The sequence below is a fragment of the Myotis daubentonii genome, chromosome 11 (genome assembly GCF_963259705.1).
Source record: "Myotis daubentonii chromosome 11, mMyoDau2.1, whole genome shotgun sequence".
In the NCBI taxonomy this organism is placed as follows: domain Eukaryota; kingdom Metazoa; phylum Chordata; class Mammalia; order Chiroptera; family Vespertilionidae; genus Myotis; species Myotis daubentonii.
In genome coordinates, this window is record NC_081850.1 from 75,748,588 (window position 1) to 76,293,600 (window position 545,013).

General features: G+C 50.5%; 9 protein-coding genes, 2 long non-coding RNA genes, 1 other non-coding gene and 1 pseudogene across 61 annotated transcripts; 7 read left to right on the forward strand and 6 right to left on the reverse strand.

Annotated features, from left to right (window-relative positions):
• Nucleotides 1-20,633: 20,633 nt before the first annotated feature.
• On the forward strand, nt 20,634-42,567 carry ZBTB43 (zinc finger and BTB domain containing 43). 5 transcript variants are annotated; one of them, XM_059658057.1, is made up of 4 exons: nt 20,691-20,784; nt 21,710-21,896; nt 37,209-38,447; nt 41,541-42,567. In XM_059658057.1, exons 3-4 carry the CDS (start codon nt 37,232-37,234, stop codon nt 41,939-41,941), a joined length of 1,617 nt encoding a protein of 538 aa, XP_059514040.1. In that variant the 5' UTR covers nt 20,691-20,784; nt 21,710-21,896; nt 37,209-37,231; the 3' UTR covers nt 41,942-42,567. The 5 variants fall into 5 exon arrangements, with proteins under 5 accessions (XP_059514042.1, XP_059514039.1, XP_059514043.1 ...); XM_059658059.1 differs by lacking the exon at nt 21,710-21,896 and having other exon boundaries at nt 20,634-20,784; nt 37,209-38,680; nt 42,226-42,567; XM_059658056.1 differs by lacking the exon at nt 21,710-21,896 and having other exon boundaries at nt 20,634-20,784.
• A 17,494-nt stretch (nt 42,568-60,061) lies between these two features.
• LOC132212826 (small ribosomal subunit protein eS24-like) lies at nt 60,062-60,682 on the forward strand (annotated as a pseudogene).
• Nucleotides 60,683-63,160: 2,478 nt separating this feature from the next.
• Nucleotides 63,161-84,077, forward strand: ZBTB34 (zinc finger and BTB domain containing 34). 6 transcript variants are annotated; one of them, XM_059658081.1, is made up of 4 exons: nt 66,695-66,749; nt 68,372-68,520; nt 77,630-79,158; nt 80,228-84,077. In XM_059658081.1, the coding sequence occupies exons 2-3, from the start codon at nt 68,516-68,518 to the stop codon at nt 79,152-79,154; spliced, it is 1,530 nt and encodes a 509-aa protein (XP_059514064.1). In that variant the 5' UTR covers nt 66,695-66,749; nt 68,372-68,515; the 3' UTR covers nt 79,155-79,158; nt 80,228-84,077. The 6 variants fall into 6 exon arrangements, with proteins under 6 accessions (XP_059514069.1, XP_059514063.1, XP_059514064.1 ...); XM_059658082.1 differs by having other exon boundaries at nt 83,943-84,077; XM_059658080.1 differs by lacking the exon at nt 66,695-66,749 and adding an exon at nt 63,168-63,273 and having other exon boundaries at nt 77,630-84,077.
• Nucleotides 63,179-320,205, forward strand: RALGPS1 (Ral GEF with PH domain and SH3 binding motif 1). 16 transcript variants are annotated; one of them, XM_059658065.1, is made up of 21 exons: nt 91,241-91,476; nt 100,422-100,548; nt 125,102-125,223; nt 128,351-128,458; nt 141,970-142,020; nt 176,531-176,614; nt 186,623-186,712; nt 189,966-190,058; nt 203,711-203,837; nt 285,662-285,799; nt 287,975-288,068; nt 292,199-292,266; nt 301,773-301,899; nt 303,165-303,322; nt 305,470-305,521; nt 311,318-311,401; nt 313,007-313,112; nt 314,331-314,423; nt 314,580-314,685; nt 315,117-315,208; nt 318,859-320,205. In XM_059658065.1, exons 3-21 carry the CDS (start codon nt 125,167-125,169, stop codon nt 318,886-318,888), a joined length of 1,758 nt encoding a protein of 585 aa, XP_059514048.1. In that variant the 5' UTR covers nt 91,241-91,476; nt 100,422-100,548; nt 125,102-125,166; the 3' UTR covers nt 318,889-320,205. The 16 variants fall into 16 exon arrangements, with proteins under 16 accessions (XP_059514060.1, XP_059514061.1, XP_059514048.1 ...); XM_059658066.1 differs by lacking the exon at nt 91,241-91,476 and adding an exon at nt 98,516-98,682; XM_059658077.1 differs by lacking the exons at nt 91,241-91,476; nt 100,422-100,548 and adding an exon at nt 63,179-63,273.
• Nucleotides 219,543-255,237, reverse strand: ANGPTL2 (angiopoietin like 2). Its single transcript, XM_059658061.1, has 5 exons — nt 254,764-255,237; nt 240,330-241,196; nt 225,110-225,303; nt 223,208-223,478; nt 219,543-221,324 (listed from the first exon to the last, which is right to left on the reverse strand). The coding sequence occupies exons 2-5, from the start codon at nt 241,144-241,146 to the stop codon at nt 221,125-221,127; spliced, it is 1,482 nt and encodes a 493-aa protein (XP_059514044.1). The 5' UTR covers nt 241,147-241,196; nt 254,764-255,237; the 3' UTR covers nt 219,543-221,124.
• A 4,998-nt stretch (nt 320,206-325,203) lies between the features above and the next one.
• GARNL3 (GTPase activating Rap/RanGAP domain like 3) lies at nt 325,204-423,459 on the forward strand. Of its 3 annotated transcripts, XM_059658087.1 has the most exons (30): nt 325,205-325,392; nt 338,165-338,335; nt 352,632-352,701; nt 370,956-371,030; nt 385,448-385,547; nt 387,140-387,258; nt 388,076-388,140; nt 389,116-389,179; nt 390,858-390,884; nt 394,998-395,073; nt 395,674-395,772; nt 396,270-396,373; nt 397,365-397,473; nt 398,700-398,745; nt 399,520-399,626; nt 401,749-401,864; nt 402,399-402,503; nt 403,478-403,552; nt 405,741-405,852; nt 410,496-410,594; nt 411,080-411,196; nt 411,733-411,908; nt 413,766-413,924; nt 414,858-414,924; nt 417,681-417,788; nt 419,172-419,290; nt 419,617-419,752; nt 420,921-421,136; nt 421,778-421,904; nt 422,999-423,459. In XM_059658087.1, exons 1-30 carry the CDS (start codon nt 325,301-325,303, stop codon nt 423,174-423,176), a joined length of 3,234 nt encoding a protein of 1,077 aa, XP_059514070.1. In that variant the 5' UTR covers nt 325,205-325,300; the 3' UTR covers nt 423,177-423,459. The 3 variants fall into 3 exon arrangements, with proteins under 3 accessions (XP_059514072.1, XP_059514070.1, XP_059514071.1); XM_059658089.1 differs by lacking the exon at nt 417,681-417,788 and having other exon boundaries at nt 325,204-325,392; XM_059658088.1 differs by lacking the exons at nt 325,205-325,392; nt 338,165-338,335 and adding an exon at nt 351,392-351,648.
• Nucleotides 423,460-427,763: 4,304 nt separating this feature from the next.
• Nucleotides 427,764-452,497, forward strand: SLC2A8 (solute carrier family 2 member 8). Of its 20 annotated transcripts, none has more exons than XR_009447719.1 (16): nt 427,764-427,932; nt 428,030-428,192; nt 428,445-428,651; nt 429,820-429,919; nt 431,255-431,454; nt 432,130-432,276; nt 432,364-432,472; nt 432,993-433,166; nt 433,567-433,712; nt 436,718-438,783; nt 444,030-444,124; nt 444,208-444,317; nt 444,967-445,088; nt 445,632-445,727; nt 446,149-446,712; nt 451,348-452,497. XR_009447719.1 is itself a non-coding variant. In XM_059658099.1 (11 exons), exons 1-10 carry the CDS (start codon nt 427,877-427,879, stop codon nt 444,096-444,098), a joined length of 1,371 nt encoding a protein of 456 aa, XP_059514082.1. In that variant the 5' UTR covers nt 427,764-427,876; the 3' UTR covers nt 444,099-444,124; nt 451,348-452,497. The 20 variants fall into 20 exon arrangements, 5 of the variants coding, with proteins under 5 accessions (XP_059514082.1, XP_059514079.1, XP_059514080.1 ...); XR_009447721.1 differs by having other exon boundaries at nt 446,149-446,500; XR_009447722.1 differs by lacking the exon at nt 446,149-446,712.
• A 1,667-nt stretch (nt 452,498-454,164) lies between these two features.
• On the reverse strand, nt 454,165-458,123 carry RPL12 (ribosomal protein L12). Of its 2 annotated transcripts, XM_059658102.1 has the most exons (7): nt 457,968-458,123; nt 457,350-457,423; nt 455,871-455,969; nt 455,450-455,531; nt 454,837-454,923; nt 454,350-454,462; nt 454,165-454,220 (listed from the first exon to the last, which is right to left on the reverse strand). In XM_059658102.1, the coding sequence occupies exons 1-7, from the start codon at nt 458,002-458,004 to the stop codon at nt 454,215-454,217; spliced, it is 498 nt and encodes a 165-aa protein (XP_059514085.1). In that variant the 5' UTR covers nt 458,005-458,123; the 3' UTR covers nt 454,165-454,214. The 2 variants fall into 2 exon arrangements, with proteins under 2 accessions (XP_059514085.1, XP_059514086.1); XM_059658103.1 differs by lacking the exon at nt 454,837-454,923.
• Nucleotides 455,008-455,137, reverse strand: LOC132212896 (small nucleolar RNA SNORA65). The gene has a single exon (XR_009447835.1). It is a non-coding gene; the product is annotated as a small nucleolar RNA SNORA65 (small nucleolar RNA).
• A 1-nt stretch (nt 458,124) lies between the features above and the next one.
• Nucleotides 458,125-491,440, forward strand: LRSAM1 (leucine rich repeat and sterile alpha motif containing 1). 3 transcript variants are annotated; one of them, XM_059658092.1, is made up of 26 exons: nt 458,125-458,262; nt 458,645-458,799; nt 460,325-460,427; nt 460,840-460,896; nt 461,604-461,648; nt 462,471-462,548; nt 463,618-463,686; nt 465,516-465,600; nt 466,519-466,640; nt 468,850-468,940; nt 470,221-470,351; nt 471,444-471,473; nt 471,808-471,930; nt 472,365-472,504; nt 473,357-473,401; nt 476,309-476,379; nt 477,326-477,425; nt 479,100-479,187; nt 479,565-479,639; nt 480,951-481,031; nt 482,027-482,122; nt 483,976-484,074; nt 484,971-485,102; nt 485,337-485,418; nt 487,671-487,816; nt 490,646-491,440. In XM_059658092.1, exons 3-26 carry the CDS (start codon nt 460,356-460,358, stop codon nt 490,769-490,771), a joined length of 2,184 nt encoding a protein of 727 aa, XP_059514075.1. In that variant the 5' UTR covers nt 458,125-458,262; nt 458,645-458,799; nt 460,325-460,355; the 3' UTR covers nt 490,772-491,440. The 3 variants fall into 3 exon arrangements, with proteins under 3 accessions (XP_059514075.1, XP_059514078.1, XP_059514076.1); XM_059658095.1 differs by lacking the exon at nt 480,951-481,031; XM_059658093.1 differs by lacking the exon at nt 458,125-458,262 and having other exon boundaries at nt 458,290-458,799.
• A 1,545-nt stretch (nt 491,441-492,985) lies between these two features.
• Nucleotides 492,986-541,775, reverse strand: NIBAN2 (niban apoptosis regulator 2). Of its 2 annotated transcripts, XM_059658091.1 has the most exons (14): nt 541,218-541,410; nt 512,415-512,545; nt 508,196-508,324; nt 505,949-506,054; nt 504,548-504,715; nt 499,742-499,857; nt 499,064-499,168; nt 498,801-498,963; nt 497,620-497,807; nt 496,688-496,843; nt 496,068-496,184; nt 495,839-495,946; nt 495,568-495,679; nt 492,986-495,089 (listed from the first exon to the last, which is right to left on the reverse strand). In XM_059658091.1, exons 1-14 carry the CDS (start codon nt 541,270-541,272, stop codon nt 494,461-494,463), a joined length of 2,283 nt encoding a protein of 760 aa, XP_059514074.1. In that variant the 5' UTR covers nt 541,273-541,410; the 3' UTR covers nt 492,986-494,460. The 2 variants fall into 2 exon arrangements, with proteins under 2 accessions (XP_059514074.1, XP_059514073.1); XM_059658090.1 differs by lacking the exon at nt 512,415-512,545 and having other exon boundaries at nt 541,218-541,775.
• On the reverse strand, nt 512,632-514,427 carry LOC132212406 (uncharacterized). The gene is made up of 2 exons (XR_009447731.1): nt 513,503-514,427; nt 512,632-512,918 (listed from the first exon to the last, which is right to left on the reverse strand). It is a non-coding gene; the product is annotated as an uncharacterized LOC132212406 (long non-coding RNA).
• LOC132212407 (uncharacterized) lies at nt 515,641-526,349 on the reverse strand. The gene is made up of 2 exons (XR_009447732.1): nt 523,000-526,349; nt 515,641-522,962 (listed from the first exon to the last, which is right to left on the reverse strand). It is a non-coding gene; the product is annotated as an uncharacterized LOC132212407 (long non-coding RNA).
• Nucleotides 541,776-545,013: the final 3,238 nt, after the last annotated feature.

The window sequence follows — 545,013 nt, forward strand, 5'->3', positions numbered from 1 at the left end:
CCTGTTTGGAGAGTATAGGTACTTTAAAATTTTGACATTGTTATTAGCAATATGATTTTAACTGCTGACTAATTTTTATATTAAAAATACTAGTAGAAAAGCATCTAGAATTGCCCAAAACAGAAGGCAAAAGAAGAAAGATCAAGCCAGTAAAAGTCAATTAAAGAAAAAGCAAAAAGTACAAAAGTGAAAGAAACGGAAAGTGTAACACAAAATGTCAAAAATAAGACCAGTTATTAACAGCTGTAAATTTTTTTATTGTTTATTTTAAATATATTTTATTGATTTCAGAGAGGAACAAAGAGGGAGAGAGAGATAGAAACATCAATGATGAGAGAGAATCATTATCAGCTGCCTTCTGCACGCCCCCTACTGGGGATCGAGGCTGCAACCCTGGCATGTGCCCTGACCAGGAATGGAGCCGTGACCTCCTGGTTCATAGGTCGACACTCTCAATCACTGAGCCACATGGGCTGGGCGACAGCTATAAAATTTTAATGATTAAATTCTAGTAAAAGTCAAAAGAGTCTCAGGTTAAGTGAAAAAGGAAACTCTAGCTTTGTTTTTAGTTCAGTTATCTCCCGCTGAGAGACAAACCACCCCAAAACCGAGGAGGGGCGTGGCGGGGTCACTCACTCGGCCGCATTCTGCAGGGGGCTGGGCCGGGCACACGGTCCAAGGCGATGTCACTCACGTGGGTGAACCTCATGGCTTCCCCACCATGGCCTCTCTGTCGCCAAGACTGTTGTCTCATTTAATAGGACAGCCTGAACATCTGCATGTGAGGCGGCTGGCTTCCTCGAACCAAAGTGGAAGTCACCTGGCCCTTTATGGAAAGGCTAAAGCTGTCAGTTCCTCTGCTTCCTATTGGTCAAAGCAAGATCCACAGTCATCTATAATAATAAAAAAAGGGTAGTATGCTAATTAGACCGAATGTCCTTCCGGGTGTCATTCTGGACGTCCTTCCAAACAAAGCTGGGTTGGAGCGAAGCCCAGGTCCCAGGTGCCTGGTGGTGGAGGCCAGAGGGAAGCAGCCTGGGTCCCGGGTGCCTGGTGGCGGCAGCCAGAACAAAGCCTGGGTCCTGGCTTCCGGAAGGAAGCTGGTGCCGGCAGCCAGGGGAAGGCAGGCCCACTCTTGCATGAATTTTCGTGCATCGGGCCTCTAGTCCATTCAATAAGAGAGGAAATAGACCCCACCTCCCAGTGGGCGGGGCCACCTGTGCTTAGAAGGAAGGAAGGAATTTATGGCCATCGCTTTGGAGACTGTCTCCCTCCATGTGCTTTGCAAGAGATCCACCTAACGTTACATAATTATGAAATATTTAAAGCAGGTAAATGTATTTCAGAGGAAATTCAAATAGCATTAAGAGAGTGAGGTAATCATATTTTTAAGGGCATAATTCAAGGGGGAAAGCATTAAATGGAACTGCGGGATATTTTTTAACTGATGAAATGTCTATTCATCGAGAAAATGTTCTGGTAGTCACTTATTGAACACTCACACGGATAATTCTATTTAATCTCACAACAGTTAACTATGAGGTAAGTGCTATTCTTTGCCCCATTTCGCAGACGAAGAACCTGAGGCTTAGAGAGATTGAGTAAACCCCACTTCTACACATTCTGTAAGGGAAAGAGCCAAGATTTGAACTCAGGTAACTGAATACCAGCGTTCCTGCTCTTGATCACTGAGGAATTGATTAATTATGAATCTGAATCAGACATGTGGATAAGTACACCATAAATAATAGAGCAAATACTGAATTATGAGACTTTCACAAAACCACACGCAGATTAGGAGATTTTGAAACATCTCCCTCAGAATTTAACAGATCAACTATTTTAAAACTCATATAGACAACCTAATAAAATTAACAAGATTGTGTTAATATATCCAAATAGCATTTCTACAGGGAATACCCTTTTTTCAAATGCTCACAGAACATAAAGACAAATTGATTAAGTAATGAGTCTCAAAGTAAACCTCAATAAATCCCAAACAGTAGAACCTACAATTTCTACAAATCAATAATTAAAAGACAAATGACCACGTAGAAAACTGGGAAAGGATATAGGAAGGGGTCATGTACAAATGAGGACATATAAATGGCCCACAATATATAAAAAGATGTCCAAGCCTTACTAGGAAGCATGGACCTGGAAATCAGATCAACAAGGTACTATTTTATTTTATTTTTGCACAACAGATTGGGACCATTGAAAATTTGTATCGGTTGTTGATAAGAGGATAGGGAAGGATTTTGTATAGTGCTGGTGGAATATAAACTGACATGGCCATTTTAAAGGACCTTTTGGAAGTGTCGATTAATAATTTAAACATATCTGACTATGTTACACAGCGACTCAATTTGCAAAATCTACGCTGGATTCTGGTGTTGGTCACGGCAGCCCATCCCTCGCTGATTGCAACAAAACACAAAAGGCAACTGTCTACAGACTGAAAAGAGCAAGTGGATTGCTAAAAGGGCCAAAACTTGAAGACTCTTATGGGGTAAGTTTTCAGGGTTTTGTTTCTCTTTTATCATCCAGCTTTCAGGCGAGGGTGGCCCCAGTACAAAACCGAACAGCAATGCAGGTAGCAAACCCTCCAATGGAAACCCATTTTCCTGGACAGAGAACTGGAAAAAGAGGCGTCCGTGAGTCAGAGTGCGGCGTATCTCCTTCTCTCTTTTCTCTCTTTCGATCTTTTCTGAGAACAGAAAAATAATAACTAATGAAATCAAAAGCTGGTTCTTTGGAAAGATAAATACTGTTAGAGCCCACGAGTGACCTCAAATGCTTTTATTAATCAAGAAAGAATACAAGTCAATGAGTCAAAGCATCAAACTCAAAGGCTTAGAAGAAGAAAAATAAAAGTAGGAGGAGGAAAGAATTAGTAGACACAAAAATAGCCAATTGCCTACATTTAAATCTCAGTTTCACCGCTTGTTAGCTGTGTGTCCTTAGGCAAGTCACTTGCTAATTTTGTGATTCGGTTTCTCCATCTGTAAAATGAGAATATAGTCCATGACTCACAAGGTTGTTATGAAGATTAAATGAGCCAATATAACTTGGACTAGTACTCAGCACAGAGTAAACACTATATAAATGTGTGCTGTTGTATTTCTTCTGCTACTGTTACTATTAAATGTCTGACAAGTCTTATGAAGAAAACAAAAAAATAAAGCACAGAAATGCATCAAGACTAAGATGGAATTTTTTAAACAGAAATACAGAGAAGAATTTTTAACTTATAAGTGAATTCTATGTATCACTTTATGCTAAAAAAAAAAATCCACTTGTCTAGGTAAATATGATACTCATTTCAGGAAAATATGTCTGGCTCAAATGGAAGAAACCAGAAAAGCTAATACGGTAGCAAATAAGTTTAAGGCAACTGTCAAAGGCCTTAGGTCCAGATGGTTTTACAGATGAATTAGTAAACATTTTTAGGAATAGCTACTCCTTATATTCTTTCCAAAAATTTCAAAGCACTGAAATGCACTAAAATACATGGGAAAGTTCCAGTTTGTTTTATGAGTTTGTATAGTGCTGATACCAAATCACATAAAGCACAAAAATAAAAACGTTGTTGAAAAATCTCACCTAAGGATATCAGCCAATAAAAATATAGCAGCAAATAAAAAATCTAAATAATATATTGGTAAATTTAAAAATCAAGTAAATTTAAAAATCATTGCCAGGTTTGTTCCTGGAAGGCAAGGTTCATTTAACTCAGGAGTGTGGGTTTTGGAGGCAAATTTCCAGGTTTTGAAGCTGGCTTCACCACTTACTAGAAAGTGGCTGAGTGACTCCGGTAAGTGGTGGAATGTCTCTGTGGTTGTCTTCCAGTTTGTAAATGTAAATAATATAATAATAATGCCTACTTCATAGGGATGCAAGGATTAAATTAAAACAATCCGTTTGAAGAACTTAGCCAAGTATTGGGCACATAGTAGGCACTCAACCATGGCCAGATAGAGTATTAACTTTAATATGCTTTTTCAAAACCCCTTGATAATGCAACTGGCATGCGCTCTCCACTCAGCTCAAGTTTTTGAACAAGGTCAACTGAATGTTTCCGTTTCTGAGTGGGAAGAGCGGAGAGGAAAGCAGGGCAGGACCCTCAAGGAGCATGGGGCAGAGGTGTGTCCCTGTGTTCCCGGGATTCTTCCAGCCCAATCTCCCTGGATTGGTTTGAGATAATTATTTTTTTCATTTTTAAATATATTTTTTACCTTTGATAGCATTACAGGTATCTCCCATTTTCCCATCTTTCCTCCCCTCCTCCCAGCCCCTACTCACCCCCCACCTCAGGACATAACTAGTAATTAGTATCAAATAACCTAGGGCAGTGGTCGGCAAACCGTGGCTCGCGAGCCACATGCGGCTCTTTGGCCCCTTGAGTGTGGCTCTTCCACAAAATACCACGTGCGGGCACGCACGTACAGTGCGATTGAAACTTCGTGGCCCATGCGCAGAAGTCGGTTTTCGGAAAGGAGATAGACGAAACAAGTATACAAGACGAGTGTGGATGGGAGAGTTGGAAGGGGTCGACCTTGGCGAATGTACCTCAATCAGATTGAGGACGTTTTTAGCAAAGGCCAGCTTAGGAGCACCCTAATTAAGTTAATAACAATGTACCTACCTATATAGTTTAAGTTTAAAAAATGTGGCTCTCAAAAGAAATTTCAATCGTTGTACTGTTGATATTTGGCTCTGTTGACTAATGAGTTTGCCGACCACTGACCTAGGGATTCCCAGAATGTCTGCTTCTATCCTAAAAGTCTTAGCCAGCCGCAGAGCTCAGAATGGTCTCCATGGATAGAAGTCATAGCAGCAAATAACCACCAGGAGGCAGCAAACTGCAGCCAAAACAGGGGCACCTTGGACGATCAAGTCACTCCCCCTCCAAAACCTCCCACAAGACCACAAAGCTCTGCACTGTCTGACCACAGCCCACCTCACCAGCCCATCCCCAGCTGCTTCTTTCCTTGTCCTCTGGACTCCCGACCCCTGGGCCTCCCTCCACCTGCTGTCCTGCCTCCGCATCTGGGCACATCATGTTCCCTCTTCCCCAGCTGCTCTGCCAGGGCCGTGGCATTGCACTAACAGGAATGCAATGATTTCTATGGTAGTGTCGCCCCCTAGAGTTGTGCAGCAGGAGCAGCTCTTTCCACCCTTCCTTCTTCCAGTTAATGTTTACTCACCTTTTAGAGCTCAGCTCAACATTAATTCACCAGGGAAGCCCCCTTGCTCGGACCAGGCCAGCTGCCTGCTGGGTGCTTTCATTGTTGCCAAGTCTACATGGCACTCACCACAATGCTGAACACGTCGCTTATTGTACAACAATTTTAAGGCAGCCTTATTAGAGTGTAATATGTAAATAGTAAAGTCATGCCCCCTAGAGTCAACCCCCTCCCCGGCCCAAGCCCAGGGCCCGCTGGTGTGTCTGCAACTGCAGGTTTGCCTTTCACAGAATGTCATGTCAATGGGATCTGCAGGGTTCGGCCTCCCAGCCTGGTTTCTTCCACTTTGTTGTTGAAAGATCATCTGACCCGTGTCTTCGCTGCCAGAATGTGAAGCAGTGCACAGCGAGGAACCACGTCTGACTCGGTAACTACCGTATCGCCGTAGCCTGCCGTGGTGTTTCCCAACCTTCCTTTTCATTACTGCTCCTCCAAGGAGAACATTCTAATTTAATTTCAGTTCTTCCCGTTGAGAGAAATGAAATACTAAGGACTAAGGTGTTGTTGTGTAGGGTTGAGCTTTGGAGGGCCACAATACACTGATAGCTAAACAGTTTTTGCACCCTCCAAGAGTGAATTTTCACCCCTGGAGGGTGATATCACCCCCACTAGCAGGCATGGACTAGCACATAGTAGGGGCTCAACAAATGTCTGCGAATTAATGAAAGAATACTCACAGCCATTGCCACATGGCAGCGCTCCCCAAGGGAGCCAGCTCTCCTCATTGGAAGGCTCTGCTGGGTTTCAGGCGGGCTGGGAGGGACTATCCACTCAGATGTGGACACTCCCTTCTTCTCCTGAAAAACACACCAGTAACTGCAAAGCGCCGTGCTGGTGGCTTCCGGAGCGAGGCCCAGCATCCATGTCCTCGGGACAGAATCGGATTTGTGTTTTGAAAGTCACCCTGGCTCCAGAGAGGGAAAGAGTTGGGTGCTGGGATTAGGAGGAGAAACTACCTTGGCATAAAGGTGCTGAGCTCAGTTTGGCTTCTTTGAGTTTGAGGGATCCAGAAGGTCAGATATCAAAGGTTAATGGTGTTTGCAGGTCTGAAGCTCAGAAGGGAGACTTGGGTTCCAGAAGGAATGGGCTGCAATAGCAGTTAAGGAAGTGGCGGGGGGGGACATTCGCTGCAGAGGGCATGTTGTAAGGAACCCCAGGACCCTGCATCCCACTCTCCCGCTCACCTCTGATGTCAGCTGCGTCTGACGGACAGTTCCCTCCAAGCTCAGCCTCCCCTCCTGCCCACAGCGCCCCACCTCAGGAGCGTCATGTCTTTTCCTTCCTCCAGCGCCATGGCCGTGCCAGCCTGTGCTCAGCCTGGAAGCGCAGGGAGCTAGTGCGCCCGTGGACGTCCTCCCCCAGTGGAGACAGGAGCCGAGGGATCGGTGCTCTGCCCCCATCCTCGGGGAGATGAGGGGTGCTCTGTACCCTGCCCCGCGGCCCCGAGGAGTCGGCCCTGCTGCGGACAGCTGCAGTCTCAGCAAAGCCTCCCGACATGGCCTTTCCCTCACCTCCCAGCCCCATCGCGCCTGCTTCCTGGGGTCACGTCCCAAGGGAGCCACTTGTCTCAGACTGTGCTGCTGGCGGCCGAGGGACCCCCTGGCCTCCAGGCCCTTTGCATACCTGCAGGGCCGATGTGCCGCTGGGCTGGGCAGCCGGTCCTCTGGTGGGGCCAGCTCTTTGTGGGGAATGTGAGCAGCCGGAAAGACACTCACTCTAAGCTGACTGAGGTGTCTCTGCTCCCCCCTGGAATCCTGATCCTGAGCCCTCTGCACAGAGCCGGGTCTTTCCAGTCTCCTGAAGGTGTGCAGTCTTGCTCCCCCGACAGGAGAGGGTGGAGCGTGGAAGGCAGCCTTCCATCCAGGTGATGCTCTCCTGGGAGGTGATCCGTGCTCCCGCCTTCTTCCCTCCTCTGCACTGGCCCCCACGCCAGTGAGCAGGCCTCACTCCAAGCCACAAGGGCCCTCCATCCACCAAAGGCTGAATGTCCTCTCCCTCTACCCCCGCAGGCTCAAGCCACTCACCTGTCCAGGACCAACTGCAACAGCGCCACCTTCAGGCCATCGCGGAAAGATGCATCATCTGAACCCTGCAAGGTGCCCGGATTAGTCTTTTCGGCTGGGAGGCAGGATGGCAGCGGCGGGCTGGGGGTGGGAAGGTTTACAATTGCAGGCTGATGCTATTGGGCAGCCCACATCACCTCTCTGAGCCCTGAGGTCAAGTGCGCTTGGCAATTGCTCCCCGGTGGCTGTGAGGACAGGGTGAGATGATCCTAGAGCAGACCCAGATGGCCCGTGGCCGTTCCCAGGCTGGGTCACACGCTTGTGTGCCTGGTGTGAAAAGTCCCCAAACAACCAACAATTCGTGGAGCTTATGAACTCACAGAGGTCCTTGGCCCCCTTTCCTTTCGCCCTTTGCATTTTTGGAGGGGGGGGGGGCTTTGGACTCAGAGACACAGAATTCAATTGCTCACCATCATCAGCTCAACTCACAACAGTAGGGCCACACCTGACGCCTCTTGCGTAGTTGTTTGCTTTGTTATCGTCGCTCTCGTCCCCCTTCTGGACCCCCCGCCCTCCTCCCTTCTCCCCACAGGCAAACATCCTTAATGTTGTCAATGTGCGAATGCGTGTGTGTAGCCATGAAAATATATATTGCAGCATATTAAGTAGTATTTGCCAGACATCTTGTTTGGCGTTCCATTTTTACGACCTGCCTGTGTTAGCACACATCATTCTAATTCATCCCATCGCATCGCTGCTGCGTGGTGCTCATCATTTGCATATGCCCCTGCGGTCTCTCACTCCTCTGTGAGTAGGCATTTTGCTTGTTTCCACCCCTTGGGTATTGCCAGTAACGGCTTCGGGGAATATCCTTGGGCACGTTTCCGTCTCCCTCGGGGAGAGATGCTCTGGACTGTGTGCCCAGAAGTGGGATTGCTGGAGTGTGGGGTCCATGCTCCCCACCATGGCCCACCCCCACTTCACACTCCCACTAGGACAAGGGTTCCCGGGTCCCCACCTGATGGTTCAAAGTGGAGCTCATTGTCGCCTCCCTCTCCCTTTCTCCCCGAGCTGTCCTGCCTGGGCGTGCTGCAGGCCTCCTATGTACCAGGGACTTCATTACTTCAAGACAAGTGGCTCCAATGGCTAGGTGACCCCGCACCTCGTCACTGGCTATCACCGTGCACAAAGCGCCACCTTAGACACAGCCAGCTGGACAAGGAATGGTGCGTGAGCCTATACCAGTGGTTCTCAACCTTCTGGCTCTTTAAATACAGTTCCTCATGTTGTGACCCAACCATAAAATTATTTTCATTGCTTCTTCATAACTGTAATGTTGCTACTGTGATGAATCGTCATGTAAATATCTGATATGCAGGATGGTCTTAGGTGACCCCCGTGAAAGGGTCGTTCGACCACCAAAGGGGTTGCGACCCACAAGTTGGGAACCACTGCTATAGACATACCAAGGTGCGTGGACCATCCCCAGATGGCCCTAGGAAGCCCCTCCATCCTGAGATGCCAAATCAACCCATCGAATGCAGCTCACATGCCCACCGCCTCTCTAGGGCAGCGGTTCTCAACCTGTGGGTCACGACCCCTTTGGGGGTCGAACGACCCTTTCACAGGGGTCGCCTAAGACCATCGGAAAACACATATATGATTACATATTGTTTTTGTGATTAATCACTATGCTTTAATTATGTTCAATTTGTAACAATGAAATTGGGGGTCACCACAACATGAAGAACTGTATTAAAGGGTCGCGGCATTAGGAAGGTTGAGAACCACTGCTCTAGGGAGTAGAAATGTGTGGCCAGCACAGTGGTGGGGGTGATTCTGTCGGGGCTGCTGTCCTGATCCCCGTTAGCACTTTTGTTGGTTGTCTCTGAGGCATGAGGGGCCACTGTGGTGTAGGACAAATTAGGGTATGGGACTGGGTGGCAGTGTCTCCTTCAAGCTCACATCCCCTCAAATCTCTGAAGTGCTTGTGCATAGAGGTTTTCAGACTCACAGGTTTTGAAGTCAGAATGTCCTGGGCTCATGTTCCCTCTTAGTGCCTGACAGGACTGCTGTCAATGACAAAGACAAACTACATGGGAGTGCTTGGCAGGGTTCTAGGCACAGGCTAACCCCCCAAAATGGCCGTCTATTAACAACAATTGTCCATAACGTAGGAAATACATTCTTTAGTTTACAAAGTAAAAAACGTGACTCTCCAAGAGGCTGAGCCACTGGCAGGAAAGCAGGATCCAAACTCAGGTCTGTCTGTTTCCATCTTCCCGGGCTGCCTGACCTCAAGGACCCCGGCCTCTGCCAGAACCGAGATCCTCCCCACGGGGGGCAACAGGCCCCTGGCCGCCTTGGCAGGAGTCCCTCAGGGAGTGGGAGGCACAGGGCTGGCCGAGCCCAGGAGGGGCTGTCGGAGGCGCCCAGGTGCTGGGGAAGGGGGCAGCCTGGCCCTTCTCCAAGCACATTCAGAGCCAACCCAAGGGAACCCCCGGTGGTGTCAGTGCCAGCAGGCCTGGGGCACAAGCATCGGAGACATTAAATATTCAACGTGTCGGCTGGCTGCCAAGCTTGGTAATTAAAACTCTTATTTCATATTTTACACAGGATGGACAGGGAGGGCATGGGCTGCTCTCAGAGGTTCCCTGGCTTCCTTGTTCACAGAGGAAGTGGCTCTCCTGAGGACAATTTCCCTCCCACGTGGGACCCACGCTGCCCTATTTATGAAGTGATTTCCTGGGAGGGCAGGGAGTGGAGGTCGGGAGGTGTCCAGGGTGTAGGGTCATTCAGAGCTCCCAGCGCGGTCTCAGACTTTCTTTCTTCTTCTCCAGAACGGGTCTGTGTTCCCAGGAGCCCGCAGAGGGCTGGGCCTGGGGCCACTCACCCCTGATGCACAGGCAGCCTGGGAACAGCTGGCCCTGGAAATGGGAAGAGGGGGGACCCCCACAAGGGGTGGGGGTAGGGGGGGCCTTCCCTTAGCTTCTATCGCCATCTGCTGGCCATATGTTGAACTGCAGAGCCCAGCAGAGGCCAACTTTGAGCTCTGGGCTTGGAGAGAGAGGAGATCAAGGAAAATCAGGCCCAGTGCTTTAGGAAACATTTTAAAAACACAGTTTAAGTTGTGAATGGTTCTCTCTGTTATTCCCCAGGGTCAAGAAATAAATAAGAGTCGGACGTGAGTCTCTGGGGACCCAACCCAGCATGATAACCAGGGTGTGCTCAGTCACCGTGGTGGCCTGCCCCTTGAGTATTAAGTATGTGCTGAGCACTGGACGACATGATTTAATGAGCTACCTCATTGTGGGGGCTGTTATCATGCTGCATGTCCATTTTACAGATGAAAACACTCAGGCTCAGAAAGACCCCCAAAGTCCCAAGACACGCTTAAGAACGACAGGTATCAGGTGTCAGGACTTACTGCAAAGATGCAGTGTTAAGACGGTGTGGTCTCAGCCCAGGGAGAGACACAGAGACCAGTGGAGAAGGAGAGCAGGAGGGTCGCCCCTCTGCTGCTGCCGCAATCCTCCCCACTCAGGCCCCTGGGAGCAGGTGAGTCCTACATCTCTGGCTGCAGCTCCATCTGCTACTCGACCCCAAAATCTCATACCTACTTGCCTCCCAGACAAGGCCATCTGAATATCCCACAAGCACCTCAAAGTCGGCACATCTCGAACTGAACCCAGTGTCCTTACCCCATGTTCCCCTCCAGCGGGTGGCACCCTTGCCCGTCCATCCAGTTTAACCAGTCACCAATGCCACAACCCCAGGAGTCACCCAGATTCCTCCCGCTCCCTCACTCCCACATTCGGGACTCACCACGTCCTGTTCATGCTTCCTCCTAACTAGCCCTCCCATGCGCCCCCCCCCCCCCAATCTCCATGGCCACCCCTGGAAGCATCTCTCGCGTGGACAGGGGCAGTGGCCTCCTCAGAGGTTTCTCCTCTTTCAGTCTTAAAACACAAAGTAGGTGTGTCACTCCTCTGTCTAAAGCCCTCCAGTTATTGGCAGATGGACAGACACATAGTTCAATGGAACAGAATTGAGAGCCCAGAAAAGAACTTAGATATTTATGGTCGATTAATTTTCAGCGAAGGTGCTAAGACAATTCACGGGGAGTGAGGGGTAGTTTCGTCTTTTCAACGAATGGTGCTGGGACAACCGGATATCCACACCCTTACCTCACGCCGTATACAAAAACTAACTCAAAATTGATCTAAAAACAAAAAGGATGAGAATAACACCTTTTTAAAGGGTTGGCAGGAGAATTCATTGGGCGAATGCTTGCAAAGTGCTTAGCAGTATACAAGTGTTTGTAGACAGATGGGAAGGTAGATGGAGGGAATAAGAGAACGACGAATTGTTTTGCTTCTCTCTCGAAGCCAGAGCGAAAGCAGCCCCTGTAGAGAAGCAGCCGCTGGGGTTCCCCATCGGAGAGGCTGGAAGGCAGAGCCGCACTTTTACTCTGAAAATGGATCGGTTTAGGAGCAGCAAGACAGATGCCCCCGCTGGTAAGAATATCTAGACCAGAGGGTATTGCACTAGCGTTCTGTCAGTTAAGGAATGATAGCTCTTAGGATACCAGCTTCTGCACAATAAAATGATTTTTAAAACAACACTTTAAAAGGCCGATTAAAGCATAATGCTTTGTTTAGTTACTGCCACAGAATGTTTTGTTTGCGAATTACAGCCCCGCGGATTTAATTTACTTTCTGCTGACACCCGTATTAGATGTGATGGGCCAGGCAGGCACCGCAAGGCTGCAGGCTCCCGCGTGGGGACATGAGCTGGGGGCACCGCCGCTGAGCCTCTTTATGGAAGAGGGGGCCTGGCCAGGCTTCCTCCCCGCCCCCAGGCTCCCAGGGTCTCCCCTGAGGGATGCGGGGCTTGGCAGGACACTGTGTGCTGAGAGCAGGCACTGAAAACTGGTCTCCAAGGACCACGTGCAGCCAACTGATGGCGAACCTTGCTCATGCCTCGATTTCTAACACTAAGGCCAACATTTAAAAATCGGGGGGTCTCACTTCAAACATCTGGATGTTTTGCTACTTTTGAAAACTGGGAAGGGCTAGCAGCACTGGACTGGTGTTGTCCTGGCTAAAAGGAAGGCTGGAGCGAGAGGTCGCGTGCTTTCCGGTTTGTCACAGTCCTTACCACTCCCTCCTGGTCAGTCAGGAGTGGGAAACTCACTCAGGTCCTGCCTGTGGGTGCATGCGAGCTGTGGTGTCTCCCCATCCCGTGTCTGTCATTCAGCGGACCAGCAGGAAACACACAGCACACGCAGAGCCGGCGGCGGGAGGAGGGTTTAGTGACCGGGTTATTTATGGAGGTTTGGGCAGCTTTGGGAAAAGCAGCAGGGAGTTCCCCGGGCCTCCAGTGTACAACACCAGGAGCTGTTAGCATCTTGGGTCTGACGTGATGCAAGGGGTGGCCCTGAAGGGGCAGCGCTACTGACGGAGCTGAGGTTGGGGCCAGGGCTGCAGAACCTTCCAAGGGCCCTCCCCCCCCCCTCCAGGCTCCTCAGATGCACCCCATGGGCCACACCAACTGGAAGCCCAGGACGAAGGAGTCCATGTGGGTGAGCCTCCAGAACACAGGGTTGGGGGCGGGGGAGGCAGAGAGAGAATCGGGGGAAGGGCCGCATGGGAGAGAGCCAGCATGCCCAGGGGCCATCCAAGTGGCACAGCAAAAAAATACACGCAGAGCACCAAATGTTCAAGAAAAGAAATATAAGAGTGTGTATGTATTCGTGTGGAAGTTAAGAATACGTATTCTTACGCATTTAATGTGCCAATGCCTGGCCCGCTTCCCTCACCGGCATCACTTTCTTGGTCCCTGTAGTCACCTGACTTTGCATCAGCGACACTGGGAAAGTTGGCCCCTTCCCCGCTCACCCCTCCCACCCAGCCCACTCTCTTCTTTATTTCCATTTGGGCAAGGTGATTCCCATCCATTCCGCAAAGAGGAAACAGCATCAGAAATCAGACCCTTCCGTCCTTCTCGCCACTCCCCTCATCTGTGTGGGAAGGTGGGGGACAGGTCACAGCTTGGACACTGCCCTCAAGAACAGCGCATTCCTTGTGTCTGCTCTGCTGCCGTAGGGTAGCTCAGCAAGGCAGAGCACCCCTGCCCTGAGGGAGGAGGGAGGGCTGCCTGGTTGAATGGCTCCCCCATGGTGGGGGGAGAAACTCAGGGAGGGAGAAGTCAGAAGCCTCACTTCAGCCCCAGGTTCAAGCTGCGTCCTCCAATTCAGATTTGCCATTAGTATTACTGAAGCGATTGTCCCCATTTGCTCTCGATTCCTTATGCCCTATGTTGTGTGACTTATTTTTGGGCTGCCCGGCATACACTCTCATCCTGTGGGTCTCTGAAGGAATTCCCCACTTTATGAGCCTCAGAGGGAGACAGACCCCTGTAGAAGCCCAAAAGGCCAGCTAGCCACTTTCCCAGCCTCCCTTGCAGCTAGGGAGCAGGCACAGGACCGGGCGAAGGCAGCCAGAGGACTTTGAATCAGTCACTAGAGGCTCAGGGAGGCAGTTGCAGAAAGATTGGCTTCCGAACCAGCAGGGGCAGCAACAGTGCAGACTGGGTGACAATGGTGGTGACATCAGCAGTGACAATGGTGGTGGCCGTGGTGGCGGCAGCAGCATCCTGGCCACTCCAGTTCTGTGACCCAATTGAGGGTATGGTTGCATAGTCACCAAGCCTGATTTTCCAGCCCTCCCTCCCAGGCACAATATGAGCCACCAAGATCCTTTATTTAAATTTATTTTCTATCTTATTTTCTTTTTTCATCACCATTTATCCCCTCTATGCCCTCTTCCACCTCCACCCACCCCTGCCACAATAACCACTCTGTTGTCCATGTCCATGAGTTCTCTCTCTCCTTCTCCTTCTCCTTCTCCTTCTCCTTCTCCTTCTCCTTCTCCCGGACCACACACACCCCAAGAGCCGGAACCCTGGAGGAAAAAGATGGTTAATGGTCATCCAATGAGCTCCCCTAGCAACTGCTGCACAGACTGTGTCGATTTAGACTGTCTTGATTGTAAAAAAAAAAAAAAAAAAAAAAAAAAAAAGCAAAACAAAACAAAAGCAAAGCCTGGAACTGACAAACAATTAAGGGAACCTGCTGGTCTACAGGCAGACTCTCGCCGAGAAACATTTTTCTCTGGCTCTTTTTCATATCTTTCTCTCTGTCAAGCTCACTTTCCGCCCCTCATATGGGCCTCTGCAACCACAGGCCCTCCTCTCATAGCAATAAAATGACTACAAAAGTTCTCGCCTCCCGTCCTCCCACGCCGTCCGACAAAAGAGGGTCTCTTCTGTTAGCTCCCTCACAAGTCCTGGGGTGTCCAGATGGGGTCACATGCCTGTCCCCACACACACCATGGTGGCAGGGAAATGGGACAAGCTGAACGCCTTAAGCAAACCAAAGCCCATCCCTGGAGCTGAATCTTCTCAAATCACAGGGTGAGAATGGGCCCCCCCCCCAAAAGTCAACTTACTGTTGGTGGGGAGAAGGCCATGGATGCTGGGAGCCTTTGGGGGACTCAGATATCTGGGGCTGCGCTCAGCTCCACCCTAACCCACAGTCCCTTTCCCCTTTCATGTCTTAGTGGCCAGCTCTGTGCCCTGTGGAGTGTGGGGTGCATTTCGGAGCCCTCTCACTCCAGTGATTCTCCAGGTCTGTGGGTCTCAGTAGCACTACCTCAAGTCAGTGGACAGAACTGTGTCTGCCTACACTTCACGTGTTGAACCCTAACATCCAGCACCTCCGAATGTGACCGCCTCTGGAGATAGAAACTTAACGAGGTGGTAAGTTAACATCAGGCCACTAGAGTGAGACCTAATCCAATCTGACTGGTGTCCTCATAAGAAAAGGACATTAGGACATACAGAGAGACACAAGGGGCACACGTGTGCACAGAGAAAAGGCCACATGAGGACACAGTCAGAAGGCGGCCGTGGGTAAAGCCAAGGAGAGAGGCCTCGGGGAAAACCAAACCTTGAACTTGGGCTTCCAGCATCCAGAACTGTGAGAAAATAACTTCTGTTGCTGAAGCCAACCAGTCTGTGGTACTTCGTTACGGCCGCCGGAGCTGACTAATCCAGCGGCCATGAAGTTGGAGCTTCTGTGAACAAGGAGGGTCAGTCCGGCCAGGCTCCTGTCCCCGTCCCCACTGCCACTTGCCGGGGACATGACCCCAGGCCCAGCAGCATAGCTGGGGGAACACATTCTCCAAGAGTGGTTGCTCTATCCAGTTTCTGGCGGCCACTTGCAGACATGGTGATTGCCGAGAGCACACCAAAACATCCAACAGAGCGAGGGGAGAGCTAGGGCCAGTCTGTCCAGTACACTCGTCAAAGAAAGCCACATGACCGCACCTAACTTAAAAATCTCACCCTGGCTGGTTGCTCAGTGCTTAGAGTGTTGGCTTTCCAGACGCAGGTTCAATTCCCCGTTAAGGGCACGTACCTCAGTTGCAGGTTGCCCAACCCCGGTAGGGGCGCGTGGGGGAAGCAACTAATCGAAGTGGCTCTCTCTTATGTCGATGATTCTCTCTCTCTCTCCCCCTCCTCCCTCCCTTCCACTCGCTCTAGAAATCAATGGAAAAAATATCCTTGGGCAAGGATTTAAAATAAATAAATAAATCTCAGTGGTTTACAACAATAAGGGCTCATTTTTCACTCATCCTTTGTGGATCATCTGTAGCACTACCCATTCTTCATTCTATGGTATCTTCACTCAAGGATCCAGGCAGAAAGCGTATCTCCATCGGGAACATGGTCTTGTGGCCGAGAAAGAGCAATGGTTCTTGACGCTAACTCTCCGCTCAGAACTGCACACGTAACTGCCATTCACATTTCAGTGAGGAAGCATGAGTCCACCGGCTGGGAAGTGGAGGCCTCCTCCAGGGACTGGCAGCAAATTATTGAGAACAATGGCACAATTCACCACATTGTTTCTAGCAATGCCTTTTGCCTTCAAGTCTATTTCTCCGATGTTAATGTAGCTAACAGACCCAGCAGAATCTCTTTTACCATTCTTTCAGTTCAATTTTTCTGTCTTTGTATTTTAAGCAGTGTATAGTTTGATTTTTAAAAAATCTGATGTTACAATTTGTCTTTTAACTAGAAAGTTTTGGGTTTTTAAAATATATATATTTCTAGAGGCCCGGTACATGAATTCATGCACCAGTGCGGTCACTGGGCCCGGCCTGTGGAATCAGGCCAAAACCAGCTTTCTGACATCCCCCAAGGGGTCCCGGATTGTGAGAGGGTGCAGGCCAGGCTGAGGGACCCCACTGGTGCACAATGGGGCTGGGGAGGAATGTGGGAGGTTGGCCAGCCAGGGAGGGACTGCAGGAGGGCTCCAGGGCATGTCCAGCCCTTCTTGCTCAGTCCTGATCAGCCAGACCCCAGCAGCAAGCTAACCTACCAGTCAGAGCATCTGCCCCCTGGTGGTCACTGTACATCATAGTGAGCAGTTGAGTGGCCTTAGCATATCATTAGCATATTACGCTTTGATTGGTTGAATGGACGACTGGACACTTAACATATTAGGCTTTTATTATATAGGATTGTGATTACTGATACATTTGAATTTATTTTTCCACTTCTTCCTGTGCTTTGTATTTCTTTTAGTTTTTTTAAAATTGATTTTAGAGAAGGGAGAGGGACAGAGAAATAAAAACATCAATGATGAAAGAGAATCATTGACTGGTTGCCTCTTGCACGCCCCGCACTGGGGACCGAGCAAGTGCCCTGACTGGGAGTCCAACCATGACTTCCTGGTTCATAGGATGACACTCAACCACTAAGCTACACTGGCTGAGCTGTATCTTTTTTTTCTTTCAGTTTTTATGTTCTTTTGTTTCTGCTTTTATTTCCTTCCTTTTTTCCCCCTTTCCTTCTTTTTAAAAATATTATTTTTTTCTTCTTCGGGTTTGGACAATAATTATTCTTTCACTGGTAAACTTCAAATATCTTAACATTCATTTTTCATTAGAAGTCTAGCGCTAATCAATATTTTTATGGGCAGTACAAAGACGCTAGATTGATTGAACTAATGGCTCCAATTCTTCACTTTCCCTGAATGCAAACTCTTTGCCATAATCCTTCACAGCTCCCTCCTACTACAACTCTAGACTCAGCTACGTGACCTGCTTTGGCATGACATGTAAGAAGACTCTTGGGAATGTGCTTGTGCGTTTCCATTGGCTCTGTTGTGTCCCTGCCATTGCCGTGAGAACTTGTCCAGACTACCTGGCTGGTGAGTAAGAGACCCATCGAGCAAAGTCAAGGCCCACAGCCAAGGCCATTATAGATCAGCTGATCCCTGACTTGTTGGCAAACCCAGCCAACCTCAGCAGAGCTTCCTAACCCACCCAAGCAGATGCCACATACGTGAGCAATAAACAAGTATAATTGCATGCCTCTGAGGTTTTGTGGCCACTTGTTATGCAATATATAACCGATGCATACATTATAATGTTTTAACTTCAACCATCCTCTTATACTTTATATACTATCATTCCATTATTTGGGTTTTACCTTTTAGAATCCCACCATTTATAAACCGTTCTTGGTTTTCGCCCTTGATGTTTGTTTATATTTACCCACATTTGCTATTTTATTTGCCCACCAATCCTTATTGTTCCTTGGATTTTCCTCTTGGAATCATTTTATTTCTTTCTGAAATATATCTTCTAGAAGATCCTTCAGTTAAATTCTGTTGGTGGTAACTCTTTAGTTTTGTTCATCGGACAAGTATTGTGTTTTCATTCTTGAAACCTTGTTTGCTAAGTATACAATTCTAGGTAGAGTTATTTTCTCTCATCGCATTAAGGCTGTTATTTCATTCTGTTGTTGTTACTGTTGCTCCCATTCTTGTCGTTGAACAGTCAGGGGTTGGTGTCACTGTCATTTCACTGTCTGCCTTTAAAATCAGCTCTTGTGCCTTGGTGTTCTGCACTGGACCTGGGCTTTCTTTTTCCTTATCCTACTTGGAATTCACTGTGTCTCCTGAGGTTCTTTCATAGATTTTGGGAAATTCTCAGCCATCGTTATTTGACAACTAGAGGCCCGATGCATGAAATTCGTGCAAGGGACTTGGCCCTCACAGCCCCAGCTTCGTCTGGAAGGTCGCCCAGACGGCCATTCTGCTGTTCAGTCTAATTAGCATTTTAGCTCTTTATTATATAGGATTGCCTTGCTCACAACTTTATTATCTCTTTCTAACATAACTGATAAGCATATGATGGACTGTCTTATCCATTTTCTTGTTTCTCTGGGGTGCCTTTTGTGTCATTTTTTTTCAAATCTACCTTTTAATTTACTGATTTCTCTTCAGTTGTATCTAATTTGGTATTTAATCCTTCCAATGAGCTATACATTTACAATCGATCTGACTCTGCTGCGTGTCTTCTCTGCTCATTTCCCCGTGGGTTTTGTGGTTTTTAATTTCCTTTGGAAGCCTATCTGTGGGAATTACATGAAACCTATGCTGACAGTGAGTTCTTCCAGAGAGGACTTGTGTTTGCTTTTGCCAAGTCCCATAGATACTATCTACCCAAGTCCGTTTTAGATTGAAATCTTCAGCTTGTGGGTCTTGGCCCATGCAAACGGTGTGGCCAGAATTTGGCTATGTATCTACTAGGGAAATGTTTTACTCTTTCATCCAGAGCCAAGGCAGAGAGAAAGACAACTTTCCTTGCTGCTTACCTCTCGAGGAAAATTTTGGTGTTGTTGGTTTTTTTGTTTTGTTTTGTTTCAATATATTTTTATTGATTTCAGAGAGGAAGAGAGAGGGAGAGAGAGATAAAAACATCAATGATGAGAGAGAATCAGCGGTCGGCTGCTTTCTGCACGCCCCTGCTGGGGATCAAGCCCACAACCTGGGCACGTGCCCTGACCGGAATCGAATCGTGACTTTCTGGTTCATAGGTCAATGCTCATGCACTGAGCCACCATGGTTGAACGGTGTTGTTGGTTTTTGTATAGCTTATCCTTCCCTTGAAGATATATTCCTTCTTGGCTCTCATCCTGCCTGGACCCAAGCAGATACCCCTACAGGTGGCAGCAGCATCATAGTTTACCTACCTCCAGAAATGATTTTCAAAATACTTCTCAGCCACGGACCAGCCAATCGGGACAAGTTGGCCAGATGGTACCTGTGCATAACTTCTGAATATCAACTTTGTGTAACCTCCTAGGCCTGTGTTTCTGCTTTCTTCCTGGCCTCAGATGATTTTTCTGACTTTCTCACAAGTTTGTCCATGCATTTAAAAGGGTGTTTTCAATATTTCTCCTAGTAATTTTATAGTTTGTTGTTGTTATATTTGCAGATATATTATTGCTAGAAATGTAGTCCAAGAAGTTTATGAGGATCAAAGAACAAAACATCCAGGGCTAAGCAGCTCAAACCTGGGACTGTAGCTTAATGTCATATGAGACCTAGGTGCTCTCACACTTTCTGCTTTGCTGGCCTTAGCATTTGCTTGTCATGTCATAAGCACATGATAGTGACTGAACTTCCAACCTTCAGGCCTGCTTAGAGCAGCGGTTCTCAACCTGTGGGTCGTGACCCCTTTGGTGGTCGAGCGACCCTTTCACAGGGGTCGCCTAAGACCATCCTGCATATCAGATATTTACATTACGATTCATAACAGTAGCAGCATTACAGTTATGAAGTAGCAACAAAAATAATTTTATGGTTGGGTCACAACATGAGGAACTGTGTTTAAAGGGCCAGAAGGTTGAGAACCACTGGCTTAGAGGCAGGAAGAAAATAAAAGCGACAAAGCACTTCAGGGGTGTACTCAACTAGAAGTCCTAGTGGATTTGAGAAAAAAAAAATCTTTTTCTCACTCAACGACTTCTACAATTAGTATGATGGGCCAGAAGTTGGCCACATGACTATGCCTCATCCAACTACCCAACTACTGGGCTAATGATAACGAGATTACCATGAACACTCTGGACTAACTATGTATGAGTCATTCGCTCCAGCTGGGGTGAAGGTCCACCTGCTCTGAGATCAAAGGATCTCCTCTAGTACCTAAACAAAATGAGTTTTTTTTTTCCTAGGGGGCCCAGCATGACACCTGCCACACCAAGCGTATTGGTCCTTTCAGAGAACATTTACTCAGCATCCATTGCGTGCCAAAGGTGCTGCGGAGGCAGAAACGGTTTGACACGATCTCTGCTGGGCAGGCTGAGATGGGTCAACGTTTATAAAGTCCCTAAATCTGATCGACCTGCACCAGGCTGGACTGCGCAGGCGCGGGATACCTAGGGGCACTGGCCCGAGGTCTTTCCTGGAGCAGGAGCCACGCATGCGCACACCGCTCTCTCGCCGGCGCACCCTCGGAAGCACTGTCAGTTTCAGGGGGCGGCACCGGGAAGCGTTTCCGGGGGCGGGAGGTGCAGGCTGAGGCGCTCGCGGCGGCGACAGCTTGAACCGGCCTGGTTCCGGCGGCGGAAAGTGTCCCGGGCCGGCTATGTGAGCGCCGAGCCCTTGGCAGGTACGGCGGGGTCGGGACCACGGGCGGGGAGGGGCAGGCAGGGAAGCCGGCGAGGCTTAGGGCTCACCTGCGGGCCGGTGCGCGCCGCCCGCCCCGCCAGGCCCGGCCGCCGACCCGGATGCTTCAGCCGCGCGCGGGTGGTGGGAGTCCCCGTGCGCCGGGTCCTGCGTCTGCGGTCTCCCGCCATCCCCGCACTGCGACGCCAGGGCCCCCGAGGGAGCGTCGCGCCCAAGGTCACCCTGCGGCGGAGGCGGCGGACGGACCTCGGCGGACCCGAGCGCTTAGAGGTCCAGCCGCCCTGTGTCCCGGCCTTCGGCGACCTCGGGTTCAAACCCAGGCCGGGAGGGAAAGGCTGCGCCCGGACGTCGCGGATACCTGCTTGTTTACCGCCGTGTCACCTCTGGGCCGTCGGTGTCACCTGCTGTCACCTGCCCATTCTGCCTCTGAACTTGGCCGCTGTCAGCTTTGTCTTTCTCTCCACTCTGTGTCTCTCGAGCCCACCCCGGAGTGGTTGAACCTTGTTTTTATCTCTGCCTCCGCCTCGCTTCTGTGTCTCTCGTGTTTCCCTCTAGGCCCTTATTCCCATTCACGGCCTGCCTGTAGGTGCAGCCCTTCGGCCCCCGGTGTTCCTCCTAGCCCGCCGGTTCTGGCTTCCTCTCCTGTTTGTGCCTCCCCTGACCGGGTTTGTCTGGGCAGGGCGGGCCGGCCTGCCCCGACCGCTGAGCCATGGAAGGTGACTCATGACCCCTCGAAGCTTCCTGTCCTGGTGACATTCTCAGTGACTAGCCTGCAGTCTGGCTCGACTCTGACAGGTGTCTGCCCATCTCGGTGTCAGGGTGCAGGAGCCCCTAGCGGGCAGACGGCGGCCATCTCAGAGCTCCGGTGACTGATGAACCCTCGCCTTTTCTCACCCACGGTTCTTCAGGCCCGCTGCGCGGCCCCCTCCTTCCCTTTGCTCCATCCCTCACCCCAGGATGGCCTCCAGGGCTCTCAGCAGCTGCTTCACCGGACCTGTCTGCAGCTAAGGAAGGGCCGGCGGAGACTCTCTGCCCTTGGGGCTCCAGGAACAGCAGCAGGGTTCCTGGGAGAGCTGTGTGCTGTGTTCCCAGGTGGTCAGTACCTACAGGGACTAGTCAGTGATGAGAAACCTAAGCATTTGGGGTTCATTCTCTGCTTTACAGGAGCACTCACGGGAGAAATAAGCCAGACACAAGAGAATGACTATTGTATTGGCCCACTTACAGGAGATACCTAAAATAGGCAAATTCCTCGCCGAAACCGGTTTGGCTCAGTGGATAGAGCGTCGGCCTGTGGAGTGAAGGACCCCAGGTTCGATTCCGGTCAAGGGCATGTACCTGGGTTGCGGGCACATCCCCAGTGGGAGATGTGCAGGAGGCAGCTGATCGATGTTTCTCTCTCATCGATGTTTCTAACTCTCTATCTCTCTCCCTTCCTCTCTGTAAAAAAATCAATAAAATATATTTAAAAAAAAAAAATTCCTAGAGAAAGAAAGTAGGATATAGTTTACCAGGGGCTGGGAGAGGAGGGAATGGGGGAGAGTTCGTGCCTAATTGGATACAGAGTTTTAGTTTGGGACCATACATTCTGGAAATGGATGGAGGTGATGGTTGCACAACATTGCCATTGTACGAAATGCCACAACGTGTGCACTTTAAAATGGTAAATTTTATGGTAAGCGTGTTTTACCACAATGCGGAAAAATTGCTCATTGGAGACACCTGGAACTAACAAGCTCTTTGAAAATGTGATTTAAGAAATTCACTCTGTAGCTTTTAGGAATAGCATTTAGTTGAACCAGATTTATTGATAACCTGCTCTCTTCGCAGCCAAGGTCCTTAGGAGTTTGGTTAAAAGAATTCTGTTAGAATCTTCCTCAAGTTTTCTACTTATAGCAGGTCCCACCCTAGCTCTCCTCCTTCCTCCATATTCCGTGGATTCAATGCAGGAGTCTGCTGCATAAGTAGAAAATTCGAGGAAGATTTTGCTTTTCACGTGAAGAAAACTCATAGGGTTGGAAAAATAGTTTTTTTTTTAATTATAATAATGCAAAATTATGTGTTATTTCTTTAAGGGATGCCTTTATTTTATGCTCATATTTAAACTGTCAACTTGCCTGTAAGATAGTTTATCAAACTTTCTATAACGTGTGGCAGCTGAATTACTACCATGTTGAATTCTAGATAACATCGATTATTTTATGTACCACCAAATTGAGAGAAAACACTGCTAATTAAGCTATGACATATACTTTCTTATCATTTAGGCTTTTAAAATTTCTTATTGGAAACATTTTTAGGCTTATTTAGGTATTTTCAGTGATATTCGAATGCATATATAACAAGAAAGAATAAGTGAAATAGGTTAAATTGATCATTAAACTTCTTAACATTCCTTCTCTTTTGAATACTTTTCAGTTCAGAATTGTGTTCATGCTTTTACACTGTGTTGCACTTTGTGCCAACATCCTGATTTAAGAAGTTTAAAAGTGTGAAAAAAATTTTGCCTCTTAAAATTAGTGGAATATGCTCTATATCATTTTCATGAGCTATTTTTTTACCTTATCTTTATCCTATATAATAAAAGAAAGACATGTAAATTGACCATCCCTCCGCTACACTCACCAGCCAATCAGGAGTGAGTATGCAATTTAACCCGACAAAGATGGCAGGTTAATTTGCATACACAGGCGCTGGGCAGAGAGCAGAGTGGGAGAGCCGGCAGAGAGTGGAGCCAAGTTCCCCAAGCCACCAGACAGAGAGCAGAAAGCTGGTGGCTTGGAGGACTTGGCAGAGTGGGAGGCTGTGGGACAGAGACAGAGCAGGAAGGGAATACCAAGAGTACAGGGAGCACCAGGAATTCTGGGAATAGTAGTTCTGGTGGCAGATGGATCTCCTAGACCAGTGGTTCTCAACCTTCTGGCCCTTTAAATACAGTTCCTCATGTTGTGACCCAACCATAAAATTATTTTCGTTGCTACTTCATAACTGTCATGTTGCTACTGTTATGAATCATAATGTAAATATCTGATATGCAGGATGGTCTTAGGCGACCCCTGTGAAAGGGTCGTTCGACCGCCAAAGGGGTCACGACCCAAGGGTGAGAATCGCTGTCCTAGACACTAGAGCAAAGTGAGCCTGGAGCAAATTATTGTTGCAGTGGGGGATGGAGGGAAAGCAAAGGTGAGAAACATAAGTAAAATCAGAGTGTGTAGGAAAAATTAAAGGGAAGATATCCTAAAACTTCCAGGAAATCTCCACCAATGATGCAAAGAAAAAAAAAAGCCTCTATTATTCTGTGACCAACAAACCAAACTGGGTTGGGGGTCTCAGACAATTCGCTCATATGATTGCAAAGACAGAAACTCTGGGATTGGAGAGGGGTCCCCTGAGGGCTTCCTGATTGGAGAGGGTGCAGGTTGGGCTGAGGGACCCACCCCCAGAGCATGAATCTTCGTGCACCGGGCCCCTAGTCTAAAATAAGTTTGGAAAGTTTTCCGTCTTGTTTGTAACATATTGAGGGAAAAATACTTTCCTTTTATTTTGTTGGTATGTAGTTAATTTTCACGAAACAAGTGCCTTTCTGCATTCTGCTTTCTTGATTTGAGCTTCTTCTCCTGAATGCTAATGAATATGAGAGGCTAAGTTAAAAATATTTCCTTGGCTTTATTGTAATATATTGGCAGGATGACTGGTAAGTGGGGAGTTAATATAGCTAGAACAATACCTTCTTTTTTATTTTTATTTATTATTTTTTAAAAATATATTCTTAGTGATTTTAAAGAGGGGAAGGGAGAGGGAAAGAGAGATAGAAACATCAATGATGAGAGAAAATCATTGATCAGCTGCCTCCTACATGCCCCCTACTGGGAATCAAGCCCGCAACCAGGGTATGTGCCCTTGACCGGTATTGAACCCAGGACCCTTCAGTCCGCATGCCGACACTCTATCCACTCAGCCAAACTGGGTAGGCCCTTCTTTTTTATTTATATTTGTATTGTTTATTTATATTTTTGTAGGGGGAGAGAGGAAGTAAGAGGGAGAGAGAGAGAGAGAGAGAAAACATCCCTCAAACTGCAACCTGGTATGAGCCCATGACCCTTTGGTGCACAGGACAATGCTCCAACCAACTGAGCCACATGGGCCAGGGAATACCTTCTTTAAAAAATAAAATTATTGAAGTATAGTTGGTATACAATATTATATTAGTTTCAGGTGTGCAACCTAGTGATTTGACATTTATAGACCTTACTAGTGACCCAGTGCACAGATTCGTACACATTGAAAGGAAATTAATTAGAAGGTGACCAATGGGGCAGGACTGGGTGAGAAGGCTGGAGGCAACCTCCTGCAGTCCCTCCACACCTGGGGTGGCGCTGTGGCTCAAAGGGCGTCTGCAGAGTGAGCGGGGTCCCTCCAGCAGGTGGGGTCTCTTGGCCTGGCCTGCAAAGATTAGGCAGAAACCAGCAGTCTGATATCCCCCAAGGAGTCCTGGATTGCAAGAGGGCCGCTCTCAGTTGACACACCCCGGAATCGGGCTACCTCCTCTCTGGTTCGAGAACTGCAACTGCCAAGCCACTGCAGCTCAGCAGCTCCTGCATTGCGTGTTTGCCCCCTGGTGGTCATTTTGCATCATAGCTACTGGTCGGACGGTCGCTTAGCCCTTTATATATATAGATGATGTGATCACCAAGTCTAATAACCATCTGTCACTGTATTCCCTGTACTGTACATTATGTCTTCGTGGCTGATTTATTTTAACTGGAAGTTTGTATGTCTTATTCCTCTTACCTCTTTCACTTGCCCCACACCCTTCTTCCCTCTGCCAGCTATCAGTTTGTTCCCTGTTTCTATGATCTGTTTTTGTTTTATTTGTTAATTTGTTTTGGTTTGTTTTAGCGTCCACATATAAGTGAAGTCATGTAGTATTTTTCTTTTTCAGACTTCACTTAGCATAATATCCTCCAGGTGCATCCATGTTGTCACAATGGCAAGATTTCACTCTTTTATTTTTTTCTGAGTAATAGTCCATTGTGTGCATATACCTTATTTTTATTCATTCATCTATTAGTGGACACCTAGGTTGCTTCCATTTCTTGGCTATTGTAGATAATGCACTAAACATAAGAGTGCTTAATACCTTTTTTTTTGTTTTAATCTCAAATTGTTTACCACAATGGAATGTTTGCCGTGAAATTTTAAAACATTCAGTGGTGGCTTAAAGGGTGCTATGAGTCAAACTTCATAAAGTAAGTAGCATGTTTTTTAGAAATCCTAAAAGAGGTTTTACTGAGTCCTTTGGCTAGAATGTTCCAGTTAGGAGAAAATATAGTGGTGCTGATTGACCACGGTCTGGAGATTTTAATTCTGCAAAATCACATAGGCATTTACCAGGTTGATTTTTTATTTGACAAATGTGCCATGGTAATGTAAGATGTTAACACATTGTTTGCGGGTAGTTTTTATCGCACACTAACAGGTGGCGCGGGCCATTTTTGCTAATTTTTTGCGCAAATGGCAACGTTCAGTAAAATTACGATAACTTTAGTTTACGTATTTATACATTACCTGCATTCTACCGCTAGTCTATAAAAAACGTGTTAATACGCGTCCTGCGCTCTACTACCAGTCAACGTAAAACGTATAAGTAAAACGTATAAATACGTTTCCCGCATACAATGTGTTAACATTAAAGAAAATTGGGTGAGGGGTGTATGGGAACACTCAGCATTCTTTACAGCTTTTCTATAAAGCTGAAATTATTTCAAAATTAAAAGTTTATTTTAAGATAACAAAGGAAGAATCTAAGAATGCATAGAATGGACATCCTATATAATAAAAGCCTAATATGCTAAGTGTCCAGCCGTCCGGTCAGCTGTTCAACCAATCAAAGCATAATATGCTAATGATATGCTAAGGCCGCTCACCTGCTCGCTATGATGTGCACTGACCACCAGGGGGCAGACGTTATGACCAGTAGGTTAGCTTGCTGCTGGGGGTCCGGCCGATTGGGAGTGAGTGAGACGGGTCAGACACGCCCTGGCGCCCTCTCACGGTCCCTCCCCAGCCCCGATCATGCACCGGTGGGGTCCCTCGGCCTGGCCTGTGCCCTCTCGCAATCCGGGACCCCTTGGGAGATGTTGGAGAGCCAGTTTCAGCCCAACAGTGTAACAACCGGTCACTATGATGCTCAGTGACCACTAGGGCAGACATTCAACGCAGGAGTTGCCCCCTGGTAGTCAGTGTGCTCCCACAGGGGGAGTGCTGCTCAGCCAGAAGCCAGGCTCATGGCTGGTGAGCACAGCAGCGGTGGCGGGAGCCTCTTCCACCTCCACGGCAGTGCTAAGGATGTCCTACTGACGGCTTAGGCCCACTTCCCTATGGGGAGCGGGCCTAAGCCATCAGTCGGACATCCTCCAAGGGCTCCCAAACTGTGAGAGGCACAGGCTGGGCTAAGGGACTCCCCCGCCCCGCCTCTAGTGCATGATTTTCGTGCACCAGGCCTCTAGTCAATATAATAAAAAATACCGATCTTGATTAGTTTTCTTGCTACTACTCACATACATGTGTAGTTTTTATTAGCAAGGTAAATGTACGCAGTGAATAGCACCAGCATCTCTTTGAATTTTCAACATGATTTTTCCTTTCAGAAGTCAATGTTGATTTTAATCTATAAAAGTTCAACTTGGCCCTAGCCAGTTTGGCTCAGTGGGTAGAGCGTCAGTCTGCGGACTGAAAGGTCCCAGGTTCGATTCCGGTCAAGGGCACATGCCCAGGTTGCAGGTTTCATCCCCAGTGGGGGGCGTGCAGGAGAGATTCTCTCTCATCACTGATGTTTCGATCTCTTTCTCCCTCTCTCTTCCTCTCTGAAATCAATAAAAGTCAATAATTAAAAAAAATAAAAGTTCAACTTGGTTCTTTTTTTCCTTCTCTACCGAATATGCTCAATTGTCCTCTATTTTCTTGAACATATGGAATATAAAATTTTCTACTAATTGTATAATTCTGTCATTCTAGGTCTGTTGCTATTGATCTTTTTTTTTTCTCCTCTCCTTATTATGACTACATTTTTCTGCTTTTTTGCATGCATGGTGATTTTTTAATGGGTGCCAGACATGAATTTTACCTTGTTGGGTTCTGGATGTTTTTCTGTAATGTAAATATTCTCAAGCATTGTTCTGGAACACAATTAAGTTCCTTGGAAATAGTTTGATCCTTTTGAGGCTTATTTTTAAGCTTTGCCTAGCAAGACCAGCATTGCCTTTTATCTGGGGTCAATTTGTCCCCACCGAAAGCCTCTTCTGAATACTGAAGGTTTTCTACTCAGGGATGTTTTCGTCTATTAAATATTTTACCTGATTATTCTTTATACTCCATTCATTTTGTTCTTTCTCTCAAAGACAGTAATTAACCATATGTTGTGGTGCATTTTATCTCTAGTCTCTGTCCTTCTGTTCTATTATCTTCTCTCTTGCTGTTTTCATATTATCATCCTCCTCCTGCATTCTGATAGAAGTTCCCCAACGTGCCTTCCACATACATCATTGATTCCATTTTCTATAGTCGAAATTCTGCTGCTTATTGCCTGTTTACATTTCTGCTCTATTAGTTTTCTTACATCTTCCCTTTAATTCAGTGAGCTCTTTTTTATATATCATTCTGCTGTTTTATCTCTTCTTCCTTATACTTCATTCATACAGACCATGTTGTCATAAATTGTTTTCATAAGACAGTTATTTAAAAATGCTATCTAAACTGTACTCTTTATCTCTTGCTATTTTCTTTTTTTTGTTACTGTAGAATCTATTTACAGACCCCATTTACTTAACGGAATAAAACCATGTTGCTTTTATTGTTTATTAACTTTTTAGAGGGAAACATTCTGTTCAGGTCTAAAATGTTCTCCCTTTTGGGTGGATTGGTTTTGTTCTTTCACGGTATATCTGGGTACTGTTAGAACAAACTCTTAGCTCTTTTGCTGGTGAATAGCCTGAACCATACCGACACCAGAGCTTAGCTTAAGGGAATGGCTGGGGCCAGAGGCTATTTGGTACTCTCAGGAGAGCTTGAGCTCTGCATTTTCTTCCTTGTTGGTGAAAGTGATACCAGGGACCTTGTAGTCTCTTGCTCAGCTGGCAAATGATGAACGATGTCTTTGCTTCCTTCCTGGGCTACTGCTGAGCCCCGTCCTCATATCAGGTTTTTTAAAAAAGAAATCTCTACCAAAGGCAACCTTTGGTATCCCAGTGCAGCCACTTTTGAATATTGCCAATCTGCAGGATCTATCCCACGGTCCACCCTCACTTTTTAGTTACAGACCTTCCAAATGAACAGTTACTAGTGTTCCTCTGACTCAGTTGCTGCACTATATGAGGATTGCCTGGTATAGCAGGTGGAGTTGCTGGGGCAACAGCTCCTTTCAGTCTGACCACATCTCTACTATACCCTTAATTAAAGTTTGTGGCATATAGATAACTCTGGTCTCTAGTTTCTAGGACTCAAGCCAACTTTTCCAAACTTCTTAGATTATTTTGGTTAGGATGTGGAAAATGGGAAGAATTATACACTGCCCTCAAGTCTTCCTCTTACCCTGGTGACACCAAAATTTATAGTGACAAGATATATAACTGTAGGGTATACCAGGCTCCCTCCCCTGAATTCCTGGTGCTTTTCTGTCAGGCTTTGGGTTGAATAACAGGGTTGTATTCAAGTTTGTTTGTTTGTTTGTTTAATCTCCCCTACCAGATTATAAACTCTGGACGGTGAGATGCCTTGATCATCTTAAAGATCCCTCATAGGCCCTTACATACAGTATTTTATATTGTTTTTAGCGAGCTAATTCATTACTTCTGTTAAAGTCTTTTAAACAATGGGTGCCCGGCTAGCTCAGTCGGTAGAGCATGAGTCTTTTAAACAATTGAAACAGGAGCTATACTATTTTTATAGATCACAACTGCCTGTAACTTTGAATGTATCGCTTATATAACAGAAAAACCTTTAAAGTGCAGGCTTTGCATGTTACTAAGATCAGGAAATATGTAGAAAGCCACACTCACCCAAAATTATGGCAGAGATCAGATACTTATTAAATTGCAATTGGCACAGTTAAAAATAAAGTTATATGATTTTTCCCCAGTTGTTTTAATGTGTGGTAAAATATATATATATCGTTAGTTTGCCATTTTAACCATTTTCAAGTGTACAATTCAGTGGCATTTATTGTACTTGTTGTGCAACCAGCACCAATTTTTTCTTACCCCAAACAGAAACTCTACCCATTAAGCAATAACTCTCCTGAGTCCATGGTACCTCTGATCTACTTACTTTCTGTCTCTATGAGTTTGCCTGTTCTAAATATTTCACATACGTGGACATATACAACATTTGTACTTTTGTATCTGGCTTATTTAAGTTAATGTTTAGTATGAGGTTTCATTTTTATTTTTTATTTATTTATATATATATATATATATATATATATATTTTATTGATTTTTTACAGAGAGGAAGGGAGAGAGATAGAGAGTTAGAAACATCGATGAGAGAGAAACATCGATCAGCTGCCTCCTGCACATCTCCTACTGGGGATGTGCCCACAACCCAGGTACATGCCCTTGACCGGAATCGAACCTGGGACCTTTCAGTCCGCAGGCCGACGCTCTATCCACTGAGCCAAACCGGTTTCGGCTCATTTTTATTTTTATTTATTTATTTTTAAATAATTTATTTTTATTTTTTATATATATTTTATTGAATTTTTTTTTTTTTTTTTTTTTAACACAGAGAGGAAGGGAGAGGGATAGAGAGTTAGAAACATCGATGAGAGAGAAACATCGATCAGCTGCCTCCTGCACACTCCCTATTGGGGATGTGCTCGCAACCAAGGTACATGCCCTTGACCGGAATAGAATCTGGGACCCTTGAGCCCGCAGGCTGACGCTCTATCCACTGAGCCAAACCGGTTAGGGCTAATGTTTCATTTTTAGCATTATGTTCATCCAGGTTGTAGCATGTATCAGAACTGCATTCCCTTTTTTGTGTGTGTTCTGTATATGTCTTGTAGCTATAATTGATTTATAATATTGTTCAGTACCTCTATTTACTTATGGGTCTGTCTGTTTTTTTCTATCAATTATTGGAAATGAGGCGTTAAAGTCCATCTGTTATAGATCTGTCTGCTTCTCTCTTCAGTTCTGTCCATTTTTGCTTCATCATATTTTGCTTCATTATGTTTCTCTTGTTAGGTGTGTATACATATATGTGTGTTTATAATTGTTATATCTTCTTGATAGATTGAATCTTTTATCAATATATAGTATTATTTGTTCTTGTAACCTTTGTGACTTAAAAATCTGTTTTGTCTGATGGTAATATAGGGATGGGCAAAAGTAGGTCTATAGTTTGTATGGAAAGTAATACAATAATTAATAAATAATACAACAATAAACTCTGTTTTATGTACTCAGAATTGTAAACCTATTTTGCAGACCCCAATATAGCCAACCCCGCTCTCTTTGGTTACTCTTTGCATGCAATATCTTTTTCATCGTTTTACTTTCAACCTCTTTGTGCCTTTATGTTGGAAGTAAGTCTCTTATAGACAACATATAAATAAGTTATGTTTTTTAATCCATTCTGCTGATCTCTGTCTTTTAATTGGAGGAAGGATTTACTTCTATCATTTAGCTATTTGTCCTTTTAATATCATGTATGCTTTTTGTTCCTCAGTTCCTCTATCACTGTCTTTTTTAAATGTTTGTTTTTTTAACTTACTTTTTTGTATTCCATTTTGATTCCCTTCTTTTCATATATATTTTTTGTTATTTTCCTGCTAGTTACAGTGAAGTTTACAGTTGGTATCTTAAATGTATAACAACCTAGTTTGACTAATTCTAACTTAGTTTCAATAGTATGTAAACACCCTGCTCCTATGCATCTTCATCCCTCCCCTTAATGTGGTTATTGTCATAGATTACGTCTTCTTATTTTGTGTGCCTATTAACATAGATTCATAATTATTGTTTTATTCATTTGTCTTTTAAATCATATAGGAAAAAGGAGGAGTTATAAACCAAGCATAATAATATCAGTTTCTATACTTACCTATGTTGTTACCTTTTTCAGTAGTCTTTATTTCTGTATATAGCTTTGAATTACTATCTAATGTTCTTTTATCTCATCCTAAAGGACCTCCCTTTATCATTTCTTGTAGGGGAGGCTTACTGGTAACAATACCCTTAGATTTTGTTTATCTGGAAATGTCTTAATTTCCCCTTCATTCTTTTAAAATAATTTTTATTGATTGATTGATTTTAGAGAGAGAGGAAGGGAGACACACACAGAGAGAAACATCAATTTGTTATTCCACTTACGTATGCATTCATTGGTTGATTCTTGTACGTACCCTGACTGGGGATTGAATCTGCAACCTTAGCATATTGGGATGATGCTTTAATCAACTGAGCTACCCGTCCAGGGCTTGCCTCTTCTTCATTATTGAAAGAATAGTTTTGCCATATATAGAATTCATGGTTGACAGATTTTTCTTCTAGCTCTTTAAATGTCATACCACTGCCTTCTTCTATCACTTTAAATGTGGTCCACTGCCTCCATGGTTTCTGATGAGAAATTAGTTGTTAATCTTACTGAAAATCCCTTTTACATGATGAGTTGCTTCTTTCTTGTGCTTTGAAGATTATCCTTTTTCTTTGGCTTTCTACTATTTGACTTACGATGTATCTCATGTGATATCTTTAATTTTATCCTGCTTGGAGTTTGTTGAGCTTCTAGATGTGTAGGTGTGTCTTTTATCAAATTTGGGAAGTTTTTGACTGTTGTTTCTTTAAATATCTTTTCTACCCTTTCTTCTTCTGAGAGTCCCATTTTGTGCATGTTAGTGTTGGTACATTTAATAGTGTCCCACAGGTGCCTCAGATTGTGTTCATTTTTCTTCATTCTTTCTACTACTCAGGCTGGATAATATCATTTGCTTTATCTTTGAATTTGCTGATTTTTTTCCTTCTGCCTGCTTAAATCAGCCATTAAATTCCTTTTACGAATTTTTAATTTCAGCTCATATTTGTTTCTTAGGTCTGCCATAACAAAACATCACAGACTAGGTGACTTAAATAACAGAATTCACACACACACACACACACACACACACACACACACAACACAATTCTAGAGGCCAGAAGTCTGAGATTGTGGTGTTAGAAGATTTGGTTTCTCCTGAGCACTTCTTAGCTTGCAGATGGCCACTTTGCCACTGTGTCCAAATTTCATTTCTTACCAACAGGCCAGTCAGATTCTATTAACGCCCACCCTGACGGCCCATTTTAACGTAATTGGCTCTTAAAGACCTTACGTCCAGATACAGCTCCATCTGGGGCACAGAGGTTACAGGGCTTCAGCATGGGAGTGGGGAAGGGATATAAATAGCCTGTAACACAGCTATTATTCTTTTTAGCTCCAGAATTTCTATTTGGTTCCTTTCTATAATTTCTGACTCTTCATTGACATTGTTCCCTGATTTCCTTTAGTTCTTTGTCATATAGGGTTTTCGTTTTGTTTTTAGCAATTTGATACACAAGATGATTGATTTAACATCTTTAACGAGTGCTTGCAATGTCTGGAATTTCTGATTCTTTTTTCCCTGTGCATACTCCATATTTTCCTTTTTCTTCGTGTAGTTTTTAGTTTTGGTTAAGAACTGGAACATTTTGAGTATTCTAATGTGGTGGCTCTTGAAATAGATTCTTCCCCTCCGAGGCAGTTTCCTTTATTACTCGTTGAGGGCTGCAGTGACCTGTTTGAACAGTGTTTTTCCACATTATTTTTCAAAGTCTATAGTATTCCTTGTTGCATATAGTCACTGAAGTTTCTGTTGCTTTATCTATGTGGTCAGCCTATGACTTGACAAAGATTTCCTTAAATGCTTTGACCCAGAGGAATGCAGGGGAACATATATTGTTTTTTTTAAGAACTTATGATAGATGCTGCTGGGGAAGCCACTGCAACCTGAGGAATCCAAACAAAGCTGTGTGGGTCTACCAGACTGGCCAGGGGCAAAAACCCCCCAATTTTTGGAGGACATGGCCCTGTTGTCCACCCCTGGCATCAGCCAGCACTGTAGGAATGTGGGCCAATGTCCCCCAGGCTATGGCAAGGCTGAGGAAGGGATTGTAGCTGGTTTGGGCACACTGCTTTCTTAGCAAGGTTCAGCTGCCTCTCCCTTCTTCAAGGGAAAGGCTGTAAGTTACTGTAAGTATCTGATTGGATTCCAGGGTTCCAAAATAGTTGATTCTGATAATTTTAACAGCTTACTGATTGTTTTTATAGAGGAACTGACCTCTAGAGCTTTCTACTCCACCATCTATATATATAAAAGGCTAAGCGACTGGGTGAGATGGTAGGTATGACATGCCGGTAGGTATGATGCACAGTGATCACCAGGGGGCAGACGCTCAATGCAGGAGCTGTCCAGCAGGGGATGTCGGACTGCTGGTTTCAGCCCGATCCCTGCAGGCCAGGCCAAGGGACCCCGCTCACTCTGCAGATGCCCTTTGAGCCCCGGTGCCACCCCAGGTATGGCTGGCCGAGGAGGGACCACGGGAGGTTGGCTCCAGGGTGTGTTCAGCCCATCTCGCCCAGTCCCACTCCACTGGCCGCCACGTAATTAATTTCCTTTCAGTGTGCATGAATCCGTGCACTGGGCCTCTAGTTTTCTATAACAGTGCTATGGCATTTATGTTTGTAGAACTGTTTTTAAAAGTCTATTGTCAGCCCTAACTGGTTTGGCTCAGTGAATAGAGCATCGCCCTCAGACTGAAGAGGGGTTCCAGGTTCGGTTCCAGTCAAGGGCATGTACCTTGGTTGCGGGCTTGATCCCCAATAAGGGATGCGCAGGAGGCAGCTGATCGATGTTTTTTTCTCTCTCATCAATGTTTCTAACTCTATCCCTCTCCCTTCCCCTCTGTAAAAATCAATAAAATATACTTAAAAAAAATAAAAGTCTATTGTCAGTCATTTAAAATTCTATAACACATACTTAAATCTTGAAGAAAAGGTGGATATTCAATGATAGTGTTGGAAAAGTAGGCTAGCCATTTTGGAGGGGAAAGGGCTGGATCCCAGTATTTCTCTTTATGCCAAAATAAACTTTAATATTAAAGGTTTAACATGCTTTTTAAAAAATGTACCAAGAAAAAGCCTAAATAATTTTTGTTTACTTTTTAAAAATAACCTTGGAGTTAGGAATGCTTTTCCATGTCTAACACACAGCCCTGGAGCCGTAAAAGTAAAGATTGAGTAATTTACATACATTTCAAAGTTCATTTCATGAATTTACAAAAAAAACCCCTACAAATCAGTAAGATGAATTGCCCAATTTATTTGAGCAAAGGATATGACTGATAATTTATAGGAGAAACAAATGACCAGTAAACATGAGTAAAGAGTATCTTATATAATAATTAAAGAAATGTTGATCAAAACAGTGAATCATAGATTAGTCACTTTCGTGATTTGCCAAATTTTTAAGATCTTATTTGATAACATCCAGTGTTGGTAGAGTGTGGGGGAGTAGGTACTGGCAATACTGTGGGTAGGAGTGTGGCGTGGTGCAACCTTTCTGGAAAGTAGTTTGGTAATACATATCAGAATGTCAAATGCACAGCCCTTTCTTTGACCCTGCAATTCCACTGGTAGAGATTAATCTATGGATATTTCAAAGATATGCCAAGATAGTTATGCACAGATGTCCATTATAGCATTGCTCATCATTTCAAACTGGACGATTAAAATTCTGTAAGAAGAGAACTGCTTAAGTTATGATAAATCCATATAGTAGGAAACTAATATCCATTTGAACAAAATGAGTTAGCTCTTTTTGTGCTGATGTGGTGCCTTAGTCCACTTGGGCTACTGTAACAAAATAAATAGAAATTTATTCCTCAGAGTTCTGGAGGCTGGGAAGTCCAAGGTCAAGGGGGCAGAAAATTCAGTGTCACTCCCTGGTTCAACGGTAGAATTCCCTGTCCTGTCCTTACAGGGAATTCCGGGTGTCTCTTTTATAAGGGAACTAATCCCACTCGTGTGTATTAGTCCCTCTCCCCATGTTTTTTTCCAGTTAGTTAAAAACAAAATTCTACAGTGATGAGGTCAAGCAGAGAATCTGTTTACATACATCTATACTTTTACATAGTTTTCTTTCCTTTTTGAAACTGCAAGTATCTAAATAGTTTGTTTCTTGGTCTATTTTTGTTTTAAGTTATGATGAAACATGTTAAGAGGTATAAATCATCAACTAATACTTCATTCTTAAAACACTGTCTTACCTTTAAAATTATTAATGACTACTTGGTATTTTGGCATCTTCTAAGAAGCAAGAGAATGATGTGATAGGGAAAATAGCATAGGCTTTGGAGTCATAGAAACCTAGATTCAAGTCCCATCTTAATAAAAACTTCTATTTTGAGCTTGGCATAGTTGTTTGAAATCACTGAACTTGAATATCAATCCCTATATTTGCAGAGTCATTATAAAGATTAATTGAAAAATGGGTGTATTCATATATAGTAATTACATACCAGGGACATTATATACTCAAGAAACATTCATTTCTTCTCTTGGCATCTCTCCCTATCTCTCATTGTTGACTTGCAATCTTTGCTTTGGTTGTCTGGTTCTTTTATCTTACACTTTTATCTCATACCTGGTATTTAGCAATACTTAGATATAGATTAGAGTGATATGATAAATACCACTGATAAATCTGTTGGGTTTTCAGACACAGGCAAAATGAAGAGTTAATACCATGATGAGTGGTGGGTGGTTCCTACTCTTGGCACACTCATACCTGCTAGCCTTGCTCTGCGGAATTGTGCCAGGCCAGCACAGCCAAGGGTTCGGTGAGCCTGAGGGGGTGCGGCGAAGGATGTAGAAAAGACAGAGAGAATAAGCTGGGTCTCTAGGTGGATCTTTCTGTGCCTGGCTGAGGCCACAGAGAGATCTAGATAGCAAGTTGAGCCTTTATTTTATAGCCAGAGGTAAACAAGGTAGTGGTCACCATAGTTACAATGTTCTTGTGAGTTTCACTTGTTTTGGCAGCACTTGGTGCATCTCCCTCAGCCCATTAGCTACCCAGATAAGATCTCTGGAGCGTCATAAGGTCAAGCCTAATTATGTTAAGTGGGCTGTGCCCCCTAAGCCGGACTTGTTTGTGGCTTTGCCAACAGGTCAGTCGGAGGCTTAACCCTATAGCTGCTCCCTACAGGGAATGAATGCTCCACCCACCAGTGCCCACAGGCGAGACTCTGGTGGCACTGTGGGTCCGGCTCAGTTTTCTTAGTGATCGATAAGTTTCTCTCTGGGATGGCACTAGCACTCATTTTTCTTTCTTTTGTAGCACTGAACAAGATTTGTGATGAAATGGAGCCTGGAACAAACTCTTTTCGAGTAGAATTTCCTGATTTTTCCAGCACCATTCTGCAGAAACTGAACCAGCAGCGCCAGCAAGGACAGTTATGTGATGTCTCCATTGTGGTGCAGGGCCACATTTTCCGGGCACACAAAGCTGTTCTTGCTGCCAGTTCGCCCTACTTTTGTGACCAGGTGCTTCTGAAAAACAGCAGGAGGATTGTTTTGCCTGATGTGATGAACCCAAGAGTGTTTGAGAACATTCTCCTGTCCAGTTACACGGGGCGTCTAGTAATGCCCGCTCCAGAAATTGTTAGTTACTTAACAGCAGCAAGCTTCCTCCAGATGTGGCATGTGGTGGACAAGTGCACTGAGGTTTTAGAGGGAAACCCTACCGTCCTTTGTCAAAAGCTAAATCACAGCAGCGATCACCAGTCTCCAAGCAGCAGTAGTTACAATGGCCTGGTAGAGAGCTTCGAGCTGGGCTCTGGGAGCCATACTGACTTCCCCAAATCCCAGGAACTGAGGGATGGAGAGAATGAAGAGGAGAGCACCAAAGACGAGCTGTCATCTCAGCTCACTGAGCACGAATACCTTCCCAGCAACTCGTCCACAGAGCACGACCGGCTGAGCACGGAAATGGCAAGCCAGGACGGGGAGGAGGCGGCCAGCGACAGCGCCGAGTTCCACTACACCCGGCCTCTGTACAGCAAGCCCAGCATAATGGCTCACAAGCGCTGGATCCACGTGAAGCCCGAGCGCTTTGAGCAGGCGTGCGAGGGCATGGACGTGCACGCGCCCTACGATGAGCACCAGGTCACGGAGTCCATCAACAACATGCAGGCGGAGCACTCGGTCCAGCCTTCGGGAGTAGAGGAAGACTTTCACATCGTGGAGAAAAAAGTGGAAGCAGAATTTGACGAACAGGCTGATGAAAGCAATTACGATGAGCAGGTGGATTTCTATGGCTCTTCCATGGAAGAGTTCTCTGGAGAGAGGTCAGAGGGCAATCTAATTGGGCACAGACAGGACGCTGCCCTACCAGCAGGCTACAGTGAGAATATTGAAATGGTAGCAGGGATTAAAGAAGAAGCTTCCCACTTGGGGTTCTCGGCCACTGACAAGCTGTATCCTTGTCAGTGTGGGAAGAGTTTCACTCACAAGAGCCAGAGAGACCGCCACATGAGCATGCATCTCGGCCTTCGGCCTTATGGCTGTGGTGTCTGTGGTAAGAAATTCAAAATGAAGCATCACCTCGTGGGCCACATGAAAATTCACACAGGCATAAAGCCGTATGAGTGTAATATCTGTGCAAAGAGATTTATGTGGAGGGACAGTTTCCACAGGCACGTGACTTCTTGTACCAAGTCTTACGAAGCTGCAAAGGCTGAGCAGAATACGACTGAGGCTAACTAAAAATAGTATCTGGCCCTTGAGTGGCAGGCACCAAAATAAAAGATGGTAATTATGCAAATCTGGGCACAGATGATGTGTGCTACTTGCTATTATGAGAGAAGCTTAAAAAAATGGAAGATATTTCTGAAAGACCAGTTCTAAGTAGGCCAATTAAAAAAATCCAGTTCCTCAGATTTGTATGTTCTAGTCCAGGTCTGGAGTAGGTAATGGGGGTAAATGAGCCCCCCTTCCAGCTGGCCGGGTACACCTTTAGGCTTGTTGTGATTGGGGCAGGTGGACTTAGTGATGGAGATACCTGCACTTGGAACTGGATGCTAGCCCACCAGTTCCCTTTCAGGTGGTAGCCGTTTTTGATCACTTGTTACAAGGTCATGGAAGCTTATTTTGCTCTTGGCTATAGATACTTAGGTAATGTGGATTTGTTTTGGTAGCTGCTTTCCTGAATGAAATGCTACTTATGTAAAAGCTACAAACAATGTGATTCTTAGGATGCGAAATTGATTACAGAGCTTTCATCTGGTTTTCTTTCTAAAAGGGTATTTTAACTAAAACTAAGGAGATAGTAAGAGGGTGACAGTTGAAGTGTAAAACAGCTTATGGTACAAGCTTCGATTTCTGTAAGAAGCCACTGTCACAGTGTGTTTCAGACTCTTGATAAGGCAGAATTTTGTATTTAGTACTAGCATTTAGTTTGAACAATTGTATCTAATTATAATTCTCTAGTGTGCCAGAGATAGATATTTCTAATTGGCTTGCTGTCCCAAATCCGTTATGTTTTAACTGTAGCATCCACACAGTGGGATCTGCTCTACGACTAGCAGACGTCTAGCCTGCTGTGACTGACCATGGCACCACTGGCTGCTGTAGCCTTCTGCCCTATCTTAGATGGTTCTTCCCAAAGAGGTCAGTCCGTGACCAGTTAGTGGGAAGGAGCCACAAGTCACAGCTGAGAATGACCTGTGAGCTTCATGAGTAAATGGAGTGCTGCAATGACACTGCCCCCAGCTGTCAGAGTGAGAGTTGCCGAATAGCAGAATTGTGAGTGGCAGGTCACAGTGCAGGGAGAGAAACTACACAAGAAGAGAGGAGTCTTGGAACTACATCGATAGGGGAGATTTATTCCCTGAGAGGGTCATACTGAGCTAAGGCTGCCAGGTCTTTCGGGAGTGCTGGGATGTGTTTTAAAAGGGGGGAAAGAAGGATCCTAATTTTAGAAAGTAGTCTACAGATTCATGCTCCCAAATTGTAGACAAAGCCGCATAAATTTACAAGTCCACATAGCTAGCTATACCTATCAAAAGCAACAAGATGAGCAGCTATTCTGAGACCTTTTCTCCAATCAGTCAGATGTTTCAGGGTGAAAAGCAGGCCTATGTTCAGGATGCTTTTAAGCTCTGTAACAGACCTGAAATTACCACCAGGGTAGGACAGGGTGCTACTCTATGTCAACTTTTCCATAAACTTACTGGTCTATTCCTTCCAAGTGCAAACCTTTTTTTCCTGAAAATAAAAATAACTTTTCTTGGATTTGGGATGAAATTTTGTTTTAAAAGTTTGGTTTTGCTCTGATGTGACAGACATCGCTGGCAATGGCCTCTGATCCTTAAGCTTCTACCACCAGGTGTTTACTTGTTGAACGTTGTCTAGAAAGAGGAAAGAAAGTTCTCACCAGTTAACTCTTGTAATCAAGATTACAAAACAGGGATCTACTCATTAACACTGTATCATTCTCGATATATAAAAAGCACTTTGTATTTAAAACTTTATTATAATACATATATATATAAATATATATATATATATTGATTTTTTAACCTAGAAACTAGCTATTACCTCTTGGTTGTTTGCCACATTAATATTCTCTTCATGTTGAAACATCACCATTACCAGTCCTTTCTCTGTGGACCTGACAGAGCGCCTGGACAACCAAGCTCAGTGGCTCCAGTCCTTTCTCTCGTTAGAGGCCAGTGGGGTTAGGCCTGATCCTAGCCATTATGTGTGAGGAGAAACTGCTCCCCCCCTTCATCTGTCAGCACTAAGGCAGAGAAGCCTTTTTGGTCTGCTGACAGCTGATGACGCTCTTCCATGGTATCAGCAAACCACTGTCTGCCTGTTTGGAAGGTGTGACATCCCGTTTCCCATTAAAGATTATATTCACACGAGCATTGGGACACTGGGGAGGAGAGTCCCAGAGGTAAAGTTAAATACTGGGGGGAAACCACGTTCCTTCAGCCATGCCGAGGCCAGCCAGCACCCACGTCGTGAGTAATGAAGCGCCAGCACTGGGCCGGAGCAGGAGGGCAGCCCTCTGGTGTCATTTGGAAGCAGTCAGTTGTGCTGGGACTTATGTCATGAGTTGTGAAGCTGTATTTTTTGTTGAAATCCTTATATGCACATCAGCTACTAAATGTAGAATTTAAAGTCCAAGTTCCTCACCTCTATTGTTTTAAGTTTTTTATGATCGTTGAAGTTTCCATAAAAATTAGGGTTGTTCATCAGGCCAGCCAGACCCTGGGAGACAGTTGGGCATCTGAAATGTTGGCATGTTCAGAGAGGTGGGGAAGGGGATTGCCTTAGTTGGGACAATTCTATAAACTCGGCTTTTGGGGGGTAGGAGTTCATGCTGTATTACTACCTGTTTTTCCTGCCTACCCTGGTTGGATAGTCTGTCTCCTTAGCCTCTGTACAGCTTTAGAAAATCCTTATCCTTCCAAAGTTTGGGTGGCTGTGGGTAACATTTTCCAAACAGTCTTTCAGGGATCATATCAGTGGCCTACAACCAAGGTATTTGTCCTCTATTTTATAGAGTCTTAACTGTGGTTTGATCTACTCCCAGTGGGAAAGGGCTTCAAGGCGCCACCAGTGGTATTTAATGTGAGTACTGATACTATGCCTTTAATTTTAGATGTACACATTACAGTAATCCACTTGGTAAGTAGGCGTCACTGTCTACGGAAGGACTGCGGCAGCCTTTCGTCCTGGGCCCAGCCTGTTGATTCTGATGCAGGTCTCACCTTCCTCCGGCCTCCTCTCCTGGCCACAGCTTTCAGGGAGTCTTCCCAGAGGGTTTCCTCCTTTCTCGGGGGCTTTTCCGAACTAAACTGGCCCTGCGCTGGCTTCCAGCTGTTTGGGAAAGCTGCTGAGCCTCAGCGGCTCCTTCCTGGGAAGAGGCCCAGCTGCCTGCCCCCAGGGAAGTTAGAGCCCGCGGGCAGAACTGCACTTCCCTGGGGAGGGGGGTTTGCTGCTGTCCCTGGTCACCAAGGGTGGCGAGGACTCCGTCACTCCCAACCCAGGTGTTTGCTTTGAAAAGGCCTCTGATCGCTTAGGAGTGCTGGACACCAGACAACATAGGACCCTCCCTCAGCCCCCGCCCCTTCAATGCCACAGTTAATTTTGTGTTTAGGTTGCTTTCATGGGTGACTAACTTTATTCAGTGAAATCAGGGTTTGTTTGATTGAGTTTTTTCTTTGCTACTTATATATTTAAAGGTACATGTTTCTTATTTTAGATCTCTACTGATAGTATTCTATGGGACGATGCTGGAACACATTTTGCAAATGTGACATTTTTTTTTTTTTTTTTTTTTTTAGTTTTGCTTGAAGCCTGTGTCACAATGTCAGTTGCTGCTGCCTTCTTTCCCTTTATGAGGTTCCAGAAAATTACTTTATTTATGCAAGTCAGGTGACTCTTAGGCCATGAAACCATTTGATGATAAACAGATTATCACTAGGTGCATATCTTATTGATATTTTGTGAACTGTTATGCCTGTGTTGCAAAAGTTGAATAGTTTTGTCTACATATATTGCTGTCTGCAGTGTACAGCATGGTTTTACTTAACTGAATGTTACTGTTTAATATTTTCTTCTTATAGAAGAGACCATGCCCTTTTGTATGACATGTTTTAATAAATGTTATCTGTCAATTTTGTAAACGTTTTTTCACTCTGGGTGAAACATGTCTTTGTTTTCATTCTGGCTTTTGCCACCTGAGAATAAAAGTTATATTGTGGCCTTTCGAGAATAAATGCCAAGTAGGCAGTCGGATCGAATAGGTAGTGAGTGACCGTTTGCGATGCCAGGCACTTACGAAGATGCTCTCCTTAAACCCCGCCAGCCCCATCAGGTATTAGGTGTGCTGGGTGTTCTCTGCTCCTTTAGGTCCCCTCCCCACCCTGTGCTTCGTTCTGGAGTCCAGCCTCTCTGGCCAGGATCTACCAGATGTGCTGGAAGGAGCTTGGCATTTAGGCGGAGAGGTTGGGGAAGTCACTCCCCTGGCTTCTTCCTGCCAGGTGTGGGTTGACGGTGGCCGGGCTCCTCTGCCAAAGGCCACAGCTCCTCTTGGGCAACTTCAAGGTTTGGTAACCACACCCTGCCTCTACCATTTCAAGCCAAGGATTGGTCCCGACTCCCTGTTTGCCAGGCCTCAGGGGCTTCTCTGCCCTCGCAGGAGTCCCTTAGCCCCGCCCACACCCTTTGTAAGCAGTCCCCTTATGACTGCTAGCTCATCCCAGCTGAGTATGCCAAATGCTTCATGCCAGGACCCTGGCTGATGCCCCAGGTCTATTCATTTCACATGTGCAGCTGCGGGGATTCAGAGAAGGCAGGCTGTTCCCAAAGGCAGGACAGTGGCCAGAGCAGAGCTGGGGTGCGAATGCCGGGCTTCGTGGCTGCAACACGTGGAGGTGGCTTTTCCTCTGCTCCGAAATCCTCCTGCTCTTTAAGGGGCTCTGCCTCACCTCACTCTGCCCTTCCCCAGCCACCCCCCTAAAAAAGGAAACCCTGAAGGACCAGCAGCAGCGCCCTTTAAAAGTGCTACAGGCGCTGCGAGCCCCACATGTTTCCACACAACAGCTCATTACCCGAGACACTGCTTGTTTTAGACCAAACTTACCATCTTCCCACACACCTTCTGTCCCACTGTTTGTGGTGAGGCTCCCTCCCCATTGCTGGTTTTGAAGCTGCAGTGGCTTGGCCATCCTCTGCTGGCGAAGAAGCCCAGAAGAACTGTTTCTAGCCCTTTTCCCCCGAGGTAGGGCCTGTCCATCCTGACCAAGGGCAGACAGCTCAGTCTCCGGCATGTGACCCCTCTGACCCCTACTTTCACCCCTCCTGGGGACCCTGCTGAGGCCTGTGCCTACCAGCAGTCCAGCCCCCCTAGAAAGCAGGTTTCACACGGCTCCTGCAGGCGAGGGGCCTCTGGGGTGGAGATGAGAAGCCCTGTCTCCTTATCAGGGGGAAGGAAAAGATGACGTGGTTCATTTGTCTTTGGGAACAGAAGGGCAGGAAGTGAGCATGTAACACCTGCGCAGTTTACTTAGATTTCCTCGCAGTCGCCTCGGACAGCTCCCCTCGCACACCAGAGCAACCCTGAGCCCGTCTCCAGGCCTGGGCATCGTGGAGGGCGCACAGCTCTCGGATTGTCCCACAGTCAGTGGAGCAGTGAGCAAGTCGGCAGCAGGAGATGAGGTAAGCTGGAACTTGATGTAAGTCATTCATTATTTGGTAAATGATCTTAAGTATGTTCTTTCTCTACAGAAAGCGAAAGAGAACTCTGTGCCCTTTGAACTTCATCTTGTTCTTTTTAAGAAAACTTGGACAGCGGTCTGTGTTTAGAGTTCAATAAATGACGATGGGCAAGAGTGGCATTTTTTTCCCCTTAATGAGAAAGAAACCAGAAGTGGAGTGAAGGTGGGGAGAGAAATTTCATCATCTTTTTCTGAACTGGTTTGACTAGTTGGATCAAAACCAAACAATTTGACCCTGGCTGGTGTTGCTCAGTGGTGAGAGCATCATCCTGTGCACCAAAGGGTTGAGGGTTCAATTCCTGGTCAAGGACACGTATCTGGGTCACAGGCTTGATCCTCAGCCCCGGCCAGGGCCCATGCAGGAGACAACCAATCGATGCATCTCTCTCACATCGATGTTTCTCTTTGTCTCCTCTCGGTCTCCCTCTCTTCCTCCCTCCCTTCCACTCTCTCTAAAAAGGAAAAAAAATCATTGGAAAAAATACCCTTGGGTGAGGATTAACAAAAGAAAAACATGTTTTTATTTTATAATCTTCTGCCACTTTCTTGTACCACTGCAAGTAGCTTGATGCAATTACAGGAAAACCACAGCTGTCCTTTGAGGGAGTGTGTGGGTTCTATAGAAACAGTAATTTATAAGCAGTATTATAGGTAAGTATATTTTATAAAAAACAGTGGCGTTTTAGACTCTAGTGATTGTGAGTTCTGATTTTTCTCATATTCCAAAATAAGAAACCAGTACTAAAGCCATTAAATGTATTTATAACTTAATAAGATACTAGTTAGTCCCCAGAGTATACTGGTCTGCCTAATGTAACAGCTAACCTTTATTAATGGAAGCTAAAGCCTGCTTCTTGAACTGCCCGTCTTGTTACTTTGGAGTCAGGATTGCTGTGATAAAATCCCACCTTTAGGGTTTGCTGAAAAGATCCTCAACTGCACGGCAGTTCACTCATGATGGAGAATGCCATATCAGTAAAAGCTGCTAAAACTCCTGCAGGATCTGACTTCATAGAAATCATAGGCTTTTAAGTGACAGCAATGACCTTGAACTAAACTAGACAGGGTTCATTTTCACCTCATTTATATAGTGTGGAATATCTTTTGTCTACTCACAATAGGAAGATAATTTTTCTTGGAGAATTTTTTTAATTGTTGTTCTATATACTTACTGGGCTCTGAACCCCCACTTAACCCACTGAACACTGTACCCACTTAAATATGTGTAAGAATTGTGATTATGGATGGAAAATAACAGCTCTAAGCAAAGGTTTCATTGCACGTTTAATGTGTGCTAAATTCTTAACTTGCATTAAGGCATTTATTCCTGATAACAGTCCTATGAGGGAGAATTTTATTTCAGGCCCCCTCCCAAAGCAGGAAAGGATGACAGCTTCCATGCTGTTGGAGAGATGTGGTTTCCCCCACCCCTACCCCTGCCTGGGCCAGCAGGGATGTCTGTGTCTGAGGGGAGGTTCGCCCAGTTGTTCCTCTCCACCTTCAGAGCATGAGCACAGCCTCCGGTGCTGGGAGCACAGGCCTGGGTGGGATTAGCCTCTGGTGCCTTTAGGTGATGGGTGACTCACCGGCAGCCCTCCGGTGGTCGCACTTTGCTCTCTTATGAGAAATACTGTTCCGTCCAGGTTCTGTTCCAGGCCTGGATCAGCTGGCCCTACTTGAATTCTTTGGGTTCAGGAAATACATGTAGAAGTTAAACCCAGGAATGGAGAGTCCAGTGGTTTGCAAACCAGTAGAGACGTTCCATCAAGACCTAACACAAGGATGGGCAGGCAAAAGGAGCACAACCCCACCCCCGTTCCCTTCAGACCAGAGAAGCTTTATTTGTTTATTTGTTTTAATATTTTTATTGATTTCAGAGAGGAAGGGAGAGGGAGAGAGAGAGAGAAACATCAAAAATGAAAGAGAATCATTGATCAGCTGCCTCCTGCACGCCCCACAGTGGGGATTAAGGCCACAACCCAGGCATGTGCCCTGACTAGAAATCAAACCATGACCTCCTGTTTCATAAGACCAGAGCAGCCTTAATTTTACATGGTACAGCCAACCACCTGCTCACTTTTTCATGGTGCTATATTTACCCGGGCCTACTGTGTTCTGCACTGTCCTAAGCCCTTTTTGTGGGTCAACCCTGCACCCTCACACCAGCCCTGCAAGGTAGGTTAGTGCTGTTCCTGTCCAGCAGGAGGGCTGACGGCAGAGCCAGGACTCAAACCCAGGCAGCCCGAGTCCTGGGCTCCACTGAGCTATATGTGCTCTCTTGCTTCCTGGTGACTTCCCTGTTCAAGGATTCAGAATGTCCAGAGGAAACCCCACACTGCCTGCTGGTGCCCTGGGTGTTAAATTTTGAACATAAATAATCTAGAGAGGGATTCTAAAGGCCAGGGGCTTATCTAGGCCCCCTGACCACTGCTCTGGTATTTATCTCCAGGGTCTTGGCACCAGCAGCACCTACTTATCTCTGGGTTGGTGGGCCCCAACCTGGCCCACCCTGTTCCTATCAGCGCCTGGGGCAGCCACTGCCTCACAATAGCCCCCAGTCCTAGTGTAATCTCCCACCGCTCGACTGCTCCAAGACCTCCTCCTTCCTAAGCAGATCTAATCCTATTACCTCCTGTGATCCACCTGACAGTCTTAACTCCTTAGCCTGGCATTGGACCCCAACCTGACATTCGCCTACTGGTTCGTTTTGGTTTGCCAATCCCCGTGTGGGCCCTGGCTGCTCTCCTTGGGCCTCACACAGATGATTCCCCTGCCTTGAATACTCATCTCTCTCATCCACTGCTCCCAGACCTTTGTCCTCCTGGAAAACTCCTGCAAAAATAATCTCTTAATGCCTTCCCTGAGCACACCTGATAGTTATTCACACCTCTCTCAGTGGCACCATTTCATTTTGAACTTAGTTTTGCTGTAGCATTTGTCACTGTATTGTAACTTCATATATATCATGCATTCTTCACACACACACACACACACACACACACACACACACACACACACACACACCCTGTGAGACAGCAATCTCCTTGGAAATAGGAATCGTGTCTCTAAGTGGCTGTTCCAGGCACAGTCCTGAACATAGTCAGTAAACACTGCTGAATTTTAAAAGAATGAATGCAAATTTTACTGTTCGGTCCTTACCCACCAATTACAGTCATGGACTGTTTGCTTCATCAAAGACCTTTAGGAAGTGCGGGCACCTAGCAATCTTAGGAAGTGCCCTCTTCCGGCTGAGTGTCACCTACGTATTGCTGAACTTGCCCGTTAGCTGAGAATTCTAAGATAAGCATACGTCCTCTTTCCTAACCTGAATGACAGATTCTATATCTGAGTAGGTGCTTAGCTGTAATACTGGATTTAGGTAAAGTCAGGCAGAAGAGGGCAGTGGGATTTATCAAATAATGATATCTACTAGAGAAAAGCCATGTCTGTCTGGCTCAGCCAACATGTCAGTAGAATAACTTAGAGTTGGCAACTTGCGTTAGTAGCAGATAAACTGAATTGCTATACTCCTTATGAAATATACTAGAGGCCCAGTGCACGAAATTCGTGCACTGGCGGAGGGAGGGTGTCCCTCAGCCCAGCCTGCGCCCTCTCACAGTCTGGGAGCCCTCAGGGGATGTCCAACTGATGAATTAGGCCCACTCCCCTAAGCCGGCAGTCGGACATCCTTAGCACTGCTGCGGAGACGGGAGAGGCTCCCGCCACCGCCACTGCGCTCACAGCCATGAGCCCGGCTTCTGGCTGAGTGGCGCTCCCCCTGTGGGAGCACACTGACCACCAGGGGGCAGCTCCTGCATTGAACATCTGTCCCCTGGTGGTCAGTGCCCATCATAGCGGCCAGTCGTTCGACCAGTAGTTCCCCCGTTCGGTTTATTTGCATGTTAGCCTTTTATCATATAGGATTAGACCAGGGGTGGGCAAACTTTTTGACTTGAGGGCCACAATGGGTTCTTAAACTGGACCGGAGGGCCGGAACAAAAGCATGGATGGAGTGTTTGTGTGAACTAATATAAATTCAAAGTAAACATCATTACATAAAAGGGTACGGTCTCTTTTTTTTTGTTTGTTTTATTCATTTCAAACGGGCCGAAGCCGGCCCGCGGGCCGTAAGCTTGCCCGCGGCTGGATTAGACCTATAGTGAAGAAAAGTGACTCTTTTTGTTGTTGTTAATTTCTTCTAGAAGCTGGTTGGGGTCCACCAACCCAGAGATAAGCAGGTGCTGCTGGTGCCAAGACCCTGAGATAAATTCCAGAGCAGTGGTCAAGGGGCTCAGATAAGCCCTTGGCCTTTGGAACCCCTCTCTAGCTTGTTCTAGAAGACGTCATATTTTCAGTGACATTTTGGCACAATCTAAAACAGATGGCTACATGTTATTTGGTGTTTCATCTGATACTAAAATTTGTGGCAATTGATTAAGGACCAAAAGTTGCTTTGGACGGCATTCAAACAGTGATTGATCTGAGCCTTAGGAAACAGTAGAATGTTGTAGTGGGCAAACAGAACCTGGGCGAGACAACTGGGGGGACTGCATGCAACAGCAACAGTTTGTTTCTCGTGCCCGCTCTGAGGGAGCACGGTGTGTGGCTTTTTTGACCATCTGAAATAGAAAGGGCAGCGTGAGCTTGTGGCTCACACAGGCGACTCTGCCAAGAAGGTGTTAGCGGTTCTGCTGGAAGTGGTTTCAGAAGCATCTTAGGGCAAATGTTTCTACTTTTCAAGTAGAAGGATCATTTTCAAATATTAGAAAATTTTGCAGAACCTCCTCCCCCCGCCCCCCAAAAAAGAAAAAACAACATGACAATAGTTGACCAAGAAAAATTCAAAATCACAAAATACTATTATGGATTCAGTAATGCTTAAATGCATTATATTTATTCTTCAAAAAGTATATAGTTGAAAAGTATTAGTGCACACATGTGTGGAAATCTTAAAAAGTAGCTTTATATCCCCTGGCCCATTCATTCTCTCATTTATTTACCGACTATTTATTGACCACCAGCTCTGGCCCTGGGCTGGTGATTGGCTGTCTTCAGAGGTAGTGAAAAACACTTCTGTTCGGGATAGGTCCTTTGCTGTCTGTGTCATATAAGTAGCTAAACCTTATGAATCTAGACCTGTAAATAAGATTTAACCGCCGAAACCGGTTTGGCTCAGTGGATAGAGCGTTGGCCTGCGGACTGGGGGGTCCCAGGTTCGATTCCGGTCAAGGGCATGTGCCTGGGTTGCGGGCACATCCCCAGTGGGAGATGTGCAGGAGGCAGCTGATCGATGTTTCTCTCTCGTCGATGTTTCTAACTTTCTATCTCTCTCCCTTCCTCTCTGTGAAAAATCAATAAAATATATTTAAAAATATATATATATATATACATTTAAAAAAAAAAAAAGATTTAACCATCAGCTTTAAGAGAACACTTCTCAAACAGACCTAACTGTGGTTGGTAATCAGGACATTCTTAGCTGTGAATGTGATCTAAGCCACTGAGCTTAATTCACCTGTAGGCCATGACCCAAGTTACAGCCATTTCCTGTAATAGCTATAGAGCTACCCTTACCTGCTCTCCTGGGTTTTCTGTTAATCATCACTGCCATTCTGAGGGTAAAAGGGGGTGAAACTTCCCCATCAATGGTTCCTATTTCTGCCTCCGAGGATTTTCCCACTCCCCTTTTTTGAGTAGAACCCTTTTCTTGTCATTCGTCCATAGTTCAGGACGTTGAATTCACAAGGACACAATAGAAACTATAGAACAAATCAGTAACAGGCCCTCAAAGAGCGTATTATCTAGTAGACAGAGTCATGCTTTTTTAAAAAAAAGTAAGTCCTGGTCAATGTGGCTCAGTTGGTTGGGTGTCGTCCTGTGCAGCAAAAAGTTGCTGGTTCGATTCCCAGTCAGGACACATGTAGGAACCAACCAATGAATGCATACATAAATGGAACAACAAATTGATGTTTCTCTCTCTCAAATCAATAAGTAAAAATTTTAAAAAATACTAAATGTAAACCCTGGCTGGGTGGCTCAATTGGTTGGAGAATTATCCCATGCACCGAAAAGATTGCGGGTTTGATTCCCAATCCGGGCACATACCTAGGTTGCAGGTTTGATCTCCAGTCAGGGTGTGTACGGAAGCAACTGATTGATACTTCTCTCTCACATCGATGTTTCTCTCTCGCTTTCTCCCTCCTCTCTAAAATCAATAAAAACATACCATATCCTTGGGCGAGGACTCTAAAAAAGAAGTAAGAGCCTAACAGTACGTGCTGTTCTACATGCTGAGGAGAGGCAATAAATAACACAAAAATCCCTGCTCTCCTGGAGATCACATGCTAGAAGCAGATAAGACTGGGCCTGCTCTGATGCTAACAAGAAGCACCACAGACTCGCACAGGGTGGCGAGGGGCATGTGGAAGCCTTCTAGTGTGTGAGCATCTGAGCAGGGCCCAGGTTAGCATCTGACCTTTGAAACTTTGGGTTAAGAAGAGGCAAACCTTACCCAGAAGAAAAGTATTAAGAAAAGCCTGGAGGTGGGGAAATATGTAAGGAGCTGTGGGAATACAGTAGGAAAGTGTATACAGCTTGGGGGCCAAGTTGTTACTATGGTAACGGATGTCAACTACTGAGCGTTTACTGCACGCTGGACTCTGCTACATTCTTTACATATGATATCTCTAGATCTTTACTACATCCTGGCTGGGAAGGTAAGGAAAAACTAAGGCTCAGAGAGGTTAAGTGGCAGAGCCGGAATTCCAAACTAGGTCATCTGACGCTGAACCCCAGGCGCGTGACAATTACGCTGTGGTGCTGCCCCAGGTCACGTAGGGCCACACATCCCAGACTGAAGAGTGTGGACGTGATTTCACAGGCGATAATCAGAGCGGTCGGGAAGATTAACCCGATAGAATGAAATGACCCAAGACATGTTGTTTGTGCTGCATTCCCTACATGGGCTGAGTGACAAATACTAGGCTTGCCAGTGTGGTTCCCTGGGTGTGGACCATGCCTGGAGGGAGGAGCTGCCATGAGCCCAGGTAGGCCAAGTTCAAAGTCGGTGATGTACTAGACCAGGGGTGGGCAAACTTTTTGACTCGAGGGCCACAATGGGTTCTTAAACTGGACCGGAGGGCCGGAACAAAAGCATGGATGGAGTGTTTGTGTGAACTAATATAAATTCAAAGTAAACATCATTACATAAAAGGGTACGGTCTTTTTTTTTTTTTAGTTTTATTCATTTCAGATGGGCCGGATCCGGCCCGCGGGCCGTAGTTTGCCCACGGCTGGACTCGGGCAATACTAAAAACTCCTGGTAGCCTAATAGAGGGGTTGTTAGCCCAGGTACAGTAGTCTGAGAACAAGAACTGCAGGCGCTCCTTCTAAACTTGATTTTCTTCAATGGGATTTTTGCCTCTGGCACGCGTGCATGCCAGCCAAATTCCAACTAGCAGTTCCTTTCATGTAAGTCAAAACTTGTTCCACTAATGTCCTCAAAAAGGGTACTGCTCACCCTCTTCTCTCCATGAAGGTCATGACAGAGGGCAGCGGGCAGGGAATCTCAAGAACCCCACCCCCACACACTCAGTTGAGTGCAGTTCTTTAAAGGCTTGGAGGTGGCTGTCACCGCCCCATCCTCATTATCTCTTACCTACATTGCTGAGCCAGCCTGGTGACCCTCATCCTGCACACCTCCGTCAACCTCACTCCTCAGCATGTCACCAAGCTGCTCTGAAACCTCCAGGGGGTCCCCAAATCCTACCAAATAGGCCCAGACCCTTTAGGCTTAGGCGTCCTTTCCTTTTATTCTCACTGTTTCTCTCTTCCATCACTTCTCTCCAGCCCAATCCCATATTCCTTGAACCTGCCCTCAACTTCCCTATACCCATGAGCATTACTGATGTTCCCTCTGCGGAAGGTGCCCACTTTGTCCTCCTCCTGCCAGAATCCTGTCCCTTAGTCCTGCCCAAAATAAAGTCCATTTCTAAAGCCAACTCCTCTCAGAAGCTTTCGCTGCTCTTCCCATCTCAGTGTCACGTGTCCTTCGGGAGCCCCGTGGAGCTGAGGCAGTGTCACTCATGCAGGCATCATCTGTGTGTACATCGCTAAGCTCTGTGAGGACCAGAGGGTGGAAAGGCCTGTTGTGTCTGTGTTCATTACACATCTGTGTTCCTTATAGCACGCAGCCTGACATCCCACAGGTTGTTCAGCTGAAGTCAGAACGGTCTCCCACAGTCCTTAGGAAGGCTTGGGCTTGGCAGGGGAAAGGTGAGAGCTGAAAATGTATGTTCCATTATTGGTTGTAGTCCCTCTTGTGAATTCAGTCACCCAGCAAATGTAGATTTATGGTGTAAACAGCCACCCAGGAACTGCTGTAGGAATTACTGGGTATTGAAAGTCCGCTCTGTCGCACTCAAGTTGCTCTCCCCTTCGGGACTGAAATGTGCCGACTCACTGGGAGGGCCCTGCTGCACCCCCACCGTCCTGTGCGCAGCTGTCACAGCCTGGTGCGTGCCATCAGCAACTGAGAGCTGGTCTCAAACCACATCATATACAAGTCACACCCTGGCCGACTTTAAAAAGTGTCTTCTAATTCTCTGAGTAGTCTTATCAGTCAGAAGTGGCCCCTTTCAGAAATCCAGACCCCAAAGAGCCCCTGCCTTGGGCAGGATGAATGTCACCGTGGCTTTCTGCAGAATACCTGGGCGGCAGCTTGTCCTGTGATCAGAGTAGCGCTCGGGGTGAAACTAGGCAAGATGGAAGGGCAGCGAGGAATCTGCTGTTGGGAGCCCCTCCCCAGATATGACTCTTACCTGCTCCAGGGGAAATTGTGAGATGTTCTTAAAAGGTTTTCTCCCGTCAGCAGCTGTGCTTGCTAGCAGCCACCGTCGGAGGTCATGAGACAGAGCTTGTGCCCTGGGTGAGAGTCCCTCCCCTGCTCACGAGGAAAGGAAAGCTTTCTCTGGATAGAATCGAATGACCCCTGTGGACACAAGAAAGCTGGGCAGGGTACGCTATTCCTTTGTCTCTCTTAGAGTTAGTTTAAACTTAAAGAAATTTACACAGAGCCTTGCATGGTCACTGTGTGATTCAGCCCTGGGCCCCAGGAGCTCCTGCTGGCCACGTGCACTTGCTTTTTTGTAACTGGAGTATGACCAGGCATAAAAGAGCACAGATTACAAATGTGCAGTTCAATGAATTTTCACAAAATGAACATACCAGTGTCACCAGTACCCAGATAATAAAGATGGGGCTCAAAATTGCCCCCATTCCTCTTTCCAAGAGGAACCTGTCCTGACTAGTAGCACCATAGATCAGTTTTGCCCGTCTTTGAACTTGACATAAACGGGGTCATACAGTGCATGCCCTTGTGTCTGTCTGCTTTCGCTCAATGTTATGGTTTCTAGGCTTCCTCCATGTTGTTGTGTGTGATTGTAGCTCCCCGTGCTCGATTTTAATTCACTTGCTCTTTAAATGGGACGGTCCCCCAAATTGCAGCTAAACTCCAGCAGAGTACCAGCCTCCACAGCAGACCGCCGCGGAGCCGAGTGAGCTGCCCGTGTATCCCCTCATCCTGCTAGAAGCAGCATTCCCACCTGCAGGAGTGAGACACAGCAAGGGAAACGGTGGGTGCTAGGGGAGATTCCTCAGCCAACAATACAGCTGGAATTCTATTGCGTAAGGAAAGGGCCTTGCTTGTCGGTTTGCCTCCAATTCTTTCTGCTGAGTTTCTAGGTTTCCTGAAACTGTCTTTGTGGCTTTAGAATTCAAGGTGGCCTTTCTGCTGAGGATGTTTAACTGGAGAGAGACCTAGAGGCTGAAGTCTCAGCAAAACTTAAGGAAGTGCTCCACACATTTTATTGAAAGGAATGTTCGAGGTGACCATGGACTCACCCGTGGGGAGAGGATAATGGCAGTTACACACTGCCCTTAGCACCTGGGACGTTGCTGTTGTTCATTCTTAGAGGCAAACCGCCTGTGTCTCAGCTCTGTGGAGAGGCAGTTGGCAGCAGTTTCGAGAGGAGGTTGGAGTGAGGACCGGGGAGGGCTGGCCTGGCAGGGGTGGGTCTTCCTGCAGGCAGGGCGGCTGGAGCGCTGCCCCCTCAGGAGGCTCCGTGAGTCTCTAGTCCCTGGTTCTGAGCCATCTCATGGTAGTGGAGCCAACTGGAGCCTGACTGCTTCTAGTCCTTTCTTTGTTCCTTGTTTTATTTTATTTTTTTATTTTTATTTTTTTTATGTCTCTCTCCTCCCTTCTTCTCTGAAATCAATAAAAATATATATATTTTTTAAAAAAACACACGAAACCTTTTGCTACTCATGGTTGTCTCTTAGATGTTCTTTGGTTTAATGTCAGGGTGGGGGAACCTCTGTTCTGCCAGGGGTCATTTGGATATGTGTAACACCATTCGTGGGCCATACAAAATTCTCAACTTAAAAATTAGCCTGCTGTATTTGGTCAAACCCCTAATGAACCCCCCCACCCCACCCCCAATGCCTTAGCAGCGCCAGACCAAGTGATTTCTGGGCCTTCTATAGCCAGCGGGCCGGATAGGATGTTCCCCGCGTTTCCTGCCTGACAGAGCTCCTGGGGGTGGAGAGTACAGCACAGTGTTTCCAAGTCTAACATCTCTAAAGCCAGTCTACTTTCCTCAGTGTCTCGGGAAAGCTCTTTATCTTTGCCTCTGTCTTTTGGTTTGTTTTTTTAATCTCTAACGGGCAGGTGATGCCCACTTCAGCAGCCACCCCACACACACACCCTTTATCTGCAGTGCCACTTCCTGCCGTTTTTCTGTTCCTTGTTTTAAAACATTTATTGAGCACTTGCCTTGTGCCCAGCTTCGTGCTGTGCACAGGGACCACAGTAAGGAACAAGAGTCAAGTCACAGGAAGCCCTGACAACAGGAAGTGCTGGTGACTTCTAAGAATTGTGAGAGAGCTAGATAAGGTCCCTGTGTCAGGCTGCTTAACCCTGACCGACGAGTCCGCGAATGCCCAGGGCTCAGTGCGACGGCTCCCGGGTAGCTGGCCGGCCGGGAGAGAGAAACCTCCTGGTTTTGTGAAATTATCATACCTGAGGCCCTTGGAAAAGTGCCTCACAGTCATGATCTCATCGCACTCCTCCCAACAGCCCTTCGGGATGGGAGCGCTTCTTATCATCTCCACTTTACCGACGAGGAAGCCAAAGTGCAGAAGGTTAAGCATCTGAACTTTGTTCAGTGAGCTCTGACCATGGACGCTGCTCTCCGTTTGTCGCCTGACCGGAAGTTCAGCCTCCCCTGGACAGACTTCAGGGCTGGAAGGTCTGCCCAAGAAGCCAGAGCTGATGAGCATGTCTAACTCTGTCAAAACCCTGGGAGCTCAAGGACAAAGACGCAAGCAGAAGCTCAAGGGAAGAGGGGAGTGGTAGAGGTTCCCCCCTTGTCTGAATGTCTCGGGAGAACACGGGGAAGGGGGGGCCAAGTTAAAAAATAAGTGTTACAGTGTCGATTGTCCGCCGAGGCAGGCTTCCCAGTTGGGAAGTAAGGAAGGTGCTCTGGTTCCAGCCAGGAGAAGGGTCCATGCCGAGACACTGAGGCTCTCTTAGCACAGAGGGGCACCCTAGACTAGCGTAGCCTGGGCGCCCGGGTGTTCTGAAAGGCTGCTTGTTTTCAGAGAGGAGAAAAACAGTGCCTTCCAAACCAGGGCACTAGGAATACAGAAAGGGCCCAGATACCCGCGTCTTCTGGAGTCCTGACTGACAAGAAAGGCATCATCCCCTTTGAACGGAGGCTGTTCTCCAGGCAATGAGGGTGGGGGCAAGGAGGGAGGCGGCAGATCAGTTGAAGAGTTTTTCTCAGTAAATGGCCAGAGGCAAAGATTCCATGGAGTTAAGCCCCCTGATGAAAGGGAAGCCAGAATGACAGTGTGGGGTGGGGGGAGGGAAGGGAGAGAGAAAGCCAGGTGCACACTGCGCTGTCCTCACATCCTTCCATCAGCTCAGTGCCTCACGTGTTAACAGCTCAGCTCCTATGGCTTCAGCACCCTCCAAGTGCCAGGCTCTGAAAACCACTTCACCTGTTATCCCATAGGATTCTCATAACAACCATCCGGGGCAGGCACTATGACCAAGCCCGTTTTATGAGAAAACCGAGGTTCATGGCTTTTACCATGTGGCCCAATCTTGGAAATGCAGTGAAAGAATGTCTAGTAATGGTGGGAGCAATGCCAGCCCAACTCTGGGCCAGAGATGGTGGACAGGACGACAGCGCTGAGACCAGGGACAAAGGGGACACAGGAGCTAGGGAGGAGCAGATCCTGGAGGAACCCAGCAGAAGAGCACTGATCAGAGCGGGCAGGTACACAGGGCTCAGGCAAACCCCGGCTCGGTGTCAGCAGGGAGGAAGATTAAAGTCAGGAAGGCCGGTGCCATGAGCCCCTCCTCACCCTGCAGCTGTGAGCATCCTCGTGTTTGATAGAGCAGGACGGTATGTTCAGAACTCTCCCCTTCCCCAGTCCCTGTTTATTTTGCCATAGCCCTTCTCCCCGTCTTACATGGTGTATGTTTTGTAGTTTATGCCTCTCTTTCCCTAATAGCACGTACAGTTCAGAAGGCACAGACTTCTTTTTTTCCTGTCCATGTCTATATCCCCAGCACCTAGAGCAATGTTCGGCACTTAATTAGCACTCAATAAATATGTGTTAAGTGAATAAAAATGCAGCCATACTATCATGACAGCGGTCTCTCAAGCACTGTGTGCTTGCTGCCCAGCAGGTCTTACCTCCCCTGTCGGGACCCCCTCAGTCACTGTTGTCTACTGTGTGAACAAGCAACGTGAGATGCACAAGGTTTCTAGGAAGCAGGATCGAAAAATCAGCTTCTGAGCACTTCCCCATGCCCAGCAGTAGTCCAAACAGCAAAGGTCATGCTGGCAGTTCCCAAATGTTTACACTGGTCAAAACGCATTATGGCCCGGCCAGTGTGGCTCAGTTGTTGAGCATCGACCCATGAATCAGGAAGTCATGGTTCGATTCCCAGTCAGGGCACATGCCCAGGTTGTAGGCTCGATCCCCAATAGGGGGTGTGCAGCCCGATCGATGATTCTCTCTTATTATTGATGTTTCTATCTCTCTGTCCCATTCCCTTTCTCTCTCTGAAATCAATAAAAACATATTTTTTTTAAAAAACTCATTATGCCTTATTACATAAAGTTGATTAAAAGAAAAAGAAACAGCCCAGCTGGCATGGCTCAGTGGCTGAGCATCGACCTATGAATGGTTCAGTTCCTGGTCAGGGCACATGCCAGGGTTGCAGGTTCAATCCCCAGTAGGGGGCATGCAGAAGGCAGCCGATCAATGATTTTCTCTCATCATTGATGTTTCTCTTTCTCTCTCCCTCTCCCTTCCTCTCTAAAATAAATTTAAAAAATATTTTTAAAAAAGAAAAGAAAAATAAATAAAGATAGATTCTGCTCCTTCCTCCACAACGCCTGGGACCATCCCACAGGGCTCTGTTCCCAAAGGGCTCCCCTCTGTTCCGATTCTCTTGTGAGGAGGGAAGGACTAAAGGACAAGCAGAAGGACAAAAAGGGATTAAAGAGACACCTCCTCTTCAGATCCTCATATTTGAAATCTTAGTGAGGCTTTCAAACAATCAGATGCCATGACTTAATTTTAAACATCTCTCAGCTCAAGAAAGAGCTGAAGTCATCTCTAAAGTCAAACGAACTATTTGCTCTAGAAAAATTTACTTAGAGGGAAAGGTTCCATCTCCCCAGGCACCTTTTTTAAAGAGTCTTGGTCATAAAGTCATCCTGCAAAGCCCTCTGACTTCTGCAGGAAGGCGAGCAATGTTTCTGGTCCGTCCGATGTTTGACGGACAGGATGGCTTTACATTAAACACATGTGGCGGCGTGAATGCCCTTCCCGTGCAGTGTGCGCCCTCCATTGAAATCCACGCCGTGCCCGGCAGGTTTATGCCTGGTTTGTAACACGGAGAGCACAGTCACCTTTTTAAACCAGGCGAGGTCTTTGCAGATGTCTTCACTTTACTGACTGGAGTCAGACATTTGCCTGTGAGAAAATATCCAACTTAAGACATAGCCTTCAAGAGTGACATTGATTCTGAGATATACTCTGGATTTACCGACTGTGTTTGGGGGCAAAAAAACACAACCAGCCCTGACCGGTTTGGCTCAGTGGATAGAGCGTCGGCCTGCGGACTGAAGGGCCCCAGTTTCGATTCCAGTCAAGGGCATGTACCTTGGTTGCAGGCACATCCCCAGTAGCAGGTGTGCAGGAGGCAGCTGATCGATGTTTCTAACTCTATTCCCCTCACTTCCTCTCTGTAAAAAATCAATAAAATATATTTTAAAAAAACACAAACAGATTAAATATAGTCATTGATTGTAAGATGTTTTCTGATCCCAGGAATGTTTAAATGGGAACAGGAATACATCCTTTATTTCAAAAGGAAATTCAGTAATATCAGGTCCCATTTTCAGATGAGTAAGAAAAAGTAAAAATATTAAGTGGTCACCCAAAGCAACTCTAAGGACTTCTCCATCCTCTTAACCAGAATACAACACCGCCTACCACAGTATGTGGAAGGGCGAGTATGAAACTTGGCAATCAATGGCTTTGATGAATATAGGATCACAAAAAAAGTGGTCCTGTCTGTATTCATATGCCCTCTCCTGGAGTGTGGCCACCCTTTCTGACCAGTAGGTGTGTCCTTTGCAAGAGCTGGCATAGAGAGGCCCCATACAAAGTCCTGAAAACCTTATTTTTCCAATGAGAACTCCTTACACATCTGGAAGGCCTTTCTCCTCTCACCTGTCGTCCTTATGGATCAAGGGAAGCTAAAGATAGGGGCTGGTCAAGACCAGGTGGCCATTTATCAGAAGGGGATCGGGTGGTGAGGCATGATGAAGGTAAAAGGGGAAGACAAATGGGGGTTCATTCTCTCAGTTCATTTATTCATTCTTTGTTTCACTCAGCAAATACTTATTGCTGCCCATTCAGTACCAGGTTCTCCGCAGGGTGCCGAGGTAATTAAACAGGCCCTGCCCTCAAGGAACTCAGAAGCAAAAACAGGCAACCACTCATTATCTATTAATTCAACTAATTTTTATTGAGTACCAAGCATTGGAGAAACAGCCAGACAGAAGTCAGACAAGGTCTCATCCTCACAGACTTTACAAGCTAGTGGTGGGGGACACAGATATTAAACTCATAACTGTACAAGTAAGTAATTCCCACTGTGGTTAATACAAAGGAGAAGTAGAGAGTGCCAGCCGTCAGTTACAGGGGTAGTGTAGTAGGATCAGCAGGGAACCAGGAGAGGGCAGATCAGGAAGAAAATGAAGGCAGGGAGGACGCCAGAGGCAGCATCTGGGCCCGGTGGGGGTCAGCAGGGCGCAGGCCCATCCAGAAGCTGCACAGGTGAGACAGGGGAGAGGAGAGAGCAAGCCATTTCTCCAGGAAGTGAGAAAAGGCCTCATGGAAAACGGTGGGGGCTCTCAAAGCCATTCTTTCTCTTTTGCTTTCTTGCTGACCAAGAATAATAATAATAATTACTAGTTTATAATCCTCACCTGAGGATATCTTTTCCTTTTTTTTTTTTAGAGAGAGAATGAGGTGGGGCAAGGGAGAGGGAGAGAAACATTGATGTGAGACACACCAAATTGGCTGCCTTCTGCTTGTGCTGGGATTGTTAACATAAAAACATTAAAACCTGTAAAGAATTTTTGTGAGTTTATTTGAGCCAAACTGTTGACAATTTCCAGGAAGTAGAATCTCAAGGGATTGGGATAATGCTCTGGAGAATGGCAGGCTTGTTTGGTTTTTTTTTTTTTTTTTTAACTTTTTTTATACATTTCAATCAAAGGAGGAGACGTAGGTGGGTTACAGATATCCATTGGTGATAGGTTAGGGAGGTGGGAGAAAGCAAAGCAGAGAAACCTCTGGGATTGGATAAAAAGTAAAATGATAGCTCTTTTCCTCCCTGGCTGCTTGAAGATCATTCTTCATCATGAATGACACGGTAACCATCCGGACCAGGAAGTTCATGACCAACAGGCGACTTCAGCGGAAGCAAATGGTCATTGATGCCCTTCACCCTGGGAAAGCAACAGGACCCAAGACAGAAATTCGGGAAAAACTAGCCAAAATGTATAAGACCACACCTGATGTCATCTTTGTGTTTGGATTCAGAACCCACTTGGGTGGTGGCAAGACCACTGGCTTTGGCATGATTTATGATTCCTTGGATGACGCAAAGAAAAATGAACCCAACCAGACTGGCAAGACATGGCCTATATGAGGAGAAGAAGACCTCAAGAAAACAGAGAAAGGAACGCAAGAACAGAATGAAGAAAGTCAGGGGCACTGCAAAGGCCAGTGTTGGTGCTGGCAAAAGGAAGGAGTAAAGATTCTTCGGTGACTTTATCTGTGATGGTTGTGCAGATTTTTCATGAGAGGATTAATAAACTATAAACTTTTTTTAAAAAAAGTAAAATGATAGATAGACACATTACTTAAGTAGGTACAGGATAGTTAACAGTCAACAACTAACATGATAACAATAATAATGAAGGGGTTTGTGGTCTCATCCTGGCACATTTGGGTGTGTGTGTGTGTGTGTGTGTGGAGGGGGAGGGAAGTTACAAGTTACTCTGACATTTCATAGGTATGTTATCTTAGATGCAAAAAGACAATAGGCTCAGTTAAGGTAAAAATTGACCTTGTCAGGGAATATACCGGCCTAGGACATGACTACCCACCATAATTGCTTTTAGTTAAAGTTTTAATTTCAGACCATCCTTTGTGGTTACTTTAGGTCTTTAAGTTTCCAATTGTGAAGAAGTGACAATTTTCTAACTAAAATAAATTGATAAGAGATTATAATCAGCTCAACAACAGCAAGGACAGAGGCCTGGAAAAGATATGAGTTTAATGGCCCAATTAGGTAGGGGAATAAATGTAAATCTAGAAGGGAAATAACAAGTGTCCAATGGACAGATGGCCAATAACTTTGAGACACTTGGCACAAAGGTTAAATACGTAGGAACATACTAGTCTGCATAGTCCTTAACGACACGCAAGTACTGTATTACAGCCAGGAAGACCCCAACTCATAGTAACAAATTTAGCAAAAATCAGTTAAAATGATGAGGCCTCCCTCTGGTCTGCAGGGGACACAGGACCTCACTCGGGGACACGTGAATCAGCCCAGTGGTCCTGAGGAAACCTGGCTTGACAAGATGATGCATTCCTGTGCCCTTGGGTTCACTGATCTTACTCTTGGGGACAGATCTCAAGGAAACAGCTCAAGAGGAATAGTAGAGTAAGACTCTCTGCGCAGGTGCCTGCAGTTAGAAACCGGTTACTTAAAATTCTGTGTTCAGAATATTCTGTTGCCATAAGAAATTCCTCTCTGGAGTCAGAGAGACAAGGGAGCTCATCTGAAGTCTGACATGTAGCTGTGTGACTTCAGATATGTCACTTACCCTCTCTGAACCCGTTCCCTTTTGGATAAAATGGGGGGTAAATAATAGATGACTACCTCCTGGGTTGTGTATTAAAGGAGGTCATGTTTATGAAGTGCAGTGTTTAACAAAGGGTAACGTATTAGAAGATGGCTACCGAATGGATCCTGGAGAGAGGGTTCCTGCTTGCAAAGGATGAAGTAGCATCAGGAAGTCAGCTTTGTATCTTGAAGAAGAGCTAGTGTCTGACTCCTAGTTTACTTTTAAAAAATATATATATATTTTATTGATTTTTTACAGAGAGGAAGGGAGAGGGATAGAGAGTTAGAAACATCAATGAGAGAGAAACATGGATCAGCTGCCTCCTGCACACCCCCTACTGGGGATGCGCCCACAACCAAGATACATGCCCTTGACCGGAATCGAACCTGGGACCTTTCAGTCCGCAGGCCGACGCTCTATCCACTGAGCCAAACCGGTTAGGCCTCCTAGATTACTTTTTAATAAAAATCTTTATTGTTGAATGTATTACATAGGTCCTCCTTCCCCCCACCCACTAAACCTCTTCCAGCCCACTCCCGTCCTCCCCTTCCCCCCAAGCCCTCACACCCATTATCTGTGTCCACAGGTCCACGTGTTATGCATATATGCATACAAGTCCATTGGTTGATCTCTTTCCACCTACCCCCCTCCTGCCTTCCCTCTGAGGTTCAACAGTGTTCATGCTCCTAGTTTACTTTTATTACAAAGTCAGAAAAGGGACAACCGATCTCTGCCAACTACCGAGGAGTCCACCAAAATGGAAAGGGAGGCCCTTTAAAGGATGTTGTAAGTTCACCCGAAGCGGAGAGTACAATGTTGGGCAAGGCTCCCACGCCCACTCCAGGGTCAAGGTTGGAGTGCCTCCAGGAATCTGGCAATGCACATTTTTTGAGACCTGCTCTGTGACAGGGGCTTTATAACCTCAACTTCGTAATATTTATCTCCATTTTGAAGGAGAGGAAATCTGCCCAAGGTCTCACATTAAGTAACCGGATATGGCAGGTCCCCAGGCCCGCGCTCCAAACCACTGCACCCCACAGCCTCCAGCTGCCCCGCCAGGCGCAGCTCGGGTGAGCGGCAGGCACCCCCAAGGCCGTGCAGCCACGATCTCGGGAGAGGAGGGCTGAACCGGGGGTGGGCACGGGCCCCTGGAGATGGGGCGTCTAGGGTCCTGACCTCCCACCCATTGCACCCCGGGAGCACCGAGAGCGTTCCGCCGCCGAGCCCGCCTCCCGCCAGCAGGGGGCGCCGAGGAGCGGCGGGCGGCGGTGAGGCGCGCTGGGCGCCGCCGCTCCCTCGCGGAGCCGGGGCCGAGGCTGCCGCGCTCCCAGGCCTCCGCGGCGAGGCTCCGGGACGGGCGCGGGGCGCAATTGGGGGCGCGGACTCCCTGCGAGAGGGCCTCACCGCCGCCCCTCCTTCTCGGTCCGCGCCTGCCCGGAAGCGCCCGCGCCGAGGGGGCGGGCCCGGGAAGCGCTTCCGGGGGCGGGGGGCGCGGGCTGGGCGGCTGCCGGAGCGGCGGGGACGGGCCTGGCGCCGGCGGCGGCGGCGGCGGCGGAGGGAGCGCCGCGGGCGGGCGATGTGAGCGCGGCGCTCGCGGCAGGTGAGGCGTGCCGGCCGGGGACGGCGGGCGGCGGGCGCAGCTCGTCAGAGCGGGCGGGGCTGGGGACGGTGCCCGGCCGCTGACCGGCTCCCGTGGGCGCGGCGGGGCGGGAGCCTCCGCGCCTGGTCCGCCCGGCGGGTGGGCGGGAGGGCGGCGCGGGCTCGAGCCGAGGCCGGGCGGGGTCGGGAGGCCCGGGCACCTGCTGGGCCAGGCGCGCGCCCCCGAGGGGCCCACGGTGCGCGCCCGGAGTCCAGGGGCCGAGGGATCGCGCGCTGCCAGCTGCCCTGGGCTCTCCAGCCGCCGCCCGGGCGTCCGGGGATCCCCCGCTTCCGGGCCCTTCGCCCTCGAGGGCGCTACCCCTTTGTACGAGGCGGCCGGGTAGATGGAAACCTTGGGTAACCGGGCCGGGCCGCGGGGTTGGCGCTGCTCTTGCCCCCAGCCTCCGCCTTTCCCCGGGCGGCGCGTCGCGCTTGGCCCGAGACGTCTCCATGGTCACTTTCGCCCTCAGCCGGTCCTGCCATTACCGAGGGCTGGGCTGGGGCTGCAGACAGGCTTCTTCTGGGCTTGGCGGCTGTGCTTTAGGGCGATCAGTCTGGGGGTCGCCGTCTTGAGGCTTTCCGCAAGCCTCTTCCGTGCCGGGCCTCAGTTTCCCCCTCTGGGCAGTGAGGGTTTTAGATGAGCCCCGGCAGACCCTTCCGACTCTGCCACCCCGTGCATGTCTGGAATTGGAAGGGCTGTCCCTGGTTCAGCATATTGGGCAGTTTCACTGAAGACTTTTTGCAAATGGGGACTTTTTGGCCACTTCATACGGTAGGTTTCAGACAGGCTTTAAAATGATTCCAGGAAGCGTTTCTAAACCTTACCTGACGCGCAGTCCACCCCTTGCTTTTGTTCCTAGGAGTGGTCAAGCACATCCCTCTGAGTTTTTGCAGGCAACATTTTTGTTGTGGCTCATATTTGCCCGTTTTCTCTTTGTTCCCCGGTTCGGGCCCTCTTTGCTTCACATCTGGATTATTGCAACAGCTTCTTAGCTGGTCTCCGACTTGAGAAGTACCCGCCTCCCCCATCCTTCCTTTATGCTAATGCCAAACTTAATATAGGAAGTAAAAAAAAAAAAAGAGTTGAGTGTTTGCTTGCTTATTAAATGTCAAGATGCTGTTCCATGTGGTGGGGGAAAGTGTGGTAGAAGACACATTTAGCCCCCGAGCAGTCAGCTTTATGCCGGGTGCTGAGACTTTACCTGCAAAGAGGTAATTTATTCGACAAGGCTGCGTGCTGTAGAATCAAGAGGAAGGAGAGATGGGGGTCATTATAGGCCAAGTGGTCAGGAAGGCCTAAAAGAGGTAGTAGGGCTTGTTAAAGGGTGAGTAAGACTGAGATAGGAAAAGAGGAATCAGGTCCAGTGATCTTAGGGAGTTAGTGAATAGACCGGCCTCCTTGCAGCGAAGGATTCATATGGGAAGAGGATAAGAGGAAGGATCGATTGGGCTAGTTCGTGGAAGAACTTGAACACTAGGCCAGAGTGAGGGCCGGAGACTAGGGTGGTTCCGGATAACTTGTAGGAGAGGACGGGAGCCCTTAGGGGCCAGGTGATCAGGCCAGGGCATTGATACCACGTTGTGTCCAGCCATTGCCCAGCCTGTCTTTTCACGGCTCTCCTTGGCTGGCCCCTCCTCACCTGCCCGAAACTATTCCCTGCTTCTCTCTCTCCCAGCTGGTCTCCTTTGGGAGCGAGTTTCTGACTGTCTCTAGGGCAGCGATTTTCAGCCAGTGTGCCCCAAGGATTTTTAAAACATTTAACATCTGACTATTTAGTCAGGGGCACTGACCTCTTTTCCCTTCGATTGTCAATTTAAAAAAGAATGACAACAGCCAACACAACAATAGCTGTCCGCTGTGAGTGAGTGAATCAAAATGATACTTTCTTGGTGGGGGGGTGGGGAAGGTCAGATCGGCAAAAAAGTTTCTATTTTTGTGTGCCACAGGACGTTAGGAATTAGTGTATGGGTACCATGAGCTGAAAACGCTTGGAAATCGCTTCTCTAGGGCTTTGCTCCTGCTGTTTCCCCTTCTGAAGTGCTGGCCTCCTTTTTCTTCTCCTCTGTGTAAATTCTCCATTTCACTTCCTTCAAGCCCCTGCTGAAGATAGACTTCCTCCAGGGTGTTCCCCGGCTGCCCTACCCCCATGCCTTTGTGGCACTCGGAATCTAAAGCGCAGGGTTCAGCACTTGTTCTTGTTCTTGGCCTGACTGGGAGGGTTTTGGGGGCATTGGGCCCTAATGCATCTACCTCTCTGAGCCCTTGTAGTATCCAATACTGTAGCTGGACTGCTTTCATAGGCACTCAAATACTGGATTTCTGTTGATAAGCAATTTTTTTTTAAAGGACATTCTGTGATCAGGTTTTTCTGTCCTGTGTTGCATGTCTACTGCTGCCGGTTCAAGGTGGATGTGTTCAGTTTTCATTCTTAGGGCGCCAGTAACATAAAACAAAGTTTTGAAACATTAAAATGTTTACTCTTACTTGTGGGAAAAGAAAAAATATCATGTAATTCTTTGTTCAGAGGCTGTGGGGAAAGAAAGACCATCAATCAGCTTTGGAATCAGACAGGCCTGGGTTTGCATTCCAGCAAGGCCACTTACTACAGCTATGTGAACATGGGCAATTTACATAATGTCTCTGAGCCTCCTTACTCACCTGCAGGGTGGGGATAAAATCCACTCACAGAGTTGCTATGACTTTTAAAATGAAAAAAAAAAAAGTTTACGAAGAGCTGGCAAAACTTGGAGCACCCACTAACTGCTTATTACATTTTTAATCATCACTCTTATTAATATTAGGTGTGAGTGTACCACAGTGGGGAAATGATAGGCCGCCGAACCTCAGTGTATCCAGTGAGTTGTGTGTTTCTGCATGTCCTGGGTTCTGCTTCTACCTTCCAGCTCAAGCACTTGTTAAAAATGCCAGTCATGAATCTAGAATGCCATCACTATGTCTTATTCTCATTAATTTTTATGTTACTTTTGTTTAAATTCTGCTTAGTGTTTGTCAGACTTCTTCATTGTGTTCATTTAATGTTTTGTGGCTGACAAACTGTTGAATTTAGCTTAGTGAAGGTCATCAACTGAATGTAGTTTAACTTCCAATGGTTATTTTCTGGTTGATTTTGATGGCATGGAAAACCTCATGGGAGAAAGCAGTTCAAGGTGAGCTTTTCTAACCCTTTTGTCGTAAGAGACGGGACTTGCCGTATTTTCCAGGTCCACTGCCCCCTGAAGTGCCAGCAGTAAGCACATGTAGGATGCTGCTCCTGGACATTTTTTAGTTCTTTGCCTTAAGAAAGCTTGTTCATTTTTTTACCCGAAACAAGTCTTTCTAATTTATGATTGGAATTTGAAACATCTATTTGCTCACTTCATAGACAGAAGTAAAAAGAATGGACATTATGCAGAGAAATGGATACAAACTACTCCAAGGTACAGTACATGGTAACCCCTTAATTATCACTGTGTCAGTGAGAATGCTTTCCACTCAAAGTTGATCAGTGAGTCCCACATCAATAAAAACCCTGCATTTCTCCAGGGTGCCTGGATTTAAATCTTACTCTTACAGGATTTAAGAATCCTGACTCTGGAGACTGATAGATCTGGGTTCCAATCCTGACTCAGCCAGCCTTAATGACGTTGGGAAAGGCTCTTAGTCTCTCGGAGTTTGTTTCCTTATCTGTAGAATAAGGATAGCTGCAATATCTATCTCACAGTGTTGTGAAGATCCGTGAGCAGGTAAAGGGCTTCCTTAGCATACAGCACACAGTAGGAGCTCAGTCACTGAGGTTTTCCGCATTGCCAGCTCAGTCACTGAGGTTTTCCACCTTGCCAGTAAGGTTAAAGGGGCCGTTCCTACCCTGCTAGGAAAACTCAGAAGAAGCTTCTGATGTTATGCAAGACAAACCCCACTGTGAAACCAAACCGCTCTCAGAATTAGTGTATCTGAGCAGCCTTGGAGAATGTTAGCGCCTTGGTGGGAAATCTAACAGTTTGGATAAAAATGTTCTTTCAGACTCACATGAATTAATGCAGTAAGAACTCTAGACTTGTTTTCTTTTAAATTAGGACGAGTGCTTCATGAATATCCATTGCAGGATGTCATTTTATTTATTTTTTTCCTTGCCTGGGGTTTCAGCAGCACCAGAATGTTTGTTATTCGGCTGCTCCTTTCTAAAGGATTAGATTGTAATTCCTGACAGCTCAGTTTTAGTTTTGGTCTAGACTCGGGCAGAAATACCTAGAAAAATTATTTTTATATAGTTTTTACGGTTGCTCTCATGCCTGTCCTGTCGTCCTTAGTGCCTCCTTCTGTGGTCTTTTTAATGACTTTTTGTATGAGAAGGAAAGTTAGGTATGTTTGGATCTTCAGTGCCCGATAGGGAAAGCCTTGTTTGAGTTGTGTCTCTCGGATCAGCATCCAGCAGGTTTTGGAATCATGAGCATGTTGATTGAGAATAATGGTACCTCCGGGTGCTTTAAACAACTTTCGAGTTTTCAACCTTGCTTTTCCTTTCTTGGAAGTGTCTCTGGGTGTTTTCAAATGAAGTGGAGCACATTAGAATGTTGATTGGCTAGAGCAGCGGTCGCCAACCTTTCGGACCTCATGGACCACCAGTGGTCTGCGGACCACCGGTTGGTGACCGCTGGGCTAGAGGGAAGGAGCCATCTTGCTAGATGCCTGCTGGCAGAGACGGTCCTGCATCTCTTGGGTCTTCAGCAGAGAAAGTTGAAAGCTGAGGGTGAAGCTCTGGTGACAGTTGTGGATTTTGAGCCACCAACTTGGTTTAGGTTGCATCACCTGACATATGCTGAGAGCCCCTCTCTGCTGGACACACTGCTGGGCTTTGGGCACACAGTCCCTGCCCTCAGAGCTCAGCAGCCCCGGAGGCTCAAAAAATCAGTCCCTGGCTAATTGCTTGTACACTTTTGTTCTGATTGTCACTGTGGGGAAACAGTCAGAGAGCTGCACCTAAGGATGCTGTAGAGGGGATTTCAAGGCCCATGTGGGTGTTTTGCCCAGATGATATTTACATGTCCTTTCTCATTTTTAGGTTCTCTTCAGAATGGGTCAGCAGTGTGAGAAGATGTCACTGGTTTTGGTTTCCATTATACCATTTCATTACAGCTTAATTAACAACGTGTGATGCAGAAACGATGTGCCAAGGAGAGGGCTAGTTGTGAATGTTACCTCCATCATGAGGTATCATGCTTGCTACAGTACTTCCTTTATAGGCGCAAACAACTTCTCTGGTCTCGGCTGTCTCTTTCTGTCCTCGCTCCAGTGTGTGCAGTTTTGGTTACTCCTGGATTGGTCTCTGCAGGTCTTGTTTCTCTGCAGTTCCAGCCCCACATTTCCCACTGCTTATTGGACAGCTCTTCTCAGATGCCCAGTGGGTACCTAACAGCCTGACTGAGGCTGAACTAACTTGCCTCCTAGAATCGGTAGCTTCCCTCGGTCTCCAAAACTTGTTGGGTCTTTCTCTAAACCCATGTTCAGGTTGGCGACGGCCAGATTGGGTTCGAGTTTTCTAATCCAGCGTTCTAGGCCCTCCACACTCCAGCTGTGGTGCTCCTCTTTGCCATGCCACCCCTGTGCCTGGGCCCTGGCCACTACCCCAGACATTTTCACTCTTCTCTGCTCTTGCCACTCCTTCTGTCTTGAACGTTCTTCTATTTAAATACAAAATCCTGTTCAAATATTACTTCCACCATTAAGTTTTATTTTTGTTCATTTTGATTTTTAAAAATCTTTTTGATCAAACATAATCAGTGTTAATTATTGTTCCTAATAGTTCTTTATTTCTGTCTCTATAATTGCTTGATAAAATAATTATTAATTTGCAGCCTATCTTTCTCTAGATTCTTCGGTTTCAAAAATTATATATTCTTAGGTAACATGTCTTAGACAAAAAATTTAGAAAGAATATAGCTATATGATTTTTTAAAAGTATAAAATAAAGTGTTCCCTTCCCTCTCTCCAGTCCTTAATTCTCATCCCCCAGAGTCACCAGCATTAATAGTTTCATGCATTTACTTCCAGAATGGCTATAGTAGCATATATTTCATGCAGTTGCTCCCAGAATGGCTACAGTAGCATATATTTTTTCTTTTAAAAAAAGTCCATAAAGGGGATCACATCTATACATACATCTTGTTCTATATCTTGCTTGTTTTGGCTAAATATTAGAGCTTTTGTCAAAGCATACAGATCTACCTATTATTTTAATGGCTGCAGGAGTTTCATTGTTGGTTGGTTTTTTGAATCAGCCTCTTGAGGTTGATCCCCTCTCTTTATTATTATTATTATTATTATTATTATTATTATTATTATTATTTACTATAACAAATACAAGTGCTCAGTACAATATCCTAACAAACTTTTGTAAGTACTGTATATTTCAGGCTCAGTTCCCAGCAGTTAATTGTGAACCAAATGTCTTCTCTGTTTTGATCCCTTTGACCAGATTATCCCTCAGGATTGCGCTTGTCAGCCCTTTTAAAATGTGCCCAAACCTGATGCATTACAAATGGCCTCTCATTTTTTCTTTTTGTAATTCACATGCATTTAGTCATGAATAAAGCTAAACATCTTTTCATATGTGCTTTGGTCATATGTGTGTTTTTTTAACTGTTAATACCCTTTGCCTCTTCTATAGGATTTTTCTGTGTCACCTCCATCTGTTTGATTTATAATATAAATTAAGGAATTTGCAAAGTAGCCCTTTGTCAATTGTGCATGTATTTTTCCTCGCTGTGTCATTTATTCTTTAAGGAGATTTTTTTTTCTTGTCATCAACTTCCATGTTGTCAAATGTATTTGTCTTTGCCTTTGTGGCTGCTGGGATTTATGTCGTTTGGAAAGGCCTTTATATCATTATTATAAAAAATTCATTCATGCTTGCTTTTAGCTATTTTTTGGTGATAATCAAGTCTTTTTAAAATACTGTCATAAGAATAAAATGGCATTATCGGGGTGTGGTGCTACGTCCTGCAACTTTTGGGTGGGATCTTGCAAAGATTTCAAGTCCCTTTGCTTCACTAAGCCTTGTTGTCATATGGTCTTGCATCAGATCTAGTTTTACTTTCAGAGCCTGTGTGCATGGTTATTTCTAGGACCCCTCTCCTTCACTTTTTGCTTCAGGACTGTGGGAGGGCTGACCCAGGCTGGCTGGCATGGTGCTGTCTAGGACAGTACCACTCTCCGGTGGCTGTTGGCCATCGTCCTCACTGTAAATGGCCTCCCTCCTCTGGTACCCAGTCTGCTTTTGCTCCCCCACGTGTGTCCATTTTCTTCCCCGAACCAGCTGGCTCTGCACTCCTTGTGGTTCTGTCTTGCCCCTGGCCTGCACTGGCCTTGCTGCTGTTCTCGGTGCTTGGTCAGCCCTGGAGAGCCCCTCACGTTTGCTCTTGCTCTTTGAACACCAGTCTCAGTGCTGCTTTGAATTCTGTTGAACTTGGGCTGAACCTGTATCTTGGCAGCATCTGCTGTCTATGACTTTCACCTTCAAACAGTAAAACGACCAGCTACTTGAGCCCTAGATCAGTGGGTTCTAATTAGTTGAGGCTCTAGCATATAAAAATGGCTGTTTATTTAAAGCAGCTAATATTAGCCAGAGTTAGGGGCTCTGAGGGGGAAGGGGAATAAAAGCTGTGAATATGGAAGATATAATATACTTCAGCTGTCTGATCACAGCCCTTACCTCTACTAGAAAGAGGGTGCTGTAGTAAATTTCTAGAACTGCAGTTGCTCGGTCACGGGAGATGTGCATTATAATTTTGGTGGATCTTACAAAAATTTACTCATAGAGGAAGGAGTAGGAGCCCTGGGTGGCAGTAGGACTTTTGCCACCTGTCCCTTTTCCTGGCCCCCACCCTTGGGCAGGAATGTAACCTAGCAAGCTTTCTTTTCATCCTGCCTTTTCCTCAGCTCTTGCTGCCTCCTCCTGCTGCTCCTCCCATTCCCATTGGGCAAATTAAACAAGACTATTGCACAGGGGGTCTAGATGGGCAGACTGTGGAACAGACCTGAGAGTTAGCCTCTTGCAGCCTCAGTTTCCTCATCTCTTAAGAGGGCAATAGTACCTGCCTTCTGGAGAAAGTCAAGAGGAGTCAGTGAAATAGTGCGTGGAGCCTCTATGACATGCCTAGCAGGTATCAAGTATTCAGTAAATGTTGGTTATTGATGGTGATGATGGGCTTTAGTAAGGAGGAGCGAGCAAAGGAGTGGCAGGGATCCCCTTTTACAGTTGCTGAGGCCGGTGTGGCAATGGCCGGGTGCGTGCAAGTCCGCAAATGTTCAGACTGCCCTCCTCAGAGGTGGTCCTTCCCAGGATCCACTGTTGAGACCCGTGTGGCAGTCAAAGACCGCGGCAAAGGCTGTGTGCGAGTTGAAAGCTGCTTCCAGGTGTGAAAGTGTCTCCAATTAAAGAAATCGGAACAGCGGGAGGCTTATGTCCAATGGTCCAATGAGCAAAGGAAGAGGAGGAGCTGACAGTTTTGAACTTCCCAACAGACCATTTCAACTAAGTCCTCTGCATGCATGCTTTTAAAAAGAAGTATTTCACATTCTTATCCAAAGTATAGTTTTTACAAACAAAACAAATTAAGTATTGTTAAAATAAGGATTAATGGTATTGAAGAAAAATAGCTTATATGTGCTTATTTTTGTTTCTGTTTTAAAATTAAAATACAGCAATGTGAATGTCTAGTTTGAGGTGTGTTTTTTTTGCTTAATATAATGTGACAAAAAGACTAGTGATTAATCTACTGAATTAAAAACTACTGATGTATTTAGTGAGTGGAATAATCAAGTTCATTAATGTTTTCTGAAGCAGCTGCAAACTTAGTCTAAATGAAAAACTAATATAAATAACTTCTCTGCATTATCAAAAGTGATTTCCATTCCCGAATGCCTGAGTTGGGAGGCATCTGCATGAAGCTTGTATCAAACTGCAAGACAGGGACTCATTCATCTTTGAATTCCTTTGGTTTTGTGCATGCAGAAAATTGAAATGGAATGAATGTTTCCTATAAATGTAGAAAAATAAATTCCCAGTCATTATGCCATTTAGTGATTACAGTTAAATCTAATACGTACTTGCAGCACATATAATTAAAGGCTAATTTCCTTGATTTGCAAAGAGTTTTGACAATTCAGTAAAAAAGGTAAGTATGGGCAAAGGAGATGAATAGGCAATTCAAAGATAGACTTAGACAAATTGCCATTAAACATGAGAAAAGATGATCAACCTCACTTATAATTAATAAATGCACATGAAAGCCGTGAGATACTGTTTTTACCTATTAGTTCCACAAAAGTCAGAAAGTTTAATACCCATTATTGGCAGTTATGGGGGGAATAGGCACACTTCCATGTGCTGTTGGTGAAAGAGGAATTACTGCCCCCCTTTTGGGAGGTAATTTGGCATTACTGATCAAAATGAAAAACTAGGAGGGCATCCTATTCTGGTCAAGGGCACATGCCTGGGTTGTGGGCTTGATCCCCAGTAGGTGGTGTGCCGGAGGCAGCCGATCAATGATTCTCTCTCATTGATGTTTTTATCTCTCCCTCTTGGAAATCAAGAAAAATATATGAGAGAGAGAGAGAGAGAGAGAGAGAGAGAGAGAGAGAGAGAGAGAGAGAGAGAGAGAGAGAGAGAGAGAGAAGATAAACTCGTGCTGGGAAATTGCTGATACAGAGGAGTGGAAGATCATATTTGAACTTGATGTCTCTGTAAGAGGGGATGACTTCCTTTCCCTTAGTACCACTGGAGATAAATCAAGTCATTGGGTGTAGAACTTGTAATTTTTAATTGTCTTTTTCTCCCTTTAGCCTGGAAATGTGCCTGAGACTTAAATTCCCTCAGGAGTGTTGCTTGTTAACAGCTCTAGGCAAGAGCCTGCATCTCATTGTCACTGCCAAGGAAGTGCTAATGTAAAGGACAGGAGAGTGAAGCACTTCCTTTCTCATGTTGCAGTAAAGTGGAATCCCTCTCTTAGGTGTTAATCATAGTCTTTTCGTTTTTTTCTCTTCAGTGATTTCTTTTTTCAAGTGCAGTTCTTTACTTTTCTTCAGAGAAGATAAAAAGCCATACAGAGGAGAAAGAAGCCTCATTGTAAAACTATTTTCAGTTTTGCAGACTCTTACAGAAATACTGTATTTTTTTTCCTTTTTCTGCTGTCCCCCCCCCCCCCAAGACTCTGTACCTTTAAAAAGCCTAAACCCACCTTCTTTTTGACCTTTAATTCCAAAAGTCACTGTTTACTCACCCTTGTGTCATGAAAACACTGTAATGAATGGGTCACATTTGGACACTTGCTAGGGGCAGGCAGTGTCTGTGTTTCTAGAAGGCAGTCTGGGGTAGATATGAGCACGACCTCTGGAGCCAGACTAAGTTCATCCATTAGCGGTGGACCCGTGGCAAGTGTCAACTTCTTGTCCTGTTTCTTCATCTATGAAATAGGAACAATCGTAGTATTTTCCTCACACAGTTCATAGAGGATCAGATGAGTTAATATATATAGAAGGTGTTTAGCACAAGTTAAGTACTCGTTGTATGTGAACTATTAAGCACTTTTATTGCATTAATTTCCCTCATTTAATTATTAAGAAGTTGTGTTGGGAAGTAGTTCTTTCAAAACCTTTTGTAGATGAGGAAATCAGTTAACTGACTTGTTAAGTGATTTAAATGTTCATTGTTATTATTTTTATTAGAAAGTGGCAGAGCCAGGATTCTTCTTGAAGTCTAACTTCAAAGCAGTTCTCTTTGTTACACCATCCTGTCTCCCTAAAAAGAGTCTATAATAGCCAACCTTGACCATGTGCCAAACAGCCATTGTGCTAAGTGCTTCCTACTTCCTACATGTGTTCCTCATAACCGGTAAGGCAAGGACTAGTATTCCTATTTTAAAGATAATAAAACTGAGACTCAGGTTATAAAGTACCTTGCCCAAAGTTTTACAAGTGGAAAGAAGGATCATTTGAGCACAGATCTGACTCTAAATTCATGCTCCTAATGGTTTTATTATATTTTTTTATCCTTTAAAAACTGGATGAGGTATCTTAACAATTTTTTAATGTTTCTTATTTTTAATAAGTAATACATTCACATAGTTGAGAAATTTTAAGAGTCTAAAAAGATTCACTGTAAGCTAATAGATTTTCTAGCTATCTCCTTGCAAGAGGCAGTTAAGATTTATTATATCATTCCAGAAATATTCTGCGCATATCGATCTGTTGTGTATACTAGGTGTACCAGTTAATAATGCGGATTTTGTCATCAATGAAAACACGATAATTTCAAGAGAAACATCAAAAGTGCTTTGTTCAAAGTAATGTCCATCGCTAGCTACACATTTCCCCCATCTTTCAGGTAATTTGTGGATACTGTCCCAATGGCACTTTTCTTGTTTTGACGCAAACCATTTAGAGACCCAATTTTCCACTTCTTCGTACATTTTGAAGTGCTGCTCAGGAAGTGCGTGTGCCATCGATCAGAACAAGTGGTAATCTGAAGGAGCAAGGTCTGGTGAATACGGTGGGTGGGTTAATACTTCCCAGACAAGATCCTTTAACGTGTCTTTAACTGGTTTTGAAGTGTGTGATGGTGCATCATCATGAAGCAAAATTACTTTGCTGTGTCTTCTGGCCCATTCTGGTCATTTTACGATCAAAGCGTGGTTCAAATTGACCTGGACGTTCTTTGTCTTTCACATTGAAATCATCACTTTAAAAGCGTTTAAACCAGCATTCACAAGTATCTTGAGATGGAGCATGTTCACCATAAGCTTCCCAAAGTATATGATAACTTTCAGCAGCACTTTCCTTCAAAATAATGAATTAAAACTTCATTTTCAAACGTAAAAATATCTATGATGTTGCCTTGACTGGTTTGGCTCAGTGGATAGAGCATCGGCCTACAGACTGAAGGGTCCCAGGTTTGGTTCTGGTCAAGGGCATGTACCTTGGTTGCGGGCACATCCCCAGTGGCGGGGAGTCGGGGGGAGTGCAGGAGGCAGCTGATGGATGTTTCTCTCTCATGGATGTTTCTAACTCTCTATCCCTCTCCCTTCCTCTCTGTAAAAAATCAAAATATATTTTTAAAAAAATATCTATGATAACACCTTTAGAAACTTTGACATACAAAGTTTTGAAGCTTGTTGTCAATACAACAAAATAGCATACATATCAAATCGCATATATATCAACACTAGAGGCCCGGTGCACAAAAATTTGTGCACTGGGGGGGGGGGTGGAGACGGGGGTCCCTCAGCCCCACTTGTGCCCTCTCGCAGTCTGGGACCCCTCGGGAGATAACGACCTGCTGGCTTAGGCCTGCTCCCGGCTGGCAGAGGGCAGGCCCAATCCCTAGGTGCAGCCCCTGGTCGGGCTCAGAGCAGGGCCGATTGGGGAATTGGGGCGCCGCCCCCTGTCATGCACAGAGCAGGGCGGATCGGGAGGTTGTGATGCCACCCTCAGTCACGCTCAGGGTAGGGCTGATTGGGGGGTTGGGGCACCGCCCCCTGTCACACTCAAGGCAGGGTCGATGGGGAGGTTGCGGCGCCACCCCTTGTCATGCACAGAGCAGGGCCAATCAGGGGGTTGGGGCTCTGTGCCCTGTCATGCACAGAGCAGGGTCGATCAGGGGGTTGGGGAGCTCCCCCCTGTCATGCACAGAGCAGGGCCGATCAGGGGGTTGAGGAGCTCCCCCCTGTCACTCACAGAGTAGGGCCGATAGGGGAGTTGGGGCACCGCCCCCTGTCACACACAGAGCAGGGCGGATCAGGGGGTTGGGGCGCCGCATCCTGTCACACTCAGGGCAGGGCCGATGGGGAGGTTATGGCTCTACCCCGTCACACACAGAGCAGGGCCCGTGGGGGTGGGGTTGGGGCGCCGCACCCTGTCACACACAGAACAGGGCTAATCGGGGTTGGGGAGCTCCCCCCTATCAGGCACAGAGCAGGGCTGATCAGGGGGTTGGGGCACTTTCCCCTGTTACGAACAGAGCAGGGCGGATAGGGAGGTTTTGGCCCCGCCCCCTGTCACACACAGAGCCGCAGGGCAATCATGGGGTTTGGGCGCTGCCCCCTGTCACGCTGATCCCGGTGCTGGGAGGCATATTACCCTTTTACTATATAGGATAGAGGCCTGGTGCACGGGTGGGGGCCGAATGGTTTGCCCTGAAGGGTGTCCTGAATCAGGGTGGGGGTCCCGCTTGGGTGCCTGGCCAGCCTGGATGAGGGGATGATAGCTGTTTGCAGCTGGTTACACCCCCTTCAGGGTGGGGGGTCCCCACTGGGGTGCCTGGCCAGCCTGGATGAGGGGATGATGGCTGTTTGCAGCTGGTCACACACCCTTCAGGGTGGGGGTCCCCACTGGGGTGCCTGGCCAGTCTGGGTGAGGGGCTGAGGGCCATTTTCAGGCTGGCGGGTGACTGAAGCTCCCAACCACTCCTTTTTTTCTTTTTTCTTTTTTATTCTGGGCCAGCTTTAGCTCTGAGGCTTGGTTCCAGCTCTTAGGCCTCGGCTGCTGAAAGCAGGTATCTGGTTTGTTTGTGTTCTATAATCGAAACACTGTTTCAACTCCAGCTCTGAGATCCTGGCTGGCTGAAAGTAGGTTTCTGGGGTTTTGTTTAGCTTCTATATTTGTAACAATGTTTCAAACTGCAAGCTCAGAGGCTGGCAGCGGCAGGCGGGGAACGTTGGAGTCCTCTGTCACTGAAGCGAGCAAGCCTCATGTTCGCTTCAAGCTGCCTGGCTGCCGGCCGCCATTTTGGCTGGCACTTAATTTGCATATCGTCCTGGTTAGCCAATGGAAAGGGTAGCGGAATGACACCAATTTGCATGTTTCTCTTTTATTAGTGTAGATATGTGTAACTCCATCTATTGAAAAAATCTGCATTATTAACCAGTACACCTAGTATACAAATAAGGCAGAACATTATTTAGATAAATTTTATTTTTTACATAATCCTCAAAAGTAGGTGAAACAGGGAAATATTTTTTCTAAAATGAGACTAAATGCTCAGTCAGAGCTGAAATAGCCCTACTATGTGTAGCATATTTTAATTTTGATCAAGATGAAAGTTTGGCAGTTAGGATACTGAGCTAATCGATCATTTGGTTATTTGACTTTAGGTGAATTAACCAAGACATGAAAGACTAAAAATAAGTAAGAGGAAGAATGCTCAGGCAGAGCCTAGGAGGTACAGTAGCTACAGTGGTGGTGGTGCTATTTTGCCAATTTGTGCTTCTGCTGCTTGTACTGGTGAGAAGTCATTGGTGAATTATGAAACTCTCTCTTTCCACAGATTACACTTCATGTCAGTAGCAATGGACAGCAGCAGTTTTATTCAGTTTGATGTGCCCGAGTACAGCAGCACCGTTCTGAGCCAGCTAAATGAACTCCGCCTACAAGGGAAACTATGTGACATCATTGTCCACATTCAGGGTCAGCCATTCCGAGCCCACAAAGCAGTCCTTGCTGCCAGCTCCCCATATTTCCGGGACCATTCAGCATTAAGTACCATGAGTGGCTTGTCAATATCGGTGATTAAAAATCCCAATGTGTTTGAACAGTTGCTTTCATTTTGTTACACTGGAAGAATGTCCTTGCAGCTGAAGGATGTTGTCAGTTTTCTGACGGCAGCGAGCTTTCTTCAGATGCAGTGTGTCATCGACAAGTGCACCCAGATCCTAGAGAGCATCCATTCAAAGATCAGTGTTGGCGACGTTGACTCTGTTACCGTTGGTGCTGAAGAGACTCCAGAGAGTCAGAATGGAGTTAAAGACGGCGGCTTCTTTGCCAACCCAGTTGAGATCTCTCCCCCATATTGCTCTCAGGGACGGCAGCCCACCACAAGCAGTGATCTTCGGATGGAGACGACGCCCAGCAAAGCTTTGCGCAGCCGCCTACAGGAGGAAGGGCACTCAGACCGAGGGAGCAGCGGGAGTGTTTCCGAGTACGAGATTCAGATAGAGGGGGACCATGATCAAGGGGACCTGCTGGTGAGGGAGAGCCAGATCGCTGAGGTGAAGGTGAAGATGGAGAAGTCAGACCGGCCCAGCTGTTCCGACAGTTCCTCTCTGGGAGACGACGGCTACCACACTGAGATGGTTGATGGGGAACAAGTTGTGGCAGTGAATGTGGGTTCCTATGGTTCTGTGCTCCAACACGCATATTCCTTTTCCCAGGCGGCCTCACAGCCAGCCAGCGTATCAGAAGCTTTTGGAAGTTTGAGTAATTCCAGCCCATCCAGGTCCATGCTGAGCTGTTTCCGAGGAGGACGGGCCCGCCAAAAACGGGCTTTGTCTGTGCACCTGCACAGTGATCTCCAGGGCTTGGTGCAGGGTTCAGACGGTGAAGCTGTGATGAACAACCCTGCGTACGAGAGCAGTCCCCGGGAGAGGAGTGCAAGAGGTCACTGGTACCCCTACAACGAGAGGCTCATCTGCATTTACTGTGGAAAGTCCTTCAACCAGAAAGGAAGCCTTGACAGGCATATGCGACTCCATATGGGAATCACCCCCTTTGTGTGCAAGTTCTGCGGGAAGAAGTACACGCGAAAGGACCAGCTGGAGTACCACATCCGGGGCCACACTGATGATAAACCATTCCGCTGTGAGATCTGCGGGAAGTGCTTTCCATTCCAAGGTACCCTCAACCAGCACCTGCGGAAAAACCACCCAGGAGTAGCTGAAGTCAGGAGTCGCATCGAGTCCCCTGAGAGAACAGATGTGTACGGGGAACAGAAACTAGAAAATGACCCATCAGCCTCCGAGATGGCCCTAGATTCCCGGATGGAAATCCATACAGTGTCCGATGCTCCTGATTAAGATGGTAAAGAAGTGCACCCAAACAAAGCACATTAATCCATGCATATTTGTGATTTGCTTTGTTGTAATCTTTAGTTTTCCCAACCATCTGGAAATCTCTTGGTCTCTTGGCAGTTTTTCTAAGGGTTCTGGAAGGAACACTTCATTGTGTTTATTCTTCTTCCGTCCTCCCTTCCCCAAGGAGCTCAAAGCATGAAGGGCATCATATCCAGGGAAAACACAGGCTGACAGTATTCCTCTTTGGCTGAACTCTTAATCCAAAATCTGCCAGTGATTTAGCTATGCCAACTGGTTGACCCTGTATTCTCTGCCAAGAGGCATACTCTCGCTGGGCCATCATGCACTGGCACCAGTGCATCTCCATGGAGAGAGACTAGGATGCCATCAGCCGATATAAATGGGTAACCTTTTCTAATTTAAAATTACTTTTACGGAATAGTTAGACAATTTATATATATATATAATAAAGTGATTATTATATATATAGTATATATATACATTCTCAAATTTGGTTTTATTCTGGTTGAGGTGAATGTAAGAGGAATATATAATTTAATACAATGTGAACAGGGCTTTTGACTCTGTCATCCCTACCTAATATGTTAGGGTTTTGCCCCTTTATTTCCCTTAGAAAAGAATGTTAATAGGTTTTCATATACATTAATTATTGTGTCCAAAAGCAAGCAAAGCAAATCACAGTGTTCGTAGCTCTGCTTCATAACAAATACATAAACCAAATGCCATAAAACCTATTCAACTCTGGTTGGAAACCATTTGGAATTTTTGTTAGTTGTCCAGTGGGTAAGCTGGATGACCCGTGGTGCTGACCCTTTTTACATATTGTAGTGTTTTATTAGCCAACCCCAAAGGAGCCGTGGTTTTCAGTGTTTTTACTGGCCTCCGAATCTACCTTCATTCCGTACTGTAGAAACGTACACACCAGGTAACTAAATCGAATCACTCTACCGTGAGTTACTACTCGCACTAAAGGAAAGGGATTTGTAGTTCTGTCTACAATATTTTCCAAGCAGTGTTCTAGGGTTTTATTTTTTCTTCTTTCTCTTTTCAAACAGCCAGTTCAGGTGCACAGCAACTTTTTCTACATGCAGTTCCCAGGGAAACTGCACAACTTGGAATTTGTACTTTTGTAAAGATATACTCTATGGGAATTGCAAGCAATATATCTGTCTTAGGATTGTGTGTGCTAACGAGAGCCTCCGTGGCTCCCCCACTCTCAGTGTTTCCTGCTTAAAGAAACCAACAGTTAACAAGCCCTCTGAGAGCCTCTGTGTGTCACCAAATCTGTGTGTGTCACCATTTATTTTTTTGGTCACGTGGTGCTATCTTTATGTTATGTATCTTTTAGGTCAGTATAGTTGTAGAAAATGTGAAATCTAAGGGGAATAGTGAATTTCAGTTTTTTCCCTCTCTTGAGTTTCTAGCTTGAAAAGAGACCTCAAAAACATGTGCTGGCAAACACATTACTGTATGAAAACTTACCTGAGTCCTGTTGAATAGTATTTTATTAGTGCTTTAGGAACTGTCTTCAGTTCTATATTTTGTCCACCCATGGGCTTTACAAGATTGCTTTGGTACTGTAACCTCTGACAGTCATTTGGTGAACAGTTTGGTGGTGGGTTTGTGCTGAAGGTTGCGGGTGGGAGGTCAGCACTCCATACACTCGGCCTGAGAGCCTTGGCTCTGAAACTCACGAGGTCGTCTCCTTGGGAGAACAGCACAAACCACCTGAGAGAAAACAAACGAAGTGGCAACCTCAGAGGCTAAGAGTTAAAGGAAAACAAAAATAGATGTTTGCTGGTTTTCCATGCTTTTTTGACTCTTAAAATACCAAGAATGGTGGGGGCTTGGGGATTATTTTTTTGTTTTGTGGGGGTTATTTTGAGAAAAAATGAGTCATTCAAGCCCCTGTGTGCGACAGGCCCAGGGGCGGTGGCTGTGCAGCGGCATCTCCTTAGCACACAGGATCTGTTCACATGGGTGCTGCTGCGCTCCACGTCAGTGTTACTACGTACAGTTCCACTCGAGTCCTGCTGCTCCGGGAGCAGCTCTTGCTAAATCGGGTATTGTATGCCTTTTTCCTGTCGAACTGCCTAAGTAAGGGGCCCGTCTCTCCCTGCAGCACTTGCTCAACCCCGTCAAGGCGGCGAGCCGCAGGGGGAGGCTGGACCCCAGTGTTTACCCACTTAAATATGTCCTGGGGTTTCAGGTAAATGTTTGTGATTTATGTTTCCTTACATGAATCAGTTTGGCTTTGATTTTTTTTAAGAATGAAATGCAAAAAAATTGTTTTGTGATACAAAATTAGGTTGGTGGCAAGAAATTCCCAAATCGAGGACATGAGAGGTGAGGCTCAGGGAAGGCACCTCCTTTCACTCAGGCTTGGGGCCTTCTGAGCGGTCCCCAGAGCATTTTGTGATTGATCAGAAAGACAAGGTAGGAGGGGAAGACACTTTGGGCGGGCACCTCCAATGTCCTAGTTCTTGTCTCCGTGTCTGTCTTAATGTTATTTACATGGAGTTCTTTGTATATGTCAATTTGTTTATCTGGTTTGAGTTTACCAAAGAGTGACTTATCCAAAATTGTCTTTGACAAAAATATACATTGCTTTGATTGTACAGTTCAGGTTCAAACATTGTAATGGGACTGTTAAGGGGCAGAAAATTGATTGAGTTTCCCTCGAGTAATCATAATTCCACATTTTGCAAGTTCCACTTGCTCCCATTCATGTTGCTAACACTTTACCCTTTCCACTGCTAGCAGTGTTAAGAAAGAATTCTCAAGCCATAACACAGTACTGTAAGGTTCCACAGGGCTTCGAGGGAGGCAGCGCGGAGGCCAGCACGCAGCCGTCGCCTCTGAGCGTGTGCACTGCCGTGCTTCTCAGTGTGCGTGGCGGGTGAAAGATGACTCCATTCAGATCGGGCAGCAGCAATACTTGTGCCTTGTCACATGAGGATGTGCCAGGAAGATTAACGGGACCACAGAACAGAAACATTTTCTCCCCGAAGTTCACCTCACGTCTCCACAGACGAAGTACGCTGTGTAACTCCTTTTGGAAAGCAAAGTCCCTATTTCTGTACAGTTTTAGATTACATGTTTCATTTATAACAAATGCAGAAATCAATTAAGATAAAAGTGATATGTGAAGAAATCTTTTACAGTAAAATATATCCTGAGTTCACGTAGGTCTGTTCATAATTGAGTCTCTTCTTGAGCTACCTTTTCCATACACAGGCAATGTGAAGACAGCGACAGTGTCCTTTCCTATAGGGTTTTACCTGTTATTACAAACTGTGAAAACAAAGACTTTTATACTTGTACTGTTTGTGGTTCTAAACAGTTATTTTCATTCTAATCAGTTCTCTACCCTCTAATTTCTACTAAAGCTGTAAATACATTTAGAAATTATATTTGTAAATATAGTATATGAAGACGTTAATTTTTGGTCAGTGGGAAAAACCTCCCAGTTGACCCTGCCTTGGCAGGTTTTTTTTTTGTGTGTGTGTGTGGGTTTTTTTTGTGTGTGTGTGTTGTTTTTTTTTAAACAGCAGAGAAAGGATACTGTCGGTTCACTGTTAAAGCAGAATATACTGTAGAACTAAATTGATCATTTTCAATCTTCCAGAGCATGAGTAGGTGTCTTTTCTAACGATAGCAGTTATAACCAAGTCTTTGATTCCCCTTAGCCCAGACCATAGGCCTGCATATTTTTTTGCCTGTGGTTTTGTTTTTGCTTTTGTTTTTACAGCCTAGGCTCTAGGAAGAATTTATAGGAACACAAAACAAGGGCTGAGGGGGGAAGTCATCTATGTGAATGAGCTTTACTTTAAAGAAATCAGTGTATTTTATTTTAACAACCTTTTCTATTAGTTACTGTGATTTTGTTGTTGTCGTCGTCGTTATTGTTAAATTCTGTAATGGTTTCCTGTGAAGCCTCCACTGAAAGGGACTCAAATATGCAACACCTAAACTATTTTCCAAGGGCACACGCCCCTTGAATGGTGCTTCTAGACTGGTCAGGGTTATTTATTAAATTTTATATATGAAAGTATTGGGGAACTATGTAAATTCTTTATATGAAACTATCTAGTTCATAAATCATAGATTTCATATTACTCAGTGCAACTGAACTAAGAGTTCAGAGGAGTCATTCACATTGTTCCAAATTTGTAATGGTTGTCACACGCCACATACGTCTTTTTCAGTAAATGCCAGGGTGTTTCCACTGTTTCTGCCCAGTGCTTGACCTCTTGGCCCGGAAGAGAACCTGTGTTCTCTGGGTCTGCACAGACAGGGCTGTTGCAGTTCTTGATCAAGTCCTGGAGTGAGCCTTGCAGCAGATTCAGTACATGGACCTTTTGCTGCCCCTCAGTGACAAGTATGCTGTGAATTCAACCATTGGACTTGCTGCCCAAGCCTTTGGTTGCTGCCCTGACTATAGTAAAAGGTAAACTTACCTAGTTTCTTTGAGAATGACCATTTTCCTAATGTGAAAACCATCTATCTCTCTCACCACTTTTATTAGTAGGGCTAACTTTTTTTCCGTTATAAATGGTTGAGCAATTTGAATGACTTAACAGTGTCATTATCTTGCAATATAAACTGGTAACCTCACAACTCCACACTTCATCACCACATGAAGTAAATGAAGCTAGCTAAGCGGATGCTGTATCAACTAGTAACTTGCCATTAAGGATTATTTTATAGCATGAATTTAAGACTTATTTATTCAAATGATATTTTACTCTTGTATTCATTTTGGTTCAGATTTGTGACATGAATATTTCAGTGCTGCTTAATTTTGTTCTGAATTCTTGTTTCTTGCTTGTAAATGGCTTTTTTATGGTATAAATAAAGTCCATGGAAATTGCTGTTTGTAAATAAAAATGCTGCTAGAGCAAACGTGCTGTGGTCTCCCTCTGTGTCTGCCCCTCTTCACTAACAAACATCCACAATGTCATAGTTTCTGTAACCACCGTTTTCGAAAGGTTAGGATTTCATAAACGCTCTTGTGCCACTGCGGTGCTGGGAAGAGGAGAAGGAAGCTGGTCTGTTTCTGACCTTCCTTTTGTGTGGCCAAGACTGGGTTTTCAGGGGCCCGGTGTGTCCTCAGGCGTCCCCAGGCGAATCCCTGTGAATCATCTCCCCACTGGCCTGCGTAAGTACCCTTTGGCTCCTTTGAATGTGTCTTGTTCTCCTGCCAGAGGGCTTGGAACTGCACATGCCGTCTCCAACTTCTCCCTTAGCCTGTAACTCCTCTTCAGTTGTTAGCTCAGCGAGGGTTCCCTTCCCACAGCAGCCCTTCCAGGTCAGGCCCCTTTAACAGAGACTTTTATTGAGCTGGGTACCTGTCCTTCAGAACACTTACTTCAATTGGTAATTGTATATTGACTAGTGAGATTATTCAATTAACTAGAGGCCCGGTGCACAAAAACCGTACACGGGGTGGGGGGTGGGGGGGCGGTCCCTCAGCAGGCCTTCTCACAGTTGGACATCCTTAGCGCTGCTGTGGAGGCAGGAGAGGCTCCCACCACCACCGCTATGCTTGCCCTGTGGGAGCGCACTGACCACCAGGGGGCAGCTTTTGTATTGAGCGTCTGCTCCCTGGTGGTCAGTGCATGTCATAATGACAGTCATTCTACCATTGGGTCAATTGCATATTAGCCTTTTATTATATCGGACTAGAGGCCCGGTGCATGAAAATTTGTGCACTGGGGGGTCCCTCAGCCCAACCTGCCCCCTTTCACAGTCCGGGAGCTCTCAGGGGATGTCTTACTGACAGCTTAGGCCCCCTCTCCCCCGGGGAGTGGGCCTAAGCCGCAGTCTGGTCTCCCTCTGCAGAAGGCGACCAGGCCGATCAGGGGAAGGTGCCACCCCCATCACCCCATTGCTGCCTGAGCCCTAGGCCTTGCAGCCACCGGGGCTCACAGCTGCCTGAGCCCACGGCTGCCTGAGCCCCAGGCCTCGCAGCCGCTGTGGCTTTGTCCGGATGGACGTCAGAAGATGTCCACTCTAATTAGCATATTACCCTTTTATTAGTATAGATGTTTCTCCTAGCCCGTAAGTTCCATGACAGAAAGGACCCTGGACTGTTTCCCCCACCTGTATATCCTTAGCACAGGATCTGTCACCACAGCAGGTACACATTAAGGACTGAATGAATGAGCCAATGCATGTGTTCTGGGAGGGTTGAGCAGGACTGTTGCCTGGGAAGTGGGTGGAGATCAAACCTGGCTTCTACGCTGCTAGAGCCGGCTTGCTCCTTGGTGTAAAACCAGGTCTCTTCTCACTAGGGTTTCTTCTATATAGGTGAGTGGGCAGCGAGCTGGTGCACAGTGCAAGAGGTCCTGTAGGAACCAGCTTCACTTGCCAGCTGGGGGCCTGGGGACTCTGAGGTACTCAAGGGTATGATGGAGAAAGTGCACTGACTTGCCAGTCTGGAGACCTGGTGTCCAGCCACCAGAAGCAGACACACGGAGTCAAACCTGATGTGCAGATGAGCAGATGTAATCCTGGCGAAGGCCCTTGGCAGTAGCTGGCTCTTTCCATTGGTCCTGAAGTCATGGTCTGTCTTCATTTTTGTTTCTTCCAATTACAATACATACAGCTGGCCAAGCCCACCTGGCTTTAGGGATGTTTATGGTATCCTTTATAATGTTAAAGGACCACCACCAATCCCTTATTGCTTGCTGATCTTCACCTCTGTTTCCTGGACCATTTCCTCAAGCCTCAATGACTTAAACATCTCACATGATGTTTTTTTGTTTTTCACAACAGGACTAACTTGCATACCTTTTGTCAGCAAATAGGGCTCAATTTTCTCTGAACATAGGTGTTAAAAAGAGGCCACCTCCAAGGAAACAAATGTTGGGGGACATTACAATCTGGGGGAGTGCCTTGGAGCCCTCTCTGGGTGATTCCTGTGCGAAGCTGGGCTAGAGGTATAATGCAGTCACCCCCGGGTAACCTGCCTGGGACAGCAGGGCCAGAACTGCCTCCCTTTCCTCTCCAACTCAGACAGCAATTAGGTCCCTGCCCTCACCTTCGAAAGAGGTTGCTTACTAGGACTTCTTTTGCTCCTGCCTCTGCCCTAATGGAGCTTGGCTCTGATCAGTCTGGCTGGTCCTCTAAGGGAGAGCGACATTCCCTTTAGAGGCGGCCAGCTCGGTGTTGCTGGTGGTTGTGCTGTCTCCTCCAACGATGTAGACAAGCCCACCCCAAGCGTTGCTGGGGAGACAGTGAGGTCCTGGCACTCAACACATTTCTTCATCCCTTTTGGCCTCAGCCTTGGCACTCTGATCAGCCCTTGGGCATTCTTCTTTGTGTCCCAGTGCAAGATCTGCCCCTGTCGTACTCACTGGGCCCCGCTGGGCCCCGCTAGTGGCCGTGAGTGGCCCACGCCTCTGAGCTAGAATGGATTGCAAGTTTGTACCACCTTCAGGTGCCATGTGAGTGTGTGTGTGTGTTCTCTAAAATGTGCAAATTGGAGGATAAATCATTCTGAATTGTTCCCCCTTTCCCAGAGTGCTTAACATGGGAGGGAAAGACCCTTCCACTCTCGTAGGAGTGGGAAGGGACCACCCAGGCTCTCTTCTCCCTGCTTCCCAATGCTGGGACTGCTGCAGTAGTCCATGGAAGTAATCTCCAGTTTCTACCTGCTTGTGGAAACTGGCTGCCTCCCAAGGGGCTGCATAGTTGACAGCTGTCCATGCTAGGAAGTCCCTCCTCCTCCGAGCACAAAAGCCACCTGCCTGGAGTTAGGCTCTTGGTCAGGGGTGGGCAAACTTTTTGACTCGAGGGCCACAATGGGTTCTTAAACTGGACCGGAGGCCGGAACAAAAGCATGGATGGAGTGTTTGTGTGAACTAATATAAATTCAAAGTAAACATCATTACATAAAAGGGTACGGTCTTTTTTTTTTTTTTTTTTTTTTTTTAGTTTTATTCATTTCAAATGGGCCGGATCCGGCCCGCGGGCCGTAGTTTGCCCACGGCTGCTCTTGGTTCTTGGTTCTTCTCCACAGGACCCCAGCACACTGCAAATAGGCAATGACAGCAGTCCCGGCTCCAAGGCCTCTCTTGGGCTTTTCTAGACTTAATGTGACTCTGGGCTTTTTTTCCCATCCGCTGGGCCATGAGGACATCTGTCTGCCCACCTCCGTCTACTCCAGGGTTTTCACAAACATTATTATGAGACATGTTTCCGACAGAATTTTGTTGGAATTGAGGTGGTGGAACCCATAACTTGGAAGAACACTTCTTTGGCAAACAAATTACTTTTGTGGGACTGTTATTTTAAGCAGCCTGTCTCTGCCAGACATTCTAGTCATCGCACATCCAGCTCCCTGGAGCTGTTTTCAGGTTTTCTGTTATTTTTTTAACCCCTCAGCTCCTTCCCTTTCTCCCCTTACATCTCCAAATATTAGTGAGACTCGAAAGGGACCTTGAATGTGGGAGCTCTGGGCCCTGAGAATGGACCCTGGCGTCTGAATTTCCTGAGGCCTCACACCGTTCCCTCCATGAGCATCCTCTCCCTGGATGGTCCATTCTTCTCTCCAGGGCACTTGGGCTTTCCTAGCCTCCCGGCACTGGTGCTAACTCAGCTGGGCAAAGAGGTTCTTGTCTTGTATGTGTCATCTTTGCAGAGGGGCCATCTGCTGGCTTCCTATCACTTCCTCTCAATCCTTTCAACACAACTGCCTCCCCACACTCTGGCCTCACTCACCCCTTCTTGCCTGCTGGACCCGGGCTAGGCTTCTGGTGAAATGGGAATGCTGTTAGGTGTTCCATAACGAAACTACTCATTGCCTTCTTTCCCTCCACTGCCTGGTCCTCCTATTCCCAGAATGGGCCTCCAGGGACCTCCTGCCCCCACGCTGTGTTGTATGGCCCCACTTCCAACTGCGTTCAGATACGGCTGCAGGCACTGTGAGTGTTAGAGTTTTTCACCCTGAAGGTAGACCCAGCCCTTCTCTGTCCACAATTTTACGTGTGGAAATATTTTCCTCATGAAGTATCAGGTGCTGATGTACCACATTCCCAGCAGAGGTCAAACAAACTCTCATACTGTAAACAAGTGTCCTTTTAGCAACCTATTGAATGCCACATTTTTTGCATTTTTGAGGTTTTTTTTGTTGGTGATTTCTCTGACCCGCAGGCTCAGTGCTGAAGTGCTGTCTAGTGATCCCAAGCAAAGGAAGGCTGTGAGGTGCCTTACAGAGGAAACGCATGTGTTAGATAAACTTGGTTTTGGCATGAGTTAGAGAGCTGTTGGTCGTGAGTTCAATGTTAAGGAATCAACAATATATAGTAAGGTGTCTTTAAACAGAAGCACACATAAAACAAAGTTATGTTTTGATTGATTCCCAACAATGTTGTGCAGAGCCTCACAGGAACCTAACCCTGTATGTTCCCTAGGAACAATGGTTTAATTAGTGTTCACAATGACTTGATAGGGCATAACGACTGCAAGTAACAAGAGTCGACTGTACTTCTCAGTGGTGGACTTTAACTAGTAACCTTTGTAGCAAGGAATGCTGGGAAATGGAGTTCTCCTAAGCATCCAGACTCTGTGATGATACATGGGAGAACATAGGAGGGGGAAGCAGATGCCACACAGAATTCAACATAGGGAAATAAATGGTCAGGGAGCTGAAGACTGTGATGCAAACCTGACTAAGTGAAGAAGGGAGGGGAAGGTAGTGTGTGGAAATCGTCAGAGGAGTCCCCTTATCACCCAGGGACCTGTCCACCTTAGAGTTCCCGCCATGTCTGGCATTGGGTGCAGCCCATGTGTAGTGTTGCCTCAGTGCAAATGCGTTCCGGGTTTCAGAGATCAGTAGCTGGGCCCTTGGTCAAGTGAGCTCCCAATAGTTGGAGGTCTGCAAGGTGCATTCTCATGGCCACTAGAGGGCTAACTCACTTTCTCAGGAGAACCTTACATGGTAGGCACTCGGGTGATCACATCCGTATGACTGAGAAAACTGAGGTTTAGAGAGGTTTGGACCCTTGTGTAAGGCCACCTGGCTGGGAAGTGGCGAAGCCAACATTATTTCCAGGAACTGAGCACATTGAAAATTTCACTCTCCACTCCTGTTCTTCCAGTCTCCCCCAGCTGCCCATGTTGATGGGTTGCCTTGGGGGCACCTCACTATTGCCACTGTTATCTGTATCCCAGTGATGGTGTTCTTTTGTATATCCTCGCCTCTGTCTCCTGATGCCTCGGGATCTGGAGGAGCACTACATTCTAGAATCCTTGTTGCACCTGGGGCTTGGTGGCCTCTGCACAGAAGCTGTCTCTTGGGCACCAGAACAGGGTGGGTCGTGCCTCTGTATTAGTCATCTGTTGCTATGTAACAGTTTTATCACAAACTTAGCGCTTAAAACAACATGCATTTATCTCCATTTCTGTGTGTCAGGAGTCTGGCACAGCGTAGCTGGGCCCTCTGCCTCAGGATCTCACAAGGATCTCCGGGTGCTGGCCAGGGATGCAGACTCATCTGAGGCTGGATGGCAAGGATCCGTGTCTGAGCTCAGATGATTGTTGGCATCATTCGGTTCCTGCAGGCAGCTGCATGGAGGGCCCCAGTTTCTTGCTGGCTATTGGCCAGAGACTCCTTACTGAGTGATCATCTCCATTGAGCAGCTCACTACATGGCAACTTGCGTCTTCAAAGCCAGCAAAAGAGAGTCTAATAGCATGACGGGTTATAATTTTATGTAACATAATCACATTCATGATTGTGAAACCTCCCACACTCAGTGAAGGGGATCACACAAGGCCGTGGACGTTACAAGGTAGGGGTTATGGGGGCCTTGTTGATCAGCACCGCGAATGAAAATAGCTCCTTGAACTGTCCAAAGCTTGGCTCTCCACGAAGTACAAATCTGTGCGGAGGCAGCTGGCCTGGAGGATCCCCGGTGGTGACTTCTCCTACTCTTCTCTCCACCTGTGGCTCAGAAGGTCCTTCCCTCGTTGGGAGTGACTCGGGAGATGCCGAGAGCTGCCCACACCACCAGCACCACACGCTTTAACAGTGGGCGATACTTAATTATCTTCTTTGATGATTATTTATTTTTTAATGTGACATGGCAGAAAATTTCCGCAGAGATCTCTGAAGACTTAGACACGGCTTAATTTCAACTGATTTTATGTCTCTTCTTTCTCATTTGTTCCTCTCTATTTTTCTTCCACCAGCTTTCAGAAGCACAGTAACCAAATCTATCCATACTCTGATGTTATTGTAAAATGAATTTAAAAATTGTTTAAATGACGCTCTATTTGTCGATGTGTCCAAGAATCATTCAGAGGAAGGCCGGACCTAGAGCCCCCCTTCACTGGGAGGCAGAACAGGGGTTTGGGTGTGTGTGTGTGCGTGTGTGTGCGTGTGTGTGTGTGTGTGTGTATTTTTCCAGATTTCCAAGACTTCATTGACCTGTTTGCAACTTATCATCTCTGCGACTTAAAACAAATGACGTAACCTCTCTGTTCACCTCCTGGCACCTGGCACTGAGTGAAGGATTTGGGAGCAGGGAGACAGGAGACAGGCTCATTCCCCCGTTTTGCACCCGTGTGGTCTGGGGCAAGTCCCTTGGCCTCATGGGGCTTATTTGCCCAGCTGTAAAATAAGTGGTTGGACTGGAGGCTCTTTGAGGTTTCCTATGGCTCTGACGTTCTGTGTTCTGTGCCTGCCTCCGAGTTGTAAAGAATGGGCATTAAGGTGTCTCTCACAAAACCATTTTTTTTGTTGCAAACGGTAAATCCTAGGTAGGGATTTTAGGGGAATTTGCTTGAGGCCTGGAACGATCTATGGAGAGCGACATGCGAGGTCTCTTTCTAGGAAGGGGATGGGCGTGGCGGGGCTGTGAGGCGGAGTGCGGGCAGCGGAGGGGCCGACGAGCGAGCGTCCACCGACTGGAGCAGAGGCCGAGTCCAGAGAGGACCACGACTGCAGCGGCTGCGCACTGGCGCGCCCAGCCGGCCGCTTTGCGTGTCTCCGCCTTTGCGACCAGCTGATTGGGGGAGCTGGTCGAGAGCTATCCACCGATTGGCTGGGCGGCCCGCCGCTCAGGTCTAGGAGCGGACGGTTTCTACTGCGGCTGGGCACCCGCTCCGCTCCCGCGACGGCCTGCGCTCCAGCTGCGCCCGGCCCGGCCCCGGCCCGGCCCGGCCCCGGCCTCCGAGCGAAGGCGCCGCTGCCGCCTGGGCCGCTCCCAGGGCCATGAGGAGGCGGCGGCAGCCACTGCGGCCCGCGTCAAGGTGACCGGCCGTGACTGCGGCGGCAGCGGCGGCGAGAGCGGGCGGTGAGAAGAGCGGCCCGCGGGCGGGGCGGGGCCCTGAGGGCCGGGCTGGAGGGAGCTGCAGGTGCGGGAGGCGGGACCTGGAGGGGCCGCTGGACTGGGAGGGGCCTCGGCGCGGGAGGGTCCTCGGCGCGGGAGGCGGGCCCGGGGGTGGGGGTTCTGTCGGGCGGGTTTACGGGCGCAGGGCCGGGGCCCTTCGGTGCGCTGGTCCGGTTGGGGCTTGGTTTGAAGGGCAGCGGGCGCAGGGACGGAGATGGGGGAAGGCCCACCTTTAGGTGCGGAGGCAGTTCGGTGGGGCTGAGGGGCTGCAAGAGGGGCGGGGGGTGGAGGGGCAGATGGGCCCCCTGGTTTGCCCGTGGGAGGTGGCTGCGAAGTGAGGCCGGAGGGCTGGTGCCGGGGGAAACCACAGGTGCAGGGGGCGGGGCTCGGGGACCTGCGGGCGCGGGGCGGGGCCTGAGTGCTCGCTGGTCCGGAAGCGGGGCTCCAGGTGAGGAGCGGGCCGAGGTGAGTGGTCCCTGGAGAAGGGAGTGCCGCCTTCCCCGCTGTCCCGCAGGGTTCGGGTGGCAGCAGGAGTTTTGGGCTTTCCGAGGATTCTGGGGGCTTCGAGGGGTGCCTCTGGGCCAGAAGGGCCTGCCAGGCCTCCCTGTGCCTTTCCTGAGTCGAACTTGGGTCTCAGCTGCCCTGGTTACTTAGGCTGGCGGCCGCCCCCTGTGCATCGCCGTGCCGTAAGTGGGACTTGCCATTTTTCACATCTCGGGACTTTTCCTGTTGCTGTTGCAGGGGCCATGCCTAGATTCGGTGTGTGTGTGTGTGTGTGTGTGTGTGTGTGTGTGTGTGTGTGTGTGTCTTTCATTCGATGAGCAGCTGTTGAGAAGTGTGTGTGCTTGCAGACTAGTTGGTGTGAAGCTTGCAGGGTCCTGGCTTGCTGGCTCCTGATCCCAGAAGCTGCTGGAAATCTTAACAGGGGTGGTCTCCACACGCCCGCTACGGCAGCCTGGTCAGGGGGCAGAACAGGAATGAGGGTTCAGAGGCCTTTTCCTCGGTGTTACCTTGGAGAGTCTTTTTCTCTTTCGCAAAAAGAGCATCATGGTACATGCCTTGCGTGCCTCCCAGGGGCCTTGTGAGGATAGGATGGAGCTGTGCTTACTGAGCGAGCACATCCCAGTAAAGTTATGAGTCTTTCTTGTCTGTGTTGATGGGCAGGTCAGATTCGGGAACTGGGGGTCTGAAGAGGAGGAGATTTCTAGGTCATTTTCTTGTTTGAGTTTGGGATGAGGCTTGTGGTAGGAAACCCCCAAAAGATGACTGCTCCTCCCTGTCAGGCTCCGAGGGAGCCAGCCGTGGCAGGGTACAGTGGCTGGAGGAAAGGGGTGGGGTGGGGGGGCATTTCATTGTTTGCTGACCTTTAGACCCCAACTCCAGTGAGGACTCTGAACTGGAGCATGAAGCTTAGGCTTGAGCCTTATGGAATTCCCCCTCCTGATTCCAGTACAAACTCTGATTTTACCACACTGAAAGGGGAATTAGGTTCCTACAGCGACAGAGAGAAGAAAGCAAGATGATGGGGCTAAAAGAATTAGATGATGGGCCGCCCTCCTGTGTGACCTTTCGTTGTGCAGTGCCTTTACTCCCTGGCAGTTAGACCAATCCGAACTGTAATTCTTCCCACCTGTGTTGCATGGCCAGCAGAGAAGGCAGGAGGAGGCTTCTCCTCTATTGGTCTGCATTTGTCTTCACTTTAGATCACAGTGGTTCTCAACCTGTGGGTCGCGACCCCTTTGGCGGTCAAACAACCCTTTCACGGGTCGCCTAAGACCATCCTGCATATCAGATATTTACATTACGATTCATAACAGTAGCAACATTACAGTTATGAAGTAGCAACGAAAATAATTTTATGGTTGGGTCACAACCTGAGGAACTGTATTTAAAGGGCCAGAAGGTTGAGAACCACTGCTTTAGAAGCTAGGGGACTTTTGGGGACCAACCACCCTGGTGCTGGCTTCTCTCACTACCACCAGTTTTGTGTTGGTGACCTCGTGGCATCATGGGAAGAGCATCTCATGGTTGGTAGGGTCCTTACTCTGGCCTGTGCTCAGGTGGCAGGTACCCATACGGTCTAGCAGCAGCGTGTGTGAGTGGTTCTGTTCTGTCCCGGCAGAAACTGTAAATGGCTGTCAGAGATTGGTGCCCTCTGGATAACCATCACGCTCTGTGGGTTAAAAGGAAAATCCAAACTTGGTGGCACACAAGAGCTGGGACCTGTGTTGGATAACGGGGGATGGCTTTTTGATTGTTATTATTGCAGTGATAATATCCAGGGTTGAGAGACAAATTTCATTAATGGGAAATATTGCCTCTGAGGTTCTCTGCGACATAGCCCAGTCTACCTTTTAAAATTGATTTTCTTTTGCAGTACGGAGGGTAAGACCTCTGGTTTGGAAGTCAGACAGGTCTGCATTTGAAGCCTCATGCACCAGTTTCTTAGCTTCTCAGAGCTTTGGTTTCCTTATTTGTAAAATGAGGATAATTGTGCCTACCTTGAGAGCTCATTATGAAGAACAAATGAGTTAAAATATGTGAAAGCACCTGATATAGTAGGCACTCAGTATATGCTAGGGTCCATTTCTGCCCTCCCTGTCTGCCCATCTTTCAACACAACAGAACAGCGTGTAGCATAGAAGGACTGGTAGTGATTCTGAGGCTTTCAGTTCTTATGTAACTCTGGTCCAATCCCTTCCCCTCTCCAGGCCTCCGTTTTCTTAGCTGAGTGAGAATGTTAGGCTATGTGAACATTAAGAGTGGTCCTAGTGCCCCGCCTGTGTTGCTCAGTGGTTGAGCTCTGATCTATGAACCAGGTCATAGTTCAGTTTCCTGTCAGGGGACATGCCCAGGTTTTGGGCTCAATCCCCAGTAGGGGGCGTGCAGGAGGCAGCTGATCATTCTCTGTCATCATTGGTATTTCTGTCTCTCCCTCTCCCTTCCTCTCTGAAATCAATAAAAATATGTTTTAAAAGAGTAGTCCTAGCTCTAGTATTCTGATTAGTATGTCCTCGTATTTTCTTGAAAGACAGGAGGGAGGATAATGACCTGTTCTTTAGTTCTTTAAAAAATATCTGTCTAGCACTTTGCCTGGCACAGAAAAAATGTTGCAACATTCGTGAAATTAGTGAACCTCAACATGAAAGACAAAAGTTGTTTAACAGTCCTATTTCATCCCAAATTAAGTTCATCCAATTTATGTACATAAGCATGAATAATTTTTAATGGTTACAATAATATATATGTGAGTATTTGGGAAAGGCCTGGCAATAAGTGGTTTCTTTTTTTTTTTTTTTTTTTAAAGATAACATCTTTTTTTTAAAAAATATATTTTATTGATTTTTTACAGAGAGGAAGGGAGAGAGATAGAGAGTTAGAAACATCGATGAGAGAGAAACATCGATTAGCTGCCTCCTGCACATCTCCTACTGGGGATGTGCCTGCAACCCAGGTACATGCCCTTGACCGGAATCGAACCTGGGACCTTTCAGTCCGCAGGCTGACGCTCTATCCACTGAGCCAAACCGGTTTCGGCAAGTGGTTTCTTTAAATGATGTTTTTATCTTATTTTTTAAGAAATTAAAAACAGAATCACACATGGATATTTTTAAAGGCAAGTAGTTCAAAGAGGGAACAAATGTAAAATTTCTTGCCTTGAGGTTCTAGTTCCTAGTTCTTCTCCCTAAGGCAAACACTATTACCATTTTTTTGTTTATTGTATACTTTTTCTCTCACACAAATTATGACATTCTGTACACACTCTTGCTGTTTCATCTATTAACTTGATCTATTTGGGAAATTGTTCCAACATTGGAAAATGTTCCAATTGGTAGGTAGAGTTCCTCCTTAATAAATGTTTTTGACTGATATTGAAAGCACAATTTTGATCTCCATTCCACCCCCCACCCCCAATGATGTTCACTAAGTAATGGTTAGCAGTCATTGTTTAGAAGAATAACAAGAGATAGCCCTTGTTCTCCTCTAGGAAAGAAATGGCTTTGGTCCCAGTGAACAATAGACTAAAGGGTAATCCACCCATTTGGATTCAAGGCAGAGGACAGAGAAAGGAAAGGGAATTTGTTCACTAGTAATTGAAAATTGATTCTTCATTCACATATTATTCATAGTTCAGCTCTGTCACTTACTGTATTACTTGAGACAATTTACCTAATTTTTCTGTGTTTTAGTTTCCTTATTTATAAAACGGATAATGATAATAGGATCTGCCTTTTGGTTTTTTGTGTAGAGGAAATGAGACCATAAAGGCAAGTACTTGCAGCAATAGCAGGTGCTAGTAGATGCTCAAGAAGGGTAGCTGGTATGTTATTAATAATCTAAAGTTGACTCTTATTCTTCATCAGCAGATATTTACTTAGCTGTTGAGGGTGAGCTATGGAGAATGAATGCCCAAAGTCCTAGCCCTTGAGATGCTCATATACTATACAGGGAGATAGGCACACAAATCACTGGTTACAAAACAGCATGGTGGATGTGATGATGGGGAGGTGGCCAGTGTGGGGGCCATGGAGGCAGGAAACCATGACTTCTCCCTTGGTGATTTGAGAATGGCTTCCCAACTCAAATTTTCCCTTTGTGAAACCTACTCAGTTATAGGCACAAGTGACTTTCATTGTTATGCACCATGATGGGAGCATTGTCGCATGCGTATTACTGCACAGGGAGTCTCCTGCTTTCATTGTTGCTGAGTCTCCAGGATAGGCTTTTGTGGACATTGTGATGGATCTCTGCTCAGACACGTCATGCACCAGTTGTTGGCAGACTCTTATCGATAAGCCATCAGGTCTCTGGTGAAACCCAGACTCTGGACTCTGTTACTTCATTCCCCAAGTATTTGAGTGCTGATTCCAAGACAGGCATGTACTGTGCCATATACCAGCTGTAGACTTTGGGTATGGCTGGTGCTACTTGTCCTACTAAGTCTTAGGGATGGGAGAGGAAAGAAATGTTTGCTTCAGATGCTCCAGGATAAGATGGGGAGGCAGAAAAAAGAACAAGTGTAAAAGTGAACTGCTTAGCTTGCTGACTCCCACCGCTCCTTTCCTCAGAAGTATGGCTGCTCACCCTTCACTCGGGGTGGGGTTGTAGAGGAGCAGACCTGAGGGAGATGAGTAGGTGGTCTGTAAATTTTGACCAGGGGCAGGAGATAGTTGGTCAGGTTGGCTTCTGTGAGGGGCATCCCGGAGCATTTCTGGAGCCACTTTCTTAGAAAGAGAGAAAGTATCACTCCCTTCATGTGGCATTCATTCACCATCCTTGCTGGGCTCCTGCTTTGTTCCAAACCCTTTGCTGGATGGATGCTGGGCCTATGCAGATGAAGGAGCTCCATTCTGTCCCTTGTGGAGCTGCTGGTTGGTAGATGGAGAAGTCATATGTGATGGAGGACCTCAAGTGAAGTGGCCAAGAAGATTCAGACTCTGGAGCCAGGCAGACCTGGGTTCAAATCCTAGCTCTTCTCCCCATGGCCTCTGGGACCTTGGGCAAGTATGCTCCCCCTTCTGAGTCTCAGTTTACTGATATGTACAATGGGGATAGCAGTGCTACCTTCTTTGGGGCTGTTGTTAAAGAGTCAGTGAAATAATGCAAATGTTTATCAGGGTGCCTGACAGGAAGCTGATGCTCACAGAGTGTTCACTGTCATTTTAATTATCCTCAGTGTTGTGGGAACAGCAAGAAGCACCTCTTTGGCTATTTTCTCTGGGTTCTAGTATAGGGGAGTGGTGCTATTTGGGTGGTGAAGGTGAAGGTGATGGCTAAGGTATTAAAGAAAGCAGCTATGAAGTCACAAAGTGCTCAAGGAGTCCATGAAACATTCCTCAGGGGCCCTGTTGATCCAGGGCCATGGGTTTGTCTACAAGTGTTTCTTCTTTTGCACAAGTTCTTCTCAAAGGTGATTTCCCAGCACCACCAGGAGCTATCATCTGAAACAATCAATTCCAGGACTTTTCCCTGTGGAGAGGCATGAGTCAGGCTTGTCTCACCTGCACTTACTGAGGTGAGCAGAGACCATGAAGACCCAGAGCAGCAAATCCTTCCACGGTTTTTCTGCAGAGCTTTCAAATCCCTTGTGTTCTTTGCAGAAGATTTACCTCCTGAGCATCAGAGAGGCGGATAGGGCAGCACTGAAAGCACTGACTCGAGTCAGGACATTTGGGTTCGTGTTGTGATCCACCACTCACAAGCCCTGTGGTTTCAGGCAGGTGGCCACTCCTGTTTCCTCACCAGTGCAGGAAGTGGATGGTACTTACCTGCTCATGGCTCTGAGAAGGCTTCAGGGAGGTGCTGTGGAACAGGACTTAGCATAGTGCTCACACACCATGAGCACCTGGTAAATGTGAGCTAGAATAACCAATGTTGGAGGGCTTTTTGGATGCCCTGTGGAGGGTGGCAGGTACAACTCAGCATGTGTAGGGAGTGCAGATGCAAGCTTAGGGCAGCCATAGGGCTCCAGTGAGGGAGAGGACAGAGTCACTTTGAGGGTGGGCCCTCTCTCAGCCAGTTTAGGAACTGAAGGCTGGTGTCCCCAGTTCTTTCTTTTCTTCTGTGATTCCACATAAATGATGGGTCTTCAATAGGAACTAATGCAATATGATACTGTCCCTCTTTAGGATTTAAATAATTTTATTATAAGGTTTTATTTTAAGTTTAAGACAATTACTTGAGTAATCAGAAGAAAATTAAATGCTTGGTTCAACAGTCAAAGGTTTCTCTACGATCATCTTATTGGAGAGGAAAGAAAGAATAATGAACGTAATTAAATTTGTGTTTATTGGATACAATAATTCTCACTCTTGTATAAGCTTAATAACTAGGTCAAGGGAATCTGTACTTTTGGTACATTTCTGAGTAATTAAATATTTATGGAAAACAAGTTAATAAATTTAGGAGAATTTGTTGTGTCTCTTTGTGGCAATAAATTCTATTATATGGAATTAGTGAATTTCACTATTTTAAAATATTTCTTATTTTATGTCCTTTCTGTGGCTGTTTCTTTTTCCCCCTCTAGGCATCATTTCTCTAACACTTTGTCCACTAGCATTTGAAGATTGTTTCTCCATTAGGCTGTCGCAGCAAGCACCCTGCTGTAGGATGTAATAACACTGTGTGACCAACAGCCACTTCCTTGTGACTCCCCTACTGCTTCTCAGAGTAAGAGTCTGCATTTGTTCCTCCTGCCCTGATGATCTGAGTATGTCATTCCCTCTGCTCAAACCCCTTCGTTGGTTTCTAAATTCTCTTAGTAAAAAGACCAAATTGTTAGCAAGGCCTGCAGGGTGTACCAATGTGCTCTTCAGTGTAATTGTTGGTGACATCTGTCTCCTCTGGTGTGGTATAATACAGTCCCATCAGATCATGCACTGTGGCTGCTTTGGTCACCATCGGGTCCTCAATGCCTGGCATATAGCATCTGGCTCATAGTAGGTGCTCCATATGTGTTTGTTGAATGAGTGCCCAGGAACTGATCTGAGTCTATAAAATGAGAAGGTTGTTGGTTGGATCTGAGGTCCCTTTATTATAAAATATCCCAACACATTACAAAGTCTCTTGACACCAAAATTTTCAGCTTCATATTTATTCTGCATGGTAGGTGGGGGTAGGCTTTGAAGTGCAGAGGATAAAATGGAAGCTCAGGGAGTTTAGACTGTTGAAGGTGTAGCTATGGGAGAAGTTTGGGGCTCCTCATGTGTCTTTTCTCACACCTTAGGCTGCCTCAAGGGGTGGTTTCTGACATACAATGGAGGAGTCACAGGTGAGGTAAGGAAACAGAGAGATTCATTGAAAAGACGTATTTGTAATATTTTCCCTTGGTTTTAGTTATTTTAATTTCCTGATTATGAAATTTGAAAAGTTGAGTTCAATTTGGAGTGATGGGTTTTAAGGTCCGGTTTCATTCTGGGGACCAGGAAACCCAGGTCTTTCTTGTAAATGGCTCCAGTATAGTAATCATTGATGCTGATAGCTAAGATTAGAATTCGTTCCTGTTGCGAAGCTTTTTAATAAAATCAGAAGTTACTTGCTGATTGATGTGTAGCATTCTTTTGATATTTTCAAAAGATGCTGGTTGCTTCCATTAGCTGTTTCTGTACTTTATCTCTGGGTAAACCTGCTACAGGGCCGTTTTGCAGTGAGCACTCCTGTGGCCTTTGTGCTCATCAGATACAGTGCTAGTCCATCCCAAGGGTTAGAGATCATTGAGTCCATTCTCCCCACTTTCCGGATGAGCATGGGAACTTTGCCAGGGTTTTATACTCAGGTGTCCTGATTCCCTACCCAGCAACACTCATAGACTTCAGCATATCCATTTGCATATTGCAATTTCTCAACAGCTACTGCAGCTCGTGGAACATTGTGTATAGACTATGTCCACAAAGAAGCATTTCTCTCTGACGGAACCTCTGCGGCAAGGTTTTTGGTTGAATCTGCAGTGTGACTGCATGGGAAGAGGATCTAAGACCTGACTTAGTGCAGATCGATGGCTGAGAAAAGGCAAGGCCTCTGGTGGGCTGTTAGCAACACACGCACTGGTCACAGGGGCTTCATCGTGATATTAGAGGGCTCCTTAAGGGCTGAGAGATTCTTGGAACTTCGTGTCATCAGCATAGCCAGTATACTTGTGGAACAGAGAGAGCAGCCTGGTATTACAGAATGATCACTGAATATGAAGCCAGAATGCCAGGTGTGTCAGTTTGCTGTGACACCTGCTTCCCAAGCAAACAGGAATAGCTCCTGTGTGTGCACATCCTTTCTTCAGTGGAAAGCCCCAGTTTTAAGATCTGAGGTTGTTTTGTGAGGGTTGAGTCAGAATAAAGAGAGCTGGGTAATATTAAAGTATTGTACAAACAATCAAAGGTAGCCTTATTCCTTCTTTGTTCCTCCCTGTCTTCCAGATCTACCTGTGTGCCAGCCCATCTGTCCATCCATCCATTCATCCACCCATTTATCCAGTCGTTGTTCAGGGCCTGCGGAGCGCCAGCACTATGCTAACTGTGGGGCTACAATAGAGGAGAAAGACAGGTCTGGTCCTTGCTACCTTTTAGCTTACAGTCTAATAGAGTTCAATACATATAAAAATAATAACAAGTATATGAAAAATTAATTATGATAATGGCTCCAAAAGAGGAGTACAAGGGCTTAGAGGCCATAAACGGATGGTTTTATCTGGCTAGGAGGGTCAGAAATAGCCTGTCAGAGGAAAGGTGAATTGGAGTTAGCCAGGTGAAGAGGTGGCAGCTGTATCTGTCATGGTCCCAGCTGAGCGAGGGTCTGGTAAATTCAAGAAGTAACAGCAAGCCAGTGTGGCTGGGACACCGATACTTGGGAGACACTATGGTGTTCCTGCCCCGGTGTTCACAGCACTGTTTTCCTGACCTGCAGTGGGAATTCTGACAAATTCTACAGTTGCTGAGGCTTCTTCTTCAGAGCTCCCATCTGTCACCGAAGCATCCTTACTGAAACTTTCCTGCGTGGTTTCTAAGATAGCAGCTGGGCTTATTTTTATTGCTTTAAAGATCGGTTGCCTCCTATGCTTCTTCAGGGGATGGAAGAATACCTTGGTCTCATTAGTGGTTTTCACTCATGAAGTAAACATTTAGTGAGCATGTAACTGGCTCGACTCCTTGTCCTTAGGAGCCCACAGACCTGATAGATAGGAATGAATAAATGATGATGCTGTGTCAGGGGTGTAAGTGGTGGAAATGGAAGCTTATGGGACCAAATCAGGATCACAGGATGTTAAAGGTAGATTTTCAGTTTCCCAGGTGAAGGGTGACATGCTGCAGGAGAGAGCCTGCGCTGTCTCAGGTGCGCTGTATGTGCTGCTGGAATGTGAGGCTTGTGGGGAAGGGAGGAGGACGAGCTAAGGGAGGTGAGGTTGGAGAAGTGGTTTGAGGTCGGTACTCAGAGGGACTTGCAGGCAGTGCTCAGGAGTTCAGATGTTATCCTGTGGTGCGTGGAGAATCATTCTGGAGTTATAGAAGGAGAGAAGCGCCATCAGTTATGATCCTGGTGGAGGATGGGTGGTGTGGGAGGTGAGTAAGAGGGCTATTGCATCTGAACCCGGGAGCCCTGTGATTTGGGAGCACATTGTTGGTCCCTTCTGTATTTGAGCTTGGGGAGCAGGGAAGAGCCTGCTATAGAATTTCCAGAACTTTTAGGTTCAGAGTTAGAATACATGAGGGGGTCTCAGAGTTAGAGTACAGAAATCTATCCAGACTGCTGGTGGAGGGAAGATCCTAAACTGGCAGAAGTGGAAATCCCCCTGTTAGGTCTAAATGCCTGACTGAGATCGCTTACAGAATCCGTGAAAGAGGCTTTAATCTGAGAAAGCCAATGGGAAACTGATCTGTGATCCAACATGTGTTTTGTATTATCCTGAACTCAGAGACCTAGGAGTGTAAGATGGAGGCAGAGGCCGGGCTGTCACTGACCCTGGTGCTGAAAGCCTCAGATGGGGAGTACTAAGAAAGGGTCAGGGATAACTCAGAAGTAGCTGTCCCTAATACCAGAGCCAACCACCCTGGTATGAAGCCATTTGCTCCCTAGGAAAGGAAAAAGAAGAGGGGTTAATGTTTGAGGAGTTCAGACGCCCCAGTGCTTAGGCAAAGAGAAGGGAGCAGATGGATAGATGGGAGTGCATGTTCCAGTACAGAGTGTAACATGCTGTTCAGCTCCTGTGGGATAGCATATAAAGAAGTGGTTCAGAATAGGGCGCAGACTTAGCTGGTTTCAAATTCTGCCTTTACCTAAGGACTCACTACCCAAATGGCCTGGGTTAGGGTGGCCAGGACCCTGCATTCTTGGCATACCCAATAAGGCATGTTGGAGACTGCAGAGCCAGAGACTATGGAGGACAGTCTCCGAGCAGGTGGTTAGCAGAATTCAGTGGGATGATGCATGTGGAGCATGTGCCAATAGGAAGCTCTCAATCAGTGTTATCTCTTAAAATGTTTGTGGGCTGTGGAAAGACTGGCCCAGCGATGACATGGTCAGGTATCGTAGTTTTTGACTGGTGTTCAGTGTTTAGACAAGACTGAATGTTGTGGTGTTGACAGGACCCTGCGGAAACTGTAAAGGAGGAAAGCTAACTGTCAGTTGCTTGTGTATAGCTTTTGCCTTCTTGCACACATTGCATACATACCCAGTATATCCCTGGGGCATGTATTCTGCTAGCTCTTGGTAAATTGTTTCTAACTCTCTTTCTTCTTATATATAATCAAATGAAGTTATTTCTTGAGTTTAATGTTTGTGGTTTACCTAATTTGAAATAAAGTACAGTAAGCCTTAAGAAGTAGGGTATTTGTTTATACATATATTTAGCAAAATTCTTGATAACTAATTCCAGTCTAATGAAACTTTAAATCTATATGATATATAAGAGTATAAAAAAAGTAGAACTAAAGGATGTTTAAAGATTAGCTCAACTTTCCTGTTTTATATACAAGGACACTGAGACAAGAGAAATGAAGATGTTGACTAAAGAGTGGTCACAGTTGATGAGTGACAGATGTGGTTCTGGACTTTTGCTTCTGGCCTGTCCAGGAAAACTTAAATCCATCAGGGCATATAGAGGAAACTGAAGGGAATCCTCTACACTGTTTTTGGGTAAATATCTGTGTTCACTCAAGAATGAACAAATAGAAACACTAACATTCACAAGGACCTACTGAGGAAATCAGCAGCAAAAGGGAAATAAACAAGGCATGTAAGAACTAGAGGAAGAGCAGGCTTTGGGGAAAAGTGTCCAAGCCTTTACTCATGAGACTGAAATACATTTCAAACATCATCATCTTTGTTCTCTCAGAGAAGTTATAGATGCTCTGAAAGATGAGATGATGAGTCAGCAGACTGAGATGAAAAAGGAGCTTGAGACTTAAAGACCATAAGGAAATAAATCACACAATGCAGTGTCTGAAATTAGCCGGCACTACAGAGAGTCAGGAGTCAAGAGGAGGATCCACTGCCCATCTCAGAACGGTCAAGAAAGCAACAGGAAACCCCAGATGTGGATGATGGACCAGATCGGAGATCAGAACAAATGGAATAGAAGTAATCCTCAATTTTCCTGAACTGAAGAAGACCTGAAGGGTTCATCATGAATCAGCCAAAACTAGCAAACTAGGTAACACTTAAAATAATATCCAGGTGAAGAAATTTTTAAATTTTGAGACTGAAGAGAGGATACGTAAGCATCTAGGCAGAAGGAAACTTAAAGTCAAAGGGGAAAAAAAAGACTAGGCTGGTCTTAGACTTATCTACAGTAGGTTCCAGAAAGCTGTGGAGCAGTACCCATTGAATTTTGAGGGAAGAGGGTTATGACCCAATAATTTTATACTCAGCCAAGTTTCAGTTCACATTTGACAGTAAAGAAATTCATTTCAGTCATGCAAGGGCATACCTTGTGTGTGGCTTTAGCTACAGCCATGCACCATTCCCAAGAGAAAAAACAGTAAGAGGCATGTCTGGCCACTGAAAGATAAAGTAAAAGACCATGAATGGGCAAGTCAGTGTAGGAAAGGATTGGCAGTGGGAGTGGAACCATTCAAGCATAAAGTCATTTCTAAGTAACTGTTGTGATTGTACTTATAAAATAGAATACAAATGAAACAATTACTGAAAGAAGATAAAACATTAAACCATTATTAATAGAAGCAGGAATAGAATTCCTGCTCAAACCAGAGATCATATGTATGAACACACTGCACTCCACAGAGCTACCCAGATATGAGTGATGAAAGATTTGAGTAGTATGCAGAACACCTGGGACCACTTGTATGGTTGTTCCTCTGGGCCAGGGGTCCTCAAACTTTTTAAACAGGGGGCCAGTTCACTGTCCCTCTGACGGTTGGAGGGCTGGACTATGGTTTTAAAAAAAACTATGAACAAATTCCTATGCACACTGCACATACCTTATTTTGAAGTAAAAAAAACAAAACGGGAACAAATACAATTATTTGTATTTGCATGTGGCCCGCGGGCCGTAGTTTGACAGTGCCTCTGGGCACTGTCTTTTCCAATGTCCTGGAAAAGAGGGTGTTTGCTTGGCACCTTCATTCTGTAGGTTAGCACACTGCTGGTGGGAATGTAAAATGGTGCACATTATTTAGAAAACAATTTGGTGGTTCCTCAAAAAATTAAACATCAAGTTACGTGACCTAACAATCCTACTCTTAGGTATATACCCAAGAGAACTGAAACATATGTCTATACAAAAGCTTATACATTCATTTCATAGCAGTATTATTCATAATAGCAAAATGGAAACAGCCCAAATATCTGTTAATTGATGAATGGATAAGCAAAAGGTGGTATATCCATACAGTGAAGTATTATTCAGCCGTAAAAAAACAATGAAGTACTGATTCATGCTATAACATAGATGAGCCTTGAGAACATTCTAAGTAAAAGACACCAGACACGAATATGAATGTCTAGAAGAAACAAATCCATAAAGACAGAAAGCAGTTGAGTGGCTGCTGAGAGACGGGAGGGGAGGAATGGGAGTGAGTGCCAGTGGATCCAGGGTTTCTTCTGGGGGTGATGAAAAGGTTCTGGAATTAGAGAGAGGTGATGATTGCACAACTTGGTGAATACACCAGAAACTGCTGAATCTCCAGAAAAGGGTACATTTTATGGTATATAAATTAGGTCTCAATTTTTAAAAATAGTTCTTTTCTCGTTATTAAATATTAATCGTAGCAAACTAAGAAAACAAAGCTACAAAAAAGCAACCATCCTCTTATGGTTAATATTTGGGGTACATATATCCAGACATTTTTTTGTGTAAGTCTCCACAAGCATGTTTTGCTTTAGCCTCTTGTGAGGGTGTTTATGAAGGAAGGAATATTTTGATCCCTACATAAGTGGAAACAATGGAAATAGTGCACTATTTGGAGTTAAAAGACCTGGGTTCCTGCTCTGACCACCTCAGGTTTGTGAGCTGGAGAGAGGCACTTTATTTCCTTCCTCATCTTTAAAAGGGATTGTAATACTTTGTGATATCTTACCCACCAGAATGGCTAAAATGAGAAAAAGAAAAAGACCATACCAAGTGCTGGCAAGGTTGTGGAGCAGCCAGGCTGTCAGACCCTGCTGGTGGGCGTGTTAGTTGGTTTAGCCTGAGTTGGAAAACTGGCCTCATCTACCAAAGCTGAACATACACTTGCCTTGTGAGTCTGCAGTTCCACTCCTAGGTGTCAACACAGCAGGAAGGCATACGAGTGTGTGCCAGAGGTGTGCTCAAGAAGGTTTACAGCAGCACATCTGTAATAGCCAGATGGGAGAAAGTTGGGCGTCCGTCAGTGGTAGGATGGACGGAAGATGCATGTGGTAAACTCCCACAGGGCAACATTATCATCAGGAAGCACTAATGAACACTAATTCAGTGGAAAAGGATCGATTTTAGACATAATGTTCATCAGACACAGGTTACATACTGTATGATTGCATTCATACAAAGTCTAGGAGTCAGAGTAGTGGCTGCCCTTGGGAGGCAGGTAGAGAGAGAAGGGGGTGCGGTGGGTTCTGCGCTCCGTCTCTTCATCGGGGTGCTGGTCACGGGGGTATTCACTCTGTGACAGTTCTTTGTCCTGTGTGCTTTTCTGAACACATGTTGCACTTCCATAAAAAGTTTATTTATTTATTTATTTTTTAAATATATTTTATTGATTTTTTTACAGAGAGGAAGGGAGAGAGAGAGAGAGAGCTAGAAACATCGATGAGAGAGAAACATCGATCAGCCGCCTCCCGCACATCTCCCACCAGGGATGTGCCCGCAACCAAGGCACATGCCCCTGACCGGAACCGAACCCGGGACCCCTCAGTCCGCAGGCCGACGCTCCATCCACTGAGCCAAACCGGTTTTGGCAAAAAGTTTATTTATTTAAAACACTGAAAAAGGAAGCTTCTTAATCACATTGCTCTCACTAAAATTATTGTTAACAAGAATGAAAGTTTTTGTATTGTTGATAAATAAAATAATTATTTTAACATACTTATTTCATCTTTATCTCTTCTTTGATCATTTGTAACTTTATAGTGGATATAACATGCTGATACATTAGAACATATATTTAATTTACAAATACATATATGTGTGTGAGAGGTGCTTACTTAATTTTTTTAACTGTTGGTAGGGAAGAAACCAGAGGTTTGGCAAGCTGTGGCTCTAAGTCATAACAGAAGGGGCAGCCTGAGCAGAGGCCTGGCTGTGGGAAGCAGGTGGCCAGTGGTGAGCCTCAAGTTCCTCAGTCAGCATCCTGTACTTGGGTTGGTTTCTTGTTGCTGGTGCATGGGACCAGGAGGTGGTGGTGAAGCTGAAGAGAAAGGCAGGGGCACAGGGGAAGGGGTTTTGGGGCCCTCACGTACCCTTGGCGAGCCACACATGTACACAGGGGGTGTGTCAATGGATCCTTTTCCCCAGATTAAACTCCGGGGTTTTCTCTGTGGTTCTTATGTCAAGGTTTTTTTCTCTTCTTTCTCTCTCTACGTCCATGTGCAAAACCTCTTGTTGTTACTGTGTTGTGCTGTCATCCTTTTGCTCCCATTGGTCAGAAGACAAATGTTCTGTATCTGACTCTCCAGCAGCTGGGGTTACCTGGACATCCTCCTTTCCCTCAAGCTCAGGTCCATGTACCTCCCTGCAAGCCCCCTCCTCGCTTTCAGCTGTTCTAGCTCCAGACCCTTCATCAGAAAGGGCCAGCTCGTTGTGTGGGTTATGCTTGGTCATGGGAGGATGGGGTGAGGGAATATGAAGAGATGACAATTACTGGGCAACCAGCTGCCACCCTCCAACCTTTCTCCCTACAATTACTGCTCCCTGAGATCCTGCCCTCCCCATTTGGTACCTCTTCTCAGAATGCTTTGCAGCATTCCCCCGCTCACTGGAGCTCGCCTTCCTTTAAACCTTTGTGGCATGTGTTTTGACCCCCTGGCCACATTCTGCATTGCACTCTGCTCTTTTGATTTACCCTATACTTCCTGCCTTGACTCCTTGACTAGTCTTTAAGCTCTTTTAAGGTGGGAAATGTGTCTTGCTTATTATTGTATCCCATGCAGTGCCTTGCTTAATATCTTACATTAGGTGCTCGGAAAGCAACATGGAATCTTCTAGGGCTCCCAGCATCCATCCCCTTTGCAGCCATGGCCTCAGGTCTTGATATAACATAAAAGAATATGGGAAGAGGCAGAGAGTGCTGGCGGTTCTATTCAGGTAGGAGCAGTTACAAAAATGTTAAAAGCTGAAGTATTACAATATTTGTGAGATTTTTCTCGTAGCCTTACCCTTCTGTCAACCCATTATCACAAAAGAGGCAGAAGGTGAAGTTTCTGATACTTTTCTGGCAGGGCCCCAGTCTTCCTTGATATTTCATGATTAACTACAGGACAAGTAATTCATATATTGCTTAGAAGAAGCAAGTTCCCCATAGCTTACTTATCAGTGGGATCGGTTTCCCGAAGGAGAGCACTGGAAACAACTGTTGGCCTGCAGGTAAGCACGTGAGGAAAATGAGGCTCAGATAAGTCATTTCCCTGAGGTCACACCGTACTCAGGTAGCAGAGTTGAGATTTGACTTGGGGGTCAGTCTAGTTCCTCTCTGCTGTCTGTGTGTTAGGTCTGATTAGAACTGAATTCCACGAGAGGGGCTGCATCTGCAGCTACCTGCTGCCTGTGCCCTTGATGGGGCTGCCGATCACCCTGATCCCAGGGGATCTGGGCAGAATTGCTCCCAGTACAAGCAGCTGGCAGAGGACTGCCTCTCCCCTGTCGTCACCGGAGGTGGGGGGCACAGGGCAGAGGATCTGCTCCCCCATTTGCAGCAGGAAGGCCATGGTTTGCCGGCTCCTTTTGTATGGGCCCCTTGAGCAAAGGCTGTCAGGTTGTCCAGGGCCACAGGCTTGCTACTGCTACAGAAGCTCTAGTAGCCTGGCACGAACGGGGTATGAGAGCCCGCACCCTTCAGCAGGCAAAAATCAAAGGACAGCTCATTTGCAGGGACAGCCTCTCACTTGGAGCAGTGGATCCTGTGAGGCAGGATGGATGCAGAGGATGCACAAGGGCTTTAATTTATAAGGAGAGAACTTCCCAAGGGACGAGAGTACAGTGTACCAGAGGCTTTCTGGAACTGGAAACAGGGCGTCTGAATTTAAAAATCAGTAAAGAACTGAAATTAGTGGTTTGGAAGGTCAAATAGAAGAAATGCCTCAGAACCCAGTATAGTAACAAAAAGAAGTGGGAATAATGAATTAAAATGTGAGGCACTTGGAAACCTTGTCCAGGGGACCTGGCATGGGGATAATGGGAGTTTCAGAGGAGAGAAAGGAATAGATGGAGGAGTCACTGAAGAAAATTTCACTGAATTGAAGAAAGATTTGATTCTTCAGATTAAATGGATTCATTAAGCTCACATTGAGACCAACACTTAGACCTGTTTTCTAGTAAAGTTCCTAAACTCCAAGAAGAAAGAGAAAAAAATCTTAAAATTTTGTTGGAAGGAAGAACAGGTTTTCAAAGGAAAGAGAATCAGACTCTTGCTGGTCTTCCCGTGTGCAGCCCTGGAGGCTGGAAGACAGTGGATTGGCATCTCTAGACTGTCACAGGGAGGGGCTATAGCCCTCCCGTGTACCCAGCCAAGATGTCACTCACGGCTCATTGCAAACGAATGACATTTAAAACATGGGAGGGCACAGAACATGGCGTTATCTATTAAATGCACCTGAGGAAAATACCTGTGACCTTTTCTAGCTGAAGGACAAAGCAGAGCAGAGATATTGAGACGGGAAGGAGCAGGGAGGAGGGAGAGGAGATGACCCATCCCTGTTTACACTGGGGTGGGAGACAGCAGAATGGGCTTGGCACTGGCTGCTCCAGTGACATTTTGTCATCTCTTCTGGTCTGCACAGCTCTCCTTCCTGGGCTGGAAGCCATGTCCAAGGGGCTGGATGGGGAAGGGCCTGGAAGAGGGACTGCACACTCTCATCACAGAACATGCTCCCCCACAGGCAGCACCTGGATTCTCTATGGGTTGGGTGCCTTTAAGTGCCCCCTCGTTCCCTCACACCCAGCTTTCTGCACAAACTTGTCTCCTGATCCTACCCTGTGAGGGCCATGGCCCTGACCGATTAGGAATGGATTGGTATGCAAGGGAGTGGGGGGTGGGTGGAAGGGGAGGAAGCAAATGGGAAGCAAGGACCAGGCATGATCTTCACATGGGTGATTACTGGTTGGTATGTTGAAGGTCAGTCTTTAGAGAGCCTGGGAAGGGAAGTGGCATGTCTCACTCATATTTATTTATTTTTATATATTTTTATTGATTTCAGAGGTGAAGGGAGAGGGAGATAGAGATAGAAATATTGATGATGAGAGAGAATCATTGATTGGCTGCCTCCTGCATGCACCACACTGGGGATTGAGCCTGCAACCTGGGCTTGTGCCTTGACCGGGAATTGAACCATGACCTCCTGGTTCATAGGTCGATGCTCAACCACTGAGCCATGCCGGCCAGCCAAGTCTCACCCACTTTTAGCTGAAGCCCCTCTGGGGTGGATCCACCTGGGTCTTGCCTGAGCTGAACCTGAACCTGAGCCCAGTGCATTAGCCCCAGGTATTTGTGCCAATTTTCCCTCACCCTCCTTCTCCCCCATATTGCAGGGGTGTTTGCACCTGCCAGAGCACCTTCTCTCCTTGAAGTCCTTTTGTGCAGTTCTTGAGCCTTTTTTGCATGTGTCTGGGGGTGCTGATGGGGTGGCTTAAGCATTGCAATCTCGCCCCTTTCTGCAGCAGGCTGGGGGAGTAGTTCCTTCATTTTTATTGCGAACACAACAGACTGTGCTGGGAGCTGTGCTGGGAACTGTGGATAAAATAACATTTGAGCCCTTACACTGTGATCAATACTGCACAGAGGTGGCCTCAGTTCAGGAATGTAAGACATGTAAAGCTCTTAGACAGGTGCCTGGCCCCCGCCAGTTCTCCTGAGTGCCAGCTGGGATTGTTAGTTTATGCTCCCAGGAGGTGAGTACAGTCCCAGATCCCCACTCTACAGAGGGGGAAATGGAAGCTTATAGGTGCTTGCAAGTGTCATGTAGGTGGTAGGTGGCTGTGTCAGGATTCGAATCCAGAACTGTTGGACTTACAAGTCCTGTCTCTGAGGTTAAATGAGATAGGTATGATTTCTGGTTTAGCAGGGAGATGCTCAGAGAAAACAATCCTGCCATAGTGACAAGTGCTACAGTAGGCTAAACGGAGGGTGCACAGCGAGGCCCTCAACCCACACCCGAAGGATGGAGAAGAGACAAGTATTCCAAGCAGAGTCCTCGGTGTGATCAACGTTGCTGTCCTGTCACCCAGGGGATATGCCTCAGTCTTCTTTGGGCTTCACTGAGGAGGCACTAGTGGTCTGAGCACATGCTCAGTCCGTGATTAATCATTGAGGGCAGGGTTGTGTCTGCTCCTTCCGGCCAGACTCCTGGGACCTTTCATTGGGAAAGACCCCTCCTCTTCCAAGTACCATGTGACCTGAGTCCAGCAGTTCTCAACCTGTGGGTCGCAACCCCTTTGGCAGTCGAACGACCCTTTCACAGGGGTCGCCTAAGACCATCCTGCATATCAGATATTTACATTACGATTCATAACAGTAGCAACATTACAATTATGAAGTAGCAAAGAAAATAATTTTATGGTTGGGTCACAACATGAGGAACTGTATTTAAAGGGCCAGAAGGTTGAGAACTACTGCCTGAGTCCCTGTCACTGCTTAGGAATGTCCCAGCCTTCTTGGGGACACATGCACATGGCCTGGGCTAGCTCTGTGCTGCCCAACTATCTCACTCCACTCCTGTCTCTCCAGTGAGCACATTCGGCTGTCCCATTGGACTGCTTCATTGCAGTTATGCATAAAGGAATGAAGCACCATTATAAGATTATGATTGAAAACTAAGCTAAATAAACCCCACCATTGCTTTGCACCCCCACAAATCAAACTGTGTTTGTTTGCCCGTTTCCCTTCCAGTCCTTGTCCACAGGGCAAGAGGGTTTTTATGTACAGTTGTGCTTCTGTCTCTTGCTTCCTTTTCACAGTTGGAAATGAGTTATCAGTTAGGAAATGGCCACCAGGTGGCGCCACAGCACCAGACATCTGACTCCAACCGCCTAAGTCTGTAATACCTGGTGGTGAGCCATCCTTGAAGTGCTTATCTATGGAAGTTTATTTTCAATTTTCTCTTTAAATGCTATGCTTCTCATAAATGTTTATTATAATAACTGAAAAAATAGAACAGGTATACAAAAAGTAGAAAGTAAAAGTGTCATACAAGTGACACCTTTCAGAAGCAATGATAAAAACAATTAAATAGATATCCTTCTGTATGTGTATGTGTGTTTACAGTAGGCATAAATATTTAAAAACATGTCCAAATGTCACTTCCTCAGTGAGGGCTTCTCGGACGCCCCCCTACCCCCTTCAAAATTGTCACCCTGTCCCCATCCCACTTTCCCTGTCCCCTTTTCCTGCTTTGGTTTTTTCTCTTATCTATCACCAGCCGACATACCATATATTATACTGAATGCTTTATTTGTATTTGTTGTCTGTTTACTCCAGAATGTACAGGGGAACTTTGGCTTTTTCTTCACTGCTCTATGCCCAGCTCCGGAACAGTGCCTGACACATACTAGTGTAGACTTTCAGTAAATACACGTTGAATGAATGAATGTAAATGTCCTGAATTTGTGGACATCTTTCTCTGTCTATAAATATTGATCTATCTCATCCTTTTAACCCACTGCTTAGTGTCCCCTTGAATGGACACATTCCACTGCCTGTCCTGAAACAGCCATGTGGTTTCTCAGTGTTTTCTTGCCTTTTGTAGGTGGTGTTGCAGTCAGTGGCCTTCCTGGAACATACTCCCTGCTTGCCAGTCTGATGACTTCCTTGTTTTGCTCAGATTCTGGGTTTAGTGCTTTATATACAACATATAATATAATCCTCATACCATAAACCTCACACCTGTGAAAGGTGCCACTCTTAGCTTCTCTCTTTGCAGGTGACAAGCCCCTGTCCAAGACCACACGTATGCCGAGAGTTGAGCCACAGCTCTTGGAAGGGGATTCATCCTTTATTTTTTCAACCCACACCTGAGGATATGGTTTTATTGATTTTACAGAGAGAGGAAGGGAGAGAGAAAGATAGAGAGAGAAACATTGATAGATTGCCTCCCGTGCGTCCTGACCGGGGATGGAACCTGCAGCCTAGGTATGTGGCCTGACCATGAATCAAACCCAGAACCTTTTGGTGTACAGGATGATTCTCCAACCAGCCAGGGCAGGGGGGCATGTTTCTGTATTAAGGATATTACTTCCTCATCTCTCATGTAACATCACAAACACCCTTCCCTCACTTTGTAGATTGTCTTTCATCGTTTTTTTTCTTTTTTTTTTTTGGTCTTTTCTTTCATCTTTTTAATAATGTCTCTTCCTAGTCAGAAGTTTTAATTTTTATTGTAGTTAAACCTGCCAATAGTTCCCTTTGTTTTCTGGCTTTTGTTTCACCCTAGAGAGGACTTCTTCACTCCGAGATTATTAAAAAGTGATTTGTGTACCCACTAGTATTTTTGTGAGGATTTTTAATTTAAATCTTTAATCCATCAAAAATTTATTATATATAATACTAGAGGCCAGTGCATGACATTTGTGCACTAAGGCGGGGACGGGGCGCGGAGGGTTGTTCCTCAGCCTGGCCTGCGCCCTCTCGCAGTCTGGGAGCCATCAGTCAGACATCCTTAGCGCTGCTTCTGAGGCAGGAGAGGCTCCTGCCACCACCGCTGCACTCGCCAGCCCGCCAGCCCGCCAGCCCGCCAGCCCGCCAGCCCGCCAGCCCGCCAGCCACCAGCTGGGCTTCTGGCTGAGCGGTGTTCCTCCCGTGGGAGCGCACTGACCACCAGGGGGCAGCTCCTGCATTGAGCATCTGCCCCCTGGTGGTCAGTGCGTGTCATAGCAACTGGTCATTCCACAGTTGGGTTGATTTGCATAGTACCCTTTTAGGATAATATAGGATGGGGTAAAATTTTAAACTAATGCCCCCCTCAAGTGAATAGTAGATTGTTTCACCAACATTTATTGACTAGTGCATTCTTCCTCACTGTTTGAAATGCTGTCTTGGTTGGATACTAATTCTCATGTATCCTGGGTCCTGTGTTGTGGACTGCTCTGTCCTGCCAATCCATTCATCTCTCCTGGTGGGACAAGCCCCTTCTCATCATGCTGCTTTTCTGAAAACTCTGAGTTCTTTTAACTGTTCTTCCAGATGGAAGTTTAAATGAATGTGTTGAATGCCAAAATGAATTCCCTTAGGATTTAGAATGAGCTTACATTTATACATACATCAGCTGGGGAGAGTTGATGTCTTTACAATATTGTTCCTTATTAAGAGAAGTGAAATAGCTCTTCTTTGATTTTAAACTCCATTTTTTTGTCTTCTAGTAAAATTTCATAATTTGCCTCAAATGAAATTTGTACATTTCTTAAAAAATATATATGTAGGCTCTTGTGCTAGTACATTTTTGTCATTTATTGTTTGGATAGAGGAAACAGTTGATTTTATGGCCAGATATCTAACACCCATGGCTTTTTCCTTAATCTAGTTCCATTTTCTGGTTTGTTGATGTCATCCTTCCTTGTATTTTAACACTGCATCAGATTTCTTGTTTTTATTTTTTATTTCTTTGGTCATTTTAACAAGATTTGAAAAGGGGAAGGCAAATGTGTTGACCAGTTTATGGTTTTGAAACCAAAATCTATTTTTATAGTTTGATGTGAAAATATCATTTTCTCTGTATACCCCTGGCCAGCAGCAGTGTCCAGGGACGTGCAGGCCAGGCAGGCACAGGCCAGGCAGGCACACTTAGGGGTACATGTGGGAGTCAGAGAAGGCTGAGCCCTGTTCCCCTCGGGATCTCACAGCAGCAAATGGGGAGAAAAGAGGGCCTTTAACAGGTGTGTGACCTTTTGGCACTTAGTGATGCTCCTAAAGGTGTGCCGTCCGCTACCAGTCAGACCAGTTACTAGTAAGTCTTCTGCCTGTGGCAGGGACTTGGGGGGAGAGAGGGAGTAAGTCATTTCCTGTCCCATCCTCTGTCCACCAAGACAGTGCATGTTGGGCCCATGTTCACCCGTGTGAAATACCTGAACCTCCACACCCCAGAGCTGTAACTCCCCAACAATGGTTTGTACAGGAAAGGGCGAGCCCTCGTTATAGGCCTGGTTGTAGAGATTCTGTTGGGGGTGGGGAGTGGAGTGGGATGTAAGGGTGTAGAATCCCTTTTTAAATTGTTTATTTTGAAATAATTTTACACTTAGAGATAGATAAATAGAAATTCACATATACCCTTCACCCAGCTTACATGTTAACAGCTTACATAACCACAGTACAGCTATCAAATTAACATCGTTGCAGTACTGTGAACTAAACTGTCGACCTTTTTCATATGTCACCAGTGTCCCCCTAACGTTCTTTTCCTGTTCCAGGATTCAGTCCAGGATTCCTCCTGCATTTAATTGTTGAGTCTCATGAGTCTCCCAGTCTGTCACAGTTTCCACGTCTGCCCAGAAGGTCACATCAGATCCTCATTGGATGAAATTTATGGTCTTATTTTTGTGCTTCTGTTTCTCATACGTTAAAAGCGTCTCCTCCTGGAGACTTCATCGAGCCCTGGGGATCATTACAGGTGCCCAGCTGGCTGGTACTCTTGTGAAAATCAGCTTCTCCTGCCTCCCCAGGCTGCCCTCCTCCAGGGCAGGTCTGAGTAGTGACAGTGTTCTTTCTCCAGGGGCAGGGGAAGCAGCTAACCAGCCCACCCTTGCCATCTTCTCTGAGGCTTGCTTTGTCAGATGTCCTCCTCTCTTTCTCTTGCACTGTTAATACTTGGTGTTGTTAATGTAACTCATTGTGCTTGAGAACATGCCCAGGAGTGCGAGAGTCCACGGCCAGCGTGGCTTTCGCGGGTTCAAAGACTTGGAGGGAGGGCTGACGCACAAATGATACACAAGATGGAATATTAATTTTTTAATTACCGGGGGAACCAGAGGACAGGCTAACCATAGCGGTCAAGCTCTCTCCGTTGCTCCATTCCCAGCTGCTTTTATTAGCTAGAATACACAATTGCCTTTAGGAATGCAAACAGATATATCAATGGTAATGTTTAGCAAACAGTAAGATTGTCAGGTCTTGGGGGAGTTTGCTTTAGGCCATTGAGTCAGCAGCAGGTAATAAAATGTAGATATTCACCCTGTGAATATCAAAAGGAGTCCCGGTCAGCCTTCTGCCAGACTCCTCACATTTATATCAATTACTGTTGATCTTGGTCGCCAGCACAGGAGTGCCCAGAAAACCCCAGTCCCCATCTCCTGCCTGCGTCTCTTGCCTTCCCTTTTCTGCCCAGCTGGCCGGGGGGAGTCAGGAACTTCTCCCCTTTGCAAGTCGGCCTTTCCCTAACAAGAGGGTGTTCTTCCATCCGATGCCAAAGCTGTCCCGGGTGTCTGGGGTGGACAGTCCTCATCTCTTCATTCTCTGTCTTACCCCCATTTCCTGAGGTTCTCTTCAAGCCCTCCCACAGTATCCCTCGGCCTCCCATTTTCCTACGGAAAAATCTGCCTCTGCTTCCGATGGAAAAATCAGGTCTTCCTTACCAGCCAGTGGCTGCAGGTGGGCCTCTCTCTCCACCTGTTCTCCACAGCTTTGTTTGGAGCCAAGGAACCTGTGGTTTCAAGAGTAGCCACGTGTGTTCGCGTGGGGCATGGGGAAGCACTAGCCGGCCTCTTCGTGAAGCGTTTACATTAAAACGATCCTGCCAACCAGAGCATTTGTTTTCTTTTGAGAACCCTTTCTCATCTTTCTCCTGTTGCCTTAACTTCAAATTGGTTTCTCGTAGTCTTGTACTGAGAGCATGCCCATGCCTGCCCTGCCCCATGGCGGGGGGGTGGGGGGTGGGGAGGTGAGGGGGTTAGCACTTGCCTCAGCTGTCATTCATTGAGACACTGCCCCAGCACTCTCACGTGCATCATCCTATGAACCCTTCAACATCTGTGAGGGAGGAGGGACTGCGATTCTCCCCATTTTTACCGATGAGGAAGGTGAGGCGTAGCCAGGTCTAGAAACTTGCCAAAGGGCACAGAGTAAGCGATAGGTGAGAATTCAGATCCTGATGCATCTGTTCTGTAAGCCACAGAGGCACTGGCTCCTTTTCCTCACTCAGAGGCGGTACCATGGCTGTCCTGTTCTTAGTTCACCAAACCTGCGATGGATGGCAGGTCATGCACCTCGGGCTGGAGCGAGCTGAGCTGCAGGCTATGGTAAGGCCTCCGAGTCCAGCTGCCCACAGACAGAAGAATAGGTGCTGTAGGTACGTCTCGCTCTTTTCCAAGTGAATGTAAACAGTGCTATGACCATTAAACCACAAACTCATTTAAAGATGTTGGTCATTTATTATAGCTTTTTGTTATCAAGGGTTTTTTATTTTTATTAAAATATTTTCATTGATTTCAGAGAGGAAGGGAGAGGGAGAGAGGAGATAAACATGATGAGAGAGAATCATTGACCGGCTGCCTCCTGCATGCCCCATGCTGGGGATCGAGCCTGCAACCCCGGCATGTGCCCTGACCCAGAATTGAACCATGATCTCCTGGTTCATAGGTCGATACTCAACCACTGAGCCACACTGGCCAGGCTCAAGGGTTTTTCTTAATCAACAGATGTAAAAAAGAGAACTAAATTACTTTCAGTGTTGAAAGGGAAGGTCTCTAAAATGCATTTTCATATATACTGATATGTCTGTATATCTCCTTGTATTTCTACATACAGGGATGTGTGCTTAACTGATGCCCTACATATTGTGAACTATGTAACCTGGGCACAGGCCCAGGGGCTGTGGCGGGGGGACTTTTCTATTTTGTACCTTTCCCCCAGTTTATATACTTTTAACATGTACATGTTTTACTTTTATGTAAAAATTCAGGAAGTCCTCCTACCTGCAAAGGTTAGGCATCCCCAGGGGACTTGATGTTTCTGAGGACGAGATGGGCCTTACTCGTCCCTGCTTCTCGGGCTTCAGCACAGTGTGTGGGCGCGGGGGGGGGGGTGTTGGTAAGTGCCTGTCACCTGTAGACCCTACCTCAGCTCCATAAATGTAGGTGCTTCCCTTTTACCCATCTGTATTCCCTTTTCATGGTATCTGCCCACTTTCAATCTCTAAACCCTGCCCTCACTCCTAAACGCTGCTGCTTTGTCTCCACGGAGGTGCAGTGGCCTTTGGACACAGTGGTGCCTCCCAGCCCATTCCCTGCCCCTCAGTGAGGAGGTGAGAGGTGGGATGTTGAACGTCTGGTGGGATGGTATGAAAGGAGCAGGGGAGGGCGTGTGGGCGGACACTGCAGTGAGTGATGGCATGGCAGGTCTGACATGCTTACATGGCCAGGCCGCTCTGTGAAAGCCGCCAGACGCTGCTGCTTGCCAGGAAAAGAGGCTTGGCCAGCTTAGAGAGGGTCAGGAGGAGGTAGAGATAACAGCAGTGCCAGCCACACAAGGCCGGCCTTCCTGAGTGCTGGCAGGTGGTCCAGCCCCAGAGGGATGGGCCCCCAAGGAAACCTTTTGGCAACACAAAATCTGGTCCTGTGTCTGTGGTTCAGAGTGTGTGTGTGCGTGTGTGTGTGTGTACACACGTATGTACACTTATTGCTCCTGCAGTGGGCCAAATATTGGTGGAGGGGTTGTGGACAGAATCCCGCTTTGTTTCCTTCCTATTCGTCTTCGTTGCAGCCTCTGTTCAAGACGCAGGAAGGTGGAGCAAGCTTTGACCACGTCGGCGGAGAGCAGCCCCACGCCGAGGAATGGGCCTGGCGTCCATTTTCATACTTGTCCGAACATTTGGAAGAGATCACTCTCCTGTAATTGAACATTCCTGGATGTGTGTATTTTCTTTGAAACAGCCTCCATAAGCTTAGAAAAAAGTGGTTATTCTGCCTTCTCAACAGTGGTCTGCACCAGACTGTCTCATGTTATTTTCTTGGTTTCCTGAGCCTGAAATGCTGAAGCAGAATTCTGAGTTTGGAAGGAAACCAACGTTGCATATGGGATTTTCCTTCCCCTCCTCAGGAGCCCACACACACCAGACCAGACGCTGTCATAGGGAAACAAGAGACGTGGGATTGTTCTGTGGTTCTGCTACAACTGCCACGTGCTTGCGGAGTTACATCATGAGAATCGCTTTTTCTCCTGCTGTGTTTTGGTTTCCAAGGAGGCATTAGCAGCCGGAGTGTGTGTGTGTGTGTGTGTGTGTGTGTGAGGGCGGGGGAGGGAGGAGAGGTGAGAGAGGCAGAGGGAGAGTGGAAAATAGGATTTTGGTGTGTACAGATTAAAATGGCCCAACTAAAAAAGCTGGTGCTCTTACTTTTAGGCCAGTGTGGCATGGAACACAGTCAATGTGGGCATGTCAAACCGTAACCCTAAGTGACAGTGTAATTTCCTCTGAGTGCCAGTTTCCTCATCTGTAAAAGAAAAAATTTTTTTAAATGCATATACATCCTTAGCCAGGAAGGATGCCAGCAATGATCAGACTGCACAGCTCAGGGCTTAGGAAAAACTTTGCCATGTTTGCTGCACAGATGTGTCGGGGCCGCCTGTCAAACAAACTGTGCCTGGCTTGTTTGTCGCTGTGCCGCCAGTGCCTGTGTTAGTCTAGGGTGGGCACGGGGCTGAGATAAAGGGAGAAGGGGGAGGATTCCCGGTGCTCCTGGCACACTGGCATCACACACCTGCGTGCTTCCACACCTGCTCACACTGCCCTCCTGTTCTCCGCTCTTTCCTTGAAACACTCCCACTGGTCCTTTAAGACCCAACTCAATGGCTCTTCTCAGAGTGATGTCTTCCTTGACACCCCCCTCCCCACAAGGTGAACCTGTAATGTGACCTTGCAGGACTTTCTCCCCAGCCTGCACCACAGAACCCTGGAGCACAGGGCTGTGTCATCTTCGACTCGGGGCCCTCAGAACTGGTCCACCAGCTGTCTCAGTAGCGGATGACTTGGGGCTGTTCAGTGAATGATGAGCACAATGCTGATGAGACTTTTAGGTCAACATCTACCCAGTCATAACGGCCCCTAGCCATCCTCTCTTCCTTTTCCCTCACATGCAGTCCATTAACAAGTCTTGTCTGTTTCACCTCCAGACCTCCTCTCAGATCCATCCCTGGTCCCTGTGGCCAGCAGTCTTGTCATCACCGTCCCTTACCCACCACTGGCTTCACTGGTCCTGTTTTTTGTGGCTCTCCAACCCAGTTCTCCACACAGTAGCTACAGTGACCTTCAAAACAGATCAGGTCATGTCACCCCCCTGCTCAGAACCCTCTAGTGTACTCCAAATAAATCCCAACTCCCCACCGTGGCCTGCAAGGCCCTCCAGGCCCTGGCCCCGGCCTGTCTGTCCACCGCCTCCCACTCTCTAAGCTCCAGTCATGGCCATCTGCCTCCATCACAAAGCTTCTACGCTCATGTGCATCCCAGGGCCTTTGCATTTGCTGTGCCCTCTGTGAAGAACAGTCCTTTTCCTGTGGCTGACTCCTTCCTAAGTTTCAGTTCAAAGACCACATCTGCAGAGAGTCCTTCCTGGACCACCCTGGCAATACTGTATTCCCTCCATTGTGTTTCTTCAAGACATTTCTCATGATCAGAAATTATCTTCTTGTTCACGGTATTTTCTCACTCCCATCCTGTAATGTGAAGTCTATGGGGGCACGGTTTGCTCACTTCATGGTCTCAGTGCCTGGAACAGGGTTTCTCGACCAGGCATCTCTGAATTTGAATGGGGGAAAATGGCATCTTTATTTTTACAAACTTCTAACTGAGGTATAATATTTCTTTCAGTTACAGTGAACACAGCAATATTGACAGTATCTGGGACTTTGTCACCAATAAAAATCACAAATATCCAACACCCATTTTTGATAAAAACTCTCAGCAAGGTGGGAATAGAAGGATCATACTTCAACATAATAAAAGCCATATATGACAAACCCACAGCCAACATCATACTCAATGGGCAAAAACTAAAACCGTTTCCCTTAAGAACAGGAACAAGACAGGGATGCCCACTCATACCTCTCCTGTTCAACATAGTACTGGAAGTATTATCCATTGCAATTAGACAAGAAGAAGAAATAGAAGGCATCCAAATTGGAAAAGAAGAAGTAAAACTGTCCTTATTTGCAGATGACATGATATTGTACATAAAAAACCCTAAAGACTCTGTCAAAAAACTATTAGACTTGATAAATGAATTCGGCAATGTAGCAGGATACAAAATTAATGCCAAGAAATCTATGGCATTTCTATACACCAATAGTGAACTTACAGAAAGAAAGACTAAAAAAGCAATCCCATTTACCATCGCACCAAAAATAATTAAGATGCCTAGGAATAAACTTAACTAAAGAGGTAAAAGACCTCTACTCAGAAAACTACAGGACGTTGAAAAAAGAGGTAGAGGAAGACATAAACAGATGGAAGAACATACCATGTTCATGGATTGGTAGAATCAACATCATTAAAATGTCCGTACTACCCAAAGCAATCTATAAATTCAATGCACTTCCCATTAAAATACCAATAGCATATTTCACAGACCTGGAACGAACTCTCCAAAAATTCATCTGGAATAAAAAAAGACCCCGAATAGCTGCAGCAATCCTGAGAAAGAAGAACAAAGTAGGTGGGATCTCACTACCTGATATCAAGCTGTATTACAAAGCCATGGTTCTCAAAACTGCCTGGTACTGGCACAAAAACAGACATATAGATCAATGGAATAGAATAGAGAATCCAGAAATCGACCTGAACCAATATGCTCAATTAATATTTGACAAAGGAGGCAAGAACATGCAATAGAGTCAAGTCAGTCTCTTCAATAAATGGTGTTGGGAAAATTGGACAGGTACATGCAAAAAAATGAAACTAGACCACCAACTTACACCATACACAAAAATAAACTCATAATGGATAAAGGACTTAAATGTAAGACGGGAAACCATAAAAATACTAGAGGAATCCAAAGACAACAAAATCTCAGACATATGCCGAAGCAATTTCTTCACCGATACAGCTCCTAGGGCATTGGAAACTAAAGAGAAAATAAACAAATGAGACTACATCAAAATAAAAAGCTTCTGTACAGCAAAAGAAACCATCAACAAAACAACAAGAAAGCCCACTGCATGGGAGAACGTATTCGCCAATGTTATCACCGATAAGGGTTTAATCTCCAACATTTATAGGGAACTCATACAACTTAACAAAAGGAAGATAAACAATCCAATCAAAAAATGGGCAAAGGACCTAAATAGACACTTTTCAAAAGAGGACATTTAGAAAGCCAAGAGACATATGAAAACATGCTCAAAGTCACTAATCATCCGAGAGATGCAAATCAAAACAACAATGAGGTATCATCTCACACCTGTCAGAATGGCTATCATCAACAAATCAACAAACAACAAGTGCTGGAGAGGATGTGGAGAAAAGGGAACACTCGTGCACTGCTGGTGGGAATGCTGACTGGTGCAGCCACTATGGAAGACAGTATGAAGTTTCCTCAAAAAGTTAAAAATGGAACTCCCATTTGACCCAGTGATCCCACTTCTAGGAATATATCCCAAGAAACCAGAAACACCAATCAGAAAGGATATATGCATCCCTATGTTCATAGCAGCATAATTTACCATAGCGAAGATCTGGAAACAGCCTAAGTGCCCATCAGCAGATGAATGGATTAGAAAACTGTGGTACATCTACACGATGGAATACTATGCTGCTCTAAAAAGGAAGGAACTCTTACCATTTGCAACAGTATGGGTGGAACTGGAGAGCATTATGCTAAGTGAAATAAGCCAGTCAATGAAAGAAAAATACCACAATTTCACTCATTTATGGATAATAAAGACCATTATAAACTGATGAACAAAAATAGACACAGAGGCAGAGCAATATGGAACAGACTGTCAAACTACAGTGGGAAGGCTGGGGAGGGTTGGGGGACGGGAGTGGGGGGTAAGAGATCAACCGAAGGATTTGTATGCATGCATATAAGCACAACCAATGGACATAAGACACTGGGGGGTAGGGGAGGCCGGAGGAATGTCGGGGGTGGGGTGGGGAGGAGACATATGTAATACACTTTGTAATACTTTAAGCAATAAAACAAAAAAATAAAATGAATATAAAAAAAATCACAAATATTTTCCTATCAAATATTAGCTGTGGGTATCTAGAATGCCTGTGCTCATACTGCTTTGAAATTATGGTAGTTTCCAGATCCACCAATAGATCTTGTTCTTTAATGCAATAATAAATAAATAAATAAAATTTATTTTCTTACTACATCGCAATTGTTTTAAAAATAATTTAATGACTGTACTTTTATATAATTGGTTTCCTGAGAAATCCTGTGTAATCAGTTTCCTGTATAATTTTATGCATTTAAAAACATTTATGTGAGAAAGGGCCTCGAGGCTTCACCAGTCAAAAGGGTCCAAGGCACACAACGGTTAGGAACTCCTAGCGTGAGTGCCTGCGTGACGCCTGAGCTCAGTGAGTGGATGGATGGATGGTGGCATGTATCTTCCCCATTGACGTGGGCCCCTGTGTGACCTTGGGGTTTAGGAAATAGCCTTGGTCAAGGTCTTTGGAAATCTGTCTGACACTGAAAAAGAGGCATTTGTTACAAAGCAGTGGGAACCAGGCCCCGTGCTCTCCTCCCCTTTCAGACACGGCTGTCTCTTGAGCTTCTCTCTGTGCATCTCCTTCTGACCGACTGTCCCTGCACCCAGCAGGATTTGGCAAACATCTGCTCCCAACGGTACAGCACCTCTGTTTGGTTAACCAGCAGAGATTAGCATCTCCGGGTTCCGAGTTCCCAGGAGAATGAGGTGGCCACTGTGGTTCAGTTAGTCCGGCCTGGGAGGCTCAGCTCCCATTGTCAGGGACCCACCTGTGGGGTTGGGAAGGGGTTCTTAGGGAGGGGCTGAGCCCGGCTGACCTCCTTGTTGGGAGTCTGGTTCTTGGCCAGGAGTTGGGGCTTGGCCAGGCCTCAGGGACTGAAGGTGGATGGGTGGAGGTTTCTCTGGGCCCTGGAAAGGATCTTCCATTCTGTTTGGTTCTGTTTTTTTCTTAGCATGTGAAATATCACTTGTCTGAGAATTGTTGCCCATAAATTAGTCTGTTTTCGTCAGTGGCGAGACATACAGGAGTGAGATCGGAAACAAGCTCTGTCTATCTTTCTAGCTCAGGCTGCCGGAAGCATAATGGGTACACAGACAGTCAAGATCAGACTTGTACCTCCTTGTTTTCCATCTTTTCCAGTGACCTTTGGGCTTGACCTTGCTTACCAGGACTGATTATGTCCTTGGCACCACAGACCCAACAATTAAATTAATCATCTTTTCCCGCACCTCTGTCCCTTCACCATCATCCTTCTGGTACCTCCAGCCAGAAACCATTCATCCTCGGCTTGTGCTCCCTCCTGCCCTCATCAATTTCTATTGAATTTCTGCCCTTACTGCCTTTTGGTTTGTCTCCTTCCCTCTGACTTCACTGCTACAAACTTAGCTCAGAGGACCCTCCTCATCTGTTGCCTGGGAAATTGCAGTTGGCTTCCAGCTGGAACCTTTGCCTCCCCTCCTTCCCTCCCACTCCCCCCCATTACATTCTCCCTACTCTCCTTGCCACTTTCCTGCAAAAAACCTGGTGCGGCTACAGTTCTGTGATGTTTGGTGATGTGATGAATGCTGTGCTAGAATTGTGTACACACACATTGGTATAAAGCAACTGATGTTGCTTTGGGTGGGCCAGGCATGATAACCAGACGAAATGACAGCTGAGTAGGATCTTGAATGCTGATGGGATGGGGGACAGCATGAGCTGAGGCACCAAAGTGTGAGTCACATTAGCTCCCTGTGCTTCCGATTCCTCTGTGCACTGTGGGTGTAATCGTAGGGCCTGCCCGAGGACTGCAGTGAGGGCTAGATGAGCTGAGGTGTGTAAAACGCATGGCACCAGGCAAGTGCTGTGCAATATTAGCTGCTCTCCACATTATTGCTGCTGACATGGTCTGGCGCACAGGCAGACACAGCAGAATTCGTTTGTCTTCTTCACCTGCCTCCACTTTAAAACAAAGATCACAAACTCTAGTGCCTGCCAGGGCCAGGTGGGCCACCACTGCTCAGCGCAGCTGATGGTTGTCAGGCAGGGATGTGGGCCCGGTACTGCCAGGTATTCCTAGTTCCAAGAAATGTCAGAAATCCAGGATTCTGCATGAAACCGTTCAAGTTTTAAACATTGGTGGTTAATTTAAAAAATATTAAAACCTGTGGAAGCCCAACAAAGTACATCTGTGGGCCACATTTAGCCGAAAGGCCACCAGCTTACAATCTTTCTTTAAAGGTCTCTGGGGTCATCTGCTGAAATCTGTCACACCTTTTCCCCAGGGGTGGGGTCTAGTTGTCTTTGAGGGCTGGTTTTTATGAGCTCCTTTGCCTTGCAGGACTTCTCCTGACGGGTTATGTCACCGACAGAGGCTGCCCTGAAGCTCCCTGTGGCCTGGAGACTATGTACAGGAGGAATGGTCTGATGGCTAGTGTGTTGGTCACCTCCGCCACTCCACAGGTACGGAGACTGCGAGAATCTGACAGTGGGGGCAGCAAAGCTGCCAGGCTCCAGCTGAGTCATGAGCAGCAAAGCTGTAGGGCTCCATGAATACCACCATTCTTAGCACTCCCGAGGCCCTGGCCATGCCGGGCGTGAGATTTGGGAGGCAGGCAGTCCTGAGGACCAATATGTTTCTGAAGTCTTTCTCTTCAAAGAAAAACAAATAGCTGCTCGGTCCAGTGTTAGCAAGTGCCACATTCCATGTTGGTGCACGAAGAGATCAGACCTTTCCCCAGAAAAGCCGCCACTGATTATAAATAAGTCACACATTCCGGAATGAAGTCAGACAGAACTGACTCCAACTGGCCTGTGCTATTATTTACCTTCCTCAGGAGGAAATGGCTGTGAGGACTGGTGGTCTGAGAGTGTCCTGGGCTGGGCCTTTCCCCGGGGGTTTGGGAGTTTTCTTTCCAAGTTCAGTAACGTAACAGAGGCACGCAGGGAAGTGGGTGTCATCTGCGGCCTGGGGATGCCACCACATCCAGTGTGTAACGCCTGGCCCTGTGACTAACTGGCCATGCTCAGTGTCCTGAGCTCACAGGGCCCTTAGAGTGGAGCTGGGCTTTTGAAATGATCCTATGTAATCAGCTAGAAATTCACAGGAACTAGCTCATTTCTTATAAACCTTTAGAAAGTTTTCCTATTTTGATCTCTGGTTCTGAAAAGCAGACTTGTGGGTGCCTTTTAAATTTTTCTGATGGCGCCAATATAAGTTTAAATAAAGTTACTGCATCATCACTGCCAGCACCACCAATGAATGTATTTGGGGCAGTTTTGGATTAAACAAGGACCCTTTTTGAGCACGTGTTTGGAGCGATGCAGTGGGCATGACAGGGAAATGATGAAACTTGAAGCCCAGGATTGGGCTGTTTGGCAACTAGAGGAATCAGAATTCGGTTTCTGTTTACAATTCACACTCCACCTCCAGGAAAACTTCTTTCTCCTCTGCTCTCCCTGCATATACACATTCGTGCGCACACACGCATACACGTATACTGTGTCTATGCACACATGTGTGTGTGTAAAGATACATGGTGAGCACTCGATAAACATTTGTTGAATGAATGAATGAATGAATACATGTATAATTGAAGTGCTCAATAAATTTTGGTGACTGAATGGCACGTTTACACATATCCACACCCATGATTAGTGCTTACTATATACCAGGCTCATTTTTTGCATCTTCACAGACATTATCTGACTTAGTCCTCACAAAGCCCCATGAGGTGTGGACTGTTGTTTTACCCCTAGTTTATAGATGAGGAAACTAAGGCAGGGAGAGGTGGATAAACTGGCTTTGATTCACATAGCTGGTCAGCGGTGGGTGGGATTCAAAGCCAGGCCTGTGGGACCCAACCCGGTGTGCTCCTGACTGTGATGACACTACCGTCCTGAAGAAAACCTGCCCTGTCACCTGCTGTGCCACTTCCTGGAAGGTGGGTGCGGGCATGCGTGATGCACGGTCCTCTGCTTAGGGAGTGTACAGGGCTGAGGAGAATAGACGGCCAGGTCCAGGGGCATTGATGGTTAGTCTTCATTATTTTTCAAAAGGGTAACACAGGTTTTCCTCACGGGAGACTGTCCCATTAACCATACAACTTTTAAATTAGCTACCCCCAAGCCCACTCAGACCCCTAGAGCCCTAGAACCAGCATCTCCGGGGGCGGTAGGGGGAGAGGGGCTGGGAGCTGGTGGGGGAAAGGAGGGGTGAGGATTCTGTCAGTTGCTCTGTGAGCTTCATTTTCTATAATCTACTGCAGCCCTGGGCAGTAGGTTCCAACAGTGCCATTTACAGATGCCTGGGACTCAGTAAGATGAAGGCACTCACCTGAGGTTGGCAGCAGCTGGTGTGGAGCTGGCCTTAACTACCACGGGACCCTGCTTCTTAAGATCATCTTAGGGTTTTGGGTATAGTAGACTCATTTGTGAAGCTTTTAAATGACACAGATTCAATATTTTTCCTATTGAAATCTACAGGTTTAGTTTCTGCTCCTCCTTTTAACCTCACATTTTCAGATATTGACTATTGGTTTCCCTCACTGGCCTAAAAACAATCTAGTTTCCAGTAAGATTGCAAAGTTTTTCCAGATATAGCCGTTTTGGAAAGAGTGAAATAAAGAGGAATTAATAAAAGCATATTCTCTAAATCCCAGTCCAAGATGTTGAGGTTAGTGGAAACCACAAAATCCCTCTTCGTGGATTGAGACGAATAGAACCATTTATGAACAGGGCACAATTTTTGGGTGGTAAGTGTGATTGGTTCCCCAAAATAGGATTTGATGAAATGAAATAAAATTGAGGAGAAGGTATGCTCAGCATTCTGGGATCCCTGTAGTGTTGGGTTTTTCATGCAACCAGCCACAATTGGGGAATTTTAACTTGCTTTTTTATGGGAGACACTTTACTTGCAGGACTCACAGTGTTCTTCCCTACAAGGGACGCTACTAAATATAACTTTCACGCCTGTCTCCAATGCCAGTCGGTTACCTCTCACCTCATCAGCTCACAGGCTTGAATTCCAAGTGGCCAATGCATGAAATAAGCCTTAAGAGCTCAGTTAGCATTTTGTGTAACAATTTCCTGCAATGAACTCAAGTAGAAAAAAATAAAAAGGTAAAACCAGGTAATGTCTGAAAGATACAACGAAACAGGTGATCTCCTCAGGCCTCCTAAGATGGGAAGGCTGGTTCCCTCTGAAGGAAGAGTGGGCTGTATTTTTGACCCCCCTGCCACACAGCCAGCTGGAAGCAGGTGGGGTGCAGTGATCTGGGATCAGGTAGATACAAAACCAGGTTCTCTTTCTGGCTCTTCACTTTCCTAGCTGAGCTACCTTGGGGAAGTAACATTGCCTCTACTTGCTTTGCTGTAAAATGGGAATAGTAATAGTGTGTATTCAGAGATGTTAACATGATGCATATGAAGTGCTTAGCACCGTGCCTGCAACAGAGTGAAGCACTAAACACTACAAGCTTTTATCATAATGCAGTCTGTCACTCTTTGCCTCCTCAGTTCTGAGGTGTGGGAGGCAGTGACTCAAGTCAGCCAGGCTGCTCAGGTGGCACGTCTCTCCCGGTCCCCACAGGGCAGCAGCAGCTCAGACTCTCTGGAGGGCCAGAGCTGCGACTATGCCAGCAAGAGCTACGATGCCGTTGTCTTCGACGTCTTGAAAGTGACTCCCGAGGAGTTTGCTGTAAGTAACAAAACTGACATGGTTGCCGGGTCCACAAGTGGGTGCTAGAAGGGGTCACTGCTCAGGGCTTTTTGCTCTGGTTGGAGAAAACCCATATGCCCAACAATAGGGGATTGTTGAATAAATTATTCTTTATGAAATACCACACAGCATTAGACAGGGTGCCTTCAATCTAAAAATGAACTACCTTGGGAGGCATTCACAATATATGAAAAGGGGGGAACTTTCAAGAAAGGGAGGGCCCTGGCCGGTTTGGCTTAGTGGATAGAGCGTCAGCCTGCAGACTGAAGGGTCCCATGTTCGATTCCGGCCAAGGGCACATGCCCAGGTTGCAGGCTTGATCCCCAGTGGGGGGGTGTGCAGGAGGCAGCCAATCAATGATTCGCTCTCATCATTGATGTTTCTGTCTCTCCCTTTCCCTTTTTCTCTGAAATCAATAAAAATATATATTTTTTAAAAAAGGGAGAGAGTGAAAATGCAATTCATGTGGAATTTTTGAGCCCACATAGCACAATTCAGACGCTCATTACTGAGGAAGGAGGTGTGGACAGGGCACACTTTGCTTCTAGTAACAGGTCAGCACTGGTTTTTGCCTGGGTATCACCTATCCCCGGTGCTGGCCACTGCCCAAGGGGCCTGTGGGAAGTCTAAGAGGCTAGAGAGAAAACAGGAATAACCAGGGAAAGGCCAGCACACACATGTGTAGACTAGCTGTGGTGTTTCCGGGCACGGGTGCTGGCCTTGTGTCTCAGGCACACAGATGGACACTAGGAATGGCCAATACTTGGATTGTGCATTGTACTCACCTATGTGCTTTTTGTTACTTCACAATTTATTTATTTATTTTTAAAATCTTTATTGTTGAGAATATTACAGATGTCCCCGTTCCCCCCCCCCCCCATTATCCCCCTCCACCCGGTTCTTGCCCCACCCCAAGCCTTCTCCACCCTACTGTCTGTGTCCATAGATAAGATCTTTGGATAATCTCTTCCCACACTCCCTCCTCCCTTCCCTTTCAGATTCGTCAGTCTGTTTCATGATTTCATGCCTCTGTTTCTGTTTAATTCACCAGTTTATTTTGTTCATTAGATTTCTTGCTCGTTTATTTTGATTTTTAAATTTGATTGCTGTTAGATATGTATTTGTTGCCATTTTATTGTTCATATTTTTATCTCTTCTTTTTATTCAATAATACCCTTCAACATTTCATATAATACTGGTTTGGTGGTGATGTACTCCTTTAGCTTTTTTTGTGTGTGTGAAACTCTTTATCTTCTAAATGAGAGCTTTGCTAGGTAATCTTGGTTGTAGTGATGAATCTTATTATTCATCACTTTGAATATTTCTTGTCACTTCCTTCTGGCCTGAATAGTTTCTGTTGAGAAATCAGCTGACAGTCTTATGGGCGCTCCCTTATAGGTAACTAACTGCCTTTCTCTTGCTACTTTTAAGATTCTCTCCTTGTCTTTAGCCCTTGGCATTTTAATTATGATGTGGTCCTCTTCGGGTTCCTTTTGTTTGGGACTCTCTGTGCTTCCTGGACTTGTAAGTCAATTTCTTTCACCAGGGAGGGGAAGTATTCTGTCATTATTTCTTCAAATAGGTTTTCAATTATCTTGCTCTCTCTCTTCTTTTGGCACACCCATAATGCGAATGTTGGTATGCTTGAAGTTGTCCCAGAGGTTCCTTACAGTATCTTCATATTTTTGGATTCTTTTTTCTTTTTGTTCTTCTGCTTGGGTGTTTTTTCTTACTCTTATTTCAAATTATTGATTTGATTCTCAGAATCCTCTACTGTTGAATCCCTGTATATTATTCTTTATTTCAGTCAGTGTTTGCTTAATTTCTGACTGGCCCTTTTCCATTTTTGGAGAGGCTTCTAGAAGATTCTTGAGTAACCTTATAACTGTGATTTTGAACTCTATATCCAGTAGTTTGCTTTCACTCATTTCTTTCATTTGTGACATGTCTCTTTGTCTCTGCATTTTGACTGCTTCCCTGTGTTTGTTTCTATGTATTGAGTAGAGCTGTTATGTCTCCTTGAGTTGGTAGAGTGGCCTTGTGTAGTAGGTGTCCTATAGGGCCCAGTGGCTCAGCCTCCCCAGTCACCTGAGCTGGGAGCTGTAGGTGCACCCCTTTGTGGGCTGTGAGCACAGTCTTGTTGTAGTTGAGACTTGATTGCTGTTGGTGTCACTGGGAAGAATTGACCTCCAGGCCACTTGGCTGTGAGGACCAGCTGCGACTACAGTGGGAGAGTTGCTATGCAGGAGACACCCCTATGGAGCAAGACTTGCTTCAGTGGGGCTTTGGTGCTCACTGAGTCTGCCCCTTGAGTGTGTCGCTTATGAATGTGTAGAGTTATAATCTGGTATGGTCTGACACTGACCACTGGGTACACAGGCTCTTGGATCTCCGGGGAGGTGCAAAGTCAGTCACTGCCTGGCGCCACCCAGCAGGAGCTACAGAGAGATCTGCAGAATCCTCCTCTTTGTATCAGGTTTGGCAATCCCAGATGAGGCCCAGCTATGAAGCAAGGCAGGCTGGTGCTGGTGCCAGGTCTTGGGCCTTTTATTGATAAGTATGGGGCTCTCTGACCCAGCTGCAGCTTGTTTGAGAGATTTTAGCCTGAACAAGGACAAGCCATTCATATGCAAAAGCTGCTGCACACAGCTTGGGTGGGGTTATAAATTGGATGAGGAATCACCAGGGCAGAGCAAATGGAAATGGCTGCCAGTTAGCCCTGTGACGCGGGAGGTCCCAGCATATGAACAATGATCCCTGCAGGCACCTCCGTCTGGAAGAAAGCCACCCCTGAGTTCCTGCCCCGATGCCAGACAGTCCAGTTCTTCCTCGTATGTGTCTGTGTCCCCCAGAGCCTCACCCTGGTGCTGGAGCTTAGAGGAAGCAGGACCTTGTAAGTTCAGTTTGTGGTGCTGGCCTTTTAAGAGGAACAGCTGGGTCTCCAGCAGCCTCTGCATCACTGAGCCCCAATCCGCACTGTTTTTTACAGTCTGTAGTTCTTACTGCCCATAGGGATTTCTTTTTCCAGCTCTGGGACCCTGGGAAAAGGGTGTGGGGCTGGGATCCCTTGCTCATCCCAGCGGCCTCCGCAGAGATGATCTCCCTCCTGATTAAAAAAGTGGCACACGTGGGTGCTGGACCAATCCATTCTGCGCCTCCATGCCTCTTATTAGTCTCAGTGTGCTTTCTTCTTTACTTTTCTAGTTGTAGGACCTCCATTCAGCCAGCTTTCCAGCAGTTCTGGATGATGGTTGTTCTGTATTTTAGTTGTAATTTTGATGTGGTTATGGGAGGCAGTGAGTATAGTTGTTTACCTATGCCGCCATCTTCAAATCTCTCCCTTGTTGAATTTTTTAGTTGTATTTTGTTAGCTACATGAAAGGAATGAAGTAATAATGAGGTTTAAAATCCATTTACTGTTGTTCACTGTGAGGAATGGCAGAGAATTAGGCTACACCTAGAATAGCATTGCCCAGAAGAACTCTGTGGTGAGATTCAGGCCTGATTTTCTAGTCTCAGCCCGAGATTGTTGCTGGGCTTGCCCCTGGTCGATTTCCTGAGGCTGGGGGGCTGAGGGAGGGTGGTGGATGCTCTGATGGTGCAGTGCTAAAGTTTTGCTGCCCCTGCCAGATCCAGTGGGTCCTTAGCTTAGATGTGAAGCCAGGTCCCCTGGAGTTTTTGGTCTCTGGGGAAGCATTGGAGTTGCCAGGTGTTGGAATGGAACCAGACCACCCGGTATTTTAGTTTTCTGTCAAGTATGAAAGAAAGAAAAGAGCGAGATACAAAAGTCCATTAAAAAATCATTTAAGTGATTTTGGAAGATGGTGATGACAATAACATAGTTTTTAATTCTTTCTGAATCCCCACATAGCAAACTCGGAAACCCATTAACAATATTTACAATAAACCTAGGTGACAGATTATCCCTATCAAACCCAAAACACAAGTGGCTGGGGATATACCATCACCAAGACCTGCAGAGTATCAACATTTGTGCCGGAGAAAGGAGAAGCAAGCATTGGAGCATTTGATAGGCTTGAGAAGAAGAGAACCCCAAAATTTTCAATAGGATTCCACTGGAAGGTTTGGCAGGTTAATGTGAGGACAGTAACTGAAATTGAGAGGGATTTTGAGCACCAAAATAATGAATGGGTGGAAGAGATCTGTGGACTGGCCCCTATAATCTCTTGAAACCAACCCAGCAGGGCTCACTTCCAGGGCTCACTTCTCAGTGCCAAAGAGAAATTCAGTATGGGAGCAGAGTCAAAATAATCAGGATAGGGGAAGTTATGGTTAAGGGAAAAGCAATAAAATAAATAAATAAAGTTGTGTGTGTGTGTGTGTGTGTGTGTGTGTGTGTGTGTGTGTGTGTGTGTGAAATCGCAAAAAGCAACTGCATTTGTTTTGTTTGAACACTACATGAAAGCAACCAAAAGGAAAGCTATGTGAAATTAGAAGGCTACCCTGAACTATGTCTCCCTCTTAAAAGTTCTGGGAAACTAATTGTACATAAAAATAGGCAACAGGAGTCCTGACTGGTTTGGCTCAGTGGATAGAGCATCAGCCTGTGGACTGAAAGGTCCCGGGTTCGATTCCGGTCAAGGGCATGTACCTTGGTTGAGGGCACATCCCCAGTAGGGGGTGTGCAGGAGGCAGCTGATCGATGTTTCTCTCTCATCAATGTTTCTGACTCTTTGTCTCTCTCCCTTCCTCTCTGTAAGAAATCAATAAAATATATTTTAAAAAAAGCAACAGGAAATGATTTCTGTCAAATCTTTCAATTATTATAAGAAAAAAAAAACCAGTGAGGACAGAGTTCTTATAGATAATGAAAGAATGCCAGAAAGACATGCCACAGAGCAAATGAAAACTGTAATTCTCTGTTTTCAAAGGAGCTAAGCGACCTTAGGATCATGTGGTAAGCCTTAAACAGCATAAATCTGAAATAGAAAAAATTCAGGAATGAGGTGACAGAACTTAGGAAAGAAGTGAAAATTAAAAAATGATTTTGGAAATGAAAGTTGAACTAGAAGAAACACAAGAATAAATAAACCCAACAGAATGCCTTAAGGCGGGAGAAATTTTAAGATAAAAATAAATGAAGAAAGAGATAATAAGACTGAGAAAAAGTGACAAAGATTGATAATAGGCAAAGAAGATCCAACATATAGATAATAGAAATCTCTGAAAGGGGAGAATAAAAAGGCAACAGAACTGAACAGACACTTAAACTATAATGTCAGAAAACTTTCACAAAATAAAAAGATAAGATTCAAAATTACATATTGAAGGAGCACACAATGAAGCTGACAATGTTAACCCAGAATGGTCAATACCATAGACATATCCTTGGTAAACTGCTGGATATTAAAGGAAAAGAAAATCCTTTGGGCATCTAGACAAAACAGCAAATGGCTTAGAAGAAAAATAAGATTAGATTACCATCAGTCTTTTTGACAGAAACACTTTTTGCCAAAAGAAAGTAGAATAACAAATAAATCAAGGAAAGAAAAGAATGTGAGCCAAAGATTTTATATCCAGCAAAACCTTCAAGTATAAAGGACACTGATAGCCCTGGCCAGTGTGGCTGAGTTGGTTGGGCATCTTCCCATCCACCAGGAGGTTGCTGGTTCAATTCCTGGTCAGGGCATATGCCCCGGTTGCTGGCTCAATCCCCGGTAAGGGGTGTGCAAGAAGCAGCCAATCAATGTTGCACTCTCACATTGATGTTTCTCTCTCTCCCTCTCCCTTCTTCTCTCTCTAAAAATATCAATACACTATTCTTAAAACAATAAAGGACACTGATAAACTATTATGAACATGAAAGGCCTCAGAGAATGTTATTCCTGTGAGCTCTTCTTGAGGAATCTACTAGAGAACAAGCCTCAAACAATGAAAACAATTAAAGAAACATCACTCTAAAGACTGGTGGAGAGCAGTAAATACTTACAGTAGTGTTAAGACTAAATAAGGATTAAAAGGGAGAGGGTATAGTATATAATGACTGTATGCCCACATAATAGACATAATGTGACCATTATGATATAAACTATAATAATGGAGGAGAATGGAGAGAAACATGCAAAATTTCATAACTCTTTTCAGTAATTATACTGATAGTGGTACCATAAGTGTTGTTTTTCATTGTGTGTATAATATAGGATAAAGTAAATGAATAATTTTGGGATACTATAATCCTCTATATCCTATGTCCTTGGAACCAGGATTTTTGATAGGAAGAAAAGAGATACAGAAGTAGTACAGAAGAAGTAAGTTAGGGGAAAAAGTGTTCTGAATTTGAATTTGAAATATCAGTATGAATTCCAGATTGTGGTATTGAAATATTATCACTGAAAGACTCCAGGGCTTCCTGGATAACTGGTTGATTCCAAGTCTAGGACAGGAAATGTTCAAGATAAGCCTGGTATATCTTTCCAATACCAGTGAGGAAGCTATCAAGCACTACTAGGGTCATGTCAAAAGGACTTAGGAGCCAGCTAGGGGAAGCTCCCACTGCCCAATGATGGGACAGTTTGAGCTTTAAAAGGATAATAATTGCAATTGATTGAAACCCATCAAGCAATAGATCATCATTGGATGATGATAGGCAACCAATTTATTATCTTAGAAACTGAGAAATATAAGGATAGAACTCAGTCTTTAAAAAAAAATATTTTTATTGATTTTAGAGAGGAAGGGAGAGGGAGAGAGAGACACATCAATGATGAGAGAGAATCATTGATTGGCTGCCTCCTGCACACCCCAAACTGGGGATCGGCTTGCAACCCAGGCATATGCCCTGACTGGGAATCCAACCGTGACTTCCTGGTTCATAGGTCGATGCTCAACCACTGAACCACTCAGGCTGGGCCCAATCTTTGTCCTGCCTTTTACCTTTGAATTGTCCTGGGTAACCAAATAGTAGATGAGAGAATATTTCTTTGTATTAAATTATTTCAGTTAACAAAAGGGGGGAAATGATAGAATTAGAATATCATCATTGTATGACCCCAGTGAATTAATAGATCTAAGCATTGAACATCAGCCACTAACATCACAAAAAGAGAGTAATTATGTGCCTCCTGATGAAACCACACAGCACCACTTCCAGTCCTGCCATGGAATCCAACCTGGGTCTGATCAAGTCTCTAGTTCCAGCTGCCACTTGCAGGAAATTCCAAAGACAGAGGAATATGTTGGCCTGCACCATGAGAGTGGGGAACTGTGTCGGTCAAATGGCCTGGATTCTTCAGCAGATACATTATATGGAACAAAGAGGTAGAGAGAATAGATGTAGATTAAAAGGAACTTAAAAATATGCATCAGCCTGGCCAGTGTTGCTCAGTGGTTGAACCTTGATCCAGAAACCAAGGTCACAGGTTTGATTCCAGGTCAGGGCACATGCCGGGGATGTGGGCTCGATCTCCAGTAGGGACTGTGCAGGAAGCAGCTGATCAGTGATGCGCCTCTCTTTCTATCTCTCTGTCCCTCTTCCTTCTTCTTCTCTCTAAAAATTACTAAAAATATATAAAAAGTGCATCAAAGTTTTAAAAAGACACCAAGATGCCTTGGTATACACATACTTGGGTGATAAAATTATAAAGAAACATCCTGCCAGTTCTCCCTGATAGAGTTAACTTGATCTGTGGGAGAGATTCCCAAGGACCTCTGAGCTCTCAGCTCAAATCTGTTTTCACAAGGCCTTTCTGTTCCCTGGGATGGCAGGATTTTTTTTTTTTTATTCTTTTTTTTTTTTTTTATTGCTTAAAGTATTACAAAGGGTATTACATATGTATCCATTTTATCCCCCCGCCCTAGACAGTCCCCTAGCCTCCCCTATCACCCAGTGTCTTATGTCCATTGGTTATGCTTATATGCATGCATACAAGTCCTTTAGTTGATCTCTTACCCCCCTACCTTCTGCCCCCCAACCCTCCCCGGCCTTCCCGCTGCAGCTCGACAATCTGTTTGAGGCAGCTCTGCCTCTGTATCTATTATTGTTCAAAAGTTTATAATGGTCTGGGATGGCAGGATTGATCCAATGTCAGGAGCGCTTGGCCAACAATCTCTGTGGGTCTGGCAGGAGAGATGCCAGATAGCGATTACTTTTGACAGTAGGGAGGGACTTGTGATTGAGACAAGGCACATGGAGGAACTCTGAGGTGACTTTTTAAAAAATTGTGTTGAACTATATGTAACATAAAATTGACCATCGTACTATTTTAAGTGTATAGGTCAGTATTGTTAAGTACATTCACATTATTGTGCAGCCAATCTCTAGAACTGTACTCATCTTGCAGAACTCTGTACCCATTAAATAACTCTTCATGCCCTGCTACCCCCAACACAATTTTACTTTCTGTCTCTATGTATTTGATGACTCTGGGGACTTCATATAAGTGGAATCACACACTGTCTTTTTGTGACTGGCTTATTTCACTTAGCATAATGTCCTTGAGGTTCAACCATCTTGTGGCAGGTGCCAGAATTTCATTTCTAAGGCTGAATAAGATTCCATCGTGTGTATATACCACATTTTTTTGTCCATTCATCTATTGATTGGGGTGGCTATTTCTTGACCTGAGTGGTGATTACAGGGTGTTCATCTATAATAAGTCATAAAACCATGCATTTGTTTAATGTGGTTTTCTGTAAATGTGTGTTACTTTATTATAAAAAGGGTTAAAATTATTTAAAAGGTCCTCATTTTTTACTGGGGACACGCTACAGGTAGATCTCAGTCCTTTTACTCCCCAGTGGATGAAAGCATAGCAAAAAGCATTGCTGGGACTTGTCTTTATCGTCATTTGGTCATGGGCATTCTTCTAGGTCAACATGTATGGATCCAATTCTCTATTTTTAATAGCTGCATGATACTCCCGAGTCTGGATATACCATGTTTTTTTTTTTCAACAAGTCCCTTTTGGTGGCCTTTAGACTGTTTCCAGATTTTTGCTACTAAAAATAATGGTGCAATACACATCTATATTTATATCTGTATCTAAACATAGATCTCTATGTAAAATTTCCTTATATACTGGTACTTTTTTTTCTGTAGGCATAGAGATTCTTGTGTCAACAGTATGCTTATATTTCTCCTTTTAGGAGACAATATCTAAATGCAGTGAATGATCCTGGATCAAGACAAAACTGCTATAACAAACAGTATTGAGATAATTAGCGAATTTTGAATGTGGACTGTATATTAGATAATGTTGTACTAATGATAAATTTCCTGAATGTGATAAGTTTAACATGTAAGAGGGTCATCTTGTTCTTGGGAAACAACACACTGAAGGGTTTAGGGGTGAAAAGTCATAGTATTTGCATGTTACTCCCAAATGGTTCAGAAAAATGTTCGTGTGTAATTACTAGGTACATACATAGAGATGAAGTACATGAGGCAAAATGTTAATAATTAGTTAAGCTAGGTGAAAGGTTATAGAGTTCATATTATTCTGGAAACTTTTTTGTAAGTTTAACATTAAAAATAAAGGTTAAACTCTTTATGAATTACTGCCAGATTACTTTCCAAAAAGAACAAACAGAGCAGCTCATAGTCCATCAGTCGCGATGGCACTGGTGGGTGCCAAATGGCATCTTCCTGTTTGATTTGCATTTCCTTGACTCCAGTTCTAACCCTGCTAGATGTGTGCTTCCTGTGGCTCTGGGAGTAGAAGCCGAATGTGTCTTTGGAGCGGATTACTTTTTGTTCTGTGAGCCCTCCTACTTAGGTACTGGGAGAGTGATCTAAATGCACATTTAAAGAGATCTTCTATAAGACAGACCACTGGTTGCCAATGGTTTTTCTTGGGTTCATTTATTTGGGGGTAGAGCGCCTTAAACTAGGGGTCTAGTTGGGAAGAGAGGATTCAGTCAGCCACTGTTGGAGGGAGAAACACTACAATTAACATATGCAAAACCTTTTTCTTTTTCTTTTTGGCTAGGTAGCTTTCATTTATCCATATAATAACATCTTTTTCTTTAGGGCCATGCCGGGAGCCGGTCCATCCTTGCTGTTTCAAGGGACCTGGCATATATGGCATACGGTTCTTAATATGTTTGCTCACCTTCTTGGCGCTGTGTTTTAACCAAGGTCACCTCTCCGAGAAAGGTTGAATCCCCAGGTAGGGATTTTCCCCTGAAGTTAGGGAGGGAATAAAACCCCTCAACTAAGTGCCAGGCGGGTAATTAATCCCTTTAACTATGAACAATCATGCTTAAACTACATAATCTTTTCTCCCTGGAATGGAGATAAGAAACGCCCTAACTTTTGTAATAGAGATTGATAGGATTGAATCAACTGGTATAAATACAGTTGTAACAAGACAGAAACACTCAGACTCAGAACTCAGGAGACAGAATTCAGAAGACAGAACCTACACGGAGCCTAGAGACAGAAGAACTTCACTGGCGAGAGCATGCCAGAGGATCCTGGACCGGGACTGGCCTCGGAGCCTAGAGACAGAGCCTAGCGGGAGAACATGGCAAGGGATCCTGGACTGAACCTGACTACAGAGATTGGCAGGAGAACCTGACTGGAACCTGGACACTGAACCTGACTGGAGAGCCTGGACAGAACCTGGCTGGAGAACCTAGCGAGGGAACATGGCTACAGAACCTCGCTGGAAATCCGAAGCAGAACCTCTCTGGAGATCCGGGCTAGAGATCCTGGCTAGGCTGCTGATCAACTGAACACTATCTCCGTGTCATTCCTTCTTCGCCGACTCCGTCCACACCTTTAGGGACCCCTGGACCTGCTGGGGTTGGACCCCGGCAGGGCCACATTGTAAAGTGGCCATATAGGCCTCTCCATTCTGAAGGATTCATATCTGCCGAAATGTTTTGAGATATGTGGAGATTGGCCACTTCCCTAAAAGGCTAGAGTTTTAGGAGGAAGGAAGAGATGGGAGAAAGAGTTAGGATTAAAGAATGCCAAGTGACTAGCTTAATTGGACCATCCTGTGTTGAGGTTTTATTCCCCAATAGGATGCTTGTTCAGGAGTGTTCTCATCGGTCCAGGCATGTGCTCCTCACTACCTCGGGTTTGCTGCTTGGAACTGAGTCTCATTGTCTTGTGTTTCTGTGGGGGCTGTGCCACACCCCCAGGAGATACCCTTTCTCTCCAGGAAGCCAGGGCCCTTCCCTAGGGAGGGCTGAGAGCTCCCACCCTTACGAACACCCTCCCTTTTTGTTAAAACTGCCTTCCTTGAGGTGCTCAAACTTCCCGGGAAGGGCTGCTCAACCAGCAACCTTTTTCACAGGTGGTTGGCCTTGGGGTAAAATGACACGAAATAGATAATTGGGTAGTTTTACCTATGTATTGAGATATTCTTGCTCTGGACACTGCATCTTTTTTGGTTGGAGTTGAGAGAATAGAAACGGGAGAGATTCTCCTGAAAACCCTCAGATTGTGTCTTTGGGACCAGCCAGTCTATTCGAAGTCTGGTGACCTCTGTTGACCTAGTTTGTTTAGAATAAAACACTTGAACACATATTCTGATTTACAGCTTGAGCAAGAATCAGAATATTCGAAACTTGGACCATCCAAAAAAATATATGAAACGTAAAGTCACTCTTCTAATAAATCATATGAAAATTCAGTAGCAAACCCTAGAACTGATGGCAGGATGCAGAGGAAGTTTTCTCATTTTCACATTAGCAGACTTTTGGTTCTTTTCCTAAATGACATTGCAAACATCCTGCCGGTTCTCCCGGATAGGGAGTTAACTTGATCTGCGGGAGAGATTTCCAAGGCCTTCTGAGCTCTCAGCTCAAATCTGGTTTCACAAAGCCTTTCTGTTCCCTGGGATGGCAGAATTAATCCAAGGTCAGGAGCATTTGGCCAACAATCTCCGTGGGTCTGGCAGGAGAGATGCCAGTCTGTTTGCACTGCCTAGGCCAGACACACAGGCCTATAGGCCACAGGGCTTAGTAGTCACTGGACACCCAGATTATGAGGGCCAGATCCACGCGTGCTGGGGTCCCATGCCTCCTTGCCCCTGGTGGTGGACCGAGAGGTGGAGGAGGATGGATTCCGAGTGCTTCATTCCCATCCACTGTCTCTGCCGCGCTTCCATCAGTGACAGCGTTTCTGTGCACATGGAGGGCACTAGCCTTTTGGGGGACAAAGAGGCTCTCCACCGAAACTACCTGCTTATTTCCTTCTCCTGCTCAGAGATGTTCTCTCTGTGTATATAATATACGTATAGAGTCTCTCTATATATACACACAACCACACCCACATCCATCTCCTCTCCCTACCCCCCCCCCCCCCACATACGTATATAGAGAGTACCTGTCAGGTGCCAGGCATTCTGCATCTTTTGTCTTAGATTTTCACAGAGATCCTATAAGATAGGGATTATTGTTCCTGTTTTCTAGGTGTGGCATCTGAGACTGGGAGAATTGTCAGGTGTCAAACAGAATATTGCTGTTAAGCAGTGGTAACCAGACATGTACCCAAGCCCCAAGCCCCGCTGAGCCCTGAGCCCTCAGCCCATGTTTATTCCACAGCATCACGTCCTCCCAGATGACCAGATGATCTGTGTTTGGCGGACAGGGTGTCCTCTTGCACTAGGAGGCATCCAAAGGCCGTCAGCTCTCCTCCCTGGGCTGTCATAGAGGCATCTGTTAGCTGACACCTGGCAGCCCATGTGACACAGGAGATAGGTAGGTCATGTGTAGTCAGCTCAGCCGTGCCTTGGCCTGCAGCATTGTCAGCAGCAATGCCTCTCTTCCTGTTGCTCAGTGAGAACAGCCTTTTAACCAGACCTGTGTTTTCTGTGCTGACAACATAGTGCTTCTCAAGCTAGTTGTGGTGAAGGACCAATTTTTTTCATTTCCAAGCTACAGAAGACTAATACTTAAAAAATATAATAAGAGTATCATGGCAAATTACTATAAAAGTTTCCCAGTGCTTGCTCTTAAATTCTGTAGTTATCTCATATACTGTGGGCCGTGGAATAAACAGCCTGTGGTCCACACTGGCCTGTGGAGGCATCTCGAGTGTCACTCTACCATATGATTTTGAGGAGGCTTAGACTTCAGAAGAAATTTCTGTAAGCCACAGTTTTCTTTTAAATTTAGAGTAATAATGTCTCTGTTTAGCACTCTAAATTTTAATATTGTCAACTTTTTACAATTACAAAAGTAATTCATGCTTGAAAAAAAATCAACTTAAATTATACAAAAATATCCAAACCAAAAAATGTTTCCTTTTCTCTCAGTCCCAACCTCCAAACTACTTACTATTACCATTGCTGACGTTGGACGTTTGTCTCACATTCAAGAAAGAAGGGTGTGGATCAAGATTTATGACGAGGGAAAGGACAGGAAAGGCATTTTAAAAATTTGTCTGTTTTCTACTCTGTCTTGATTTTTATTCAAGGGGGAGACTATAACCTTTAAGAGTGTTATTACTCTGTATAGATTCACAGGAACACGACAGTTCCTTTATGTTTTCTAACACCCATTCTCTTTTGTTGCAGAGCCAGATCACATTAATGGACATCCCTGTGTTCAAAGCCATCCAGCCAGAGGTCTGTACCTTGTCCTTCCTACTGTTCCAGCAACCACATTAGAGTGACTCAGTTTCTCCCTTTCTCTCTTGAAGTATCTAAATGCATGTGAACGTTCTAAGCCTCATTGAAGGGAGCATCCAGAAACTGCATTCTCGATGGTGCTCATTCTTTGAGACAGGTGTTTGGGTTCTCCAGAGAATGGCACCATGTCTGGTCCACTCTGGCGGGGCTGCGGCATTGGTGCCCACGGCCTCCATGCCCGAGTCAGGTCTTGGCCCGCTAATGACTTTTCCCAGGCTCCTCCTGCGGGTAAGGGTCACCGTCCAGATAGGGTGTGGGGGAACGTTTTTCTAGAGAGGTTTCTTTTTGTTGATCCCAAATTCTGGTGGTTGCCTTGTATCTGGTTTTGAAACCAGTTGCTACGTCAAAACACTGTTTACATTAAATTGTAATGCACATTTGTAGCAACAGCATAGTCAATAAAGAGAAAAAAGTTGACTTTAAAACGTTGATTTAAAAATTACTGGAAATGCTTAGTAGTCCACAATGAGGCTTTATAGTTATTTTAGTCAGGGTTCTTCTTTTGTTAACAACTAATAGAAATGCATGTCAAAGTAGCTGCGATAGGCAGAAGAGGACTTTATTACAGGGATGAAGGGGCATTTTACAGAATGGGCATGGAGTTCAGGCAGCCTGGAGAGCCAACCAGGACACAGACCACGCTGCTTCTTGCCTCAGCTTTTCCCTCTGCTTCTCTCTTCTGCCTTCACTCCTGTCGGCTGATGTGGTCCAACCCGGCCTCCCCACAGGGCCCATGTTTACATGATCTCCCCTGCAGCCATCTCCACACTGAGACCGGCAACTCTCAGTCCAGCCCAGCTGAGTCACATGTCTAGTGCGGGTGCTGTGACCAAAGTCAGGAGTACAGGGCCAAGGCCTGCAAGCACAACTGAGCTGAAGGAACCCTGAGTGGGGTGCAGTTTCAGAGGAGTATTGGTGGAGAGATATGTCAAAAGGTGTCTGCTGCAACCAAAAGGTGTCTACTGTGAATTCCAGAACACTCTTACTATGCCCTTCTTACAGTATGGTAGCTATAAAGATGGAGAAAAATAGCATTTTAATGCTAAGTAAGACCACAGATCCAGGCCTCCTGGGAGCTGGTATCTAACCTATTATAGATTAGGAGGAAACTTGCATGTTAGCTGCGATCAGCATTTATGTGAAGACCTGGCAATGATCTGTATTATTTATGTGTGTGCGTGTGCGCACCCATTGTGTTCATTAGGTTTGGGGAGCTGAGCTATGTTTCCTTTTTTTGAATTGGCTGACATCCAGTCTTCTTCTGTTGTTTTTTTTCTAATGTGGAGTTATCTATTCTTTCTAACTAAAAAAATATATAACTGAAACAACTCGCTACCTCTTGGAGCCTTTGGGGGAATAGTTGTTTAATGGTCACCTTAGTTCTCAGCTGGAGCTACTTCTGATCCTGTTCTCTGCTTAGCTTTGGTCTGAGTGGCTTAGACATTTGTATCTTTATTCTCTGTCTTGAGCACTGAGCAGGGCAGCCCCGCCTGCTGTGAGCCCTGAACCCTGAGACCGCGTGTGCCGGAGGCGGGGGCGCTGTTCTGGCTGATGGCAGGAGGGACGGGCCGGGCGTTCTTCAGAGGCACAGCCAGCAGCAGACTTTTCCCCAGGGCACTGCAGTTTGGTTTTTTCCTTTTTAAATAGATTTTAATTGATTTCAGAGAGGAAGGGAGAGGGAGAGAGAGATAGAAACATCAATGATGAGAGAGAATCATTGATTGGCTGCCTCCTGCATGCTCTTCACTGGGGATGGAGCCTGCAACCCAGGCATGTGCCCTTAACTGGAATTGAACCCAGGACCCTTCAGTCCACAGGCTGACGCTCTACCCACTAAGTCAAACCAGCTAGGCCTACAGTTTGGAAGGTACCTCATCCAGGGCATATCTGATTTCAAGTTGAGACAAGACATTAAGGTGGGGATGTTTTGCTTTCAAGATTTAGCTTGGAGCAGTGGTTCTCAATTGTGGCTGCACATCAGAGTCACCTGGGCAGCCTCTGAAACATGGGTGCCCAGACTCGCCTAGACCACTAAATCTGAATCGCTGGGTCAGGCTCCAGAACCCAGTCGGCTCTGTTTTGCACAAGGTTCTGGTGCAGAGTGGGGATTAAGAACGAATTGCTTTGAGGTATCTGGAGAAGCCCCAAACTTGAATGTTTTGGATCTATGAGATGTTAGCTAAAAATGGAAGTGTTTGCTTCTCATTGTCATTGTCAACATTGCAATTAAAAGGAGGGCTCTGGGAGCTGCCCAGCTTTTTTACTGTTTTCATTTTTGTTAGCAGACTGAAAACTGGGATTTTCCCCCTTGAAGATGGCTGCCACATTGTGGCTGGACCATCTTAGAGTTGGAAGGACATGAATAGTGAACAATGTTAAGTTTGTTATAGGCAAGACTTTCTAGGAAGCAGAAGCCAGCATCTGAGAGCAAGATGGGCACTGTGAGTGACCCAGACTCCCAGAGGATCAGGAACCTTGGACTGGTGCCTCCACCCTGGCCACACATGAGAATCCGTTGGGGAGCTCTGTAAAAATACAGATGCCAGGCCCCGTCCTTGGAGATTCTGATTCTATGGGGTTGGAGTGGGTGGGGAATCTGTGTTTCAATCAGTGACAGTCAGTATGCTTTTTGATGCATAAATTGATCTGTCTTTAACCAGTGGGAGCCCTTTCATGTCACCTCCTATGTCAACATGATCCCTTCATTTTTGATAACTTCCTTGCTCTGTGGCACAATGAGATATTCCAGTGTGATGTTGTACACTTCCCACTGAAGACCTAGATTCAGGCATTCCTCAGGGTGCTGGTTTCTTTAGTGGAGAGCAATATTCATTGGTGAGAAGATAGTCATTGCTACTGGGTTGCTGTTGCTTTTAGGTCTTTTCGGTGGACAGGGTTAGGAAATACTTATTTTTTGAAAGAAAAATCATGAGATTGTAATTAGGGCAGGTGGTGTTATTTTTCCACAATTCTTCCTTCCCTCCTCATCCTTGTCATAACTTCTCTGTGAGTGTGTATATGTCCCAATTGTATAGATTTTGGGCTTGGTCCTGTGACTTAGGCACGAGTAATGCAAGGGGTAAGCTGAAGTGGTTGGAGGCATGGCACGTTTCCACCAGCCCTCTTGGAATTTCTACTCTCCGTGGTGTACTGTCAGCTATTGCTCGCTTAGCTGGAATCCCAAACCCAAATCCTGCATTCCAGCCCAACCTGGCACAGTCCAGGGGAACCCAGCAGAAATCAGTTGAGTTGAAGTCATTCTACAGACCTTTGAGCATGAAATAAGTAGTGTTGCCGTAAGCCTCTGAGAGTTGAGGGCTTTGTGTTTATACCACATTATCTTGTAGAAACATGACCAGTACAATGTTGATCTTTCCACTTCCAATCTAACATTACAGAGTTGTAAATTTCCTTCCCTTGATTTTTAAAATATATTTTTATTGATTTCAGAGAGAGGAAAGGAAAGGGAGAGAGAAATTGATACATTAGTGTTGAGAGAGAATCATTGATTGGTTGCCTCTTGCACACCCCACACCAGGAATTGAGTCCACAACCCAGGCATGTGCCCTGACTGGGAATCGAACCGTGACCTTCTGGTTCATAGGTTGATGCTCAACCACTGAGCCACGCTGGCCGGGCACTTGCCTTGATTTTTATATGTTATCTTTTACACTGATAATTTTGGTTCCTAATAACATTAAACAATTACATTTTTGTATCATACATAAAACTTGAAGCCCGGTGCACAAAAATTTGTGCACTGGCAAGGGCAGGGAGGTCCTTCAGCCCAACCTGTGCCCTCTCACAGTCTGGGACCCCTCGGGAGATAATCACCTGCTGGCTTAGGCCCGCTCCCCTGGTGGCAGATGGCACACCCAATCCCACGGTGTCTGCCCCGTCTCCCCCGGTCGCAGATGGCAGGCCCGGATCCCACGCTGGGTCAGGCGGCCGCTCAGATTATGCTACCGCCCCCCCGCCCCCGCCCTGGGCTGCACGAGGCTGGGGGTCTTGCTGCCGCCTGCCCCGCCCACCCCGCCCCACACAACACAAGCCCGGATCCCGCGCTGGGGCAGGCGGCGGCTGGGGATCGTGCTGCTGCCATTCCCAGGCGGGGCGGCGCAGCGGGATCTGCCTGCAGTATGCAAATTAGCCACCATCTTTGTTGGTGGTTAATTTGCATATCGTGCTGATTAGCCAGTGGGAGGCATAGCAAAGGTACGGTCAATTACCATGTTTGTCTATTATTAGATAGGATAGTTTTCAAATAACTATCATTGTTACTATTAACCAGTAGACTACTGTTAAAGCTTAACACTTCTTTGCAATTCCATTTATCTTTAGTTCCTCTTCTTATCTTCTCTCCCTCCAAGCCTACCACTGACACACCCAGGTGGGCCTCCCTCTTTACTCCCCCCAGAGTCTTTGGAAGCACCAGGGCAGAAAAGGAGGGCTAAGCCCCTTTGGTTCTGGAGATCTGCCTCCTGAGACCCTGTTGTAATCCTGGCGCCTAGAACAGGGCTGATAGTAAATATTTGTTGAATGAGTGGAGAGTGGCTGAAGGACTGGATGAGAGAAGTGCTGTAGCAGAATACTCTCTGGGGCCTGTTGCCAGGGGGCGCGTCCCAATTAAGGGAGCATTCTTACCAGGGTGCCTGTTTTGTGGTGTCACCACTTTCCCTAAAGCCAGGGTTTCGCCTGGTGAGCTCAGCCTTTGAAGATTCAAATTTCCAAATGCTGATGAGAACTGAGTAGAACTGTGGCTTCTGCTCCTTTCTGCAGGGGGGACCGCAGAGCATCATCCCAGGCTTAGAGGAAGCCAGGCAGACGGTGAGTTCAGGATTGGCAGGGAGCAGGGAAAATGGAAGTTAGCAAATGTGGAGCCACGACTGCCCTGCTCCCTGGTGACTCCAACAAGTGAAAATTTTATCGAAGATTGGCGTGCTAACGTAGATACAACTTGCAGTATAATAGCTCACAGCTGTGTTTAACTTATAAGGTGCGGCCTAGAACCCTAACCCTGTGGTGGCGGATTGGGTTGCAGGGGCTGGGCGGGTTCCTGGCCATTGGGGGGGACGGGGGGGGGGGGGGAGGAGGGAGGGCTCATTGTAAAAGACGGCTTTCCAAGGGGTCTGGGTGGCAGCAGCCTTGCGAGAAGGCACATTTTCAGGGCGGCATTTTGTTCCCACCAGCATTCTCTACCAAATAAATCTGTCTGTCATTATGCCCAACTCCCAGATTACGGAATTGAAGGTCCAACAGTTTCTCAGAAGCCAGTTTAAATGTCAGAACTGGTTTTGTCATTAGTTTCCACGTGGAGCAGCATCAAGGGGGAACGGCTGTTCTTAGAATGTGCTGAAAAGGAGCATGGTGTGTGCGCTGCTCAGTCCAGGGTCCTGGCCAAGCCGCGCTGCGGGCCCACTCACACTGCGCAGTGTGCCTAAGGGAAGGACACGATCTGACAGAGCTGGGTTTGCTCCCGGCCTCGCCCTTTCCAGCTCAGTTACTGCTCATTCTCTTTGTGCTTCGATTTCCTCATGTATAAGATGGGGAAAATCAGAGTTTTCACCTCACAGTGGGCATGTGAGAGCTGAGGTCAGTGCCTGCATGCAGTGTCCCCAGGAGCCTGTGCCTGTTAGTCCTCGCAGCACAAGTTCCCATGGGCTCTGTGTATTAGGACAAGGTCGTGCTCAGCAGAACCTTCAGGGTGCCTGTGTGGGAGCTGTGGCCCAGAAGAGGTGACACTTTCAGCAGCACAGAGATTAAGAGCATTGAACTTGGAACCCTTCAGACCCGAGTTCACATGCTGACTGGGCCCCTGGAGGGCAGGGAGGCTGGGGTCCAATGAAGGTGTGCATCATGGTGCGCGGAGGGCCTGTGGACATTGAAGGGAGACCTGCTCTGCCTCGGAGTCGGGACATCGGCATGGAGCCTTGAAGGCTGCAGGCGATCTTATCTTGTGGGTGATTTGGAGAGTGGGATGGGAGCTGGGAAGGGCATTTCAAGCAGAATGAATCACTCATTGAAAAAGCAGATAATCTATTGAGCAAAACTAAACATGACTTTTGGTGCTGGTGTCTGGGAAGAAGAAAAGCTGAGCCTGCCATTCTCTTGGTTCTCTGTCCTCAAGGGCATCGCTGCCCGGGATGTTGGCATACCCAGGGCTTGCCCAAAGTCAGTGTGTCATTTCTTCCAGCTGGCACTGGCACTGGCACTGGGGCCGTGTAGGGTCACAGAGGCCCACGGATGGGTATCTAGTGGGTCCGAGTGTGATGCAAACGAACTGCAGTGGGTACCAAAGTCAGTGAGGTGGGAAGCTGCTCTGTGGGCCTATGCTTCTTCCATTCTTCTCACTGCCCCCGCCAGCACTGCTCCATCCCCACCGCCAGGCTTCCCGTGGCCAGACCAGACCAACCTTCACGCTCCCCCTCACACATCTCATTCTCTGCTGTGCTACCTGCTGGAGAGACACAGACACAGAAAGGGACACTCCAACCAGAGTGAGGGCAGAATGGTTACAGACAGGAGACAAGAAGTACTGGGGGCCTGCACGGAGAGTGCGGGGAGTAGGTATGGGCAGGAAGCAGAGCTTTACTTCTATGTTAGCCTTGGGGATTTGCTGAGGCATTTCAAAAGGGGAGTGACATGACAGATTGGTATTTTAGGAAATTTATTCTAACCACCGGAGTGAGGCAGAACCAACTGGAGACAGGGAGACTGGTCAGCAGGCTTTGCAATAGTCTGTGTGAGGCAAGGGTTGTAGTAACAGAGAGAGGGGAGGGCCTGGTGCTAAACTGGTTATGGGGCTGCTGTGGAGCCAAGACGAGGGGAGACAGGAGAGAAAGCAGTGGACTGTGCATCCGGGGAGCAGAAAGAAGAGCAGAGGTCAAGAAGGAGGCAGAGAAAGTGGCCCAGGGATAGGAGAGGCCTAGGGAAGTAGCCTGGAAGTCAAGCAGGTGGTCAGCAGTGTTTTACCTGGGGGAGGGAGAGGGCTGATGGCCTGAAAGACGCAAAAAGGGCTGAGGAACCAGAAGTTAAGCAGTGGGCAAAGCAAAGATTTGATTAGGAGTAGGGAACAGAGAGGGAGGCCGGGAGGTCATGGGGGGAGCAGTAGTTCCAAGTTCAGTGTCTTGGGGGCAGAGTACTGGTGACTGTGCTTGAAGGGGTGATGGCTGTGCCATGTTGGTGGATGATGGCCTTTCTGGGAGGAGGTTGAGGTGCTGGGGGCTGTCCCTGGAGATGACAGCAGATTGGAAAAGACAAGACGATGACCCAGAGCTAAAGGCATAAGGACATCTTAGGGTTGAGAGCTGACAGCAATGTGGAGGGAGATGGAGGTGCCAGGAAATGGTTTGTGCTTCCCCAGAGGAAAGCTATGGACCTGGACTGGGAGCCTCATGAGATGCGGGACCAGAGTGTCACCACTACCTGCCACCTGAGTTAAGGCACAGGCTGGGTGCTCAGTGTTAGTGGAAGGCAGTCAAGGGGTGGTCTGGGGCGTGCTATCCTCTCTCTCCTCCTTACTGTGGCCCTAAGAACCTGGTATTAAAGGAAAAGGCCGAACCTAAATGTTTTGGGACATTATCCAGATAGCACTCATGTCCCTGTGGGGCACTCAGAGCTTGAGACCCCGAGGGCTGGCCTGCAGGGTGAAAAGTCCTGGGGAAGTACGCCGTTCCCCCGGGCTGCACGACACATGAGTTTAGGAAAACACTGCCTCTGGGTTCAGAAACCTGACCCTCTGGCCTTTGGTCTGGATGCTGTTTGCCTCTCTGAAGAAGCGGGCATTCCACAAGGCCGAGGTCAGTGTTGGACTCTGGACAAACCCTGTGTGTCTTTGCTGCTCCCTGGAATCTCAGTGCTGGGCCTGGGAGAAGGGAAGAGCTTTGCCAGCAGGGAGATCGATTTCGCTGACATCATTAAAACCCACTCTCAGGTCACATGCTGGGCAGTTTTCTCAGACCATTTCCCTGCACTGCCCCAGCCTGGCCTAAGCTATTGCCACCTCTTCAATTACATCTCCCGAGGGTCAGTCCCGCCCCCAACCCCCTCTTCCATCCAGAGACATCTTTCTACAGCCAGAGTCTGACTGCTTCCGGGTCCCACCAGGCACCCTCTGAGGCTCCCCACTGTTCCGAGGATGCAAACCTATTGGCCAGGCCCTGCAGGGTGGCCAGCAACAGCCCTCCTGGCCTCTGGAGGCCCCAGCACATATCACACTGCCGCTCTCTGTAGCCTTCCTGCTTCCCTCCCATCTGCACCTTCCCACCTGCTGTGCCTTTGCCTGGAATGCTCTTCTCTCATCTCTCACAGAGACTCCTTGACTCCTTGCCCCTCAAGAGAAGAAATCAGCAGCTTAGCTCCAGGGTAGCACATGTTCCCTGCTTGTTCGCTCCTACCTCACCATCCATGACTTCTTATGCGTAGCGCTTTTCACCATTGTGCTGAGATGTCATGAGTTTGGAAAGTTTGCATAATTCTTGTGTCAAGTTTGTCTCGCCACTAGATTATAAACTTCATTTACATGAGGATCATGGCAGTACTGTTCACCCCATAGCCTGTGACCCAGCGCAGTGCCTGATGTTTGTTCAGTACATTTAGAATGTAGTAGTAGGAGGAATAGTAACAATAATAATATTGAATTCTCTTGACTTCTATCTTATATGCCTCCCTCTGTTAAAGTCCCCCCACCTGAATGAGGTGGTAGGGGCATGGCCCAGATGTCCTCCAGTTGGGCCCGGCATGGGTGGGTGATGGCTCCTGGCCTAATGCTGGTCAGTAGGTGCTGATGTTGGCACCGGAAGCCTGAGCAGCTGTCTCTTTCATCTGTTATTGCTCTGAGTTTGCATTTGTCATTTGCTTCTCATTTCCTAGTAATTGCTGTGTTCATTGTGACACCTTTTTGTGACAATGGAAGCAAAGTGGGAAAGGGCTTCCCACTGCTCCACTCATGATGGAGACGGAGGTTGGACTCCCTCTCTGCGAGGAGGGTGGGGAGAGCGGGCTGGGGCAGGAGTTGGTCTGGCTGCACACATAGGCCAGCAGCAGGTTTGATCCAACGAAACTAACTTTGCAACTTCCAGACTCATTTTTTTCTCCCTTCTTGAGTGTGGATATGACATTAGTTCTGGTTAGAAACCAAATTTCCTTTTAAATGAATTAATAACACAAGACAGAACCTTTGGTGAACAGCTGTTTTTATCCATGGGGACTTGGCGCCTGGTTGTGATTTCGTCTGCAAGGAAAACAGGGTTCCTTGGGCTCTGAGGGCGGGAGCAACAGCAGGATTCCAGGCAGTTTGGAGTGAGTGATGGGAGGATCACAGGCTTCAGAGGCAGGAAGGTCTGCATTTGCAACCTGGCTCTGTTGCTCTCTAGCTGTGGGATCCTGGCAGGTTCGTTCACCTCCCAGTGCCTGCATTTACTTACCTGTGAAATGGAAATGATACCATCTCCTAGTGCTGTGATGGTTAAAGGAGATTGCACAGGCAGGTGAGGTGGCCTGCCCATGGCAGAAACTCACAAGTTATTTCTTCTCTTTTGAGAGAAGTCAGGGATGTACTAGGGGGAAAGCAAGGGCAGCGCTCTTAAGTCAAGTGTAGAAGGGCCCTGGGGAAGACCTTGCCTGTCACTGCTGTGTCCCTTACTCCAACCACAGAGTCTGGCACACTGTAGGATCAATGCTTGCCAGTACTTGCCAATACTTGTTGAATGAATGAGAGGCAGATAGAAAAGTATTTCTTTCTGTATGGCCTCAAGCTTAAGGGCTTGGGCTCTGGAGAAGGCTTATACCTGTGTGATCTAGGTCTGGCTGCATACAGGTCTCAGTTTCCATGTATGTAAAATGGAGGTGATAATATGACTGCCTCCAAGAATTGGGCATGAGGACTGAATGAGATATTTTAAATTTTTTCTTTGAGGTATAACTGACATGTAACAAACCACACATAAATAAAGACAACAATTTGATGAGTTTGGCTGTATGTATATACCTGTGAAGCTGTCATCAAATCAAGATAGGAAACATGCCCATCACTCAAAAAATATTCTCATGCTCCTTGTGCTCCCTCCTCTCCAACTCCTTCCACTGTCTTGAAATCAGGTGGTCCTTAAATCATGTTCTATTCAAAATTGTTTTGGCTCTTCCTTCACATTTCCATATGAATTTTATAATCAGCTTGTTAGTTGTACGACCAGCCAGATAGGCTGCTGATTGTGGTTACATTGGATCTGCAGATCAATTTGGGGGAAATTGGCCTCTTGACAATACTGAGTCACTTCAACCATGAACACAGTGTATATCTTTATATATTTGTGTTTTCTTTAATTTATTTCAGTAATGTTATATAGTTTTCAGTATATAGTGTATATAATTGGTCAAATTTATTCCTACGTATTTTACTTTCTGTGCTGTTATAAATGTTATTTAAGTTAAATTCCACTTTCTCATCACTAGTTTATAGAAATATGACCTATTTTTAATTGACCTTGTATCCTACAACTTTGCTTAAATTCACTTATTCCACATTTTTTTTTTTTTTTAGATTTTATAGGATTTTCTACATAGATGGTGATGTCTCTGTGAATAGTAACTATCTTCTTTCTTTTTACCTGATCAGTCTGGCTAAGTATATTGATGTTATTGATCTCAAAAAAACGTTTTGGGTTTCATTATTATTTTATTGCTTTTCTGTTATCTAATCCATTGATTTCTGTATGTGTGTGTGTGTGTGTGTGTGTGTGTGTGTGTGTGTGTGTGTGAATGTGTATGTATATATAATTGATTTCAGAGAGGAAAGGAAAGGGAGAGAGAGATAGAAACATCAATGATGAGAGGGAATTATTGATTGCCTGTCTCCTGCACACCCACACTGGGGATCGAGCCCACAACGCAGGCATGTGCTCTTGACTGGAATTGAACCTGGGACCCTTCAGTCCACAGGCCGACGCTCTGTCTACTGAGCCAAACCAGCTAGGGCTCTGTTCATATTTTTAATTATTTCCTTTCTTCTGCTCACTTTGAGTTTAATTTGCTCTTCTAGTTTCTTGAAATGGAAGCTGAGGTCAATCATTTGAGACCTTTCTTCATTTCTAGTGCAGGCATCTAGTGCTAGATATTTCCTTCTAAGCATTGCTCCCCCCGCCCCATTTTTAGATTTTGGGACTTCATTTCTATCAGTTCAAAATGCTTTCTAGTTTTTCTTTGGATTTCTTTTTGACCCATGAATTATTTAGAAATGTGTTATTTAGTTTCCAAATATTTGGGGATTTTCTAGGTATTTTATGCTATTGATTTCTAATTCCATTGTGGTTAGAGAACATATTTTGTACAGTTTGAATTATTTTAAATTTGTTGAGATTTGCGTTATGGCACAGAACATGGTCAATCTTGGATAAGTTCTGCGTGAGCTTGAAAAAAATGTGTATTCTGCTGTTTAGCATACTGTTCTATAAATATAATTTAGGTCAAGTTGGTTAATAGTATTATCAAAGTCATCTATATCCAAACTGATTTTTTTCTACCTATTTTTTCTTTTAACTATTGAGAGAAGAGGATTGAGAGAAGAAATCTCCCACTATAATTGTAGATTTTTCCTTTAAGTTCTATCAGGTTTTGCTTCATGCATTTTGAAATTCTATTATTAGCTGTATAAACATTTATAATTGTTATGTCCTATTGAATTTACCATCTACACTAATAAAACAGAAACATGGTAATTGGCGTACAACCGCTACCCTTTTCATTGGCTAATCAGCGAGATATGCAAATTAACTGTCAGCCAAGATGGCGGCTAATTTGCATACGTAGGCTCCAAGTGGCAGAGCGAAGCCTGGTGAGGACTCAGGCATTCTGCCTCAACCGGCTGGTGGAGGGCCTCTGGGCCTGCTTGGTCAGCGCTGCTGGGGGGATGAAGGAGCAGAGACACAGCCTGCAGGGGGGCCGCACCCAGCCGCCCCAAGCCCCGCCTCAGCGCTGGGGTTGGGGGAGCAGAGACACAGCCCTCAGGGGTCCCTGAAGCCAGCCGCCCCAAGCCCCGCCTCGGCGCTGGGGTCAGAGGAGCACAGGCACAGCCTGCAGGGGGGCCTGCACCCAGCCGCCCCAAGCCCCGCCTCAGCGCTGGGGTTGGGGGAGCAGAGGCACAAGCCGCAGGGGGGCCTGCACCCAGAAACCCAAGCCCCGCCTCAGCGCTGGGGTCAGAGGAGCAGAGGCACAAGCCGCAGGGGGGCCTGCACCCAGAAACCCAAGCCCCGCCTCAGCGCTGGGGTTGGGGGAGCAGAGGCACAGGCCGCAGGGGGGCCTGCACCCAGAAACCCAAGCCCCGCCTCAGCGCTGGGGTTGGGGGAGCAGAGGCACAGGCCGCAGGGGGGCCTGCACCCAGCCGCCCCAAGCCCCGCCTCAGCGCTGGGGTTGGGGGAGCAGAGGCACAAGCCGCAGGGGGGCCTGCACCCAGAAACCCAAGCCCCGCCTCAGCGCTGGGGTTGGGGGAGCAGAGGCACAGGCCGCAGGGGGGCCTGCACCCAGCCGCCCCAAGCCCCGCCTCAGCGCTGGGGTTGGGGGAGCATAGACACAGGCCGCAGGGGGGCCTGCACCCAGAAACCCAAGCCCCGCCTCAGCGCTGGGGTTGGGGGAGTAGAGACACAGGCCGCAGGGGGGCCTGCACCCAGAAACCCAAGCCCCGCCTCAGCGCTGGGGTTGGGGGAGCAGAGACACAGGCCACAGGGGGGCCTGCACCCAGAAACCCAAGCCCCGCCTCAGCGCTGGGGTCAGAGGAGCAGAGACACATCCTACAGTGGGGGCTGCACCCAGCAGCCCCAAGCCCCGCCTTGGTGCTGGGGTTGGAGGAGCAGAGACACAGCCCTCAGGGTGACCTGCACCCAGCAGCCTCAAGCCCCACCTCAGTGCTGGGGTCAGAGGAGCACAGACACAGCCTGCAGGGGGGCCGGCACCCAGCAGCCCCTAACCCCAAGGCCGCAGAGGCGCTGGGGCCACTGGGGCTGCAGCAGAGACACAAACCGGCAGGAAACCTGTGGAAAGGGAGATAAACTATCATAACTTTATCTCCCTTTCCACAAGATGAGAAAACTGACCCTGATTCTTTAGTGATATGGCCCACACCTTTCTACAAGCACAGGGTATGTTATGATCACTCCCAGGAAGTGATCAGAATACTGGTCAGAATACTGTTTCCAGGGAATAACGCTACTGTGGCAAATTATCTAAGAGAAGAAACAAGCTTTTGTTGGGTTTATTCTAAAGGTCAGAGAACAGGCCACCTCAACATATGCCATGTTGTTATATTGACGATCTTGACCTGCAGATGCTTGAAAAACAGCAAATGCACTGAAGTCTCCTTCTCTGCCTAAAATCGGACCCCCCAAAAGGTTCCCTTGATGGGAAAAGTGCCATCAGCCAGTGAAGACTGACTCCTGTCACAGGACAGGAGACTAGAAGTTGACATCACATCCAAACTTTGTTACAAACTATCTCCCCCACCCCCATTCATCTTTCCTAAAAATCATGTACTCTCCTCTAAGAGGCCTACATATCCCGTCCCCTTCCCCTAGAAAGAAGGTATTTAAATCTGGATTCTAAGTCACTTTGGGAAGTTATTCATTTTTCCCTGGGATCTCCCACATATACACGAGGTACACAAGTTAATGAACTTTAGTTTTTCTCTTGGTAATCGGTCTTTCATTACAAGGGCCTCTGCTAAGAACTCAGAAGGGTAGAGGAAAACTATTTTTCCTCCTCCATAATTCTATCTCGGGAAATCAAGTCCTGGGCTGAACAGTGAGTTTGGCTCAAGTGCCAAGCAGTCCCGGCTGAGGGGAGGGAAGCTTCTAGGGGGAAATCAATGATACTGGCATCAAAGTAGGACAGAGGGCACATGCATGATTGCTGGTGGGAGTTTAAAGTGATTCAACATTTTTGGAGGATGATTTGGCAAAATCGATAGAAATGTTCAAGGTACATCCAAGAGTCTTCTTCTAGGAATCTCATCTGCTGAGATAAAGCACGAGTGCATAAGCCCTGGTCAGAACCCAGGATGCTACTGCGGGCTCTCCTTCCATGATGGGAAAACCTGCTAACAACCTGCATTTTTAGGCAAGGTGGCATCTATACTAATAAAAAGGTAATATGCTAATTAGACTGAACATCTTCCAGACGAGGTTCCGAGGTTCCGGACGTCCTTCTGGACAAAGCCATGGTGACAGGGCTGAGGCAGAGGCGGTTAGAGGTGATCAGGCAGGCAGGGGAGAGCAGTTAGGAGGATCAGGACGGCAGGGGAGAGCAGTTAAGGGTATCAGACCATCAGGGGAGAGCAGTTAGAGGGATCAGGCCAGCAGGCAGGTGAGCAGTTAGGTGCCAGCAGCCCTGAGGGGTCCCGGATTGGAGAGGGTGCAGGCCAGGCTGAGGAACTCCCCGCTCCCGTGCACGAATTAGGGGCAATCAGGCAGGCACACAGGTGAGTGGTTAGGAGGCAGTGGTCCAGGATTGTGAAAGGGATGTCCAACTGCCAGTTTAGACCCGATCCCGGCAGTTGGACATCCTGAGATTAGGCCTAAACCAGTAGTCGGCATCCCCCAAAGGGTCTGAGATTGGAGAGGGTGCAGGCTGGGCTGAGGGACACTCTCCTCCCGTGCACGAATTTCGTGCACCGGGCCACTAGTTTATTATTATGAAATGAACTGCCTTGTCCTTGGCAATATTCTTTGTGTGAAATCGACTTTGATAATAGAGCCATCTTTCTTTTGATCAGTGCTAGCATGCTCTATGGTCTGAATGATTGTGTGCCTCCTAAATTCATATGTGGAAATCCTAACTCCTACGGTGATGGTATTAGGACATGGACCTTTGGGTGGTTAGGATATATGGTCTTTGGGTAGACCCCTCATAATTGAGATTAGTGACCTTATAAAAGAGAACAGCTCATTTCTTTTACCAAATGAGGACACAGTGAAAAGACGCTGTCTGCAAACCAGGAATTGGGCCCTTGGTAGACACTGATTCTACCAGCATCTTGATCTTGGACTTCCGAGCCTCCAGAACTGTGAGAAATAAATTTCTGTTGTTTACAAACCACTCCATTTATGGAATTTTTGTTACAGCAATTTGAATGGACTAAGATAGCATGATAGATCTTTTTCATCCTGTTACTTTCAACCTATTTGTATCTTTGTATTTAAAGTGGGTTTGTGGCAGGCAGCATATAGTTGACGCCTGCATTTTCATCCACTCTAACAATTTCTGCCTTTTAATTGGGATGTATATTTAATGTGATTATTGACCTGGTTGGGTCTAACTCTATTCTTTGTTCCTCTTTTCCTCTTCTCCTGACTTCTTTTACCCTCATGTGTATCTGTTTGTGTCTACACTGATCCCAGCTAAAGTCAGAAAATGTCAAATGAAAAGAGTGCGAGACTACTTTTGTTTTTGTTCTTTTTTGAATTATCACATTCATATCTATCTGTCTTCTTTTTTTATATATTTTTATTGATTTTAGAGAGTAAAGGAGAGGGGGAGAGAGAAACATCAATGATGTGAGAGAATCATTGATCGGCTGCCTCCTGCATGCCCCCCACTGGGGATTGAGCCCACAACCCGTGCGGATGAAGCTTCTGCTTTGTCTGGTAACACATCTGGGTTGGACGCTTTGATGAAGCAGGAGGGCCTGCCTGCCACCGTGGCTGGGGCTTTCTGTGGCCGCGTGCATTGCTGTCAGAGGCGGCTGTGGTCCCAGAGCCTGCAGTCTCGGCAGAGCTGGGCCCGAGCGGCCACCTTCTCCGGAGGCTTTGCAGTGAACTGGAGCGGCACAGCACGCTGCTTCCACGCCCAGTTCCCGGCTCTCCAAGGACAAGTCTTGAGGTACTTGCCTGAACTTCAGACTGAAGTCCTACTTTTTTTTTCTTTGAAAGTAAAGCAAAACACACAAAACAGAGAAAGAGGAATTCATTCATGGCTTGGCTTACTTACCAGCTATTTTTGGCCATGTGAATGAGGTAAATCTTTCAACTCACCATTATAGATGGTTCTGAAAAATGGGCGGTTTTGGCCTTGTTGCCCCCTGAGGAGCCTGGGCTGGACAAGGTGGTAAACTTTGTGCCGCTGGAGGAAATATTTGTGTAGCCGGGAGTGGCAGAGTTGTGCCGAGTCTCAGCAGCAGGAATCTGGAGATACGTAGAAGCCCTGCCCTTCTCTCTGGAAGGCTGCTTCCACTCAAGAAAACACGCACAGGGAGTGTGGGTGACAGTCCTCCCAGAGAAGAAGGGAGAGGGAGAGAGAGATAGAAACATCACTGAGAGACAATCATTGATTCACATGCTCCACACTGGGGATTGAGCCCACAATCTGGGCACGTGCCCTGACTGGGAATCAAACCGTGACCTCCTGGTTCATAGGTCGACGCTCAACCAGTGAGTCATACACTGCTGACTTTGACATCTGACACTCACTGACACTCTCCTAAGTGGGCTTAGCAGTGATAATGTGGTGGGGTTTGCAGGCAGGGTTTTCAGCATCTGTTGGAAAACAAGAAAGCAAGTAGACTGAATATCAAGGTATTATGTGTCAAGGAGCATCATGTGTTGGATGTCAGGGAGTGTTTCACAAGTTTAACTTTATATTCAATAATAATAATATTACAACTATTTTGTGTCAGTCACTATTCTAATAATTTTGCATCAGCTGAACCATTGAATATTCATAATAGTCATATAAGGAAGGCACTTTTAAAAATCGGTTTGAGAGAGGGAGAAAAGGAGAGAGAGAGAGAGAGAGGGAGAGAGAGAGAGAGAGAGAAACATCAATTTGTTGTTCCACTTATTTACGCATTGGTTGCTTCTTTTTTTAAATATATTTTATTGATTTTTTTACAGAGAGGAAGGGAGAGAGATAGAGAGTTAGCAACATCGATGAGAGAGAAACATCGATCAGCTGCCTCCTGCACATCCCCCACTGGGGATGTGCCCCCAACCCAGGTACATGCCCTTGACCGGAATCGAACCTGGGACCTTTCAGTCCACAGGCCGATGCTCTATCCACTGAGCCAAACCGGTTTCGGCTGGTTGCTTCTTATATTGCCCTGACCGGAGATTGAATCCACAACCTTGGAGTATCAGGAAGATGCTCTAACCATCTGAGCCACCTGGCCAGGGTCAGGAAGGCACTTTTATTATCCTTCTTGTCAAATGAGTAGACTGAGGCCAGGGAGGTTAATTGATCTGCCCAGGGCTGGTCAGTGACAGAGTTAGATTCGAACTCAGGTGGTCTGGCTTGAGGGTCCACATGTCAGCCCTTGGTAACTGCCTCTCGTGCCAGACTGCAGCACTATAGTTCATGTTTGCTCTCACTGGCCCAAGTTTGGATTTGTTTTGGTTCTTTTCAGGAAGTTAGTATTAATTCTTTTTTGCTTGGAAAAAAAAAGGAAAGAGAGAAATAATCTCTGAAAAGATTTTTTCATTCAGATTTAATGTGAAGATAAATTACGTATAGAATTTCACATAATTTTTAACACATGTTTTACTGTGGAGGGAGCCCACAGCTTTCATTAGATTCCAAAGGACCTGAAACTCAAGGGCAGGGACCACATCTAGTGTGTTGTCTCTCAAATGCTTGGTGTGGTCCTGGGCACATGGCATTTGTTCAGTAAATTTTCATGGACTCACTGAATAAAAAGTTACTGTGCTTAAAGAATTGAACTTCTATCTGGAAAACTCACTTTTTCAAATCACATTACCTCCTGCTAATTGATACAGGATATCACACATTCAGTCAGCAATTAGTTACTCAGCATCAGCTATAGCCGCGTACTTAGTGTACAAAGGCAAACAACTTAGATTCTTAGGTGCTATCCTGAGCAGAGACAGACAGTTCAACAAGAATGGCGGTAAAGAATAGTAAGGGGCCAGCTGATGTGGCTCCCTATGTGGTTGAGCGTTGACCTATGAACCAGTGGTTGGGGGCTCTATCTCCAGTAGTGGGTGTGCAGGAGGCAGCTACTCAAATGATTCTCATCATTGATGTTTCAATCTCTCTCTTCTGATCCCTATCTGAAATCAATAAAAATATATTTAAAAAAAAAGAATAGTAAAAAGATTGCACACGCACACAGGAGCATCCATGTGGTCTGGGGAGTGGTGGAGGGTTAGGAAAGCTTGTCTGGTTTTTAGCCAAGCCCCGAGGAATGAGGTGGATTTGGTCAGGTGAAGGGGAGGACAAGGAATATTTCTAGGAAAGGAAGTACCATCAAGGCCTTAAGTGAGAGCTCAAGACAGGTGGGACAGAGGCGTGAACAAAATATTCCACCTGGCTGGGTCACGCACAAAGAGACTGGGCAACTGGGTGGCTGGTGGAGGAAAGCAGATGATGGAGGGTGGGATGGGGCCCGTGGAGAATCTGGTTTTGTACGTGTTGAATGTGAGGTGCCTGTGAGATTCCTACCTTGAGATGCCGAGTGCCATGGCTGCAAATAGAACACGTCTGTCTTGGATTCTGTGGGCATTACTGCACGCCCTTGGGCAGAAGTCTGGGTTCTTAGGAGTGCTGATCTGTCTATGGGAGGACCCCTGGCCTCAGGGCGGGATCTCGGGGCTGATTTGACACTGGAGACTCATTAGTAGCCAAAGTATTTGGACACTAGTGGGACCCGGAGGAAAATACACCTGAAGGGGCAGCCGTGACAGAAGTGGCCATTGTGATAACCAGAGCAGCCGGATGGGTGATGCTGAGAGGAGAGGAGTGTCCTGAAAGCGGAGAGCCCGCCCCTCCCTGGTCCCTTCCTCCACTGAGGCCACCCAGGCTGATGTGCTGTGAGAATGGAATTGTGGGAAACCAGGTGAGTCAGGATATTTTTACTTTCAAGTAACAGAAAACAGCTTCCAGCCAGCTTGACAAAAGGGGACTTTGCCAACAAAAAGGGGAATTTACTATAAGCCTCAGGGGGTGTCTCATGGAAGCTAGAAGTGGATGGAGGCTGGGATCCAGGCCTGGAAGCCTGGCCAGACACTCTTCTTTCATCTCTCCCCTCTGACCTGCCCCACGTCTCCTTCCTGGCTTCCACGCTGGCTCCCTGACTTCCTGGTAGGCAAGGAGGCACCTGGATGGCTGCATGGCTCCTGAGCCCTGGAGGCTGCTGCTTTTCTCCCCCCTCCATCTACATTCAAATTTGCACACAAGAATCAGTAATGGCCCCATGGGGCTCAAGTTTATGTCATTCTAGGTGACTTGCCGCCCTGTGATGGGGTTTAGAGCAAGGTGCAGTTCGCAGAGAAGCAGGAGCTGGGCATGTGCTGGGGAGCCAGTGTCCTTGAGTGTCCCTTTGTCCTCATATGTCATTTGCCTCTTGGGGACCTTGGCTCTGAGACCCCCGTCTGCTCCAGTCAGTGCCTTTCATGATAATATTGTGCAGGCTTCTGAACAAGCCTGCGAAGGTGGCTGGGGGCGCAGGGAGGACTTGGTTGAATGAGTGATGCCTCCTGAAAATTAATGCCTCTAAACGGCCCATGTTTAGATAGCTTTTATTTGCATATGGCTTAGGTCAGAGGTGGGAACACTTGGCCATTAGAAAGTAAGTTTTACATATTTAGTTAGGATTAAGAAAGATCCCCTTATGCAGGCACTAACTAGGTCTGCATTTTAGTAACTCTTCCTGTGGTCTCTGGTGTGTGACTCCTTGAGGGATGAAAGTTGGCCTCTGGGGGGCCCCAGACTGCCAGTGACCGGCTTAATCTTGCAGCCCTTTGGGGTGGAAGGGTCCCAGCACCTCGGTTCCTTCCCCTGGCAGCGTGGCAGGAAGGGGCTCTGCCTTGGCTGGGCAATGAGGAGGCTGCCTTGGTGGCTGGTGATGTGTGTGGAAGTTCCCTTCCTCTAGACATTAGTATTCAGTTGGATGTATTAGATAGATTATATCTCCAATTGGGGAAAAAATCTAACTGCATTTAAAATCCTTTATTTATATCTGGCTGATACTCAAAAAGCCATTTGACTAGGTTTGTACCTGAATGCAATTGAGACAGTTATGTTGACTCTCCCTCCCACCCCAAGATATTTAAAAAAGTAAATACTGTTTAATAGGATTTTGTATGCCAAGATTTAGTCTGAATGTCAGAGCATAAAAATGGGTTTGTATGTAATGGGAAGATCAACAGGCAGTCCCCCCACCCCTGGCCTCCCTCACAGAGTGGTCCTGGCAGCCCCTTCCTGCCTGTAAATACTTGGGGTTGCCTCATTGGCATGTCAGCACGGGCAGAAGCAGCCAGATGATTTTATGATCCATAAATGCAAGCACCAGACGTGCTCCGAAATTCATTAGTGTTTGCTTGTCATTACAAATAGCCTGTGTTGTTTGCCTTCCGACTAGACTGGCAGACAGGCAGGGCCCAACCAGGGTGTGGAGCGCTCCAAAGCCCTGGTTCTTGGGAAGTGAGAGTTTAGAGCAAACTTTTAATTTATGGCTGAAGATTGTTTCGTTTTCTTGAGTGTAGGTCTTGAAAGTTTGAATCTTTATATGTAGATCAGCTTTTCCTTCAGTGGAAAATATGAGGTTCTTGGGTAAAACCTACTCATAAACACAGTTGTGATCCTCGCCCTCCCACCCCCGCCCCCGCCCTGCATTGTGCATAAACTTTTTGGAGAGGGCAAGCCTCTCCGAACAGCCCAGACACTTCCCTTGCAGCCTTGCCCCTCTTTGCAGAGCACAGCCCTCTCCTCAACCGCCCTGCCCTCCCCCTGGTCCTGGAGCACTCAGGGTTCAGCTTGTGCATCCCCCGTGGTCCATCTCAGACCCCAGGTGACACTGCAAGGTGATTGTGAGACTGAGGTGGTTCTAAGCCACTGCCCTCTGATGTGGGGGTGGGCGAGCAGGCCAAGCAGTCTTGGCTGCGTATGTGCTGAAGTCAAGGTTCAGGCAGCCCTTGAAGTCTGAGTGGCATCTGGAGGAGGATGATGTGCAAGGGACCAGATGTCTGAGGTCTCCACGTGGAGTTATAGATGTGAATGTAATTAGAGGAGATATTCTTCCAAATGATCTTCATATGGCTTGCTTAGGCATTCCCGGGCCTGCTGAGATGGTGGCTTTTTATGCTCATTATTCACTATGTGTGAGGCTCCCTGCCTGGTGTTTCAGGGACTCAAGAGTGGGTGAAAAATCCCTGATTGAATGAGAAAGGTAAGAAGTTTATGTATATAATTATAAGGGCCACACTGAAGGGGGCAGGCTAAGTGCTGTTCGGGAGGGAAACATCCCGGGGCTCCTGCTTGCTTCTGGCCTGGAAAGGTTGGTATGATTTGGACACAGAAAGGGCATTCCAGGTGGAGGGAGGGAGCAGCTTGAACACAGGTAAGGCAGTTGGGAAGAAAGCGGCCTTGTACCGGGACCAGTGAGCAGATTAGTTTGGCTAGAGCAAAAGGGAGGTGAAGGGTATTGTGGAAAATTAGACCAGAGATTAGAGTGGTCCCATCGCGGAGGTCCAGATGCTGTGCCCAGGCCTCGTGGGACCTGGTTCTATGAGCACTGGCAGATCTGTGCTTCCTTCAAGAAGCTGGTCAAGCAGCAGCCGAAGTCCTACAGGCCCCCTGCCAAAGCATGCTCCAAACCAAACCTGAGATGCTTTTCCCAGAATCCTGCTGTGGTCTCCCACCCCTGTAACGACACACCTGCCCACCCAGTCAGGCCAAAAACTTGTCATCAGCGACTCCTCCCTCTCCTGCATTCTCTACTCTTTGCATCCTGTCTCCCCATCTTCCACTCCTCTGTGTTCCCCGTGCCTCCTCCCAGCTCAGGCCACTCTCTTACTTCCTCCAGTGTATATGCTTACCTCCCAACAGGCATCTCTACACCCACTTCTGCCTCATCCTACTCTGCTCCCAGCCCGCCCGCAATTTTCAAATCTCTATCCACGTCACTGAGCTGCTTCAGAATTTCCACTGGTTTCCCCAGTGCCCGTAGGATCAGTTCCATGTCTTTAGGATGGGTATGCAGGCCTTGGTGAGACCTGGCGTATCAGCCCTTCTTCTGGCCCTCCCCACTTCTGTCTCTGCTTCTCCTACTCCAGCTTCCCTGCAGGTCCTTGGGTCTGCTTCCAGGCCTGTGCACTTGCTGTTCTCTGCCTGGTGTGTTTGCCCTCCGTGCCACTCCCTCTGTGTTATCTGGCTCACCACTAGCCCCCTGCTCCTTAGCTAAGCCAGCCCCGTGGTGCACTCTGTCTTCACACTCTGAACTTGTCCTTAGGCACTTAATAACACGTTCATAATTAACAAGGTCTTCTCCACTGGAAGGCAAATGCCCTGTTCACTCATTCCCCCAAGGCTTGCACAGTGCCTGGCACAGAGGAGGCACTTTGCAAAGACAGGCTGGCGATTGCTGATTCGATGGGGCCGAGACAGTTGAGGATCTGGCTGGGCCTGAGGTTGGGCTTTAAGCCATGGTCTCACTCCCTGTCTTATAAAAGGTGGTTTCACACCATCAAAGGCTAGTGGCTCCATGTCTGAAAGGTTTCCTCACACTTCTAATTTAAATAAGTATCCCTATATAGATCAAACATTGGAAAGGTTGGTTTTTTCCTTTTAGTCGTTCAGGAGAGGAAACAGCTTTTCAGAAAGAGCCATTCCTCCCGATCGGCTTGTGCACCGGCTGTCTGTGGTCACCATCAGGCAGTTTGAATGTCAAAACAGCCAGCACTCCTGTACTGTGTCCTGCTGTGCAGCCATTACTGGAATTTATCAAAAGTCTGGCTTTTATCCGGAAATCTTGCTCCGTCCAGGGACTTCAAGCTGCTTGTGATAAAAAACCGAGTACCTGGGAGTGGGGGAACACTCTTTCAGGGTGATGTTGAATGAAACTATTAACTTGATGAATAAAGACTTCCCCTGTGATTCCCTCCTGCAGCCCTGCCTCGCTCCATACTGTAATCAGGCCTGACTGCAGGGAGGGGCCGGGCATGTCCTTAGTCTGACTATTAGAAAATGTAAAATCTGTGTCTTGCATGATATTTCTGGGTTGTAGCTTCTAGGCTTTCTCAGCCAGGAATCCATGAGAGAATTAAGCCTAATGCCCGAAGGTCCGTTGTAACAAAGGCCCCATTCTCCGGAGAACACAGTCGCATCATTTTCTGTGTTCTGTGGTCCAGACAAGGAACCTAGTGGAGAAAGGCTGCTCCACCTGTTGTTTCTAATTTTAATTCACATTCCTGTAGTGTCTCTCTTTGTTGGTTTGAGATAGATGTTACTAAACTTCTAAGTCCTTTTTAAAATCTAAACAAATGTTTCATTTTGCTAATTATCTTGAAGTATCTGAGAGGAACATATCACTTCATCATCTTTGATTTATCAATGCGCTGTTGTTATGCTAAAATTTTCATAACATTAGCTTATTCTTATATTTCTTTGACAAACCTGCTAGGTAATGTGGGATGATTCTGTGTGCAGTGTGTGTGTGTGTGTGTGTGCACGCAGGAAGTTTATCTGTTAGAGCAGTGGTTCTCAACCTTCCTAATGCCGTGACCCTTTAATACAGTTCCTCATGTTGTGGTGACCCCCAACCATAAAATTATTTTCATTGCTACTTCATAACTGTAATTTTGCTACTGTTATGAATCGTAATGTAAACATCTGATATGCAGGATGTATTTTCCTTGTTACAAATTGAACATAATTAAAGCATAGTGATTAGTCACAAAAACAATATGTAATTATATATTCAATATGTGTTTTCCAATGGTCTTAGGTGACCCCTGTGAAAAGGTCGTTCGGCCCCCAAAGGGATCGCGACCCACAGGTTGAGAACTGCTGTGTTAGAGAGTGATCGATAGCTGTGCCTGAGCAAAGGAAGTAGGGTAGCACTGGAAGAGGAGTTGAATCCCGGTGCACTTGTACGAAAGGACTCATCCATGGGGGATGATTCTTTCCCCTCTTGTTCTGAATTTGTTAGGTGTTAGGGTTTGGGACTTTTTCCTGTCACTTTTTGTATTCTGGAATAAATTATTTAGTATAAGAATTAGGTATTCTTTAGAAGTTTGAGAGGACTTGCTGGTAAAATCATATGGTTCCGGAACCTTTGAGTTAACTTTTCCAGTTTCCGATGTGGTGTTTAGCATACTCACCAGACATAGGAAAGTTTGTTTGGCCAAAAACTGGAAAGCAGTACAAAAGATTAGGTCGTTGCCTGCCTCTTCCTATGAAGCAGGTACTTTCAGAAATTTCATGTTGTGTTCCCTGCCATGTTCAGGGTGACCCTGCAGTATGTGAAGACCAAGATTAAGAAGGACTGAATTGTGCTGAAAAACGTGATTGCCAAATTTCAGTTGCAGTGGAAACAGTGAGCTGCAAATTAGAGATTGCACAAAACCAGAGTTAAAAGATGAGCTATAGGGTTCTCTTAGAACTCCAAGGAGAAACAAAAGGAGACAAACATGGTGAATTGTTTCTAGGAGATGTCATGTGTGCATCATAGGAATTCTACCAAAAAGAGGGATGGGGCAGATGTGAGAAGATGTTGGTAACATAGTAAGGACAGCAGCAGGTTATAAAACCACACATACAGTATGAGCTCAATTTTTGAGAGTGAGTGTGCACATGTGTGTGTGCCTTGCACTGGGAGTGGGGAGTGGCCACTGTCCAGGGGACAGAGGTGCTCGGTGGCTAAGGGCCCAGGCTCCTGACACCAACAGGCCTGCCTGAGTGTGAATCTTGGTTCTCATATTGACTGCATCTGAGGATTTGAGCATATTTTGTAACTTTTCCAAGTAAGCTTTGTCTCTTCATCTGTAATATGGGGCAGTAATTGTAGTGAGAATTCACTGAGCAACAGGTAAATGCATGTAAAACTGTGGACCTTGTACCTGGCATTTAGTGAGCACTCAGTAAACATTGCTATTGTTGTTGCTGTCATTGCTATTGATGCAAATGTAAACTCTGATTTTCTCTGGGTATTGGGCTAATGGTGATTTAAATTTTCTTCTATGGGCTCTCTGCATTATCCAAATTTTCTGTAATGAACATATACTAGATCCCTAATAAGAAACCACCCACTAGTGGTTTTTTTCTAAAAAGAGAACATCTGAATGATGTTATTTGGAAAAAACTTTCTCCAGGAATTTGGGGGAAGGGAATTGAGCCTCATCCCCAGTGTGAGAGTGGGAAAGAAGGGGTGGCCCTGTGGGGCTCCTATCGGGCCTACGAGTGGGAGAGCTGATCTGCCGATGGCTGCTCTCTGTCCTGTTCCTGGGGCCCTTTCTCTACCCCCATAATGGACGGGAGCTTGTGCTCAGGGGCGCCCTTGGCTGCTGCCCTGCACTGACAGCTGGTTCTGATTACGCAGAGCTGCACAGCACTAGGACTGGAAAGGGAATGTTTTGGGAAATTTGCATCATCTTCATGATCCCAAGTCTACATGTTTTCTGAGCAGACAGTAGTTTGGGGATTTGATGAAGTAGTGGTGGCTATAATCGAGTTGCTTTTCTATAGAAACTATGACTCAACTATGAGAAAGATGAATTACTTCTATTCATTCAGTGATCTCCCCCTCGTCACGCACCCTCACTCTACAGAAGGCACCATTTGTCCCCAGCAACTCTCCCCTCTTGTGGTTTGTTTAGTCAGGGGGTGCTGAGGCCCGATGAAGGCCCCCGTGTTCATGCCTCCCTGGGCCCTGCCTCCTTCCCTTCTCCACACACACAGCCCCTAGCAGGTGTTTATTTCCAGTTACTAAAGCGAATGGATCTCACATGATACTCTATGTGTGAGATTCTAGTACAGATGGGTCATAGCACAGCACAAGAGCACTTCATGGGTTTGGATCTGTCTGTACTCATGTTATCAGAGCAGTAAAACTTACACAGCATGAGGCTTTGGGAACTACCTCTTCTCCATCTCTTCCCATCTTTCTCAGAATAAAATCCAGCCCTTCGCTGTCCTCAAGCCAGGCTTCCCCACCCCTTCCTTTCCCATCACCTCGCTGCCCACTGTCCCCCACGCTCGTTCTGCTGTAACCACACGAGCCACCCTGTTCTGAGATCCCATGGCCGCCACCCAGGCTCTGTGCACCTGTCCTTCCTTCTGCCTGGAAGCCTCTGCCTGTACTTGTAGAGCTGCTTCACCTCCTTCGTCTCCATGCTAGTGCCCGCCTGCCAGCCAGGCCTGGGGCATCCCCTCCAAACATTCCATTCCTTCGTCCTGTTGATACTTTATTAGGATTTGTCATCTGACTTATTACAAGTTTCTCATCTCTCTCCCTTCCTGTAGGACACAGGCTCCATGAAAGCCCCAGCATGTTTTGTTCCTGGCTGTATTTCCTAAAACAGCAGTCGCCAACTGGTGGTCTGCGGACCACTGGTGGTCAGTGAGGTCCGAAAGGTTGGCGACCGCTGTCCTAAAACATACGTTAACTTTGATAAAAAAATGAATGCAGACGTGCTTACTGTTGTCCCTTTTTTCTTTCTTATCCTTTCTTCTCACCCTTTCCCCTTCTCTTCCTCTTCCTCCTACTCCTCCTCCTCATCATCTAAGAAAGAGGTAAGGACACCGCTGCCCAGGGACAGCTACTCAGAAGGCTTGGACCTAGAAGTGTCGTTTAGCACCTCAGCCTTGGGGAACAAAGCAGGGCCGTGTAGGAGTCTTTGCTGCCTTGAGTTATGCCTCTCTACCCCATAGGACGGACACTGAGCCCCTCGAGGCCCTGGCACATTGCTGTCACTTACCCCTGCCTTCTCTTCCTCCTTCCTCCCTCTCTTCCTCAATCTCTCCCTCCCTTCATTCTTTCCTTCCTTCTTACATCCTTCCTCTCTTCCCTTGCCTCCTTTTGCCTTTCTCCTTCCCTTTTCTTCTCCTTCCATTTTTCATTACAGCTGGTTTTGTTTCAGGGAGGGTTTATGCAGCTCCTGCCAGGAGCCCTCCAGGACGCTGTCCGGCTCCCCAGTGAGCTGCTGCCTCCTTTGCTTAAAGCCCTAACATCTCTCTGTAGGACAGGCCTGTTTCCCGAAGGTCCAGCTGGTCGTGATTTCGCAGGAGTACTCCATCAAAAGGTACAGAAGCTTCTAGTGGGCATGTGAAAACTGTATGTTATTTATAAATGTTGGCACTGACAGGTCATAAGCTGGTAATGACTTTATAAAAAAATTGTATATTTCTGAGTAATTACTCGACTGTGAAGATTTAATTTTAGAAGGATTACAGTGTGTAATATTGAATTATGTCATCTATTAAAATTTGTTCAAAGTTATCCTGTACATGATAATCAGATAGTACAGAAGATCTTGTGAAAAAAGGCTTGAACCCTTACCCCCACCCCTCTCCAGAGGTGAACTCTTTAAACCGGTTTTTCTTCTACTGGTGACTTTTGGAACTTTATTTGGTGCATGGAAGCCTTAATTTGTAGTTTCATCAGCTTTAAACAGTGTTTCCCGACTGTTCACTTCCTACGCTTTCCTTTCCCCCTCCACCTGCCATCTCCATCAGCTGTACTTTCTCATTGTCAGATTAGTTAAATTAACATTTGGACATTCTGCAACTGCAACCAAGTCCATCACACTTTCCCTCAGGTTGACCCTAAAAGTTGAAAACCAACAAGCAGCATTTATTATTGTTACGGCTGTGTAAACATTACCCAGTGCCACAGCTGTGCACATGCTGCTCAGTGCCACTCTGTGGTGTGCCAGGGTTGCACTTCATTCTTTGATGACCCTCATCATTCAAGGGATAATGTGCCTCCCATCAGGGACCTACAGATTCTCTTTCCTTTCAATCCAACTGCCTGATATTAGAATGTATATAGGTATATAATATTTAAATAGATACAACTATTAAAAAACATTTAAACGTATTAAATATGTACTATTTAAGTGCACATAAATTTAAAAACATATCACATTTAAATTTATACAACTAGGAATTCTTGTTTTTTGTTATTCTTAGAGATTATAATTGCTTTCTTTCTAGTATCATTTGCCTTTGTCATGTCCTCAAATCTTTTCAAACTTTCTATTATATTTTTATCTCTATCAATTTTTTAATCTCATTAATTTTCCCCCTTCAGGGCCCTTTGGTCCTTAGTCTTTTTGCTCAGCTATTATTATGGGATTTCCCTTCACAGTTCTATATGCTTGGACTATTTCCTTTCCTTTTCTTTTTTAAAGTCATATTTATGAAGGTTTACTTTTATCCAGTATAATTCACCCTTTTTAGTGAACAGTTTGTTGAGTTTTGATAGATGCATACTCTCACGTAACCACCACAATCCAGAAAGAGAACGTCTATTGATTTAAAATAACCCTGTGCCCACTGTAGTCAGTTTGCCTCCTGTCCCAAGTCCCTGGAATCAGGGACCCAATGTTTGCCCCTGTAGTTTTTACTTTTCTCAGAATGTCATATCAATGGAATCATATAATGTTTTTGTGTCTGGTGTCTTTCACTTAGCATAAAGCTTGACATTCATCTGTGCTGATGCACTTTGTCCCTTCTTTACTGCTGAGTAGCATCTGTATATATAAAAGGCTAATATGCAAATTATCCCCTCGGGAGTTCAACTGGGAGGCCAGGAGTTCGATTGCTTGCTATGACGTGTGCTGACCACCAGGGAGCGGCGCGAAACAAAGGAAGGCCCCGGCCAGCAGCTGGTAGCCAGGGAAGGAAGGCCTCCAGCCGGCAGCCGGAAGCCCCCAATGGGCCCTGATCTCCGGCCAGGCCTAGGGACTCTACCCATGCAGGAATGTCATGCATTGGGCCTCTAGTTTGATTATATGGCTGTCTCACAGTTTGTTTATCCCTTCACTGACTGATGGGAATCCGGGTTGCTTTTAGTTTGGGGAAATTGAGAGTGAAACTGCCATAAACATGCGTATATGTTTTTGTGTGTGGACAAATGTTTGCATTAGCGAGATTGCTGGTCATTTGGTATGTGTATGTTTAATGTTATGAGAAACTGCCAAACTGCTTTCCCATATTGCTGTACCATCTTGCATACCCAACAGTGACGTTTGAGAGTCCTAAAGCGTTTGCTCCTTAGTCAGTCCCCACACCAACCCCAAAACTGGCACAGTCTTTCCCATTTCCTCAGTGGGCCACCCTTCCCTGGGGTGTTTTTAGAACTCCTTTGGCTAAGTGTGGGATTATTCCACCAATTCTGAAGATTGTCCCAGAGGATAGATGGGAGGAATGGGGAGGAACACAGAGTGGGGAGGCAGAGAGAGGTTGTCACTGAGCAAAATGGTATGTGGTGCCGGCTGCTAGCCTGGTGGTGGTCCCTTTCCTCGAGGTGATGCCTGTTCGGTGTAGGCATGTTGTAGGGATGTGATTTGGAGAAGATCGCAGTCAGAAGTAAGCGCATGCATGGAAGCACCATGTGTAGGCACCAGCTTCCTATGGCCTGGCAGCCTAGATCCTTTGGGGGATCTTCAGGGAGGACTTGTCCCACTCCCCAGATCTCCTCTTCCAGGGCTGTTCCTCCTGACCCCAGACATGGTCAGGGTCAGGCCTTTCTCAGGCCACCTCAGGGCATCTGACTCCCAGACACCTCAGAACAAAGCTGGCAGCCCGAGAGGGCGCTCCTGGCAGTATGGCCAGGGAAGTTTTGCGGGGTGAGCTGAAAGCAGTGTTGACTCTTACTGTCACCAAGGAATGCTTGCCGATGAGGGCGCTGAGACAAAGTTGTTTTTACATCACCAAGGGGTTTTTCCATAGTTTCCTTGTAACAAACATTCTCCTTTGATGTCAGAATGGATGTCTAAATGAATCTCACATTGTTGTGTGCTTTTTATGGAGGGCAGCTGGTCAGACACCCTTTTGGTCTGGGCTTGCTGATTTTAGGTGTTTGTGTGATGCCACGGAAGGTGTGGCCAGCAGGTTGCTGAATATCCTGGGCTGGAGCTCAGGAGAGAAACTTGGGCTGAACAGACGTGCGGTTGAGGCCATGGCGGTAAATGAGATCTTCCAGAGGGAACCCAGACATAGGAGAATGTAGACGATGAGCATGGACAGATGTTGGTGGGGGTGGGGTACATGTGTCAGAAAAGAAAAAAGTAACTAGAAAATAAGCCTGAGAGTGGGGGGCCTGAGAGGTGAGAAGGCAACCAGAAGAACGCATGGCTGAAGGCGAGGACAGAGTGACAAATACGGCAGAGGGGTTGCCTAGCCAGGACGTTGTCGCTGGGAGAGAAAAGGCAGTTTCAGCCCAGCCGATGTGGCTCAGTGGTTGAGCATTGACCTATGAAACAGGAGGTCACAGTTGGATTCCAGGTCAGGCCACATGCCTGGGTTGTGTGCTCGATCTCCAGTGTGGGGTGTGCAGGAGGCAGCTGATCAGTGATTCTCTCTCGTCATTGATGTTTTTATCTCTCTCTTCCTTTCTGAAATAAAAAATTTGTATTTTTTTTAAAAGAAAAAGAAAACAAAAGGGCCATTTCAGTGGAGAAAGGTGGAGAGGGAAGCCAGTTGAAACAGTGAGAACCGATGGCCCTTTCAAGACGTTCCCTGCAAGGAGAAGAAAGAGCTAGCAGGAGCAGGAGGAGACTAGAGGTCTAGAACATAAACATCATCATCATTATTATTAATGGGAGAGGCTTAATGCACATTAGAGTGCTAGTGGGAAGAGGAAGTTGGGGAGGAAGAGGAAATTGGGGAGGAAGAGGGTGGAGATACTGGAACAAAAGAGGGTATCAGGGCCTCTGAGCGAGGGGCAGGGATGGGACCTAGAGCCCAGGAGGAGGGTGGATCCTGCGGGCAAGGGCCCTCCCTTTCCCAGAAGCCAGAGGAGGGTACATTTGTAGGTTTAGTGGTAGAAAGTTTTCTTCTAACATGTTTTCCCTCCCTGACGAACCCGGGGAACATCCACCTCACAGAGAGACCCCGGAGAAGCTGGCAAAGGATTGTGCAGGCTCTTCCTCTCCTTCCACATCCAGCTGACCTCAGCAGGGGACAGAGTCAGAGTCAGGACAGGGCGGCTGAGTGGCTCCTCAGGACCCTACCAGCATCAGCCCACACCCTGTCTCCCTTCTAGAACCAGCCCTGTCTCCTCTGGTCAACTCGAACTTAATTACACTCGAATCCGTTCCATAGCATGGACCTTTTTAGGCATTAGTGACTGGAAGAGCATTGTTCTATTACCTCACATTTTCCAAACGCACTTCACACAGATGGAATCTCTTGTAATCCTATAAGGCCAAACACAGAAGAGGAGCAGGGCCAAGGAGGTGGGGCTCAGGGCCTGTTTTAGTAGATAGAATAGCCTTATTTCTTTTGACATCGTGATAAATCTTTCTGCGCTGCGTTTGGGAGATTTCAGCACTGAGGAACGCGTTCATTCAACAAATGCTGCTCGGCATCTGCTGTGAGCCAGGCCTTGCTCTCCATGTCGCCTCTCTGTCAGCCTCTCTCTTGGTCTGTGGAGGTGGTGTCACCATCCCTGCTTCATCAGCCAGGAAACTGATGCGAGAGAGCTGAACTCACCTTCGGTCGCCCAGGAATAAGTGGCAGGGCTGGGATTTGGGGTGAGGTCCTTGGTTGGCTCTAAGTCCTTTGATCCTTCTATTTTATCAAGGAAGCTCTTCAACAGTGTTTTACTCTGTTGGGGTTTTAATTCTAAATATTACGGGCCTTCCAGTGCCAAAGGTTGCTTAGGGAATTGTCAAAACCCAAGAACTACACATACGGTTTTTGAGTCACGGTCTTAGAAATGTTCAAATAAATTCAGGGCAGATGTATGAACTGCGTGCTTTGGTTCCTGCCTGCATGACATCAGCAAAATGAAAGAGAAATAATAGATTTTTAAATAGTTCAAGACAGCAATAAGAGTGTGGTGTGGGGGAAGCAGAGGGTGTTTGGGGTTAGAGCTGATTCTGACGGCGCATGACCGGGGAAGAGGTGAGGAGATAACCTTTATCACACATCATGTGCTGGGTGCTCTGGGTGTATTAATCTCATCTAATTGTCAAGATGAACTTCACAGATAAATAGAGTACTACACCCATTTTAAGATGAGAAAATTGAGGTTCTGAGAAGATAAGCATCATGTAGGATCCGGGTCTTTCTTTTTTCTTTTTAATAATTTTATTTTTATTTACTTATTTTCCTCGCCCCCTCACCCCATTGATTTTTAGAGAGAGTGGAAGGGAGGGGGAGAGGCATAGAGAGAGAAACATCAATGTGAGAGGGACACATCGATTGGTTGCCTCCCGCACACGCCCTGACCAGGGCCAGGGATTGAGCCTGCAACCAAGGTATGTGCCCTTGACTGCATCTGAATCAAACCTGGGACCCCAGTCCACAGGCTGATGCTCTATCCGCTGAGCCGAACCAGCTAGGGCTGAGCCTGGTCTTTCTAAGGGGAAGATCCACATTGCTCCTTTTCAGGATGCCTTCCTAAGTTACTTATGGCGTGGTGTAAGATTGGGGACTCAAATCTACACACACACACACACACACACACACACACACACACACACACGTGTATAATTTTGGCTATTTATCAAAGAAGTCAGAAAAAAATAAAATAAAAGGAGCGACTATTGGCCAGAAATTAGGCAACAACCATGCCTCAGTCCTTGAACACCAGTTTTATGAATTCATTTCTCTATCTGATTATAACCCATACCTTTCTGGGACTGGCTTTGGGATTCACAGGGGAGAAAGGCTCTTGTCCTCACAATTAAACATTGAAAGGGAAATAATATACATTTGCAAAACGATTAAAATAGGTGAAAAGAAGTAAATATAAAATAGGGTGGGAGAAGTAAATATAACTCAGGTAGGCCAAATATACATTTCAGATAAAGGAGGATCATGGTACACAGGTGATTTATTATTATTTTTAATCCTCATCCAAGGTATATGTTTATTGATTTGAGAGATAGATAGACAGACAGACAGACATTGATGTGACTGGAACATCGATTGGTTGCTTCCCATAGGTGCCCCAGCCAGGGATCGAACCCACAACCTTTTTGGTGTAAGAGATAATGCTCCAACTAACAGCCACCCAGCCAGGCTACACAGGTAAATTTTACATCTCAAAGGCATTCATATGCGCTTTTGAAAGACAGTAGAGTCAAATTATCTTTTCAAGAGGATGAATGATACTGAGGCCCTTAACCTTTTTGTTAAAATGGTTGTGCTGAGAATTAGGTAACATGGGAAGTGCCTCTCCAGTGCTGGCCTGTGTGTGGGGTGGTTCTTGATAAATGGTAGCATTGGTTAATATCGTTGTCATTACTCTTATTTAGGGTGTGAAGGACTTGGCAGTCAGGGATGGTTGTGTTTCCTCATGTGGGTGACCGGGAGGGCGATGATGCCATTTACAGAAACGAGGTGACCAGGAAGAGGAGCTGTTTTTAGCTTCTGGCGGGTTCTCAGTCGTTCTCAAGGCCAGGTCATTCATCTGGTGTCCAGGGCTGTCCGTTGCCTTCAGCTAGGCTGAGGTTTAAAGTTGGGTCCTGAGCTGCAGTGGACGGGCGCGGCGCTGCAGGCCTAACTGCTCAGCCGGCAAGTTTTCTCTTGTCTGTTCCTGCTGCCCTCTCTGGCTTTCTAGCAGACGCTGGTCACACTGTGTCTGTTCCAGTTGGTGGACAGCTGGCTCTCACTAAAGATCTTACAAAAGTTCCAGGCGTGTGGTAAAATAATGTTATTAATAATACTGAGGCCTGATATGAACTAAAAGGAGGTCTTGTCACTTAGGGGTGGAGAACTTTAGAATCTACCCTTTCCCCCATTCTCTACCAGAGCTCCACAGGCACCAGTTGAGAATGCTAGGTATTTGAATAGGGGCTTTTCCTTGGTCCTTTTATACAATCCCCTTAGACTGCTCCTGTTATCTCCCTTGGATCAGAACCAGCCTCATGGAAAGGTAAATTTTAGGTAGTTTGATCGAACTATAATGCTAAGCCTGCTGAAAAAGAAGAGACAAGGCCCCTGAAAGAGATATTAAAGGGAACCTCTCCTCTGTCCCCTTTTGGTTATATGATGGATGGGAGGCTCCAGCTTCAGGTAGGAATCAAGGTAATCCCAGAAGCTTCCCTGGTTGCAGTGGGCTTGGGTCAGGCTTTCCTTGACCCCAGGAATAGAGGATGTCATGTAGCTGATGAAACCTGAGATTCTCCAGCCAGATTTAAATTTCGAGTTTGCCTTTGGGGGGATGAGTCCCACTAGTTAAAACATTATGTCCTCTCTCAGACAATTTGAGTCAAGAAGGGATTTCTGGTCCCAGAGAAGCTGGTGGAGTGGCAGTGGTGAGGTTGAGTATTTTGGACAGAAGTCCTGGGGAATAGGGCTGTAGAGAAAGCATCCCCCTTCTCATCTCTAGGGTCCCAGGAAGCGCCTCCTCCCAGCTTTCCTCTCCAGAGGCAGAGGATCTTCCCACTCCGGTGTGGATAGCTCTTCCCCACCTCCATATCCGCGTTCCAGTCAGGTGCCCCTGCTGTGTTTGCATCCCAATTAGAACCACTGTTGAAATGGACTCTTTGCTTCCTAGGAACTAGCCAGCTGTGGATGGAGTAAGAAGGAGAAACATAGTCTCGCCCCAAACGTTGTGGCCTTTACCCGGAGGTTTAACCAGGTAAGCAACCCCTTGCATGTGCCTGTCCAATAGCAGCAGTGTTGCCACCTGTAGACTGGGGAACCCTGCTGGGGTTCAATTCCAAACACTTGGTCCCAGGTCCAGGCCCCTCTTCCTGAACCCCCACTTTCATCCATTCTTGGGCCATCACAGTCCTCTTTTCTCACAGCAGGTGGAACTGAACACATCTTTCCTGTGTTTAAATCACTTCAGTGGCTTCCAGTTCCACATAAGCTAAGGTTCAAGCACCTTAATTGCCCTGCAAGGTCCTGCATGCTGGATCTGGCTATGTCCGCCCGCCAGCCTCATCTCTTGCCCCTCCCCCTACTCTGTGGGCTTCGGCCACCCTGGCCTTCCTTTCCTTTCCCAATGCATCATACCTCTCTCCCGTCAGGCTTCCATGCATGCTGTCTTCTCAGCTCAGAATTCTTCCTCAGCCTGAACGGCATTTCCTGGGGAGTCTTCCATGAACCCCAGCCTGTATAAGGTCTCCCGTCATGCATTCCCTCACTACACCTGTGCTTCTCCATGTGGCCCTCACTCACCTGTCCTCATTTTGTGCGACTCTCCAGTCTCCAGCTTCCTTCCCCGTCTGTGGGCTCCATGAGGGCAGGAACTCTGTCTGCCTTGTTCATCACTGCGTCCCCCACCTTTTGCCCAAGGTCAGCATAGAATAGACCCTCAGTAAATACATGTGGAATGAGTGAATGAGGTGCTCAGGAAGCATTCCTTGAAGTGAATTTCTTTGAATTCCTGATGGCCTGCTCACTGGCCTCATACATCCTACTACAAATTGACTAGGTCCAGCCAGAACTTTTGTTCCATGTTTGAAGATCTGCATCCCTACTTACTAAGTGATAGTGGGGACTTGGGCCTGCTGAAGGGGTGGGCTTCTGATTGCTGTCAGATCTCCCAGGACATGGTCATCAGTAGGAAGCACCCTGCAAGACCCCTTTGGATGGATCAAGCCCTTAAATGGTGCTGTTGACAGTTGTTCTTATTTTCTGCTTGTTTTACTGGTTTCCAATGAGGACAGTGGCTTAGAGGTTGCATGGTGTGCATGACTGGATCTCTGGGTGATGGGCCTGGGTTCCCTCTGGCGCCTTCCTCCAGCTGGGCGTTCCCTCTTGGAAATGCCGGGTCCTGTGCATCACATTACCCAGCCCCCTCCAGACCTCCCTACTCTGGGCTGCCACCCTGAGTACAGCAGGAGCCTCAGAGAGGCACCAGCTCGAGTCCTCAGAGCAAGGCTGCGTTAGCATGACTTGTTTTATGAGACAATGGGAACTAAGGAGGGCCTGACGGCGGTAGGGAGTGCACACCGTTTGTTTTGAAAAGGAAGTTCTAAAGTCTTTTGTTTCTTTTTTCTTTGTTTTCAAACTCTTTTCCTTTTCAACTGAGCTTAGTCTTTTAAGAAAACACACCAAAAACCAGATGTGCACACACTATCAGGGGATTCATAGTTTCTTAGCAAAACTGTCTGACTCAGAGCCAGCGCTGTCCCACCTCCGACCAGCCGCCGAGCTCCCGGAGGCCACTGGGGGCTCTGATGTAATCTGCTTGGCACAGGAGGCCAGGTCAGCGTGGCCAAGGGCGGCGTGGCTCATCCTGTGAACAATGGCATCATGTCCAGATCAGACCAATACAACAAACCAGAGCAAAGCCACACTCTCCCGAACGGTACCTGAGAGAGGGTCTTCCTGCGGCCTGTCAGCTCCTCAGAGCAGCAGCTCCTGGACATACTCCGGGTTGAAAACTGGCCGGTGGCCAGGTCTGGTCAGCCACTGGGCTGCTTTCCCTGAGATACACTGATTGGCATTCCTTCCCAGCAGACTTCCATATGCGAGAACAAGCTTCCCCATCGCACTCCAGACAAAGGAAAGCAGTCACTTACCTTTCTGAGCCCCAGTTCCCTTATCTGTGAGAACAGTAACGGTACTCACCTTGCACGATTGTTATGAAAGCGAAACGAAAAAGCCACTCCGGGGGAAGGAGAGAGCCGACTGTGGAAATATAGAAAGACTCTTGGGCAGAGACGATGGCCCAGATGAAACCGAGATTGTGACTTTTAAAGTGGTTCCAGTGCACAAGGGTAGATGGTTTTCTGAAGTTGCACTTTGCAGCCTGGGAGTAGGGACATAGGAGGGCAAATGCTTGGATCCAGCCACAGGTCGGGGTTAGCAAAGCAGAGTTTTTGAAGGAGCAAGGGCAAGGGAACTTAAAGTGCTGACTAAGGGCTGAAGTGACAAATGATAGGGGAGCAGTCTGCTCAGAGGACTGCAGGTGTGGTGAAAAGGAAGGACAGGCACAGTGGGGGCTCTGGGATAAGGGAAGGTTGAAAGGTTGTGGCCCAAGACTGGAATTTAAAGTTTCTGGTGCAGAGCAGTTCTGGGTGATTATGAGGAGGAGGTGACTGAAGTGGTAGGTGGGGTAAGAGTTGCTGAAGTGGCCAAGCAGCCTTGAGGCCACAGTCATGCACAGTGATACCGAAGTTGCCCAAGGAAGAAGGCAGAGTTTGGTGTGGAGAGGAAGACAGTGATCCAGAACCTGATCTGTTTACCATTTCTATAGCTTCACCCTTTTCAGATGTCAAAGTGGGTGGGATCATATATAAAGAGCCCTTTCAGACTGGCTCTTTCATTGAGCAATATGTATTTAAGATTCATCCATGTCTTTATATGGCTTGATGTCTTAATTTTTTTATGAATACGATTCCATTGTTTGGACATACCAGCTTGTCTACCCATTCACCTACTGAATGATATCTTATTTACTTCCAGTTTTCTATAATTATGAGCAAAACTGCTGTAAACAAATGCATGTCTGTCTGTCTGTCTGTCTGTCTCTCTCTCTCTCTCTCTCTCTCTCTCTCTCTCTGTGTGTGTGTGTGTGTGTGGTCACAAAATTTCAAATACGCTTGGTAAATACCTAGGAGTACAATCACTGGATTGTGTCTGTACCATTTTTCATTCCCACCAGCAATGAATGTAAGTTTGTGTTGCTTCAGATCCTTGCCAGCAATTAGTATTGTCAGGGTTTTAAATTTTTATTTATTTATTTTAGCCATTCTAATGGTGTGTGGTGATCTCACTTTCCTTTGCTTTATCCAGCCACTCCTGGGTGCCTCGCATGAAGAGCAGGGCGACTGTCACACAGGAGTGGCAAGTCAACATTACAGTGGCCAGAGGGTGAGGGGAAAGAGAGCATGTTACATAAGGACCAAGTGAAGGATCTAGGATTGAGAAGACTCAGGGAGGAGATAATCAGGGTTTTTTCAAGTAATTGAGGGGTTCCTCTGGGGAAGCTGATTTAGCATAACCTATAGGGCCCAATCAGTAAGTGTAGGAACCAGAGGATGGGAGTGGGGAGGCAGTGCCTTACCCTCATACAAGGTAGTTAGTTCCCTGCCTATGAGAGCCCAGGCAGAGACCAGACAGGCCTTTATCATAGTGACTGTAGAACATCATGGGGCGGAGGGTGGAGGGTGAGGAGGTTGAGGGAAAGAGGGGGCCTTGAAGTCCCTTCTAACTCCAGGTTTCTAAGAAAACTGTGAATGGGCTTATGAGAAATTTATGGCAAAGTAGATTTCTCATAAGAAAAGACAGTATTTGTAAACCTGAATTTTTCTTTACTTTATGCTTTGATTGTTTTATTTGTGGTTGATTAAATAAACTTCTTTGTGTTCATAACTATTTTGCTTTATTCATCTATAATACTCTTGAGATATTTCCCAGGGGATATCTTAGTCTTCAGTGGCTAAACTCTAGTGCTAATTATACCACTGGAACAATAATGGTGATAATAATAGTGTCTGTATTTTAAAAGCTTATTAGCACCATGACCAAGTGGCATTTATTCTACAACTGGTATACATGGCTGGTTCAACAGTTGAAAATCAACTCATGTAATACAGTGTATTCATAGGCTAAAGAAGAAAAATCATACTATCATACTAATTGATTCAAAAAAGCATTTGACAAAATTCAACATCCATTCATGACTTTTTCGGAAATCTCAGCAAATTAGGAAGCTTTTTCAACTTGATAAAGGATATCTACAACAGTCCTGCAGCCAACATCACACTTAATGGTGAGACACTGGTGCTCTCCCCACAGGATTCGGAACAAGGCAAGGGTGCACTCTCTTAACACTGCCATTCATACTGGAAGTCCTGACTAGTGCAATAAAACAAGAAAAGAAAAGATATACGGATCGAAAAGGGAGAAATAAAACTGTCTTTATTCACAGATGACATGATTGTCTATTTAGAAAATCTCAAAGAAATCTATTTTTTAAAAATACATCCTGGAACTAATAAGTGAGTATAGCAAGGTTGCAGTTTGTAAGGTCAATATACAGAAGATTTTCTATACCAGCAACGAAGAATTGGAATTTGAAATTCAAAAAAAGCTACAATAGTACACAAACACATGAAGAAATATACTTAGGTATAACAGTAACAACTAGGTACAAGTTCTGTTTGTAGAAACTATAAAACACTGATGCAAAAAAGCAAAGTAGATAGAAATAGAGAAATATTCTATTTTCATGGATTAGAAGATTCATTATTAAGTTCTTCCCAGTTGATCTGTAGATTCAGCTCAAGCCCAATCAAAATCTCAGCAAGCTATTTTATAACTATCAATAAACTGATTCTAAAGCTTATATGGAAAGACTAAAGACATAATACTGAAAAAGAACAAAGGTGGCAGACTCACTCTACCTGATTTCAAGACAGACAGAAAAGCTACAGTAATAAAGACAGCATGTTATTGACCAAAGACTAGACATCTAAGACAGTGGGACAGAATAGAGCAGCGGTCGCCAACTGGTGGTCCACAGACCACTGGTGGTCTCTGAGGTCCAAAAGGTTGGCGACCGCTGCAATAGAGAGCCTAGAAGTAGACCCATACAAACGTAGTCAACTGGTCTTTGACAAATGCATAGGGACATTCAATGGAGTAAGGGTAATTTTATCAACAAATGATGCTGGAATAATTGGAATTTTTTCAGCATATATAAAAAAATGAACCTAGAGTTTACATCTTTCATAAAAATTAACTTAAAATGGACATAGACCTAAATGTAAAAGCCAAAACTATAGGTCAGACTTGATAAACTTTCCTAAATAGTGGCAATTTAAGTGGAAGCCAGAAGTCAAAACTATAAAACTTTTAGGAAAAAACATAGAAGAAAATCTACATGACCTTTGGTGATTATTTATTAGATATGATACCAAAAGTACAATCCATGAAAGAAAAACTTGAAAAGCTGGACTTCATGAAAATTAAAAATTTCTACTCTGCAAAAGACATTGCTAAGAGAATTTTTTTTAAAAAAAGCACAAACTGGAAAACATATTTACAAAACACATATCTGATAAAAGACTTGTATCCAAAATATACTCTGAAAATTCAACAATAAGAAAACAACCCAATTAAAAAAATGGGCAAAAGATCTGAGTAGACACCTCACCCAAGAAGATGTGCAGATGGCAAATAAACATGAAAAGATGCTCAACATCATTTGTCACTGGAAAATGGAAAAGACTACATACCAATTAAAATAACTAATAACAAAACTTGACAAATACCAATGGCTAGCAAATACCTAGAGCAACACAAACTCTTGCTCATTGCTGTTGGGAATGCAAAATAGTGCAGACACAATCCAGCAGTGCACTGCTAGGTATTTGGTTTCTAATCTCATTGTCTACTAAAAGGAACCCAGGCTTTTTGGAGAAAAGTGGCTGGTGTAGGACTGGGGCAAGAAATGGCCAAGATGAGCCTGTAGCACCTTATAGTGCTGGAAAATAAGGAAATGCTTAAACAAGCCCACAAACCAAAGCAATGCTGGGGGTCAAAGGGAAGGGATGCAGGAACCAACTGAAAGAGTCCTCAGTGGCTGAAGCGGGAATGATCTGAGCAACAAAATAAATGACATAGTATTGGATCAGAACCCAAAGTATAAAATAAATATAGGCGAGTCCATTCTGATATAAATAAGTGATTGGATAAATAAAGGGGGCAGACAAGACAAACCTTCTATGCAGAAGAATTCCAAATAATTAATGTAGATCGTTAGCCCTCAAGAAGGTGGAGCAAGCACAGCTGCCCTCTTCCCTCTATAGCATCTTCCTTGGAGAGTTTGAGGTGAAAGTATTATTTATGTGACCAATTCCCTATTGATGGGCATTTTCTATTCTTTTGCTTTATAAACAGTGCGTCAGTGAACCTTTGTACATATGTCCCTCTAAATTTCTATATTCATAAGGTAAATATTCTAGGGAGAATATAACTTTAAAGACACATTCAAGTTGTTCTTCAAAATGGTCCTATGAATTTATATTCACCAAAACAGTGTCGAAAAGTACCAGTTTCTCCACACTTTTGGTACAATGTATGATTCACAAAGGGTTAATGTGTTTTCTTTAATATACAAAGACCATTTACTAATCAATAGTAAGAGGACAGATGTCCCAATAGAAAGATGGGTGAAGGACCTGAGCAGGTAATTCACAAGGCAAATAGTACAAGTGACCTATAAATATTTGTAATAAAAAACTGAAAAGAAGGCAAAAAATATTCATTGAGCAGTCATTAAAGAGATGCAAAATAGAAACAGTGAGATATTATTTTGCCCATTAGTTTAGTAACGAAAAAAAGAGTTGTAATAACTGGTGCATGTGCCTGTGTATGGGAACATTGATCTGCTCAAACTTGTTGATAGATAAACAAATAGACCTTTTAGAGGCCAAGTTTTTTATATCTACTTTTAGAAAATAGGTACACATACTTTTATTCATGCCACCTTACAGGAATTTTATCCTAAGACATTAACTAAAAATATGTAAAAAAAAAAAATATATATATATATATATATATATATATATACACATACATACACACACACACACCACAGAAAAATTTTTTTTATTTTATTGATTTTTTACAGAGAGAAAGGGAGAGAGATAGAGAGTTAGAAACATCGATGAGAGAGAAACATTGATCAGCTGCCTCCTGCACATCTCCCACTGGGGATATGCCCGCAACCCAGGCACATGCCCTTGACCGGAATCGAACCTGGGACCTTTCAGTCTGCAGGCCGACGCTCTATCCACTGAGCCAAACCGGCTTCGGCCACAGAAAAATTTTTTATGTGTTAATCCTCACCCGAGGATATTTTTTCCATTGATTTTTTTTAGAGAAGTAGGAAGGGAGGGAGGGAGAGAGCAAGAGAAAAAGAAACATTGATATGAGATTCATTGTTCAGCTGCCTCCCGAATGAATCCCAACTGGGGCCGGGGATCAAACCTACAACCCAGGTATGTGTCCTTGACCGGGAATCAAACCTGAGACCCTTCTGTGTGTGGGCCCGCACTCTAACCATTTAGCAATCTGGCCAGGGCACCACAACATTCTTTTCTACAACAAAAAATTAGAAATAACCTACCCAACAATAGGGGACCACTTAATGATGCTACATTCCTAAGATGAAATACCTAGCAGCCGCTAAAAAGTATGTTGTGGAAGAATATTTATTCACTTATAGAAATTCTTGTGATATGATTAACATACAATGTATATTCTTTGGAAAGAAAGGCTACGGACACACACCACAGTGGTTATCTTGGTGGTCTGTATGTTGCAAGTGATTCATCTTTTGTGCTTATCTCTGTTTCCCTTGTTTTCTACATTAAGCTTCTTTTAAATTTTGTAGTTAGAAAAGAGAATTAAAAATGTTTAGGCCCTAGTTGGTTTGGCTCAGTGGATGGAGTGTTGGCCTGCAGACTGTAGGGTCCCAGGTTTGATTCCAGTCAAGGGCACATGCCTGGGTTGTGGGCTTGATCCTCAGTAGGGGGTATGCAGGAGGCAGCCAATTAGTGATTCTCTCATCATTGATGTTTCTATCTCTCTTTCCCTCTCCCTTCCTCTCTGAAATCAATAAAAATATATTTTAAAAAATGTTTAGAACTGCTGATCCTACCTTTGTAATATCTTCCTTACCTGCCCCTTCCTCCATCTGCCTCAGCGTGGCCCTAGCTCAGGCCTCCCACCTCTCACTTAGACCATTGCACCAACTTCCTGTTCGGTGTTCCTATAAAGGGATCTAGCCTGTCATTCTTCTGCTCAGAAGCCTCTGGGACTCTCCTGTGTGTAATTACTTGTCTTAGGTCCTTCTTATCACTTTATTTCTCCAGACCTCTACAATCTGGCTTTCACTTCCCTTGTTAGCATCAAATCTCCCTCATCATCTCTACCCCACAGCTGTTGCATTAGTCTACTTGGCTCTCCCTGGTCCTGGTGTATACACCACACCTCAGTCCTACGTTTACCTGTCGAAAGTCTACCCACCTTTCAAGACCTGCCTCCTCCAAGAAGCCCTCCTCTATCGTCACCTCCCCCATACTCCAGGTCAAGCCACCACCACCAGCTGCCTCCTCCTCTGGTCACCTCCATACCAGGCAAGCACTGATAGGGTCTGGATTGCAGTGCCTGGAGCCTGTACACAGTAAGGGCTTCATGAAAGTCTGTTGGATTGAATTGACCTAGAGTTGCCTCCACATGTCATATGCTACAGATCAGAGTCAACTCTCCTGCTCTGTAAATATGTGTGATTTTTTGGCATGCAGGAATTCGTTAGATTATACAGGACACGTAAATGATCACACTGGAGATTATGTGGCATAAAAATGTGCATGTATTAAAATATAAGGTTTATGGGTATATCACGTGGTATCCAGAATATCTTCCTTCCATAACTGGCTAGTAAACATTTGAGTCTGAACTTAATTTTAGGCAATTCCTTGGGAAAAAATGATTCTATGGAAACCAGGGCATGCCCTGGAACCAACCACAGATAATTATGCAGAGAAAACTTTTCTATAATATTCCTGCTTAATGTGAAAAGCAGAGTTTTGATTCTTGGTTATTCTTTCCTTGTTTTCTCCTTGGAAAGGGCCAGTACTTCAGTAAAGAGGATACATTTGGTTGCAGCAGTAAATGTGCTTTGTTAACTCTAGAATATTCTTAACTAATTTTTGCTTAGTAGAATTTAGAGGTTTTCAGTGCCCCGCCTTCCTTTGAACCCCACACCCTGTCCCTACTCCCCACCTTTCTCTTTAGAGCTTCACTGCCCTCGTAGCCTCTGTGCTCTGCAAAGAGCCGTGGCAGCAGTGAAACCTCAGCCAGAAAGCTGGCCACTCCCCAGAGCTCTCGGCATAAAGCTCCTCTGTGTTCTCAGAGGTGTCATGCGAGTCAGCTACACATGGGGAGATGACTTTCTTGGTCCCACCAAAGGTCTCAGGGGCTTGAAGATGTTGATTTATGTGAGAGGTCAAGCATGAGTGATGTTCTGAACCAGAAGTACCAGGATGCTCTTTGGCATCTGCTGTCTCCACAAAAACATGTCCTTAATCTGCATTGTTTTATGGAACTTTATAAGATATTTCTGTGTCATTTTCATTAGTATTTGGGTAACCCTACCCTAGAAAATTAAACTTGTTACAATTGTGTGAATATTGGTAAATTCTTCTTGTCTTAGGTCTGGCTGAGGATATGGATCTCGTGGGTGGTACTGACAGTATGCATATCCCTTTGGCCACTTGTCCATTCATCCATCCATCCATCCATCCATGGCCTCCCCACATCTGGGATCCTTCTGAGTAAGGAATCCTGTCTGACCCATCTCAGAATTCCCTGCAGCGCTTGTCGAGAGACTCCTGTCATGGAGGCGCAATAACTAACCCCTGGGGGACGACAAAAGTATTGACCTCTCAGCACCACTGTGTGTTGGAGAGGTGGTGCTGAGAGTAGGGGACCCATTTGCCAGGTAGGGTGTCATTAAGGAACACGAGACCTCACACAACCCTGGGTGATGCTTTCCCAGCCTCTTGGAAATCCCATTAAAAGTGGTGGGCAGGGTGACATGGTGGCCCAGCATTTAACAACTTTTCTGGTGTGTGTGTGTGTGTGTGTCTGTCTGTCTGTTTGTGTATTGACTCTACAGGTCAGCTTTTGGGTTGTACGAGAAATTCTAACAGCACAGACTTTAAAAATAAGGGCAGAAATCCTGAGCCATTTTGTGAAAATAGCCAAGGTAAGCTGTTTTTTATTTTTTCAATCCCCTTTCCTTTCCTTTCTCTCTTTGTCTCAAAAATGTGTCCCTGTCCAGATGGCGTGGCTCAGTGGTTGAGCATCGACCTATGAACCAGAAGCTTAGGATTTGATTTCCGGTCAGGACACATGCCCGGTCAGGACACATGCCCGGTCAGGACACATGCCCGGTCAGGACACATGACTGGGTTTCAGGCAGCCAATCAATGATTCTGTCTCATTGATGTTTCTATCTGTCTTTTCTTCTCTCTTCCTATCTGAAATCCATAAAGAAATATTTAAAAAATGTTTCCTCAATAATTTGGGAGCAGCTGTGCTCTGGGTCTGCCTGGGCAGGGTTCAGATCGGGGGCTGTGACCTGACTTCCCCAGACAGAGGCAGCTGGGAGACTGACCTGGATGCCCACTCGGCTCCCAACTTCCTCCCCAGCCCCCCAACACACACACACACACACACACACACACACACACACGTTGGCAGCATGGTCCTCCACCCTGTGATTTTGGCAGCCAGCTAGTCTCTTTGGCCTTTCACACTTTTCATAAGTCCCCAGGGGCTACCCCTGGGATCCATCCTCTTCCTCCTTCAAATTTAGCTGGTTCAGGGTTGGTGAGTTTACTTAGCATTGATTTTTGTGATGCCATCACATCCTGCAGTTTTGTCCCCAGCCAGCAAACCTCACCCACCCATCCTGAGCTAAGACCTGGGCCAGATGACCCTGTTGCTCCCACTCCCAACTCCTGCCTGACGGGTTCTGTCCTTGTCAGTAGTTGGGTACTGGCTCATGTCTGCATCCCACCTTTCCCCTCTTCCCTCATCTCTGTCAGCCCCGCTGTGGTCCCAGGGGCCTTTCTGAATCACTCTCATCACTTAGACAGCCCAGCCACCTCCTCCCCACACACTTCTCCCGGCCTCCAGCTTGCCTGACCCAGCGGAACACTGTTCTGCCTGGTCCACTCCTTGCTTCATGTGCACCTGTTGTTTCCCCACCCCGATCCTAGGCCAGCTAACCTTTACTGAGGCCCCTCAGCAGCCAGGCACCACAGCAGGAGCTTTAGGGAAATGATCATAGTCAATGTCACATGATTACTATCCCATTCCCAGAGGACGAAAGGGAGGCTAGCGAGGTGAGTGTCCATGCCCAGGGCCCACAGAGTCCGTGGAGCATGCCTTCTGGGGAGCTGCTCTCCTGCCCTCCCTCGAGGAAGGTTAAGGGCATCCATCTATGAAGTATGTGTGTTAGGGGCACTGTTATGTCCTGTGTGTCTGAAGTACTTGGACCAGGCTGGGCTTCATGATACTTGCTGTTAGCGAGTTTGTGCTGGGCCTCGTGAGAAAGTGCGATTACGTTCCAGCCTACCTCGTGCTTTCTGTTTGGAAATGAGTTTATGGTCCCCACCCAAGGGACCTAAAGGGATCCCTTTTAACCTCTGCCATCTTCCGATGGTGGACTGCCATGCTGCGGGTGGCTTGGGAATGTGCTTGTGCAGGCTCCTCCTCCTCTGGGCCTCAGTTTCCCATCCATACAAGGGAAGGGGTGGACTGGATCCTCTCCCAGAGCAGCGGTCGCCAACCAGTGGTCTGCAGACCACTGGTGGTCCGTGAGGTCCGAAAGATTGGTGATTGCTGTCCCAGAGGACCTTCAGCTCTAAAGAAATTCTGTAACAGGTATAGTAATCCAGTTACATACGACGAAATTCTGTTCGCACAGAGAATCTGTTATTCCACAGCAGGAAACAATTAGAGAACGTTACAAGATGTGTGAAGTCTGAATGCTGTGGTAAGGGAGAAATCTCCAAGTAGGAGCAAAGCCATGAAGACTAGGCATGAGGGCTTTTCATTTATTTGTCCATTTCACTAGGCCCTCCTGGGTGCTGAGCTAGGTACTGGGGATGTGATGGCAGGCACGGCTTTGCCCCAGCCCTCAGGGAGCACAGTCCAGTGTGCTAAGGAGAGGCACAGACTGTTGTGGGGTCAGACAGTGGAGTCCCCGGACTTGGGAACATGGTCAGGAAAGACATAGTAGAGGCAGTAGCACCTGAGCTTGGAAGTACCCAAGATGAGTAACGGGAGATATGGGGGGACACGTCTTCCTGACAAAGAATGAGCAACTCACATCACCATGAGTGTTGACCCTGGTGTCAGGCCCTGGTCTAGGCAGTTTACATGCGCCGTCCCAGGTAGCAGAGGGGCCGTGACTTCCTTCCTTGTTTATTTTTTAAAAATATATTTTTATTGATTGCTGAGAGGAAGAGAGAGAGAGAAACATCAATGATGACAGAGAATCATTGATCAGCTGCCTCCTGCACACCCCCCACTGGGGATTGAACCTGCAACCTAGCATGTGCCCTTGACTGGAATCGAACCCGGGACCCTTCAGTCCACGGGCTGACGCTCTATCCACTGAGCCAAACCAGCTAGGGCCCTTCCTTGTTTTAACTATGAGGATGCCAAGGCTCAGGAGTAGTGTTTGAAGTGGTGACCTGTGCCAAGGACACACAAGGAGTGGGTGCCCGGGGGTGGGGGGACTGGAGAGCCTGCTGCTAACCCAGACTTCATGGACTCCCGAGAATGAGCCTGGGACCCCAGCCTTGTTAGCAGGCTTCCCTCACATAAAACCAGGACCAGAGCCATTACATTTTTCTGCACTTACTCTTGACTGTGTCTCCTTCTGTTGCCCTCCATGGCAAGGAACTTGTCTGAGTCTGAATTGAATCCAAATGTTCTCACTAATTCCGGGTCTGGTTCAGAGGAGCATGGTCAAGTGGCTGGAAAGCCAGATCTGTCCTGCCGGCCGAGGCGGGTTATGCAGACTGATGGCGCCTTTCCTTAGCCCCCCATTCAGTGTCCAGGTGATCACCAAAGACCCACGCTGATGTTGGCCAGCTGAGGTTTCAGTGCACAAAAGCCTGCTGGGACTGTTCAGGTTTGTCTAAAAAAAAAAAAAGAACATAAAGGGCATTATCAAGCCTTCTTCTGAGCCATGTTTCTGTCCAGCAGCCAGACTAGTCAGCTTATGAAATTTTGCAAATGTTGTAGCTGCAAACTCACCTTGTGGCAATTTGAAAGGAAAAGAGCATATGGTTTCTATGAACTTCCTAGAACTACATTTTCTACATGAGATATTTTTAAGTGCAATTGAATTTCATAAATATGTCATTTGGTAACACTTGAGCGTGTTTTTGTTCTGTTGTTTATAGCAGCAAAATAATCTATTCCATATCTTTTCCCCCCAGAAACTCCTCGAACTCAACAACCTTCACTCTCTCATGTCTGTGGTGTCGGCATTACAAAGTGCACCCATCTTCAGGCTGACAAAGACCTGGGCTGTAAGTGAATCTTCCTGAGTCTGTTCCTTTGATCTTGGCTGTCACTTCAGTGCTGAAGCTCTTCATTCCTTCAGCCCCAGAGGCTTTCTCTGCCTGTCCGCCCTGTGCCAACAACGGAGGACGACTGGGGCTCAGGCACTGCTCCCTGGGCACCTTCTCTTCTTCAGTGGCCTCAGGAAGTTGGGAGGACACCGATGTGGATGAGTTTGGGACCTTCCTCTACCCTACCACGTCCAGTGTGACGGCCGGGTCAGCGCACGACTCCTGCCCTCCGCTTGGCTGGTATTCGTCTCTGGCAGGCGCCAAACAGTGCTTGGCTAGGTCTCTGGGCTGATGGTTTGCAGCTGCTGTGGGTTGCTGGCCATATAGCTAGGAGTTTCTCTGGAGAAACCTGTGACCCTCCTGTAGGGAAAACTGCTTTCTTCCTGAAGGCCATGGGTAGTTTCAGCCCAGAGGTGGAGTCTGATAGTTATATAATTGAGTCTGTAGGAAAGTTTTTCTGCTATAAAAATATCTCAGACCTCTTTATCCTCCTTAGTTTGGCACAGTGCCTGACACGGGGAAAGTAATCGCTATTTCCATAGCTCGTTAGCATTCACCTCCTGGCTGCCTGGTCCAGGGTCTCACAGCCACGCAGCCCAAGCCTTTCAAGACCTGTTTATGTCCCACGGAACTGAAGGAAACGCTATGGAATTGTCAGCTGTGCTTCTGCAACTCATTTCCGACCTTCTCCCTGCCAGCCTGTGGGCTGGGCTCTGTTTCACACTTGGCTAGTTCCAGGGCTTTTAGGGATTATGTGTAGGTGATCAGATTTGAGCCTTGTTGCTTTAAAGTGCAATTTTCCATCGATCTAGCTCTAGCGAAGTCGGGTGAGGAGTGTTAGCTTAGACTCAGAGACCTGGATTTGTGTTCAGGCGCAGTGCAGAGCGTGACTCCTGTGGGACTCGTTTCCCATATCTACTCAGAGAGTTTGGCCTAGGTTAGCGGTTTTCCATCACTGCTTTTGGAGCCCCAGGGGTTCCTTGGAGCTGCCGGGGTGAGGGTGCCAGGGGCTGGGGGAAAGGGGGAGGGTGCCAAGTAGACAGTGGGGCACTATTTCTAGCAGAGCAGCTCTGTTTGTATCAGTTTTGTATACCGGCTTCTGGGTGAATTTCCGTAGAGCAATGGCTTTAGAGGTGGAAAGCAAGTTTGGAAGCTGCTGGTTTATGCAGTAGCTGCCAGCCCTGTGATTCCTTGACTCCATCTGAGCTTGAGGCTTTTTTTCAAAAGTTGCTTGGAGAGTCTTTTTGAAATGAATTTTCCATCATGTAGATGCTATTATTGTTTCTTGGACTGCTGGGAGCTATGCATGGACCCAGAGGAGTGAACGATGAATCTCACGGTGCATAGACCTTCCTGTCAGCGGTATTGTGGCTCTCAGGGGCCCTCTAAGTTATGGTTATGAGGGCTGTCAGGAGCCTCACAAGCCACCGCTCACCCACCTGTCCTGCTAGTCCAAGGACACTGGTGTACACAGAGCATTTGGGAAATGGAGAAGGCCAAACACATCATCTTTCCCCTTCATCCTGATCACCCAGCTCAGAGGAATCGAGACTGTATTGTATCCGCGACACTCTCCACGCCTGTCCTTACACAGCACGTGGCACATCTGCTCTGTAGTTTTGTTCACAGGTCCACCTCCCCTCTGACTGCCTGCCTTCATGATGAGGCCTGATCCCCCCCCCCTCCCCCCCATATCCCAGGTGCCTGGCTGAGTATGCACTTGTTTGAATTGTATATGTTTATTGTGCTGAATTGAATTCTTCTCTTGCTCCTAATTTCTGATAATAAGATTAGCCATAGAAATGTAGCCCTCCCCCACTTGCCCCTTGATCTGGTCCTGGTGAGACCTCGGGCCCAAGAGCAGGGAGGAGCAGGGGCACCAGGGCACTGCTGAAGTATTTATAGTCTTCATTTATCAGAAAAGGAATCTGAGGTCCAAGAGGCACAGTGACCTGTCCAAGATCACAGAGCCAGCGGGTGCAAGCCGATGTGCTGCAGCCTTGCCTTGCCGGGCCTCCTCGCCCATGTTCTTGGCCAGCGTGCCAGATGAGCTGGCAGTGACGGAACCTGGCGTTGGAACCAGGGTGAGCGCAGGGCTTGGAGAAACAGGCACTCTCGCTGTTGGGAAATGGGTCTGGAGAAGGGAGGCTGGCTCCCTGCCCTGGGGACAGGGCAGCCTGGCTCCCTGGCATTGCTCTGAAACCCTGGGTATCTGGGAAACAGGAAGAAGTGAGCTACAGGTGTCGGAGGAGACCTGCCACCTGGTTGCACCAGTGGTGACCACCAGTGAGGACCAGTTGGTCATTAGCTATAGGACAGGGTAACCTTTTGGCTGGCCCCTGCTGGCTGTTGAGTGCCAACAGCTGAGTGAGCTGGGACAGGATCGAGATTGGTACCAGGCACAGGCCTACACATAGTAGGTGCTTAATTAATGCTGACTAGATGCACAAACAGGGAGGGAATCAACTTTGCTGGCCTGGAAAAATACAGACAGGGTCTGATTTATCCCAGTACTAGGGCCACTTTGGAATATTGGCTGCCTCAAAGCCATGAGACCTTAGAAGTTATATCAGCCAATTCTGATTTCCTGAGTACATATTACCGTGTGTACTTATTCATTCTGCAAATCAAATATTTATTGAATGCCTCCTCCATGCCAGGCCCTAAGGCTCTGCTCAAGGCCCCTGTCTTCATGAGCCTTTTTTTTCTAATGTTATTCAGCGGAGACAGACATGTTATTGAGGGAGAATAAACACATGCCTAGTCTGCCTGGCACAAGAAGTGATCGATGTTTGTTGAATGCATGAAGTAATGAGAAAAGAACTGTCAGATGGGAACAAAATGGTCAGAAGACTGAAACAGGAGGATGTGATAGAAACGACCGGATGTTTAGGGAAGGCCTGCCCGACCCCTGAGTAACAAGAGGAGCCAGCGGTGCCAAGATGAGGGCACGCGCATTTTAGGCAGAGGGCTCAGCCAGTGCAAAGGCCCACAGCGGGAAGAAATGCAAAGGCCATTGGGCAGGAGCACAGTGACCCAGGAGGAGTGGGTCAGGATGCCGTCCATGGGAAGTCGGACCAATCAAGAAGGGCCAGGGCCCAGCAGAAGAACTAGGTTGTATTCTAAGTGTAGAAAAGGGTTTTAAACAGAGACCGACGTGATCTGGCTCACAGTTGCTTTTGTTTTTTGATTAAAGTTGCTACTGGCTAGAAAACAAATGGAGTGGGGGACTCTGGAAGGAGCCCACAGTGGGATGGAGCCTCCTTAGGAGGTTAGGGCAGAATCCAGGAGAGAGGCAATGCTGGCCGGGAGGAGGAAGTGGCAGTGGACATGGAGAACAGGAGACGGATAGGAGAGGCATTCTGAAGACGGGGTTGGCAGGACTTGTGATGGATGGGATGTTGGAGATGAGGAAAAGAAAGGAATGAAAGATGCTTCATAGGTTTTGCACTTGAGCAACTGGGAAAATGGTGAAACTCAGTCCCAAGAGGAGACTGACTTATTCATGAGTGACCTGGGGGTATGGGATTCCTGGAGAATGGGTGAGTCACTCCTTACAGTAATTAGGATCATGTGCTATGCATCACACACATACACACACACGCACACATGCACGCACATGCACACACACACATGCACACACGCACACACACGCACAGCTTGCTCTGTGCACGTTCTTATTATGATTCACTCTTTCCTACTGAATTGATCCAGAGATTTTGACTCATCTGCAGCAGCAAGTGAAAACTGAGGTTTCTGGCTGGTAGGACATCTCAGTTGATGGGCCAGGAGGCCTGGTCTGCAGGGTGGTGACTTGGAAAGGGAACTTCTGGGAACGGGGCTCTCACTCCCAGACATCTGGGGGCACAGGGTCATGGAGCTGCAGTTCTGGGAATGGCTACTTTGCAAATATCCTAAGAAGGCAGATGTGTTTGTATTTCAGATTTTAGGGTCTTTCATCCAGGAAGTATCCTAGTAGCCCCCACTCTGATGTTGAGAAGGTGGTGACAGGCATGGGCTGCCTGTTTCAGGCTTTCCCAAGCCTTGAGAGGTGAGATGGTGAGGGGTGAGGAGATGGAAGGCAGAGGAGACCAACACTTGCACTCTCCAGTTGCTCTTTTCCCAGACATTCTTCAGTGGCCCTGCCTGCGCTGCCTCTCAGAAGCTCCCAACCATGGATTCTGCTGACTTCGCCACCCTTATCTCTCTTGACATCGTCGCAACAGTGGACACTGTTCATCGCCCTCTTCTTGAAAAATCTCTTCGCTTGGCTTGGTTCCCTTCCTGCCCTTCTGGCAGCGGGCTCCTCCCCGCCTGCTTTTGTTCCTCCCTCCCCCTGGATGCAAGTGTTCTGGAGGCTCTGACCCCAGTTCCCACCCTCCCCAATCCATTTCCCATCCCTTGGGGATGTCACCGGCTTGGAGAGCTTCAGCCATCACCTCTGTGCCCCAGCGGTGGCTGCCTCCTCCCTCTCCCTAGCCTCTCTTCGGAGCCCTGGGCCCGCGTTCCCACGCCTGCCCCACAGAGCCCTCTGCTCACATGTTCCTTTCACAGCTCACAACTTGGCATGTCTGAAATCCAACTTTGGTTTCCAGGAAGTGACAGTGGGTGCCAGAAGCCTCTCTTAGCAGACTGTTTTGGACTTCGAGGCAATATGGCAGACTGAGGTGATAAGGAATAAGTTTCAGCCTCCCAATTGCCTGCTCCACAAACACACAAACACACACTGGAAAAAATACAACCAAAATAAAAACCAGGAAGCAATGCTGAGCCAGAGCTAAGAAAGGGAAGTCATTATGTGCTAGAAATAAAGATGCTCTCAGAGTCGGCACAGTTAGCAGTTATGTGAAACGGCCAAGGCCCTTACAGGGGGCTCGGCGCCTAATGCCTGCACAGGGAGGAGAGGCCAGACTGCAGCCTCCATGTAATTCAGTTCCCATGGGAACCAGAGAGCCATCCGTGTCACCTGTCAGAAAATATCTGTTCACCTGGGAAGTCCCCAAGGGAGCATGAAAGGAAAAAGTCACCTTGGAGAAGCTGTCATGCTGGCCTGTATGTCAGGTGGCTGTGGGCTCTGAGGCTTCAAATTCCTGAATTGCCTGGGGACCCCAGGTCAAGAAATGAGGGGCAGTGTGGACTCTTGATGCATACATGTTGGCTCAGCCTTGGCCCTACCTCTTATGGTAAAGATTAAATGAGTAAACATATGAAAAAACAACATACAACATGTTTAGAATGACACTTGGCACATAGTAAGGGCCCTTGGCAAACTTTTTCAGGGACCTATCTCAACCTCCTGGCTTACTCTTGGGGCTTTGTGGGAATGTCTCCTGGGGTTGCCGTGAGTGGAATTTTTAAAAATGAGCTATTTTTATTGGAAACACCTAATTGTCATACAAGATTATACATTCTGTGCGTATGTATGCATGTGAATGTATGTATGTATATATGGGTGTACATGTAAACTGTTACAGGATATTTTTTAAAAGGTAAAATCAGGACTTATACAAATACAAAACGAATACTTGTCCAAGATTTTATTTAACTCGTTAATTAGTGAGAGAACAGTAAGATATCACAACTGTATCAAGGAGAACCCACAGTGCTTATAGTCAGGTAAGGAATGTTGAAATACTTTTTTAAATGGAAATAAAACTGTCAGTATTCCCCGGGTGATAACCAGGCATTCCATGACACACAGTTTGCCTTTCTGTGGACAGGAGTTGCTTGCAGTGTAACATTTTCTGCACGTTAACTTTTATCTGTACAGAGTTTAAATAGCCTTAGTAAAAGACACAGACAGACAGATGACAGGGATGCCTACTAAATTCAAAGCCACAATTTTTTCTTATTTATGGCAATCTCCATTGCATGTAATATTTTACATTAGATATATGACTTTGTGGCTTATTTTTCAGAACTGATAATTTGTATCTAAAGAGGTGAAAATTACCTTTTTAAAATGCCCTAGTTTCATCCCTTACTTATTCCACACTCAGTCTGTTGAATCCATTGGTCCATAGATTAGCCACAGCACTAAAAATTCTTTCCATACCAACAGTAGACACTGGAATTAAAGTAGGACTTTGAGCCAGTTTTACATATTTGGAGCAGCAGGCTCTTTGTTGAAAAACATTTCCACGTATCAAGAAATATTCTTTCAAGGCAATGGGACAAGATACCAAAGTCCTCATAAAGAGGATTTGGAGGGACTTTTATTTTTTCCTCCATGGAGACAGTTTCCAGATTTGAACTATTTACCAGAAGAAGGGGGGGTTTTCATTATTAGTCAAATACAAGTGCCACATACAGGCTCTCGGAGTCTGGTAGAGGAAATTTCCAAAAGCAACACTTCTTCAGGTATTTGATCAAGGTTTGTGGTCTTCCTGGCGTTTGACCCCTGTGGTTTATGAGTCCCTGTAGTCCCTTGCAGTTGACACTTAGCACCATGAAATTTATTTAAAATTAATATGCAAGAGTTGATTTTTACCTTGTGATTTTAGTTCACTTTGCATTTGTGGTTATAGCCCCTTTCTCAATTCTAATGTTTTCTATTTCTGCTTTTTGCCTTATTTGTAGAGATTTTACCTGTTCTATTGATATTTTATATAAATTAGTTCTTGGGTTTAGCTATCATTTCTATAGGTTTGGTATTTAGTTTTTTGTTTTTTAACATACCAATTTCTGATTTTACCTATTAATCAATTTCTTACCCCCCCCCCCTTCTAGTTTCTTGAGTTGAATGTTGAGTTGATTTATATTCTTAGTTTTTTAATTGTAAAAGTTTAAAACAATATGTTTTCTCTTAGTATACTAGTTTTGGCCTCTTCCCATAGTTTAGCATATAGTGTTTTCATTATTTGTGGTTTTTAAATAGTCCATAATCGTGGCTTTCCCCCCTTTTACCCAAGAATTATTGGAGTGTTTTTCAAGGAATTGGATTTTTAAGTGTATCATTTTTAGTTTTCTCCTTTTATTCAACAAATACTCAGGCAGTTCCCTCTGTGTCGGGAACCATAGCAGCTACCAGAATAGTAGAGGGAATACAGCCCGCACAGCCACTGCCTCATGGGCTGGGTCGTCAGTCCAGTGAGACACAGATGGAGCCACACAATCATAATCAAGTGAGGTGGCCTGTTGTACTTAGTGAACTTCCCCTCACGCTTATTTCCTTACCTCATTTCCTGAACATGAATGCTTTTAGTATCTCTGACTCAGATAGGCGGACAATTTATTTTCTTTTATGTATACCTAATGGTTTCTTCCTGGGGCTTCCTATAAACTCTAAAATCTCAAGGACCCTCAATTCATATGAGGTGTTTAGTTTATGGCTGTACTTGTCATAAAACTTTAAAACATATATAAGTAAATGCTGTTATTTTTCGAACGAACAAACTATACTTTAAAAATTAAATCTTAAAATAATTTTTTGGCATAATACATGCATGTTGATTTTAAAAACCACTAAGTACTGAAAGGCTTAGTGAAACAAGAGCACCCATCTCTCCGTACTCTATTCATTCCCCAGAGGCAACCTAGCTGTTAGCTGGTTCTGCTGGTAGTTTCTGCCACATTCCCACCAATGTGCGTTTGCTGTAGTTTCTTGATCCATTTACTTTTGACAGTATTGGGTGACTTCTTCGTATGATAGATGCTGGTTTAGTGTTCCTCATCTTCCCTCATTCTTCACACTCATGTTACCACAGTTAAGTCACTTGTTAAATGAATACTTAGTGTTTTAATTATTAGGGATGTGTAAATACGGTTCTCTGTAGTCAAGTAGTAAACTATTAAGGACATGTCCTTTCTGGAATACTTTTTGTTTCCCTAGAATTCTAACTCCCTTTAAAAAAAACCTTACCCTAGCTTCCTGCTATCTACTAGATATTATACACACACACACATGACCCTTGAACAATGCAGGTTTGAATTGGACAGGCCACATATATGCAAATTCTAAAAAATTGACCCACCCCGTTCAATTGACCTGCGAAGTTCAAGCCTGCATTGTCCAAGGCTCAATTGTGTATGCATATATAACAGTTTATATATAATACATTATATTATATTATAGATTTTAATATCACATTTTAAATATCCTATCTAATAAAAGAGAAAAATGGTAATTGGCGTACGACGATACCCTTTTCATTGGCTAATCAGGGCTATATGCAAATTAACTGCCAACAAGATGGCGGTTAATTTGCATATGTAGGCACAATGCAGGGAGGCGAAAGGGAAAGCAGGAAGAAGCCCCCTGCCACTGACCATGATCGGAAACCCAGGGGGGAGCTAAGAGCTGGGGGCAGGGCAAAGGCAGCACTGGGGCCGCCTTTGCCCTGCCCCCCAGCCATGATTGGACAATCAGGCGCCTTTGCCGCCCTGGCCAGTGATAGCAGGAAGTAGGGGTGGAGCCAGCGATGGGAGCTGGGCACAGTCGAAGCTGGCAGTCCTGGGAGCTAGGGGTCCCTTGCCTGGTCCTAAAGTGGAGCCCACGGTCACGGGGTCGCTGCAGCTGCAGGTCCCCGCTGCCCGGGCCGGACGCCTAGGCCAGAGGCGTTAGGCCTGGGCAGGGGTGGAGCCTGCAACACGGGGAGCTGGGGGTCCCCTACCCAGGCCTGACACCTCTGCCAGAGGCCTCAGGCCTGGTCAAGGGGCCGATCCGGTGATTGGTGATCGGAGGGTGATGAGGGTCAACTCCTCTGGCCGAGGCATCAGACCTGGGTGGGGGGCGGAGCCAGGGATTGGGGGGATATGATGGTCCCCTTGCCCAGGCCTGAAGCCTGGGTCAGAGGCGTCAGGCTTGGGCGGGGGGTGGAGCAAGCGATCAGAGGGAGATGGGGGTCCCCTGCCCAGGCATGATTCCTGGGCCAGAGGCCTCAGGCCTGGGCGGGGGTCAGAGCCAGTGATCGGGGGGAGATGGGGGTCTCCTGTCCAAGCCTGACACCTCTGGCGGAGGCGTCAGGCCTGGGCAAGGGGCCAATCAGGCGATCGGAGGGTGATGGGGGTCTACGCCTCTGTCAGAGGCGTCAGGCCTGGGCAAGGGGCCGATCCTGCGATCGGAGGGTGATGGGGGTCTACGCCTCTGTCAGAGGCGTCAGGCCTGGGCAAGGGGCCGATCCTGCGATTGGAGGGTGATGGGAATCAACGCCTGAGGGCTCCCAGTATGTGAGAGGGGGCAGGCTGGGCTGAGGGACACCCCCCCCCACACACACACACCCAGTGCACGAATTTCGTGCACCGGGCCCCTAGTTATATAATATTTTACTAGATTTTAATATATGTTAAAAATTTTTAAATTTATTTTTATTATAGATGATAAATATATCTTTTTCCAACAAATGTGTGGTCCTATCAGGTTTTTATGGCACCTTCTCTTTCTCTGGACACATCTCCCATATGTGGACCAGTCGTTCTTAAGACCTGCTGTTCATCTGTCATCCCAGCAACTCCCTTTACTGCTCCTGGATTGGACCCACTGTTTTCCTATATCTTATGTCTTCCTGTAGTAGGTTTATTCCTTTATTTTGCTAGAGGAATTTCTTTTTTTTTTTTTTTAAATTTTTTTTTTTTTCCTTATGGGAGGCCTCTGCATTTTACTTTATTGCCTTTGAATTTTACATCATGTTAAATTCCCACTCCAAGATTGCCGGGGTCCAACCCCAGCAGGTCCAGGGGTTCCCAAAGGTGTAGACGGAGTCGGCGAAGAAGGAAGGACACGGAGACAGCGTTCAGTTGATCAGCAGCCTAGCCAGGATCTCCAGCCAAGTTCTGGTCTGGATCTCCAGAGAAGTTCTGGTTAGTATCTCCAGCCAGGTTCTGTCCAGGTTTTCCAGCCAGGTTCAGTCACCAGGTTCTAGTCAGGTTCTCTTGCCAATTTCTGTAGTCAGGTTCAGTCCAGGATCTTTTGCCATGTTCTCTCCAGCGAAGTTCTTCTGTCTCTAGAGAACGTTCTGTGTAGGTTCTGTCTTCTTTTTTTTTTTTTTCTCCTGCCCCCCAACCCTCCCCGGCCTTCCCGCTGCAGTTTGACAATCTGTTTGAGGCAGCTCTGCCTCTGTATCTATTATTGTTCAAAAGTTTATAATGGTCTCTATTGTCCATGAATGAGTGAGATCATGTGGTATTTTTCCTTTATTGACTGGCTTATTTCACTTAGCATAATGCTCTCCAGTTCCATCCATGCCGTTGCAAATGGTAGGAGTTCCTTCCTTTTTACAGCAGCATAGTATTCCATCGTGTAGATGTACCACAGTTTTCTAATCCATTCATCTACTGATGGGCACTTAGGCTGTTTCCAGATCTTAGCTATGGTGAATTGTGCTGCTATGAACATAGGGGTGCATATATCCTTTCTGATTGGTGTTTCTGGTTTCTTGGGATATATTCCTAGAAGTGGGATCACAGGGTCAAATGGGAGTTCCATTTTCAGTTTTTTAAGGAAACTCCATACTGTCTTCCATAGTGGCTGCACCAGTCTGCATTCCCACCAGTAGTGCACAAGTGTTCCTTTTTCTCCACATCCGCTAGAGGAATTTCTTAAGTAGTTTTCAGATACATGATTGGGAAATAGATGTTCTGAGCTTTTCCATGACTTCTATCATCCTATGCATTATTATTCAGAAGTCTGATGCGACCCTGACTTCCATTTGTGGGCACAGGATGGAGCAGATGAGTGAAGTTAACCAGATCCAGCCCTTCTGAACATGTGTGAGTGTGAGCTTGGGGAGTGGGAGGTGGTGGAGAGTATGTATAGAGAGTATGCACAAGGGGAGGTGTGCACTGGAGGAACTCGGCTTTCAATTTAGGAAGCATGCAGATGTGACTGCCTTGGTTGTCCCATTCTGCCAGGGAACTCCAGTTATTGACTTGAGAAATCTGCAAAGCAATTTTCAGGGACATCCTCCAGGGATCTACGCTCATATTGGCCTGGTCATATCCATGTCAGGACACAGATGCCATGCTTTTCACCTCTGTGGTGCTATGCATAGAGGTACTCGACAGGCTGGGCAGATAGGATGAATGTGGAAGGGGACATGGGCAATTTCCCAGATGGGTCCAGAGAGTCAGTGGTATGGGCATTGGGCATCAGCATGCATCAGTTGCAGCAAAGTGAGGGTAACACACAGGTTTGTTTGACTGCTGGATGAACATGGGTGATCGCCAGAGATTTCAGTGGGGTTCTAAGTTGCATTAATAAAGAAATGACCTCCTTATCAAGAGTATGAGGGGCCTGCCAAACTTTACAATGGGGGCAGTTCATAACTAGAGTCTCGTTCTGACCTGGGTGTATGTTGTTCATTTAGTGAATTTCTCATCCTTAAATGTTTATTCCAAGTGCTTCTCTCCTTGGCACTTCTCTCACCCATAATTTACTTATTATTTGTCTAGGTTCTTGGTCTCTGTTTACTCACCGTGTTGCTATAATAGACATCTCTCTCCTCTGTGAATTGAGTTCCCCAAGGATACTCAGACTGTGATTATGAACCTGAAATAGAGGCAGTAGTCTTGGCCCCATCTTTGTCACTTGGCTTTGTGAAGACCAGATGAGTTGTATGTTACGGTGCTTTACAAATAGCAAATGGGGGATGGTATTATTTCCTGTCCATTTGTTAATGTGATGAATTACAGGCTCAAATTAGCAAGCCAGCTAAGCAGCCGCTGTCCCTAGCATCTGTGTAGCATCCCCACCCTGACATGTCCTGGATTTCTCAATAGGAAAAAAACAACTTGCTATTTACTCTCTAACTTCTTTGGCACCGGGACCTTTCTTTAACTTATTCTTTTACTGCTCCTCCTCAAAGTCCTTGCACTGTCACTGCTCAGCTGGGTCGTTGCACAGCTATGTCCTCTGTGGTTCCAGAGGCTGAGGAGCAGGGAATTGGGTAGGTCCTGCCCATGGCAACCCAAGCTCCCTGATGTGCCAGACGTGGCCTGAGTCTCAGATTTGCAGAACCAGATCTTGGGAACTGCCCTGCACGTGTACTAAAGAAACCTAAAGGGATTACTTCAGTTCCAAAGGCCTGCTTTTCCTGGTGCTTGATGTCCCCTGGTCCTGTTCCACTGCGCTCTGCTGTTTGATGGCCATTGAACACTGGCCTACCTCAGTCTGACGAATGTGGCAGGTCTGCTGGTCCAGGTCCTTGCACAGATCATTGGCGTCTCAACACCAAACTTGACCAAGAACACTCTAGGACTAAGTTCCCTCTCCATTTATACTCCTGGGCTCAGTCATTGATCGCAAATCCCAGAGGCACTGGGTCCTGGAAGCTAAACTTGAGGGAGCCATGTGCTGTGCCAAAGCCAGCCCTCTCCAGTGACCTCCCTAAGACCCTCTTTTTAAGCCTGTTCTCTCAGTGTAGACTCCTCTCCTCAAAGCCATTTTATTCAAGGAGACGTATTGCCATTTGCTGGCACTACTCCTTGACCTGGGACATGCAAGATGAATAGGTTTCCATGCTTTCGTTCCAAAAGCCTCCTATGCACATTGAACCACCCTTTCCCTGGTGACTAGCTTTATACACCAGAGATCTGTCATAAAGGATCTCGCTTCTCTAATCCCTAGGCTGTGGATACCTGTTCCTCCTGTATTTTCTCAACTAAGTCATCGCTTAGATGACTGCATATGGATAAAAAGCTTGGCTTCTTTTAATTAAAATACCATAACCAGTGTAAATATGACACAGACATAGACTATAGCAGCGGTTCTCAACCTGTGGGTCGCGACCCCTTTGGGGGTCCAACGACCCTTTCACAGGGGTCGCCTAAGACCATCGGAAAACACATATACAACAGTAGTTCTCAACCTTCCTAATGCTGCGACCCTTTAATACAGTTCCTCATGTTGTGGTGACCCCCAACCATAAAATTATTTTCGTTGCTACTTCATAACTGTAATTTTGCTACTGTTATGAATTGTAATGTAAATATCTGATATGCAGGATATATTTTCCTTGTTACAAATTGAACATAATTAAAGCATAGTGATTAATCACAAAAACAATATGTAATTATATATGTGTGTTTTCCGATTGTCTTAGACGACCCCTGTGAAAGGGTCGTTCGACAGGTTGGCGACCCACAGGTTGAGAACCGCTGGACTATAGGGACTCTGGAGAGACGGCCTGGCTATGGCACAGCACACACAGGTGAATCGTGTGAAATTTCCTGGGGCCTTCAGCAATGGCAGAGATGTTGAGGAGAGAGCCAGTAGCTGTGGACTCAGGGAAAGAGGCTGATGTAGCTGTGCATACTCTGGGACATGGAACAATTTGCTTTACTCTCTGGGCTCCTTGCTGTTGTAGGGTCTATACGTCTGGAGGCAGTTGCTGTGCAGGGGGCTCTGGCATCATGTAGAACAGTATTCCAGGTAGCTTCAGCGGCTATCTTCCAAGTGTGAGAGCCTACAAAAAGTGACTGACAGAGGCCATGGAACGTTCCATCTCGGAACAAAGCTGCCTCTTAAACCCTTTAGCTGTGCTCCGGATTCAGCACAGCACAGACACGCCATTCGGATGTTTCCTTTTAGTCTTTGCCCACAGTTGTCCTTTCTCTTTAGCTTCTTCCAGTTTATTTCTCTTCTTTCTCATACCTATGTGTTCTTCTCACTCCAGCTTTTGAATCGAAAAGACAAGACCACCTTTGAGAAATTGGACTACCTGATGTCTAAAGAAGATAATTACAAACGGACTCGGGAATACATCCGAAGCCTGAAGATGGTTCCCAGTATTCCCTATCTAGGTAGGAGTCCGAATCGGTTATTATTTATTAAGAAACCTACTCGGTGCTGAATAAGATATTTTGTAGTTTCTAGTTGAGAATTTTCCAGGAAGCAGCATGGGCCATGGATAAAGAGGTAATTAATTGGTTGACTCCTTGGATTGAAATAGGTTGTTGATACTTCCCAAGGATGGGAACCTTGATGAGAGCCTTGACATAAGGGATATTCTGCTTCTCACACAAGTGACCTGTGAATCCCAAGCCTCCCCAACCTGCAGCCCAGAAAGGTCACAAGACTCTTACTGGTTCATCCACATCCTCCCAAACTGAGGGAACTCAGGACCAAACGCCTCTGTTTTGGTTCTCTGGACATTATTAATGTGTGTGTGTGTGTGTGTGTGTGTGTGTGTGTGTGTGTGTGTGTGTGTAAGTCCTAACCCAAGGATATGTTATTGATTTTATTTATTTTTTAAATTGATTTTAGAGAGAGGAAGGGAGAAAGAGAGAGAAAAAAACAGTGATGTGAGAGAGAAACATCGCTAGGTTGCCTTCCCTATGCATCCCGACAGGAGATTGAACTAGCAACCTAGGTATGTGGTCTGATCCGGAATTGAACTGGCAACCTTTGGGTGCATGGGATGACGCTCTAACCCACTGAGCCACACCGGCCAGGGCTTCGTACCAACAAAATTAAAATAATGATTATCGATTCTTCTGATTAGAAAATAATACACATTTATTGTAAAAAATTAGGAAGAAATTTACTATAATTTGTTATCCCACCTAGAGATAATCTTATTTTGCTTCATCTTTTCATTTATTTGGGTGCATTTAAAAAATTTATGTTTATACTGTTGTGAGCATTTAATATTATTACCTATATTTTTATACTGTGATTCAACCCCATTAAACTCTAATTTTATGAAAAAATATTTGTCTTTTTATGATCTAAAAACAAGGGAACATAAGGTTTTATAGAAGTGACCTCTAATATTTTCAGGGATCTAATGCAGTTTGTTGGACAGATATTTTTGACAACTTCAAATTTTCTTCCATGAGCATTGTTAATTTAGATTTTCCAATTTTCTTAAAGCCAATTTGGAAAATTTAATTTTAGTAGAAAGTTGTCCATTTGATCCAAGTTCTAAAAATGATTAGCATAGAATTTTTTCCTCATTTAATTTTTTTGACCATAGAGTTTTATATGGTATTCTCTTAAAAAATTTAACCTCTGCGTGGTTATATTTGCTTTGTATTCCTAATAGTGTGCATTTTTCTTTCCTCCTTCTTTAACTTGTTTGCCAGGGGTTGTCTGTTATCTTTCCCAAGACTTAGACTTTGTATTTGTTTGTCAGGCACATTATCCTGCTTTCTGATTCACTGTGTTCCATCAGCTTAGAGGTGCTTTCTCTCCACATTCTAATCCTCTGAAATTGGGATGCATCTTTCCATTGATGGTAACAGAGCATGTGGCATTGCTTAATTGGCAGCAGTTTTTCTTATACATAAAATAATGGTGCACCTTATAATAGATGACATCCTAAATTTGATGAAATATGGAATTTCTGCTTTTGTCTTTTATAACTCATTCCTCCTGTTTTCCTTAAATTGTTTTTTTTTTTCTATTACTTGCCTCAGTTGAATTATTGGTTCATTTGTATATATACCATTCTTTCCACTTTAATTTGGAAAACAGTAAAGAGTATACATTTTCTTCTAATCACTGCTTTTGTTATATCCTACATGTTTTAGTGTATCATGTTCTCACTGATATTGTTTAAATGTTCTGTAATTATGGTTTCAATTTTTCTTTTATCCAAGAATTACTTAAGGCAGTGTTTTTTAAATTTTCAAGGGTGTAGTTTTTTCAAGTGGCCTTACTGAGATGTAATTCATGTATTGTCTATGTAGTGTGTACAGTTCAATGGTTTTTAGTATTTTCACAGAGTTGTGCAACCATTAGTACAATTTAGGACATTTTTATCACCACAAAGAGAAACCCCATATCCATTATAGTCACTCCCTTTTTTTCTAGCCACCCTACTCTTCACTTATCCGTCCTCAGCCCTAGGCAACCACTCATCTACTTTCTGTCTCCATAGATTTGCTTATTCTGGACAGTTCATATCATTTGAATCTACAGTTTGTGGTCTTTTATGACTGCCTTTATTCCCTTAGCATATGTTTTAAAGGTTCAGCCACGTGGGAGCATGGTCATACTGCATTCCTTCTTATTCCCAAACAATATTCCATTGTATGGATACACTTCATTTTATTTATCCATTTGATGGACATAGGGGTGGTTTCACTTCTTGGCTATTATGCATAATACTGCTATGAACAGGCTTGGTTTTTAAAAACACAGTCTTTCCTCTAAATTTTTTACATTAGTTTAGAATATGTAACATATATGCTTTCTAGGTTTTTAAAAATGTTTGAGATTTGTCTTGTGGATTAATATAAGATCAGTTTTTGTAAATGTTTCCTGGGTGCTGGAAAAGAGGGTGTAATTTCTCAAATTGCTCTTGTAGTTACTCAATTATAATATTCAAATGAATAATTTTGACCACTTAGTCTCAGGACAGGAATATATGTTGGAATTCCCTTGCCCTGCATTATTGAATAAATAGAAGTTTGTTAAGTTGTAGATTTATTTCAAAGTGTCCCCTACAAAGTGATCTTGATTACATTTATTATTTGCTTTTACTTCTTTGAAATATGTAAGTCTGAAATGTTTTATTTCTCCTTTGCATTCATTTTATATTATCTTTGACTATATTTTGGATTTTAATGTTTTAAATTGCTTTGTCTTAGGAATGATCCTTGAAAATTGCATTTAGTTGGACCCCATATGCGAGACCTGGCTTTTTATTACGGGAGAAAAAGTCCCGCATTTGTTGAGTCTTAGTTCGTATTATTGGATTGAATATCATCCTATGCTTTCTCTTTCATGTTTTCTCATCCTTTCCTCATCTCCTCTCATGGCTGCTGTAAACTGTGATGTTTTTCTACGTGGTGACTGGCAGATCCCCTCTCACATCCAGAGATAGAGAGCATGCTGATTGCATAGCTCCAAGCCCACTCCCACTTTGTTGGAGGCTAATCAATTGAGGGATGAGATTGATGGTATTGGGATGAGGGAAGCCTAGCACAGTCCGCTGGTCCCATTAGCCAGTGCTCCAGGGTCATTAGGGATGGCCTCTTCTCTCTCATGAGAAAACACGAGAGCTACCGTGGACTGTCTGCTTTCTCTGTGTCGGGCACTTCCCTAAGCTTTTAAATGCATAATTGCAGTGAATGCTCACAGTAGCCTAGTGAATAGGCAGGTGCTGAGAGGTTGCCTGGGGTCAAATACTGGAAAGTGGCAGAGCCAGGACTCTGCCCAGATGGTCTGGCTTGAAGCCCTGAGCTTTTAGCACTGCCCTCTCCTGACTCCCCACCTCTCCTGCCCAGGTCATTATTTTCCTCTCCTCCCTGGGGTTGCCACCTGTACGTCCTCTGCCATTTATGACTGTGGATGGCCTCCGTCGGGCGCTGTATGAAGTGAGATGAACTGTGGTACTCTCTGTTCTTGGGCCACAAAGCAGTGCTGCCTTGGGTTCCCAAGAGCATTAGTCCATGGTCTCAGCCACGGGCAAACTGGACCAATACCATCTCCCCTTTCTGACCCATGTCCCTAGTCACCTGACCAAGCATATGTACCCCAGGTTCCCCCACTACAGACGAGTCCTGTCCTCAGGCCACTGGCCGGAGGCGTCCTGTGCGTCACCATGAAAGCACTCGTTAGACTTGTAGTGCACAGGTGGCCTGTGCAGCCCTGAGGCCTCTCCTTCACCTCATCTCAGCTGCTGCTTCATGGCAGGTGCTTCCCAAGAGATTCCGAGTGTAGGCCCCATCCTCCTGCAAGGCCTCCTCCTTCCGCCTCTAAGCCAGCCAGCTTCCCTGCCTCCTGCGGTACCTTCAGCCTTACAATAATCTCCCTCTCCCCTTAGGCCAGTGGTCGGCAAACTGCGGCTCATGAGCCACATGTGGCTCTTTGGCCCCTTGAGTGTGGCTCTTCCACAAAATACTGACTTCTGCGCATGGGCCACGAAGTTTCAATCGCACTGTACGTGCACGCCCGCAGGTGGTATTTTGTAGAAGAGCCACACTCAAGGGGCCAAAGAGCCACATGTGGCTCGCGAGCCGCAGTTTGCCAACCACTGCCTTAGGCCAATTGCACTGCATTTTACATACTTCAGAAGACTCCTGACATATACAGGAGTCGTAGCTGCTGCAGCTTCATTGAAAAGAGTGAAGCAGGATCCCATTCTGAGTCTCAGTGGGGCCCTATATCCAGAGGGCAGCTCAGAGCCCTGCCTGCACATCTGATGGCCATGAACAGACGCTACCCAAGTGCAGGTCGTGGTTTCAGTACTGGATTCCTCTTGAAAACCCAGACTGTTCTGGGGATGAGTTTGTTTATCAAAAGAGGAGGCATTACATAATTCCTGGAAAGTGCAACATAGGAAAAAATTGTCTGAAATGGTTTTTCCCCCTGGCAGAGTCCTCCCTGTAGGACTTTCCCAGGAGGAGAGGGAGTTATGCTTGGGGATGACTTTGGGTCAGTCCCTGCTATTTCCAGCTGCTTAGCTCCATGGCTTGAGGCTTTGAATGCCACCTAAGCAGCTATTTGCCTCTCGCAGCTGGTATGGGTTTTACTGGGATGATTCTCCCAACTTCTGTGGATGTTCTGTGCTAACTGGTGTCCTGGGACTCTTCACCGTGTGTCTCTTTCTCTGTGGAAAGATGCCCTCACACTGGACTAGTAGCCCTCACCGTGTGGGTGTGTGTTCCAAGTCCTTTCAGTGCAAATCTCCTGCACTGGAAGCTTTGGTACATTGAGTTCCTCATGAAATATAATTTAAAAAACACTGAGAGGAAAACTGCATTTAAAAATAAGACTCTCTTTGTATCAAAAACTTTCTTTTTAATTACTTCAAAGTATAAAAATACTGGTGGCAAATAGTCATACGGGTTATTTGCAGCTTAATTTTATCTGATGGCAACTTGTAAATGCCTAGTTCAGGTTGAAATAATGACTAAAGCAGGCAGAGCTTTGAAGGATGGTTACACCATTTATTTCTAAATAGCTTTATTGACTTAGAGAGTGGTTTTCACTACCTATAATTCCTTCCAGGAAATAGCTAAATAAAATGAGGAATGTAATGCATTTTAAAAGATTTAGAGCTGATTCTAAAAGTATACGCAGTGTGGAAAATTATGATCTCTCAAAGAACAAAAATCAGGCATTCTGACAATTCTGAATAGTAAGAGAACATTTAAACATTCTTGGTAAATTTACTCAGACTTCTAATATGTGAAGTAAATATCTAGAACCTAAGCTATTCCTTTTTTGAAAGTTAAGCCTTTATTTTCAAAGATGAACTTTGAAGTTGAAAATGAAGGCAAGTCATTTCTGAGTATAAAATAAACAGACCCAAACTATTAGATTTCTAAAAGGACTTGAGAAGAGAAGTGGTCATTGGTCACAAAGAAGTGTTTACACTGAGGCCCTGAAGCCTTCGGAACAGTGGGTGAGTGAAGGCTCCTGCAGGCCCTCTGCAAGGAGGGGGTGTCTCCACACTGGCCCCAGCTGATCAGCAGGCCTCTGTCAGGTGATGCACTCCCCGGACTCCGCTTCTGCTCTGGTGCAGCTCACATCCCAGGTCTGATCACAGGCAGTGAGCTCAAAACCAAAAAGTGAGTTGAGCACTATGAAGGGAAAGGCAAAGGGGTAAATAAAGGGGGGCCGACCCAGTCTCGGGGACCAGGGAGGGCTTTCTGGAGGGAAACTCTAAAGGATGAATAAATGGGGTGAAGGGTGAGAGGTGAGCATGCCAGACAGAGACAGCGGCTTGTGCAAGAACCCTCAAGTGGGGAAAACATGTTTGTTGGAAAAACTGGCTGGAGGGGAGAGAATGAGGGGGAGAGTGTCATGAGAAGCAGCTGGAGTGGAAGGAGGGTGAGATAGCCTGGGCCTATACACTGGGAGTGGGGAGCTCAGGCTTTGACCCGCCCCCCGCCTCGCCCCCGACCCCCAGGAGCAGTTGGGAACCGCAAAGCAGGGCATGGCCAGATTGGATTTGCATTTAACACCAGTCACTTTGCCTACAGCATGTAAATGGCTTTGAGGAGGTCAGGCTGGAGGAGGGAGGACTGTGTACCACTGCATTTCAGAAATGGCTAGGGGGGAGGGAAAGCCCTTTAGAAACAGGCCATTTTAGAGCAAAGCCTTGGAAAGACATAAAACAGCTGTCAGGGAGCAGGTCCCTTATGGCTGACGGAGACACATGGCACTTGCCTGTACTTTGGCTTTGAGAATCGGCGTGTGCATTTGAGCGGTGAGCCCCTGAAAGCAGAGATGAAAGGCAAGAACAGGTGCTCTTGATCTGGCAGATGCTGCCAGCATGTCAGCTTCCCAGATGCCCCTTTGGTGGGGGCCACCAGTGCCCCAGGACCAAGCTCAATAGCTCCCAAGTCAGGGTTACCACAGTATTATCCAGCTGTCCCCAAGTTTGCCAGCTTTAAGGATAATCCTTTCCTTTAATGCCCAACTGAAAAAATTCCATTCTTCATGCAGTAAATCCAGCCTCCCCGCCCCGCCCCAGCTCCCCACTCCACGTGTTTCCAAGGATCCGCAGGGAATGCTCATTTGTTCCACGCATCCATTCTGGCTGCTGCCGGGCCCCAACCCTGACCAGTCCCTCCTGCCGAACCATGTGGAGCCAGGCTCCTCCTTCCTTTGCTGGGGGAGCACAGCTCAGGGGTGGAGAAAGGGTTGTCGGTGCCACAAAGACAAGCTGAAGCCCGCATTCCGGAATGCCTGCTCTGGAGTCCATGGGCCATGCCTTTTCTCCTCCTGCCCGATGGCCATATGCTGCAGGGGCCGGCTTGTTGCCCTCGTCCCCCACCCCAGGAGAACCTGTGATCAAGTCTCCCCTTCTCCGAAACGAGGCGTCCTCCCTCTCTGGGGCCCAGCAAGCAGGGAAGCACGGCCTCTGACTCATCTCAAACGTGCCTCTCAATCAGCAGAACCATCACAGACACCCGTGCCCCACGTGAAGGAAACCTTTCCATGGTTCTGTAGAGTGGTCAGCTGCAGCTTACTACATGTCTCCCTCCAGGAGAGAACTTTGCCTTTACTTTTGCAATCTCAGGATGTGTTCCCTTAAAATTTACATTTCTCAGTCTTGCTTCTGAGCCTGGGACTTCATAGCCTTGCTCAATTTTTACAAAAAGTCAGTGAATGTTATTAACATCCCCATTTTATGAATGAAAAAAACACACCATGATTTGACTTATGACTTACCCAATGTCATATGCCAGGCGGATACCAAGTTTAACTCAAGACTTCATGCTGTGGCTGGGGTCCCACCCAGCCTTACCGTATTCATCCTTTGTTTACCATCTCCATCCCTCCGTCTCCATGGAGAGAACAGTGTGGGAGGGAAACACAGTGGGGAGGGATGTTTCCTGCATGCTTTGCTGCCCGGAGCTGAGCACCGTGTCACATTTGTCCCTCCTGGGGCACAGAGCGGGCTTGCAGTCCGCTTCTCTCTGGGTCAGGGAGTTTGGTCTGATCCCCCTAAAGGAGGTGAGAGCATAAGCCCATTTCGTGCAAGAGGAAGTGTGTTTTCCTAGAAGGAATCTGTATACTCATCAGAGTGACTGCTCTCTTTGACCTTCAGTCTCTGGGTTTCTAATTAGAAGTTCATAGTAATAATAATAATGCAATAACTCATGTTTATTTTTTCATCATGTGAAAGCTGAGCATTTTAGTCTCATTATCTCATTTAATCCTCCCAACCCTCCTTCCTCTGAGGGAGGCACTAGTATTTTTTAACTTATTTCACAGCTGTAGAAGCTAAACCAGACCCATGTTCAAACCCAGGTCTGACCCCAGTGCCCAACCACTAACCTTAGGCCTGGCCGGATGTTCCCTCTGGGAAACCAGGAGAAGGGGAATATCTCCAGGGACTCTCCTGAGTAGAACAGGGGTTGAGGTGGGAGTCCAAGGGCCCTCCCAGGGTCATCAGCCAGCCCTAATGAAGAAAAAGGTTAGGTAGAGGAAGGACTAGTGAGTTTCTCCATCCTCAGGACTAACCTGGGGCCATTGGGACGTCTCCTTGCACTGTTTTCAGATAGGGAGAGTTAAGACAGCCCTGGAAATCTGAAAGGTTTTGTGTGGTAGGTGGCTTGTAAGATGGACCCTATGGTCCCTGCCCCTGGTCCTTGTGTACGCCCTTTCCCTTGTGCATGGGCAGAACATATTGACATGCTTCCAACAAACAGAATGGCAGAAGTATTGGGACGTCACTTCTGAGACTGGGTTATAAAAAGACTGTGCCTCTGTGTTAGATGCCTGCTCTCTCTTACTCTTTCTTGAATCACACAACCGGGGGTAGTCCAGCTGCCAAACCCTTGGCAGTCCTGTGAAGAGGCCCATGTGGCCAGGTATTGAGACCTACCAACCACCTGGTGAGCGAGCCTAGAAGCAGACTCTACCTAAGTGGAGACTGGATGAGCCGGCATTCCCGGCCAATAGATTCACCTCATCACTTGAGACACCTTGGGCCAAGGACATCTAGCTAAGATACATGCAAATTCCTGACCCATAGAAACTACAAGATAATCAATGTTTATTACTGTAAGCTGCTCAGTTTGGGGGTAATCTGTCACATAGCATTGGATAACTAGTACATTGCACAACCTTTATCACCACCCACATTTACTACTCTGTTGCCCCATCTGCATTGGCACAACATCAGCTGTAAACCAACACGTAAAAGACCGAAAGATTGACCTGCAGGGCAGCAGGAAGTGCTCGGTCCCTCTGAGGCGCTCATTGTGGGGGCGGAAATCCTGTAGGACAGAGGGTGTGGTTGCACTTAGAGAGGTGATGGGTTCTTGCACCTCTCTAAGGAGAAAGGTGCCGGCGAGGGGCCTGAAAGGCTGCAGTTCCCTAGTCATGTGTGTGTTGGCCTTTGGAGTGCAGTGTCCAGACCTGCAGAGGCCCAGGAGGGCCTGCCTCTGGGGAATGAGGCCGCAGGAAAGGCTGTGCTCGGGAGCGGATTAGGCACCCACTCATTCTCTTAGAACTTATTAAAATAGAGAAGTGACACGGTTGTTATAAAACTCATTCACACTAAAAAGAAGTCTATAAAGTAAAAAGCGAAAACCCCTTCTTGTTCTCCTGCTTCTCAGAGGCAACCGTTGTTAATGGTGGGCGTGAATTTTTCCAGACCTCTTAATCTACTTGTATACATATATGTGCACAGGGATGTGAGAATAATACTGTGCTTTTTAACCAAAATGGGGACGGGCTTTTTATACGTATTGTTTGGTTGCATCTTTTTGTTCCACTTACAGTGTCTTCCATGCTCAGTGGCAGCAAATACAGAACCTCATTCTTGCCAATGGCTCCGGGCTCCCACCGACGCGTGGGTGACTGGGTAGTGCCTGGGTGCGAGCCCATTTGTTTAGCTGTGCCCCAGCTGACACGGCTAGGTGGTTTCTACCTTCTCCCTTTGACTGATAGTGTAGTGGGGACGATCCTCACACATGTGTCTTCACTTGCCTGTCAGAGTATTTCTGAAGCATTGGATGCTAGGAGTGGAATGGCTGGGAAAAAGGCAACTCGGGCTGTTGTTCTGATGGCTGCTGCTGGGATGCCCTCGGCAAGGGCTGCAGTGACATGTCCAGTGGCACAGTGTGGGCAAGCCTGTGTTCTCCACTCTCCAATTCTAGATGTTACCAACCATTTTCTAAAAAAATATATTTTTTATTCATTTCAAAAAGGAAGGGGGAGGCAGAGAGAGATAGAAACATCAATGATGAGAGAGAAACATCGATTGGCTGCCTCCTGCGTGCCGCCCCCTCCCCTCCAACCCCCACTGGGGATGGAGCCCACAACTCGGGCACGTGCCCTGACCTGGAATCAAACCCTGACCTCCTGGTTTATAGGTTGATACTCAACCCCTGACCCACACCAGCTGGGTAGCTCAGTTGGTTAGAGCATCCTCCCCATACATCAACGTTGCAGGTTCAATCCCCGGTCAGGGCACATACAAAAAGCAATCAAGGAATAATAAATAACAAGTGGAACAATAAATTGGCGCCCCCTTAAAAACAAACAACAATAAATAAATAATAAATACAATGATAGGTGAAGATAGCATCTTGTTTTCATACACATTTCTCTCCCCACCAATTCATTGTGCTCTTGGAAGAAAAGCTGCTTTTCTACTCCAAACACATGTTCCCTGGGCTCTCCGGGCCCAGGGTTAGGCAGCCAGGCCTGCAGGCCTCCTGCCCAGCTGCTCAGCCGCCCCCTGCTCTTGCTTCTGTGTCCTGAATATCTGTCCTTAATCCCTCTCCGTGTCCCGACACAGCCCTGCGCTGCCCTGACAGTGAGGAAAGGCTGCTGGCTGTTGGTTCCGCCGAGAGGAGGCTGATAGAAGTCCCTCCCCGGGCACACTTGCCTGGGGCTTGGTCAGCATTCTGGGCTCCAAGGAGGCTGCCTGCTTCTTCTGTATTTCCCCCCAATTCTGGATCACTAGGGCATCGGCCCATCATCACAGAGCCCCAGAAGGGAATTCTAATTCCATCCCCTCTACATTAGCTACTCTTCCAGGCTCTGGGCCACTCCCAGCTCCCCTAAGGGTCAGGGCAAACGTGGCCTGTCTGCCTTGCCCAAAGAGCTCTCTTCTATTGTGAGCTGTCCCTCAGCTTCAGGAGGGCTCCTGTGCTGAAGCAGGGGCGAAGGGAGCACCCCTCAACCAGCCCTTGCAGCCAGATGTAGCAGGACCAACGAGCCGGGGGTGGGACCGCCAGATGGGCCGCCACCTGGAGGTGCTGCGTGTGGAAGTGCTTGGGGAAGGCTGCACAGACGGAAGGGGTTATCTCTGTCAGGGTCACAGGTGTAGGCTGAGCTGGCCCAGGATGCCCCAGGTCAGGAGAGACAGGACATTTGGATGTCTTCGCGATGGTTGGTACTAAGGCATTGTGTCCACAAGTGGCAACTACTAGGCTGGGGCTGGCTCAGGCCTGACTCTGGATTCGGAGAAGTGAGCAAGCCCCAGGTTTGAAGGCATGGAGATGGAAGATGAGCCACCACATCAGGGACCCAGTTACTAGAGCATGTGGACCAGGACTTCTACCAGGTAGAACTGGTGCATGAGGTGACAGCCAGACCAGCCACAGTGGGACCCTATGAGTGCCAGAGGGTGGGGTTGTGGCTGTAGGTTGTAGGACAAGCAGCTCTCTTGTCCCACAAGAGGGAGGGAGAGAGGCAGGGCCCAATAGCTTTAGTCCTGGCAAAGGGGTGGGAGCCCCAAGAAGCTGTGAGATATTCTCCATCACTGCCCTCTGTTATTCTGTGCGCTGCCCACTGCTCTGAAATAAATTGGGAAAATAGCCCTGGGCTGGCTTTCTGACATCTGGGGACCTCCTGTCCATCCAGCTGCTTTTGCACAGACAGGCTGGCTGGAGATCTCACACACCCTCTCCTGGGGCAGGAGGCTCCATGCTGCCGAGATCCTTAGCCATACAAGGGGGTGATAATAGGTGACAGAGGGTCTCAAATCCTGAATGTCCCAGGCAGCATATTCCTGGGCAAGTCACTTACCTCTCTGAGCCTCAATGTTGTGTCAAAAGGAGGGTAATTATAGAACCCACCTCAGTGGGTTGTGGTGAGAGTTTAGAGACATACACGGTGCTCCATAGATGATAGCTGGCATGAGTGTTATCCAGAGCAGAATGCTGCCAGGAAGACCCCCACCGTGGGGACCTGAGACTAATCCATAGAGACTATTGAGAAGCTCAGCGTATCCAGTAGGGGCAGGATGTTTAGTGACCTAGGCGGGCCTGAAAGGTTGGATGTGCTTTCTGGGGTAGGGCTGGGGTCAGTGTGGAGGGCTGGGGAGTAGGACACACTCTAACCAGCAGTAGGACGGAATTCATCTAGCAAAATACAGTCCCTGGAGGGGATGGGGACCAACAAGAGCTGGGATATAATCTTAGGTATAGACCCAGCCCATGACCCCTCCTTTTCTGGGAACCTGGGAACTGCCCCACCCTTCCCCCAGCATTGAACTCCAGAGCCCTGTTCACTTCGCCCACTCTGTGCCGAGGCGGACACCCCCCAGGGGCCAGGCGGACCCTCAGGCGTTGGGATGGAGGGGTGCTTGTAAGTCTGCTGGCACTCAAGGACATGTGAGCTCAGGAATTCCGGGCTGGGAAGAGCAGATGGACGCACACTGAGAAACAGAAAGAGACCCGCAGGCCAGGAAGAGGAAAGGGAAAGGGAGAGGAGAAAGCTGCTGCTTTGCCCCTTGAAGGCCTTCCAGGCCGTTCCTGGTTCCTGGCCCTGGTGAGACCCAGCTGTGTCCCTGCTCATGGACTCGGGGGATACCTCGTGGCCTTACGTAACCAACTTATTAAATGAGCTGGACTCAGTCAGGTGTAAGAAGAAACCTACTTTACTATTTCCCCAATGTCCTTCCCAGCCTACTCTGCGGACTAGTTTTACTCCCAGCGACACTGAAAACTCATCTGTCTGCTGTTAGGCATGAAAAGGCCCCGTTGTTGCCTCCTGTGTGTGCAGAGGATGCGAATTAACAGTCACATCATTCCAGACAGTCCAGTCATAATCAGAAGGTTGGATCCTAGAGCCAGACCAGGCTGGGAGGCCTGGGGGGGACGGCTCAGGAGAGCCTTCACTGGCCCCCAGGCCTGCTCCCCCCACTTGCCTGCCTCGCCGAGGTGTGCCCTTGGGGCTGAGGGGGAAGTGAGGGGTAAGGGGCCATCTTTTGTGGTGTCCAGGACTTGTGCCCACTCTGTCTTTTTCCCTCTTTGCTACCTTTTCTCCCTTTTGGCTGCTGCTGCTTCCGATTTGCCCTTCCGGGCACCACTGACGCAGCTGCCCAGAGGGGTGATGCTTTTCCTCCAGCTGATCACTTAGGACTCCTCGATTGGCTCCTGGGCCTCCGGCACGGTCCCCACCCCCACGCCCCAGCCAGGCTGCCCTCTGGTTCCTAGGGGATCTGGGACCTTGCTGTCCTTGCCCCAACGTGGGCTTGCTGTTTGCTCCCAGTGCGGCCAGCTTCTCACTGCTCTCTGCCTCAGGCCTGTGGATGCGAGGCATGAGTCAGGTGGTCATGCCCATGCTTGCCCATGCCAAACTCTTGCAGTGGTCCCTTGAAGTCCTTCTCACTTGATTTAGGGTGAGGGGAGCACCCCCCATCCCTGCAGTCGGGGACAACTCCCCCCCCCCAAAGTTTTCCACTCCTCTCTCAGGCTGCAGGTGGGCAGTGTGCTTATGCTGTAGAACCAGTCTGGGGCCATGCCCTGCAGAGAGGGTTTTGCATGTGGGCTATACCTAGCCTTAGGAGTCTGGATAAAACCAAGGCAGAAAGAGTGCCCATTTATCATTTTGTTACACTTAAAATGTCCCCGTTTTTGTTTAATCCAATTGTCTGGCTTTCTCTTAGGGTAACCAAGAGAGTTTACAAGACTGTAAAACTGATGAGGTGGCCTTGGGGAGTCATGGGAGGCCCTGAGCTTCCAAAGAGCCTCTGTGGGTCATGAGCATCGTAAACATTGTTTACATAGTTCGAAGGTTTCTCTTTCAATCTTGTTCAAATTGGCACGGTTTGGGAGAGGGGTCCTGTTGGGGGTTGCTGGCTTGGAGAACACCCCTGTCTTCCTCCCATGTTCCCCACACATGCCCAGCAAGTGGGTGCCCTCCAGTGACCAAGGTATTGGCCCAAACTGGGACATGGGGGTTTGGCCGGGTTTCTCTGACTTCCTTCTGGGTCTGGAGGTGCTCTCACCATGGAGACCTGAGTACCAGGAGCACTCCTATTTCTGGAGGCCCTAAAGGTCACTGGAAGGATGGGTGAGGAGGAGGAGTGTTGATGCAGGGGTGCTGACTGGCTGGCATGTTTGCTGGTGGGGAGCAGCTCGCTGGGCCAGTGCACTTGAGCACAGCTCCCTCCCATCTCCTTGCTCTCTCCTTTGATGTCCTTGGTTTGGTAAGCTGTCTCCCCCATCCCCATTTTGCTCTAAGGAGAGTGGGTTCCACATCTCTGATGGGCTTATTCCTTCCTCCTTCCATAAAGCCATGCTATTATTTGACCAAGACTCAGATTTGGGTGCTGGGTTGGGGCTGGGAGAAACAGCTGGTGTCACAGCCTGCTCTAGTTTAGGGGCCAACTCACTAGTTTAGCAAAGGGTGGCTCCGCCTTGTCTGGCACAGCTGTCAGAGCTCAGACCAGTGACTGAAGGTTGGACCCTGTTTTCCTTTACCATTGACCTTTCCATCCCACACACTCCACTCCAGGTATGTGGGGAGGGGTGGCCGTGGTCTGGGCCAAGGTCAAAATAGCTTCCAAATTCCACTGTGACCCCCAAAACTGACTAGGGGTTTGGGAGAAAGGAGCTGAGAACCTTCTGGATTAACTGCTGCTGGGTGTTTTTACCAGCAGTTTGACGGTGAGCCTCACTTTCTCTTCTGTGAAGTGTGAACACCTCCTTCACAGGCTGCTGTGAGGTCACATAAGAAAACAGAAGTGCAATTCCAGGCGCACAGGAGGTGTCAGTAAACACCAGTCCCCAGCTACAACTTGGCCAGAAAAAGCTCCCATATGTTCATTAAGAAGAGGATTGTTAGGTTCAAAGGTATAAGGGCATTTAAAATTTTGATACATACATTGCCAAATTGTCTTTAAAAATATTGAGTCACTTTATACTTCCATCCAGAGTATATAGAGCACATATGTCTCCATTTCCTTGTCTACATGGAGGTTGACTTTTTTTCACCTTTGCCAATCCAGTAGGCACCATGAGATGGTTTTGGCTTGATTCAGTGCACCACTCTAGTTATTACTGAGGCTGGAGTCTTTTCTTGTGTACTGGCCATTTGTGAGTCTTCTAATGTGTTCGTGTATTTCACCAAGTTTTCTGTCACAGTGTTTGTATCTTCTTAATTTGGAAGAGTTGTTGGTGTAGCATGAGTATTAATTCTGTATTTTTCTCTGGTTTCATATTTGCCTTTCAATCTTAGTCATGCTTGGTTATTTGGAGGGCAGAAAATGTGTGGCTTTCTTTGGTTATGTCCCTTAACCTTTTCCTTTTGGGTTTTCCCATCATGCTCTAGAGTCGCTTCCCGGCGCATGGACTTGATTTATAGGAAGGTGGTTCTGGCAGTTAGTGTAGAAGTCAGTTTGGAATGAAGGGAGGAGTTGAGGGTTGCAGTGGAGGGGAGAGGAGAAGGGCACCTACACCAGGGCAGAGGAGAGGGCTGGAGTGGAGGGATGGGTTGACCTTGATGAGGGGGAGAGAGGCGTCCTTATTTTTGACCCGAGCAATTGAGTAGATGGTGCCATTTGGCAAAATGGAACTAGACCTGGAGGAAGGTGTTTAGGTGTGACGACACGCCTGTGAGGGTCTCCAGGATGTCTGGGACAGGACAGGTGTAAGGGGGTGGAGCACCAGAGGACCATCTTGGCCCAAGGTGCTGTCATGGGACTCCTGGGGCATGAGTGGAAACCAGAGGCAGGGAGAGTGGGATTTAAATGACTGGTGTGTGTCCCTCCTGCTGCATCTCTTCCTGGTTTTACTTAAAGAGGCTCTTATATCGGAGGTCCCAGGAAGGCATTCACAAACAGTGACACACAGTGCAGATACATCCAAATAGCACTGATGGCTTTATTGCAGATTTGTGCCATTACAAGGATAATCTGGGAATATATTTTTAAAAAACCCTCCCTTTTATATACACAAACATGCTACATGGTACACTTTGCGAGAATGCTGAGGTAATAGGCACACACCCAGACGTGGACAGTACCAATGTTCCAACAGCTTGCACACCCCGACCCACTCACCCACTGGGAGGGTCTCACCTTGACTCCTCTCCTGCTCCCGCTTGGCAATAGTTCCGTAGTACTGAGTGTGACCCTCTATGGCCAACAGGACTGGGAGAGCCACCTCGCTGTAATGCAATGAACAAGGGGGCCGGTGGCCCCTGGTTATTCAGTAACTCACAAGAAATGGCCAGTTCTCATCTTTGTGGCACCTGCATTCTCCAGGAAGTGTAGTTTGGGGATGAGACGCGGACTCTAGTTGGCCTGAGAGCATGGGCCTTTTGGTCTGTAGCCATTTGGGGTCCCAGTGGTCAGATGATGACTTTTCTTTCCTTGAGTATCTCCTGGGCATGGTAGGCTATTATTTCTGTGAAGGTTAAGATGACATGTAGGCTAAAGTGTGAATGGGAAATACAAAACTGTGAGTACATTATCTGTGTGGCTGGTAGTTAGCTTTGGGCCTGGCCTTCCCTTTCTTGGCCAGAAACCTGGAGCCCCGACTGTCTCCTCCTCAGAGGCTGAGGAATCTTTCCTAGAAGGAGAGGAGGGTGCGACAGAAAGGCAAGGAGAAGAGCAGAGCAGAAAGGTGCCTGGAAGTAGAGGGAGTGGCCAAGGAGTGACCCACATAAGAGGCTTACTGAATGCTGTTGAACAAATGAGTAAGTGGAGGGGTGGATGGACAGATGGCGAAAGTCCTGAGAATGGGGGGCGTATAGAAACAGAGATGGAGGGAGATTTCGAAATTGATTAGGTTCCCAAAGAGGTTCTTAAGTTGGAAACCCCTCTGAGAGAGAATCGCGCTGTAGACATTCCTGGAAGGATTCAGCACGTGGACACCAAGGACTGATCTTTGAATGGGAGCTGCACAGTCTGGTCTGCTCTTAGACACAAGCACCACGACTCAAGGAAAGGCTTTCTCCAGGAGTAATGATGCTGGTAAGAGTGTCAGCACGCGAGGGTTGACTGTGTATTTAGGTATGTAAGGCAAACCTCTGTATGTATCTAGATATATTACATGTGCCATATATCTAAATGCATATGTATGTGGCATACACTTAGGTGGGCAAGATCGGCTCATACACGTGTATATCATGAAGGTATTTTGCAGTTGTGCTTTTATTGTAGACCTTAGTTTATTTAAAGAAAGACTGGTCTGCAGTCCTGTCCTGTCGGGAAACGCGAGGGCTGTCTGGTGTGAAGGAGTGTAGGGACAGAGAATACTGTACTGTTCAGGTCCGTGATCCACTGCAGTGACTGGGACAGAATCCAGGTCCCAGTCCTCCAGGTCCCAGTCCTCCCGGCTCCGGTGAACTGGCGAGGAGTTGCTTTGTGTCCTGGGCCTGCATGGGGGCAGGTAGGCTCCCGGCAAAGGCCAGGCCACGAGGTTGGAGGGAGCTGGCTTAGTGGAAGGTGTTGGGATTGGGCCGGATCATCATCACCACTTTCTTGAGTGAGTAGGAGCCTCCTCGGAACTCAGCCCAGTAGACCCCATCCTGGTAGCGGCTCCGGTAATGGCCCCCGCGGTACCAAACCCCGTTGAGATTGGAGTGGGCGCAGGCGTTATACCACCAGCCTCCCTTCTGGTAGTGGGCACAGTTTCCTGTAGAGAGAAGGGAGTGAGAAGGTCTCAGGGGAAGGGGCTTGGTTTTACCCGTGTCCACTGTTTGCTTGGGGACTTTAGCAGGACCCTCTCTGGGGAGTCTTTGGAGCAAGAATGCCTGAGAGGTGGACCAGGCTTCAGGCCTGCTCAGACCTGTCTTTGAAGCTCGGCCTTCTGACTGACAAGCTGTGTGATCCTGGTCAAGTGACTTAAACTCACTGAGCCACCGAATTCTCATTGTAAAAGGAGGATAAGCAACGTCTCCCCACAGGGCTGCCTCCCCACAGGGATGACTGAGGGCACATATTTAAGCACTTAGCTCAGAGCTTGGTGCAGAGGAAGCACAGGGGAGGACCCCACACCACGGGTTTGAACAGAAAACGGAAATGACCTGGGTGGGTGGGGGAGAGGCAAAGGAGTTTTCTTAGGAATTTTTTGAAGAGTTGAAACTGTTGGGTCAAGAGTCTTTATCGAATGACAAAGGAAGTGCTTGAGAGAAAATTCCTCTCTATTCCTCCCCAGCATGTATTCCAGCCAAATATATACTTTTAGTTCATAAAAGAATGATATCTATGAGACTTCTGGCACTGTCATAACATTCTGGATTTTTCTGCCAAGGACAAGCAGTTTGGAAAGTGTGGGCAAGGGCCAAGCAGCATGCAGGGCCACCGGCTTCACAGGGAGGAGGAGCCCCATGTGCTTGGGCTGCTCTTAGTTAAAAGAGGGGGTCCCCCGTTTCCTAATCAGGCCTAGGAAGCAGGCCCCCACTTGGGGGAAGGGCTGCCCCAGTCAAGTCTGTGGGTTGGGGGCCAATGTGGCTGGCGGCCCTGCTCCAGCTGAAGCTTTGGGCTGAGGCAGAAAGTGAGGGAGACTCAGCCCCAGGCCCCTTGGGGCCCAGCCCAGCTTTCCCAGCCCTCAGGGAAGAGGTAGGCCTGCTGACTTGCCAACCAGCTAGAGCAGTGGTTCTCAACCTTCCTAATGCCGCGACCCTTTAATACAGTTCCTCATGTTGTGGTGACCCCCAATTTCATTGTTACAAATTGAACATAATTAAAGCATAGTGATTAATCACAAAAACAATATGTAATTATATGTGTTTTCCGATGGTCTTAGGTGACCCCTGTGAAAGGGGTCGCGACCCACAGGTTGAGAACTGCTGAGCTAGGGCCTCATCTCAAGAAATTGGGTATGGGGCCCTGGGGGGTATGAATCTGTGCTTATAATTTTCTGTTTTCTCCCTTGTGTTTGTTTTAATATAAAGACTTCTTACTGAAGGCCTGAGTGTGAGGCATGTGACCTTGGACAAATGACTTCCTCTTTCCTAGCTGGTTCCTCTCACCGGCTCCTGCAGCGCCAGATGAACGGTGCGTGCTAGAGCAGCGGTCATAAGGCACCACTGCATCGAGCCTGACTATTGCCAAGCCCAGCCAAAGCAGCCCAGTGCATCCTCTCTGACATCTCATCTCCCTGCGAGGTGGGTCTGGTCCTTGTGTCCATGTGGAGACTGAGGCCCAGAGAGATTAGCAAGAGGCCCAGGGGCACATGGCTGGCAGGAGGTGGGACCAGCATGGCATGTGGCCAAAGTCCATGGGGATGTGAGGCCCTGACACTCAGCACTCAGGTAAGAGGTTATGCGAGCGCACCTGGATTGGCCATCACATGTGTCATTTGTACACACTTTACCTTTCTGTAAATGCCACTCTGACCCAGCTTTGCAAAGGGGACCTATGGCCAGTGGGCAGAGGAGTGGGCCTTCAGGGGCAGGGACAGGGTTAGGCAGCTGGACCCGGGGATCTCCCTGTTCTCAGGCCCTGGTGTCTGGGACTGGCTGTGGTTGACCTCTGTTCTTGGTCCTCCACCTGGGTCTGACTGAACGGTCCTACCTGTGTAGACATCGTGATCTCTGTCCAGGGTAGTGAACTGCTTGCCGTTGTGCCAGGTGAAGGAGTCGCCAGCGTTGCCATGGTAGCGCCCCAGCCGCAGCTTATAATACTCGCTCTCAGGCTCCAGGCGGAAACTGGCATACTCTGCAAAGACCTTGCGGCCAGACCAGTCCTCCATGGTCACCAGCAGTTTGTAGTTGCCTTGGTTCGTCAGCCAGTAAATGTTCTCCAGGCCCAGCCAGTACTCACCGTCGATGTTCCCAAACCCTTGCTGGAGAAAACACAGGAGAGCGTTAGTGAGGATTATGCAGGGCCCTCGGCCAGCAGGGCCTGGCCGTCAGGTGCACAGCCCTGGACAGAGGGCCTGGACACAGGCAGCGCCTAAGGCAGGCCTGGGTTCAAATCCCCACTCCTCTGCTTGGCTGTGACTTGATGAGTCACTTCATCTCTCTGAGCCTCAATCATGCATCATCAAGGCAACTTAGAGAGTGCCTGCTCTGTGCTAGGCTTTGCGTGGACACGCGGGATGCTATATTCCCTTCATTCCCTTCCCCGCACGGTCTGCAGGGAAACATGAGGCAAGGTAAATAAATGGAGAGCCCAGCACACAGCAGGCAGGCAACAGAGCTCCTCGGACAAGTGCTTACTTCCTCTGAGCTTCGCTTTTCTTCTCTGGGGTGGGCTGTGTGAGAGTCATGCAAACATTAAAGCACAGACAGGTGTGATCTGTGACAAACATGTGCCACATCCACCTGGGCTCCCTCTGAGGTCTAAAATCTGGTGCTTTTGTTACTGTGTTACATGTAGTTTGGGGAGTCATCAGCTGAGTCATGGCCACTGAAGTCTTGAAAATAGATGGATTCATTAATAATAATAATAATAGTAATAATAGTATTTGGTGAGCTCAAGACTATACTGGCACTGTTATCAGAACTTCACCAACTCCTGCCAGCTCTTAAGAGCTGGGTGCTGTCATTGTCCCCCCTGGAAAGTGTGTTGGAGCCCAGAAAGCCCTGCATCACAAGGTGCTGGGGGGTGAGCTGGGATCTGAACCAAGAGCCCAGTCTTACCACCGTGCTCCACTGTCTCTGAGATAGAGAATACAGAAAGGAGGAGGAAAGAGGAGGGAGAGGAGAAGCCAAGACATAAGCCGGGCAGGAGGTGGGTCGGAGGGCAGCCAGGGTAGGAGGGGGCCCAGCAGAGCCGCGACAGGCATCCTGGCCGGGGGGGTTTGTAGGCTTTGCTGTCAGAGGCCTAGGCTCTGGACACTGCTCTACCACTTGCAAGCTGAGCGAGTTATTTCACTTTTTCATCTATAAACCGGGCCGTTACCAGTATGTGCCTCCTAGGGCTGACGTGAGACTAAATGCAGTACTGAATGGCAGCACTCGGGTGTTGCCTGGTGCGTGGCGGGCACCCAGTAAGCCGAGCTGCTCTGGTTGTCCCTGTCACCACCTCCTTGTTTAGAGGAAGGAGGCAGAGGCACGACCGAGTCCTAGTAGCCTTTCCTACTGTGAGAATGAGTATCCACCCTGGGAATGGGGACTTGTCCCTTCTGGGCTGTGCGAACGTCTTCCCCAGGGAAGCCCAACTGGGAGTGAGCTGCTCCCACACCCAGGCTGGGGTGGGGGCCACCGTACCCATCTTGGAGCTTGTGGTCGGAACTTGGGACTCTTGTCTCCCAGCAGTGGCGAGCGGCAGGCAGGAGGGAGCTACTGGCCCTCGCCAGCCCTGGTGGGTCTGCAGAGATGGCCCTGTCAGTATCCTTCTTGCCTCAGGTGTTTACTGTTTGGGGTTGCACAGGCCCTGACAGGTCAGCGGGCACCTTCCCTCCCAGTGGCTCCTTCCCTGGTCAGCCAGGCCTCTCAAAGTGGGCAGCACAGACAGGCCCTGTGGTCTCACCTTGTACGTCTCCCAGTTCCTGAAGAAGTTGACAGAGCCGTCCAGGCGCCTCTGGATGACGGTCCAGCCCCCAGGGTCATGCCGCTGGTCACACCACACCTGCATGAGGCGGTTGGTATTCTCTGGCTTCACCAGGTAGATGGAGCTGGTGTCGTGGCCATCCTCCAGGGCCTGCAGGCAGTCTCTCCACGGACCTGGGGACACAGACACGCACAGGTCACAGGCCGTGGCCAGGCCATTGAGTCGCATTCATACACCCTGGCTGCACCTTACGCGGGCACTACCTCTGTGGCAGTACCCCCCCTCATCACAGTTTCATTTTTTGCAGTTTCAGTTATCCACAGTCAACCATGGTATGAAATATTAAATGCAAAATTCCAGAAATAAATAATTCATAAGTTTTAGATTGTGCCCTGTTCTAAGTAGCGTGATGAAATCTCACACCCTCCACTCCATCCCGCCTGGTACGTGAATCATCCCTTCATCCCTTTGTCCAGCGTATCCACGCTGTGCACACTCCCTGCCCTTAGTCACTCAGCAGCCATCTATCTCCGTTATCATTTCGACTGCTGCTGCATCGCAGGCCGTTGTTCCAGTCACCTTATCTCATTTAACCACGGCCCCAAAGTGCAAGAGCAGCAATGCTGGCCATTCTGATATGCCAAAGAGAAGCTGTATAGTGCTTCCTTGAAGCAAAACGGTGAAAGTTCTCGATTTAATAAGGAAAGAAAAAAAAATTGTATGCTGAAGTTGCTAAGATCTGAGATAAGAATGAATGTTCTGTCTGTGAAATTGTGCAAAAGGAAAAAGAAATGTGTGCTGGTGTGCAGAGAGAGAGCACATTCATATAACTTTTATTATAGTATGTTGTTATGACTGCTTTATTTTTATTGTTAAGCTCTTACTGTGTCTAATTCACCAATTAAACTTTATCATAGGTATATATAGGAAAAATCATACATACCTATGTATTGGTATTATCTGTGGTTTCAGGCATCCATTGGGGACCCTGGAACGTATCCCCCAAGGAGAAGGGGGGACCACTGTAATGTGATATACAGTTAGGAGCTCAGGGCTGGGGCAGGATGCCTGGACCCCAGGAACACTTTCCCCCTCGTCCCCCCCATGTGATTTGGGCCAGCTTCCTTACCTCTCCCTGCCCTCAGTTTCCCCAGCTTGTAGAAGGGAGATCATCTTTGCCTCATTTAAGGTGGTAAGGGTTACTGAGATCATTTGTGTGGAGTTCCTGGAGTGATTTCTCTTTTAAAGTTGGTTGTAGTGGCAAAGAGAGACGAGTGCCCACCAAATGCAGCAGATTCATCAGTGCTGTGCGGCTCCGGCCGCCTCGTCCCGTCGGGGAGATGCCTGCTGCTCTTCTCGAGTCCTGTGGGCCCAGCCGGCTGGCGCCTCAGCTCTGACTCCTACCCGCCTTGTCAGGGCCGTGCTTACTGGCAGCTGCCACAGTTTTTCATGAATGAATTTCCGTGTAGTCACAGGGACGCAAGCAGGGCCCCAAATCTGGCCACACAGCCAGCGATTTCAGGATGCTTCTGAGATTCAGACACTGGCCTCCAAACATCCTTTTGGGGGACCAAGTGCTCTTTTAGCTCAGCCTGTGTATTTTCCAAGGAAAGCTCACGGAGGGCCAGATGCTGGAGTTCACACGCCTGAGGTTGCAGTTCTACGGGCAGGCCATGGACTTAAAGGATAGTGTCTAGGATGCACCCTGTCCACGGCTCTTCTGAAGCGGAGACTGGATCTGCTCTGTGATTTTCTGTGATGTCACAGAGTTTGATTCAGAAGGAATGGGTCTCTCTTGGGGTCCAAATGGCTACTGTAGGTCTCCCCTCTCCCGCTCCCATCCCCCTGGTGGTTTCCTGTGTTTGGATGTTGGTCCCATCAACAAACTTGAGTCACCAAGTTCCAAATAGGCTGATGTCTTCTTCCTCATTCATCTGAGGAACCTTGAGAAGGTTTTCAGGACCTAGCCATTGAGCTACATATCTTATTAGCGACACATTTTAAAATAAATAAAATCACATACTTTGCTTCAGCTTCTCTTCAAAATATTCCCCAATCCGAGATGCGCAAGATCGAACATGCTAGGAAAGTCCCATCTTGTTCTTTCTGTTAATTTGTATGTTTACTCAACAACTGTTTACTGAGACCCAGGCCCGGGGGGACCTGCCGGCAGCAGGAGCCCAGGGTGGGGCTGCTCTGATGCCCTCACCAGCCTTCTCTGGACCTGTGCTCCTGGGAATCCTGTGCTTCCCTCTGTGTGTAGCGGGGAGGGGTGACTCTGGGGGCTGGATGCTCAGCTCGCCTGTGTACATCAAACTTCTCAGATTCCTTCCTGGATGGTGGTTGGGCGTGATGAGTCTACATGTGATGGCAGAACAGGAAAAGTTGGGGTTTTTCGGTCTTCGTGGCACATCTCAGGGGGCTTTTCCTGAGCCCCTGCTGTTGGGTTAGGGCAACCTCCCTGGAAACCTGATGGGAAGGCGGGGCTGGCCTGGCTCGCCCCCCCCCTGTCCCCAGTGCCCAGACAGCCCCCAGAAGGAAGGTCGGTGTGGGTGCTTAAGGCCGACAGTTACCCAGGAGGCTCCTCCCGTCATGCTTCAGGGACAGGCTTCCCACTCATTTACCTGTTCACCACCCCCTCTCCCCTCCGAGGGGTGGGCAGTACCCTCCACACCGCCTGGTAGCAGATGTGGCACAAGCGGCTGCTCCCTTCGCCTTGTGCCTCTTCCGTCCTGGGAAGGGGAGGCCAGACCCAGAAAGAGCATTCATGAAGGAGAAAAAGGTTTTGGTTGTGTTCAGCCCACAGCCCCAGGGACCAGGGCAGAGAATGGGAGTCTGTCCCCGACAGCTGGAGCAGAGCTGCTGTGGGCGTGGAGGCTCTAGCTCTTTCCCGAGTCCGAGGCACAGGGGAGGCCGTTGGTGGGGATGCTGGTGCCGGAGACCAGCAGAGCCTCAGCATACGCCCCTGAGACCAGCACTGGCTCTCCCTGCAGGGCTCCTGCGCAGCGCTCGGGGGAAGGGCCGGCCAGCCTTGTGGTTCCCAGCCTGAGCTACTTTTGTGGGTGCTGTCATGGTTTTAGCTTTACCTTTGGCATTTCTACAAAGAGCTCTCTTTAAATGTTTTGGGGCCACTGGTCTCTTTAAAAATGTTGGGAAAGCTCTAGATCTGTATTTAGAAAAATCCACAGACTCACACAACTTTGCTTATAATTTCAGAAGGTAAATAAATAGACCTCTGAACCCAGATGATGAATCCCTAGCTCTAAGAGAACCCTGACTGGAGTGGTAGCAACAATAAAACACCCCTCCCAGCCAGCATGGAGTGAGTGTTCACCATACCCCCATCCGTGTATTTACACACCCGTCCTCCGGGTGACACCCCTGAAGTCACATGGCTGGTGAGGGGCATATCCAGCATCTGAATCCAGGTTTGGGTGGTTCAGCGACCACACACTGTAGCTCTCTTCTTTTTCTCCAGCCAGAGTGAACTCCAGGGTAGGGAGGCCCAGGCTGACTTGTCTCTGTGTCCCTCAGACTGTTTTTAATCTTTGCTAGTCAGCCAGGTTAATAATATAAAAATTTATACTTCTTCTTTGTCAAGGTGTTATACCCTTCAAAAAACATCTTTACTGATAATTTGGTTTTCTTCTATGTTACCTTTTGGTGTTCTTTGCCCATATTTCAACTATATTAGTAATTTTTATGATGTAGAAGAAATTTCCCCTTTTAATATTTTTTCTAAAGGTTGTTAAAAATTGATTTTAGAGAGAGGGGAAGGGAGAGGGAAAGAGAGAAAGAGAAACATTGATATGAATGAGAACTATTAATCAGTTGCCCCCCGCACGTGCCCTGACTGAACCGAGACCCTTCAGTGCATGGGATGCTGCTCAGCCAACTGAGCCACACTGGCCAGAGCTCCTTTACAATTTATAAGGCAAATCTGGGAAATCTTTCCTTGAAGGCTTTTAGGTATGGCATGCTTTCTAAAATCATGGAATAGGTATGAAATGGCATACAAGTGTTTAGTATCTCCTACTGTTACAAAAAACATACACACAACAAAACTCCACATGTCTCCTGCACCCTGCTTTTCCCACGATACCCAGGATACATTAGCTCCCGTCAGTAACCACATTTCCAAACAGTTTTCTCTCAAACCCCTGCTGAGCTCCAGCAGATCTCCTGCATTCAAACCTCCCTTTGCCTTTGGCAAAGGTCAGAAAATTAAATGATGGGTGAAAATTAGTCAGAAAAATACTTAGCACTGAAAAGTTGGCAAATGGATGGAAGAGCAGAAGATGGCAGCACTAAGACTGTCATGCGGTGCCATTGAAATGGCCAGTTCAGAACATCCTCCTTTGATGAGAAATCTGTGCCTGTTATATATACAGGCATCGCTGGGGAGGGCCAGGTGAGGCGTCCGACTACTGAGGACTCCGCGGAGAAAGTGTGGGGCTGGGATAGGACCCCAGACTGGGAGTCAAGAGCCCTCGGCTCAAGTTTCTGTGGCCTCGTCTCCTCACAGTGGGACTTTGGACAGGTCCTTGAGCCTCAGTTTCTTCTTCTGTAAACAGGGAAAGAACCCTGCCTCTTCCCATGGTCTCGTGAATACAGGAGCACCCAGCACAAGGCAGCCGGGGCAGGTGTCACCGAGGGTCCTCTCTTCCTTTCCTCTGATAGATGAGAGCTGACAGTTTTGAAGTTGTTCACTGCCCACCTTCCCCATCCCACACAAACAAGTCACCGTCTCTGCTTTTGAATTTCCAGGACTAAGTGTAAGGTTATTTACTGACAGATGTTTCCATGAAGGCATATGTTAACAGCCGGGACTGCAGAGGAGAGGGCCCCAGAGATACACTGAGGTGGAGAATGGGGATCTTTTTGTCAATGAAGCTGAGTTCTCGGTGTGCGTGGCAGAGCTCTCCCTTTGGAACAGTGCAAAGTGCCCGGCGGTATTTCCCTTGGCTCCCCTTCTGAAGGGCAGCCGTGCCTGGAGCGCCAGGCCAACACTGACTCGGCCGCACAGGGCTCTGAGTGGAGTGAGCGCCCCGACCTCGTCTATAAAGACCGTATTTGCACTCTAGGGCTGCGGGCGCGGGATGTTCCACGTGCAGAGAAGCGCAGCCCCCGTGGCCGCGCTGAGTCTGCGAGATTCCTTAGGAAAGCGGCATAGGGAGGCCTCCGGAGAAGGAAGGTGGCAACGGGAACACAGGCATACAGGTCTTGGGCTCCCAAACCTCAGTGCCAAACTTGGTAGGTGTGGAGGTGATCAGGTTTGGGTGCCACAGTCCCCTCCCTGCGCCCCTCCTCCTGGCTGGGGTTCTTGACAGAAAATGGGGCAGGCACCCAAGGAACATAGCCACTCAGGCACCACATACTGATGACGGGTCCCGGGCAGGCTGTCCCCAGTGCAGGGCCTCTCTGCTAAAAGAGTGGAGCCTATAGCCAGGCCAGACCTGCGTGTAACTTCCTAGTCCTGGTTCCCTCCCTGGGTCCCGGGCAGCCCAACTTGCCCACCCAGGCCCCAGCAGAGAAACAGGCTCGCGAACTGCACCACCTCTCCATGCAGCCACCCTCCTGCTGGGAAAATGGCCTCATGAATGTCTTCCCAGGGTGGCTGGAAGCTCCCGAGGCCAGCAGCTGAGATGTGGGTAGACCATGGGGCCTGTGTGGGCAGGAGTGATGCCTCTCTTCCCTGGCTTGTCTGGGGTGAGGGGGCAGGGCAGAGTCCTGCCTGGCCATGAGCTGGACGAGGCCGAGTGGCTGGCCAGCAGCCTGACAGGCCTCTTCACCCACGATGCACAAGGCTCTGGGCATGACCACCTGAGGCTGTGCAGAGGTCCCGTGGCCTGTGGAGAATGTTCTAGGGATGTGTTAGTTCATACGTGGGTATGGAGGAGGCTTTTGTGATGTCACTGAGACACACTGCTCTTGCGTGAGAACTGTATGCTGGTTTCAATTATTCCCACTGATGGTCTTTCTCCAAAAAGTCTTTCCGCCACTCCCTGAAACGCTTCTCTAACAGAAGAAATGACTAGCTGTTGAAATTTGACCTGGACTTTTCTAGCCACATTAACCTATCTGAGAGCCGGGGCATGTGGAGCATGCTTAGGTGGAGTCCTGCCCAGCCAGGGACAGCCTGGACACCCCTGCAGGTAGGTGAGCAGACACCTGTGGAGGGTCAATTATAGGTGCTGCCCACTCACGCCTTGTCTATCCAGCAGGCTTGGGGAAGTAATATTTTAGTTATGAACATATATATTCTATGTCAGTCACCACTTTTGAGTGAACCAGAGTACAAAACAATAACCTAAATACCAGGAAGCTAGTGCGTTCCCACAGGCATCTCAAGTTCAAGTTCCTGCAGGGCTCAAGAGTTGAAATCATGAACGTTGTTTCTGGTCCTTCCGGGGAGAGGGTCCAGATGCTCATGCCTGCTGTTGAGGCCACTTAACCTGCCCTCAGACGATGGGCACAGGGCCAGTGAGCTGCTCAGGAGCTTATGAAAGTTTTCGAGGCCTAAGAAAATCAGTTCGCTCTAAAATATGAAAAGAGAACTACAAAATCAAAATTTATAAGCAGGTAATTAAATTTCTGCAAAGTTTAACAAGTTGTCAAATTCATTAATTGTTAAATTTAGTCTTCATTAAAATGTTATTACTTTTGAAAACAATTTGTAGGTAGATTTTTCTCACTCCCCAAGAATTTCTGAACATGCCTAATGTTTGCCGAGAAATCAGAGCCAACCATAAATTGTGTTACTCTTGGCCAAATGATTTCAAAAGCAAAATTATTAAAATCCTTTTAGAATTCTTACAGCAGAAAGTACAGAGGTGTGTGAGGTGGGCGTGTTTCCATGCATTCGGTACACTCTGAGGCCTCCCAAACCAGAACTCCTAGGCCCATGAAGAGCTCATGGGGATCCTGCTCCTGCCAGTTTGACCTCAGGATACGCAGTGCTCACTCCTTGGTTTCCATCAATACCTTGGGCAGAGGAGAAACAAGGACTTGCAAGCAATTTTAGAAAGAAGAGGTTAGAACAGGAGGGGCGGTGGTGGACTCCTGGTGTGAGAGGTGAGCAGCTCCCTGTGGCTCCCCAGGACCCGCGCGAGTGGAGTCCTGGGGCTCCGGTGCGGTGCGTGGGTCCGCGGTGCCCGAGGCTGCATGGGTGAGGGAGGTTGCAGAGGTGGGCAGCGCACGGAGGCTGCCTGGGTGCAGTGATGAGGATGCCCAGAGACTGTTGGTGCTGGTCTACCCATAGATCAACCCATAATCACGGCCCCTGAGAAGGTTCCTGCCCCGAAGGAGCCCACAGTCTGGTGGGGAGTGAGACCCCAACAATCCTAATACAGTGTGACAGCCACGGCACAGTGAGGCAGAGGGACCAGGACTAAGAAGGCAGAGCTGAGTTCTAATCCCAGATCTTGGAAGAGCCTATCAGACCCACGATACGGACAGGTGGCGATCCTGCAGGCTCCCAGCCCCTCCACCATTTCCAGGAAAGGGAATCAGCTTAGGGGCTTGTTCTTAGAGAATCCATGTTGGCTTTCATTGATCACCTTTTAGTTTTCCAAATGCTCACAAACTCCTCTTTATAATCTTTTCCATAATTTTTCTGGGGCTTGACCATAAGCCAATTAGTATATAGTTCTAGTATTTCATCCTTTTTCTCTTTCTGAAAACAGGACACTTGTCCAGCACTAGGCCCAGTCCTCGAGATTTCTTGGTGATGTTGGCAGTGGTTCTGAGAACTCACTGCAAGGCCCTCAGCCCTCCTCACCCCCTCCTCCAGGAAGGCTTCCCAACCTCAGAGGAGCTGCTTATCCTCCTCGGGCTTCCCCCGTCTTGCTTATTTCTCTCTTCTGGAATGCAGTAAGAGTGATGATGACCGTGTACCTAGAGCCTTTACTCACTCTTTCATCTCATCCTCAGGAGTCCCTGCAGCATTGAGGAAACTAAGGCTCGGCAGAAAGTAGGCGATCTGGGATTAGAACTCAGCTCTGCCTTCTTAGTCCTGGTCCCTCTGCCTCACTGTGCCGTGGCTGTCACACTGTATTAGGATTGTTGGGGTCTCACTCCCCACCAGACTGTGGGCTCCTTCGGGGCAGGAACCTTCTCAGGGGCCGTGATTATGGGTTGATCTTCCCAGCCTAGCACCCCACATGCCTTCCTCCATCTCCCGTTTCCTCACCACCATCAGCTGCAATCCTTTTGTCATCCTCATTCTGTTCTTTTCAGTCTGAGGACCAATAATAATAATAAATCCATCTGGAAAGGGACCCCACGACAGGGGGCAATCAGGATGCAGACCAAACCGTGGGAGAGGAAACCTGTGCTGGGGGAGCCTGGGCAGCGGGTCGTAGAAAGTCAACACAGGATGGATGGTCTGTTCTTTTGGATGTGACTCTAGCATTCCACTTAATGTTAACATTTAGAAATTTAATAAAGAAAACTATTTGTCACTTAAACTAAACATTTTAAGCGAAATTATTCTCTATATGTGCACTAATTTTAACTTAAATTATTCTATCAAAAAAAAATCTATTAAGGGATAATCATTTATCCATTTTAAAAAATGACATAAAGCCACTCTGGGGCCTGTAGCCCCATTGGCTCATCTTGGGGTGCTGGGCCAGAATCATCAGGCTTATGTCACATGCTCTACTTCCAGAGTCATGGCAGGGGCCCCTCTGCCCTGGGGAGCATAGGAGGCACATCCTGCTGCCTGCGTCCTTCCTGCCCCGACAGAGGCCACTGGGAAGTGCACGGTGTTCCTGTTACAGCAGCAGGCTGCCCACTGCACTCAGCAAACCTAACCAGTTCCGCTTAGACACGGCAGGAGGATGCTAACTCAGTTCTCCTTTCCTTGTCACTTTCTCAGGGAGCATCTCAGGGTTTTGATACAGTCCCCAGCGTAGCTTCGCCACAGCAATCCTTTTGTTGACTAGTGAGCTGGCTGCAGATGCCTGAGCTCCAGGATTTTCTAGATAACTTCCAGTTTCCTTAGTGCCAAACTTGCGATTTCCCCGTCAGGATGCCAGATCACTGTAACAAGTTGATAGTTTATCTCTGGGGCGTAAATAGCCGGAGCACTTAGCCAAATGTTTTCCTTGGAAAAGGCCTGCGTCATAGAGGAAGAGCTCGCCATCGCACTCAAAGGCTCTCTGTGACCTGGTCCCCGAGGTACCCAGGAGGGGAAAAGAGAAAGCAAAGCTACAAGGCAGATGACCCAGCTCGAACTGGAGTGGCTTTTGTTTATCAGGAAGCTAGCAAAGAATGCTCTTTGAAATATCACTGGATTACGTAGTTCATAATGAATTTGGAAATCTTATTTTGTTCAACAATAACACTAGAAACTGCACAGCGCAGTGCAGTGCACAGCACGAGCTCTGGAGGCCTGAGGGCTGGGCTGGGCTCCCCTCAGCCTCTGTGATGGAAAGGCCCAGTCAGCCGTGGCTGGAGTCCCCCTCGCCATCCTCAGTTCCCAGGTGCTTCTCCTGCCCCCCAACAGCACTTCAGGCTTGGAAGCTGGTTGGTTAGAGCTGGCAGAACACCTGACCAATAGCGTTTCACCTGGATTGAAGATTGCTTGACTTCCAGAAGGAATGGAAGCCACAGTATGATACATCTCATTCTCTATTTTAAAACATGCCACTGTGCTACGGAACCACAGCCTAATGTACACACTTCCCACCTCATAGCAGGAAATAAAATAAAAGGGGAAAAAATCTACCTAGGAAAATACTCGTTCGAGTTGCCTGTCCTTTCTGGCCTGCACGGTTGCCACCAAAGTGGCCCTAGGACAGTGATGGCGAACCTATGACACGCGTGTCAGAGGTGACACTCGAACTCATTTTTTGGGTTGATTTTTCTTTGTTAAATGACATTTAAATATATAAAATAAATATCAAAAATATAAGTCTTTGTTTTACTACGGTTGCAAATATCAAAAAATTTCTATATGTGACACAGCACCAGAGTTAAGTTAGGGTTTTTCAAAATGCTGGCACGCCGAGCTCAAAAGGTTCCCCATCACTGCCCTAGGAGCAGTTCAGAGCTACTGAGTTTTATATATTTAGAGTTAACCTATTTAAAGAAATGAGGACTTTAGACTTAGCTATATTCAGAGTTATTGAGTTTTATGTATTTAGAGTTAACCTATTTAAAGAAATGAGGACTTTACATTTACCTATATGTTGAAGTAGTCCTAGAGAATTTGTCCAGATATATCTACGGCTTCGGTTGGTCTATTTACTACAAGTCAGGTGCACCGTATATTTTCTGTGGGAGAGCTTGACTGTTTTAGACATGCTGTATTGTGATGCTAACTTAATTCTGTTCTCTCCCCCCCCCCTTTTTTTTTTTTGCGGCATAAATTCACTGCAATCTTTTTGTGAATAGTGAACTGGCCACAGACAGTTGGTTCAATTGGTTCCTCCTAGGCCTGAGCAAGGAGGCAGCAACATTGTGTCTCTGGGTTCTCAGCAAAAATGTCTCCTGTTATTAGAAAGGTGAAAGTTCTAGTAGTAAGTTCGCCAATGCTGTTCCCAGAGCTCTTTTACAAGGAGCTGCTTGGAACCTGGTACATGAAATAGTGATAGAGGGTCAGGTCCCAGCAGCTGGCACCTGGGCCGGGGCAGGCATTTATAGAGTGATTTTCACACCGGTTCCCCTCCAGCCTTTCCATGGAAATGTACAGTATCCCAGAGTGGTTAAGACAGACTTGGGTTTGAGCCTTGGCTGAGCTATTTAATAGCTGTGTAATCTTGGCTAAGTTACTTAACCTCTGAACCTCCGTATCCTAGATCAGCCGTTAAAACATTTTTCATCTCATGGCACACTTAAACTAATTATTAAAATTCTGTGGCACACCAACAAATATATTTTTTGCCAATTTGACAAAAAGATAGATATAATTTTGATTCACTCCCACCAGACGGCTATTGTGTTGGGCCATTGCCATATTTTTATTTGACAGTCTAAGGGGAAAAAAGCCAGTGCCCCTGACTAGTCAGGTATTGCATGTTTTAAAAATTCTTGAGGCCACCAGTTGAAAATCGCTGTCCTGGATGTTGGAAGTCCAAGGACCAATCTTGGCTCTGCACTGACAGGCCCTGGGCAGGAAGGCAAAGAGGCTCTAACACACTCTAATGTTTTATGATTCTGTGGCCCCTTCGGACTCTATTGAGAAACAAACTGAGCTGATTATGTTATCTGCCTCAAGAGAGAAAACAGCTAGAAATGCCTACTCCTTTTGGTTTTCAAAGATTCGTTTCAGACCAGGCCTCACTGCAACAGCTGGTGGTAGCAGTGCCTTTCCTTTCTTTCCTCTCTAGGAGGGTGCTGGGCGGAGGGCTGACTTGTGCCTGGCTGTGCCTGGGCTGGGCTGAGCTGAGGAAGGGTGTCCCAGGCCTCCCAGAACCCGTTTGAGAGCAGAGCTGAGGCTCCATCCTGTCTTCTCCTTTGCCTCACGCATCCTTTCTCTCCAACAGGCCCGATAGATGTGTGTGCATGTGTGTATGTCGAAGGCACACAGCTGGAGAAGGAGGTCAGGGGACGTGTGAGCCTGAGAAAGAGTGGAGAGGAAGCGAGGCAGGAAGGGCAGCAGGACCCCGAGGAGAGGGCACTGGCAGGGCCAGTTGGCCCAGGCCTTATCACTGGCATCATCCTAACCGAAATGCCCAGGCCTCCTCAGACCTGAGAGAGACAGGACAAAACCCAAGTGAGATGCCAGGGAAGCGGAGGCTGCCGGTCTCCCTCCTCAGGCTCTGAGCACCTAGACCTGGCCCTGGGCCAGCCTGTTCTGTCTGGAGCAGGCTGGAGAGTGCAGCTCAGATAAGCAGCCGTGGCTCCCTAGTCCCCTGGGGAAGGGCGCTGTGGGCTGGGCTGCCTAGACAATGAGGAAAGAGTGGATGGCTCTGAGATTGCGGAAGGAAAGATTTAGAAGCTGCCAAGTGCAAAGGTGTTTAATTGCAAGGTGTTTCTGGCTGAGTGATGTCCCCGGGCTCAAAGAATCTGTTGGGCAGGAGCATAGAAGAGGTTTTGTTTTCCAGGCCCAGAACCTGCCCCAGCTCTCAGAACAGGGCTGATAAGCGCTCTCTGCTGATTGGCTGAGAGAGGCCATCTGTCTTTTCCTCTCCGCTTAGTCCAGCCCCAGGAAAGGGAAGGGCCCCAGCCCCGCTCTTCATGGCTCTGTCTGCCCTTTCAGCATCCACAGCCAGGTGCTCAGTCTCAGCTGTGTGGGAGCTCAGTGGTCAGAAGGGTCATAAGGAATCTGTTACTAACATTCGGTACCAACACTTGGGAGGGCTTTGCTTAAAAAAAAAAAAAAAGGTGCGTTTCAGTTTTCACCATAAAATCACTGCCATACCCTCCCATGCAGGTGTGCTTTCCTCAGTGGGAGAGGAAGGGGTTGGGTGGGGGCAGAGCCTTGGCTGCACAAGCCCACGCTGCACTGTGAATGTGAAGCCGCAGGGGATCCGGACCATTTGAGGTGCCAGAAGTAGGGCCAGGGGCCTGGGTCTTTGCAGGGACTCACCTGCATCTGAGACCCACTGGTAACTCGGTTTCCTAACTCCCAAGTCCACCTGGTAAACGCCCACACAAATCCCTAAAGGTCAGCCCTGAGGTCACCACCTCTGTGCAGCTTCCCCTTCTACTCCGGGCAGCCTCATGTCCTGCTGCCCTCACGTGCCCCTCTAGGGGACACGGAGCACACCATGGTGTTGCCACCGTGACTGCGCAGCCCACGATTTTCACTGTGTCCCTGATTTCAGGTACTTTGTTATGTTGGTCCCAGAAGTTCTCAGAACGTTCTGGAAATTTTGACCTTGATGGATGCTTTCTCTCAGAGAGATCCTTTGTCAGACCTGATGTGCCAACTTTATAGGGTAGACTGGTGGGTAATGGATGGGTCCCAGTGCATTCATGCCTCTGCCACCTCCCCCAGATTGAGTCCCTGCTCCCCTAGTCCAGCTCTGTGATGAGCACAGAGAAGGGGCTCTGCCATTGCTGGCTGTCCTGTGGAACGTAATATCACGCATGCCTGGCTGCACTGAGTTTCCACAACAAACTGTGATATTATAACTCTTGTTCCCACTTTACAGAGGAGAAAATTGAGGCTCAGGGTTAAGTAACTTTCTCAGGAGCAAACAGCTAACAAGGGGTGGATGCAGAGCTAGGTCTTTATTCCTACACTGTATTCATCAGCTCATGTGAAGCCACAATGTCCTGGCACTGTCGAGTCAGAAACCAGAGATGCTTAGGTGAGAGGACATCTATTCCTCACCCACTGAGGTCGGCCTGACTCCCGTCAGGATGATAGTAACATTCAGCTGAGCCTTTATTTGGTGCCAAAGGGCACGTTTTACCCTCTGAGTGTTCTATCAAGATGTATCAACACGCCCTGCCCTCTCTTTGGAGCTTCTGATTTAAAACAGACACATGTGCAGTTGATCATGTGACTCTAGTCCAGCCGTGGGCAAACTACGGCCCGCGGGCCGGATCCGGCCGGTTTGAAATGAATAAAACTAAAAAAAAAAAAAAAGACCGTACCCTTTTATGTAATGATGTTTACTTTGAATTTATATTAGTTCACACAAACACTCCATCCATGCTTTTGTTCCGGCCCTCCGGTCCAGTTTAAGAACCCATTGTGGCCCTCGAGTCAAAAAGTTTGCCCACCCCTGCTCTAGACTGTAGATCAGTGGTAGAAACCCAGAGATAAAGAGGGACTGTTTATTTCAATCTCATTTTAAGATGAAGAGACCAAGACCAAAGGAGACTCATAGCTACCATGTATTGAAACTACATGAGACCAGTACTGTGCTAAACACACTTTTTGCACTATTTCATTTAATCCTCAGGTAGGCACGATTTCAACCTATCCCCATTGACATATGGAGAAACTGAGGCTCTGCGGGGTGGAGGGACTTGCTTACTATCCTGAGCTAATCCGTGGGGGAGCTAGAGTTTGAGCCAGGCCAGTCTGCTCCAGAGCGTGTGTTCCTACCCGCACACCCAGTGGGGGGCTTTCCTCGAGGGGCTGCAGGCGGGCGCTCTGCCCCGCCCCACAGGTCTGCAGACAGTGTAGCCCTTCTTTGCAGAGGCCACCCTCCTGGATGCAGGTTCAGCCCTCCCTGGAATTAGCAAGAAGCTGCTCTTCCCAGTAGCAGTGGTTATTTTCAGAAGTGTGAAATATGTGCAAAATAGGATAGTTTCAGTAAAAATATCTCCCTGTTTATACAGTGAAGTGGTACCCACATCATGGACTTGGAGCAGATTTGTGGTTAGTTTTTGCAAAGATGAATCTAATTCTCATGTGACAGCCATTCGGGAGGTTTGCAGGGTCCTGGGTGAATGAGAGGCTGAGCTTCGAGAGCTGGGCCTCCCCCCGGAGTGAGGATTCCCAGAGCACGGAGTCAGCCCTGGATTCAAAGTGAAAGGTCTGAAGCCACATCCAGCCCGAGGGTCCTAACCCATGAGCAGGTTACTTATCCTATTAGCCTATCTTCTGTAAGGAGCTGTAGCAGTTCATGATGTCATATACACGAGATTGCCTAGTGCCAGTATCTTGGTCAAGCTTCAAAACTTAAAAACAGCTCCATTCTCCCCCATAATGATATTCTGAGAATCACTATACTTTACATTTATGGTGAAACCTGCATTTGAGAGTCTATGGAATCATCACTAGAAATTCTAGACAGCACCAGACTCCAGCAAATGTGTGGGCTTTAACAGTAGTCCCTCCCGTGCCCCAGCCCTGCAATGTGTTTCTCATACTTTCAATGTGAACACACTCTTCCTCCGGCCTGCCGCTTCTCCACTGGGCACTTACCAACGCAGTTCTGTGCCAGGCGCAGCACAAGAGCTTGCAGGTGAGACACCCTACCCGCCAGCACAGAGCGTCTCATGCCGAGCCCAGAAAACCGCAGGTTTGGTTCTCTCCTGTCAGAGGCCAGAGAGCACTTATTGTGTTCTGAGACTCCCCCAGTTTCTTGGTTCTACCTCAGAGCATCCATCTAAAGAATGTGGTCCCCCTTGCACCCCACCAGCTCCAGCGGCTGGATCCAAGGGCTTATATGCCCACTGGCCCAGCTTCAACCTGCTGTGGCTCTTCCCCAACTCTCGGCCTCAGCCAAGGGAAGTCTGGTGCCCGGCTCTGAGGTCCCGATGGAGCAGGCTCCCGGAAGGAACTTACCCGATGGCTTGTCTGTGGAGGACGGGAGGTTGGTGAGGGTGGGCATGGTGGGCAATGGCGGCGGCAGCACCTTCAGGTTCTGATCGCTCTGGATCTCATTGGTGGAGAACTGGTTGATGATGCGGTTATAGGGGGACGGCTGGTAGACCTGGGGCGGGGTGGCAGGGGGCGGCTGGGGCACGGGTCTAGCTGCGGGCACCCGCTGGCAGTGCTCCTCGAGCTGCGCGATGATCTCGGACTGGTTGTGGGCCAGCGTGGCCAGGTGCTGGTACTTGTGCTCCAGGTCCTTGTACTTGCTGGCCAGCTGCAGCATGTCGGCCGTCTGGTTCAGGATCCGGTTCTCCAGCTGCGAGAGCTCCAGCGCGTTGTCCCGCTTGCGGATGATCTCGTGCAGGAGCTGCATGTAGAGCTGCGTGACGCGCGAGTTCATGTTGCGGCTCTCCTTGCGCAGCAGCTTCACCTCGCTCACGATGCCGCCGTCCACCTCCACCAGCTGCTGCAGCGCCTCGATCTGACGCTTCTGCTTGAGCAGCTCGCTGTTGAGCAGCTCCAGCTCCTGCTTGTGCACGCGGTTCTCCAGGAGCACCTCGGGCTCCTTGGAGTTGACGCAGATGGCGCCCGTGACCCGCTGCTGGGGCACAATGAAGGTGTAGGTGCACTTGTCCGGCGACTCGCCGGCCCGCTTGTACCTGTTCAGGTAAATGAACTCGCCTGGGGAGCCCTCCTCTGTGCCCTCCAAACCCTCCTTCTGGCCGGCAGCCGCTCCCAGGGCGGCCAGCAGTCCCAGCCACCAGCACGTCGCGCACAGCGCCCTCATGGTCCTTTGCAGAATGGTGGCTTTTCTTTGCGAACGGAGCCTATGAAAACCTGAAAGTAAACAGAGGGGAGACTCAGTAACAGCCCTGTCACTGCCAGTGGCCTGTGCCATAAATGAGCTCAGCCTTCTCCAGGCAGATCTTTCCAAAAACGCACTCCAGGAGGCAGCCCTCTGGAAGCAGCAGAAGGAGACAGGCAGGCCCAGCAGAGATAGAAAGGGAGAGGGAGGAGACGGGGCATTGGAAGGCGAGAGCCAGCTCCAGTGCCTACAGCTCCAGTGCCCATAGCCCGAGAGCCTCCTGCAGGCAGCTGGGAGCTGGGAGGGGAGGGGAGGGGAGACAGAGGCAGGGCTGTCCTGTCTGCTTCTCCTCTTCCCCACACCCCTCAGACCATTAGTCTCCCCATTCTACGTGTTCATAATCCCCTGGACTTGCCCTTTGTAACATGGATCACAGTTTTGAGGAATTAGAATCCTTTTTGATTCCATCTACTGGGCCCTGCGTTCCATGAGGGCAGGCACTGTGTCTGAGTCAATCCTGCATCCCAGGGGTGCTGCACTAAGCGAAGTTCAGCGAATGTTTGATGAATGAATGAATTTCTAGATATGGTATGAAAGGTGTTCAGTTTCTAGTAGACAATGCGAATGGGAGGGTGTATCCGGCCCCGTGGCTTTGTTCGTGTGTTAGCCAAGCTGTAAAGCCCAAACAGGAACAAACAACCAAGCTCCTTAAATCCAAATATTTGCCACAGCCAGTCCCTGCACAGTCCTGATCCTTGCAATGTGATTAAACCAGGCGGGAGCAGAAAACAGACATGTGTCTCTGGAGTTGTTTCAGTTCTATTCTTGGGTCATTCATACCTTCCCCAGATACCCATAGAACATCTGTGGGGTGCCAGGCAGCGTGTGGCTGCCCAGACACTGCTGGACAGAGCCTGCCCGTGCCCTCATGGGGCTTACCCGTCACCACACATTCTCCAAGTGCTGGAAGGGGAAGAAGCATATGCTATGAAAGAGTGTATCGGCGAACTGACCTTATCGGAGGGTCAGGAAAGCTTCCCTGAGAAAGTGACCTATCCGCTGACCCTTGAAGGATGAGTTAGGAGTGAGGCCAAGAGGGAGGGGACAGCCGTGCACAGATCCTTCCTTGCACTACTCAAGGACACGGCTCCGGCAATTCTCCCCCTCCTCGCCCGTATGATCACATTTTCCCAACAATCATGCTGTTATTTCTCTCAACTTAAAGACTATCCTCTCTTGACCTCACATCCCCTCTCCAGCCACTGTTCCATTTCTCTGCTCTCCTTTTTAGCAAAACCCTCACAGAGGTTCCTGTACTCAGTCTTTCCAGAAAGCTCTCTTTTGCGGTTCTCGAACTCACTCCTATCAGGCCTGCCCTCTCTCCTCCACTCCAGTGGCCTTGCTTGCCAGACCAATGCCCAGTTCTTGGTCCTCGTTAAGACTTTGCCTGTCAGCACTGTGGGACATGCCTGACCTTTCTCTTCTTGGACTTCCTTCCCCAACACCACTCTCTCCTCCCACCTCACGGCTGCTCCTTCTCGGTCCTCTGTGCTGGCTTCTCCTCCTGTTTCTGTCCTGGGGGCCCAGAGCCCAGCGCACCTCTCTCCGTTGGTGATCTTGCCCAGTCCTGCGGCTCTGATTACCTTCAAGCATGACGACTCTCACATTTATTTCTCCAGCCTAGACCTCACCCTCTGACTCTAGACTCATATTTCCGAATAAGCCATGTCCTCTCCACTATCTGCTAGGCACCTCACCCTTATCTTTCCCAGAAATGAACTCCTGGTATTCCCCATCGCTCCATCCCCACCTGTTCACCCCAGTTTTTCCTTTGTTAGTAAATGGCAACTTCATTCTTCTGGTTGCTCAGGCCAACAGCCTTGAAGTCATCCCACGTCTAATTCACCACCAGATTATAATAGCAGTATCCTGGAATTGTTCTCAGAATCCTGCTGTTCCACCTCTCCCACTCCTGGTCAGCCCACCTCCACCTCTCACCTGGACCTCTCTGGTCTCCCTGCTCCTGCGCTTGCCCACTGCAGCCCCTCCTCTTCCCAGCAGCCAGTGTGGTCCTTCTAAAAAAGTCAGATCAGGTCACTCTTCTCCTCAAAAGGCTGCTCATCTTAGAGAAAAAGCCAACCAGTCTCTAAGGCCCTGTTAATCTGGCCCGCTTCCTCCCTGAGCTCATCTCTGACTCCTCTCACCCTGGCTCGCGCCGCTGCAGCTGCCCTGTCCTTCTGAATGTTCCTCAGGCTCGGCAAGCACACTAGTGACCCGAGGCCTTTGCACCTGCTGTCTCCTGTCTTCAGCACTTTCCTCATTGCTCGCTGCTCTGCTTCTTCCAGGTCTTTGCTGAAATATCACCTTCCCAGTGAGGCCCTTCCTGATTATTTAACCAGTTAATTGCCACGCATCCAAAATGGAAACCATCCCCAACTGTGTCTATAGACGCGTATGGTGTACATTAAAATTGTGATCTCACCACCTTTCCCCTCAGGTGTCCTCAGCACCATCAGACATATAGTGTCTCCTACTCTCCTCATATGAATGAAAGCTCCATGAGGATGGGGAGTGTCTGTTTTGGTCGCTGTTCTATTCCCAGTGCCTAGCTGGTGGCCTGGAATACTGGGAGCTCAAAGAAAAGACACGCCCACCAACAGCTGCAGGCAGTGGGAGTGCAGTGGCAGGGACATAGTCGGGCAGGGAAGTGACTGCCTGCGGGGGCGGGAGCTGCACAGGAGGCCATTTGTCATATCTATTCATAACTTTCATAACATCCATTTGCCGAGTGCCCACTAGGTACCTGATCCTGCCAGCACATTTTGCACGTGTTTTCTACTTTATTGAATTCCAGAATGTCTTTTTAAGGTGGATACTGTTGTTATATTCATTTTACAGATGAGAAACCTGAGACTCAGAAAGGCTAAGCGACTTGCCTAAGATCACACAGTCCTGGTAGAACTCAGCCTTGGTTTGATGTATTCGAACCTGTTGACATAGATAATTTTTATAAGTTGCCAAACTGATGACAATTGCTGGGAAGCAAAATCTCAACAGATTGAGAAAATGCTCTCTCTGGAGAATGGCAGTTTTACAGTTTATTTTATACATTAGAATAAAAGGAGGAAATGTAAAGAGAATTACATGAAATCCATGGGTGGTAGATTAGGGGGATGGAGAAAGCAAAGAGGGAGACCTCTTGGAGTGGATAAAAAGGCAGAATAGAGGGAGACCTACTTCCTTTGCATTGGTGGGTCTAGGATAGTGAATAAACATTCAGGGCACATAGAGATGGTATGTGGGGAACGAGATAACCAGGGGTTCTGTGGTCTGTGCCCAGGGTTGTGCCCTGAGGGGTCTGGGAAAGAAGATCACTCTACATTTCAAAGTTGTTATCTTAGATGCAAAAAGATAATGGACAGGCTCACTTAAGGTAAAGGTTGACCTTTGTCAAGGAAGCTACAGGCCTAGGACATACACCCCCCCTTCCCCCGGGGCTTTTAGTTAGGAATGTTGGTGTTCAGACCGGTTGATGTGAATACTTTTGGTCTCTAAGTTTGTAAGGTCCCCATGCAGGCCTCCTCTGAGTGTGTCAGGTTTAGCATGTGGCCCCTTTTTCATCAACCTTCAAACTCTTAGTTATTACACAGAAATGTACTCAATCTGGTTTTTAGTAGCAAAAAATACCAGCATCACCACTTTCTGATGTCACATTAATTTACGCTAAAATAGCCATAACGCAGAACTTGGAGGTTTTGTCTTCCCCAGGGCCCCTTTGGGGGCTTCTCCAATGAGCCGCGGGGGTCCAGGCTCTACCTGTGGCAGACCGTGGGCACTGCACACAGACCCTGTGCTCCCAGGGCCACACTGAGCTGTTCTCCATTTGAATGACCAAGCCCCAGCATAGTTCCAATGGCCAGCGCAGGCCTCGCAGGCCAGGCAGAGAAAGGTGTTTGGGAGCCTCTGGTTTGGGTCGGGCTATGAGGTAGGGCTGCAGTGACGTCAGTGGAAACCGGGCTGAGTTTGTGAGTGTTTGCCTGGTTTCCAACACGCTTTGGCAGCTCCTGTGCTGGCAGCCACGCCAGGCCCAGAACAATGGGGAGGAGCTGCCCTCCCGGCTAGGGTGGGCCTGCCGCTGCCTTCCAGGGCCGCTCACCTGCCTGCGCAGCTGGTGACAAACACCTCTCTGTGCCCGAGTGATGCCAGCATGCGCCTCCGCCATGGCCAAGAAACTGCCAGAGGCCCAGGAGGCAACTTGACTGCAGGAAAGGGTTGACTTCCAAACCTCCCCAGGCAGGCCCCATGACCAGGCAGGGATGCACTGTTTATCACTGAGCTCCATTCCCTGCCACGCCTGGGCTCTCAGGCTTCCTGAGCAAAGCTCTGTGCCCCTGGACTTGAGATCCTGAAGGCTGGGCTGAGCCTCTTCTGTGAAATGGGGTGATCCGACTCACCTTGTGCACTAGGACATGAAGTGCTTCTGAAACTGGAGGTGGGATAATGTGATCACAGCATTACAGCAGGGATAGCAAAGCCGGCTCACGGTGGGGCAGGCTGGCCACGTGCAGGCAGTGTGTCCAGCACTCTTACCATCTCCCTGAACCCCCACCTCCACCCTGAGGAGATACCAGAATTAATTATCTCACTTCACAAGCCAGGAGGCCTGTGTGGCCTCACCTCCCAGCCCTGAAGCAGTCCACTGGTTGGACTGAGTGCTGGCTGAGTTGGGGTCCTTAGCCTGTCACACAGCACTGGGCACTGAGTGGGGAAGGAAGAGGCATGCAAACATCAGAGGCTGTGCTTTCTGCAAAGAGTGTTTCTTGAGATTGTTCGACTAAAAAGTGAGCCAAACTGGACAGTTAGCACAAGGCCCTTTGCATATTCATGATCCCATTTCATCATTCCACCACTCAGAGCCAGTTGGTAGTAGGATGCCGCTCAGAGTGGTCTTGTTCAAGGTCACATTGTGAGTGGTGGGACCAGTCATGACACTGCTGGCTCTGGTACCGTTATGTTTTCATGGAGTCTGGGTGTGACAGAAGTGACCTGGAGCCTCTTCAGTTACCAGAAGGAAGGGAAGGAACGGGGCTGTGTTGGGTCCAGGGAGGTGGTTATAAACGGGGACACAGACACCCAGACAGGCCGAGTGACTTTCCCAGGAGCACGTGGCAGCCAGAGCCCAGGTCAGCCCAACACCGAGGGCTGTGCTCAGCCTTGGAGTCATCTATTTTCCTTGAAGATTCCAACCCCACTCCTCAGTTTTTTGCTAGTTTGGCAGTTGTTAATGGGCAGTAATGAGTTTGTTTACTTTTGCTCTCTTGATATTTATTCAACTAATTGCATCCCCAGAGACATCGCCCTCCCCCCCCCCTCCCAGCATTCCAGCCATCTGAGACCTGGGGAAGAACTCAATTCCAATCAAAGCCGTGCTCCTCCGTTTCTTCCTATGACCAACAAAGAAAAGCAAATCCAGCTATTTTCCTTGGCTTCAGTATGAAAATAAAAGCGATTCTTGAAATGGCTTTTCCACATTGTATTGTGAGGAGTCCATTATGCACAGGCTTCCCTCCCCGCAAGTGACTGGGCCACGTGACGGCCTCTGCGCACTGGGAGCCGGCCTCCCCACTTGGTCCTACCCAGCCTCCGGTGACGTCCCTGCATGCCTGCTGCGGAGGGGCCACACGTCGCGTGCCCACGTGCCTCGAGCACCGCAGCCCGGTGAGGGGCCGCTTTGTGGGAAGAGTTGTTTTCATAGGCAGAGCTGTGGCACTCTGGTGAGTTCTCACCCCAAAGGTCAGGAATGAGAAAAGTTCAAATACTAACAGTAGTCGTATACAGCCCATCATCTCCCAGCGCCTTATGTACAGGGGTGGGCAAAAGCAGGTTCACAGTTATTCGTAGGGAAAAAGACACTCAGGTTATGATTATTACAGTAGCTTTATTAACTCTGTTTCGTGTCCTAACAACTGTAAACCTACCTTTGCCACCCGGACACTATCCCAGTCTTCCCCACAGCCCGGGAGGGGGGCCTGCTAGTTCAGGGTGCGTGTATGTGGCCCGCCTTGCATTAGGCAGCTCCAAGGAGCGCAACTCACACTCGTCATCTTTGTAGCTTTGTATATTTATATTACAGCAATCTTCTAATTCCCACAAAAATGCTTTTAAGACTAACAGCAGGTGAGTAAACTATTGAGATTCAAAGACCATGAGTCATTTTGCCCAGTCACCCAGCAAAGTGTTACTTAAAGTGGCAGAGTGGGTAACAGAACTCCAAAGTATAGCATGCTGAACATATAGCAGCAGAAGTGCTGAAGTCACAGGCCACTCAAAGGGATTGTTCTCTGACTCCTCCCCAGGCAGGGGGAGAACAGGACTTCTGCTGACCCCCAGAAACCTCTGAATTAACTCCCACTCTCAGGATGGAGTCAGCACTAGTCTGAGGGACTCACAGAACCTGCCCCTCCCTCCACAGCCTGCTCTGCCCCATCGTCCTGTGATCACAGATGAAGGGCAGGTAGTATGTGTCCAGGCCATCCAGGCTGAGGCAGTGCAGGAGGCCTGGGAGGAGGCCTCTGCCAGGGCCCTGAGGGAATCTGGAACTGCCACCTGGCCCCGAGCGTGCCCTGCTCGCCCCTGACGTCTGGGTTTTGGGTAGCCAGGAACCTCAGCTGTGTTTGAGTGAGCCTGACAGACCTGAGCACCAGTTAGCTAAGCCAACATCAGGACAGATAAGAGGAAAATCAAAGCTTCCAAGTTGACAGTTTTTCCTACTAAAGCTGGTTGAGACGTATGCTAAGCCAGCAGGTCCCCAAACCAATGGGTAATCCAGGATGTGAGAGGGATCCAGACAAAGGAAAATTCCAAAAGATAAGGCTGGAGAGGGCCCTGCTGACCAAGAGCGTAGATAACAGCAGTCACTTGTTTGTTGTAAACGTCCTGTGTGCCTAGCTGCATCTATCTCGTTGGAGCTTACAACCCCAGGAATGGGCCCATGAGTCCTGGCTGGCCCGGCTGAGGTGTGCTGTGTGATGTAATTATCTGATAGCACCGCAGTACTCTCAAAAGTGCCCTGATCGGGTAACAGATTGTGTGGTCTCACCAGGAGAAAGGCATTGTTATCTGCCTTTTGCAGCAGAGGAAACTCAGGTCCAGAAAGGCCAGGTCACTTGCCTGAGGTCACTTGGAGTAAATGTCAGACTTGGGGTTCAGCTGTCGACAGTGAGGCCCGTGCCCTCACTTTGATCAAGATGGTCCCCCCAGTCAGTGTGTCTGCTTGTTTAATGGCCGGGGTGCAGGTCACGTCTTTGTCACTGTTGACTGAGTAAGTGGCGATGGCTTTACGTCACAAGGTGAGTTTTGTTAGATATTAGAAAGAGCTTCCTGATCATTCGAGTGGTGAGACCCCAGCATGGGCATCTAGGATGAGCAGTGGCACCCTCACCTTAGGAGACCTGGAGGAGGGGCTGGGCTTCACTGTCCTGATTCACTGCCAGCCTGGAGGCCAGGGAGAGAGCAATCAGCTCTCAGCTGCCATCCCCTCACAGCCTGGCTCCCCTGAATCATTCCCATTAGCAGCCCATGTGGGCACCCAGAGAGTCTGGAGCCAGTCCCCAGATCTGGCCAGCTCAACTCTCATCAGACCTTCGACAAACCGTGTGTCCATCACCCCGCCTTCCATTGCCCAGCCCTGTGGCTTTCCCAGCCATTGTGTGTGGCTCCAGCCTGGGCCCAGCCCTGTCACGGGTGATGGAAACACAGGCATGAGCCAGGGAAGCCAGTAGTGCGGGGTCAGGCAGGTCTGCCTGGAAGAGTGGCTCTGGGAGTGGAATCGGCCTGATGCCCCAGGCTCTGGGCTCCTGCCCCTGGGGAGTCGCTGGCTCCAGGGAGGGGCTGAGTTCATGGCGGAGGCGGTTGTGGTCACACTGTGAGATCATGGGGTAAGAGGGGATGTGGTTAGGCAGTGGGGAGCTGGTTGCCTTTGCCAGGGGGACAAGGATGCTGCTGCGACTTTTCATGGTACGTTACTTGGGAACCATTTTGAGATTCCCCCGAAGCCGACACACGGAGCCCTCTGCCAGGAGCCTCGGCCAGCAGAGCAGAGGCGGAGAATCTGCAGAAGCCATTTCGGAGCCCGGCTTCTGAGTTGGCCACTACATTTCCGGCGGGGCCTGATGTGCTCTGGAGCCCTGGAGCTGGGGGAGCCTCCGCGGAGAGGGGGAGGTCTGGGACTGGCTGGGCAGTGCTGCCCCCCACGGCTTCCTGGGAAACCGGACCCCGCCTGGAGCTGCTCTTCTGGGCCGGCTGAGTGGTTGGCACCAGGGCCTCCTCAGCCCGTTGGCCTGGGCTCACCCTTTGAGCACTGGGACAAGCACTTTGGGTGCCTACCTCACTGATCCCAGCAGCTCTGGAGGCAGGGGCTAGGCTGGTCCCCATTTCACAGTTGAAGAAACAGAGGTCGTGGTTGAAGCCACTTGCCTGGGGCCAAAGAGCTACCAAGTGGTGGAGCTGGGCTCGGGACCGTTTGCTTCCTCCAGAGCCGGGTTTCTTATCCACAGCCCCACTGGCCGCCCGCCTTTGGGAGGACACATTCTGAAACTTAACTCTGGACTTGTCAGTGTCCTACTTAGGAAGACAACGCCTGTGTGGTCACGCCTCCCTGCTCCGCACACGCCGTTCTTTTTGCCCCAGCACTTCCCGGTGTTCCGCCTGCCGCCCTCCTTTCTAAGTGGACTCACGAGTCCACTGCTCTGTGAGCTGTCCACTCGCAGTGAGGGCCCTCCCTCCTCCAGCCCCAGGAGCAGCTGTGGCTCCTCCATCACAGCACCCAGGACACAGCTGGACTCATCTGGGTGGCTACCCAGCAAGGTCAGGATGATCCCCCCTCTGACGACCCAATAGAGCAGATAGGAATTCAAGGATTTTCTTCATGGAGTATATTTCCTATACTCCGCTGCGGGCTGGAGAAAGAGCCAGAACAAGGAAGGCCCCTGCTTCCATGGGCCCAGATAGCAGGTGAGACAGAGCGCAGGCATCTGTAATGCAGTGATCAGGCCCTGGGAGGGCAGCTCAGGGGCTGTGGTGGCAGTTCATGCAGCTGGGTGGCGGTTGGGGGAGCACAGGGCGGGAGAGGAGGCACCCCAAAAGAGACCTGACCTGGACACCCAGAGGGGAATGGTGTGGCACCTGGGCTGGCGAGGCTTGTTTGCCTGGGTCTGAGACTTGCTTCATTCACTCATTCATTCATTCATTCATTCACTTCACAGATACCTTTCTCTCTGGGCCCCGGGTCGGTATTAAGTCATTGAGTGGGGATTGGAGGCTCAGTAGTGACTAAGAGATACAGTGTTTCCTTCAAGGAGGTTGGAGTGGGACCACCTCGAGCAGGAGTTGGGGCATTCCTGGAGGTGGGTGGGTCCTCAGGCATCTCTTGGAGATAAGAAGAGAGTTTATTCTGGTCTTTTCCGAGGTGATCTTGGGCCTGCCTTTCTGGAGGGACTAGGCAGCAGGGGAAGGCTGAGACTCTGGGGCTGCTGGCTCCATACAGGCTGGTTTCACCAGAGAATGGACCTAACACAATAGCACGATTGTAAAAGGCCTGCCTGTCCCCTTCCTCCTCCCCCCCTCCCCCAACACACACGTGAACATTTCTGTGATCAGAATGATCTATACATGTAATGGGACATTGTATTGTTTTACAATGTTTACAATTTTATAATGTTTTACAACATTACAATGTGATGTTTACGACGCCCCACCCCCACCCCCACCACCAAGCTGTTATTAAATCAGTCATATAGCTTACAGTCAGAGAGAGGGAATTACGGTTCTGTCATAGAAACTACCGTCAGAATGAGGTTCTGATGTGACTATCACCACCAACTCCAAGCTGCCAGTGGCTGAATAACCCTTCTATTTGGGGTGTTTTATATAAATTCACAGAAAAGAAATGCTATTCAATGAATTGATTCATTCTTGAGATTTTTGCAGTGTGCTTGTCTAGAATAGCAGTGGCTGGGGTAGAATGAGCCTGGATCTGAGTTTGAATCCGTGCTTTTGGGCCCACTAGTGGAGAGACCTGAGCAGAGGTGCTGCACCCTCTGAGCCTCAGTTTCCTCTTCTGTAAAGTGGGGACAGCACCACCCAACTTGCAGGCCCCTCTCAGCGCCACATGCTTTCTCTTTACAAGTCTCCTGCTGTTGTGTTGGGGACTGTTAGCTTCACCTTCCACCTGCTCCCACTGGGCTGTGGATGCAAGAAAGAGTCCCTCCGGCATCTAAGTGCTGTTAATTGAGACCATTTCAGAGGAAATGAGTATGATTACGAGGGTGCCTGAACTGCCCTAGCCTGTTTGGCTCAGTGAATAGAGCGTTGACCTGTGGACTGAAGGGTTCTGGGTTCGATTCCAGTCAAGGTGTGTACCTCGGTTACAGGCTCAATCCCAGGCCCTGGTCAGGGTGCATGTGGGAGGCAACCAATTGATGTGTCTCACATTGATGTTTCTCTCTCTGTGTCTCTCCCTTGCACTCTCTCTAAAAAATTCAATGGAAAAATGTCCTTGGGAGAGGATTTAAAAAAAAAAGAAGAGAGAGAGAGAGAGAGGGAGAGAGAGAGAGAGAGAGACCGACCAGAGCTGAGTAAACCTGCTTTGGGCAGGGCTGCTGTCTGTCATGTTTGTTCTAATGCAGCTACCAGTGCCTCTCCCTGATGGCTGCTGAGGAATTGCTCAGGTGTGGCCCAGGGTGGACCTGAGGACTGCGCTCCGCTTCAGCAGCCCTGGAGTCTCCAGGCAGGAGCGCAGGAAACACAGGCCCTGCCCCGAGCTGGTGCCGAGCCGAGGTGCTGACGCGGGGACAGCAGCGTCGAGCACCAGGTGCGGGGTCTCTGCAGTCAGACAGCCTGTCTCGGCATCCAGGCCCGGCTCACTGACTCGCTACCACAGGCACGCTGTGTGGCTGTGCTGAGGCTCATCTTTGATAGGGTGGCAGTAATGCCTGTTCTGTCTCAGAGGTAGGCTTCTATGACAAGCAAGTGATGCATCCGAATCCGGGAAGCACATGGTTTTCAGATGGGATGATGCAGCATTTTATAGGACTACAATCAAAACAGATGTGGGCTGGGGCCATGGGCAGGGAGGGACCCAGTGACAGGGTCAGGAAAAGAGAAGTCAACACGCCTTTAACAGGGCTGTGGAGTGGGGAGAAGTATGAACGTTGGAGCCAGACTGAGCAGGGATCAGCTGTGTGATCTTGGGCAAGTTACTTACCCCCTCAGAGCCTTAGTTTTCTCATCTGAACAATGGGATGCTAAAACTGGAACCTACCTCTTAGGCTTCTGGTGAGGATGAAACAAGATAATGCCTGTGCCTTTCTTAGCCCAGTGGGTCCCTAATGGAGGAGCGGCTTAGTTCTGCCCATGAGCTTGTAGTGACACTGTGCAGCCGCCCTGTGCTCCCTGGCGATGTGCTTCCCACATGGTTATCTGTTCCACCACGACTGCCTTCACTGAGTAGTAACTAATCCTATTTTTGTTAGCCAGCCCCGTGGAGTCGGTCAGAGCCTCTGCTTGGCCTGGGCTGCCCAGAGAGCCCAGGGAGCCACCTTGGCTCCAGGCTGGAGCTTTGCAGCCCAGAGGCCTAGTGCTAGGAAAACAGATATTTAATGTCAGCTTCTCAAAATGCTTCCGGGACTTCAGGAGCCCACCAAGATCCCTGGGGCCAAAGGAGAGAAGCCACTGTCGCCGGCTAAGATACATCAGCGTTGGCTGGTGTCAGCTCCACCGACTTGGCCACCATGTGGCAGACCTGGTGATAGGGGTGGGGTTGGAGGTTAGGGGTCTGTGCCACTCCTCCTGCAGCATGGAGCTCTCTCACGTTCCTCGCCCACTATGGCTGTGGCGGGGAGACCAGCAGGCAGACAAGCAATGCCTATGTGGGCGGAGGATGCTCGTACTGCAGGGCTGGTCAGATACGCTGAGTTTGTTTTGTCATAGCGTCTGCACCCTTCCTTAGTGTGGACTTCTAGGACCCAGAGAGCTGCAGGTCGCCTCAGACATAAAGCTCCCCTCGGGCTCCTGGGAAGACCCCCACGGTGGGGAGACTTGTGGGTTTTCTGACACCCTAGCAGGATATGACGGGACAAAGAGAGAATATGGGTCTCTGCTCTTTCCTCCCTGCGATTCTGATTGTTATGGTTCATTATAATCAGCGACTAACATTTTCTGAGGGTTTGCCGCACATCAAGCATTGTGCTAAGGCCTTCCCGGGCATGCTAGACAGCAGGGAATGTGGTTTGGAGTGCTGGGTTCGAGTTCTGGGGCTGGCACTTACTAGTATGTGGCCTTGGCACATCACTTACACTCTGCACTTAGGTTATAGGGTGGCTGTGAGGATTCCACAAGTTGGCAAGTGCCTGGATCAGGGTAAGTGCAATATAAGTATCAGCTGTTACTAAGAGGTGGGCACCATTGTCCTCACATTTTACAGAAAAGGGAACTGAGGCTTGGAGAGGCTCCGTGTTCTGCCAGTCAATTGGCTCATATGTGGAAGGGCTAGGATTTGAACCTCGCTCGTCGGCGCTGCCTCACTCTGCCTCAATTTGGAGGAGTCCGTGTGGGGGCGTGGGGCCAGCTTCGGAAGTGGCATTCTCAGCTTCCCCCGAGCCCCGCTTAAAGGAGATCCTTTTCTAAGTAACCGAACTGGCCCCGGGAGCTCTCATAATCCCACAGCAGAGGCACTAGCTGACCCGTGACACACATATCACAGGAGCACAAGGGAGGGATCAGGGAAGAATTTGTTTCGAAATGTTAGCTAACGCTGAGCGCTTTCAAGGGACTCGGAATGTTGAGCCTGCTGTCCCCCTGCTGGGACCGGTCATCCCCTTTCCCAGCCACATCCAGCCAGTGGGAGACCGGGTACCTGGGCACCATCCAGTGTGAGGAGGGACCAGGCATCCTCGGACGTGCAGAGGAAGCCAGGGCAGCGCTTCACCCTGTCACAGTGGCACAGACTCTGGCTGGCACATCCCTCCTGGTGCTGGAGCTCTTTGCCCCTCTGCTCCCGGCCGGGGGTGTGGGCACCGCTGCTCAGCTCCAAGGAACTTTCTGAATGAGGCTCCCAGCTCTCACGGGACAGCATTAGCGTTTGCTTTTGCTTTTGCCTGGGGGTCATCCCTAGCCAGGCAGAGGAACCCAAACTTCAAAACGGCTTCCGGAATGCTCAGCTGCCCCTGCTGTCTCCTGGCCCCTCGGGCACACACCTACGCATGGCACATACTCGGGCACATACTCCAGTTCCGAGCGGCCCAGGAGCCACTGCCATCACCCAGAGGGCCTTTGTATGAGGAGGAGAGAGGGTTCTTGGTAAAGCCTCGGAACCCCAGCCCATGACCTCACCCCGGAACACCACCCTCTGCCCAAGCATCCACAGGTCCTGCCCTGACACATGTCTCGTTTGTCTCCAAGTGAAAGCAGGAGTGACCCCTCTGGGACCCAGCTGCACACCCCCCCCAGCTGGGGGTCAGGGGTCTTGAGCCCCGAGACACGGGACCAGCTGCTGCCTCTCCCCGTGCCCCCTGTTCCCCGTGCCACCAAGAGGCCCCTTACCTCTTCCCTCCTGTGTGGTTCTGGGGCAGCTCCTCACATGCTTCCCCTCGGCCGGCCGTCAGCGAGGCAGCCTGGCCATGGCTTCCAGGAGGGTCCTCACGCCGCAGACTGGCCTGGCCACCGAGCAGCCCTGCCTCACTGCCTCTGTTGGCTCTGCTCCGCCCGCACAGCCCTGCACAGCGGCTCAGCCGACCGGGCGGGGCGGCCAGGGGTCCTGCGGGGCTGCTCACAAACTGCCTTAGCTTGTGGCGGGAGCCGGCGGCCGCCTCGGGGCCATGCTCTGCAGGTCCAGCCCCGGAGGCACAGCGCAGGGCTCGGTCGTCCTCAGGCTCAGGCTGTCTGCTGCAGCCTCATTTGAACTCCCAACTCCTTTGTGGAGCCTTTACATGCCGCTGGAGGAAACTGTGAGCACAGCCTGACCCTGGTTGGCTACAGGCACTTCTCTCCACCCACCAATGCAAGAGGATCCCCCAGGCCCCAGAAAGGCTCAGGGCCTCCCCTCAGCCCCAGACAGAGGCGGCCGCCCAGTGATGTCACACTAGCTCCGGCCCCAGCTGGCCCGGCCCCTCCCCCAGCCCGCTTTGGCGGCTTCGGCAGCCCCCCCTCCCTTCCTTGGCACAGGCAGCCTGGCCCGGCTCTGCTCCCTGGCCTGCCTGCTCCCCAAACCCCAGGCAGCTCCCGGTTTGCTCTGCAGAGCAGACAGCTTCCCCTCCAACTCAGGTAATGGGCTGAGAGCTGCTCCAGCTGTGCAGGCAACAGTGTGTGCGCTGCAGGGAGCTGGGGCTCCCCGGAATCCCTGTCCCCAGGGGGGCAGCAGGGCAGCCCTGCTGATGATGGCCTTCCTGGACTTCAGTCCCCTCTCGGAACCCTGGGGAAGGGAGCCAAGGCTGTCTGCACAGCAGCCAGTAGCATCTGAGCTGGGAAAGTTAGCGGGAGGGAGGCGGGAGCCTAGGACCAGGGGACACCGCAGCTGGGGTGAGGAGCGCTAGAGAAGCACTGTCACTTCCCACCTGAGTGGCCTTGATTTAGTCACCTCTCTGGGTGTCCCATTCATGCATCAGCAAATGAGCAAAAACTAGTAATCCACCTCCAAGGGCTGCGGCAAGCGTTCTGTGAGGCCACTCGGGAAAGGGCTTGGCACAGGGCAAGGATGCCCCAGTGGACTGAACTCAGACTCTGGGATCAGGTGGGTTACTGTGACCCCGCCCCCCCGAATCAGGCTTTCCAAGGAAGAAATAATGCGGGACCATCGAGTCCTCAGCACAGTCGTCATCAAGGTGCAGCTTGTAAGTCAGAGCAAGAAAGGAGACAGCACTGGGCCCACAAGTGAGCGGTTCTCCAGGAGGGGGGGGCAGGCAGGTTGGGAAGGGGCCCCTGGGCACAGTGCACCCCTCTGCCTGGACAACAGCCATACAAGATACCCATGGTGACTCTTCTTTACTTTGAAAAAAAATTAGTGATGAAGATGGTGGTAGTGCTGATGTTTGGGTACAAATTGGGAGAGAAATTTTAATGGAGTTCTCCCCACTCCTAAGCACAATGAATCATGTTTTTGGTCCCTGGGCAAACAGGTCCATCATGACCCTCCCCTCCTCAGGATCCGACCTCTGTCCCTGCAGGGAGCAAATGTTTCTTCCTGCCTCAGCCTCCTTCACATGCTCGGACAGTCTCCTTTTACCCTTTGTTGGTCCATCCCTTTTTAGAAGGTGGGTCTTTGCAAAAAACCCCAGTGTGTTACAGGCCACAGCATCAGCCAGACAGCTGGATTCGGGGTGAAGATGCCCATCCATTCTGTGGATCCCCAGAAAGCCTGGAGGGGCCTGGTGGGGCGGTGGTCATGCCACTGGTGGTGGGGCTGTGGCAGGCCGGGGGCTCGAGGTCAGCAGGAGCACAGGGCACCCAGTGGATTTCTTTTTGAGCTACAGCCTTGACAGCTGGAGGCTGGCATATAACCTTCTTTCCCCCTTCCTCCTCCTCTCTCTTCTCTAGGATGTCTGTCTCTCTTCTCCAGGGTGTGGAACCTGCTCTGAGCCAACACCAGGAATTGAAAGTCCCTGTCCTCATAGAGCTCACAGTCAGGAGGGGAGACAGACAGACTGACTGGGGTACATGAGAAGTGCTGGGCGCCAAGGGCATATGTAAGGCAGAGGCCTGATTAAGCCTGGGTGGGGCAGTGAAGGCAGGCTCCTTAGAAAGAGGTGCTTCAGCTGAAACCTGGACGCTGGTGAGAATTAGCAGGTGGGGAGGTTGGAGAGAGGATGGTGGTCTGGGCAAGGCAATAGTGTGTAAAGGCCGTGTGGTAGATTGCTTTTTCAGAGAGATAGCCCCAGTGGTATCTCCTGGTCCACATGAGACCTTGGAGGGGCCGGGCTCTGCCCTCTCCCCTTGAATCGGGTGGTTCCGGACTTGCTTGTAGCCAATAGAATGCAATGGAAGTGACACTCCTGGACTTAAGGCTGGGGGAGAACAGGCAGTGCAGCTTCTGCCTTGTTCACTGGGACACTGTTTTGGAGCCTCGAGCCAGGCTGGAGCCTGAGAAGCCCCGCTGCCCGGAAGCAGGCATGCAGAGGCCCTCCGTGGCATAGGTCCAGCCAGCACCCACCCCGGACGTGTGAGGAAAGATGCCTCTCAGCGATTCAGCTCCTGCCCATCGAGTCACCCTCGCTAGAGAGCCTTCCTGCTGAGGCCCCAGACATCAGCAAAGATAAGGCACTCCACTGCTCCATATCTGAAGTCCTGACTGAAGAATCCATGGCGATAAGAAAACGGTAGCTGTAGGCTGCTAAGTTGTGGTGGGAGGTTGTTACAGCAGCGGTAACTGGAGCAGACCCTGAGGCAGGAGCAGCGCAGGGAGTTCTTTCGAGGAGCTGAAAAGTGCGCTTGGCTGAGGAGAGAAGGGGAGCAGGGCAGAGCACGAGGCCTGGGGAGAGAGGTGGGGCCTTATCCCAGGGATGCTCGGAAGCCACTGAGAGGCTTTAGGCATGGCAGTGTTCCAACTTGTGCTCCTTTAAAAGCCCCAGTGATGGTTGCGTGCAGCCTGGATTGATGGGAGTGGCAGACACGTCATCCAGAGCTGGGGAGATGGCTGCAGCCACGCTGGTAAGAGAAGCAGTTGGACTCACCGGGTCGGTGAGGAGGGGGCATTCCCTGGACATTCCCTCTCTCTAGAACAGATGCAGCCGAAGTCCCTTGAAAACAAACTTGCTTTCTCAAGTCCACGTTCCTAGGATCTCACCAAGCGGGGAGGAGCACCAGGTGGCCTTGCTCTGTCCGTCTTGGCATGGCCCCTGCCCCTCTGGTGCCTTGGGCAGTTGAGTATGCTGCTGAGGAGCCCGAGCCGTGGAGTCAAATCCTAGTCCAACCGGAGCCTCCCTTTGCTCACCTGTAAAATGGAGACAATACAAGGATTTACCACATAGGACTGCTGTGAAAATTAAATACGATGTGACACATTAAGTGTCACACACAATGGCTAGTCCATAGTAAGTGCTCAGTAAGTGCTGGCTATGGTAACTTTTATTGCCTCCTTGGCTGTGGGTTCCCTGAGCACTGGGGGCATAGCCATGTAGAGCTCTCCTTTTGTCCAGCCCAGTCCAGTGGGATGAACACATGAACGGCTGACTGCGGGAGGGTGAATAGCTGTGGCTTAGAGTCTAACAGACCTGGGCTCAAATCCCAACTCTGTGACTAACCTGGCAACTTTCTGATTCCCTTTCAAACTTTGTTTCTCCATTTTAAAAAAGGGAATGATAATACTCCTCAGGGCTGGTGTGAGGATTAAGGTAATGCACCTGAAGCACTTAGCACAATGCCTGGCATTCAGCATTTAGCAGTTGCTCAGGAAACGCGTGCTGCTGCTGCTCCAAGCTCCTCCCACACTTACGCAGCACATTTGCCACGTTTCTTCTACCTTGATGGCTCCTGGATCTTGGATTCCCCTGACCTCCTCTAGGAGCACTATTCCCACAATTCCGCCAGCCTATTGGACCAAAACGTATGTGACTAAAGCATTTAAGGAGGAGAAGATCTTCATTTTTCTTATTAGAGTTTTTATCAGGATGAAAACATGTATTGTTTACATGGTGGCACAATACAAAGAACCTTAATTATGTCTCTCAGTTTGTATAAATGATTTCATGTATTTTCACCTTCCTGACAGCTATAATTTTTTTTTCTATTGGGAATGTTGAGATGTTGAACTGAGGCACTGTGTGTGTGGTAGGAGTGTGTCGGGGGAAATGCATGGCTAATGTGTGTTATCAGGGAGTACTTGGGAGGAGACCTTTGTTGTACTCTGCAACCTCGGAGTCTCACCAGCATTTCAAGCTTCACCTATCCCAAATTGACCTCCTCCCTGCTTAGAACTTTTTAAATGCCTTCTGGCCTACGTTGTTTCTGATCAGAAGTCAGTTTTCTTCTTTATTGTTGTTCCTGTGTACATAGTCTTTTTCTCTCTGACTTCTTTTAAGATTTCTCTTTATCTTTGACTGTGAGCAGTTTGACGGTGGTGTGACTAGATGTGGTTTTCTTGGTATTTATTCTATGTAGCCTTCACTGAGCTTCTTAGATCGATGGGCTGATGTTTCTTACTGAATTTGGGAATGTGGGAGTAATTTTTGGTCATTATTCCTTCAGATATTTCTTCTGCCCAATTCTCCTCTCTCCTTCTGGAATTCCGTTTATACACTAGGTATTGTCCCACTGGTCACTGAAGCTCCATGTATTTATTTATTTTTCCCTTTTTTCACTCTGTTCTTCAGTTTGGATCATTTCTATTACTTGTCTTCAAGTTTGCTGATCTTTCCTTCTGCAGTAGTAGTCTACTATTGATTTCATCCAAAATATGTTTTATGTCAGGTACTTTATTTCTAGAATTTACTGCTGTTTCTAGAACTTACCTAGGTTTATTTTTATAGGTCCCATTTCTCTTCTGAGATTCTCTAACCATTTATTTATTCTGTCTTTCATTTACTGAAAATCCTGTGCATATAATAACCATTTTAAAGTTCTTATTTACTAAATCCATCATCTGGTTCATCAGTGGGTCTGATTTTATTGACTATTATTTCTCTTGATTGCGTGTCTATATATTTTTTAATTGTGTAGTGGACATTTTGGATGATACATTGAAAAGACTGTTTTATTATTTTCCTCTGAAGAATGTTATGTTTTGTTCTAGCAGGCAAATTACTGGTATATCCACTTGAGCTTGTAGAGGTTGGTTTTAGATTTTGTTCAGATAGATTTGTTTTGGTTTTGCCCATAGCCCTAGGGTATAACCCTTAGTCCTGTACTTATTTGTAAGACATGGTTTTCTGGAATTAAATCAAAAGCTGTAAGTGTTTGCTAAACCCCTTTAACTTGGCAAGACTTGAACTCCCGATTCTATCTTCCAGGCAGGGTTGAATTCTCTGCCTCCCGGCTATTGCTTCCTTTGGGGAGTTTTTGGGCTCCTTGGAGTCCTGTCTACACATAAAAAATTTAGGGATTAACTAAGGATTTGGAGGGGGGTTGTATAGCAATTTTGGAGCTTTTTCTCTGTGGTTTTCTCCTTTCTGGCATTTTCCTCTTCAGTTTTCATCCTCAATGTCCAATTGCTTTCCGTCTTCCCAGCCAATAATACTGCTACCTTCCATTTTAGTTCTGTTCTCCCATGATTCACCATAAACTGGGCAGTGCTCTAGTGTGCTTCCCATCTCCCCAGGACCATGTCTCCTCCAATTTCCATTGCTTTAGGTTGTTTTCAAGTGCTTTCTATTAGTTTGTGTTTGTATATTGTCCAGATCTTATCATTGCTATTGACCAGAGAGTTACTTCAATCACTCCTCCATTTTAGGAACAGGAACTCCCTACATCGCCACTGAATGTCTTCTTGCCCAAACCGCCTTCCTCACTGCTGCTGTTGACCTACCATAAACCCAGCCAGCTTAATTCATGTCTTAATTCATACCTCTTCCCCCCTGCCCCCCTCCCCCACCCCCGCTCTTGGTCATAGTCTGTTGGGAAACTTCAGTCTCAATAATTCATAGATTGGTTCAGCTCAGAACCACCTGGGCACCAGCAGATAACAAAATGTGTTGTCCCCACAAGCCTTGTTAGAGCACCTTACGTAGCTTCCTGTGATGTACTAGATATCAAGCTCAACATTTTATTTTTTTCTCCTCTAAAAATTTATGAGGGAAGCATTACTCTTCTGTTCTACTAACAGGTATACAGAGCCTTAGCAAAATGAAGTCCTTTGCACCAGGCCACAAAGGATTAAGACCTACCTCAAAGCCAGCAAGAACACAGTTGTCCTGAAAACACATTGCATTTTTTCAATTCTAACACATTTTTTCTTGTTTTGAGATCTCTGAAATCAGGATGCATCTTAAAGTTAATAGCATGTTAAGGTTTAATTGGCAGCACCTTTTGTTTTTTACTGAACCATGAGGCATTTACCAGTTGATGGTTTCTCAGATTTGAGGAAGTTTGGCGATTTTAGTGATCAAGGTTCCAGTGAAGTTGATCCGTAGTTAAGGGCCAAGAAGGCAAGGCCCCTCCTCTCCTGGTCAGCTGGTATTGCAAAGGTCTGGAGGAGGGTCTGAGCATCAGGAAACCTGCAGAACTGCCAGAATCCTCTGTCCATCCAGATTTGCTAATAATAAAACAGCTGCCTGTGAGCTGGAGCGAGCCAGCTGGGCCTCTCCTCTCCTGGAGGTATTGTGGTCAGATCCTGTGACTGGTGGGAACCACGTGCTTCCTGGCCCTGGTGAGAAGTTAGGAGACTTGCACTTACGGGAGGATCCGGAGGCAGTGCTACCGGTTGTCTTGGACTGCCCAGTGTCACAGAGGTGTCCAGGCCGCGTGGAAAGCCCTTTGAAGGCACTGTCTGTTCCACACTTGCCAAACACATGTCAGCACAGGGCGCATGCTCCGTTCTAAAGCAGCTTTGAGGGCCTGCTTTTAGCTCATGGATGATCTGCTTCATTCCTGACTCTTCAACCCGCTGCCAGGGGACAGAGTCCGGGCAGTGCTGCTCCTTGGGTCTGGATATCACCTAACAGTCAAACACATTTGCTGTTCAGTCAACAAATATTTATTAAGCCCCATCTGAGCACCAGAGTTTGGGCTCCAGGTCAATTTGCTCAAAGCCAATTTGCTGAGACTTATTTGCCTGGTTTTCATTTTGTCATCATAACGGTATTTGGAGGAACGTTCGTTTGGTCTTGTCCCTGCTCTCCCATGTGCAGCTGTGGCCGGGGCCCATCCCCAGGAGGGCAGACTCGGGATAGAGACAGGGGAGAGTTCATTTTAGTTTGCTGGTTTTCTTTGTATCTTCATAATAAAAAATTCACAGGAAATTTCCAAAGCTGCTTTAAATCATCTCCATTCTATATAAAAATTTTAAAAAATTGTTGCTTCTGGAACATTGTCTGTGTCAGACAAGACCTTTGTACCAAAGGGGAGATGAGGGACAGAGGCAGCCTTATGGTCAGTGCGGGAGGATCCCAGCCCCTCACAGACGCCTGCGGAGATGCCCGTCCAGGGGCAGTGAGCGGCCCTCACAGACGCCTGTGGAGATGCCCGTCCAGGGGCAGTGAGCGGCCCTCACAGACGCCTGCGGAGATGCTCGTCCAGGGGCAGTGAGCGGCCCTCACAGACGCCTGCGGAGATGCCCGTCCAGGGGCAGTGAGCGGCCCTCACAGACGCCTGCGGAGATGCCCGTCCAGGGGCAGTGAGCGGCCCTCACAGACGCCTGCGGAGATGCCCGTCCAGGGGCAGTGAGCGGCCCTCACAGACGCCTGCGGAGATGCCCGTCCAGGGGCAGTGAGCAGCTGATGACCTTGCTTGTCTTTCCTGGGGCCCAAGGAATCGGCTGGGCAGATAAATGAGGGCTCCTGGCAAGAGACTGCTGGAGTGCGTTTCCCAGGCACGAGGCCGGGGTGAAATCACCAGGCAGAGAAGCTTCCAACACCTCGAAATCCACCCTGGAGAGACCCTCCCCGTCCCCTTTCACGTGGAGCCAGACCGTCCTGGTTTCTATGTGTGCAGAGTATTTGGTAAACAGCATGCTTGAGCCCTGACTTGCTGGAAGGGGCAAATCCCAGCTGACGCCCCAGACGCTCAGCCTATTTCTAGCCTGTCTCTTCACCCCCCCACCCCCTGCCGAGGTCTGTGGTCTGAGTGTTCATCTGGCCCCCAGCACCCACCACGGGGGGGGGTGGAGACGCCGTTGCAGGAGCCGGTGTCACGTTCCTTTCCTGCTCGAGCCTTGGCCCAGCCAGGTCTCCCACCCCTGCCCCAGCTGATGCCTGGTATCCACTTAGTAATGCTCTTGTCCCCACTCCCCCCGTGAATGCTGTGATTCAGCACGCACAGAGAAGAGCTTCACTAAGAAAGAAAGTATTCACGGCCGCCATCCAGCTCGGCAGGCGCCGGAGACAGCTGCCGGCTCCTGCCCGGCCGGGATGGGAGGGCCGCCCACCCTCCACACACAGAGGGGTCTCTCCTCCATGCATTTTTTTAAAGACCCACAGTCTCTTTTGGTTGCTGGACCAAATGCAGCTTAAATCTGTGTTCAGAACACCTCATTAATAAGTAGCAGATTAATAGTCTCCTGGAATTAAGAGAACACCACTCATTCAAAAAGTGTACGTTGTAAGCACGCATGTACCTGGCACCGTGCTAGGCTCCCTGCCAAGACCCCTTTCATGCCTCTTCTTAACTCTGGGTTTTAAAGACACCCATCCTATATAATAAAAAGCTAATATGCAAATCGACCAAACAGCGGAATGACCAGTTGCTATGACACACACTGACCACCAGGGAGCAGACGCTCATTGCAGGAGCTGCCCCCTGGTGGTCAGTGCATTCCCACGGCGGGGTGGGGGGGTCACTGCTCAGCCAGAAGCCAGGCTTACGGCTGGCGAGCACAGCGGCAGTGGCAGGAGCCTCTCCCGTCTCCGCATCATTCGGACATTCCCTGAGGTCTCCCGGACTGCAAGAGGGCGCAGGCTGGGCTGAGAGACTGCTCCGAGTGCACAAATTTTGTGCACCAGGCCTCTAGTAAATAATAATGGCCACCGAGTGTGCTGTGAGGTTTATGGGGACTGTGCCAGGTACAGTGTGGAAGCCCACAGCTTCTTGTGGATACGATGACTAATTTCCACGGTGCAGATGAGGAAGCTGAGCATAGAAGAGTCAGAAGTCTTGTCCAGGGTCACTCAGAGCGAGGTCTGGCCCCAGAACTGACCAGCTCTTTGTTTCTCTGTCGTTGAACTGCTGCATGTATTAAGTAAAAGTAAGTGCCTTACCCCCTTATTGTTAACACACAGAGCTTCGGAACAGCTGAGAGTCGCTGTATAATATACAGTGCGTGATTCCCCTGCCCTCCCCTTCCCACACCCCCTCCTGTAAATCCAGGATGGGTGCTGTGAGGAAGAGGAGGGTCCTGGACTCAAACAAGTGTAGTTTTGAGCTGAGACAGCTGCTTCTCCCCACGCTAAGCAAGGAGGCTCTGGGGGCTCCCTTTTCAAAGACTGGGCACGTAATGAGCTGCAGACCCTCGGGAGAGCCCCCCGACCCGGGAGCTGAGAATAAGGGGGCCACATGCTTTTCAGACCCCCTTCTCCCTCTCTGGGGAAGAGGAGGAAGAGGGTGATTGATTTAGCCCCTGAAGTTTGGATCATATTGAACATAGAAACTGGTGCCTGTTTCTGGGACTCTGTGGGATCACCAGGACTTAAAGGATCTGGGTGTCGGGAAGAGGGGTCCCCCCCTCCCGTTCTAGTTCCCTGTGGCCCTCACGGGATGACAAAACCTACCCCAGATGCTGCTGTGTCTCCATGTGAAGAGGACAGAGGCTGCAGCGGGGCAGGAGCTGTGGCTGCCCAGGTGGCACACCAGCCTAGAGAGGCCGTTGGGACATGTGCCCCTTGTGGCAGAGAAGGGGTGCTCAGCTGCTCTTCAGCAATGGAGGGGCCAGGACACAGCTGCACACGCCCTAGGAAACCCAGGTCACCTCCTGCACTGAGGGGACCAGACCAGACCAGGTCCCTCCCACACTGACGGGTGCCTCCTGCGTGAGCAGATCTCACGTCTCCCCAGAGCAGGCCCAGTGAGGGCCGCTACAGTCTGCCAGCGGTTAGGGCAGGCAGTTCAGACAGACGCGGGACAGGGACTTGGAAAAGCGCAGAACACTCTCCATCCACCTCCTCCAAGCCCCAGGGAGAGGGGAGCAAAGGAGGGAGAATGGAGATGAGCTTTGAACTCAGTTTGGATTGAGTCTTCAAATAAACAGAACCAAGTCTTAAATCTTGACATGAGACCATGGTAATAATGGTAAGTGCCTGCAAAGTTACAGAATCTGGCCCAGAGTTTATCAAGGGTCCAGCTGCCCAAAATTGGAAAGGGGAGTCTACACAGCAGGGTGGGGAGTGGGTGTTGGAGAGAATATAGCATTTCATAGTTGTGCTCCCAGAGGACGCAGATTCCTCAGTAAAGTCGCAATGACCTCAATCATCCAGCAAGCCCAGGTTGGGAGTCACTGGTCTGGCCACCAGATGCCCCAAGGTCCAGGGCTACCCACAGAGCCTCTCCTCAGTGAGAGAGGTGTGACAGAACGCCCCCCCCCCCAGCTGTGGCTGGCTGTGACCCGCCAATGGTGCCTGCCAGGGATGCCGTGGCAGTGAGGGTGAAGGGGTGAAACGGGAGGAGGAGGAGGAGGAGGAAGAGCAGGAGCATGACTGAGCAGCCGCCCTCTTCTGGGTGCTCTGCCAGGGGCTTGCGTGGGCCTCCTCCTCACCGCTGGTGCAGCAAAGTGCAGGGGGCTTAGGAGTCCTAACCCAAGGGTCCAGAAGAACTTGGAGTCCAAGTCCCAGCTCACTGCATGCGAAGAACACGCCTGTGGAACAGCGACCAAGCTGCACTCACAGTGGGCTTGTCCTCAGGATGCGATGGAAGAAGCAGGTGAACTGCTGCGCTAGTCCCCGCCCCCTGAGGCCTGCACTCCGTGAGCTCTCACCACCGCCACCTTCATCGTCTCTGAAGGAAGGTGTGCTTGTCCCATTCTTATGGGTGAGATGCCTTTATCTTTGTGGCCAAGGGTCAGGAGTTAGGGGTGGGCAGCGGGGAGTCAGGTTTCTTTACTCCACATCCAAGCTCTTTGCCAAATGAAGCCAGTGGATGTCAACACTGCCCCTGGCCTCTCACCTAGCAGTCCTCCCTGGACCCACTCTCTCTGGGGTGTACTCACGCAGGAGTCACCTGTAGTGGTGGGAGGGGCCTGGTGTGGCCTGGTCCCCTCTGGTCCCGATGGCCTGTGGAGCAGGTGGTCTCCACACGCTTGCCATCCTCCTGGAGGAAGGAAAGGAGGCAGGGACTTCAGAATTGAAGCCTGTAGACTCCACGGTATAGAGATAACAGGTGGTCACAGGAATGACCCATGATTTTATCTCAGCCTTGGAAGTGGTTTGTCTTAGTTTGGGCCGCTTTGACAAAATACAGCTGGTCCCGACTCACAATGATTCGACGTAAGACTTTCCGACTCAACGATGGTACTACAGTTATGTACATTCAGTACAAACTATATTCTGAATTTGAATGTCGATCATTTCCTGGCTAGCAATATGCTGTACGACACTCTCTGGTGGTGCTGGGCCGCAGCAGCAAGTCGCAGCTCTCAGTTGGGCACCCAGTCACGAGGGTGAACAACCGATACTCTACAGCAGTGGTTCTCAACCTTCTGGCCCTTTAAATACAGTTCCTCATGTTGTGACCCAACCATAAAATTATTTTCGTTGCTACTTCAAAACTGTCATGTTGCTACTGTTATGAATCGTAATGTAAATATCTGATATGCAGGATGGTCTTAGGTGACCCCTGTGAAAGGGTCATTCGACCACCAAAGGGGTCGCGACCCACAGGTTGAGAACCGCTGCTCTACAGCGTAGTATTTAATGCATTTTCAACTTATATTTTCAATGTACGATGGGTTTATTGGGACATAACTGCATAAGAAGTTGAGGAGCATCTGTACTGTAAACTGGGTGCCTTATAAACAGCAAACATTTATTTCTCATGGTAGATTCAGTGTCTGGTGAGGGCCCTGTTCCTGGTTCACAGACAGCTGTCTTCCTGGGGGGTCTGAACACCCTGGGAGGAGGGAGGAGCTCTCTGGAGTCTTTTTTATAAGAGCACGAATTCCACCCATGAGGGCTCCACCCTCATGATCGAATGACCCCTAGAGGCCCCACCTTCTAGTACCATCACCTTGGGGTTAGGATTTCAACATATGAATTTCAGGGGGACACAGACATTCAGTTCACAGCAAGGTTGTGTCTTTAACTGTCCTGTACTGAGCAGTAATTGAGTTGGACAAAAAGCTGAAATCACACTTGGCTAACTGAGACCACTTCCTGTTTGATAAGGTCACCTAGCAAGATGGCTGTTCTCTTTGTTGCCCAGCATTCCCCTCCCACCTAACCCTCACCCCCACCCCACCATCCCTGGGCCGTCCTGAGGCTGCCTGGTTTTGTGGTGCAGCCCCTGGTCTTGTGAGCCATTCTAGGATCCTTCCCCCCACTTTGAAGCTAGTTTCAGGTGAGTTTCTGTCACTTGCAACCACAAAAGTTCTGACTTATACATCTTTCCCCCTCTTTCTTTCATTTGAGAAATATTTACTGAGCGCCTGTGGTATAGCAGTACTGGCTCCGGAAGATGGCTGTGAGCGGAGCAAGTGTGGTCCCTGACCCTGGGGACTCCTGGCCTGGGAGGGGCAGGTGTTGAATAATCAACTAGAGGTTAAGGAGTCTGACAGACGTGGCTTTAGACCCCACTCTGTCACTTGCTGGCCAGCTGACCTTGGACAGTTTAGTTTGTCTGAGCCCAGGTACCTTATCTGTAAGTGGGGTCCCCTAAGGGAGGGGTGATGTGGGGCTAGCAGGCAGCCCCTGGAGAATGGAGGCTACTAGTATCATTAGGATTAGACTCCTTTAATTATAGACTGATTATTACAGAGGAGAAGCCCAAGGTGGGCCCAGAGGGTTCTGCAAGGATGCTGTGAGCCAGACCTGCAGGGAGGGCAGGTGTCGGTGAAGTGGGCATAGTACCCGTAACTCTGTCAGACACTGTGTGAGGACCACGGAGCTCACCGATGATCAAGCCCAGTGCCTGGCAGCTACTGGTGCCCAGTAATGGAACTTACTAGATGATCATTAACACACTAGGGTCACGGTGACTGGTGGACAGGCAGCAATTTCACTGACAGAAGTTTCAGCTCAAACCTGACCTGAATTCTTCATGTTCTTGTTCTGGTCCTGGCAGAGCTGATGATTCCGAGTTGGATCCCACAAGATCCCCCAGGGTCGCTCTGTCTCTCCCTGCCACCTGCTCCCATGGCCTGGCGCCTGCTTCTTGTTCTCTGTCCTTACAAGGGATGGAAGATGATCCTTCCCGGAGAGACACGTCCAGGCCTCAGGGCAACGGCGCCTTGTCTGGGCTCGCCCTGCCTCTGAGGAGGGTTTGGCCAGAGGTGGGTCATGCTGTCCTGTGCTGACATGCAACAGGTCTGGCAAAGCATGATGAACCACCCTTGCTCCTGTCCCCAAGAGGCTGCCGGTGTGGCCTGTCCAGACCTGCCATTCCTGGGTCGGCCTGACTATCGGGAGGCCCCAGAAAGCCATGATGGCCACGGCAGGCTTGCCCGTCCACATTACCAAGTCACATCACCCAGGCGTCTCCTCCCCAGGAAAGGGCACCCTACTTAGTGGCTGCATAAATGCTCCTGAACTCAACCACCCTGTGCCGGCTGTGCTGGCCACCGATTCCTCAGAGGACAGGACCAGTAGCACTGTGGGGCTCTTCCTGTCTGTTCCAGGGCGGCACGTGGTCCCTGCAGAGCAGCACGTGGTCCAGGCAGGGCGGCACGTGGTCCAGGGAGGACGGCACGTAGTCCAGGGAGGGCGGCACGTGGTCCAGGCATGGCAGCATGTGGTCCCTGCAGAGCAGCATGTGGTCCCTGCAGGGTGGCACGTGGTCCCTACAGAGCAGCACGTGGTCCCTGCAGGGTGGCACGTGGTCCCTACAGAGCAGCACGTGGTCCAGGCAGGGTGGCACGTGGTCCCTACAGAGCGGCACGTGGTCCAGGCAGGGCGGCACGTGGTCCAGGCAGGGCAGCACGTGGTCCAGGCAGGGCAGCACGTGGTCCAGGCAGGGCAGCATGTGGTCCCTACAGAGCAGCACGTGGTCCAGGCAGGGTGGCACGTGGTCCAGGCAGGGCAGCATGTGGTGCCTACAGAGCAGCACGTGGTCCAGGCAGGGTGGCACATGGTCCAGGCAGGGCAGCATGTGGTCCCTACAGAGCAGCACGTGGTCCAGGCAGGGCGGCACGTGGTCCCTACAGAGCAGCACGTGGTCCAGGCAGGGTGGCACGTGGTCCAGGCAGGGCAGCACGTGGTCCAGGCAGGGCAGCATGTGGTCCAGGCAGGGCAGCATGTGGTCCAGGCAGGGTGGCACGTGGTCCAGGCAGGGTGGCAGAGATACCCCCGTCCCCCCAGCTGCACTCTCAGGATGACCCAGTGGGAGGCGGCTGCACCTGCAGGAGCAGAGACCCTGAAGTCAAGCTCTTCAGAAAGTAGAGCAATGGTGATGGACAGATCAGTGGCATTTCTGTGCAGGATCACCTTGCGGTGAAGAAGTGTGCAAAGTACCTGCCCCATAGTGCAGGGCACCATGCGGGCAAACACTCCTGCCAGGCGCAGTGCCCACTGTGGAGCACCTCACCAGCTCACTGTGATGCACGGCCGCAGCAATGCATGGAGCTCGTGACTGTGCGCATCGTTGGGCATGCCTTCCAGGCCGTCCATCTGCTCACTGGCGAGAATCCGCCCCCCACCCCCACCCCCGCCCCGCAGGTCGTGGTGAATGCCATCACTGACAGTGGCCCCGAGAGTGCGCGACTCGCGATGGGTGAGCCGGCCTGTGAGCCGACAGCTGTGCTGTGTGAATCAGGCCGTCTGGCTGCGACGCTCAGGTGCCCGAGAGGCTGCCCTCAGAGCATCAGGACCATCACCAAGTGGGATGAGCTCATCGCCGTGGCCAAGGGCTCCTCCACCTCCTCTGCTATCACGGCGGAAGGTGAAAGTCACAGGGCAGAAAGCCCTGGGTGCCTAGCAAAGGACACTCATCCCAGGGTGACCTTTCCTCCCTGGAGATGGCATCTCGGCCTCAGTAGTATTTTAGCTGCAGGCCCAGAAAAGCAGCAAAATGTGACAAGCAACACCATGACCTCAGGACCAAGCTGCATTGAATAATGACCCCCTGCCCTGGTGCCAACCAATCAGTGGAGACCCTGACCCTGAAAGGACACACTTGGAAAGCTGATGAACATTCTATTAAGATCTTCCCCTGGGACACCCCCTTAAATCTCAACCCTTACAACCCTTAGGATGGAGGAGGACCCATCCCTCTCCCCGCAGGAGTACGCCCTGCGCCTTTTCCCCTTCCTCCCTCATATCCCCCCCCCCCCCACACACACACACATGTCACCTGACTTTCCTTACTTCTAAGTTCCAAGGGTCTTTACTTTACCTCTATAGCTTGTTTCTGAAGCCTGTCTCTTCTATGAATTACTTCTTCTGCCTCTGTGGTTTTTCAAATAAATGTTAAGTCCCACTGTTGATTACCTGGCTGCGGTCCCAATAAACCTGTTTGCCCTTTGGGGCAGCACCACCAAAAAATAGAGACCTGTGGGGAGATGGGTGCCAAATACCAGTGGGTGGGCCATCGAGGGGCCAGTGTGTGAGTCAGCAGAGCGAGGACCGAGGGACAAGGCAGAGCCTGCCTCAGGAGGGCCCAGGGTGAGGAGGGCCCAGGCTCTGGGGTCAGGCAGGCACGAGTCCTAAGCCCAGGCACCACTCCCCAGGTGCCACCCATCCTCCACAGAACAGCTGCTGAGAGGACCCAGTGAGACAAGACAGTGTTTCCCCAAACTGCAGCCCTCGTGACCATCTTCACTACTCCTACCATCTTTCATACTTCCTCTTTAAACCTATTTTATTCATGTCTGTGATATTAAGGGTTCGATATGCTGTAGCTTTTCTAATGCATGCCAGAATAGATACAGATGTCCATTCCCGGCCGCCACCAGCTCTCAGTGAAGAGCGCCATACTTTGCGGAACTGAGGTAAACAGCCGCAGCCCATGGACGTGACACAACTGAGCTCCCAGCATGGGCCAGCTTTTGTGTTATGAGGATTATTGTTATAATTATTGCCATTTTCATGTGTTGAGTCGATAGGAGGAAAGCTCAGGCTTATCACTGCCAGCCCCTCTCCACCCTCCATCCTTTTTTTTCCTGCTTCTCTTCCCATCTTTAGAGGTGACGTTGGGGTGCCCCAGAAGTTGTGCGCCTGACTGACGGGGTCAGATGTGTGGGCTTCGGTGGTTCACTCTCAGAACCTGGAGCTGTCTGGGCTCCTGTGTAAAGCGATAGCTTTGATTGCGTGCAGCCATGAAGGGCCTGCGGTAATCCCTGCCCACTTCTGGGTTTTTCACAGGAAGTGCCTGGGTGTCCAGGCTCAGTACCTAACTTGGGTGGGGCCCTTTCCACTTGCACTGAAGAATGAGACCCCTGGGGCCTTCCACCAATGGGACAGTCCACCAGAGCCATGGGCACACGCGGGCACTTGTAGAGTGTTTATGTGGAGGACACGCCTCAGTCCTGAGAGTGCTTTTCACAGCTGTGGGATTGCAGGCAGTTGTTTTTCTCATTATGCTTTTATCTATTTGCCAGGATGATGTTCTTTTAAATATTTTTTTAAAAAATAAGGTAGTATAGACAGGGAGACAGTAAAGATCCCCAGGTAAACATGGGGTTGGCCAGGGAGTGCGTGCTGGAGGGGTTGGGGTGAGGGTGGCAGCCAGGAGGGAAAGGCGGGTGGAGATGGGTGAGGGGGCAGGGCAGGTAGCCGAGGTCATTCATTTAGGATAGGGTACCCACTGGGAGGAGCAGCTGTGGGTGGGCAGGCTGTTGGGGAAAATCAGCCACCAAAGGGAATAGGAGAGACACCACGGAGTGGCTGGGGCCTTGCCAAGACTGGACCCTGCGGACTTGCAGCGTGGGTGAGTGGCCCAGCAGCTCTCCGCAGCCTGTGCAGAGCTGGGAGGTGCCTCCCGAGGAGGATGCAGAGATGGGGCTTTGATGACTGCACCCGGCCAACAAGAGGTGCCAGGGGGAGAGGGTATGAGTGGGATAGGGGCCTAGGTGATCAACCCCACAGTAATACGGAAACTGACAGAAAGAAAAGGAAGAGATGCACTCAAGGAAGAGATTTTTATGCCAAACTGAAATTCCTACTTACTCAGCCTTCAGATATTTTGTAAGTTTGAGAGATCCTCCAGCCTGTAGCAGCAACACAGCTGCTCCTGCCTGGCCGGCTCCCTCTCTGCGCTCAGAAGCCACCCTTGGGGGTTTCCAGCCCTGGCACGGCCCACGCCAACCAACCGCCCGACCGCTGCCAGAGAACCTCATGTGGGCTCAGGCTAGTGGGTCCCAGACTGCAATTTCATGGGCAAGGGAACTTTAAAAATAAAGTTTGGAGGCTCTCACAGGCTGCCAACTTTTTAAAAATGGTGAATGAAGAAATAGAAACCATCATTGTTATTTCCTAGAAGAAGGGACATTTTAACACCAGCAGTGTAGCCGAACATAATCTCAGAAGCAAGGATATTTTTTCCCAAGTAAGGGCAATTGGCAGCCTTTTGCTGACGCAGTTTTTAAAAGTTTTTAAAAATGTAATCTTTATTTACAATGTTTTGAATATAGAAAATGACAACATGAAATTTTATCGCATGTTTTTACCTTGTTTGTAAACGAATCTTTGGTACGAATTTGTCCTTCTGGAGTATGTGTTCAACAGCCCGGTCCAGGACCTGTGTTCCGCACAGGTGCTTGTGAGATCCCGCCTCGCATAGGCCTGCTGATGACGCTCCAAATGTCAGCTGCCTCATGAGGAATATTCTGGGAGGACAGGCCTCTTGCCTCTTCTGCCTTCTCCCCATGTCCTGGCAAGTAAGTTGAGGTGGCAGGCCAGGCTTTGGGCTAGCAAAGGCTGCAGGCTCTCCTGCCCAGCGGTGACAAATGCCCAGGGCTCTGAGTCAGAGGTCTGGTTACCTCACAGGGCAAAGAGGACCCATCCAAGAAGGGCTTAGGGGCCAGGGAGTCCGTCTTACAGACCCGCCCACGCGCAGGTTAAGAGAAGCCCTGGGCTCAGGCTCTGAGAGTAGGAATAGCGTCTGATGGGCGAGTGTGCAGCACCTGCACTGCGGATGGTGTATAAGACAGGCCACACCACGAGGGCCCGGATGCCAGGCTGAGAGGTTCGACCTCATTTTGTGTGTTAAGGCCGATGGGGCAGGGACTCTGGAGGCCATGGGAGAGGGGGCATGTCTGGAGGGAAGCGGGAGGAGAGCTGACAGAGGCGCACCATCTATCCTATCCTGGCAGGTCAGTTGAGGTCAGCAAAGCCGACTCCCTCCAGGGAGGGATGCAAGCTCCATTCCCCTGGCTGTCAGTCAGATCCTGGGTCACCGCAGGCTCATCTGTATGTCACGTGCCCTTCAACGTGGGTACCAAATAAATAGCTGGGAAGAGGAGAGACATGAGGTTTCCTGGTATTTGGGGAGGAAACCACTCTTCTTTGGGGGCTTGTCGACTATTTATATTTACATATATGTGTGTGTAAATATATATTTATATACACACATATATTTACATAGTATGCATACATTTGAATAATATATGATAGTATGTAAATATATATTTGTTGCTATTTTGGTGAGAAACTTAAATTTGATAGTTAATATCAATTATTAGAATAAAATTTTATCTTAAAAGTTTAATACATTCTTTTTTTAAATGCACAAACAACTGGATAACACTGCTATAAATTTTTAAAGCACTTAAAATCCCACCACTCTAGCACTTAATGTTTCCATAATTTTATTTCCACATTTTTGCCGTACAGTTTAATTTCCTTAGCTGTTTCCCTGTTGTTTGACATTAGAATATTTCCAGTTTTTGTTGTTAACTACTGTAGATTTCCCCACAATGAAGATCTTTGTGCGTACAATGTTTTTCCTTCTTTTAAAATTATTTCCTCAGAATATGCTCCTAGGAGAGGGATTACCGAGTCAAAGGACCAGTAGTTTTCTGGCTTTGGAGTCTCTGACGCTTTCCAAGAAGGCTGTGCCCACTTATCCCGCTGCCAGGGCTGTATGGGCTTCCCCTTCACCACAGCCTTGCTAGCGCTCAGCATGGGCCTTATTTTAAACTTAGTGATGTAATGGATTTTAAATGGCAGCCTGTATTTATTAATGTACATTTCTCCATCCACCCCATTTCTCTGCTCAGGGCCCCCATATTCATTCTCCATTCGCTCCCATGCCTGACTTCACTGCTCTCTGCCCCCCCGAAGTGATGCCCAAATGAATGAGTGGTTGTTGGGGCTGGACATTCTTCCTTGTTGGTGTGGGAACCACCTCAATAGATCTTAAGGGAAAGACAGTGGAAAGATGTTTAAAGTATAAATAGATTTGGTGACACCTCTTATTTGTCCAAGGTGGTCCCAGTACTGAATGCAGGCTCTGTGCGTCTGGGCGTATGTTTATGTCTCATTTGAATTCTAGAAGACATCAGAGTTAGAACGTTAGTGCACGATGTATAATTTAAGTCAGAGATGAAAGCGCCCCCAGCAAAAGCAGCCCCTTCTTTCCAGGCGTCCCGTAATTACCGAGGCAGAGGTCTCCGGGTAGGGACAGCGCTCCCAGTTGGGGAACGTCTGAAGGAAACTGGAAGGCCAGCCCCTCTGCTCTGCCTCACCCTGTCCTCCTGGCACATGGAGAGTGGGCCTCGGGAGCAATGAAAGCTGGGGTGGCGCCTGCAGGCCGGGTTCTGGCTTCACAGACTGCTGACGGGAGAGCAGCTGGAGCACGTGTCCTACTAGTGTGTCCAGGAGTTGGCATCTTCTGTGGGCCTTGGTCTGCGATGGTGAAACAACCCCATAAATTTATATGGAAAAAACGTGCGTTGACCAAACTTCATGGCATCCAAAGTCATATATCAAGTCTCTTGGGGTCTTTATACTTAAGAACCATAATTACTAGGGGACAATATTTTTCTTCTTACAAAAATCAAAGCGCTTGACAAATGACCAGATGTCCACCAGCATTTCATGAGTAGACAGTTCTTCCTGCCCTCGAGAGGCCCCTCCTCCCCTGGGAGCTGCTGGCAGTGCAGCCGCCATCACCACGCCGTCCGTCTGGTGGAGGGTCCGGTTCCGTTAGAGCAGGTTCGGGGGCTCCTGCAGCTCACTTGGAGAGGTGGGCACTGCTGAGTTTTGTGGGAGGTTTTGCTTTTTGCCGGGATCTTTGCAAGATTTTTTTAAAAATTCATACATTTATGCAGGATGTGACTAAGGATGGATCTTTCCTGGGACCTGGTATGCAGTCTTGGGAGGTCCCCCTCCCTGGGTCAGCTCACCTCTCAGGCCCCGTCCCCTTCTCTGTGCTCTTCCCTTGCCCTTTTCCTTGGTGTCGGGGGAGACCCTGCCATCAATGATGTGAGTCTCCAAGGTACCCATTTCCCTCTCCGCTGCCTCTGATGTTAATGTTTTTACTCTTCTGCCGCGTTGTTACTTTCCTTTTATTCTTTCCTTACTTCGTGCATCTCGTTCTGACTCCCCTCTTGCAGTTTCTCCTCTGACAGCTCTCTCCTATCACAGCCTCATCTTGTGCTGATCGAAGTGTCTGAGACTTTCTTCCGGGCCCTGGAATAGACTGGGGCCCTGTGTTCTCATGGCTCAGCCCCTTCTACATGCGGTCCAGGCCCCACTCTCCGGCAGTACTTCTCCATGTGCCCTGTTGGATGTCCTTTCCTCTGATTGTTCCCTAGAACAAGGTCAGATCCCTCCTTGTTGGGGTTTATCCACAGGCTGAGCATTTGGGTTTCCCTGTGGATGCACTCCAGTTCTTTCCTGGGCATAGCAGTCTGCATGTGGTGTGAGGAGGCAGAAGGCACCCTCCTCCGTCCCACCCATAGGCACAAGTCCCAGACCAGCAAGTGCCCCCTGCTGGTGGGGCTGAGTGCGCTCCCATCCTGGTGAGAGTGGTCCCCAGGTTTGGTGGGAGGACCCCCCAGCCCACCCAGACCTCGGAGTAGGGCTGGAGAAGGGCGGCTGGCCCAGACCCGCTGGGTCTGGCTGGGCTGAATCCAGCTTTGCCCCGTGCCCTGGAGAAAAGCAGAGCCCACAGACATGGCCCCACTGGGGAGCAGGAGGAGCCTTGGTCCCTGAAGGAGGGGTTCCTAGGACAGTCCTGCAGGTCCTGCATGCTGTCACCTCTCCTGAGCGAGGCAGGAGAGGTCAAACACTGATCTGAAGACCACAGGTAAATTACCAGTGAGATGGCATCCTCCTCCAGAGGGGCCAGGAGCCTTTCCCTATTCCATTTCAGCAAAATTCAAAAAAAGAATTTGCTTTAAGAAAGAGAACATTCGTTTGGATCTAGCTAACTCTCCGAAAATCTGTTGCTTGTTTTCCAGAGAATGCAGGGTTTGGTGATTGAGGTTTAGAGTGTCGTGTTTTGTTACACAGTTTCCATTGAGTAATGACCAAATCTGACAGTTCTGCCTTTGCCTCCACTACTTTTTGTTACACTAAAAGACTAGGTGAAGTGTGGTCACAGATACATGAGCGCATTAATGGAAGTGGAAAAGACTTTGGTGAGTGAAGCAGCCGGCCGTGAGCTCACTCTCTGGCCGGGATCCTGGTGGCCTCGGACGTCCAGGGAGCCTTTCTGTGCACAGTAGCGAATCTGTGAGCCAGGCTTGGAAAGACGAGCTCGGAGTGTTTTCCTTGGCACGTGGGCAGCCTCGATTCTACCCAATGTGAGGCAGGTTTCCGAAGCTTTCACTGGGGGAATCATCTTGCATTTCCTTTTGGTGACGTCAGCTACTCCAGGAGCCCTTTATGGCACTCGCAGAAATGTGGGTGTTTAGCTTGGAGATAGCAGGGCCCAGGGCTGACCCCATCGGGCGGAGGAGTGAGGTGCCTGGCAGCAACAGGCACTCTCTTCCCCCAAACAGTGGAATTTCAGAGCCCAGATAGAAGAGTCACGTGTGTGCAAGTAAAGACTCCACCCCCAGTTCAGCCGTCCCCCAAACATTCATTTCTGAGCCCCTCCTGTGTGCTGGGCTCGGTGCTGCGCCCTTGACAATGCAGAGATGGATTAGACACACCCTTGTCCTCGAGGAGTGTGTGACAGGTGCTGCCATCGAGGAAAGGGCCTCCTGCTCTAAGTGCCCAGGAGGAGCCAGCTAACACGGGAGGCTAGTGAGGTCCAGGGGCAGGGGGAGGAAATGCCTCTGCCGGCTCAGCTCCACCCGCAGAGGGCTCGTCCAGGGAACTACAAGGGGCCCACACGCTGGAGTATCTTGTAAGAAAGTGGGAAGAGGCTGGAGGTGCCGGCATGGGCAGAGCCCAGAAGGCCGGGAACCCTGCCCACTGGGATGGAAGGTCATCGGGTAGTTTTAAGTTGGGGAAGGACACCGTCTGATTGGGTTTTAGAAAGAACACAGGGTGCAGGATGGATTGGAAGTAGTGACCAAAGACAAGGAGAGGAGTCAGGAGGCGCTGAGACGTGAACCATGGCCTGTGGACCCTGAGGCAGTGGGTAAAAGTTTGTGGCCTTTAAATCAAAACCTAAAGACCAGATCTTCAACAAAAACTAAGAATGTTCAGAAAATCATTTGCATAAAATACTACCTCCCTTTTTCCTGCCCAAAAAGTGTTTGATTCTTCACTAGTAAGAAGGAAGGAAGGAAAGGGAGGGAGGGAGGCGGGGAAGGAATATCTTACTCATTTATATTTCTAAAAGTAGTACATTTTAATAGCTAAAGGCTGAAAAATATAAAATTTTATAAAGCAGAAAATAACCCTAAAATTCTGTCTTTATTTTTATTTTTTAAAATTTTATTTTATTGTTTAAAGTATTACAAATAGTAGTACATATATCTCCTTTTTCCCCTTTGACCTTCCCCCAGCCTCCTAAAATTCTGTCTTTAAAGATGGTTACCATTAACAGATTAGGCAATATCTTTTTCCTCTCTCTCTTTCTCTCGCATATAAAATCATACCTTTTTTTTTCTTCTTAAAAACGCATCATGGATATCTTTTCATGTTGGTTCTTAGAAATGTATTTTAGTCTTTTAATAGCTGCATCATTTCCATTTTCTAGCTGATAATTGCTGTTATATAAGAATGCTACTGATTGTATACAGGGCTTCCCAAAAGAAATGTTTACATGCTTTAATTTTGGAAATGAAATATATTTTAATAAATAGTTATAATTATTCAAAGTGTATGTATACATTTTTGGGGACACCCTATGTATTTACTTTGAACTTAACTCTGTTATTTATTACTGATAGTTTTCCAGTTGACTACCCTAAGTTATTTAATTTTGTAACTAATATGATAACTAATTCTATCACTTAAAAATAATAGTAATATTATGTATATCTTTAACATTATGTGTATCAAAGACATTTGTTTGTCTTGTCTTATCTCATTAGCTTATGTTTCCAGAATAGTGTTAAATGATAGTGATAGGCAGGTATTCTTGCCTTCTTCCTAGTAGTAGGATTTCGTATTAAGAACATTGTTTTAACTTTTCTGACATGCATCCTTTATCACATTAAGAAAATCTCTTCCTAAGCTCAGTGTTTTATAAGGAATGGATATTAAAGTTACCAATGACTTTTCAGCATCTCTCAAGATCATTTGTTGAAGTATCATTGCACTTCTATAATAAACCTCTTTGCTTTATTAATCTTTAACACACTACTAATTCAATTTGCTAATATTATTTTAAAACACTGGGTTCCATAAAACCATTGGATATTGTACTTTTTAATTAGAGTATCTTTTTTAGTATTGTTAATATTTTTCTCTTTATTAGTAACTTGAAGGTTTTTGCCTCTTCTTGAGACAATTTTGAGAAAATATCCTTAGTTAGCACCCATATCAACTAGATTTTCAAATACATTGGCATGAAAATTACACATACCATCATGTCCACACGTCCTCTGTATTTGGGATCATATTCTCTCTCTCTTTTGTCCCTAACATTGTACATCTGAGTTTTCTTTCTTTTTTTCTCCATCACAAATACCAAAGGAATTGTCTACTTTATTGTCTTTTCAAAGAACCAATTTCCAGTTTTATTTATCACTCTCTGAGACATACTTTTTTCATTATTTCTGCTTGTATATTTCAGTTGTTTTCTTTTACTTTTTTTCTTTGTTTTTTTCTAGTTCTCTATAATGAACACCAAGTTCATTTATTTTTCTTAATTATTAATGTAAGCATTTGAGTAGTCATGTGGGTTTGAGTGCGTCTTCTATGTAGTTTGTTATTTTAACTTTAATTTCTTCTTTCATCTCTGAATTATTTGGAGTCTTTTTTCCTTCCCAGATGGTTCATTATTTTAATTTGTTTTTTACCTCTGGGGCAGCAGAGGAAGTGGAATTACTCTAGATCTACCAAAACCACATGGATTATGAGTGTGGGAGGTACGATATTCCCCAAAGGAAAAGCGAGAGCTGTTTCCAGAAGAAGTGGGAGTGGATGTTAAGCAGACAAAAGTACCGGTTTCTTCTCAACGGTCAACAGAGTTTTGAAGGATTAAATGAGATAGTACTTAGCACAGTGTTCAGCACAAAGCAAGCCGAATAATAATGTCCAGGTTAATGCCGCCTTCTCATGCCCCTTCTTCCTGTTGGTCAGAATGCCAGCACATGCTGTATGACCCCAGAGCTCTCTAGGAGAACAGTACCCCATTGCACCTATAGATGACCAGGTAATCCCCATGGCATAAGGGGATCTGTGGCTGTGTCCTCATTGCATCTTGGGAGCCAGGAGGAGATTTGACTCCCCCAGACCCTAGATTCTGGGCAGGCTGCCTGCTGCGGGACTTTGCCCATGTGCCTTTGTGATTCACGAGCCTCCACACGATGAAGGAAGTGAGTCCACGTGCTTGTCCAAGAAACATGGTCTGTGACCACCCGACATGTGACTGCCTGTCCCGCCCCTGTTCTGCAGACCTGGGAAACATGTGTCGTGGTGTCGGTAAGCTTCAGCACTTTTCATATATGGAATATTCTTTAAACAAGGGTTTTTTCTGCAGTCCGTGTTTTGCATGGTGGATGTTAATTAGCAGGCACTAATTAATACAGTCTTCTGCATCGTGACAGGGAGCTTGCACCGCCTGCGGAGACCTCCTCCTGCAGTGGGTGGAATTGCTTTGTGCTCTCTTTTAAAAAAAGAAAAAGAAAAAGAAACCCGAATGAGCTGCTTCTCCGTTACTTCATTTGGAATTTGTCAGGACAATTTATGTGCTCAAACCACACAAGCATAGTTCTGGGGGCCAGCACTCCTCACTTTTGAAGTTTGAAAGTGATCTTTTCAAGGCAGAACAGGAAAACATGGAAAAAAGTCTTTTATCTCAAACTTTGAGAGAGAGAGAGAATGGAAAGCATACGATGGAAATGTGGCATGTTTTATGCCGTGAAGGGATTTTTCCCTCGGCACAGCAGAATTCTCCTTATTAAATAGATAGCTGTGTGCGAAAAACCAAAACCAGAGTCGGGATGGCAGTGAGACGGGTGGCGGTGGGCGAAACAAGAGAGCAGTGAGTTCTGGGCTTGTGGCGACGCCCGGTGCCAGCCCCGGGCGCTGGCCCTGGCAGGCGGGGCGCCCAGCCTCTAGTGGGCTCTGCTCCATGGAGCAGGGCGTCCGCGGCTTCAGAGAAGGTGTCTGTTCAGGAGAGACCTCCTTTGTCAGCCGGGCTCTCCCGCGTGGGGTCGGAGCGCCTTGTGGACAAACCCTGGTGGGAGGCCTGGACTGCCTGTCAGGAAGAGGGTTTGGCACATGCCCAGCGCTGCCCACCATGGCAGTCTGACGGCACTTCTGTTGCAGCCACAGCAGTGACACCAGCCTGGTGGGACGTGGAAGGAGGGAGCAGAGCAAAAGCATGTGTGGGTAGATGTCCATCTCAGAGGAGGTCCGGTCTGCAGGCGGGCAGCACGGGCAGAAGCTGGCTGCCAGTAGCATCCCTGGGGAAAGCAGGCCACGGCAGGGGTCCTCAAACCCCACCTCTGTGGCTGGGACCTTGTTTCTGTACTAGCCGGTGACTCCCAGCCCCCGCGCTCAGCATTGCTCTTCCCAGATCTTTGGAGTCAGACAGGCCTGAGTTCAAATTCTGACCCCCCTTACAAGCTGTGCGATCCTGGACAAGTCACCTTTCCCTCGAGGCTCTTATTTCCTGGTCTGAGAAGTGGGGACACGAGAGACTCCAGATGCTGTGCTACAAGCAAGGCCCGCCTTCCACTCAGAGTGGCTGTTACTACTATGGTTGTTTCCTCCAACGCATCTGTACCTCCCAGTCCAGCCCCAGTCCCTGGCACCGCTCAGCCCCATGGCAGCCAGGGCCAGTGGCTGGTCCAATTACTGTCCATCTTAACAAGGCCAGTAACACAGTGTCATCTGCTGTAGTAACTGTATAAATAGGAAAGGAGCTGAAATGGCCCAGCTGAGCCATCCCAACCCAGATGGAAGCTCCCAGCACTGGCCTGTCTGAGGTGGGTGGCCACCATGTGCTCAGCATCTGGGCGCCATCCTTGGTTATGGCAAATGCAGCTGGTGCATCCCTCCCATGGGGCCTCGCCACGGAGCCAGGCTCAAGGTTAGCTCAGCTTCTTGAGCATCTCAGTGGTTCAGGCCCCAGGCCAGCAGACTCCTCACGACCACCGTCATCATTATTCCCAGGCACAATCAAGGAAACTGAGGCCCTGGGAGGGGAAAAGGCTTGCCCGAGGCCACCCAGCATGGCAGAACCAGCTTCCAAATCTCCTTGCTCCAAGCCCCACCTACTCCCACTCATACCACAGCTGCCCATCACGTGGCAGAGTTGGCAGGGCCCCCAGGCCTGGGTGGGCCCACTGACGATGGGACCTGGACAGATACACCATGATGGGTGCCAGGGAGACAGTAGGAGGAAGTGGACGATGTAGGAGGGGAGGTGGCCACAGTAAAGCCATGAGCCTTCTTGGAGAGTGTTGACTCCGAAGGAGAAAGCAGGCAGGGAGGGCCTTAGCCTGGAAACCTCTGGGTCCAGCTTGCCTCACCAGCTGCCAGACCCCGGAGGACTGGCTGCGCTGAAGAAAGGACTAACAGTATGGCAGCCTGGAAAGACCTGTGTAGGAACCCTGCCTCTGTCACTTCCCAGCTGTGTGGCCTCAGATAAGCAAAGCCGCTCTCAGCTTCAGTTTCTCTCTGTGTAAAGTAGACCTAAAACCTCCCAGACAGCAGTGGTGTTGTTAGGAGTCAGTTATCTGCTCAGTTTTATTATTATCTTCACCTCACTCTAAGTGAAGAACAGCTACAAAATGAGGGTAGTAATGAGGGTACTTCACAAGGTTATTGTATGGATTCAATAAAAGGTGGCTTCATTCATGCTTTCCTTTTTTTCAACTAATGTTTACTAAGCAGCTCCTGTGTGCTCTGTTCCAGCTGCAGGGATTGAGTTTGTGGAGCAAGACACCCTTCCTAATTGGGGGAGGGGGGCCTTTAAGGCTGATGGGGAACCAGATATTAAATACATGAATGGTACAAATAAGTATAGAATTACAGTTGTGGTGAGTGCGAGCTGTGCACCGGGCTTAGCACAGCACTGGCACAGGACAAGTGGGAGGTGACTATTTTTATGACTTCGTTATGATTTAGGCTTTTAAATATTTCCAGTTATGGGCTAATAATACTGAAAAGACTTCCCTGGATTTGTGCAGTATTAACTGTGGGAGATTTGCTGCTTGTGGAGTTCTTGTTATGGGAGTAAAAGACTTTATATGGAGGTTCTTTCCAGGCATTGCCGTGGATCGCGGTCTCTCCAGGTCACCGGGGCCAGGAGGCCTCCTTTGGGAGGCCCCCTCAGTCCTCACCAAGCCCTGGCCGTGGCCTGTACTCTCTGCACCTGGGGAGTGGACAGGTGCTGGAGGCTGCACATCTTGTAGAGGTGGGTGATGAACACTCCAACAGTAGAATTTGCTCTTATTAAGTAGTGAGCTCCCCGTGCCAACAGGGTGCAAGCAGGGGCTGGGCAGTGGGAAAGGTGTGCTGGCCTCTATCTGCAGAGCCAGGGACGTGAGAGGAAGCAGGCGGCCAGCACCCATCCTCACAGGGTGGAGTCGGGCAAGGCCTCCACGCTGGTGTTTTTGGAGGAAAGGCAATTCCCCGTCCGTTTCTGATGGCCAGTAAGTGGGTGGGAACGCAGGTGCTGGAGCCAAACAGACCTGGGCTCAAGTTCTGCAGGCTCGCTGGGAGGCTCAGGAGCTTTCTTACTTCTCTCAGCTCTCGTTTTCTCCTTAACCCTCATGGGGTTGATGGGAGGATCACAGGAGGTTGAAGGAAGATAAGTTTCCATCTGATGGTAAATCCCCGGGAAGCATCAGTCTCTCCCTTCCCCCTGTCCTGCTCCTCGGTGTCTGCTCCTGGGCGAGCGAGCGTTCACGCTGCCGCTCAGAGGCAGCTGGGTTCACGTCCGCACCCAGTTCTCATCTGGAACGAAGCCGCCTCATGCCCCTTATCCGTTACCTCCTGCTCAGCCCAGAGGAGGCTTTCTGTGGTGCTTGAAGCAGCGAGGGGATTTTCAGGACTGCCACTGCTGAAGCCTCGGGAAGGCAATGAGTTACACTGTGAAGAGGAGAGAGGGAAAACAGGGCAAGGGGAAGAATACATCTGTGGATTCCAACCTCCCAAACTTGGAGCTTCTATACAGGGGAAATTATTTCTAATTATTAAAATTTTGGAAACATGATGCCATTAAAAAGGAAGTGGAAATGGTTCCTAGGAGAAGTACCAGCATCTGTTTCTGTGATTTAACGGTTTCCCGTCACAATGTGTAGCTATTTTAAAAGCAGATGAATGACTGACTGACTCATGGAATCCAGCAGCTGCAGTCTACTGCGATGGCAGGAGTGTACTCTGGAGGGGCGGCTTGCCTTCAACTCCCGTCGCCATCATTTACCAGCGGTGTGACTGGAGCTAGTTACATAGCCCTCTGCTTTTCCTTTCCTCCTCTATAAAATGGGTTGCTGTAGAAATCAACACAATGAATGTGTGTCAGTACAGTGCTCGTTTATCCATACAAAACTTTTACGTACCTGATTAATTACATTTGTAATAATTCTTAGTCGTTTAACAGTAAACTTTTAAGGCTATAAATTTTCCTCTGATTATCACTTTGGTCTGATCCTATAAATTTTGACATGTAGTGTTCTTATTGTCATTTTCTTTAAATAGACTTTTTATTTTAGATTATTTGTTTTTCTTTGGCCTGAAAGTTGATTGTGAGTGTGTATATGTGTGCAAGTGTGTGTTTCCCAAATGGTTAGCCTTTTTTCTATATTTATTGTTAAATCTTCCATGTAATATAAGGTCAAAGAATGTGAATAATATGACGTTTACTTTTTTAAGCCTATTAAACTTTCCTTTACAGTCTAGTATATAATCCATTTTTGTAAATATTCCATCAGTATTTGAAAAGAATTCTATTTTCATTTATATTCACCAAACTTGTTAATTTTGTTACTCAAATACTATATTTATATGTATTATATGTCTGTATATGTATGTCTGTATGTGTAATATGTATGTCTTGTATGTGTAATATATATGTATATGTATGTCTTGTATGTGTATATTTTTGTGCACACACACACATTCTGGAAGAGACATGCCAAAGGCTCCCTGCATGGTTATGTCTTTGTTGAATTCACTGTTTATTTCTGGCAGCTTTTTGCTTTGTATATTTTGATGCAATGTCACTTTGTGCATAGAAATTTGTAATCACTTGATCTTCTCAAGCAGCGGTGCTTTTCATTAATATCAGTGATGCCTCTTTGCCTTGTTCAGTGTTTCCTGCCTTGAGTTCTGCTTTCCATCGCTACTCCTGCTCAACCCCACAAATATCATGGGTAGAGTGGCAGGACTCGTAAAGGGCTGCTGGCCACCCACTGTCCGTGCACGTCCCCAGAGAGCCTGAAGCGCGGCCCTGTGGCCAGCCAGTCAGCTGAGAGCTGTGCAGTGCATCACGCTGCATTGCCAGTCCTCCTCGCCCGGCCCTGCCCAGGTGGCCTGTTCCAGATTCCCCCTGGGTGATGCCGAGGCCATGCCGAGGCCCAACACTGGCCTGTTTTATATCACATGTTATTTTTTATTAAGCACCCTCAGGAGAATTCTCTATCTAGCCTTAGTTGTTTGTGTGTGTGTGTGTGTGTTTGTGTGTTTTTACCAATGAGGGTTGCTTTCTTTTATTTCTTCTTTTATCCCTTAGTTAACTTATGATTTTGGGGGGAGGTGTGTACAGATAGACACCTAGACTTGCAGCTAAGTGAATAAATAAAAACTGAATTCAATCCAAATGGTGTTCTCCTGGATAGAATACCTTAGACCTATTAAACTTCATCGGTTGGTGAAAAACACAAGTATTCATTCATCTCTTTTATGTCCTGTTATTTTCCACTTGGGTTACAAGAAAAAAAAAATCCTTGTTGCTGGAGAGTGTATGAACCAGAAATGCTGAAATCTCGCCAGCGTTCACTTTGGTTGTCACTCGATGCTTGATTTACAGTTGAACGGCTATGTGAAAAATTAGTAGTCGGGATCGGAATTAAGTCCAAAGAGGATCTCAGTTTTCCCTAAGTCGCCCTTTATATCCTCTAGCAGAGCAGTGCTGTTTTGTGCTATTTTTGTCTGATTAATGGTGAACACTTACCATTATTAAATATCTTCTTTACTTTTAGGGATCTATCTTCTGGATTTAATCTACATTGATTCTGCATATCCTGCCTCAGGCAGCATCATGGAAAACGAACAAAGATCCAATCAGATGAACAATATTCTCCGAATAATCGCAGATTTACAAGTCTCCTGCAGCTACGGTTAGTACCGCTGGTTGTTGGAGTTGTGAAATGTCACATCACTGAAATTTGAGTCCGGCACCTATCAGTGAGAAAGCTCTTCCTTGAGCACCAAACATGTGCTAGATTTTTAAACAAATATATTTTATTGATTTCAGAAAGGAAGGGAGAGCGAGAGAGAGAAACATCAATGATGTGATGAGAGAGATTCATTGATTGGCTGCCTCCTGCGTGCCCTCTACTGGGGATTGAGCCCACAATCTGAGCATGTGCCCTGACTGGGAATCTAACGGTGACCTCCTGGTTCACAGGTTGACACTCAATCACTGAGTAATACCAGCCGGACTTACACACTTATTTGATCTTCAAAGACTGTGCAAACAAGATGTTATCTCCAGAACACAGGGCGTGAGCAAATCTCCAGCAGTCTCCGCTTGGGAAGGCCCCCTGGGAAGCCAGGGTGGGCTTCCTGCTAGTGGGCTCACTGAAGCAAACAGCCTGCTCATAAGCCCCCCAACAAGGGGTGGGGTGTGGTGTCAGCACTTCCAGACCAGCTGTCCTCTGACCAGAGGAACAGTGAGGAGACTGAGTTCCCAGTGCAGTCCTCACCGCTGAGGCCCTTTCCACTGACAGGTACCTGGTACATGGACACTCACTGTCCCGCTGGCCAGCAGAGCAATTACAGAGATGGCTTTGGGGTCAGACAGACTAGGGTTCAGATCTCGGCTCTGCCTCTTGAAAAGTCACTTTCTCGTCTCTGAGTCTAAGGTTTTCTCATCAGTAAACATGGGGACATGATGTGTGCGGAGCCCTGAGCACACCCCGACATTTCATTGGCGCTCAGCAAACGTTCACTTAGTGCTGCTACCTGCACCTGCATCTTCGCCGCCATCAGCTTTGGGAAGCAAGTGCCATCCCATTGCAGAAATGAGGACACTGAGGCTCTAGAGCAGTGGTTCTCAACCTGTGGGTCACGACCCCTTTGGGGGTCGAACGACCCTTTAACAGGGGTCGCCTAAGACCATCGGAAAACATATATAATTACATATTGTTTTTGTGATTAATCACTATGCTTTAATTATGTTCAATTTGTAACAATGAAAATACATCCTGCATATCAGATATTTACATTACGATTCATACCAGTTGCAAAATTACAGTTATGAAGTAGCAAGGCAAATAATTTTATGGTTGGGGGTCACCACAACATGAGGAACTGTATTAAAGGGTTGCGGCATTGGGAAGGTTGAGAACCACTGCACTAGAGAAACAAAATGACCTGTTCAGAATCTCACAGTGAGAGGCAAGTGCTCCTTACATGGCCTGACGCACCTCCCTGGAAAGCCCGGGCCCTTCCCCGCCTCTTTCTGCTGTTCTTCACCACCTCCACCTGTCCCCTAGCTTGTTCTGTCCCACCCTGTGGAGTGAGGTGAGTTGGCGTAGAGGATCTTGGAGGGCTTGGGGCCCCTCAGTGACTGTGAATGTCTGCCAAGAGCAGCCGATGTCAGTCACTCCAGGAAATAGTGAAGTGTAGCAGGTTACCTGGGATCAAAACCCAGCTCTGCCACTTCTTAGGGACCTGAGCTTTGCAAGTCGCCATGGCCTCTTCCTCTGTGGACATATTATGTCTCCCAAATGAGGCAGGTGTGAAGGTTAAAGCAGATGACTCCTGGGAATCTCCTGGTACAGAGCCTGGCACAGAGCAGGCACTCAAGGCCCGTCCGTCTCCCCAGCGGCTGCAGCCCAAGGGGCAAACTCCCACTGTGCCAGGATCTAAAAAACCCTCACACCAGCTGGATAAGGGCTTTTCAGTCATTCTTGCTTCTTGTCAAACAGGGGCGGAAGGCATGGGAGGCTTGCATATTGCCCAGTGGAACCTGTTTTAGGGCACGGACACCTGGCCTGATCAGTTCTGGAGACCAACTTCCCCCAAAGACCCATCTTTCCCGGCCAAAGACCTGTGGTGCCTCGGGGTGAGGTGTCTATGGCCTAGCCATCTGGGGGCACTCCTCGAGGGCAGAAACCAGGCCTGATGACCCCCCTGTGCCCAGTGCCCATCAGCAACTCTAGAAAGACTGAAGATATGTCCCAATACCCAAGGAGCATCTAGTGCCAAGATCAGCGGTGCCCACATTCTCATGCGGGACCTGGAGATGGGGAAAGACTGAGGCCTCTGGTTTTGTCCACCTTTTGCAGATCACCTCACAACCCTGCCCCATGTGCAAAAGTACCTGAAGTCCGTGCGCTACATCGAAGAACTCCAGAAGTTTGTGGAAGACGACAACTACAAGTGAGTGCCCACTCTCTTTCCTGGCCTCTGCACAATGCAGGTACACAGAATGTGACCTCTGACCCCACCGAGCCCGTGGTAGCGCTGTCTGCCCCATAGGTCATAGGTCTGAGGAAGGTGTTTTGTGAACTTCTCAGCTTGGCTCTCTCAAATCACCTGGGTGCCGTGAACGTGGATTCCACGGTCTGTGAGGTGTGGTGCTCCAGGTCTCACGGGTGACTCAGGGCTGGGGGAGGGCAGCCTTCTAGCCATCTCTCCTGGCTGGCAAACGGAGTTCCCCAAGGGTCTGTTTCCTGGACGGGACAGCTCCCCGGGCCCAGCCTTCTGTCGGATACTCGCTGACTGGCACCGGCAGAGGCCGATCTCCATCCCATGTATCCCTACGGAGTAGACTTAGTTCCCACAAAGATCCCTGTGGGCCCTTTGGCCTCATCTTCCACTCACACTGCTCTGGCTTTCAGCTCTTTCTTACGGCACCTGAGAATTTATCCAGCACTTCTATGTATTTAGAGGGAGATGGAGGATTTTTTGTATCATCTTTGCCATTCTGATTGGACATCCTCTTGGCTCATTTTAAGCTGGAGGCCAACCAGGAGCCTCAGTACATTTCCATGGGATCTGATATATCAAGGCAAATCTCACCATCTTGTAATCCATCATTTACCCTCTGTCAACTTTACCTCTGTTCTTTTAATCTCATCTTACTCTGGTATACCATGATTCCTTTGAGTCCTGTTAGCCAATATATATTTTTTTAATCTCTTCCACTTTGGGATCAGCTCGATTACTGTTCATCTAAGTCCCTGTAAACTGTAGAGAACACTGGTCACTAGAGACACCCCCGCGTCTCCCATGATTCACTCACAGGACCTCAGGAATGACTGTTCATACAGCTGCCCGTCTACCAGCTCTGCAGCTGCGGACCAGCCCGGCTGTGAGTCAGCCACCTGGGGAGGCTTCTCCCCATCTAGATGCTGGGGCGGGGCCTGAACATTTGTGTTTTTTCAAAACCCCGTAGGTGGTTCTGATGATTGGTTTAACCTTGGGAACAAGACATAATATCTTTAATTGTTATTGTATAACACCTTGTTAAAATAGAATATAATATGAAATTTTGATCTATTACATAATAGTAACAAAAATAGATAAAAGCCAGAGATGATCATTAAAGTTATATTTGCCACAAATTGAGCTCATTTTACTTAAAAGCATTTGCTGTGCTTAAAAATGTAGTCCAGAGTGTGAAATTATTCCCACGTAGGTTCTGGGGTAATATTTTCCATTCCTGTGCCAGTAGCACAATGAAAGAGACAGTAGCTTTTCATTCACGCTTAGATCCCTTAAGGAGAAAAAGGACCTATAAATGCTCCTGGCTGTGAGCCAGAGGTTGTGAGTAATCGCTCCGTTCCTTCGGAAGGACTCTGAGCACCCCAGCACTGAATGCTGAACCCCTCTCCCCCCTCCCCCCACTCAGCCCAGACTTCATAGGGGCTCTCTGTTGTTGTCGCAGGGGCAACCAGGGCGGAAGCTGCTTTCTGGCCCCCGGGCCCGACACTGAGGGAGTCCCTTCCCAGGCTGGGGGTCCTGTCCCCGGCTCTGAGTGGCAGAGACATCAGGGCTTGTGATTCTCCTTGAGGAGCCCACACCCCACAGCCCAGCTGGGGACTTGCCTCCCACCCCAAAGGGTGCAGCCGCTGAGCTAAGACCTCAATGACTGCCTTTCTCATACCCTGCCCCCCTCTGCTTTGGGGATATTGTGCCAACGGGCCCACCCAGTGCTTTGTTTTTCTCAGCCTTTAGTTCCTTTTATTTCACTTAAGAAAAATAACCCACATTCCCATTAGCCATTAAGTGAGCATAATTCTGGACATTTTTCTCTGCATAGAAAGTGCTTAGATAACACATAGAGAAGGGTGGATAGATGGATGGATGCAAGGCAAGAATCTCTTCAAATGGAATCATGCTACACTTGCTATTTTTAATTAAAAGTATTGACTTTAATTTTATTTTAATTTAACCAGAGAAAAGGAACTGAAATAAAACACAAGGAATTATTGCTCTTCAAATAAATATTTCCCCACCACAAGAGATACTATTTCCTAACAGAGCTTCTAAGATTAACAGAAGAGGTCAGGAAAACAGTAAGGGGATTGAGCCCATCAGTTCTGTCTTAACTAGATTTCCCACTGTGAGCAGGGTCAGTTCGCTGGGCTATGAAAGATGAGAACATTGGCACCCCCCCCCGCCCCTCCCCTGCGCTTCACATCTTCCAGTTTGTTGGTTATATTATCATCACTGCCTAGTCCAAGTTTACAACGTACACATCATGTGCAGGAATCACAGTTCCTACTGTTCAGTGTTTTTAAACAGATTCCGTTCTTACCACCTGCTGTGTCTCCACAGCGTCTCCATTCCTGGGAGGTTTTATTTTAGGTTCGTCCGCACGTAGGTGATGTCAGTAGGTTCTCACGAGTTGGGCGCGCTCCGATTTCTTTCCTGAACGTGTCTGCTTCTGACCTGCTGGGCTGCGCTCCCTCCATCTCCCCCAGGACGCGTGGACCCCACTCCCTTGCCGTCCTGCCTTGTAGTTGCTGTAGAGAAGCCTCAAGCCCATCTGATTTTTTCCTCTTGTTGAATGTCTTGCCTGGTCCGCCTGGGGGGGTGAAGAATTCCCTGAATTTCAAAAGCTCCACCAGGGGGCTGCCTCCGAGTGGAGGGTGTTTGGTATCAAATGTGCCTGGAACAAGGTGTGCTCTTTCTTCCTTTCAGAGGAATTCTTTGGTTTCGATCTCTGACCCCTGCTGTATCCCCTTGGCTTTTCTCTCGGGGATTCTAGGCATCCACGCGTTGGTGCTGCCTGCCTTCTGTACCCGTTAGCTTCTTCCTAGTGGCTGTCTCGGGTTCTGCATGACTTACTCTGCTGATGGAAGCACTTGGGTTTCCTCGTGCTCCTGGGGCTGCCCAGGGCTGCGCAACTTGCTCGCTTCCTTTCTCCTTTTTCTGTGAGAGGATGTTTGCTCGGTGGCCAGGCCATTCCTTTTCATCTTGCTCCCATTGAGGCTCCGTCTCACTCTTCCATGGCTGCGATCGGGGAGGGACAGCTGACCCTGCACTTGTGTGTGAGTTAGCTGGTTCCCCTGCGGCCAGGGCTTCTCAGTCGGTCCCTCCTGGTGCCTGGGGAACGCAGGCTCAGGCTCCGTGAGGAAGGGAACAGGCCGTCTGTTTTGGGGATGGGGGCTCTCCCTCAGGGCTTCCTCCACCCTGTGGAAGGCTGTCTCCCGTTCCAGAAAGGGATCCCCTCACCCCCCCATGGAGGCTCCCTTTCTGTCAGGTCAGCATATCCACCAGCCCCCCACCCCCCACCCCACCGTTTCTCCCAGCACCTGGGGCCGTTCAGAGAAGAGAGGCAAGGACCGACTCCTGGCCAGACTTCACCTCCTCCTCCTTCCTTGGCTGCAGGTTTTTGAAGGTCATGGCTTCCGTTCACGCCCTAACCTTGTGGAGCAGCATCTGACAAGTTAGGTTACTCCTAGCGTTCCTAAGTGTGTGTTGGTTTTGTCGGAAGACAGGGAGTCTGGCATCTGGCTTCACTCTGTCATTTTCACCCAGCAGTTCTTAGTTGGTGCTTTTGAGAAATAATAATACTGAGTTGCCAATCCTCCTAAGGTGGCCACTGCCTCCTGGCTCTCTGGGGGCAACTGAGAGGAAGTGCCATGTGAGGGTTAAACCCAGGCTTAGGACCAGATCCCCTGCTTCACCACTCATTGCTCTGTGAATTTGGGGAGCTACTCAGCTCACTGCTCTTCAGCTCCTCATCTATAGGATGGGATGACATGCCTACCTAGCTCATAGGGTTGTCTAGAGAATGAGCACATGCGTGCCAGCAGAGGATGGGCCATGATCACTCTTTAATGTGTCGTCCTTAACCGTTATTGCTGGGTCGTGGGAACTTGCTAGGGGCTCGGAAGGCAGTTGCTGTGATCTGGAGCAGACCTTGAAGTATTCCTGGGTTTCATGACCATGAGCCTCCTTAACCGCAGTCCAGTCTCCCGATTGCAAACATACACATGCTCAGCTCCCCTCCGATGCACCAGAGCCTGACTGATCCTATGAAAAACCTTTGTTTTCAGATTGTCACTCAGAATTGAACCAGGAAGCAGCTCTCCAAGACTCGTCTCTTCTAAGGAAGATCTTGCAGGTATTGTAGCCACATCCTATCAAGTGGGGGGGCGAACCCACTGAAAGCCCAAATATGCTGCCAGGTGGGTCCTGACTGTGGAGTCAAAGGGCGCAGTTGTTTGCAGGTTGGCAGACACAGCTGTCCCGGCTCACAGCCCTCCCGCACTAACTTGCTGAGCTCGCAATCACACGGAACCCCTGGGGACACCTCTGGGCTGGGGCTCCCTGCAAGAGCCTGGGACCTGAAAGCCCCACGAGAGGCAAGATCAGAACCCCAGCTGAGAGCACGCACAGGGCAGACAGAGAACGGGGTCCTCTCCAGGTCACCAGGGCCCTTCTCGTCAGGCCCCGGCCCTGGAGTTGTCGGGCCTGGGAGGGTGCACAGGAGGCCGGGGTGTCTGGTGCCCCCAGGCACAGATGGCTCGCCTCCCTGGAGCCTCAGTCTGTCCATATATTTGGGACACACAGAGTGTCCCCTAGTGATGAAGGGTGCAGGCCGTGAAGTCAGCCCCAGCTTTGCCATCTCCCCTCTCTGATCATTGGTGGCAGTCACCCTGCAGGTTGCTGTGACGCCTGGGCAAGCTCACACCTGTGCAGCGCTCTGCCCACACGGGCTCGTTTGTGGTGAAAGTGCTCCGTCGGTATCACCATGGCGGTTTCTGTTCCTCAGTGTCCAGCTGGCTCTCCGTGCCTGGGGCCGATCTCACTGCTGCCCAGGGTGGGACCAGGTTGGGGTCTGGGCCGCCTGTGCTTCCTCCTCCTGGGTTGAGCTCAAGTGTCACCAGCCTGGGTTCTAGGCCACTGCAGGGTTGGATCAGCAAGTCCACCCTCTGGGCCTCGGTTTCCTCACCCGTAAAATGAGGGTAATAAAGTCTCCACTCCAGCGTCGTGGGGAGGTCAGGATGGAAATGATACGCGGAAGGCCCTCAGTGTGGCCTGACCTAAACAACCACTAGTGGGCCTCTCACAGAGTCCGCCAGCCCTGTAACCCCCCCCACCCCCACCCCAGCTCCTTCCAGCTCCTTCCAGCTCTGTGCCTCTCCCGGCTCCCCCGTCTGTGCTCCTTTATCCCAGGCAGCCTCCCCTCGGACTGCCCCGAGGTAAGGGAACCAGAGCCGGCACACAGGTCGCCTGCCCTCGCCCCTTCAGCCCTGGCCTCTGAGCTCCTGGCCGGGCCCTGTGGGCACCTGGCTCTCGAAGCAGCTCCAGAGCCGCCGACTGCTGACTCCGCACTCCCTGGAGGAGCGCTGATGCCAGCAGTTTTCACGCAGCGAGCGAGCCCGGCTCACAGGGGCGTTTCCCACCAATTTTCCAAATCCCTGGCTGCAGCCTGGAAGCAGGATGTGAAGGTTTTCATTGATCACCAGAAGATGGGGGGCGTCTGGAAAGCTTCAGGCTCACTCCTCCATCCTGGCTCCCCACCCCACCCCCAGCCTCAGGTGACAGCGGTGGTGCCTGCAGCCCTGGGACAGCAGGGGTCCTGTGAGGGCAGGGCCAGAGGGACAGCTCCCAAGAGGCCTTCCCTGATCTGGCAGTTAGACTGGGCTTCGTGGCAGGAGCCCGACCAGACCGGGGACAGGAATGTGCCTCTCGCAGTCCCAGGAATGGCAGGAACGCAGCCTCCTCGGCTCCCAGGAGGGGGTTAAGCTCCTGCTCCGGGCTCTCTTTCCAGCAGGCAGGCACCCCACACCTGCCAAGGAGAGGCCCCGCGATGCGTTCATTCGTTCCTTCACTCAAGACTTCCAGGCCGGGCCTGCCGTGGGCCAGGCACTCGCTGTGGGCCACGCACCAGGAACTAGGCACAGGCTGCCCTCCTGGAGTTGACCTGTCAGGGGAAGACATGCAGCAGCAGCCTCCAGGGAGCAGGTGTGGCATCGAGGACCCAGAAGGAGGCCAGTGTGAGCTCCCGGACCCCTCCCTGTGGCTGTGCCCACTCCTCTAACCAGCTCGCCTGCCAGGAGCCCGGGGGACGCAGACTCTGGCGTTGGGAGCAGCCCTAGTCTCAGGTCCCTCAGGCCTTGGTTAATGTCGGAGGGGTCCCCACTGAGGCTGTCCCTCTGTCTCTGTAGTGGCCCATCCTCCTGTCCTCCCCCCGCCCAGAGCTGCCCCCACTCTGCCCCCAGGGAGTGGCCATGCTGGCAGATCCACACGACAAGTAGACAGACACTGTGAGAGAGGAAATGGAGAAACCTCCTCAGTTCTGGTCCGTGGAGAAAAAAGGGCCACGTTTTCAATTTCTCCCGTATGTACTGTTTCGTTTATATAAATGAACTAATATTTTCCTGGAGAGCAAAATGCATAAAGAATGTTGACCCTCAGAGAGGGCAAGCCATGTTTGTGTGTGCGTTGGAGCCTGTGAAGACATTTCCAGATCCTGTGAGCTCCGCCTCCACGTGGCCGAACCAACTGACAGGTTTTCTCTGAAGAGCCCTTGGCAGCGGAGCCAGGCCATGGGAAACTGCGCCTGCGCCTCGCGCTTCTGCACTCGGACCTCAGGACTGCTCTCGCACACCTGGTGGTCTTCCTTGTTTCACCGTCCGCTGTGTAAAGACCCGCCTGGCTCTGGAACTCTTCTGTGGGGCCCTGGGCAGTTAGCTCAATCCCTGTGAGCCCCAGTTTCCTTACTGGTGAAATGGGAATAGAAATGAATACTTCACGTTGCCTCACTTCACAGGGCCAAGGCCGTGTGGGAAGAGCCCCCAGCACAGAGCCCGGTGCACGCCTACCGCTCAGGGCATCAGCGCTGATGTGTCCTGATGGAGGGACAGTGAGGCAGCCAACAGGGAGTCCATGCCCACCTCCAGCTCCTCGCTGCTTGGATCCCCTCACCTCCATGCCAGTTCCTCACAGGGGCCACCTTGGTCCCTGGGAGGCCACACCTTCCTTGTGCCAGCGGATCTGCGAGCGCACCTAAGTCTGGTGCGGCCACACTGTCCTCTGGCTGCGGCCCCATTGGGCCCACAGGCCTGAGTGAGGCACTGGCTGTTCCCTGGGCCTCCCATTTGCTGGGCACAGATTTCAAGTTCTCTGCGTGGTCTGTGGAGACACCTCACTGTGGTTGAGTAGACGCAGAGATCACTCCGTGGGCGAGGGGTGGGGCTCCCTTTCCACGTGCTCCTCTCTCCTTCCGTTTATAGTCTCAGAGTGGGTGAGGAGCCCTAGGCGAGGGCACATCTGCTCTCTTCTGGACATCTCCCAGCTACTAGGCTGGCGTGTCAAGGTCAGGCAGAGGAGCCAGGCTCAGGCCCGGCTCTGTCCGACCCTGCTGCCCTGCCGTAGCCCAGCTCCACGCAGCACCACTGCAGCCGGCATTCCTTGCTCCCTGTGCCTGGGAGTCGGGGCCTTCTGACTCCGAGGAGAAGGCATCTGGGGCTCCCCACAGCTGAAGGGCGACCTTGGCTCACAATAGGGACCCGTGAGAGCTGCACTTATAAGAAACAAAGAATGTGTGTGAATGTAAAAGGGACCGGCTCCCAGGCTCGATCATGAAACCTGGCCAGAGAAAGGTTTCAACACAAACAGACTCTGTGCCGAGGGGCCCATGTCCGCGTGCGCAGGGCTCCGGCAGACTGGAAGGCTCTGAGCAGGCGCAGGAGCGGAGCTGAGAGAAGCCCCGAGACTGGATGGAAGTGCGCCCTGTGCATCTCACGGTCAGGGTGGCGCTGAGAGACCTAGGTCACAGCGGTTGTCATTCGCCTTCTCCAGTGAGGAGACTGGACCCTGAGCTCCCAGCTCAGCCCTGGGAAGAGGCTGGACTGGAACGCAAATCCTGGGACTCCAAGCTCAGTAGTTCCTCTGCCACAGCTGCCTCCCATTAATGTCCGATGTGCAAGACTTGGAAAGCACCCCCGAAGGCCCCGCTGGGCTGCCAGGCTGCTGGAATCGGCAGTGCTGGCCTGGGCAGGGCCGCTCGATGCTGCTGGAAATCCGTGGGAGCAGGACTCCCCATCCAGCCCCGCATCCTCTGCAGAGCTGCTACCTCTGCAGCGTGGGCACCGCGCCAGCATTCAGCACCACGGCCTGGCTCCAGCCCTGAGGTTGGGGTCTGGTGGGAGAGATGGGCAACCAACAGGCTGCCAACACAATTCCTTAGTGACCTGGACGCTGTGAATGTGGGGCGTGGGCACCGGAGAGCAAGGGGCAGGAGGCTCTGTGAGAGCTCAGGGACAGACGCTGTAAAGCGCTGGGCCAGGATCTCAGCGACAGCCCGCACTGTTGTCTGATTCAACCCCTGAAGCGGGAGAAGGTTGGCAGCTCTTTCCCTCCATCCCTCTCTCTTCTCCTGAGAGAAGCTTCCAGGATGAACAGGAGGTCATTTCTGAGGCATCCGGGCCTGTCTGCAGGTGGCGCTGGCAGCTGACCAAAGCTGGCAGACTAGGCCCCTCCAGTTTGCTCTCTAAAGACCCTGATCAGAGGAAAGGGGACATTGCCGTGTATCCTGGCCCCAAAGGTGGGTGCTGCCTGCACAAGGCTGCCTCAGGGCTCCTGCGCCTTCCAGTAGAATTACAAGTGAAGAGCTCACTTACTCATGCACCTAAAGTGATACTGTTCTCAAGTAGTTGTTCTCGTGACCCTGGCTTTACACAAGTCCTTTCAGCCTTTGTCTTCTCATCCTACAAACACTGTTTCCCTGCATTCTGTCCCAGGCCTCCCCTCTTCTTACTGAGCTTACAACCTGGGCTCCCCATCCTGTGCCGGATGGCCTGCACCTCTGGCCCCAGCTGCCTTCTGAGCTTCACACATCTCCCCAACATCGGTCCCAAACTGCACTTCTCGTCCACTCCCTCAGTGAATGGCACCAGCCTCCACCGAGGGTTACCCCGAGTGCCCCTCCCCCCACCCCTCGCCCATCTCCTAGAGCTCTCTCTGGCACATCCACCTCCCAGCCTGTGTTCTTGGCCACATCCACATACTTCCAGCCAGAGCGAGCTTTCTAGGGTACAAATCTGAGCACATTACTGACCCTCCTGAAATCTCCACATCTTCTTCTCCTCATTAAACTCTTGGTCCCTCGTGTGGCCCTGCAGCTCCACTCCCTACCCTCCTTCCCCCACACTCCCTCCTTCAGCTCCTCAGCCAGGCTGGCTCTCTGAACTTTCTCTGGTGGGATCTGCATCTCTCGTGTTGCGGTCTTTGCATGTGCTGCTCCTTCTGCCCAAGCTGCTGCCTCTGCCGGGACCTGCACCAGCCTGGATGTCGGAGCCCCCAGGTCTGCCCTGACTTTTCGGGCTCTCAGATGCACTGCTCCAGGCTCCACTGCTCCCCCAGGAAGCTCCTTAGCCCTTCTGACCTCAGTCCCACATCCCAGTGAGGAGCTAACAACAGCCCCTGTGAGGCGGGGTTATGCCGAGGCCTAAATGAGGTCCTGCGGACAAGCGTTCGGCATGTCTCTGGCACTAGGCGGATGCTCGATCAATGTCGGACAGTACCATTAGCACCGCCGTTAGGCCGTGATAGTCACACTGTGGGTGTAGTTGGTGCCAGGTTTATTACATCCAAGCCTGTGCCCGCCCTGGGCGTGATCTGGTTACTGTCCCTCCCGGATCTGGAAACATTTGTTGCAGGAAGGGGAGAGGGATGTGAGTCCTCTCCTCACAGGGATCTGCCAGGTCAGATCCCTGCTCCTGTTCTGTAGCCGTAGAATTCAAGCTCAGAAGTGCCAGGTGACTTGCCCAAGTTCACTCAGCCTGCATGGCAGACGCCAGTGGGAGCCCAGGCCCGGCTGCCTCCGGGTCCTGGCTCTGCTGTTGCCATCTCCCTTAGTCCTGTCCGCCCAAATCCGTGCTCAGGAGGCCTGTGCTGGTTTCTCTGCCAACCAGTGAGTGGCCTGGGGCAGCATGGTGGCTTCTTAAGAAAAATGTAATGAAAACCAGATTTTTTTCCCAACATGATATCTCATTCCCCACAGACTGTCAGTTCTCATATATTCCAATAAAACTGTTAAAGAAACAGCCACTTAAAGAGCTTTAAAGATTATTCATGGAAAAATTATGCTGAGGAAAAATAGAGCAATCCTCTGAGATAGTCAAGCCCCACGGTCAGTTTTTCCAGCTGCTCGTGCCATATCGGCCGGCAGCGGGGACCACACTGCTGAGCGAGGCCAGAGCTCCGGCTCATTATTACCGCCCCCACCCCACCCCTGCCTACAGGACACGGAGAAAACAACATCAGAAACTGCCGGAAGACACGTGACCTGTGCTGTCACGTGGTGGCCGGCCCAGGCGTAGTGGGGCGGGGCGGGAGGCCTTTCAGTAGCAGAATGTCACTTACTGGCAGAGGCCACCCCATCCCTAGGTTCCAGCTCAGTGGGAATTCCTCTGCCTCAGTGTCAGATCCAGGCTGTTGTTGGCCCACAATGCAGGGGATGGGCGTGGCCGAGACCAGGGCATCCAGAGCAGCGTTCGTGTGACCCTAGGACCACGGAGGTTGCAGCTGCTTCTGCCTGGTCCTCCCCCCTCCTCCCACTGTGTCCAGGGGCATCTGAGGCCAGCATGCCTCCAGGGCCATCCAAAGCAGCATGAGAGGGGGCGGACCCAGGCTGGTCCTGGAGGGAGAGTCAGTAGCTGAATAGAGGAAACTGAGGGCTAATTGGAGGCTTGGGTGAGCCCCACGGTGAGGATCAGAGCAGGAGCCGGGACACAGGTGGGAAGGGCGCCCATTAGGAGTGAGCAGGAGGCCCAGGAAGTGACCAGAAGAGCCTCGAGTGTCCAGCTCTCGCTGCACCCACAGCTGGGTAGGAGAACAAACCCAGCACCCCTCCCCTGAGTGACCAGTTGTGCTCCGAGCGTCCCTTGTAAAATGGCGATAGTCAAAGCAGCCACTGCAGGGAGCTCGGTGACATAGGATGTGGGAGTGTTTAGACAAGCCTGGCACAGGGTTGGTGCATAACACATGTTAGTCCGCTTCACCTTCCCTTTCGCAAAAATAGCAGCTGGAAATAGTCATTGGTTTCCTGGAGGAAGTTACCAGATCACCTCCAACACGCACTGTTCCCTCCTCCTCCAGTTTTCACTAATGCCTGACCTTCGAACTGCAGAGCTCCTCTGCCCATGCTGTACCCCTGGGTTCAAGTCCTGCATGTCGTGGATATATAAGCCCTGGCTTTCCTACCTGTCAGACGGGCCTACTAAGTACCCAGCTCCTGGATTGCAGCCCGTGCACACAGTATGGTGCCAGGCACGGGATGTCCAACCGTAATTATCACCGTTTTTATTGCTGTGACACACCAGGGAGTCCAGTTCCAGTTCAAACCATGGAGGAGGAGCCATGCGACCTGACCTTTACAAAATATTTTCTGAACCCAGGGTGGGAGCCAGAGTGACTCAGGCAGAGACCGTAATCCCGCTGATAAACAAGGCGAATTTCACCCTCCGCACAGATTCATTTATTGAGCAACATGTGCAAAACAAAAACAAAGCAGGGTGGCTTCCCTCCTTCCTTTCCTCTCTGGGGCAGCTGCACGAGACATTTCCTCCAGGGCAGAGCTCGCTGTCACTCCAGCTCTTTGAGCAGAAGTTCTTCACCTGGGTGTACACTGGATTCGTGGGGGTATAACTGGAGTCACCGAGAGAGCGGTGCCCAGCCCCACCTGAGCAATGAAATGAGAACCTGGGGGGACGGGCCTGAGACACTGCATTCCCACACTCACCCCGAGAGCCCTGGCACAAGCCCTGACTAAGGATTCCAGCCTCAGAGAAGCTGAGTGACAGCGAAACCCTCGCCAGGAAAGTGCACACACGCACCTCTCTTTCCTTAGGTACCGCTTCAGTGCTCCCCACTCCTCAAGCCTCATGGACCCTGTCTGTGCTGGTGCGGTCCAAGCCGTGCCGCTCTGAGCTCATTACAGTGTGTGCCATGTAACGACGTTTCTGTCAACGATGGCCCGAACATACGTGGCCCCGTAGAGTGTAGTGGAGTACAGACCTCTGTTTGAGGACACGTGACTGACAGGGAGGCAGCCCTGGTGCCAAGGGGCCTTACTTTACAGAAAATGAGAGACTGGAGTGTTTATGGGCTGGAGGAAGGGGCCAGAGGGAAGGGAAATGATGGAGTGAGTTCTCAGAGGCAACAGGACTGGAGAGGAGAGATTGGCTTTGGATGGAGGAGGCCCCTTCTCCAGGCCGACAGGAAGGCTGGTGTGGGTGGAGGAGCACGTGGCCACTGCCGGGCTGGCGTGAGAGCCGGAGCCTGACCACCATGCGTTCTCCCGGAAGCAGAGTGCCATCGTTTGAAGTGAGGGGTCTGAGTTGTGCAGGGGCTTAGGAGAAAGGGGACATTTGGGGATAGTTGTTGAGGGGAACAGTGGAGAAAGTTGGCCAAGGCCTAGTAAAGGGATTATGGGCGGCCCTGGGGAAATGAAGATTGGGGTGTGCAGAGTGGGGTGTGGAGGGGCGAGCAGGGTGAGGCAGCAGGAACTCCGAGCTCGAGGAGATGCGAGCCGCCTCATGAACCTTCCCAAGTGCCAGAGGCAGCTAGACCGTCCGCAGTGGTGTCTGGGACATTCACAAGCGATGAGCCAGGCACACTGGAGGTCCCTGTGGGTGACAGCAGCTTGTGGGAGGCTGTGGGGCCCTGGATGGACAGGCCTCCCAGGCCCTCTGGGGAGGCTCCGCACAGCCCGGCACCGTCCCTGGGTGTGCCGCAGGAAGTGCAGAAGCCCTGGCCCACTTCCTGTCTGTCCCAGGTAGCTAAGGCCTAGCCCCTGGGGTCACCTCCCTCCCAGAGCCACGAGCACAGCACTAAAGAGAACAGCAGCGGCAGGACCAGGCCCCTCCATATACTAGTAGCTGTGGACTGGCCAGCATGCACGTCCCTCCTCCGTCCTGCGCGTGCTGCTCAGTGGGTGTGTGGCCCAGCCTCCTGGCTTGAGGACCCCTGCTGTCCCCAGGACTGGGCCTGAGGAGAACATGGTACTAATTATATAAAACAAGTGTGAGTGCTGACTGTGAAACTGCTTTCACCACCTCAGGACTCCTCCCAGCCACCTGCGAGGTGAGTTGAATTATTCCCACTTTTCAGATGAGGAAACAGAGGCTCAAGGGAGTAAGTTAAGTAACCCGTCCAAGGCCACCCAGGCAGTACCTGGCAGGCCTGGGGCAGAGCCCCTGCCTCTCTAGCTGTGCTCTCGCTCAGTGAGTCCCCTCTCTGCCCTCACACACTCTCCGTCCCTTCTGTGGAATGCGTGGTGGAGAAGAGAAAGTGGCTGGGGAAGGGCACAGGGTGGGCACCAGCCTTGGATTCACCAGGCAGGCTGTGAAGTCTCTGCCACCTGCTGGATGGCTTGGGTAAATCTCGCCCAGGCAGGGGCACTGTGCACAGCAGGCCACCGGCCGTCCTGGCTGCTGTCACCGTGGAAGTTAGCTATGCTGGGCGTGAGGGGTCGGTGTCTCATGAATAGGGAGCCACGGGGCCCGCTGAACCTGTTCCGCCTGTGACAGCTGGGCCAGTGCCTTACCCACAACCCAGGCCCCACCCCCCCCCAGCCTCCTCAGCCCCGTCACAGGATGCTCTCTGCTCTGTTCACAGGCCCCTCTGCCAGCTCCAGCTTCGCAAGGTTCAGCCGGCGGCCTACCTGTCCTGATGCGTCTGTGGCTGGTAGCCTCCCCACACCCCCGGTCCCAAGACACAGGAAGAGCCACAGTCTGGGCAACAAGTGGGTAACTGAGCGAGCCCCACTCGGGCTCTAGACGGGCTAAGTGTGGGGGTGGGCTAAGGGGGTGCTTGCCCGCTGGAGCTCTCCCTACCCCATCTGGGAGGGCAGACGATGCTGTTGGTATCCCTGGCTGGTGCCCTCTCCTCACACTGGCACGGGGTCAGGAAGAGCTGGGGTGGTCCTGGCGACAGGTCTCACCACTCAGTAACCGGTGGAGGAAGCATGCAGGCAAGGGCAGGGAAGCAGTGGTGGGACTCCCTCTGTAAGTTTGCCCAAGCTCAGCAAGTGCCTCCCTTTGTAAACCCAGAGTCCAGTGGGCACTGTGCCTGCCAGTCTCAGGGCTCAGAGTCTCTGCTTGCCCATTGCTGGAGTGAGCCTGCAGATCAGGCCATCTCCCCGGTTCCCCAGCCTGTGGGGCTGACAGCTGGGCGACATGGGTGGTCCTCAGCATGGCCAGGGCAGCCATGCCTGTGTCCCCAGGGTACTGGGCACAAGCTCCTTACAGCTGGGTCCCTCCCTCCCTCTGTTCCTGCCTGCCTGCCTCTTCCATCTCCCTTCCTTCCTTCCTTCCTTCCTTCCTCCCTCCCTCCCTCCCTCCCTCCCTCCCTTCCTTCCTTCCTTCCTTCCTTCCTTCCTTCCTTCCTTCCTTCCTTCCTTCCTTCCTTCCTCCCTTCCTTCCTTCCTTCCTTACACCAAGACACAAGCTTTAGCCAGCCAGGCAGGCCCTGGAGTCGCTCCTGGGCTGGAGGAGAAAGGGGTTGCTCTTTCTCTGTTCTATCCCGCCATGTATTATCTCACTGAGCCCTGCAGGCCTGAGAGGTAGGTGCTGTGATATGCATGAGCCCAGTGAGGTTCAATGGGGCAAAGTACCTGCCAATTGTAAGGTGGGAGCAAGGACTTGGACCAAGTGTGTGCGACTCCAGGACCAGAACCAGACGTGATGCCGCAGGGTCACACTCCCCCTTCACTGCGCGCCCCATTGCTCACAAGTACCACCCACTCGCTCACGCCTCATAATCATCCTGGGCGTTAGGAAGGACAAGTACAGTTAGTCCCCACTGGACAGATGGGGAAACTGAGGCCCAGACAAAGGCTGGGACTTGCCCAAGGTCACGCCGTGAGATAGGGCAGTGCCTGGCCGTGCTCCCTGGTTCTGGGTGGAGGTCTTTGCCTGCAGGTGCGCCCTCTGCCAGGAGCCCAGGCAGGTGGAACCCTGTGACTCCGTAGGTAAGGAGCTCTGCTTCTCTCTTCCTTTCCGTTTCCAGTATGATGTGTCAGTTGAGTGTAGTTGAGAGTAAAAGTGCGACATTCCCATCGGAGAAAGCGAGGCACCTGCTGGACGACAGTGTCCTAGAGTCCCGCAGCCCTCGCAGGGGCCCCGCCCTCACCTCCTCCTCCGCCGTCACCAATGGACTCTCGCTAGGTAAGCGTCTGGCTGCGCGCGGCAGCATGGCACAGCCGGCGGGTGCTCGTGTCTGTCTGTCACTGTGCCGCGCCCGGTGGCCTGACTCCGCAGAGAGGGCTCCTCAGGAGTCGCCCTGCCAGGGGCTCTCCTTTCTGGCCTCTGGGTGTCACGAAATGCCTGGGCTTGTCCTCATCCAACCGGTGGCCCTGAGCACAGCAAACCGGTGGAAGAAGCAGCCAGACACACACCTGAGACCCGCTGTCCCTGGCTGGCAGCTGGCAGAGCCTGGCCGCTGCCCTGAGGGGCTCTGTCCCGGGAGAGCCACAGGCCCCAGCCTTAGGGCAAAGTGGGGAGGCTGCCTTAGGACAGCGATGAGGGCCACCGGGTTCTCACGCAGGTCCTTGCTTCACTCCGAAAAGTTAGAGTTAGGGAGGCTGAGAAGGTGATCTTAAGGGTGCGATTGCACGCCTGAGCTTCAGCCGGACACGTGCTCATGTCAGTGGAAGGCACTGCCCTGCTGAGGCCGGGATGGGCGAGGGCAGAGTCCTCTTGCAGTGCCCAGGTCACCCGTCCTTTCTGCCACTAGACATGTGTCCTGTCTGCTGGCCGTGCCCTTTCAGCATACTTGTGCTTCTGTGGTCCTGTGTCTGTGTGTCCGTCTGCTTTCCTTAACAGGGAGCCCTCCTGGTGCTGGTGGTGGTTTAGATAGTTACCAGGGAGGGGTTTGATCCAGTGAGGCTACAGAGTGGAGGGCCCACGGGCGTGGGAAGGGTGTGTGGGGACAGGAAAAATGTCCCACACTCCTGTGAAATGCGGCCCCTGTCTGAGGCAGCGTCACTCCAGGGGACAGCCGTCTCCCAGCACAGAAAACCCGAGCCAGGCCAGGTCCGCATCCACCTCCGCCTTGGAGGAGCCATCCTGTTGGGACCTAGTCAGGAGAGTGCAGTGTGTTCAGCGGGTACACCTGGGAGGGGAGCCGGGCAGCGCGTGGGGCAAGGCTGGCTCAGAGGTGAGCAGGTCTCCTCTCAGACTCTGAAATGCTGGGGCATTGTGGTCACCAGGGCCCAGAGTCGCAGTTCCCTCAGGATGTGGCCATGGGACCCTTTCCTTGGCGTGTCCTTGGGATGGTTCTGAACCAGCTGGGAAACGCCGCCCAGGAGCACTCAGCCAGACACGTGCCCCTGTCAGTGGAAGGCACTGCACCACGGAGGCCGGGCTGGGCGAGGGCAGGAGCCGAGGGTGGTGTGAGCTGTGCCTGGACCCAGGCCCTGCTCTTCCTGGACAGAAAGCTGAGTCACAGTGCTGCCCAGTGTACGGTGGGAGCTCACCGGTGCTGTGGCCCTTGGCTCCTGTGTTCGGAAACTCAGGGGTTTTTCTGCCTGGAGCAGGTAGCCGTGTGCATGTGCCATTCGGAGCTGAACAGGTCCTCTCTGTCCTGTAATCCCCAGCGACCTGTACCCCTCCTTCCCCTTTCCCACTGCCCAGCCTCGGTGCCAGCAGGTAGCCCAGGCCAAGACCCCTGACCCAGGGTACCTCGAGGACTGAGGGTCCGTACAAAGGCACGTGGTGTCAGTGAAGTGGCAGAAGAAAGTGTGTCTTGTGCTGGAGGTGGCCTTGGAGTGCCCCTGAGAAGCAGGTCGGGGGGGGGGGGGCTTGAGCCCTGTGTGCGTGTCTGTGTGTGCTGGCCAGAGGTCTAAGGGACCCCTCGAGGCTTCCAGTGCTGGGCAGCGGCTCTGACCAGTGTCTAGTCAAGCCCTGACCCTCGGAGAGGAAGTGCTATTTGCTGTCCTCACCGGGTGAGACCTGTTCCAGCACCAGTTTTCCTTAGGCCAGAGGGAGGCGGTGGGGCCAGGCCCGGCCCGGCAGAGGCCCAAGGACCCAGACTCCCGTGTCCTGGGGTAGGCAGTGCAGCCTTCCAGGGGCCGTGGGAAGGGAGCAGAGCCCCCCGCCCCCCCCGGAGAACAGTGCGACAGCTGGTGCTTTGCACCCTCCCGGGGCGGAGAGGCAGAAGTAGAAGCAGCAGGAGCCCAGGGTCAGGAGGCCATCGCTCTGGCGCTGCTGTGGCGCTCGGGGGCCTGGGCGCAGGGAGCCAGGAGAAGAGGCCTTCCAGATTGGCTCCTCCCAGGTGAGGCCGCCTTGCTCACTGATCTGTGTTCCTTTTCCAGGCAGTAGTGAGAGCTCAGAGTTTAGTGAAGAAATGTCTTCAGGGCTGGAAAGGTGAGTGTGGCCTCAGCGTGGCCTCCCTCCCAGGAGACCGCTCCAGGCAGGGACCCACCCCAACCTCATCCCACGGGTCCACCCGGGAGGCTGCTCTGTGGCTCCTCAGGACAGCTCAGCCCAGGGGCAGGACCCACCGAGGGAGGAGCGGTGGGGGACCAGCCCCATGTTCTGAGCAGCCCCTCATCACCTGGTCCCGAGCTAGCCCACGGCCAAGGCCAGCGCCTCTCCCTCAGGCCGAGCTGCTGGGGAGACTGGTCTGAAATGTGGGTTCTTGGAGCCAGATGCCTGAGGATGGGCCTAGCCTGCAGGCGGCATGTTGCTCCGCCTGGTGGGGTCTGAGAGTATTGCAACACATGGCCTCGGGCCCTGGGCTGACAACCACCTTCTGGGCACTGGTGACCGCAATGTGGGTCCCTCAGCCCAGGGTTCGGCTCCAGCTCAGGAATTGACCTCAGCACCTGCTCCACACAGTGTGCTTCTCTGTGCCAGGCACACCTGGGCCCTGGGAAGACAGGGCTCTGAATGGGGAGCTCCCACAGCAGTGGGGCCACAAAGTGAAAGGCGTCGTAGTGACTGTAAGGGAGGCAGGGAGCAACCAGTGACAGGAAGCTTACAAGAAGCAGGTTCCCACCATCCTTCAGTGGCCCGCACACACAGCACACTCACACAGTTATGCACACACTCACACACACTCACATCCTCTTACACATGTGGGTGCACATACCCACACACGTACATTCACATGCATGCATGCGCATGCATACCTCACACAGATACACACCTCACACATGCATACACATACAGGCACACACACACTCACATACACACATCCTCTGGTGCTGAGTCTCCTGGCTCCTCAGTCCCCATAATCAGAAAATGGCCAGAGAGGAGGTGGGTGCTGGCCAGCAGGTCCTCACAGGGCAGACAGAGGTGTGACAGGTGATGAGTGATCTTGTGGAGCAGTCTCTGTGTGCCAGGCACCGTCCTGGTCTCACTGAGTCTTCACGCGCTGCTACACAGCGGTTATCCAGGGGCCCCCGTTTATGCACGTGGACGGCTGGGCTCAGAGAGGTGAAATGACCCCGCTTGCTCACACTCTGCCGGGACAGAGCTGCCCAAATCCACGTCTTCCTGACCACTGAGCCTACCTCTCCACCACCTTTCAGGCCTTGTCCAGGGCCATGTGACAGCTGCAGGCACTGGCCCCATGTCGGTCAGTCAGTCTGTCTGTCCTTGTGAACCCCTGATGGAGGGCAGGAAGTGGGGGCAGCAAGGCCCTTCCCTCTGGGGCTCCTGGAGGGGCATTGCTTTGCTCTCATTCCCTCAGGCAGGCAGGCCACTGCCCTGGCTCTGGGCCCCTCAGCAGTGGGAAGGGAACCAGGCAGGCACCAGGGCGGACTGCAGGTCTGCTGGGCACGCCCGAATCTCCCCGGGCCACAGCCCAACAAGGGGACATCGAGTGGGAAACAGCATGGTGCCAAGATCCTGAACATCATCCACACCTGGACCTAATCATTGGCTCCTTCCTTCCTCCCTCCCTCCCTCCCTTCCTCCCTTACCTCCTTCCTTCCTTCTCTCCCTCCCTCATTCATTCGCTCATCCATTTATTCAATGCCCATTTATTAAGCAACTGCTCCCTGTCAGACACCCCTGAGGGCCACACGCTCAGGAGGGAGGCAGGCTACCTTTCCATTGTCCCATGGACTCCATGGAAGCAGGGCTGTGGGCGTGGCACAGGCTGACCTCAGCAAACCTCGGGCTCCTCAGAAATTAGAGGAGGAGGGAATCCTCCAGTCAGGCCGTCAGTAGAGGCAGCAGGAGCTTCTTTGTGCCCCTGCAGAGGTGAGGGTTAAGCAGCAGCCCAGGGACACTTGGTGGGAGGACCACAGTGGCCCCGAGGAGGCCGCTGGGCCTGAGCAGTATGCCAGGATGGGAGAGGTGGCCCGGGAGTGCGTGGTGTCTCCGAGAGTCACCGCCGGAGCGCGGGTGCTAGTGCAGCTCAGTGAGACCTCGCGGTCTGGCTCTGGACATTGCCTGCAGATCAGAGGGGCCTGCGGTCAGGCCTGCCTGCTGCCTCAGCGACCTTGGGCCCGTCCCTCAATCTCTGAGCCTCAGGTCCCTCAGCTCTGCAGGGAGGGTGCCCACAGGAAGTACTTAGCACCTAAGTGGAAGTGCTCCGTTGGGGAAACTTACTTTGGGATGTTTATGAATTTCACTCAGTAGGTACCTCTTGCCAGCAAGCAAGTGATCAGGAGTCTAAAGCTGGGTGGGGGGAAGAGAAAATTCCCAGATGGCCGCTCAGTCATCACAGAGTGGATGAACTATGGGGAAGGCAAGTGTCCTCAGCCCTGGCTGGCCCCCAGGAAGCACTGACCGGGGGAAGAGCCCTGTAAGAGAGGCCTGCGGCAGTCAGACGCACGGGTGCTCTAGGGTGTTGAGGAGGTTGGTGTTTTAATTTCTTTGCTGTGTGAGGTTTGCTTGTTCTTAGCAGATGCGATCTCCCAGCCCCCTTAGGGAGACCCCAGGAAAGCGGAGTGGTGGCAACAGAGCCCCAAGCCCGATCCCCTCAAATCTGTTTTTAAAGACACTCTTTTCCTTCCTTGAGAAGATCAGAGGACTCTGGCAGATGCCCTGGTGTGCCAGGGTGCAAGGTGCCTCTTGAATCCCAAACTCTGCCGCGATTGGGAGAGGGAGTTGAAGCTCTGGAGGCCATCCTGGAGGTGAGGGTCCATTTCAACTGAGGTGCAGCCACGAGAGCGACTGTTTTCAGGGTGATTCTCACCGAGGCTGAGGGCCAGGAATCCCCGGCTTGTGTCCCTCACCTGCCACCTTCAGTCCAGTTTCTGCAGGCCCTCCTGCCCCGGTCCTCCGTCCGGCTGCTCTGCCTCGGGTGGCAGCCCAGTTGGATGATGAGCCGAGCTTCTGACACTGGTTTCCCTCAAAGATGCCGTCTCTTCCTTGTTCTCAGCAGCAGACACTGAAGTCTGACAACTGAGGCTCCACCCAGGGGCTTAGGCCCCTGAGAGAGGGAATAGTGAGCAGTGCTACCTGGGCCTTTCTCTTGACCCTGCCCTTGGGCCCCAGCTGACAAGGGCTGGGCCCTGCCCATAAGCTGCTGAAGCTGCATAAGTACCGAGAAATCTGCCACCTCTCTGTCCAATGCCTACCGCCCAGAGTCAGGTCCTAGGACAGTGATGGCGAACCTAAGACACATGTATCAGAGGTGACACGCGAACTCATTTTTTTGGTTGATTTTTCTTTGTTAAATGGCATTTAAATATATAAAATAAATATCAAAAATATAAGTCTTTGTGTTACTATGGTTGCAAAGATCAAAACATTTCTATATGTGACACGGCCCCAGAGTTAAGTTAGGGTTTTCAAAACGCTGACACGCCGAGCTCAGAAGGTTCGCCATCACTGGCCTAGGACGTGGGCCTTGTGTGGACCCTTCTCTGTGGATGTCCGCTCTGCGCCCTTCTCTCTCTCTCTGCAGCCCGGACTTCTAGACCTGTCAGCTCACAGAGGGGAAGGTGCATGTGTTACGGCCTCACCCGCCACAGAGCCCGACTCTCAGTCTCTCACATCCGGTTCCTAATTGCCAGGAAAGAATATCGGATTGACTTGGCTCGGCTCAGGTGTCCTATCCGCTCAGCTAAACTTAAGTGCAAATGCGGCTTCTAGGGACCCACTCAGCGGATCAGGGACATTGCCCGGAAGAGAGAGAGCTGCTCACAGGCGGTAAAAGTGCTGTAACAAGTGCTGCTGGGGAGACATCCAGGGCCCACAGAACTCGGGCGGCGGCTTCCTGCCTGCAGATGAGGGCGAATCATCAGCAAGCGGCCAGGGTCAAGTGCCCATCCAGGGTTTGCTGGTGCAGGTGGGCCCTCCACAGGTGCACTCCCACCAGGGGCTCCGTGCACTGAGATAGAAGCATGGGGGGGCCTGTTCCCGCTAAGGCAAGATGACTGAGACCTCAAGGTGATTATTATCCAGGCCTTCTCCCTGCCCCCCAACCTCCTAGATCAGTAACAGGGACTCGGGGTTAAATTATGAAATTCAGCCCCCAAGGTACCTGCCAGCTACTGTGGCACCTAGAAAACTGTCCGGGAAGTGTCCTGCGGGCCTGTCCGGCCAGCCTGAATCCTCGCGGTGCTGTTGGCCCAAGCAGGACCCGGCTGTGTCCTCAACAGCACCCCCCACTCTTCCTTTTCCTAGTGCCGTGACCTTGGGCAAGTTGCGCCTCTCCAAGCCTCAGATTGCTTATCTAAAAGGTGGGCATACGAGCAGTGCCTGCCTCCCAGAGTTGTGTGATTAAACAAAGTAGTGAATGAATACCGCTGAGCACATTACCTGGCACCATCATCCCTTCCTCACCTTCGCTCATCACCCCCACCGTCCACCGTCGTGCCCACCATCGCCCCCATCCCCCATCCCATCGTCCTATTGCCATCCTTATCACCAGCTTGCACACCCTTTGGGACTGAGATGTTCTACTGGGTTGCCAGCCCACAATTCCCCAGACCAGACTTCCCATGAGCAGGGTTGTCTCCTGCACGATCCAACCCTGGCGGGGGAGAGCGGGGGTGGGAAGACTGGAAAGTGGCCCTCCTAGGGTGCATTCTGTTCAGTCACGTGTTCCCAGCCAGGAAGGTTGGTTCTGGAGTGGGGCCCCATGTCAGTCAGAGACATTCCGACAAAGCCCATTCAGCGTGCGCTGCACAGAAACTCAAGAACTGGGGCCTCCCAGAGGAGCCTGCAGGGAGCCGCTGCACAGTGCTGCCTCCAGACCTGGGCCCAGTCCCATGGCAGGCTCCACCATGCGACACGCCAGCCTCTGCCCAGCCTGAAAGGTGTGGGAGGAGCTTAGACTACAGAGTCAGACAGACTGAGTCCAGATCCTGGCGAGCTAGGCTCACTGTCCTGTCAAGTGTCCTCACATCACGGAGCCTCAGTTTCCCCATTCTGGGGAGGCTAATGGTGCTCTCACAAAGCTCCGGAGAGGAGGAGTGCATGCCTGGCGTCCGCGCTCCCCCACCAGCCCTGGGCATTTGGGAGCACCGCGCTCCCTTAGGAAGCGCCCGGAGAGCCTGCTCGGAAGGTGCTGCCTTAAAGCTCCATCAGCACGTCAGTCCGGCCACGCGTGTGCTAAGCGTGCAGCCAGGGACTGTCTCAGAAAAGGGGACGGCATGGTGGCGAGGGGGCTGAGGACCTCCTAATGTCAGCAGACAGTCCGCTCTGGTTGCACATTTTGCTGGGGCGCTGGGGAAAGGAGACCCCTGAGAAGAGAGGGTGAGAGAAGGGGCCAATTTCCAGCTCCACACCAGCCTCGGCTCAGCGGGAACTCAGACCAAATGAGGAGACTCCCCCCCACACAGGGATGGCACCACGAAGTTCACTCCCAGACCTGCCCGCTCACGGAGCCCCGTGTGGCTGGGCGGGGAGCAGCTCACTCACAGGGTGACATGTGGTGTGACCCCCGTTCCCCGGTGCCCAGCGGTGTGGCCAATCATGAAGTACCCAAGCTTTTCAGAAACTACAGCAGATCCATCGTTTTCTGTATTGCGTCCGGCCGCTCACTGCACTCACCCTCCCACGGAGAACTTACCTGGAGACCCGGGGGCGTCTGTTCTGCGACTGGCAGCTCAGCTGCCCCAGATGTGCTTGGAGCGTGACGAGGGGGAGATGTGGGGTGGGGCTTCCTGAGCTGACGCCCACAGTCTGAGAGGCTCTCGCCTCATCAGCTACCTGTCTCCCCAGCCTGTGGCTAACACTCAGCCTTTTCCTCCGAAGCAGGGGACGTCTCTACGCCACGCTGGGGCCCAACTGGAGAGTTCCAGTTCGGAATTCTCCCAGGACCCGGAGCTGCGTCTACAGGTATCCATTTATTCGTGTGTCCGTCCACGCAACAGAGAGCAATAGGGTGTCTGTTGGGTGCCGTGTGCGGGGTGCCACGCTCTGTGCTAGAGGCTGTGGACGGGATGGACACGGCCGCCGCCTCAGCCCACGAGGCTGCTACAGAAGAGACCTAAACGAACAGAAAATCCCAGGTGTCCAGGTCCCAGAGAAGGGGGTGCCCTGGGAGGGGAGAGCAGGGAGGGGCTCCCTGGAGAAAAGACGGGAAGAGCGGTAGGAATTAACCTGGTGAAATAAGGGAGGGAGGCAGAGGGGTTATAAGGGTGCCCCAGGCAAAGGGACAGTCCGTGGGCCTGAGGCAGGAAGAGCGGGAGATTCCACGCAAAGGAAAGGCAGGATCCAAGGAAATGAGAGAGGAGAGCATATAAGATGAGGCTGGGAAAGTGGGCGGAGCCACAACCGATGGGGGTGGGGGATTGGGGGGTAAGTGAGGGGAAAGGGGAAGGATTGGGGGGGAAGGATGGTGGTCCAAAGGCAATGGAGACAGTGAGAGTGGGCGTGGAAGGGAGGGGAGGTGGCGTGACCAGGCCATCCTGGCCGTGCGTGGAGTACACGGGAGGACGGCAGGAGTCGATGCTGTGAGACCAGGGTGGAGCGTGGACTAATCCGTCACAGGCAGATCAAGTTCTGCCGAGCTGGGGGGAGTGGGATGGCTGAGGTGGACAGGCAGGCGTTGCAGGGGTGGAGGGTGAGAGAAGAAAACCCCTAGGTTTGGGCTCAGCTGGGTGGGTGGTGTTCCCTGGGGGAAGGTGCAGGCTGAGGGAGGGGGCTGGGGAGGCTGGCGGGGGACAGTAAGCAGAGCTCTGGGTCTGAAATTGGGCTGACAGAGATCTGGGCTGGTGCTGCACTTGGATGCCTTCACCCATAGGTGGCGCCTGAATCCCCATGGCAGAGGGTGAAAGAGGAATCCTGAGAAAAGTGCAGAGCTTGGCAGTGTGGGGGTCCCCTGTGCCCCTTCTCACTTCACCCCACCTCTCGCACTTCCTCCATGCTCCTCCAGGCTTCTGCCAACGCAAAAAGGAGGGGCTGTGTGATCCCCAAGTTCCCCAAGTGGAGAGGAAGCGGTGGTCGGATGAGGTGCAGGGGCTGTGAGGGGCCTGGGTCAGGATGGGGTGCAGGGGCTGTGAGGGGCCTGGGTCAGGATGGGGTGCAGGGCTGCGGGGTGCCCGGGTCAGGATGGGGTGCAGGGCTGCAGGGTGCCCGGGTCAGGATGGGGTGCAGGGGCTGTGAGGGGCCTGGGTCAGGATGGGGTGCAGGGGCTGTGAGGGGCCTGGGTCAGGATGGGGTGCAGGGCTGCGAGGGGCCTGGGTCAGGATGGGGTTCAGGGCTGCGAGGGGCCTGGGTTACCAGGAGCTTAGTCACCACACGTGGAGCTCGGCAGCACTCAGGTAGATGAGGGAGGCGAGTTCTCAGATGGGGGGAGCCCAGAGCCTCCTTTCCTCCTGCTCCCTGTGGCCTTGCCCAGCACTGTAAGGCATCTGTCTGGGCAGCATCCTGGGTCCCGGTGGTGAGAGGGTGTCTGACCTCAGCTCCCGTAGACCTCTCTGACCCGTGGCCTCCCCTCAGCCCCACCGGCCCCTGCATCTGTGCGCTGGGGAGCTCGGCGGCCGTGCCCACCATGGAGGGGCCCTTGAGAAGGAAGACTCTGCTCAAGGAAGGACGGAAGCCCACAGTAAGTCAGACACCTTCGTCCGGAGGCGAGGCGGCGTGTGGCTCAGTGAGGGGCCAGCTCCGGCTCCGGAGACCCGCCCACCGGCCCAGCCCTGGGTGTGCCCCGGAGGGGAGGGAGCTGTTTCTGCATCTGCGAATTGCGGTGAAATAGCGCCTGCCTGCCTGCCTGCTGAAGGACTGGGCCAGAATGCCACATGCGTTCTGAGTGAGATGGAGTCTTCACCCCGGCTGGGCCCCACACTCTGCTTGGACCCGAGTGGCACAAAGCATCCCGTGACATGGGCCCTGCATCCGGCCTGTGGTACGGACCTGCCTGCCTCTTTTCCATGCAGAGTGCTGGCCGCAGCCACTCTGAGGCTTGCAAGGCAGCACCCTAAAAGCCGTGTTAAAACCACAGACATGGTCAACCATAGCCTAGAAGGACCATATGTCTGCGGGGGGTGGGGTGGTGACAGGAAGTGATGAAATCAGTTCAGGAGGTCATGACCCATTGTTTTTAGTAGAATAGAATGGGAAATAATGGAGTTTCTTACACCGAGTAAAGGTAAGTGTTCGACATACACACGCACGTGTGTTCTTAAACCTGTGGCGTCCTCAGCGAGGTCTGGCAGGCGGAGGTGCAGAGCCATCGCTCCCCACAGGAGGCGTTCGCTTCGCCTCTGCAGAACCAGCGGCCCCCACACTGATTTCCCCCAACCTAAGAGCGGACCCTGGGCGCCAGTGCTGGCCTCCACCCTCCGCGCGGGGCCCTGAGCGCGGCCGTCCCTAGAGAAGCAGAGCCGTGCCTGCAGTGCCGCCTGTGGGTTTCCCACTTCCAGCCTCAAATTTTTCAAAAGCGCTTCCATTCAGTTACCGCCGAGTCCCCCCACCCCTACCCATCGCAGACATTATGGCCCTAGGCTGTGGTTTACCATGTCTGTGGTTTTAAAATGTTTTTCCCGGGACATTCGTGGGCCCAGGTCACCTGCACACACAGAAATTGTGCCTTGGCACTGCCCTAGACAAGGCGGGAAGGAGGCGCCAAGGGAAGCAGGAGAGGGAGGTGGGCGTAGGTTGAGGACAGTCTGCTCCTCCAGGTCCTGGGGGAGGTGGCAGTAGGGGGTCGGGGCCAGTGATTGGTTGGGAGGGGGCCCCTTCCACCCCGTGGCTGGGTGTGTGATCAGGCCCCCGCGCCTGCCCCACCACTCTCGGGTTGTCACTCGGCCTCCTTCCTGTGCAGCTGTCCTCCTGGACCAGGTACTGGGTCATCCTCTCAGGATCCACCCTCCTGTACTATGGAGCCAAGTCCTTGCGGGGCACAGACAGAAAACACGTAAGTCCCGGGAAAGGCCTCTCTGGGCTGGGCCTTTATCTCGTGAGAACTGCAGGGTGGGTGGGTGGGTGGGTGTGGCAAGGAACCGTGGCGTGGCCTCCTCAGCCCTCCGAGGGGAGGCAGGGTGTGAGCTCCTGGCTGTGCGTTGCTCTCCAGTACAAATCCACGCCTGGCAAAAAGGTCTCCATCGTGGGCTGGATGGTGCAGCTGCCGGATGACCCCGAGCACCCGGACATCTTCCAGCTGAACAACCCTGACAAAGGTAGGCGCCAAGCCGGTGCCCGCAGCCCTCCCGCCCAGCCTCTTCTGCTGCGTGTAGGCACTTCTGGGGTCGCAGCTTTCCCTTTGCTTTAGGTGCTGGTGTTCGCAGGGTCCCCTCACTAGTCCCCTGTGCCCACTGAGCAGTGTGCATGGCATGTGGCAGCAGGAATCCTCCTGTGGCCTCATCTGTGGCAGCTGGGCCCATCTCCCCTGGAGCTGCAGCCTCAGGCTCTTGGAGTAAATAATACGATGCTGGTGAGGCAGCAGCCATGTGGCAGGAGGGTCTTTGGAGAGCTCAGGGGCACCCCTGTGTCATGAGAATGGCAGTGTCCTGACCCAAGCCCCGGGCTTGCCCTGGGCTGCTCCTGAGCCTCCTCGGTTTAGTTACCCATGTCCACCCTCTTCTTAACCGGCGGTTTCTCTACCCGTCAGGCAATGTTTACAAGTTCCAAACTGGCTCCCGGTTTCATGCAATACTGTGGCACAAGCATTTGGACGATGCATGTAAAAGCAACAGGCCTCAGGTAAAGTCACCAAAATCCTGCCTGTCACCCGCAATCCCCTCTCCCGCCCTTGGGGCTCCTGGTCCATAGAAAACAGGGCCCCCCTTCCCTGGGAGCTGGTCAGCCTTCTCCCATGAGCCAGGGCACCCCTGCTCAGCTTACAACACAGCTTCAGACCAGAACTTCGAGTCTGGCCCCTGTGTCTTGCCCACTGAAGGAAACACACAGACTACCCATCAGGGACAGCCTGGTAGGAGGCAGATGCTGTATCTCCCCAAGTTTACGCGGAAGCAGCTATTTAGGTTGATTCATGGGAAACTCCAGACTGACTAACAGGCTTCCTGGCCCCCACAGTCCTTAGGAATAATAACAACAACAACAGCTAATGTACTGAGAGCCACCGTGGCTGCTGCTGACGGGGCTCTGGCCTGCTGGGCCTGGCTCAAGGCTGAGTCCCGCGCCCCCCCCCCCCCCCCCCCAGGACCGGGCATTACTCCAGATGCTTCATCTGCAGCAATAGGCCCAGGCCTCCCACACCCTGTGAGGTCGGTCCTCTCAGGGTCTCCCTTCCACACTGAGGCTCTGAGGCTCAGAAAGCGGCAGACACTAACTGTGGGGCCTACCCGGCTCTGTGCTTGCCACCCCGAGCTCTCCTGCCTCACCTCCCGGGCCCTGGCCTGTGAGAGGAGTGGCCGCCCCAGCCCTCAGCACCAGATGGGAAGGCGGAGTTTCCTGACCCTGGGAGTCGGTGGGCAGGCAGTGTGGCTGCTGGTGCCAGGGTTGGAATCCCCCCTGAATTCCCCAGGGATCAGCCAGAGGAGGGGGCTGGGGAGCGGGTTCCTCTCAGTCTTGGGAAGAGCACCAGGGCTTGGGGGAGATGCTGGCAGCTTTGAGGACAAATAAGAGTAGCTGGGAGGCAGCAGCCCCAGGTCTGAGGGGACCTCAGCAAAGGGGAGTTCACCCCGCAGCAGCCTATGTGTCTGGGAGTGGGGCACTCAGCTGTGGTCACAGCAGCCATAGACCTCCAGGTCCCTCAAAGCGGTTCTCCTAAGGGGCGGGGCGGGGCGGCCTCCACGGCATGTCGCTCACTCTGTGCTCAGTCTGGTCCTATTCCGGACCTTCCTCTGAAACAGAGGCGAGGCCATAGATGACACTCTGATCTAGTCATAGATGATAAGGCTCGTACAGGGATCAACTTGAGATGCCACAGAGAAGCAGTAAATAAATTGCATTCGAGTCTGTCGACTCATCTGCCTGCCTGCCAGGTACCTGTCCGAGGGGTGTCACATGCACACAGAGTGTGCGGTTCAGAGCGCACTGCAGCGCTGTCCTGGACAGGAGAGGAAACCCCGACGCCTCGGGCACCTCAGGATTCCAGTGAGGGCCATCTGGCTTGTATTAAGATACACAGGCATATATATTACCAGTGTGTTTGTACGTAAAAAATATTTAAATGATACACAAGAAACTATAACTCTGGTTTCTAGAGTGCTTACATACCTTTTTCACATTAAACCAGCAATTTTCAACCAGTGTGCCACAAGAACTTTTAAAATATGCACTACCTGACTATTCAGTTAGGAGCACTGACCTCTTCCCTTAGATTGCTTAGGGAGGGAGGGAGGGAGGGAGGGAGGGAGGGAGGGAGGGAGGGAGGGAGGGCAACAGCCAACAGTAGCTATCCAGTGTGAATGAATCAAAATGATACCTATTCTTTGGTCAGATCAGCAAAAAACAGCATATATTTTTGATGTGCTGCAGAATTTGAGTAATTCATTAATGTGTGCCATGAGATAGAAAATCGCTGAGTTCAACAAATGCGATTGCCTGTCTACACGATGGAGAGACCAGGGGTTTTGGGTTTTGGTGGCCAGTCACCTCAAGATGATGCCAAGTGATCAAGGCATCAGGGCTTGAACAAGGTTGGTGCCACCTCAGGTCACATTCAGAGAGGAAGAACGTCTGCCCTCTGTGCTGGTCACACTGCTGGCTGGGACCCTCATTAGCTCAGAGTGACCTTGAGCGGGAGGCTGGGTGGCACTGGGCCCGACGGGGACGGGCTGCCTGAGGTGGGCCAGCAGGACAGGGTGCAGCGGAGAGAACAGGGCCTTGCTGTCTGCCCGTGGAGGCGCATGGGTACCGGCCAGTAGCACCAGTGTCGCTCTCTGGGAGGGCAGCCAAGTGTGGCAGCAGGGACACAGCAGGTAGCAGGGAACTGGGTCGAACCCCGGTGGCAGAGCAGGTGTTTGGTCAGAAGGATGAGTGGGTTGAATTCCATGTGTGGCAAGTGTGGGGTGCATGGCAAGATTTTGCTACTTTTCAGTATTAGTGTCCAATTTTTAGACCTAAGGAAGGAGGACCTTTTATTTTTCTACTCTTTTCCTTTTTATTTCTAATTTACTTTCAACCAGATATTCCCGCTCTCTGCTGTATACAGTAATAAAACGTGGCAACAACGGAACCTTCCAGAGCAGAGGGTCATTTCAAGCCACGTCCTTCGTGTGGGGCAACAAGGAGGCGCAAGGACGGGGCAGAAATGCATCTACTCCCGGGGGAGTCCCAGGGGCCAAGATCGGTCCTCTTTAGGGGGAATCGCATTTCTTACAATTGTTTGTACTAACATTTAAACTCACGACCCCGTAACTCCCGATCTGTTTGTTTGCCGTTCCCATAAAATGTTATCACATGTATTGATTCCATGATGTATTGGTTGGGGTACGTTTTTTAAAATTTTTTTTTATAAAGAGAACCATAACTGTATATTCTCTTCTGTGACCTGCTTTTCTCCTGCAGCATGTTCCTCAGAGTCATCGGTGTCAATGTGTAGCTTTCATTCATTCACTCGTACTGTTTTTTAAATCAGTTCTGTTGGTGAGCCCAGAAATGGCTTCCTGATCTTGCTCTTTCGGGCAATGCTGCCGTCACCGTCCTTGTACCTGCCTCCTGGTGCAAGGAGGTGCGCTTTCTCCAACTCATCACTCTGACACCTTGACACCAAGAGGGATTTGTCTTTGATGAAATTGCTTCTCATCAGATCTGGAACCCACCCCGTCCCGCCCCCAGCACTGTGGGCCAACGAGGCCTGGAGCTGGGGGCGTGTGAGCAGCTTCCAGGGGAGGGGCAACACCCTGACCTTGGGGCCAGTGGTCCCCAAGTAAAGGGAGCTGGGACCATGTCATGGAGACATAGCTATTGGAAGGTCTTGGGGTTCCTGATCTCCCCAAACTTACTCCTTGTGCTTCCACCTGCTAATCCTGCCGCCGCGTCCCCATTCCTGTGGGATCTGTGTCCTCTCGGTTTTGTTTGGACCTGGGGGAGTGATTGAGAGCATGGCTCTGGTGTCTTAGCCCTGCCACTTATGGCTGTGTACTTCCCCTCTCTAAGCCTCAGTTTCCTCATCTTTATAATGGGATCCTTCCAGTGCCTGCCTCATGGGGTTGTTTGAGGACTCGAGGACACGATGCAGATGAAGTGCTCAGAGCAGCGCCTGGCACACAGCAGTCACTTAACGAGTGGCAGTGGTCATAGTGTCACTATTGTGTGCCCTCTCCCCACCTGACCTGCTCCTCCACAGACTCCCTGGGCAAGGCCTGGTCCCATCTTAGGTTCTGAAGCATCTTGTCCCCATCTGAGAGGTGGGAACCTGACAAAGGCTGAGCTTTCTCTTCTAGGTACCTGCAAACCTCATGTCGTTTGAATAAGTCTCTGCACATGGCGTGACTTCAGAGGCTGCTGAGAGCCCCGACTCGACTGCGGTGAGTGCAGGTCCTGGGCACAGGCCACTGGCCTGGTGCTGGGAGACGCACAGCTGGACTCCAGGGGACGCCGCCTGTGGCCTCCCAGCCCAGAGGCGCTCTCGGCGCCAACCCCAGTGACTCTCATGACACTCATTCAGCAGCTCCGTCGTCCTCCCTCTCTGGGCTCGTGTCCCTCAGCTGCTGCTGCGACCAGAGCATTCAGCCGAGGGGGCCCAGGGCTTCTCCTGCACGAAGGAGTGGACAGTGTTAACTGTGTGAGGGGCCAGAGAGCAGGCACCGGCTGCGGGACGGGCTTTTACGCCCCAAGTGCACGGGGCTGCTCGCCCACAGGGCCCCCTCAGATTTTGTACAACCCTAAGCGTCCTCTGCACGTGCGTGCCGTGTACGTGTGCACACGAGCGAGCGTGAACTCTTCGAGAAACATGCATTTTGGCACAAGGTGCGTGACATCACACACTTCACTGGCTTCGAGGCCCTGCTTTAACCTTACGTGGCAGCCCTGCCCACCAAGGAAGGTCGGAGTGGGAGCCCAGATCCCGCCTGTGTTAAGGGCCCCTTGCATTCTTCTACTGTAAACAACAATGCCTTAAACCGTGTCCTGTTTTCTGTTCCTATGGGTGCTATTCATCTGGAAGCTGCTTCCTGGGCCCGGGGCCCGTCCAGGCCTCGGTGGTGTCAGCTCTTCTGAGACAGGCCCCGGCTGCCGGACTGTGGACTGGCCTGCTTGCTTCCTCCCACTCCTCCAGCAGGGTCTGAAGGCCCTTCTCCTCTCCCCCACCCCCCAGCCCCCCCACGTGCCAGAAGGGGAATTGTGCCACTTCTCCCAGCTTCTCCGAGCAGCTCGGGCACCACCCTCACATGAATGGCTTCACGACCTCTCCCCTCGAGCCTCTGCTCCCACCACCACACCCTCTGCCTCCACTGCCAGGCGGGCCACGGGATCCCTGATCACCCCGGGAGCTGAGTGACACGGAGGCCTTAAGCTCCCCCAATATTGCCGCCCAACCCAGTCACCAGCAAGTTTTCCATCACCAAGTCCAAGGGCACCGTTGTTGACGACCATGTGACAAGAGAGCAAAGCCCTGGGAGTGAGAGGCCCACGCTCCACGTTCAGTTAAGAGCTCTTCACATGAACAACATCCCTATCTGTCACTCTCATAGTTTTAAGTGACTTTTATTTTGCACAAATACATTTTTATTCAAAATAATTAATAAAAATTAACTTTATAATAGCTTTATCACTGTAGCTCCCCCTCCCTCCGTCCCCCTCCCCCCTCTAACCTGGGTGTCCTAATTCTGAGAAGGAAACCCTTAAATGATTTTCTGAAAGAAACTGAATTTCTGAGGCCTTGTTGCTGTCCTGGTTTCATAGCTCATACTGATCAGATATCAAACCACACCTAACAGTTTGTGGGCAAGATGCTTCTAGAACGTCTTAACCAGTAAACTGTTCTGGGTCAATTTCAAAACAACTACAGGACCCACCCCTGTATTGTGATCAAATGGTGACAACTTTTCTGAAAATTTGAATGAATTGGTGAAGAAAGGTGTTGGCATCAGGATCTTATTTTCGAGTCCAGCCTTCCTGTGCTCAGTCACTGACCCTCCTTTGGAGCGAAGTCTAGAGCACTTTCCTGGCTGGAGAACCTCCAGGCAATGCTGCCACACCTGGCCGTCGGCGCTTTGACCGCCCACCTGCAGCTTGGCCCGATGGCACGCACCCGATTCCTAGCGACCACTATTCCAATCAGTATCTAGAGACTGCGGGAAAACACCACACACGCCACACACCCTCACCAGGACCATTCAGTGTTCGCTCTCACCCGCATTCAGTCTCTTTCTGCCTGTTAGAGTCTTACGTTTGGATGAACGTGTAAGACTGGAACATCAGCTGCTTATTTTCCTTGTATTTCTCCATTCTCCAGTTGTCCTGGGTCTTCTCACATGGAATATTACACACGTCAGTCCAAAGCCCTCAGAATTTCAGGCTCCACTAAATCATTTCCTGCCCTTTACACACGTGTTTTTGTCCGAGCCTGTTTTGAAATAGCACAATTGCAGTTCTTTCCAAAGTGTTTAGTCTTTCCACTAAGTGAGACTGATCCCACCTCCCCTCCTAGAAATGTTCTTAGGGTGGACACTTGAAGAAGCTGTTTAGACCTCATTGGCAAAGTCCCCGTAGACCTGGTACTAACCTTGAACTACCAGAGAGTTGAGGAGAAATGCTGAGAGGCACTGGGCTCTCCCAGAGAGGCCTCGGCCACCCTGGGAGTGAAGTGCAGATTCTTCCCAGCCTCACTTTGCCCCTCAAGCCGCAGGTGAGGAGGCCCCTGAGGCGGGGACAAGGGGGCCAGCCACAAAGCCCAAAGCGGGGAAGGCCGTGGTAGGTTCTCACCCTGCTGTTTGCTCTTTGTCCACAGTGCACAAATGTTTGGGAAACCATTGCGGATGGTATGTCTTGCATGCATACGCTGTATCTGTGTTTTAAGCAAACAGATCATAACACCCCAAAAGGAAAGTGTGGAATGCTGTCTGCACACTGGAGGAGGAGGGTGGTGTCACTGCCGTGCCCAGCAGCTTGCCGCCTCTTCCGGGGAGTACTCAGTTGAACACGGTTGCAACCCAAGGTCAGCCGAGTGTGTGCTGACAACTGAAATGCTTCCGGGAGGACTGATTAGATGGACAGCAGCAGGAGGATTGTTCTGAGCGTGCCCAGCGAGAGAGCGTGGCCTCTCCTTCCCGACGAAGCCCGTTCACCACCCTGCCAACTGAATTTATGAAGCGTCTCTTTTCTTGCCAAGAAGGCCAGTATTTCTCTCATCATCTTCCTCCCGCCTCCGAAGACGTGGATCTTTAGGGTGCTGTTGTACAGGTGGAAAATGGGCCACGAAAATGGAAGGCCATCTGCGAGCAGGGTCTGGTCCAGGTCACAGGTGGAGTCTACCACTCCTACCACGTCACTAATGCTCATAACCAAGTGAACGCTGCCAAAAACACAGCCTAACTCATTTTTAGTGACTTCCTAAATGACTTTAATCAGCCCCACATCATATTGACATGTTGGGTGAGTTCCTATTTAAAAAAGAAAACACACACACACACACTCAAAACAGGAGTCCCTTTGAGAGAACAGATTCTCTGTGCAGAACCACCCATTCATTTGTTCGTTCACATCTCCAGTGAGTGCTTCCCGCGTGCCAGGCCCTCCCGGATATAAATGGCTGAGAACACCACGGACTGACCCCTGCCCTCGAGGAGCTGATCATTCAAGGAACAAACAGTCCTCACGCTGCATCTCCTCTGGCAAGACCCTGCCTGTCCCCCAGCACTGAGTTCAAGCCCCTGCAGATTCCTCCTCAGACGCTCCAGGAGGCCCGACAGGCGGCACAGCCCTTGGCCTGAGAGCTCAGTTGTGATGAGGACTGGATGGAGTCGCGGGCCTAGAGGCAGGTGGGTGCACAGCAGGCCAGACAGAGCTGTGCTTGGGCACGTGGAGGACTCCGAGGTGGAATGAGCAGGGTCAGCACGTCCACAGTATTTACTTCAGAGGTTCTTTGGTTTTGATTTCCTGTTAAATGCGAGTACAGCATGAGGGAGAGCTGCATCTCTTGAGTGTTGAGAACTTGCACGAGTGGGAGTCCGCTGAAGGCAGCCCGAAGTCCCATTGCAGCAGCGACGCCATGGAGCATCTGTCCGTTCCGTAACCACTAGTCCCTTTCCCCATTTCTGAACGGCTGTGGCCGTTCGGTAATGAAACGATGGACATTAATTTATTAGTAGGGTATAATCTTTAAGTAAATTTCGTGCCAAAATGCATGGTTTTTCACTTAGCATTCAAAACGTTGCGTAGAGAGTATTTTAAGTATCAATTTCTTATGTATTCTTCAAAGTACGTTGAAAATCCGTTTCTACATTTTAATTCGTTTCTTGTTGAATCTGTTGCCCTCTCCGGGCTGTCTCTTCCCAGCACCCCTGCATGCCATTGTGTACGGACTTTCTCTGGTTCCTGTGAAGTGTCGCACCCGCAATAACACTGAACATCAGCCCTCCAGGATTCTTTAGATTTTTGGTGAAGTATTTTGTTACCTCAGTCTTGTATCACGTTGCTGTATTTTTCAGCTTGTTACACTGATAATAACTGTTTCACTAAATACTTTAATGTACAAACATCTTTGTTTACTTTGGAATTAAATGTGTTTTCCAATGAATATTGCTCAATTTATTAAAGTCATGTGCATTTCACTTAGTAAACAGTTGCTGTGCCAGATACAGACATGAGGGAGGCGTGGGTGCCCGGGACCATACAGCAGTTCTCCACCTGTGGGTCGCGACCATCAGAAAACACATATAGCATATCAGATACTTACATTATGATTCATAACAGTAGCAAAATTACAGTTATGAAGTAGCAACGCAAATAATTTTATGGTTGGGGGTCACCACAACATGAACTGTATTAAAGGGTCGCGGCATTAGGAAGGTTGAGAACCCCTGTTAGAACATGAAGGACATGGAGTCGTGGCCTCACGAAGGACAGAGTCAATGCTGCGGACACTCAGGGAGGGAGGTGGGTCAGGACGCTTTAGAGGACAGTGGACACTAGGAGATTCAGCTCAGAAATGTCTGAACACGTGGACAGCAGGGAGGGCAGAGACAGAAAGGAGGAGGAGCAGGAGCAGCCAACCCCATCTCCCCGAGTAAAGGATTTGGGGGAGTGATGGGATCTGATTCTGAAAAGATACGTTGGGGTGAATTCATGATGTTAAGCAAAAGCCAGAAACCCACTCTAGCTTGCTTAAGAGAAAACGGGCTTTCGTACAAGGTGGGGTGGGGGGCCATCTTACAGGGGTTGTCTCGTGGAAACCTGAGGGGAGGACCAAAGTGGAGTCCGAGGGGCCCGGAGGAGAAGCGGAAGGCCCCTACGTCTTTCTCTCCCAGAGCTTCTCAAAGGGGTCCCAGGACGCAAGCTATGGAGGCAGTGTGCGCCAGGGAGGGGCGTGACCCAAGTTGGCCAGGGGAGCCCCTGGTCCTGCCTGCCTCAGTTTCCCAGCTAGTGCCTTCCACAGCTGTAGTAGCTGATTCTCCAAACACAAGCTCCCCCCACCCACCCCACCCCCAGCCCACACACACTCCTCAGGTGCTACTCCAGTTCCATGCTGGCCACACCTGCCTAGCCAAGACAGGCCCTTCTAACTGAGGTACCCTAGTTCACCCCCTCTTCACAATTTAGGTGGCACAGCCACTCACAGCTTTACCAGATGGGGCCCCAGCGTGGTGCCCCAGGGCTCTGAGACCAGACTTGGGGAGGAGGTGAAGACAGTGGGGCGTGGTGGTTGTCACACAGCTGGAAAGTGATGCAGTCAAGACTTGAATCCACGATTGGTAGCCTGCAAAGCTCCAGCCCTGCGGACTCGCAGGGAGACAGCCGCGCCTCCTTTTGGTGGATGGAGAGACCCGCGGGCTAACGCGGACAGTGTGGTAGGATGCCTGTTTAGCATGACGGTGGGCTTGGTACCCCTGCGCACAGGGAGCCGGGCACCTGGAGCCTGCGGAGATGAAACTGATGGGCCGGGGCACGGGTGTGGGCGGGGCCAGATCGCCGGCCGGCCTGGAGGGGCGGGGCTGAGGACCGAGCTCTGCACCCCGCAGGGTTGAGGAGGGCTGCATGAGGGAGCCCCACAATCTCGGGGCTCTGGGGAGAAAAGGCGGGGGCTGCCTCCGAGGAGAAGGTGCTATATTAGAAAGGGCGGGGTCGTGAGATGTGGAGGAGCAATGCTGCAGAAAGCCGACCCTGGGGTGAGGGCGGGGATGAGGGCCTGCGCCGGAGTCAGTAGTGCAGGGGTAGGTGGGTGGGGCCTGGGTCAACGCTGAGAAGCAAGGAGCGGAGGGGGCGCAGGCCGTGGACATTATGGACATTTAAGGACGCGGTGGGCATTTAATGCGTGCAGGCCGAGCAGAGGTGCAGAGAGCCAGCCCTGAAACCGAACCGGACCGGAGCGGGATGGGCGTGGCTAGAGTGCGGGCGGGGGTGGGGTCGGGCCTTTGCCGGGAGGAGGAGCGCGGAGTAGGCGGGGCTGAAGTTCGGAGGTAGAGGGAAAGGGCGGGGCCTAGAGCTCTCTGAGGGCCATGGAGTGGGAGGGGCCAAGGTTAGGGGCGGGGTCTGGACCCGGCTGAGGGACCAAGAGTGGGCGGGGCTGACGTTCGGGGCGGGGCGGGGCGGGGGCGGGGCATGGACCGGGCGGAGGCGCGCGGGGCGGGGCGTGGGCTGCGGCGCGTGAGCCGAGCGGCCGGCCGAGCGGCGCCGAAGCCCGAGCCCACCCGAGTGCGCTCGAGCCCGCGGTCCCCGCCCGGGGCTATGGAGCCGGCGCCGGGTGGGGAGGCCGCGGCGCTCCTGCGGCAGAAGAGGGCGGCGCTGCAGCGCAGGGGGTGCAGCTTCGAGAGCCCCAGGTACCGCGGCCAGGCGGGGTGCGCCGGGAGAGGCGGGAGAGGGGCCGGCCCGTCGGGGGATGTGGCGGTCGGAGGGGAGCGCGGACGGCGCGGGGAGGGGCACCGGGGGTCTGAGGGTGGCGCGAGAGGAGCCTAGGCGGGGCGGCCGGGGGTCGAGGGGAACCGGGCCGCCTGGCGGCAGGTGCGGGAGGGGGTCGCCCCAGAGGAGAGCCTGGCGGGCGTCGGGAATCCGGACCGGACGAGACCCCGGCCAAGCGTCGGCTCTGGCAGGCCCCGAGCCTCGCCGTGGCTCCGGGCGGATCTAGGGCTGTGCCCGGCCGGCCTCTGGTAAATCGCTCAAGGACAAGGTCGGGCAACTGCCCTGCTAACGTCCAGGAAGGTCTCCCTTCCCCCGGGAGCGCTCGGCGCCGCCCCAGGACCGGGCCAGCGGCGGCCTCGGGTTCTCGCCCCGCGGGGAACGCACACCTGCTGCCTCGCGGCCCCGCCCATCCTGGCGCGGGGAGGCCCCCAGCAGGGGGGGCCCTCGAGCCTCTCTGACCCGCGGACTCCCTTTCTGGGGGGCCCCCTTCCTCCGGCCTGGGGCACGCTGGCTCCTTCTCCAACCTGGAACCTTGTCCCGCAGACGCGGGCTGGGCGGCGCTCCCTCCGCTCCGCAGCCTCAGTGCTGAGAGCCTTCTCCTAACTCGGAGCGCCTTCTCCGCGCCGACGCTGAAGTTGGCCCTGCATTTTCAGCTCCCGCGCTTCTAGGTGCCGCCTCCAGCAGCCGCCCCACTGGACTTCCCTCCTCATCCTTCCTCCTCCCCATCCGCACCCTCACTGCCCGCCAGGCGTCTTACCCGAACTGTCCACGGTGTCCCTCCGCTGCTGCACGCACCCCTCCTCTCCCACCTGCCACCAGCTCTCCACCTGCAGCAGTGATGGCAGTGGGGTCCGGGACAAGGAGAGGGACAGGAGGTCGGACCCGGGTCCTCACTGAGACAAAAAGAGCCTCAGTTGCTGGCTAAAAAGCACCGAGGATCCTTAGGATGAGGGGCGAGGTCCTTGCACGCCCAGCCTCACCTTGCGCTCCTGCAGGACCGGGTGGGAGTATAAGCGCCGGAGAACGGCGACCAGTGCTGTCCTGTTCACCCGGTGTCCCCAGAACCTGGCTCAGGCCCCGCCCATCGCAGGCACTGTCTGTTGAAGGGTGACATGCCTGGCCAGCTGGCAGTTCCTCTCCGAAGCTGTGCTGTTTCACATCCTGCTCCTTTCTCCACTTAGAGTGGTCTTTTCCTTGCTTGCTGGGTAATGCCTCCCCCTCCTCCTTTGGGGAGACTTCCCTGACCCCGGGTGAGCTCTGTGCTCTCCATGGTGTGTAATGACCTGGGTAATACGTCTCCCCCACTAGACTGGGGGAACCAGACACATATGGTGTCTGCTCGTCTGGAGAAAAGGCGTGCCAAGCGAGGCTGAGGAGAGGAGGCTGGGTCCAGACTGGATCCAGGTGTGAGGAGGAATGTTTCCATCAGCACTGCCGGATAGAACCTTCCAGTCATTCCGTAATCTGTGCTGTCGGACACGGTAGCCATTAGCCACTTGTGGCTGTTGAGCACTGGAAATATGGCTAATGCAACTAAGAAACTGAATTTTACATTTTATCTAACTTTAAATTTAAGTAGCCGCATATGACTAACGTTTACAATATTTTACAGCACCAAATAGGAAAATTATTTTTTCTTCACGGCTATCACCCCCTCCTTTGTCCTCACATCACACCTGAAAGACTAAATGACTCCTTGGCCACCAGAGGTTGGCCAAGAGAAGGTAGCTTAATAGGCTTACTTACAAGTAAGACAATTTTGATTACTAGATTAAACAGGGATTTTTGTTTAAAAACAACAGGAGAAATTGTAGATGGACACAACCTACATAACACTCCATGGCATTATCGTGTAAACCTCAGAAATAATGATTACCGCTTTTCTGATCATCAAAATAACTTTTCTTTATTGGAGGACAATTGATTGAACTCATCCTTGATTATGGTAACGCAGTTTATCGCCAGTTTTTCACTTCTATTAAGGATACATTGAATCCATGTGCGTTCACCTGTGTATGAAGAGGTTGTCACTTCCTTAAGGTAAATTCATAGAAATGATGGGGATTATCGAATCCAAGAAAAATGAACGCTTGGCATAATGCCACATTGCCCACTGGAAAGTTGTCCCAGTTCACAGTTCTCTAAGAACATATAAATGTGCCTGCTTTTAGTCATCTCATGGGAGGCATTATCATTTATAAGTATTGGCCAAAGCTGTACCTTGTTTTAATTTTAATTTCTTTGTTTAGTAAGTAGGTGAAACTTTTCTTATATTTATTCATAATTGGTATTTGTTTTTTAATGAAATATATACATGAATTTTGCCCATTTTTCCTTTGGAATGTTTACTTTTTTCCTTATTGGAGCACTTTTTATTTGTTGTGGAAATTAATTTTTTAGTCTAATATGTAACAGAGATTTTTTGAAGTTCATTATTTGCCTTTTAACTTGGTTTATGGTATTTTTTGATAAAAGTTTTTACTATTTTTAAAATATATATATATTTTTATTGATTTCAGAGAGGAAGGGAGAGGGAGAAAGGGAGAGAAACATCAATGATGAAAGAGAATCATCAATCGGCTACCTCCTGCACGCTCCCCACTGGGGATGGAGCCCACAACCTGGGCAGATGCCCCAACCGGGAATTGAACTGGTGACCTCCTGATTCCTGGGTCGATGTTCAACCACTGAGCCAGACCCAACAGGGCTACTGTCTTTTTAAAAATTTGGTCAGATCTATTTATTCCTGCTGTTTGTGCTTGATTAGAACGACTTCTCTAACTTAAAACAAATCAGTGTCCATCTACAATTTCTGTTGTTTTTAAACAAAATCCCTGTTTAATCTCTTAATCAAAATTGTCTAACTTGTAAGTAAGCCTATTAAGCTACCTTCTCTTGGACAGGCATTGTGGGCTCTTAGGGCCAACAGAAGAAGAATCACCTTGAAACTTCTTAACCATACAGGTGGGTGGGTCCCTCCCTCAGGCCTACTGTCCCAGAAAGTCCAGGGTGGTCATGGCGTGTGGATTCTCTGCGGGTGATTCTGGTGGAGGTGAGAACCTCTCCTCGTTTGTGGGCACGCTGCCGGATTAGCCTCCCTTACTCCGAAGTCCTCACCTCTCACTTCCTATTATGTCAAGTTTAAGTGCCACTGCTTCATGTTTGGGGCCTTACAGAGTCTGGTTTAGCCATATTTACTCAATCATCTTGTGGAAAAAGAGGCATTCCTTTTAGATGACAGCTGCCTTTGCTAAATATCCCACAGCAACTCTGATAGCTGGCGGCAGACACGGCGTGTGATGAATGTAAGGGAGCAAGGAGTGGCCCTGATGCTAGACATCCAGGCAGTAGCAGCGAGAGAAAGACCAGCTGCAAAATCCGGAGGCCGTAGTGCAAGGCGCTTATGCCCATTGCCCCTAGATGTGTGTGTGTCCGGGTTTTGTGGGAAGGCGTATCAGGTAGTGTTCAGGTACAAGGGCTTTGGAATGAGACAGACCTGAGTTCAAGTTCCTGTCCTTTCACTTGCTGTGCGTGTGGCCTCGGACACGTTGCTTAACCCCTCTGAGCCTTGATTCACTCATTTGAAACATGACAGTAACACCTGTCTCACAATATTGATGTGAGCTTTAAAGGAATTGATTTCTACAAAATGCCAAAAATAGTGTGTGGCACAAAGCATACGAATGGTAACTTTCTGGACAAAAATGATTAACATTTATCTGAGAGTTCTCTGCCTTTCCCTTCCCTGGCCTTGTTAAAATTTTAGCTTTGCCCATTCAACTTTTCTTCCTCCCCTGCCCTCAGAGCGAGGCTTGGTTTCTCACCTTTCTGCATGCAGATTTAGGAAGAGAGGGATTGAGGAGGAGGATGGTGGGTACACAGGACGCTGGTTAGGACTGGCTGGAAAAAAGCTTTTAGGGGGTGAGTTAGAGGTGAGAGGTACAGAAACGCCTAGTTTGTCTGAGGGAGGTCAGGAGTCTCCCTCGTGTTTTTGTTGCTTTAAAATTTATTTCAGAAAATATGTCTGCTCTCTTTTGTGACTTTGTGATGATCAAGAAATACAGTTAATGAGCCTGAATTATTTGCAATCACTCTCCTGTAGCTGAACTGGGTCATTTTGGCGGCAGCACTTCATGGCGCCGATACAGTGAGCCACGGCACGGACAGGGTTACATATTAGTAGGATCCAGTTTGCGAGGCGAATCCTGAAGATCAGAGACTCTACGAGTGGAACTTGAGCCATCACCGAGGCCAGCCTCTCAGACATGGTTCACACAGCAGGTCCGGACCAACAGTAGCCGCCTTCCCTGGACTTTCGTTGGAAATGCACATTCTCAAGCTCAAGCCCACATCTACTCAGGTGGAATCTCTGGGGCTGGGGTTCAGGGAGCTGTGGTTCCCGATCCTCTCCTGCGTGAGAATCACCAGGAGGGCTGCTGACATGGGTTCGGGGCCTCACCTTCAGAGGCTCGCTGAGTGAGGCTGGGTCTATGAAGTGTCTTTCTAACAAGCTCACAGGTAAGGCCAGTCCTGCTGGCCCAGGGACATGCTTTGAAAACCACTCCATCAGGGCACTGCAGGGGTCTTTTCTACAACAACCCTTGCAGCTGGTCATCCAACTTCTATGCTCTATTACATTGAAGGGCAGGGCGCTCACTACGTCATCAGGCAAGCCTTCCGGTTCTTGGGCAGCTGTTATCTTTCCCTAATCTCATCATACTTTGTCACCCATCATTCACGATTCTGCTTTCATAGCCCTTTGCAGTAGCAAGGCCTTGGTTCTGATTCCAGGTGAAAAGTAGAGGCTCAGATTGTGGGGTGCAGACTCAGCAAGTGAATGGTTCCCATTCCTGGCCACCCAGGTGTGATCACCACTGAACGTTCATTCAGCCACAAGCAGGCCTAGTAACTCTTTGGGATCTTTTCTGATCAGTGCCTTGCCAGTTGCTAAATTTTTTTTTTTTTTTTTTTTTTTTGCTAAATTTTTTTTAAAAAAAAAGATTATCAAAAGCTCTGAATGACAAGCCAAGGTGAATGATTGGCTTATGCAACTGGAACTTGCTAGGGTAGACCAAGCTTTGGGAGAGGATCGATCCAGGGGCTCAAATAATGTCACCAGTAGTCTTTCTTCTTTTTGGGTTGGCTTTCTTTCTTGCTGAAGCCTTTCCTCATGGAGGGAGAGAAAGGAACTATTCCAGGCTCACTTTTCGCCAATGTACGATCCTAATAGAAAGGTAGGGCCTCTTTCTCAGGAGTTCTAGATCATGTCTCAGGCCTGACAGACATTGGATCTCTTGGGTTCTGTGCTCATCCCTGAACCAATTGTTTGGGCCACACAAGGGTGAAACGTGCTCTTTGGCTGCGTCTGGGTCATGTACCCCACGCAGGACTGAGGGGTTAGATCACTTCCATCCACAAGAGACCAGGAGAGAGTGATTGTCCAAAGAAAGAATCACAGTACTATTACCAGAAGGGGTGACAGATACTGGGTTGGCAAAAAAAGAAAAAAAAAAAGAAAGTGCCATTGTATCTGGGAAGCTTTCCAAAATACAGAACCCAGATGTCACCCCAGAGCCACAGAATTAGGGTTTCTGTATTTTTTTAAGTTCTCATTGTAAAAGTCTACCTCAGTTGAGTGAATAAATTATGCTTACTATGTTTAGCCACAGTGGGTGCAGAACCCTAGATAGACAGAAGATTGTGAATTACAAATGGAAAACAACATATTTTCCACTTTCCCAAATATTGCTTCCCACATAGTGGCTCCCTTATTAGTAATGCACATACCCACGCCTGTGAGAACAAATATGATGCCAAGACAAATGCTTTCTTGTTCCCGAATATGGTTCTCCAGGCCAGATAGGAGCAGAAAAGAACAATTATCCATCATGCATTGCGTTGCCTTCTTTTCTTCTTCCTTCTGTTTCTCCTGACTCAGATTCTTAGATTTGTTTGTGTTTATTTTTTCCAGGAGACACTTTTTTCCAGGTGGTTTTGTAAACAAGCATTTCAGTATGAGGTGTTTCCATCATCTTCATTCTTCCACATGCTGTCCTTATTCTTTTTGTTTGTGTCGGGCCCATAAGTGTTTAATCACAAATAAGTGCTGCTGTCAGTTTCCTTTTGGAAAAACAGCAGACTTCCTGGGAAGGACTATGAAGAGCTGTCTTGCGTTGAGCTGACATAATGGGCTCTTAGGGCCCACAGGAGAAAATTCATTTTCATATTATGTCTGCTCTCCTGTGAGAAGGAAAAAGAATCCATCTTTTATTATTCACTAAAGAGGTTACGTTAATACAAACCAGCTTCCTTTCTTGGAGGAAGACAATAGTCAAATTAGTTTTGCTGTGGAAGGTTCATATGAGAAATTATATTTGGTTGTCTGGTTCCTAGAGCTGAAGATCTGAACGGAGATGGCGTCTGGCGAATAATGCTGTCGGGAAGTTATGAGGGATTTGGCCTATACAGCGAGACTCGCCGCTGGCTTTCTGGGGGTGGGGGTGGGGGTGGATCTAATGCCACGTGCAAGTGTGGAGATGGACCACACGTCCGGCTGTCTCTCGTGCTAGGATCGGTGTTGAAAATAATTAAGATAATTTACCTTTTTTTCTGTGCTGTCTGAAATCCAGTGTCGTTTACACTTACAGCACCTCGATTCCAACCCGTCACATGTTAAGTGCTCAGTAGTCACGCGTGGTTTGTGGCTGCTTTATTGGACAGTGCAGGTATGGACCCTCAAGTAGGAAATGTAAGAAGAATACATCATGGTTTTTGTTTTGTTCTTTAATGTGGCTGTGAATCACAGTCAAATAGGGAAAGGTAAAAAAAAAATTGGGGGTGGGTGGGTAGGATAACAGGAATCTTTAGGAAAAGGGGATCAATAAATAAGCTTAGTGAGTCAGGAAGAATGACTATGTTTTGATGAACTTTGGTTAACTATTCATATAAATCCCAAGTAAAATTTAGACTTAAATGTGAAACCATAGTGTCATGGACACATGAGGTCATTAAAATATTTTCACTGGGGCAAAGTAGTGTACATAAACAGTTAAAACCAGAGAGGGAGTGATTTTCTCTGTGTCAAATGTTACTGATGGGTCAAGCAAAATGAAGAACTGGGCCCAGCCGGTGTGGCTCAGTAATTAAGTGTCGACCTATAAACCAGGAGGTCACGTTCAATTCCCAGTCGGGGCACATGCCTGGGTTGCAGGCTCAATCCCCAGGGTGGCACATGCAGGAGGCAGCAGATCAATGATTCTCTCTCATCATTAGTGTTTCTATCTCTCTTTTCCTCTCCCTTCTTCCCTGAAATCAATTAAAAAATAAAAATAAAAGAGAACTAAGAATTGGCCATTGGGTTTAGCATGTGGTCACTGGTTGCCTTTGACAAGAGCTGTTCCTTGGGGAGAGTGAGGATGAGAATGTCTCCCTGGCCGGGCTTCCGGCTCTAATGAAAGAGGAATTGGAAACGGTGAATAGCGCCAACTCTGCAGGCGTGGAAGGGATGTGAGTTGAAAAATTGATTTGATTTGATTTTGCGTTTGCTTTATAAAGATGTTTATATCTGATGGGAATGATCCAGCAAAGAGAAAAGATTTCAGCAGGGGAGTGGCTATTTGACTTGAAAAAGAGAAAATTCACAGAGGACATGAGAGCTGTCTTCACACATTTGAAAAGGCCCACTCTGCGTATGGCCCCAGGTAGACCTCCCATCGCAGCGGGCGGGAGGGCTGACCACACAGCCTGGACTCAGGACGTGAAAGTGCATCCGGCTGCCAGCGCTCCCCGCTAGCCGGCTGGCTTCAGGAGGCAGCACAGTTTTTATCACCGGAGAGGTGAAAGGCATTAGCGCCTCTCAACTGTTAGGTGCTTGCAGTGGCACACAGCTGCCCCGACAGGTTTTGGTGGCGGCGTTGAGCAGGTGCGGGAGAGAGATGGGTCACAGCCCAGGGCAGCATGGCCCGGAACCCCGCAGTTAGCGGCTCCCTTGGCGGGTGCCCTGCTGTTGGAGCAGAAATGCGTAGCGCTGGGATCAAGCTCTCTGACACCCACCTAGCAGAATGCTGTGCCTTCCCATAGAAGCACTGCCTCCTTTCGGTGTCACCTGGAAGTTATGCCATTGCACCCACCAGAAGGAAGTTGTGCCACAGGGTCACGCGAACTGGAAGCTCAAAATCCACCCGGACAGGTGTCACCATGACGGTCACTCGGTAATCTGTTGCCTCCAACGGAATCCACTCTGCCTGCGGTGAGCGGACAGGTTTAATAGTGACCCGGGAATTAAGTGCTTACAAAGTTGTTGGCCGGGCTGGGCAGCAGGCTCCAGTCTGAGCACCCAGAACCACTGTGCTCTGTGTGCACAGGAGAGCAGCCACCTCCCAACAAGCAACTGACTGATGCAGCAGCTGCCAAGGAGCTGCCGCCTCCAGAGCCACGGCGGCTCTGCCCTGACCTGCAAACGCCAGGCGATGCCCTGGATCCTCTCGCTGAGTCTGCCTGGCTCCGTGCCAGATCAGAGGCTCTCTGAACCTGAGCTGTGGAATCTAGATCACGGCCAGAGCTCAGACCTGCAAAGGAGGTTAGGGCGATTGCGTTTTTAACTTCCCAACTTCTGCACCCTGGAATGGGGTTGAAATGGGGACTGAGCCAGTCGTCCCACAGTATCTGCCACAAGCAGCATCTTTCTGCAGTAAAGCACAGATGCATTAGACACACTGATCAGAAGTTGGCAGCATGCCAGGGGAGGTTCCTGTAACTGCTGTGCCCCCGCGTCCCTGGCAGCCAATCTGCCCCTCAGAGATTGGCAAAGAAATTGAGCAGGTCCCACCGTGGCCTGTCTGCCTGCAGCCACCAGTGACCTCAGTCAAAAAAGGCCAAAGCAGCCTGACAGCCTCCCTGTTCCAAATGACCCTTCTCCTCAGGCAGTTGGCCTTCACGTAGTCACTTATCCGCGCAGCACCTATGTACTGAGCCCTCTGTGTGCTGGGCACGGGGTACTGAGAACGGCCAGACAGGGCGCCTGCTGCCGGGGAGCTAACTTGTCGTGGACAAGGGCAGACGATGCGCCCCAGAAGACGGAGTAACCACTATGACTTCGCTGGTGCTGAGTGCTCAGGGAAGAAGGGTCCCGGACAGAGTGACTGTGTGTGGGAGGGGGCAGTTTAGATTTGGGGACAGAGGGAAATGGTTTTCCCACTGCTCCCCGCTCTGCAGGGACTACTGCTCCTGTGGCTGCTGAGCCAGCTCCGACCCCCAGAGCTGGTCTCGGTTTGAAGGTAGGCGACAGTGATGATTTGAGCTTGGGTTAAGGTCGTTTTCAGCCCACAGTCTGAGCAAGGAATAATGCACAAGATCAAAAATGCAAGGCAGTGGGTGTGGCTCCCGGAAGCTTCCCCCATTCCTGGTGGAATTACAGCTGAAACTCTGCGATCAACGCTACCTGCGCTGTGGGAGAACCAGCCACGTCGAAGGAGCTGGAACTGGGATCTTGTTGCCTTTTATGCCACTTGCATCCAGGGACCTACCTACCAGCGTGTGAGGCGGCACCTGTGCCACAGTGTACCCTCCCATGGTCCGTCTCTGCAGCATCGTCGGGCCTCAGCAGGCCTGGCTGTGTCACCACGGCTGCCAGGTCCCCTCGGGAGCTCCCGGTGGCCGCGTGGCCAGCAGCAGAGGGCTCACTGTGAAGCGGCCACATTTTCATGACCGCCCTCCGTTTAGACTCACAATAGTAACACTCAAGGCACGCCAAGGGCTCGGAGTCCCAACAGAAGAGGAGAAAACTAAACTGGTTTCCGAGGGCTGTCTGTCCCCACTGTAGTACCCGTCTCCCCCCGACACACACACAAGCACCCGCCCAAGGGGTTCACTCCTGGACCCCTGGTGCCCTCTCCCAGGCCCTGCCCCCAGAGAGCACCTCCTCACTGTGGGTCAGCCCCTCCTGCCGGTTCAGGCAGTTTTATCCTGGAGCCTTGGGAGGTCTGCCTCTCTTATCTGATCTTTTGTTTTCAGAGAATTCTTGATCTTTCATTTTCTTGAGAAAACAAAGCTGTTCTGTTGTTCATCTGGCTCCGCTAAAAGTCTCCTGCTCTGTCCTCTCCCTCGGCCTCGGCAAGCCTTATTTCATGGGTCTGGGCCAGCGAACTCCTGATGCTCGTCCTTGGACTGAAGCGCTTCCGTCTGGGTCTGGGTTCGCCTGTTAATAACATGGTAGACTCACCTGACCCCCTTCCCTTTCGTCTGAGCAGCAGTGAACCTTGGCTTTCGGAGCCTGAGCTGGAGCCCTGGTCCTGACGCCTCTTGGGGGGCAGGAAGGGCGCAGAGGCTGTGGGAACGGGCCACCTGTTTCCACTCTCTCCCCCGGCTGTCCCTCCCATCTGCAGAGTCCCCTGTGCTGTGGTGTGGGTGACCCCACACAGGACTTCCCTTGAATTTTCAACTCTTCCTCCCTTCCCCCCACTTTAGGGCAAACAGGTCCCTTCAAAGAGGGCCTGGCTCGGCGTGATTTCCCGACTCACGGGCCTTCTTAGGGGGTTCATACAAGCTTTCGGTCAAGAGGTTCGAGTGGCTCCTAAGGTATACTTTTTCTTCTCGTCTTCAGCCTTTCTCAGGTTAGGCCCCACTCCCTATTAGAAAGCTGGGCAGTGGAGGGAGCGGGGGAATGAAGCAGAAACAGCTCCTGCCCAGCCCCGCCCCTGCGCCCAGGGGCGGCCTGGAGAGCTTTCTTGATCATTTCCCTCCCGTCACATTACAGGTAGAATTCCATGTTCACTTTCAGCTTGTCAACATTTCATTGTGTACACAGGTGGTCTTCGGAGTTACAGCATGGAGTTTGGCCATTCTCTTGTTTCAATACGTTTTCTCCGAATATTGGGCTATTTTTGCTGATTCCCATGGATTCCAAGGAGTTGTGCAAATGAGCGCCTACTTTCCATCTTTCCAAGAAGTTCTCCAACTGCCCACTATGTTAAATAGCGAGACAATAAAGATAAAATATATCAGAAGATTAAAGGAATGTACGTTTTTTTAAACTAGGAAGTTAAGACTAGAAAAGATAACAGAAATGAGAAAAAGGATTAAAATTAACAATGATGAAACAGAATTCAAACAGTTAGAAAAATGAAGCTAAAGAATTAGATGAACGTATAAAAAAAGAACTCAGAAACTAGGGGTAAAGGTATGGCAAAAAGATAAAATTAAATGGTGATAAAGGTTTAAAAGAACTAACACTTAAGTGTTTTTAAACAAAACTTAAAGATTAAAGGGCTAGAAAATAACGTTAAAGCAATGAATTAATCTTATTTCAAGATTAAAATAAACTAAAAGATAAACTGTAAGCTATCAGAGGGGGGTTTGGGGGCTGGGCGAAAAAGCTGAAGGGATTAAACAAAAACAACAACAAAAGCCCTGGCTGGTTGCTCAGTGGTTAGAGCATTGGCCCTTGGACCAAAGGGTTGCAGGTTTGGTTCCCAGTCAAGGGCACATACCTTGGCTTCAGCTTCAGGTTTGATCCCTGGCCCAGGTTGGGGCAAGTACAGGAAGCAACCAGTCGATGTGTGAGTGTCTCTCTCTTTCCCCCTCCCCCTCCCGTCTACTCTCTCTAAAAATCAATGTATCCTTGGATGAGAATTAAAAACAAAACAAGACCTCATCGACACAGACAACAGTATGAGTATGGTGATTACCAGAGGGAAAGGTGGGGAAGAGCGGGTAAAAGAGGGTAAAGGGTAAAGTGGTGATGGAAGGAGACTTGACTTGGGGTGGTGAACACACAATACAATATATAGATGATTTATTATAAAATTGAACACCTGAAGCCTATATACTTTTATTAACTAATTAGAGGCCCGGTGCATGAAATTCGTGCGAGGGGCTCAGCCCCCACTGCCGCAGCTGCCTTGGCTCTCCGCCGCCACAGCTTCATCCAGAGGTCATCCAGAAGGACATCCGGAAGGACATCTGGTCTAATTAGCATATTATGCTTTTATTATCATAGATGTCACTCCAATAAATTCAATAAAAAAGAAGTCATTATAAGGAGTCCCTTCTGACCAGTGTTATCTAAGGGTGCTTTTTATGTCCCATCTCCAAGTCACTGGCTTTGTTCGCTTGCCTGTCTGTGGGCAGAGAAAGGAGCAGGCAGGCTTCCGGCTGCACGTCTCAGTGTATTCGTGTGTTACGAGCCGTTGTGTGTTCATCCACTGCTACCTGCTCGATGCCATTCCTCTCGAAATGTGGGCTTGGTCCACAGTGTCGTGGCCAGTGTAAGCCGCTCTTTGGCTTTTCTTGGGAACTAACTGGAGATGAGGAGACAGTCTGCGTCCCCCTCGAGGCTCCCGCTGGCTGTTCTCCGGAAGCCCTCTAGAGAGAGCTGCCCTTACGGGGTGAGGGTGCCTTTCCTGGATGAGTCTGAGGTGGTTTAGATGCTCACTGACCTCCTTTTGCCCGAGAGCCCCTGACTGGAGAGTGTGGGACTTCACTCAGGCTGAGGCCGTGGGGATGTGGACGGGGCCTTCTCTCCGCAGCTTGCTCATGCAGAAGGGCGTGATGCGGGCTTGGTGGGACACTGGTGTTGGGAGTGCCCTGGCTTCCTGCCCCTCACTGACTAATGGGGCTGGCCTCTGGGTGCCAGCATCGGCCAGTGATCGCCTGTCATTCTTCTCCGTTCTCAGTGCCTTTCCCATCCTTCTTCAGCACAGCGCTTCCGCCTCCAGGCCCACCGATGGATCCGCTGACGAAGGGGTCCTGCGGGGGCCAGGTCGCAGAGACCCTTCTGTGGAAAGCAACGTCGTCTCTCTCCTTCCGCATCCAGCCCCTTCAGACGTGGCCGGCAACAGGCCCTGACGCAGAGCCCCAGGTCACCCTGTAAGTAAGTAGAAGAACATCCTCTGTCCGGGCTCATGTTCACTGTCACCCGAAATCCCTCAGCGCTCAGGGAGGAAATGACCTTTTTGCGGGGAGAATAGGGAGGGAGAAGGAGTGGATATTGCTTTGGGAGATTTCAGGTTTTGTTCTTAATGATATCTTATTCATGTATTTATTCATGTATTTATTTACTTAACAATATTCATTGAGCACCTGCTCAGCCAGCCCTGTGTCAGCTGTAGTGAGCAAAACAGATTCGGTTCCTGTGTTGAGGGCATTTACAGCTCATGGGACAGAATCAAATAACCACACAAATAAATGCTAACTAATTTGTGGTATGTGCTATGAAGTGTGTTGCTTTGATTCAGTAAATCTTTACAGAATGTCTTATATAACATACTGGGGGTATAAGAGAATATGAGATTCCCTTATAGTATCTAGAGGGGGAAATCCAACATTATTCAGAAAAGTGGTAATAATAACTATGCTATAACTAATATGTTACTAGATTCTAAGCCCCATAGGGTGATAACGGTGGTAACTATGGTTTCCTGTTTACTCCTGAATCCCCAGGGTTTTGTTATGGTGTGCAATAATATCTGTTGAATGAATGAATGAGTCAATGATTGAAGAAGGCAGTGCAAGGCAGAGTGCTTAGCTCTCCAGGGGAATCAAAGGCAACTAGGTGCCGAGATATGATTGACTTAGAAACAAATGAGACGTTTATGCATAGAGGCACAGTCCATGGACAGACAATTGTGCTGGGAAGGGCTGGGGAGAGGAAGGGAGCAGGATGGAGGGGGTTAATGGGGGTGTGTGGAAAGGGGGACATTTGTAAAACTTTCAACAGTAAAACCAAATTAGACAAAAACACTGAGACGCTTCAGCAATTTAATGCAAGAAATATGTATGGATGCTCACTGTCCCCAGTGCTTTTGTGAAGCTAATTCCTCCGGGGGGCAGGGGGGTGGGGATGGGTCAGAATCACCTGTGGGGCTTAAGACACAACTGATGCCCGAGGCCCACCCCCAGACTCAGATTCAGTGGCTCTGGAGTGGGTAAAAGAAGACTCTTAGGACTCTGCTTCTCCAGGAACTTGTAGCCTTTCCTGGAAACACAGGTATCCCGGTCATCCCCGTGCCTCCAGAAAAGAAGCGTGCGCCCCCTGCGGTAGGAGTAAGTAACCGCTGGAGGACGGGAGTGAGGGGCGGCAGGTGAGCTTAGCTGGGCAGGATGCGCGTCACCAGGCAGGAAAAGGGGAAGAGGCCACTTCACACAGAGGGGACGGCGGAGCTAAGGCTGGGAAACCTGAGCGTGTGCCCCACAGTGTTGACAGGCATGGCGGCGGCGGTTGTCTGCCCGGCTGCACCTGAGAATCACCCTGGAGGCTTTAAAAACACACGGAAGCCTGCACCATCCCTCCAGGATCCCGAGGTCTAGGGTGGGACACAAATACCAAGATTTTATGAAGCCCCAGCTGATTCGCATGTGCAGATGTGGAGAAAGGCTGCTTTTAAAAATGTGACCGCACATAAAGAGATGCCAAATAGTTACAAAGCACCATATATGCCTGGCTAAGAGGTCGGAACTTTCTATCTTGGCAATGGGGAGCCGTGGGTAGCTTTTATGATGTTACGAGATGATGCTGATTTAAATAGACAAGGTTCACAGAATTCAGATAAATTCCGAATTGCTAGTTCTGTTGTGGATTGATTCCGCAGGGAAACTAGAGGACGTCTGGGGTCACCACCGACTTTTCAGAACTACTGCCATACCTTCCACAAAGGGCCCCTGTGGTCTGTTTATGAGAATATGGGAATTGAATATTTTATTGATTTGAAACTGAAATCTCAAATTTCAGTGAATATTGAATTTTCTGAGCAAAATGCTCCTGATTTTTGGAGGCCTCTGGTAACCAGAGTCCTGGGCAGTCCTGGCGCGCTGCAAGGGAGAGAAGGGACGCCAGGGCTCCCTCTACCAAAGGTGGGGTGGGGAGAAGAGCAGCTCTCCCTTCCTCAGAGCGCCAAGCAGAGGGTTGGGTCCTCACAGTGGTCCAGCCAGCACCGCCTCTTCTCTAGACTACCAGCCCCATAATGCATCGCACAGATGACACAATCCAGGAGGCGGGAAGAACGTCGGAAGAGCCTATAAGAAGCAGCCCGAGGCGGCACAATCTGGGCCGTATTGGTGAATCCTGTTCGGCCCTGGTGATTGGCGGCTGCGGATTAGGTTTTGGTTCTCTGGAAGACGTGCTGGAAAGATGGCTTTAAGAACTGCGATTCTGTGGACCACTCTTTCATTAACTCATTTATTCAACAAATATCTATTGATTACTTGCATACCGGGCATTTGCGCAAACATCCTGAATGCGTGTGCTTATTTAGTCTTAACACATAAAAAAACAAAACCCGATGAGGTAGCTCCTGTTAGCTTCATTTTACAGTAAGGAAGCAAGCTGGGTGCAGAACGGTGAAGAGACTTGTCCAGGATCTGGTTGCCCACAGAGCTGTGTGTTACCTTCTCTCCAATTTCCATCTGGAAAAACCCACCTGAGTCTCCTAGAGACAGGTCTAGAGCCCCATCTGCATTGGTCTCCCCTGCTGGAGACTGACAGTGGAGACTGACAGTGGAGACTGACACAGCAATTCCCCTGGCAGCCATGCAGGCAAGGGTCTGCCCCTCTGCAGAGCGGACTGTTTCAGCTCCACGCTTGGGGGAAAGGAGTAGTAGTTGGAAGTGCATTGGGCTCTAGGGCTGTTTGCCAATGAAACTCCGACAGTGAGGAAATTTATATTTTGATTCCCATTTGCCCAACTCCTGTCACTAATTCCCAATCGATTCCAAACATAGAGAAGGGAGCAGATGATTGACTGATAAGCTCCCAGACTCCAACAACTGTGAGACAGGCAGGGATCTGTGTGGGTCTGGTTAGGAGAGGCTTGTTTGGTTTTGTTGGGTTTGATTCTCTTGTTCTCGCCTCTTAGCAGAGTACCTGGCATGCAGAAAGGGCTCACTAAATATGTTTGTTGGGTGTAAGTTAAGGGTCATAGAGCAGAGGTGCCAGTTAGAAGGCCTCTGCACCAAGGAAGGTCTGCGCTAATGCAGAGAAAGTGAAAATGGAAAGGAGAGAAGGAACAAGGGACTCAGAGACCTTGTGGAATTCTGCACATGTCCTCGGGGCCAAATGGCACATGCAAGGTTGTGCATTGCAGTTTACTAGTCCTTTATCTAGGGAATTGGTCCCATAAAATAGGGTCCATCTACTCAGTAGAATACAATGTGGCCATAAGAAAGAATACAGGAGCTTTTTGGTACTGATTTGGAAAGATCGCCAAGGTATATGAACTTAAAAATAACAAAAACAAGAAGTAGAGTTGTGCATGGTTTGCTGCCATTCGTGTAAAGTAAGGGGGGAGGGGAGGAATAGGTATTCCTCTTTCTTTGTAAACGCATCCAGCATCTTTGGGAGACACACGAACAGTCCCGCGGGGAGAGGAGGTGCAGAGGGGGGGCTTTGCCCTGTTCAGCCTTTTAGTTTTGAATCAAGGGAGTGTGTTCTGTCTTCAAAGAATGAAATACAAATACACCGATACAAACCTACTACAACTTTCAAAAGCAATGCTGTGCAGGCAGCAGTGACAGGGCCTGGCGACTGATTAGATGTTGGATGTGAGAGGAGACAGAGATGACTCTGGACTTGGTACCTTGAGCAACTGGGGAAAAGATGGCAGGTCTGCCAACTGAGATGCGAATGCAGCAGCGGGAGTGAGTGTGATCCGGGCCAGGTTATGTTTTAGGGGCGGCTCAGGTGTCCACGGAACTCTATCCAGCAGTTGGAAGTCTGAGTTTGCGGTTGGATGGAGAGAAAGAGCCAAGTTGGAGGTTTGGTTTGAGCCTCGTTAGCACAGAGGGGCAGGAACAGTGAGGTCCGCAGGGAGGGAGGCCACCTGACTGAAGGGAGAGGAAGGTGGATCTTCGCAGGTCAAGGATGACGTGGACTCACAGGTGAGTGGGGGAGGAGCATGGGCGCTCTCTGCCAGGACATCCTGGCCCTTGGCTTGGAACAGAGGCAGCAGATGCCCGCTCACCACTGAGCTCCACATCCCCTCGAGGGATAATTGCTAAAAGCAATCATTTTCCTCAGGGAGGTTATGCCGTTACTAAGAATTGTATTCCTTTGATGATTCAAGTTTTCTATTCTTTGAAATTGTACAGTCCTCCTGGGCCAGCAACCCATTTTTGGTGCTCACCTCATCTCAAAGTACAGTACAGAACACCATAAGGACACACTATAAATAGGGCCTGGATATTATCACTCTTTTAATCATTGCTTTTAAGAGGCAAAAGGAATTAGTTTCGGCCCTCCTGCCCTAAATTCACTTCGGCCAACACTCATTGTTCTAAATCTCGTTTTGGCCGTGGAAGCAGGCTGGCTGTTTCTTGTCATCTCTCCTCTAATAATAAATGTTCTCAGTTAAGATACTTTGCCTCCTCTCTTTCTATACGTTTGGTTTATCTATTATTTTGCTTTCTTTAAAGAGCATCCCCCTCCCCTTCCCTCACCACTCTCCCTCACCCATGGTTTCATGGTCTCATTTTCTTAAACTATCTCAGAATCAGAGTAGCTGAGTGAAGTAAAAATTTTAGAAAATCTTTCAAAAATAGAGTTTGACCTCAAAAGCACAGAGTAAGCTGCTTTTCTTCTACTACGTGCTCTGCATGTGCTTGGAGGAAAACACCACAGATAAGCATGGAATGGGTCTAAATTGGCCCAGAAAATTAGAATATGATACAGAGGTTGTTTAAAAAGTAGCCTGGGCCATCCCCCTCTACTGGGTTACCTCGAGGTGAAATTCAGTCAGTTCCATAGCATTTACTTTTATGTTTGAGACAAAGAATTTTTCACATGTTAGTATTGGCCATGAAGGGGATCAAAATATGCCACCTAAAAACCTGCCACTTTGGCCTAAGGATTATTTTGAGCTGAAGGCAATTGAGAAAAAGCAGACACAAGAAGACATCTCCACTCTCCCCCCATCTGCCTAAAAGCAGGGCAGACATTTCCTTTTGTAAAGGTACCCCCCCCCCTCCTGTACCAGGAGGAGGAGGACAGCACTGCCAGCAGAGAAAGAGGGCCACCAAGATGAGCCTTCATGCGCAAACCTCGCTAAACAACCCTCATAGGCCATTAGCTGCCCCCACGTGTTTACCTTCCATGATTACCACTCCTAGAAGCCCAAATCCTTTTCTTTTGTCTAGTCACTTCTCCAGTTTATTGCCCTTTGTTAAAATGATGTATAAATCCCAGTATTTAACTGCTTCTTTGGGTTTGCTTCTCTATGGAGCGCTTGAACAGGTAAAATTAAAAATAAAATGCATGCTCCTTTTCTCCTTTTAATCTGTCTTTGTCATTTTAATTCACAGGCCCCAGTCACAGAACCTAACAGGGTAGAGGAAAAGTTTTTCCTTCCCAACAACTATGTTACTAAAATGAGAACATTTTTTATTATGGCAAATTCTAGCTTACCCCTAACTTTCCACAAAAAGCCTTTTTTTCTTTTCTTTATTTGTGTTGTTCTTTAAGCACACACACATTGTCTTCCTAATAAGTGGTATGGATGCACAACCTATATTTATTCAAGTAGTTATTGAATAAATATAGGTCCACCTATCATCTATCAGATACTTGAAAAATAGCTCTCTAGTCTCCACTTACACACTATTAGTGATAACAAACAGTGTGTCCCAAAGTCTTCCATTATTTCACCTTCAAATCCTATGTAAGGAGACAGGAAGACTGACAAGGCCGTATAAGAATCTGTGAAACAGTGAGGGCCTGTGAGAGGGAGGGACTGGGCTGGTCCAATGAGGGAGATGATCACTGATGATATTTGATGGTTGATTGTAGAGTTTATAAGACAGGGAGAAGTCAGAGGTGATTCCGTAGTTTGGAGACTGTGAAAATAATTGTGCTCCAACAGAAATGAGAAACCAAGTTTTTGAATGAGTTTTGGAAAAAACACACTGGGCTACTGGTGTTTCTGGGAGAATTAGGAAAGGTAATTAAGGCCGGAGGGGTATGTTTGAGATGTGTCAGTAATACTGATGCTATAGGACAGTGATGGCGAACCTATGACACGCGAACTCCTTTTTTTGGTTGATTTTTCTTTGTTAAATGGCATTTAAATATATAAAATAAATGTCAAAAATATACATATTTGTTTTACTATGGTTGCAAATATCAAAAAATTTCTATATGTGACACGGCACCAGAGTTAAGTTAGGGTTTTTCAAAATGCTGACACGCCGAGCTCAAAAGGTTCGCCATCACTGCCCTAGGAGTAGATAATTCCTTCAAAGGACAGCCATTGGGGAGCACTTCAAGTTTGGGAACAGAAAAATAAAGGATGGGCCCGAGAGGGGGCGGGGATGAGACGGGTCCCTGGGACTTGACAGAGGAGACACGTCCGTGCGCATCCAGCAGGTAGGAAGTGAGTGCGCCAGCGTTTCTGAGGATTACCTTTAGAAGTTATTTTTTTAAACTATAGGTGGTTAGGTCCCACTCCTGAAGATTCTGATTGAGGAGGTCTGGGTGAAAACTGGGCATTTATATATTTATATGAAAATGTATTAAGTAGACTTTAAAACTTTAACAAGGAATGATAGGAAACTATCTTTGTGACATCATGATGCTGAAGGATGGTTTAAGTCAAAAAATAAAGACCATTAAAGAAAAAGTCTGAAAATACCTGCATTAGAATTTTAAAATTTCTACATGATGAAAGATGTCAGGAAAACCGTTTGAAAAAGAAAAACCACTCTCTGGAAGAAGACATCTGTAAAAAAGGGTTGGCATTCAGCATATACAAATTATTCCTGCAAATCAATTAGAAAAAAGACCAACAGCCTACAAAAGGAGGTAGGCAAAGGGTGGGATAGGCAGGTCACAGGCAAGGAGCTCAGACGGCTGAGAAGCAGAGGAAAAGATGTTCAAGGCCCTTGAGTTATCAGAGGAATGGAGATTCCAATGACAGCTCAGCAAGGCACCGCTTCATGTCCCTCACACTGACAAGACCCATTTCTGACAATCCCAAGTGTTGGTTAGGATGTGGAGCAAATAGAACTCACACGCTGCTAATGGGAGAGTTAAGTTGGTAGACAGCGACTCCTGACTTAGCATCGTTGATGGGTTCTTGGAACTGCAGTGAGATGACATACAATGAAGCCAGTTCTACCACAGGCTAGTTAATAGAAACAAGAGTGGAGTTCCTACAGCACCTCATCAACGTGGAATAAAGCGACATTATTTGAGGACCGGCTCTAGTCACTTTGGAAAGCAAATTTGGCGATATGTAGAAAAACAAAATGCACATGTCACAACTTAGCAGATGCCCTCCTGGGCGTGGATCTCGGGAAATGATGGCACTTCTGTTCAAGGAGACTTGTAAGAGGATGTCCATTACAACATTGTTAAAAATTGGAAGCCACTGAAATGCCCAGCCATAGGAGGGTGGAGGGAGGACCAGTGGGGAGTTGGCACCATAGGAAACAGCAGTGTAAGTGAATGAATTGGAGCCACAGGTATCGACATGGTCAAATCTCAGAAACAAACTGTTCAGCCAAAGAAGCTAGTTGCAGGAAGATAGGCACGGCATGGTATTCTTTTGTGTGAAATTTTAAAACATTCTAAGCAATACTGTGTATTGTTTTGAATAAGTAAATGGTCAGTACAAATATAAAAATATAAGCAGGAAGTATAAACTAAATTACTTAATGGTTGTTTCAGGGGAGAGGTACACAGGAATTTCAAGTCTCCAATGTTCATTATGTTATTCTTTATTTTTCTGTCTTGAAATATTTCACAATAAAATAAATAGAGAAAAAATCCAGGTGGTTCTGATATACAGTGAGGTCGATAATCACTGCTTCTCAGATTCCAATGAGCACGTGAATCCTTGGGGGATCCTGTTAGAATGCTGGTTCTGTTTCATTAGGTCTCGGCTGGGGCCCCAGCCGTGAGCACTTACAGTGCAGAGGGAAAATATAAGTGCCCAGGCCTTTTCCAGTTGGAGGCTAACTATGAAGAAAGCTGCTGTGAGCCTGGTGGGCAAGATTCTGTGAACACACGTTTTCATTTCTCTGGGAGAGATGCCCAGGGTCCCGTGGCGGCTGCAGGTCAGGGATCCTGGGCTCTGAAACTTTCCAGTCTAGAAACCTGCCCGCTCACTTCCTACGCTCTACAAGCTGGTGTCCTAGATCTCCTCAGGAGTGCTCAGGAAACCTCCCATGTCGTCGCTAGACATTACCGGCATCTCTGCTTTTCTCTGTCACTTACCTTCAGAAGGAGAGACAACCACTCCTCTTCAAGCAGTAAGCTACCTAGAGCCTGGTGTCAGGAGGTGCTGGGCTCCCTCTGAGCCTGAATCGGTAGTCTGTCGCATTTGATACCTTCTCTGTCCCTCAAATAGGGGGTCCCTTCTATCTGTCACTTACTACCTGCTGGTCAGAGGGCGGGGCACGGTCCTGGAGCTTCTGAAAAACCGCCTGATGTTTCTCAGCTTCTCTGCGTGTCCAGGAAGAGCCCGGTCCTGGCCGTGAGCTCCAGTGCTTCTGGTGGGGCTGGGGGTGACCGAGGCCTGTGTTAGCGGGATCTGGCCAGTCCTTAGGGTCAGTCCCTAGTCTCTGGGTGAGTCTCCTAAGGACCGGTGTTGAGTTTCTGCTCCCTTCCTTTTCCTTACTGGGTTCCCATGACTTTGAGCCTCTGACGGGGGTTGCCCCGCTTTCCAGGAACCTGCTTATTACATAACGAACTCTTCCAGCTCTGCGTGGAGCTGGGCAGCTTTGCTTTCATCCTGGGCCACGTTTAGCGAGTCCTCTTGAAGGTCCTCAGCTCTGTTCCTGCAGGTGAAGGGCATCGATTTGCTAAGACCGAGGCGTTTATATTTAGAACCCAGACCACACTCATGGGAGGACCTTGGCCTCCCGGTGCACGTTCGCACCTGCTTTGTTCTGGTGACACACTCTTGGTCCCAGGTATTTTCCTGGCAAGGTCCCGTGCTGGGCCAGCACTTTAGGGAGACGTCCGCTGAGCGGAGCTGCGGAGCTGCCTCGCCCTGCCCCGGGAGGCCTGCTGCGTGGCCCCAGCGGGGAAAGAAGGCACCTGCTTTAAAACTCTTAAAAAGTTAGTGATCATTTATGCAGACTCCCCTTCCCAGAGCTCTCTCTAGCAACCTGGGGAGAATTCATGCTGATAATAAGGGTAATAATAATAATAGCGAACATTTATTGAGCACGTCAACCACATTTTATTCACAAGGGAGTGAAGACCCCGAGCGGCTAAGAACCCCGTCTGACCGAGCACCTCCTCAGGTGTATCCCACCCCCGCCCCTTACAGACCCGTGGTCGAGGCCTGTCCTTTCCCGCAGTCGGGCTGCAGGAAGGTGGCAGGTTTCCCAGATTCCAGAGTCACCGGAAGAGCAGCGTGTTTCAGAACATGCCGGCGGACCATCCGCACCGGAACCCCCGCTGCTGTCAGAACCGCAGGCCAGCTGAGTCACGCCTCTGGGAGTAGGGCCAGGGAACATGCATTTTTGGAATGCTCCTCCCAGGGACTCCGCCTGGTATTTTGGGAGCGCATACTATTCACGGGTTACGGGAGGGCCTGAAGCCAACAAAGGGATCGTGAGGCTGCAGGGCAGGTGGGCGACGTTTTCTATCAGGGGCCACAGTAAATAGATGCCCGTGGTGGCCACGCAGGTCCCTGCTGCAGCTTCCCACTCGCCATCGTGGCATGACGCGGAGGCGGAGGCCGCACAGACAGCCTGTGACCCAAGGGCATGGCCGTCTCCCAATAAAACCTTGTTTCCTAAAACGGGCCTTGCCAAGGGCAGAGTTTGCTGCCCCGTGAGAGTGGAGCCATCCAGGCCCTCCAGCCCGCGGAGGACCCTCTGTGGGAGTCACTCTCGCTGCTTCGTGACCACAGAGAGTTCTGTCAATGGAGAGACAAGCACCACCCTGGCCGGTAGCTCCCTTGGATAGAACATTGTCCCGATGCACCAAGGTTGCAGGTTTGATCCCCAGTCAGGCCACATACACGAATCAGTCAATGAATCATAAATACGTGGAACAACAATTCTCTCTCTCTCCCTCTCCCTCTGCCCCTCCCTTTCCCTCTTCCTCCCTTCCTCTCTCTCTAAAATCAATAAATAAAAAATTAAAAAAAAATAACATCACCACCCTGGCCGGTTGATCAGTGGTTAGAGTATCAGCCTGAGGACTGAAGGGTCACAAGTTCAATTCCTGGTCAAGGGCACATGCCTGAGTTGCAGGTTTGATTCCCGGTCCCGGTTGGAGATGTGCAGGAGGCAGCCAGTCAATGTGACTCTCTCGCATTGGTGTTGGTTTTTGTTGTTGTTGTTTTTTAAATATATTTTATTGATTTTTTACAGAGAGGAAGGGAGAGGGATAGAGAGTTAGAAACATCGATCAACTGCCTCCTGCACACCCCCCACTGGGGATATGCCCGCAACCAAGGTACATGCCCTTGACTGGAATTGAACCTGGGACCCTTCAGTCCACGGGCTGACGCTCTATCCACTGAGCCAAACCAGTTAGGGCACTCACATTGGTGTTTTGCTCTCTCTGTCTCCCCTCCTCCATCCCTTCCACTCTCTCTCTAAAGATCAATGGGGAAAAAAATATCCTTGGGTGAGGATTAAAACAATAACAGCAAAAAAAGGTAAAATCACCTGTTATGTATAATAGGTAAACCTTGAATCTTAGTGACTTAAACAATAAAAGTTATTTCTCACTATATTACAGCCCAATGAGGGTATTTCTACTTGGGATCTTTTATGGGGTCATTTAGGGACCAAAGCTCATCCTTGGCGTGTCCTCTTGGTCTTCACAGCCCTCTCCGTTCAGCCAGTGGCTGGGCAAGGAGAGCAGGGATGATTTGTGGGAAATCGATGCGCTAGGTCTGCTAGCTGGGCCCATAATTTCAACCCACATTTCAAAGGCCAGATCTTATTGTTTGGGGTCCAGAAACAGAGCGATTTCTCTAGTCTAAGAGGCCCCTTGTCTCGAGACTCTCTCTGTTCCCTTCTGTCTTTGCTTGACACCCATCCAGTTCTTGCCTGGGCTCATCTCTTCCTTGTCAAAAACCTTGCTGAGGTCAGCCAGCTGGAGCCAGCATCGCTCTGATCTGTCCAGCCACTTTCCCTAGCGCTGCAGGCTCAGAGGGCTCAGTTCCACCTGCTACATTACTGTAGGTGTAAGTTTTACCACATATTTCGCTACTTTATAACATAGATTTCCATCTTTCAGCCTCTGAGATCAATTTCCGCACCGGCTGCTGTCTGTCTGCTAAGCTGGTGCCACATGTTTTAGGTTGTTGCTATGGCAGCACCCCACTGCGAGATACCGACCTCTGTATTAGTTCAGGTAACGCAGCGGCTTTAAAAGGTAAACCCGGGTTCTACGTGCTTAACTGAATGTTTGTTTCTTGCTCGCATCATTTTCTAGTACAGATGTTCTTGGAAGTGTGAGCTTCCACGCCGTCATTCAGAGACCCAGGTTTTTTCCATCTTGAAGCTCTGCCTTTTTGTGGGTCCTTGCAGTCCTCTCACCTGCTGGCCCTGGGGAGGGAGAGGAAGTCCCCGTGGGATGTGCCCGGAAGTGGTCCCCATCCCTTCTGCCCATAGTCTCTTGGCTAGAACGGAGTCACATGGCCACACTGCCCACGAGAGGGGCCAAGAGATGTAGTCTGGCCACAAGCCCGAGAGGAAAAGAGAACAGCTTTTGGCGCGCACATAGCAGGGCTTGCCTGTTGGGCCAGGACTGTCTGCCTGATGGAATAACAACAGGGACTACGAGGGAGAATGTCAGCAGGCAGCCTTTCTCGGGCTCGTGAGGATGCCATCAGGCAGTAGCTAGTAAGATCCAAATATGTGCAAATATCTTCATTAACGCACAAATGTTTACTGCAGGTCCACTCTGTGCCAGGCAGGGGCCCGACACGGGGCCTGGAGGAGAATGAATTCCTCTTGGAGCTCTGGGGGATCCCCTCTAATCACACCCTTTGTGCTGGAACCCAGGGGCCAGAGGGCCTAGGGAGGGAAGAGGAGGGGAGGTTTTAACATGGCTGCTTCGAGTGCTCCCCGCAGCCCTGGGAACTCGCCCGTGTCTTTCAGCCTGGCTCCACCATCAGCACGCGGTCTCCGCAGCCTATCGGATGAAAGGCAGTTAGAGGGGAAAGGGCCACTGAGAGCAGACGTTCTGTGTGTATCTGCCTTGTTTTTTTTCTCTTTTTTTCCTTTTTTTGGTTAATCCTCACCCAAAGATATTTTTCCATTGATTTTTAGAGAGAGTGGAAGGGAGGGGGAAAGAGAGAGAGAAACATTGATGTGAGAGAGACACATCAGTTGGTTGCCTCCCTGCATGTGCTCTGACCAGGGCCAGGGATGGAGCCTGCAACCTAGGTACGTGCCCTTGACCAGAATCGAACCTGGAACCCTTCAGTCTGCATGCCCATGCTCTATCCACTGAGCCAAACCAGCGAGGGCTTGGTTTTCTCACAGGACGTGTTTTCCCTCTCACAGGTGGCCCCAGGACGCAGAGTTGTCATCTGTTTGGTGTTTGTCTCTGGCACTGTGTCCCAGAACCCCTGGGCAGTGCTGAGGGCAGCGCAGGGCGGGGCCCAGAGCTCAGCCTGCTCTTTCTACGCCCCCGGAACCTCGTGCTAGAAGCTGCTGCAGGGTTGACTGCACAGGGGACCCGGCGACAACCGCAGAGGTTGCCGAGGGCAGCGCTAGCATTCGCCTCCATGTCCATCAACTCAGCGCATTCTGGTTTTCAACATGAGCTAAGTTGATGGACATGGAGGACATATGTAACATGGACACAGAGGATCTATCTGACAGGGACCAGAGCTCCATGGAGGGGAGTTTTTAAATTTGGTTCAGAGATATTTTGGTAGAAAATCGTGTCACTAGAAGCAGGAAGTTAATATTCAGGACACCCTCCCAAGCTGCATTTGCTAACGTGCTGCACGTTTTCAGCTAAGGAAGTGAGAACCACAGAAGGTTAATTTCTCAGATCAGATGAATTCAGCCATCTCTGTGAAATGGTGGGAGCAGCATACCATTAGCCTGCCTAATCTCATTTCTCTCACGCTGTCTCTCCGGGAGCCTATCAGGCAGGCCCTGGCAGGGAGGCAGCCCCGCGGATGTGAGCACCAGGCGGTCTCTTCCCGAACCTGCCTCGGGGGCTGGCATTTAGACAATGTAGCCCACCTTCTAAGGAAGATGAGAAGGTACTCACCGCACCTCTCTCTGCATGTCAGATCCCGAATGTTTTGGCTTTCTTAACCAAGTAATTCCCGTGTCATTTTAGTGTCTGTGTTTTATTAGTGTTATCTGCATGACATATTAGAACAAAACTTATTAAAACTGTTTGTATTTGTGGGTCTCGGGTGTTTTCATGAGTGCTGTCTGGGGTCTGAACCAGTCGATAAGATGTGTGTCTTTTGAGTGTGTAACTATGTACTCAAGATGCAAATGCAGGAACAATTTTGTCCTTGTTTTAATTGCTCTTCTTCAATAACTCGTGATTTTTCTCATCTGATTTAATTAAGTCTTCTTTGAGGGGAGGGGGTGTAGAAGCATTAGCTACTGCTATATAAAAAGATGAAATATACTTGGAAGTTGGATATTTAAAAAAAAATTTTTTTTTAGCCCTGGTCTTTTTCATATTGTCATAAATTAGAGGCGGGGGATGGGGGGCGGTGGAGCCTACCAGGATTTTGAAGATTTTTTTCCTCCTATTTAAAGTTTTATTTCTCCTGCATAGCATCCAAAAAACGCTGGTTATTTTTATGTGGACTGTTTGGGACAAAGAGGCTCTCTTAATGAAAGATAATTGCAAGCTTTGTTCCTTGCCTCAAGTTTACTGCACGGTTTCTCCCCCCCTTTGCTTCTACAGAAATGAAATTATAAACCACCAGTAGCCTTGGAAATTTCAATCGATTCCAAATGACTAAATATTTAATTCAATCACTGCCTAGACTTCCAGGGATGACTCGGGTGTTTTGCTTTTCACTGAGGGCTCCAGGAGAGCCAGGCTCTGCAATGGCTGCTGAGGCCCGCGGCCGTGGCCAGGAGGCTCCCCTGCAGTGAGCGTGGGGCCAGCCTGCTGCACGGCAGCCCTTGCCTTTTGCGAACGGGAGCAGTGGATTTTTTGCAGCAGGTTGGTGACCAGATCGCTATGTGTCATACTGATGAAGCATTTTTGTTCCAGCTCTGTCTCGGAAGACCTAGGCTGTAGACGTGGGGATTTCAGTAGGAAACATTATGGATCTGTGGAGCTGGTAAGTTTCCGCTGCCTGTGCAGGGGTGGTGCATTGATTTGGATTTAGAGAGGCTGGCCGAGCTCATCGGATCTTTTGTTGAATGTTTACCGTTAGACCATGTGAGGACAGTGTAAGGATGGGATGCCAATAAATGATCATCTTCGTTTGTTTTTATTGTTACGTACTTTTCATCTGTGATTTCAGTTTGTTAAAAAAAAAACATGTGGCTTGGTCTTTTCCTCTGTTATTGATATAGATAATTTACAAAATGATTCATGAATCCGGAAAGCATTTGGTTTTTATATTCTCTTGTTTCCTAGAAGTTTATAAAGCTAGTTTTTGAGGTTTGAATATTATTGAAATCCATATTTTTTATTATTTTGTACCTTTGCTCTCTGGGTATGTGATAGGAGTTGGATATTTATGAGATTTTTTTTTTTCCCTGTTAAAAGTATATCTCTTGGACTAGAGGACTGTAATAGATGATCACTATTTGGAATGAAAATACATTTTCCTTAATGAGGGACATTGGGGTTTGTGTTTTGTGCTTTGAAAAAATAGTGTGCTTTCATTTTAAAAGGGGCATAATGAAGGCATATAATAGCCTCAATTTTTTAAAGACAGAATTGTGATTTTTTTTCTAATTGCATAGAAATTTGAACTAATTTTCAGGAAAATGTGCTCATAAAATTCTCTTGATTATCAACATTATTAAAAATGTTAAATGTATTCTTTCTATTTACAAAGAAAGGAGTTGCTTGGATCCATTTGCATAGTGTCCGGTTTTCCCCCGTTAATATAAGCTGCATTCCAGCGGGGCCTCAGTGGTGGGAAATGGCCCCCAGAGTTGTGAGCCCAGCGTTCTACGTGAAGCCAAGCATGTATTACAGGCTCGACTGTGTGCCTGGCCCCGAGCTGAATATTCTTGAAAATATAAAATAAGTAAAAGATTTGGTCCTTCTTCTTAAGGATCTTGCTGTCCTCCAGCTGGCTGATAAGATACATAAAATATATAAAGAATGAATTTAGTCCCATACGAGACACATTGATGAACTCCATCAATGCCAGACACCAAGCCAACACAGACCACCACCTCCCCGGAAGGAGCGTGTGGGTAACCGTAATTCCGGGTGCAAATTGGTAAATGCCGTGAGAGTGTTGCAGTAGGTCATGGCAGGGGTTGAGAGAAGGGAGGGAGCAGCCCACTCCAGCCAGGGATCTTGGAGAAGCGGCTGGAAGGCCTCAAGGAGGCTGAAGGATGTGGTTTGGTGGCGAAGAAGATAAGTCAGTAGATATTTGCCAGTGTCATGACTTGGGGTGTATTTGAAGGGTGGTGAGCAATTGGTTCTGCCCAGCAGAGAGTGTAAGGCAGCAGAGCCTAGTTGTTATAAAGCAAGTCGGCCTGGGAATCAGAAAGGCCTGGGTTCGAATACCAGCTCCATCACTTGTTATCTCTGCGGACTCCTCCGAACCTCACGGGTGCAGAAGGCCTTGTGCTCTGAAATCATCCTGGTTTCGTCATTTGCTGGTGGTATGATCTTGGACTTCTTTCGGCCTCAGTGTTCTCATCTATGAAATGGGGGTATTAAATTATCTACCGTATAGAGTTGTTAGATGATTAATGCACAGAAGCACAGCCCATGTTAACTAGCTATAGTAGTGAAGATGAAATGTGGTAGCAAAAGTAGAACCCTGACCTCAGGTGAAGACTTTGAACCTGATGTAATGAGTAGCATGGACTCGTGTAAGCAGTGAGAGCGGTGTTGGGGAGAGATCTCACAAGATGAAAGATGGACCCTTATAAACTCGTGGGGATCACAGAATATCAGGCTGGGAAGGCTCTCGAGAGCAGTGTTTCTGCTGGATCAGGCGTCAGAGTGAGCTGGGCCCCATCCCCAGAGTTCCTGCTTCAGGAGGGCTGGGGTTACCCAGCACTTGCATTTCTAACAAGTTCCCAGATGCTGCGGATGCTGTTGTTCCCAGGCCCACACTGGAAGAAACCCTGCCTTCGGAGAATCCCGACTACTTATCTGTTATCCCAAAAGGTCTCCATCCATTTTTTCAGGCCTATTTTTGTTTTTTTTAAAATATATTTTATTGATTTTTTACAGAGAGGAAGGGAGAGGGATAGAGAGTTAGAAACATCGATGAGAGAGAAACATTGATCTGCTGCCTCCCGCACACCTCCAATTGGGGATGTGCCCGCAACCAAGGTACATGCCCTTGACCGGAATCAAACCTGGGACCTTTCAGTCTGCAGGCCGACGCTCTATCCACTGAGCCAAACCGGTTAGGGCATGTTCAGGTTTTTATTCTGGAGCCATGAGTGTGTGTGTGTGTGTGTGTGTGTGTGTGTGTGTGTGTGATCAACCTTTTAAAATATTCTAAAGTAAATGTTAAATACATCTTTCAATTCCATGTATGACGTCACCACCTTGCAGCAAATGTTTTCATCCCCTTCCGGTTCCTTCCAATCTTTATGGCTACAAATGTCATTTCTACATGCTGGCAATCAAACTATGACTTCATCTTGCATTCCTCGTTCTTCCTCTAGCTGCCTCTTATAAACATCTTCTCTCGCTATGTCGTCTTCGGTGTCAGCATTCTGATTGGCCCGTGGTAGCCCAGCACGGTGACGCGCAGTTCTCTGTAACAGCTTCCCTCCTCTTGGAAACTTGGGTTGTTTCTAGTTTCCCAGGTTAGAAATGACACGCAGTGGTGTTGGGGGTGGTGGGGAGATGACATAGCGAAGTCCCATTTTTGCTGCCTAAGGATCCCCTGAAATTCTGACTGCAGCTTTTCACCTGGGGACCACGGAGGATTATTAACTTAAACCCCAGTGGGTGTGTTCTGTGTCTATGAGAAGGTGAATTCGACTTTTCTTCTACCTGGTCTGATGGATATTTGGGGGAACCCAATAAATCTTGGGCACCCTGGAACGCAAATGTTGGGGGGGCAGGGACCCAGGATCCTGTGCCATGGAAATTTTAGCATCTGCTTCTCCTGACCTTGAACAGATTAGGAGGGAGTCCTTGTGAGGAACCAAGCGTGGCCGCTCATCAGTACGGAGGGCCGCCTGAGGGGCCTAGGTTTAGCTTGGGTGTCTGGTGAGAACGTGGGCGCTCAGCTCTCTGCAGACTCACAGGAGCTCTCTCAGCCTCACTCAGTAACTTTACTGAAGGCCTGCACCGTGTGTGGGGCACTGTGCCAGGCACCAACGGGGAGGAGAAAAGGTGTTCTGCTCTCCTGGAGCGGTGGTCTGGCTTTGGAAACCAACCCCTCGAACTTTCAGCCCCAGCCATGTTCCCTGCCTTAACCAGGGGCCATTCACTGCCAGGAACAGAGATCCACCGGGTCCACTAGCAGGAGAAAGTGATTCTCAACAGGAAGCGGCTGGGCCACTGTGACTGCAGAGCCACTAGAGCCTCCACCCCCCGCACCCTCCCAACCCCTCCAAACACCGCCCCCCCCCCCCCCCCCCCCGTTTCTCTCTGGCCCTGGTGGTTTCCAGCCTCTTTCCCGTGCACCGCCTCTCTCAGCCTGTCTCTCCCAGCAGCACAGCTTTCTCAATGCTCTTTTTTATTGTGGAAAAACATACACAACATAAAATTGACACAAAATAAAAAAGAGGCCTTCCAGGCCGCTTCTCCATCCCAACACCATTGCATGTCATTTCTAACCTGGGAAACTGGAAACAACCCAATTTTATAAGCGGAGGGAAGCTGTTACACAGTAAGTATAGCCACAATGTTATACAACCATCACATCCACTTTCAGAGCATGTTTTCATCATCCCAAGCAGACACTGTCCCCATTACACAGTAACCCCATATTTCCCCCTCCCCAGCCCCCAGTAACCTCTGTTTTATTTTCGGTGTCTATGAGTTATTTGTCTATTCTAGGAACCTCATGTAAGTGGAATTACATCATACCTGTCCTTCTGTGTCTGGTTTATTTCACTTAGCACAGTGTTTTCAAGGTTCATCCACCTCCTAGCAGGTCTCCGTGCTTCATTGCTTTTTCTGGCTGAATCACATTCACTGTGCATGTACCACAGTTTATCCATTTCTCTATCGATGGGCGCTTGGATTTTTACACTTTTTAGCTAGTGTGAATAATAGTGCTATGCACATGGGTGTGCAAGCATGTGCTCAAGTCCCTGCATTCAGTTCTTGCGGGTGTATTAGCAAGGAGTGGAATGCACATCTACATTTCCACCGGCAGCACAGGGTTCCAGGTTCTCCACATTCTCACCAACACTGGTTCTCTTCTCTTTGGTCATAGCCACACTGGTGGGTGTGCAGTGGCATCTCATTGTTTCACTAATGAGTGATGATGTTAGCATCTTCTCCTGTGCTGCGTGGCCATTTGTGTGTCTTCTTTGGTGAAATGGTATTCAAGTCCTTAGACAATGTTTTCATGGGTTGTTTGTTTTATTGTTTAGTTGTAGGAGTTCTTCACATATTCTGGGTGTTACTCCCTTACCAGATATGATCTGCAAATATGTGAGCTGTCTTCTTACTCTGCAAATAGTGTCCTTTGATGCACAACAGGTTTTAGTTTTCATGAAGTTTAATTTATCTATTTTGTTGTTGTTGTGGCCTGCATTTTTAGTGTTATATCTAAGAAATAATTACCAAGTCAAGTGTTGGGAAGATTTCACCCTACATTTTCTTCTAAGAGTTTTATAGTTGTAGCATTAGCGTTTATGTCCATTTGGAATTAATTTTTGTAAATGGTATTAGGTAAGGGTCCAGCTTCATTCTTTGCCTGTGAGTATCCAGTTTTCCCAGCACCATCTGTTGAAAAGACTGTCCTTTTCCCACTGAACGATCTTGGCGCCCTTATTGAATGTCAATTGACCATGTATGTATGCAAGGGGCAATTTCTGGGCTTTCTCTTCTATCTCATTGAGCTGTATGTCTGTCCTTATGCCAGAATGACGATTAAAATGTTGACAATACAGTGTCTTTTCTTTCTAAAAAGCCTTCATTGGCTGCTCATTGCAATTCACATCCAGGCCCTTTACAAATTCCTACGAGAACCTGCATGACCCCGTCCTGCCTGCCTCTCCCACCTTCTCTCTTGCACTCACGCACCGTGCTTCAGACACCGGGCCTTCTTTTGGTGCCAGGAACACAGGTTTCTCTGTCCCAGGGCCTTTGCACTTACTATTTCTTCCCCCCAGCACTTCTCCTGGTTGGTCACAGTGTAAATGCCACCTCCTCAGAGAGGCCTCCCTGACCACCTAGCTAACGTGGTCTCCCTCTCTGTGTTGTTCATTCTCTAACTCAGCATCCTGTTCCTTTCCTTTAGAGCAGTGGTTCTCAACCTGTGGGTCACGACCCCTTTGGGGGTCGAACGACCCTTTCACAGGGGTCACCTAAGACCATCGGAAAACACATATATAATTACATATTGTTTTTGTGATTAATCACTATGCTTTAATTATGTTCAGTTTGTAACAATGAAATTGAGGGTCACCACAACATGAGGAACTGTATTAAAGGGTCGCGGCATTAGGAAGGTTGAGAACCACTGCTTTAGAGTGTTTATCACAATCTATATTTGTTTCATTTATTTGTTTGGCAACTACTCTCTCACCCACTAGAGGTGAGGGTGGGATCTGTCTTGTTCATTGTTGTGCTTCTAGGCCCTGTCACGTACTAAGTTCTCATTCAATGTTCTTTTTGACTAAGTTGATTTTCAGCCCCCCAGTCTCCCTGGTCTTGCAGCTCTATTGCCGATTATTCATTCTTAGGTCGTAATTTCAAAATCCAAGTAGCGCATTATGGATTGGCTGGTCTGGTTCAGGTACCTATCCCTGATTCAAACAGTTGGGTTCAGGGCACTGGGGTCATGTGATATAAACAGGCCCCCCCCCCCCCCCCCGTCTCCTCAGCAACGTTAGTGGATAGGGCAGATTCTCTCTGGAGAGGGTGTAGTCCAAAGTCAGTTTCAAAGAGCATGAGCTGGGCAGGAACTCCCCTAAATGTCTGTTTTACGTCCCCTCATATAGTAGATGATTTAAAAGCACAAACTAGCCCTGGCCTGAGCAGTGGTTAGAGCGTCGGCTAGTGGACTGAAGGGTCTCAGGTTTGATTTCGGTCAAGGGCACATGCCTCGGTTGCAGACTTGATCCCTGGCCCTGGTCGGGGCGTGTGTGGGAGGCAACCAACCGATGTGTCTCTCTCACATCAATGTTTCTCTTTCTCAGTGTCTCCTCCTCCCTTCCACTCTCTCTAAAAATCAATGGAAAAAATATCCTCAGGTGAGAATTAACAAAAATAAATAAATAAACTCAAACCAAAAGCACCTGGTGAAAATTTCTTCCTCTGCTAGTGGCCTGTTTTCCTGGCACTTGGAAAGTCCCATAAACAAGGATATAGATTATAAACTTCCTAAGAATAGGAACTATGGCTCTTTATTTATTATTGTATTCCTAGCACCAAGACAATGCTCAGCTTTGGTTACTTAGTAAATACTGGTTGAATGAGTGAATGGTTCCATTTGGTTGAAATTTAGAGAGTAGCCTAACCCATCAAAACATATATAAAGGGCCGAAACCGGTTTGGCTCAGTGGATAGAGCGTCGGTCTGTGGACTGAAGGGTCCCAGGTTCGATTCCGGTCAGGGGCATGTACCTGGGTTGCGGGCACATCCCCCGTAGGAGATGTGCAGGAGGCAGCTGATCGATGTTTCTCTCTCATCGATGTTTCTAACTCTCTATCTCTCTCCCTTCCTCTCTGTAAAAAATCAATAAAATATATTTAAAAAAAAAACATATATAAAGGAAAGGGAAACAAGCCTCTTTGATGCCCACCCCAAAGTACAGCCAGATCATTAGCGTGGGTGCTTTCCATCTCAAACGGATGCCAGTCTTCTTCTCGATGAATTGAACGTCTCGTCTCCCGTGGCAGCATTCTGCGCCAGGACAGCTGTTACCCCATTGACCGTTCTTCATCGCCATCTATTGAAATCTGTCAGGAAAAGCATAAGATTGTTTGTAGCTGTTATCGATCTCTTCTTGGCCTTTGACTCAGTAGATAAGACACTGATGCATTAGGAATGAAACATGGCATGGGCACAATATGGACCTCTCCCCTGCCTACACCTTGATGTTTCTGGGAAGTCACAGTCTGCAGGTGACTTCAAGCCAGGATAGCAGGGTCCTGTATCGTCCCTTCCCTTTTCATCCTGAGCCTAAGGATTTCATCCTGAGCCTAAGGACTGAAGCCTGCACTGGACACTGCCTGCCCCCTGCCGTGTGGGCAGGAGACCTATCAGCCCTTATCCGAGGAGGGCATGGTTTTGTTGTTCTGGATGGGGGTACGGGGAGGGGGCGCTCAAGGGTATTGGTCTGTGCTATTTAATTGTCAAAATGAGGACTCACTCAGCATCTGCAGATGTCCACAGTTGAGGTGTGGACTGTTTGAAGCCTCCTGCAGTCTGACACGCGGTCATCTGTGTTTCTGCTCAGGCGCAAAGCTGAATCGCGCCTGTGGACTGTGGCGAAGGACGACTCGGCCAGTGGGGGATTGAGCTGCCTGTCCAGCATCCCTAACTCAGCGCAGTTTTGTTCTCTCCGCGTAGGGCTCAGTAGCTTTTTTTGTTTTCATGGGTATTTGATGGGAGAAATTATATTCCATGTGGTTTACCAAATTGAGAGATTAGTGAAAGTACCAGTATATTTCCCTCGGGAACAACAGAGCTTCAGTATTCCACAGCTACAATCACAATGTTGACAGCTGTTCTTAGTATTTAACTGGCTTGGATCTAAGTCTTTTAGAGCAGGTTGACTCACGTGGGCACCACAACATTCATCTTAGAGCACTCACAAGTGAGATAACCTGGTTTAAAACTGTGGGGGCTCCGGGGGCATTTGTGATGCCTTTGTGGGTGATGGGAATGCTCACTTGGCACCTTTTCCAAGGCTGAAATTATTGCAACTATTTTTGGTGAGGTGGAACTTGGAGACCTTAGCCATGTAATTACGCATGCATTAGGATGGACCGGAAATCTTTTATTACCATTATTATGGTGTTGTTGCTGTTATTAGCTTCCACATGTATGGGATGCTCACTGTGCACCAGTCACTGAGATAACTGCTTTCCCCGCATTCACCAGTTTACCCCACAGACAGCCCGGGCGGGAGGGGGTTCTGACATTTGCATACGGTGACCCCCCTCCCTATTTTTTTCCTTTCCCTTCCCCACGCCCACAGGCTTTATACACTTGTTGCAAAGTGCATGTCTTGTGTCTTTTTAAAATTTTCTAAAATTTTATTTTGGTTTCATAGTAAAAAATAATATACATACATCCTTCTTTAGTTTTCTGGATCACAGGTAGCGTTTCTTCCATAGCTACTTGTTGGGTTTCTCTTTTTCTTTTTACAAAATCTGCAAAGAGAGCTATTGAGACCTTGTGCCTTTCAAGGACAGTCCGTATGACTGGCTCTAGGCACGCATTGTCCTTTTAGGGGCTGCAGCTTCGGCTGAGCAGCTGGGTGGCTGCTGATGGTGCAGAGCTGCCTGATCCGCTTCCCAGGTCTGGCTGGTGCTCATCTTGTAAGGCTCTGCCGGAGCGAGATGGGACGCCCCTGCTTGTCCTATGGCTGCTCGGAACCAGGGGCTCCAGGACTTGCCCATAGGGCAGGGGCCTTGGGGCTCCCGGTAGCCCCGATGGAAGAGGAGTTGGAAGCAATGTTTGCTCAGCTCTTTACATGCGCTGGAGAAAATGGTGTCGGTGTGGGTTCAAGAACTGGATGGAGATTATGAAGAGGGGAAACCTCTCCCCACCCCCAACCACCCTCTGGTGGCCGACTGCTCTGCTGCAGGGCGCCCCTGCCTTCCTCCCCCTGTGCACTCGGCTGAGGAGGACTGCGCTTTCCAAAATGGGCTTTCTCTTCCTCCCTCTCACCTCCTGCCCAGTGTTTTCTTGGAGAAGTGCTGGTGAGACTGCGGCTGCCTTAAAATGCAGTGCCCATGCAGGAGAAGGATGACCCCCAGTGTTTTACTGGGACTCTTAAAAAAAGAAAGAGAGAGAGAGGAAGGGAGAGGGAGAGAGAGATCGAGAGATCGAAACATCAATGATGAGAGAGAATCATGGATCGGCTGCCTCCTGCACACCCGCTACTGGGGATGGAGCCCACAACCCAGTCATGTGCCCTGACCAAGAATCAAACCTGAACCCCTGGTTCATGGGTCGATGCTCAACCACTGAACCACACCGGCCAGGCTACTGTGACTCTATACAACCCCACTGTCTCCTAGCCAAAATGAGAAAGCAGAGGGAAGGATAAAGTGCCCTCCAACTTCCTGTGCTGGCAGTAAAGCCGGTGACCACCGATGTTTTTTCAGTTCTTCACTGGCCCGAGAGGAAGTATAAATGCCCCAATATTTGGCCTGAATTGTCATCTTTTTGCTGCATCTCCACAGGTATTTTACTGCAAAGTTGCATCCCAGGAACTGCCAGTCAGGCATTATCTTGATGAGGACTCCAAGGCAGATATATTTTGAAATGGAGGGTTAGGTGCCAGTACTCATCCCGACTGGCCTCACATTTCTCAGTTAAATAGTAGGAAGGTCATCTGTTACAGAAAGGGTGTTTCTGGGTGGTGACTGACAAGTCAAGGACAAGGAGGGAGATGTCATGGGAAGTGAGAAAGGAATGGATGGAAGAAGTGACGATGGCTGTGTCCAGAGCATGAGCTGGTTGTGGGCCTGGTGCCACGGGAGCTTTTGTTTCCCCGAGTGCAGACGAGGGAGAGGGAGAGGCAGGGGAGATTGGGAGCTGGTGCTGGGCTCAGTGGGCAGGAGAAGTCAGCAGTGCCCAAGATCCGTGTGTCGGTCAGTGCAGCGTTGGGGTGATTAACCACAGATGCCCCAGCAGGAACGTGCACCCAAGAGAGCCAGACAGCACGGTACTGTCCTGACGAAGCCCTGCCAGTGAGCGGAAGCGTGATTGGGAGTTTCGTAGGGGGCGCCAGAGCCGTGAAGGCAAGTGAAGTTATTAGATTTGGCAAAGCAGAAGGCCCTGCGCTCCGAACACCAGATCATTCATTGTGATGGGTGTGGAGTTCGCTGAGGATGGTGGCCAAGGACTGATGATGGGGAAAAAAACAATCTGCGCCCAGATCCGAGATCTGTGTGGTTCTTCGGCCAGCACTCCCCCACTGGGGAGTCTTCTCACCACCCCGGGGCTCTCACCGGCGCCAGGTGCTCAGCACCTCAGCAGCCTGACCTCACCGGCAGGGATGGTTCATAGGATGGCTCATTATACCCACTTTTAAGACCTGCCCCCAACTCCCGCCCATACACACACACACACACACACACACTCTCACAGACACACACACACAGACACACACACACACAAGACACACACACAGACACACACAGATACACACAGATACAGACACACACACACAAGACACACACAGACACACACAGAGACACACACACACAGACACACACACACAGACACACACACACACATTTTATTTTTATTTTTATTTTTTTTAATATATTTTATTGATTTTTTACAGAGAGGAAGGGAGAGAGATAGAGAGTTAGAAACATCGATGAGAGAGAAACATCGATCAGCTGCCTCCTGCACACCCCCTACTGGGGATGTGCCCGCAACCCAGGTACATGCCCTTGACCGGAATCGAACCCGGGACCCCCCAGTCCGCAGGCCGACGCTCCATCCACTGAGCCAAACCGGTTTCGGCAACACACACACACACACACACATTTTAAATGGACATATTTAAACTGTCTTGCATCCCTCCGAACAGTACTTTCTAATTCATTGGTGTGTGTGTGTGTGTGTGTGTGTGTGTGTGTGTGTGTGTGTGTTCTGCATATACAGGGTCAAATGGGTCTTCTTGACCAGTATGTGTATTTTTTTAATCTGCTTATGTTGGAAATCATCTCTCAAAGGTCCCATAAATCTCCCAGAATAAATTGCATTACAGCAATGAAACCTTCTCCAGTTCCCTGAGGCAGAGTTGGCTGTCCGGCCCCTGACCTCCCCCAGCACCCCATCCGTGCTTCTGTTGTGGCATCTAACCAGGTTGTGCGGTGATTTATCTGTTTATGTCTCTCACTCCCACTGGTCTGCGTGCTGCTCCAGGCCAGGGATCGTGTTGCATTTGTCTTTATAAGCCCAGCAATTAGCACAGGCTCCGAAAAAGAGGTTCTTGATCAGGTTTGCAGGACAGACAAATGTTTAAACAGGGCTTCTGAGTGTGTAAAGGCAGCATTAACATGGCTTCACTATACTAACTACAAACAAGCAGAGCATTTTCTATTAATGATATTGTTACATATGTTGTTTAACATTTATGGAGCACTTCCTAAGCCCAGGCACTGTTCTAGGCTCATTACATGCTCTATTTCATCGCATCCTCTCCACGAGCCTAGAAGTGGCTGCACTCACTGTCCCCATTTTGAAGATAAGGAAACTCACATTTAGAAAGGAAAAATTAAGGGGTTTGCCCAAGATTACACAGCTAATAAGTATGGAACTGAGGTTTGAACCTGATCCGTTGAATACCAAAGCCCATAGTCGTAACCACTCATTTCAAAGAAAGGAGATGGGTGGTGGGGGGTGGATCTGAAATATTATTTTAAAGACATACTTTACATACACTTTTGGAGAATTTATTCTGGGTTAAAGTTCTGTTTCTGTGATTTCTATACCTGCGGTCATGTGCACAGTGCATGATGAACAGACCACGGGGAGGCCCAGCCCTGCCTTGGAATGGAAACCGACACCAACCCAAAGCCACAGAGCAGTTCCATAGAGAGGAAAAGAGCCTTTGTTTTTGAAAAATTATGCATTTGTATTAGTTTAGGAAATATTCTCATTTAATTGCCTATAATTTAATTGCCTAATATTAAACTAGTAATACTTTCATTTAGAATAGTTAATGAATAACATTTTGTGCTTCCTGTTTCTTATGTTTTCTTTTAAGTTAATTTGTTAAATCATACAAATAGATATTATTGCTTGGATGTTACTTTCTCCCAGAAACAAACCCTCTAATACATTGAACACTGTTCCAGTTTTGGCTGGTATGTTGGAGTACAGCGTTCCCACTGGGTCAGCGGATTTAACTCCCTGCAGGAGTTTCAGCCTGAGGACTGACTTGGCCCTGGCCACCCAGAGCTGCATCCGTGTTCAGCATGTCGCAGTCCTGCTCCGTAGAACTTCCCTGTGGAGCCGTGTGATCTGTCCCCTGTGGTCGCCTCATGTGGTCACTTGAAATGTGACTAGTGCCACTGAGAAACTGGATATTTTTCACTTTATTTTAATTAATTTAAAATCAAATGTAAATGGTGCCAATGGCGATAGTGCTGGATAGTGTGCGAATGCTGAAGGGACGCCTCCGGTGCCTTGCAGATACCGGCCACATCATTTGATTTGTCTTCCTTTTTCTCTTGGTGCATGACCATTTCCGATATAAGACAAAATTAAGTAAAATAAAATGAAAATCGTGTCTTTTCTTAGCATTGCTGACGTTAAATACATGCTAATACCCCTGAACTTCTGCATCAAAACGAATACAAGAGAATTCTGCTCCTTGCCCAGCCTGGCTGGCTCAGCGGTTGAGCGTCGACCAGGAGGTCACAGTTCGATTCCCGGTCAGGGCACATGCCCGGGTTGCAGGCTCCATCCCCAGTGTGAGGCGTGCATGAGGCAGCTGATCAAGGATTCTTTCTCATCATCAATGTTTCTCTCTCTCTCTCTCCCTCTCCCTTCCTCTCTGAATCAATAAAAATATGTTTTTTTAAAAAAGAGAATTGCCCTTCCTCCTTCTCTCTCTGCTTGCTTGTGAGTGAACTTCACAAGCTTCAGGGACGGCCCTGCCTCCTCAGGAAACCTCTGAGCCAGGGCGGCTCTGTGGGTAGTGCCCTGACACCGTGATCGGTTCTGCAAACAGTTGTTGGTACACTCGGGTTTCTTTCTCGTCTTAAAATAACTTTCATTGTGTATATTTTTCTAGAAAATTTCCATTTCATTGCAGTTTTGGGTAATATTTGCATAGTTTCATGTGACATTCTCTCATCATTTAAAAATCTCTCTCTTCTTAGTGGTTGTGTCTTCTTTATTATCATTCTGTGTGTGAGTTTGTTCTTTGTTTTGAAAATCAGACTTGCCAGTGATCTCTTGCATGTGTTTATCAATTCCACTCTTTCTAAAGCTGTCGTTTCTTGATTCCTCCCCTGCTCTCCTGGGTTGATTCCATTGTTCTCTTTTGTATCTTCTAGAGCTTAATGAGTAGTTCATTGTTTTTGTTCTTTCTGGTTTAATAATAAAAGCATTTAAGACTATAAATTTTCCTGTAAATATAGCATCCGTTGCATTATCTGTTTTAATATTACTATTCTCATGGTTGGTTTCTGAATAGTGTCCAATTTTAGTTTTCCTGTTTGACCCAAGAATTTTTTCAGATGTATATTTTTTAATTCCCAATTTTATTAATCTTTGATAACCTCTCATTCAGTGGCAACATGCTAAAAAATGATTAGTTCCATTTCTGTTTTAATAGAATTTATTCATGTTTGCTTTCTATCCAATACTTCATGATTTTTAAGAGTTTAGTCAGTGTTCTTAAAAGGTATGTATCCTCTGTTTGTACTTGATAAATTAAGTTTTTGTCTATTAATTATGCTTATTAATTTTACTCTTCTATAAATTCTTACTAGTGTTTGCTTTGACCTATCAGGAAGAAACATACAGAAATTTCCTATTATAACTTTATACACTCTATTTATAATAGCTGTTGTTTTATAGTAAGTCTGTAATTATTATGCTTTGCGAGTAGATGGATTTACTTGTCCATGTACTGTAACTTTTTTAAATTTGGTATTTTTTAAGTTCTACCATCTGACTTTATTATTCCCTCATCATTTTCTTTTCTTTTTTCCACCTCACCATAAATATTTTTTCCTTTCCTTCCTCTTTCACGATTGTTTCATTGATTTTAATCTGTCTCTTGCTGGTAGTTGGATTTCAGTTACGTCCTAATCTTTGAGTCTTATTTCCCCTCTAACGGGGTGTAGCCCATGCATGTTTATTGACATGTCTGTGCTGCTCTCTCTGTTGACCTCCAGGGAGGGTCCCGGTTCCCCTTTGTCATCCTCCTTCGCCCTCTCCCTCCCTCCTCCCCTCAGGAATGCAGATCCGATTGAGCAGATTAAAGCGCATCCTACTGAACTGGGTGGGCAGAGCTGCATCCGCGAAGGGCAGAGCACGTGAGGGAATGTCCTTAGTGGACGCTTCTCCCAGAAGAGTAACCGCCGGAGGTGCGCTGTGCGGGGGGCCGATAGCTGCCGGCTCTGCTGGCTTCAGACCGGGAGGGTCTCAGACTGCCTTGCTCTCAGTTTGTTTCTAAACCTTTCGGGCCAGTTTACAAACAGATGTTCTTGTCCTTTTTTTAATATATATTTTTATTGGTTCTAGAGAGGAAGGGAGAGGGAGAGATAGAAACATCAATGATGAGAGAGAATCAGTGATTGGATTGAGCCCAGGCATGTGCCCTGACTGGGAATCCAACTGTGACCTCCGGGCTCACAGGTTGACTCTCAACCACTGAGCCACACCGGCCGGACCAAACTGATATTCTGATTGACTCTTTTGGGGGCATTTTTTCTGAGTATCTAATTTTTGTTCACTATGAAATGTGGTCTGCATTTCAAAATTCAGAAACTATGCTTTGCATCTTGAAAGCTGATCACAGAGTGTTCCATATCATAGATCCACTGTCCTCCCAAAGCGTTACAGTGATTAGCCACTGCCTGAAATTTCCTTGTGCTTTTGCAGTAAATTTGTTTCAAGGAACATCTGCCCTGATACCTCAGCTGTTTCCACATTTTAAATTGTGGGCTTGTCATAGGTTTAGTGATTTTTGTTTCTTTGTTCTTCCTTGTAGGGTGGATAAGTTGCCTTAGAACAGCAGATTGCGGCTAAGAGCAAGTTTATTCACTGTCCCATCCAGCCCCACATTCTAAGTCAGTGGCTGGCTCTGCCCCACACATGTGGGCTCTCAGTCAACCCACTGTCCTCACTGTGGACATCAAGGCCTCTTGGTCACCGAGGCCCTGGCCAGTGGAGCGGGCGGGAGGTGTGGGAGAGGCGGCCCTCTCCAGGGGCCTGGGCCCGCATGCCACTGGACCTCTGGCACACCTGCAGGTGGAAAGAATTAAGCCCAAGGGCCACCTGGAGGGAAACGTGGTCCAGCCACGTGACTGGCTGCTGTTCCATTACTGTGGGACGTGGCGGGCATGGATTTTGGTGGCAGTCAGAACTCTGTACCACATGGAAGGAGTTGGGGGAGAAGGTTCTAGGTCCTGGGCACTGCCTGGTGAGATGGGCTCTCAGAGGCACTGCTCCATTGCTCACCAGATCTCCTTCCAGCGAAGGGAAGCGTTTACAGGGTGTACAGGTTTAAGTGGTCGGGTCAGGTTTATGAGAATCATAGAAGGAAAACTGCAGATAGAAACGGCGTCTCTGCTGTGTTGACAGGATTTTCCCCTGTTGTTGTTGTTCATCTCCTCGCTCACTGGAGTGCCATCTCCTCTCACATCGGCGGGTGTACCAGCCCTCGCCAGGCACCAGCATGGCACCCTCCCCCTATGAAGCCAGCAGCCAGAGCCGGCTGAGAGCTGGGGCTGCCACTCTGCATGCCAGCCTGGATCCCTCTACCAGGGCAACTGGAGGGGCTTCCCACCGCTGCCCTGACACCCCCCACACACCCAGGCCACAGGCTCTGCCAGCATGAGCTCAGGGCGGCTGCCTTCCCCTGGCACACCCTGATTTGGATTCCTTGGCCCCGCCTTCCCTGGTTTCTTGTGTGAGTAATGTTTCCAGGGCTGGCATAGATCTTACCCCAGTTTTACTTTCCTTTGTCCTTTCAGTAGGAATTTGGCCTTTCTCGATTTCCATATTCCTCGTTTGATAAATATTTCGTGAACATCTATACCATGTGCTTAGCTTGGTGGGTGCAGTGGTGAGAAGAAAACTAGTCCCCGCCTCTGTGGAGCTTCTCAGGGGGCAGAGGGAGTGGTGAGGAGAGACGGCATGAAGGGAGCTCCACAAAAAAATGGGAGCACAGTTCCGAGTTGCAGACTGACAGGGCTCGTTTCCCAGGCACCGACCGGGGTCAGGGAAGTCCCCTGCAGCGGGACTGCGGTGAGATTGAATGAGGAGGAGGCGTTCATGAGGGGAGGTTGGGGGAGGGGGCGTCCCAGGTGAGGGGGTGATGCGTGCCCATCCTCAGGTGGACAGAGTGGGGTGCTGGGATAGGCAGGACTGTGGGGCGATCCGGTTTGCAGTTTGCTGAAATCACCGGGCTGCCGTGTGAGGAGTGGGTGGGAGAAAAGCGATGGTGGGTGGCTGTGTGGACGGGTTAGGAGGCGGTTGCCGTCGTCCGGGTGAGAGGTGGCTGGGGTTGGATGAAGGTGGCTGGGGGAGATGGTAGAGGTGACAGAGTTAAGCAGGTCAGCTTGAGGTCTGAGTTCAGTGCCTGTGGGTTTTATAATCAGAAGTTCAGAGGGAGCTAAGTACCTTCTAACCATCCAATCGTTAAACAAGTCCTTCCTTTCTTCTTCTTGAACCTTTTAAACAAGATGAGCAGTAAGCTTCTCATTCTCATCTCAACAAAGGACAGGGCATTATTGCTGGCCCAGCAGTGTCCACACATTGAGTTTACGTCTCATGTGAATGAATGAGTGAATCACTGCAGGGCTCTCAGCTCCTCTTCCAAGCCTTTGAGTCCTGGGTGGGGCTGGCTGCGTGAAGACTACATCTGCCAACCTCCAGTCTCCCAGAGTCCGATGTCAGACATTACTAATTGATGGCAGCTCTTGCTCTCCAGATGCGTCCTCAGACTGCTGCCCCCAAAGCCCCTGAGGCAGCCAATGCCAATGACACTGGACTTGGAACCTACTTGCTAGTCCCTCCATTTTAATAGTGAGTGGAAGCTCACAAGCAAAGAAGTTAACACTGGGTCCTCTGTGCTTCCCCTGGGAGAATGGCAGTCACCCCAGGAGCCCTCGGCTCATCTGGCTCTGGTGCTTTAGAATCGGCCTCTGCAGGTTAGGAAACTCGGGGTCCCAGGCCACTGTTGGGTTCCATAATGTGCTGTGAGACGCAGAACTTCCTGAAAGCTGTGAAGCTCACTGTGGTTCATCACAGTGAAGGGACCCAGGTTAGAATCAGCCAAGGAACTGACACAGGGATGGAGGCAGGAGAGCTAGTCCAGGTGCAGGTTCCACCTGCCTGCTCCGAGGGTCACGGACAGCGTTAACTCCTCCTGGTAACGACACACGGAGTGTTGCCAACCAGGGGAGCTCACCTGAGTCTTGGTGTCCAGAGGTAGACCTGATACCACGCGCCCCAAAGCCCCCGTTATAAAGGATGTCACTGTCCATGTGACTCCGAGCGGTGAACAGACACTCGGGGCATCTCCAGGCTTAGAGGTCACCTCCCAGGAGCCGAGGGCACAGGCGACCTCTCCTTGGCGAGGTCAAATTCTCTACTGCACAGCCTCTTGCCTACCTTCAGAGCACCAACAGCGTGAGGATCCGATCCAGGAGTAGTGAAGCACACACACAAATCTTTTTATTTGCTTTTAAAAAATACTTTGCAAGATAAAGGTTAGGCATAAAAACTGGACTTTGCCCTGCTGGCGTGGCTCAGTCCAGTGGTTGAGGGTCACCTATGAACCAGGAGGTTACAGTTTGATTCCCGGTCAGGGCACATGCCCTGGTTGTGGGCTCAATCCCTAGTGGGGGGCGTGAGGAGGCAGCCGATCAATGATACCTCTCATCATTGATGTTTCTAGCTCACTCTCCCACTTCTCTCTCCCTTCCTCTCTGAAATCAATATATATATATATATAAATTTATTTTTTTTTAAGATTCTCTTTCCAGGGAGCATTGCCTTCATGCTTTTCCATCTTGGAATACGGTCATATTTAGAATCGATGTTGTTGTCTCCACTCCTGCGGGTGAGGTGTCTCTCCCTCACTTCAGCTCCTGAAGGCTGGGGGCTGGCTGTCCGAGGACCTGGCCGAGGGAGCTTCAGACAGACCGCTAGCTGCTAGGCAGGCCCTGCTCGCGTGGGATTTGGCTCACTCATAGGATGGATACAGACAGAGGGACGGATACAGCCTGAGGGACGGATACAGACAGAGGGACGGATACAGACAGAGGGACGTTGTCGTGCTGAGCAGCTACCTAACCGAGCGCTCTCTTGTCCCAGCTTATTTCCAGCGATGCCGATGGAGCCATCCAGAGGGCCGGACGGTTCCGAGTGGAGAACGGCTCTTCGGACGAGGTAGGAAGCTCCCGGGCCCGGCACTGTCACCAAGCGCAGGGCTATGTGAGCGCGCCGGGCCGGCTGGGCCCTCGCTACCCAGAAGTCTTGCCCGAGTGGAGCCGGGAGGGCACACAGCTCCTCAGTGTTTCCTGAAGCAGAGCTGAGGGGGAGAGGCCGGTACTCTGCGTGTGGAAGGTGCTCTGACAGGGTGACGCAGACCCTTTAACAGATCTGTACGGGAGCCAGGGGATAGGAGATGGGACCAAGGCCCATGGGACCACAGCCCTTTGTGCATGGCTCCGCAGTCCCAGGCCGGCCTCTGGTCCTGCCTGTGAGCAACACGGTCCTGGAGAGAGAGGCCAGAAATCACTGTGGTTGCGAAATGCCCTCTCTATTCAGTGAGGACACAGGAAAGGAGGCATTGCTGCCCCCACTCCTGGGCCAGGCCCTCACGCTGGGCTCTCAGTTGCTTTTCTTTCTCCTTTCAAACTTCCGCTGTCCGCTCTACCCCTGGGGGTCTCCCCTAGAACTGCAGAGGCCATGTAAGTGCCCCCGTTTTTTCTTTGCTGCCTCCTGGAGAGGTTGCCCGTCACCGTGCTTAGCAGACCCCAGCTTCGGGGCCACCTGGCCTGCCTGAGGCTCCCCGCCTCCTGGGCTCAGGGCCCTGCGCAGGTAACCCGCCTTTCCGAGCCTCGGCTTCATCATCTGCAGTGGAAACTGTCTGGGACGATGGAGAGGATTCCAAGAGCTGAGCAGGGGGAGCTGTGAGCACGGTGCCTGGCACAGAACGTGCACGCAGCACGTGACGGTTGTCACGGTAACAGTGGTGGTGATCATGGTGCTGGTGCCTGAGAGCCAGCCTCGCCCTCCTGGGCACCCTGCGTCCAGTCCCTGGTGAAGGGCTATGGAGTCGCTCAAGGCCACAGTGTCTGGATGCTGTGGCCCATCTTCACCTTGGCCTTCACAGAGCACACCGAGGTACCCGGGCGCCCACCTCACCTTGTCCTGCGAGGCCAGGGGGGCGGCCCCGTCTCGGGCTGGGCCTCTGAAGAGGTGTCCACATGCTTCTTGTCCAGAGGGCGTCCGCTGACCCACACAGAAGAAGGGGCCCCGGGGGAATGTGCTCCCGAGGCTTGAGCACAGCCCTCCCCAAGGGCCTGGCCACTGAGACAGCCCAGGGCGTCCCGGCCGCTCAGTCAGGAGCAGAAGCGTGAACCCTCCGTTTCTCGTGCTCAGGGTGCCAGCACCCGCCACGCTGAGCTTCTTTCTGCTTAGAGCACCAGAGACCGCGAGGTTGCTCCCCTCGGGAAGTCCTGCTGCCAGAACTGGGCAAAACGTCAGCCCCGCCCAAAATGAACGAACTGCCCTGGGCTTTCCCCAGCCACACAGCTCGGCGGCCAGCACCTGCGCCCAGAGGAAAGCCACGCCTCCCAGGAAAGAGACACAGAGCCTCCATGTGCGCCTAGCATCACCCCTCACTTGGATCATCACACAGTCCTCGCCCGGGGGGGTCCCCTGGTCCTGCCACATGCTGGCGGCCATGTCCTGGGACCCCATGGGGGGTGAGAAATCGCCTGTGGAGCGTGCTGGGCAGCAGCGGCCTGAGCCAGCCTGCCCGGCCCCCGTGGCTCCACACTCACCAGCGGCGCGGCGTGGGCAGCTCCCTTACGTCTTTGGAACCGTTTGCTAGAAGGATCGATTTCACAAATCACTGTGGTCTGTTGTATCCCAAACACAGGCCGTCTCCGATGGCCTCTGTGGGAAGATGATAGCCAGGCTCGAATGTGGTCTCCGATTTTGTTTCTGCCGAAGACACTGAGCATGAGCGCTCCGTGCAGCACGTTGCTGTGGTTTGTATCGATGGTCTCGGGTAAAGCGTCTGGCCGGTGTTGCCGCCCAGCCTGGCAGGAGACCTGAGGATCCGAGACTCGGGGAAGACAAACAAAACAGGCAGGGCTGCGGCCCGAGTCAGAGGAGCAGGCAGGGCCTCGGAGCGCCATGCTGCTGCCTAAAAATGTCCAAACCCACGAACAAAGAAATGGCAAAACCACTGCACCATGGGGCTGTTTCCCTTTTATTATTGAACTAGAGGCCCGATGCATGAAATTCGTGCAAGGGGCTCCACCCTCACAGCCGCGGTGGCTTGCCTCAGCCCGAGGCAACTGCAGCCCCAGCTTCATTCCGAAGGTCCGATCTAATTAGCATATTGCGCTTTTATTATTATAGATGTTAAGGATGCTCAATACAGATGGATACTGTGTCAGATATATGATTTGCAGACGTTTTCTCTCATTTTGTAGGATGTCTCTTCACTTTCTTGATTGTGTCTTTTGAAACACACATGTTTTTAAATGTGATGGTGTCTCCTCCATCTATTTTTCTGTTGCCTGTGTGTCTCATGTCATATCTCAGAAACCATTGCCTAACCCAAGGTTGCTTGGTTGTTTTTTATAGTTTCTGTGGACATTACCTTAAAATGTTAAATTTGCCTTTTATTTTTCACCATTGTCAGCGTCATGGCTTCGCCGCCCGTGGCTGGAGCTCCAGTGCGTGACTTTGTGGTGCCCGTGGTGCTGCGTTTCTCGTGTGCCGTTCGTGGTTCGGGTGTCGGAGAGCTCCTGGTGCATGCGGGGGAAGCACCCACGGGAGTTCGTGTCAGGATTGGAGGGAGGGTTCGCACTCACTTTCTCCAGACACCTTTAAATCCCAGCTTGAAACTGTTTTTAACCACGCCGTGATGGAGGAGGAGCTGTAAACTTACATGAAGGCCGGCTCCCTGTCTCCCTTCCCCGGACACTCCCCGCCCAGCAGCCCAGCGCCGCGGCAGCTCCCGGGTTCTTTGGGTACAATGGTCTCTTCTGGGTCCCCTCCCCTTCAGCGTGTAGCCCTTCGGGTCCCAGCGTGAGTGGAGTGGGGTGTCTCCTGTCAGCCTGACCCGCGTCAGTGGGTCCTGGGGATTTGATTCTTTTTGCCTTCTTGCCCCCGGGAGTCACCGGCAGCCAGACTTAGTTTTGCCAGGATTGACGACTGTTCTCAGGCTAAGAAGCTTCCATGCTCCACTACCTCTCCAGGTTCCCACTGCCTTTCAACTTGGGTTGGTAATGTCATACTCTCACCGAAGCAGACCAGTGCTTGTAAGATGATTTTAGTATTTTCTAGTACTTTTAGTTCCTTCAGTGGGAGGGTTGGTTGAATAACCTGGCCCACCAGTACCAAACCTAAGTTGTAGCAGGAGCACTTTTTACATAATATGTCGTCATTCACCCAGCCCACATTCCAAGGGTCAACTCTCAGTGCCAGGCAGTGATGCAGGGTGGGTAAGACGGTGGTGCAGGGTGGGTAAGACGGTGGTGCAGGGTGGGTAAGACGGTGGTGCAGGGTGGGTAAGACGGTGGTGCAGGGTAGATAAGACGGTGGTGCAGGGTGGATATGATGGTGGTGCAGGGTGGGTAAGACGGTGGTGCAGGGTGGGTAAGACGGTGGTGCAGGGTGGGTAAGACGGTGGTGCAGGGTGGATATGATGGTGGTGCAGGGTGGATATGATGGTGGTGCAGGGTGGGTAAGACTGCTGTGGCGCCTGCCCTCAGGCTCACGGGTGTACAGGATGATTACAACTCTTGGTGACGACTATAGAGAAAACAAGCCGGGCCATGGCGCAGAGTGAGGAAGAGCTGCTTAGGGTGGTCAGAAAGGCCTCCTTGGAGACAGCACGTGAGGCCGAGGCCCTGAGCGGCACTTCTCCGACTGTTTGCGGTGAAGGACCCACGTTTTAATTTCCAGTCTGTTGCAGACCTACATTCTGCGGTGGTCCTACTATGCTTGACCAGTATGCCCCGCCCGCCTCATGCACTTACCACCGAGTTCAGTCACACCCAGATGGTCTGGACTCCATTTAAGGGGTCACGGCCATGTCAGGTTGCTGTAGTTTCCTACATGCTTGCTTCCCGTTCCTGCACACTTGGTCATGCACTGGTAGCAGCTTGCAGGCCAGCACCGTGGACCATACCTACTGCCTCAGGGTTCATCTGGGCCAGCCCCCGCCCACGGCATGAGTCCCAGCAGCTCTACCAGCAGCCAGCTCCCTGGCCCTGCTGAAGGTCTCCAGTAAAGAGAAGTTTCTACCTCCTTCATAGGTGTTTTCCTTCCTGACACCAACCAGTTCTGATACCTGCTGAGTGTCCCACAATTCAATTCACTTCCGACACAAACCACTCAGAGTTAGTGTCAGACTCCACAGCTCAAGGACTCAGCCCACTGGGCAGCCTTCACGTCAGATGCCAATTGTGAGGATCAGGTCCTAGGTCACAGTCAGGGGTGCCCTCAGGCTCACTCATTTGCTAAAATGACTCAGAACTCGGGAAAGCACATTACTTACTATTATCCTTTTATTGTAAAGGATACAGTTCAGGAGCAGCCAAGGGGCACAGAGCTTCCATGGACCTTGGTGTGTGCACCAGCTGGGAGCTGCTGAACCCCGGATGCAGGGCTTTGTGGCGGCTCCATCACACAGGCGCCTCTGATTAAACCATTGGCCATTGGCGATTGGATCGCTCAGCGCCTCATCCAGAGACTTCAGGCTGGGTCCGCAAGGTTTTTGTTTTTTTGGTTTTTTAATATTTTTATTGATTTCAGAGAGGAAGGGAGAGGGAGAGATGGAAACATCAATGATGAGAGAGACTCGTTGATTGGCTGCTTCCTACATTCCCCACACTGGGGATCACGAGCCTGCAACCTGGGCATGTGCCCTGACCTGGAACTGAACTGTGACCTCCTGGTTTATAGGTTGATGCTCAACCACTGAGCCAGGCCAGCCGGGCTGGATCTGAGCGTTTCAAGCTTCCAAATCAAGGCTTGGTCTTCCCAGCGACCAGCCCCGTCCTGACGCTCTCCAGGGCCACCAGAGTGGCCTCCTTAGAGCCAGAGTCGCTCCTATCACCCTTATCACTCAGGAAGCTCCCAGGCTTGTAGGCGCGCCGTGCCAGGACCAGGGACAAATCCCCCAAAAGCAATTAATACAGCAACTCATCTCCTCTCTCCGCATCTCTGGCTGCTAGAAAGTTTGTTTTAAGTGAATTCATTTGTCTGTGTCTTGCATTCCGAGTTTCCGTTTGCGTTCTCTGTAGCCGTAGTATAAGGCTGAGCCCTCGTCACCCGGATCTGATCGTCACCAGGACCGTCACCGTGCTGCCTCCGGGCATTCCAGGTCACCTGCTCCTTTCCTCCCGAGACCTGGCCTCCGCTCCCCTCATCACCACCCTCCTTGTGCTCCCTGGGCACGTGTGAGGTCTTAACGAGCCTTTTAAATTGAAGTGCTCAGATCTGAACTCTGGGCCCCCATCCCCTAGGCACCAGTGGAGCAGGCCGGTCCGCTGCCTTGCCTGATGACTCCTGGGGAACCACAGCGCCCTCCCCCACCCGAGCTGTTAATGGCTGTGAGGTGACATCATGTGTAGCGGGGACAATTTTGGAGTCAAACGAACCTGGTTCAGACCTCAGCTCTATCACCTGCCAGTTTATGAGGACGCCTGTGAGCCTCACTTCCTGTGGGTGGAGTGGGGACACACGCCTGCCCCCTAGCAGCCACCCGCCCCACCCTGTGCGTTGCATCTGCAGTTTGTATTTGCACCTCCGTGGGGGGGTTTGCCTTGTCCACTGAGTGGAATCTCCTCAGTGTGTCTGTAATTGCTACTTGTCAGGAGTTTCCTGACATCTTGATTCTGTCACCTGCCTGTTAGCTCACCCCCCACCCCCCAAGTGTTGGTTACCCTGTGCTTCCCCTGCCATCTGTGAGCTCCTCTGGTTATTAATTGAAATGAGTGTGACCCTGGGTGGCGCCCTGGGGGCCTCCCTGACAGCTCCTTCTATATCAATTAGGATCTGGCAGGGCAGGGGCGGACTTGCAGCTCCTTACAGATCTGTCCTCCTGGCACGGGAGGAGTCTCCACAGACTGCTGGGGGATATGTGCATGCGTACAGTCTGTTGGGAGGGCCATTAGCAGTCATTAAAGATGCACACAGCATTTAGCCACAGCTCTATTGTTAGGATGTGTGTGCTAGCATTATTTAAAACAGAAAAAAAAAAAAAAAAACCCACACCTGGGAGCTACCTCCATTTCCATCAGTAGAGGAGTGATTGTGGAAATTATGATCCATTTGAACAATGCACTGCTTCCCAGCTGTTGGAAAGGCGAGGTGGAGATAGATGTGACACCACAGAGAAATGTCTCACATACAGTGTTAGACAGAAAAGCGAGTCCCAGAATGATTCGTACGATACCTCCCCATTTCCTTAAAACAACAAAGAAAGATAAATATGCTTGTCAGTATGCAAGAAAGTTCCAGAAGGGCACCCACGGGTTTGATAGCCATTTCCCGTGGAGAATGAAAACGGGAGGTCGGGAAGGAGTTGGGGGGCCTTAACTTCCCACTTTAGGCCCTTTTCTGCTCTTTACATGTTTTATACATCGATACTCAACGGAAGTGTTGGGTTTTTCAAAAGAATCTGCATAGTTGTTAAAAAGGACAGGGTAGATCCATATATACTGACATGGCAATGTTTCTAAGGTATTTTCTTTAGTAAAAAAAGCATGTTTTAGTATAATATCTATGATACTGTCTCACTCATGAAAACAAATGGCATGTGTAGATATGTACATGTATATATGTATGTATGCATGTATGTATACAGGTGTGTGTGTGAATGTGGATGTTATGTATGTATTTATGTATAAAGTAAGCACATCTTTGTAAACTCACAGAGAAATCTGGGACTGTCTGCACAATCTGGTAGCGTGGGCATATGGGGAAAGGAAGTGGACTGGGGCATGGGGGGAATAGAAAAGGATTTTAATTTTTGTGTGATTTCACTTTTTTTAAGTAGCTAATATTTATATTTGCAATTCGGAAAATTTTAGTCTTTTTTGTTAAATCCATCTTCTTTACTGCCAGTGTCCTCTCAGCAATGTAACCTGGAAGCGGAAGTAAAGGCGGTTTAAATGGCCACTCATTCATCGAACTCACTGTAGAGGAGACTGAAAGTCCACAGGCATTCACTGAGCCTCGATCAGATTGTGGTGTGAGCGGGCGGATTCCCTGCTTAAAGTTACAGGCCAGCGTGAGGGGCCGTGCAGACTCCACGAGGGTGTACTGTATGGATTTCGACTGAGTTCAGAATGTCTTGGCCAGACGCAGTCTTCCTTCTCCACGTCCCACAGTGCCGGTGGGGTAAAAGAGACAGTGAGGCAGTGGGGGCGCTGTGGGCTCTGGATCCTGACGCCCACATGTGCGGGTGCTTAGTCTCAGGGCTCCCTCGGCACATGGGTGAGCCCAGGCCTGTCTGCAGCACAGATTTCAGCGTCATGACTTCATAATCCCTCGTAGGAAAAGATGATCTAAAAGGGCATGAGCACAGCCGGCGTGGCTCAGAGGCTGAGCATCGACCTCTGAACCAGGAGGTCACGGTTTGATTCCCAGTCAGGCACATGCCCGGGTTGTGGGCTTGATCCCCAGTGTGGGGTGTGCAGGAGGCAGCTGATCAGTGATTCTCTCTCATCATTGATGTTTTTCTCTCTCTCTCCCTTCCTCTCTGAAATCAACAGTATATCTTTTAAATAAAATAAAATAAAATAAAATAAAATAAAAGGGCCTGAAATAAGTGTGGGTGTTTGTAGTGTTAAACTTCAATTGCCTAGAAAACGTGCTCATCAGAATATTTCCCCTGCTTTCCTTGTTGGTGTCAAATAAAGAGCGTGTTCCCGTGCCTCTGTGGCCTGGAAGTGCTGTAGACAAACCTTCTGTGCTGCCAAACCCCCTGCCAAACAGGACAGACTCAGAACACTGGGGGTTTATTGAAAAATTAAACCACAGCCCTAGCTGGTTTGGCTCAGTGGATAGAGCGCCGGCCTGAGGACTGAAGGGTCCCAGGTTCTATTCCAGTCAAGGGCACATGCCCAAGTTGTGGGCTTGATCCCCAGTAGGGGGTGTGCAGGAGGCAGCCGATCAGTGATTCTCTCTCATCATTGGTGTTTCTATCTCTCTCTCCCTTCCTCTCTGAAATCAATAAAAATATATTTTAAAAAAAAGAAAAGAAAAATTAAAACCACAATTAGGTACTGCTGCCCCCACTCTGGAACTGCTGAAACACGGGTGGAATTTGGGGAGCTGGTGAAAGGGTGTGGGCAGCTTGTTTACGTCACTAACAGTGCCAGCTGTGCGTCCCCATTGGAGCATCTGCATCCCGTGTCTCAGGATTGCACCCAACAGAAATGAGTGCTCCTGTTTCCAAAAGACAGAGGCAAGAATTGTCAAGAGTGGCTTTATCCGTAATAACCTCACACTGGAAACAGCCCCTGTGGCCACCCATTGAAGAGTGAACCTATGAACTGTGGTGTCCGTTCTGTGGACTGCGACGTGGCTATGGGAGGAGCGACCTCCTGCTACACCAGTAACACGGTGCAGGTCACAGACATGATGTGGAAGACAAAAATCTGGGCTCAGTGAAAACACACAATATGACTTCATTCTATGAAGTTCAAAGCCGGTCGGATGAATCCATGGCGATAGGAGTCATGTTGGAGTGTGGTTGGGTATCGACAGGGGAAATGAATGGAGGAGCCTTCTGGGGAACCAAAAATGTTTCCTATCTTGGTCCAGGTAGTGGTGCTAAAGGTGTATACATATTTTTTAAAGTATTTAACTTTGTGGGGAACAGAGCTTTGCCATCCCCAAAAGGCATATTATTGATTATTTTCAAGAAAATAAAAGACTCAAGAAGGGCTTCTTACTTCCCCGTCACCTGCCTCAAGGAATTCAGTTAGAAGTGCCCTCCAGGGAGGGAGAGCACCTTCACACCAGGTGAACTAGGTGTGGCCAACAGGGAGGAGCCTGGAAAGCTGTTAGATAGACAGGGAGGAGCCTGGAGAGCTGTTTGATAGCTTGCCTCCTGTGTCCCATTGTTTCTGGGCGACCCAGCAAGAATCTGTTCACCAAATGTACTTTCTCATCTACCCGTGAATTGCCTTCATTCCCTTTGAAGTCTGGGTCACTACCCCCTTCTCCTTGGCTCAGGCTGGGAGACACCAGTCCCGGGCCCCAGTCTTACAGAGCCCCAGTATGCACGCGTGAAATCTGGTTCTTTCCTCCTGTTAGTCTGTCTCATGCTAATTGGATTATTAGACCAACCAGAAGAACTCAGAAGAGTTGAAGGAAAATTACTTTTCCTCCCCTAGAATATGCACTTAAGATCTGTGCCTTTTGCTGTCCATTTCTACTCCATGTCAACAGAAATTCGAACTCATTTTCAGAGTCATTCTTCTGGGAAGAGGGTCTGTTTTGCTTGGTTCCCAAATCTTTTGCCAGCTCCTGCGTATATTCTTGTCTTTGCACCTCATCATGTGTCTTTCAACAAGGGGTGGGAAGTGTCTTGCTCTGCGAGGCTCACAACTTTCTTGGTGTTGGGCTTTTTCCCACATTAGCTAAGTATTCAGTGAAGATGACAGATAAATAGGTAACTTTTTCATCATTAAAAAGAACCCATAATTGGATGGAGTCATGGGCACAGCACTGGCCAGAGTGCCACCTGTCACTCCCAGCAGCTATGCCGCACTCTCGCCCTGGCCACTCTGTTCTGCAGTTGGGAGTTCACTCCTCGGGTGGGGGAGGCTGCAGACGGTCTAGAGCAGCCGTGGGCAAACTACAGCCCGCGGGCCGGATCCGGCCCCTTTGAAATGAATAAAACTAAAAAAAAAAAAGACCGTACCCTTTTATGTAATGTTGTTTACTTTGAATTTATATTAGTTCACACAAACACTCCATCCATGCTTTTGTTCCGTTCCTCCGGTCCAGTTTAAGAACCCATTGTGGCCCTCGAGTCAAAAAGTTTGCCCACCCCTGGTCTAGAGGGTCTGGGTCATTTTCTGTGCCTTTGGCCCCCCTTGGCAGCCTGTGAAGCCTGTAGACCCCTTCTCAGAATAATGCTTTCAAATGCACAAAACAAAATGCCTAGGCCAGTGGTCGGCAAACTGCAGCTCGCAAGACACATGCGGCTCTTTGGCCCCTTGAGTGTGGCTCTTCCACAAAATACTGACTTCTGCGCATGTGCCACAAAGTTTCAATCGCACTGTATGTGCACGCCCGCACCTGATATTTTGTGGAAGAGCCACACTAAGGGGCCAAAGAGCCGCATGTGGCTCTCGAGCCACGGTTTGCCCACCACTGTCCTAGGATAACAGAGGCAAACAGTTGTATTGTAAGAGTTATCACCCGGCCAGCGTGTCTCAGTGGTTGAGTGTTGACCTGTAAACCAGGAGGTCATAGTTTTGTTTTGTTTTTTGTTTGTTTGTTTGTTTGTTTGTTTAAAATATATTTTATTGATTTTTTACAGAGAGGAAGGGAGAGGGATAGAGAGTCAGAAACATCAATGAGAGAGAAACATCGATCAGCTGCCTCCTGCACATCCCCCAATGGGGAAGTGCCCGCAACCCAGGTACATGCCCTTGACCGGAATCGAACCTGGGACCCCTCAGTCCGCAGGCCGACGCTCCATCCGCTGAGCCAAACCGGTTTCGGCAAGAGGTCATAGTTTGATTCCTGGTCAGGGCACATGCCTGGCTTGTGGGCTTGATCCCCAGTGTGCAGGAGGCAGCTGATCAATGAGTCTCTCTCATCATTGATGTTTCTATCTCTCTTCCTCTCCCTTCCTCTCTGAAATCAATAAAAAAAAATTTTTTTAAAGAAGTAATTCGCCCTAGCCGGTTTGGCTCAGTGGATAGAGCGTTAGCCTGGACCGAAGGTTCCTGGGTTCGATTCCAGTCAAGGGCACGTGCCTCAGTTGCAGGCTCCTCCCTGGCCTGGGCCCTCGTCAGGGCTCATGCAAGAGGCAATCAATTGATGTGTTTCTCTCACTTTGATATTTCTCTCTGTCTCTCCCTCTCTCTTCCACTCTTTCTAAAAATGATGAGAAAATATCCTTGGGTGAAGATTAAAAAAAGAAGAAGTAATTCATTTAAAGAAAAATAGTTATCAAAATGACTTTTTAAAACCCATTATATAAAACTGTAATATACATGTTTTTTTAATGAATACTTTAAATAACAAATCCAGCAGCAGGTCTCTTAACTCTTTTAATTTTGAACTGTGAAGAGTGTGAACAATATTTCAAGATACCTGCAGTCTCTATGATGAGTTCTGAAAATAACTGTGACTTTTGTGTGTGTGACATGGTATCGGGGCTGTTTATTCTACTGTAATTTTTGCATATATTCATAACTGATGAAATACTAAGTTTTAGTGAGAAGTTAGGGAAAATGAAGAATTTATTGCCCCTAGTTCATGTCCTCCCTGGATTCTTTCAGAGTTCCGTGTTCATCAGAATTACCTGGGATGCTGGTTAAAATGCAGGTTCCAGGGCCCTGACCACAGAAATCCTGAGGATGGTGCTAGTGGGCCCAAGGGTGCACAGTTACGAGAGCACTGAGCTCACAGGGTGAGCTTGGATCTGGCTGCCACTGAGAGACCTCTCTGGGCCTGCAGCACTGGGCGCTCGAGGGGCTTTGATGTCCGGGTGGCTTCCAGGTTCTGCAGGCGCCTCCCAGGGCCCAGGGCCTGGGGAACCATGACACCCCACCCCTGTGGGCGGCTGGCTGGCAGACCCCAGGGTTATGCGTCGTGGGTGCTGCCTGGTGACGTGGTGGTAAGAACTGTGCACCAGGAGTACTGTGGTGGTTAGTGGTTATAAAATGAGTGGCTGTTGATAATGAATCATCCAGAAACTCTACAGGGAATAAAATCCAATTATACGGCCTCCTAGTCACACGAAAGGTCAAGGCTAAGAGGCACCATCTCCAACAGGTGGTCAGCGTTAGCCTCGCCCCTAAGGAACCGATGGGTCTCTGGAAATGCGACGAGCTGAGGAGGACGGCGGCACCTGTGTGGTGTTCTGACCAGGTGTGCATAACCTGAACCCAGTCACGGCCAGCAGACAAGCCCACAATGAGGGCCGCTTTCTATTTTAAAAGGGGCGGCCGGGGGTGGGAGTGGGGAATGCTCATTCTCCACAAGTGTCAGTGTAATAGAAGACAAACAGAGTCTGCAGGAACGTTCCAGATTAAGGGAATCTAAAGAGACATGGCACTAAATGATCCCCTTAAATGACACTGTTGAGTCAGTTGACAAAACTGGAATACAGACGGTAGGTTAAAATATTGAGGTTGAATTTACAAAAGTTGATAAAGCTAACTGTGCTGATGTAAGAAAACATCCCTCTTCTTGGGAAATGCACACTGAAGCCTCTAGGAATATGGGGCTGTTCTTTAGGCAACTTAGTCTTAAGTGACTGAGGAAATTGTGTGCGTGCGTGCGTGTGTGTGTGTGTGTGTGTGTGTGTGTGGAGAGAGAGGGAGGGGAGGGGAACAAATGAATCCGTGGATACAGTGTTAACAGCAGGTGAGCCTGGTCAAGGGCACACACATGCTCCCGCGCTCTTCCTAGTCTCAAGGCTTTTATATGTGCACATCAGTCGCTGAATTTTTGAAATTCAAGAAAATTCAATAAAAAGCACAATCAGCCGAAACCGGTTTGGCTCAGTGGATGAAGCGTCGGCTTGTGGACTGAAGGGTCCCAGGTTCGATTCCGGTCAAGGGCATGTGCCTGGGTTGTGGGCACATCCCCAGTGGGAGATGTGCAGGAGGCAGCTGATCAATGTTTCTCTCTCATCGATGTTCTCTCTATCTCTCTCTCTTCCTCTCTGTAAAAAATCAATAAAATATATTTTTTTAAAAAAGCACAATCATACTAAGATATGTTAACGTACTTTTTTACTCCTTGATAGATTAAAAAGGCAGAACGTTAAAGACGCAGAAGATGATGAAAGGTTAAGACTTTTAGTTTCCACTTCACTGCATTCTCTCTGCCCCGGAGCCCAGCGGACGCTCCCCCAGCTCGGGGGGTGCCGGCCGGTGCCTGGACGTAGAGCTCGCTCACTGAGGGTCTGCATCCAGAGCCACGGGAGAGACGGGCATCCCCGTCCACTGTCCACAGTAAGACTCGCCTGAAAGCACAACAGAAACCATACAGGGGAGACGCCCGCGGCTCCGGCTCCTAATGAGCAGGACACTTAACGCATTCTAAGCCCGGCAGCATCAGGAGAGGCCTGCACCCGGGCCGAGGGGGTGCATTCCAGAAATCTAACGGCCACTCGGCACCGCAGAGCTGTAGTGTAATTCATTACATCCCTGAGATTTCCCTCATTTAGCCTGTTCTCTCCATAGTTACCCAGAAAGCTTCCAGTAAAATTCAATAGTCCTTCCTAAGAAGAGCCTCTTTGTAAACTTGGATTTGAAGGAAACTTCAACATGAGAAAGCAACTGACCACAAACACCTAGGAAATAACTAGAGACATGCCCGAACCGGAAAAATCTGTGCCTGCCCTGGCCAGTGTGGCTCAGCTGACTGGGTGTCATCCGTGCACTGAAAGGTTGTGGGTTCAATCCCCAGTAGAGGGTATACAGGAGGCAGCCAATGAATGTCTCTCTCTCTCTCTCTCTATCTCTCTCTCTCAAAATCAATTTTAAAAAGGAAAAGCATGTTCCTGAATTCTGTCTATACGCATGGTACAATGTAGACACCAAAGGAGTTTGAAACTATGTTCATTATGATTCCATTGGAGCAAAATGACCTATGTTTGCACGTGTAGGAAAAACATTACAGGAAATCATACCAAATCGTTAATAATGATTGTCTTTGGACAGAGGATCCCGGTTATTCATTATGATTGTCTGTATTTTCCACATTAACTGAGTAATTTTTATGATAAATTTTTAAAATTCTACAAAGAATATGAACTCAAGATGCTGGAGAGAGAGCTTCCAGGTGAAATGTGCCTTCCAGGCTGACAACAGAAGGGCGTGCCTCTAGGGGGCACCAGCGCCCAAATATTTCGGAAGCTTCGGACCAGAAAGGAGTGAACTTTAAACCCCAGTTATACTTAGGTTAGAAATAGCTGAGCCCACTGGGTCGCTTGGTCCCTTTTCCCCAGGCCCAGAAGGCTCCTGTGAGGCCATTTAGACCAGGCCTTTGCTAATGACAGCGTGTGCACAGCCCAGTCTGTATGCTTCTTGTTGTTAGTCCTCACCCGAGGATATTTCCCCATCAATTTTTAGAGAGAGTGGAAGGGGGAGAGATACATCGATTGGTTGCCTCCTGCACATGCCACAACCAGGGCCGGGGATTGAGCCTGCTAATGAGGTGCATGCCCTTGACCGGAATCTCACCCTTCAGTCCATAGCCCGGCGCTCTATCTGCTGAACCAAACTGGCTAGGGCTGTTTATATGCTTTTAACAATGGCTTTTCTGGTTCTTTGGCCTCTGGCTCATTGTCAGCTTCTTGTTTACTTTCTAATGAATGAGCCTCGTCATGGCACAACGTTGTTCCGTTACAGAACGCCACTGCTCTGCCAGGGGCCTGGCGAAGAACAGCCGTGCACTTGGAGAACCCGGAATACCACACCAGGTGGTACTTCAAGTATTTTTTAGGACAAGGTAAGTGTGCCGTGATGGTGGCTGGGAGGGAAGGCTATTCAACATGAAAATCAGTGTCGGCGTGATTTGCACGTACCCTGTCCATGTGACGCTAACCAGTGTAAGGACACTCATTTTTTTGAGGGGGGGGCAGTTGTTTTTGCCCCTGGGGAATAAAGGGGATTAGATCATCTTCTATGTTTCAAGTCATAGAAGAATTTGCAGGGTGGAAAGCAACTTTAGATTTAACGAGGCAAGTGCCCTGAGTGTAGTGGGTTTTGAACAGTGTAAGGCAGTGGGAAGAGAAATGGCTCCCTGAGCTCCAGGGCCAATGTGGAGGCCCCTGCCTTCATGGGTTTGAATCCGGCCCCACCGTTACTCACCATAGGACCTTACACCTGCTACTCTCTGCTTCTCTGAGACTGTTTCCTTATCTGTGAAGTGGGGGTGTTACTGGTTCACACCTGGCAGGTTTGGACGGAGGTTTCAAAGAGATACACAGGGAAAACCCCAGGCCTGATGCCTGGCGCGTGGCGGGAGCTCCGCCATTAGGGTGACACACGCGTACGACGAAGGGCTCTGGTGAACACACGGAGAGGTGGCAGGCAGGAGCGTGGCTCACGGCAGAAGAAATGGAAGAACAGTCGCTGCTGTGGGATTGGAAATGAGTTAGACACATTTCTTATCAGACTAATACATTAGTTTGTAGAAGATGTGAGGCTTGAACTAGAAAATGAGAGTGGCCAGACCCAAAAGGTATCTTTTTAAACAATCCAGTCCTGCACTGTGCTAAGAAGCTCCCTTACTTGGCAAGGCATACTTCGTTATAAAGAAAGAAATCAGTGGGAAGTTGTCAGCCTCCCAAATGCTTGCAAACCATAGTCCTGGAGCAGTGATGACGGAGGGAGATGTGTGCATGCCTCGGCTTCCTCAATGGCTGAAACAGTGAGGGGTCTGATAAGAACCCAGAGGGAGGCCAGGCTCTAAGCGGGGGTGGTCACAGGCTCTGTGACGGCACCAGGCTGGGCTTCCTCGGGGTCACAGAATGGCTGCAGCGATTCCAGGCCTCACCTCGAGACACCACCATCCAGAGTTCACCCGGAAGGCCGTCTCCAAGAGTGAGGAAGCCTTTCCAGAAACCTCTTGATACGTTTATCCTCCTGTCTCATTGGCCAGAATGAGGTCATACGCTCACCCCAGAACCAGCCCCTGGCTAGGGGAATGGGAGTGCGTGATTCTAGAGCAGCGGTTCTCAACCTGTGGGTCGAGATCCCTTTGGGGGTCGAACGACCCTTTCACAGAGGTCGCCTAAGACCATCAGAAAACACATATGTAATTACATATTGTTTTTGTGATTAATCACTATGTTTTATGTTCAATTTGTAACAATGAAATTGGGGGTCACCACAACATGAGGAACTGTATTAAAGGGTCGCGGCGTTAGGAAGGTTGAACCACTGTTCTAGAGGGTGATTGGGTTCTGTCTCAAGCTGGGTTTGGGATTGCTGCTCCCCGACCCTGTGCCAAGGGCTGGATACCACCTGACGTGCCCCCACACTGGGGACTGGAGGAGCCATTAGGCTGTCCCTGTCCTAAGCCCATCTCTTCCCCAGTCCATCAGAACTACATCGGAAACGATGCTGAGAAGAGCCCCTTCTTCTTGTCCGTGACCCTTTCTGACCAGAACAATCAGCGAGTCCCTCAATATCGTGCAATTCTCTGGAGGAAAACGGTAAGTAACCAGTTTGGGCCTGGAGTTTCCTCCCACTTAACCTGTGTGCTCTGCTGCTTCTGTTTACATAAGTGTCCACATCACGTGTCAGAAATGTCTTTTTTTAGGCAGGTTAAGGTAACAGCCTGACGTAAAGGCATTTGTGTAGAGAAGCCGAGGTCGGCCCGAGGCGGGGTGTATGGACAGAGAGGCTCTGGCCCCTGGGGTTCTTCGTGAACTGCCCACAGGGAGGGGAGCCCAGGCCTCGTGGGATTGGCCATTTGTGTTTTTCTTCACCACAAACGATGTGGGTCCTTCGTTCATTCCCTTTCACGCTCCCAACATCTACTGGGGTACTTTCCCTGCGTTAGTCACAGTGGGAGGAGGAAACGGGCTTCCACCAGGAAACAGAGGACTCACACAGGCCTTCCGCAAGATTCGGTGGTTTCTCATTCGAGTCTTGGACTTGGGGCTATCACATTTGGGGCCTGTTATGTTTTCATGATCTTTGAGGCTGATCTGACCCTCGACTCAGAGACCAAACCCCCTTCTCGCCTGGCTCAGATGGCACATCTGCTCACAACCCCGAAGGCGCGGAGGACCTGTCAGTCCGTCCGTGGAGGAGGCTGTAATGCTGAGACCCATGAGTGCTGGGCTAGGAGAGGGGCAGACGCTGTCCGGTCTGAGCAACATTCTGCGTCATAGAATGACTTTACTCATAGCTGGGCCACTGACGGGAGTGAGCAAGGCCAGGCGTGGTTCCTTTAAGTGACCGGGGAGGGCGCTTTCAGAGATGGGAGTTGCCACGCTTCCCTGATCGGGCATTTTGACTTTCCAGGGTACCCAGAAAATATGCCTTCCCTACAGCCCCACCAAGACTCTCTCTGTGAAGTCCATCTTAAGGTGAGTGCCTCCGAGTGGAACCCCAACCCCAGGAGCCGGGGTCACTCTGTCAGCTCGCTGTCTTCCTCATCTGTAACATGGGGGTAAACTAGCACTTGCCTCACAGACTAAACGAGACAGGCCCTTACAGCATTTAGCAGAGGGCCTGGCGTAGGTACACACTTTAACACTAGCTCTCATGTTTGCCTGTCACGAGCAGAGGAATCCTGGCTGAAGGGGCCTCGGAGGTCTGGCTCAGTGGCCCTGGTTTTCCTCTCCAGGGGCATAGGCAGCAGGAAATGCGCGTTGCTTGTCCAAAGTAAAACAAAGAACAGCCTTGTTCGGGATGGTCTTTTGCCATTCGTGGCAGAGGAATTACCGCAGGAAGAAAGAAATACCAGGTCATCTTCATTACATCTCAGTTTATCATGACTCGTTCTGTAACTGTCAGTGAGTCACTCTTTTAGGAAATAAAAGTAAGAATCATGAAGATTAGTCAGGGTTGCCCAAAGCAAATGCTCTCGATTCCTCCCCGCCCCCCTTACCATCGAGTGTCACTGGGGACAGTTATGTAAGGAAAGTACAGTGTGGTGTGTGGTTCCTGTCCTATGTTCACATAGTTACTCCTGGATTCCTCCTCGCTCGTCTGTCTCCTGGGGGCCAGGCCCTCCCACGATTTCCTAGGACAGTGGTTGGCAAACTGCGGCTCTCGAGCCACATGCGACTCTTTGGCCCCTTGAGCGTGGCTCTTCCACAAAATACCACCTGCGGGCGTGCACGTACAGTGCGATTGAATCTTCATGGCCCATGCGCAGAAGTCGGTATTTTGTGGAAGAGCCACACTCAAGGGGCCAAAGAGTCGCATGTGGCTCGCGAGCCGCAGTTTGCCCACCACTGTCCTAGGAGATGCTCTCCAGCTTCTCTGAAGAGCCGAGACCTGCTCCGCGTCCTTCCCGTTCCTGCCGCGCCTGCCTCACGCTCTCTGTTCTGTTTCAGTGCCATGAATCTGGACAAATTTGAGAAAGGCCCCAGGGAAATTTTTCATCCTGAGATACAGAAGGTAACGGGACTTTCTGCTTCATAATTGTACCACTTCGATCCGTGTTAGGTCCTGGAGAACTCACACTGAGATCCTGCTATGCCAGGCCCAAGGGGCAGGCCGGGAGTCTGTATTCTAGGCACAGCCACAGCTGAGACCGCTAGCAACAGGCTCCTCCACCAGTGGTCCGAAAGGGGTGTGTCAGAAGGATCTTATTGGCCTAAAAGCCCCTCCTTGTACTGAGTGATACAGAGTTATGGGGAATGTCAGATTTTTAAAAAATAATAAATATGAAATGTGGCTCTAACCAGTTTCTCTCAGTGGATAGAACGTCAGCTTGCGGACTAAAGGGTCCCAGGTTCGATTCCGGTCAAGGGCACATGCCAAGGTTGTGGTCTCGATCCCCAGTGGAGGGTGTGCAGGAGACAGTCGACCAATGGTTCTCTCTCATCATTGATGTTTCTGTCTCTCTCTCCCTCTTCCCTTCCTTTTTGAAATTAAAAAAAATATATATTAAATAAATATGAAATGTGCTTGTCAAGCTGCGATTCAGGTAGAATGCTGTGCTGGGACCAAAAGGGACTGAGGCAAAACCAGGTGTGGGAGATCCAGCTTGAAGCAGCTGTAAGCCCTGTTATGCTTAGAAGTAATTTTTATAGCAAACATAAGAACAGTTAGAGTTATACGTCGGTGTGCCTCTGGCACTTCATTTGTATGGCTTATCAACTCTTTCCTTCTGGGAGGGGACGTGACCCCCAGACACTGAGCCCCAAAACCCACGGAGCGCACTGGTGCTCCTTCCCATGGCTGCTGCTGAGCTCACCTCTGCCCAGTCGCCCTTGCCTGCTCGCCCTTCCGTAAAGTAAGAGGACAAGTAAACGAGATACAGCAGCCTCTGCTGTTTATAGCACAGCAGAGACGTCCATGCTGCCCCCACATTCATGGTCCAGCTTTCTTTCCCTTACAAGTAACTATTCCCAGGAGCTTGCCCAGTGTGTGTGTGTGTGTGTATGTGTGTGTGTGTGCGCACGCACGCGTGCATGAGTGTGAGTGTGTGCGCGCGCATGTGTGTGCGTGCTCGTGTGTGCATGCGCGTGTGCATGAGTGAGTGTGCGTGTGTGCGCGTGTGCATAAGTGTGTGTGCGTGTGTGCGTGTGTGTGTGTGTGTGCACATGAGTGTGCCGCTTGGCAGCAGTGTTTCCCCGGCTCTCACCAGGTTTCTGTAGACCTCCCTTAGGAAGCCGTGAGCAGCAGGCTTTGGGTTTAGGGGAAAGAGTTCTTAAAAAATCCCTGGATCTAAGAAGTAAATAGAACTAAGCCGCCTGCATTACGAAGACGGCCTCTTTCCACCAAGTGGCTGCTGCTTGGAAATGTGATCTGTTTCTGGCTGCTCTGTCGTAGCAGCATTTTTCTTGGCCAGAACCTTCCAGGAGGCAGTGTGTGCAAGGCTAGCTGAGATGACGGACCTAGGGGTCTGTGTCTTCCTTCCCACAGCCGTGCTCCGTCTTTGTTTCCAGATAATATGACTTTCTGAAATGACCAGGTATTTTGTAAAAGTCTGTAGAGCTACATTTAAATGTTTACAGCACTTCTGGGTGGGGGATAAACTTCAGTAAATTACAGCTCGGCTTTCATAGGAAGTCGAAATACAAGGATCGCTGCTAAGCACGGACATAACTTTTCAAACTTTGTTTGACAGGACCTGCTGGTTCTCGAAGAACAAGAGGTAAGTGCCTTGCTGAGCCGTCTGTCCCTCTGTGCTCGGTGTCCGCGTGTATAACCACGCTTTCCTTCCAGTTCAACCTCTCCTTGTCTACGGTACTTCCTGACATGGTTTCTCAGGGGTGGTTCAGGGGTGTCTGTGCAGCCACTATAGAGACACAAACAGCCAAGCTACTTAAATCTGCTGGGGAATATTCACATTTTAGCTTCGGGATCGGTGCAGGTAGGAGATTTTAATTTTCATCCAATTAGAGTAGGCGCCTACACTTGATCACACACTCGGTTTACGGAATGCCATATATAGTGTGGTCCCAGCCCTGTCTGTTGCCCCACTTTAAAAAAATGTTTTCTAAGTACATCACTAACATAGAGAAAAACCTAAAATATTATAAATTGGCAATTTGAGTCAGTAAATTACCGTTGTGCATACTTGCCTCTCGGTACGTGGTCATATCATTCGTCCAGTTGCTCAGGCCAAACTTGGAAAAATCCTAGCATCTCTCTCTCTCTCAGCCCATGTCTGACCCATCAGCACATCCTGCTGACACGCTTCGAGACAGTCCCTAATCCACAGATTTCTCAGGCTTCCCTACCACCACGCTCATTCGCTTAATCCTGCCAGCTTCCCAGCGAGGCGGAGGGTCCTCAGCAGGGTCCTGGTGTCAGGGGCCAGTCACAGGGCAGCCCAGTGACCGGTCAGCAGAGGGTCTCATTTCTGCTAATGACTCGGCTCACTCAGTTCACAGCCATCCTGAGAAGACTGTGGGTGGGACCGGAAAGAGCAGCGGCAGCCCGGCTTCCAGCTCCTGGTTCCGGCCTCGGGCAGCCCCGCCTTCCCTGGGCTCCCGCTGTCCTGTCTGTGAGATGGAAGTGGATTTGGTGGACCTCAGGGTCCCCTCTGGTTCTAACGGGCTGTCAGTTCATGGCTCAGTGCTCTGGCCATTGGCCCCGACCTTCTGCCCTCGGCTCGCTAGCTGTCAGGTCAGCTGTGCCTGCCGGTCCGCTGGTTTGCTCCTCTGGTCCAGCAGTTCTCAAAGTGGGTCCCTGGACCACAGCCTCAGCATCACCAGGGAGCTTGTCAGAGATACTCGTTCTTGGGCCCAACTCCAGAAATGACTTGGAAATTCTGGGAGTGGAGCCTGGCACTCTTACTTTGAATATATTTGTATTGATTTCAGACAGAAAGGGAGAGAGAGACACACACACATCACTGATCAGCTGCCTCCTGCACACCCCCTACTGGGGACTGAGCCCGCAACAGGCATGTGCCCTGACCCGGAATGGAACCCTGGTTCATGGGTTGACACTCCATCACTGAGCCACACCAGTGGGCTAGCACTCTTTATTTTAACAAGCCAACAAGGTGATTCCGATGCCTGGCCAAGTTCAAGAACCTCTGCTTTAGTCTCTGCACTTTTCTTCTGAGAACCCCAAGCCTCTGTGGACCCCAAGCCACTGGGGGTACTTTTGAAGGGACCCCTGAGAGTGGAGGAGGAGGTGCCAGAGTTCTGGAGCCATGTGATCACTAGCAGCATTGCCAGAGAAGGGAGAGTTAGTACAGAACCCTAAAGCGGAGAGATCCCTGACAGAATGCCGAGTTTACCCAACACTGGGGCAGCTTGTGAAAAAGAAGTTGTATCTGACCCGTCTGTTTCTTTCTCGTTTATTCTGCACAGTTAGGCCATGAGTCTTCATCCACCCCCTCGGTACACCCAGCTCTGTGGTGGGCCCTGCAGAGCTGGTGGAAAGTAAGACCTGCATGATCCCTCCTTCTCAGGACTCAGGTTCCAGTGGCAGAACAGACAAATACACAAGCTTAACAAAAGCATCAGAGTGTGAATGTGCTCTTAGAAAAACAAATAAGGTGCTGTGATGGAGAGGGCCCTGGGGGAGGGTGACTATTTGGGGAGGTCAGGGAAGGCCTCCCTGGAATGGACATTTGAGCTGAGAGCGCGTGATGGGAATGGCCTCCACGGAAGGAGCTGAGGAAGGGCTGCAGGTGGAGGGGCTAGCGTGGAGCGCCCTCCCTTGTCCCTGCTCCACATAGAAAATCACTGCGTGTAAAACTATGTTGGCTGGTGGGTGTCACGCATCTGCCCCTTGCTGTGTTGGGGACAGAAACTGTCTGAGACCCTTAGATATTCCAAGTCTTGGCTCCGGAATGTAGCTGTCCTGACGCCTGGCATTGTGTCCTGACCCCGCACCTCTGCCCCACGGGCCAGTACTTTTAACACCTCTGATTCTGGCCTGCCCCTTCGCGGACCACACAAATTCCCCAGCAAGTGGAGGGCCAAGCGGCCTTGTAAAGGTTGATTCTCTTCCAACCCTAGATTTTACTCTATTAGGAAATACTTCAAGAAGTGCAAAAGCAAAGCATAGAGGCTAATGTAATGAGACCTAGAAATTCACCCTTGGCTAAAGAGAAAAAACTATTAAAAATACACAGCTCACCCAGCTGGCGTGGCTCAGTGGTTGAGCATCGACCTATGAACCAGGAGGTCACAGTTCAATTCCCAGTCAGGGCACATGCCCGGGTTGTGGGCTCAATCCCCAGTGTGGAGCATGCAGGAGGCAGCTGGTCAATAATTCTCTCTCATCACTGATGTTTCTATCTCTCCCTTCTTCTCTGAAATCAATACGTTTTTAAATACATTGAGTTCTCTGACCTCATTCCTCTTCTGTAGAAGCTATTACCTTGCATTGGTATCATTCCTGCAGGACCTGATTCCAATCCAGTGTTTAGAGTTGAGGATAGTGGACTGAACATTTGTACTAGCTACTTCTTTTTTTATTGAATTTATTGGGGTGACATTGGTTAATAAAATTATATAGGCTTCAGGTGTATAATTCTATGATACATCATCTGTGTGGTGTGTTCACCGCCCCCTGTCAAGTCTCCCTCCATCACCATTTACCACCCCCCACCCTCGTCTACCTGCCCCCATCCCACTTTCCCTCTGGTAATCACCATACTGCTGTCTGTGTCTATGAGGTGTTTTCTTTTGTTTTGTTTTGCTTAATGATTCCAGAGGTGGGGAACCTTTTCTGCCAAGGACCATCATTTGCGAGCCATACAAAATTATCAACTTAAAAATTAGCCTGCTCGCCCTGACCGGTTTGGCTCAGTGGATAGAGCGTCGGCCTGTGGACCCAAGGGTCCCAGGTTCGATTCCGGTCAAGGGCATGTACCTGGGTTGCAGGCACATACCTACTAGGGGGTGTGCAGGAGGCAGCTGATCGATGTTTCTCTCTCACTGATGTTTCTAACTCTCCCTCTCCCTTCCTCTCTGTAAAAAAATCAATAAAATATATATTTTTTAAAATTAGCCTGCTATATTTGGTCAAACATTTAATTAACTCGCCCCTAATGCCTTAGCAGGGCCAGACCAAATGATTTTGAGGGCCTTCTAGGGCCCGTGGGCCAGACATTCCCCACCCCTGGAATCCCTTCACCTTTTTCACCCAGCCCCCTGCTCCCTCCCCTCTGACAGCTGTCAGTCTGGTCTCTGTCCCTATGAGTCTGTTTCTATTTTGTTTGTTCACTTATTTTGCTCATTAACTTCCACATATAAGTAAAACCATTTGGTACTTGTCTTTCTCTGTTCTGGCTACTTCTTGCCTTCCCCCCATATCTGTTGTGTGACTTCTTGAGATTCAATGTCTTTAGGAATTGGGGGAAATGAGCTACAGTTTCCATTTCTATTTCTAAGAGCCCACAGGTTTCAGCCTCAGACTGTCGTACTGAGCTTTGACTGCACTGAGCTCCCCAGTGCTGCCTGGGGTCTGGGCCCAGTGGATGGGTTGGTCGGAAGATGGTACCAGCCTGTGGGTTCTGGGGGCCACTGACCTGCAGCTCTGTTTGCTGCAGGATGGACCTGGCCGCCTTAGGACATGACAGATGAATGAACTCATAAAAGCAGAGTTTCACTGTCAGAATCCACAGAGAGGAAGGCGTGACTGTTCTTCGTGTTGGTCAAAACTGGGATAGAGGGGAGGGAGTCATCCCCCCGGGCCCAGGCTGTCATGGCCGTGTCCCTGGGTAACAACCAGCACGTCACACAACTGGGCGTGCTCTGCTGACGAGATGAAAGTCGCCCCTTTTGTTGTCTTATTGCAGGGCTCTGTGAACTTCAAGTTCGGGGTTCTTTTTGCCAAAGACGGGCAGCTCACCGATGACGAGATGTTCAGCAACGGTGAGTGTCTCCCCTGCTGACAGGGCCCCCCCTCCCCCCCGTTTCAGCTCTAACAACCGAAACCGACAGAAACCAAACTTGCCGGTGGGGTTGGAGCCTTTATTTAATGCAGAGAAACCGCCGGTAGTTTCAGCAAAGTGTGGGGTGAATTCCCAGGGTAAATTTGGTAAGGCAGATGTTGCCCCGTTTCGTTGGTTTGATAAATACTTACCGGTCGCTTAACTTGTCCCGGGTCTCGATGGGAAGTGACGTGGGGTCGGAAGAAGCTGGTTCTGCATAATCGGGAGCAGAGGGGGGCTCTTCCCTGTGAGGTCAGGGCTGGGGGATTGTAAGATGGCGTCATTTCCTGTTATTTAGCACTTGTCATGTTCAGTGTCTTCTATCATTCGTGGAAACAGTCATCATGTGTTATCCCTTGTGGCCCCGCCAGCGGGGGGGCTGGTTAGTCTGATGCTGTGGTTTCCTTCCCGTGTCCTGGGAGCCGTGGCCCTCCTGCCGGGCCCACTCCCTTTCCCACAGTATGCACCATTCGTCCGCAGAGCTGGCTCTTCAGCAGCTGCAGCTAGAGGAGGACTTGCTGCACTTTCCCTTTTTTCACAGAAATCGGAAGTGACGCTTTTCAGAAATTCTTACACCTCCTGGGCGACACAATCACTCTGAAGGGCTGGACGGGCTACCGCGGCGGTCTGGACACCAAAAGTAAGCTCGCCCTGGCTTGGCACTGCTGGCCTTGGTAGGCCTCCTGCCGCCGGCCTGAACTTATATCCAAGTCGGGGAAAGAGGGTAAGCGGGGGTTTGAGCCCCACACCAGCCTGGCACGGGGCCGCTGTTCAGTCTGCCCGTGTTTCATGGACACACACGGTCAGTATTGGTGTGGCATCTTGTGTTACTTTTGTCCTGTCCACTGGCGGTAACTGGAAAGCGAGGAGTTACAGCACACTCTCCCTTCTAGCTCAGACTTCCCATGCCGTCCTGACTCCGGGGCGAGGCACGAGTCTGTCAGAAAGCGAGCGGAGAGCGGGAGGGGGAGGGCTGCCCACGGGCAGCATTCACACTGCGCTCCCCGCAGGTGGACAGGCCAGAGGGACCTTAGGGACCGTCCGATTGTCTGCAGCGCCTCGTCTGTCTCCCATGGAGACCCTTCCTCCGGCCCCGGCGTTCACTGCACCCATTCAGTGCGTGTTCGTGTTTTACAGATGACACCACAGGGATCCACTCGGTCTACACTCTCTACCAAGGCCACGAGATCATGTTCCACGTGTCCACCATGCTGCCGTACTCCAAGGAGAACAAGCAGCAGGTGGGTGCGAGCGCTGGCACTCGGCCGCAGGCCCTCACACGTGACTGACAGCAGAAAGCTCCGCCGGTTTCCTGGAGTCAGACTAAGGTGCCAACAGAGGAGCAGAGCTTCGGCCCCAGTTCAGGGTGCTGTCTGCAGTCTCTGCACTGGAACCTTCCACAGCCTTAGGGAGAACCACCCTCCCTGGTGCCTTCACCAGAAAGTAATGAAGGACCAGAGGGAGCAGTGCACGCCGTGTCTGTGTGAGAGCGTGTGTATCTGCATGTGTGATCATGTGTATCTGTGTGAGAGCGTGTGTATCTGCGTGTGTGTGAGTGGTTTGTGACTCCTGAGAGGCTGTTTTGCATTTACGCTGCCTTTCCCCTGTGACTCCTCGCAGTGGGCCTTGTGTCTTGTCCAGAACCTAAAATAAGTGCGTTCTGAGTAATGGCTGATGAGTGTTTGCAAAAAGATAATATGATCTATAAAACTGAAAGTATTTCCTGTCTGGCCCTTTACAGAAAAAAAAACACTGACCACACGTCAAGGAGATCATTTTGGAAAGGTCAGCTGGGGTCAGCTTAGGTAGGGCCTTGTTTTAACCAGTATCTGTGTCAGAACTAAGCTTTTCTAAAAATCCACACACTGAGCCCATCCCCAGGGAATTCGGATGCACTGCCTCTTGTTTGGGGGCCTTGGATGCCAGGCTAAGGCGATGATGATGATGATGATGAAGATGAACGCGATCAGAAAAGTAAAATGGGAGAGTGGAGGCAGGGAGGCTGGCTAGGAGGCTTCTGCAGAGGCTGGATGAGGACATGAGGCCCGAATTGGGAGAGGCGAGGTGGAGACGGACAGCAGAGCCGGGAGCCGGCTGGTAAGCCCTGGGAGGCAAGGCGTGAAAGCGGCCGAAGCTTGGGCCCTGGTCCTGGTGGCTGTCGCACTGTGCTGCTTTTTCAGCTCTGCTGGGTCTGAGCGGCCTTCTCAGTGGTGCTATTTGTGCTCAATCCAGGTGGAAAGGAAGCGCCACATCGGGAACGACATCGTCACCATTGTGTTCCAGGAAGGAGAGGAGCCCTGTCCTGCCTTTAAGCCTTCCATGATCCGCTCCCATTTTACACGTATCCTGGGCCTTGTGACTCTCTGGTTCGGTGGGCTATCACTCAGCCTCACGGGACGGAAATGGCCCTCTCGCCAAGAGTTATCATTGACTTGCATGTTATATTGTTTTGTGTTGATAGATTCTTACATCTGCCATTTGGGATTTTCCCTCAGCATCGTTCTCTCTTCTCTCTCCACCCCTTGGAGTAATTGTGGATTAATTCCCAGACAATCCTTGACTTCTGAAATCTCTTCCCTTCCCTCAGGTAGTCTCTGAAATGAGGGAAACTTCCTACCGTCCATTGATAAGAACTGAATTAGAAGAATTCTGGTGAATCCTCTGAGAAATTTGCTTTGGGTATAAAAACTTGCAAGTGAAGATAAAAAGCCAGAATACTATTTCTTTGTTGATTCTAAGCCCTCATAATAGCTGTTGCATTGTCATCTCTTAAAATTTGAGAAATGATAGAATTCATCATTTTTATTTGCTCCCTCTCGTTTCTGTGCAGCTCATGTTGCCAGCATGGGACGGGAGGGTGGCTCTGCAGGTGGCCGAGGGGCGCTCATTCTTTTTAGAATTTCATTTCGCTTTGGGGCACATATGTGTGTGGAAGGGGCCAGGCAGGTAGTGGGTGCAGATTCCTTCCTCTGAGGCGAGATGGGGAAGCACTTTGAGGAACTGATGGCATTGCCGCCCGAGCTAAGGAAAGCGGGGCGATGCGGGGAGGTGCGGGGGGGCAGGGAGTTAGCGGGAGGAAGCTGCCTGGAGGGTTGGTACTATTTCAGCTCAGCGTGCCTGGCACAAGCCACGTAGAGGCTCCCAGAGGCTGCCACCAGCCACATGAGTGTTTGGTTTGTTTATTCTACCAAAGCCAGAAGGAGAAAGGGGAGCTGCTTTTCTCTTCAGAGTGTGTCAGATGGAATCCATGACTGGTTTCCGGTTGGGATCTTTGCATTCCAGGCAACAGAGTTGCTCTTTTTGCTTTGCTGGCGTCTTCCTTGCTTAGCAGCTTTATTCATGTTGCTCTCCTGACACACTTGGAGGGTTAGCTCTTTCCCCAAAGGATAATCACTCAGTGGCTGGACCTACGTCTGCCCGGGTGGTCTCTTTCCAAAAAGTCCTCCGAAGGGTGGGCGACAGGTGCCCTGCCCACAAAGGGCGGGTCTGGGATGACTCCCCACGGATTTTCAAAGCACAAGCCTTGGACTGTGAGCATTTGATTAATTTCCTTAACCATCACCACAGATATTTTTGCCTTAGTGAGGTATGATCAACAAAACGACAATTACAGGTAGGTACTGACTTCGTCATCATCTCTGGTTCTGATTCGCACGTTTGCTTGCTAATTTGTGTTCATAATGTGAGACTCCTGATATAGATATTTCTCGATTGAGTTGATGTCCTCGCCTTAGAGAACTTTCTTCAAGGCCACCCTCTCTTTGGGGAAAACTGGTTCCCTGTGACGCTGCTCCGTGCAGGAGACCGAGGCCGGGTGCTTTGGGGTTTTATGGTCTGATCCTGACCAGAGCACCCCCTTTCCTAGGCTGTACCCTGGCCTGTTTGTCCTTCTGGTCTCAAACACTCCTCTGTTAAGGGATCATGAAGTTGTGAAAAGAGCATGAACTTTAGGCCAAATAGATCTGGGTTGGAACCCCGACTGTCCCTTATTAGCGTGGAGGCTCTGAAAAAGCATCTGTCGTCTTTAAGCCTCGGGTGATGCCAGGGTGAGGCAATGATGCCACCTTGGCAGGTTGGTGAGAATCCATTGATGACGTGTCTTAAAATACCAGTGTGCTCCCTGGTGTGCAGAGGGTGCCCAGTGGCGGCTTTTGCTGTAACTCCTGGGCCGCCCGACCTTGCCCACGGCTGCTGGGCTGGGCCACGAAGGACACGGGGAGAGCTGGCCTCTGCCCGAATGCACAGTAGCTGGGCGCTGGCAGCCACGGGAAGGCACCATCTGGGTGTGAATATTCCTGCCCCGTCACGTGGGCAGCTGGACACATTTTAGGCCCAGATGCCGTGGCCGCTGAAGAAGCGGCCGGTAACTGCGGCGTGCTCTCCGCAGGCTGAAAATCTTCTCGGAAGAAAGCGTGCCGCTCTTCGGCCCGCCCCTGCCCTCCCCGCCCGTGTTCACAGACCACCAGGAGTTCAGGGACTTCTTGCTGGTGAAATGTAAGTGCTGTTTTGAAGTGTTTTTTGCAACTTGTTCTACGTCAGAATACGTTCTTCAGACTCCGGATGCTGTGTAAGGGAGTGTGTTGCTCGGGCATCGATTCCGTGCCAGGTACTCTCATTCTCCGTGCGAAGCGTCTGTAGTTTCCTGAGGTGTGTGCAGCTGCCCGGTGTCCCCGTGTCCCTGCCCTCCCTCCCCTCACCTGCGAGGAAGGGTCTGGAGACCTGGGTGCGGGGGTGAGCCGTGCCTGGGGAGTGCGGGCTCAGGGAGGGAACCATCACGGGCTGGTAGCCCTTTCACCAGGGATTGGAGATCACTCAGCAACAAAGGACTCAAGTTATCCTTGGCTTTAAATGGAGCCAGTTGCCTGGCCGGTGTTGCTCAGTGGTTGAGTGTCGAACCATGAACCAAGAGGTTGCTGGTTCGATTCCATCAGGGTACATGCGGGCTCGATCCCCAGTAGGGGGAGTGCAGGAAGCAGCCCATCGATGTTTCTATCTCTCTCTCCCTCTCCCTTCCTCTCTGAAATCATTAAAAAGTGTATATATCTGTGTGTTTTTTTAATGGAGCCAGTCAGCAGGGAGACTTCTTCAGCCCCCTCTTGGGGTGGGAGGTCATGAAGCGTTCAGTTGAAGATTTGCACAGGGGACCCAGTGGAAGAACACAGGCCAAAGGTTATGAGAAGGGGTGTTGAAGTCACAGAGGAGGGAGCCAGGAGGACAGGAGGGGCTGGTGGACTGAGAAAAGGTGGAAGCCAACGATCAGACGTCTCTGAACCCTGACGTGGGTTTATTAGGAGGGTGGGAGTGGGCCAGGTGGAAAACTCTAGACAACAGGAAGTGGCATTTTAGCAAAAAAAAAAAAAAAGGAACTTTTCTCCTTATTCAGCTAAAACAAGTCATTTAGGATGGATATTTCTGGGATGCTAAGGAAAAAATAGTGTCAAACAAAAAAATTCCCAGTCCCAGAATGAGAGGAAATGCGAGACGTTCAAAGTTTAAGTTCCTGCCAAAACCGGTTTGGCTCGGTGGATGGAGCGTCGGCCTGCGGACTGAGGGGTCCCGGCTTCGATTCCGGTCGGGGGCATGTGCCTGGGTTGCGGGCGCATCCCCGGTGGGGGATGTGCAGGAGGCAGCTGATCGATGTTTCTCTCTCATCGATGTTTCTGGCTCTCTCTGTCTCTCTCCCTTCCTCTCTGAAAGATCGGAAAAATATATTTAAAAAAAAAAAAACAAAAAAAAAACAACAAAGTTTAAGTTCCTTAAGCGATGTCTTGCCAACAGCGTACAGGCCTCACCCAGGAACAGCCTGTCGCAGGGAGGTCGCTGTCCGGCCTGTGAGCGCCGTCCTTCCTTCGGCCCTCCGCCTGAGAAAGAGAACTGTTAATAATAGCTCATCCATTCAGTTGGCTGTGCCTAGCACTGTGCTAACTCTTTATATGTATTATGTCATTTAAAAATGTACAACAACCCTTACAAGGAAATACAGTTATACCCATTTTACAAGGTAGAAAACTGAGGCCCCACACAACTAAACCGTTTGCTGAGAATGTATGTGGCAGCACCGCTGGCGTTCAAACCCACCGCTGTCTGCACCTCAGGCTCCTCGCCCCCATTGCACTCTGTCCTGTGCCCTGACGTGTCGCTGGGCAGCCACTATCGTAACTTCAGTGTCTAGTCCACTAAACCACTAGCTTTCTTTTCCCAGAAGAAACTTCCATTAGGCTAAGACGCTGAGTACTCTGCTTAGTCAAGTGTTATTTTTTTTCTAACAAAATATAGCAAATATGTATCTTTAATCCCATGGAATGGCATCCTGTGGATGAGTGGGTGGATGGGTGGATGGATGGGTGGAAAGGTGGATGGGCAGGCTGGATGTGTAGGTGTTCAAGTATTACATACACCCGCTGCTCGAAGCTTGCAGCCGGCAGGGAAGGTGCGACGGGCTTGCCCGGGACGGTGGATTTGTATGAAGAAAGTGGGAGCGTTCTGAAGCGAGCTTCGCGAGGGCATTACTCGCGGTCGTGCCCATATTAGGAAAGCGGGTGGTGTCACTATGAGGCGGACCTTCCTCGACAGCATGTTCGTATCAGTAGCCCCTTTACAACTTGGTTTCTTTCAGTAATTAACGGTGAAAAGGCCACCTTGGAAACCCCGACCTTCGCCCAGAAGCGCCGACGCACTCTGGACATGTTGATTCGGTCGCTGCACCAGGATTTGATGCCAGACTTGCACAAGGTAACTGGTCCCTTTCCTACGCGTGGGGTCGAGCTGGGAACACAGTCCCCGTGATGAGTCCTGGGTAGACGCACAGAGGCCTCGCCTGGATCCTGCTGTCAGGACAGGCCTGTGGCTCCGTGGCCCGTGGCTGATGTCCTCTCGTTCCTACGACGAGGATGGTGACTGTCCACACACGGGGACGTGGTTTCACAAAGCCAGGGCCGTGGGAGTCGAGGTGCAGCTGGGCAGGCATGTCCAGGTCGAACAGCAGCCCCTGGAGCATTGGAGGTGCTTCTGGGGGTGGCTGCCTTGGCATTGCTCACATGACCAGGGCCATGTGCTGGTGGGCAGGGAGCGGGGATGTGGAGAGAGCCTGGGTGCTTGGAAGGTTTTTCTGGAGCTGCTGGCTTGCTCAAGGTCACAGCCCTGGCCCTCAGCCTTCACTGCTGGCTCTGCACCTGCCGGCTCTGTCATCCCTGCATCCAGCACAGACTTGCCACGCGTGGGGCTCCCCAAAGCTCTGTGGAACTCTAACGTGTGTCTCTCTTCCAGAACATGCTGAACAGACGATCATTTAGTGATGTCTTACCAGAGTCGCCCAAGTCTGCGCGGAAGAAAGAGGAGGCCCGCCAGGCGGAGTTTGTGAGAATAGGGCAGGTGGGTCGTGTTCTGAAACCGCTTTCAGAGGATGTGCAGCCGTGAGCCCATCCGACCCAGCAAAGAATGTCAGTTCTCCCAGTCCTGCCGAGCCTGTGCTTTCCCTGAGGGAGATGGTTGCGAAGCCTGCAGGCGTGGCTCTGTGCAGGCGTGGCTCTGTGCGGCGTGAGTGAGAGCAGGGCGCTGTGCAGAGGGAAGAGAGAGGCCGCAGGGCCCAGCGGGGCCCCTCTGGCCAAGGGAGCGTCCCGTTGCCTGCCTCCCGTTTGCCTGCCTCCCAGAGCTTTCTGAAGAGTGGGCAGCCAATTTGGGAAAAGCACCCTGAACCCCTCCCAGGCAGGGGTGAGCAGGGGGCAGTGTCCTCACAGAGTTTCCCCTGCTGCTCGGTCAGGTGGCCCTCGGTCCTCACCTCGTTCCAGATCCTGGAGGAAATCCTCCCCTTGGCCTTGCTCCCACGCGACATCAGTATTTCTCAGTTCCGGGAGGTGGCAGCGCTTTGCTGACCCCACGTCACAACAGGAGGAGGCCAGCTGCCAGCTGCTAAGGTTCTCACCCAAAGCAGAGAGCTGAGCAAGGTGACCTTGGAGAGCGAGAGGAAAGGTCACCGTTTCCAGACAGATGCAGTGTCAGGCCCCCAGCGTGGTCCTTGGTTGAAGATCTCAGCTCTCCCCTCAGAGACACTGTTCACCAGGTTTCAGGAGGTCGGAGTTGTTTTCGGTACTCGCGGTTGGAAATCACTGTATTGATTATTGATCGGTGGAGAGACAGACTGCATTTGGGTCCTTGGGTTGGGACATTGTCAGGGCTTCCCCATACCAGGCTGCCTGCTTATCTTCATCGCGAGGGCCGTGTGGGAAGCTGGGCTCAATCTGAAATTACTCCTGTTTTATGTTTTTGAAAACTTCAAGTCGTAATTGTTGACCCTGCTGTCTTTTACTGCCTGGTAACAAACATTCAAAGAGCTCTCTGTTCTGAAGGCACTAAAGCTGAAATCCATTGTGAGAGTGGACGCCCCGTCCGGCTTGGTGGCCTCAGGGATCTGTAAAAAAGAGGTGAGCTGATGATCCTTCAAGTTCAACTCTGAATGTCCTTGTCCCCAGTGAGTTACTCAGATTCTTAGGAGGAGGCTCGTGGGGCAGGAGGAGGGCGTGTGCAGCAGTAACATGTTCACTAGTGACCAACAAAGCGCGACTTGCATCTCTCGGGCCAGCTCCGAGCCGCCCAGGGGCCCAGGCCCTCGGCAGCCCTGCTTTCAGGTCGCGTGGGTCCTGTCCAGCTGGCCCCGCAGAGGCCAGAGACCCACATGCGGCCCCAAGAGTCTTCTCTGTCCAGGGGATGGGCTTTCCCAACCGCCCAGGCATCCACTGTCCCCTGAGCTCTCAGAGGGAGGGAGGTCAGTCCTGTGCTGAGGCGGGAAGGCCTGGGGCCTCATTCAGCCCTGCAGCCTGTGCTCAGCCTCGTGGCAGAGGGGAGTCCAGAGAAATGGCGAAGGCCATCCGCCCTCAGAGCCTCTGTGTCTGCGACACCTCCTCCATGATGCCCCACGTCATGGAGTCCCGCCCCTTCGAGAACTCAGAAAGCAATGGATGAGCACACAGGCCCATTACAATGTACAGACGGCGTATCTGCACAGCACGGTGCCCACTGTCTCAGGTTTCACAGACCTGCACCACCCCACCCCACCCCATCCGGGTCCTCGAGGGCCCTTGGATCTTCTGGGTCAGGAGCCCTGTTCTGCCCGGGTGTTCTCACTTGAGTCCTTGGCTGAGAGGAGACATGTCCTTGGACTTGGTTTCCATCTCGGTGTCACTGAGTGCTCTGGTGTCCCCGTCTGCCTCTCACGTGGCATTGATATTCACTTGCTTGTCATGTTCTCCTGCTGTAAGTCACAAACCCAGACCTTCCAGAAATCTTCTTAGGAAAATGCCATGCCAGTGACTGACCCGCTCTCGCGTAGCCCTTTTTCGGGTTATAAAATATCTTCACAGCCTTTGCACAACTTTTCAGAACAGTCCAGGCCTTCTCTTAGCAATCAGAATACTCATTTGGAGGCATGTGGTTCTTAAAGGAAGAGAGTATACTTTTCTGAGAGAGCAATAATACACAGAGAATTTGCAAATGGCACCCTTGAAGGTGACCTCAGAGCCGTCACTTCTGCTTTGAGTGCGTGCGCCTGCATCCAGCGGGTGCACAGCCTGGTGGGACGTCTGAGAGTGAAGAGGTACGACTTCAACTCGCCCCTGAGACTCTCTCAAATCTTCTTTCTCCTTTGAGGTCAAGCCAGGTGCTTTGGAGAAATGTTAACAGTTCTCTGATGGAAATGTCCACGATTCTGTGGGACTGAGACCCACCACTGAGGCCAGGCATCCACACGCCAGTCGGACACAGTGGGAGGGAGGGCCCACTCTTTGAGCCTGAAATAAAATTGAAACTAATGACAAGAGTCACGTGGTATGAATGTCACGTGGGGGGACATGAATAGGTTTGTCGGCAGAACTTGCCAAATTTCTACTAATGTGTTATTATTTTCTTTAAGATTGTGTGGCCTTGAATGGGTCAATAAGCATTTTCCTGTAAAGACACTGTCAACTTCTCGTATTCTGTATGTCTTAATAATTTTACTGAATCAGCAACACAGGAATCTAACCTGTTTGAGTGAGTTACGTAGGACTCCCTTTTATGATGAAGTAAAGTAAGCTCTCCAAAAATATAAGCATCAATTGGTCCAACTTGCAGGTGTTAAAGAAAAACATTTGCTAAAAAAAAAAAAAAAAAAGTGATGAACGCTTCAATTGCCCCTAAAGAGCATTTAGAACATGGGGACAGGTGATGGTGTCCGAAACACGTGCCGGCTCTCTTTTCCTGTTGCATATGATTTGAAAGGAGACTCCGTAAGCCCTGCTGGCATGGCTCAGTGGTGAGAGTTCATCTATGAACCAGGAGGTCACAGTTCAATTCCCCCAGGGCACATGGGGGGCATGCAGGAGGCAGCCAATCAGTGATTCTCAGTATTGATGTTTCTATCTCTCTGTCCCTCTCCCTTCCTCTCTGAAATCAATAAAAATATATTTTAAAAAGAAAGAAAGGAGACTCCTTAAGAACAAGAACTGAGTGCAGAGCCCGTGGAGCCCGCAGGTGGAGGCCCGGTGTCACTGGTTCAGGCGGCGGACTACGCAGTCCCCGGGGGGCCGACCCGTTCTTCCTGGTGCGCTTACGTTGGATGCTTGTGTCCCCTCGCAGCCCTGGGAGCCCCAGTGCTTCTGCAGTGACTTCCCCCACGAAGCCGTGTGCGCAGAGCCCTGGGGCCAGGCCTTGCTGGTCTCCACCGACGCGGGCGTCCTGCTAGTGGATGGTTAGTGAGTAGCCGCTCCTTTAAATGTCTTTGTGTGCCGTGTGCTTCTAAGATGCGTGACCGCCAGCCAAGTCCCTTTAGATAAACGTGTCCCCAGCAATGAGGTTGGCAAAGTTTCATTTCCTTACAGGAAAGTTCCTTTCATTTCCTGGGAACCAGCGGACTGTTTTCTGAGCCAGCAAGCCGGAGGTGAGCCCATGTGATAGGTCCCTCCCTTGCCCACATCGCTGGTCTGTGGGTATCGAATGACCTGCAAAAAGAATCTCCCTTTTGGCCAATACTTACCACGATTCCAACATTCACCTTAAATCGACAAGGACACGCTATTTAGAGCCACTCTCTCAGGGACACGCTCTTTCTCTCTCAAAGGTCTCTCTCTCTTCTTCTTCTTCTTTTTTTTTTTTTTTGAAGGTTTCTAATTCAAAAAGTACTTGGTGTCCAAAACCAACAATAAGAAGCGTAGATAATCCATTTCTGATGGATATAGAAGCAAAAGGATTTTGGCAGGAAGACAGATTTCAATTCAGTATAAAATCAAGCTTCCTGACTCCCCGGAGGGCCAGCCTGCCGGGGGTCGGCTCCCTGTCTCCACAGAGCAGCCACCAATCCGACCTGTCCTTGGTGAGGAGGCTGGAGAGGGAGTTCAGCTGCAGGTGGGGATTTAATTTAGACCCCAGGACCATTGGTGCCTTCCTGCAGGAGGGCCCTGTGGGGTTTCCAGACCCCAGATGAATGTTAAAGGGGCTAAACACTGTAACAAGTGTCTCCCGGGCTGGAGAGAGCGCAGGTGGAAATATAGCATCTTCCCAGGGCATGCCCCCCACTCTGCCCGGAGGCAGGCCGCCAGGCTCCGTCACCATAGTGACATTTCATGAGAACGCGGGAAGCCGCTGCTGTGAGTGATGCAGTGGCCGGAACAGCGGCCTCTTCCCACCCCTGGCCGTGACCTTTACTCCCTCCTCGACCCTGACCCAGCATCTGTGCCAGGTGCCTCTGTAAAGACCGGGCAGGCGGGCCAGGCTTCATCATGGACTTATTTCTGACCTCCTCTGTTATTTTTCACATATGTTTTCATTTCATGCCATCACATAATTTTTTAATGTACGTACATATGTAATTGTATATATAACTAACTTACCAAAGGCAATGTCTGCGCCTTCTCCCACAAAAAGCTGATAATTTAACATTCATAATTTAATTTAAATTTGATATTTAATTTTAGAAATTACAAGACAGAAAATCTTTGTGATCTGAGAAAGCGTAACCTCACTGAGCTTCAGGCTTCTCTAAAGTGGAGGCAATTATTTTAAGTGGCCGAAAAGTCATTTATGGTCATGAAAAATTATGAAATGAACAAAATGGGGATGATGATCATAACTACAATGAGAAAACTGTGGAGATTCTATTGTTACAGATGTTATGCTTAAAGCCGTGTCTGGCACATAGTAATAACTTATTAAACAGTAGCTATTATCTTTTCTATATCCTTGTGAACTTGCCAAAAGGTAACAAAGTCCATAGATTCTGCCCAAAGTACAACCAAATAAAAGAATTTATTTTTTTTAAACACACACACAGCTTAGAGCAGTGGTTCTCAACCTTCCTAATGCCGTGAGCCTTTAATACAGTTCCTCATGTTGTGGTGACCCCCAACCATAAAATTATTTGCGTTGCTACTTCATAACTGTAATTTTGCTACTGTTATGAATCATAAATACCTGATATGCAGGATGTATTTTCATTGTTACAAATTGAACATAATTAAAGCATAGTGATTAATTACAAAAACAATATGTAATTATATATGTGTTTTCCAATGGTCTTAGGCGACCCCTGTGAAAGGGTCGTTCGACCCCCAAAGGGGTCACAACCCACAGGTTGAGAACCGCTGCCTTAGAGGTTTAGTGTACTCTCTTGATTTATAGATGAGGAAGCTGAGGCCAAAAGAGACGGTGTGACTTGCCCAAGATGACACAGCTGGTTAGTGGCACTAGAACTAGAGCCTGCGCCCACAGGGGACTCCTAGCCCAGCGTCTTGCACTAAACCAGCTGCATTGCATTAAAACTGAACACCACCATGTGATTGTCACCTTAACACAGGTTTCCAAAAAGACAGTCCTGGGCAGGGAATGCTGAAAAATGTTACCATTAAATTCTACCTGTTGGCCTTGGTGGGAAAGGAAGTACTTGTAAGGCTCGCCTAAAAACAGGAAAAATCCTTTTTTGAGTTGCTTCTATTTTTTGCAACCTAAATTCCAAACCAAGATTACCAAGTCCCTTTCTGACGTGTTCATCTTTACAGATGCAAATGTTCACGGATGTGTCAGATGTAAGGACTTTTGTGATTTGCCGGGAAAGTCTTCGCTTCCCTGTTTGCTTTTGCTAAAAAGAGACTGTGGCCTTGCTGGTCCTCCTGTGTGCTGCGAAGCCATAATCCTTATTATTTCTTTGTTTACCTGTTTCTTGTCTACGCTTCATCATATACGCATTGTTTCCACGTGCGAATCTCCCCTTCCCTTTAGGCTGTTTCACGCTGTCCCATTAGCCACTGCTTCATTTCATCGGGTTTATCCCTGAAAGTCTGCTCTCTCCAAGGTCATTCTTAAGAAATGAAGATGCTTTGTGTTCTAAGTGTAGCAAAACCTACTTTGAAGGGAGACTAAATACTGATTAAGCAAGCTGTCACCATAGGTTTTGGTTTTGCAGTAATAGAAAAGCCGGCTCTGAAAGATGATTTCTTCATAAGGAGATGATAAGAAGAACAAAATTGTTATGAAACTGTCATGAAATCTACAAGTCACCTGCTCATACATACCCTTGCCTCCTCTCCCTTCCTGTGCGCTGCGTCAGCCTGTTCAGCCTCTGGGGAAGGTTTGATGGAGAATAAACCCCGAGGAACTCTGTACAGAGTTGGGCAGCTGCACAGTGTCGCCCTGTTTTAAATGTGAAATGACGTGCTTCTGTCACTTCCTAATCCCTTCCAGGGCTGCTGCTTCCAGGCCCACCATCCGTCCGTGGTTTGCAGCTGCCTTTAGGCCACAGCGCTGGCTGAGAGCACAGCCTTTGTCCTGGCACAGACTGGGCTCCCCATGCTCCGGACGTGACCTTGGACACGTTACTGGCATCTCACATTTAAAACGGGGCGACACTGTGGAGCTCCCCAGCTCTGAGCCTCAGATTCCGCAGCTGTTCAGTGGGAGCATTGCAGTTCCCCCGAAGAGCATCACGGGGACATTTAAGTGAAATGACCTGTGAGACACTTATCATTGGGCCTGGCACGCAGGAAGCCCGTGGTGTCTCTTAGCCGCCGTTCAGGAAATGAGGTGATCCTAGCTCCTTGGTCACATGTGCTGATGAGAGCCCATCCCATGTTTTAAAAATTAGGTCAGCCCCAGCGGAAGCACAGAGAGCTTGGGAATCGATTCCTGTTGGGGCAGAAGAGGAAGGAGAGTGGTTTCGTGGGCTCTCATGGGACTCAGTTGGCCCCATCCTTATGAGGAACTAGAGACAAGCCGATTCTAGCGAGAGCTTCACCGGCTTGTGCTCTGACCGATCGGAGCTCTCACGGGCGCAGCAGCAGGAGGTCCCTCCCCCGGGAGGGGGTCATTAATCCTGAGGCCTGTAAGCTCTGCCCCTTCTCCCGCCGTCAGGGAGGGATGAACTCCCAATCAGACTTCTGGAAGAGGCCAGAGGCTCAGGGCCCCTTGCACCTAAATTATAATTAGACAGACAAGCCTCAACCCACAGCAGAGCACCTGAAGGTCTAAGTGCCTGACAAGTACAGGTGAGCAATACGCTACCACTTCTGCCTCCACGTCCACACCCTCCCGGGCCCCATCACCTGCCTGATTCCAGGTCAAGCCCAGAACAGACCCTTTGCTTATGGACCAGCCTAATCCGTTTACCCTGTGTCCTTCACAGTCCCCCAGGGGCACAGTCATCGCCAGCAATGTACGATCCCAGTAAGTAAGTTTAACAGCAAATCCTGCCTGTAGTTACAGGCCTTTAATCGTCCGTTTACCTGGCATCTTCCTGAGCACTTCCACGGAAACTCGCTTTTCCTCTTATTTGGGCAAAGTAATTGATTATTTCTCTCTTGTTTTTGTCTAAAAAGGACATTTCATATTCTTATGTGGAGAAATACTGAAAATGTATAGGTAAACTATTGGTAGAGGGCATTTTGGAGTAAGCTGTTTGTATTTATTTTAAATACAAGGAAATGTTAATTTTTGCTTTCTTGAGAAATATAAAATAACCTGAGATACGATACAATTTCAAAAAATTACATAAAAATCAGAAACTACTTAAGAGAAATGGCTGAATTTTGTATACACTAAGTGTACGAACCCCAGGGAAAGCTGGGACTGAGCGAGGCCGCCTGTTCTCTGACGAGCGCTGAGGAAGCAGGTCTCGGTCCCGGGCTCTCTGGAGGTTTATGTGCCTCTCGGAAGGAAGCGTCAGTCCCTCTCCCCAGACTGAGAGGAGACGAGTCTTGAACTTCCTGTGCAGCCCTATGGAAGCGCTGGAAGCTGGCCTCCTTCCTTGCCCAGCGAGAACTGGACTCCAGAGCAGCCACAGGCATGTTCGCTAGGTTCTGGAAAGTGCCTCGGATGCTGTGCTGGTAACCAGGTTTCCTTTTCCAGGTGACCTCCCGGCAGTGCCAGTGTTTGACAGGACTCTGCCTGTGAAGCAGATGCATGTGCTCGAGGCGCTGGACCTCCTGATTCTCCGAGCAGACAGAGGTATGCTTCCCCATGGGTGGTGCTCCCCTGCAGGTGGTACTCCCCTCTGGGTGATGCTCCCCTCCAGATGATACTCCCCTCTGGGTGGTGCTCCCCTCCAGTGATGCTCCCTTCTGGGTGATGCTCCCCTCCAGATGATACTCCCCTCCGATGATACTCCCCTCCTGGGTGCTGGTCTCCAGGGGAAAGGGGAGTGTGCAGCCCCCTGTGGCCAGCACTGAGGCTCACAGGGTCTGACTGCATAGGTCATACCAACTGTCTCTGCTCCTGGTGCTCAGTGCTCAGGGTTCGTGGGTGGCCCATTGGTTCTCTGAAGAGGGGACAGTAAAGGAGAGAAGGTGGGGCAGAGCATCCTTAAATGCATTGATAGGTGAAGGCAGTGGGGGGTCTCCCTGCCTCTAGCCCTGCTTTCCCACACAGTTTGCCCTTTCCATTCTTTTTCACTTTTCCATGCGTCTCCTCCTCTGACCGCTTCGTCTCACCAGGGAAGGACGCCCGCCTCTTTGTCTTCAGGCTGAGCGCTGTGCAGAAGGGCATCGAGGGCAAGCAGGCCGCGTGGGGCAGGTGCGACTGCCGGGAGAACAAGCTGGAGAAAACGAAAGGTGACGCGCAGCCGCGGCGTGGCTGGTTTCGGGTCAGCCCGCCCAGGTTTTCCTGAAATTTCAAATGAGGAGGAGTTTGATTTCACTGGTTTGTTTTTACTCGGAAACATCACAAAGATAGCATCACGGGCTCCCTGAGCGAACCCTGAGCCCTGGAAACCATTGAGGACCAGGGGGAGTCCTAGCTGTGTAACGGGTCAGGGGGCGGGTCCAGCTCTGGGTGCAAACCCTGAAAAGAGGCTTTTAACCGTTTAGACGTTGGTTTCTGGAGCTCGATCACCCTCACTTTAATTCACATCATGTTGTGATAGGAAGCTGAGACCACAGACTCTACAATAAAGGGAACTAACGTCCTTAATTTTCCTGTAGCTCAATCCAGTTTTTATTCCAAGTCTCCATTTTGCCAGGTGGCAGCAGCATTCTTAGCCATTTCACTGCGTTTCTAATTTTGGGGGATCCTAGGAAGGTCCCGATTGCCAAGGCCTGGGGGCTGGCAACCTCTGGTCCTGATCAGCATCATGGATTTCTCTTCCCAGGCTGCCACTTATATGCCATTAACACTCACCACAGCAGAGAGCTGAGGGTGGTGGTCGCCATCCGGAATAAACTGCTTCTGATCACAAGGAAACACAACAAGCTAAGAGGGGTGCCCGGCCCCTCGCTGTTATCCCCCCTGTCGGAGTCCCCCGTTGAAGAATTCCAGTACATCAGGGTAGGTCTTCTGTTCAAACCCCCTCTCTCCGGGCCAGGCCGACTCTCCTTCCACCCTGAGTCTGTCATCCACTGGGGTTGCTCCACAGGCAGTAGCCCATTTGGGGAACCCTCACCTGAAGCCCTGTCCCCCCAGAGGACTAAGGCCAATGGGGTCTTTCCCTTCTCCACCCAGATCCCAGGCCCGTGACCACCGAAGGGGTGTTCTGGGCACTGGGGACACAGCAGTGAACAAAACGCCACTCTTCTCTGAGAGATTGCTCGCTAGCTGCAGGGTAACAGGAATCAGCAGGCAGGTCTGTGGTCCTGAGGATAACAGCAAAGTAGGGGTAACAGCAGAGGGCAATGGGGCGGGGGGTGGGGGGCTCTATCCTAGGAAGGACGTCCCAGAAACCCTCTCTGGAAAGGTTACCTTGAGCAGAGATCCAAATGAAATATGGGAGTGGGCGATGAGGGTAGCGGGGAGAGGGCATTTCAGACCCTGGCCAAGGCTCAGGCAAGAGGCGGGTGCCCGGGCTGAGTAAAGAGGCAGGGAGGCCAGGGCATGGGACCAGGCTGCTGCCCAGGACTGTGGTTGTGACTGAGTGAAGGGGAAGCCTCTGGAAGGTTTGAAGCAGAGAACTGGCCTGGTTTTTTAAAATATATTTTTATTGATTCCAGAGAGGAAGGGAGGGGGAGAGAGAGAGAAACATCAATGATGAGAGAGAATCATTACTCGGCTGCCTCCTGCACACCCCACACTGGGGATCGAGCCCACAACCTGGGCATGTGCCCTTGACTTGGAATCGAACTGTGACCTCCTGCTTCATAGTTTGAAGTTCAACCACTGAGCCACACCAGCCGGGCAGAGCTGCATGTTTTACAGAGCCTCCTCTGGCCACTGCTCAGAGGCGAGCATGGGGCCAAGAGCGGGGATGAGGTGTCCTGCTGAGAGGCCACCGCAGGCCCAGCGAGAGATGGTGGTGGCGTGGGCGGCTGCAGAGGTGGAGGAAGCCGTGGGCAGAGCAGCCAGGCCACTAGCCACTAGGTTTGCTAATCGATTGAGGGTGGAACTTGTAGGAGAAACCTGCTTGAGGGACAGGTTCCTTCCCTGAGCTTACCATTTCTAACTTTTTAAAAACTGTGGTACATTAAGGTGTGGACTATGTCCAGCATTGGCTGCCAAGGTAGAGTATGCCTGTAGGCAAGCTGAGAGATTATTTTGCCTGGAGTTATGCATCTCAGTTTCTGCTTTAATTAGCTATTAGTCTTCTTGATACAGTTATTAGAAATTTTAATGAATATGTATGCTCATTTATGGGGCATACGAGCTCTGAAGTCAGTTTTCCTGAATTCAGATCTTGGCTGTACCACATATAAACCACGTGACCATAGGCAAGTCACATGACCTTTGAGCCTCTGTTTTCTCATCTGTAAAGTAGGATAATAACCTTACCTACTTCATAAGGTTGTCATGAGTCTTCAGTGAGAATAGTGGTTGCTTGGCACTGTGTTAAGTGCTCAACAAAGTTAGCAATTATTATTATTATTATTATTATTATTATTATTATTATTATTATTAAATCTCTCACAGGACAGGACCAGATAATCTAAGGGCTAACTCGGACCACATTGTTGAATCACTTTTGTAAAAGTGTTCCCTGGCCCCGCCCCTATGCGTGGATGAGGTCTGGTCCTGAGGACAGGGTGTCGGGGAGAAGTCGGGCTCCGTCCCTCTTTGCCGTCCCTGCCTCTCTGTCAGGAGCAGGGTCTGCAGGACCTGGGAGGGGCCCCCTTCTGGATGGGGCGGGCAGTGGGGCTTGATATGAAGATGGCTGCCTGTGTCCTGACCGTTTCTCCTACCCTGTCAACCACGCAGGAGATCTGTCTGACCGACTCTCCCGTGGTGATGACTTTAGTCGATGGGCCAACAGAAGAGAGTGACAATCTCATCTGCGTGGCATATCGACACCAGTTCGACGTGGTGAACGAGAGCACAGGGGAGGCCTTCCGGCTGCACCATGTGGAGGCCAGCAGGGTGAGTCGCAGCCACAGGCAGGGGGTTTGGAAGGCGACCAGCGGTGTGGCTTCCCGCTCTGTGAAGCCACGGTTAGCAGGTTCTGTAGCGTATCAGTATTAGGTGGTCACAAGATCAGGTCTCTGGCTTATTTGTGGGCCCCAGTCCCAGGGGTTCCCAGTTGGGAGCTCACCCCGAGCCACACGGGAGGGCTGGCCACGGGCCCAGCTGGGCTTCCTCTTCCACGGGCGCTGGGAAGGCAGGGCACAGGCCTCACGTGTTACAAAGCTGTGCTTTTTCATTTTCACAAACACCATATGTTATTTTCATCATTTCTAAATGCCAATAAAATGAACTGCTTTTTAAGCAAAAGAAAATTGAAAAGCCAATGCCCCACATTACACTATAACGTCAGGATCTAGGAGTGAGGACCCGGAATTGCCTTTTCCGAAAGCTCTCTAGCTGGCTCTCATGTCCTCACCTGGAGAAACGGTCGTGGAGCTGGTCCTGCCGGGCCCTCACCCCGGAGAGACCGAGGCAGGGATCGGGTCGAAGCATGAAGCGGGTCTGCCGCACTGAGTGTCAGTAACGGTCTGACAGGCTGCGGAGCCCTCAGGAGGGAGTGGGGAGGCCCCCGCTGTGGCTCTGTCCCTGATCCCGGCCGTGGCTGGCGCTCCGCCATGGCCTGCCCCACAGCCTGACTCTGAACACAGCCACGCTGTCAGCTCAGTCCTGGCAGAGTCCCCATAGACCTGCCTGATGCCAACAGCTGCCCTGGAGCGAGATGAGCCAAGTGCAGGAGGCGGCACGAGCCCCCGCTGGGAGGGCAGAGCAGGCAGCCCAGGGGCAGCTGCACAAAGGCACCTGAGGGACGCGGGAGGCTGCTGTTGAGCGGGGTGCTGGGAGCCCCTGAAACTTCCCGCCTGCCCACGACCCCGCTCATTGTCATTGCAGGTTCATTTCGTTGCAGCTATTGATGTTTACGAAGATGGGGAAGCCGGGCTGCTCTTGTGCTACAACTGTAAGTGAGCTGCATGTTTGTGTCTTTATCTGCTGAAATCCACCCTCCCTTTTGGGGGGCAATTTGAAGGACTTAACCCTAGACTTGCCTAATGGTTCATTCCCGTGGCCTTAACTGCGCTCCAGGAAACATCTAAAAATTGCATTCCTACCTAGATCTACCAATACGCCCGGATCGTGGCCCCGTCTCCAGGGTGTGGGGGTGACAGAGTGACAGCTTCCGTTAGGGAGCCCTTGCTGCCTGCCACGTGCGGCGCTCAGGACGCTGGAGTCAGCGTGTCTGTGATTCTCAGGTGCTCGTATTACCTGTAGTTTGGAGAAAAGGCAGCTGAGGCCGGGGGCAGGGAACTGCCTTCCTCAGATCATGCAAAACCGCGGAGCCAGGGCTCGCATTCGGGCCCGGTGATTCCCTCGCCCAGAATTTTAACCACAGGGACTCCTCGTGGCTGTTTCTCAGGTGCTGGTGAAAGCGCCTCTGCCTGGTCTCCGGCCTCGGCCGGGGTACTTTGGGTCAGGTGGCAGGTGGGTGTGGGCAGGGTCTTTAAGGATTTGCAGCATTTCAAAAGCTAACCTTACACTACATAAAAAGGATCTTTTCATGGCTAAGAGTAGTGACATTTTTGTGCATAAGGCTGCCAGTCTAACTGAAGCAGGAAAACGTGTTTTTTCAGCCTAGAATGGAATTAATGTAGAGTGGTGACGTTGTTTATGTCACATGCGGCAGATATTCTGATTAATCTTTGATTAATAAGTATGGGGAAGCCAATGATGAAGAGAGAACTTTGTTTGGAAAACATCTTTCAGAATTTGAGATTTATGGGGAGTAAGTTGGGAGTAATCACAAGGAATGAGCCCCCCAACAATAAGTCTCTCTTTTAGGCTATTTTGGTCTCGGTTCTGTCTCAGCCGCTGGGTGAGAAGGAACGTTGGGTGAGAAGGTCCCCAGGCGGGGCAGCAGGAAAGGCCAGGGGCTCCGTCCGACCCGCCAGTGCTCAGGTGGCCAGGCCTTTGCTGTCCTCTCTCCCAGGTTTTCGGGGACGAGGGGAGCAGGGATCATGTGTTTAAAGTCACTTTTGCAAGATGCTAATCTCTTCAAAGTGTGGTCTTTTTACTTTATCAAAAAATCTATGAGGAAAACTTGTGACAGGATGCTTTAAACACTGATGTAGATTTTTTTTTCCTTTTAACGTCTCGAAAGGTGGGAGGGGTTTTAGGTGAGCGAGCAGTTATGAACAGAAAGATAGAGCTGGTTTTTAGAACAAGGGAACGAATCCCAGAATGAAAAGGGAGTGTGGGAACAGGAGCCGCCATCCTCTCTGTACAGGTAGGAAGCTTGGTTCACTCCGGCAGGGCAGGGCGCAGCGTCCCTGCGGGCAGCAGGCAGGGGGCAGGCAGCAGGAAGCTGGTAAAGGTGTGGGAGCAGGTACCTGGCGGCCGCACTCACCTGGCGAAAGATGGCCGTTCCTGGGTGTATTTTAAATCTGAGAACCCAGGCACTTGGCTGATGGGTCAGATGGACAGTATGAGAGGAAGAGGCAGGTTCTGCAGGTGGGGCCCAGGCCGCCGGAAGAATGGAGGGTACATTTACCGGGAAGAGGGACCCTGAAGAGGAGGGCGCTTGGGGGAAACATCCGAGTTCAGTTTGGACACGTCAGCACCTCCCAGTGATCCCAGTGGAGCCCTGAGCCAACAGCTGGGTCACGACCGGAGCTGGGAGCCGGGCGGGAGGGCTGGCGGGAGATACCACTGGGTGTCGTTAGCATGTGACTGACATCTGGAGTCATGAGACTGAAGAGACTGTGTAAAGAGAAGTGGGGAGAGAGACAGGCGGAGCCAGCACGGAAGACGGAGGGGCGGGGCCTGAGAGCCGCTCTGGCTTTACCGGGTGGAGTCGCTGGGAACCTTGTTCTGAGCAGGTGCCTCTGGGGCAGAAGTGGGAGCAAAAGCTGACCACACAGGACACTAGAGAATGGGGAAGAGGAATAGAGACAAGTCTCGCAAAGACTTTTGCTTTGAAGGAAAAAGAGACAGGGGAAGAGAGTGATAGCGAGAGGAGGAAGAGAGGTCAAGGATTTAAGAATAAAATTGTATGGCTAACCCATGGTGGCTCCTGGAATACAAGGGGCCTCTGCTTCTACGTGAACGCCCTCCCTACGAGAGGGTCCAAACCACTGGACTGGTGTTTAGAGCTGGGAGCAGGCCAGGAACAGGGCAGCTGAAGTAACCTGGCCTTAGTCTAATGCTGGCTCAGGGTCACCAGGCGATGCAGGCATGTGGCTTCAGGTTCCTAATAAAATGTTGGGAGGAGGGGCGTGCGGAGCTCTCACCACTAGTCCTGCCGAGTGGGGCTCCGTGTGGGACCTGCCCCGCCGGGGGGCTTCCTGATCCGAGGGCTTCCAGCAAGTGTCCCTTCTCTGCAGTCAGGCGGCCCCGTGTTCTCCCCACGTGGTACTGCTGAGACTTTGGACCAGCTACTTCACCTCTCCTCGCCTCAATTTTCTCATCTGTGAAATGGGCGCAATAATCGCATCCACTTCATAAAGCCATACAGATCCAGTGGGTGGTGTTTTCAAAGCTCAGAGCCTGGCTTGTGGTAAAGTCTCCCAGAGTGGCAGCTGTGGTTATTGCAGTGCTGCCCCTGGGAACCTGGCCTCGGGACAGTCAGGGTGCTATTCCTGTCGTCTGCTTGTCATGCATCTGATTACAGTCATCTAAGTATTGTCTCCCACAAAAATGAGTCCTATTGTTTCGTTGCAGACAGTTGCATCTATAAAAAAGTGTGTCCGTTTAATGGGGGCTCTTTTTTGGTTCAACCGTCTGCGTCCGATTTCCAGTTCTGTTGGAACCAGGCTCCTTACGCGGTCGGTAAGAAAGTCCTTGCCTGCACTCTTCCTCTCGTGCATTCCCTGGGCCTGTCCATGCTGCGTCAGCAGACTCGCTGGCTTCCTGCTAAATTGCCATAAATTATGTGAAGATGGGTACTCAGTAGTTTCTGTTGTTCCCCTTTTAGGACTATTGTCTCTACGGTTCCTCCCAGTTCTGAGCACATGATCCTTTGAGATCAATTAAATCTCAGCTTTTAGCGTCCTTTCGTTTCTGGTTTCTGGGCCCCACTCGCCTTTTTCTAAAATGCAAGGATGAGATCCAGTCCTAACACCCTGACTGACTGGGGGAGGGGAAGCCCAGTGCTTCCAGCGCCATTCCCATACTTGAAAAGTCTAGAACCACAGAAACGCAGGGACTTTGTCTGTCACTGGGATATCACGACACGCATGGTGGTGCCTCGTGTACGTGGTTCAGGATCCACAGCTGGGCACCTGCCCGTTTAGAGTCAGATCCGAGCCAAGTTAGTCCTGTTTTCCTCCGAACAAAAGCATTTATTGAGAGGTGGGCATTGTAGGGACTGCGGGACAGCAGGGGAGCCAGCCCAGACACCGGAGGACTGGCTGCCAATGCCAGGCCGGTGTGGTAACAAAGCGGGGACCTGGCCAATGACAGGCCGGTGTGGTAACAAGGCGGGGGGACCTGGCCAATGACAGGCCGGTGTGGCAGGGACCGCTAAACTGGCTCTCAGGGTCTGAGCCACACCCTGGAGGTCACTTGAGGGGTGGAGGTGAGAGGCGAGAGGCGATGTTTGGTAGAAAGTGTCCGGGGTGAGCCAGGAAAGTGCAGGGTCAGAGGCAGAGTGCAAAGGAGCGGCCAGGTTGGAGGGGAGAGGGCAGGGAGGGCCCAGTACAGAGGCAGGAGTGGGATCCCTGGGCACCAGGGCAGTTGTGGTGTGTGGAAGCCATAATGTATTGGAAAAGCGATGTCAAGAAGGGGCCGATCTCAAGCCCACCGAGCGCAGGGACGTGGTGAGGGACGGTGAGGGATAAGGCGTGGCCCCGACCCGCACACAGGACAGAGGAGGGGGGAGGTGACTGATGACAGGGACTGAAGAGGAGAAAGGCCAGTGGGGGCAGGGTCAGCTGTGGTGTGGACGGTAGGGGTCTCCCAGGGCCTGGGCAGAGCCGCGGGAAGATGGGGCTCCAGGACTGCGGGAGGGAAGGCTGTAAGGAGAGGAGACAGCGCACCCCCACCAGAGGCACAGCGTGGCCACCAGGGGAGGCTCTCTTAGGACTGGGCACAGGCCCGTGAAGTGGGAGAGGCAGCTGGAGCACTGGGAGGGGCGGGAGCGCCCCAGAACTGAGGAGGGGTGTGAGACAGCCACAAGTGGGGGGCTGGAGCTGACGCCCCGCTGCCTTGCAGTCTGTGCTTTCCCGTACCTCCTGGCCTTCACCCCCGACTCCATGGAGATCCGCCTGGTGGTGAACGGGAACCTGGTCCACACCGCGGTCGTGCCTCAGCTGCAGCTCGTGGCCTCCAGGGTGAGCAGACCCCACGTTTCCATCCGAGCGGCTGTGGGCCCCAAGGCCAGGAGACTCCCCTCCCAGCCAGTCAGGAGTCAGGACGCCAGGGGGCGATGAAGACGCTGGAAGCGCCCCCACCCCCCGGGGGGTTTTCATGTGCGGCCCTGGGCTGCAGGCGCCCCTTGTAGCCCCCCGCGAGCGGTTGTTTGGTGCAGTGAGGGGGGCTGTGCGGCCTCTCCCGCAGCATCGGCCACAGCGCCGCCCTGGGATGCGCTGAGGAGCTGAGTGAGGACGACGGTCCCCAGCACCCGGCAGCCCTCACTGTCTGGTCTCTTTCCTCCCAGTCGGACATCTACTTCACAGCAGCCGCGGCCGAGAGCGAGGTCCTGTCTGGAGGCAGCTCCAAGGGGGCCAGTGCCCACAACTCTCCTCAGACGCCCCCGGGCGGAGATGCCCCCGTGTTCCCGTCCCTGGGGGAAGGTGAGTCCCGTTTTCACTGTCTTGTTCAGAGGTTTCTTAGTCCGTTCATTGTCAAATATCAGCACGTGACTACCGCCCAAGGAAGTCACTATTTAAAGCCATAAAAAACGTGTATTCTGAGTGCACTGGTTGCATTCTTAAGAAACTTGGGGATGCAGCCCAAGTGCCCATCAGTGGCCGAGTGGATGAGAAAGCTGGGGCACAGTCACACCATGGAACACTGTGCAGACTGAGACAGAAGGATCTCTCACCCCCGAGACAGCCTGGAGGGACCCGGAGAGCATTATGCTGAGTGAAATAAGTCCGAGAAAGACAAGGATCACGTGACCAAACTTGTATGTGGAATCTAAGTAACAAGATAAACTGATGAACAGAGTGGATCCAGAGACATGGAACAGAGTGCGGAATCTCAGAGGGAAGTGGGAGGAGGTGGGGGAGCAGTAACCAACCAAAGACCTTGTATGCACATATGCATGGCCACGGCCACGGACAGTAGGGTGCTGAAGGCCTGGGGCGGGGGGGCAGGGGAGGCTGGAGGGGGTCCATGGAGGAAAAGGGGGACATATGTAATACTTCCAACAATAAAGAATTATTTTTAAAAAAAGAAAGAAAGAAAAAAGAAACTTGGTGATAACAAAAAAAAAATCCCATAATGAAAAAACTTGTTTCAGTGGGGAGAAAAGGGGGAAGGGCAGCAGGGGTAGGGGATTCCGGGCCAAGCAAAGCTAGTTTTCCTTCTGGGATATTAACAACAGACGGGGATTATAGCTAAAAGGATTTGGTCATAAAGCCTACAGACTGCTCAGCACACCCAGTCTTGCTCTCTACCTGGCTTTGCTGTGGTTGCTGGTTGTCCAGCTTCTCCCACATCAGTCCCCTTTATGCTCCTTGTTACCCTAAAGCCCGGCTCCCCGCTGGCCTCTGCAGCTGCTGGCGGGTCTCGTCTGCCCCTCACTCCTGTGCCGGTAGCCAGCGGTGGGCGCATCTCATCCTCGTTACCATGACAGCAGTGCACCATCACTTCATTGCTCCTGCTGGAAACAGGAGATCAGCGTGCGGCATCAAATCTTCCTTCCTGCTAACTGTTGAGGAACCAGAAATAACCCTCTTGTAAATAATATGAACTTCTCTTAAAGTCCTAATGCTCCTTTCTAAATCACCTTTTCAGGTGAAATTCAGTCAAAAAATCTGTACAAGATTCCACTCAGAAACCTCGTGGGCAGAAGCATCGAGCGACCTCTGAAATCGCCCTTGGTCCCCAAGGTCATCACCCCGCCCGCCTCCATCAGCGTGGGCATCGCTGCCATTCCCGTCACTCACTCCTTGTCCCTGTCCCGGATGGAGATTAAAGAAATAGCGAGCAGGACCCGCAGGGAACTGCTGGGTAATGGCTCTCAATTATTTCTTTTCACCGTCTGTAACCATACCAGTTGGTTTTGTCTTTGGATAGTCATCATCCTCAAAAGCAATGTGCTAAAAAGAAACTTTCCCTTTAGAAAGGGATTTTTAAATAAATTACAGTGCATTTATACCTAGGAATACTATACAGTTCACCCCACCAAGCCTCGATCTATGTTTATTGGTAGGGAAAGCTGCCTAAATCATGGCTAAGGGGAAAAGGCTGTTTGTAAATAGTGTCTAATCTGATACAATTTTAAAAATATATACTGGAACCCAGCCAGTGTGGCTCAGTGGTTGTGCGTCAACCTATGAACCAGGAGGTCACGGTTTGAATTCCAGTCAGGGCACATGCCCAGGTTGCAGGCCAATCCCCAGTGTGGGGGTGCAGGAGGCAGCCGATCAATGATTCTCTCTCATCCTTGATGTTTCTCTCTCTCCCTCCCCCTTCCTCTCTGCAATCAATACAAATATATTAAATAAATAAATAAAAATATATCCTGTATCTTCTTTCCTCCTGACTGTCCCAATGATGCACCAGCTCCCAACCAGGAAGAGGGGCATTTTCTGTCTCCGCGGCAGCTCTTGGCGATGACCTCTGACCTCTGGTTCTCCCCTGCAATCCAGGCCTCTCCGACAACGGCAGCCCCAGGTCAGAGGCAGCACCGAAGCCGAAGTCAAAGGCCCGGAAGCAGTTCGAGGAAAGCCGCGGGGCTTCCGCGCCGGGGACAGTGAGATCAACGAGCAGCGACAGGTAAAGGAAGAGCAGCCCCAGCAGCCCCTGCTCAGGGGTGGCCCTTCGAGTCGCAGTCCTGGCAGGAGGCCTGTCTGCTGCCGGTGACGCTGCAGGCGGCCCCTGGACCAGCCGCCAGGGAGCTCCTCGTGGAGGCTCCCCGGAGAACACAGTCTGCCGGGGGCGCCCCGACAGATGGGCAACCCACTAGCAACCCGACAAATGCTCATTAAGAGTCAGGCATGTTTGTAATTTTGCTCCCCGTATTTATGGACATAATTTTTTTGAACAAAAATGCTCAGTAGGAGTGACGGGGAAAGGCACGTCTGCAGTGCTTGTGGTGGGAACGGAACAGCCGCAGCCTCTGCTGGCAGCGTAGTGCCACAGCCCAGCGACTGCTTGTTGAATCCCACTGGCTGGTCCCCTGAGATCCTCTGTGTCCCCCACACGACACCATGCAAGCTCCATTAATTCCTTCAACACACCTCCATGGGGACATGGAGGTGGGCGACAGGGCCTTCGCAGGCCTGTGGGGAAGGACAACAGGACAACCTAGGACAGACTGCATCCCCGGGTGGCAGGTGATGCAGAGGATGCGGTCGCCATAAGGAAATTTAAAAAAGAGATAAATGAGGGGGTGTGGGGTGGATAGGTCTACTTTGGGTGGGGCAGGGGGGGATAGGAGGAAGGCTTCTTTGAGGAAGTGACACTGAGCTGATCAAGAGAGACATGGAGACACACAGAGGGCGGGAGGGGCTGGAGGGTCAGCAGGGCAGGGCAGGGCCTGTGGCCTGTGGCCTGTGGGTGGGAGTTTCAGCCTTAGCCTCAGGCCACAGGAGCCACTGGACAGCATCGTGTGGGCACTGAAGCAGGTAGGTGCCTCACGAGCACCTCCGAGGTCTGTCACCCTGGCCTTCGCAGCTCCCACCAGTCCCGGAGGTAGGGCTGCCAGATTGCAGGCCCCAAGCTCTGTTGGGGTGGTGGGTGACTCCTGCGTGTCCCCACCGCGCCCCCCAATGTGGGGGGGAGACAGGCTTAGGAGCTCAAAAGTGCCAGAAACTAGGCCCCTCAGTGGTTGTCGCAGCGATCCTTTCCCAGCGACTCTTCTCTTCTAGGATCCCATCGGGCTCCTTGGAAAGTCCTTCTACCGCCGAAGCCAATCCCGGGGGGCAGTGCGCCTCGACGGGCTCCGACCAGGACCCTGGGGAAGACAGAGAAGGCAGCCCCATCTGGGGCAGCAGCCCCTTCCAGCTCCCGGCTTCCTCGGATGAAGACATCATCGACTTGAAGTAAACGGAGTCCAAGTCAAGTTTTCCACCTTTCGTTTTCTTATGGACGTTTATACTTTCACCAGTTCTGACATCATTGCCCAATAGCGCGGCATCTAGCCTGTCCGCGATCTACTGGACCAAACCTCTGCCGCTCGCCAGTCCGGTCGGTCTCTAGTGCCCAGTGCCGTCTCTTGACCTTGGTTTCTTTCTGTGCAGGAACCATCAGTCCCCTTGTAATACAGGTGGTAGATTTCATTGAGGTTTTAGATTAAAACTTTGAATAAATCAAAAATGTTCACTCTTTCTATGGCAGCCTTCTCTTATATTTTATACTAGAGGCCCGGTGCACAAAAATTTGTGCACTGGGCAGGGGGGTCCCTCAGCCTGGCCTGTGCCCTCTCGCAGTCTGGGACCCCTCAGGAGATAATGACCTGCTGGCTTAGGCCTGCTCCCGGGTGGCAGAGGGCAGGCCCAATCCCTAGGTGCAGCCCCTGGTCAGGCTCAGAGCAGGGCCAATTGGGGAGTTGGGGCACCGCCCCCTGTCATACACAGAGGAGGGCGATCGGGAGGTTGTGATGCCACCCTCAGTCACGCTCAGGGTAGGGCCGATTGGGGGGTTGGGGCACCGTCCCCTGTCACACTCAAGGCAGGGTTGATGGGGAGGTTGCGGCACCACCCTCTGTCACGCACAGAGCAGGGTTGATCAGGAGGTTGGGGCGCCGCACCCTGTCACACACAGAGCAGGGCCGATCAGGGGGTTGGGGCACTGCCCCCTGTCACGCTGATCCCGGTGCCGGGAGGCCTCGTGGCTCCGCTGATCCCGGTGCTGGGAGGCATATTACCCTTACTATATAGGATAGAGGCCTGGTGCACGGGTGGCTGCCGGCTGGTTTTCCCTGAAGGGTGTTCTGGATCAGGGTGGGGGTCCCCACTGGGGTGCCTGGCCAGCCTGGGTGAGGGGATGATGGCTGTTTGCAGCTGGTCACACATCCTTCAGGGTGGGGGTCCCCACTAGGGGGCCTGTCCAGTCTGGGTGAGGAGCTGAGGGCTGTTTTCAGGCTGGGGGTGACTGAAGCTCCCAACCGCTCCTTTTTTTCTTTTTTTTTTATTCTGGGCAGCTTTAGCTTTGAGGCTTGGCTCCAGCTCTTAGGCCTCCGCTGCTGAAAGTAGGTTTCTGGCCTTTGCTTACAATGTTGCGATCCTGCTGGCTGAAGCCCAGCAGGTTTCTGGGGTTTTGTTTAGCTTCTATGTCTGTTACAAAGTTGCTTAAAGTTGCAGCTTAGAGGCCTGCAGCAGCAGGTGGGGGACGTTGGAGTCCTCTGTCACTGAAGCAAGCAAGCCTCATGTTAGTTTCAAGCTGCCTGGCTGCCGGCCGCCATCTTGGCTGGCAGTTAATTTGCATATTACCCTGATTAGCCAATGGGAAGGGTAGCGGTCGTACGCCAATTACCATGTTTCTCTTTTATTAGATAGGATACTTAGGTGGGAAATTATTTTTTCATTAGTTTTGTGCCCTAGAATGTGTTTCTTTTATAAAGAAAAGCCATTGCTTTTTAAATGTATTATAAATAAGTTTTTTTTCTGCACCTCTGGCCCAATGACTGCTTCAGGTCCCTGTCACCGACACCAGCCCCATTCTTGCCCCTGGACTCTTGAGAAAAGCTGATGGTTAGGTCTCAGAAGCTCCTGTGCCTTTCTCCTTGTGTCTCACAAAAATAATAAGGTATAGGAAGAAGCTGAAGAGTCTTGAGATTATTTTGTTTGGTTCTATTGTTACTCTGAAATCATATAACCAGAGAACAGTTATCAAAACTAGCATTTTCGAGTGCCTTCCTCTCCCTCGGCTCTGCTTTGCTCTTTCCCGTGAACCAGATGATTGTCCTTCCTCTTGTTACTTATCTGCCTTCCCCTGCTCCCTCCTCCAAGTGAGTAAAGAATCTGGGTGCAAATGAAACAGGGAAATGTAAGCCTCCAGCCAGGACAGTTAATGTCCCTAACATTGTAAAAGTTTAATGTGTGAAGAAGGTAACTTACCTCTGGCATTCGTCTGACAAGTCCGTTTTAGTAGATCTCTTCTCGTCTACATACCCATCAAAAGACACTGGAAATCACTTCCCCTGTTAGTGCAGAGAGCTGTGTGACATAACCTTGATCTGACCTTGATCATGACCTGCCTCCTCGTGGGCCTTGCACACTGCTCCCCTCCCTGCCTGCCGCACACACGGTTCAACACGATGGAGAATGCAAGCTGAAGGCCGCCTGGGTCCCTTCAGCAGAAGGCAGGAGGCCAGAGTCAGAAGGTAAATTAGTATGAAGTAAAGACGGTGCTTTCTATGTAGAGGCATGTGGGGCGCTTACAACCGAACGTGTCTTCTCGTGGTCTCCGCAGCGTTCAGCACGCTGGTCCTTCCTTTGCGTTTTGTTATGCCCTTGTCACATACAGGGGAACACAAAGTCCACTACATCCTGTATCTCAAACTCACCAAAAGCTTGGTGAATTAGGTTTTATTATTGTTTGCTTTCAAATAAGGAAACAGGCTCAGAAAGGCGCCATGGCTTGGAGCTGTGAGTTCTCTGGTCTCAGAGCTGGGCTCTCTCCCCTGCCCACCGTACACAGCCAGGCTGAGTGATGGTGTCAGTTGGACCGGGCTGATGTTGTTCATGTTAAGCTAATTTGTGAGCTTAATGAGCTTGTGTGGGTGTTTTTTCCTGTTAATTTCTTCCCCTGATGGTTCTTGCTTCTCATTCTGGAATAGAAAAACCAAGGGCTTTGTAGACCATTTTTCCAAACAATTGGGCAGTATTAGAGTCACCCCATGACTTGGCAAAAGTCACAAATCTGAGGAATGAATGTAGAAAGGGCAAGAAGTGGACCCTACTAGTCAGGTGGATGGTGCTTTGCTATAAAGCGGGCAGGAGGCTGCTCTGGCAGCAATATCTGCTTAGTGGTCAAGAACTGAACACTCACGGGAGGGAGACCACCAGCCAGGGGGCAGGAGCCGGTTTGTAGGCTCAGAGCTGGCCTCGCTGGACTCACTGGAGTATCCGGTCTGCAAAGGTCTCTCCACACACCCCACCCGCTGAGTTACAAAGTAAACTGAGCAGTTTACCCCTGGAGTCTGAGTCATGCATCCACTGCAAACACCAGGTGCTGTCTGCAGAAGACCACGTGCATGGGGCGGGAGAGAAGTAAACAGGTGACCACAAAGCAGTAAGAAGTGCTGTGATGAGAATTTACAGCTCCAGCACAAGATGCCTGTCCTTATGGTGCAGTCAGATGACTGCAGAGGGCAAACAGCTACCATGATCACACTGGCTAGCACCATGATCACACTGGCTAGCACCACGATCACACTGGCTAGCACCACGATCACACTGGCTAGTACGGAGAGCTTCACACGCCTGTGCTTGGTGTTTGTGTACGTTGCCCCTGCGCAGCCTCTGCTTCAAACTCTCTTGGAAGACAGATCTCATCTCCATTAGAGATGAAACACAGGCCCAGAGAAAGATGAGAAGCTACGCCTCTTACAGCCCTGGTTCCTTCCAGAATCGCCGGCACCCAGCGTTGGTGCTCCTCAGCCCCAGCAGCAGTGGCTTGGGGGGCACCCAGAGTGGCTGGCTATCAACATCCGCAGCGGACCCAAAGATGAGCGGTGTATATATTTTTATTGATTTCAGAGAGGAATGGAGAGGGAGACAGAAACATGAATGAGAGAGAATCCCCGATTGGCTGCCTCCCCCACGGCCCCAACTGGGGACCCAGCCCGCAACCCGGGGAATGTGCCCTGACCGGGAATTGAACCGTGACCTCCTGGTTCATAGGAGGTCAACCCCTGAGCCACGCCGGCCGGCAAGATGCGAGGTATTTGGATGAATATTCAAGAGTCAGGGTTACCTGTGAAGTGAGTGGAACTTAACAGGGAGCGTGAAGCTCACCGCTGACGCCCTGATCAGTCCCACAGGCGGCATGGGGGCCCCGCCCAACACGGTGCCCAGCACCCGGAGGTCCTAGTCGCGGGCTCTGCAGCCACTGGTGACCCGCAGGTGGGGTGCGCGCGGGGCCACGCCTCCGCCCCCAGAGCCCAGCGGGTCCAGGCTCTGAGTCTGGGAGGAGAGTGACACGCGACAGTCTTTTGGAAACTCCAGCCCCGCGGCTCTCGGTGGGCAGAGCAGGGCCGGGCGGAGGAGCCAGGCTTCTCCACGTCAGTGCCCAGAGCCGCGGCTCACGAGGAGCAGGAACTGCAGAACCGTCTGTGGAAAGACGGGGCAACCGCCCGCGAGGGGCTGGAAGTCCTGGGGGCCCACGTGCTCCGCCTTCGTCCGGCTCCAACCCCATTGGCTGAAGCCAGACAGAGAGGCGACTCCCAGACAAGTGCAATCCCCGCCCTCCACCCTCATTGGCCGGCTCGGCTGGAGGCAGCTCCTTGACCCCCTCTGATCCGCACCACTCCTATTGGATGACAAACCCCGCCCCTCCTATACATTGGATAACTCTGTCCTAGGGGCGGTTCCAGCGCGCTCCGCCTACCGAACTTTGTTTCCATTGGTCTGCTCTGATCTGTAGGGCGGATCCCAACGGCGACGCTACCGTGTCTTGCGTTCCCATTGGCTGCTCCCACACCCACACCCGCTGCGGCCCAGGGCCTCCCAGACAGGCCGGTTGGCCGGCTCAGCCGGGAGAGCCGGTGTCTGCACCAGGACCTGCCGGCGTTGGCCGCGGACATGACGCCTGAGGACCAGGAGGAGACCCAGCCGCTCCTGCGGCCGCCGGGTGGCAGGTGGGCGGGCGGGCGGGGGAACCCGGGCCTGGGGCGCGGCCTGGCCCCTCTCGCTGCGCCCGGGCCGGCGCCGCTCACCGACCGCCTATCCCCGCAGCGTCCCCCGCGGCCGCCGCGTCTTCCTCGCCGCCTTCGCCGCTGCCCTGGGCCCGCTCAGCTTCGGCTTCGCGCTCGGATACAGCTCCCCGGCCATCCCGAGCCTGCGCCGCGCCGCGCCCCCGGCCCCACGCCTCAGCGACGACGCCGCCTCCTGGTTCGGGGTGAGGCCACCGGCTGGGACCCCCCACGTCCACCCCTGGGACGCGCGGGGGGACCCTCCCCCGGCCTGGCTTGGGGCGGACACGGAGACCCTCCTCCGATTCCGTCCCGGTTCCCCCGCCAGGGGTCGCCCTCTCCCCGACCACCAGCCGGGGACGGGTCCCCCTCCCTCGGAGGCCGCTGGGGGTGGGGTGGAGGGCGAGGTTGGGCCGCGCCCCCCTGGCGCCCCCTCCTCAGCTGGCGATCGCCCGCAGGCCATCGTGACCCTGGGCGCGGCGGCGGGCGGCGTGCTGGGGGGCTGGCTGGTGGACCGCGCCGGGCGCAAGCTGAGCCTCCTGATCTGCACGGTGCCCTTCGTGGCCGGCTTTGCCGTCATCACCGCCGCCCAGGAAGTGTGGATGCTGCTCGGGGGCCGCCTCCTCACCGGCCTGGCCTGCGGCGTTGCCTCGCTAGTGGCCCCGGTGAGTGGCCCGTAGCCTCGCGCCCAGGAACCGAGGAGGAGCAGACGGGGGCGTGGTTCTCCGGGGCCTCCGGGCGGCCCTTATCAGCTTTATCTCCCTTGCCCTCAGTGGGCCCTGTTTGCAGAGGAAGTAAGTTTCCGCAGTGAAGTCCTTCGTCCAGACCCAACTGGTCAGTGGCCAAGCGACTACCCAGGATTGTGCCACTTAACGTGGCCTCCCTTTTGCTCTGTGGATGGTCAACAGCAGCCTCACAGGATGGCTTGGGCCCCCTTGTCATTCAGACCGCTGAGTACAGTTTAGCAGGAAAACCGGGGCAAAGGCTGCTGCCGAGGGCCACTCCCCTTCGCTGGTCACACACCAGGGCTCGCCGCTTCCCTGCTTCTGTCAGCCCTGACCCAGCACAGCCAGGCTGGCTTCCAGCTCTGCCGCCTCCGGTCCTCAGCTCCCTCCCCTGTGAGTGAGAAGGACCGGTCAGCCCATGCAGTGGGCGAGGAATCAGAGAGACACACATCAGCCCTGTCGTGGCTTATGGAGGACTTGGATCCTGCAGCTGGGATTGCTGGTGACCAGGGAACTGCCGCTGGCCATGGCTTGGGTGACCCACCACCCACGCCCCAGCCGGGTGGAGATTGAAAGCAGTGGCGTGGGTTTCTCCCTGCTCATCCCGTTGCACCTGCCGCTCATTTCACCTGCATTGGCTGGGCAGCTGGGTTGGATTTTATGTTTGGGGTTTTTACTGGGTAAAAACACACCTAAGCCATGGGCATAGGTATGGAGTAACCCAGAAGTAAGAGCAAGGCCTCTTTGGCCCCTGAGCATAGTCGCTATAACCATTGAGGTGAAGAGTTCCTGCTTAACTCCAAGGGCACCACGCCAGCAGCCAGGTGTCACCTGGAGCTAGTTAGAAGGCAGACTCTCGGGCCCCACCCACACCTGCTGCACCCGTCTGCGTGTTACCAAGGGTAATGATACAATTACATGAAAGTTTGCAAAGCTCTGTGCCCACCCCCCCATCACCCTACACACAGCAGCCACACAGATACCCTCACCCCTTTAAACACCTGCTGCAGATCACTAGGTGGGCGCGGGAGGTATGAGCAAGGCTCTGACCCAGGGCTTGCAGTTAGGGGCCCACCGGGCCTGCAGCTCCCCCTTTACCTGCTCACAGGTCTACATCTCTGAGATTGCCTACCCTGAAGTGCGGGGGCTGCTGGGCTCCTGTGTGCAGCTGATGGTTGTCACGGGCATCCTCCTGGCCTATCTGGCAGGTAAGAGTTTTCACATCTTCTCTTTTGATCCCTTTTAATGGCCCCTTGGCCACTTTAAAGCCACAGAAACTGAAGTTCAGGAGAAGTCACAGGAGTTACCCGAGGTTTCACAGCCAGCACCCAAGGTGCTGGGTTCCCAGACCCCCTCCCTGAAGGATGTGCCTAAGTCCCCGGAAGAGCTGATGAAGGTGTGCTCATCCTCCTGGGCAGAAGCCCATTCCCAGGGTCTGGGGAGAGCTGGCAGCTTAGGTCAGTGCCTCACTGTGCAGTGACAAACAGGATTCAAGGGGCAGCCGGGGCACCCCAATAATCTCCCGCCCAGGCGCTCGGGCCCAAGCATGTCTCCCTCAGAAACATCAGTACTGGATTTGCAGCGTGAAGGAGGCGGGTTCCGGGGGACCCTGAGGGTGGAGCTGGGGCCAGCAGAGAAGTGTGTTTGCACTAGAACCGGGTAGAAAGAGGCGGGGCTCAGATCTGGCAGCCCGATCAGGGGAGGACCTCTGCCACTTACTGGCTGCCTGGCCTTGGCCTGCTCAGCCCCTGGGAGCTGCACTTGCTCTGTCTTTAGGTGGAGAAAACCCCACCTCGTCCAGGGCTGTTGAGGGTTTTATTAAATGACACCCGAGAAGTGCCTGGCAGCAGGCCCCCAGTGAGAATTGTGTAGGGATGGCCCGAGAACCATGGGGAGGGCAGGGAGCCTGGGGCTTTCGGGCCTGATGGGTGTGGTGGGGCCTGGCCGTGTGCCCTGTGGGTCTTTAGAATGGTCGATTTGCAGGTCTGTGGTCTTTCTTTTTACCCACTTACCATCCTGACTGTAATTCAGAGTCCTGGCAGCAGCCTGGCTGCTGCGGGGCCCAGCAGTGTGCACACGCATTGACATTTGGAACAGACGTGGGTGTCGAATTATCGCCCGTTCCTGTGACTTTTGATCCTCTGGCGCTCAGTGAAAGCCCCCCCCGCCCCCCCCCGCCCCGTCCTGCTTCGGCTCCAGGCGAACCAGCCTTGCCTGCCTCTTGGTGGTCTTCCAGAGGGTCTGCGTGAGGACTCTGTGAGGCCTGTCCCCCACCCCAGAGTGTTACACAATGGCCACGGCACACCCATCATTACATAGCAAGGCCTCATGCTTTGTATAACGGCTGCATACCTGCTCACGGCCGATGTAGCACAATGTCCCCATCACTTCTGCATTTCAACAGTAACCACAGTGTCAGTAACAGACTGCAGAGGTGGTAGGTCCCCACCCTTTAAGCTGAGCCCCTGGGTTGGTGAGGGGCACGCACTTGCCGAGAAAGCCCAGGCCGGCTCACCCAGGCTCTGACATCTGACCCCATCCAGGCTGGATCCTGGAGTGGCGCTGGCTGGCCGTGCTGGGCTGTGTGCCCCCCTCCTTCATGCTGCTGCTCATGTGCTGCATGCCCGAGACCCCGCGCTTCCTGCTGACTCAGCACAGGCGCCAGGAAGCCCTGGCTGCCGTGCGGTTCCTGTGGGGCTCTGAGCAGGGCTGGGAAGAGCCCCCTGTCGGGGCTGAGCACCAGGTGAGGGGCTGGGAGGTGGAGCTGGGGGAAGGGGTCAGGGAGGTATCACCCCTTTGCAGCCAGGGAGCCAGCACAAGCCGTTCTCAAGGATGTAACTGCACGCATGCGCGCGCACTCACACACACACACACACACGGAGCCAGTGTTGTCCTGTGTGCCAGCAAGCAAAGGCCTGCGCAAGCCCCGCTCCTTGGCAGGGCCCAAGCTTTGGTCTCACCGAAGAGAAAGGCCCGGCCGGGTCCCAGGGACACGCAGGGCGGACTTGAGGACTTGGTTTTTACGTGGGGGGTTGTAGGGCAGGGGTTGAAATCGAGTCTCTGCCCCTTACCTGCCGGGTGACTGTCCCATTGTCAAGCCTTAGTTTCTTCATGTAGAACAGGAGTCAGCACATGCTGCTGCGGAGCCAGTGGTGGTGAGGACTCGGGCCCGGCCCGATTCTGGTGGGATTCTGGAGCCCCTGGCCCTCTGCCCATGTGCTCTCTCTGTGGGTCCCCCCCCAACAAATCAGGAAGGGATGTCTGGAGTGAGGACCTTCCACCTTACACACGGGGAGGCCGCAGTGACGCGGACAGTGACCCGGAGAAGCTGAGGCTCCCTCCTTGGAGCAGGGCGCCCAGGCAGAGGGCAGAGCAGCCGGGCAGAGGGCAGGGCAGCACTGACGCCCCTTCCGTCCAGCAGGGCTTCCAGCTGGCCCAGCTGAGGCGGCCCGGCATCTACAAGCCCTTCGCCGTCGGCATCTCACTCATGGTGTTCCAGCAGCTGTCGGGGATCAACGCGGTCATGTTCTACGCAGAGACTATCTTTGAAGAGGCCAAGTTCAAGGTAAAGAGGCCTCTGCCTCATGCCGCTGCCGCTCGGGTGTGGCCTCCCCCGGGCCTCCGCCTGACCCGCCTCTGCCCATCTCCCCAGAACAGCAGCCTGGCCTCCGTCATCGTGGGCGTCATCCAGGTGCTGTTCACGGCCGGGGCGGCCCTGGTCATGGACAGAGCCGGGCGGCGGCTGCTCCTGGCCTTGTCAGGTGAGGCCCAGGGCTCAGCCCCGTGCGAGTGGTGACCCGGCCAGGCTCCCACTGCAGGTTGGGGGGTCTGTGCCAACGCCACTGTGTTGTGGGAGGAGGAGGACAAGTGTCCCTGAGAACAAGACTGAGATTTAACGGGAGCGCTCGCTGCAGGCCAGGCCCGTGCTCACGGCGTCACCACCTCACGCCGTAACCTTGCAATGAACCTGCAAGGAAGGTGCCACGGGGCCCCAGCTGACAATGAGGAAACGGAGGGCCCTGGAGGGGGAGTGACTTGACCTCTCTGAACCTCGGTTTCCCTCCGAAATGGGGGTAACGGGGCCATGGGGAGGCTCAGGAGCCCCTCGGCGTGCTGAGTGGTGCTGCTCAGTCAGGGCTCTGGGGTACTGCTCACTGCCCCGCCGAGGTGTCCAGGCCACTTGGCTGTGGCCACTGGGCTGAGACTCCTGCCGCGGGAGCCACGTGCCCGGGCTCCGGGCCGCTTCCCCCAGCGCCCTGCCCAGCGCCGCCCTCCCCGCAGGTGTGGTCATGGTGTTCAGCACCAGTGCCTTTGGCACCTACTTCAAGCTGACGCAGGGTAGCCCCAGCAACTCCTCACACGTCGACCTCTTGGCGCCCGTCTCCGTGGAGCCTGCCGACCCCAGTGTAGGGCTGGCCTGGCTGGCGGTGGGCAGCATGTGCCTCTTCATTGCTGGTGAGAGGGGGCCTGTGGGGAGGATGGGTGGGGACTGATGGGGACGCCCTGTCACTGCTGCATTCAGTGGCTCCCAGCCAGCCCAGGCCTCCCGGGTCTCACCTGTCCATAGGGCTCCCAAGTCTGCGTTTATAGCTCTGGCCGCGCACCCAGCACCAAGCTCAGCCCCTCTCCTCTCAGTCCCCCCGTCAGCGCACTGAGTGGGCCCATCGTTGTCCCGAGTGTAAGAAGCAGAGGGCCTGGCCGCCGACCTCACAACGGGGAGGCGCAGGGGGGGAGCCCAGCCTGGCACCCAGGCCCCTCAGCCCATGTGGGCAGCCCAGCCAGGCGTCAGCCCCGGGGTCTGCGGGGGGCCGAGGGTTCTGGTCCCTGTGGTGCTGACACCTGTCTTGTTCCCGAGGCTTCGCTGTGGGCTGGGGGCCCATCCCCTGGCTCCTCATGTCGGAGATCTTCCCTCTGCACGTCAAGGGCGTGGCCACCGGCGTCTGTGTCCTCACCAACTGGCTCATGGCCTTTCTGGTGACAAAAGAGTTCAGCAGCCTCATGGTGAGTCCAGGCCCCGGCAGCCTCCCCTCCCGTCAGCAGAGAAGTGCTTGTAGATTGTTCTCTTCGCAAAAGACTCAGGGTCAATGAATGGCCTTGTGTGCAGGCTGCACCCCCCATCCGGGGCACCAGCCATCTGGGTCGGGGTGAGGGGAACCTTCCGGCGGTCTTGGTGGAGGACGGCAGGGCGGGCCTCCCCCCGGACAGTGAGGACCCAGGGCGGGAAGTCGGGCTCTGTGGGGAAGTTCTGGCTCCAGCGCTGCCTGGCACTTCCCCGCTGTGACCGTGGTGTGCTGCTTACCTCCTCCGAACCAGCTTCCTTGGCGGGACATGGAGGAGGTGCCATACCTTCCTCTAGGGTTGATGGGAGCATCAGTTCAGTTCAACATTTTGCTCCCTTTTCATGGATAGACTTGACAGACACGGCCCTGCCTAAGGGGCTTCCCAGCCAATGGGGGGTGGTGTTGGAGCAGATGGACAAGCATTTGCTCCGTCATTTGCCACCCAGCCCCCAGGTCTCCTGGTACATACCACCTCCAGGCTGTTCATGGTGCCAGAGACAGCAAGGAATGAGATGGGCAGGGTCGCTTTGCTTAGGGCTGGGACAGCAGTGGACAGTGGTGGGAGGATAAACCAGGGGGCTGGGCTGGGGTCTGTCCAGGGAGCGGGCCCATCAGGCAGCTGCCCCCGGGAGGGACGGCTGGGAGGGCGGGCTGTGGTTCTGGGCTGGAAGGACGGACAGGCTCTGACCAAAGGGAACTGCTGTCTTCCCTTCCTGGGCCCTGCGTGCCTGTGTGTTCACACTGCCCATCTCGCCTGCTGTTCACTCACCCATTCCCTCTGGTACCTCAGAGGGCAGGGCCAAAGCCAAGTGTACAGGGAAGGTCTCTGGGCTCTGGAGTCAGACCCGGGGGGGAGAACCCAGCTGTCACTGGCTAGTGCCTCTCTGACCTGGGGCAGCCACTTCATCACAGTGAGCCTCAGTTTCCCCAGCACACAACGTCCATCCCATGGGCAGTGCTCAGCCTCCTCCACTGCCCCGCGCCCGGGCAGTGCAGGCGGGTGGTCACGTGAGGGCTGCTGCCTTCTCCAGTCACTGGCTCTTCCCCTCTCTCTGCAGGAGGTGCTCAGGCCCTACGGTGCTTTCTGGCTCGCCTCTGCCTTCTGCGTCGGCGGTGTCCTTTTCACTGTGTTCTGTGTCCCTGAAACCAAAGGAAAGACTTTGGAGCAAATCACAGCCCGTTTTGAGGGGCGATGACAGTCCCTTCCCAGGAGCGGCTGCCCTCCTAGCTGGGACAGTTTGGGTTTCGAGGGGACAGAAGCCTGCCTGTGATGCGAGCTGGGCCTCAGCCAGAGCCCAGAGCCCCTGCCAGCCCCCAGGGAGCCAGGAGCCAGGCCCTCGTCCTCCAGGTCCCTCCCTCCTGCTCAGCTCCCTACAGCCCCACGAGCCATGGGCATGAGGCTCCCAGTCCCTGGGTCCAGTTCCCACCGTTGCTCTGAGACTGAGGAGGAGGGGACGTCTCGGAGGGTCTTCAGCGCCCTGTGGCAGGCCGCCGTGTGCCCTCCCTGTCGTGACACGAAGCGACAGTGCAGGAGGGGACTCTTGGTTCCTCCCTTTCTGGAGGAGGTGCTTTTGGAGGCTGGGTGGTGGCCCTTGTCTCCTCACAGGAATGCATTTGTTGCCAAATAAAGACTTGGCTCAGAAAGTCAGGTCCCGGCCTCTCTGAGCTGCAGTTGAGGAGGGCAGTTTCCTGTCCCATAAACCAGCCTCTGAGAACTTTTGTGGGATTACTTCCCATCCCATAATCCGCTGTACTCACTTCCCTGGTGTGCAGCCCCTGTGTGCACCCACCTTGGCACCATCTATTAAGCTATAACGAGGCTGAGAGCTGGGCATTGGTTCAGGGCAGAGTGGTGGGGAGAACAGGACGGGCCCCAGGGTTGGTTTCTGGAAGATCCTGCAGCAGATCTCTGATTGCAGTAAAATGGGCCAAGTAACACGCATGAAAGCTCTCAGCTTTAGCAAAGTCCAAATTCCTGGGGCCTTCCAGAAGCAAGGTCATGTCCAAGTGTAGGCTCATCTTCTGTGCGGACAACTGCACATCTACACTGTTGTTAGTGCTGCATGTGGCCACTGGCTGGGCTGAGAACCGCACTGTCATGTCAGCGAGTGTCCTGCAAATGCCAACTTGTTTAGCGGGGATCGGGTCTCCGGTATCCTGACCAATTTTCTGTCCGCTCGTTGCACACATGGCCAGTTCTCCTGCAGCTCTCCTGGGGTTGCTTCAAGCTATTGTTTGTCCTGCACCCCAGAAGGTTATACGCCGGCTGTGTCTGACAGGGGCCTACTCCCTACCGTCTCAGAATCTGTTCTCAGTGAGTCAGCACCAAAGACAACTCAATCTAACAGGCCACCCACTCTCAGCCACCTCACAGAAGACAGGTCTTTGCACTGGAAACTTCTTCACGTGGAACTTCAAGCAGAGGCTGCTTCCAGCTCCTGCTTGGCCATCCCCAGCTTCTGCACATGGGGATTGGCAAAGGACCAGAGAGAAGGCAGGGGATGGCTCACACACCTCCCTCCCCCAGGCTGTAAGGGAGATGGTTAAACTTGTGGGCAAGAAAACCTCCTGTGGCTTCAGTCCTACTGTGGTCTCTTTCCTCTTTAATCCAGGGGCCAGGAGCCATGGCAGCGTGGTAAGAGCCAGTTCTAGTTGCACTACTCACTATGTGACCCGGACAAGTCACAGCCTCCAGGTCTCAGTTTATTCGTCTGTAAAATGGGCATAATGATGCTGTCTCCCACACAGGATTGTTGTGAGGATGAAAGGAAAAAATTATGTCAAGCACTTAGAACTGAGGATGTCATAGAATAAGTTTGTTGCTGTTAGCTGGTGGTGGTGATGAGGCTGTGGTGGAGCAAAGCTGGTGTGATGTCCAAGGTGTGCCTCTGAAAGACATGTGAAATATTTCCACATTTTTCTCTTCATATTCTATTTCCTACCCAGTTCCCTCAGCAACTCCTACCCATACCACCTTCTGATTGCTACCAGTACCCACTTATAGGTACCAAGGACGGTGGACACACGTGCTCTTCAGAGGTCCCCTGAGACTGCCTTGGGGCCTTCCCATCGGGGCACAAGATGGGAAGAACCAGCCCCAGCTGGCAGTCCAGTATCAGCCCAGCCCAGCACTGTCAGACACAGACCATAGGGAAGAGGAGCAGGATAAAGCATTGCCACAGGACAGGTCCAGCAGAAGCTGTGCTCTACCCAGCCCACATAAGACAGGTCTTTGTACTGGATAACGGCAGAAATCTGCATTGCCTACCAAGAGTCACTCCATCTCCATCTCATCCCGCTCCCCATCCCCTCACCCCAACTCTTCCAGAAGAATGCTGGCTTCTGGGAACCTAAGACAAGGCTTCTGGGTCCTAACGCCGCCCAGTGGCCGCATGCGGAATTGCATCAATTGAAGCCTGAAACACTGCTTCCTCCCAGGGGCCATGGGTAAGAAACCCTCTGCTACCACCTAGTGGCCAGTGTGGGGTTAGCACCTGTTGGGCCTGTGGCTGCAGGCAGAACCGCACCAACTGGAAGGAGTCAAAAATCAATGAGTGTCGGCAGCCCTGGAAGCTGGAAGAGGCAAGGAAACAGATTCTCCCCTAGAGCCTCTGGAAGGCATGTAACCCTGCCAACACCTTGATTTTACCCCAGTGATATCCATCTCCGACTTCTGACCTCCAAAATCGTAAGCCCCAAATTTCAGAAGCCAAAAGTGGAAATGGGCTTATCTCAAAGGGATCTGTGAGCGTGACTTGCCTAATGGAGTTAATCCAGTAAGATTCATACAGGACTCACTAAGAGGGTTATATTGGCAAAAACGCTACCAGCTGTGACTGAAAGGGGCCGAGACCGTACAACGTGAGAAGAGGCCTTAGGACCCCTACACTCATTTCCGCTTCCCAGGTAACGCATTCCCGTCTTATTGTCAAAATGCCTCTAAAATTGAATTGGGTTATCGGAAAATTGCTTGTGTGGTGAAGAATTTTCATCAATGCTCTGCGGAAGTCCATTGAAATATCCCCTGACGCAGCAGAGAATCCTCCAATGGACAGAAAGTTCAGGAATCTTCTTTTGCAACAGTGCTGACCAAACACTATCAAAGTGTGTTTTTGCCCCTGAAATTACTGAAGCGGTTCCCTCCTGCCGATTGATTTTATACTTTGAGAATGCCAGGCCACCAACCGGTGGCAGCCCTGTTCACACTGAGAGGCTCAAGAGGTGTGTGAAGCTGTCGAGCTGGGCCTGAGTTGAAGGTCCGGGAAGGAGAAAACCCTCTTCACCTGCTGCTCTGGGAACGTGACCAATTGAAAAATCAGGAGCCGAGAACCAGCGTAGAGCTGTTGTCTGCGCTAAAACTACAACTCCCATGATCCTTAGCGCCAAGTCGCTTCCTGTCTCAGAGGCTCCCGGCGTTGGATTCCGGTGGACGTGAAGAGTATGTGCGACATAGCATGATGGGAAATAGATTCTGGGAGCGAGAACTGGCGGAAGCCTCTCTAGGACGCACGATCCAGGACCGTGTGCGGATCACAAAGCTGGCACCGAGAGAACAGGCTTTGACTAGGAAGAGAGCGCGGAGATTTCTAGGGAATAGAAGCTAGAGGGGCTGGAAGGCAAGTGCGCATGACCGGAAGTGATGCTGTTTTCGCGCGTCCTCTTTGGCGCGAGAAGAAGACGTGACGTTTGGCAGGACCTGAAGCCGGTTTCTCAGTTGGAGCCTGTACCCGGTTACCTGCCTGCGGTATTTTCCCGCGGTGTTTTGTTTGAGGCTGAGTCGTTGGCTGCGCCTCGGGCTCCCCAGCCGAGGCCTGGCTGTGACTGGGAGACAGTGAAAGACCCGGCTGGACAGCCCCCACCCGAGCTCCCGGAGCCCAGCACCGCAGGCTCAGACCCGGCCTCGGGAGAAGGCGGGGGAGAGGAATCCGCGGGCCGAGCAGGGAAGCGACGCTGGCGCCCGGGGAACTGCCGGGAGGCGGTGTCGCGTGGTGATACCCGAATGCTGGAGGAAGGTGAGTGGGCTGAGGGGACGGTTTGCAGGCCAGCCTGTCCCAGCTTGCCCGCTATTGCTGCTGTGCGACGCGGTCCCCGAACCCCGCGGTTGTCCTTTCCACTTAGGGACGACCTTCTAATAAAGAATTCTGAGGTCAAAAAAGTTTGAGGAGCTCAGCCCCGGATAATCTCCGAGTACCCAACCCCTCACCCTGGGACGTACTCGGGGTCTCCTCCATTGCTGCTGATCTCCCAGCTCTTGAAGCAGCCAAACACCCTCGGAACAGGAGCCTATTGACTCCACCTGAGATGAGGGCGGGTTGAACGCAGCTGTTCGTAAAGTTGTGGAAGGTACTGGGGCTTTGGAATCAGAAGTCCTGTTTAACCTGTGTTTCTTTATGGAGGAAACGGTAAAATAACATTGAGTACCTCGATTACCAGTAAGAACTGTAAGCATCAAATAAAATAGCACTGTTAACGCCTTGCAGAACAGAACAAATGTGCATTAAATTTCATCTTAACCACCAAGGCTTGTGCCATCCTCCCCTAAATCAAGGAGCCCCTGTATTCGTCAGTAACTCTTCAAGTCCAATTTGACAACCAGCATTTCTGCTGTCTTCCCCAGAGACCTGAGAATGCAAGCAGCAGGTTATCATCCTCTCCGAAGAGAAAAATAAGATACAGTGGAGTTAGGTGAAACTCAGTAACTTAAGACCTTTTTCTTTCTTTTTCTGAGGACTATACTACCTCTTCTATTTTTTAACTGAAATATAATTCACATACTATATTCACTTTTAAAGTATACAGTTCAGTGGCTTTTAGTATATTTGCAAAGTTGCAAAACCATCACCACCACTATTTAGTTCTGAAACATTTCATCACCCTAAAAAGAAACCCATACCCATTAACCACTCCTTCCCCCTCCTCTAGTCCCTAGCAACCACTAATCTATTTTTTGTCTGTATGGATTTGCCCATTTTGGACGTTTCATAAAAATAGAATCATAGAGTATGTGTCTGATTTCTGTCACTTAGGATAATTTTGTAACATGAATGCATCTCATTCCTTTTTATGGCTGAATAATATTCCATTCTATGGATGTACCACATTTTATCTGTCCCTGGGCTGATGGATGTTGGGTGGTTTCCAGTTTGGGCTATTATGAATAACTAGAGGCCCTGTGCATGGATTCGTGCACATTGAAAGGAAATTAATTAAAAGGTGGCTGGTGGGGCAGGACTGGGTGAGACCGGCGGACATGCCTTGGAGCCAACCTCCCGAGGTCCCTCCCCGGCCAGCCACACCTGGTGAGGCGATGCAGCTCAAAGGGCGTCCTTGGAGTGAGTTGGGGTCCCTCTAGCAGGCGGGGTCCCTCAGCCTGGCCTGCGGGGATGGGGCCAAAACAGGCTCTCCGACATCCCGAGGGGTCCCCGATTGCAAGAGGGCGGTTCTCCAGTGATGCACCCTAGAATTGGGCTCCCTCATCCCTGGTTCCAGGTGCATCACCCAAGAACCACAGATGCCAAGTCACTACAGTGTGGCAGCTCCTGCATTGAGCATCTGCCCTCTGGTGGTCATTGTGTGTCATAGCTACTGGTCGGATGGTCACTTAGGCTTTTATGTATTAGATTAGAGGCCCGGTGCACAAAAATTTGTGCACTGGGGGGGGGGGGGCTGTCCCTCAGCCTGGCCTGTGCCCTCTCGCAGTCTGGGACCCCTTGGGAGATAACGACCTGCTGGCTTAAGCCTGCTCCCGGGTGGCAGAGGGCAGGCCCAATCCCTAGGTGCAGCCCCTGGTCGGGCTCAGAGGAGGGCTGATTGGGGAGTTGGGGCACCGCTCCCTGTCATGCACAGGGCAGGGCGGATTGGGAGGTTGTGATGCCACCCTCAGTCACGCTCAGGGTAGGGCTGATTGGGGGGTTGGGGCACTGCCCCCTGTCACACTCAAGGCAGGGTCGATGGGGAGGTTGCGGCACCACCCCGACACACACAGAGCCGCAGGGCAATCGGGGGTTTGGGCGCTGCCCCGTCACGCTGATCCCGGTGCCGGGAGGCCTCGCGGCTCCGCTGATCCCGGTGCTGGGAGGCATATTACTCTTTTACTATATAGGATAGAGGCCTGGTGCACGGGTGGGGCCGGCTGGTTTGCTCTGAAGGGTGTCCTGGATCAGGGTGGGGGTCCCCACTGGGGTGCCTGGCCAGCCTGGATGAGAGGATGATAGCTGTTTGCAGCTGGTCACACACCCTTCAGGGTGGGGGTCCCCACTGGGGTGCCTGGCCAGCCTGGGTGAGGGGATGATGGCTGTTTGCAGCTGGTCACACACCCTTCAGGGTGGGGGTCCCCACTGGGGTGCCTGTCCAGTCTGGGTGAGGAGCTGAGGGCTGTTTTCAGGCTGGCGGGTGACTGAAGCTCCCAACCGCTCCTTTTTTTCTTTTTTTATTCTGGGCCAGCTTTAGCTCTGAGGCTTGGCTCCAGTTCTTAGGCCTCTGCTGCTGAAAGCAGGTATTTGGTTTGTTTGGGTTCTATAATCGAAACACTGTTTCAACTCCAGCTCTGAGATCCTGGCTGGCTGAAAGCAGGTTTCTGGGGTTTTGTTTAGCTTCTATATTTGTAACAATGTTTCAAACTGCAAGCTCAGAGGCCGGCAGCGGCAGGCGGGGAATGTTAGTTTCCTCCATCACTGAAGCAAGCAAGTCTCCTGTTCGCTTCAAGCTGCCTGGCTGCCGGCTGCCATCTTGGCTGGCAGTTAATTTGCATATCGCCCTGATTAGCCAATGGGAAGGGTAGCGGAGGTACAGCTAATTACCATGTTTCTCTTTTATTAGATAGGATAATGCTGTGAACATGTGTGCAAAAGTTTTTGTGTGGACACATTTTCATTGTTCTCAGTTGTATGCCTGGAAAAGGAATTGCTGTGTGGTATAACTTTCTAAGGAGCTGCCAAACTGTTTTCCACCGTGGCTGCACCATTTTACATTCCCAGTAGCAATGTATGAATGTTTGTTTCTCCCTACATCAACGCTTGTTTTCCACCTGTAAATTTTAGCCATCTGGTACCTCATGGTTTGATATGCATTTCTCCAATGATTAGTTATGTTGAACATCTTTTCATGTACTTTTTGGCTATTAGTATACCTCCCTTAGAAAAATACACAAATCCACTGCTCATTTTGAAATTGAGTTTTTTGTTTATTTTTTAAAAAATATATATTTTATTGATTTTTTACAGAGCGGAAGGGAGAGGGATAGAGAGTTAGAAACACTGATCAGCTGCCTCCTGCACACCCCCTACCGGGGATGTGCCTGCAACCAAGGTACATGCCCTTGGCCAGAATCTAACCTGGGACCATTCAGTCCGCAGGCTGACGCTCTATCCACTGAGCCAAACCGGTTAGGGCTGTTTATGTATTCTGGATACTGGATCCTTAAATTTATGATTGTGCACATATTTTTCCCCGTTCTGTGGTTATCTTGACATTTTTTAAAAATATATTTTTTTATTGATTTCAGAGAGATATAAAAACATCAATGAGAATCATCGATTGGCTGCCTCTTGCACGCCCCACACTGGGGATCAAGCCCGCAACCCAGGCATGTGCCCTTGACCAGAATTGAACCTGGGACTCTTCAGTCCACAGGCTGACGCCCTATCCACTGAGCCAAACCAGCTAGGGCTCTTTTCACATTTTTTATAGTGTCCTTTGAAGCACCAAGTTTTTAATTTTGATGAAATCCAATTTATTTTGTTCTTTTGTTGCTTGTGCTTTTGGTGCCATATCTAAGAAACTATTTTCTTCTGGGACTTTTAGCTTTCACATTAGGTCTTTGATCCATTTTGAATTCATTAGCAGTACAAGGTAGGGGTCTAATTTCATTCTTTTATTGATTTTCAGAGGGAGGAACATCCATTTGTTGTTTCACTTATTTATGCATTCATTGGTTGATTCTCATATGTACCCTGACCAGGAATCAAACTTGCAATCTTGGCATATTGAGATGATGCTCTAACCCAGCAGTTGCCAACCAGTCCAAAAGGTTGGTGACTGCTGCTCTAACCAACTGAGCTTCTCAGTCAGGGCCTCTAACTTCATTTTTATGTGTCTATCCAGTTGCCCCAGCACCATTTTTTTTAAAAGAATATTTTCCCCACTTAATTTCTTAGTACTCTTGTTGAAAATCAATTGTTTATACAATGTGCTTATTTCTGGACTCAGTTCTTTTCTATTGATACACTGTATGTCTGCCCTTGTACCAGTACAGCACTATTTTGATTACTGTTTTGTATAAAGTTTTGATATTGCAAACGAGTCCTTCAACTTAGTTCATTTTCCAGATTTACTATTCTGGGTCTCTTGCATTTCCATGAAATTTTGGATTAGTTTTCTGTAAAAGAGCCAGCTAGGATTTTGACTGGGATTGCACCAACTCAACAATGGTTTTTAGTGTACATGCCTACACTTCCTGTTTTTATTACTAGGCATTTCATTCTTTTAATACTCTTCGAATTGCTTTAAATTTCATCTTTTGATTGTTCATTGCTAATACCTAGAAATACACCTGGAGAAATAGCTATTCAAATCTTTTGCCCATTTTAAAGAGGTTGTCCCTTTACTGTCTATTCATCTTGTATCCTGCAACCTTGAACTTACCTGTAATAGCTTGTGGATTCCTGAAGACTTTATGTATACAAAATCATGAAGTTTTAATCCCTTTCCAATCTGGATACCTTTTTATTTTCCCTTGCCTAAGTGGCCTGGCTAGAACTTCCAGTAAAATACTGAATAGAAGTGGCAAGGCAGACATCTTAAAGCATCTCAAATGCAATTAGTTCTCTTCTGTTCCTAGTTTACCATAAAATGGTGTCATATTTTGTAATATCTTTTCGGTTTTGAGAAGATCATGTAGGAGTTTACCAACTGCTTTATCTGCATTTTCCTTTAAATTTTCAAAGCAACAACTTTACAAGGGATTTATCCCCACTTTACAGATGAGAAAAATGAGATTTAAGAGGTTCTGTGATTTGCACACTGCTGGTAAGTGGTGAATAGGGGATACTAGACTCTGCTACACTCTAATGCAGAGGTGGGGAACTTTTTTTCTGCCAAGGGTCATTTGTAATTTATGACATCCCCAGGCCATACAAAATTAGCAGCTTAAAAAAGGGAAATTTATATCCCACTGCGGGTCTGTGAATTCAGAGTGAGAATGTGACTTCCTAGCTTAGTGAGCTAAACTTTTATGCCTCATTTGTTTCTTTTCTTCCAGAATCATGATCTCCAGACCCTAACCTTTCCCAAGAGGAAAGCACAGGAGAGGAAGGAATGGGAATGGTGACTAGTCTCCTCACAGCAGGGCCACATGTAAGTTGGAAATTTACTCAAAAACAGCCTTGTATTAAGGGGGTTTTGTTGTTAATTACAAAAGGAATACATATTCATTGTAGAAAACCTGGGACACAAAATGGGTGATACTTAGGAGGAAGAATGAATAGGCACTTGGATTTGTGGTGAAGGATACCACCAGGTTTCTGGGCGGCCAACTAAGTGAATGGAGGTACCGTTCTCAGAGCTGAAAATATACCTTCTTGCCTCTGTGGCTTTCCCCTGCCTTAGATAATTATCCTTCTCTTGCTCCTTCTGAGGAATTTCTCTAAGGCCAGCATGTTGATTGCCTCCTCCCAGCTTCCACCCAGGATTCCTCTTCGATCATCTTACATTCTTGCTTTGTCCATCTGACACATTACAGGTCATTGCATGTGCTTGGCTCTCCTGTATCGCGTCATGTCTGAGTTCACAGAAATACCTATTAAATGTTCTTAAAACATTAAGCTTTCACATTTGTTTGCCAATTTCCACCTGGTGGCTCATTGGGTAAACTGATTGTAATTTTGGTTTTCCTATATTGCTGTTAATTCCCAAGCAGCTGTTACTTTCTGTCCAATTACTGTTCATGCATATACACACGTTGTCTCTTCATAAGGAAAAGCTACCAGAATTGTAAATGTATCAGCAAGAGACTTTTATTTATTTTTGTGTCAATATCCAATACTGTTAAGCCCATAGTAAGTGCTTTTCTGGAACTCAAAGCCCTGAATCCTTCCCAAGACCCTCTCTAGGCCTGCTAGCCATCTCACCCATAGCTGCCCACCTCCCTCACCACACATCCAAAGGTTACTGGGCAAGAAATGTGTTTGTTGTTTCAGGGATCCACGCCCTTCAGCAATGTGACTGCAGCTTTTCCTCACAGAGTGGAGGCACTTGGTCCGAGCTCCAAGGGAAGGGTTTGAGGAGATACCAGAAAAGTCCAGGAACCTGGTCCTACTGGGTAAGGAAACCATTGAGCATACTCTGCTCAGTCTGAAAACCTGTGGCCCTTTCCAGTGTCGAGTGATCCCGAATGGCTCTGACACCCTGGAGGGACAGTGTTTAGTCTTCCTCGTTCCCTAGGAAGTCTCTGCATTCTTGGTTGGGGAATGGGCATTTTCGTTCTGTTCCCTGAGGTTACATCTCACCATTTCCCCCCCTAGGACTAGGGTTGGGGTAACCCTCATCAGGTTAGTTTTCTTTACTCAGTAGTTTCACAACTTCCCAAGTAGCTTGCTTTATGAGCTTAGCTTAAATCCTTAGCTTGACCCCCTCCTTGAAGCTGTTCATGTAGTTCCTTCCAGAAATGCTTTTACCAAGACATCGGCACCACACCATGTCTGTCTGTCTTACTGCTGTATCCCGTAGTGCACAGCACAAGTGCATGCTCAATATGTATTTGTTGAATGAATGGAATTAATGGCCTAACTGGCCTTTCCCATTCCCCTGAATGCTAGGTGGCTATTAGGACAGGTCTCTAAAGCCCATTTCCCCCCTTGAATAGGACTTCCAGTTTCCCAGCCTGGTATGGACTCCCAGTGAGAACAAGGGAAAAGCCCATGGATGCTGGAGGGAGAAGGCCTAAGGAGTGCCGGTCCAGGTAAGGGAACAGCACTACGCCAGTGAGTCTTGGGAGCAAAAGCCCCTCTCAAACCCACATTAATGCATTTGGTAAGGGACTAGTAACTGGGGGTACACAGGTGAGGGTGGGGGCTATCTTAGATCAGATGAATGGGCATGAACTCCCAGTTAGAACAAGGGAAAAGTCCATGGAACAGTGGGGGGGAAAAAATAGGTTCTAAGGACACCTAGACTATACAGGAAGGAAATCCATTTATTGACCCCAGAGCATGTGCCAAATGGGAGGGGAACTGCATGTTGCCCTCCCAGCCCCCTGGATAACTCTGGCAAGAAGTGCAATTCAGGCCGTCTAGCCTGAGTGCACACCAGGACCTAGGCCCAAACTAGCTCCATGGCTTCTCTCCAAAATTTCCCACAGCCTGTAATTGCTCCAATTACAGCTCCAGGCGCAACACAGCTTACCCGAGGTTCCCCGCAGCCTGCTTCAGCTTCCAGCTGCCCTTCCAAGGTGGTCCTGGCGTGGCTCACACCTGCTCCAACGGCAGCTCTGGGCTCTCAAGTGGCTTCACCTCTGGACTCCTCACAGCCTGATTCCACTCACGTCTGCCAAGATGGTCCCAGCACAGCTTGCCCCTGGGACTTGTGGCTCACACCCGCCACAACTAAAGCTCCAGGCCCCATTGTGACTTTCCCTGGACTCCGCAGCCTGAGCCCCTCCAACTGGCCTGCCAAGGCACGTCAGAGCACCTGTCCTCAGGACGCCTGCAGCTCTTACACAGGCCGCTCCAGAGGGTGCTGTTTAGCCTCATTCATAGAAACAGCCAAACGAGACAGAGAAATATGTCCCAAATGAAAGAACAGGACAAAAGCCCAGGAAAAGAATTAAATGAGATGGAGACAAGTAATCTACCAAATAGAGTTCAAAACACTGGTTATAAGGATGTTTTATAAGGATGTTTAGTGGACCCAGGAGAATAGATTAACTCAGCGAGAATCACAAAGAGGTAAGACATATAAAGCAACTAGTTACATACAAAGGAGCCCCCATAAAACTATCAGCTACTTTTCAGAAATTTTGCAGGCCAAAAAGGAATGGTACAATATATTCAAAATAATGAAAGGGGGGGGGGGGGGGGGGACCTGTAACCAACAATACTCTACCCATGTATCCTTTAGAATTGAAGGCTAATTTCCTAGACAAGCAAAAGCTAAACCAGCACCAGAGAAAGAAAGTTAAAGGGATTTTAGGTGGGAAAGAAAATCCCTTTAAACTAAAAGAAAGAAAATGTAAGGGTGACCTCAGCACTATGGCAGCGTGTGGGACTCCTGTACTCCCCGGACACCGGCAATCCAATGAAGCCTGCAATGTCCGTGCGTCTGAAGGCGGGGGGGGGGGGGGGGGGGGAGGTGTATTGGAATGCATGGGGGGGGCAGGATTAGATGCAGTTCGGTGGCCCCACAGAACACAGTAGCAAGGGAGGTGTGGGGTATGCCCCCACACTATGGCCCTGCAAAAACAATATTGGTGGCCAAGAATCTGGCTCCCTTCCTCTCCCCCCACTGGCAGCAGAGCCAGGTAGCAGCAGTGATGGTGCCCGTTAGGAACAGGAGGCAGCCCTGTGGGTGTGTGAACCCAGCTCCTGCCCACCCACTCCATGGTGGTTACGCCCAAGACTGAGGGGACCCAGACATACAGTGGGGACCCCTATAATAACCCCTGAAGCACACACAGCACAAGCAAAAAAAAAACCTGAAAACTTAGCACTATGTCACCTACTGATAAACAAAACAGAGCCTCTAATTAGCAACCTATTGAATCTTTAAGATCAAAACAGTATCTAAACAAGGAAAGAATCCACTACCTCATATGCACAGGCAGAGGAATGATCCCTTAAGTACCATGAACAACCAGGGTAGCATGTAACTTCCAAGTGTCCAGAAACCAATCTGAAAGACATGGAAGACTGATAACGATTCCTGCCATGAAGAAACTCAACATACAAGAAAACTGGGAGGCAGTTCAGGTGAGGTCAGGAATAAAATCAGTGAACAAAAGGAGTACTTTACCAAAAAGAACCATGCCGGGGTCCAACCCCAGCAGGTCCAGGGGTCCCCAAAGGCGTGGACGGAGTCGGCGAATAAGGAATGACACGGAGGCAGTGTTCAGTTGATCAGCAGCCTAGCCAGGATCTCCAGCCAGGATCTCCAGCCAAGTTCTGGTCTAGATCTCCAGAGAGGTTCTGTATAGGTTCTCCAGCCAGGTTCTGTCCAGGCTCTCCAGTCAGGTTCAGTCACCAGGTTCTAGTCAGGCTCTCTTGCCAACCTCTGCAGTCAGGTTCAGTCCAGGATCCCTTGCCATGTTCTGTCCAGCGAAGTTCTTCTGTCTCCAGGCTCCGTGTAGGTTCTGTCTTCTGAATTCTCTTCTAAGCTCTGTCTCTTTCTGTCTTGTTACATCTGTATTTATACCAGTTGATTCAATCCTATCAATCTCTATTCCAAAGGTTAGGGCGTTTCTTATCTCCATTCCAGGGAGTAAAGATTATGTAGCTTAAGCATGATTGTTCGTAGTTAAAGTGATTAATTACCCGCCTGGCACTTAGTTAAGGGGTTTTATTCCCTCCCTAACTTCAGGGGAAAATCCCTACCTGGGGAAACAACCTTTCTCAGAGGTGACCTTGGTTAAAACACATAGTGCCAAGAAGGTGAGCAAACATATTAAGAAAAGTATGCCATATATGCCAGGTCCCTTGAAACAGCAAGCATGGACCGGCTCCCGGCAGAACCAAACCAATCCTGCCGCTGAAGAACTCTCACTAAATGAGATGAAGAGCACGTTAGGCTCCGGCCGATGGCTCAGTTGGTTAGGTGGAGCTCCTTCCCATACACATAACAAAGAAACAGAATTTCCAGAGGATGAGGCCCAGAAATCAGGGTTTTAAAAAAGATTCCCAGGTGATTCTAATGTGCAGCCCAGGTTGAGAACCACTGCCCTACACCAAACAGGTTTTGGACTGGATCCCGTGGGGCACATACAGGAGGCAGCTGAATGTGTCCCCTTTCCTCTCTAAAAACCAATGTACATATCCCTCAGGTGAGGATTATCAATAAAATACATTAAAAAGCATTGGAAATACAATAAACCAGATGGAAGACAGAATTTGTGAAACTGAAAAAAATAACGAAAAATCTAGAATTGACAAGATCTTCACAAAACTAGGGAACTAGACAATCCAGTACAAGAAGCTAACAGGACATGAAATTATCTCTGCAAAAAGACCCCTAAGATGCATTAAAACTGTCAAAAGTTAATAATAGCCAGGCCACTGGGGCTCAGTTGGTAGAGTGTCATCCCATGAACCAGGTCACAGTTCAATTCCGGGTGAGGGGATGTGCAGGAGGCAGCGGATGAATGTTTCTATCTATCTCTCCCTCTCTTTCTCTGAAATCAATAAAAACATTTTTTTAGCCCTAACAGGTTTGGCTCAGTGGATAGAGCGCCGGCCTGCAGACTGAAAGGTTCCAGGTTCGATTCCGGTCAAGGGCATGTACCTTGGTTGTGGGCACATCCCCCGTAGGAGGTGTGCAGAAGGCAGCCGATCGATGTTTCTCATCATGTTTCTAACTATCCCTCTCTTCCTCTCTGTAAAAAAAAAAAAATCAATAAAATATATTTTTTTTAAAAAAACACTTTTTAAAAAAAGAAGTTAATGATAAAGAATTCTCAAGGAGGGGAAGGGGCAGGGGAACAGACAGCAACCACCAGAGGAAAACTTACCAGATTATCCTATTTCTCAGTAACCCTACAGGCCAGGTGAGTGGAATTATATATTCAAAACACTGAAACGAGGTTGCAGTGGTGGTATAGTAGTGAGCATAGCTGCCTTCCAAAACACTGAAACTACCAGCCAAGACTAATCCAACAAAACTATCCATGATAGATGAGTAAAGATAAAATACATACATACAATGGAATCTTACTCAGCCCTGAAAAATGAAACTTAGCTATTTGCAACAATATTAACGGACCTTTTCTAAAAAGTATTATGTTAAGTGAAAAAAGTCAGACAGAGGAAGACAAATACCATTTGCTTTCACCTATATGTGGAATCTAAAAAACAAAAACAAAAAAAAATGAACCAACGAAACAAACAGCACAAGCTCATGGTCAGAGGGGGGAGGGAGGTCAGTGTTGGGCAGAAAAAGGGAAGAATTCAGGAGTACAAACTTCCAGCTATAAAATAAGTCAGTGATTTAAGTTACAGAACAGAGACCAGAATCAATGTAACAACTATCGTGACATGGTTACTAGACTTACTGTGGTCACTTCATAAGGCATAAAACTGTGCTGCACACCAATTTTAAAGAATCATTAACTTAAAAAATATCCACTCTAGTAAAAATGATGCAGGTTCAGTTAAATTTAGAAAAAGATCAAGATCCCTAATCCCATCACACAGAAGTCTTCATATCACAAAATTCAGTAATATGTAATTTTACATATTCCTTTTTTCACTTGTGTGTTTCTATCACTGCATATTCTCTGAAAGCAAGGTTTTTATGACTTATATTATAAAATACTGTCACTGGACATTAGGAAATACAGATAAGCACTAGGAAAAATTGTCTGATCCCACAACCCAAAGACAATACAGCTTATACCCACATCTCTCAGGGCTTTTCTACCAAAGGAGTTAGTGCAGACTTCAAACATGACTTGCAATTGCTAATAGTGTCCCTTGGTTGGCTGTGCTATGGTCATCCCCTCATTATTCAACATTTAGATGTTTGCTTTTCATTTGACAGCTGTGTATTCTCAATGGTTCCTTAGGATAAACTCGAATTCTGCTATCAATATTTTCAAGACTCTCAGCATGTGCAACCATATTTTCCAGAATGTTCCAATTTATGCAGCCCCACCAGTGTATGAGATACCGGGGTGCTAAATTCTTATCAACGCTAGGATTACACATTTTTTTAAAATCTTAATTTTAAAAAGTGAAAAAATGTATGTTGCTGCACCATTAGCAGCTTTTTGTTTTGTTTTTTTGTTAATCCTCACCCAAGGCTATTTTTTTTTAGGGAGAGTGGAAGAGAGAGGGAGACAGAAACATCAATGTGAGAGAAGCACATCGATTGGTTGCCTCCTGCACAAGCCCTGACCAGGGCCTGGGCTGGGGAGGAGCCTGCAACCAAGATATGTGCCCTTGACGGGAAGCGAACCCACGACCCTTTGGTCCTCAGGTCAACACTATCCAGTGAACCAAACTGGCTAGGACTGTTATCAGCTTTTTAAACCAGGTAAGCAGAATGCCCAAAACCACACAGAATTGAGACTAGGACAGCTTGAGACAACTACCTAGTAGTATTAGGCAAAAACAGATCTGTATCAGAAGGAAAAGGAACATCCCATCTGCGGTAGAGGTTAAAGGGGAGGCTAATGTGAGCTAATGTCCCTGAGAAGCCATTGGTCGTTATTCATGGTTTAGAACAGAAACAGAAACCACTAATGTTCTGGGTGAAAAGTGAAGCATCAAACCTGTCTGCATTCGAGTTCAGCCAAACTCCAGCCTTTGTATTTCAGTATTCTCTTTTCTTCTACCAAAGGAATTTTTTAAATTGCCTTTCTAAATCTTTTTCAGACTGGAAGACTGTGTCTGAATCACCACCAGAGCAAGACCTTTCTGAAGAATCATTCCAAAACACAAGAGTAGAGATACCTCCTGGGGAATCAGATCATAGGAGCTGTGGAGAGGGGAAGAGCTTTAATCTGCGAGCAGTCCTTTCTCCACAACAGAGAGCTCCTAAAGAAGTGAGACCCCATAAATGTGAAATACAAACAGAGCCTCAGGAGGAATTCAGACATAATTTAAATCTCACAGAGCAAAACCATACACACGTAATGAGTGTGGCAAAGCCTTCAGTTACTGTTCTTCCCTTTCACAGCATCAGAAGAGCCGCACGGGGAGAAGCCTTATGCGTGCAATGCATGTGGGAAGGCCTTCAGCCAGAGCTCCTCTCTTACTCAGCACCAAAGCATTCACACTGGAGAGAAACCTTATAAATGCAGCGTGTGGAAGAGCCTTCAGCCAGAATGCAAACCTCACAAAACACCAACGCACTCACCCTGGAGAAAAGCCCTACAAATGCACCGAGTGTGAGAAAGCCTTCAGTGACTGTTCAGCCCTGTTCAGCATCAGAGAATTCACACTGGAGAGAAACCCTACGAATGCAGCAACTGTGGGAAGGCCTTTGGTCACAGTGCCAACCTCACAAACCACCAGAGGACTCACACAGGGGAGAAGCCCTACAGGTGCTGTGAGTGTGGGAAGGCCTTCAGTTACTGTGCAGCGTTCATACAGCGTCAGAGGATCCATACAGGAGAGAAACCTTACAAATGCAACGCATGTGGGAAGGCCTTCAGCCAGAGAGCAGACCTCACAAACCACCAGAGGACTCACACTGGAGAGAAACCCTACAAGTGCGAGTGTGGGAAGGCCTTCAGCCAAAGTACAAATCTTATAATCCACCAAAAGACCCACACTGGGGAGAAACCATAAAGCATTTAACCGGAGTTCATCCCCTAGTCAGCATCAGAGAATTCACACTGGTGTGAAAGCCTACCAATGTAGGGAGTGTGGGAAGGCCTGCAGGTGTAGTTCAGCTTTCATTAGACACCAGACTCCATGCTAGGGAGTAACTGGCAACATGACCAACGTGGATGGGGACCTGATGGTTTGAAAGCCTCTGGAAACTTTTGCACCTTTAATAAAGTGATTATTTCATGTGGAAGGTCTCAAGAGCTTTTTTTCTTTAACTATATAACCCAACTCAAATTACTAGTCACCTATATTCATGAGCCTAAGTGCTTTTTTGTGTACCAAGCACTCCAAGAAACCTTGGTTTATAAAGGTATGATCAAATCAGGGGAAGACCTGGTTCCTACTTAAACGCTAGGTATTTCAGCAATGGTTCTCTCTCCTTGAATGACTTGTAAAAACCATAAGAACCAAGAATTCTGGCCAGGAAAGAGCATTTCTCTATAATGGGGTCAATAAAGTATCTGATTTGGGGAAGTAAATTCAAGTAGGAAAGATTCTGGGGCCAACCATTTAATGCTACAATTTCACTGAGGGTAGGTGATGAAGGATTCCTGCCTTAATGCAAATATATGAAAACCTACACACACACAGATGCACCGCAACACTGCTATACCCTATGCCCACTTTATGAACTGACCTAGTGCTGTTTGATCTGTTAAGTCTTGGAAGGATAGAAGCTGAGGATGTCAGGAGGCTGTTACCAAAATCTCCCCATAAGGCACACCCTAACAGGGAGGGATGACCTGATGAAGCCATGCTCTCCCCATCAGAGGCAGGTGGGCTATCCCTGCTTTCCCCACTAGAGGGCAGTTCCCTTTGCTTTTCCACTTTGCACTGACCTGGGTCCTACTGTTGACATTACACCAACTGGTGTGATCTCATCTCAGCAGTTACAAACCACTGTGTGCTTTCCCTGGGTTTTGGTTAGGAATGCGCTTGACTTCAGGGACAGATTCCCCAGTACTGGCCGCCTGCTGCAAAGGAGGCCTGTGTCAACTCTTCTCACCCCAAGCCTCTAGCTTTGATTCTTTGGGTGACTTGGCACATGTCCTAGAATACTTATTTTCCCCTCACCTTTCCACTAAAGATAGTGTGTTCTCCAACCCTGATTGCACCTGGGGTGACTAAAAACCCCCTACTAAAGGGCCTGTTGACAAAATTAATGGGAGAGCAAAGAAACAACTAATGGCAAAAAAATAAAGCTCTTGGGTTAATCATTCCCAAGTGGAGTTTCAAGCTACTCAAATGTGGCTTATCCCAGTGCCCAGGTGCCCATCCGTTGCATGTCTAATAAAGGAAAAGTGAATAAGCTCTAAGGATGATTTAGAAGAAACAGAGGGATGATGAAGAAAAAGGTGAAAACATAGATTATAATCTGTTGCTGGTTTAAAGCCAAGAGAATGTTAGGAGTAGGCTGTAGCTAAGCTTTAGAAGTATACTTGACCCTCACTTTCACATAATTAATCAAGGACATAGGTCAGGTTTCTTTGTTATCCAATCATTTAGCCCCAGCTGTGTACTGGAATGGATATCGAAGTCTTGAATTACAGGCCCTGGGCCCCACCCCCCCAAATGATTTGGTCTCAGATGAAGATCACCCACGTAGTTATGCTGCCCAAGTTTTCCTTCTGGCCAAGAACTCTTTCTGATGAAGAGCTCTAGGAATGTCTACAAAAACCGCCGAGACTTCTTTTCTAGGTGTCTTTCATGAGAGCTGGTGCCATCGAGAGCAGAAATCTGTTACTGGTAAGACAACAGATGCCCAGAATGGTGCTTCCACAGGTCCCCCACTTGGTCCCACCAACCACCTGACCACAAAGAACCTAGCTCCCCCAGAGAAAAGGCCACATCAAAAAGTCCACTGCTTGTCAAATGATCTTTAATTGAAACATTTTCCTTTGTAGTTCTTAACTCTGTAGGAAAGAAAAAAGAAATCCTATCAGTGATCGGAAAAAAGTCTTCTCAACCCCACTACTGACCAATTCTAGAACTCTCCAGCTTTCACCCTGATTTTAAGCAAACAAAATACAGAAGTCACTTACAGCCGGACATTCCACTGCACCACTGTTGATATCGTCTATGATGTCATGAGGGTGGCGACCATCAACATTGCACCCCACAGATTGGGCAGTCCCCAAGATCTCTTTAATGGTTCCTATAATTAGGAAAAGGTGGCATTAGATGGGAACGCCAGCCCCTGGCAATCCACAGACACCACTGGGAAAATCCATTTGAGTTCCACAGGAGACAGTCATAAAATACCAGAAATAAACACTCCCGACTCCCCTACTTGAGAGCTCCCATTTACTTATGCAAGGCCTGAATGCCAGGTCTCCATGGGACCCTTGGCACCCAGATTAAATACACCTGGCCCCGAATCACCACGATCAAGCCACTTCTCAAACCCAGAAAAGACTACACCCCAAATTTTGGGTCTTACAGAATTAAGTCTCCTTTAAGTGGGAAAAAGGTACCACTCGGTGAATATGCCCCATATCACTAGGTGGTTCCATGTTGTCCTGCTCTTACCAGAGAGTTCTCTAGCTAAAGATCGGTGACGCATCTGTCGGGCAATGCTGACAATCTCATCAAAAGTGATATTTCCACTGTGCTTAACTGCAGAAAAAGAAAACACAGCAAAAGCTCTGTCACAAGCCAAAGCCAGAGAGACCACATACTGTCCTCCCTCAGCCACTTCCTGGCTGTTCCCATACTTTCGGCACAGAGTCACCCACGTGAAGAATGACCCTGTTTCCTAAGCTGGGGTTTGCTTTCAGCTCACCACTGGAATGCACCAGCCAACAGAGAAGTGGTCAGGTGCAGTGGCGGGTGGCTAATGGCAAAATCAAATCTTTACCAATCTAAACATGTACGTGACTGTTTTAGAGATGAGGAAAGGCAAGCTTAAGTTACTGGTGTTAGTTAATCTATTCAGTGTTACCCAACTAAGAAGTGCTCTCTGAATTCACCCTTCTGTTGTTTCACCCTGGATGGCACTTTTCGATACCACCTGGCTGCCTAACAGCCTGCCACCAAATCCCCATGCCATCCCTAGGTCACGTTAAAAAGAAAGCATGCAGCTAAGTAGCAAGCATTGTGCAGACACCACCGCTCACAAACTAGTCAGAGAAAGGCCACTCACTGTTTTTTTGCTTCTTTCTGTCTCTTGGCGGTTCTTTGAGGGCTTTGATGATCAGGGCAGAGGCAGAAGGCACTACTTCGATCTAAGAAGAGATTCTCATTATGATTAAGCCCTACCCCAACCTCCAATGAAGACAATATTGCCACGAAACTTGGTTTCTTGGAGACTATGGGGCAGACACTGAACTTGTACTATCTCAAGTAATTTTCAAAATCCAAAACACGTCCTAGCCAAGGAGAATTAAGTGATTCGCCCAATGTCACACAGTGGTAAGAGTTACATTTGAGCATGTCTTTGGCCTTGCTCTCGGGAAAGCTTTCCCCACACATAAAATTGCTAATGGTAGGTGGCCATGTCAGCAAAACCTTCCACCCAGGATTCCCAGAGGGTGGCTACCCCTGCCCATCCTCAAACCAAGTACCTGGGCCTGTCTGTTCTGAATGGTCAGTTTCACTGTAATCCTCAGACCCTTCCAATCACCGGTTGCTTTGGCGATGTCATCACCAACCTTTTTTGGAGACTGTAGAAATAAAGGTATGAAATCATATTGTGCCTTAAGTTTAAGTGTCCTGAAAACCTATCCAGTCTTCCTCACTTGCCAATACCCCAAATCTTCCTTACAGAGCACAGGAAACTGAGCACACAACTGCGCCTACCCAATCAGGGCAAGGCTCTCAGCATAGTATAAACTGGAAAAATTAAGCTAGGGGCGGTTTGTTCAGGGTTGTAAACTGCAGGCCAAGGGCCATAATGGGGCAAAATTACCTACCTAACCATAAGGACCTATGTGATAATGTAGGGAGAAAATTTCCACACTAGTTACATTCAAATCATCTGGAGACCTTTCAAGTTATCAGGTTCCTGATTCAGGCCAACCCAAGTCAACCTATGGGAATGGAAGTATGGCATTTGCTACTTTAGAATTTCCTAGTGACCACTAGGAAACATGTCCCTAGTGCCAGCAGAGCTAAGGGCCAAGGAGACACTGGTTAATGTGTGCATTTAAGCATAACCAATGGACACAGATGATGGGGGGGAAAGGGGGTGGTGAAGGCCAGGGCTGGGGGGCGGGACAGGCTGGAAGAGGACAATGGGGGGAAACGGGACACATGTAATACTTTCAACAATAAAGAATTAAAACAAGAAGACACTGGTTAAGCAAGACCAAGGTGGGACAACACTTGGGACAAGAGACCACTGTGCAAGGAACAAAGGTCTCATATTTTGGGAAATCCAACTTCAGTAAAATGGCTAAGTAGGAAAATAAAAGTAAGACTGATGGTCAAGGAAAGCTGGCCACACTAACCAGTTGGTTTGGAACAGAATAGGAAACACAGCTATTATAACGTTCACCAGAATCTTCACCCAACATCCCATTTAAGCCTCCACACAGTGAAATGCCCATTTCCCTCACTAGAAAACATAGGCTAAGCCCTCGCTGGTTTGGCTCAGTAGACAGAGCGTCAGCCTGTGGTCTAAAGGGTCCTGGGTTCCATTCGGGTCAAGGGCACGTGCCTGGGTTGTGGGCTCGATCCCCAGTAGGGGGCGTGCAGGAGGCAGCCGATCAATGATTCTCTCATTGATGTTTCTCTCTCCCTCTACCTTCCTCTCTGAAATCAATAAAAATAAAGAAAACATAGGCTAAAGTCACTAAGCCAGTCAACTTCAAAACCCTCCCGTGGCCCTCCCAGCCTCCCCCTCAGTGGAGTAAGTGACCGCTTCAAGGCACTGGGCTCTAAGCGCACAGATAGAACCTTTCCACACACCTAGCGGCAATTCGGTGAGTCCGAGGTCTACGCGGGCATGGAAACCGGCCCCTCGGGCACAGCTGTGTCTGACAAGGCGGAGCCCAACTGCTCCCGAGTAAGAAACGCCCCCTGCCCCCGCGAGGATGACTTACCAGGCCCAGGGGGCCGATCTTGGGGGCCAGGGCAGACGTGGCGCCCACTTCCCCGCCGGTGCACCGCAGGTAGACTGGGAGGGAAAAAACCGTAAGTGCTTCTGCAGAGCCCCGGCCACAGCCCTCTCCGCGTCGCTCCGGGCTGGCCACGCCACTCTGCCTCTTCTCCAAACAGCACCGAGAACCTCGGGGAGGAGCGAGGCGGGCCACCCCCTCCTTGGGCGTGGACGGCCCCAAGCGCCACGAGGGCCAGCGGCCTTCGGCTCGGCCGCGGCTAACGAGGCCCACACCGGGCCGGCGTGGAGGCGGCCGACCCAGTCGACGGGGGGAAGCGCCGTAGACAAACCTTACCCTAAGGCGCGCGGGCTGCAACGCCGCCGCAGGTGTTCCGGTCCTCCCTCCCCATTTTGCACGTGGGGAAGCCGAGGCCCAGAAAGAGTAAGAGGCTCGGCTAGGACTTCACGGCGCCCTGAACGCGGCACCGGAAAGGCCTCTAGTAGGCAGCAGCTTAAAAACGCGACGTGGTAAAGGTAGTAATTGCGGAGGGGCCAAAGGCCCGACGGGCTGCTGGGAGAAGGGATGCTTTCCCGCAGCCCCGGCCGCGCCTAAAACACGCACCGACTTTGATTTCGTTGGGGTCGAACTTCGGCGGCATGGCGGAGGCAGCTGGTGTCGGATGAACCCGGATTCGGGACGACCGAAGAAAGTTGCACCTGAGCCTCCTCCGAGCCGAAAGACCGGAAGGCCTTTCAGCTGCGCCGGATATAGGCCGGAAAGCGCAGCTCTCGCGAGAACTGCCCTCTCCGCCTGTCGCGAGAACCATCCTCTCCGCCCAGTATCCCAGCGACGCCTCTGCCGCCATGTTCCTTGTGGGCAGGCGCCAGAAGCTGACAAGTGGAGAACCTGGCACCGGGTAAGCTGTGACTGGGTGCTCGGAAGGGGGTTCAGGGCAGTTCGCCCAAGGGAGGCAGACGAGAGAGGGCTGCTCCCAAGATCCCGATCCTCCTGTCCCCCATTCTCCCTTGTGATGAGGATCACCCCCTGGTCCCTGTCTCCCAATCCCGAGCTCCGCCCCTCCGGAGAGGTCCGCACACATTCCCGGACGCCAGGTCCACAGCGACCCCCGGACCCCCTTTTAACTCCCTCGCGACGTGTGCATTTTAGTTATCAAAACAATTCCGTTCGCGTCCACATCCGTTCGGACTCTTAATTCCAAGATGCTGCGGTTCTCGGAGTCTCAGACTTCGTCACCCTGGTCTGCATGACTTTCTGAGATTCTGAGTTTCGGTCCCCAGCTCCGGCGTTTGGGGGAGACCAGTCTCCCGATTCACCGGGGCCCCTGCCAGGTGGTCTGCGGCCCAGCGTCCATGACCAAGCCCCACGAGTGATCGGCCTGCCCTCAGGTTCGCCCGCGGAACGAACGTCGGGACCTGTCCACCCACGAAGCCAGGTCGGGCACTCCCCGCTGCAGCCGGGGAAGATGGGTGTGGTTCCCCGATCTGGGCGGGACGTCGGGGGAGGGGATGGACGAGGGGTGGACGTCGGGGAGCAGGTTGGGAAGAGCGGATCTGGGAGGGAGGGTTATTGGGGAGGAGGTGGTGAAAGGTTTGTCATTGGGGAGCATAAAGGGTAAGAGCTGGTCGTCAGGGAAGGATGGGGGAGGGCTGTTTTGGGACTAGTCCTCATCCCTGCAGGAAGATGGGGTGACAAGAGGGGCCTGAGCCAGCCAGCTCTGCAGTCTTGGCCGGCTCCCCAGACAGCCCACACCCCTGTGGGCGGAGACCGGTGATCTCTTCCTCCCCCGCCCCCCTCCACCCGGGCTGAGTGTGTGTCCAGCTCCTTAAACTGTAGGAGGCCCTGAATAAGTGTGGTGCTGTGTGGCCAACATTTATTGAGCGCTCGTTATGTGGCAGGTACTGTGCTATGGGGGTTACATACATGAAATCACTGGACCCTCATAGAGCCGGGTGTTGGTAACATTATTACACTTTACAAATGAGGAAACTGAGGCTCAGAGAGGCGAACCAAGGTGACATGGTTGCTGGGTGTTGGGTCTGGGATTCTGACCCAGTTATAGCTCATCCCAAAGCCCATGCTGTGAGCCGTAAGCTTCCTGGATGATTGCTGCCTGACCCATCCACCGCCGCCCTCAAGCGCTGATGTTTGCAGATCCTGGGCAGGCAGTGAGCTCCTGGCGTCTGAGTTGAGGACAGTGTACTTAGTGTGTGCTGAGTTATTCCAGCACCAGAGAGTTGGGCAAATCTGCAGGATCGGGGCTCAAAAGAGCAGAATTCCAGACTGGTTTTGCTGCAATCCAGGCTGTATAACCAGGTCACTGAACTCAGTCATCATCGGTTTCATCGCTATAAACAGGGCTGTGGTGAGAATCCAATGGAGTAATAACTGTGAGAGTGGCTAGGTGCCTGAGAATGGCTTTTGAATTTCTGTTTTAAAAATCTCTTTGGTGATGGTGTAGTTGAGCTCCCCAAGGTCGGGGCTGGCTGGCGTCATGCCATGTTGGATGTGCTGATGCCTCTAACAGTGTTTCGGAGGCGAGAAGGGACTCGCCAGGCCAATCTGTCCGAGTCCTCGGGTGGCATCCTTAGAAAGGACCTGAGGAACCTTCTCTAGGCCACACCCTTGTGGAGAGATGGGGATCCAGAATGGGGCAAAAGTATGCCAAGGTCTCACGGTGGCCAGTGGCAAATGAGGGCCCAAACCCTGGCCACCTGGCTTGCCATGATGCTCTTTCCACCGCATACTGCTGCTTACTGTGTCGTCAACAGAGGGCATTGAGCGCCTGCCATGCCTGGCTCGGGACACGGAGTGATGGTCGAGATGGATGCAGCACCTGCCCTCAGGGAACTTACAGTCCAGCAGATCAGCTACATGCTCTGTGTGACCGTGTTCCCTGTCCTGGGGACTGAGAGGCGGTGACCAATTCCCCAGGTCCTAGCCTTTCTCTGATGCCCTAGTGCCGAGAAGATTGCTCAGCGGAAAGGAAGGATGCCGCTCTTCTTCCGGAAGCGGAAACCCAGTGAGGAGGCTCGGAAACGCCTGGAGTACCAGATGTGTCTGGTGAGGGAAACTGGGTTTCCTCTGAGTTCCTCCCCATCTCCGCCTGCCCCATGAGGCAGGGCTCTGCACTGCCCCCCAAACAAGCCGTGCTCCCTCCTCGCAGCCTCCCCCAGGCCCAGAGGAAACCTCTGACTCAGAGCAGAAGGATGAGGCTGCCCGTCAGGTGCTCGGGAGTGCCCTGTGCTTCCCTCCACAGACGGGTGACACCTGTCAGTACCTGCCCGTTTGCTCTGCCCTGCTGGCCCTTAAGCCCCTTGAAAGCAGGGAGCATTGGTCCACCCACAACATGGACCAGCTGGACCACATGCTGTCCATGGCCCCTTGCAGATCCTTAATCCTGTGTTTCTTTGCCTGGTGTGTCCGCTCTGCAAGGATGTTTTGTTTGAAACATACAAATTACTTTTATCCTTAGGCAAAAGAAGCTGGGGCAGATGACATTCTCGACATCTCTAAATGTGAGCTCTCAGAGGTAAATTGGGCTGGTGCTCTGGTTGTGGATTTGATCTGTCTTTTTCCCTTGAATCACCTGTCCCTGACAGATGTGGACTGGGGCTTTCTTTTTTTTTTAATTTTTTCTTTTCTTTATTGATGAAGGTATTACATAGGTGTCCTTATCCCACCATTGCCCCACCCCCACCCCCACCCATGCCCTCACCCCCCTGGTGTCTGTGTCCATTGGTTAGGCTTATATGCATGCATACAAGTCCTTTGGTTGATCTCTCCCTGGACTGGGGCTTTCAGAAGTCCGGAAGCCCTAGTGCAGAGATGTGTCCTTAGATGTTGTTCCTGTCCAAAAGAATCGAGGTGATCTTTGGCCTGAGCATCGTCTTCAAGAGTCCGAGTCTACTTAGAAAATGTAGCACAGATTCCTCGGAGACCTGGGTTTCTCCAGCTTCTGCAAAGCACCAGAGAGCTTTCCTTGGCCCTGAGAGCGTTGAGGATGGGGATGGGGATGGGGCCGGTGGGCCAGGGCCAGGCAGGGCAGTCTCCTGCCAGCTGATCGGGAGGGCTGATTGGGGTATCCAAGCCACATTCCTCACCAGCCTTTCCCTGGGCTTAGCTGTTCACATCAGCATTTTGCATCGTGGGCCTCCTGCCCCTCTCTCCCTCACACTCAGAAAACAAATTAAAAACTCGAGGGAGGGGAGATACTAACTCATCTTTATTTCATCTTAGATTCCATTTGGGGCTTTTGCAACATGCAAAGTTCTACAGAAGAAGGTGAGGCAACCCGTTTTTAGAGACTTTATTGCATGTTTTTTGCACTCTGGTGGGACTTATAGGCGCTCTCTTCCTGGCATCTCTCTTCTCTCAGATTCTCGCCCTTTCCGCCTACAGCAGGTCTGTTCACAGTTGGGAGAGTCGGCTTTGGCATTGGACAGCCCATGGTCACGTCCTGGCTTTGCCCCTCAGGACTTGGGCAACTTCCTCAAACCCTTCCCTCGCGGTTTCCTCACCTCTGAAGTGAACACATTCATAGCTTCACTCTCTCAGAGCTGTAGTGAGGACTGAGTGAGTGACTGGTAAAGACAGAGATATAATGCACAGAGTATGGTGCCTGCCACGTGGAAAACCCTGAGCAACCTCGTTGTTATTAATAATGAAAGCTACACTTGCTTCATTCTGGTCACTGGGGCGATTAAAAGTATAATGAATGATTGTTCAGAAAGGCTTTGCAGCTCTGAATGCAGCTAGATAGAGTAATCTAAGGAAATTATCTAGCTGAAGGTAGGTGAGAAGTGTCCCATACCAGCAGAGTAGGGAGCTGCTGGACACTGGAAGTATCCACGCAGGAGTCCCTGCCGAACTAAAGGGACAGCCCCGGGCCAAGTGTCCATTAGCTTGTAGTCATCCTGGCAGCCCACGGAGATTAGGAAGGTAGATTTAGTCTTCCAAGGTCCCTTTTACCCTTGAAATTCCAGGTCTTGAGGTCATCTGATTCCACTTTGGAGATCCCATCCCATCCCCGCCCAGCCCACCTGCCCTCAGCCTCCCCACTGATGCGCTTCAATCTAAGGAGCCGTGCCGAAATCTTTCCCACAGGTGTTGATTGTCCACACGAATCACCTCACTTCCTTGCTTCCGAAATCCTGCAGCCTCCTAAGTCTTATAACCATCAAGGTACTGGGGCCCTCCTCCCAGGCATCAGGATAGAACCACTGTCCATGTTTTATTGCATGTTTAGTGGCCTGGAGTTCCAGGTGGCAGCCAAGCGTCCCTTGTTCGAGTTTATGCCAGGCAGGCCCAATGTAGCATTCCATCTGGGGTTTGATCAGCATGGTTTACTGGGCACCTCCTACGTGTGGGGTGGGGTTACCAAGAGAACCAGCCACAGGCCCTGTCCTCGGGGAACTTGCCTGCTGGGTGGAAAGACAAACCACAGACTCATAGCAAGCGAACTAGCAGAGAGCAGGGAGACTGCTGGTCCCAGGCCATTGGAACAGGACGATGCCAGGCATCATGTGGTCAGTGTGTGAAAGCCTGGTGACCTGGGCGGTCCCTCCTGACTGTCAGCACAGGAGTGGGGTGTGATACTCACGCAGTACGTGAGGTGTGGCCGCAGGATTGAGCCCAGGACCACAAGCTGTGACCTGGGTGTACACACCAGGAGGCGGGCAGCACAGGCACCCAGGTGTTTTTATGGTTAACTCTGGCGTGCAGCCCGGGGTAGTTTTTGCTTCTCTTCATTGTCCAACATGGTTATAGTCAGAAAGGCATAGCATTAAATTTTTATGTTTATGTGTATTTATATTTCATATATATGTATAGTATATATGCATATGGATGCATATATATGTCTTTTATGCTCATTTTCATTGTTTAAAAAATTAACAAACGCAGGTAGGCAGAAAATGAGGAAAAACATATATTATTTCATACTCCAGAGAACCACTATCAATATTTTATTGCATGTTTAGTAGTCATTTTCTTTGCAAATATATATTTATACTATGAGGATTTTTTCTCTTAAACATATAAATGTCTGCATACTTTTTTCACTCAATAGTAAAAGTCAATATTTGATGAATGAAAGGATGAAGTGGGACAATGATGTGGGAGAGGAAATGAGGTGGGGTGATCGCTCAGTTGGAGCGGAAAGGCTGGGTCCTGCTCCAACGGCAGAGGCCCAGATGGGAGGGGTGGTCTCCGTTGGGCGCTGTTGGGTGCTGAGCTTGCCTTCCTTCTGCAGGTTCTGGATCTTCATGATAATCAGCTGACAGCCCTTCCTGAGGATATAGGGCAGCTGACGGCCCTCCAAGTAAGGCCACAGAAGCAGAAAACCCACCTTGATGTCGAAGTGATAAATTGCAGCTCCATCGGGCGGCACTCGGGCCAGCGCCCCTGCCCCTTTGCTTTAAGACCCCAGGAGGCCCTCGCTGTTGCAGTCTGGGCTGTGGGCGTCCCCCACCATGTTTGGGGGCTTGTTCTTTTGGGGATTTCATCATGAGCTTCCACAGCTTTGCAGGAAAAGAGGGCCCAGCACGTGCACCTTTTAAAATGCTGAGCTCAGCACTGACTCGGGCTCCCTTCCAGTCCTTGTCAGTAGCCCTCCACTTGCTGAGTGCTCACTGCGCCAGCACAGAGAGCATTTCCCTGTGTGGTCTATCGGTCAGCCTCCCAGTGAGGCAGGTGTCGACTGATCGCACTGTACAGAGGAAGAAGCGGCTTTCCTTCACACTTGGATTGAAATGCCTGCTCCACACTGAGCCCAGTCAGACCCTATGTGAGGGCCCGTGTCTGCAGCCTTCTCCCTGCTTCCTCCCCTTCGCCCCCTGCAGCCAGCTCCTGGCACCCTCCAGCCTCCGGCCTCCAGTACCCATGTCTCCACAGGCTCTTCCTTCTGCCCGAGCGGCTCATGCTCTCAGCCCCAGTGTCCCCAAGGGTCCTCCCCGACCTCCCGTCTAAGTAGATCTACCGAATGGCCTCTCTGCCAACCCCAGATTACTTCCCCGAGAGCGCCAATTGCAGTATAATTACTGATTATGTGTCTATTGGATTAACCGACTCCCCTACTGCAATGTAATCCTGTGGGGGCCACGCCCACACCTCGCCACTTGAATGACTTGAATGAACAACCCTACGATGTGGGTGATGCCACTGCATTTTACAAAAGAGAGAACTGACCAGAGAGGCGACTATAACTTGCCCAAAGTCACACAGAGAACACATGGCAGCACAGAAGTAATCAGCCAGAGCGAATACCTTGGTGTAGGGTCTTTGGGGACATTTTTAGCGTGCTTGTTTTTCTAGGATTGCTGCATTCACTCTTTCGTAACTTTTGGATACTTGACAATAACTCATAACCATCCTTTGGTTCATCAAATATTCATCTGCCACATTATTTTCAATAGCTGCTTAGCTTCCCTGGTATCTATGTTTAATGGCTACTTAGTGTGTCTCCCCGTTGGCCTGGCTCACCTCAGTAATGCATCCTGGAGGAAGCACAGCCCTCGGAACCCAACCAACCAGGTTCCGCCCTGGCCGGCAGCTGCGGCCTTGGAGCTGGGCAGACCCCACTGCCTGATACAGCTCAGCGTCCTTTCCTGACCCTGAGGTAACGAGCCTTATCACGAGCTGCCTCACCCGCCTCCCTGGACCTCTCAGTCCCTCCGCCCTCCCTTCCTGATGGGGGGACTGTGGCTGTGCATTTTGTGGTCTGTGGAAATGATGGTACCTCAGCCAGAACTGGGTTCAGGGTCTGGCTTTGCTCTCTTGGGCTCATGGATTCACTGGTCCGAGCCTCAGTTTTCTCATCTCTCAATTGGGATCATAATCACAAGGCTGTTGGGAGAAGGTAAAGGTGTGTGTGTGTGGTGCCCAGATGATTCCTGGCCGGAAGCAGGGGTATCACTATTGTCTGTATGTGAGATCTCATCATTTTTTCACAATTATTTTTAAATTTTTATTTATTGATTTTTAGAGAGAAAAACATCCATTTGTTGGTTCTCTTATCCATGCATTCACTGGTTGATTCTTGTATGTGCCCTCACTGGTGATTGAACCCACAATCTTGGTGCAATCAGGGTGACGCTCCAACCAACTGAACTACCCAGCCAGGGTGGGTCTCATCATTTTTTCCTTTCTTAGGTATTGAACCTGGAAAGGAATCAACTGACGTATCTCCCACGTTCCACTGGGAACCTGACCCAGCTCCAGACCCTCAATGTGAAAGGTAGGAGCCAAGAGGCCCTGTCCGTGTGACCCTCAGTCACTCTGTCCCAGCCAGCATCCTCCTGGAGCCACTGAGCATGAGGGCAGCCAGTCCGAGGTGTCACTGGACACTGGACGGACCTCCTGCTAGGTCGGTCTGTCTCCGTGGTAACCGTAGATGGGACCTTATGGGAGGAGGACAGAAAGCATTGACAGGCCTCTGAGACACTATCACTTGTATTGATAAACAACCAATATGGTGGTGAGAGCAGTGGACTGGCGGTGAGAGCGAGCCAGGAGCCCCGGGAACAGTGCTGAGTCGTGCTTCACACTCAGCGAGCAGCGCTCCCACGTTCTGAGGTTCAGGGAGCCTCAGGGCCAGTCCGAGAGGTCTGGAGAGGGAGGAGGTGTTATCCCCAACTTACAGATGAAGCAAGTGAGGCTCAGAGAGCAGGGGCTTGCTCAAGACCACCCAGTGGGACCCTGACAGAACCAAGATTCGGATATGTCAGTAGAGCGCCTGCCCCAGCTCTTTCCTTTCTCCTGGCTGCACAGAACCCTCAGTCTACCTGAATGTAGCATGAATAACGATAAAAATAATGGTGCCCCATTCACTGATCCCTTACTGTGTGATAGGCACTGTGCTGAGGACCTCACATACATAATCTCATGGAACCCCTCAATATTCCTGTGAGGCCAAATGGTATTATAATCCCATTTTACAGATGAGAAGACGGTGCCCCAGGAAGGTAGAGCTGGTTTTCCAAAGTCACCCAGCTAGTAAGTTGTGCAGGGGGAACTTGAGCCCAGGTCGCTGAAACCCCACCATCATGCTCTTCCTCACAGAGTCTCAGTCAGGGTCAGAGTCGTGGTGGGTGTCAGCCAGGAAGCTGGGGAAGGGGCTTTGGGGTGTTGAGCTGTGCCATTGGGGTCTCTCCAGACAACAAGCTGAAGGAGCTTCCAGACACCTTGGGGGAACTTCGAAGCCTGCGCACTCTTGACATCCGTGACAATGAGGTGCAGAGGCTGCCGCAGATGCTGGCGCACGTGCGGACCCTGGAGGTCAGTGGAGCCATTCCTCCCAGCCATTCCTCGCTGGCCTGCCTCCCACAGTGTCGAGTACCTGTCCTGGTCACAGGGTGCTGGGGTCACGGAGATCTCAACGCGTGGGCCTTGGGAGCTCGCAGTGACCAGTGTGTGAGCAGTTGTAATTACGTGGCTTTGCTGTCATGATGGTGGCATAGGAACATATTTCTGCAGTGAGGAGATAACATCAAATCCTAGTGGGGTTAACACTATGAAAGAGGTGGTATTCGAGCCAGACCATGAAAGAGAAAGAAGCTCTGAGGACGTAGACACGGGTAGCAGGAGCATTCCAGGTACTTACTAAGGCTCAGCACTTGGGCTGCATTTGCTCTCTGAATCCTCACAGGAACCCTGTTGTGTCCCTTTGCAGATGAAGAGACTGAGGCCCGGACCATTTAAGGAGCTTGCCCAAGGGCCACACAACTAGTAATAAATAGCAAAGGTGGTGTAAAACCCAGGCTGTCTGAATCCAGGGCCTGGTGCCAGCACTTCTCCATTCACAACCTGACAGGCACCCCAGACCCCTCTGATCGCCCGTCAGTGAACTGGCTCGCAAGCCAGACTGCGGACCAGTGGCATCTGGGTCAGGAGCAAGGAGACAGCAGAGGGAGGTGACTGACCCCAGGGGCTGGTCCCCGCTGCCATGGTGGACAGCCTAAGGAAGGACGGGGTGGCAGGCGCTCGCCCTGCGCACGCTGGAGAAATGGCCAGCACGTGGGCATTTATTCCCTGTGCTTCCAGCGATAAAGGAAACGTTCAGTCCAAACTGGTAGCCACTAGCCGCGTGTGGCCGGTATGACCAAGGAACCACATGCTTCGTTTTACTGAATTGATCCATCTGTATTTGAATGGCTACCTGTGCTCAGTTGCTACCTTATCGGCACAGCTCAGAGCAGTGTTCCTAATTCTAAGGCCATTCTAAGCCAGTAAGAATTCAGTGATTTGTTTTATAGCGATTCTTTACACAAAAATCTTTTGGGCTTCTTAGTGGCACCATGGACAAACCTGTTTTCAGGATGAGACAACAACAGCAACCATTCTTGGTTGAGGCCAAAGTCTTTTTCACGTGTTACCTCCTATTACCCATCTGACAGCCTGCCAGGGGGGTGATATTGTGCCTCTTAAGTCTGAGGGACCTGCGGCTCCAGGGAGGTCAAGTGGCCCGTTCCAGGACGCACAGCTGGCCCCCGGTGAGCCGGAGTCTAAAACCAGGCTGTGCGACTGCGCTGTGCAATCGCTGCTCCTCCTGCCGATGATGGGATGTCCCATCGTCTGCGCTGTCCAACACGGTAGCTGCTGGCCACCGGTGGCTGCAGAGCACTGAAAATGTGGCTGGTGCAACTGAGGAACTGGGCTTGAAATTCTCTTTAATTTTAATCAGTTAGCCCTGGCCGAATAGTTCAGTTGGTTAGAGCATTGTCTTAATATGCCAAGGTTGTAGGTTTGATCCCCAGTTGGGGCACAATTAAAAAAATTTTTTTTCTAAAATATATATTTTTAGTTGATTTCAGAGAGGAAGGGAGAGGGAGAGATCGAAACATCAATGATGAGAGAAAATCATTGATTGGCTGCCTCCTGCATGCCCCCTAGTGGGGATCAAGCCTGCCACCTGAGCATGTGCCCTTTCTGTTATAAATATACTAATCTGAGACTATAGGAGTATTGTTTTGTTTTGTTTTTTTACAAAAAGAATCTATTCTCTATGCTCTCCTATAACTTTCCTTTTTTTTGCTCATTCATGTATTTATCCAAAAACATGAATTGAGTGCTTACTGCATGCCAGTCACTGTTCTAGGAGCTGGGACCACAGATGGAGTGAGGCAGGTGAGCTTTCCCTGCCAGGCAGAGCAGAGAGTGAGCACATATTCATAACTGCACCCAGTGGCTTTCCATTGTGTGGAGCAGTGACGTGAACGACATATAAAGAGGGTTCCCGCCGAAACCGGTTTGGCTCAGTGGATAGAGCGTCGGCCTGCGGACTGAAAGGTCCCAGGTTCGATTCCCGTCAAGGGCATGTGCCTGGGTTGCGGGCATATCCCCAGTAGGGCATGTGCAGGAGGCGGCTGATCGATGTTTCTCTCTCATCGATGTTTCTAACTCTCTATCTCTCTCCCTTCCTCTCTGTAAAAAATCAATAAAATATATTTTAAAAAAAATAAAAAAGAGGGTTCCCTTGTGTCTGCAGACTCTAAGCCTGGACGCCTCGTCCATGGTCTTCCCGCCGCCGGAGGTGTGTGGCGCAGGCACCGAGGCCATCCAGCAGTTCCTCTGCAAAGGTAAGGCCGGCGGCCTCCTCCTCCACTCGGTGAGCACCCGTGGCCCCGGCAGCTGCCCTGGGCCAGCCCGGGATGGGGGGGCGGCAGAGACCAAGGAGGCCACCGTCTGGCAGGAGAGACGGGCCAAACATCACACAAGGAAGCATAATCACATATTGTGGTCATGAGAGTACCGTGGGCGGGTGCCAGGTTTAGGGGCCTCGGTGAAACCTGAGGGATGATTAGGACTTAGACCAGAGAGAAGGGTGTTCCTGGCAGACAGAGGTGCGTGTAGAAGGGCCATGGAGGGAAGGCTGGGATCGAGCCCACCACCCAGGCATGCGCCCTGACCGGAAATGGAACCATGACCTCCTGGTTCATAGGCCGACACTCAACCACTGAGCCACTCCGGCCAGGCTCTGCCTCATTTTAAATTGCTGTAGAGCATTTCACATGGTGGAGCCCTTGTTGTGAACTCGGAAGTTATTTCCAGGATTCTGCTCCCAGGAACAGTAACCCACACCTCTCTGGCACTGGATGAGGTTCCTCTAGGGCAGGCACCAGTGGGGTTGGCACAGGGTGGGGACAGGAACTCCACATTGCCCTCTGCACAGGTTACCCGAAGTTACATTCCTCTGAGGAGTACCTGCACCACCAGTTTTAGTGTTTCTTGTGAACTGCCTATTTATATCCTTGGGGGAGGGTAACTTCGACGACATTAAAATCTAAAACGTCTTTATCTCAAAAGGATAGGGTACCATCGTCAAAGCTAAAAAGAAAAATTGCCACCCAGAAGAAAATAGTGGCAGCATATAGACCCAAGGTTATTAGCTATAATATGTAGCTAATAAAGAGCACCTACAAATCAGAAAAAATAGGGCAAACAACCAAATAAAAACAGATAAATTACACAATAGAAAACTGCAGGGCCAAAGAAGGCAAGCGTCTTGCCCAAAGGCTCATACACAGAAAATCATGGGTACAGCTGGGTCTTGAGCTCAGCCTTCAACTCTTAATCTCAGGCTTCCTCTTCATCTTATTTCTACTTGGGTGTAAAGAGGCAGGGGGTGGCCCTGTATATGCACCAGCGGAAGGTTACTGAGCACTGGCCACATTCCGGGCCAGGCGTGAGGACTGGTGGGCACCATGAGGGCCCAGTCAAGGGCAGGGGAGCAGTGGCCTGAGGTGGGGATGGGACGGGATGCCGAGGAGGAAGGAGGGAGGTAAGGGTGGCAGGCGCTGGCTGCTCCAGGTACCTGGGCTGCCTCCTCCCTCCGGGTCAGCTGTGTCATCTCTTGCAGAGTCAGGGCTGGACTACTACCCCCCTTCTCAGTACCTGCTGCCAGTCCTGGAGCAAGATGGAGCCCAGAACTCCCAGGACAGCCCTGACGGGCCCGCGGACAGATTCTCCAGGGAGGAGGTAGAGTGGCAGGTAAGGTGCGCCTGCCCGCTGGCACCTGGAGAGAGGGCCCTGGGTAGTGGGGGGATGCTCAGAGCTGCGGCCCATAGACTCCTCCATCAAATAAAATTCGCCTCCATCAGACCGGCGTGCTTGGTTAGATTGCTTTCACGAGGCCAAGCACGGCCCCTGTCCTCACCAGCTCACCAGGCGTCAGCCACACCGTGCCCGCCCTGCCGGTCCCTCGGTCAGGAACTCTCCCCACTCACCTTCCCCTGCTCACTCAGCCTGATCCTTCAGTTCTCTGTTTACACATCACAGCAGCCCAGGTCAGCCTCCTGCCGGTGTTCTCAGAGGGCCCACCCATCCGTTTCCTTGGGAGCACTTACCGCAGCTCTCAGCTAAGTGAAGGACTGCATGGGAGAGAATTTGTTTCATGAGTGTCTGCCCTGCTGAGAGGGCGACCATGTCTGCAGTGCTGATTGTCTCTCAGCAAACCCTTCTTGCCTCAGTGCCACTCACCGTGCAGGACACCTGCGTGCTCTCCGTTTTGTGAAGGAGTCAGACGGCACCCGTGTCAGTGCCAGCAGCAGGTGGCTCTCCCAGGTCCCTGTCACAGGCACACGTACAAATACAGGCACCCCTCGGAGAGACTGGGTTCGGTTCCAGACCACCGAAATAAGGCGAATATCGCAGCCGAGATCGCTGCACCACAAGTCACTGAAGGAATCCTCTGTTAACGGACATTTGAGTTGTTTCCGGGGCTTTCACTCTTTGGACACTCCTGCAGGAGGGCATGCGGCACCTTGTGTGCCAGGGGAGTGCGGTGGGCGAGAGCTGGGTGCTGCCACTGTGTGTGCAGACATCCGGGGCTCAGGTTCCCCGTCTTGGTCTTCTTTTCTGAGCACCAGGCCTTCTCAGAGCTGCATCCCCACAACTTCTTGAAGACCTCCCTATGGTGTGCTACGCCCCTGCTTCTCAACCCTGGTGTCCACTAGCACCACCCACCCCTCATTCCCACCCACCCCACCCTTCTGATGATGAGGGTGTACTCTGGGGTGGGCCTGGGAATCTGAATGGTGCCAGGCTGCCCACCTGCTCTGACCACTGTATTTTTCCCCCCAGAATAGGTTCTCAGACTATGAGAAGAGGAAGGTAAGAAAGTCACTTTTCTTCTCATTAAAGATCTCAATAATTATAGAAGACTTGAGGGAACAAGTCCTACCTGCCTCTAAATTAGAGGGTAAAGCATTGCTTTCCTCACAGCCTTGGTAGGTGTTAGAGTATCCCCACTTGACAGATGAGAAGACTGAGGCTCAGAGAGTTGGAGCTCAAGCACCAAACCACTGGCCCCTGCCAGCGAACAGCCTGTTCTAGTCAAGGGGGCCCTGAGGGGTTATTTGGAGTTTCGGGGTGGGTTCACCCCGCTCCCAAGTCCTAATGCCCGTAGAGCCTGGGCCAGCAGTCACCAGCATCTCCATTCTTGCAGGAACAGAAGATGCTGGAGAAACTGGAGTTTGAGCGGCGCCTGGAACTCGGGCAGCGCGAGCACGCCCAACTCCTTCAGCAGAGCCACAGTCAGAAGGACGAGATCCTCCAGTCCGTCAGGGAGGTTCGTGAGCAGCAAGTGGGATGGGTTCTGTCTTCGCCCCCTTCCATACTCCAGGGCCTGGGGGCCTTTACACCGCCTGGTCCAGCCTCCTTGTGTGCAAGGCCTGGCGAGGGGAGGACCCTGGTCCAAGGTCGCACGAAAGGGCTGGCAGGATGGGGCCATTCCCCTAACCCCACTCTGGGGCCCCTCACCGCACTAGGGCATCTAAAGGGGTCCCGGTGGCTCAGGGCCTCCGCCTGCCCTGCCGCAGGAGCAGGGGCCCCGGTGGCTCAGGGCCTCCGCCTGCCCTGCCGCAGGAGCAGGGGTCCCAGTGGCTCAGGGCCTCCGCCTGCCCTGCCGCAGGAGCAGGGGCCCCGGTGGCTCAGGGCCTCCGCCTGCCCTGCCGCAGGAGCAGGGGTCCCAGTGGCTCAGGGCCTCCGCCTGCCCTGCCGCAGGAGCAGTCCCGGCTGGACCAGGGCCTCAGTGAGCACCGGCGCTACCTCGATGCAGAGCGTCAGCGGCTGCAGGAGCAGCTGAAGCAGACGGAGCAGAACATCTCCAACCGGATCCAGAAGCTTCTGCAGAACAATCAGAGGTCGGGCTCCCATCCTCCCCGACCCCCAGATCTCCCACATGATGCCCTTGGAGCAGACAAAGATGGGGTCCACTTCTCCCTCACAGGCTCTACCCCTCCCCAGGTTTCCATCATTGGCATCCGGTCTTGGTGCTGCATTTGCACCAACTTAGAGGCTGGTTGACCTGCGTCCCCCAGGTTCCCATCCGTCAGTGAGGCTTTAACAAGAGAGTGGAGATCACGTCTCCAACGTTTGGGCTCCAAGTAACCTCTAGCGCTGAGGTCAGCATTCACCCCCTTCGGGGAGCTGCTTTAACCCTTCCGGCCCAAGTAGGGGCCGCTGAGCGCAGGTCTTGGCCGGACTTGGGAGGAAGGGGGCGGACAGGGACCTCAGGGAGCCTGAGCAAGTCTGGTGAGGGTCCCTGTGGAAAGGGCCCAGAAACAGGTTTCGCCACATCTCCTGTCGCTTCCAGGCTTCCTTTTGCTTTTCACGGGCTCCTCTGCCGTCCAGGTCAGCCGCCCCGGGGCCCCCCACGTGCCCTCCCCACCGGGGTGTCCGGGAAAGCCACCATCCGCTCAGTGCTGCTGAGGGCCACACGCTTTATGTACATGTTCTCACTCACTCCTTCCAAATGCTCCATGAAGTGTTTTGTTTTGTTTTTTAATATTGTTCCCGTGACACAGATGGGGAGCTGGGGCTTGCAGTGTTTATCTGGCCCGAGACCTCAGCCCTCCCTCGGTGGTGGGGCTGAGAGCCCCCCAGCCCCCCAGTCTCTAAGCCCCCTCCGCACCCCTGATGAGGTGAGGGGGTGGTTATGTGGAAACAGGCCCGCTGGCGACGGCTTCAGGGACCTTTCGTGGGTTTCTCTACAGGCAAAAGAAAAGCTCCGAGATTTTGAAGTCACTGGAAAATGAAAGGTACGTGTTCGGCTCTGGCGCTCTCTCGGCAGGGCCTGCCTTCTGGGGTGGGGGGGCGGGGAAGAGGAGGGTGGCTTTGTCTTTGGAGTTAGAATGTCTTATGATTCTCAAGGGTTATGCCAGGAAGTTCTCCTGAAGCTATAAGGAGATTCAGCTCATTAGGGAACACCATGAAAAAGAATCAGTGTCTGCAAGTTTGTTAGAACACATTCCTGACAAAAATTTAGATGTGAATAAGAATGTATATATTATGTATTCCTAGTATTAAAAAATTACCAAAAATTTACATTACTGAGGGGAAAAAAAGAATTTGGTTACATGAATTATGTACAAAAGACTAATCTGTAGCTATTCAAAAATATCATGTAGAAAGAAGAATATTCCTTATTAAAAGAAATACAGTATATTGCTAAGTGGAAAAGTAGGGTCTACAGTCTATAATTTTTAATTTTTCAATTACAGTTAACACATTTTTAAAAATATATTTTTATTAATTTCAGAGAGGAAGGGAAAGAGAGAGAGAGAGATAGAAACATCAATGATGAGAGAGAATCATTGATTGGCTGCCTCCTGCACACCCCTTACTGGGGATTGAGCCTGCAACCCAGGTATGTGCCCTGACCAGGAATCGAACCATGACTTCCTAGTTCATAGGTCAACACTCAACTATTAAGCCAGCCCGGCTTGGCTGACATACATTTTTATATTAGTTTCAGGTGTACACCCCAATGATTAGACATTATGTAACTTACTAAGTGATCATCTGGATAAATCTCACACCCATCTGACACCATCACAGTTATTCCAATGTTATTGACTGTATGGCCTGTGCTATATTTTACATCCCATGACTGTTCTGTAACAACAAATTTGCACTTCTTACCCCTTCCCCTTTCCACCCATCCTCCCAGCCTCGCACCTATCTGGCAGTCGTCAAAATGGCTCGTTGTATCTAGAGTCCATTTCTGTTCTGCTTGTTTATTTTGTTTTTTAGATTCAATTATTGATAATGTATTTATTGCCATTTTATTGTTCATATTTTTTATCCTTTTCTTCTATCATTTCTTGAAGGCACTCTGTATGTTTCCATGCTCAGAAAGCGAAAAACCCACCCCCAGTGGTTTACACTGGACATTTTTAGGAGGTGGGAATTAGAGGCGGTGATGTTTTTTTCCTTTGTGTTTCCAGTATGTTCCAAACTTACTGCATTGAGGCACACCCCTATAGCAATGAGGCAAAGCACAGCTGGGAGGGGCCACCTCCTCCCCTTCTCCAGGTAGTAATGGGATCCTCCTGCTCCTCTGAGATCCCAAATAGGAGCGTGGACTTTGCTGCTGTCCTTGCACCCACCCTGGGGAAGACCTCCCATAGGGAGCTCCCACCAGGTGGCATGGCAGCCCCGTCACCCCACCCACTGAAGCTGTGGCACTTGTGGAGCCAGGGGTGGTCAAGGCCAAGCTGAGCTGTGGGGGTGGCATCGTTTCCTTGGCACACACTCTCACTGCGGGGCCGGGGTCCAGCAGTGCGCAGTGCAGCTTCCCTGAGCAGCCCACGGTCCTGGGCTGTGGGGCGCGGTTACGGTGTTTTGTCCAGATTCAAGCCTCGGACTAATGAAAGGACAGGGTCCTCTCATTGCCACGTGCAAGTCCCAGCTGGAGGGCAGCAGCACAATCATAGCCAACAGCTGTGGTTGTAAGCTTGAACCTCTGGTCCGAACATGTAGCCCCACGTGCCTTGTGCTAGAGTTCGGGTGCATGTAGTTGAATGAGGTTGGAACTCACGAGAATGCTGTGAACAACGTGATCACGCCTCTACTTTGCCTCGTGGCATCTGCTATAAAATAAAGACACGGCTTGTGGGCGCTGTCGTTGTCTCCTCATCAGGGAGGCAGCGTCCCACCGAGACCCAGCTATTGTTCTCTTGTCTGTCTTTCCTTAATCCTTTCACCCCCCCACTCGGGATCACCCGTGGTCATGCTGGCATGGCACACTGGGCAGGGCAGAGGGCTCAGAGGATACACGCTTCTTCAGTGAAGTAGGACTTGCAGAAACATACAGATTATCCCTCCAGGCCACTCTAACCTGTTTAGTGTGTGTGTGGGGGGGTGGGGGGGTTTCGGGAGAGATGCACATACTTGCAGCCTACACATACATGCATGTAATTACCTCTTATATTTTCATTTACTTTTATTTTATTTTTTTATTACAGTTTGCATTAGACACTTTAATTTTCATTTATTGTCTCATGGATATATTTCCATGCCAACAACCTTATTGTAATAACTATATAGAGTATTCCACTATATGATTACAACATAACTTATTTAATTAGCCCTCTGTTCATGTGAATTAGTTTCCAGTTTTTCATAATTACAAATACTGTTACAGTGAATATCTCCTAAGTATACCTATATGCGTTTATGTGAATATTTTTAAAGGAAATAGTCAAAGGACATTGGATAGGTATTGCCAAATTGCCTTCCAGAAAACATTTTGCCAGTTTATACTCTTCTCGCCCGTCTATGAAAGTGCCCATTTCACCACCTTCATTGCCATCACCTATGGTTATCGGTTTCCTGATCCCAACCAGTCTGCTAGTGGAAAAGGTTTTACTTTCTTTAGTTCCCAGTGATGTGAAGCATCTTCCCATGTGTTTATTGGTCACTTGTATCCAAGCATCAGTGAAATGCTGTTTGTGTCCTTTGCCTATTTTTCTAAGGGAATGTTCACCTTTTTATACAAGAAACGCTACCTACGAAGCTGACGGTAAACAGGGCCCCGGGGGAGAGGGGCGTGATGCAGCGGAGCACATCAAGGAGGACTTCCTGAAGGAGGTGCCGTTCTTCTGATGGGATTTCCTCTTGGAAGTGTAATGTCTGCTGAAGAAATGGATGGATTGTTTTTCTAGAATAAGAATGGAACAGTTGATGTCCATAACCCAGGAGGAGACAGAGAGCCTGCGAAGACGTGAGATTGCCTGTGAGTCTCAGGGTGGGAAGTGGGAGGGGTCCTGGGAACAGAGCCTGGCCGTCTGGGGCACAGGGGTAGACAGCCCTGTCTATTGTCACCTGGGCAGGGTGCTGAGGGCTGACCCCTTGAGAGGGGAAGTATTCATGAGAAGGAAGAAGTGGTATATTTAGTGTGATGACATTTTAATTTTTTATTGTGGTAAAATATATACAACGTAAAATTTACCATTTTAACCACGTTTAATTATATAGTTCTGTAGCATTAAGTACATTAGTGTGCTGCCATTACCATCTCCATCTCCAGAAACTTCATCTTGCAAAACTGAAACTCTGTGCCCATTCAGTAACAACTCATCATTTCCCCTCTCCTAGCCCCGGCACCCACCATCCTGCTTTCTTCTCTCTGAGTCTGATTACTCTAGGTGCCTCATATACATGGGATCATGGTATTTTTCTTTTTGTTGACTGGCTTCCTTCACTTAGCATGTCCTCAAGGTTCATTCATGTCACAGCTTCCCTCTGCGTTTCCTTCCTTTTTAAGGCTGGATAATATTCCATGTTTGGATCCACCACACTTTGTTAGTCTGTTCATCCGCCAGTGGGCATTGGGGTTGTTTCCACTGTTGGCTATTGTGAATCATGCTGCTATGAATGTGGCCGCACACATATCTATTCAAGTCTCTGCTTTCAGTGTTTTAATTTTCATTTTAAAAAATCCACAAATATGTATTTACATGTCACTGGAAGAATACGTATCAAAAGTGATAATATCTCTGGGTGACAGGTGATAGGAGATTCTGTGTGTGTTGTTCAGTGTTTTACAATTAGTCAACCTTTCAAACTTAAGTTACGTTTATGGTTTAAAAATAAGATTTCTCTGAAGGGTGACCATCAGGTGGGTGACTAGGTGAACCCTCCGAGGCTGCCCCTTCCTCAGCCCGCCCCCTGTCTCTCAGCCGCCATGCAACAGATGCTGACCGAGAGCTGTAAGAACCGCTTCCTCCAGATGACCTACGAGTCTCAGAGGCAGAACTTGGTCCAGCAGGCCTGTTCCAGGTAATGTAAGGAGAGGCGTCCAGAGGGAGGGAGTTGGGGGAGCCGGCTCTGGGCCCAGGGAGTCCCCTGCCCAGCCACCCCAGCCTCGGCCATGCTCTCAGAGGCAGGTGGTGACTGGTCTCCATGACTTTTCTAGCTGGACCTCATGGTTCTGTGTTGGGCTGTGAGAAAGTGACAATACCTCATTTCATTGCACTCCACAGATACTGTGTTTTTTACAAATTAAAGGCTTGTGGCAACCATGCCTCCAGCAAGTCTGTTGGCACCATTTTTCCTAAAGGCTCAGATGGTTAGCATTTTTTAGCAATAAAGAATTTTTTAATTCAAGTATGTGCATTGTGTTTTGAGACATAATGCTGTTGCACACTTAATAGATTACAGTCATGTAAACGTAACTCATACATAGGCACTGGGAAACCCCAAGTTCTTGTGACTCATTTCATTGCAGTATTTCCTTTAATGTGGTGGTCTGCAACCAAACCTACACGATCTCTGAGGTGCCTGTAATCACCACCACTTCTCACGCCCTCCTGTGCCGGGCTCTCGGCCACGTGACATGCACCAGCTTATTGGATCTCCAAGGGACTCTACTGTTACTGGCCCCACTTTACCATCTCAGCTCAGGCTCGGGGAAGCCATGTGACACACCCCAGGAAACACAGCTAGCAGCTGACAGAGCCAGGATTCAAACCCAGACAGAGTGGGGGGGGTGGGTGCTCCTGACGGGGGTGCACTCATCATCGCCAAGGATCCACACAGGTCGGGGGCAGGGTGCACTGGGGGGACGATGATGGGGTTGCCTTCGATGCTGAAGCCACTCTGGTCTGACCCTCCAAGTTCCCCATGGCTCTGCGGGTGTCTGTTGGGGGAGCCACAGGTGTCTGGCAGAGCCAGGTGAGAAAGGCCCGTCAATGCTCAGGAGCCCCAGACGGGGACAGGCAGTAGCCCTGCTGCCGTCTCCTCCCACCCAGGGGCGCAGCTGCCAGCCTCCCCTGCGTCCTCAGGTGCGGACTCTCCCTCTTTCCTGGTGCATGGCATTGTGCTTAGGAGCACGGCACTTCTGCTAGTAACTGTCATGTCTTGGGCAAGTTGCTTTTCCTTTCTGAGTCCTAATTTTCATACCAGAAAAATGGGGATAAATCAGTACCTTCGCCTCCAGTGGCTGGAGCCGTTAGTGAGCATAAGGTATGCCACATAGGGTTCAACAAATAACAGCTGTTGTTATGAACAAACAACCTCAAAGCCAAGATGCACCCACGTATGGACATACATGAGGTTGCAAGTTTGGATTTTTGTGCCCAAATCACTAGACTTGTTCTAGGGGCTGAGAGCAGACCCACTGCCAGGGCGAGAAATGCCGGGGTGGGGAGTGCAGATGCTAGTGCGGAGGAAGGACAGCTTTCTCGGGGCCTGAGCGGCTCACCTGGGAGGCGGTGTTCCGGTACAGGGGTGGGTGTCTCCCAGCTCCCAGACAGACTCTGTCACCTCCTTCCAGGCCATGGGATTCAGACAGACTCTGTGTCTGCCCCGCCTGGAACATGACCCCCAGCAGGTGCTCCATAAGCATTGTTGAATGAATAAATGGTTTATCTTGATCTCCTCCAAGGTGCCTGGCACATAGTAGGTGCTCAGAAAATGTTGAGAGAGTAAATGAATGTGCTGTCTTTGTGGCAGCATGGCTGAAATGGATGAGCGGTTCCAGCAGATTCTGTCGTGGCAGCAGATGGATCAGAACAAAGCCATCAGCCAGATCCTGCAGGAGGTAAGCCCTTGCCCAGGATGTGAGGGAGTGGGTGCACGAAGGACATGCTGGGGCAGAACTCTGCATGGAGCCCTGTCTCAGAGAGCATGTGAGACCCCACATGCTTAGTGCATTTAGTACAAACCATCAGGAAGAGAGGGGCAGGGAGAGGCCTCTGGGTGGTGATCTGGTCACCGCTGTGGCTGGCACCCACTCCCTGTGCTGTGGGGGCTCCATCATGAGGATTGAAAGGGCAGGGAGTGGTGCAATCAGAGAAGCCCACAGAGCGCTGCAGGACCTGGGCTCACCTCCGAGCCCGCTGCACCGTCCGCTCGACTCTGGTCTGCCGCCAACTGGGAAGCCAGGCAGGCCCTGCTCAGCAGCCGGTCTCGTTGCAGAGCGTCATGCAGAAGGCTGCATTTGAGGCTCTCCAGGTGAAGAAAGACCTGATGCATCGGCAGATCAGGAACCAGGTGAGTGGGGGTCGTGTACCCCCTTCTAGACCTGTCTCGTCAGCCTTCAGAGACACGCAGAGGTGGCTGGACAGGCCACAGTTAAGCTTGAATCCTGGCTCCTTCACAGGAGCTCAGCAGGAGGTCTCCCTGCAGAAGCTCCCTTTCCTCCCAGAACCTCGGTCAGGGGCTGTTGGCAGGTGCCCGAGGCAGCACTGTGGGTGCCCAGGGCTGAGGGGAAGGGCAGCTGTGGCCTTGACCGCGGGGGCAGCCTGTGCTGAGCACTCACAGGCAGCCGGCTGAAACCCCAATGTCCCATCAGCTCTGAACTGGGACAGACAGGATCTCCCACCTGAGGGAGCAGGGAGGGCCTGACGTCAGCTGGGCCTGGAGGAGAGGGCCAAGGCTGACCTCGGGCCAGCTCTGGGCGGGCCCCACCGCTGTGGCCTCTGGGCCGTCTGACTCTGGGCTTCCTGAGGGTGAGGTGCGCTCTGCGGGCTGGAGATGAAGTGAGCTTTCAGGCTGTGGGAGTGCTCATCGCATCGTACTCAACACTTTGAATTTCACATTTTGCATGCTTTTTTTTCTTTTTATTCTTTTCTTTTTTGGCCCAAACCAGCTTACCTTTTTATTTCCCTCTTTAATTTCAATCCCACATAGCCGGACATGAAGCTCATTCCTCTGACCAGGGGTTGGTGGGGACCTAGGAACTTAGGGACAAGGGTCATAGGGTCATAGGCACAGGCTGTGGGGTCTGACCCCCAGGGCTAAAAGTCCCCAGTCACACCCTGGGGTGTGCAGTGACCCCTAGATATTCTCACTGTGGGTGGTTTTGACCCACCAGGCCAGCTGTTCCCCTTTAGACCCTGAGAAGGCACATCCAGGGAAAGGGCTCACTCCCGTACCTGCTCTGTGTCATTAGGCAAGTTACTTACCTCTCTGAGCCTCAGTTTCCCTGTCTGTAAAATGGAGGCAATAATACCTCCTAAGAGCCAGAGGAGAATTGACAAACCGATACATAGAAAGTGTCCAGCACAGGCCTAGCATGCAGAATCCTCAATAAATGTCAGCTACGACTCTTATTATTACTCAGTCACTTCCATGACCCTCTGCTCCCGTCTGGGACAGCTCTGCAGAGGAAGCAAGAGAATTGGTCAACAGTATTGACCAGGCAGGCATGTCCACACCGCTGCCCAAAGCACTCAGGGCCCCTTCATCCCAGAGAGCCCCAGAGCAGCTTCTCAGACCCAACTTGGCCATCAGAGAGCAGTGGCACAGATTGGAACTATGGTTAATGTGAATAAAAAACACCCTGTCTCATCTTCTGTTTAGATTAAGTTAATAGAAACTGAGTTATTGCAGCTGACACAGCTGGAGTTAAAGAGGAAATCCCTGGACACAGAGGCACTACAGGTATGTAGGGCTCCCTGGCCTGCCCGGTCCCTCCCCTGTGCCCCTGAAATCCCCGCCTGGTGCCCCACCGCCTCTCCAGCAAGCCGGGCAGGTCTCCTCCGTGGCTGTGACCTTGGAGGGTGCCCCAATCCCAGAAGGCTGATGGGAGCGCAGGCCAAGGCTAGGGCTCGGGTCAGCTGTTGCCAGGCAGGAGGGTCAGAGGAAGGAGGGTTTCATTGCCAAGGCTCACCAGGTGACATCTCCATCTCCACGTTTTCTTTGTTTTGGAGCGGGGTTGCTGCTGAGCTCCCTGTCTCTTTAAGCCATGCTTCTGGGCGCTGGTTCCACTCGGGCTGACATCCTCTGGGGAAGGAGCTTTCTTGGTGTCGCAGGGATGTCCGGAGGAGAGGGCCCAGCCGTCGCTGCGTCGCTCCCTGCAGGCAGCTTCTCTGCGGCTCAGCCTGCTGTCCTGCTCACAGAGAAGGGGCCGCAGGGACTGGCCGGCGGCGTCTGGACTGCAGGCTGGACCTGGGTTCTGTCCAGCGCAGTCCTGCTGTGTGACCTGGGCGGGAGGGGGAGGGGCGGCCTTTCCCTTCTCTGCGCCTCAGTCTGTCTGGTGCTCCACAGCCCTCCCCGCCATGTGTCTCCCCTACATGCTGTGGGCTCAGTGAGAGGAGGTCAGATACCCACGGCTTGTCATTTCCTTTGTTTGCTGTTTCTTACCACTCCACCGACATCCGTCACTAGATTCCATGCCTGGCCTTAGCCCCACGGGGCAGGGAGGTGCAGGCTTACGAGCAGGTGGGGAGGGGATGCCCGGCAGAGGGGCCCCTCGGCTCTGCCCCCTAATTCTCAGCCTGAGATCGTGGGCAGAGACTTGGACTGAGTCAGCCCTCCATGAGCCCCCGGCTGGCAGCTGAGAACTCTGTGGGGGATCCCGCCACTGTGCCCTGGGCCTTCTGGCGCCAGGGCTGCTGGAAGCTTCTGGCGGCACTGGGTGTGGTCTTGTGTTGCAGGAGATGATCTCAGAGCAGCGCTGGGCCCTCACCTCCCTGCTCCAGCAGCTGCTCAAAGAGAAGACGCAGCGAGAGGAGGAGCTCCGGGCAATCCTGGTGCGTTGGGCCACGTAGCACCGAACACGGGTTTGCTTGCCCTCCACACACTTGCCGTTCTTAGAAACACTTCTGTTACTCACATCATACTTGTTCATCATAGAAAACATGGATGTTTACAAAGGAAAAGAGTCTCACTTCTGAGAGTTGTCTGTTGCTAATGGTTTGATGTACATTTTTCAAATGTTGTGGTGCTTCCTTATAGCTATGTGTGCACGTGCTTAAACGTAAACAGTGCAGAGCCCTGGGTGACCAGCTCGCTTTCACCTGTTCTTCCCGTGTCACTGAAATACTCCTCCGCATTCTTTTCATGGCTGCGTTTGGATAGGCCATCGTTTGGCCTGTTGAGCATTTAGATTGCTTCCCGTTCTTTGCTTTCATGAGCAGTGCGCTCTGACCGTCTTTGCAGCTAAGTATTTGAGAACAGCTGAGCCCAGGAGAGGACTTGCTGTGTCCAGGGCAGGCCTTTAATAAGCCTTTGACAGGAAGTACCCAATTGTCCCCTGTGCCCACATGGGTGTCACTCTGGCACGTCATTAGGATGGCAGAGCTGCATTTAGGTAGCAGCCAGGTCACGTCCTCCAGATCCCAAGTGCATGTGAGTGGTGAGGACGGAGGCCAACCCACTGGCTGGGGCTGGAGGACCGAGGCACTCCCCTGGTGTCAGTTCTGCTCCAGGCACCCTCTGGGCTCCAAGAGCAGGCCCTGTGCAGGGTACGGAGGAGACTGAGACCAGCTCCGAAACTTCCGAGCCCTGCGCAAGCCCCAGTGCCATGCTTGTGCCCATCAGAAGGTGCCTTCCCTCCCGATGCCCCGCTGCATTCTGTACAAATTGTAGTGTAGTGCGGGCATCGTGCAGGAGCAGCCATATACTTGGCCACGGGTTCCTGCCCTCGAGGGGCGGTGAGGGACTCACTAGGGGAGGGAGCAGCACCTCAGCAGAACATGAGGTTCAGGGCCATGGGTTCCAGAAGAGAGGTACGTCCACAGCCCAGGCCAGGAGAGGGGAGCCAGCTAGGCAAGGCCCAGGAGTGACCACCAAAGGGCACTCAGGTCCCTGTGTTGAAACCCTGCTCCTGTGTCACATCAGACCCCGTGTCCTGGATGGGCCGGCTCCGCTGCTCAGACCCAGGCCCCAGAGCAGGACAGACCCGGTTCTGGATCGTGGCCCTGACACTGGGCAGCGCCTCGACCTTGGGCTGCTAATCACTCTGACACTCAGCTTCCTCACTTGCGCAGTGGAGCCCATTGCAGTTGTGAGAATTAGTAAAAGGGCGTCTCGTGCACAGCACAGTCGCACGTAGCCGCTGTCGGTACCATTCGTCCGCTGCTCTGTCCCCGGCCCCTAGAACAGTGCCTGGCCCAGACGGCTCTCCAGGAATATTTGTTGGGTGCCAGAAGGAAGGAATCCGTTCCACTCCATGTTCACGAGTCTCCAGCTTTGTCAGGCAGCGGAGGTGTCCTTGGATTCCTCTGTCCTTCCCTACCTGGCCCCCGGAGACCAGCCCGAGCTCTGGGAGAAGGAGGTGGCTGCCTGGCGCTTGGCCATTCCCACAAGCAGATGAGACAGTGTCCCTCCCAGACTAGCGGTGCACAAACGAGGTGCCAGGTGCAGCAGCCAGGGGCAGGCCCCCACCAGGTGCGTGTGTGAGACCCTTCTCAGCGGTAAGCTGGGGGCAGTGCTGCTCCCTGCGCTTCCTGCCTGTAGTTGACGTGCTGTGATGATAGTGGACAGGGATGCTGTGAGATACCACGTGCCGTCCACGCGCTCAGAGGACACAGTTCAGTCACCATCATTGTCATTGTTTTTACTTACCGATTTGTAACTAACAGCATCAACTTCGTTCTGGCAGACGGAGTTAGAAGCCAAAAGTGAAACCAAGCAGGAAAATTACTGGCTGATTCAGTATCAACGGCTATTGAACCAGAAGCCCCTGTCCTTGAAGCTGCAGGTAAGGCCTGGTGGCGCCGCCCGCACCGGGAGCCTCAGGGATACCCTGCTGCTTGGCCTTTCCAGCTTCATTCCGTGCGTGCTTCTGGTGCTGGACCCCGGGCACAGAGTGAGAGGGAGGGTTCATTCCCGTGAGAGCAGACAGCGGCTGGCGCTCTGTGCGTGCTAACACAGGCAGCGACAGTGCTGCCGCCGCGCACCTGCACCTGCGTGGACAAGCCGGATGTGGTCCTCTCTCCCTGTGTCCATCTCCTCCCTCTCCCCTCCCAACACTTTTTTAAAAAATATATATTTTATTGATTTTTTACAGAGAGGAAGGGAGAGGGATAGAGTTAGAAACATCGATGAGAGAGAAACATCGATTCAGCTGTCTCTTGCACCCCCCCCCCCCCCACTGGGGATGTGCCCGCAACCCAGGTACATGCCCTTGACTGGAATCGAACCTGGGACCCTTGAGTCCGCAGGCCGACGCTCTATCCACTGAGCCAAACCAGTTAGGGCAACACTTTTTTTTTTTTTAATGTTAAATAAAAATGGAGTCTTTCTATACATACTATTTGGCAGCTTCTTTTTCCTCTTAGTGGTGATGGGCAGCTGTCCAGGCCTGGACATGTACTAGGACTAGTAGAGTCCGCATTGTTTCCCCACAGCTGCATACCATGTGGCATATGGATGGCCCTCGTTCATTTAAACAGTCCCCTCGATGGTACTTAAGTTGCTTACTGTTTTCAAGTTCACAAATAGAGCGACAGTGAACTTCCTGTACATCCATCTCTCTGCGCTTACACATGCATTTTTGTAGGGAAAGTTCCAAGAATACATTTGCACTTTGGTTATATATATTCACACCCTTTGTTTGCTGTTGTAAATACTGGCTTCTTGTTCTCCCCTGTACAGGAAGAGGGCATGGAGCGCCCACTGGCGGCCCTGCTGGTGGAGCTGTCCGCCGAGCACTACCTGCCCATCTTTGCCCATCACCGCATCTCTCTGGACATGCTGAGCCGCATGAGCCCTGGGGACCTGGCCAAGGTGGGCAGCAGCAGCCTCTCGGGGGAGGTCAGCGCAGCGCTGGGCCACAGGCCCAACCTGGCCAAGGGTCGCTGCTCTTCTTGCAGCTCTTGGAAAGCTCTGCTATTAGCAAATGCCCCAGGGCCCCTTGCTGAAGGCGCCATCAGCCAGGAGTGAGGCGGCCCCGTGGCTCTGTGCTGTGTGGCCGGCTCCGGCCCAGCCCAGGCCATAGTCTGCTCTCCTTGGACTCCGCAGGTGGGGGTCTCAGAAGCTGGCCTGCAACACGAGATCTTGCGAAGGGCCCGGGAGCTGCTGGACGCGGCCAAGATCCAGCCAGGTACCAACACCCACCTTGCGTGTGGACTGTGGTGGGGGCAGTCATCTCTTTACTCTTCAGATCGAGCCCTAAAGGCTGGATCTAGCCCCTGCCAGTCCTTAAGGTTCCTTCCTAAAGGAACAGGATTTACGAATGAGAAAAACAGGCACAAAAATGGGAGTTTCCTTGCAGCATTTCGGGGCCCCCGGCTCCCTGTCCCGTGACCTTCCCTAAACCCACCCTACAGACACTGGGACTCACACACCCGGGGGCCTTGGAATCGAGGGAGAAACCAGCTGTATCCGGTGCCCAGCACTGTGGCTGGGGTGTCTGTGAGGATGTGTGTGACGGGTTGTGAGGGCAAGTGCAGGTCATAAAGGCACTCCACCCGTCGGAGGCCAGGGGAGAGCAGGTACCGAGGTGGGGGCAGGGGCAGGCATGGAAACCGGCTCTCCTGTGTGCCGAGCACGATCCTCTGCCAGGCAGTTGCCAGCCATAGCACGTGGACCATGTTGTGTCACCTGTCTCAACCCCATCAGGTGGGTATTGTTATGCTCATTTGAGGGGTGAGGAAACAGGCAGAGAGAGGTTAACTCGCCTCTAACATCACACAGCCAGCAAACGGCTGAACCACTGGGCTCTGCTGCCCCTCAGGAAAGGCCGAGGGACCTTGACACGCGGAAGGAGGCCTGGGGCCTAGAACAAGAATGAAGGAGAGGGCAGGCTGCCAGGCCGGGCAAGCCCACGGGAGGGCCAGCCTCGGGCAGGATCTGTTTGGGACAGAGGCTAAAGTGGAGGTGCCAGACCAGACCGAAGGGGTGAGGCAGGAGCTCAGGCTGCCTGGCTGGGTCCCCAGATGTCAGGGCTGATGGCAGGGCCGTGCCATCTACAGACACCAGTTTTCCGGCCAATTTTACAGCAGGGACTGACTCTACCTAGAAAAAGTCATTAAGCTTCCAGCCCTTCAGTATCAAGTCTTGTGCAAAATAGCCCCCTCAGATGTTTGTCCCCCTGCACGGCCCCATCGCACTCAGGTCAGGAAGAGTTTGGCATCAGGACTTGGGTCGCCCTAACATCGGCAAACATGTTAGGATAACAACAGTGCCCACCTGAGGGGTTGAGACAAAGGTGACACCCTAGCAGACACACCTCCCTGGAGCAGAGTTGCAGGTACCTTTCACTCCGAGCCCCTCCAGCATCCAAAACCTCTCACCATCTCCCCCCAACCCCAGAGCTAGCAGGAGCTGCTCCCTGCTCGGAGCTAATCCCCCTCTCAGGGTGTCCCTGCTGCCGGTGTGATGCCTCGGCTCTGCCCACCCCGCCAGGAAGGGGGCTGTGGCGGATGGTTCCTTCTTAGCTCCAGAAGGGACAGGAAATGCTCGGGCGTTTTCCTACCAATGCTCTTACTGCTCCCCGGCCTCCATCGGTGTCATATTAAGTACAGAAGGGCCTCTTCACCACGATGGCTTGGGGCACCCTGATACCCTCAGTGTCTAGGCTTGTAATAACCTTTGAAAAATCTTCAGAATTTTTTTCCAATTGTAAAATAATACTGCTTGTAAGTCAAACCACAGAATCAATGAAACATATGAGCTGAGATCCGGGTGGGGATCAGGGCTGAAGCAGACTCAGGGATGTCGGTGGTGCCCACTGGGTGATGATCAGAAAGACTGCATCTGGAAGGGCCCAGGCTGATGTCTGGCTTCAGGGCTGGCGGCGGCTGCAGGGGAGAGCAGTGGGCACGCTGGGGGCCCTGCCAGGGGTGCGGGGAGCAGCCGTGGGGACCTCTCACTCCTGTCCCTGCTCCTCTGTCTCCCCGGCCACTGGGTGAAGCTGAGAGGGAGGCTCCTCCACCCGAGTCCCTAAGCAGGGGCGCCTGTGCTGCGACTCCACCACCAGGTGGCGCTGTGGCCTTGGACACGTGGCCACCCTCTCTGAGCTCAGGTCTCATCTCTGAAAGTGACAGCCCTACTTGCAGGGTGGCCCTTAAAGGTCCCAGGGATGTTAGGCGTAAGAGACCCCAGTTAGCCAGTGCCGTGCCCCCTGCCCGTGTCCCAGCTCGCCCCTTTTCCAGATGGGGCAGGAGACTCAGAGAAGAGAAATAAGAGGGTGTGTGGTAAGGCTCCCCCCATCCCCTGCCCCCGCCCCATTCTGAGGTCAGAGCACCCTCACCTCCAGCTCAGTGTCCACGTGGGGCAGGCAGGGCTGGGGGCAGCCCCTTGGGGTTGGGGTCACTGGGAGAGGCCTGGCTCACCTCTCTCTGGTCCCCACAGAGCTGCTGAAACGACCCCCGGACGAGGTCCTCGGGGCCCTGGAGCCCACGGCCCCTGAGGAGCTTCCTGAGTCCGCGAGGCCGTCGGCTCCCCCCGCGGAGCTGGAGGTGCAGACCTCGGAATGTGTGGTGTGCCTGGAACGGGAGGTAAGTTTGGAGCCGGCGCCCTGCCCGCGGCCATCCGTGCCTTCCTAAACACTTTGCTCTAGTCATGTAAGTATCTGGTGTTCATTAGAAATCGTGGAAAATACAGGAAATAAAAGTGACCCATGATCCCATGACCCAGATATGAGCAATGCTAGACTTTTTGTTTTTTTTCAAAGAGGGTGTTTTCCCTACTTAACAAATACATTAAGGAAAATTTCTCAAGTTGTTAAATATCAACAACACAATTTTCTCTGAAGAGGCTGTTCTAAAACCGTCTTTTTAAAAAAACATTACAACATTCACTCTTATTGTAAAAACTAAACAACACAGCATATAAAAATTTTTATGTTTTCTTTTCCCCAGAAGGTTTTAAACATATTTTTTATTGTTGGCAGTATTACAGATGTCTCCCATTTTCCTCCCCTTCCCTCCCTCCTCCCAGCCATTACCCATCCCCCCCACCCAGGTCTTCAATACCCTATTGCCCGTGTCCGTGGGCTCTGCATATAAGTATCTAAGTTCTTTGGTTTATCTCTTCTCGTCTCCCCAACCCCACGTCGCGGTATGTCAGTCTGTTCCATGCCCCCGTGCTTCGGGTCTTACTTTGTTGGTCAATTCATTTTGTTCATTATATTCTACAAATAAGTGAGCTCATGTGATACTTGTCTTTTTCGGTTTGGCTTATGTCACCTAGCATAGTATTTTCCAGGTCCCTCCACGCTGTCCCAAGGAGTGAGAGATCTTTTTCACAGCTCACACTATTCCATAGTGTAACTATCCCACGGCTTTTGTATCCATTTATCCTACTGGTGGGCACTTGGGCTGTTTCCAGATCTTAACTATTGTAAATAATGCTGCTATGAACATATATTCTTTCTGATTGGTGTTTTGGGGTTTTTAGATTATATTCCCAGAGGCAGGATCGTTGGGTCAAATAGAAGTTCCATTTTTAATTTTTTTAGGAAACTCCATACTGTTTTCCACAGCAGCTGCACCAGTCTGCATTCCCACCAGCAGTGAACTGGTGTTCCCTTTTCTCTACATCCTCGCCAGCACTTGTTGTTGTTTGCTGATTTTTTTGATGATAGCCATTCTGACAGGTATGAGGTGATACCTCATTGTGGTTTTATTTGCATTTCTCTGATGGTTTGTGACTTCGAGCATTTTTTTCATATGTCTCTTGGCCATTTGTGTGTCCTCTTTGGAGAAATGTGTATTCAGGTCTGCTGCCCATTTTTTAATTGGATTGTTTGTCTTCCTTTTGTTGAGTGTCTGAGTACTTCATATATTTTGGATATTAACCTCTTATCAGGTATGTCATTGGCAAGTATGTTCTCCCAGGCAGTGGGTCCCCTTTTCATTTTGATGGTGGTTTCTTTCTTTTTCTGTGCAGAAGCTTTTTGTTTTTATGTAGTCCCGTTTGTTTATTTTCTCCTGTTTTTTTGCCCTAGGAGATGTATCTGTAAACATATTGCTCCATGAGATGTCTGAGATTTTGCTGTCTATGTTCTCCTCTAAGATTTTTCTGGTTTCATGGCTTACCTTTAAGTGTTTCATCCATCTTGCGTTTATTCTTGTGTATGGTGTACGTTGGTGGTTTAGTTTCATCTTTTTTGCATGTGTTTGTCTGGTTTTCCCAGCACCATTTGTTGAAGAGACTGTCTTTACTCCATTGTATGTTCTTGCCTCCTTTGTCAAATATTAATTGGCCATGATGGTGTGGGTCAATTTCTGGAGTCTCTGTTCTGATCCATTGGTCTATATGACTGTTCTTGTGCCAGTACCGGGCTGTTTTGGTTATAATGCTTTGTAGTATAGTTTGATGTCGGTATTGTGATTCTTCCTACTTCATTCCTCTTTCTTAAGATTGCTGCAGCTGTTCGGGGTCTTTTGTGGTTCCATGTACAACACAGCATATAAAATTAAAACTCACCCTCCCTCCACCGTGCGCCCCTACTTAGAAAAGGCGGCCGTGTTAGAGCATTCGGTTTCCCTCGGTCTTCACCACACCCGGGGCAGGCATGATGTGGAAGGACTCGGTTATAAATTTAACCAAATTCCTGCTTTGGGGCCCCAAAGGTTGGCTTCCAATTTCATTATTACAAACAGTGCTGAGCTGAGCAGCCTGGAACGAGTTGGGAGCACACCTTAGACCAGTGATGGCGAACCTTTTGAGCTCGGCGTGTCAGCATTTTGAAAAACCCTAACTTAACTCTGGTGCCGTGTCACATATAGAAATGTTTTGATATTTGCAACTATAGTAAAACAAAGACTTATATTTTTGATATTTATTTTATATATTTAAATGCCATTTAACAAAGAAAAATCAACCAAAAAAATAAGTTTGCGTGTCACCTCTGACACGCGTGTCATAGGTTCGCCATCACCGCCCTAGACTATGGCCTTACGGTAAATTCCTAAAAGGAGGAAACATTGAAGCAAAGTGTAGGCGTGGCTTCTAGGCCATCATGTTGGAATTGCTTTTAGACTGGGGGCTGGGCAAGTGCACACACAAAAAAACACACAAATTGGGAACAGCCTTCCCGTCCAGCAGCAGGGCTGGTTCCATCCAGAGGGCACCGCAGCTGTCACCCCGAGAGAGGGGGGCAGGCAAGTAGTAAAACATCAGCGCATATAATCCAGTTTCATATTAGAAAGAAAGGGGCGGGGCTTACGGGCATTTAAAGATTTTTAACAAAACGTGAAGGAGTGCCGGACTGCTGGCAGAGGGCAGGGCTGGGCGTTCCCCTGCTGTGTGGCGTGCTTCTGGATGGTCGAGAGGCTCAGGACGACCAGTGGCAGAGCCCAGACGCTCCGCTCTCTCCTCAGGCCCAGATGATCTTCCTCAACTGTGGCCACGTCTGCTGCTGCCTGCAGTGCTGCCAGCCGCTGCGCACCTGCCCGCTGTGCCGCCAGGAGATCGCCCAGCGCCTCCGGATCTACCACAGCAGCTGAGCGCCCGCCTGGCCCCCGGCCCTCCGGCCCACGTCCACACCTGCAGGCCCAGGGCTCCAGCTCACCCCTGCTCTCCCCAGACGAGTAAGGCCCCTCTGGCCTGGGCCCTACCCTACAGCCCAGGAGGGTGCCCCCCACCCTCGATCTCCAAGCAGGTGGGCCGGCCGGGCAGAGAGAATGTTCCTAGCGGATGACCTGCACACTGTGGAAGAAGAGGGGAGCCCTCCTGGTACCAGGGAGGGTGTGGGGGGGCAGCCGTGGCACCATCTGAGCACAGGACTGAGTGTCCTGGCCAGTGTGCTCCGCCCTTCCCAGCCGCCGCTGGCAGCCCGTCCCTGCAGGAGCCTTGGTGTTCTTGCCAGGGGAACAGAGACAGTGCTGTCCCACGGGGCAGGGGGTGGGAGTCAGGAGGGCCCTGATGTGAGGAGAGGCCACAGGCCACCATGGGCTGTCCGATCGGCTGGAATGTGTTCAGTGCAGGCCTGGTGCCACAGGCGACATCAGCCCCTTCTTGCCTCCCTCACCGCTGCCCGCCACACTCGGGCCCCTCTGCTCCAGGGGTGCCCCTCTGCTCCAGATCTGTACCACCTCACCCCATGCGGCTCAAGGGCGGGCAGTGAGCTTTGCAGACCCAAAGCAGGACTGCCAATAAACCCACTTCCGGCCTGCTGCTTCGGAGTCATCACTGGGTCCTGGTGGAGGGCAAGAGTCCGGGGGCTGGGGTGGGGTCAGGGAGGGCTGCACCCTGGTCAGAAGGAAAGGAGGAGGCAGAGTCATTCCCAAACGTGAAGTTATGCAAGCCCCTTGGGACGGGAGGCACGGCTCAGAGAGAAGTGGCGCAGGAGTCGGCCGGAGCGGATGGTGCGTGTCAGGCCCAAGCGGTCGTTATCCCAGACCAGGGAGCCCAGCTGCGGGGCTGAAGGCCCAGGACCTGCAGCCAGGACACGGCGGTGCCGGGTGTGGAGCCGCGCGGGATGTTCGTGCACAATCCCAGGAGCGTGCACCTTGTCCTGGCTGTAGAGTTGTACGCTTATTGTGCCTTTTCTGGCAAATGGTTTTGAGGCACGGGCAGGGTTTTCTCTGGGCCGGAGGCAGGCCGGCTCAGGGTGCCTGGGCTCTGCCGCGAGCTGTCCCCCCGACCCTGGCCGCCTTCCATCCTGTTTCCTATCTGTTCAATGCTGGACATGGAGACCGATGGTCACCCCAGGTGCAGTGTCCAGAGCCAACTGGACGCAGGGGACAGGCCTGGGTGGCAGAAAGAGCCCTGGGCCTCAGTTTCCTCGCCTCTCAGGACCGTCCATCAGTCCTGTGGGCTGAAATGGACGAAGGCTCCTTGTGTGAGGCAGGAGCTGGGCCTCTTCAGCGATGTCTCCTTCCCCCTCACCACTCGCCCTGCTGAGCTCCCCGTGGTCAGGTGGGGAGGCTGAGGCCTGAGAGGGGCAGAGCCGCTCTGCAGAGCACATCTGCCCTGCGAGAAAGGATGCCGGCGAGTCCCCTCTTAGAGGCGAGGCGCCGGAGGTGGAGTTAGTGACTTGCTGAGGACAACAGCAAGACCAGAGGTGAACCCCTAGTCTGTGGCCCCATAGCCCCTGCTGTTCCACACCCCAGCCCTCGTGGACGAGCCCTCGGCCACTGGCCACGGTGGGCAGCCTGGTACCAAGGAAACCAACATCCGCCACAGTGACGCTGCCATCTACCCAGGAGGAACACGTTTTCACCCATGGATGAGGCAGCCCGTCCCCACCAGGTGTGTGTGTGTGTGGTAGTGGGGCGGGGGGCGGGGGCCCCTAACCTCAGTTTACACGTTGGTGACGTGGTGATGACGGCACCATATGCTGGATCTGCTGCCAGGCTCTGGTCCTGGAGGTGCGGGCCCATAGCAGGTGCTGTGCGGTCAGGAGTCTTGAAAATGTGGCATCGTTGTTTGGATCCAGCATGAGCCGGAGGCCCACCCCCCTGTGGGCGCCTCACGGCCAAGTGGCAGGAAGACCGCCCTGCCCAGATCTAGCTGAGGAAGCTGAGCTCAAGGCAGGCCAGTCACCTACGTGCTGTCTTCCCTCTGAGCCTCAGTTTCCTCCTCTGTAAGACAGGAGGATATGAGAACTCTGAGCTAGAGGTACTCGGTCCAGTGAGCCCAGAAAGCCAGGGCGCATGGACAGGCCCGCCCGCAGTCTCCAGCCAGGTCTCCTCCTGCCAGCACCACACAGAGGCCACTGGCTTTAAATAAAGCATTTATTGATTAGTAGAAGCTTAAACAGTTTGCTTAATATTTTCAATACAATATCTGGGAAGAATGACTGGAAAATCCCCAAAGAAGGCACTAGAGGAGGGCATCGTAGACGGAATGTGTTGGTAGAAGAGGTTTAGTGAGGTGCGGGGTGGGGGGCTGCACCGACCACTGCCATCCATCCTGGGGTCCAAGGCCCGGGCCCCAGGAAGCAGATCAAGGGAGGGTGCAGGGCTGGGTGGGGGCCCACCCCTAGGACCCTGAAGAAGTCAGTCTGCCCTGCCGACCCTCTCCTCGCAGCAGCAGGGGCGGGGCCGGGGACGGCCAGGCTGGGGGTTGCCTCGGCCTGACCCTCACCCCCAGGAACAAGAGGCTGCGGACAGTGGGCCCCCAAGTGACTCACATTTGAAAACAGGCCTGGAATGTTGAGGCTGAGGTGACTTGGGGACTCAGGCAGCAACAGCCAAGCCACAGCCTGACCCCAAGCCCTCAGAGCGGCGACCAGTGGTGCCCCCGGAGCCGTGACCCCCAGGAACCCTAGCGCTCCCGCGGTGGACAGCGTACCTTGGAGGTGGCCCTCGGAAGACAGAATCCACACCTGCTAAGCCCTGCCCCTGAGCAGTGCCGCCTCCCTCAGCCCAGCCCAGCCCAGCAACGGGCACAGGGGCGGGAGGCGGCAGGAGCCTGCTGAGGCTGGAACCGGGAGACAAGGCCTGAAGGCCGGCCTGGCCTCCAGCAACCTCTGCCCTCTGGCCTCCTGCTTGCGTGGCTCATTCTTTCCTGCCCTTTTCCTGCCCTCGGACACTTCCTTGCCCAGACCAGCACATTCCAAGCCTTTCTCATTCCAACCCCAGGCCTATGGCCCCTCCCCCCACCCCAGCCTGGCTCTGGCCTGAAGACCCCTCCTTGCACTTCCCCTCACCCAGAGTGGGGAAAGCCAGGCCACTGTCCACTCCAAAACTGGCCTCTGGGCCCAGCCTGGAAGAGCGGAGAGGGGAGTGAGGCCCAGGGATGGGCCTGGACACTCCATGTTGCTGGTTCCAGTGAGCCCTGGATGAGGGGAGGAAATTCATGGGCTCTGAGTCAGCAGACAATGCCTTTGCCTCCCTCTTTGCAAGGATGGCAAGACCCCTTAGGGACACGGGCCCACGAGGAAAGGCAGGAAGGGAGAACCGAGAGAACTGGGGCCACCCGGCGCCCCCCAGGCCCCTCAGCTTTGCTCAACCCCTAGCCAAGCAGGAAAGCCGAGATCACCCCACGGAAGAGAAAACAGCAACAAAGTGTGACAAACCCAATAAAGTGACTTCAGGTGGGCCTGTCCCTGCTCAGCCCGAGGAGCCGCACCAGCCCCGCCCCACCCCCACCCGGAGGCACAAAGCCAAATCCCAGGAGCCAAGCTTGTCAGTGCCTCGGCGGGAGGGGCCTGTGTGCCGCGCCCAACAGAAGCTTGGGGGCGGCCAGCCTAGAACTCAGTCTGCACCCCCGCGCTGTCCTCGGTGGTGGTGTGGATGGGGGGCCGGCCGCCAGGGCTGGACTCCTGCTCCCCGGTCTCCTGGTCATTGGGCTTTGGAGGCTCAAGGTCCACAGCCTTTCCAGGTGGGAGTTGCTGGAGGGGCGAGGCCCGCGGTGAGGCTGCAGGTGGTGAGGAGGCTGCAGGTGGTGAGGTGGGCGAAGGCGAGGAGGGCACAGGGATGGCGGGCAAGGGGGCCCCATTGAGCAGGGGGCAGGCTGGCGGGGGGCTCTCAGCCCCCAGATCCTGGGCCAGCAGGTCACGGACCTCAGTGACACTGTCCGGGGACGCAGGTGATAGTGGCTCATGGCCGACCTCGAAGGGCAGCCCCGCCTCCTCGTCCTGGACCACGGACACCACCTGCTTGGCACGCCGTCGCTTTTCCGAGATGGTGGCTGCTTCCTGGACACCGGGGCTGGGGCTGCCACTGCGCCCACTGCCACCATCACTGCCACCGTACTCCTCACCCCAGTTGATGGGCGAGCCCTCGGCCAGCAGGTGCAGGTTGGGGTCGCTGTTGTGCAGGACCACGCTGTCCCGGTACAGGTTGTGCTTCCTCTGCACAGCGGCCTCCTTCACGGCTGCAGGGCCAAGCGGGCGGCATCAGCACAGGCGCCACGGGGGCCACAGCCACCACACCCTCCACGGTGCCCAGATGCGACCGGCATCACCCCCAGAGCCCTCCCCACGGCCTGCGGGTGCTGTCACTGGGACGTGACTTATTCCAGGCCTCACAGCTAGGAAGGAGAAGCCATGACCCTAACCCAAAGCCCAAGCGGCAACCACCGTGCCGCCGTCACTCATCTGACACGCCACGAAACGAAGGCATGGAGACTGACGCTCCCCTCCTGTGGCTGCACAGCTAACAGCGGGCCTACCCGGCCCACAGCATACACCCCATGATGGTCTGCAGCTTCGCTGACCCCACGAGAAAGGCTCTGGGCGGCCTCCTCCGTCTCCCTTCTGGCAATAAGAATCCCAGCCCAGCGGAGGTGGGGACGACCCCCCCCCCCCCCAGGCCCCCCAGCTCTCAGCGGCCCCCTGGCGGCCGGCACGCACCCTGCAGGATGTCCTTCATGACCGTCTGCAGCACCACCTCCTCGTACGTGTTCTCCACCAGGATAAACCTGGCAAAGTCCTCGAAGATCAGCTCCTGGAACCGGGGCAGCTCCTGCAAGGTGAGGCGGGCAAGGGGCAGAGGGGGCCGTCAGGGCCTGGAGGCAGAGGGTCCACGATTCCACCCGGCCCGGGCGCTGGTCGGGCTGGCTCCGGCTGCCGGGACCAGGAGCGGGCTGTGGCGAGCGGCTGAGGGGGGGCCAGGGCTGCTCACCGACTTGCAGGTGGGGGCCAGCTTCTTGAGCAGGAAGGGGATGGTGATCTGCAGCAGCGCCTCCCGGAAGAAGCGCTTCCGCACAGAGCTGCTGTCATAGTCGTACTTCTGCCGGGAGAGAGGAGAAGGGGCTCTGAGCCAGTGGCCCCCGGCCCTGGCAGGAGGACGGGACTGGACGCAGGGCTCGGCCACACTTGGGGCAGGTCCAGGGCCGGGCAGAGCCGCTCACCTTCAGCACCCGCTCCAGGATCCGCTGGATGGACTTGCACAGGTCCTCCTTGGTGGGCACCTTCCCCAGCTCCTGGTGCAGGAGGGTCTCGAAGGTGTACACGGCGTTGTCCATTTGCTGTGGGACACACCAGGGGCACGTGAAGGCCCCGAGTGACCGCAGCCCCTGCTGCGTGCCTCCGAGGGGCCCCTCAGCCAGCTGTCCCCAGCCAGCCGGGAGGAGCGGGTGGCGTGTGCGCTCGCTCACTGCGCTCCCGCCCTCACAGCGTCACCGAGTGTCTACCCTGTGCTGGCACAGGGCTGGGCACGGGCAGTCCCTGCCTCAAGGAGATAGGAAACCAAGGTCCTGGGCCCTGCAGGAAGGGGCTTGGGGAGTAAGGAGGGCTTCATGGAGGGAGGGGTTTCTAAGCTGAGACCTGAAAGATGAGTTCGAATTAGCCAGGTGAACAGAGGGACAGGTGTTCCAAACACAGGGGACCGGAGCAGGGGAGCACGCGGGGCTGGGCGTGGCTGCAGGGCGCACAAGAGGAGGGTGGGGCCGGGGGTGGGGACTCTGCCAGGAGATGGGGGCTGTGGGAGGGAGCGGGCTGAGGGGTGTGCGGGGAGCCGCCTCTGGCCCACCTCACGCATGTGGATCTGAGCTCGCTGCTTGAACACGGATGTGCTGGACACGTCGAAACGCTGCTGCAGCCCGTCAAGCCGCAGCGGCTCCATCTTCTCGTAGCAGCTCTGCATCTTGAGGGGGTGATACGCCAGCTGGGACAGCTTCTCCATGTACTGCAGGGAGGCAGGGAGGCGGGACCTGAGCTGGGGCCATCTGCACGGTAGGCACCCCCCGACCCACGCCTTGCCTGGGCCCTCGGAGCCGGGGATCTGAAGCTGGAGGAACATGGTCCAGCAGCACAACCTGGGAGCTGGGAGCTGGGTCCTGTTCCCTTCTGGGCGCTGGGTGACCTGGGCCAGGGCGCTCACCCTCTCTGAGCCTCAGGTTCCTCAGCCTCAAAATCAGGTTTCTCCTGACCTCTAAGTTCCTTTCTGGTTCTCAAATTCCACGGTTATGTTGTCTGTAGACTCTCCAATTTAAGGTATAGAGAGGAGGCTATGATAGGATCGGTTCTCCCTTCACCTGACAGCCATGTGGGGCTCCAGGCAGCCGAGTACTCAAATGGGGTCTGTGGAAGGGCGTTCACCCCAAGAACCAGATAACTGAGGAACAGGGAGAGCCGGGCTGTCTCTGCTTGTGGGGCACATGAATGGCTCACACGTACTTCGTCTATCTTGATAGTCACATGCCTCGTCTGCAGTTGCCTTCCTTCCTCCTCTCCTCTCTGCTCCTCTCCTTCCTTCTTTTCCTCCTTCCCTCCCTCCCTTCTCTGTTCTTTGCTATTTTACAACCCACTTGGCTTAGAAAGGCTGGTGGCAGGGGATCAGGTCCCCCCTTTCCTCTAATGCTGGCCCCCAACAGCTTCAGCCTCGCGTACTCGCCCCTCAGACCCTGTTCACAGGTGACGCGGGAGGGGAGTGGCCCACCCGGGCCCCAGCCAAGGCCTCACCTCGCCCAGCTTGTCAACCCCGCCCTCGTTGATGACGTTCAGGTTCATGTCGGTGACCTCCTTGAAGAAGACGTCCCGCACCTCGGTGAAGCCCTGGCTGGTGGGCACCATGAGGGCCTCCAGGATGGAGGAGATGTAGGGCTGCACGTGGTTCCGCACACAGATCTCCGCCTTGGGGAGGATGAAGGCTGCGCCCAGAGGGAGCTGGTTAGTGAGGCCCCTGGGAGCAGCTCCCAGCCCTCCCAGGCCCCGAGGCTAGAGGCAGGCTGTTGGGTTTTGTTTGTGTGTTTTTTAAAGAAAACCAAAGGTGACAGCAAAGACACACATGATGGAGCCGACTTGACGGGGACTTATTTCTAAGTGGTGACGCAAGAAACAGAGGACTGCGGCCTAGAGGCGCCGGCAGCTTTTCTTTAGCTAGAGGTGGGAGAGAACACCTTCGGGTCTTGCTCATTTTTTCTTTTTTAAAAAAAAAAAAGAAAGAAAAATACTTCAATGGATTCAACGAGCCTCTGGGTTTTGCAAAGGCTGAGCCCAACCCTGTCTGGAATGGTGTGGCCGGCCTCAGCGTGCCCGTGTGGCAGGCTGTGACGCTGTGGCAGGGACCATCTCCAGGACACTCCGACCCAGGCGCTTTCCCCCTGGGGGCTCTGACGGCACTCCCTCCCCTCTGCCCAGCTAGTGTTTGTTCCACAGAATGAACGGCAGCTCTCGGTGGCCCACCCACTCCCAGTGAACACAGCCGGTACAGAAGGAGTCTCAGGCAGCTGAGGACTCTGGCCGTGGTGTGATGGTGGCAGGGAGTGAAAGGATCCCATCGGGCAGCACAGGAAGGAGCGTAAACTGACAGAGAAGTTGGACTCGGTGAAAGGGAATCGTCTCCGTGCTAAGCCGATGTCTGTGGAACGACACGTGTGAGAAGCTGTGATCGCCCGAAGATGAGCTGAGGGCTCAGCCTCCTTGACAACATTTAGACCTTCAGGGTCTGGGTGTCTAGAAATAGCTTGGAAAAGCAACGGCTCAGATTTGATTTCCATTTTTTTTAAAGCAATCAATGAATCGAGTCATTGCTGTGAAATGCAGATGGACCCTTGAAACAGACGGGAGGGCCGCCTGGCTCCTGGGGCCGGGGTCCCAGCAGGTCGGCCCGAGGAAGACAGCCCGGCGGGAGGCCTGCCCACCTCGGATCTTGCTGGCCAGGTGCTCCTTGGAGGTGATGATCTGGTCCATGTCGGTGCGGATGACGGCCTCCATGGCCGGCCGGGCCAGCAGCAGCTTGGACAGCACCGCCTCAAAGTGCGCTTTGGCCTGCTCGTACACCAGGCGGTACACGGCGTCTGAGATCTGGGGGCACAGAGCGGCGTCAGCACTGGGCTGAGGGTGCTGGGCAGCTGCCGGCCCCCCGCCCCGCACCCAGCCCTGCCATCCACCACCCACCACCCACCTGGATCCATTGCCGCTGTCGCTCCTGTGGTTTCCCCTTCAGCCGCGGGGCGAGCTCCGCCTTCAGCTCAGGGCCCAGTTCCTCCATCACCAGGTTGCTCAGGATCTAGGACCGGAGCACAGCCGTGCAGGTCAGGGGCTGGAACATGGCCAGGCTGCTCCTCTCCAGGTGCCATCAAGCCTGGCCACTCAGGCCCGACCTCCTTGCCATGTGGCCCTTTGCTCCAGGTCTCCAGGGCCCTCTCTCCTGAGTATCCTTCCCCCAGGCCTCAGCTTCTCTGCTGGGTGTCCTGCAGGGTCCTCAGGCTCCAGGGCCACACCCTCAGGGCCTTAGCACATGCCGCTTTCCCATCAGGACTAACCCCCCGCCCCCCATGGCGGCGCATGGAAGTGTGTGTGTTTATTTGTCTGGTTCTCCTGCTAGACAGAGAGCTCCATGAGGTCCGGGGCTGTGTCCCTCTTGTTCACAGTGGCATCTGGGCACCTGGGCCAGGGCAGGTGCCCAGGAAATGACTGAACAAAATAGCGAGCCTCTCCATCTGCCTGGCTAACTTGGGCCTCCGCCGATCCAAACCTGAGTTGTCGTCTCTGTCCAAGCCTGCAGCGCCCAGAGCCCCATCTCTGTGCCCAACCAGCGCTCTGGGCCCCGGGGAACTCCGGCATCTCCCCCCCAGCTCACCTGCACCTCGTTCCCACACAGCATCTCCCAGGTGCCGTACAGCTCCTTCGACTGGCGGTACATGCGGATGGCATCCGTGAACGCCGGGCCCTCCACCTTGGAGTCTTCGGGGATCCCTGCCCGGAGGGAAGGAGACAGGAGGTTGGCCCAACGGCCTCCACCAAGACCAACTGACCGACAGCCAACACCCCTCCTCCCCACCCCCACACACAGGAGTGCACACACACACACACCCTACACACACACACATACACACCCTACACACAGGAGTGCACACACATACACACCCTACACACAGGAGTGCACACACATACACACCCTACACACACACACACACATAACACCTGCAACCCCCACCGCCTCTGTCCTAACTGAGCAGGAGCAGTTGCAGTGGCAGCGACGGGGATAATCACCCACCCCCGACAGCAGCAAGGCAGCCCTCCTTCACACCCTCCTTGTCTCCTTAAGGCCTCCCACCCACCCCAAGACATGGGCACTGTCACTGACCCTACTTCTCAGTTGTCAGGCCCCAGCCCACGGCCAAGGGCAGGGATGGCAGAGCCAGGACTAGGTGCCACCTGATCCTCCCAGGAGAGGCCGCCCTGAGGTCCGGGTTCCCATCCCGCCCCTGCCCCTCCCCGGTCCCTACACCAGGGGCCTGCACGCTCCCGGCCAGGCCCGGCAGTAAGTGTTCTCCACTTTGCAGGCAGATGCTCTCTGCCACGCGCACGCACGAAAGCAGCCACAGACCATCGGTGAATGGATGTGATTCACAACGTGCCCGTGGGACCTGCACTGCCAAGCCTGGTTCCAGGTCACTGAACCCTGGGGGCCTCCGTTTCCCCTTCTGAACACTGGGAACCATGACCCAGCCTGGCCTCACACATCTACCGGGAGGCTCGCGGGGCCACAGCGCAAGCCCAGCTCGGGGTGCGTGGCACCTGACTCGTAACTGCTCCTCTGCCACGGCAGGCCGGGTCTGCCGCTGAGTCCAGGGCTGACTAGAAAATACCACCAATACCATTTCTCTATTTTTGTTGGTGGTGGTGGTGGCCCGGGTGAGTTTGTGCACCTCCCCCGTGCTGGCGGCGAACCTGCAGGCTGGGTGCTGGGGACGTGTCAGCTGCAGGAAGTTGCAAAATCTGACTTGGGGAAGAGCGTGGTTAATCAGCGCAGAGCCAGGCAGCGGCGGCCGCCCTGGCCACGTGCCTCCGACCGCGCGGCGTCCCGGAGCCGAGGGAAGGGAAGCACAGCTCGTGCCCACCTCCCGCTGCGATGACTACAGGCTGAGTCACCCCACAGAGAAAAAGCCCCTCTCTGGCGTGCGGAGGGCTCCTCCCCGACACATGTGGCTGACCGCAGGAATCACTGCCTGTCGGAGCTGGGAGGGAGCGGGCTCAGCGGTGGGGAAACTGAGGCCCAGCCCTCAGCCCTGCAGGGGCAGCTCCCTGGACTGGCAGGGGGTGGCGGGGCAAGCCTCACCCCGGCGCTTTAGGGACCTGACATGAGAAGCAGTGACTGGGGCAGAGCAGGGGGTTCCGGCTCGAGCATCAGGCAGAGGCCCGGGGTGGGTGCTGCCCACCTGGGCCAGGAGAGCAACCCGCTCACGCTCTTGGGGGAGCAAGGTCTCCCAGAGACCAGGTTTTGCCTAAAGGTGCGGGTTCTGCATTATATGCAGCCTCTTCCACGCCAGGGCATTTATATTCCACAGGCGACCCTCGGCGGCCAGGAGGAGGCACCCTGCAGGCAGGAGGAAGGTGAGGCCGAGGGCTGGGGCCGTGGGCAGGAGGCTGCCAACGTTCGGGCCTGGCTCTGGCCAACCAGACCCCCTGAATGTCTCTCGTCTCTCGTCTGATCTGCATGCTGAGCTCCGAGTTTACAAAAGCGAGGGCCACTCCTCCTGAGCCATTCCCATGAGCCTGGCTGCTAGGGGCTGACGTGTGTGTGTCCCCACAAATGTTTATGTTGAAGCCCTAGCTCCCAGCACTTCAGAACGTGACGGTATTGGGAGACAGGGACGTAAAGAGGTAATGAAGGGAAAATGAGGCATCAGCCTGGCCCTAACCCAGTCTGACTGGTGTCCTTACAAAAACGGGAAATTTTGACTCAGAAAAGGCTCGCACACAGGAGGACCAGTGAAGACACGGGATGCGGCAGCCCTCTGCAACCAAGGCGAGGGCCTCGGGAGAAAACAAACCTGCCGACTCCTCGACACCTTGATCTGGGACGTCCAGCCTCCAGCATTGGGAGAAAATGAATTCCTACTGTCTAAGCCGCCCAGGCCACCAGAGCCAGCTAAGACAGTGCTTGGGCTGAGGCCTCAAAACTTCGCCCGCATCCCTGCTTCTAATCCCGCGAGGAACGGCGGTTCTCAGCCCCTCCTTCCACCGTGAGAAGAGAGGCTCAGAGAGGCAGTTCACCGGCTCAAGAACACACAGCATCAGGGCTCAGACCCAAAACTCCCTGACTCCAGCCAGACCTGGAGACTTCCTGCCTGTGGGGTCCTCAGGGTCAGGCTGAGAAAGGAAACTGCATTCCTGTCCTGGGCAGCAGACAGGAAGAGGCCTTGACCTCTGCACCCGGGCCCACCCCAAGGGCTCAGCTCAGTGCCCCAGCTGCCTCTTGCCACCCCCAACTGCTCCAGGAATGCAGGATGTGTGTGTGGGGGGGGGAGGCTGGGATGAGCTGGCTCCCACCCAGTTTGGTCTCCTTCCCCACTCACCCCCTCCCCCCTGCCCGCACCCCCCACTTCCTGGCAGCCCTGGAGCAGTGAGCAATTCCAGGCCCCACAAATTCCAGGCCCCGCCTCCAAGCTAAAGGAAGCAGAGCCCTTTCCCACAGTCCTGGGTGGAGGAAAGGCTCACCCACCAGCCTGGCAGCTCTGGAGCACCTTCCCGCAGCAGGACCCCTTCTCCCTCCCCAGCTCTGCCGGCCTCCCCCCTTCCCGGGCACAGACACCCCTGGCTGCCCTCGCCTCCCAGCTGAGCACTCACTATGTGCCAGGCCTGGGCCAAGCGCTCTACTTGAACCCCACACTGTGCAAAGGGGTCCCAAACAGTGACTTCCCCACTGGGCCTGGGGTCACCCTGCCAGGTCAGCCATTAGCCTTAGAAACCTGGAGGGGGAGGGAGGGAAGGAGGAAGGAGCAGGGAGGGTGCCCAGGCCGGGCAGCCAGAGCCCAGATGGCCTCCACCCAGTCCTGGCCCCACAGCCCCGGGGGACCTGGGAACAGGAGACCCATTGTGGGCGGCGGGGCCTGGCAGATTCCAGACGGCAGAGGCGGCTCTGGAGAGTTTACAGGACAAGTGGGGTGAGCCCAGGCACCACGACTGCCGCCTCTGGGCGTGGGTGCCACACCTTCCGTCCACCTCTGTGTGGAGCCCAGTCCAAGGTGGGCTGGGCCGTGGGGTGGGCGGGGCTGGCACAGTGCCTCCCTCTGCTGCCCCAAAGCCAGGTCACTAGGAAGGCAGTCGGGACCGGGACAGGGTTGTTCCTCCCTCAGGGCCCCACCGTCCCCTCAAGACAATCACAGCCTTTTTGATCCAATTCCGTAGGCTCTCCCGACCACAGTGTCCCCGGCAACCCCATTTCAGGTCACCCTGTCCCCAATTCAGGGCTCCTCTAAACTGCTTCCCCTCTGGGCCTCCCCTTACGCGGCGGTGGCCTCTGTCTGGAACTCTCCTCCCTCTGCTGAGGGTCAATTCATCCTTCAGGTCTCAGCTGAACCATCACCTCCTCACAGAGCTCCCCCCGAACACCTCATCAGTACCCCCTCCTCCCCAGGACATTCACACCCTCAAGGCTCCCCGGGCAGCTCCCTCCCAGCACCCAGCACAGCTGTGATTGACTCATCACCCCTGGCATTCTCATCTGTTTCACATCTGCCTCCCCCACCGGGCTGCTGCAGCCCTGGTGCTGGGACCACCTCTTCCTCCCTTGAGGCATCCTTAGCACCCAAACGTTTGCTGAATGAATGGGCGGGCTGAAAGAGGCCTCATAACTTCACAGCTGAGGGCACTGAGGCCCTGAGGAAGGAGGTAAACTTCCCAGAGCACCTAGGGTCAGTGCAAGGGAAAAAATGATGTAACAAAAACCACTTTTTACAAGCATTGAGTGGATTTTCATGGTGAATCCTCACTAACCCTCAGGCGGGGGAGGGATTCTATCCCTATTTTCAGAGGCTCCCAGGAGTAAGTCAGTCTCCTAAGGTCAGGTTGCTAGAAGGTGGCAGGATCCGGACTGTGATTCTGTGATCCTGGGTCCAAGGGCATAACAATCACGCCCCTCTGACAGCAAGTTCAGAACAACACAGAATTATTTTTTTGTTTGTTTTGGGTTTTTTAATCCTACCCGGAGGATATATGTTTATTGATTTTAGAGAGAGAGGAAGGGAGGTAGAGAGAGAGAGAGAGAGATCAATGTGACATCAACATAGATCACGTGCCCCAACTGGAGATCAAACCCACAACCTCGGTATGTGCCCTGACTGGGAATCGAACCCGGAACCTTTTGGTATACAGGACGATGCTCCCACAAACTTAGCCACCTGGTCAGGGCAACACAGAATTGTTTTCATCAAGGGAGAAGGTTGAGAGAGAGAGAGAGAGAGAGAGAGAGAGAGAGAGAGAGAGAGAGAGAAGACAAAAAAAAAAAAAGGAAGAAGGTTAAGGGTAGCATCACCATGGTTTCTTTCAAGTCTGGAAGGAAAAGAGAATAGCTCATAGAGCAGGGGTGCCATAACACACTCAGCCAGTAGGTGTCACCATTCAACATATAACCCAGGTGATGCCCCTCACCCCCACTCACCATTGTTGCAGTGCCGGATGCAGTCCTGCAGGACAGCCTGCCACTTCTCCTGCTCGGCCTCCGTCATCATGCAGAAGTAGTAGTGCCGTGCAGACGGGTGCCAGAGGATGAGTGGGAACTGCGTGGGGCACTTCAGGATGGGGGCAGTGCCTGATTTTGATGTGATCCCTGTGTAGACAGTGCCCCCTGAGCAGCTGCCCTCTGCACGTTCCGATCTGAGGGTCAACTCAAGCCCAGAGGGGGCTGCCTGTGCAGCGGAGGCAGCATCCTTTCTTTGTGAGATCACGTCCTCCACAGCGTGGCTAACGGGGCCCCGGCGTCTGTTTAGGCCCATTTCTTAGAGCTGGTGATGCAGCGCCTCGCCCCCTCTTGGGGAAGGTCTGAGCTCCTGTGGGAGGCACTGATAACACAGGGTCAGGGCCCTCGGGTTCAAAGGCTGAGCATTACCTTCTTGGGTTTCCCTTCGAATGTCAGCTATGGAGGCCAAAGTGTGGCTTAAATGTCCAAGGGGGAAGGGAGGCCTGGGGGTGGGGGATAGGAAAAATAAAAAGGCATTTTTCTCTCTTTATTTTGTCTGCATGGATATTTGAGATCCAGTGAGATAAGGGGTCCTGGGCTGCGACCTCACCACTGTTGTTAATAACAAAACAATGACGGTTCTTCTTTGTGCCCTGGCTCCGTCTGTGTCCCTGGGCTGGGCTCGGCACACACAGACCTCATGGGGTCCACACAACACCCCAAGGTCAGGCTTCTCAGTGCGGTGTTGCCCAAAAAGACACAGCAAAAACAAAACCAGAGTGCGGGTTGGGATCCAGGAATGCTCACTCCAGCTGAGCTCTCAGCCAGGGGCGCTGTACTCGCAAGTCCCATGTAGGGGCCCATGCTGCCCCCCAGGCCAGCATCCTCCCCTCTTTAGTTCCCTGGGATCACCTGAGAGGCAGCTGTGCCCCTGTAAGGCTTCTGGGGGTCTGTGACAAGGTGGGGTGCACAGGACTCGGAGAATAACTCCTGGAAAATGCAGTATTGACTCAGCAGTTTACAAAGCAGGGTCACCCCGATCACCTTCTCCCGGGAGTCTCTCAAGGACTCAGGGAAGAGGAAGGATAGACAGTGAGGTCCCCAGTGCACAGCTGTGATCATAAGCTTCAGGAAGCAGGGGACTCGGGGACAAGGGGGGGGGGGGGGCGGGGAGAAGGCACAGGTCCAGCCTGGATTCACTGCGTGGCCTCGGGCCTCCTCTCTTGGGGCTCAGTTCATGCTGGGCACCTGCCCGCAGCTCCAGGCCCAGCTGGTCTTTCTGCAAATGTGGAGCCTGGAGCTCCGGGATCAGGGCTGCCCTCTCCCTGGGCCAAATCCCGGGGCCTGTGCAGGGCACTTCAGCCTGGGATGGTGCTCCTTTACCTGGTAAGGAATTGCCAACCAGCTCCAGGTACTGGTCCACGGAGGTGAGGATTTTGTAGCCTGCACTGTTGATGACAGCTCGGGGTGGCACATGCCGCTCATAGGCCTGCGGGGAGGGCGAGAGAGACGGTCCCTGAGGGTTACAGGTAATGCCCAAGCCAATCCCATCTCCAGCTCTGACTCCAGGACCCTCCTCTGTGTTGCTGCCCAAGGCGGGAGGAGAAGAGGGGAAGGAAGAAGAGACACACAGGAAAGAGGAAGAGGAGTCTAACCAACCGGGTGAGGAGGGTCAACCTGGTCTAGTGACCTGAACCCAGGCTCGGGGCTCAAATCCTGGCACCGCCGAGTGCCGTCTGTGTGATGCTGAAGTTCAGGTTGCTCCACCTCCTATGTTTCAGGGTCTTCATCCATAAAACCAGGATAGTAATGACCCCCACCTCACTGAGCAGATAATCCACAGGAAATGATTAGCACGGTGCCGGGCACAGCGGGACAGTAAGCACACGGAGGTTATTATCATTACTGCGACCACTGCCTCTGTTATCAGCAGGTACCCCCAGCCAGGTGTTCACTACCTACCAGGCCCTGTGCTACGGGTACCGCATGCTTCGTTTCACAGAATTTGCACAATCCAGCAGGTGGGTGCCATTATTAGCCACAAGTTCACACCGCTGGTAAGTGGGGACCTAGGACATGATCCTGGACTGTCAGCCTCCAGAGCCCAGGGTGTCTGACCATTTCCCTGAACTGTCCACCAAGCCCTAGGCTCTGAGCACCACACAAGTCTCCTGTGGGGGAGAGTCAGGTCTGGGCACTGCTTCCTTTCCCAGCCAGGAGCAAAGTGGTTCTGCTGCATAAGTAGCTCCTACAGCCGGGCTGCCATGCTGCACCCTGCCGCTAGGTGTCACTACGCAGCACATTTCTTGAGAGTAGCTCAAACCTGGGGTACGGGGTCGGGGTGCACTGGTTACTGGCCAAGTGTGGTCCAGACTTGAGAACTGGTTAGACATGTGTTATGCCCAGATTTCAAGATCCCCAAAAACCACACCAGGGAGCCATTCCGATGCAAAAGCAGAGGGTCCTGTATTGAGCTAGCTAACTGGACCCTGCCTCCTGGCCGACGCAGCGACCGGAAACAGAATGCCCCCACCATGAGAGAAACAGGGTTTTAATAGGGGGTGGAGTGAGGGGAGGGGAGCTGACTGTGGGCCCTGCCGATTGGCCATGGGGAAGGTCGAGTCTTGTTACACAGGATGTGGTCATCTCTATGGCGCGCATGTCCCTTGATTGTCATTGGTTAGTTTAAAGAAATCCTGACTTCCGGGAAGAAGGTACTTTCCTGAGCACATGGCGGCTGCCCCAACATGGAGGATCCGGGGTAAGATGGAGGGCATAGCCCTCACCCTTTCAATGCACATTGAGAGAGATTCCAGGCCTGGATCAAACGGGGGCAGGACCAGCAACCTGCTTTTTTTTTTTTTAACAGGCCTTCCAGGTCATCCTGACGGAATTCTATCCATTTGTGAACCACTGCCCTGCGGCAACAGGTTGCTCCTGACCCGGTTACTTTAACACTGACTTGCCCAGCACAGGGCTCCAGCCTGTCCTTCTGGCTTCTCTGGAGACATGTCTGGTAGAAGAAACTGGGTCTGTGGCTCAGCCGGGTGGGGCTTCCGCAAGGGCCCAAGGCAAGGAGGCATACACTCCACAGGACACATCCCTCCCGCTGCAGGGCAGGGAAATGCGAGGGGATAACCAGGAAGGAAAAGACCAGATCACCACCCAGGGAGAGGCTGTTGTAAGGATGGGAGGGGTCCCAGGAGCTGAGTGGCAGAAAGCCCAGGCTGAGGTGGGGGCAGCTGAGTTGGAGGAGGCCCTGGAAACGGGGATTTGGAAGAACTGGAGAGAGATTCGCAGGGATGCGTACATAGGAGCTAGTGAGCTAGTTCTGGGGTATCCAGAGCTGGATGCCTGGATGGATGAACGTTAGAGGGGAACCTATGGGGAGGTGGGAAGGGTATGGGGGCTGAGGTTCTGCTTTGGCCCTGGTGACAGGATGGGGGATGGTGGGTGGCAGGTGAGGGTGGAGGTCTGGAGTCTCAGATTTAGGAGTAGGGGGCTTGCATGAAGGAGGACAGCTGGGGAGGGGAGGGGCCAAGGAGAAGGGGAAGAAGACCTGGCTGGGGTTGGAGGAGGAGCCGGGCTCAGTGAGGGCACCGGGCACCCAGGAGGGAGTGGCGGCCTCACCACTTTGTTCTCGTAGAGGACCAGCCCATAGTTATGGGGCACGAGGCTGAAGCGGTTCCTCCACTTCTTGTTGTCCTCCTGGTACTGGAAGAGGTTCCCCGAGAAGATGATGCGTTCATCCAGCGGCACCTGTGGGAGGGAGGTGGGCGGGCGTGAGGCCGACGAGGCCCAGGGGTCCTCTGACAAGGTGACAGCGGGCCTGGGTGCCTCCGCGCTCACCCATGAAGGCCTCCGGGGCAGGGCTGCATCCAGCCCACTTGGCAAACGAGGCAAGTGAGGCTCAGGGCAGTGAGGGGTCCAGGAGAGCAATGGAGATGCTAGCACTTGAACCCAGGCCGCACACCACAATTCAGAACCCAGGCAGGACCGCACGCCGTCCTGGCCCTCGCAGACACAGCTACCTCAGGATGGGTCTGGGACTCCCTCCGAAGGGCAGTCACTCTGCAGAGGGGACACGCCCACGGGCCAGGCCGGTGAAGGCCCCAGGGCCTGGGCAAGTCTCTTCCCAGCTCTGGGCCTCCGTTTCTCCTCAAGGCAACAAACACTTGACCAAGGTGGCTCCAGAGAGCCTCCCCGGCCGAAAGCTGATGGGATGGCCTCCATGAATCCGGGTGGGGGTGCAGGGGACCCCAGTCTGGAGGGCTCGATGTCTGACCGGCATCCTGGCAGACTGGTGACCAGTGTGAGCGGCAGAAAAGCCCAAACCTGCCTGCAAAGCCCTAACTTCAACTCTGCCTCTGACCCAGAGTGACCTCAGGCCTGTCACATCACCTCTGTGAGCCTCAGCTTCCTCTTCTGTACAATGGGACCGTGACAGCACTGACTTCATCTCAGACTCTGAGATGACGTGTGCAGTTCACACAGGCAGCTGCGGCTGCTGGCACCTGGGGGGCCGGGTGCAGCCCACAGTCCGCAAGTGGCCACAGTGAGGATTACTCAGTCTGCGTCAATCTCCCCGCTCCAAGACTGACTGCTTTGGGGAGGAGGAGGGGCGGCCCCGTAAGGGAGTGCTTCCAGAGCAGATCAGCGCCCGCCCGGAAGTTTCGCCCAGAAGTTTCGGGAAAGGAGACACAGGCCACCAGGAAGCAGACTCACTCCTGGCGGGGAGGAGCTCGGGGAGGCAGGGCTCCACGCTTTCTGGGCAGCTTCTACCTGTTCTACAAATATGGTGCCTTTTGCAGGAGAAACATGGGTCAGATGTCATCATGGGAGAAGCGTGATTTAATGGTGCCTGGCCCCCTAGCTTCCTGGCTCTGCCTCTGGCGGCCCCGCAGCTGCAGCCTGGTGTGAGGGGCCCCTCCCAAGCCGCCCCCAGGTCCCGGCCTTGGCCTTGGCCTCCTTCTTCACACGCAGCCCCCTCTTCCCAGCAGCTTCCCTGCTACCCTTCAAGGGGAAATGCCAAAACACTCTTGGAAAATGAGGGCCCATTGTACTTAAACAATAGGACCCTGAGGACTGCTTCCTACCCAGGGATAAAAATATTTACCGGAAAGAAACCGATTCCCCCTACCCACCACCCCACACGCGGGCTTTGCCCAGGTCACAGCTGCGGGTCAGTGGGCTATATTTAGGTCAGGGCCCACTCTTACTCCACCTCCCAAACCCCAGGTCTTCTAGAATGAGCTGAGAGAGCCCTCCTGACACCCTGCTGAGACCTTGCAGGCCCCAGGCCTCCGCTTAGGACAGGTGCCAGGACTCAGGGGCAGCGGGAGGCTGTGGCAGTTGGGGCTCAGCAACCCGCCCCACCCCACCCCCCAAGTCCACCCCCAGATCCTGGGCAGCCAAGAATGGGTGGTTGGTTGTGGGTTTGGGTTTTATTTTTAAGACTTTCAAATGGCAGCGTCGTGTTTCCATTGGAAGGTCTGCAGGAAATGAAACAGAACCGACTGCCCAGGCAAAATATTTCGGATTCTGCAAAGCTCTCCAATACCACGGAGGGACTCTTTGGGGTGGGGGTGGGGGGTGGGGGTGAATGGTCAGCACACAGACCCTGTTCCAACAGCCCCAGTTCCAGCCCCAGCTCCGCCGCCCACACCAGGGCAGCCTGTGCAAGCACCAGGACCTCTCCACGCCTCAGCGCCCACAGCTGGATGAACCATGCCCCCTTAAAACACCTGCTACTATTTTATTACTTCTGTTTTGATTATTACTATACCTATTTTATTATTGTTTCTTATAAACACGATGTGATGATGATGGCGATGATTAATATCATTACTTCTATTGCTATAATATTACTGTCACGACTTAGCATCGTGATGGCCAATTTCCTGAGTGACAAAATGGGACCAAATCTCCCTGCTTCCCAGGGGTTGTGGGTGATTTCTGTTACTCTTCTTGCTTCCGTGTTAATTCTGTTTTCCTGCACCGAATCTGCACCGTGAGTGCTGAGGGCCCTTGTCACACAGAGTGAAGGCTTGTGCTGTCCGCCAGCCCCCACTGCTGTCTCCGGTCATTGGGACCTGGATCCCTGTGACATTTCTTTCCAAACAGGGGGCCATTCCAGCTCAGCCCACTCGACGTAGCTCACCTGCCTCCTTTCCTGTCACCCAGGTGTGCACCTGCCAGACCCCCAGGCCCCTCTGTGCGCCTCTGCCCTCCTTGTCAGAAGGTCGGAGGTGACCATGACACCAAGAGAACAGCCTTGGCTGGTTCCAAAGTCAAAGGAACATGTGATGCTCTGAGAGGCTCTGACACACAGTCCTGACCTCCCCTCCTCCCCAGGCAGGCTGGGCGATGAGGCGTGGAGAGGCAGAAAGAGCCCTAAGCTAGGAATCCGACCCTGGCTCAGAGTCCTGCCTCTGCCATCCCGGGCGAGCCATCGAAAGGCTCAGCTCTGGCCCCTGCACGTGCCATGGCCTGATATTCTTTATCCCATCAGGTCCTCAGCTGAGAGGCCAAGCCCCCACTACCTGGGCTCACCCTCTGGTGGCACCCACTGGACTGTGCAAGGAGCTGTTCATTGTCTGTCTCCTGGAGTGCCTGCCGATGACTTCGGGGCCAGCATCTGACCTGACACAGTCGGTGGGTCCCGGACGAGGGGCCTGCCGGTCTCTGTCAAGGTCATCCCTAGTCTCAGCAGCTCTCCAGCCCCTGAGCTAGTGCCTCCAGCTGTTCCCCCAGCTGAGAGGACACCAGAGAGTAATGACTCCTCAAAGCCAAGAGCTTTGAGTGACACCAGCTCCCACCCCTCTGGGGCTTCAGGGCAGACAGCACAGTTTTCAGTCCCTCGTTTGGGGAGGATGGGGAGTGGGATGAAATAAAATAAGAATCCCGGTGTCAGGCCTTCCTAACCTTTTCTGTCTGCTCTGCTGCCTCCCCGTCCCCACCCCTACCCCCACCCCCAATGCCTGTATCCATGCCTAAGCCCCATGAAATCCCACCCCTCCACGAAGCTGCCCTGAGTCCTCTGGCCCATGACTCCTCTGTCTGAACGCCATTTCACAGGCAGACAAACTGAGGCTCAATAAGGTGAAGCCCCATGCCTGAGGTCACCCAGCAGGTCAGGACTCACACCCCCTGAGTAATCCCACCTGCCCCCAAACACACACATTCATCCTCTCTGCATCCTCACCACGGCCCTACGCAGAAGGTATGCACCCACTTGTCAGATGAGAAGACTGAGCCTTGGGGGTTGGATCAACCTAGAGAATTTGAACCCAGATCCTGCCGAGTTCTTTCCTACCAGACCACGGGGTTCCAGTCTCCATCCCTCCAGGACAGTGGCCCCAGCACCTCCAAGGGCGCTTCCAGTCCCTCGTGGGACAAACACATACTGGACAAACATCATCCTCCCGCTAACGGGATCCGGTGATGACAACGGTGTCAGCCAGCGCCACCAAACTCCTTCCCTGCTCCCGGCACCCGCTGACTCGCATCTTTAACCCTTACAGCATCCTGTGCAGGAGGTGTGCTGATCCATTTTACAGAGGCGTAAACTGAGGATCCAGGAAGTGAGGTAGTCAGAGAAGGATCTGGCTGGAACCCAGGCCTGTCTGTGCAGAAGGGGCAGAGCTGGGAGTGTCACCCACAGTGAGAAAGGGGCCTGGACACCACCACCACCAGGTCCTCTGCCTGCTCAGAAGCTGGGTGGGGCCCTGAGAGCCCATCATGGCAACAATGGGCAGCTGAGGCCCAGAGAAGCAGCCACTGGCTTGAGACCACGGGGTGAGCGATGCCAGAGCCCAACCAGAAGCCACGTCAGCTCGGGGCCTCTCACCTTCCGCGCGAGCAGCTGGGCCTGCGGTCCCCCGGTGGCCTCGATCTCGTGGCGCATGCTGTTGAAGAGGGCGACGCCATACTGGTCCTCGTAGTAACGAAGGAACTCCGTCAGGATCTTTCCCGTTTTCTCTGAAAGGGAAGGACCAACGGGGACATGAGGTCATCACAGTTATTTGCATGCAGCGACTCTGCCCCAGGGAGGGACGTCCACGCCCCCCAAATTCCTGCTTGTAAAATGGTTTGCTCTCGGCATTGCGTTTCTGGGCAGGAGCGTGCATTTCCTGCACACACCTGGGGGAACCGCCGCGCAGGGAAATGGGCAATGACCCGAGGCAGAAGAAGGATGAGGAAGCCAGAGACAAGTGAAAAGGCACTCAGCCTCGAACAGATGCAGCCGGAACCAAGACTCCAGGTTCCGGTCAGACCGGAATGCCGAGGAACTGAACCTGACCGGGGCTGGGGTGTTAGAAAGGGGACGGCCCTTTTGGAGGGTGACTGGCAGCTGTGGGCACAAGGAAAAGGCCGTGAGGAGACGGAGGAGGGTCTATAGGTATGAGCATCAACCGTGGGAAGGTGTCCACACTGGGATGAGGTCGGGAAGGCCACACTGCAGACTGTGGACATGGGACCTCTGGGTGTGGGAATGAGGGGTGCAGAGTCCACTCCATCTTCTGCTTTACTCACTTTTATTACATTTGATTAGCTTACGTGCGTGACTCTTTTCACAATAAAAAATAAATATCCTAAAAGTGACTCATCTACCAAGTTAACAACCTATTTGCTCGCACTGGTCGTTGGCTTCTCTCTTCTGCTAACGCGGTTTCTGAACCGAGAAGGTGAGTCCTGTGGCCTCGGCACCCGTCAGACACTCAGTACGTGCACCGCCAGGCATCCCTCTGTGCAGGTGGAGAAACTGAGGCCCGGAGAGGGCTGTGACCCACGACAAGGGGGCCGTCTCCTTGGGAAGGACTTCCTGGTGCTGAGTCCCGTCCAGGGGCGTGTGCGCTGGCGCGCTGTACCTCGCTGGGCCTCAGTTTCCCCTGCACACTAACAGGCTGGACTCAATCACGAACAGGCCCTGCTAACCTGGCAGCCTCGGATTCCAGGTTTCTCAAAGGAAAAGAGGCGGACGTGACACTGTCCCTCTCGTGCTGATCTCCGGGAGCAGCAGGCACCCGGCTGGTCAGCAGTTCATGGAATCCTCTCCATAGCTCTGTGAGGTAGAACTGGGTCACGCCACTTCATTTTTTTAAAATATATTTTTATTGACATTTTTGTGGATCAGAGAGGAAGGGAAAGGGAGAAAGAGATAGAAACATCAGTGATGAAAGAGAATCCTCGATCAGCTGCCACACTGGGGACCGAGCCCGCAACCTGGGCATGTGCCCTGACCAGGAATCAAGCCGTGACCTCCTGGTTCATAGGTCGACACTCACCACTGAGCAACACCGGCTGGGCGGGTCGCCCCATTTTACAGAGGAGGAAACTGAGAGGTTAAGTCTCTGGCACAAGGTCGTACAGCTAGCAGGCGGCGTAGCTGGGATGTAACCCTGGGGCCCGGCAAAGCAGTGGGGTCAGGGAGGAGGCCCAGAGCATGTGCGACATCCTCCACCTGAGGTCTCAGGCAAGCCACGCCCTCCGCCTGGAGGAAGCTCAGCCCCTGGAACCCCGTCCACCGGCCTGGCCCTGCCTGCACTCCCCTTCCCCGGATGAGATCCTGTCTGCGCACATTCTGTCTTGGGGGGAACACAAGGAGAGCAGATGAGGAATTTGCTTTGAATGCCTATTTCTGAAAACCATAAACAACCAGAACCCTCTCAAAGACCATGGGAATTGTTTTGAAAAATGAGGCAAGATGGGGAGTGGGGGTGAGGTGGGGGGAGAGATGGTAATGAATTGGGGCCAAACAGAGAAAATAGGACCCTAGACGACAATCATGTTGATAAATCCTGTAATCACTATCATAATAGTTACCATTGATTGTTAACCGGAGCCGGGGGGCGGGGGGCTGGGGAGGTGGGGAGCAGGGCAAGTTTTACAGGCACGATCCCCAAGAACCTTCAGGAAAAGCCTAGGGAGTCAGCACTACTGTTTTTCCACTTTATGGATAAGAGGCTCCTGGTGCCAGAACAGGAGAGCGGGGTTCTCAGCCATCAGCCCACTCAGCCTCGGTCTGGGGTTTTGCCCCGAGCAGCCTGGCTCCCATGGGCACTCTCCCTGGGGGCAGGATGGGTAGGTGTGGGCCCTCCGACCTCGAGGGTCCTTCAGCCAAGTCTGTGGGAGTGTGACCCAGCCCTGTGCACCCAGCCTCGGACAGAGCATTCTTTCTAGAAGGGCCGGGAGCTGCCCTGACCTCGGGGCGTCAGGTCCAGGAGGAAGCTGAACCCGGGTCTCAGCTGCCGGTCAGCGGGGGCCAGACATCGTATCCAGGCAGCGTTTAGGAGGCTAGACGAGGGCAAAGTGCAGGAAGGGCAAGGCCAGCCAGGTGAAGGCCAGGCATCTCCGTGGGACGGCGTCCTGCGTCCTGCAGGCCCACGTTGGCTGGGGCTGTGGGCTGGAGAGGAAGCTGGCAGAGGCCGAGGAAATGACAACCGAAGGAGGTGACCCAGACAGAGCCAGGAGGCGAAAATGAGGCGGACAGACCTGAAACATCCGGCTGAGAGCGGCCAGGCGAGCTGGGAGGCGGGGATGAAATTCATTTTAAACCTCTCACATTATCCAAGGGCAACTGGGGGTCGGGGGCCAGGAGTGAAGGGCAAGAGGACTGGGGGAGAGGGGAGAAGTCGCCAGGCAGGGGGTGGAGAGAGGAAAGGGTACCAGCAGAAACTTGGAGCAGGAAAAGGGGAGGCAGCCCCATGCGCCCTGCACCCCCAAACAGACTGCAGCAGCCCCAGCCCCCACCCCACCGCAATTACAGACATGCCTTACTATCCGAACTCAAGAACTGTACAAATCTGCCTTGTTTTTACTTTTATTTTATTTTTTTGATCTGCCGTTTTTATTATTTTTTAAAATATATTTTATTGATTTTTTACAGAGAGGAAGGGAGAGGGATAGAGAGTTAGAAACATCGATGAGAGAGAAACATCGATCAGCTGCCCCCTGCACATCTCCCACTGGAGATGTGCCCGCAACCCAGGCACATGCCCTTGACCGGAATCGAACCTGGGACCTTTCAGTCCGCAGGCCGACGCTCTATCCACTGAGCCAAACCGGTTTCGGCAATTTGGCATTTTTAGATAAACCCTTTGCCGCCTAAAATTCTAGAACCAAACAGATTGAAGAGCGTGGGGTCTCTCACACCCGTCTTGCTCTCCCAACTCAGGAGCCAAGTAGCTGGGGATGCTCGTTTGTGTCTAAGGATTGACTGCAAACCCCAGGCGGGTGGGCTTGTGGTCGCCCCTGTGGCCTGGCACAGCAGGTGCTGAGGGAGGGGAGTCCATTCCCCAAATGGTTACTGAGGGCCTGCTCTGTACCAGGCCCTACAGGACGGGCAGAGGCTGGGTAAGGGGTGGACTAAGAGGTGGCTTCGCTAGAGAGCTGGGCGCTCGCCTAAGTTTGGCAGGAAAGGGAGCGCTGGAAAGGGGAGACAGTGGGGGAACGCTGTGGCTTCTTGGCAGAGGTAGCCCCAAGCACATTCTTGAGAAATGTCCTAAGACAGCTTGGGAGGAGCTGCCCCCGGCTGGATACAAAGGAAGTGCCACAGGAAGACCGAGGATGAGGACTCTGGACCTCAGAGAGGCAGGAGGGGAGGGGGCCAGCCCCCTTCAAGGACAAAGAGCCGGCAGGGGACACACCCTGGACAGGGTCTCCCTCTCTGGCCAAATGTTGCTGGAGGAGGAGGACCCTGCCAGCCCCCTCCCTACAAATGCTACTCTGCACCCCACTTTCCTTTCCTGCCTCCCTGCAGGGGCTGTCTCCCTGGGGCTGCCACCGGGATTTTACAGCTTGAATTCCCATGCATGGGTGGCCCCGAGGCCTCAGGCGCCCCTCTGTCCTCCCCACCTGCCACACCAGCTCTTCTCACTTCCTCCCAGAGCTTCTGGAGACACCACACCATGGATTTGGGAACTCCAAGACCAAGGCTCACAACCATGAAGGAGACTCAGCCAAAGAGGGTGAGGGGCTCCCCCGAGGCCAGGCTGAGGCACTCAGGGTTCAAGCCGCAGCCTGCTGACCCCCTCCTGACCCTGCTCCGACCACTGCTCCATAGGGCACCCTCCGCCCCTGGGCCCAGGAACTGAGAGACCCAGGCTAGTTGTAGGGATCCAGTTGCTGCTGGGAGCTACAGAGATGCTGGGGCAGAGACGTCTGAGGGTGTGTGCTGGCTTCATCTACCTTCCACATTCTCTCACCCATTCCCCCTCCCTCCTGGCATTGACCCAGCCCCAAGTGCTGTAAGCAGGAGAAAGTAGTGGGACTGAGAGCTTGCCCTCCAGCCTCAGGCTCCCAGCTTCCTGGTGAGGAGCACAGGGCGGGAGATGGAGTCCCAGTTCCGCCAGACCCCAGGCCTGCAGCAGCCTAGCTCTCTCAGAGCCTCAAGTTCCTCATCTGTAAAATGGGCATAACACAATCCATTCACAGTGCTCTGCAGGTCAAGGATAGCCCTTGAAGCGCTCAGTTCAGACCTCCATAAATGTTACTTTTAATCATAACAGTTCTCAGCCTCTAACAACAATATAAGAGACTAACGTTCCTATTAGCAGGTATAACTTTTATAGTTTGAAAAAAATCCAATAAAAACTTTTGGGGGAAAAAAAGAACCAGGAAAATAATCAAAAAATAAGAATAATGATAAAGGTGGGCAAGTCTTCAACAGACAAAGGTGAGCCCATGAGGAGAAAGGAACGGCACAGGCAGAGGTGAGGGGGTGGGAAAGGCAGGCTGGGTGTGTGCGTGGAGCACCCGGAACCCAGGCTCCCACTCAACCTTGGCGGGGTCCCTTGGCATAACCTACTGCCTCCACTAGTGTCCAGAGCCGATCACTGCCCCCTTCTGTGCCCCTCTGCCAGCACGTCCCACAGAATTAGGAGGGCCCAACACACCCAGATTCTTCAAATGGCCCAGAGGTGAGTACGGTAAAGCTCTCTCTTTACAGGTGTATGAACCGAGGTCAGAAAGCTTAGTGGCTCACCAAGGGCCATTTCTCTCCGTCAGTCACAAAAACCTAGTGTGCAGTTCCATGGGTTGTCACAGGAAGGGCCCACCCGTGGGGGTCCTGATTCCCGCAGCAGCCCGTGAACTCTAGGGGTGCACCTGAGTACCCCACTGTGCTCAACCTCAGGGAGCCACTGCCCACCCGGGGCCTCCATCTCCACGTCATGTCTGCAGTACGAGGGTAGTGGGCTCCAAAGAGGATACTTCCCAGGACATGGGGACCAGGGCAGCACACACACACACTCTCTCTCACACAGACACACACTCACACAGACACACACTCACACATAGACACACACTCACACAGATACACTCACACACACACTCACTCTCACACACACAGTCACACACATACAGTCACACACACACACACACACACACACACACACACACACACGGGTTGTTTTAGATTTAAGCCTTTCAGTGAGCTGGCTGAGTAAGGGATCTTGCATCTTTAAATCTTGGGATCTTAGGAGGCTCTGCCCCCTGAATGCCCGGAACCCTGTCTCCAAAGGGTGTGTCCTTTGGGACCATTGAGGGTGACTCGGGGGGGTTGGGGGGCTTCTCACCAGCCAGTCCTAACTCTGCCCCAGAAGCCCCCGAGTTTACCAGGCGTGCTATCCTCTGTGAACATATGCATGTTCAACAGCAAATGTGAACAGATACTGTTACGCCCACTTTACAGATAAGGAAACTGAGGCTCAGGGAGACCTGGCGACTTACTCAAAGACACACAGCCTGGAAGGGCAAGAGGTGGGTTTCAAGCCGTGCCTCACACCAAAGCCTCCTCCTCCGCTGGCCTCCCACGCTGCAGCACAATGGGCTTTCCGAAGCCCTACCTCACACTTTCTGGCTGGGTCTCTGTCTGGTCCCAAGAGGCAGGTAAAGCCGACTTTAACTGTCCCGTTTTACAGGTGAGGATTCTGAGGTTCAGAGAGGCAGTGACTTTCCCAAGGTCACGCCAGTGGCTCCACTGTCAGAGCCAGGCCTGCAGTCTGGGGGCTCCATCCCCCGCTCTGGTCAGAGTTAGCAGGGAACCTTCACACCTACTGGGTCCCTACTTGTCCATCTTCTCTGGGCCTCAATCATCCCACCTATAAAATGGGTGGGTGGGTCTCTGTTGGCTCAGCTGACTTAATATCTTAATGACGATCTAATCGGTGTTGTCCTGGCCCCAGGAGCTGACCACCTCCTCTGAGCTGCGGGTGAGTCAACTGAGTGGGAGCTGACCACAGTCACCCCCAGGCTGGGCAGAAGGATGGGGGTGGGGTGAGGGGCAGGACTCAGCCCATCTCCTCCAGGGACCTGAGCTCTGGATGAAAGCCCCGGCTCTGCCACCTACTATCTATGTGGCTTCGGCCACGGCAGTTCCCCTCTCGGGGCCTCTGTTTCCGTCGCTGCAAAATGGCACAACAGTAGATGCCTGACTGGGTGATAAGAAGATCTATGGGCAAAGGAGAGTGTGCACTGGCCCTGATGGGAGGAGGTACAGCACTAATGGAGACGCCTATGAAGTGTTCATGTCCAAGGCTCTTCCAACCCAGGGAGAAGCCCTTGACACAGGGGCCAGCAACCACTGTCCCCCCATCCCCAGGACCAGCACCGACAGCAGCCAAAGCAGCCGGAAGGACATTAATCTCTGATTTTCCAAACTGACAACGTTAAGGATCACGCTACTTCCTGCATTCAGATAGCAGAGGCTGGGCAAGAACTGGGGAGGCCCCAGGGTGGCCTGGAGTTGCCTGGAGACTCTGGGGTGGAGTAGAAGATGGGGTACTGAGCTCATTGTTCCCATAGGGAAACTGAGGCTCAGAGAAGAGAAAGTCCTTGCTGAGCTGAGAATGGGAGGAAGGAGTGCAGGGTCCTCGGAGAATGGACCCAGGTAGGTAACACCCTGCAGAGTCCGGAAGCCAAGCTAAGGAGTTTCTTTGCTTTCTTGCGGCCCTTCCAAAGCCCAGCACGTGCCACCCCTGAGCTAAAACTTTGAGCTGGACCACCCCCCCAAATCCTCAAGTCAACCCCGCGCCAGGTGCTGTCATATCGGAGGAACGTTTCAGACAAGGAGATGGAGACCCAGAGAACTGAGACCCGCTCCCAGAGACAGCAGGATCTGAGCCCAGGCCCCGGGCCCTCCACTCTGCTGATAGTGGGGTGCCAGGGCAAAGAGGAAGCTCTCCCCCTGAGACCACATCAGCCTTGTGCCAACCCTGGGGGCTTCACGCTGGTGCCAGCCCTGTTTTGGCCTCAGCTGAGGGCACTGTGCCAGACCCGCTCCTGGCCCATCCGGTCCCTCCAGTGGGCTCCGGGCCACACCTCGCCACCAGGCCCAGCCTGGTTTCAGGGCTGAGAGATTTGCTTACTGAAACCCTGGCGGGCGGGGTGGCCCGGAACCTGCCTGCCTAGTTCCCAGGGCGCTGGGGAGCAGGGCCAAGGAGGGAATGTGGGGGAGACAGCCCAGCACCCCAACCCCACCCACCGCAGAGCCACCCACCCTGGAGCTGAAGGAAGAGCAGAGACAGAGCGAGGCCGGGACTCCACCTCCGTGTCACAGTTGTTCCAAGTGCCTCCATGGAGAGGAGGAGAGCCTCAGGTTTAGAGGTGTCGACACTCTCCTAGGGTCACTGGTCGGCTTGCCCTGGCCCAGGACTTAGCCAGGGCCCTTCTACATGACCCCCTCCCCATTGTGACTGTTAACACACGGTAGCAATGGCTGTTTGTCCACGCCTCCTCTGTGCCCAGGATGGTGCTACACGTGTGCACGCATTCTTTCATGCACTGTCCCCACTTTACAGAGCAGGACACGGAGACTCAGAGAGGGCAAGTGACTTCTCTAGGGACAGACATGCACCCAGAACCGTCGGAGTCTAGCGGGGAACCTAAGTTGAGGCAAATCCGTCTCACTCCACCTTCCAGGCCGCCAGCCCCTGGGGGCAGGGCTCCAGGCAGCACTGGCCTGTGGGTGGCCGCTGCCAGAAAGGCTGACAAGGCTCCCGCTCAGGACCCGTAATCAGGGGGAACCCGGTGGAGGGGTAATGACAGGTCCAGGGGCCAGCAAGGGACAGGCTGGGCAGCCCATCTAGGAGAAAACCCTGAACTAGCAGCAGAGCCAAATCCAGACGGCGGGAGGCTGCATGCCCCAGGCCAGCCCTTGTCCAGAGGGGGAATAGCACCCGGTGGTGGGGGGGGAGGGGGCGGCGCAAGGGACTGATCAGGTCACCCCATGAGCAGGCCCTGAAGCAGGCATGTAGAGCAATGGCAGGTCCCTGGGACCCCACTGGGGGGCCCCGAGAGGATTCCCACACCCATCCCACCCCCGTGCCCTGCCTCCCAGCACAGGGCCATCAGGCTGAAGCAGGCTTCCTAGCCAGGAACCAGTCCAGCTCAGCCCAGACTATACCGATAGTCCCTGGCGCCCAGCCAGGCCACTCCCATGTTATGCCGGCCGCAACCTCCAAATCTCTACCCCCTGCCCTCGGATCCTCCGCTGCTCAGAAAGCTTCTCTGGCTCCCACAAGCCCCCTGTTGATCTCCTAGTTGTTGGTCAAGGCATGTTCCCTGTCTGACTCCCCCTGGCAGTGCCCACCACACCTGGGACAAGGCCTGGCGCACAGTAGGAACAGAATGGGAAGACAGCCCAGAGCAGGACGCCAGAGGCAGCGATCCGGAGCCAGGGCCGCCCCCCGCAGAGAGACACCGCCCCATTGAGCAATAAGGCTCCCCACACACACCCCAGAGATTCCTCACCACAGAAAGGGAGGCTTAAGCCCAACCCAGGGCTGTGGCTGGGTCCCAGGGACGAGAATGTGCACAATGCCGTCTCTTTTCCTGGGGAAGGTGGCTGCCACCCCGAGGCCTCCCTCCCTACCGGCCTCAGGTGCCCTGAAGGGCCCCTCTGCTAGGTCACCCCTCCCGGGGGCCAGTTATGAACCAGGAAAAACTTCTCCCCACATACACAGCAGCCTGCAGCACACCCAAGGCCCACTAATGACGGCCATCTGACCGCGTGCCCGCTCTGCGCGAGGAGCTCTATGTGGGCGATCTCAGTGGCCAGGAGGACGGAGGTTTCGTCGTCACCCCAGCGGACAGAGGGAAGAACGAAGGCAGAGGGCAGTTCGGGAGCCTGCCTAAGGCCACCCAGCCGGACAGGCACCATGCAGCGTCGCCACGGGCCAGCACTCTGCAGGGGTGATTAGCAAATGGTGACATCACCCCAGGAGGTGGGTACAGGCATCACCCCATTGAGGAAACAGAGGCCCTGCGGCCCAGTGACCTGTCCAAGGTCAGCCAGCTGTCAAGTGGAGAACACTCCAAACTGGGCCTGAGCCCCGACTCCAGGGCTGTGGGAACAGCAGGCGACAGTCACGCAGGGCACTTTGCAAAGGCTCTGGCCGGCCTCCGACCGCCCGGGAGGCCGTGGGCTCACCCATGGCCGCATTCTCAGCACCTACCACAGGGCCTGGCAAACTGCAGCCCGCAAACACATTACACTGAGCCGCAAACACATGACACTGAACCGAATGCAGGGTCCACCACCATCTCAACCGCATTCCCTTCCCACGCCCCACCTTGCCGTCTCCTGCCCGACTCAGGCACTTCCCACCTGGGCTGTGCCCGCTGCGGAACTCCCTTCCCCTCTTTCCCACAGTTCTAAATCTTAGCCAGACTCCAAGGCCCGACCCAAATGTCATCTCTTCCATCACAATGTTCTGAGTTACCATTTGCATATGATTACAATAATAACTGGGGCATGAGCTAATGCATGTAACACTTAGCCCAATGCCAGGCACAGAGGCAGCGCCCCGTGTTAACAATTAGAGTCGACATTATTTCTTTTAACCCTCGCCCGGATGTGTTATTAAACCCTTTCTGTAGATGAGGACTCTGAGGCTCAGAGGTGAAGTGACATCACACGGGTGAAGCCTCTGCTCCCTGCTCCATCCCAGCACCTGGGCCTGCCCAGTCCACGGCGAGAACACAAGTCTGTGTGACTCCGCTGGGACAGTCCCCACTGGAGGGCAGCTCCCCGGGGCTGGTAACAGGCCACTGGACCTGAGAAGGGCCCTCTGAGATCAAGTCCAAGCTCCCCATTGGACAGATGGGGAAACTGAGGCTGGGGGGGGGGGGAATGGGGAGAACGAAGTCAGTGGGAATTCAGTACCCAGACAGGAAAGCAGGCTCGGGTCTTGGGGTCTCTGGCCTGGAATGCTCTCCCAGAGCCCACCCCCTCCATCTGGCCAGGCACAAACGTCACCTCTTCCTCCCCAAGCTCAAACGCCACCTCCTCGGGGACGCCCCCACCCCAAGTCCTATCCCCACAACCTCCTACCGCAGCCTCCCCTACCCTTGGCACTCTTCCCAGCCACAATCACTGCGTCACTGAGAAAGGCTCCTTCGGGCTGGCTCTCCCCAAGACAGACCCTGTCCACCACCTCCGGCACCCAGCTCATGGCCGGCCCAGGTGGGTGCTCGGTAAACACATGCTGAGTGAACGACGCCCGGTGGGAGCTCATCCAGTTTCAGATGCCAAATGGGCTGTGCAGGAGGCTGGTGGGCCCGGGGGGAGGCTCAGCAGGGCCGAGGCGGCCGGGCCTCCCCATCACGAAGGCAGCTTTGGGGCAAGGCGGCGGGCGGGCCAGGAGGAGCTGGTTGGGAGTTCTCACAGAGCCGCCTTTAAAGCTCTTCTCAGTTAGCAAATATTTAACCACAGCTCAGCTCAGCGACCCAAGTCTGGCAGGAAGCATGAGCTCTGAGGCCGGAGGGCCTGAGGAGGGAGGGCTGGCTGGAGTGTTCTGGAGAAACGTCAGAAACAAGGCAGACTGAAGACCCAGCCACCCGGGGCTGCCCTTTCCTCTACACCTCCAGGCTGCCTGGAGGGAAGAAGTCCATTCCCATCTAGACACAAACAGGGAAACAAAAGCCCTCTCATGCCCGCCGGCCCCTCCCTCGCTGCCCGTACCCACAGCCTACAGTTGGCGGCTTGTTCTGGGGCCTAGAACCCAGGCGTCCCTGCTCTCTGGGAGCACAGACCCCAGCTGGGAGGGTGAAGAAGGGAGGGTGCCAAGGCCCCCCTGCAGCGTCCCCCACCCAGGACAGGGCCGGCCTACCCACAGCCCCCCTGGTGCCCGTGCTGTGCCTGCCACGGAGGGCACCCCTGCTGCTCCCAGGAGCACGTCTCGGGCTGGCTCCGCAGGCTGGTGTCCTGCACGGCGCCCTGACACGGCCACAGCCTCACCCAGGCCAATGGAGTCGTGAAGAAAGGATCAAAGGGAGGGTCAAAGGCAGGTGGAGACTCCCAGAGCTGCAAGATCACCGGAGGGCCAGCCACCCCGCACTGAGCACCCTGCTCAGCTCCCGACCGCCTGCCCCTGAGAGAGCCCTGGCAGGGGAGCCAGACAGACACAGAGCACAGCCCAGCTCTGGGCTGCAGTGGCCGCCCGAGGAGCGTCCCTGTTCCCTGCGCGCGAGCTTCTTCCTCCTACGGCTGCTGTCATCGGGGTGGGCACAGAGGGAGCTGCCTGTGCGAATGACCGTCCTCTGTGCTGTGTTTCATGACAGTGAATGGGGGCCAGCAAAGAAGAACCAGAACAGCAGCTACATGCTTGGGTTTCAATCTCCCGGGCCCTCGAAGGTTAACTCATCAGAAAGGGAAAATGGAGAGAGAAATGAAGATTCTGAAAGCAGACACCCGACAAGCCACACGCCACCAAACCTCAGCGACCAAACCCGGTTTGCTCCCTGGCGGTGGAGGTGGGTGGTTCCTTGTCTCTCCGAGCCTCCACTTCCCACAGGTGGACAAGGCCAAGGGAGAGGCTAGAGGTAAAAGTCCGTTGAACTTCACGACGGCAGGACCATGTGTGTCTTGCTTTTTGGTACCTTGTCGTGATACCGTTTTTGGTTTTTTTTCCTTGTCGCATTGACTAAGACATCCAGATCAATGAAAAGCCTCTAGGGCAGCGGTTCTCAACCTGTGGGTCACGGCCCCTTTGGGGGTCGAACGACCCTTTCACAGGGGTCGCCTAAGACCAACGGAAAACACATATATAATTACATATTGTTTCTGCGATGAATCACTGTGCTTTATGTTCAATTTGTAACAATGAAATGGGGGGTCACCACAACATGAGGAACTGTATTAAAGGGTCGCGGCATTCGGAAGGTTGAGAACCACTGAGCTAGGGTTTCAACATCAATCTTGCTCAGTATTCGATGAATGACTCTTTAAAGGGCTGAGTACCAGGCAGGAGCTGCTAAGGAAAAGAAGGAAGGACTTAGCTCTTCTCCCCAAACAAAAATTGGATAATTCCCTGGGAAAGGAGACGCTGGGAAAGCCCAGCCATAGCAGCGAAAGCCACGCTGGAGCCTGTTCTCAGTGACCCACCAGAGACAGATAAAACTCCAGGGAGGGCTTTCTATCTAAGATGCCCAGCGTGGGGCAGGCGGCTCTGCGAGGTAGAGAGTTCCCCATCACTGGAGGTGTGCAAGCAGAGGCTGGGTGGCCAACTGGCAAGGAGGCTGCAGAGAAGATTCTGTCCCAGGTGGGAGGTGAACAAACTTTGGGACCAGCAGACCCGGCTCTGCTGCTGACCATGACTTCCAAGCCTCAGTTTCTTCATCTATAAAATGGGGAGAAAAAGAGTACACACCTCAAAGAGTCGCTGTGAGGAATAAGACAAAGTGTGAGAAGTGTTTGGCACTCTGCCTGACAGTGGGTGAGAGCCCAATAAATACCAGCTGCTGTCCTAATAAGAACCACTCACTAATAAATGCCAGTCCCTGTGGCCCAATTCTAACAGAGACGGGCTAAACAGAGGCACAATCCCCCACGTTTCATTAGCCGAGTGCCCTCTGATGTCAACATTCTTTACACCAAGTCCAGGCTGCACACACACCTGCCTGCCGTGCTGGCTCCCTGGGTCCTGCAGGCAAGTGAGGTGGGGGCAGGGGGAGGGTTCCTGCCTTTTCAAAGCCAGGGAGGGAGAGGCTGAGGGGGAGGGGGAGGGAGGGCGGATGAGCCAATATGAAAATTCACCATGTGTTTGCTGCTGGGCCAGAGGAAACCCAATCTGGGGCTGGAATGCCAGGGACTCGGAGCATGGGGAGGCTTTATGCAGATAGAAGATGAAAAGTTTATTCAAATAACAAGACTCCCATGGCTGCCCTCTGAGCCAGCAGAGGACACAGGCCCTGCCCCACCCTTGGGTCACCAGCTGCAGGTCTCCTCGGGGACCAGAAGGGGAGGTACCAGAAAATCCCCTCGGAGGCCCTGCCAGCCGCACATTCCTTGGTCCAGGTGCCCGCATGACCTCCATCTGTCTGTGCTCCCTGAAAAACTGCGCTTAGCAACAGCCCAAGTTCTGTGTCTGCTTCCCAGGGGATGTGGGGGGGGGGGGGTGTCTCTTGTAGGTGTTTGGGGACAGGCTCATTATCTCCCCTGGAAGCAATGCAGATTCCAGGGGCAGACTCCAGGCGGTGGCGCAGGGCTAAGACCACTGGGCACTGACTGCCCCGGGTGACCTCGGGCAAGTCCCTCACACCTCCTGGCTCCCATCTACTCGGGGGTCTGTCCAGTGAAGGGACTGACTTCATCGCACTGGACCCTCAAGGCCCTGACACCCGCAGACTGTGACCTAAGACGGCGTTCCCTCCCCAGCCAGGACCATATGGGCAGGCCCGGAGGAGCCCGCCCGCCCGTCAGGCTTGATCAAATTGCTCCAAGTTCCACCTGTCGACCTGGGTACTGAAAGCACTGTCCCGACAGTCACCTCCCCCCCCCCCCCGCCCCCACCCCACCCTCTTTGCAAGTCAGAGCCCCCCATTAGTCATCAGCACAACTTTGCTTTAATAATTAACTGTTTAGTGTCTGTTTCCCCCACGAGGGCAGGGACCCAGTCTGTCTCAGTCATGTTATATCCCCAGCGCGGAGCACAGCACGCAGCACCAGTATTTGCCCCTGGCTGAGAGATCACAGAGCGCCTCCACTCGGTCTCCCAGGCATCTTAGGGCACAGGGAGAGGATGGGGTTCTGAGAAAGGCCCGCTCAGGCCCGGCTGATGTGGCTCAGGGGTTGAGTGTCGACCTATGAACCAGGAGGTCATGGTTTGATTCCTAGTCAGGGCACAGGCAGGGTTGCAGGCTCGATCCCTGGTACAGGCAGGGGGCGAGCAGGATGCAGCCGGTGGATGATTCTCTCTCCTCATTGATGTTTCTATCTCTCCCTCTCCCTTCCTTTCTGAAATCAATAAAAATATATTTAGGAAAGAAAAGCCAGCTCAGGCCTGGGGACAGACCTTCCCCACCCTCGGGGCTAGCCTCAGCCAGGAGCTCTCCAATCCCAGTAGGTTGCTTCCTGTACAGCTGGGGCCGGATCTGGAGCTGGCCAGGCTAGCTCAAGGTCGCACACATCGGCGGCAGGAAAGGTCACCACCCCATCACACAAGCCGAGCTGTCACCTAAGCTCGGATCCTCAGTTTCCTCTCCCAGCAGATTCTGTCAAACGATACAGCACCTGCGGAGGGCTGAGAAATTGGAGCTGAGCAGGCCCTGCACTTGAGCCTCTCCTGCCCTCTCTGTGCGGGCACAGGGGGTGGGGGGGACCCCGCTGAGAGGCGGAGGCCTGGTCTGCCGACTCTCACTGGGGGCAGGCACATCACCCCGCTTCCGTGGCCCCCACCGAGGGACAGGTATATGGACACCAAGAAACAACTACCAAAGTGTTGTGTGCATGGGGAAGCTGCTGCCACGGCAAAGAAGAACCGTGGCAAAACCACCAATTTCTGGGAAATTCTGGTTCCCCCAACACCTGCGCTCTCTGGGCTTTGGGCCTTTGCAGAGATGCCCCTCTGCCCATGACCCTGTCCTCCTCCTTCAGCCTTTAGGTCTTGCCTGGACACCCAGCCCTCCCAGAAGCCTCCCCTGAGCTCCAAGTCTGAGTTACCGCTGCTCCCCGGGCTCCCAAAGATGCCCTTGTTCCGCCCCCTCCAACCTGGGCTGGAGCTCCGTGCTGGGTGTGTCCTCCCAGAAGGGGGTCCTTGGGAGGGTGCGGACAATGGCTACGTCCCCAACGGGCACCCACAGCCCCACACACGAGCTGGCATTGAGCAAGCTCTCAACTGTAGAAAGGATGGAGTAACCCTGTTTACCGCAGGGAGAAACACAAACAACTCAAGTGCCCAGCACGAGAGGTTTGGCCGAGCAAGCTGAAACGCAGGCCACTGGGGCCTAATGGAACATTCTGCACCATTCCACACACTGCAGGGGGCATGGCCCCTATGCGGTGCCCACACCCCACCATTGCTTCTGCATCAGGAAAACGCCTGGAAGTCATTCTTCCTGGGTGGCAGGGTTATTGGCAATGTTCACCTTCTTCCCATTATCTTTATGTTGTTTTTGTTGGTCGTTAGATACCGTCTATGTAACAACAAGGACAGTTCTGAGGAAGCTCAAAGTTGAAAGCTCAAACTCCAGGAACTGAGGGCCAGCCTTTGGCGGGTGCTGGCAGGTGGGAGCCACTGTGGGTCTGAGAGGGAGGTAAGAGCTCACTGCTGGGAGACCTGGCCAGCACCAGCCTGTCACCAGAGTCCCGGCAGCTGGACTCCTTCAGGAGGGAACACTGCACCCCAAGTGGGTGTTCGCTCTGCGCCAGGCACCAGGCGAGCGGCATCCCTCGGAAAGCTCACAGCACTCAGAGGAGGTGATGGCCAGCCCCCTGTACTGATGGGGAAAGAGGGCAGAGGACACACTGAAGACAGGCAGAGGGGAAGCCCTGAGCACCTCCGAGCGCAGACTTCCAGCCCAGCCTTGGGCCTCGCACGCCCTCAGCAGCCACACAGGTCACCTGGGGCCTGGGGCCATGTTCTGGCCGGAGCGGTGAGCAGGTACCTAAGGGTGGCGGACTGATGGGTCGCAGACTCTCCCAGTGGAACGAGAAACCACACACACACCTACCCTCACTGCCTGGCACAGCGAGGGGCTCCATACTGTGGAATCCATCCATAGTCTCATCCATCCGCAGCCAGTGCCTCCCGGGCAGGGCATAGAGGAAGTGCGGCTGCTATTCTTACTCACAGCAGCACAGGGAAAACCCTCTTTCAAAGCCCAGCCAATGAGTGTTGATGAGAAAGGGCTCCCCACTCCCTGGTCCCTTCGCCTGGCACTCAAGGCTGCACCAGGCAGAGCTCCTGCCCCTCTCTCTCTAGCCCCGGTCCCCCGGCCCGCTCCAAGGACAGGCAACTGTCTGCACTGAGCCACTCCCTCTACCTGCCTGGACCCCAACTGTGATGGCCAAAGTCCATCCTGTCCTTCAAGACCTAACTCAAACACCCTCCTTCCAGAATCTTCCCTGCTTCCTACCTCTTTCCCAAGCCTGCCCTTTGCAACCCCTTTGGGGTTCCCACCGGCCAGAGTGGCTTAGATTCTGGAGTCAGACAAAAGAATCAAAATTTCCCCCAAAATACGGTCAATAGGACTAGTCTTACATTTTTAATATATTTACCATAAAAAAAGAAATCTAGGGAGAATGAAGAAAAAGAAATAATCCATTATCCTACCACCCCGGAAAAAATCTCTATTAGTATTTTGATCAATTTCCTACTGTGTTTTTTTCTACATCTGTACAGACTTACACACTTGCAGACAAACAGAGCTACATCTTCACCTATCGGCCACAGATTATGCCATTGAACATGACCTACGGACTGACACCCTTTTTTTTTTTTTCCTTGCTGTAACCAATGCTATCACGTAACGTAACCACTTGGCCACGTTTGGGTAAATTCTGGGTGTGGAGTGGCAGGCAGGTTCACCAGGGGCTCTGAGCCGCCTTTCCGGTGTTGCTCCTCCTGGTGGGGGCTGGCGAGGACCACCCCCCTCAGGCAGTCATTGCTGCGCAGCCTGAGGAGCACCCAGGGCTGTAGTCCCAGAGGCCTCTGTACCCTATATTTCTGCCTCAGGAAGCACAAAGAAAGGATTTCAGGGACTACCCAACCCAGTCCCCAAAACCTGCAACTCAGCTCTGCATCCCAGAGACTGTGCTCGCCGTCCTAAAACCCAGGAGTGACGGCCCAGGCCCTGCATGGGGCCAGCAGTTACTGACCAGGAATGAGGTGCCCAGCGGGAAGGCACTGGGGCTGCCCTCGCACCCCCTCAGAGGACCCTGGACCAGCCCCTTGGCCATCAGGAGCCTGTTCCCTCATCTGTGACAGGAGAGCCAAGAACAGGCGTTGCTGACAACCCCACCATCGGGGCTCTGCGCGAGGACCCACAAGTGTGAGCGCTCTGGCGGGTGGTCATTTGTCACAAAGACTTGCCCTCTGATAATAATTTACTTAATGACTGGCTGGTAACTGCTGCTCCATCTCTCCTTGAGACAGGCCCGGGCGAGCCGGATTTGGGTGTCAAACTCGTGTGCCCCTGTGACAGTGAGTCAGCGCGTCAGCGGGGGCACCAGGACCAGGTGTCCTGTCCCCTGCCTGTCACATCTGGGCTTCTGTCCTGTCGGCCCTGGAACTGCAGAGGGACCAGGAACCAGGCCCCTGGACCCTTCCTCTCCCAGACTGGGCATCCCCTCGGGGCTCAAGGACAAGAACAAAGGGCTCAAAGCCAGTCAGACTGCCAGGAGCACAGCCCAGGAGGAAGGAAGCCCTGTGTGGCCGCCTGAGCTCCGTGCCTGCGGTCTCGGGCTCTTGGGCACCACGGGGCCCGAACCACTCCTTCCCGACGGAAGAGGGGAAGTCAGAACCAGCCAGAGCTCTGCACCCGCCTGCATCTGCCCCACCCACCCCTCCAAACCCCAAGCCACACTCTGCGCCCACCAGACCCTTCATCCCAATAGCCCCCGGGTCCCTATCTGCTGCGAGAACGTAAACCTTGCAATGACACTGATTCATTCACTCACCGCTAAGGAATTAAAGTCATTTAGACCAGTAGGTGTTAATTATAGCTATTGATCCTTGTGCCCAGCCTCTGTGTTAAATATATGTAAGTGTGACTGATAAACACACATCATGCCATTAAAACTTTACAACCCGGTGAAGTATTATCATTCCCACTGTGCAGCCGATGAAACTAAGGAGTAGGACCAAAGGAACTGTGCGCGGGCCGGGGGGGTGGGGGGCGTGGGACGGGCTTGGCTAGTGGCTGCTGGGCAAGCTCTGACCCTCGATGCCACACTGACCGAGCTCTGGTGGTGTCATATCTTAGAGGAGAATTAGAACCACAACCACGCAAGGGCCCAGACTGCGGGTGGGGCCGCGGGAGGAGTGCCCTTGGCTGCAAGGGCTGGTCCCTGGGTCCTGCAGGGCCGGCTGGGGTCTGGGACTTCACCCAGAGGGCGTTCCAGAGTCACCCAACCCCTTCCCTGAACCATGGGAAACTGAGGCCCAGAGTGGAGGCTACACAGAGATCCCATTCAGAGCCGGATCTCAAGGGGACGCAGGAAGAGGAGAGGGGGAGCCGAGGGAGGGAGTAAAGGCTCTGCCCCTAATCACACAGGAAGTTTGCTGGCCGGCCCACCCGGGAGGAGGGAGGGGGGCTTTCAAGGGGGAGGGGGCGGGGCGGGTGTGTGGGGGGGGTGGGGGGGTTCGCAACCAGACAGGCAGCCCAGCCCCCACCTGCGGGGACGACCCAGAAGCAGCTCCTCTCGGATTCTGCCTCGACCTCAGCAGGAAAACAGGAGAGCTGAGCGGGCCCGTCCTGCCCGACTTGGATGGGAGGCTCAGGTCACTGAGAAAGTAACCCTGGGCTCAGGGAGCCGGCCTCTGGCCACAAAGAAGTGAAGAGAGTCTGCGGTCCGGTCCGGTCCCGGCTGAGAGAAAGGGCTCCTGTGTTCGACCACTCGCTCAGTCACCCCCACCCTCACCCCCTCCTGGAGAGACAGGGTCACTCCCACTTCAGAGGCGGAGAACTGAGGCCCCGGAGAACTGAGGCCCCGGAGAACTGAGGCCCCGAGAGGACACGCCCTGGACCGAAGTCACACAGTGAGCTGCGCCCGTGCTGAGCCACGCTGAGCCTGGAGGGTGGAGCAGTGGTCATCTAGGGGGTCAGGCGCCCCCTCGCCGCCTCCCCTTTTCCTGGAAGCATTAAATGTGGGAGTGGGGGTGGGATGGGAGGGGAGCGGAGCTTTGGCTTTTTTAAATCTTCCCGACACCTCACTGTCTGCGGCGGGCGGACAGGCCTGGGCTGTCTCCTCAGACACTGGCCTATCTGTGAGGCCAGCACAGAGCGGCTTCTCTCTCCCTCACGGAGGGCTGTTTACTTGGTTCTCCAAATTACAACCTTCACAGCCCCACCCAGCCACTCACTCCCTCCCTGACCAGTCTCTGCTGTCTGGGGCCGGCCATGGGGGCAGAGGGGACCCAGGAATGGAAAGGGCTTGGTGCTGGCGGCGGGGTTCCGACCCATTCCACAGCCTCCAAGACCCTGGGTACCTCCCCTTCTCTTCTGAGCCTCCGTTTACTCAGTTACAAAATGGGGGGAGGGATGGTTAGATGCCGGCAAAGGGTCCTTCCTGCTAGGAGGAAGCAGGGCCGGGGCTAGACAAGAGAACAGCCCATGCCCATCAGACCAGTTCCAAACTCCGCCCAGTGAGCTGTGGCCGAGCAGACCCAGCAAACCTTCCAGGCCGCTGCGGCTCCCCAAACCTTAAGCCTGTTCTCTTTTCTCCCCACTACCCCAAGCATTCCCCCAAACCAAACAAAACGTGAAACAGAAGTGCAATTGTCAGCTCACTCCCCTCTGGGTGGCCCATCACCCCTGAAGTCCCTGGCAGGCCAGGCAAATGACACAGCTCCTCCCAGAGCTCGGCTACAATGGAACTGCCACTTCCCATGTGCCGGGACAACTGCCTCCCAGCATCCACACAGCCAGAGGCAGGATCACCTTCCCATTTCACTGACAGCGGAGGCTCTGAGGACAGTAACAGGCCACGGGGTCCCTCGGTGGCAGAAGCCAGCCACCTCCCCCTCGAGGTCAGACACGCTGCCTCCTGAGTTGGGCTGACCAGGTGTTCAACGCCAATGTGTACACTTGGTAAAACATCAAGATCCACTCTCTAACGCAAACCACACTGCATCCAGCCTGATGGAGCTTCTCGGCTGGCCTGAGTCCCATGAGCTCATGTCACTGCTTCAGAACCACCACCAAGCTTAGGCCCTGAGGCGCCATCCCCACCGCCCTGCTCAGGCCCTCGGGCCAGCACAAGACAGCTCCTCCTTCCCCAGCAAGATGGCATCATGCCATAAACATTTTCTAGGCACCTGCGCTGTGCCTTCAATGCAGCCCAAGATCCACAGGCTCCCAAGAAGTCAGAGGGCACTAGAAGGGCACTCGAGACGATCCTGTGCCCATTGCGCAGAAAGGCAAAGTGAGGCCAGAGAGGAAGAAGGGCTTGCCAAGGGTCACCTGGCACCAGCCCTGGGACTCTTCAGGGGTGCACCCATATGGCTCCTGGAAGGTGGTGGAGCACAGGGGATGAGTAGTTTCCAGCTCAAGGGACTCCTCTTCTAGAAGATTCTGGCTTAACAAACACGGCGGGGCACAAACAGCTCTGTTCTGCGTGGGGTGTGCGGAGGAAGGGCAGCAGCTGTGGTTGGCTTGGCCACAGATGTGTGGGTGGGAAAGTGGGGTTCACACTTTGCAAACCACAATCCATTCTCCCCTGCCCCCCCTGAGTGCCCAGTTGCCCACTGGAGCCCCCGCCCCTGCACATGGACCCTGCACCCATGCCCTGGCCCAAGCCCTGCACTTAGCTCTCCCTGAAAGGAGGGGCTCCCTTGGCCAGTCCTATCATGGACTATGCACAACAGTAATAGCTAATGGTGACAGGAGCCAACGCTTTCTGAAACCCAAAGAGCTCTGCCCACATCATCTCATTGATCCCTCACAACCTAGCAGGGCTGGGCTACCTTATGCCCACTTTACAGATGAGGAACCTGAGGCCCAGAAGAGGGAAAGGCCCTGTCAAATAACAGGGTAGTTGAGACAAGATCTCAAAACTAGGTCCTCAGAACCCAGGCCTCGCCCTCTTCCCACTCTGCCCCGGGAACGGAAGGAGGCTCTCACACTCAGAGCTGCAGGAATGCGAGCAGAGGTGGACCACTGGCTGCCTTGATAAACCAACCCAACAGCGCCAAGAAGAGCAGACACCGGATCTCCCTGACCTCACACATCTCCATCACGGCGGCCTGGTTGTTCCATCTCCCCCATCCACACTGTCCCCTGACTGTGCCCCACCCCCATCCACACTGGCTCACCACGGGGTCCTCCTCTCATCTCCCCTCACGCACAGCTGACCTGCCTGTGCCACTTCCGCCTGAAAATACCTCTGAGGCCTCCCCGTGACCCTCAGGAAAAAGTCCCCTCCTCTCCGAGGTCAGTCCCTATGGCTCCCTCCACTTCACCCTCTCCCTCCCTCACCCACTAGGCCACACTCCCCTCACACTTTCCTTGGAGGTCTGGCCCTCTAAGAAGGGCAGGGGCCATGCAGGAGTTTGTGCATCAGCGTGTCTCTGGTGCCTAGCACAGTGCCTGGCACACATCGGTGCTCAGTAACTACTGATTGAACGAATAAAAGAAGGCCCAAGTGTGTCTGGGACCAGAGCTCACAGGCGTGCAGACCGGGACCCTCCACCTCAACTCACACCCAAGCCCACCCAGCCTGCCTTTGGAAGGCATCCCGAGTCCCTGAGGAAAGGGTTCTCAGAGGCAGAGAATGCCCAGGAGTAGATACTGGTCTTCGGGTCACAGAGGCACAGAAAAGACACAGAGAGGCATGGGTGTTGGTTCAGAGTCAACAGGACCAGGCTGGAGACCCAGGACTGTTCTGGACACACGGCCATCTGTCTGTCACTCATTTGTTCTGTGTGTCCTGTCCACTGCCGGGCACAGTGTGGATGATGTAGAGCGGCTGACTCTGCAGTGGAACCATGGCCCTTGGGGCACCATCCTCCCCGTACCTGCTGACGGCCCCAGGTGTCCAGAGCCGCGGGCTGGTGCTCCTCAACCTGGGGCAGGCCGACTTCCGGGGCACATGGAAAGGGGCTGAGGGTGCCTGAGGCCCCAGGACAGACCTGGCACATCGCCCTCAAGGAAGTGCCAATCAGAACAGCTACCACCCACTGTTCTCACCGCTCACCAGCCCCGTGCCTCCCCGTCCAGGCCGGCACTCTCTCTCCGATCATCCTCTCTCCCAGAGGACGCTGAGGCTCAGCGAAGGTGACCCACTTGTCCCAAAACACAGGTCCATCTAGTGGCAGAGCCGGGCCCCGAACCTCTCAACTCCCTGCTTCTTCTAACTTACCATCCACTGTGTCACCAGGCAGTGGGCCAGAGGTAGTGTATCTCCAAACCTGGACAGTTCCCAGCGGGTGGGACCAGGTGCGCTGGAGAGGTAGGCACTTCCTGCTCTTCCAGTTTTAAAATCTGTGAGATCAGAAGATTGCAGCCTTCCTGACTCAGAGCCTAAGATTCTACAGGAGGGGGGCTCGGCTCCGCAGCTCTGCAAGGGTAGATGGGGGTAGAGGGAGAGGTGGAGGTAGGCATCTGCCTTCATTATTCCTTAGAACTAGCCGGCAACCCTCCTTTCCCAGGCAGGGAAGTGGAGGGGGTGGGGCGGGGGAAGGGGAAGGCAGCTCAGGAATTTGTGCAACCCGCAGGATGCTGCTGCCAGGAACCCAGGGCAAAGTGAGTCATGAGCTCTGCCTGCCCAGGAGGAGGGGGCAACGTGAGGGAGAGCAGGACTGGCCAAGGAGGGACTTAAGTCTCAGAATGAGTAATGACAGAAGGGATAGATTTGTGCAACCTACAGGAGCCTCTGACACATGCAGCTCTGTTCCCACTCAGCTCCCCACATCCTCACGCCCGCGCCCCCCAATGCCTGCTTCCTGTCAGGACCTTTTCCACGTAACCCCCCTGCCCAACCTGGTGGTGTGAACAGCTAAGACCTCGGACTCCCAGGTCTGGGCCTGGGCCTGGGCCTGCCACTGGCTTGACCTACCTCCGCTTGTAACATGTTGGAGAGGGCGCAGAGGGTGAGGATTCATGAGGTATACAGGCAACGGAAGGCCTGGCACATACTAAGTGCTCAGTTAAAGGGTGACTAATCTTACAGAGACTGTTCAGAGACTCATACAGCCCCTCCCTCCTCCATCAACCACCATCCCCAGGCAGGAGACATATCAACAGAGTCCCTGAAGGTACCAACCGGGGAAGTAGCCCGAGTAAGTGGTCACACACCCCCAAAGGTCAATGTCATCAGTCCATGTCCCCAGCTCACAGGCAGCCCCTTTGAGCCCACTACCCTGTGGAAAGATGCTCAGAGGTGTCGGGAGCTCCCAGGAAGAGCCCCCCTTGAAAGGCCCCGATCGGTGTAAGCTGCCAGGGGAGAGTGGGGCCAGAGGATGAGTCTGTCCTCAGCAGGAGAACTGGACAGGGCAGAAAAGGAGGAAGCAAACACAGTGACTCGGTTTGCCCCCGAAAGCCCACAGTCTGGTCACAGTGAGACATGGCAATGCCCAGCATTAGGGGAAAGGCCAAGGAGGTCGCCTTTCTGCGTGGACGGCCTCAGTGGCACAAGAGGCAGCCTTTGGGAGGTTCCAACGACCTACATATACATTGTTCAGTGGAAGAAGCAAGACACAAAATGAGTCGTGGTCTCAGCAATGTATAGCAATAAACACAGAAGGGAAAGCCACGAGAGAACAAAGGGGTGCCCTGGCCCGTGTTGCTCAATGGTTACAGTGTCTGCCTGCAGCCACTGGGTCTCAGGTTCAAGTCCTGGTCAAGGGCACCTACCTCTGTTGCAGGTCCAATCCCTGGCCAGACAGGTTGCCTTCCATCGATTGGGAGGCAACCAATCGATGTGTCTCTCTCATATCAACGTTTCTCTCTCTCTCTCTTTTCACTCCACCCCCCCCCCCCACCCCGGCCCTCTTCTTCTTCCTCCTCCCTTCCGCTCTCTCTAAAAATCAATGGGAAAAATATCCTCACTCCTCAGGTGAAGATTAAAAAAAAAAAAGAATAAAGTGGTTATCACAGGATGGCAAGTGATGCCTATTCTTGTCTAAACTTCACTATTCGGAGGCAGGGAGGGAGGGCCGTGGCCCAATTTGGGTCTAGAACGGTCTCTTTGGCAGTGCGTACGGGAAGAATGGAGGGGTGAAGGGGGAAGGATGGAGGGGTGAGGCAGAAGGCAGCTCCTAGCAGGCTAGGCCAGAGGCCTCAGCAGTGAGAAAGGACAGAGTGGAGGCTGGACAAAGGGGAAGGCAGGGTCAACACCAACAAAAGCACATTATGTAAGAGACACAAGAGCGGAGCAGAATCCCCAGACGTTTCACCCCAGGGACTGGCCCAGACCTTGGCTAAGGGCAGCAGCCCAGGTGGAGCCGGCCAGCTGGGTCCCTCTGCAAAGCCCAGGCAGCAACTAGGCAGCCAGCCACGTGGGTAGGGGGTGGCCGAAGCAGACACCTCCACCCCTTCACTTCTGGGACCCACAGCCACTTCCTAAAGTGGAGAGGTAAATTTTTAAAACCGATTTGGAAAAGGGCATTCATAGTTTTGCTCAATTAAGCAAACAAGACACCCGTACCGACCGGAAGGGGTGTCCCATGTTAACAGCCTTTTCAGAGGCGACGCGTCAAGACATCAACACAGGACCCAGGAGTTCCATTTTGAGGCCTCTGTGACCCTGGAGGCAGGCTCGGGGTATGGGCTAAGAGGTTCGGGCAGCGCGCTGATTACTGGCCAAACGTTGGAAACGACCCACATGTCCAGGACAGGGGATGGGTAGAGAGAAGTCCCCCCCCCAGGAGGACGAGGCAGACGTGTGTGTCCTGACATGGAGAGATGTTCACAATATACTGAGCGAAAGAAGTCAAACCACAGAAACACATAATTGGACGTCTTTTCATAAACAGAGCTAACTGCATGCGTACACAGAGCTGGAAACAGTGACACTTGAGTGATTTCTGCTGGGAGTGGGATTGAAGGGAGGGAGGGGGAGGGAGCTTTGGGCTTTCTATCTCACACTCCCGCATTGCGTGTTCGATGGCCCTGCGGCCACACAATGTTCCCAGTGGACGCCGAGAGATGGGAAGGACTGGAGGAACTGGGCGTGACGACTAATGGGTAGAGTTTCTTTCAGGGGTGATGAGAATGTTTGAAAATTGATGGCGGTGATGGTTGCACAACTCTGTGAATTACACACACACAAAAACATTGACCTGTACACTTTAAGTGGGTGAATTGTCTGGCAGGTGAATTATGTTTCAATAAAGCTGCTCTTTCGAAAAAGAATTAGCAAGGGGAAAGGTGAGCTTAGCAGAAGGGAGGGGCTCAGGTGCGGGCAGACTCCCTCAGCAGCCTCTCAGGTGATAAACTTTACAGGTGTGTGTGTGTGTGTGTGTGTGTGTGTGTGTGTGTGTTGGGGGTGGGGAATCCCTCAGCCCCCACAATCTTATCCTGCTCAACAGACTTTCTAGAGCAATGGAGAGTCCTTCAAGGCTGTACTAGAGGCGGAGGGCCCCGCCAGGCAATGCCTGGCTTTCTGCTAACGGCACAGCACCCGGCCCTTACTTGCACATCTTGAGCAACAGTGAGCTCACTCCCTCACCTGCTCCATCTTGGTTTATGTGGCTCAGACCATATGCAAAGAATCCCCCATACAGCTCTGACACGGGCCACCCCGGCACTTCCACGCTCTTGTTCTAGTCCCGTCCTCTGGGCCCAGCCCCACCCCTTCACCTCCCAGTTCCTGTAGGGTTCCCCCACACTGCCCTCCCGCTCCAGGTAACCCACCACATCTCACACACATGCCAACATGGAAGGAACCCAGGCATCAGGTTTCTGAGAACCTCGGTGAATTCTTGAAGCCAGAGACCCTGACCCCAGGCCTGCACACCCGTCAGAGAGATGGGACCTAACCCACAGCTACCATTGCCCCCTTCAAACTCCAAACACCGGCCACTCTCCTTGCCCACCAGAGGATCAGTCACAGGGAGTCAGTGGCCAGCTCTATCCTAGCAATTGTTTGCTGAGCACTTCCTATGCCGCAATCACTGGGCTGCGTTTCTTACCTTGCTTATCTTATTAAATCCTTGCAAGAGTACTTAGTAGGAAGGGACTATGAGTCCCACTTCACAGATAAGAAAACTGAGATTAAGATGCTGGGCCAAGGTCCTGCCAGCGAATAAGCCTGAGGAGTCTGTGTGAGGACCCTGAGCTGGCTCAGGTCTGGAGGCAACTTGTGGGGGAAATTTGGGATTGTTCGGCTCTGACACCTCTCAGTTCTCAGCTGGGGAAACTGAGGCCCGGAGAGAGCAGGTGGCTGCCCAGGTGACGCAGGCCCCCTGGCTCCCGGGCCAGGGCTCTGTCCTCCAAGCAAACTCCCTCAGGAAAGCAGGAGGAAGTGGTCCTGCCCCAGCCCCACGGGCCCTGGTGTGAGAACAAGCAAGCCCCTGCCTGCCAGCGGCTTTGAAATCCCAGGATGAAAGGGCCTGTGACAGCGAATCAGCAAAACAGCACCGTGGGCAGGAGCCGCCTGACCCCTGCCAGGACTTGCCCGCTGGCATCCACCTGCTCACCTGCTCGGGGGCGGGCCAGCCAAGCCACAGAACCTCAGCAGGCCTCGGAGCTCAGAGCACTGTGGGATGGGGTGTTCCGAACCCTGATGTTTCTACAGGGGCGGCCCCAGCTCTCCTGGGTGAAGAACAGGCCCAGGTAGGGAGGGCACTGGAATTTTAATTGCCTGGCATGAAAGTGCCCACTGCTCTTTGGGTGGAGAGAGGAGGTGCAGGATCCCCGGAGGTGGCAAAGGCAGGCCCGCATTCCCCTCCAGCAGAGATTTCTAAGGCAGCTCACTTCCTTGGAGGGGGGGGGGGGGGGGCGCGGAGGCTTGCTGGCTTCCTCCCCGTCCAACCTGCCACCCCCACACTTCAGGAGCCCCTTCAGGTGAGCTCTGACCAGGAATCTGAGGCATCTGAAGGGGGTTATTAATAGCACTGAAGTGCTGAGAAGAGGGAGGCCAGCCGGCTCTGAATGGGCACAGCCCCCTTCCACCCAGCCTGGTATCCACAAAACAAACCAACCCTGTCCAGGAGAGGACACTTCACCTTTTGTGGTCCCAGCCTCCCCCACCCCCTGTACCTGGCAGGGGAGCCAAGGGGGTGCTGGCAGTTCTCAGCCCAGGAGGTGGGAGGAGGGGAGAGCCAGAGTGGGTGTGGGGAAAGGAAAAACCCCACTGAAGAAAGTGAAGCACACCCCACCCAAGCCGGGTGAGGGGCCCCAAAGGAGGTCGTGAATGGAGGGACTGTTACAGAGCCCCAGGAGGCTGCCACCGGCTGGGAGGGGACAGGAAGACTCCGCCCTGGCCTTCCCCCTCCCAGAGTCCTTGTCCTACAAGCAGAGTTTCAGGACTTAACCCCCTGCTGGTCCCAGGCCTCAGAGGATCTGACTCATTTCGACATCATCCTCATCCCACCCTCATCTCGGCCCAGCCCCAGATTCTGGTACAAAGGGGGAGCTTAGGCTATGGGCCCAGGACCACAGCCACCGGACAAGCCTTCCCCAGCCCCTTCTTTGTGCCCGGAGGGCATGGGACCCGAGTTAAGGGCCACCTGGTCCCTGTTCTCAGGGCAGAACACAGCTGTTGAAAGTTCTCTACCAGGCAATCAAGATCCGTGTAAGCGGACACAGTGCTCTGGGCACAATGGACAGGGAGAGGCAAATACTGGGGGGAGGAACGGTCTCCTCTTTCCATGGGCTGCCCGGCACCCACAGGCACCAGCAACCTGCACACGGGTGCCTCCTCTGTGCCAGCCTCTGTGCCAAGCAAGCTACGTAAGTTATCTCACTTGAGTCTCTCAACAACTCATAACTAAAGGAAGAAATCATTCACCCCATTTCAAAGAGGAGGAAACCGAGGCACCGGGACATTAAGAGGCCTGCCCAAGAACTCAGCCAGGCAGCCTCACCCAGGGCAGGGCGGTGAGCCACAGAACTGGGGTTCCCACTTCTCCCCCTCTCCATTCTCTCGGGCTGGGGAGGAGGAACCCCGGACTCTGCTGCAGTCCCAGGTTTCCCCCAGGGAACAGCAGGAGCACCCTGCTGCCTGAGCCAAAGGATGGGGTTCTGACCCACCGCCTCCAGCGCACCCCGACTATTCCTAGCCCCACTGCCCAGGCTCAGTCCCAGGCATCTATGGGCTCATCCCTGGAAGCCTCAGCCACGTGTACTGGGGCCGGGGCTAGGAGAGCTGGGACTGGGACAGTTAGGGAAGGCGGGCTGAGTGGGCCTGGAATGCTTCCGGGCGGGATACCCGAGGGGGGGCGGGGGCTACGACACCCCCTCCCCCCATAGCTCGATTGGGGTAGTGTGCTGGGGATCCGACGGGACCGGCTCCAAGGGGGTTCCCTTACGGGGAGAGGGTGTCAAGTCCCCTCGGGGGGGAGAAGGATGAGCTCCGACGAGGTTGGGAAGGGGCGCCCAGACGTGGAGGAGACAAGCTCGGACGAGGGACTTGGTCCCCAGCAGCTGCTGCCCTTACCCGGGGCCTGGCCCTCCGAGACCCCAGCCCCGCGCGAGCGGCGGGCCGGGCCGGGGGCGTGGCCAGGGATCCCGGTCGGACCCGGGGCGCGCGGCGCGGCGCGGGACTCACCTGCGATCTGCTGGCGCCGGGCGTCGTCCAGGTGCGTGGACAGCACGTCCCCCATCGCAAAGGAGAGCCGCGGCCCGACCCCGCCGCCACCCGCCGCTGCCCGCGCTGCTCAGGCGGACGCCGCTGGCGCCATGAAGCCGACCCGCCCTGCTCCCGCCGCTCCCGTCGCCCCGGCTGCGGCCTCCGCTCTGCCCGCGCTCGGCTCCGGCCGCGTCGGTGGGGACAGCCCAGCCCCGGCCCCGGCCCCGCCGCGCCCCGCCCCGCCCCGCCCCGCCAGGCGCCGCCCCCGGACCCGGACCCGCCCCTCCTCGGCCCCGGGCGGGCGGGGCAGGCGGCGGGGACGCCGGGACAGCGGGGCCGATGGAGACAAAGAGCTGATCGGAGACGGGAGACCTGGAGAGACGCGGAGAGGCGCGCGGGCCACGGGCTGGGGGGCATCTGAAAGAACAGGTCGCCCTGGGCGTCACTCCCTCCTTCCCTGGGCGGGGAGACAGCCCCAACGCGGAGGACTTGGGGGGCTGGTAGGGGGCGCTAGGCAGGAGTGCGTTTGCGCCCCCTCTTCCCCGCACCCTGCCCTCCCCCGCCCCGCCCCCTGCGGCCGGAGCCCAGGAAGTTCCCGGCCTGGATCCGACCCGCCTGGAAGGTGTGCCCTCCGGTCTTGCACAATGTGCCGGGGAAGGGGCGGGGCGGGGCGGGATGGCTGGTGCTCTAAGGCATTCTTGGTCCCAGCGATGGGAGGACATTCCTCAGGCCCAGCATGTGGGTACTTCCCTCGGGCGGTGGTGGCTCGTGGGACAGGCCCAGGGAGGAATGGAAAAAATAATAGCTCCTTCCAGTTTGCCTAAGACTCAGATTCAAAATCCAGAGACCCAACCCGCAGGCATGGGCTTAGGGTGCCAGGCCTTGCGGAGCTGGGTTGGGTGGATCGCGGGTACCAGAGGAATGTGTTTCAACCCTAACCTTGCGACTTCCCAAGGTGGATGGATGGGTTAACCACCGCGATTCCCAGGTCATGGGCTGGGGTGGCGGAGGCCTTGCTTGGCTGCTGATACTCAGACCCGCTGTGCTGCACCCCAAGGGTCATCCAGTTTTTATTATCTAGGAATGGGATGGAAGGGAAATGATTGCAAAAAAATCAGAAGGGAACTTTTGGGGCAGATGGAAATGGCCTGTGCCTTGACTGGGGTAATGGTCACACAGGAGTCAACACTCAACCTATACATATTAATGATGCATGTTATTTTATGTAAATAATACTTTAATAAAGCTGATTTTAAAATGAAAAGCTATATGGAGCACCTGTGTGTGTCAGACGAGACATTGCAGGTGATGGCGATACATCCGTATACAAGATAATCAAGGTCTTTGCCCTGCGGAGGTTATGCTCTCGTGCTGGAGGGAGAAAGACGGGAAATAAATAGCATGGTTTCAGAGAGTGATAATCATTAAGATAATAAAATAGAATGAGGGGGTAGAGTGGCAGGTGTGGGGGTGCCATCTAGAAAGGTGGTCTAGGAAGGCCTCTCTGAGAAGGTGACACTTTGAAACCTGCTGAGCAGGAAGCCTGTTCCATGAAGATGTGGGCATAGCTACCATTTATGGATCAGGTACCACGCCAGGAATCAGGGCCAAAAGGCCTTCGCTGCCTTATCTACAGTTCTCACCATTTCTCTGTTGGAAGAATCACCAATTGTGAAGATTTTTAAAACATGATATTCTATGATATGCACGTAGCAATCCTTATTTAAACACTGAATAGGTAGGCATGGAGGGGGCATGCCAGGTGGAAGTGTCAGTGTGAAGCCCTGGCCGGTAGTTGATGAGAGTGTCATCCCCATACATCAAGGTTGCAGGTTCGATCCCTAGTCAGGGCGCATACAAGAGTCAACCAATGAATGCAGAAATAAGTGGAACAACAAACCAAGGTTAGTCTCTCCCCTGCCTTCCTCCCTCTCTCTCTCAAATCAATCAATCAGTGTCAGTGTAAGGCAAGTCCTTGGGGACCCTGAGGCCAGGCAGCTAGCCTATAGGGAAGAGAAGAGTGGGGTCCCTGCCATGGTGGGTGTGACCACTGGGAGGCCCCTCCTGCACCGAAGCATTGAATTGCTTTACTTTATTCTGGGAAGATCGTAAGGTTCTTTAACAGTTGTCGGCAGCCCACTATTTTATGTTAATAAATCAGGTCAGTTATGCTCTTTTGGTGGGGAAAGAATGGCATTGTTTAAAGGAAAGAAAATTGAATATAGTCATCAGGACTCTATGAGGAAGCCGAAAGGATTAAGGGTTCCAGGAAGTTAGACATCAGAAGAATTTCTCTACTACAAAAATTGGGGAACCCCTGCCCTTCCACTTGAGAATGTTTTGTTTTTCTCGTTTTCAAAATGCATTCCTTTATTTTCCTCATAAGGCACCACGCATCCTAAACCTTAAGCACGTGGCTGCCACATGACGTCCTCGGTGAGCCCAGGGCTCCCGCGGGCTCTCTGGATCTCACAGCCACAGTAGTTCTTGGAGTCAAACATCACAGCCACATGCTCCTTTGATGACTGGGTTTATTGAACACAAACTCGCTGGATCATTTGTCCTCTGCATAGTCCATTTCTGTTCCTAAAAGTCTTAGCTGTGCTTTCTTTCCGATGACTGCTCTGATTTCATTTGAGCAACTTATTCATCGGAACCTCCTTATGTTTTTGTTCTAGAGCAAGCATGTCAAACTCGCGGCCGGCGGGCCAGGTGCCTTGTTTATTTATGAGGCATGCAGCCGGCCAGCTGCGAGTTTGACATGCTTGTTCTAGACCAGGGATGGCGAACCTATGACACGCGTGTCAGAGGTGACACGCGAACTCATTTTTTGGGTTGATTTTTCTTCGTTAAATGGCATTTAAATATATAAAATAAATATCAAAAATAGAAATCTTTGTTTTACTATGGTTGCAAATATCAAAAAATTTCTATATGTGACACAGCACCAGAGTTAAGTTCAGGTTTTTCAAAGTGCTGACACGCCGAGCTCAAAAGGTTCGCCATCACTGCTCTAGATGTCTAGAGTGTAAGAAAGGCCATTACAACACCCACGTGTCCAGGCTTATCTCTAAGGAGTTGTTCTATGTTGTTAGTGCTGATGGTGTCAGGAGGAGAGGGGCTCCGGTGGGCTACACCTTCCTCCTGCTCAGAGCCCGGACAGCGGCCCGAACTAATGAAGCTGACATCCTCCCCGTCCCTGCTCCCCGGGGCGGCTCGGGCCAGAACTTGGTCACCTCGGCCTCAATCCACCGACATGCGGTGCATTCACTTGAGGCCGTTTTGATGTTCAGTTTTTGGTTCTGAGTAATTACAACACCTTTTCATGCATTTATTGGTTATTTGTAGGGTTTTTAAAAACTCATATCCTCTGCCAGCTTTTCTACTGGGATGTCTATCTTTTGTATTGATCTTTCCCTAGGGCTCTGAGGGTCATTTCTATCCCCCAGGCTCTGCCCCACCCTTGCCTTGGCCCTGGCCTGGAGGCTGGTGGAAGATACCAGGATGAGAACAAAGGCTAGGAATGGTCCAGATCAAGCGCAGGGAGGGGTCCTCCGGCCCACCTGCCGGGCCTGCCCCCTCCCTACAGCTCCTGACTCACCCGGCCTTTGACAGGAAGTGGCTTCTGCCAACCGGCCTCCTGCAGGGCTGCCCCGCCCCGCCCACCCCACACTTAGAAAGAAGAACCCAAAGGTGCAGAATAAGAACACTTTACGGTGAAAGGGAGGGACCAGGAGGCAGGGGCCAGAGCTTGGCCAGGAGCCGGGAGAAGAGA

Bases quoted from the DNA above. Each gene is read 5' to 3' on its own strand.
- ZBTB43 (XM_059658056.1), top strand. From the start codon at position 37,232: ATGGAGCCTGGAACAAACTCTTTTCGAGTAGAATTTCCTGATTTTTCC. The intron at 38,448-41,540 runs GTAAGAAATTCA...CTTTAATTTTAG, and splicing joins TTATGGCTGTGGTGTCTGTG to ATGTACACATTACAGTAATC.
- RALGPS1 (XM_059658077.1), top strand. From the start codon at position 125,167: ATGTACAGGAGGAATGGTCTGATGGCTAGTGTGTTGGTCACCTCCGCC. The intron at 186,713-189,965 runs GTAAGCTGTTTT...TTTTCCCCCCAG, and splicing joins ATTTTGTGAAAATAGCCAAG to AAACTCCTCGAACTCAACAA. The intron at 301,900-303,164 runs GTGGGTAACTGA...TTCCGTTTCCAG, and splicing joins AGCCACAGTCTGGGCAACAA to TATGATGTGTCAGTTGAGTG.
- ANGPTL2 (XM_059658061.1), bottom strand. From the start codon at position 241,146: ATGAGGGCGCTGTGCGCGACGTGCTGGTGGCTGGGACTGCTGGCCGCC. The intron at 223,479-225,109 runs GTGAGACCACAG...TGTTTTCTCCAG, and splicing joins GGAACTGGGAGACGTACAAG to CAAGGGTTTGGGAACATCGA. The intron at 221,325-223,207 runs GTAGGACCGTTC...TTCTCTCTACAG, and splicing joins AGATCACGATGTCTACACAG to GAAACTGTGCCCACTACCAG.
- GARNL3 (XM_059658087.1), top strand. From the start codon at position 325,301: ATGGAGCCGGCGCCGGGTGGGGAGGCCGCGGCGCTCCTGCGGCAGAAG. The intron at 410,595-411,079 runs GTATGCTTCCCC...TCGTCTCACCAG, and splicing joins GATTCTCCGAGCAGACAGAG to GGAAGGACGCCCGCCTCTTT. The intron at 421,137-421,777 runs GTAATGGCTCTC...CCTGCAATCCAG, and splicing joins GACCCGCAGGGAACTGCTGG to GCCTCTCCGACAACGGCAGC.
- SLC2A8 (XM_059658096.1), top strand. From the start codon at position 427,877: ATGACGCCTGAGGACCAGGAGGAGACCCAGCCGCTCCTGCGGCCGCCG. The intron at 431,455-432,129 runs GTGAGGGGCTGG...CCTTCCGTCCAG, and splicing joins CTGTCGGGGCTGAGCACCAG to CAGGGCTTCCAGCTGGCCCA. The intron at 433,167-433,566 runs GTGAGAGGGGGC...CTTGTTCCCGAG, and splicing joins CATGTGCCTCTTCATTGCTG to GCTTCGCTGTGGGCTGGGGG.
- RPL12 (XM_059658102.1), bottom strand. From the start codon at position 458,004: ATGCCGCCGAAGTTCGACCCCAACGAAATCAAAGTCG. The intron at 457,424-457,967 runs GTGCGTGTTTTA...TTTCCCTCCCAG, and splicing joins CCCCAACGAAATCAAAGTCG to TCTACCTGCGGTGCACCGGC. The intron at 455,532-455,870 runs GTACTTGGTTTG...ATCTCTTCTTAG, and splicing joins TTCAGAACAGACAGGCCCAG to ATCGAAGTAGTGCCTTCTGC.
- LRSAM1 (XM_059658092.1), top strand. From the start codon at position 460,356: ATGCCGCTCTTCTTCCGGAAGCGGAAACCCAGTGAGGAGGCTCGGAAA. The intron at 460,428-460,839 runs GTGAGGGAAACT...TTTTATCCTTAG, and splicing joins TGGAGTACCAGATGTGTCTG to GCAAAAGAAGCTGGGGCAGA. The intron at 484,075-484,970 runs GTAAGGCCTGGT...TCCCCTGTACAG, and splicing joins CCCTGTCCTTGAAGCTGCAG to GAAGAGGGCATGGAGCGCCC.
- NIBAN2 (XM_059658090.1), bottom strand. From the start codon at position 541,655: ATGCCCCCCAGCCCGTGGCCCGCGCGCCTCTCCGCGTCTCTCCAGGTC. The intron at 499,169-499,741 runs GTGAGCTGGGGG...CTCCGGTCCTAG, and splicing joins TGTGTGGGAACGAGGTGCAG to ATCCTGAGCAACCTGGTGAT. The intron at 498,964-499,063 runs GTGGGTGGTGGG...CTGTGCCCCCAG, and splicing joins GACAGCGGCAATGGATCCAG to ATCTCAGACGCCGTGTACCG.